Source organism: Tachypleus tridentatus, chromosome 1 (genome assembly GCF_004210375.1).
Source record: "Tachypleus tridentatus isolate NWPU-2018 chromosome 1, ASM421037v1, whole genome shotgun sequence".
NCBI classification, from domain to species: domain Eukaryota; kingdom Metazoa; phylum Arthropoda; class Merostomata; order Xiphosura; family Limulidae; genus Tachypleus; species Tachypleus tridentatus.
This window is the reverse complement of record NC_134825.1, coordinates 8,407,155-8,900,476: the sequence shown is the minus strand read 5'-3', so window position 1 is coordinate 8,900,476 and position 493,322 is coordinate 8,407,155. Positions and strand designations below refer to the sequence as shown.

The following is a 493,322-nucleotide window of genomic DNA, read 5'->3' as shown; positions in this document are numbered from 1 at the left end:
ATCCGAGACCCTAACCCAACTATAGACATTCCCAGCAACCAATTAGCAACCCTCATAGAATTCACCATGATAAAGACAAACTTCATGTTCAACAACCAAAACTATATACAAACAAATGGCCTAAGCATGGGCAACCCAGTATCACCAGTTCTAGTCAATATTTTTATGACACAAGTTGAAACACAAGCAATTAACACAGCATTACATCCACCACTATACTGGTACAGATATGTAGATGACACGGTTGCGGGATTCAGATCTACAGAACACATACTTAATTTTTTCAATCACATTAACTCTATACATCCCAACATTAACTTCACATGTGAACAGGAAGAAAGCAATCAAATATCATTTCTTAACCTCAAAATTACAAGAACCGACACGCAATTTAAAACAGAAATCCACCGAAAAATCACCCATACTGGACTATACATTCCTTGGGACTTAGCACATGAAACAAAACAAAAACTCAACATACTTAGAAACCAAATAAACACAGCCATAAAACTATGCTCACCAGATAAAATTAACGATGAATTGGACAAAATAAAACAATACTTCATCAACATCAATACGTTTCCTCCACAAACCGTAGAAAACATTATACACGCACACCTAGACAGAAAGCAAAATCAACCAACAAAAGTAAATATATCTCACGAATCAAAAAATCACGAAACCATATACTGCTGCATACCATATATTCCTAACATAAGCAGACAAATAACCAACATTTGGCAAAAACTAGTAACAAAATATGACATTCCAGTTAATACCAAATTTATTCAAAAACCAGGCACAAAACTGAGGTCTATACTATGTAAAATCTACACTGACAAACACCACACCAACATTATTTATAAAATACAATGTGATAACTGCCACGACTTCTATATTGGAGAAACAAGTAGAAAAAGGGAAGCCAGATTCACATTGGTTTAATTTTAGTTTTAGTTGCTTCTATGATTTTGCATTTGTTTATATTTGTTTCCCGACTTAATATTTGGGTTTTTCTATGGTTATGTTGTGATTATTTGATTTGCAGTTTTCGAATACGTGTGAAGATGTTTGTTTTTGTTCTTTGAATCTAGTTTCCATTTTTCTGCTTGTTTCTCCAATATATAGAAGTCGTGGTAGTTGTTGCATTGTATTTTATAAATTATGTTGGTGTTGTGTTTTGTATGCAGAAGTAAAAGGTTTTGTAGTTAAGAAAGTCAATGTAGTGTCTGGATACATGAGCTAACTTTGGTAGCTGCATCACGGATAAGAAAGTCAATGTAGTGTCTGGATACATGAGCTAACTTTGGTAGCTGCATCATGGATAAGAAAGTCAATGTAGCGTCTTTATGAAATAAAATATTCACGTTCTTGATAACGAGAAACCCACTTGAAATAAAAATGTATCTCAGAATGGCTGATATGGGTATTAACACTTTTATTGATAAGGAGAGAATACAAGATAAAAAAAACAACTTAACCATACAAAACACCCAGATACTAAGTAGGGAAACAAATATAAAAAACGCAAAATCAAAAAAAGCCCTACACATACAGCAACTAAAACCAAAATTAAACCAATATAAAGGAACATTTTTATACCTGAACTAATTAATAACCTGGCATCCACTTGCAGTGCCCCCTACAATCCGGTACCCATTTATACTCTCGTCTCTAATAAATGTGTCCGGCAACGGTCACTTTCAAACTCTCTCTCTTTTAACCTGAAAATGACCTAAGAAAGTCGAAACGTTGTTCTCTCCTTATCAATAAAAGTGGCCCGGCATGGCCAAGCGTGTTAAGGCGTGCGATTCGCAATCCGAGGGTCGCGGGTTCGCATCCCCGTCGCGCCAAACATGCTCGCCCTTTCAGCCGTGGGGGCGTTATAATGTGACGGTCAATTCCACTGTTCGTTGGTAAAAGAGTAGCCCAAGAGTTGGCGGTGGGTGGTGATGACTAGCTGCCTTCTTTCTAGTCTTACACTGCTAAATTAGGGACGGCTAGCACAGATAGCCCTCGAGTAGCTTTGTGCGAAATTAAAAAAACAAACAAACAAACAAACAATCAATAAAAGTGTTAATGCCAATACCAGCCGTTCTGAGAAACATTTTGTTCTTTTGTTTACAACGTGTCCAGCTTCATTACTTTCATATATAAAAATCGCAGTCGAATTATCTCTCTCAGAATGACCCCCATAAGCTCTTGGGCTAACTCTGCTGTTACTGCGAATTCATTTATCCAATTCCTGTCGAGGAACTGGTTTTATCTACTAATGCCATATAGTCACGTTCTATTGAACAGAAGACAAAGGCTTATTGAGGATTTTTAAACTTCCAAATGCAGTTATCACACTAGGAAAAGAAAAACAGATTTTCGTAGAATTGATATTTACTTTTTATTACTGTGGAATGGATAGATATTAATATACAAGATTGTAATGCATTGTGAAATATAAAGTTGAAATTTGCCTTTCCTCTCAATAACTTCTGATCAAAAGTACGCTAATATACATGGACCAGAATTTTTTAAAGTGAATTATAAAGTCTATTTTACTAAACAGATTGTGGTTTTAAAGATTGTTTGCAGTTAAACACAAAGCTATACAAAGGACTATCTGTGCTCTTCTCACCATGGGTATCGAAATCTGGTGTTTAGAGGAATAAGTCTATGAACATACAATTGTGTCACTGGGGGCTTTTTAAAACAAACTCACCAGAATTACGCAAATTCTTGATCAACTCACATGAAAATTTAAACTACAAGCTTATTTATAAAACGACTTTTACTCTTCAGATAATAATAATAATAACATTGTACCTCGGTCAACGTTTACTCATTGCGGCTTTATCCAGGCTAGTAGTACAAGCCGTTTTTTGTGAAAAGGATGCTATTAACATCATATAGGCCAAATGCAGCCTAATAATTGGCGTCTTTATGACGGCAAAAAATAATACTCTGCATTTTGTGTATATGGACGCGTAATAATAATTGCGGTTAAATACTAAGAGTCGGTTAGAATAACTCAAAAGTTGGCAGTGTATACTGTTGATTAGCCACCTTCTTTTTAGTCTAATAGCCCAAAAATTAAGCATGGATTGTGTAGCTTTGCGCGAATATCCGAATAAGCTAAACCAAACGTATGGACCTGAACTTTCTGTTGTGATCTTCCACACCTCATTGCTTTTCTTTTCTTTTGAGTAGGACCAAGATTAATTGTATGTTCTGTAATTATTTTGTTCTTTGGTAATATGTTTTATCTACAATTTTCACTTACAGCACAAATATACAAACCTAATATATAAAGACTTACTTTAGCTAGTTAGATTTATAAATTTCTGGGTTTTTTTTTTCCTAATCAGTGAAAAAAAAAAAAAGAGAGAGAGATGTGAAAGGGATTATGGGTATGCTTAGGATCTTAAAGACCCACTGGTAAGTGAGTAGAGTGTAATTTAATTTGCTTCTAAAATAAATTATATTATTTTAACCAAACTTGTTCTTAAAAACGAAACAATTGATTTGAGCATGAGAGTAAAAATATCTTATTGAAAATGTTTGATTCATGAAATGCAAATTGTTTTTCATAAACTGAAGACGAAGAACTAACTGCTCGGTGTTTCACATGTTCTTGCTTACCTAAATGCACGTACGTAATCGAGTCTATGAAAAATAAGTTGATTATAGATGGGCGACTTTGGTGTAACAAGATGTAAAAGTCGGTCTAAAATTTAAGTTTTTGACATTTTAATATTCTTAAGTTTAGGTTAAAGATTTTCATATTATGTTAGGCTTAGAATCACGCATTTTCCAACTTAAAACGGCAAGAATCCTAATATGAACGTAATATTGAAGTAAGATACGCATTACACAGTGAAAATTTAGAACTTACGACATTACTTCATTACTGAAATTAATCGCTCCGATCTGTCGTTAAAACAAATATTTGTAAGACTTCAGTTTAACTAAAAATTCCATTACAAGTTATGTATATTTTACTGTTTAAAGCTGTTATCCAAACTTCGATAGGAAGTTCCTCTGAAATAGCCTAACAATAACGGTGTAAAATGTAACAGTAACACGAATAGTTACCCTTTATTATAATTCACACGTTTATTTTAAAATAAAGTAATATTATTACTAATAGTTACGTAGCTCCATTAGGCTGTTACTAATTAACATTAGACTATAATAAAAAATGTAAGCTCTTACCCTACACTTTTCAAAAATTTTAAAACTAACAGCAGCAAAAAACTAAAACTGAATGTATAATATAAACTGTCAGCAAAACACTAAATCACTCATCATTTCTTCAAAAATATTTTTAAATATGATAAAGAATTTGTATTTATTGGTATAATATATTGTTTTAACTTCTAATCATAAGAAACAACTTTTAAATTTTAGTTTACAATTTTAAATGAACAAAAACTGTAATTTCAGTACACGAAACTACTTTTGTTATGGTCTGTTGTTGAAGATTTAGTATTGTTATTGTTCATACAGATAAATAAGGTACAAGCTTATATGGATTAGCATTCCATTTGATAACTGTATTGTATTTATTGTTTCAGCATTTTCTACTTTAAAACTATTAATACCTAGATATCCTTTAAAATGAAAATTCCTCAGTTACAGTGTCATTGTTTTATCTATTCGTTGAGTGACAGATTTAGATGTGTACATGTCCTGTGGTCATAGTAAATGTATAAAAAATTATTGTTCATCAGTTGTTTGTGTAATACATTCTTGTCATGCCAGCAGATTACTGATATAGCTAACATAGCATGTAAACAATGTGAGAGAGTATTTTCTCTCTGTTTTTTACTGTATTAAGATGTCTCATACTGTTTTAAAGTATCTTCACCACTACAGTTACCACATATTTCATAATGAATTCTATTAGATTATATCAGATGTAAGTGAAATTATATATATACATAATTTCCAAGTGCCTTAAGAGAATGGTTGTACATTGTCTTAGTCAACGTAACTTGTAAAATGGTGCATTTTAAGCATTTTGTTAAGCTATGATACAACTATGTCTGAGCCTAACTGTTACACCATTCCTATAAAATACTGTACGTGCCCACTGATATTTAGAAAAAAGAACTTATTTGAACAACAAGATACTATCTAGTCCTTCATGGATATCCCTACATATCTACTATTCAGGAAAGACAGACAATTAATTGCACATTTAGTTTTTCACAAAATTGGCAACTTGTCTTAAACTTCTAAAAGAATTAGCCTCCACTGTTTCCAGTTGCAATGTATTACATAATCCTTAAATGAATCTCAGCTTGCCTTTCCAAAATCTTCTTGTGTTTTCTCATATCCTGTTGTTTTCCCCAGTAGCTCAGTAAGTCTGAAGGGTTATAACACTTAAAAACCAGATTCTGATGTCCATAGTTTATACAAGATAATGTCTTCTTGTGTAGTTTTGTGCTTAAGAACAAAAAAATCCTATTGTTCTAGGAATCCAGAAGAATAAAAGCAGAAGTCTCTATCTATCACTCGTCAGTATAGTCTGTATATTTCAATGAGGTCACCTCTAACCCTTCTTTGCTTGAGATAAGACATGATAATCTATCCTCTTAAAATAACCTTTCCATTTCAAGAATTAACCTTGTAACCTTACTTTTAACCCTTTCTAACATGTCAATGCCCTGTCTTAAATAAAGAGACTAGAACTGTATATAGTGTTCCAAGTAAGTTCTGAGTAGTGACTTGTATAAAAAAGTAATTACCTCTTTTGACTTGCAGTCAATTTGTATATAAATACATGCTAGAATTCTAGTACTTTTGTTACCAGCAATAAAGCACTACGTAGACTGCTTTAGTGATTTACTTGTCGGTTTGGTAAAATCCTTTTCATCAGTTGTGCTATTGAGTGAGCTGCAATCAATATTAAATGTATGATCCAAATTGTGGTAGCCCACTTGCATTCTTTATGTTTTCTAAATACTTGTATATTTTACTAATTAATCCAAGTCACTGTCATACCTTAACATCTTTAGTATAACTATAAATACCCAATAGGTTATTGTACCCAAACTTTCTAATTTACCTTAGGGTGATTACCTACTTACATTGTAAGTAGATATGTAACTCATCAAAGTTCTCTATAAAAATGAAACTAGTTGGTGAAATAGTTTTAAATTTGTCTTGAACAATACTAAGATTATGTAGTTTTAGAAAATAACATATTTAATTTTGATTTTTTACTACTATTTGTAATAAAATATTATTTAATGTAGTTATTTGCATTCAGACTCTGAAAAGATCGCATGCAATGAGATATTCATTTCGAGTATAAAAATACTACTATTTATCTTAGTTTTCACATTTCATTTGGAAAATATCTAGAACATCTCAAATGGATTATCAAATCATTTTTGAAGTAAATTTTACATTTTCATTTTTTTCTGTTATATCGTTAACTCTAGACATTATCATCAGTATACAGTGAAATGAAATGACTATATTTAAGAAATGGAAACACGTACATACCTTTCAAATTTTCAGTCTTGTTTTTCTCATGTGTGTAATTTTTTATCTTTATCTTTTTTATTTTTATTTTATTTTTAATTTTCTTTCACAATTCTTTCTTTTATTCCTGATGCAAGTAGGCCAACCTGATCCTATAGTGTTATATAGTTACTACAGGGCAAAGGTTGTCCACAAAGTGTCACTAACACTCGCTCACAAAAATGATGTCATTTCAATTAGATATTTCCACAAGCCAAACTATATCAAGTTAAATGTATACAATCGAAAAATTTCAAATGTGCATTTATAAACATAAATAATAAATCTATGTATTAAGAGAACAATGGACTAAGCATCTTATCTACTTCATATTACAGATCTGTAAAGGTAAAGGTTTCTTCAGTCTATAATTGAATAGTGTGGAATGTGCTCTTTCTATTGCTTATAAACATGCATTTCAACTTCAGTCTGTCACTTGGCAACACAGCTTTGACTTTGCAAGTGGGCATGGCCTACCTTAAACTTAAAAATATTAAAATTTTGTTTTGTATGGATAGAAATTCTTGGAAGTTTTCCACCTGCTAATGAAAGGCAGCAGGAAATGTACTTTGACCATCTATGCTGACAGTCCATATAAGCTTCTCACTGTTTCTTGCTGAGAACTCTTAAACATGAGAATGTTAACCATGAGTTGATCATGTGACAACAAGATGTGCAGTCTTAATTGTTGTTTTAGATGGTTTTTTTAAATAAATGAATAAAACTTAAGTAATATAAAACTTTAATTTTTAAAGTACTTGTGTCAAAAAAACAAAGGCCCAAGGTTAAAGCACCCCATTCCCATTGGTAAGTTTGAGAGCTTATGTATGAAAATATTAGGGTTCAATACTTGTTGTGAGTACAGTGCAGATAGTCTATCAATTAGCTTTAAACTTAAACATTAACAAATATTCTTTTTGCCCTCTGTTTAGTGAGCAGTAAGTTAACAGAGTTAAAAATTTTAGGTTTGATTCACTACACTGAAAATAACACAAATGCCCAGTTGTGTAGCTTTGAGCTCAAGCTAGTTCAGTTGTACTACATTAATTTTTTCTTCTTCTCCCAACCAACCATCCTATAACTTTAATAGGTTTTTATCAACCCATAATAATGTGATTTTGTTAATTAATCTATTGTCTGATCATCAGGGCTACTTCACTAAAATATTAGATAAAAAGCCTCAGTTTAATTGTTTTAGATGAAACACTAGTACTTTGTCTGTTACATCTATCTTTTAACCACCTGTGAATCAATTAAGATCAATTTCAATATTTCCAATGGAATACTTAGGATCAGAAAACATAATTTTGATTATTTCTTAGTCTTTAATAAGAGCCTTGCTGTTAGTTCAACACTATTAACTAGCTGTTTCATATAAGCCCTAGCTTATGTATGGATGTAAAAAACTATCTCTGTCTGTTATTGGGGAGACAAAAATTGCATACATCTTCTGCACTACACTTGGAGCTGTGTTCCTTCCCTCAGATCAACTCTTGCAACCCCAATCTGTTAATTATGAACATTAAAACTTCTTCCCTGATCATTTGATATAGTAAACTATCTGAAGTCATTATTTACATGACTTCATAAAGTTCCAGTCAGTGTGTTTAAAATCAGTTTCCCAAGTTGTTCCATGAGCATCAGTTCTATCAGTATTAGTGACTGACTTTGTTCTCATTACCATATTTGATCATTGTTATCAACTGTCTGATAAGGTAGCTCATAACTTGCATTTTAATAATTTCAACTAATATCCACTAATTGTAACCTACATGGATTCAACCTCTTTTTAGTAGCTTTTTTTTTTGTCTTAAGTCCTAACAGACTGCAGGGGATCCCTTACATAAAGAACTCCTTCAACCCCCGGCTTTTTAAGTCTGTGAGTATTAGATTGCTTATACGTAGTATTTCAAAATACATTGCATTATGGGAGTGTGAAACTTATATCATTCAATACATTGGACAGCAAAGTTTACCATAATACTTTGCCCAATGGACAATTGTTTTGTTTGAAATCAGTAATTCTGGGGAAGACAAACTGGACAGTTTCTAGGGAGCTGTGCAAGTTATTGAATATTCTTAATTGCAGAGGAATAGCACATGTACACAAGTATTTATAGATTCATTCCTCTAAACCTCAAAATAGAGTTTGACTGCCAGTTGTAGGAAGAATATTCAAAATATAAATGTTAAAAAACATTATACAATAGCTTTCATTGGAAGAGCTACTAAAACTGAACTATACATTAATAATTGTGAGTAATAATGAATAGTCTTAATTATAAGTAACAGACAACAGAAACTTCCACGATCATTTTGCCATAGATAAGGGGGGTATCTTTACAACTGGTGGTATTTTTGGCTTTTAATCAAAGAATACTTGATAAGGTTAGGCCTGTTTAACAGTGTTACGAAGTACCAATAGTAGAATTGTTACATGTTAGTACTTCTTGTACCATGACTATCAGAGTTGGCTTGACTGATATAGTGATCACATTTTTAGAAATTTAATATTATATATTAATCTAATAATCTAAGTAACTAAAATACTGAATTATTTAAGTTTAGTAACATAAATTACAGAATGTGTATAGACCTTCATTTTGTTTAATATATAGCAAGTTTCAGCAGATGTCCACAGAATGCTAGCACAGCCTGTGGCTGTTATTTTATCTGGTATGACCTTACTACAGAAAGTTTGCTCTGTAGACATGTAGGTACGTAAAGTGCTTAGATGTAAAATGTGGTACTTACTACTCCCCCATAAAGTGAAGTGTCAGTGGCATTGCATTGATTGAGTTCACTGTTCAGAAACAAAATCCTAAAAGTTGTGTAGTCTACCAATAAAAATATTGATGTTTTTGATTATTATTATTATTCAAGTTAATATATGTATTTCTGACATTATTTCACTGTCCTGATGAATCATCAGATAATGTTCCTGAACACTTTAAATAACTTCCATTTAAATTTATAACTCTAGATATCACTCCAGCAGTTGATCTCTGCAATCTTTCCAAGAGATAATATCCTTCTGTTATTAAAAACTACATTCATCTCCAATTGGATCTGCACCAGTTTGATGCAAACTCACAAAACTTCCTGTTCTTATCATATTATTCTTGGTGTGAAAATGTTTGCTTGGATCTTGAAGACCTTTTTCTCAGGCTACTAACAAATTTCATCAAAATTGGTTCCTCCCTACAGCTTAAGACAGATGGACAGTTTTGCTTTATATGCACGTATGTTACATGTTAAATTTAAAGCTTTACTGAGAAAGGTTTGAAAGGAGGTAGTGGTTCTGTGTGTTAACAAATGTTCCATTAACCTGTTCAGTGTTGTAGACAAGATAACTCATCCATGCTGATCGATAACACAGTGCCACGCACAAGATAATTCGTTCTCAATAATACCTAACTTCAACGCTAGATGTCAGCACCATACATGCATTTGATCTACTTAAAATTGACTCAGTTTTGCTGAAAAACTGGCAGAGCTGCAGTAGCAGCTGAAATACTTGGCAGTCAACAGGTTAACAGTAGGAAGTCTTCTGAGAAGTAGCAATAAATTTACATGTGCTGTAAGCAGTTACATATATTTGCTAGTTGTGAGAAAATTGTAGGTGTTTAAAAAAAGATGTTTGTAGTAAACAAAGATGATGTTTGGAAAAGAAACCACAGAAGTAAGAATTTTGAGAGTATGTAGTAAAGATATAATGTGTTTGTATAAATGAGCTTCTGGAAAACTTGTAGTGTTTTAAGCTTTCTGTGCCCATCTGCAGTGTCACATCACGACCTTAAATAAATCTTGTAAATAAATATAGATATAGTAGATTAATATAAAATATTTGGTTATTTACACAGTTGAGTCTGATTTCCTGTGTTGTAATGGTGTACATATAATTTGAGGGCCGGGTTTGAATATGGAAACCAGTTTGTACCCTTGTAGTAAGACAGTTCATGACCATTATAAATTTTATGTGTATACTTATGAGTCTAATAACAAACACCTTAGGATTGAATGTGTGACTTAAAGTAATGAAATCAAATATAGCAAACAAACTTGAAGCTACACTTATAGCATTAATAAGCACTTTAAAACAAACATTCATTCATTAGTAAGCCTGATCATGTTTTTTGTTCAACTTGGAGCATGATAGTTATAAAAAAAAATATATGGCTAAGCTAATTAATGAATGGGCAATTTGGTATAAAATTATCAATGTTATAAGTGTAACCTATCTAATGAAATGTTATGATTTTGTCATTTCACAACAATAACCTGCAGCGAGTAAGAAAGTGAAACTAGGTAATAACTAACATTATCTTTAGGATCACAACCCTGCTACTTGCAACAAATCTATACTTTATAGAGCTAACTAGATTCTTTAATATATATGATGGTAGTTTTTGTAATCTGATACAAACATACACATTTCATGTTATGCACTTAAAATTTGTTACTAAGAGATAATGTGTTTGTTTCAGATTCTAGGTGTAGGTGTTACAAAGCAGATCATCGGTCAAATTGAGTGTCATTTTAAACATGAATGAAGAAGAAAGTGGAGACTCAGCAACTAATGTTCAAGTTGTTGGTCCACATCAGATTCAAGGTTAGTGAAATTCCACCACACTTGTGATTGTTTTTTAATGCATTGCACAATTTTGTGTGTATTTTTGGGTAAAATTAAGCTACTCATTGAGTGTGCGTTTCCTTTTTGTCTTTCTTCTGATGCTAAACAAGTTTCAGCCCATAACTTATTTTTGAAAGGGTGAACATTTAATAATTTGCAAATAGAAATAAAAAAAAAGGACAAGTACTGTTCTAAGAGTAGAAACTAGTACAGTAATATACAGTTCTACTTATGCAATTTATTTTTAAATTATTCTATCAATTCAAAACCACCAATTTACAAAACTTGTAGAATCCCAAAAAGGAAGAACGAATTGTGACATAGTAATTTGCATGTCATGTGAATCAATGTCTCAATCAATTAGTGTATAAACATGCTGTATACTTTGGGTGAGCACAGATGTGCTAAAAGAATAATGATCAGATCTCATTTTTCAGTCAGATAAACAGTCCAAGATTTGGCATTGGATGTTGTTAACAGCTATGTGGACATAGTCCTTTTCTAGCTGAGCATAAACATTTGAAATGGAGTAGTAGCAAAGAAGAAAAAAGTAAATGTTTTTTATCTAGCAAAACCAGACATTTAAGAAATGTAGTAGATGTAACACTCAATTTAACACTTTTATATTTGTAAGCCTAAAATTTATTTTATTAGTTCCTTCATGAACCGTAGAGTCTTCTGTGGCACATGATATGAAACACCTGTTCTAAAGAAATAGGAATTTCAGAAGGCATTTTTTTGCTTTGCATAATATAAATAATGTTTTTATTTAAATATTTAATTAGCTATTAACTTTTTGAAACTTGTTTACAGTATTTTTACGCACACTGAGCATTCTGATTTCTTGACTTAGGAAGAACATTGTGTTATTACAGTGCTACTTATTAATTCTAGATTTGGATGGTTGGAAAGATGTGAGCAAGGTCACCGTGTTTGATTTATTACATAAGTAATGTCTCAGAAAATACAATATCTTTTCAATATATTTAATTTGAGTCACGCATTTGTAAATATAAAAAAAAACTATGTACTTGGACATCACAAACATGTAATTTCAATCAGTACTGCATTCATCGTACCACTTGACAGACAAGTATTTATGATTTATTTTTTTAATACTTACTTTTACATTAACTAATTGATTGTACTAAAATTTGAATTATAATCAACAATTTGATTCCAAACTTAATGACATAAATTCATAAAATAGTAGTTCAATAAAACACTAAATGTGAATCAACAAAGGCAGTGTGACATGACCTTTGATCCATGGTCCATAGCAATGTGGTTAATGAAAATATCTATTTCAACAGTGCTTTTTGTAATTGACACTTCCTTAAGAACATGTACTATAACTATCAGTAGATTTTCATACATTTATTGTTATCGTCTTTATGTGTATTCTGTTTTTATATGAGATGTCAGATGCATTTTGACTAACTAAATATAGAAATATTAATTTTATCAGTTCTGGTAAATGTTTGTTGTAGCATTCACCAAGTTTTGATTATTTCAATTTGATGTCTAGGTAGTGTTGAAGGCTGGAATTTGAAGATGACAGAGTCTGGTGAAGTTTATTTCATCACAGAGGAAGGTGAAGCTGGAGAAATTAGAGTGTCACCTAACAGTATACCAGCTGATGGCTCGGTACAGTACCTGGAAGTGAATGATTCTTCAGTTGATTTGAACAGTGCTTCAGGAAATGAAAACATTGTTATTTATTCTTCTACAGTAGATCATTCTGTAGATATGGCTAAAAATGGCATAACTGGTCAAATTGTGCTTAACAAATATCAGGAAACATTCCATAATGAAGATAGCGTGGCTGGCATATCTTCCGTTTTACCTGAAAACACATTAGATGGCGAAGATCAGTTAACCAAAGCAGATGCAACCCAACTTAACAAAAATGCTCAACATATAACTTACTCAAACCCTGAAGAAACACTTTATACTGTTTCTTCTGACAGGTTATCAGAAACCACTACAGTTAAGAGCACTTCTAAATCATGTGCTAGCAAAGATGTTGTACTTCACCCTGATAGCTCATGTGAGGTATCTGAGGATTCTGTACCTACTCAAGTAAACACTCTCCATCTACCAGAAACCATTTTGAAAACAACAGAGAAAGGTGGACAATATTTTGGAACAAAATACCTTGTTTTGCAACAACCAGATGGCTCTCAGCAACAGTTGTTGCTGTTGGAAGAACATGAAGTAGACCAAACATATAACGCTGGCAATGTGAATATACCTGTAAGTGAACATTCAAAAAATGACCTAGATTTCTTAGCTACTGAACACGTGACATCATCCATGGCTCCGGATACAGCTTCATCACCAACTAGAGCTGTTAGCAGTTTTAAAAGTGACAGTAAAACGAACAAATTTCTTAAACTTGACCCATCACAACTTCAGATCAAAAGAAGTGATGTTATTAAAAGTTCTTCACTTAAGAAAGAAGAAATTTTAAAGATGTTTATGGGCAGTAAAACTAATCGGAAGAAAAAGACTGTCAGTTCAAAACTTCCTGCCAAACTTAACGTCACTGAACCTGTTGTTATAAAGGTATGTTATAACATGTTTGTGTTTTATATTTTCTCATTAAAATAATTTAAACAGAACATTTTTAAAAATTTTCATTTATATTATTAAATATACTTTTACTTTATTTTAATATTCATATAAATCAAGACAGTTTTAACAGCTTTTAAAAAAATTGTATTTTTTAGATATTTCAAAAAATCTGCAGTTTGAACCCTAACATCAGCTTTTGTGTATATTGTATCAAACTATTTTTTAATGAAGGTAACAGTTTAACTCCTATTTATGTAAAGTTGTAAATGTTAATATTTACTATAAATCTGAACTTGCAAGTTATTTTTATAAAATTTGGCAAGCTTTTAGTATGCATTACAAATATCTTGTACAAAAAAAAATAGATATTTTAATAAGGTATTTTTTGTAAAATATTTGTCTCATGAATTTATAAAAACTTTACTAAATCAGTGTAACTCGGACTGTTTTAGTTTTTTTTTGTGTAACTTCTAGAACATTTTAAATTAACATTAGATTTTTTTTGGTAAACCTTTATATTTTGTCTTGTATTTTTTTCTGACCTCACACAAACTGTAACAAATTTTTAAAAATATAAAATAAAAAGAATACCTTTTTTTTCTTCACTGAATGATTAATTTTATATGATTTTTGATTTTCATATTTTCACAGTTTTGATTGTTTATATTTTCACATTTTCTTTAACTTAGTTTGTTTTCTATACCTTATTCCACTATCCAAAACTATAAATACGCCAGGTACTCAGTAGTCACGTATTCTAAACACCATGAGGAAATCTTCTGATCTTTTTCTGGTGCAGATCATAACTGTACTAGGCTTCATTTTTTTCATAAAGTTAGTTCATCAAATAATGATCCATGTAACATTAAATATGCATTTCATTAAACAAACTATATGTTTACCAGAATAAAATATTCCAAAACTAGTATAATTTAACAGACTTTTTATCTCGACTATAAACATGTTAAAAAATCTAGCTGTCTGTGTATAGCTCAAGAACAATTATCAAACATAAAAAAATTGAAAGAATTAGTTACAGTGCTCATAAAAAACAATCGTAATAAAAATAAGCAAAAAAACCTCTGTTAGTTATAAATATGTCTTTCAAATAAGGATGATGGTTTTTAATATAATCCTTTAAAGCTAAAATAGATGGGAGGAGATTCACTTCTAGGTTTAACAAACTTATTTACATTTTGGTAGATAAAGAAGACAGGAGTTTTTAATTTAAATTCTGACTTGTAGTTATCTGTAGTTCATGTTAGTTATTAAGCATTCTAAAACCCATGAAAGGTAGAGAAAAAAAATGTTAAATGATAATTCAAAATGTAAATGTGTGTTACATGACAGCAGTAAATATAGAGAAGTGATTTAAATGATTTTTTTCTTGAAATTAAAAATTAAATAATATAAAACCTTCAATAATAAACTATTTTTAATTTCAAGTTACTGGCATACATTGATAGTAAACTTGTTCAATTAAATTTTGAATGTAATTATATAAAAAAGACATGTCCACTTTGACTAAACCAGTAGAATAAAGTTAAATGCTGGAAGCTTCTATAACATTGGAAATCAGTAGGCCTAAAATTTGTGATAAAATTTAAGAAACTACTGTTCCATTGTAATAAACACCTCTATATACAGAAAGCTATCCACCCAGGGTGTTTGCCTTAAATACTTGCATGCCACTAACCTAATGAGTTTTATGACAGTGAGGGAACTTTCTTTTTTTCCTCAAACTGTAAACCTGTCTGCTACTACTTGTGTGAGTGATTAATTTTCTCATGCAGGTTATGACATAATCATGGCTTGTGGAAGCACATTCCTTGACTAAGGCCTGTGTGTTTAGATGTCAGTTACTTCACTTTAGTCCCTTCATAGTCTTTCCTGCAATGGTGAGGTGAATGATTAGGGAGTATTATTTCTTCTCCTGTTTAGGCCCTGAGAACTTTTCTCACTCTAGAATACACATCTTGCATTTTTAGACTTAGTTTATCAGGTATGCTGCATTTTTTGACTTAGTTTATCAGGTATACTACATTTTTTATCATACTCCTATGTTTTGCTCTTCCGTATTCTATCCTTCTCTATTCTAACCCTAAATCATCTTGTGTACCATTCCTAGACCACTTTTCAGGGACATTATGCATATCGTTTCCCATCTCTCCACATCTTCTTTCCTCATGAAATTCTCACATTGGGATTTTACCTTGCAATTTACATGGGGGAAGCAGTATTGTGATTCAAGTTTTGCAGTCTGATATGTAATTCTTTTGTTTTTTCCTGATACATTTTACCAGTCTTGTCCTTTCCTCTTTACACCTCAACTCTGGGGCACTCTACCTTGCCCTAGTGCACTTTGTTGGTGTTTCTCCTTTCCTTCATTTCTCCATTGTGGAAATTTTCCTTCTACATTTCTGTTCCGTACTTTCTTCTTCATGGAATATTTGGGGGGGGGGACTTTCATAGTTTGATACACAGGTTGATATTGCTCATCATCTATCCTTACTTTTGTCAGTAGTTCCACACTGTTCCCAACCCTCCTATCATCTATCCTTTTGTCAGTAGTTCCCAACCCTCCTCCACTGTACTTCTCTCCCATCCTTCTTTACATGTAACTTTTTTCCATCTTCATCTTCTACCTGGCATCATTCCCCTTGAGTTAGGTCCTTTAGATAACCAACTATCTTGATTTGGGTGCCTGTGTTCCTGTTTCATTCCACCTGCAAGATTTCCTCTCGTATTCATTCTGGATATTCATTTTCTTGTTTGGTGACCAGGACTACATGGAGATTACTTCTCCCTTTAGGTCATGCTCATATGCAACTCTTAAACTGCCCTTACATAATCAGAGGGAATTCCTTGACCTCAGTGGTTTTCATGTCCCTTCCTCCATTCTGATTTTTGTTTGGTTAGTTGGAATGTTTCCTTACCTACCATCATTATGCCATTACCTCTACCCAAATATTACCATCACCTCTTCAAATATGTTCTCTCCTCTGGTTGCAGAGCACCTCTGAATATCTATTTTCCATTTGTCACTTGGTCCCAGGATGGGTCCTCTCTCTTCACTGATGCACTTTTTGTTCAATATTGTGCATGATCTTCTTATTACCTCTCCTAGTAGTTCATTTAATTAGGTTCAATTCCAATGACTCCTTGGATTTTCCTCCATCAGTCACCAGTCCAGAAACCCTTGATTTCACATTCTGGTCTTTTCTCTTGGGCTAATTCTCATTGGGTCAGTTTCCTGCCTACCATATACCAGATACTGTGGCAGGCAGATTGTGGACTGCTTCACTTGGCCAAATAGTTTTCTGCTTACACAATATTTTTCTCCCCTAGTTTCCACTGGGAGCACTCCTTTAAGAATCCTACTCATTTTGCAGGTCTACTTTTCACTTGCATGCTTCATCTTTCACTTCTAGCTGTCACTTTTTTTCTGCAGGGTCTGGTCTTTTACTTGTTTATGGCTGATCCATCTGCTCAGCCTTACCCTTGACTAGTGATCCTCTGTGTTGTTTTCTCTTGGTGGTACCATTTAGCTGACTTACCTTTGGTTCTCTCTTCTATATCACCAGACAATTCAACATTCTTCCCTTGCCAATTCTACTTCCTGTTGCTTCACCATTTACTATTTACTTCTGTTATGGATCTTGTCCTTCCATCTTCATATGCTTTTTTGTCTAATCCATCACCCTTGAAGCTGACTTACCAGTCTGGTAAACTTTTCCTTCTGAGTTTCTTTTTATCTGAGTGGAACCTTGGTTTTTAATGTTGGTTGATAAGTCCCAAGTTTCTCTTATTAGTTCTACAGTGAGACATTTCCAATTTCCAGGCTGATTTTTGAGATTCAACTATCTCTTCTTTGCCAGTTGTTGGGTGGCCTTGTCCACCCCTGTTTACAGGCTTGTTACTGGCAAAGTGTTTCTTCCCATCTTCTCTCTCCACCTTGTTTCAGTTCTTCCTTATCAATGGACTCTGTGCTTCTATGTATAACCAGGACCAGGCACCATCTTCCACATGCCTGTTACCATTTGCAACATGAAGTTCTCCTGCCTTCTTTTCTGACATATTCACCTTTTATCTTCCTTCTGCTCACCATTGTTCACATTGTTTTGCTTGTGATTCATCCTGTACCATTTTCGTTTTCTTATTTTTTTTACCAGTCCACTTTATTAGGTTTTTCACCTCTTGTTAAGGTGACCTCTGTCTTTCTTTCCCATCTCATTTTTCTATTACACTCATCTATGCTCATAGAGGTTTAGACCGAACTTTCTGCCCAGTTTGTGCTATTCATTGTGACTTCACTCATACCTCTCACTCTTGGGGTTTCTCTTCCTCCTGGGACACATTATCTTATGCATTTATTGGTTTTGTTTTGTTTGTTTGTTCACTACTGAACAAGATCATTCCAGCTGCCATTATTTTGTATAACTTCGTCATCTACTAATATCTGGCTGTGCAGTCTTCCGGTGTCACTGCCTGCCTCAGTTCACCATTGTATAATCTACTTGCTGTCTTTGAAAGAATGTGTACATTACCCTTTGTTTCTTGTATTGTTTTCAGGATTCTGCCAAGTGGCTAGTGCTGCCTCTCAGATTACACTTATTTCCAAAATTCTGCATCTAGCCAGGATAACAAAAAAGCACTCATCAATCAGCCCTTGCTCTATTTATACACCCACTGTTGAGATGTAATGTTCTGCAAAACCACTTGAAGTGTTCTCGTGGTGTATTCCAATATTTGTCTACTGTCCAATCTAGACTTTACCTCTTCCATGGACTATCATGGAAAAAGCCACCACCAGATGGTGCTCTGCCTGCATCACTGGCTCATGCTTGCTGTCTATTTAGAATAGGTTTATGCAATTACTCATTGCACTGTCTCTAGTAAAAGATCTTCCCAGCATGCAACTAATGGTGTCCAGGCATTTCTCTGGGTCTCCCCACTGTGCTCTTCTTCTCCCCCTTTCTTTGAGTTGAACATGGGTGATCTTTATCACTAACTGCTTCTTAGCTACTATGGTGGTGGACCATGGAGAACCTCACTGATTAGATCAGAATAGCCAGAGGCTGAATAAAATTAATATCAATTCTGTTGGAAATGGAGTGATGGTGATATTGTCTATATAGTGCATGCCACCCCTCATATTCTTGTAACATGCTAGCATCACCATCCCACTGAATGTTGGTTTATGGGTGGTTTGGTGTTGAATTAGTGTACAAAGAGCCAACATATCTCCTCCACCTTAATGTTACCTGGGTTTTAAGTCCAGAGTATTCTGGTATTAGATCAATATAGGACCAGACAGTATGAGTCTCCCATCCTACTATCACCTGGATGTCAGTTCCTGCATGGTTTGGTGTTGGATTAACATACTCAAGACTTCACACATGTGGTTGGTAAGGTTGCTCTTCCTTTTACTGTGACACAGAGGAAAAATTCTTGATGCCTCCTGGTTTTGGATTGGTGTGGACAAATCAACCAAAACCAATAATATCACGTTCAGTGGAGTTGAGGTGTTCACTTACTAACATATCTTAATCTCCTCTTGTAGATATTGACAAAGACACCATAAACTCTATTCAGTACCCTCTTTCTTCATCTGGTGTTGATCCAATAAGTCTGATGGTAGCATTGAGTTGACCAACTGGTATGGTCTGAATGCATCCCAACTACATTAGATATAGGCTCTCTTGTCAGTAGTGTCAGTCTGATTTTTTGTCAGTAGTGTTCTTACTCATCAAACGTAATGATTGTTTGCAGTCTTGGTGAAGAGTGTATCCCTTTGGATCCTCTAGAATTGGTATCACACTCCATGGGTTCCCTTTGGGTGCTTTCTGAAGGGAGCTTAACTAGTCACTCCACCACATCAGTGTGGGATTCTAGTTTCTGTGTAAGAGACATGTTTTGTCTTGGAAGTTAACATTTTCCTTACCTGAACATGTGATAGAAACTCACCTCTTGACATACTTCCATTCTTCCTTTCTACTTCTAGTGCAATGTTGTATTCCTTGTGTTGTTACAGAATGAAGATCATGAGCACAGAAATGTAGATGGAGCTAGTGTGCCAGGAGTCTGTGTTGCTGTCTTATTGGTAGAGGGATCTTGCTGCATAATAATGTCATTATGCAATAGTGCAAATGACAAGGAGTTTTGTAAGTTTAGGTGGAAGTTGCTAAAAGCTAGTGACGTGAATCTCTGAGGCAGAGACGCCAAAGGAAGATAATTTTCTGTGTGAAGAAGTCACTAACTATTTGAAGTACATTTTCACATAAAGAAAATGTTAACTTTTGAAACATTGAGGGGTTTATTCACTTCTTATTGACTTTTTGCAACAGTACCATGTACACTTTTTACAGATGTTTTATTTCAGTTGGCCTCACATTTGTGATAAAACTTGTGTCATCTACCTGTTTTTTTTGTTTTTCTTTAATTATTCTAGATAATTTAATATTGTCTAACATGTTCACAACAGTGTTGGAGCCTCACTTAAACCAAGGGAAATGAATAATGCTAACTTATGAGACAAATGGGTACTTAACCAAAGTAAAAACTAGTAGTTTGGATATTCTTTAAATAGCTTAAAATAAAAAAAAGACCATCAAAATTAGAATAATGTTGATTTATTTTGTGAAATAATTTTGATAATTATAACTTTGTCTTTCTACATCTAAAAACCATTTGGAAATGAATAAGAAAACTAGAAAATATTTTATGGTAAAGCTACCTTCCCTAATTTTAAAGTTCTGATTACTGAGTAGTGGGATTGTCTGTAACATTATGATGTCCTCATGGATAAAAGTGGAACATGTTTGGCAATAGGTTTCAGTTCTGCAGATTCAAAATTGACCACTCTAATGTCCAGGTCAAAACCATATTGTATTCATATAATTTAATTGTATTACATGAATGGTAGCTTGAATTTTCTATACTAGCTGCTATAAAAATGTTTTAATTATTGTTTTGTTGATATATGTGTTAATGTATATCAGTATAACATGTTAACCAAACTTTCAGTATTTCATCCATGAGAAGATCCCTGTATAATAATCTAGTATTTTGGATTACCCTGTCAATTATAAAGTTTGAAGGTAGCTTGAATAAACAGTTTTATAAAGTTAAAATGGTGCTAATATATTTCATAATACAAAAGTTTTTAATTATTATAGCTATACCTTAAAACATTTTGAAATTCAGTTGGAAGTAAGTGATAAGAAAGCTCAGAATCCAATCAAGTGACAGTTTCATTGTGGTGACAACACTAATTAAATTCTCCACTGGGGAGTGGCTTAATGAAAGGCATGAATCATATCTATTGGGTAATTGCCCCAAATTATCAAACTCTTTTGGGTATATGCATCTAGAGGTTTTTTTTTTAAAGAGAATTCTTCTTTGAGCAAAAGAACATTTTTCACACTGCATTATTTAAGAAAAGCAGTTGGTAACTTAAATCAGTGTTGTTTCTGTTTTATTAAAATTACCTTGTTACACAGTGCAGTCTTTTTGTTTTGTAAACGTGACCTATGCAAGAATATATTATTCTTAAGATACGCAGCTCAGAAGCTTTTTAATTTTATTTTTTATAGTGGTGTCAAGCTGTAGAATCGTATATTAAATATAATTGTATTGTTATAGAGAAAGCATTATGTAGGGTTGCAACAAATTATTTAATACAGTACATATAACATAACTGAGAGATATCATTTATTGTATTGACTGCATTGTGTTCAGAACCATTGAGGTCAGTTGTAATAATCTCAGAAATGCTTTTCATATAATCAGAGTGAAGAAAAACTCAGTAAAACAATATCCGGACATGTACAGATATGTTCATTTATGTTTTCTTGATACCAGTTATGTCGAGAAAACCCACTTGTAGAGAAATACATATGCAAAAATGGCTTGTTTCGGTTGAAAAAATATTTTACGTAGAAGAGCGAACAACGTTTCGACCTTCTTCGGTCATCGTCAGGTTCACCCATGACCGAAGAAGGTCGAAATGTTGTTTGCTCTTCTGTGTAAAATATTTTCTCAACCCAAATGAGCCGTTTTTTGCATATATATTTTCTTGATACCGTTATTTGAGTTGATTTGTACAATCCTTGCCCTCAAATTGCTCAGTGGTAAGTTTGAAGGAACCAGGTAACAACCCTGTGGGTTGCATACTGTCCTACTGATTAATCTTTTGTTTTTTGCAGCTACACAATATTTCACACTTTTTCCAGTAGTCTTATTCTATTGAATACTCATAAAGACTTTCCATAGTTTACAGCTTTTGACTTACTAGTGCAGAGTAGGTTAATATTCCACTAACATTAGTGCATGATTTGTTAAAGGGATTCAGTTTTACCTTTGCATGACTTGGTGCATACATCTTGGTAATTATCTTATCATACAGATTTATTATCCTATGCTGTCCATTAGGGGATGAACCACTCTGGATTTTGTGTGTTACCTCTGTGAGACAGTCACAAATAGTTTGTTGGCAACACTGTCTGTCTGTTACTTATTAGTTTTGACAGTCTGGAGAACTTATTTCTGGCTTCCAGCTCCATTCTTGTGCTGCTTGTGGAAATCTTGAATGTGCTATAGCCTTGTGCAGAATATTGTTGCTTTGTGAGTGTGGTAACACTAGCTCCAGTGTAGAACATAAAATTTTGGAAATATAAACTTCTATGTTTGTGAAGTTCCCTATTATCAACCTTTACTATATTAAACAAGTAGTTCACTACTTATTGGTGGAAACGTTTAGCATGACAAACTGATGATTGGAAGTTCTAGCAGCAGTATATTGTTCAGTCTTTTTCAGTATTTCAGTCGTTGAGTTATTTTAACTATCACAAACAATCCTGTTTGATTTAGAGTAGCCATGGAAGTGGCAGGTTTCACTGACTGGTTGCCCTACATCTGGTCAGCTATTTGAAGCTAGAAATACCATACCTCAACATGGTCTCTGACCTGACATTTTAGGCCATTTGTTGTGTAATGTGTACCATTCAGGTTGAAAAAGTAATGATTCCTCAAGACTTATGGTTATTGTAACATCAGTGGTCATAATTATGACACAGCATTTCTTTTTTATTGCTATTTACTTGTTTGTTATTTTTATTAATAATAATATTTTAATCTTTCAAAATGTTTATTCAGTTTTTGAGAGTATGAATGTATAATTTTTGATATTTTTATCTTCAAAGGAGGTGTTGGAAAGGCTGATATCACTGGAGAAAGAAGTTAAACAAATTAATGCCAATTATCAACACATGAACACCCAGTACATTCAGATGAATAAACAACTTCAGAATTTGACAAAATTAATAAAAGAAGAAACAAACAAGCCAAAGGTGACAACTCCTAGCTCTTCGTGCGTAGGTCAGTTTAGTAACAGGTAAGTGCAGTCGCAGTGGTAGCTTTCTAACAACAAGTAGAGTATGTTAATTGATTTAAATGGTTACCAGTTTACAGTATAAAATATAGTCCTCACATTTAGGATGTAGTGTGGTATAATTACTGATGTTTAACACTGATTATCTTATTGTCCAAAACCAGATGAAAGATGATATATTCTTAACACACCATTTATGTAAAGATAAACATAACTGTGATTAAAACATAATGTGTATAATTCATGATCCAGAATTAGCATGTTAAAAGCTTTATGTAAGTCAGTAATGAGCAACAATGGGTAAAGGGGAATACCAATGTCCCTTATCACCACAGTTGAGGATAGTTCTACTTTAAAACTAAATCCCTGCCACTATAAATAAAATAAACAGTAAGAATCAAATATTGAGAAATGTATTCAGGTGTTTATTTCAACCAACTAGGTTTGGATCTTGTACTCCAGTAATTAGAATCACTGTAACTTCAAGAAACAGAAAATATGACATAGGTGTTACTCCCAGCTCAGATTAGATTATGAAGACAGACTTAGGTTTTAATAGTTATGTGTATGTATTATACAATTCACCTTGCTAACATAAACATTTTTCTAAATATTGATTATTCTTCAACTTTCTGAGCTGAGTAAATGTTATCTTCGATATCATTTTTGTTAAAACTTGATCAAGAGAAATTACTTAATGTTTTTACTCTGTGGCTGTTTTAACCTGTAATTACCAGTTTTAAGCAGTATAAATGTTATGTGTTTCTCTTCAAAATGTTACTTTACATTAAAATGTTTTTATAATGTAATCAAAATTACTGTAACTTTGAGAAGTACAGAATACAATGATTTTTTTTATTATGCCCAGTGGGTAGTGGGATATTTTAGAATTTAATCAGTAGTCTCTTTAGAAAAGTGTGAATTTCATTGTGTAGTCTATATACATGAGTTTTGAAACATGGTAAACTTTACAGTTATTTGTGCTGAATCTAATAACTAGTACAGTGGAAAATATTGTATTTTATTTGTCATTTATTTATTAGTAGTTTAATCATGCTTTGTTTCTCAGTTGATTAATGGGTTAATACTCTTCAAATGATATCCAGTTGAAAGTCTACCAAGTATTTTAATATTAATTTTGGTATTGACAGAATAGAAATGCAGGTTACAGGTATGAAAAGCTGTACGAAAATGATCCAGGGTTTAGATGGCTTTGAGCAATTCATGAAGACTTAAAAATAGTATAGAGTATGAGAAAAAATTAGAAGAATGTTTAAGAAACTTAGATAGACCTTGGAAGAACATGATGTAAAAGGTGTTTAAGAAACTTAGATAGACCTTGGAAGAACATGATGTAAAAGGTAAAAATGAAATTAGAAACTTAAAAGGTAAAAGCATCCGTTAATATAATAACTAATTTAGAGAGTTGATTGAATACCTTGAAATAATAAAAGGACATGAATATTAGGGTTTAGAAGAGTATGGCCTGTTCCATGGATTGTAAAATCATTGTCACTCAAGAAAATGTATAGGCTTCTATTGTTGGTACGTCTTTAAGACAGACATTTGCATGATATTTATAGTAGATTTATTTTTCTCTTTTTTTTAATTCACGTTTCTATTTTAAAAAGTAGTGGTAACTAACAATTTAATACGGAGACAAAACTATGGGATAGAATTTTCAACTTTGTATGCTGGTGTTCACTCTTTTTGTAAGTCTATAACATTTACACTTTTACACTGTATGGTAGTTTTAAATAGTTTCAGCAGCTGTTGACTCAGTGGACCAACATATGTGTTCAGACAAAACTGTACCTTGATAAGTGGCCAGAACTGCACAAAGCATTCTAACAAAGATGTTTCCAGAGACTTGTACAATAATGTACATGTGTTTCTTCAACAACTTCAGTGTTTATCACAGAAAATTTTTCAAGAAACATTTGCACAGGTTGGAAATTTTTAACAAACAGTTCTTTCTGGAATCTTTAGCAAGTTTGAGAATATTATTGTTGAAGGAACTCCAAATACCAATAAAAATCCCAAAACAATCTTGAAAAAGACTGATCCAGCTGGCTTCCCCTTATTACAATTCAACTTTCATATTAACCACTGGTATAGAATTCTGCCAAAGCCTTTCTGAAAGTCATGAGAAGTAACATCAACTAAGGTTCTTTTTGTACAGAAAAGCAGTTAGTTCATCCCAAAACTCAATACATATGGGTTGGAAACCATGCTGTATTACATCTTAATGAGTTCATACATATGGGTTGGAAACCATGCTGTATTACATCTTAATGAGTTCATACATATGGGTTGGAAACCATGCTGTATTACATCTTAATGAGTTCACACATATGGATTGGAAACCATGCTGTATTACATCTTAATGAGTTCACACATATGTGTTGGAAACCATGCTGTATTACATCTTAATGAGTTCATACATATGTGTTGGAAACCATGCTGTATTACATCTTAATGAGTTTGTAGACTTAATGAGTTTGTTTTAACTGATACATTATTTTGTAAAATTTGGGTATGCACTTCTTGTCACAGATACAATTATTGTATGCAGTTATTTGAGAAGTGTTAAGTATTTAATATCTTAGAAACTTGTTAAAATTATTCTAGATTATTCATCAAGAAATTCCTTTTTTTTACAATAGTTCTGCAACTTACAGGGCAACTTATTTGCTAAAACAGTATAAAATATTGTCAGATTTTATTTTTATGAGTATCATTTACATACATGTAGATTTACATTTGTTGCTTTCTTGTAACTTAAACTAAAATGTGTCATGAGACTGTGTTCCACAATTTTTTTTTGTTCATTTTAAACAATTTGATATTCTAAGTTACAATATGTTTGTGGGTATACATTCAGTATATGTTATTTACACTTGAATTGAAGATAAATAGATGAATATCCAGAGAAGTATAAGATGTGGTTACAGTTAACATTGTCTGTGAATTTTAGGGTTACTGGTAAACCAACAATTGTGTCTTTAAGACCATCGGCAGACTCTCAGCCACAGTCTTGTTCATCAATGACACCTTGCTCACAAGTTCCTCCGTTTTCATTTGGTAAGTTTACTCTTCCTCTGTGTCAAAGTTCTCATGGACAGTAGTAGTAAAATAACCAAATTCCTCTAACATTTTCAGTTGAATGGTTACAGGCATATGATACTAAAATAAAATGATGTTACCATAATGTACTCTTCAACCTCATCGTACTGGATGCATATTATTAAAGTTGTTAAACATGTGGAGTTATACAATGAAAAGTTGAGACAGTGAAAAGAGTATTTTCTAAACTAATTCTTTGGGATACTTACTTTGGTGTGCATTAGATTTGATTTCACCAGAAACAATAAGCTGCAGTAAGTAACATAAGTAATTAATAACAGAGGAGAAAATTAGAAATGATATATTTAATTAATAGTAACAAAGAAAATGGATATTAAGTAATATAAATGCTTAATAGTATCATCCATGTAAACAAGGAAGCCAACCATTTTAAATGGATAAAATAGTAGCATGTACCTATGTTTCAGGAAGGAGTAATTTTCTGACAAGGTACCTCGTTCACATACATAGCTATTCTTCTGTACTGCTGCCCTCTGTTTGCAAATTGCTTTTTCACATGCCACAAGCTTTTCACTCCTACATACCCCTTAAATCTTATGATTTAACTGTTTCATCCACGTAATTGATCGTGCGACAGATATCCACCAGTAGATGTGTCAACATGCACGTGTCACATGTGACTCTCTATCCTATTCTATCTGTCATTTCTTAATTGGCAGAGTTCATGTTCATATGTTTAGATTATGCTCTGTTTGAGTGTTATATATACCTTCATATCAATTTCTGTCAACAGGTTTAATATTTACTATACAATAGTGATATCTGTAACTTGAATTATATTTCTACCTAGGTACTGATATTAATACTTTTCTTTCTTTCTGCCAACATAATTGTGTTTGCTTATTCATTTTGAATTATGAAATTCCAAATTCAGTATCACTGCTTGAGGTAAAATCTTTTATCAGCACATTCACAAGGGCTTCATGTGATGGTGTTTAATGGGGTATATTGTGGCTCTTCTTCTTTGGTGCATTGGTCTTCCAATGAGCTGACCTTCATTGGGTCTTAACTCAAGTTTGCAGGCCCACATATTTGAAATATGTTCCTCTGACTTTGGAAAGATAAGAAATTCTACTGTTATGGTTTTCAAATAATTTTTGTTAATATATAGTTATTTTGGTTCAGTAACTTAAGTTTAGTCTGAATGGCCAATAGTCATAGTCAAGTTCAGATTAGAAGTTAGAGTTTAGTACTAAACTTTGTCCTATAATGTTAGACTAGGCTTAACACAAGTCTTTGCTAATTTAGGATTGCCTGTAATTCATCTTACTGGTATATTGTAAATTAGGTTAACTACATTGCTTTTCTTCAGGACATCACATCTCATTCATATTTTATTGTTAATAAACTCTTATTTAATTTTACAATATATTTCATTTTTGTCATTATTTATCTTTATACTTTTTTCATATTAACTTTGCTTGTGTGTATCTCTGGAGATGGCATCTGCAGAATTTTCTCCTGATATTGTACTCACTTATTGTTAGGTTAGGAGTTTGTAACTTTGAGCTCAATTGATATACTTTGTCCTTCTCAGTTCAGTTAGGCTTAGCTAATGTTTATTTTCAAGTAACCTGTAGTCTTGCTGCTTTTACTATAACAGCCCATTTCTTTAGCATCACATGGGTATCTGTGATATGTTTTATATTTTGGTTGCTGTTTTGTGCCATTCTCAGCCATAGCTACCTTAATTCATATTCAATGTCTGGCACCTTCCTACCCTTTATATGTCAGACCTGTGGGTTTCACAATTCTTGTATACTTGATGCTGATTGCAGTTTTGGATTAATTAGTCCCATTTCAATCATTTCTTGATTCTTCCCTGTTTTACTGCATTGTTTTTCATCACAGTTAGTCGAGCAGTTTTTGGATGACTGAGTATACCTGTGGTACATATTCATTGGATGACTGTATACCTGTGGTATATCTGTGGTACTTATTCTTATTTACATTCATTAGGTTTTTCATAAAATATTTTGGTGCAATTTTTGTGTCTCACCTTTTGTTTGGTTTTGGCTCTGTATAGGTGGTCTGTGATTTACCTGTCTTGGGGGATCCTACTGACACCACTACTTGGACATATGGTTTCAGTTAGTTCCTGCCAAATGGATAATTATAACATACTCATCTGCTTCTTACCCAAGCATCTTGGAAGTTGTATTTTTCCAGTTGGATAAGTTCTTCCCATCTAGAGTTCCTTTTCATACACCCATCTGCATTGGGACCATCCATTCTCCTCCTTGAATGCATTCAATAAAGTTTTCTATTATCCATACCAATACAGTTAACTCTCTTACTACATGAAGGGTTCCAACACACTGGAGGATGTGGTCTTAATGGAAACACTTTTCCCTTTGGATATGGCACATTTATGATATTATCAAGAGAAGCTCCATGACCCATTGTCTGCTTCTAGGGTTCATTTTAACTTTTCTTCTTTGACTCTGTGAATTGACTACATACTCCAAATCTTTTGGTTTATCACTTCCTTCCTTTTGTTCAGAATTGTTTCTCTTCCCTGAAGCTAATCTCCAAAATTGGGAAGCATGGATTCATCAGCAGGGAGTCTTCAGTACAATGATCAGTGAGTGAAAGTTCCTACCATGTTAATAACATGACATTTCCAGCAGTCCCATGTCATGGATTTGGCTAATCATGGTTCATTGGCTTATTTTGCTCAACAAGGAGTCACTTGTTTTTGTTCATGTTGTTGGAGGCAGTGGATCTTCATTTTTTAACACACACACTTGACATATGTCTCCTGGTTTGTCTTGTTCCATTACTTTAATCATTGTTGCAAGTCACCTTTTCAGTCCCAACACACTTTCTCCTGAAGAGTGGCCTCTTGGTCCTCAAACTTTCAGTGGGGCTCAGACTCCTGTGGGGTACTTCTCCATAGGATGCATTTGATTTTTTTGTTCTCTGATTCATCATCCATCAGTCATCACTCTTGATACATCCAGACAGGATTAGATCCAGTTTATAACTATGGTATTTTGTATGGTATCTTGTTCATCTGTGTTGCTTGGGGTCAAGTCTTTCTTATTGATCCTTCCTAACTGGCATATATCTGGTTTTCTCAGCTGTTTCATCTCATTATGATTTTTTTTGTTCCCATACATGCTTTGGATTCCTTCATTGCACTAATCTTCTGTTTATAATTTTCTCCCCCTTTTTATTGTGTTCAACTTGTGATTCAATTAGCCTTTTATTTATTATCTCCTACCTTTCTTCACTCTGATCAGGCACCTTTCATTTTACCCACATCTCAGCCCCATTGCCTGTTGGAGATACTTTGTCTGTCAATCACTGTTACTGCACCTCATATTTTCATCTGCAGTTTCCTGATTTGGGTAACAGTTTCATCATCATTGGGATATGGTTTTCCACTTGTCACTATCCTTCACTCTTCCATTAGACTGTTAAGTGGGCAAGTTTACTTTCTTTTTTTGTATATATTATTTTTCAGGGGCCTGTCTCATGTTTTGCCCATGATCCTGCTCTGTGGTGAGCGGTACCTGTGCAGATATACTTCCATCACTTAGAATTGTACCAAAGTGTGCACTGTAAGAGTATGTTGACTTCATTTTAGTAATTTCCATGGCCACAACACATTCACTATTCATTACAATCTCATAAACTAGAGACAGAGTGTTCCACAAGTTTGCCTGTATGTTATTCTGTGAGATAAATATGTCCATTCAGGATCATGACTAAAGAATAAAGGAATTTCTGATAATTCCTGCCATTCCTTGGATTGAATAAATTGGGTTTGGCCTGCTTTTGAATATAGGGTTTCATGGTCACCCATTGCACTGTGTCTAATGTGAATGTTCTTCTGGACTCTCCACCATATTTTTCTCTGTTTCTTCCAGTGGAATAAGAAGGTCCTTACTACTTTCCAGTCCATAGACACTGGGGTACTGGACCATGGAGATATCCTCTTGAATGAAAAGTAAACAATAATGCCTCCGTTTAGTTGAGAGTAGGGCAGTGGTGTTCTGCAAGTGTAGAAATGATTGGGATTCCTCAACCTTGCCGTGCATGAAGGTTAGTTCCCAGCAGTTGAGTTTTGGATTTAGAGCTGAACCAATCAACATGATGTACTCACACATGTAGTGTGATGGCATAAATGCATTTCAACCCTTCAGTTTGGATCTTTTATCCTCCCCATGCATGAATATCAGTTCCTAGTGGTTGAATTTTTGATATAGAGCTGAATCAATCAACATAAGTTCTCACACATGTTCTGGATGTTTCTTCTCCCTCACTCAGTTTGTCTCAAGTGCACTTACCTGTGCCATAAAGAGTGCACTTGGTTGTTGCTTCACTTCATTCTCTTATGCTACCCCTCAGTGGCTGAGGATGTTACTGCATTTGGGCTGGTTCTAGTCAGGTTGATAGGGATGTATATGTTATTCACTCTGCTCACATATGCCCTGTTCACAGATTGGTGGTGGGATTTCTTACTCTGTTTGGTTGAACTTGAGGACAAGATATTATGATCCTCTTTCCTACCTCTGCCTGAAGGTAAGTTCTCGGAGGTTGAGTTTTGGATTGTAGTTGACTTACCAAAAGTATGATCTTTGTCCTATTGCTGTGTGTATGTCAGTTCTCAGCAATAGCATTTTTGATGCATTTACCTTGTTGTATACAGTCTTTCCTGCCCTAACAACTCTACACCTTTTTTTTTTTATCCACATTGGGTTGTTTTCCTCAGATTTGTCTGCCCAGATCAGTCTCACATTTTCCACATTTAGGTGAAGAGTACAAATTGTACAGAAGTGTTGCAGCCCTCCACATATCATCCTCTTACTAGAAGGTTCATTCTTGAGTGTCCTTTGGTAGATGCTTCTGTTTTCTCCCTTGCACCAGCCCCTCAACCTATTCATTGTGGGGTTTCAGCTATGTATGTGAGCAGAAGTAAGGTGCCTTGTTGGAAGTTATAGTTTTCCAACACTGTAAAGGTACTTCTTACAGGTTTTCACTTCCACTCACATTTCCTACCCTTCTTCTTCACTGTCCATTGGTGCTTATTTTGCTGCCTAAACTTGAAGTGATAATTAAGTAAATTAGTATGATATAGATGGAGTCACATGTGCATGGGACATGTCTGTTGGTGGAGGTTTTAGCATGAGGATATATGTGCATGAATTGGTTAAACAATGTGAACAAAGAGGGTACATAGGAGTGATAGGCTAGTGTTGTGTGAAATAATTTTTCAGTTGGAAGATAGAACTAAACAAGAATGGCTGTATGTGAGACAGAAGTAAGTAGTTGTTGGGAATGAATTTTCAGTGTAAGAAAATTATAGCTTCTAATTTGTGTTTTTGGTTAAAATGGTAACATACTTGTTTAGTTAGATTTAAAATAAGAAATAAATTGATGAAATCATCTTTGTTCTAGTATCAGGAATAAAGTGTGTGCATATGAAAAAAGTTTTTTTTATTTCTTTTCTTCCCTGACAGATGAGGATTCTCATACCTCAGGTGATTACAGTGAGTCGGAGCTCTGGGAAGGTATTTATAAACTATCTATCTAAAGGTGTCTTTTTATTGTCCAGATTTAACTAAAACTTCTATCTTAAATTGAAAGTACAAAAGTAAATTCTTCACTTGAAAGGAGTTCAAAGTATCTGTTTTTCATCTTCCAAAATTAAAAGATATATGTTTACAATAATGGAAATAAACAGGATATATTGGTGAAAAAAGCAGCAAAACTGTATCACAGAAGAAAGATTATTTTCATAGAATCAGAATAGATCTGTTACATCTATAGATTTGAAATGGTCCAAACCATAATCACAGAATACAACTGTGTAACTGAATACATTAGTATTTCATGTGTAAGCCATTTGTTCTTTTACCTTTTTACCATAATTATAGCACAGAAATGTATGGCCAAATGTGTCAGTATTTCATATGTATGTGCTTTGTTCTCTGTTTTATCAGAGCGAAAACCTTAGTCAAGATGCTATCTTAGTATTTATTGTTCTAAGTGCATAGTATGTTATTTTAAATAACTTTTAGCATTTTCTACAATTCCACTGGTTGACCTTCTCTTTAGCCACTTTGATTGTAATTCCCTCAGATCTCAACACTGGGTCAGGCCAGGTTGGAGTTGTATTTTTCCAGCTGTCTATTTCCTCTTCTGGTAGTGTTTATTATGTTTATCCTTTTCTTAGGGTCAGTATCCTGCTAAAAACCACCTCCTAAAATTATCCAAATGTAAACTAACTTCAAAACATGTCCTGGGGTGATGTTACTGATGAACTAGTGACATCAAATTGTTACATGTCATTTGGATATAGCTGGGGTGATGTTACTGATGAACTAGTGACATCAAATTGTTACATGTCATTTGGATATAGCTGAGGTGATGTTATTGATGAACTAGTGACATCAAATTGTTACATGTCATTTGGATATAGCTGAGGTGATGTTACTGATGAACTAGTGACATTGTTACATTTGTCTGGGGTGATGTTACTGATGAACTAGTGACATCAAATTGTTACAAGTCATTTGGATATAGGTGATGTTACTGATGAACTAGTGACACTATATTTTTGTTGCTGTTTTGATACACATAACTTCAGTTGGAATAACTTTCATTATCCAAACTAGTAGCTGCTACACATTTGAGGTTTTTGCTTTCTGGAGGTCCTGACTTATTTAACAAAAACATAGGAAGTGAAGTGACCAATAAGCTGGTGTGCAACTGTCTGATTGGTTTGCTGGCAACCAATCAAAGTATTAAATCTATGTAGATGGTCTAGTGTATTCTTGGCATCTGTCCTGTCTATAAAGTGGAGAGGCAAGCATGTACATTACATAATTTGTATCAAAATTTGTTAATAATTTCCACTGGTGTACATATGATAGAATGGAAAGCAGAATCCAGTCAACATCATGAAGGAAAGGGGTACATCATGAGTAGATTCCGTGTTATCACTGGAATTTTAACTAAAGGGGTACATCATGGGTAGATTCCGTGTTGTCACTGGAATTTTAACTAAAGGGGTACATCATGAGTAGATTCCGTGTTGTCACTGGACTTTTAACTAAAGGGGTGCATCATGAGTAGATTCAGTGTTGTCACTGGAATTTTAACTGTTTCTGCCAAACTACATAAGAGGAAAAGAAGAAATAATGATTTACAGTTTTGGCTTTACTCTGAGATAGATATGTAGATTTAAAAGATTTTCTGCAGAGTTAGACTGAATAGTTTTAAAATTAGACATTGGTGAAAAGTCAAATATTTAAATTTGTTTTTTATTGGAAAACCTGTATTTAAGCTGTATATACAAAATGCATGTACTCATGACTGTGAATTGAAATTTATAACAAACTTAAACACAATCCAAATAATTTGCTTGTCCAGAATTACACAACAAATAAAGTAAAAGTTTATTTTTAAAACTGTAAATATAACAAAACATTAAAACAAACATGTACAAAAAGCAGTTGTTATACTATTTAGAGACTAGTTATAGTCTTGTGTTTCATTTAATACTTTGCTAAGCTGGGAATAAAATCAGATAACTTTGTCCTTGTTTGTGTATGGGCTTGGTTTACAGTACTACAGTGTATAAACATTGTGCTTTTGTTTTTATGGTCTGGCTTCCAATTCTAGATAGCCTTGTGCTTGTTTACTTAAGGGCTTGGTATACAGAACTATATTACCTTTTGCTTTTCTACTTATTGACATGGCTTACAGTTGTAAATTAATTTGTATTTGTTTATTTATGGAATCATCTTATAGATTGGTTAAATTTGTGTTTGTTTAATTGTTGATTTAGTTGACAATATTAGGTAAGTATATAAGTAATTCTACTTTTATGAAAATAAAGATATTTTCCAAAAAGTACACAAACAGTGTTTGAGAAAGAAATCACAAATAAAATCATTTAAACTTTAAAGTATGTAAATACTAGTGGAGAGCATCATTCAGAAAAATCTTCCTTGTAGTTAAGCCTAAGTTCACAAGAACATGAAGAGAGGAATCATAAACATTGTTTAGGATTTAAAAAAAAAATTCTTTATGTAAATTGTTTCTTTTCTCTTGACTTAGAAGATGAAAATAGGTTAGAGGGTGACAGTGTCCATTCACTTGAAGACAACACAAGAGGTAATGTTGTGAATAATTTTCAGTTTTAGCTGGTTTCTAGTGAATGTGTGATTTTGAACCTGATTATAATAGTGAGATGTATGTATTAAAAAGTATCTACATTGAAATGAGGAACCTGTGCATCTTGAGAAAAGCAATTCTTACCATATGTTTTAATATTAGTGTTTATAGAAGGGCATTTGTTGGCATCATATTAACTTATTTATGATGTGAAAATCTATAGATTTGCTCATATCACTAAAAAAAAAAAAAAAAGTAGGTCCATGGACTATCTGCTTATTGTCACTCCAAGTCTCATCAGACAGTAGTGATAGTGGAATGAAAAACGAATCTTGCAGAATTATGCACATTTAAGAACCTTTAACTAGATTTGTCCTTAATGGCATATGATGACTTTCACTCTCAGGTTTGTGCATATACAAGTTTTGTTGGAATTCTTTTGCATTTCACCTCTATGAATGTTTATTCGTGTGGTTGAAGTTGAACTAAATTAATGTAATAAAATTAAAAACACTTAATTTAAAGTTATGAATTATGCAATATTCTCCCTACAAACAGAATCATATAATTTTTTGACAATGATAATACATTGAAGTCATTGTGAAAACCTTTATAAAATAACATATTTCTGTTCACTAAACTTTACATTGCTGTGTAGAATATTCATCAGGCTTCATAATAACTACATCGGATTTTGTAAGAATTAATTAAAACACACAATAGTCTTAGTTCAATACCAGAGTTTGGTAGCACAGTTATGAGTCTTTGTTCTGTCTTTCTCATCTTTGTGAATTTCCAAGATAGCCAGCACTAGGAGTGTTAGTTTATTAAAGCTTCTAACTTGGTTGTGACAAAACCAGGAAAGTTTTCTTAGTTGTTCAAAATGTACATCTAATACATCACCAGTAAGAAAACATATTTAAATATATTATAATACAGTTCATTTCAGTGTCATTCTTAAAATTATCATTATATAAGAAGTATTTGTTCTTGTAATTTGTTTTGAGAAATAAAGTACAAATACTTGCTTACATTGTGGAAGGAACTTTGAATAATATGCTTTAAAATATTTTTAAAGTCACTATACACAAATTTAAAACTTGCTGTGTTTTGTACTGCTGGTATAACTTACATACAACAACAGTTTTTGTGAAATTACAAAGTTAACTTCAGAGAGCCACTTAATAAAACCTTAACAGCTTTGTATCATATGAGGCTAGTGTATGACAGTAATCACACTTGTAACTACTGTTACTTTACTTTGATGATTTGTTGTGCGTTATTTAGTTTTAAATGTGCTCCTTGTTGGTTCGGCAGTAAATCTGAGGACCTTTAATGCAATAGATCTGATTTTGTGCATGTGGATAGTACATAAGTAGACCATTATGTAGATTTATGCTCAGAAACAGACAAACTTTAATTTTGACTTGTTAACAGAGAAACAAATGTTATAAACATGTTATAATCACTAACATCTTTATTTTAAGAGCATTACTTCTGGATCAGTCTTGTTTTGATAGAAACTAAAATTTTGTTTTCTGGAGAATGACTTGAGACAAAACTTTGTTTTACTTTTTTTACTAGATCAAAGATATTTATAAATAATTATTACTATTGCAGTGTTTGTAAATGCTGTGTATTCAGTAAAATTAGGTACAAACTACAAAGGTCTAAGATTTGAGATTTGCCTTTTTCTCTTAAATTTTGATATGAGAAGGTAATATTAAAACTCATTGAGTCATGTCACCAGTGTCTATTTTCAGTTATATTTAAACTCGATTTAAATATTTCTTGTTAAAAATTAAGTTTTACTATCAGTTGACTTGCTTACTATAGAGAAATATAATTAATATTTGATAATACTTTAACTGATGAAAACTTATAATGAATGTGGAATGTGTAAATGTCCAGGATGTGTTCTGATAGATTTAACTTTTTATACATCACTAAAAATTTCAGACTTATGTGAATAAATATTCTATTAGACAAACTCTGTATTCTTGTTTTAAAAAATAAAAAAAAATATTTGATAATTTGATTCTTTTGTAGAAAAACAAAAATTTTCATTCATTTATCTTTATTTAGGTGGAAGGTTGGTAGCTTGGAGTCCTCAAATGACGAAGTTGCTTTTATCCTTAAGACAAAAACATGATGGTCTTTTTAATGAAGATTTTGTTCAAGGAGAACGTTTAACAAAAAGAAAAGCATGGAATATTATTGCAAAGATTATAACAAAGGTTAGCTCCGTTCATGTAACAGGAGATCAGTGTGAAACAAAGTGGAAAAGAGAAACGAACAAGAAAAAGTGTTTAGTACAGGACGGAAGTAAAAGTGAGCTTCCTAATTTTTTGCTAAAATCAGCAGGAAACAATCATACGAATGTTAACTCTCCTGTAAATGTGATTGGAACAAAATCTGCAAGAAAACAGCTTAACCCTACAAAGTTAAGTGTACCGTTTTCTTCAAAGTCAGCCAGTGGTTGTTCTGTAATGTCAAATGGAAATAGTGAAGCATCTCTTGTAATCAGTGAAGAGTCTACTCAAAGTTCTCTCGACAAAGGAGAAGAAATACAAAAGGAAGAAAGAGATGCCTTGAAAAGCAAAAGCATTGATAAAGTTGAAACACCAGATGAATCTAGCGATAGAAAACGGCCTCGAAAAGAGGAGGACAGTTACATTCAGACTATCAAAAAGATGCACAGTGATCGGATGCAGATTTTAGAAAAGCTAGTTCAAGTGTTTTCTGAAGACACGTAAACACCTGCAAGTTGAACCATAATGTAAAGTCTTGATTTCAAAATATAATATTTAGATCATCCATGCATTTCTCATATTCATTCTCTGAAATATTGTTTAGTTTTTCTTCTAAACATGCATCATTTTGTCATTTTTTGTGTGTAATAAATGCTCTAATCACATAATTATTTTAAGTTGTGTTTTTTTCTGTGTTAAAAAGCACTAGATATTAACTGAATGAAAGATAAATAATAGATAAGTAAGCTAATGTCATGTTAAACTGACCTTTCACAGTGATTTCTCTAAACTTATTTTGAGGATTTTTTTAAATTTCTACCAATAAACAATTTAGATAATTATAGAATATGCTGTTTTGCATATCAATCAATGTTCAGTTAGTTTAAGTACTATTAAAAATTTATAATATTTTTGTTGTGTCTTACATTCTAGAGTTTAAGCACAAACATTTCTTGTTACCAGAATAAGATAATTACACTATACTTATACCCTTTACCTCACTGTGATGTTTCATAAAAATATTAGTAATAATGAAACAACAAATAAAATTAGTAATTTGCCCATTACAGTTGATCCAGATCAAAACAACTCACTGTAACATGCCCATTACTGTTGATACAGGTCAAAACAACTTCTCACTGTAACATGCTCATTACCGTTGATCCAGGTCAAAACAACTTCTCACTATAACATGCCCATTACAGTTGATCCAGGTCAAAACAACTTCTCACTGTAACATGCCCATTACAGTTGATCCAGGTCAAAACAACTGTAACATCACAGTTGATACAGGTAACAATCTCACTGTAACCATTACCGTTGATACAGGTCAAAACAACTTCTCACTGTAACATGCCCATTACAGTTGATCCAGGTCAAAACAACTTCTCACTGTAACATGCCCATTACAGTTGATCCAGGTCAAAACAACTTCTCACTGTAACATGCCCATTTCACAGTTGATACAGGTCAAAACATTACAGTTGATCCAGGTCAAAACTCACTGTAACATGCCCATTACAGTTGATCCAGGTCAAAACAACTTCTCACTGTAACATGCCCATTATGGTTGATACAGGTCAAAACTTCTCACTGTAACATGCCCATTACGGTTGATCCAGGTCAAAACAACTTCTCACTGTAACATGCCCATTACAGTTGATCCAGGTCAAAACAACTTCTCACTGTAACATGCCCATTACAGTTGATCCAGGTCAAAACAACTTCTCACTGTAACATGCCCATTACAGTTGATACAGGTCAAAACTTCTCACTGTAACATGCCCATTACAGTTGATACAGGTCAAAACTTCTCACTGTAACATGCCCATTACAGTTGATACAGGTCAAAACTTCTCACTGTAACATGCCCATTACAGTTGATACAGGTCAAAACTTCTCACTGTAACATGCCCATTACAGTTGATACAGGTCAAAACAACTTCTCACTGTAACATGCCCATTACAGTTGATACAGGTCAAAACAACTTCTCACTGTAACATGCCCATTACAGTTGATACAGGTCAAAACTTCTCACTGTAACATGCCCATTACAGTTGATACAGGTTAAAACAACTTCTCACTGTAACATGCCCATTACAGTTGATACAGGTTAAAACAACTTCTCACTGTAACATGCCCATTACAGTTGATACAGGTCAAAACAACTTCTCACTGTAACATGCCCATTACAGTTGATCCAGGTCAAAACAACTTCTCACTGTAACATGCCCATTACAGTTGATACAGGTCAAAACTTCTCACTGTAACATGCCCATTACGGTTGATACAGGTCAAAACAACTTCTCACTGTAACATGCCCATTACGGTTGATACAGGTCAAAACAACTTCTCACTGTAACATGCCCATTACAGTTGATACAGGTCAAAACAACTTCTCACTGTAACATGCCCATTACAGTTGATCCAGGTCAAAACAACTTCTCACTGTAACATGCCCATTACAGTTGATACAGGTCAAAACAACTTCTCACTGTAACATGCCCATTACGGTTGATACAGGTCAAAACAACTTCTCACTGTAACATGCCCATTACTGTTGATACAGGTTAAAACAACTTCTCACTGTAACATGCCCATTACAGTTGATACAGGTCAAAACTTCCCACTGTAACATGCCCATTAGAGTTGATCCAGGTCAAAACAGCTTCTCACTGTAACATGCCCATTACCGTTGATCCAAATCAAAACAACTTCTCATTGTAACATGCCCATTACAGTTTATACAGGTCAAAACGTCTCACTGTAACATTCCCAATACTGTTGATATAGGTTAAAACAACTTCTCACTGTAACATGCCCATTTCAGTTGATACAGGTCAAAACATCTTCTCACTGTAACATGCCCATTATTGTTGATACAGGTCAAAACAACTTCTCACTGTAACATGCCCATTACAGTTGATCCAGGTCAAAACAACTTCTCACTGTAACATGCCCAATACTATTGATATAGGTTAAAACAACTTCTCACTGTAACATGCCCAATACTGTTGATATAGGTTAAAACAACTTCTCACTGTAACATGCCCATTTCAGTTGATACAGGTCAAAACAACTTCTCACTGTAACATGCCCATTACAGTTGATACAGGTCAAAACAACTTCTCACTGTAACATGCCCATTACAGTTGATACAGGTCAAAACTTCTCACTATAACATGCCCATTACAGTTGATACAGGTCAAAACAACTTCTCACTGTAACATGCCCATTACAGTTGATACAGGTCAAAACTTCTCACTATAACATGCCCATTACAGTTGATCCAGGTCAAAACGTCTCACTGTAACATGCCCAATACTGTTGATATAGGTTAAAACAACTTCTCACTGTAACATGCCCATTTCAGTTGATACAGGTCAAAACAACTTCTCACTGTAACATGCCCATTACAGTTGATACAGGTCAAAACTTCTCACTATAACATGCCTATTACAGTTGATCCAAGTCAAAACAACTTCTCACTGTAACATGTCCATTACAGTTGATTCAGGTCAAAACAACTTCTCACTGTAACATGCCCATTACAGTTGATCCAGGTCAAAACAACTTCTCACTATAACATGCCCATTACAGATGATCCAGGTCAAAACTTCTCACTGTAACATGCCCATTACAGTTGATACAGGTCAAAACGTCTCACTGTAACATGCCCATTACAGTTGATACAGGTTAAAACTTCTCACTGTAACATGCCCATTACAGTTGATACAGGTCAAAACAACTTCTCACTGTAACATTCCCATTACTGTTGATATAGGTTAAAACAACTTCTCACTGTATCATGCCCATTTCAGTTGATACAGGTCAAAAAACTTCTCACTGTAACATGCCCATTACAGTTGATACAGGTCAAAACAACTTCTGAAAACTATTTTATGATAAATTTCTCTTGAAATCATTTTTCTAAACTTGTTTCAGTTTGTTGATCAATATTACTGAAATTCTTTCCGACTGGTCATTAAATTTATTTGAATAACAGAGTTAAGACATCTCAAGTAAAGGTCCCAAAGTTAGAATAAATAAAGTACTGGTTGAAGCTTTGAATATACATGTATATTTTTTATGCGTTTAATGACAAACCTTGGATAAGAACAGAATATGAACTTTTTTGAATAAGGTTCACATAAAACAACAAGTGATTCTTGGTGCAAACTATAAATTACTAAATGCTATAAAAAATTGAATGATATATTTCTAAAAGATGGGTTAGAAGAAGCTGAAAATTATGGATAAGAACTTGCCACATGTGCAATTACCAGGAACTTTTATTTCTCCACAAGTTTTGCATTTAGTGGTTGTAAGTGGTTTATTGTAATTACACATCATTATTGTGTCTTCTCTGGATGCTTTGTCTCTACGTTCAAATAATATCTGAATATTCTTTTCAGTGTTGAAGTTTTTTTTCAAAACATGTTACAAATCCTCAAATGTTTTGGTTTTATATCATCAGTAATTTCACACATATTATTTAAATACTCCAAAGTTTAATTAAAAATGTTGTGTTTTTTCTGTTTCTGTTATTTAATACCAATATAAGATTTGATAGATGATCTGGCAGGGATCTTCATCATGATGTTTCTTGAATGCACAATCAGTTGAAGATGCTGTTGAAAGTTACATTAACTTGATGTCTTTACAATCATTAAAACTCATAACTGGTTTGATTGTTCCAAGTTTTGATTCTTTACATATTGTCCTGATAGAAACGTACATGATACTCAAAGCTGTGATGGACAGACGTTTTGTTTTAAGTGTAGCCTCTGACTGATGAAAGTAAATGTGATTAAAAACCTTTGCAATTACCAGTAATTATAGTTAGAAATTTGTCAGTTGAATAGACAGCTATGATAGGTTGACACAAGTTCATTGTGAGACATGTGACAAACAGTGAACTAAATACATGACTAAATGTATGCAGTCAGAGATATATCTTCACACAGTCAATTAAGCCTAATAAAGGGGCAATAGCAGACCTATTCTTGTGTCATTACCTAACTGTAGTAGTTATGTCAGATGTGGTGGTTGTGTATACTGTATTATTACTTTATTATATGAGAAAATTTGGCTTAACTTAATATCATAACTACAAACAGCAGTAGTATAAGTTACTACAGTAGGGTGCTTGCAACTTCTGTTAATTCACAGGAACTGATAGAAATGAAAAGTTGAACTCTGTGTAGGTTTGATGTTCACTTATTGATTTCTGAGAACATTTGTATTGGCCAAGTATTTCTATAACTGAGCATACTGGTTGTGTATTATGATTATTCTGGAAATTCTGTTGGTTATGCATAGATATGTTATTATACATATATATATATATATATATAATAATTTTGAGGATCTTTTAGTGGAAATAAAAGTTACAAAATCACTTTTCTCTTGGTGGAAGTGGTGAGTGAGATTTGTTGACACAGGGTAGTTGGTGCCTATTTTTAACAGTGAAGTGAGAGCTCTGTACTGGTATTTTATTCTTGACTTGATAAAACAAAGCCACTTCTGGTTATGGAAGACTGAAATGATATATTTGGTAGTGTTTTTTTTTTACTCACCTGCAAGTTGTTAAAACAGTTAAAGTTAAGGTGCATGTAACATTTCAGCTGAAGAAGCCACTTTGTGTCCAGAAACTGGCAGATTAGTTTAAAAACATCATTATGGGACAGAACCATCAGAAGTTATTTTTTATGATAAATAATGCTGCCAAATTGACAGTCCATCTTTGAAATTTTCATTAATGAATATCCAAATGTCCAGCATTATAGTTGTGCAGCTCGTGCAACTAGAAACAGTTGATGCAGAGAATTTGAAAACATTTTCATTATACTTGCAATAGTGTAAACAAAAATGTGGAAAATAAAAACTTTGTGAAACTCATTGAGATTGTTCATTAAAAGTGTTTTCCATGTTGATGCTTTTAATGGAAGGTATTCTGGATGCAAACTTTCAAATTCCTCTTGTAGCCTGTAGCATAATCAGTTGAGAAGACAGAAACAGATTTAGTTACATTGTTTGATACTCAAAGATGATTTTTCTTTAAGAATACATATATATATAAGGAAGTAGAAGAGGCTCATTCGCTAAAGCTTAGTTGTAACTGTAATAACATTCAAAAACAATATTAGCAGGTTGTTACCTCAGTCCCATGTTCAACATATCCTGTCAACTGGTGTTATCAAAGGAAGATTCTTGTTACAAATTTGATTTAACACATGTTCTGAATATGTCCATGCCAAGTTCAGTGAACTGTTTTTACACAGTTTTATTTTTTACAAGTTTATTTGTCTTTTAAACAATGAGTCATGCCATACCTACTGTGGAATCTCAGAACTACTGATATGGACCTAGTAGCTATAAGTGCTTGGTTTTCAATCAGTGGGTCACGAGTTTGAATCCCTGTCACTTAACGTGTTTACTTTTACATTTGCGCAGGAGTTATAATGTGATAGTTAATTCCACTGTTGGATAATAACTTGTATGCTTAGTGAAGCTGAACATTTTAATGATCCATAAATATTAAAACATGAAACTGGTTCACAAGTTGTTTAGTGTTTAATACAACTTTTGGTTGATAAATCCCAGAATAAAGCAAAGATAAGAAGGGGTGAGGGTGTGGAGAATACATGGTCATTCCATGTGAAATCATCCAGGGGGCTGCAGGTGACCCCCACAGAATGCCTTGAAAAAATCCACATGTGCTCATCTACCCATATAATGAAACATTGCCAAAGATTAGATCAATATCTCTAATAGTTTCTGATTTACAGCCCTGCAAAATTTAATTAATACTTTTTATTTTTGGCAAATTCATTTTTGGGCAACTTTGGCTGCTTAAAGCTGCAAGAGTAATGGTGGTAGAAGGCTGAAATTTGCTAAATTGACTGAATTAAACTCACAGAATTCAAAAATGGTCTCAAACCAAGTTTATTTCTCTTAGGATTAGCATAGTGAGGGAGTAGAATCACCTGAAAACCCAAAATCGTAAAAAAAACATTGGTTTATGTTATCAGCCATAGCTCTAAGACCTAATATGATACAAAGCTGAATTTTTTTCTAACTTCCTCTAACATATCAGTTGATAAATCAGCAATTGTTGTAATTAAAAGTCTGTTAGATCTCCTGTAAAACAATTTAGCTGCATGCAACTTTTTATGATTTAGCTAAAAATAGCTCTACTTCAGGCCACAGTTTGACCATGTCACCAGTTATTCAGCCTTTTTAGATTTTTACCATATATTCTTACATATCTGAATATGATCTACAAAAAAAATCAGGATGGTGTTCAACCTACTTTTTGAGTTATAATGTTTTAAAGTTTTCTCTGACCATACGTTGTTTACTTGAAATAAAAAAACTTTAATTCAGGTGTGTTACTGTGTGCAAATATATCCATACAATTTTGAAATAATTTATGAATGCCATTTAAATATTCTAATCAGCCTTTACCATATATTGTTACATCTTTGAACATGATCTTAACAAAAATCAAGGTTGTGAAAAATAATAAATTATCAAATTTTAAGTGTCTCTGATATGTACCTTTGGGCAAAGGACCACATTCAGGGCATTCAGTTCTTTCTTGTCAATCAGGAATCAGTCCTGCAGAATTGTGTAAGGTTTGATCTACTTGAGTGCAACATAAACGAGCCATTTTTACATATATATTTCTCTACAAGTGGGTTTTTTCTTGACATCACTGATTATTAAAACAATGTTTATTTGATGTTGTTAAGGCTAATTTATCACCAAAGCAGTTTTTGAAACATTGCATTGTCACGATTATTTCAGTTTTGTGTGACTATAATCTTTCTCAGTTATCCCCTGTTGTTGCACTGTGCTTTTTGTGTCTGATTTACCTTTCTATTTATTATATTATGAATCTTAAACTCAGCCATATCTGCATACACAATATATTTGCATTGTCATGTGATCTAACTAGTTATGCCAATAAACTTGTTCAGAAATGAATTAAATCTTTCTTGTTTCTTACAACTTCAATATTTAACATTGTGAAAGGCTGGTTAGAATATTTCAGTGGGATTCATAAAATTCTGACAGGAATTTTTCAAAATTGTATGGAAATATTTGCACACAGTAACACACCTGAATTAAAGTTTTTTTATTTCAAGTAAACAACATATGGTCAGAGAAAACTTTAAAACATTATAACTCAAAAAGTAGGTTGAACACCATCCTAATTTTTTTTGTAGATCATATTCAGAGATGTACAAATATATGGTAAACATCTGAAAAGGTTGTGTAACTGGTGACATGGTCAAACTGTGGCCTGAAGTAGAGCTATTTTTAGCTAAATCATAAAAAGTTGCATGCAGCTAAATTGTTTTACAGGAGATCTAACAGACTTTTAATTACAACAGTTGCTGATTTATCAACTGATATGTTAGAGGAAGTTAGAAAAAAATTCAGCTTTGTATCATATTAGGTCTTAGAGCTATGGCTGATAACATAAACCAATGTTTTTTACGATTTTGGGTTTTCAGGTGATTCTACTCCCTCACTATGCTAATCCTAAGAAAAATAAACTTGATTTGAGACCATTTTTGAATTCTGTGAGTTTAATTCAGTCAGTGTAGCAAATTTCAGCCTTCTACCACCATTACTCTTGCAGCTTTAAGCAGCCAAAGTTGTCCAAAAATGAATTTGCCAAAAATAAAAAAATATTAAGTTTTGCAGGGCTGTAAATCAGAAACTATTAGAGATATTGATCTAATCTTTGGCAATGTTTCATTGTATGGGTAGATGAGCACATGTGGATTTTTTCAAGGCATTCAGTGGGAGTCACCTGGAAAATTTTCCAAAATCTGGTTAATTTGACATGGAATTACTCTACAGTGTTAAGGACCGAGACAGTTAGTTAATAATAGAAATTATGAAGAAAAGGCTTGAGGATTCTGTTTAATTGGACTGAGATGCTGTTTTTCAAGATAAATTCTTGACTTGCACCTTTATTAGACAAAAAGTGTTGTAAAATAAAACTGGAGCATTGAGAGATAAGATTTGTAAACAGAGTTTTGCTGTATTTGTTATCATAATAGTCATGATAATTTAGTTAATATTGTCACAGTGATAAACATTGGATCATTATATAATCATGATCCAAATAATTTATATAACCTGTTATCCATAACAAACACTGGAGTATTGTATAATTCAGTTATGATAATTTAGTTAATGTTGTTATAATAAACATTGGAGTATTGTATAAATCTATTGAAAATAACTTTGTTAACAATAAGGTTTTTACTTTTTTGCATTGAATATGTTTAGATTGCTTGTTGGGACATGTGCATTATCCTTTTAGTCAGTGAAATAGATATGAGCAGCTATTTTTCTTCAGTATTTCAAATTCATTGAATCACCTATAACCACAGCTTTTATTTTTGCAGTATCTACTTCACCAATAATTACATGCTTTATGATTTGACAACTGGACTAACTGACATTGCTAGAAAACATGAAAGTGTCTTTTAAAATATGTTACCATACTATTTTCATCAAGCATTTTATCTTCTTTAAATAGTTCCAATGAGTATTGTGGATATAGCCAGTACAAAGATGCAACAGATAACAGAGGATGTTGTCATGCAACATAATTATGTTTTTTAAATTAATCTGTCTACTTCCACTGGGTGAATGTTATAATGTTGTTGAATGCCTTTTTGTTGCAACAAACATACAAATACTTGCATATGCAGGAAGGTGCCCAAAGGTTAAGCCCTCTTGACCTGGCTTCCAGATTCTCTGAAATGTAATTGGATAATGAGAGCAGGGTCAAAACTGCTTTCAGCACTTGAGATAGTTCCTCGTCATGCCATTTGGCCTGTGTAATGATCTGGCCTCTTTCAAGAGACTGATGGAGCTAATGCTTAAGAGGCTGCGATAAATGAGATGATTTGTCTGTATGGATAATGTTCCAGTACTTGACCATTTGTTTGAGACTGCTGCTATGAACCTGTCCATGATCAGTGATGATGAGAAAACCCACTTGTAGAGAAATATATATGTAAAAACAGCTGGTTTTTCAACCCAAACCAGCTATTTTTACATATATATGAACCTATCCATGGTTCTGTAATGGATAAGAATGTCAGGATAAAAACTAAAGCACACAACAGTATAATTTACCAGCAACATAGTAGAAAGAGGCACCATCTTGGCTAACCCTGCAGAGGCTGAATGGGTATGAGACTGGCTGGAACCTATAACGAGATGTTGAAAGTTGCCTTGGGATTGCATCATATTACTGTTATTTCATGAATAACTTTTACAAAATCACTGTTCCTATGTCTACTTTCATTAGAATCAATGTTCATTTTAGGTAGATCAAGAAGTGCAAGCACACGTTCCTGTCATTAAAATGTGCTTTAATTGGTGTGCTATTATCCCTAATCGGGTGGATCAGTAGAACAGGTAATGCACACTGTCAAGCACATGCTTGCAAAATTTTAATTCTGTCCAAACTAGTTTGGGTAAATATCTGTCATGTATAATGGTTGATTGGATGTTTACTAATAAACATGCTATTTTTGTGTGTAAAATTATGCTTCTCATAGATGTTGTATATTTTACCATCTGTTGCAGAAGTGCCACAGTGCCCATAAGTGTATATGGAGTAGATAAAACCTGCAGTGGGTAATGCAAATGAGTGCTGTGAAAAGCAGTCAAGGAATGGATCATTCAGCATGGAGATTGAGTTTGCTGTTAGCACATAACAATGGCATGGAAGCTGCTTGGTTCCATTGGGAAAAGTGTTTACCTAGTATCCTGACAAGTTGGTCCATTGCCACACTATATACAGCATTCAAGAGTTATAATAAAGTGCATACAGCACTTTACTAAATTGAAACATTGTATTTCAGTTGAACCTCTCATGCTCTGGTTTGACCAAGAATTATTAGTTTAGAGCTGATGAGTCAGAGAAAGATGATAATGCTATTTCAGATTCAATGGATGAAGATGAGAATTTTAAGAATACTTATCTGACTTTGTTTGATGAAGTATCTGATTAGGTGCTGGAAGGCTGTTATTATTAGTTGATATGTTAATGTTGATCTCTTGATTATAGCTACAATTAAATAGCTATTGACTGAAAGAATGTGTTGATCCTTGATTTCCAAGCATATCAAGTGATATTCATCATACAATGTGTACACTTAATTATCAGAAGCTAGAAGGGTTATTTGGTGAAGAAACCAAAGACATACAGTGTTGCAACCTTAACTTTATAAACTTTTGAGTGGCAATTTGAAGAAATGTGTGAACTACATTTTGTGATTACTACTCATTATTACACTAGTCAGGACACTTGTTTAGTCTGGAAGGCTATAATTGTTCTGGTGTTTGTGACCCTCACTTTCTGAGCTCTTGGGTGGTTTTTGTCTGACAAGAATGTATGGATATTATTTTATGACAGTTTCTTGATTATCACAAGATATTGGTGTTGAATTTCCATGGTTGAGAAAAATTAGGTTTTGTGTTTGCAGAGTGTTTTATCTATTTGGACACTACTATGGGCTCTAACTCTGTAGTCATATTCTTCCATTTTTTTTCCCACTATGTATGGGCTTTCTTTCATATAACAACCATATGTGGGCAGTTTGGTTGACACAAGCATTCTTGGGTCTTTCCATTGTTGTAGACCATTGCCTTTAGAGACAGGTCAAGTGTGAGACCAGAGAATACTCATGTCAGCCAAGCTGTCCACATGAAGTAGATTTTGTATTCTACATGTAAGATATAGATGTGTATGTGTAAACCAGTAGTCACACAACTTGACTGCCAGTTTAGTTTTTGTTTCATATGCTCCTCCTAAGAGATATTTTACAGCAGAATATGTTTGTAACCAGGTCATTACAGCTTGGACCAAGGAGAATTCTTTGTCCTGGCATTTTGAATCTTGACTTGTATTTAAGAGTAAGTTATTGATCCTTTTGGCTATTTTGTTTATCATTTATCCAAGTGTGAGCAGTATTCTCAATTGAAGTTACAATCTATCAAACACTCAAAATCTGCAAGAAAAGGGAAAGTAACCATAATTTTGGTGAAATATCAAAGTTACTTGTCTTACCAATCTCCAGAAATTAGCCTTATTTCATCACAGTGACATTTGGATATTTTTAGCTGATGCATCATGCATGCAGAGTTTAGTTGAGATCACTGATAAACTATCTATAAAATCTTCAGAATACCAGAAATTATTAGCCACCATCACCATCTATAAGGAAGAGCCAAGGAGTAAGAGTTCTCTCAAACTTTGATGCCCAGTGTGCCAGCCAGGAAGCTTGATCTGATGTCACTGTAGACAAGACTCGAGAGTGAATTCAAAGTAAGTTAAGTGTTTGGCAAGGAAAATTACAAATGTCCCGTTGAGATTGCTTTGTAAAAAAAATTAAAAATCAAGCATCATTCTATGTGTGTGTGTACTTCCAATAGGATCTTTCTGGAACCTTAGTATGCTTAATAATTAACAAAGAAACTGGAGGCTCAACCAACCATCACCACCACCACCACAATTCCAGGAGTAGTGATAATTGTAGCATCCACTACCAGTCTACTGGCTGTGAAATTTACAATGGTAGCAGTAAAACCATCAGCATGAAGGTGTTTATATCAACTAATCCTGTCAAGGCTCCATGACTGTGGGTGGAGAAGAAGTAGCTGCCGATTAGTTTCCTGACCAAGAGTGAACATCACACTGAAGCAGATCATGGTTTTAAAGTGCCACTGTCTAGAGTAGACAGCCAGATGGATGTATGGAAGCCTGACTATTGTATAACCAAGACAAAGACCTCTTGCTAAACAATGAGATTCACCATTGAGAAAGCTAAAATGTAATAACGATTATCTGTTACTGCCTCTGTCTCTAGTTCCACATTCAGATAACAATCACTTGGCATTATTTTGTTTTGAGTCGTTGATGTTATAAATAAAGACTGCTGTATTGTACATTTTTGTGTATCAACTCTTTCTTTTTGACAAACATAGAGTTCAGAGTGAAGCAAATCTATACTCCATAACATAGCATTCATGGAACTTCTGTTTAGATAAATATTCCTTGATTAATGTGTGTGATACTATGTACAAATTAAAATAATAGAGAATATAGGCAACTTTTACAATTATACTGTGGTTAAAGAACAGAATAATCTTGATAAAAAAATGTATGTGTGTGTGTGTGTGTGTGTGTGTGTGTGTGTTTCATATTCATTACCACATTTCTTTGTCAATCAACAACGAACTTGATATAGGGTTACATGAAGGAAGTCAAGGGGGGCTGGACTCTCCATCCACATCTATTTTCATATTGCTTGAATTTTTCAACAATGTTTTTCTCTTCAGTGTTTGTATCTTCATGTATTTTTATTGCACTTTACAATGTTAAGAAACAGACGCACAATTTCTCATATTTGTTTTTATTTTCAGAAAGGACAAAACAAGAAAATTAAGAACATAATTTACATACAAGAAAAAACACAACAGATTTCAATAACACATACAATAAGGAGTGTAAAACATAAGTATCTATGTCAAAAATCTATTAAATACACTAAAATTTAGCATAATATGTACCAAATAAGTTGAACAGAAATGAGATTTTGATTCAACTACTAGTGTGATGTATAAGGTTTTTCGTTTTTTTAATTTAGCATAATAAATACAAAATAAGTTGGACAGAAATGAAATTTTAATTCAACTACATAGTGTGATGTAAAGGTTTTCGTTTTTTAATTTAGCATAATAAGTACAAAATAAGTTGGACAGAAATGAGGTTTTAAATCAACTACATAGTGTGATGTATAAAGTTTTTTTTTAATTTAGCATAATAAGTACAAAATAAGTTGGACAGAAATGAGGTTTTAAATCAACTACATAGTGTGATGTATAAGGTTTTTTTTTAATTTAACATAAGTACAAAATAAGTTGGACAGAAATGAAATTTTAATTCAACTACATAGTGTGATGTATAAGGTGTTTTTTTAATTTTGCATAATAAGTACAAAATAAGTTGAACAGAAATGAAATTTTAATTCAACTACATAGTGTGATGTAAAAGGTTTTCGTTTTTTTTAATTTAGCATAATAAGTACAAAATAAGTTGGACAGAAATGAAATTTTAATTCAACTACATAGTGTGATGTATAAGGTGTTTTTTTAATTTTGCATAATAAGTACAAAATAAGTTGAACAGAAATGAAATTTTAATTCAACTACATAGTGTGATGTAAAAGGTTTTTCGTTTTTTTTTAATTTAGCATAATAAGTACAAAATAAGTTGGACAGAAATGAAATTTTAATTCAACTACATAGTGTGATGTATATGGTGTTTTTTTAATTTTGCATAATAAGTACAAAATAAGTTGAACAGAAATGAAATTTTAATTCAACTACATAGTGTGATGTAAAAGGTTTTTCGTTTTTTTTTAATTTAGCATAATAAGTACAAAATAAGTTGGACAGAAATGAGGTTTTAAATCAACTACATAGTGTGATGTATAAGGTTTTTTTTTTAATTTAGCATAATAAGTACAAAATAAGTTGGACAGAAATGAGGTTTTAAATCAACTACATAGTGTGATGTATAAGGTTTTTTTTAATTTAACATAATAAGTACAAAATAAGTTGGACAGAAATGAAATTTTAATTCAACTACATAGTGTGATGTATAAGGTGTTTTTTTAATTTTGCATAATAAGTACAAAATAAGTTGAACAGAAATGAAATTTTAATTCAACTACATAGTGTGATGTAAAAGGTTTTTCGTTTTTTTTAATTTAGCATAATAAGTACAAAATAAGTTGGACAGAAATGAAATTTTAATTCAACTACATAGTGTGATGTATAAGGTGTTTTTTTAATTTTGCATAATAAGTACAAAATAAGTTGAACAGAAATGAAATTTTAATTCAACTACATAGTGTGATGTAAAAGGTTTTTCGTTTTTTTTAATTTAGCATAATAAGTACAAAATAAGTTGGACAGAAATGAGGTTTTAATTCAACTACATTGTGTGATGTATAAGGTTTTTTTGTTTTTTACATTAGGTCTGTATTACTAATTTGTCGTCCCCCATTGGGACAGCAGTTAGTTTTCGTATGTACCCTGTTAAAATCAGGGTTTCAATTCCCCTTGGTAGACACAGCAGAATGCTCATTATGGCTTTGCTATAAGAAAAACGCCGTAAATACTAATTATTCTGTCTCGGCGTGACCAGGTGGTTGAGGCGTTCGACTCGTAATCCGACGGTCGCGGGTAGGGAAGGCATCTAGTCATCACCACCAACCGCCAACTCTTTTACCAACGAATAGTGGGATTGACCGTCACATTATAATGCCCCCACGGCTGAAAGGGCGAGTATGTTTGGTGCGACGGGGACTCGAACACGCGACCCTCGGATTACGAGTCAAGTGCCTTAATCACCTGGCCATTCTGGGTCCTGATCTTGTTAAACAGAAGAGATAGAGCTAGGGGAAGTACACACTTCATTTAAACAAACTCCACAATAAATGTTGTTATCACAGCATCAAAATTCCTCTTTCCTATCTACGTGTGGCATTTTTAGACGAAACTGATTTCTGGCACAAACTCAGATAGATCTGCTCATAATAGGAGGGCTTACCAGGAGATTTGTGGAGAATTCTGTATTTGAAATGTGATTGAACTTTAATTTGTAATTAAAAACCGACGGAAGAAGTTTGAGAAAAGCAACACAATATTTATTTACATCAAAAAATAAGAAAAATACAGTGCATGTACTTGTGCCGAGAGACTGCAGTTGATAATTTAATAGTTGTTTTTAGTCCTACAGCTTTCACTGTGGCAAAATTGATCTCTGCAGAACTAAAATGCAATGATTTTAAAATAATGTTTTTCTCACATTCTCTAAATACAGTTGAACCAACAAAATATGCTGAAATGGATTGAGAGAAATTTTAATTCTCATTGAGACTATATATATTGTAACATGTTTAGAAGTGATAATTTTAAGCTGGCTACAAGAAAAGATAAACCTGCAATAGCTTCTGCTATAACAAATTCATAGTCATAATGTGCAACACAGATGCCCCTATTAAGGTGCGTGAAAACCAGTCAAAGGGATTCCAACAGTCACTTCCACAGGATTGAAATGTGAAACAATACTGACTTTCAGTGCTTTTGCTGGTCTATGCCGTCCCTCCCAGTGCAATCACATCCAATGGACCCATCTGAACCTTAGTTGAGAGGTGAAAAACAAAGAGTAAATAGAGTACTGCCAGAGAAATTGTACGACTAGGATGGAAGGGTCATTGGTTCCAATCAGCTTATCAGGTATCTTCTAATCTCTAGAATCCTCAATTTGCCAAGCAGCAAAATTGGCAAAGACATTGGCATCATTTTTTCACCTCTGTAGACAAGTGGTGGACACTGTGGTAGGTGTCTCAGAAAACTAGTGAATTTCAAATTTGTCTTGGTCACTTACTTGAGGTTGCACAGAAGTTGACTTTTGCCAAGAAGTCTAATGGTGAACTCGGCTCAGTCAGGGCTGAATGGGGGCTGGTACATTCCTATAAGGCTTTAATGATAAAAACTATATTCATGGTGAACATTACAGAAGTAAGAACCCCATTACACTTTGTGATAATCCAAGCTCATCTAGTGAAACCATAGCTATGGTCATTGAATCCAGATTTCATTCTAGCAAATGCCGATCGAATAGATGTCAGAAAAGGTAATCTCTGGCTTAGTCTAGGAAGTTTTGCCTACAGTACAAAAGTGGTAATTTCTGATCTTTGATCCAGAATAGACATCCTAAGGATGAATGTGTTGCAGTTTTTTAATTGTTTTTTTCTGAGAGAAAGTCGCCCAGTGTTGCCAAGGTCAAACTTAGGAATATGGGACCACACAGGTATATGTAGCAAGGGGGAAAATAGTATCTCATTTATAAACAAGTGTTCTGTGGTCTAATTCAGAAAAGGTTCAGTGCATCAGTAAAGAAGTAATAGATTCCACACACGAGATAAAATGTTTAATCTCCAAAGAAGCACCAAACACTAGCTTGGGCAATGATCCACCCAATAAAAGGTGTTCCAACATTGTTTTGCAATTATGGATGACAGCTTGTCCAGCAGGATACTGGAACATTCATTGGCACAGTGAGTAAAGTGAAAATAATCAATACCAGTGGTGGAACTAGGACCACGTCTGTTTCACTGTGACTGAAAGTAAATACAGGGCTACTGATACAAATGAGGGCAGTGGTTGAAGAGCGTGCTTACACTCTAGACCAAATGCATTGACAGTGGCTCAGTCACTCGTTAGTTGAATATGCTGATGTATTTGTGGGATCAGATGGCTAACTCGATTGAGCAACTGTAATTCAACATCCTACAGCCACATTGGTGTACATCCTATAAAGTAATCACTGCACCAACTTCCATGAAGCACTAGAAAGGTTACAAACACTGAAATACTATGGATGTTAAAAGAACATCATACAGTATTTATAGTGTTTGGTCGTCTAGAGTAGTTACTGTCGAAAATAAAGGAAGTACATTAAGGTTATGTATAGATTTCTCACAGGTAAGTGTGTTACCACAAGTAGACATTGACAGGCTCCTGTGGCTTAGATATTGGCAAATCAAATTGAAATACGAAAGCAGAGCCTAAGCTGTTTTTAGCATGGGTGATATCTTATACTGCATTATGTGATCTGTTTTCCGAACTATCTGCAAACCCTAGAGAGCCTGATGGATCTTACACTCTGGAATGAGGAAGATGCCTATTTCATGTTGATGATGTTTTGGTTTTTGTTCCACTTTATCATTTCTGTACGTTTATCTTTGATATTGATCCCAGTAACAGAGCAGTACTGTTGTAGGTGTAGAATAGAATGGAACATTTATTGATGTATGCACACAGTTCCTGATCCAGGATACCGCGAAAAATATGAAACTATTAACCACAGCTGCAACATGCCACAAAGTAGATACTAAATTACTTGATAGTGTGTGGTGTCAGTATATTGTTAAATATCATAATTTATCTCGGACGACCCTCCAATTTATTCCATTACCTATTACAATTTCAAATAACCTGAAACTGAATTAGATTTTAATTTTGACTTAGAAGATAATTAATTAATTAAATGTAGAGATGTATAAAATTTATGATGTTTATTCACAAGATTGACACACGTAACTTTCTTCCTTTTTACAAATATATTTTAACTTGCAAATAATATTACAATTTAGTTGTTTGGGAATTTCGCACAAAGCTACTCGAGGGCTATCTACGCTAGCCGTCCCTAATTTAGCAGTGTAAGACTAGAGGGAAGGCAGCTAGTCATCACCACCCACCGCCAACTCTTGGGCTACTCTTTTACCAACGAATAGTGGGATTGACCATCACATTATAACGCCCCCACGGCTGGTAGGGCGAGCATGTTTTGGCGCGACTCGGGCGCAAACCCGCGACCCTCAGATTAAGAAGCGCACGCCTTAACGCGCTCGGCCATGCCAGGCCCCTTATACAATTTATAATGCAATGATTAGAAATAGTCATTACAAATAATGATTTACATACTAAGGTTTTACAAACAATAATACAATTCATAATACAGTTATTAGAAATAGTCATTACAAATAATGATTTATATACTAAAGTTTTACAAACAGTAGTACAATTCATAATACAGTTATTAGAAATAGTCATTACAAATAATGATTTATATACTAAAGTTTTACAAACAGTAGTACAATTCATAATACAGTTATTAGAAATAGTCATTACAAATAATGATTTACATACTAAAGTTTTACAAACAATAATACAATTCATAATACAGTTATTAGAAATAGTCATTACAAATAATGATTTATATACTAAAGTTTTACAAACAGTAGTACAATTCATAATACAGTTATTAGAAATAGTCATTACAAATAATGATTTATATACTAAAGTTTTACAAACAGTAGTACAATTCATAATACAGTTATTAGAAATAGTCATTACAAATAATGATTTATATACTAAAGTTTTACAAACAGTAGTACAATTCATAATACAGTTATTAGAAATAGTCATTACAAATAATGATTTATATACTAAAGTTTTACAAACAGTAGTACAATTCATAATACAGTTATTAGAAATAGTCATTACAAATAATGATTTATATACTAAAGTTTTACAAACAGTAGTACAATTCATAATACAGTTATTAGAAATAGTCATTACAAATAATGATTTATATACTAAAGTTTTACAAACAGTAGTACAATTCATAATACAGTTATTAGAAATAGTCATTACAAATAATGATTTATATACTAAAGTTTTACAAACAGTAGTACAATTCATAATACAGTTATTAGAAATAGTCATTACAAATAATGATTTATATACTAAAATTTTACAAACAGTACTCAATCTTCTTTCCGATCCGAGCGAATTAATTCCGAGTACAATTCACTTAACGAAGAGCTAGCTAACTCTTCACACAAAAGTCTTTCACAGCTGAAGTTGTTCAGTGACTTTGTAGAAGTACTATCGTTCGAAGTTAATAAGCTGAAGTTAAACGTTTTGTTGCGTTCAAAATCTATAAACGTTCCTTGTGAAATATCTGTAGTTTCTCGATTAATAAGTGTAAATCGCAGTTACATCTTCTGCGTTTATAGCAAACCAACAATATATACTGTTTCTCCGCGTCTTGCGATGGCTACCTTTTATAATCGTTAAGTAAGATTCTCGAAAATTTCGGTTGGTAGCAATACATTAGTACTTACATAAACACGTAATACATTGGTGATTCTTGCACTCTAGTATATTCTACAACTTTAGTGAATAGTCGGGGATTTCGCAATAGACACTGAACAATATATGTTACACACATTTCGAAATTATGTTTAATTGATACAAACCTCGATAATAAAATGAATATACAATAGCAAATCTAACAATATTTATATAGCAATGATCACATGTTAATAAACACAAGTGTGTAGTAACATCTCCATAAATGTTATTTAAATAAATTAACACGTGAGGCAATCACGTAGAGAGGGAATAGTAATATATAATAATAACGAGAGATGAAGGAAAACAGAGAACTTTTAGACAAAACACTTGATCTTGATATTAAGAAGTGATAAATAAGAGGTTGACTATGACAAAATAACCTGAAGCATGTTATTAAAAAATGATCTATTTGTCATATTCGTTAATGCCGAGAGAATATTTATTGATATGTTCAGTGACATTGTAAATTTTCATCGAAATAATAGTAGAGAGCAAGAACACAGTTTGGCCTCCAGTTCTGATAGTTTTATGTGATGTTTCTCACAAGCATAATCCAAAAATGTTTTATTTCGATTAAGTTGAAACAATCATGAGTTAATTGAATTGTTAAGAGAGCATAAAAATGAATAATGGCTTAAGTATCATAAAAGGTCTATATACATGACACACATAGCTTTTTATTTTATTATAATAGGGTTATCCTCAACGAGGCACGTTGAAATATTTTCATTAAGCAAAATAATTTACTTAATAATTTATTAATGTTGTTCCATTAAATAATACAATTTTGAGAAATGAAAATATTGACTGTAAGTTTTATAAATGGAGTAAAAAGATGTAACTGACATCATAACTGTTAAACAGTTTGTAAGTGGAGGAGAGTCATGAGGAGTACAAAATTTAAAGCAGTGACAAGAGTTAACAGACAGAGATGAGGAACACCTGACCCGAGTCAGCTTTACAGTGCAGACTCCAAAATATCTCGTTCTTATTTCTTTCTACTGAAACTGAATGGTGTTTTTATGACAACCAGATATTAGGGACAACAGGAGGCATCATGGCCATAAAAAGCTGTTCAGATGGAGACTTTGAAGAGTGAGGGGATTGAGAAGTCCTTTAGGTCTTCAGACACAATCCAGATGACTCTCATGTAGTTTTGCACGAAATTCAAGAAAAAACAAACAATCCTCAAACACATATTTTAAGAGTAAGAATGGGTGTGAATATACCCATTGTATTGTAGACATATCATTTCGCCAGTGCCTCGTTTAAGGTTACAAGAAAGAGTTATGACCTCCCCATTAAGCTACAGATGCAACCAAGCCTTTGACCATTTAGACTTTGGTGACCATTTACCTTTGAACTCGGTCTTTTAGATAGTTAATGAAGCTGCTAAGGTCTAACACCAAGGATTGGTCTCACTTACAAAATACCTGAATCCATTGATGAAGATTTGTTGCTTGGCAACATATCCAAATAGCAGTACTTGTTACATCTATGAGTTGGTTGGCCTTGCTATCTTGAGAGTCTGAACAATTGTCTTTGACAATGGGCAGAAAATTATGGCATTCTAATTATGGAGATACAGATGATATGAATGGCAGCCTACAAGTTGCATAGCAGGCTCCATATTCGCCCATCATGACACTGTTGAAGACCGAGATGCAGTCAAATTAATATTGGAGTTTAGTGACACATCTCATTGGAGGGTGTGTCACCACCGCAAAGAGATGTAGACATATGTGCTTGCATCTTCAAAGGAGCAGTACATTCCAAACTAAAATAGACATTTCCAGCACTAGATGCTTTCTAAGGATCGTCTACGCTCTAAGAAGACCATGACAAGTTTAACACCACAAGAAAACATGGTTTTCAGCACAAGCCACTCAACGTGTAAGCTGGCTCTCTCTATCAATAAGGAGTTTTCATATCAACGGACGTGAAAGTAGAAGCTTGGAATAAACTTTTGCTAACATTGTGAACAATAAACCTTTCTGAAATAGATGATCAGGCACTTGCCAGAGGTTCATAAGAATAGAACTCCCAAACAAGCTGCTAAATGTGATTACCAACTGCCTGACAATAAAGCAGATACCTAGCTACAACCATGACTGCAAGAACATTGCTATGTAGAAGAAAGAGGTGCGAACCCTATACAATTAAACAGAGGATCATCTGGGGTGAGACAAACTCATGCAACATGATACATGAAGAAGGTTTGGTTTCTGCAGGACAGACTTTCTAAGACTATGAGAGACCTCAAGAAAACTCCAAAATAACATAAGAGAATTAGAGGCGGCCAACTAAAAGACAACAGAGGATCTGAAGAGTCTACTGATGGAGGAAAGACGAGTGTGAGAAATGTCTCGGATGATTCCTGGGAAGACCCTCGTGAAGCTTGTTTTCTTAATTGTTCTTTTGTAATGTTACCATGATGAAACACTTAACTATTCACACACGTATATACGAATGAGTGGAGATCTAATGTTTTTTCTGATATTTTGTTTTATGCATTCTTTTAAAATTTGATATGTAACCATTCGTTGTGCACATGAGTACATACAAGCTTAGGATGGTCAGTTTCATTTTATTGTTTAGATAAATTGTGGTAATTTCTTCTTCAGTGTGTTGAATTGTTGTTTTGTATACAAGATAAACTATGTCAGAAAATTGTTACAATATGATGATATTAAGAAAATCCTCTTAGTTAATACAAATTCTTCGGTGTTGAAATTCTGAACAGTATCTGTAAGAACACTCTCTCAGCTAACTGTCCCAGTAATTTAATCTATTAATAGAAAAATTCTCACTTCTTGGAGTTCATCTTAAGGTTCTCTTTCCTCATCTGATCCAGAATTTTCTTAAACCAATCATAACCATTCTCGAAGATCTCCCCATGTGTAATTATGTCATCCAAAAAATAAGAGTGGCATTCTGGAGTAGTTTAGAGAGGAAACACTCCATTATTTATGAAAATGTAGCAGATGCATTATATAATCTAACTGTAACACAGCACAGCAAAAAAAAAAAAAAAAAAAATTTTCTATTGCAAAAGTTGTCTTTTCTCTAGTTGTTTCGTCAACTTGTACTTGTCAGTTTCAATATTTTAATCCAGACAGAATAACCAAAGTTGTCAGTAGGCATCCTTTTTTCTAACTTCACTCTCTTTTAAATAGTCCAAGCAAGTCATTGGCATTCCATCCTTCTTCACAAGTGTAATAGGTGATTCCCAAGGACTAATACTTACTTCTATTACTTCTTGTTCCTTCAACTGTCTCATTGGAACCTCTAGCCTATTTTGCAAGTGAGCCTCACCTGGGTAACTGATGTATTTGGGCTGCATCTGCCGTATCAATGAGATATTTGTTTGGTCTAAGTCATAAGCTCCACTGGAGAATGTATTTTAATATTCTGTAAACAAGTAATATAATCTATGGCACTGATAAGCTATAAGACCAACATATCTCTGGTTATGCAGTTTTTGTAAGTGAATTACTAAGCTGTCATTGTTTGACATTATACTTCCCACATCTTCCCTCAAATACGACTACCTTAATGTGGAAGTAAAACTTTAGAGCTTCACTTCTTACAAATTTCCGTCCAGAATTGCCAACTGTTTATAGTTTGCCAAGGTCTTGGTCCTGAGGATGGCATTTTTACTCTTCAGGTCCACAAGAGTTCTTCCATCACTAATATGTCAAACCACACTCGAAAATTTGATTCTACTATACTCCAGTCACTGGATGTAACTGTCTTCCTTGTTGTCACTGGAAGTCCAACCTCAGGTATAGTCATTGTCATGTAATACACAGGGATTCGTTAGTCATAGAATATGAAACTATTTGAATTGAATTTTACGCAAAGCTACACGAGGGCTATCTGCGCTAGCTGTCCCTAATTTAGCAGTGTAAGACTAGAGGCAAGGCAGCTAGTCATCACCACCCACCGCTAACTTTTGGGCTACTCTTTTACCAACGAATAGTGTGATTGACCGTCACATTATAACGCCCTCACGACTGAAATGGCGAGCATGTTTGGTGTGATGAGGATTCGAACCCGCGACCCTCGGATTACGAGTCGAGTACCTTAACCACCTGGCCATGTTAGGCCTACAAAGCTATTTGAAATCAATCTAATCTCACATCCATATCTCTACATTACATCAGTTTCCTGTATGTACTTTTAATCATTATCAATTACATATGCATAACATGTTGTAGAGAAGCTTACCATCGTACGCATAATTTAAAACTTTTTTCTAGCTGGAACTTTATGCCCATTCATTTTTGCATTTGCCAGTTGTTTTTCTCTCTTCGTTTTAAGAGGTAACTTTTCACATTTTATCACCAAATCAGGTCAAAATCTTGTAGCTGTAAAACCAATGTTTACCAACATACTGAAAAACTTCCTATCAATAAATCCGCGGACTGGTTTGTTTAAATTATTAACTTTTATTCCAGTTGAGGCAGTTGGAAGATTTTCAGTTGAATTTTGCTTATACGTATCGCTAATTTCTGTTTTCTAATGGCTGTTTAGCTCTGTGTTGTATGTTACTTCCACACAATCGCAGCTCTAATGACAGTTTCCCTGTATTTATAGTAACTTGATTTTTCTGACATATTTTGGAAAATGTTTCATTTCTCTACAGATTATTATCTGCAAATCCTGTAATATGTCATTTTAAGATACACCAATTGTCTTGTGGTTTATTTATTCTAGTCTGTGTAACTACTTGTATAACTAACCCTTCTAGTTTCTCTTCTAGTATAGTATTATAATGGTAAGATTACGTTTAATACTATTCATTCTGATAGTCAAGTAACATTTAGATGTTACCTTCAGTTGGTTCATCTGCAACTATATTGGACTCAAATTTCAATACCTCTAGAGAGATTCCCTCAAAGACATACATATACTTTATTTCAGCCTGCTCTAACATCCTCATCTGTTGTGGCATCTGTGAATTACTTTCATACATTTGAATCTATCATTTCATACGGAACATCTGTGTAAAAATAATTAGGCAAACCTTTAAACATCTTCTAGAAAGTCCGCCGTTGGTATAGCGATAAGTCTACTGATTTACAACGCTAGAATCAGGGTTTCGATTCCTCTCGGTGGACTCAGCAGACAGCCTGATGTAGCTGTGCTATAAGAAAGTACACACACACACATATCTTCTACAAGTTTGACAAAATTATTTTCTTTCTTCCACACAATATTCCAGGACATAGCTTTAGATACATCCTTCTCGGATCTTTACAAACCTAATGGATAAGGTAGATGCTCGATACTTGCTACAGTTCTCAGCTGGAAGGTTAATTAATGTCATTAAAGCTGGTTCTTTAACCCTTTCAGAAATTCCCGTTAAAATATTAAATATACTTCATCATAAATCTGGTTTCGTGTGCAAAAACTACCAAATATTGTGATTTTCACTTAATATATTAAAATTTAGTAGTATGTAACGAGTACAAATGGTGACGACATTGGTCATATGGACCCAAGCAGTGTTAACAGGGTTAAGCAGCAAGATGAGTAGCTTGTTATTTGTTATTCCACCGATTCACTCTGAATAGTATTTTGAACTGAGTCTGATATGCCTTTCATGGCACCTTTCTGTTATATTTCATAGAGTAATGTTGAAATGTTCCGATAAATTCAAGAAGTTAATTTAATAGTATTATGGCTGATGTGGTCCAGGAATATTCTACAATTACATTAGCGGTATCAGCTGTAGATAAAATAAGTGTCAGGTTGGAATTCCTGGATGGATGTAAAAAACAAACAAAGAACGGTTTGATCTTCCTGTTTACTGCATCATTTTCCAAGTATTATATTCTGTCACCTGTATTCTTGTTTTACCTCGTACACTTGCTCTTATAAAATTTTCATTTGTTCTTCAATTACTTTACCACAACCTTTCTCTACTTCAATGATGTATTTTTGTCTTATATCAGTCTTGTTGTTATAATTTTTCAGTGCATCCTCAGTAGGTTCATCAACCTAGTCTTTCTTTAACTTTTAAAGAAATCTTTAAATATTTTGTCTCCTTGCTGTAATTCCACTCATAAATTTCAATCTTTTAATTTTGACTTCTTGTATTTTTCATAATTCTTCTTTGTACTGTTTATTATTCTGTTACTTTCTCCTGGTTTTTCTGTCCAATGTGCCACAGTCTTTAAAAATTCTTATCTCATTCTGTGTTCGTTTGGCCATCTTGAAGTTCAGTACACTACTGGTTTGTTTTTTTCTCACAAAAATAACTCTACTTCTGATGTCACAGTTGTAACATATCCTAACACCGTGCAGGTCCTTTTAGGTTATGTAGTAAAGATAATACAAAGTACGTCCCTTATAACGATAAAAATCCCGACATGGCCAGGTGGTTAAGGCACTCGACTCGTAATCCGAGGGTCGCGGGTTCGAATGACCATCACACCAAACATGCTCGCCATTTCAGACATAAAAGCTTTATAATGTGACGGTTGATCCAACTATTCGTTGGTGAAAGAGTAGACCAAGAACTGGCGGTAAGTGGTGATCACTAGATGCCTTCTTTCTAGTCTTACACTGCTAAATTAGGGACGGCTAGCGCAGATAGTCCTCGTGTAGCTTTGCGCGAAATTCATACAAAAAAAGCAAACCCCCTGGAGAATATCGTTTAAATTTAAACATTAAAAATACAACAGGCAGCTTGTGTATGAACTTAACATATTTAGTGTGTAGTGTGGCTCTCAACAGGCAGCTTGTGTGTGAACTTAACATATTTAATGTGTAGTGTGGCTCTCAACAGGCAGCTTGTGTGTGAACTTAACATATTTAGTGTGTAGTGTGGCTCTCAACAGGCAGCTTGTGTGTGAACTTAACATATTTAGTGTGTAGTGTGGCTCTCAACAGGCAGCTTGTGTATGAACTTAACATATTTAGTGTGTAGTGTGGCTCTCAACAGGCAGCTTGTGTATGAACTTAACATATTTAGTGTGTAGTGTGTCTCTCAACAGGCAGCTTGTGTATGAACTTAACATATTTAGTGTGTAGTGTGGCTCTCAACAGGCAGCTTGTGTGTGAACTTAACATATTTAGTGTGTAGTGTGGCTCTCAACAGGCAGCTTGTGTGTGAACTTAACATATTTAGTGTGTAGTGTGGCTCTCAACAGGCAGCTTGTGTGTGAACTTAACATATTTAGTGTGTAGTGTGGCTCTCAACAGGCAGCTTGTGTCTGAACTTACCATATTTAATGTGTAGTGTGGCTCTCAACAGGCAGCTTGTGTGTGAACTTAACATATTTAGTGTGTAGTGTGGCTCTCAACAGGCAGCTTGTGTGTGAACTTAACATATTTAGTGTGTAGTGTGGCTCTCAACAGGCAGCTTGTGTATGAACTTAACATATTTAGTGTGTAGTGTGGCTCTCAACAGGCAGCTTGTGTATGAACTTAACATATTTAGTGTGTAGTGTGGCTCTCAACAGGCAGCTTGTGTATGAACTTAACATATTTAGTGTGTAGTGTGGTTCTCAACAGGCAGCTTGTGTATGAACGTAACATATTTAGTGTGTAGTGTGGCTCTCAACAGGCAGCTTGTGTGTGAACTTAACATATTTAGTGTGTAGTGTGGCTCTTAACAGGCAGCTTGTGTGTGAACTTAACATATTTAGTGTGTAGTGTGGCTCTCAACAGGCAGCTTGTGTGTGAACTTAACATATTTAGTGTGTAATGTGGTTCTCAACAGGCAGCTTGTGTGTGAACTTAACATATTTAGTGTGTAGTGTGGCTCTCAACAGGCAGCTTGTGTGTGAACTTAACATATTTAGTGTGCGGTGTGGCTCTCAACAGGCAGCTTGTGTGTGAACTTAACATATTTAGTGTGTAGTGTGGCTCTCAACAGGCAGCTTGTGTGTGAACTTAACATATTTAGTGTGTAGTGTGGCTCTCAACAGGCAGCTTGTGCATGAACTTAACATATTTAGTGTGTAGTGTGGCTCTCAACAGGCAGCTTGTGTGTGAACTTAACATATCTAGTGTGTAGTATGGCTCTCAACAGGCAGCTTGTGTGTGAACTTAACATATTTAGTGTGTAGTGTGGCTCTCAACAGGCAGCTTGTGTATGAACTTAACATATTTAGTGTGTAGTGTGGCTCTCAACAGGCAGCTTGTGTGTGAACTTAACATATTTAGTGTGTGGTGTGGCTCTTAACAGGCAGCTTGTGTGTCAACTTAACATATTTAGTGTGCAGTGTGGCTCTCAACAGGCAGCTTGTGTGTCAACTTAACATATTTAATGTGTAGTGTGGCTCTCAACAGGCAGCTTGTGTGTCAACTTAACATATTTAGTGTGTTAGTGTGGCTCTCAACAGGCAGCTTGTGTATGAACTTAACATATTTAGTGTGTAGTGTGGCTCTCAACAGGCAGCTTGTGTGTCAACTTAACATATTTAGTGTGTTAGTGTGGCTCTCAACAGGCAGCTTGTGTATGAACTTAACATATTTAGTGTGTAGTGTGGCTCTCAACAGGCAGCTTGTGTTTGAACTTAACATATTTAGTGTGTAGTGTGGCTCTCAACAGGCAGCTTGTGTGTGAACGTAACATATTTAGTGTGTAGTGTGGTTCTTAACAGGCAGCTTGTGTGTCAACTTAACATATTTAGTGTGTAGTGTGGCTCTCAACAGGCAGCTTGTGTGTCAACTTAACATATTTAGTGTGTAGTGTGGCTCTCAACAGGCGGCTTGTGTGTCAACATAACATATTTAGTGTGTAGTGTGGCTCTCAACAGGCAGCTTGTGTGTCAACTTAACATATTTAGTGTGTAGTGTGGCTCTCAACAGGCAGCTTGTGTGTCAACTTAACATATTTAGTGTGTAGTGTGGCTCTCAACAGGCAGCTTGTGTGTGAGCTTAACATATTTAGTGTGTAGTGTGGATCTCAACAGGCAGCTTGTGTGTCAACTTAACATATTTAGTGTGTAGTGTGACTCTCAACAGGCAGCTTGTGTGTCAACTTAACGTATTTAGTGTGTACTGTGGCTCTCTTTCCAGAAGATAATGGTTTGAACATAATGTTTCTTTCGTTTCATGTTTCTCTAATGTAATCTAACATACAAGACTACATTAAGAACTTTAATTATTTTTATGTTGGTTGGATTTTGCGCAAAACTATTTGCAGACTAGCTGCGTGAGCAGTCCATAATTTGCAAGTGATAGTGCAGTCAAAGCTTTTCACCCTCAAGTGTTGAACTACTTTAACGAAACAGTGGTATTGACTGTCCCCAATAATGTCCCAAACACTGAAAGAGCAAATGTATGCGGTGACGGAATTCGAACTCGTAACCCAAAGGTTTGGAGTCTAATGCCTTAATGTCACCCGCTAGGACAGAGGTAAGTCTACGGATTTACAGCGCTGAAATAAGGAGTTCGGATCCCCTCAGTAGACACAGAAGGTAGCCAGATGTGGCTTTACTAGAATAAAACATAAACTAATTCTGTAACCATCAAGCCATACTAGGGTTATTTTTATAAATATTTGGATATCACAAATCTATTTAAACATTTTCTGACGAGGTAATTTGCGAAGAAAGTCATTAGAATTTTTAGGTATTTTGGATGTGGGTTATAAAAAAAAATCTGAAATCGACATCTAGCATACGGAGTATACAAGAATTGTGTTGAAATATATCTGTTTATCAAACTATTATTTAAGTGATTGCATTGTGAGAAATAAAACACTTTTAGGATCAAAAATTAACCATTTTTTTCTGTTGTTCAGTATAGTCAGCCAAGCGTATTGCGTTTATTAATATAACATGCATGTATCAAAGGAAATTAACCTACTTTACATTGTCTCACGATTGTTGCTCATAACAGTGAACTTGGTGCCTGTGGTGCCTCGACATAAATTTTTCGTCACAAACTACGGGATATCGGAACAAAAACCTTTAAACAGAACACCTAGCTGGGGAAAAAATTATACATAATATTTTTATTCGACACTCTAGTATAGACGAATGTTTAAAACGCCGCTTGTCGTAAAGTAAGTCAGGGTTCCTGCGACCCCACTACAAAACGCGTGCGCTAATGACCTAGTTTTGACGTACATCAACCAAGCTAGTTACCTTTTGTGTCTCGTCAACCTAACTTCTAGTGACCCAACCTTGCCCTTACTTTTAACAGTTTAGGTTAACAGTTCATTTCCAAATGGTCGGGAGAAATATATTAAACGGAGCAGTAAATACACAGTTATTATTAAAAGCATTTGATGTTTACGGTATTATGGTTCACGTAAAAGACTTTTTTCAATGATTAATTTAACACATGACAAGCGGTGACTCAATAACGTTGCACTACTAGCAAAAAAGAAGTGGTTTCTGCCTTTGCGTGGTGTTTTAATGTGATAACATACATTTAAAATCTCTGAAGTTGTATTCATGTTTACCTTTGAAAAGTAACAGAAGCGCTGTAATTTAAAATTTTCAAACGTTTAAATTCGAACAAAATACGTCGTTTGTTATTTTAATCAGCCTAGCCGTTTCAAACTAGCTTGAAAGGGCAGCCGCATAATCAGAATTTCTAGCGCGTGACGCTTCTCGTTTATGATTCGAGGTTAGAACGTTTGTAGCTCTTCGTTGGAGCGGTGTTGTTTTACTCTTACCCTGTGTACGTGTGTTTATGGCCTACTGAAACATCTTGATGTGTTTTCCGATCTTCGTTGTTTTTATTAAGATTATTCTTTTTTATGATAAATTAAATGAATTAAAACCGTCTTCGTCTTAAAATCTTAAATCCAAAATTAAGTGTAGACAATGTCTGCCGATCGTTCGCTTCCAAGTTCTTCAAGAGCAACAACAAGCAGTGACCGCGGAAACGACACTCAATTAGCTGCCTCAACAGTTCAAGATCGGGAATTTGAACAAAAAGAACAAAAAATAAATCCTAAATTGTCAAAAGCTCTCAGCACTAGTGCTAAAAGGTGAGAATGTGGATACAGTTTTACCGTCAAATAATAATTAAAATTTTAAAATGAGGTTGACTGTTTTGTGCTGGATAATTTACGTGTAAACAACAATGACAAGTATAATTCGGTGCTAGTAATATAAGGCTTTACTAAGTAATCTTTCACAGCCTTTCTCAATGATACGTAATTTAAGAATCTTAGGCCTACTTGTCTAAGGCTTGTAATCTTCTAAGGCTTCTGTTTCTGTATCGTTGTAAAGACGTTAAGTTAGCTCTAATGCACAAGTCACACCCACTGTTTATTTTTACACCTGGCGTGGTTAATAACTCTAATTCTAAAAGGTGGCACTGGATCAGTGGGTGTTATTCTTACTCTACGTTTACTCATAGTGTTGAAAAACCAGACAAGTGTCTGGTTTTAGTGCTTTTCTGATTTTAGTGTTAAGTAGCATGATACCTGGGTGGTAGGAACAATAGGTGGTTTTCAAAACAATTTCAACTTTCCATTTAATAGGTACTGACCGAAAATAAAATGTAGATAATTGAGTATAGTTATTTCCAGTATAAACTTAATAATAATAAAGTACAAGTATTTTATAAACAATATTTTAGTTAAAACAAAATTTTTTATTGTATAAATCAGAATTATTTCAGTAAGAGAATGCAATAATTTATTTATTTTGAAAAGCCACAGAACTTCATTAAGTTTGTATCAACAATCTAGGATCCAGAAAGAACTGGCGGAAATTACACTTGATCCACCACCAAATTGCAGGTAGGATAAACATGTTCATGTTCATACATGTTCTTATGTATTTAAATAAATTGTAGAATAACTAACACTATTCACAGTTTCTAACAGGCATGTACTATTAAATAGTTGGATGTGTAACCCATGTTATAGAAGAGCTAACGGTAGTCACAGTTTGTAACAGGCATGCACTAGTAATGGTTGGATGTATGTATGATCTATGTTGTAGAAGAGCTAATGGTAGTCACAGTTTGTAACATACATGTACTATTAATGGCTCGACATGTAACCCTTGCTGTAGAAAAGTTAACAGTAGTCACAGTTTGTAACAGCTATGTGCTATTAATGGTTGAATGTGTAACATGTTGTAGAAGAGGTAATCTCGTCACAGTTTGTAACAGCAGAGATGCCAGCCATTACGATTTTGGTGTATACATTTCTACTATACGCTCATACAGACAAATATTACGACTTGTTGCAGCTCCCAAATTATGATATATTAGATAGGCCTATACAACAAAGTGATAAATTGTTCCCCCAGGTCTTGAAAGGGGTGAAAAGAAAATTTCTAGTGAGATACAAATACATTTTGATGATAAATAAAAGACATAGTCCAAATGGCTACTTGCGATAGTCATGTTTGTGCTTGAAATAATAAATTATATTTGTATCTCCGACGTCTACCAATAGTTTGAATGCGGTGCTTCTCCATACTGGGTACGTGGGGGAATCCATAGTTACGTCATCAGTGCTTGTCAGCCAATCAGCGCTCGCGTAGATGAGTATTTCACGTTTTCTAAGCGGCATAGAAACACCAATGTGATCGTTCACAAGTTCGAAAAAAAGAGATCTCGTTCACCAGATTGTCTTGTTTCTGGCAAGTCTAAAAGGACTAAAACTGTAAAAGGGCTCTGTCTACAATGATTATGCTCAGTCATTTGAAATAGTTGGCATCTGTGTAACAGACATGTACCATTACTGATTGGATGTGTAACACATGTTGTAGATGAGCTAACGGTAGTCACAGTTTCTAAGAGACATGTATTATTAATGGTTGGATGTGTAAGCCATGTTGTAGAAGAGCTAATGTCGTCACAGTTTATAACAGGCATGTACTCTTTATGGTTGAATGTGTAACCTATGTTGTAGTAGAGCTAACGGTTGTCACAGTTTGTTACAGGCATGTACCATGCGTAAGCAGTTACGTTTTTATTGGAAGTTTTGTATTTTTCATATATTTCAGTTGAATGGTCTTATTTTTACGTTGCTACTAATTGTTGATATTGGACGTTATGGGTGGTAATTGATTAGAGTGTAGTAAATCCTAGGACAATTAGGTTCACCTGTATTTCATACATCGTGTATTAAGAATCAATGACGTACTTAAGCTTTCTGTAGTTTTTAGCTATGACTGTTTTATGTTTTCTTTCATCTTATTTCAGTTTTGTATTAGTATTAATTTTATTGTGTTGCTACATATATATTGCATGTAATATTCCCCCTCACATATGTTAATTGATATGCTACTTTGTATTTGTGGTACTTAAGAAATATGTTGACTTTCTGTTTGTAACAATATGTGTTCCATAAATAACTTGAGGTGCGACAGAAATTGTATTATGGAGTTAAAATGAATTTCTTAGACTCTGATTGACTATACGAGAAGAAAGTGACTGAAGAGAGTTTTACAAAATGTAGAACAAGCTTTATTTACCAGAAACACAATAAAAGCATCGACTGCCCATGTTTTTGTAATAGAGCTCTGTAGTTGTTGGCCACTTCATTAAAAAACATATCGCATATCTTTTCAATAGAAGTTGATGTCAGTGGACCAAGTTGAAGTTGATAACTTGTAGAGATTGTTGATATTAACTGTCTCTGAGATTTATTAGGAAATGATTACACCTGCCATTAAGTGTACCCAACTATATGAATCTCAGTAATATTTCTCACAAGATAGTGTACGTGATGCTTAAGGGCAGTGATCTAGTTCAGCAGGTAGGTAGTGCGTAAATAATTTAGTCACTTAGCCAACGTTTCATTTCTATTGCTACGTACAGAGTTAAATATGTGGAAAAGTTGAAAATTCCTGGTAACACAAAAGATAAGAAACCGCTGATTTGCATATCGACAAGATTATATGGTGAAATTCACTTTTTATACTGTGAAAAGCATCTGAGTTGTTAATATCAAATTCAATGTCTTTAACTTGTATTCTACCTGTTATGCTGTTTATTTCAATGTACAGCCATCTTGTTATATAAAATGGGGACCAAGTGTTCTACACTTAAGTTTAAATTTGTCAGTTCGATTCTCTTAACATAAAAATTATTGAATTATCGATGATTTAGCTGTCACGTGAATGGCATGGGTCTCGGGTTCGAATCCTCGTCACACCAAACATGCCCTTTCAACTGTGGGAACGTTATAATGTGACGGTCAATCCTATGGTGGTGGGTGGTGATGACTAGTTGCCTTCCCTTTAGTCTTACACTGCTAAATTAGGGACGGCTAGCGCAGATAGCCATCGTGTAGCTTTGCGCGAACTTCCAAACAAACTAAAATTTATACTTAATACACAGATATTATAACATGAAAAAAGAGACTAGTGCGAGTCTTAGTGTAAGAACAATTAGATAATAAACTACAAACGTTGTATAATCTTCCATAAATTTTATCTCGTTTCCTGCACCTGTTTCTTAACATTTTAATTGTATTTTAAAGCTTTTTATTTGCAGAAACCTAATATAAAATGAGTTAAAGGTAATTGTATTGAACTATATATATAGTCCTGATTATACTTGTACATTAAATAACATATATTATGTACTGGGTTTTTTTTTTTTTAGTTCTCACCTACGTTGGTAGATGGCTGTGATAAGAAATTCTTTATTGTTGTTGTTGTTTTGAATTAAGCACAAAGCTAAACAATGGACTATCTGTGCTATGCCCACCACGGGTATCGAAACCCGGTTTTTAGCGTTGTAAATCCGCAGACATACCGCTGAGCCACTGGGGGGCGAAATTCTTTATAACAATAATAACCCATAAATTGATTACCACTCTTGTTTTTTGTTTTTCGTTGAACCTTCCTGTCACACCCCTTGTTATTGGCTGGATTTATAGTTTCTTTGTCGGAAATAGGTATATCTTTATGCTGTATATGTTAAAAGACTGAGAAATATGTTTGGAGCAACTACTAAGAAGGATTGGGTGTACCAATGTGGAAACTTTGATATTGAAAATATGAAACACTCGAAAGTAAGAATCACTGTATCTTTCTTTCTTTGCACGACTTGAGTAAAAAATCAAAATTTCTAAACTGGATTTCTACTTTTGGTTAGTTCTAACCTGTTAAAATGTTTCGTGCATTATCTAGCTTACAGTTTCCATAAACCAGGTGTGACTAGTAGTTAACATGCCGGACTGCGGATCCGAAGGTCCGAGATGGGGATATAATATTCAGATTTAGGAACATATATTGTGTAACTTTGTGCGAATATGCGAACAAATTAAACTAAAAACAGTTTCCATAACATATAATAATAATAAACATTTTATTTGATTTATCTCAGTTTAAAAGTTTTCGTAGAGGTCTCTGTAATACAGCTTGGTGAAAGAAACACCTGAATAGATTACATATTCGTTCTTTGTTTCAACAACATCCTTGACTCGTAAGTAAAGAAGGATTTAATATCCAGTGCAAGCACGGAGATAAAAACGTAACCTTATTAATAAAAGCAAGAAGGAAACAGTATTTCATGTGTAACTTTGTGAAGTAGAAACAGTACTGAGAACAAACAAAAAGAGAAGGAATACCAGTTTCTTATTTAGATCTTAACAGTTGAATAGTTACTTGTGCTAACCTTCCGAAATTGTCAGCTGCCCGACCAGAGGGATGACATGTAGTGGTAAGTACCTCACCACCCACTCTTGTCTGGAAGAAAAACGCCCATTTTATTGTGGAAACAGGCTGTGAATCTTAATCAGTGATGACGAGACCAAACGAGCCGTTTTTGCATATAAAAGGCTGTGAATCTTGTAATCTCATATTCATACCCTCGGAACGCTAACCAATAGGTTCTTCCCGACCCACGAGTAAACAGAAACAAATATTAGGATCTAAATCTATGGTGAAACCAGAAATTAAACTTGTGCACAGTGTTAAGGTTGTTTGGCCGTGAAAATAGGGCAAAACACAAAAGTCTCTGAAATAAGCCCTTGAATATGTCCTTCTAATGGATACCCTGTCATTATTTTTTCTACACTCAAATAAACCTTGTATACTAGACAAATGAAACTGAAATAGAACTCGTGTTTCATCCATCAAAGAGCGAGCATGATTGGTGTGACGAAGAATCGAACCCGCGACTCTTGGATTACGAGTCGAGCATCCTAACCACCTGGCCTTGCCGGGTCGGTTAAAGAAGGAAGGATGCGGAAAATCATTGCATCCGGTATTGATTAATTACAAACAAATCAAACCAATCATATTTGTAGGAAATATGTTTTTTTTCCAAATCGTCTCTTAAAACATTACCTTACTCGCTTCACATTCACGCTTTCTGTTCCATTCTAACGTGTCTAAAAACATACCATAGCAACTGTCTTATAGCACGTGTAGTAATCAATGTACTACAGAAAAGGAACCTGAACAAATCACGTGATGGAATAATTTTATAATCAGTTCCTTATAAGACGACAAATTTCCCCAACATCACACGTCTCTAGACCAAGACGTCGATAGTAAGTGTTTCTTTCCGTTGGCACTGTAGACACCAGAGAGAGCAACACGGACATCAGTGTTTTATTACTATAAAGTTTCTAGTTCCTTGTATGGATTACAGATGTATACTTTACTTTAATACATCTAAATTGAATATTAAATTTGTAATAAATTTTGAGCATAAAAATAAACTCAACCAAACTTAGCAACTCTTGCTCAGGGCGAAAAGAAGCGAACATTTCACTTATAACACTTTTATTCATTGTAGACAACTCAACTAGTGCACGCGCGAAATACAAATAAAGCAACGTATATTTGGGTAGATATTCTGTGACTTTTGACTATATAACATGTTACACAGGTTTATGTGATTTCTGTATATACTCACTAAAGAAGCAAAAGTTGTATAAATAACAATGTCATATAATGTCCTTTTTCCTTATTTTGTTATTAAATCCATAGTGACCTCGTTGAATACTAATTTCACGTATTCTGCTTTATGTAAAATTATTTACTAAAGTTGTTGGTTTGTTTGGAATTTCGCGTAATGCTACACGAGAACTATCTGCGCTAGCCGTCCCTAATTTAGCAGTGTAAGATTAGCAGCCAGTCATCATCACCCACCGCCAACTCTTGCGCTACTCTTTTACCAACGAATAGTGGGATTGGTCGTAACATTATAACACCCCCACGGCTGAAAGGGTGAGCATGTTTGGTGTGACAGGTATTCGAACCCGCGAGCCTGAGATTACGAGTCGAGTACCTTAACCACCTGGCCATGTCGGGCCCTTACTTAAGTAATTGATCAAGTAGTTATCATTAAATTCACAGCCACAGGTGGATATAAAAAAGCGGCAATGCGCCCTGTTTAAAGTCCTTTATGACCAGAACAAATCTCATCAGACAGTTTCTAATTACCATACTGTAATGAAGCCAGTCAACTCCTGAGTGATGGATGCTAACACACCTAGACTTACACAAACATAATTGATCATCTTTATATTAAGACTGTAATTAAATGACAACATTGTAGTAGCTGTATGCATATTATACCCATTATTAAGTACACAGAAGTTAGTTAGGCTTACTGTGTAACACGAGAATGAGTGAAAACACTACAACAATACGTGAGAAACGTTCAGCTGCCTCAGTGATCGAGTTCAATATTATGACTACATTTGCGCATGCTCACTCATTGTTTTACTGGCATACGTCTACACACGCCTCCTTTGGAATAGGTCCGCGTCAGATTAGCTTACATTAAGAAAAATGTACTCGTATTTCAAATACGTATTATTCGAGTAAAGCTGAATTATTCGGTTGGAACAACGAGTGTGTTGTGAAAAGGTGTGTACGAAGACAACCTTGGTTAGGTTTGTCACACGATCCTGTGTGGTGCTATATATCAGATCAACATGAACAGAATTCTTGATTCATTTAATGTCTGCCATAAATACCGTGAAAGTAGCATTACACTAGTCAAAGTACGTGTGTTTAGTAGGCTTTTAATAGCAGTATAACGAATAAACTTGAAATAATTTAGCGACGTACTTTACGTTTTATAGTCATTGTAACAGCTGAAAGTAGGTCAGTAAAGCTTTTAAACAGATCGTAAAGGTCAATAGTGCGCACACTCATCTTACGGTGTTCCCCTTTATGAGCATTTGTTTTGTAACATTCCATCTCCCTTATCATATTTATGTGTAAATTGTACATGTTATTTTCTCATATGAAACGTTACGTAATAGTAATAATACTTGAATGAAAAAATGATTTTGATTTTTTGTCTGCACCATATAATAATTTATATACACCTATAATCTTAGTCACGTGTCTTCCTTGGGGAGGGTGGGTCACAGTTTGTGTGTCACAGATATGTATCTGTGTAAATATTATAGTAATGTTTATTGTTTGACCATGTAACATATTCACACAGTATGAATGGTAATTGTTGTTTGCTATTAAGCACAAACTACAAAAAGGGCTATCCGTGCTACGCCCACCACGGATATCGAAACCCGGTTTTTGGTAGTAGAAGTCTACTGGAGGGCAGGGTATGGATGGATCTTTACCAAAAATGGTACGGTGGTTCAATAGATCCATGTAGGAGTACATACACATATCCAGTTTTGGGTTTTGTTGTTTTTGTGAGCGTTTTACGTATGTTTTACCACAACTTCGCCCCTTGTTGATCAATCTTCACCAAATGTGGCATGAATGTTTTGTTGGGTCCAAGCGGAGGTTGTTACAAACTTGCGGTTTCACATTTTGTGTTTTGCAGTTTGTGTGGGCTTTGTTGTTGTTTTTAACAATTACATGTAAGGAAAGCAATTCTTCGTGTCCTAAGTTAACTTTTCGTTAATCATGAATTTACATAACTTCCGTCCAGAAGAGAGGTGCTCTAACTAGTATACATGTGTATGTGTATATATATAAAAGCCAGTGTGTGTTACGTCACGCTTGATACCACGAAATGGGAGGAATCGTAAAAGCCAAAATGCATTTATCTAGATACAATTTCTTGATTGCTCTTCGCCCATTACAGTTTTAGTGAGGAAAGGGGCCGTGAAACGTTGTAAGTATAATGAGTGCTGTTATAATAAGTCTAAAGACGTAGTGTGGAATCACCTTGCCTAGAGCCAAGTGTATTAACATGTATTATGAAACTAAAAATATCGACTCTGTTTTAAACTTAATTAAGCTATTTATTATATCACCAAAATTATGAAATAAAAAGAAACCTCTTTATAATTGTCTTATACATGTGAGATGAAGGTATACCATTCATTAGGTGGGAATGGCAGTTCTTGCCCTGTAATTTTTGACGGACTATATATTAGTTTGTTATAACTTAAAAAAACAAGCCGAAACAAAAACGATGCACTAATTTAAAAGATCCCAGGGTGTAAGCTATAATGTGGGATTATAAAATGTACCCTAGGCTTTGGAGGTGACTGCGTAAGTAGGACCCACATTGCGGTGGGGATACACTGTCTATCAGTCTTAAACTTCATTCTTCAGTGTCACATAAGAAATAGAAGCGTAGCAATAGATGTAGTAATAGAAATTAGGAGAGCGAGATGTGGGTTCTGAAGCCCACAACGTTCCACATCTATATGACCCTTCACTGCCTGCATACAGTTATGGGAAGATGACTGCTTTCCAAAGTATAGAAGAAACATTAATTGAAATGAAAATAATAAAATAATTAATTTTCCTTCTTCTTAAAGTAAGTAATATATTTTTAAATCATGCTTTTTGTGAGTTCAAAATATATTAACGTAATACTAAACCAGAGAGTATTTCCAAAGAATGGAGTTGATCACTCGTGTATCTATACAGCAGTTTGCGGATAAGCACTGTAAGCATTAGTTGCAAGTGTAACGGATGAGCCATTTTCTTTCCAGGTTGTATTTCTAACTTTCGTATCATAACAGGTTAGTAATAGTGTATGGCAGTGTTTCCCAATGCACAAGTACCTATGGTGGCACAGTAGATGGTCTTAGGTGGTACGCGGACACCTTTTTTATTTTAATAATTATGTACCTATTTTCATATGTATTAAACAATGCTGATAAAAATAAATTTTAAAGTGGTCATTACATAATTTGTTGACAATTAAACATTGGCTATTATTCAGAGGGCGTGCGCGTTATTTGGTCGACTCAGTGGCTTGTCGCTATTCACTGGTGTGCGGTATTAATGTCTTCACTGTTCTGAACTTAGATTTTTCTTTTGCGCTACTTAGTTTCTGTAAACTAAAATTCAGGCTTGTCCCACTGCAATTCGGCTACCAGTAACCATTTTCATCGCTGAATTTTATTCGATTATGGCTCAATACTGTCGTGATTTTTATCACACATTCTATACACAGAACCTCTGTCTTTTTCAATTTCAATAACATGTACAACGCCCTCTTTCTTAGTCGTAACGATAACAACAAATATGTGTATGTTTTTGACGTAGTTCATGTTCTCTACTTTAATGCTGCTTTTTACAGTTCGGGTTTGGTGTGGCCTAGCAGTTAGCAATTCCGAACTGTTAATTCTATGATTCTCTGTTCGCAACTTGTCGGCACAAAAAGACACACACACTCACTCTGCACTTTGGGATCGTGGATGCATCATAACATTGACTATCCGATAAGAATTAAACAAGAGTCATTGGTTGGTGCTATTAACTATCTGCCTTCCCTCACGATTATCAGTTCAGAATTAGAGACGGCTATACGCACGTAACCATTGTATAGATGTATGCAAATTTCTGAAACAAATTTTCACTCCTTTAAATAATGTTCTGTTTCTTAATCCGTGATGACGAGAAAACCCACTTGTAGAGAAAATTATATATGTAAAAAACAGCTGGTATGGATAGAGAAAGCACTAATAGAGGAGTGAACAACGTTTCGACCTTCTTCGGTCATCGTCAGGTTCACAAAAAAGAAAGAGGTAACTGACCGATAGCTGACCACATGTTTGAAGGCGGTTGTGTAATTGAGTGTAGGAATGTAGAGGGCATGTTTAGATGCTAGATTATTAATATAGGTCTAAAGGTGTTCCTTTGTAATGGTTTATTTTGGACTTGAGTTGTTGTGTAAGTAAGGCTTTAATTTTGTTTATGTTTGTTTTTATTTAGTATTTGAGTGTTTTCTATGGTTATGTTGTGTTTACTTGACTTGCAGTGTTCGAAAACGTGTGAAGGTGACTTTTTATGTTCTTTGAATCTGGTTTCAATTTTTCTATTTGTTTCTCCAATATAGAAGTCGTGACAGTTATCACATTGTATTTTATAAATAATGTTAGTGTGGTGTTTGTCAGTGTAGTTTTTACATAGTATAGACCTCAGTTTTGTGCCTGGTTTTTGAATAAATTTGGTATTAATTGGAATGTCATATTTTATTACTAGTTTTTGCCAAATGTTGGTTATTTGTTTGCTGATGTCAGGAATATATGGTATGCAGCAGTATATGGTTTCGTGATTTTTTGATTCGTGAGGTATATTTACTTTTGTTGGTTGATTTTTCTTTCTTTCTAGGTGTGTGCGTATAATGTTTTACGATTTGTGGAGGAAACTTATTGATGTTGATGAAGTATTGTTTTATTTTGTCTAATTCATCGTTAATTTTATCTGGTGAGCATAGTTTTATGGCTGTGTTTATTTGGTTTCTTAGTATGTTGAGTTTTTGTTTTGTTTCATGTGCTGAGTCCCAAACGCAAAATTAAAGAAGCCTTACTTATACAGCAACTCAAACCCAAAATAAACCAATACAAAGGAACACCTTTATACCTATATTAACAAATATGATCCAACACATAAGCACGTTCTCTACATTCCTACACTCTATTATACAACTGCCTTAAAACATGTGGTCAGCTACCAGTCAGTTACCTCTTTCTTTCTTTGTGAACCTGACGATAACCGAAGAAGGTCAAAACGTTGTTCGCTCCTCTACATAGAGTTTCTCTATCCATACCAGCCGTTTTTACATGTATAATAATTGTTCTGTTTCCTACTTTTCATTCATTTAAGGTATAGATAATGTGTTGCACTTGCTTACTCTATATTGTGTTTACTGAAGTGATTATTTTATATTATTTGTTCTTATTCAGAAAATGAATCCTCTTTTTCGACCATAATAAAATTTTGGTGAACTTGTTCAATCAGCAGTTTTGGTGATTCCAGTTTCGTAACAATTAAATTGAAGTGATGAATCAACAATTTCCAATGAATCTAGGGTCCATCAAGTTTCTTTCGGATTTTACATATCTTCATCAATATTCACCAGAGTTTCTCTTTTACTCATTCATCACGCTGACTAGGTTCGTGATACTAGAAAGAACTGACTGTCCAGTTTCTTAAGCTTGACTTGTTGGGTCAGCACTGACGAAGTTAACTTAGTTCATCGCCCTGACTATTGGAAATAGTCTCAAGTTCTGCCCAATGTGTTTCGCGCGATATTTCTTATATAGTTATATACTTTTTACTTGTGCTATATTATGAAGATAATAAAACAAGAGGACACAAGTTTAATATTTGGAAAAGACGAACAATAGACAGTTTTATTCCTTGTCCAGGGTAACAGTCTTATGGAATGAACTGCGGCATGTAGTATCAGAAGACAATAGCTTTCAAGACTTATAATTTGAGTCAGTGATTTCCTGAAAAGTAAAGAGTGCATGTGCCAGCTTTAAGAATCAAATGGTTCCTGGTTTTCCATGGTTATGTTATATATTCATTGAACTAGGGTCGTGGAAATTGACGATTTTTGTTGCAGCCCCGTCTTACAGTCCGTTGTAAGATGTCATGTGATAATACAGTTTGGAAAGTGGCATCTGTTGCAGCTAAAGTGGACCATTCTTTAACACTCTAGTCACGTTTTTTATTTGGAACATTCTTCAAGTTTGTTTCTATAACGGTCCGTATTTATGGTCACATTCATGGGGCCCGGTATGGGCAGGTGGTTAAGGCGCTCGAGTCGTAATCCGAGGGTCGTGGGTTCGAATTCTCGTCACACCAAACATGCTCGTCCTTTTAGCCGTGGGGGCAAAATTATTGTTACGGTTAATCCCACTATTCGTTGGTAAAATAGTAGCCAAAGAGGGACGGCTAGCGCAGATAGCCTTCGTGTAGCTTTGCGCGACATTAAAAACAAACAAAACATTTTCATCGCCTTTCTGTGATAGTTTTGTCATGCTTTTTTCAAATAACTTTGGTTATATCTTTATTCATGTTTCGGTTTTAATTTTTTTCATCTTTTGCCACATTATTTTCTGTGTGTTTTGTTTCCACGCTTTTGATAAAAAAACAACTTTAAAATGCTTTTAATTTCACTGCGACTATTAAAACAGGTACGTAGCCAGTTTTCAAATGTCATTCTTACCACTGATACTAAATTATTAGTTGTGAACACTTAACTTAATTCAGTATAGCATGATATATAACTCAGAAGCGCTCTGAAAAACGAGAGGTTAACTGATGAAACACAAATATTCAAATTTAACGACTCGTTTAACGTAGTTTTCTTAATTTAAGAAACAACTTGTCAAATCCCTGGTTCTTCCAGAACATAAACTAAGATTTTATCTTAAAAGTAATAACGAAAGCACCTGAGGAAAGTAAGATGCAGGAACCGAGAGGCTTCCGACATAACTCCTTAATTTAAATCGAAGGTGTTGTGTTTCTGTTAGTGTTGTTAGAAGTATTGTATTATGATTTACATAGCATGTTGATAACTCGTAGAAATCTGTTCCAGTATATTTGATTTTTTAACGTTGTAAGTTGTATACATGTTAGTCTAGTAGTACCGTTACGTGTTATTTTCCAGTTACGTTTGATGTGAAAAAACATGGCGTCTGCCATGGCGTCCACTTCGGGAAAGAATGTTACACACCGTTGAAGATAATCGATTGATAACGCGGTAACAGACTCGCTCACAAACTAATTAAGTTAACTCACTGATATTATATTACAATATTTTCTCATCCACGAATTCGCAAACTGGCTACGTTAAGTCAAGTCTAGACACTCAAAATTTGTAGGTCCCACTCACTCAGAATCACTTAGTCATGCCAAAATTCCTTCTAAACAAGTAATAAACAACTTCTAGGTTCCACGCCAGTGTTCTTCACAAACGTTATATATTAATTCACTGAGGTATTTTCGTGAATTCTTTAGTTTTCATCTTCAGATATAGCCAGTCTTTCTTCTTTATGTAATTGGTTAAAACTTCACATAAAAAAAATAATTTAGTCCTAGCGTTTTTCTTCTTTTAACTCATAGTTTAAACCTGTAACATGTATTTCCAGTAAAAAATACTTATTAATGTGTTTTTAAAATCCGTTTACAAATATAAAATACTGTGCTTCTACAAACAAAATAAAATAACGTTGTTATTATATGTTTCTAAAATATCAAATGTATCAGTAGTTTCTAACATTCCATTATTTCTAAGCCTAATGGTGTCGGTCTAAACAACTGAACAAGTAGAGCTATATTAGAAATACTGCTTTATCGATATCTTTACAGTATTTCTGGAATAATATGTTATTAATATAAATCGATTATTCGATTTAAAAGAGTAACTGTTACTTCTACATTTAGTCTGGAGAGGAAACTGTTGAGGGTAACGGTCAGAATATTTTTGGGTTCCGAAACAGATGACCCCTGGTGCGTCAGCCGTGAGTTTACGGACTTACAACGTTGAACAGGGCTTTTAGCATGACTTAGGATGCTTGACTAGCCATCTGCGGATCGTAGTTTCGAATCCCCATCACTAAATATGCTCACTCTTTCAGCCGTGGGGAATTATGATGTGACGGACAATGCCACTGCTCGTTGGTAAAAGAGTAGCCCAATAGTTTACAGTGGGTGGCGTCATCTAAATCCCCTCCTAGTAGTCTATTACTACTAAATTAGGGACGGCTAGCGCAGATAGCCCTCGAGTAGCTTTGTGCGAAATTCAAAACAAACAAACTACCCTGTCACTTCTTTTGAGTAACGAATTCTCACTTTCCACGTCGAACACGTTTTCAAGAACTACAACAAAAACAAATTAACGTCACACACCCAACGTTAATAATAATCGAGGAAGCAAGAAGAAAGAAGACATTTGTGAGAGATAACACAAGACAACTTTACAACACCTCTAACTGACGAAACTATTGTCCCGTTGCTCCGAGTCAGCAGTGCGTTACGGACTTATAATTATAAAATCCGTGGTTGGATACCCTGCATAACGTAGATTTCCTATTGTATAGTTTGGCGCTAAGAAAACAAAACGAACTGTCTCTAAGAACATACTCTCTAGGTGACTGAGTGGTAGATCTTAGGACTACTAACATTAAAAATTGGAATTTGTTACAAGCTGTGGGCAGATAACAAACGAAAACAAAAATCCAAGAAAATACAAACCATAGTTAATAAATACGATCTGCCTATTAACGTTAAGAACGACCAGATCCAAGTCATTGCAACAAATGTCTTAGAAAAATGTCTTTACAGTCTAAAGGTGTGAGCTCTTGGTTTCTTTAACACCTTACACACCATACCTACCATCATATGTACCTACAGACAAAGACAGAACACCTCGACTTTGTTTTTTACACACACACTATATGAGAGAAGCTCAGTTGTACATGACTTTTAACCAATCACAGAGAAGTTCATGGCTTTTTGACCAATCACAGAGAAGTTCATGGCTTTTTAACCAATCACAGAGAAGTTTATACTGGAACTGTCGAGTAATAAGTTTGGGAGATATTTATCTATAAACACATTGTCAGTCACAGTAAGGTATACACATTGGACAACACCAACCGCAGAGTGGGGGTACAATATAACAAGCACAGACGTTATTAAGGGACAGAACTTGTATTGTTGTGAAATCAGTAGGTAAAGGTAATCCCGCCATTATGTCTGTGAAGGACTATTTAGAAGAGGGACATGATAATTTCAAGACACTAGGTTTAACAAATGCGTGAACAATAATATGATTACCAACACTCATTCGTATCCTCTTAAAAATACCTAATGTTGTTCACAAAAGTAGAAATATTTTAAACGATAGACAGTTAATGCAACTATTAATAAATTTCTATTATGATAACCAGCTCAGAAAATCCTATTTACTCAGTTTGGCAACCCTGGAAAAACCGATAATAAACAATCTATGAAACCCGCACGAAAAGCTTCAGCGAGCATATAAATCAACAGATAAACCCAGGATTTATGTTCTCGCATTAAAGACGCATCGAAGTTTCTATGAAGACACGAATGCAATAAAGTTATTCCAGGTGATAATGATAATGGTTGTAATATCACGTCAGTGCATTAGATCCACGTGTGACGTATTCATGATGTCATATCTGCACCCTGAGAATGGAGGAAAATAAAGTTATCCGTGACGGAAAACGGAGGCAAAACGAGAAACTCGTGACCACCTATTGAAAACTTAATGCACACAGGATAAAATTTTCACGAAGTTAGGGGTTGCACATCGCGTAAAAAAAGTTTTTTTCCGGTATCATATAAGCAAGAGTTTCATTGTAATGAAACACGACAGTATAAATGTGATTACTTGGTAATATGTCCTCTCTTTACGTTTTCCTTTTGGTGCTTTGCAGTTTACAGTTGGACCTTACGACAGTATAAATGTGATTACTTGGTAATATATCATCCCTTTACGTTTTCCTTTTGGTGCTTTGCAGTTTACAGTTGAACCTTACGACAGTATAAATGTGATTACGTGGTAATATATCCTCTCTTTACGTTTTCCTTTTGGTGCTTTGCAGTTTACAGTTGGACCTCACGACAGTATAAATGTGATTACTTAGTAATATATCCTCTCTTTACGTTTTCCTTTTGGTGCTTTGCAGTTTACAGTTGGACCTCACGACAGTATAGATGTAATTACTTAGTAATATATCCTCTCTTTACGTTTTCCTTTTGGTGCTTTGCAGTATACAGTTGGACCTTACGACAGTATAAATGTAGTTATTTGGTAATATATCCTCTCTTTACGTTTTCCTTTCGGTGCTTTGTAGTTTACAGTTGGACCTCACGACAGTATAAATGTGATTACTTGGTAATATATCCTCTCTTTACGTTTTCCTTTCGGTGCTTTGTAGTTTACAGTTGGACCTCACGACAGTATAAATGTGATTACTTGGTAATATATCCTCTCTTTACGTTTTCCTTTTGGTGCTTTGCAGTTTACAGTTGGACCTCACGACAGTATAAATGTGATTACTTGGTAATATATCCTCTCTTTACGTTTTCCTTTTGGTGCTTTGCAGTTTACAGTTGGACCTTACGACAGTATAAATGTGATTACTTGGTAATATATCATCCCTTTACGTTTTCCTTTTGGTGCTTTGCAGTTTACAGTTGAACCTTACGACAGTATAAATGTGATTACGTGGTAATATATCCTCTCTTTACGTTTTCCTTTTGGTGCTTTGCAGTTTACAGTTGGACCTCACGACAGTATAAATGTGATTACTTAGTAATATATCCTCTCTTTACGTTTTCCTTTTGGTGCTTTGCAGTTTACAGTTGGACCTCACGACAGTATAGATGTAATTACTTAGTAATATATCCTCTCTTTACGTTTTCCTTTTGGTGCTTTGCAGTATACAGTTGGACCTTACGACAGTATAAATGTAGTTATTTGGTAATATATCCTCTCTTTACGTTTTCCTTTCGGTGCTTTGTAGTTTACAGTTGGACCTCACGACAGTATAAATGTGATTACTTGGTAATATATCCTCTCTTTACGTTTTCCTTTTGGTGCTTTGTAGTTTACAGTTGGACCTCACGACAGTATAAATGTGATTACTTGGTAATATATCCTCTCTTTACGTTTTCCTTTTGGTGCTTTGCAGTTTACAGTTGAACCTTACGACAGTATAAATGTGATTACGTGGTAATATATCCTCTCTTTACGTTTTCCTTTTGGTGCTTTGCAGTTTACAGTTGGACCTTACGACAGTATAAATGTGATTACTTGGTAATATATCCTCTCTTTACGTTTTCCTTTTGGTGCTTTGCAGTTTACAGTTGGACCTTACGACAGTATAAATGTGATTACTTAGTAATATGTCCTCTCTTTACGTTTTCCTTTTGGTGCTTTGCAGTTTACAGTTGGACCTCACGACAGTATAAATGTGATTATTTGGTAATATATCCTCTCTTTACGTTTTCCTTTTGGTGCTTTGCAGTTTACAGTTGGACCTCACGACAGTATAAATGTGTTTATTTGGTAATATATCCTCTCTTTACGTTTTCCTTTTGGTGCTTTGCAATTTACAGTTGGACCTTACGACAGTATAAATGTGATTACTTAGTAATATATCCTCTCTTTACGTTTTCCTTTTGGTGCTTTGCAGTTTACAGTTGGACCTTACGACAGTATAAATGTGATTACTTTGTAATATGTCCTCTCTTTACGTTTTCCTTTTGGTGCTTTGCAGTTTACAGTTGGACCTTACGACAGTATAAATGTGATTACTTGGTAATATGTCCTCTCTTTACGTTTTCCTTTTGGTGCTTTGCAGTTTACAGTTGGACCTTACGACAGTATAAATGTGGTTATTTGGAAATATATCCTCTCTTTACGTTTTCCTTTTGGTGCTTTGCAGTTTACAGTTGGACCTCACGACAGTATAAATGTGATTATTTGGTAATATATCCTCTCTTTACGTTTTCCTTTTGGTGCTTTGCAGTTTACAGTTGGACTTCACGACAGTATAAATATGGTTATTTGGTAATATAACCTCTCTTTACGTTTTCCTTTTGGTGCTTTGCAGTTTACAGTTGGACCTTACGACAGTTTAAATGTGATTACTTAGTAATATATCCTCTCTTTACGTTTTCTTTTGGTGCTTTGCAGTTTATAGTTGGACCTCACGACAGTATAAATGTGATTACTTGGTAATATATTCTCTCGTTACGTTTTCCTTTTGGTGCTTTGCAGTTTACAGTTGGACCTCACGACAGTATAAATGTGATTACTTGGTAATATATCCTCTCTTTACGTTTTCTTTTGGTGCTTTGCAGTTTACAGTAGGACCTCACGACAGTATAAATGTGATTACTTGGTAATATATCCTGTCGTTACGTTTTCCTTTTGGTGCTTTGCAGTTTACAGTTGGACCTTACGACAGTATAAATGTGATTACTTAGTAATATGTCCTCTCTATGTTTTCCTTTTGGTGCTTTGCAGTTTATAGTTGGACCTTTGCAGTTTACAGACGAAAGTGAATGTAATGCAGTTTACCCCTTCCCTCTTAAAACCGTTTTTGCAGACTTGTTCAGCACTACGAAATAAGTAAAAACAGATAAACGAAACTTTTAAACTACTAATGTCAGCCTTAAAAGTAACGCCCCATTTTCTTTATGGCTTGAAAAGGGAAGAATTATAAACACTGAGTTCAACCACAAATCCTTATTTTCGGAACACAAACAAAACAATTTTGATATCTTTGTATTGATTGATTGTTAATTACATTGCTGTTTCTTCTTTTCTTTGCCAATAGGTCGTGGGTTTGAATCACAATCACACTTAACCTGCTCGCTAATGCAGCCGCTAGGGTGTTATAATATGACAATCATTCCCACAATTCGTTGGTAAATAAAAGAGTAGCTCAGATGTTGGCAGTAGGTGATGATGACTAGCTGTCTTCCCTGTAGCCTTTACACTGCTAAATTAGGGCCGGCTCGCGCAGATAGCTCTCGTGTAGCTTTGCGTAAAATTAAAAAATAAGCAATAACGGATCACGTGACTGATGGTGAAAAGAAAAACTTGCTGTCAGGTTATGTAGACCGGATTCTTTACAGTGACAGCCTGTGTCTTGTTAGCCATAAATTTCAACAGTAACACTGCTCACTTGTATTAAAATCGTATATTAAAACAAGTCAAATATACCAACAAATGTTCATTACACTGTTGGTTATGACAATTTTATCCAGATATTCAAATACTAGTTCCTTCTCCGTCAAAGTGTGCTTCAGTGAGAGCTCGACATGGCAAGGCGGGTAGGGCACTCGACTCGTAATCCGAGGGTCGCGGGTTCGAATCCCTGTCACACCAAACATCCTCGCCCTTTTAACCATGGGGCATTATAATGTTTCAATCAATCCCACTATTCGTTGGTAAAAGAGTAGCCCAAGAGTTGCGGTGGGTGGTGATGACTAGCTGCCTTCCCTCTTGTCTTACACTGATAAATTATGGACGGCCAGCACAGATAGCCCTCGTGTAGCTTTGCGCGAAATTCAAAAACAAACAAGCTTCAGCGAGCCATATAGCTTTTTTTACTGAAACTCTTTGTCATATTGCCACTAAGTTCGTGTTCTTATGAACGCTGAGTGTCTGTTCGCCACCTGATGTGCACACAAATTGAAGAAAGACTGAGTGTTCTAGCTTTAATACATAATAATTATGCTATAAACATTGAAACTGTATGAACGTTATTTATGGTGGAAAAAAAAAAAAACACCCCAGAAGAATGGAGCATGCTATAATGTTATTTCAGTAATGCATTCATGTATGTACGTGATACCTAGTGATTGAAATAGCTAATATAATATTGTTATAAAGCTGTTTAAGTTAGTTATACAATATAATAATTACTAACTGCTCTACATGTAGATAGTACAATACTTTACTAATTTAGGGGTGTAGATTTTTTACAACCAATGGGGGGATGATTTTTGCAACCACTTATGTGGACTGTTCAATTTACAAATTGGTAATCTCTGATTACGTGAACCTGAAAGCTGTAAACATGTAGTCACAGAGTAATCTTGTTGGCACGATACTTGCATGTATACTTAGGCCTACTGACTGATACTTACGAACTATCGCTTAGATCGAAAAGCTTAGAAGCACGCTTATATTAAAGTTGTACATTTCGGCTACTGAAAAAGCCTACATCTAGGCCTAAGTATGTAATTCGATTGGTAAGAACACGGGAATCACAAGAACAAACACAATTTGTAGGCCTGTGATGCAATAAAACAATTCAACAGACCAAACTGTAGGCGGGATGATTGTATGCACCATACCCCCCACCTAAAATGAAGGGGGGATGTATACCCTCCATACCCCCCAGGATCTACGCCACTAATTACTATAATAAAATTACATATTAATGTTAATTTAAATAAAACTCTTCATGCAGTGATATAACATAATAAGTATTTGTGTATCTTTAATTGGATATCAACAACCATGTTTAAGCTACGTTTCATGCACAGTGTCTGATCTCATAACAGCTACAAATTGTCTCTGGAGCATGCTCCCATAGTATTAGCATACTTGTACGTTAAATGTGTTAGTTTTGATCTCATAAATTCGAACTTCCTTTCAAACATACTGCTTACGGACATGATCAATTATATCTTGGATTATAAGTATCCATATTCCTACAATAAAAAAAACATTTATTTTGTTCGTATATAGTTTGTTTTTTTCTCGTACTTTAAAACTAGGATTGGATTGACTAGGTTACTGATTTTTAAAACACTAAAAACAAGGTTGTTTTAAATGGGTGGCTTGTATAACACGTTAGCCTTATGTAGTGCAGGGCCTAAAGGTGACAATCTCTATGAATGGGTATCTACCATCCTTGGGCCTCCAGGATCGGTTTACGAAGGAGGAGTGTTTTTCCTGGACATCCATTTTTCACCAGAGTACCCTTTCAAACCACCAAAGGTATGTGTATTGTTCCGTTAAATATACCAATAGTTTTATAATTAACATAATATATTGGTATGATGTGTCTGTTACATCTGTCTAATTTGAAACTTTATTGAAAGTGGGACTTGAAATCTTTTTAAAATGCCGTTTAGCAACAACAGTAATATAGTATTTATATATAAGCCATTTGTTTGTTGGTAACCTTCTATTCATCTGCGTCACTTATCAAAGTGTGTGTATATGTAGCAATTCAAACGTTCACGGGCTTGTCTTGAATTTCACTTTTTAGTTCGTTCTACGTTGTAGTTTATGCACGTACCTTGACGTAGACATTTAGAAATTATTGACAAATATTAAAAACATCGAAGTTAGAGGTGTTTCTCAATTTTATTGTACTTGTTTTTAAGATTTTTTTTTATTTTCCAAACATATTGTTATTAGTCTTAACTAACGATGATACTTGAAATTAAGGTTTAAACTTTGTCATATCACAAACCTTAGGCCATTTTCAGCGTTTCAGTCGTTGTTTTTAGATTATACGATGTAATTATAAAAATGCGTTATGCATTTTTTTGTTTTTGCTTTATTTAAACAAAAACTTGAACCCGTCATTTTCTGATTGGTCGGACAAGCCTAGTTTGTCTGTCTGTATGAATATGTCTGTTGGTAACGTTCAAATTGAACTGAGTGCTTACAGCGCTAGAACTTTGTATTCAAATACCAATACAGTTGGGATATTTATAATTTTTGGAAGAGGTGATCGTGTTTTGAGCAGATTATTTTAATGTTATGCAAAATCATAAATACTGTGATATTTTAAGTTGATATTTGTTAATATTGGATATTAACGTGGATCAGTGCTTCAAATGCTTGACTGTCATGCAGAATCACATTCTCAAACTCCCTTGAAGTAGGGTTTTGTGTTTTTACTATTTAATAAATGGTCGTATTTGCAGCAAGTTCTTTCAATATATCATTATTCATTAGATTTGGAGATCTAAGATATTAGATGAAGTTCGAATTAAAAGATGGCATGTTTATACCATCAAGCCACCTCTACTCTTCTTTTCGTTTCCACTGAACATTTCCATCACCGTTTATGAAATAGTTCTTGGTTCAGATTGGTAAATATTAATCCGTGATAACGAGAGAACCTACTTGTAGAGAAAATTATATGTGTAAAAATGGCTGGTATGAGTACAGTAAGCACCATGTAGAGGAGCGAACAACGTTTCGACCTTCTTCGGTCATCGTCAGTTTGACAAAGAAAGAAAGAGGTAATTGACCGATAGCTGACCACATGTTGAATGCGGTTGTGTATCGGTCAGTTACCTCTTTCTTTCTTTGTGAACTTGACGATGACCGAAGAAGGTCGAAACGTTGTTCGCTCCTCTACGTAAAAAATTTTCTCAACCCAAACAAGCCGTTTTTACATATATAAAGCTCAGGTATAATTTTTCAAAGCTCAGTTCGGCTATATGCCGGCTGGTCAACTATGCGTATTGTATGTTTCATCAGATTAGAGTAACAGAGACAAGGTGGTCGATAATAGTACATATACCACATGACGACGCGTGTGCGTGTGGCCTTCGCGAGAGTAGTAGCGAACGAGAAACGAAGTCGCTGTTGACATTTGCTTCCGCATGCGTTTTCATATCGTACTGGTGTTAACATCGAACATACATATGAGTAGGCTTAGCTCAAAAAGGACAATAACGAAACAGTTTCTGAAGGGATCAAAACTCATTTTTCATACTGTTTTTCAACTGTTAACATAGATTGGCTGTATATATATATATATGTATCTAAGTTCTCATAAACCTGGAATTTTTCTATATATATTGTACATGTATGTACAAAAGAATGTTCATGTTCCACACAACAACGCAAGTATGTTTATGTAGCAACAAGCCTGGACCAATTAAATTAATTACTCAAAGTTCGTGAGCCTCTACCACTTATCTGACAAAGCCACTATTTGTTTTTGTATTGTAACATGCAAAATAAGAGTGCGGTTAATATTGCAGCTGTTTCCTGCGTAGCAACTGTATTGCTGCGCATGTGCGTAAATAGAAGAAATGTGTGGGCCACAGCGAGTTTTATCCTCCCCCATGTAAATGTTTACAATGTGTAAAAACAGCATGATATACCATCAAAACACCATAAAATCCAAGAAAAAAAATACAAATGTTTTCCGGGGGGTCATTCCTCCAATCAACAAATGTTTTCCGGGGGGTCATTCCTCCAATCAACTCCTTTTTTTTCTACAAAAGCGCCCCTTTATAAATTTCTACCTTTATACGACGTGGACTTCACTTATATAGTGGCAAGGTGTAATATAACCGCTGTCTTAAAATATATTAAACGTTGAAATTTGATGAAGCACTGGAAACCAATGTGCTTAACATTTGTGATAAAATAATTTAACTGCAGTTTGCGCGATTTTATGACAAATGTTAGGCCTATGTATTGGACATTATCAGCAGACGATGAACACTAATTTTCCAAGTTGATATTTTTATAGCTATATAACCGATTTCAAAGCGTGTAACAACATCTCAGTACATGAACATCGTACTTTTCATTTCTTTTATTATTAAAACAAAAGGACCGGTTTATGCTAAATTGCATCTGTACATCACAGAAGTTGGTGTTAAGAAACATGCCATTAGTTACAAACTGCTGCCATTTTGATTTTCCGCCTACAAGTTTAATGTTAAACTGTGTGAGAAATATGGGACAAGGCCAAACACTACATTTCCGTAAAAAGTGCAGATTTTCTGGCAGTGCTAGAAACTACGATTTTTGAATCAAAAATTATTCAGCAATGCAATTATAAATACTAAGCCTTAACTACCAGGTGTTTGTCCGTAAATACGACAGAAGTTAACATCAAACTGCATCACACATACAGCCTCTTCAGCTCTTTTTAAAGTAGTTTCTCTATTCTAAGCTACTCTTAATAATATATTTACTTCTACCTCACAGTGTATTGGAAAGGAATTGATTTTGTATCAACCACTTTAATAACAAGCCAGTCATCATTAGGATATATGAGAGCATTTGTACAGTTTACAAATAATTCGTGTATATAAACTTTTAATTGTCATATTTATCTGTGATCATGCTAATTATTTGTTATGTTCCAGGTAACATTTCGAACAAGGATTTATCACTGTAATATCAACAGTCAAGGAATGATCTGCCTGGACATCCTGAAGGATAACTGGAGCCCTGCTCTCACTGTCTCCAAAGTTCTGCTGTCGATATGTTCTTTACTGACAGATTGTAATCCAGGTTTGTCCACAGTTTCATTTTTAATCACTGAATAAATTAATAAATGTATTTATCATACATAAAGCAATATGTTTTTCATCTAATTTGCAGTGGCATATGTAAGTAGGGGCTGAGCCCAAGGGCTCATGATCTTAATAGGAGGCCCATTGATAATTTTATTCTATGCAAAATTACATGGGATATAGGGTCCACACAATCTTAAATCTGCCACTGCTAACTTGTACACAGAAAATGCACTCTGTAAAGTAAAGTTTTGATTGGAAAGTTTGAAGTACTTACTAGCAAGTTAGATCACAGCAAAAGATGTCTTTATTGTAAGGTGTTTTGTGGTCACTTTGTTACAGTAGCTATGGTGAACACTAAGTTTATGATCTGTTTTGTCTGGTTTAATTTTTCATTTCTTTTGCTGAATTTTTGTTTGCAAAGTTCAGACTTAATGTTTTATCCAGTTGTTATCAATCAAATTTGTTATTGTAAATTTAGAGTCTTGTTATTGGTAAAATCACAAATATGATAATACTATAAAGTGTTACTTGGTTTGTGATATAATATTACTACAGTTATCAATGGGGTTTAACGACACTACATTTTCAAACACATATTCTCCCAAATACTTGTAGATATTTAACTTTTGCAGTAACAGGTCTCACTTAAAAGTATCAGTTTTGTAGTTAATCCATTATCTAATGCTGCCTGCCCCTCATTTGATTGAAAGATATCACATGTTAGTTCTTAGTAATATAACAGACAAAAATATAAATCTACTCAATAGGATGTAACATTGATCTCCACAATAGTGAATCCTTTAGAACCAGAGGGTTCACACACACATGCATAATTGTGAGGATTTATTTAAAAAAAAGTAATGTAATTTAAAGTTTGAAGCTAAAAGTTATTTTAAAATAAAATAAACTGTAATGAATAAAATACAACGAATTCTTCATGAATCTGAACACAGGACAGTAGAACTTTAACTCTTTCAATATAGTTATACTGCAAAACCCTCAATAAATGTTTCTTAAATAATAGGATACCCACTTCTACATAATCAGGGATATCCGAGTTATTAATTAAAGACTAAGTCTAAATAAATTAATTCACATACTAGAAGCTTATTAGGTTTGTTAAAAAGATGCCTAATAACCATTTTTGTAGGCAATATCTTGATGTAACTTGGTGTTTTCATAATGTGATTTAAAAATAATTATACTTAGCAATGGTCTAGAAAGTCACTTGTTTTTCTACTGTTAATCTTTCATTTTTTTATGAAAAAGTTAGGTCAACAACAATTTTATTTCATGTTGAGTTGCATGAGTACAGAGCATTTGTGTTATTTCAGCTGATCCATTAGTTGGAAGTATTGCCACTCAGTACCTTCAGCACCGAGAAGAACACGATCGCATTGCTCGACTCTGGACAAAGCGATATGCTACGTAAAACTTGCTACTGTGCTCATTCTTTTTTAAAACAGTAGCTGTAAATGAGATGTAGTTATTACATTTTGCTTATTGAAAATATATGACGGACTGTTTCACTTCCCAGCCGAGCCCCTGGAGATCTACTCTTGGACAGACTATCCATTACATTTTATTAAGTAGTGAGAAATTGAATCATCTTTATTTCTCAAGGATTGTGTATATAAAGAATTATGGATACATTAGTATTTTGTTAAATTTAAGTATTATGAAAACATAAAAAGGTATTCTAGCATGCTACAACAACAAAACTGTGTTGTATGATTTGACTGAAGTTAGAGCCAGTTTATCTTGAAAAATATGTCAGGTGCTACCATTTATTTACATTATTTTGTAAAACAGTAATTTTTTATTATTTTAGCAATAAAGTTAGACAGGCCTTTTACTGTCTAGATAATAAATAAATAAATTTCAGTGACCATTTTGACATTGTGGCTTCGTTAGGGCTAGAAGTACAAGGACTGTTATTGTATTAATAGTCCCGATGAAGCCACAATGCCAAAACATTTCCTGAAATTAGATTTTTTTGTTATTAGCTGGAAATCAAAGGTAAATGTTTTTCTCATATTACTGCCAAAATATCTAAATCCCCCTAGTGTGCACTAGAAACTATGAAAAACAAAATATTTTTTGTTTTATCGTAGCAGGTTTTCAAACAGCAAAAATCCAGTATTATAGTGTAACTACTGGTAAGAGTAAGCAAACTATTTTAGCTGTCTTGTGAAACTTTTAAGACCCAACTTTATAAGTCATCTATTATTGTACAGTTGATCTCTGAAGTAATGTATACATATTTAAAGTTAGCACATAAACCATGAGGTATCTTGGTTAAAACAAAATAAGGCAGTTAATGAATTTATGTCAGAAACATTTGTTGGTACAACATAAACAATGACTTGTAGAAAAAAAGTTGTGTTCTTTGGATATTACAATGTCATAACTGTAACAATCAAATCATCCATGAATTGTATCAGTTTACATTTTCTCTAGTTCTTAATTAGAGAAATAATAAATAATATAAAACTTAGTCCAATGCCAAATTAAGAAATAAATATCTTCCTTATTCAAATTTATATACTTGTCAGCCTAAACAAAAACTGTGGAAGAAAATATGAAATGATAGTACTGACTACTGTACACATTAAATCTTTTAGCATTAGTTTGTGCAATAGGTTCCTAGATACTTTCAGTTTAATAATTCTATAGATGTGTGTTAAAGTAGCATAATTATGATCAAAATATTATTGTTGGATTCATAGCATAATAATTCTCTTGGTAACTCAAAATTACCAAATTATTAGTTAGAATTTTTTTTAATAAGTAAAGATTGTCTTCACTGTGTTTGTTGAATGTTCTGTACCCGAGTTTGAAATTAGTATGTAGCAACTTATCTTGACAAGTACCTTTCACTTGATAAGTTTAATATCATGTATATATTTTATACAAGTAGAGCTGATAACACACGAAATAGATATGAGAAATTTAAAATTATTCATTGATTTTTGATATGTTTATGGCAAAACTGCTCTCCATAATCTCAAACTACTGACCAGAAGGAAGGCAGTCAGTCAACAACAGTTAACCATTTATTCTGTGTAATTAACTGTCACTCACAGTTTAGAATACTAGGAATGGTTCTGGTAATTCACAGATTTAAACCTAGTCTTTCAGCTCCAGAATCTAGAGCTGTCACAGAGACTAGTTGAATTCTTCTTTGGAACATTACTTAAAGTGGAGTAAATTTCTCAAAAATAGTTGTTTAACCATATTCTTTATCATTATACAAGTATATTGTTTATTGTATCAGTTTTCATAATGTAGAATAACCTTATGCTAAACTTTGAAGACTGGTTCAAACATAACCAGATGTTTTCTGTCTTTTCATATGTTAATTCTAAGACCAGTGTCCAGTAAATAAGGTGACAGAAATTCAGGTGAATATATTTTTAGGTCTAGTGTATGTATGTAGGGAAAATTTGATAGCATGTTATTGAGTTTTGAATAGTACTCAAAAAGTACTAACATGTTTCAGGAACTTTCTTACCTTCAACTAATCAGGAAAGAATGCTAGGTCATGTGACAGAAATATCCTCCTCGCCCCAAACCGGCTGCCACAATTAGTTAGAAATTTTCTAGAAACATTTCTTTATGTGTGTCCTAGAAGGTTTAGTATGCACTGAGCTTTTACATTTTATTTTTATATGGTAACTTACGTACAATTTGAATATCAAGTAGTGTTTCTTGTAGACCACTTGTGAGTTTTGTATTGCTTTGTGTATACGTAATAGTGTATTTACCAAACATTGGCACAATATTCAGAGAAAAGTGCACAAAAACACACAAATATGTACATCACATACTTCATGAAACTGTATATATGACAAATGTACATTTTTGTTGCTTTGAAACAATAAAACATTATTGGTGTTACACTCTTATTGCACCTTTAATACTCTGCCAAGTTTTTATTAAATTTGTGTTATGTTTGTACAATATTAGTAATATAGTACAAGATTGAGAACTTGATGTATAAACATACTTGATACACAAAATATTAAGCAGATATGTTGGTTGTTAATTCACTTTTGTATGCTATTTGTTAGACATGCTTCATCACTTTTCCTTTTGCCAAATTAATCTAAGCTTTCATTTTGTGAAAACCCATAGATAGTTTTGCTAGATATTGAAACACATATCTCTGCTTGTTGTCTTCTCTTTGCTCAAGTTCCTAAAACCAGTGACTATATGTTCACTCAAGACATTAGATAATATTGTTTGTTAGTGAAGATTCCATGCCATGAACCAAGTTCTTTACAGTATTATTTCAATACATATATTCTTTTCAGTCCTTTGTATTGGATGAATTGTAACTTTTGTATACCCATCAGGACCTGGTGTTCTAATATCAATTTGACTGCTACTGAATTTAGTCATATTAAGACTTAACTCCATGATGATGTTAGTATCTATACCTCACCAGTATGTAGTGGTGTTGCACAATTTATAGATAGCAGGTCATTAGATTGTTGTTGAAAGCTACTGTCTTAATATCACATTTTATTCAACTGTTCCCGAATTGGTTCGTGAGGGTTGTGTAACTGATTGTACCTGAGTCTGTACCTCAGCAATGTGTAACACTATTGCATAATAAACTCCTGATACATTAATGCCCAGAAGTGAGATTGCATCTTATAAAATGTTTTTGACATGTTACTCAAAAATGTTAAAATAAACACCCAGCCACAAAATGTTTATTGGATGGTACTGTAGAAATCATTTGCATAAAAAACAAAAAGTTTCTGTGTGTCATTAAATGAGTTAGGAATTCTCTGACTAAGATATTATGTAGGATACTGATAGAGATGATACTGTTCATCATAAGTTTTTGTTTTTTTTAGTTTTGTTTCTAGTAACTTTCTACATTAGTATAACATAAAACTTGTATTTTCTGTAATAATGATGTATAATATAGCTGTATACTTGAGCTTTATATTTGTGAGGCTTAACAACATAATTGGAGTCACTACTATTAACATTAGTAACACGTTTAGTAGAACTGAAGTATGCTTTTGTTGACTCTATTCTTGTTACTACTGCAGTCATAAACTTGTATCTCATGAATAATTAAAATTTTAATTAAAAGCTTATCTGGTTGACATAACTTCACAGGGTAGGTGACACAAAATTCACTATATAATACTTAAACAATCAGAACAAGAAAAGCTTTGAATATTAAGGTATGCAAACTTTTAACACAGTGATCAAAATCAAGTCGTTAAATAAAAATGAAACAACAGATACGTAGTTATTAACACTTGGTTTTGTTTAATCTCCTAATATGTTACACATTTACTTTAACATTTATTCTGTGTTCAATGTACATAAATCACAATCTTTGTTGATAATTGAGACAAATGTACATGTTTATGGCTATTCTCAACTTATCACATATAAAAATATCATTAAATTTCTTTAAACTTACACTAAACAGTGAGAATTTATTTCTCATTGTCTCAAATGGGGTATTTAAACATCCATGTTTTAAAGTAAGTACCAACGAATCTCCAATCCGATATATTGTTGTTAATGTCAGAAAATCACTTCTACTTTTTTTAAGATTACTGTAGGTTACATAAAGAAAAATTTACACTTCACACGAGAATAAACATTAATTTTTTATCAATTCCAAAACCAATTTATGAATAAAACAAAATCAGTTTCTCACTGGCTCTGAGATCTTTTCTTCTGTATGCAAAGGTTTAATCTTTTGCAAAAATATCCTGTGTTGTTCTAAAAGGTCCAACACAGGATCATCATCCTTCTGATGACTCTGGCTGTCATACTCTTGTCCTACTGTCCACAAAGTCTCAATGTCGTAACGGTTTCGGGCTTGAGGTAGAAAAATGTGCAAAACTAAGTTTCCTGTGTATTAGGTAAAAGCAAAACTTGAGATTAACAAAAATGTTGTGGAAAAACATGTATTTAAAATATTAAACATGTGGAAAATGTGAATCTCTTAACATTAACAACTACATGTTACTGAAAAGAAATTCCTATAAGCATGAAATGCCAATGTCTTTACACCCCAAATAACCAATACAGCTGTGACTGGGTCACAAAATAATATTACTGTAGATTCATATTATGTATGATAGAAGTTTAATTATTCCTTAAGATAACAAACTACAACTTATTTTAAATACAAAAGTTACAGTAAACAAGCATAAGGTTCAATCTTAGACAGAAACAATTCACAATTATCAATATTTTATAAAGGTGTGAACAAAACACTAAATGTGTGTTGTAAACAGACATTAGTGTTACTGATAAAAGAAATCTACAAACCCATGTCTACAGCTTTCCAGTCATGAGTCTTCAATCCCTCAATAATTAGGTATGGATCATCTTTGTTTTTCTTTTTCTTGTGCTGAAACACCACAAAATTAACTGTCAAAAGATACACTGTCTGGCAACCATAACAAGTCAATAGAGAATATACTGGTTCATAGATTGACAAAAAACATTTGAACTAACAAGTACAGGAAGTGAAAGAAATACAAATTAAGTTTGACAGTTGGTCAAACAGTTTTAGATTGTTTTTTAAAATGCAAGATCTGGTGAAGCATTAGAAACCAAAAGGCCTAACATTTGTGACAAAAAAAATCACATTAACTGCAAATGTTTTCCCCCCACTTTCTTTTTAACTTATATTCACTGCATCTTTATAATCAGATGTATATAAAATTAGTATCTAAATCTATCTCATGTCTCTCATAATCCACTGCCCAAAAGAGGCCTTCCATTCAAAACCACAACTCAACATCAACTGAACAGTATGATAATATACAAAAGATTATCTGAAATTCTAACACGTACATATAAAATGTGTTGACCAGAACTTTTAGCTCAAAGTGTGTTGAGCAACTCCCATGACTGTAACAATTGAAACTTCAAATTATAAGTCTGTGTTTGTGTCTATTATTATTATAACTTTAAACTTTAGCTGTTCAAAATTATATCAATGTAAGCATAACAATGTGATATCCTACCTTTTCAGAAATATTTCTCCAACAACCCTAACCCCTTCTACTACACGTGTCAGTTGAAAATCAGAACATTTATAAAAAACATTCAGGTTTAACTCAAAGTGGAAATTTATATTCTAAATACAGTAACAATTTGATGTAATGTGTTTCATTTTAGGCTCTTTCCCCATTTTCCTAGAATAGCAAGTTGAAACAAAATGTGCTGGATTCATGACTTTCATAATTTTCAGAATAGTTCAGGTATTTCTGTTCAAGACTATCTAATTTCTCTTTCAAAGAGAAACATAATATGGAAAGATGTAATCCCACACAGTTTCTCATGCAGTGGCCAATTAATAACAGAAACTATGTATTAAAGGTCCAAAGTGATACAAATTTGGTATAATTTTTATCTACATCCATGACTCAGAATTTATTGATGAGTGAAAGGGGATCTTGTTTGGGAAAACATCTTGCATGTAATCATGGTGAAGCTGTAACATGGATGCAAAACAAAAACAGTAGAAAAAATGAAGATGAAAAGATTCAAGTCTGTAACAAACCTCATCTGATGATAAAAAACAGTTGGTATCTTTTCCATGGTTTCATTTTCTTATGCAAACCAAGGGTGATTTAGCTTATACTATGCATGACAAGAATTCAGTTTTGGTATAACATACAACTTCATTATTGAAATCAAAATACCAAATTTGTTCTTCATATACAAATAACTTAGAGTACAATACAACAATTTCTGACAGCCACCCAAAAATGTTTGAAGTATCATATTTTATAAAAATGTGTTTCTTCTTTCTGTCTAGATACCCTCAAACAGATAACTTCATTTTCAACACAATAACTGCTACTTTAAAAACAGGTTACTGTCAATCAACTTTTTCTTTGATATAAAGTATTTAAAAGATTTCTTTATAGAGCAACTGTTGTTAAACCAGTCTCTACAGAATTTCTGCTAAAGGCGGTATGATAATATAGACTTCTGAATTATTTCTTGTCATAACAAAGACTGCTATATGTTCCTGAAACAGTTGGGAATACCTTTTTATTCCAGTTGCCAAGGAAATAACCAAGGCTTACAATAATAAATGTTCTCAAAAAAGTGACATTTGGACATGGAAATATTCAGTTTAAAAAGTGCTCAATATGTAGGATTTTTCATCTAAATTTAAAACATTTTCAGAGACATACTCCAAGGCACTCACAGAAGGGCTTTGCACCTTTGTCACACCTTAAACCTTTTCAAGTGGCTTTTGAACCTCTCAGAAACAAAATTATACAAAAGCAAGAATAATTGTTTAAGAATTCTAAGATAGGAGATATATTTTTGTTGTGTTTTTGTCCAAGTGACTTAGATACTGAGTTAACATGTTGCCAGTTTTCCTGAGTTTGGACCAATGAGGTTTACAATTTTTGCTTCATTTTCAAAGTCAACTAAGTACAGACTGAATCCCTGATATGTTAGATAACTTGGCTATTAGATCCAAATACATGTATGAGAAAGACAACACTGAAATTAGTTGGTTTTAACTTCCTTTGCTTGACACTGATTGAGTGAGTGGGTTTGTGTCATTTTGTTCATTCTAACGATATATATACTTACCAGTTTACGAATGAACTGTGCAACAGCGAGAGAGTGACGTGGGTACTTTGCTGTTGCTATGACCAGATAATCTGCATAGCAGATAGATTTTGGAATTTCTATGACAGCAATATCTTTCATGTTCTCTTCGGTCAGCAGAACCACAAGCTCTTCAGGATCAAATACACCCGTTTCACCTCCTGAAACCAAGAATAATATTTTAAGCACACAAACATTACATTAGACTAAAACATATTAATAACAATATACAAGGCAGATGCACTGCACTTATTATTAACAACAGAGTAGCAAACTAAAAAAGGAAGTCAAAGTACTTTGAAACAACACACCAGTATCATCAACATCTAAAAAAATGTCCATTAAAATATCACTTGTTGAGTGTACTTGAGTACTAGATGAAAACCACATGTAGGCAGGTTGCCTCACAAGAGGTACAAGGGAGTTCCTTTACTGATTACCAGTAAAATATTAAATGTACAAGTATCACTTGTCATTCATGTATGCACTATATACTACAGTTTTCTGTGTGACTCAAGTTTCTACAATTAATTATTACCCTAAAATCAAAGTTTCTTATAATATTATATTTGTGTCTGTAAGATTCATAACTTTTTATATTTGAAAATATCCTACATGTGTTTTCTCTCAATCACTTGAATACAAGGCTGAAAGGAACTGTTAAAAACAAGTACTTTTCTCCCAGGCATTTCAAGTGAAACTCTCCATAAAAGTCAACACCTTGATATCACATATCTTGTATGAATAATGTTCTTTGTTCTGACTTTCAGTGTGTCTTTGATAACTTAAAAAATTGATGACACAAATTTCATCCCTTTGTATGTGGAAGAAGAGTCAAGAACTGAAAGAAAAATGATGAAAGAGAGAAATACACATGGTTGATTGTGAACCCTCAAAAGTCTTTGTTATTAATTATTTATGCTAATGATTTGAATAACTCACTTGTTATTCATTATTAGCTGGACTCCCTGTCCCCTGGACAGAAGTTCTGTAAATTCACAATTAATGAAAAGTTATCTCAGGACATGAAAAGTTCCTTCCCTTATACGTAATTATTAAAAATGCCAAACATGAAATCACGAGTTTGCATTTATTTCCACAAAGACCAAGCAAACTTTTCATATCAACTTTGGTGGAGATGCATCAACAGAGGGCAAAGTAATGATAAAAAATGCAAGAACTCCCATAAGAACCATAACATGCAAAAATGAAAATTTACTTCTACATGGATCTAATAAACCTCAATACTAACTTGAGTTAAGATCCATCCACACTATGTGAATTAGTTACATGGACATAAAACAGACTACTGTTATATTTGTATAGATTTATTAAAATCATTTTGATGGTTTACTTGTTATTCATTATTGATGCTAATAATTTTGATGCCTTATTTGGTAGTAATATTTTTCAATTTGCTAGTGACACTGTTGAGAATACTTCTGTGATCTAAAAAGACCAGTTTTACTTTCAGATTACGGAAGATAAGTTTTCATACTTACAAATGTAAGGTTATGTAATTATGATTAGAAAATTTAGAAAGGAATTTGCTTCTTAGTGAGAGGAGCATAGGTGTGGAGAAAAATATGTTTCAGAGGATCTTCACAAAGTTCTCTTTTTCATTTCCTTATTTGGAAAAGGATACTGGGTTTTGGAAAGAGCTTAGATGAAGGTTAGCAAAATGATTTTGGAAAGGTTATAATAGGTTACTATCTCTTACCTTATTTTCTTTGGGAAAAATAAATGATCTTAATGTAATTTACAAGACTATCTGGTTATATAAATAAATAAAGGTTTTTGATTACCTTGTGATACAATCTGATAATAGAAAAACGTTGAAGATTTAAAACAGAATTATACAGGAACAGGACTGAACTGTGTGTTTTATACTCTTTTAGTTAATAGGTAAATTTTTTCAAAATTTATTATTTTCTTTCAATTTGTCTTGGATGTTGAAAGTTGGTAAATGTTTCTTAAGTATGTTTTTTTCACTACTTTTGTCCGGGACATTTTAATCCAGTTATTGGCAATTAATAGAGTTTCTTGCAGGGAAGACAGCATGTCCAGGAACCAGGAATAGTGCATAGAGTTTCTTGCAGGGAAGACAGCATGTCCAGGAATAGTGCATGCTGTCAGCAAATCATGTTATTGTCTGGGGTTCTGCAGACATTATTATTTGAGAATGAATACACAGAAGTCACATGCGAAATAACATTTCATGCACTAATGTGATTTTGATAAACTTTTAAATACAGACTTGGACAGTAATTTTACTTTGATGTTGATATATAATGATTTGGAAGAAACATACTGAACAGTTATATTTCCAAACAGTTGGTACTAGAAAAAGCTGATTCCACTGCAACTGTTTTATTTAAGAAGGACCTTGAAAATTTTAGTGATTGTATCAAGATATGTAAAATGAGTTTTACTACTGATAAGTGTAAAGTTATGCACTCTGGGTTCTGTAATTTTAGTTTCATTTCATTTCTGGGGGGGGATAACTAACAAGAGCCCCTTTGATTCATCTAGGATATTTCTATAACTGCTTTATGCCATAAAACACCAAGCCAACCCATTTTCTGTTACTAACCTACTACATTATACACACATGAAATTATTTAAGAAAATTACAAATGTAATATTTACAATGGATTACATCAAAAGCAAGAATTTTGGGAACTTTATGCAGCATGTTCAAACTTTAGACAAAATATAATTAAATGAAATTTTACAGAGAAACACAACCACAAGAAAAAACTCTTAAAACTGGGGCACAAATCATATAATGAATCATGGTTTGTTGAAAAGTAAGACCCAAATCACATTGGGGCTACATCATTCATCCAATTTAACCTCAACTTTGGAAGCCTCACATGCTTAGGAGAAGAGAAAAAAGAAGTACACATAGGTTCACAATGTCCCACATCTTTACCACCTTTTGCTGTCTGAAGCCAGATGTGGGAAGATGGTTGCTCACAAAAAAGTAAATAAATAAAATAAAAATAATAATAAGATAGAAATACGTAGAATACAAGACATTAATAGGGGAGACAATAAAATTGTCCTCGAAGTTATCAGTTTACTCCTCAATATGATGTCTGGACATAAATACCAAGATGCTAAGGTACAGCACCCCATCCTTACTGGGTTTCAATTATTCAAGCTGTGTTGCTAATTTATATCTTTATTATAATTTAAAAATAAGTTTATAGAGAATTTTCCAAATACAGAAGTATTTCCTTTAACATATCAATATATTGACAATTTAATTAGTATTAATAATCCAGTAATAAGTAATTATATTAATAGCATTTATAATACAGTTTTACAACTCTCCAAACAATAAAGTACCAATAAATGCCATACACAGTATTATACATTCAGAGATTCTTAGGTACTGTAAAATTTGTAGCAAGGTACAGTTCTTAATATATCAGTACCCTAACTGATTTTTAATGTTTTTTGATGAGTAAACTTCAATTACATATTTTAAATTATTTTGTGATAAATATAAAAATATTTATATAAATTTGAGAACAGTGATTTGAAAAAAATTGTAATATACACAATAAAAATAATTTTTTTTAAATTTATTGTAGGGAAATAATTGGAATAACTTATTTGGACGTTTAATATCTTATATAGGTGGGTTAATGTAGTTGTATCACATTTCATATATAAGACCTGCTACTTTGTGGATCTTTATAGAACCACTGAATACCTAAATAGCAGTATGGAAGGGTAAAGGATGAAAGCTACATTTATAATTTAGGTTAAGCTTAGTATAGTAATACTTTGACATCTCAGTATTTATGTCCAAACATCATACTGAGACTGGAGTGAGATTTTTACAAACAGTTTTGCCATCTTCCATATTGATGTCTTGTATTCTAATTATTTCTTTCTTATTATTGTTTTTATTCAATTTATTTTGTGAGTAACCACTTTTTCACATCTTGCCACAGCCAGCAAAAGGTGGAAAAGACATGGGACATTGTGGTCTAGAGCACCCACATATGTTCCTTTTTCTTCTCAGCAGTGGTGAAGTTATAATGACAAGATGGTGTACCTCCAATGCAAGTTGGATCTTACTTCCACTGGTACCTTAAAAAGAAACAAAAAACCATGGAGCATTACATAGTGGCACCTTAAGATTTGTGCTATAATGCTGGATGCTTGTTTTATGACTGCAGTTTTTCTCAGGTCTCTCCATAAAATTATGTTTAATTACATACACATATAAAAACCTTTTCCTCATATCCAACCTTACTCTCTAAAATACTTATTCAATCTTCTCTAAACCACCTTCAGTATTACAGCTTCACCATTTCTGAAGACTCAGAAGTCTACAAGGTTGTACATACTTAGTAATCTGGGCTCTCGTGTGTTAAAGTAGGTATCAATAAGAAAACATCTGGTTTATGTTCTTGTGTCCAAATATGCATCAGATATGCTTTAGTTCTGTAACAAGAGCACCTACAGATGACCTACCAGTTACCAAACAAAATGACAACTATAATTCCACAGTTTAATCACAATGGCAACCATGGCCTGTCAAAACTAACTGGGATTTTTAACTTTTGTGCATTATTATGCTGATATGTTACTACAGTTTATTATAATATCTGAGCTATCTAAAAACAAATATTCAAGAGAAAACAAAAACAATAAATCATTAGAGTAATTCAATATAATATAGTTCCATAAGTATACTTTAAAATGTTCATATTTTAGTTAAACAAGTAATAAATTCTTGTATCTTTCTCCCACATATTGTTTGGTTGAAACTAAAAATTCCTCTAGTATGTAGGTAAAATACCAATAAATATTCATTGAACTTACTGTTCTTCTACTTCACTGGTTGCTGAACATACACTACATAACAAAACCAAAAAGTAGATATTCATGCACATGCTGTTGCACAATATTAACAATGTTGCACATCTTATGGTTCTCCAAATTATTTTTGAATATTTTCTCAGTTTAGTGTTGTAATTTCACCTGACAGAACACTGTTCAAAGAACTGAATAACTAATGTTTAGTATAAAAATGTTTAAATAATTTTATTCATTTTAGCAAGAGCACAAAAATCAACATAATAATATTAATAAGATATACCACAATACTGTATTTACAGTCTTGAATTCCCTTGAGATAGTAAACTGTCCCTAAAATACTGAGTAATGAAAACATCACTCAAAATATCCCAGACAAATTTGATCATTGTATGAAAAATGGATGACCTAATAAGGTATAAGCTGAAAGCTGTCCCTAATGACAAATACATAGCAATTATGTTTACATTAATTTTACTATATTTTGCCATTTGGATTTACCCTTTGTTTTATTAATGAACTTTGCACAGTAATTGAAGAGGAGCATATGTTAGAAATGCTGTTAACTAGTATTTATATAGTATCCATGTTGTCTATTTTATCAACAGTTTTATGATTTTTATAAATCTGTTAAATTAGCAATAGGTTTATTTAACACTTATCACTCCAACTATATTCATATGACACAAGTACACAGTTCAAAGTCTATCAACAATCACCACTGCCAAGTCAATACATTTAACAAGCCACACTTTATAGATATCCCTTTGCAATACTGAGTTAGACACAAAGGTACAGTTTGTCTACATTATAGTAACAGGAGATGGTGGAAAAATGAAGTTAGACTTTAAACACTTTTCCAGGAACTCCTGATAAAAATCAGTAATTTTCAAGGATTTCCAGTATTAATAAACGTATTTACAAAATTCCATGACTTCACAGGGTTTTCATGGCTTGTGAAAAACCTGTCTGCAGTATATAACTACTTTTATGAAAGGCTGACTGAGTAACTGACCTCTTCCTTGAGTTAATTCAAAAATACTTATCTAGAGCTCAAGGAACTCTTGTCAGCTGCCATTTCCTAAAGAAAACCCCGAGTCATACCTCTCTTAGCTGTTCTTTGCAACCTCTTAACCAAAGCAGGTAAAGAGGTTTCAACCTATCCTCATATGATACCCATCAAATGTGGACTTAACCAAAGCAGGTAGAGGTTTCAACCTATCCTCATATGATACCCTCCAAATGTGGACTTAACCAAAGCAAGTAAAGTGGTTTCAACCTATCCTCATATGATACCCTCCAAATGTGGACTTAACCAAAGCAGGTAAAGTGGTTTCAACCTATCCTCATATGATACCCTCCAAATGTGGATGTTATTCTAGTGACTCTTCTCTGAACCCTTTTCAAAAACTTAATATTTTTTAAACGAGGTGACACAGGATCCTAATGATCCCCCTTGGTTTGTACTCAGTATTTTAATAATATACAACTTAAATTTCTGTTCACCTTATTACTAGCTCAAATATTATCTCAGAGGCTTTTTCTCCACCAACTTTGTCTAGAATTCCCCAATATATATATAAGAAAAATGTTAAATAACCAACCTACACATATAACCTTATTTTTATTAGGATCGCAAGTCATCTGATCAGCTTATCAAGTATTACAAATATCTTTGAAGAATTAGACCATCTTCAGTACAATTAAATATACCTATTGATCTAGAAGCTTCTGAAAACTACACCCACTTACTGGTTATTCAATAATCTATGTCAGGTTTTTCAACATTTTCATCACAAAGCTTGTCCAGAACATTCAACATCTAGACTAAATCGTATAATTCAATGACTATAGATATTGAATATCTTAATTTCATCATAAAAAACACTTTAAGATTTTTTTATTTACCTTTGTTTTTTAATATTTCACATACAATTTTCCCTTTAAGAGTTCTGCTCAGTTTGGGAACCTCTGGTTTGTGCTAATTATGAAACGAGGTAGAGCAAAACAGTAGTCTGGGTTTTTTACTAGTTGGTTGGTTTTGGAGGGTTGAAGGTCGAGCCACAGGAAGGTAAGACTGTTTGGTCTTCTTAAAGATAAAATTCTAATTTTCTTTTTAAATTAGGGTTAAGTGTGTACAACTGATTAGATCCTACAACTCATTAAAAATAATTAAAACATTAATGTTCTCTTTCAGTGTTTGTTCTCTAATATGGGAAAATTTGAACCAGTTAATTAAAAACAATTTTTATAGCATTAATAAATAAAGTATTTTCACATTTTTCTAACAGATGTGAAACATATACACTTACTTTCTAACTTAAGTTCCCTAAATTCCACTTGTTTTTCTTGATAAAGGTATATTTCACTGCATTCAGCGTTAGCATCTGAATCTTGCAATAAATTTTGTTGTTCTTCATCAGAATCCAAGATAATTTCTGCATCTTCATCCTTAAAATATTTGAATTTGTTCTTCACAGAATGAGACAATTCTTTATCAGATGAATACCCAGTGCTGCTATAAAATCGAATTCCAGGGCCACAGTTTATCATCTTATAAAATGAAACACTTTCATGGCTACTTCTGGGTGGTTCTTGTATAACTTTGAGACCATACTTCTTGAATGTGCTTTGTGAACTTGATGATGCACTTTTTTCCCTACTTCTATCAATTTTCAAATCACTTCTTGATTCAGAAGTATTTTCTTCTACAGACTTGTTGGATGGTGTAAGAGATTTTGCTGGTCTTTTTTTTGTAGATAATGGTTGTGAAGGTTCAAAATCATTCATAATGTCATGAAGTATTGAACGCAATTCAGGATCATTTTTCAACAATTTACTTACGTCATTAGCAGAATCTGATGCTTCATCTTGATGATCACCCACAGAAGTGTTTGCATTACTGGTCGTGGTATAACCTTTGTTACATGCAATGCTACTGTTGATGTAACTTATTGAAATAAAATTTTTGCCATTTTGTTTAAAAAGAACGTTTGATTTTACGAAGTTTAAAATTACTGAATGCCAACCCTCGTATTGATTTCCAGAATATATACAGTTACTGCCAAGTCTGCATGGAATAAACATATTGCTCAATACGTTCTTAGTCACATTAAATGATGTACTGTACCCACTAACTGTACTGTGTTTATATTTCGAACACAATTTACAAAACAATTCACTACGTCTACAAATTCTGTTACCAAACCTACAAATTTCAAACGTATGCTTTTGCATTTTGAAGTTACTGAATTAATGACTTGAAGTTATAACCAATATTAGTGTCAATATATACAGTTTTGAAACTATTTTAATACTTCTTCACAGTGCTCTAATTCGCTTAAACATTAATGTTTTAAGTATATTACTCTTAAGTTCAACTATTCATACCAAATTTATTATCCTAGCTTGCACTATTATTGCTAATCTGTAACCTAGGGTATTTGAAATTATTTCGCAAGGAAATATGGTCAACTTCGAAGTCACAAATATCAAACCTAACACAGTAACGTTAACACCAATAAATTAGGATATTTAAAATCCAATGTTTTGCATTCCACTTATATATGCTAAATAAATATTTTGGTTTACGAAACAATTATGAATAAAATATAAAATTTCTAGGCTCTAGTTCCAAGTATATTCCACTATTATTTTTACCAGTGCACCATTTTGATATTTTAAATACCAACGCACCACCTACACACACGTACATATAAAAGACAACCAAATAAGGCTTAAAACAGTTTTGCTTTTTGCGTAAAATTGAGCAATTTAAGTGAATTTATAAATTTTGCAATACAAGTACCAGAATCTTTTCTTTTGAAGAACAGACGATATTGCTTCTCTGTTCAATGTTCTCATTTCACAAAATATTTTCTGATTAGGTAAGCCAAATGTTCTTACTTCTGAGTATGTCAGCGGTAAGGTTACCAGCAAACATGTTAAAATGCTTGGTTCGATTTTCCGCAGTGGATGGAGTGCAGATAACCTGCTGTATAGCTTTGCACTAAGAAAACTTAATTATGAGAATCTCGGTAGGTCGGCAGTAAGTTTACCGACTTACATGTTAAAATCCTCGGTTCGATCTTCACATACTTAGAAAACTGCTATTTTTATACACTGATAATAAAAAGCAAAGAAAATATCAAACACTATTTATTGTGCTTTTTCCTTTAGTCAGTTAAGTTATTATTATATTTGTTTTACTTTTGGAGCCATGCAAAATACAAATCAAAAGACATAATCATACTTTCTTTTTTTGCAAATTGTTTAGTTTAGCCCGACATGGTGGTTAAGGCACTATACTCCTAACCTAAGGTTTGCGGGTTCGAATCCCCGTGGCACCAAGAGCGCTCTTCCTATAAATTATGGGGACGTTATAATGTAACGGTCAATCACACTATTCGTTGGTAAAAAAGTAGCCCAAGAGTTGACGGTGGGTGGTGATGACTAGCTGCCTTCCCTCTAGTCTTACACTGCTAAATTAGGGACGGCTGGCGCAGATAGCCCTCGTGTAGCTTTGCGCGAAATTCAAAACAAACCAGACTGTTTATTTCAATAATCAGTGATGTCGAGAAACCCACTTGTTGAGAAAATTTATATGCAAAAACGGCTCGTTTGGGTTGAGAAAATATTTTACATAGAAGAGCGAACAACGTTTCGACCTTCTTCGGTTCTTCGCTCTTCTATGTAAAATATTTTCTCAACCCAAACGAGCCGTTTTTGCATATAAAAGACTGTTTATTTCTCACTCGGGATATTGTTTATAGTTTTTTGTCACTTTATCTAAAAGGAATAGTGACTTATTGAATAGTGTTCACAGAAGATTTATTTTTGTGATATGCTAGCATGCCATGTGTTCTACCTCTATGTTCCTATAGGAATTCTATTTATTTATCATTTTATTTTATTTTTTGGTTATTAATTTTTGATATAATGGCCTTAACATTAATCAGAAGTTGGTTCGGTATGTCGTTAATTTTACCTTCTTCTGGTTTAGTCATTTATTTGTTCTCTTACTTGGTGATATCTGTTCCTTCTCAAGAATATTACAATATTATTCATAGTTTTTGGGTTAACAGGACTGATATTGCATCATATTTTGCTGTTCGACTGTGACGTTAAATGATTGTTAGAGCCAACTAACGTCATGAGTGAACAGAGGCCACAGTGTAAACGCACTCAAGACGACAAAGAGAGAGTGACTTTACCTCAAGTAAAGTTATCTAGAGCAGAACATTTACCTTATTTTCTGATAACATGCGTTATTTACGGGTTTATCAATCTGATTCTTATCGAAAAACGGATTTTACGTGAAAATACCACAAGTAAATAGGAAGGAGAAATCCTAGTACCATATGTCATTAGGATTTATTTCGAAACCTCTTGTTTTCGACAGCATGATAATTGCTTGACCTTTCGTATTTAATTAAATAGTTTCGATGAATACATCTAACGGAATGAATGGTTTAATCTGAAGGAAGAAGGTCTTAAGATCAAGAAAGAAAGTTCATAAACAAAGAGAGATGGTTATGTTGGAAAACGTATAATCCAGGAGTGCATATAGGACTTTTGCCAACGTTGCAAAGGTCCATTACGTCATTCATCATGCAACTGCTTGCTTAGAGAGAGTTTGTCACATCTAATGCACCCAGACCATCTGAGTAGGTGGTACTACTAAATAACGATACCAACAGAAGAGATATGTAAACGACTGAAGTACACTAGAATGATTTTGATGCCTTACGAGTTCGAAGCCGCATGGCTATACATACTACTGGTGGATGATTGTCATTCAGAGTTATCTCTCTGGAAGTTGTGGTAACAGGCGTCTACAGGTAAAGACTGTGACCCATAGTGAGGTACATATTAGGATGGAGGGGTTCCCTGTTACATCTACCCCAGCTCACGACATCTAGAGTTGTGCAGGGCTGTACAATGAACCACACATTGGGATGTCAGAGTCTATTTGAGTGTCTTCTATCTAGTACCAAGAACAATGATGGCATCTCCCCTTCTATTTATTGAAATTATAAAAGAGATAATTTTGTGCCAGCCTGATACACGTGACCCTGTAAGTAAGGCTAAGTATATCATGCCCCCAATGCACAAGACAACCAAACTTGAGTACCTAGATAAGCTTCAAAATGTTTCATCCACGTTACTGTCTGAAATGTATGAGCTCAGGAGTAAGTCTGAACTTAAATAGTCTGGCTCTCAACATGACTGACTACTTGGTTGAGGAGCAGCAAATCGACTAGAAAGCTGTCATGAACTAGGTTTCTTCACTGAACTGATCCAGTAGAAAATTGAGCTACCTTACACATCGAGCTCAAGGTTCAGAAAAGGATCAACATAATCTGTATCAGTTGCTTGGGAAGTCATACCCAGCAATGGCTTTTGTAGATCAAGAGGTCTTTCTTAGTAATAATGTTATTGTGGGACTATTCAGTAAACTTATGTGACAACACTTTAGAGTCAGAGGTATCGTCATTCTCGCAGAATTTGTACTAATAACAATTCTGTTTCAAGCAGTAATTTTCAACAGGTAACCAGGAAGGAAAGAGTTTGCGGTAACAGTTGTAGTGGGAATTATATTGGTGAATGGTATAACTCAAGTATTTCCAACGTGGTGATCTAACTTAATTCGAAGATTAACAACCACCCACTTTCATACTAATCACCAGTGAGTGGGCAGAGCTATGCGAGTCCACCTATAGGGCACATCCTCCAGCAAGGTCTGTTCACAGGCTGGGTATGTGCCACAGCAAGGCTCATCAAAAGGGTCTATATTATCATCAGGATACATACAACACCAAGGCCTACCTACTAGATGCCTACTATGAACAAAGCTCATGCTTTCACCTAAAAATAATCCAGAATGGGAAAATCAAGTTAAGGTGTATGTTTTGCTTGTAAATTTGGAAAGATGGAAGAGTTATATTTTCTAGCTAAAGTTCAGCAGATGCCTCCCAAATTGCAATGTCAGTGCTTTGCGAAGCATCAAAGTATGCAAGGGTATTTATATTACCTGTTGAATAAGAATGACTGGAATCATTAGCAACAAGTGATAGATATTATGGCAATTTTTTTGGAAAACTGATGGAGCCCTGGTAAGGCTTGGCCAACAACTTGGAAAATCACACTGGACTGCTTGCATCAAAGAGTTTATGGTCATTTCAACTCTATTAGGACTTGCTGAAGCTTGGTATGTATCAACAAGAATACAAAGGCTTAAAGTTGAGTTCCTGATAGATATAGGCAAGAACTCTAGTGAACTTCAGAGTCTTTCAAGCCCTCTAATTGAGGCCACCACTATGGTCAGTGAATGATGACTTTGTTTTGGTGCATGATAATAGCTTAGATGCTAAAGGAGAGATATGCCTCTGGCTTAGTTTACGGTATATTACCCCTAGGGTGAAAGTTGTTGTTTATAATCTCATATCTAGACAAGGAATTCTTGGGATGAATGTACTATGTATTCTATCAGTCAGTTTTGTCTGTATTATGAATGAGCTGATATTCCATACAAAAATCAGCTCGTGTTGCTCAGAAGAAGCTATACGAACATACATAGTGAATGAAATAATAATAATGAAAGTTGCTGTTTACAATCTCAGATCCAGACTAGGAATCTTTGGTATGAGTGTACTACGTATTTTATCAGCTAGTTTTGTCTGCATGATGAATGAGTTGATGTTCCATAGAAAAATCAGCTTGTGCTCCTGAGAAAAAGCTATACAAGCATACATAGTGAATGGAATATTAATAGCTGCAAGTAGAAAAATAGTTTAATTTGTACAAGGTCTAATGCACTGGTGTCGCTTAACATAAGTGTAGTAGCTACGCATAAAGTCAATAGTTTCCTGTCCAAAAGCCAAGCAGCATTAGCTTAGACATTGATCTGTCAAGCTAGGAATGAATTATTTATGTTTCTATGCAATATGAACACCTGATAATCGAAATGAATGATGGAGCAATCTTTGGTTCAGTAAGTGAAGTAAAAGTAACCAGTCACTAGGGTATGTGTCATGGAGCAATCTTTGATTCAGTAAGTGAAGTAAAAGTAACCAGTCACTAGGGTATGTGTCATGGAGCAATCTTTGGTTCAGTAAGTGAAGTAAAAGTAACCAGTCACTAGGGTATGTGTCATGGAGCAATCTTTGGTTCAGTAAGTGAAGTAAAATTAACCAGTCACTAGGGTATGTGTCATATATATCTGTAAAAGTAACCAGTCACTAGGGTATGTGTCATATATATCATACTGTGTCTGAGAACAAATACAACGTTACAGATGTATCTGAAGATATTGTTTTACTTGTTTATTTTCGAATTTCATTTAAAACTACGCGAGAGTTATCTGCAGTCGCTGTCCCTAATTTTCAACTGAGAGAGGGAAGGCAGCTAGTCAACACTACCCACTGCCAACTCTTGGGCTATTATTTACCTATGAATTGTAGTATTGATTAGCACTTTATAACGCCATCATGGTTGAAAGAGCAAGTGTATTTTGGGATGTGAATTAAATCAGGTTGTGAGTTGAGTGCTCTTACCACCAGGCCAAGAGCCCTTACCACCAGGACAAGAGAATTAATTGGTAGTTTGGACCCAATACAGTTAAGGCAGCTCGTTCAGTTATTGGGTGAATATTTTGATGTATTTGTTGGACCAGGAGGCTGACTGGGTGAAGAAACGGTGACCCAGTACCATACAGATACAGAAAACGCATATATGATAGGGCTACATTCTTTCTGACATCCTTGGAACGATAGGGAGGTCATAAGCACTGAAATACAATGGAAGATGCAGGACAGAGTCATACAATAAATATGTTTTGTGCCTCTATTAGTGATTGTCAGGAACAAGAAAAGTGTGTTCAGGCTATGTGTGTGTGGACTTCTATTGAATAGTAATCACGTTGACACTTTCCCTCTACTATCGACAGATAAATGTCTGAATGCGTTAAAAGACTCTTACTGGTTTAAACCCATAAATCTGGCACCAAGATTCTGGCAAGTAAAGATGTACAATGAAAGCATGGATGAGACTACAGACCAGGCTAAAATAGGAATGAGAGATCTGTCTCCACCTGTAATGGAGATAAATTATTGCAGTTTCTCTGTTTTCATACCTTACTATTGATGGTTTGTGACCAGCTTCTCGAAGATAGCAACATCACTGTTGGCTTTCACTAAAGCAGAAGCACATTTTGTGTAGAACATAGAATGTGATAATGCATTCTAATCCCCAAGGTCTGTTTTTGTGAATGCTCCAGTGTTGGCTTATTCATGCAAGAATTGTGAGTTTATATTGGACAATGATGGCAGAGGCAATAGAGTAGCTAATGTTATCATATGCACCAGTTGTATTCTTACATTCAAATGAACAGTCATTGCACTACAAAGAAAGAGCTACTTGCTGTGGTTGTCTTTGTGAAACACTATTGATACTACATTTTATTGTAGAGGGTTCAATGTTCAGGAGGACCATATTTTGCTCAAGAGTTTATCAAACTTTAAGATCAAGAACTGGTGATAAGACAGTTGATAATAATATTGTAAGAATACGACTTGATCATGGTTCATCACTCATTTCCTCAACACATGGCGAGACATAGCCCATTCGTAAACAACGTTCTAATCTTAAACACCATCTAAAAGTTGAAATCATTGTCATTTTAATATAACAAAAGCCAATAATAAAATAGATGACTCATTTGAAGGACGGATGACAAAGCTAAGGTATCATAGGCTCCAAAATGAGTAGCTGAAGGACCCAGCCCTGACATAAGCTCTCCTTGCTGTGAAGTTAGATTAACTCTGGCCAGCACTACTAGGAAAAGAGTAGCATGAACATAAATAACTTGTGGCGTATGTATAGGCAGCTACAAGTACAAGAAAGTGTGATATACTACTGTTACAAACTCACAAGACACGATGCAACAGCTAATGATTCACAGAGCTCTGTAACAAGAAATATTCAGGCACGTGTGTGACACTAAGATAATAAAGACGCTACTACAACCTGGGTTAAAAATAACAAGCAATTTAGTTAACTATAATATAAGCCATGGAACATTCATTAGCTCCTGCTGAAGCCTTATTCATAAATATTTGGAAGGTTGCAGGTGCATTTTAAGATCAAAATTCTCTACTTTATAAATTGAAAAATTTTTGTTATTAATAATGAGATATTTACCAGTTAGTATAATGTACCAATAAGGTTGCTCCTGATAAAGCACTCAAAATAGTACTTTTATGAGGAAATTGACAGCAATCAAATTCTAAGAATTTGTTTGTTGTTTGTTTTGAATTTCGTGCAAAGCTACTTGAGGGCTATTTGCGCTAGCCGTCCCTAATTTAGCAGTGTAAGACTAGAGGAAAGGCAGCTAGTCATCACCACCCACTGCCAACTCTTGGGCTACTCTTTTACCAACGAATAGTGGGATTGACCGTCACATTATAACGCCCCACGGCTGAAAGGGCGAGCATGTTTGGTGGGACGGGGATGCGAACCCGCGACCCTCAGATTACGAGACGCACGCCTTAACACGCTTGGCCATGCCGGGCCTTTTTAGTGAGTTAACCGTCGCTACTAAATCCATATCGCCATGTTTCACTATTTGAGGGACGTCACCTCTAATCTTCTGCACTTAAGTCAGATGACCAAGATTTTGTCATGAAAAACTATCATGTCTTTAATGTGTATGCTTTTCTTCATGATAAACACTGCATGTAAATTCAGGAGAATCTTGAAACAAGTGGTTGTCGGATCAACACAGATCATTGTGTTTCAGATTATAACACTCAACATCTGATACTAAGTTTAACTGCATGGAGTGCCCGTCATGGACAGATGGTTATAATGCTCGACTCACGAGTTTGAATTCCAGTTCCCCCAAACATGTTTACCCCTTCAGCTGTGGGGATGTTATATAGTGACAGTAAATCCCACTATTTGTTGGTAAAACAGGCCCAAGAGTTGATGGTGATGATTAGATGCCTTACCTCTAGTCTTACACTGCTAAATTACTAGCGCAGATAGTCCTTGTGTTGCTTTGCGCGAAATTCAAAACAATCAATTTTTTTTTTCATAATTAAGAAAAATGAAAGTTTTTGTCCAAACAAATAATTTCACACACCTTTTCCACACGATCTTCTGATGAAGACTTGGTTATGGCCTCACATGAAATGTCAAAACTAATAGCCGAGACAGGTTATCCGCATACTATTGGTGAAACGTTAATACTTCCTGCAGTAAAAATAATTACATCTCAAGTTTACAAAAACAATAAAATCAGTATAATTCATTGTCCCTATCTAATAATATAGTAAAGGTAGAATTGTGGATATGGTGAAAAATATTGAAGAAACTCTTATACGTTGAGTTCAGTATAGTCAGTTTTTTAATTACAAGTGGATGAAAGCACAGAGATAGCAGATAATGCCAGTTTAATGTGCTTTGTAAGATATAATTATATGGATACAATTCATGAAGATTTATTGTTTTGTAAACCACTTCCAACAAGAACAACGGCTGACGAAAATATTAATTTAATCAATAATTTTATAATTTAGAATGATAATGGAAGAAAGTGTTAGACTGAGTACCGATGGTGCTTGTTCAATGGCAGGTTCCCATACAGGAGATTTACAGAGGATCCGAGCAGTGGCACCAGGCTGTAAGTGGGTTTATTGTAACATTCACAGAGAGGCATTAGCTGTGAAGAAAATGTCCTTACTTTTGAATTCAACTACGCAAGAATATGTTAATTGCATAAACTATATAAAATCTAATTTGTCCAGAATCATTACTGGTTTGTGTAAAGAACTGGGAAGTGAACACGAGCATCTCCAGTTACACTGTGAAGTTTGGTGGTTATCAAAAGGAAATGTCTTTAAAAGACTCATCAAAATGAAGAATTAAGTTATCTTGTTTGTGGAACAACATCCTCTATCAGCAAAGAATGCAAAGTTTGAATTTAGAGACAAGTTTCATGATTTGCATTAGTTAAATAAGATGGCCTATTTATGTGACATTTTTGGCTTCTTAAATACGTTAAATCTAACTTTACCAGGTGCTAACATAAATATTTTTAAAGCTTATAAAAAGATAGAAGCGGCCTTAAAAATTAACTTGTGGGTACATTGAATTCAGATGAGAAATTATGTCTTTCTCTACCTTAACGTAATTACAAAACCAAGATGAAGAAGGTAATATTTCAGATGAGATTTCCTCATCAATCAAAGAGTATCTTTTGTGGCTAAAATCAGCAGTAAAATATGGATCAGGATCTCTTTTACTGTTAACGTGAAAAATGAGGAAGGATTACAACTCAGTGAATCAGAAATTGATTCTATTATTGAATTGTTCTGTGACACTGCTCTGAAAGTCCGTTTTACTAAAGTCTCGTTAATTAATTTTTGATTCAGTTGTCGTGCTGAATATCCAAATTTATCAGCAAAAGCAGTGAAATTTCTTATGTTCTTTGTAACGACTTATAAATGCGAATCAGGCTTCTCAGCGTTGGTTTTCGTAAAAAACTAGTACAGGAACAGATTAGATGTCGAGCCAGATTTGAGGATCAAACTTCTCTTCCTCCTGATTTGAAGTTGCCATGTGATGACAAGACAACATCATCTTTCTTATTGGGTATGTTAGTTCTTAAAAGAACATTAATAAATATACAGTTAATGTAAAGATTAAATAATAATGAAGTATAATCTATTTTATTTCTTTTTTTCACAGTAGTACAATAAAACACCTGTGTATTTTATAATCAATGATGTATTGATAGAACTATTGCTTCCAGCCTGGTGTTAAGACTTAGCCATGTCTTAGTGAGTTATCTAATTAAATATTTGAGTAGGGTGAGCCTTGCGAAAAATTACAAAAATAAATCAGTTTGCTCTCTCTCTCTCTCTTGTATAGATATTTGGATATAGATGTTTATCTTCCCAAAAGGGTCAGGTTTCGTTGGAACTTCCTTGGAATTTTGGTTTTACAACTGTCAAGTGTATTTATATAGGGTGCACGAGGACCAGAGTAACCCGCACTTACTCAGGCCTCTTTCAGGGCAATGTCAATGCATTATCTACATATACACTTGGTGCAAATAAAACATTTCTCTCATAGTTCAATAAATTATTTGCACTTTTATCAGTTAGGTATTAACTATAAAACGTTTACATAAATAAAACCCTTTCAATGTTTAGTAATTAATCCCCAAACTAATGTAGAGTCTAGTTTATAGGTGGCCTTTTATTTATTCAGAAAATATATATTCACTGGGGAAAGGTGCTTAGGCCTATCCTCATCATGTAAACAGAACCTGTCAAGTCCGCTTACTAGTTCATTTTTTCTTCAATTTTTTGCCTAGCGCGTAAGGCGTGCGACTCGTAATCCGAGGGTCGCGGGTTCGCGCCCGCGTCGCGCCAAACATGCTCGCCCTCCCAGCCGTGGGGGCGTTATAATGTTACGGTCAATCTCACTATCCGTTGGTAAAAGAGTAGCCCAAGAGTTGGCGGTGGGTGGTGATGACTAGCTGCCTTCCCTCTAGTCTTACACTGCTAAATTAGGGACAGATAGCCCTCGAGTAGCTTTGTGCGAAATTCCAAAAAACAAAACAAACAAACAAACTTAAATTTTTGTCAAAATAGTTTATTGTTCCATGTAGAAGTCTATCTGTTATTGTTTTCATGTGTGCGCATTTAAGCATGAATTCAGATTATGTTGTTCTGGGTACTTTACAAGCTGTTGTGAGTAGTGTATTTTGTATTGTTTGTAGTAGTTTTTTTGCTTACGTTTATCCATGCAAGGGCTACATAGCCAATGACCAGTCTTATGTATGTTTTATATATTTTTATGATGTTGCCTGCCGTAGCTCCGATGTTTTTGCCAGTTAGGCTCCTAGCATAGTTTATTCGCCAAATTTTTGTTCTAGTATTATTTATGTAGTTTACCCACACAAGTTTTGAATCAAATGTAAGTCCTAAAATTTTGCAGATGTAGCAGTCTGCAATAGTTCTCCATTCATTTAGATCTCTGGTTGTACTTTTGTATGTTTAGTTGACGATGATTGTTACATCGTCTGCGAACTGTAATGAGCATCCATTATTTGGATCCTTTAGAGGCATATTGTTCACGTACATGATGAATAGGATAGAGCTAACTACCCCTCCCTGAGGGGAACTAGCTTCTGGAGTGAAACTCTCAGAGAAGGTCCCTTCAATATTTACTCTTCATATTCTGTTTTCCAGAAAGTTTGACATTGAATAGTTAGTTCTCTGCGGTAGTCCCATTTCTTGCATTCGGAACCGGAGACCATTATATCATATAGTGTCGAATGCCTTCTCAAGATTGAGAAAGTAAGAGACAGTGCATTCTACTTTATTAAAACTATCAACAATTGCTTCGGCTAGTATAACTAACTAAATGGTCTGTTGTTTGTCTCAATTTTCTGAAACCATTCTGTTCTGGTAGTTTTGATGTTGTCTCCAGGAATGCAGAGAGTCTGTTACTGATTATTCTCTCAAGAATTTTGCCTACACAGCTGGTCAGGCTGATTGGTCGGTAGCTATTTGGGTTATTGACTGGCTTTTCTTCTTTATGGAACATTAATACGTTTGCATGCTTCCAAAATATCGGGATATAACCAGAGTGTATTGGAAAATAAAAAATTGCTGTGAGATGTTCAAATAGAGTGCCTTTTTAAAGGAGGGTGGCTTGTATACCATCTTCTCCAAGTGATTTATTTTTGGTGTTTGTTGTTGCTTCTATGAGTTCTTGTGCTGAAATTGTGTTTGCTTGCTTGTTTTGAAATTCGCGCAAAGCTACTCGAGGACTATCTGCGCTTGCCGTCCCTAATTTTACAGTGTAAGACTAGAGGGAAGGCAGCTAGTCATCACCACCCACGCTTGGACTACTCTTTTACCAACGAATAGTGGGATTGACCGTCACATTATAACGCCCCCATGGTTGAAAGGGCGAGCATATTTGGTGCGATTGGGATTCGAACCCGCTACCCTCAGATTACGAGTCGAACGCCTGAACCCACCTGGCGATGCCGAGCCAAAATTGTGTTTGTGTTGTTGATTTCATAAGTATTTAAGTCTACCAGAAATAATGTTTTGAATAGTCCACTGTTATTCATTATAAAGTTATTTGCTTTGTTATAGAAGTATGTGTTCATGTTTGGGACGTTGTGTGTCTTAAACGTGTTTTGAAGTTGTCGTTTGAATATTTCGGCCTTTTCTTTATTTGTACATGCTGTGGTATTATTATATTATAGTAGCGGGTATTTTATAGCTGTTGTATCTCCATTTCTTAGTCTTTTTAGGTGTGTCCAAAATTGTATCGGATGTTTTTTAATTAAGTTTGGTGCAGAAATCGTTCCATTTTTGTTTTGGTAATTTAACTTCTGCTCTAATTTGTTTTCTTATTTTATTTATTTGTGTTTTTAATTCACCGTCTCTTGTCTCCATATATTATCGTCTGTGCTTGATTAGTGTTAACAGTTGTTGTAGTTTACATGTATTATTTATACAGGGTGTTCGGAAAGTCACTGTGCACTTGTATATTTATTAACAGACATGTTTCAATATAGAATACAGGAGGTAAATATGAATGACAATTATAAACAATATTAAAAGTGACCTCCGTTGGCATCAATCAATACAGACCTGGATCCTTCTTATTTTGTTTCTAAACACCGCCATCAGTTGCTGACTTGAAATTGACTGAATAAAATATGATTACAAAACTGCACAGTGACTTTCCGAACACCCTGTAGTTCTATGTTGTTGTTTTGGTATTCTGATTTGCTGCGGTTTGTTGACATTCCGTGATTATTTGACAGTAAGTATCAATATCTATTTTATTTTTAGCTGTTGTTATAATTTTGTTTGACAGTCGATGGTCTAATTCTTTTTTTTGGTATTCTTGACGTTCGATTATCACTTCCGTAAAGCTATTTTACGCAATTTACTGGAACTGTGTGGTGTGTTATGCTTCAATCCACGCCAGTATACTGTATTGGTGTTTTAGGAAATCATCCTCAATGTATACATATGTTTTAATTTACTATATCGGCTGTAATAAAAGTTATTTAGGTGTGTATGAAATAAGGTAATAATACACCAATAATGGGTATATATAACTCTACCTTTGAACAGAACATTTTTAATATGTACAAGCCTGTTCACAAAAATCATTAGTAGGAAATTATGGTCTCCTTGTTTTCTTTAGAAGTTCAATTTTCTTGTATTCTTTGTTTAATGTTTTATAAAAAAGATACCTACAAGACATAAGCTAAACAATGGTGATAATAAATGTGGAGAGTTTCAGGACAAAAGGGCCCAGTTTAGAAGAAACTTGATCTGAAACCTATGTGGGAGGGTTCGACAAACAAAATCTTGTCAGAGGCCTGAAGACTGATGTGGACTGCACTGAATCTCTGAAACGCTTGTTAAAACGTGTGATTTAACATTGGCCTTTTCATCAAATACATAATGTATCATAATGGAAAATGCGGTTTCAGAGAGTAAACATGGCAACTTGTGTATACAGTATTTTAAAACGTGTGTATGCCTAGGACACCACTGAAAAGGAGCTAGTTTACAGTAACTTCAGCCTTACTAGAATGTGGATCCATTTCCAATGTATTTAGGAAGCCATTAACTTGATGAGAAGTCATTGTTATGTGCTATATAAGTGAGAAGAACACAGCAAAAAACCATTCACATTTGATTCCATCAAACCTTGCAAAAACCACTGGACTTTAAACACTGTAAACCCTACACCAATGTTATTTTTCTCTGATGAGATTTTCATGGTTTCCTGCCTTTAGGTCTTCAAGTTACTGTCGTACTTGATGTTATTTACCATTAGTCACTGGTAAAAACAGGTAATGAAAGTTCTTTGATGGACTGTTCAGGCAAAGTATTCATGATGAAACTTTGTAGAATGAAATGGCAACTGCCATTGTGGAGACACAAATGTAGAGGACAATGTTGCAAAAGTCTTCTGCCTTCTGACCTAGAGACAAAAGGTGGAAGACCTTTGAAACATCGCCCTCTACACTTATGTTCTCACAACAAACAGTTGCCATCCATTCTACAAAGTTTCATGAGGTCATGAAAAGTTCCAATGTCTAATGAATCTTCAACCATTTTTGAAAATCATGCACTTACTAATGAACTGAAGAAACACAAAAGTCATTGACTATCATTTTAGTGCTTCTAATTATTGGTTGGTTTGTTGATTATATTGTTAAGCACAAAATTATAAAACAGGTGATCTGCGCTTTGTCCACAATGAACACCAAAACTCAATTTTAACTTCAAACCTGCAAACTTACTTCAAGTCACTGGAGGAATTTAATTGAAATTACTTCTAGTATTTCTTAAATCAGCTACAGAAGTTTTCAAACTAACTTCATAATTTTACTTCTAGAAAACAGGAATGCAGCTGACTATTGTGTTATTTGCACTAATCCCTTCAGTTTAGACAAAGGTTACAAACCACAATGACCCTTCTATAAAACTTATGATTTCTTGAATCTAGTTCTGCATAATTTTGTCATGGTTTAAACATATACAAGTTAGACCTGTCATAAGACATCAGCATTAAGTCTATTATGTTTTTAACAGAATATGTCCAATGAAAAAAAAATTAGAACAATAAGCACCTTTTGTTGCAAAGTTTACTGTGAACTTAGGTCTTCAACTTGTGTGAATGTAGGGTCAGTAAAAAGTGATTAAAGAAATCAACTCAGTTTTGTTACACGGACTAGACCTTGCACTATTTTCAACAAAAAAATTCAAAAGAACCCACCTGACTGAAAACATTTTACAAAAATGATGTTCCGTCAAGAAGCACAAGACCAAAAATTAAAACAAATTTGGAAGAAACTTGTAGATTGCTTTGTTTCGAATTTTGCACAAAGCTACACTAGGGCCATCTGGCCAAGCCATTCCTAATTTAGCAAAGATAGATCACAGAGAACACACCTAGTCAAAACAACACACTACTCTTACCAATGGACAACAGGACTGACATAATAATATCCTCACAGTTAAAAAGGCTAGCATATTCAAGTGATGGGGATTTGAACCTGCAAGTCACATATCAAGTTCCCCTTATTTCTTGACAATATGAGGGTTTGTTAATATATGATCAAAACAAAACACCAGAATAGACTGATAATACATTCATTAATTCAGTCTTTACTCAATAAGTGATCAACTCCTAACCTACAGAAACTTATTCAGAAACCATGGAAGATTTAGGTATATTATTGTGTTCTTTTTCTATTTGTTTTCACTACATTTTTTGGAAAACATCAACAGGGGTGGGAACCAGTACAAATTTTGGAGAGCTCAGAAATACTTATACTCCTTGGAAAAGATAAAAAAAAGGCCTAGCACAAATGATTCTTTCTCTTTACTAAACATTGAAATTAGTAACAGCAACCCTTAATATCTAAAAACAGGTAAAGTTTAAGTTTTTCTTCCTGTCAAATGAAATATCCAAAATAAACAATAAACCTTGAGGAGGATAAACAAAGACATTTTAGTTTCATTTTAAAAAATTAACAAGGTACTATAAAAATTACAATAGTAAAAAACAGAAAAATATCTCATTTCTCTTAAAAATGTTATGCACTGCCAGTTTGAATCTCACTATCATTAACTAGGCACCACAAATATAAACAATAAATAGTTCTTAAACTCCAGAATAATTAACAAAATATGAAGGACAGCCTACATCTAAAAAGTACCCCTACTGCTAGTGAATAAAACTGTGAACAAAGCATCATACCTGTCTTTCTTTTTATTTTGGATTTATTAATTGGGTTAGTAACCTCAGGCTAAATCAGAACAGAATGATACATAACAAATTAGCATTAAGAAAGCAGCCATTAAAAACAACATTAATTTAAAATGACTGTATAAATCAGCAGCCATTCAAAACAACATTAATTTAAAATGACTGTATAAATCAGCAGTCATTAAAAACAACATTAATTTAAAATGACTGTATAAATCAGCAGCCATTAAAAACAACATTAATTTAAAATGACTATAAATCAGCAGTAAAAAAATTCAAAAAAACTTGTTTCATATGGTATAATGTATACCACAATATAACCCAAACTTGTTCAACACATAGCAGTTCATGATATAACCATGTACATAGATAAAATACAATTTGATATTTTGAAGTGTTATAACAGTTAACAGAAAATATTAGCCTAATGTTAAAAAGTTCATGATTTTTGAAAATATATTAACATGTTTATCAGATAACTGACACCTTTACCCACCTTTTCCTAATAAAAATATATTTCATTGATTAAACTAACCAGGAATTGTACAACATTTCAAATATAATATAAAAAAATTGGAATGAACACAAAAGTACAGAATAATGTCCCGAGCCATTAGTTTCATCAATAAATAGTCATTTTTTATTGAAAAACAAACAAACTCCAAATCAGAGTGATTTCATCTGAGCCATCAGTTCTTCCAGGGACTTATCACTTTCTTGTACACTTTCCCCTTGAGGTTCCTTTGAAATATAAAAACAAAGGTGTCAGTAAAATACCGCTCAAGTCTTAGAATTGTGATTTTTACTTATGACAATTATAGATCACATGATATTACAGAAGTTGAGTATGCTATATAGTAAAACAATTTTGGAGCCTCTTCACATTGTTACATTCTATGCCAACACATCTGGTCATGCTCTATCTGATGACATTTCATCTTGAAAATAGCTCTGCATTGTAGGTGTCTTTGCAAAAGATTACATGATAAAGATATCACATAAAATGCACACCATTCTTTCCCAAGGCTTTTCACAATGAATCTACTTCACAAGTATAACAGTTCGTAACACTTGTTTCAACACTCCAAATGCACAGAAATCTACAGATACTATACCTGGTGAGTGACAGTTGAACAGATATGTACTGGAAGCAGCTTATTTACAAGTCACTTATCTAGATGGATATCCTTTCTCATTGTGTTGCATCCTTTTAGTTGGGAAAGTGAATGAATTTTACCTTTAAATTTCATGTTTAAAACTTCTCACTTGTTACACAACACACTGCACTTTGTTTACTATGGCTGGTGTATGACTTGTTACAGGTTTCTTTATGGGTGTTCCCAGTTCCTCTAGTTGGTTAAAATGGATATCCCAGTCTTGGAAATTATAAATTCCTGATCTGAATACTCCTTTATGACAAGTATGTACATATTCTGCATTAGAAAGACCATTACACATTATTCTTAAAAATGTGACAACTTTTCTGTAGCATCACACTTCCTATTGGAAACTAAATAATGTCAAAATGTTGTTCTTATACATTCCGTTCCACCACAACGTTATACTGAATGTAGCTGTTACATATGCTGATTTGCAATGCAAAATGTTTGAACATAACATACTCAACCTCAGTGTACTAAAATGAAAAATAGAAGATAAAGCATTCCTTTAACAACATATAAATCCAAGTACTCGCTGTATATTTTATTTAACATAGAGTGGATCATTGTTCAACTAACAGTAGCTAAGAACATTGGTCAAAATTAGATAATATTCACAAATAAAATCATTCCACTTTGGAAAAGTAGGGATTTTTATTATTTATCTTTAATTTAAAATATAATCTGACACATACCCATCACTTATGTATTTATTAGTGAAGTACAATAATTAGTATGAACCAATTTCTCATGGAATATATAAATGTTAGTGTTATTAGATTTCCTGCTAATATACTATTGTTAATATCAACTGTTACTATGTGAACACTTTTTACACACTGCTGAAATGATATTATAATTAATTATAAGCCTATTTATATTTTTAAACACGATATTCTTAATCTAATACCCATTAAGGATTTAAATAGAAACGTGATTGATAATAGTATTTTTTTTGCACAACCCTAAAGGACTAGGTAAAGAACATAGTATTTAAAATTATAATAGGCCTAACATAATGTCTTATGTCAAGTATAACTGAGCGTTAATATAGGTCCTACCTGCAAGCTGCCATTTTACTCGTATTTTACATCATTTCTTGATATTTAAAACTATCAGTATTCTATAAGGTATATGGTTATTAATGAGTCACCTCAGTAGAGGCAGGTTTTGTGTAAGCTAGTGTAACACCCTCTACAAGACCAGGTACAGATTCGCCTTCAGACATCCTAAGTTCTTCCTCAGTAGTTTCAGAAACAACAGAAATTCCTGACAAAGAGCAACAATAAATAAGAATTCTTATGCAATAACAAAAACTTGTAAATACAGAAACATTTAGAGTTCCACTTAAGAATGCTGAGGTACAGCTTAATGTCCAGGGAACCACGATTTGTTAAAGTGAATAGTTTTCAGAGCACATTTAAAAGGTATTCAAGTGTATGTTTTAAAACTTAAGAGCTTCAATAAGCAAATAAGGCATTTAACAAGAGCTTTGTAAATAATTAACTTAGTACCCCAGTCATTGTCTTCATGTACTACCTTCTCTTCCTCTTGTGCTTTCAATGTTTCTTTTGGCTTCAAAACTTCTCTTTCCTAAGACAGTAAAGAAAATTCAAGTATTAAATGTTATTATTCAAAATCATTAATCAAGAGCTCAAAAAACAAATATTTCAAAATATAAGCAATTTATTAAAATTTATATAAATAAAATATAACCTATTTAAAGTCTAAAACAGCTAAACGTTTTATATTCATAATGGTCTTACCTAGAACCAAATCATTAACATAAAGTGTTGAATGAAAAAAATAACTGACACTTTAGCTTGAACAACAGAAAATTATCTACTTAATCAGTAAAAACTTCAAATAAATATATCAAGCAATTCAACTTATACTAATTGCGATTTCATCAAAAAGAAACTGCAATCACCTTGAATTCTTTCTGTCGTAACCTGCAGTAGCTGTCATCACAGATAGGGTTGGGCTTCATAGCCATAGTTGGAAAAAAGTCTTGTAGCGCACTGTAACCTAAGTAATAAGTTACTGATCCAAAACCCAGAAGGTACCTGTCATTTAAAATACATTGTTTTGTTTAAGCATTAAGCATATGGTTTACCTTCCTTGTATTTTTTCTCTATTCAAAAGCATTGTTTTCATATGCTAAACATTCTTATTTTTATAATACATATTGTTTTCCTGTAACATATCCATTTTTAATATACATAATATGCAGCAAATTCTTTAAAATAGCCCTGTGAAAATTTATATTTAATTCAAAAACATTATTTATTGTTATAATAAATAAATCAACACAATTTATTTTTTGAATTAAATAGTTTTCATAAAATGATATTGCACAACACTGTTGTATCTTTTATACATACTGTTTGTAGTTAAGTGAAAAGTTAAACAATGGACTATCCATGAATTGCCCACCATTGGTGTCAAAACCCACAATTTAGTGTTATAAGTTTGCAGACACAAGTTTATAAAGATAAATATATTTAGTGGTTTAAAGAGTAAACCATGATAGTTACCATGAGTGGCCTAACAGTAAACAAAATTTTAAATTTTAGCTATAATCAATGAATACACAGATGTTCCAGACTTTAAAAAGTTTCTCAATATTTGTAAGTTAATAACTCCCATACATTTCTTATTTAAAATGTTGAAGTGACAAACTATAAGGAAGGCAGCTACTCAACACTGATCCTTGCAGTCCTCTAAGTAACAGAACTGACCATCACACTATAATAGTCCCACGCTTCAAAGACTGAGAGTTGAGAACCCTTTCTATAAACACTAGGCCATGCCAGGTAAAACATTCTCTGACTAACATAATTTTGAAGTAAAATTTAAGATGCTTCAAGTGATGTAAGATATTTCATAAATAATTCATAAATACAAAATTATAAAATTATTAAATATTTATTGACATACTTAGTTTAATAGAAAAAAAATAAATGTTTCTAATTTTATATTTCTTTTGTTTACACTTAAATTATTTTCCTATTATAGATGTAGTACTACTGTTAATACAATCCCTGTATTCTTGAAATGGTTGGCATGATATTAAAACCATACCAGCCGTCTTAAGATTACATTTTAACTTCAAGATGGTTTCCCATTATCACTCATATTATCCTTGTTTACCAACTTTTAAAATAGTATTTTACTTATTCATTATCAAATTTTTATTATTTGTATGAAAAATAACGTTAAATTTATGTCCTGAGCTTAAACTACCATAAACTAATGTTTGTAACAACTTATAAACTAAAACTATTAAAAACAAAATCTTAATGGTAGCCTTTATCACTCATAGTCATCAAGCTTTCTCCTAAACTTGTTTAAATTTACTATCTCCACAACATCCAAAGGCAACCCATTCTGAAAGCCAACCACCCTGCCAGAAAAATGAAACTCTCTTAGCTGAAGATAACTCCAACTCTGTCAAAATTTGTGTCCCCCCCCTTGTCTTACTGTTCCCACTGTAAATAATGATGCATCAACACTATCAGTTCCCTTCACAATCTCAAGATCTCTATATTATTTTTCCAAGATAATACAATCTGAGATTTCAACGTCTCACATGACAGCTCCTCCATACCAGAACAATCCGAGATTTCAACATCTCGCATGACAACTCCTCCATACCAGAACAATGAGATTTCAACGTCTCACATGACAACTCCTCCATACCAGAACAATCTGAGATTTCAACATCTCACATGACAGCTCCTCCATACCAGAACAATGAGATTTCAACATCTCGCATGACAACTCCTCCATACCAGAACAATGAGATTTCAACGTCTCACATGACAACTCCTCCATACCAGAACAATCTGAGATTTCAACATCTCACATGACAGCTCCTCCATACCAGAACAATCTGAGATTTCAACGTCTCACATGACAGCTCCTCCATACCAGAACAATCTGAGATTTCAACGTCTCACATGACAGCTCCTCCATACCAGAACAATCTGAGATTTCAAGGTCTCACATGACAGCTCCTCCATACCAGAACAATCTGAGATTTCAACGTCTCACATGACAACTCCTCCATACCAGAACAATCTGAGATTTCAACGTCTCACATGACAACTCCTCCATACCAGAACAATCTGAGATTTCAACGTCTCACATGACAACTCCTCCATACCAGAACAATGAGATTTCAACATCTCACATGACAACTCCTCCATACAAGAACAATGAGATTTCAACATCTCACATGACAACTCCTCCATACCAGAACAATCTGAGATTTCAACATCTCACATGACAACTCCTCCATACCAGAACAATCTGAGATTTCAACATCTCACATGACAACTCCTCCATACCAGAACAATGAGATTTCAACATCTCACATGACAACTCCTCCATACCAGAACAATGAGATTCCAACATCTCACATGACAACTCCATACCAGAACAATCTGAGATTTCAACATCTCACATGACAACTCCTCCATACCAGAACAATCTGAGATTTCAACATCTCACATGACAACTCCTCCATACCAGACACCATTTTAGTACCCCTTCTCTGAACTCTTCCCAAATATTCAGTGTCTAAGGTAACTAGCCCACAACTGAACACAATACTCAAAATGTGGCCTAACCACAGACCTGTATAATGAAATAACCTCTTTAGACTTTTCTGTAGGTACAACCTAAATTCCTATTTGCCTTACCACTAGATGCAGCACATTACAATACTCTAAATGTGGCCTAACCACAGACCTATATAATGAAATAACCTCTTTAGACTTTTCTTTAGGTACAACCTAAATTCCTATTTGCCTTACCACTAGATGCAGCATATTACAATACTCAAAATGTGGCCTAACCACAGACCTATATAATGAAATAACCTCTTTAGACTTTTCTGTAGGTACAACCTAAATTCCTATTTGCCTTACCACTAGATGCAGCACATTACTTGGACAGTTTAAAAGGCTGATCAACTATTACATCAAGATTCTTTTCTTTCATGATGCTGTTAGGGTTATTCCCATCCTTATTATACTTATAATTCAAATTATGATAACTCACACACAACATCTTGCATTTATCATAATTAAAACACATCTGCTATTTACTTGCCCAGCTCACTAAATGAAACAATTCCTTTTGTAAATCAGCAGTATCCTCTTCACAATCAGCACCACCTAGTACCTTGATATCACCAGAAAATTTGAGTAATTTATTGACTATTCATTAGTCTGTCATTGACGTAAATCAAACACAGCAATGGTCCTAAAATTGAGTCCTGAGGCACACCACTTGCAACATTAATCCAGTTTGACTGAGCTCCATTTATAACAACCCCACACTTTCTTCCTTCAAACCATTCTTCTACACAAATTAGTTAACTTATCCTCCACACTGAGAGCTAGGTTTCTTTAGAAACCTTTAATGTGGTACTTTGTCAGATGCTTTCTGAAAATCCAGATACACCAAATCTATGCCATGCCCCTCATCTATGTAAGAAGTAACATTTTCAAAACATGTCAAGAGAATTCTAAGGCAAAATTTTCCTTTAGTGAAACCATGCTGACTATCCAATAAAATTCTAAACTTTATTAAATGACTTTGCAAAGTATTTCTATCAGACTTTTCAAAACATTTCCCACAATTGATATAAGAATAATAGGCCTATAATCACTTGGACAACTTCAATTATCTCCATTGAAGACAGGAGTGACATTAGTCAATTTCAAGTCTGTTGGTACTTATCCACTACTTAAGGAATTTCAAAACAATTATGGCATGTAGCTGAAATGCCCAATCCTCGACCTCCTGTAAAACCCTCAGGGAAATATTATCTGGCCCAGAAGCCTTATCATTCTATAAACTTCTCTATTTTATTTTAACAAACTCATAAATTTTGCAGTTGTTTTTTCAACTTTATCTATCAATTGTTTGAGATGAGGAATACTGCTTAAGTCTTCATTAGTAAAAACAGAATTTAATAACCTAGCCATTACATAACCACCAGATACAAGTCTTCCTTTATCATCCCTTTATTATCCACATCCAAAGATTTTATTTACTCTTATTTCACTTTAAAGAAATTCTTATTGTTAGTTTTTAGCCACATTTTTCTCATACATCCTTTTTGATGTCCTAATTTCCTGTTTGGCCAACTAGATCTTCTACAACACCAGTTAAATCTGTGATCTAATAGAACAAAAACTTAACAAATCAAAAGTTGCTTCCAAAGATACTTTATGGGAGTGTATTAGAGATACATGGAGTAAAATCACAAAGAACATTTGATTAAATATATTGCAACAATGCCTGAAATATTGTCTGCATTTATTAAAACAAAAGGGGGCAGAGAAAATATTAACTGTTGAACTTAAATAGTTCCACAGTTTCTGTTGTACTGAATATGAAGATTAATAAAATGTTGATGTTCCATCTGTGATTTAGTTTTCACTGTTCCTTGAAAGTAGCCTGAAATCTAATTTTTGACTTTGTCTTAACACTTTTACACAGTCCTGTACACATGTTGTATTTTAGTTGTCAAAAACAACTTACTTCAGAGTATTTTGAACAAGGAATCCTGCCACAATACCCATTGTTGTGGGGAGGCTTGCTGCACAAACCCCTTCCTTCTTTAGTGTCTTCTCATCAATGTTAGAAGCTACAACTAAAGGTGGGGCACACTAAAATTAAAAATAATTCAGGTGAAACAAAAACATTTTTAAAACTAAATTATTCCGTTTGTAGCCACTTATCATTATTTTCTGTTTGAAAATACTCAGTGTCATATATAGTGGTCAGAAAAAGCAAACAAAAAGTTGAAAAGCACATTGAAAGCCAATATTTTCCACATCTGAAAGTACATTACTGATACATACCTCTCTTCACAAAGTAGTTGTTTCTTGTGTGCTTGCTATTGAAATATCATCCATATCACTGGCCTTAAACCACCTATGTATCTCAGGATGACTGGTATAGGTATTAACCTTTTTTACTAATAAAGCAGATAACAATGTTTTGATGGTCTAATACAAAATAATTAGTGATAACAGAAAACCCACTTGTAGAGAAAATTATATATGTAAAAACGGCTGGTATGGGTAGAGAAAGCTCTATGTAGGGTAGCGAACAATGTTTCGACTTCTTTGATCATCGTCAGGTTCACAAAGAAAGAAAGGGTTATAGACCAATAGCTTTCTCTCTTTGTGAACCTGATGATGACTGAAGAAGGTCGAAACATAATTCACTCCTTTACATGATGCTTTCTCTGTCCATACCAGCTGATTTTGCATGTATAATTTCCTTTACAAGTGGGTTTTCTCGTCATCACGAAATGTTTCAACTTCATTCCTCACTTTCTCTTTGTCAAATTATGTTGGGTTTGTACTATGCCCGAGTCTTCCCTTTTCCTCATGTCTCTTCATGTTCTATACTGTAGTTTTATCTCCCCTCCACCAGACTTAAGTATCTATGATGTGTCATCTCCCCATACTAATGTAGGACTTTTGCAAAATGATAATTAAATCAATTTATCAACACAGTTCATATCAAAACACATGCTTTAGGTGGGAGATAGTTCAAGTCTAGTGGTGTGTGCAAAGTCTCAACAGCAAGCAAGCAACAAATATAGCCACTTCGTGCCTAGAGGTAAGTGGATTATTTTAGAAATTTCAACTGAATTTGTGTGAATTAGTTTAAGAAATCATGAATATGTAAAATAAAGTGGTGAGAACTGTTTATAAAGTCATGGCCACACTAGAAGTGGTGAGAAACCTACTATGTAATAAAATTTCATCTCTCCCATATGTTTTTGTCCCTAATACATTTTAGGTTTGTTTATTTAAAGTTAAGCACAAACCAACACAATGAGCTATCTGTGCTCTGCCCACCATGGGGATAAAAACCTGGTTTTAAGCAGTGTAAGTCTACAGACATGCTGCTGTACCAGTGGGGGAGCCACACTTTGGGTTCAGTCAAACCCAAATGGTACTCATGCAGACAAATACTACAAAAGTTTAAACTTCTACTATACCTTCTCTCTCTCTTTCTCCACTCACACCAACATAAAATACAGTCACTGTCAAAGCTGTATGTACATGTTAACAGTTTTCTTCGTAGATGCAAGGAGCCATTATAAGCGTTACAGGTTAAGCTGAACCAAATGTTTAGACTTTAATAAGTTCCGTCAATAAAAGCAATCAGCATTAAGAACAAATAAACAAATAGTTGATAAAAATATTGGATTCTTTTTGTAAAGGAAGATCTAATATAAAGTGTTGATAATTAGGAGGTACTTTCTTAATTATTCTGAATATTGTTGCTGCATTTGTTTGTTATGAATTTTGCACAAAGTTACACGAGGTCTACCTGCACTAGCAATCCTTAATTTAGCAGTGAAAGACAAGAGGAAAGGCAGCTAATCATCAACACCCACCATCAACCCTTGGACTACTCTTTTACTAATGAATAGTGGAATTGAATGTCACTTTATAACATTCTCCTGACTGAAAGAGCAAACATGTTAGGTAGCACAGGGATTCGAACCTGAGACCACAGATTACCAGTCAAGCATCTTAACCACCTGGTTAAGCCAGGCCTTTGTTGCTGTGAGATGCAGCATCTATTATTGTGAAAATGTAACATGGACTCCTGAAATCTGATTCTGTGTCAAAACAGTCACTCATTAAGTAACTGTATATTTATTGCAAGTGAAAGTTCATGAAACTTCCACTAGAAGTAGTGTCCCAGTGTTATGTTGCAACAAAAACTTCTGGAATGAAGAGAGGTTTTTTTTAATCTGTTTGTAGCAGTCATTTAATAACAAACAAAATTTTCAACTAGCTCATGAATGAGGCTATAAAACAATGAGGAGTGAGCAGGGGAGTTATCAAAATAATAAATATTGAATGATATTTGAGTATCATTTCTACAACTGAATTAACGTTGAGAAAAAGAAAATCTAGAAATGTACGATTTTAAAAAGCTTTGAGTTCTGTCTCTGATAATGATTTTTCTTTCGGGAAACAGGAATGAACTTATGTTTTATATTATTCTTGATGCCCAGATCTTTAAATAAGATATCACACCAACAGAAGGTGTTGTTAACTTATGTTAAATCCAAATTATCTCTTAGATTACAATGTTATTTTAGTGAATATCTTGACTGGTAGGTAAGTAAGGTTCATTGTAGTGGTTTTAAGAGATTAGAGCATTTATTGAGCATAATTTCTTATCTGTAACCTTACACAAAAACAAGGATTTTTCCCCAATACTGTTGTTCCTTAAAACAGAATTTAGTATGAAATAAAGTAAACACAGAAGTAAATAGTAGCAATATAATAAATATTTTGCTGAGTAACAAAAATATTCACTTAATGTTATTTATATATTTTTATAATTTTGATAGTAACCGTTTCTAAAATGAATAGAAAATTAAAAGTTTAGACAACACTTTCTTAAGTTATAAAGAATACATTAAAATTTTACCTACATTCCAAAGCAAGTAATGATTATAATTCCTCAAAAATTTGATAACATTTTTCTAACAGAAAGCAAAAGCAGAGGTTGTTATTTTTTGTTGTTTTTTTTTTTTAAATTTTGTGCAAAGTTACTTGAGAGCTATCTACGCTAGCTGTCCCTAATTTAGTAGTGTAAGACTAGAGGGAAGGCTGCTCATCATCACCACCCACAGCCAACTCTTGGGCAACTCTTTTACCAACAAATAGTGGGATTGACCATCACCTTATAACACCCTATGGCTGAAAGGGCAAGCACATTTGGTGTGATGGGGATTTGAACCCATGACCCTCAGAAATACGAGTCGAATGCCTTAATCCACCTAACAATGCTGGGCCTGGTTTAGTTAAACAAAATTAATTACAGGAGTAATAAATTAAAATTTTTTTTATAAATTAAGAATGAAGTGTAGAGGAGTACTGTAGTTACTTAAAAAGTATTTCTCTAATCTGATATATTCATTACACAGAATGCTCTTTAAGATTTGCTAGAATATATATAAAGTGCATCTGTATTTGTACTCTCATATTTTGCACATGTTCTTACTTTAATAAATAAGAACAAAATATAACAGTACATACAATATGGTAAACAATGAGTAACATCTAAACATTTAAAGGAGAGCAGAATACATCAGTCAATACAACATTACAAATTATTATAAACAGCTAAATATTTAAAGAAGAATAAAACATAACAGTGAATACATTAGAAACTATTACAAAGTATAGAAGTAAATACTACATTAAAAACTATATAAACAACACTTACTGCGAAGCAGGCAGTCTCTCCTGGAATGACCACCTGTATGTGACCTGACACGGCATTTTCACTAACACCCGACTCAATCCACACCTGGTTCAATTCATTACATGCCTTGTTGAAACATAAGACAAAATCCTGATTAGAAGTTTAAAAATATTAATATTACTAGATGTGTCTTCTTATGTTCTGAGTGACTAATACAATGAATTAACTTTGATGACAATTCTCAAACCTCTGCTCATGTAATGTTTATACACAACAGTGTACGTACCACATGTAATGCTTATACACAACAGTGTACGTACCACATGTAATGCTTATACACAACAACAGTGAACGTACCACATGTAATGCTTATACACAACAGTGTACACACTACATGTAATGCTTATACACAACAGTGTACACACTACATGTAATGCTTATACACAACAGTGTACGCACTACATGTAATGTTTATACACAACAGTGTACACGCGTTACTACATGTGATGCTTACGCATACACAACAGTGTGCGCACTACATGTAATGTTTATTTATACACAACAGTGTACGCACTACATGTAATGCTTATATACGCAACAGTGTAATACACACTACATGTAATGTTTATACACAATACCAGTGTATGATGTATTACTACATACCACATGTAATGTTTATACACACAACAGTTGTGCATACCACATGTAATGCTTTATATACAACAACAGTTGTACGCACTACATGTAATGTATTATGCAACAGTGTGTGCGCACTACGTAATGATTTATACACAACAGTGTGTACGCACTACATGTAATGATATATGCCACAACAGTTAATGCGTTGCTACGTGTGATGCTTATACACAACAGTGTGCGTTGCTACGTAATGCTTATACACAACAGTGTACATACTACATGTAATGCTTATACACAACAGTGTACGTACTACATGTAATGCTTATACACAACAGTGTACGTACTACATGTAATGCTTATACACAACAGTGTACGTACTACATGTAATGTTTATACACAACAGTGTACACACTACATGTAATGTTTATACACAACAGTGTACACACTACATGTAATGTTTATACACAACAGTGTACACACTACATGTAATGTTTATACACAACAGTGTACATACTACATGTATTTGTAGATTATTGTGTTTATATTCTTTTTTAATTCCTTACAAGTTATAGACAAACCTAAAAAAATATTAATTTTGCTTTTTTTCTTCTTTTAATTAATAAGTTAATTTAAAATCTTGGAAATAATTTAAATAATGCTTACTAAAGATATTTAGGCTTTCTAAGAAAATTGTTCTGGTTTCTGTTCTACCCTTGTAGTCTTCTTCCATTATTAGTCATGCTAATTTGATGTCTATAATTATGCATTATTGCAATCTCAATACTTCAAATTCCATTTTCACAAGCTTCTATGAAGAAGGCAAAGTTGTTTTTAAACTACATATATTGACCAAATTTCCACAAAACTTCCACTGTATGTAGTAATTGGCTTCCAAGGTCATGTTTCAGCACATCAAAATCACTGAAGTCAACCAGTGTTCAAAACAAATGTCACTGATACACTTTCCTCAGACACCTTTTTCATAAAACAAAAACTAGTTTTTAGATGTGACTGGAAGCATACAAGTCTTCTTGAATTTCAAATCATTGTTTATCATCTTGTTTTGGGTCAGAGGGTTCTCTTTCATAACCTTCACATTGTACACAAGAGGAATGCTCTAAGTTGACTTCACACACAGTTTCTCAGCCTGCGTATATTCTAAATCCTTGATGTGTCAATTTTTCCAATTCCATGGAGAATACTGAAAACTGCCTTTATGAAATATTATATATTTTAGTTCCATACTATTTAATAATCTCACTATGTGATCACCCTTCCTAGAAAGGACTATTTTACATTTACATAACCATAAGTCTACTCTTAGGGTATTGCATTGGCAGAAAGCCAAGAATTTACTTTGAAAGAAACACATGGGTAGTAAATATGATAAACACCTGCAGCACCACTGCAAGCATTTGAAACTTGTTGTTAAACCTCTTTAGAAATAGTTTTAACCTTTTATTGATACACTTTTGAAAATAGTAGCTTAAAGAAATAAGTCTATCTTAAATATGCAGCTTTTAATAGAATTCTGTAAGTGGAAAGAATGTGGTACTACATCACGCAAATAACACGATTCATCACAGACAATGGTTTAAACCAGTACTGAACATACAGGTAGAAATAAAAAACTTTGTCAATTATAACTGTAAATATCATTACAGAGAATTCCACCTGTTAATTTTAAACAAATTAAAAATGCACTTTAAAGTACACTTTTGGTAAAGGGAGTTAAAACTGTAGCTCATTACTTATGGATTTTCATGAAAAAATATATTATACATTCTTAACAATTAAACACATCTTACACATTCAAAACAAGGTTTTTATTTTGAAAAATGATTCAAATTCTTTTCAGTTGGATTTTGACTTTATTATGTTGTGGAATTTTTATATATTTCATATACAAATACCTTTAAATTTCATTGGCTGCATTTTCTAAACTTTCATGTTTCTTTAATCTGCCATACTATTTATTACATAAAAACACAGAAGTGAGTACAGTACATTAGGAAGGAATAATCAAACCTCTTAGCACTATTGTAAACAGAAACGCTTTGGATAACTATTTATGTAAAGCTTAGCATTTGAGATTCTATAGATAACTTACAGTATTTATAGCCATTCTTGCTTCAAAGTTATCCACACAGCTGAGAACAAGATCTACCCGTTTTCCTTTTAAACTTCCATACCTTAAAAATCAAAACTGGTGATGTTAGAAAAACATGCAAGTTCAAGAAGCTATGACAGAACTGAAGTAAATGCCCTATAACCTAAGTTCTTTCAAAAAGTGGATATTTCTTTTTCAGAGATAAACTGGGAGTTTGCCCATGAAAAAGAAAGGTCCACGTTTTAAAAGTGCTCAATTTATAGTTTTTATATCATTTCTATCAAATATAAAATTAGTATATCAGTAGCACTTTATTGTATTTGTCTCTCCGTTCATTAATATATTTTTACAAAAACATTTTTAAGGAACATTTATTAACATTAGTAACAAATACCTTCCCATTTCATTAGAAACTTTGGTCACAATCAAATATTTTAAAATGTTACAAATATCTAAAAGTTGAAATGGATAACAAAATTCTGCTCTTATCAGACTTAACAACAGAACATTACTGTGCTTCGTACACTGCTTTACTAATTCAGCTAACGAGATTGTAAAAACCAACCAGAAAATTCTCCATCAACACACTCACACACCTTTTCTTTCACAACATGGGAATAACTTTCTAGCTTGTTAACAAAAAACTAAAGTAATGTTAAACTGAAAATCAAATAAATCTGTCACCCATAAATGGAAGAAAAAGTTAGATAAATAGTTCACAACATACAACATAACGTAATGATAAAAATTAGCTTCTTTAATAGAAACTATAATTACCCCTAAACTGTAATACATTTGATCAAATAATAAAACGTTGTTTTTCCTTCTGGTTTCCTAAATTTCTGAATAATTTGGATTTTAAATACTTCCAAGAATAAAAAAAAACCAGGCCATGATATAGTATAATAAACAGCAGTTCCATTTAATGAGAGAATTTTAAATTTGTTTTTATTGGCTTTACTTCAGTGCAAATCAAGAATACATCTCAATTAGTCATTTATATATTGCTGTTGCTAAACTTACAATAAAATAATTGTCCAAAACTAACTTTTTTATCCATAAAATTACCAAAATAAACCTTTTGCCCACACTCACTTCACTCTGTCCATAAAATGTTGGAAGTTTTCAACAGTTGTGATATTGTAATTGTATGTTTCAAACTCCACATCAGGATTTATGAAACTGGAAATAAATCAAACAATTGAAGAGTTTTCAACAACAAGTCAGTTTCATATTTTAATTTAAATGTTACTTTGTTCAGTTACTTTGCAGCAGCAATATTCAAACACAATATAGAATAAACTCAAGAAAAGTGAAATATTAAAAGTGGAAGTCCAATATCTAGCCACACTTACCACATTTATCTTTATTAGATGCTTTTATCTCCAGTGCTTGCCATTCTACATTATGTGGTAACCTATTAACATGTGCATTTTCAACAGCCATAAAGTCACACATTCAAAGTGTAATCTTATTACTCTAGTAATACTTGTTGTAAACAACGTAAGAGACAAAAGCTGATAAATACATCATCATGTTCTCATAGCAGTCAAGTTCGCCTATTTCTGTGTGGCCAATTCCTTCTATTTCAGTAAAAGATCACTGTCACTGCTTCACACATCACTACCACTCGTCTAAACACTACTGTCACTGCTTCACACATCACTACCACTTTTCTAAACACTACTGTCACTGCTTCACACATCACTACCACTTTTCTAAACACTACTGTTACTGCTTCACACATCACCACCATTCTTCTACACATTACTGTCACTGCTTCACACATCACTACCACTTTTCTAAATACTCCTGTCACTGCTTCACACATCACTACCACTTTTCTAAACACTACTGTCACTGCTTCACACATCACTACCACTTTTCTAAACACTACTGTCACTGCTTCACACATCACTACCACTTTTCTAAACACTACTGTTACTCCTTCACACATCACCACCACTCTTCTACATCGCATTGTCACTGTTTCCATTACATCACTACCACTTGTCTAAACACTACTGTCACTGTTTCACATCACTACTACTTTTCTAAACACTACTGTCACTGCTTCACACATCACTACCACTTTTCCAAAAACTACTGTTACTGCATCACACATCACCACCACTCTTCTACACATTACTGTCACTGCTCCACACATCACAACAACTCTCCTATACATTACTGTCACTGCTTCACACAAAACTACCACTCTTCTACACATTACTGTCACTGTTTCATACATCATTACCACTTCTATACATTACTGTCACTGTTTCATACATCATTAACACTTCTATACATTACTGTCACTGTTTCATACATCATTAACACTTCTATACATTACTGTCATTGTTTCATACATCATTACCACTTCTATACATTACTGTCACTGTTTCATACATCATTACCACTTCTATACCTTACTGTCACTGTTTCATACATCATTACCACTTCTATACCTTACTGTCACTGTTTCATACATCATTACCACTTCTATACCTTACTGTCAGTTTCATACATCATTACCACTTCTGTACTTTACTGTCACTGTTTCATACATCATTACCACTTCTATACATTATTGCCAGTGTTTCCTATATCATTACCACTCTTCTATACATTACTGTCACTGCTACACACATCATTACCACTTCTATACATTACAGTCACTGTTTCACACATCACAACAACTCTCCTATACATTACTGTTACTGTTTCACACATCACAACAACTCTCCTATACATTACTGTCACTGCTTCACACATCACTACCACTCTTCTATACATTACTGTCACTGTTTCATACATCATTACCACTCTTCTATACATTACTGTCACTGTTTCATACATCATTACCACTCTTCTATACATTACTGTCACTGTTTCATACATCATTACCATTCTTCTATACATTACTGTCACTGTTTTATACATCATTAACACTTCAATACATTACTGTCACTGTTTCATACATCATAACCACTTCTATACCTTACTGTCAGTTTCATACATCATTAACACTTCTATACCTTACTGTCAGTTTCATACATCATTACCAATTCTATACTTTACTGTCACTGTTTCATACATCATTACCACTTCTATACCTTACTGTCAGTTTCATACATCATTACCACTTCTATACTTTACTGTCACTGTTTCATACATCATTACCACTTCTATACCTTACTGTCAGTTTCATACATCATTACCACTTCTATACTTTACTGTCACTGTTTCATACATCATTACCAGTTCTATACCTTACTGTCACTGTTTCATACATCAGTACCACTTCTATACATTATTGTCACTGTTTCCTACATCATTACCACACTTCTATACATTACTATTATTGTTTTATACATCACCACCACTCTTCTACACATTACTGTCACTGCTTCACACATCACTACCACTCTTCTATACATTACTGTCACTGTTTCATACATCATTACCACTCTTCTATACATTACTGTCACTGTTTCATACATCATTACCACTCTTATATACATTACTGTCACTGTTTCATACATCATTACCACTATTCTCTACATAACTGTCACTGTTTCATACATCATAACCACTCTTCTATACATTACTGTCACTGTTTCATACATCATAACCACTCTTCTATACATTACTGTCACTGTTTCATACATCATAACCACTCTTCTAAACATTACTGTCACTGTTTCATACATCATTACTACTTTTACACATTACTGTCACTGTTTCACCCATCATTACTACTTCCATACATTACTGTCACTGTTTCACACATCATTAACACTTCCATACATTACTGTCACTGTTTCACACATCATTAACACTTCCATACATTACTGTCACTGTTTCACACATCATTAACACTTCCATATATTACTGTCACTGTTTCACACATCATTAACACTTCTATACATTACTGTCACTGTTTCATACATCATTACCACTTCCATACATTACTATCAGTTTCATACATCATTACCACTTCTATACATTACTATTACTGCTTCATACATCATTACCACTCTAATTCTTCTATACATTACTATTACTGCTTCATACATCATTACCACTCTTCTATACATTACTATTACTGCTTCATACATCATTACCACTCTTCTATACATTACTATTACTGCTTCATACATTATTGCCACTCTTCTATACATTACTATTACTGCTTCATACATCATTACCACTCTTCTATACATTACTATTACTGCTTCATACATCATTACCACTCTTCTATACATTACTATTACTGCTTCATACATCATTACCACTCTTCTATACATTACTGTCACTGTTTTATACATCATTACCACTCTCCTACACATTACTGTCACTGTTTCATACATTATTACCACTTCTATACATTACTGTCACTGTTTCATACATCATTATCATTCTTCCATACATTACTGTCACTGTTTCATACATCATTACCACTCTTCTATACATTATTGTAACTGTTTCACACATCATTACCACTCTTCTATACATTACTGTCACTGTTTCACACATCACTACCACTTCTATACATAACTATCACTGTTTTATACATCATTACCACTCTCCTATACATAACTATTACTGTTTTATACATCATTACCACTTCTATACATTACTGTCACTGTTTTAAACATCATTAACACTTCTATACATTACTGTCACTGTTTCACACATCATTACCGTTTCTATACATTACTGTCACTGTTTCATACATCATTACTAACTTCTATACAGTACTGTCACTGTTTCATACATCATTAACACTTCTATACATTACTGTCACTGTTTCATATATCATTACCACTCTCCTATACATTACTGTCACTGTTTCATACATGATTACCACTCTCCTATACATAACTCTTACTGTTTTATACACCATTACCACTTCTATACATTACTGTCTCTGTTTCAGACATCATTACCACCTTTATACATTACTGTCACTGTTTCACACATCATTAACACTTCTATACATTACTGTCACTGTTTTATACATCATTACCACTTCTATACATTACTGTCACTGTTTTATACATCATTAACACTTCTATACATTACTGTCACTGTTTCATATATCATTACCACTCTCCTATACATTACTGTCACTGTTTCATACATGATTACCACTCTCCTATACATAACTCTTACTGTTTTATACACCATTACCACTTCTATACATTACTGTCTCTGTTTCAGACATCATTACCACCTTTATACATTACTGTCACTGTTTCACACATCATTAACACTTCTATACATTACTGTCACTGTTTTATACATCATTACCACTTATATACATTACTGTCACTGTTTTATACATCATTACCACTTCTATACATCATGTCAGTGTTTCATACATCACTACCATTTCTATGCATAACTGTCACTGTTTCACACGTCACTACCACTTCTATACATTACTGTCACTGTTTCACACATCATTTACACTTCTATAGATTACTGTCACTGTTTCATACATCATTAACTCTTCTATACATTACTGTCACTGTTTCACACATCACTACCACTTCTATACATTACTGTCACTGTTTCATACATCATTTACACTTCTATAGATTACTGTCACTGTTTCATACATCATTAACTCTTCTATACATTACTGTCACTGTTTCATACATCACTACCACTTCTATACATTACTGTCACTGTTTCATACATCACTACGACTTCTATACATTACTGTCACTGTTTCACACATCATTAACACTTCTATACATTACTGTCACTGTTTCACACATAATTAACACTTCAATACATTAGTATCAATGTTTCATACATCATTAACACTTCTATACATCACTGTCACTGTTTCATACATCATTACCACTTCTATACATTACTGTCACTGTTTCATACATCACTACCACTTCTATACATTACTGTCACTGTTTCATACATCATAACCACTCTTCTACACATTACTGTCACTGTTTCAGACATCATTACCACTTCTGTACATTACAGTCACTGTTTCATACATCATAAGCCTCCTCTTCTATACATTACTGTCACTGTTTCATACATCACAACCACTCTTCTACACGTTACTGTCACTGTTTCAGACATCATTACCACTTCTATACATAACTGTCACTGTTTCACACATCATTAACACTTCTATAGATTACAGTCACTGTTTTATACATCATACATTACTGTCACTGTTTCATACATCATTTACACTTCTATACATTACTGTCACTGTTTCATACATCACTACCACTTCTATACATTACTGTCACTGTTTCACACATCATTACCACTTCTATACATAACTGTCACTGTTTCATACATCACTACCACTTCTATACATAACTGTCACTGTTTTATACATCATTAACACTTCTATACATTACTGTCACTGTTTTATACATCATTAACACTTCTATACATTACTGTCACTGTTTTATACATCATTAACACTTCTATACATTACTATTACTGTTTTATACATCATTACCACTCTTCTATACATTACTATTTCTGTTTTATACATCATTACCACTCTCCTATACATTACTATTACTGTTTTATACATCATTACCACTTCTATACATTACTGTCACGGTTTCATACATCATTACCACTCTCCTATACATAACTATTACTGTTTTATACATCATTACCACTTCAATACATTACTGTCACTGTTTCATACATCATTACTACGTCTATACATTACTGTCACTGTTTCATACATCATAACCACTCTTCTACACATAACTGTCACTATTTCAGACATCATAACCACTCTTCTACACATAACTGTCACTATTTCAGACATCATTACCACTTCTATACATGACTGTCACTGTTTTATACATCATTAACACTTCTATACATTACTGTCACTGTTTCACACATCATTTACACTTCTATACATTACTGTCACTGTTTCACACATCATTTACATTTCTATACATTACTGTCACTGTTTCATACATCACTACCACTTCTATACATTACTGTCACTGTTTCACACATCATTAACACTTCGAGACATTACTGTCAATGTTTCATACATCATTACCACTTCTATACATTACTGTCACTGTTTCACACATAATTAACACTTCAATACATTACTATCAATGTTTCATACATCATTAACACTTATATACATTACTGTCATTGTTTCATACATCATTAACACATCTATAGATTACTATTACTGCTTCATACATCATTACCACTCTTCTATACATTACTATTACTGCTTAATACATCATTACCACTCTTCTATACATTACTGTCACTGTTTCACACATCATTACGACTTCTATACATTACTGACACTGTTTCATACATCATTACCACTTCTATACCTTACTGTCAGTTTCATACATCATTACCACTTCTATACTTTACTGTCATTGTTTCATACATCATTACCAGTTCTATACCTTACTGTCACTGTTTCATACATCATTTCCACTGTTTCCTATATCATTACCACTCTTCTATACATTACTGTCACTGCTACACACATCATTACCACTTTTATACATTACAGTCACTGTTTCATACATCATTACCACTTCTATACATTACTGTCACTGTTTCATACATCATTACCACTCTTCTATACATAACTGTCACTGCAACACACATCATTACCACTTTTATACATTATAGTCACTGTTTTATACATCATTACCACTTTATACATCACTGTCACTGTTTTCATACATCATTACTAATTTTCTATATACATTGTCACTGTTTCTATACATCATTACCACTCTTCTATACATTACTGTCACTGTTTCATACATCATTACCACTCTTCTATACATTACTGTCACTGTTTCACACATCATTACCATTCTTCTATACATTACTGTCACTGTTTCATACATCATTACCATTCTTCCATACATTACTGTCACTGTTTTATACATCATTAACACTTCTATACATTACTGTCACTGTTTCATACATCATAACAACTTCTATACCTTACTGTCAGTTTCATACATCATTACCAGTTCTATACCTTACTGTCACTCTTTGATACATCATTACCAGTTCTATTCCTTACTGTCACTGTTTCATACATCAGTACCAGTTCTATTCCTTACTGTCACTGTTTCATACATCAGTACCACTTCTATACATAACTGTCACTGTTTCACACATCATTAACACTTCTATAGATTACAGTCACTGTTTTATACATCATACATTACTGTCACTGTTTCATACATCATTTACACTTGTATAGATTACAGTCACTGTTTTATACATCATACATTACTGTCACTGTTTCATACATCATTAACTCTTCTATACATTACTGTCACTGTTTCATACATCATTAACTCTTCTATACATTACTGTCACTGTTTCATACATCACTACCACTTCTATACATTACTGTCACTGTTTCACACATCATTACCACTTCTATACATAACTGTCACTGTTTCATACATCACTACCACTTCTATACATTACTGTCACTGTTTTATACATCATTAACACTTCTATACATTACTGTCACTGTTTTATACATCATTAACACTTCTATAGATTACAGTCACTGTTTTATACATCATACATTACTGTCACTGTTTCATACATCATTTACACTTCTATAGATTACTGTCACTATTTCATACATCATTTACACTTCTATAGATTACTGTCACTGTTTCATACATCATTAACTCTTCTATACATTACTGTCACTGTTTCACACATCATTACCACTTCTATACATAACTGTCACTGTTTCATACATCACTACCACTTCTATACATAACTGTCACTTTTTCATACATCACTACCATAACTTCTATACATTACTGTCACTGTTTTATACATCATTAACACGTCTATACATTACTGTCACTGTTTTATACATCATTAACACTTCTATACATTACTATTACTGTTTTATACATCATTACCACTCTCCTATACATTACTATTACTGTTTTATACATCATTACCATTCTTCTATACATTACTGTCACTGTTTCATACATCATTACCATTCTTCTATACATTACTGTCACTGTTTTATAAATCATTAACACTTCTATACATTACTGTCACTGTTTTTATACATCATAACCACTTCTATACCTTACTGTCAGTTTTCATACATCATTACCAGTTCTATACCTTACTGTCACTGTTTCATACATCATTACCAGTTCTATTCCTTACTGTCACTGTTTCATACATCAGTACCACTTCTATACATTATTGTCACTGTTTCAGACATCATTACCACTTCTATACATAACTGTCACTGTTTCATACATCATTACCACTTCTATACATAACTGTCACTGTTTCATACATCATTACCACTTCTATACATAACTGTCACTGTTTCACACATCATTAACACTTTTATAGATTACAGTCACTGTTTTATACATCATACATTACTGTCACTGTTTCATACATCATTTACACTTCTATAGATTACTGTCACTGTTTCATACATCATTACCACTTCTATACATAACTGTCACTGTTTCATACATCATTACCACTTCTATACATAACTGTCACTGTTTCATACAAATCATTAACACTTTATAGATTACAGTCACTGTTTTATACATCATACATTACTGTCACTGTTTCATACATCATTTACACTTCTATAGATTACTGTCACTGTTTCATACATCATTAACTCTTCTATACATTACTGTCACTGTTTCATACATCATTACCTAATTTCTATACATTACTGTCACTGTTTCACACATCATTACCACTTCTATACATAACTGTCACTGTTTCATACATCACTACCACTTCTATACATTACTGTCACTGTTTTATACATCATTAACACTTCTATACATTACTGTCACTGTTTTATACATCATTAACACTTCTATAGATTACAGTCACTGTTTTATACATCATACATTACTGTCACTGTTTCATACATCATTTACACTTCTATAGATTACTGTCACTGTTTCATACATCATTTACACTTCTATAGATTACTGTCACTGTTTCATACATCATTAACTCTTCTATACATTACTGTCACTGTTTCACACATCATTACCACTTCTATACATAACTGTCACTGTTTCATACATCACTACCACTTCTATACATTACTGTCACTGTTTTATACATCATTAACACTTCTATACATTACTATTACTGTTTTATACATCATTAACACTTCTATACATTACTATTACTGTTTTATACATCATTACCACTCTCCTATACATTACTATTACTGTTTTATACATCATTACCATTCTTCTATACATTACTGTCACTGTTTCATACATCATTACCATTCTTCTATACATTACTGTCACTGTTTCATACATCATTACCATTCTTCTATACATTACTGTCACTGTTTTATACATCATTAACACTTCTATACATTACTGTCACTGTTTCATACATCATAACCACTTCTATACTTTACTGTCAGTTTCATACATCATTACCAGTTCTATACCTTACTGTCACTGTTTTATACATCATTACCACTTCTATTCCTTACTGTCACTGTTTCATACATCATTACCACTTCTATACATTACTGTCACTGTTTCATACATCATTACTATCACTTCTATACATAACTGTCACTGTTTCATACATCATTACCACTTCTATACATAACTGTCACTGTTTCACACATCATTAACACTTCTATACATAACTGTCACTGTTTCACACATCATTAACACTTCTATAGATTACAGTCACTGTTTTATACATCATACATTACTGTCACTGTTTCATACATCATTTACACTTCTATAGATTACTGTCACTGTTTCATACATCATTAACTCTTCTATACATTACTGTCACTGTTTCATACATCATTTATACTTCTATAGATTACTGTCACTGTTTCATACATCATTAACACTTCTATACATTACTGTCACTGTTTCATACATCATTACCACTTCTATACATAACTGTCACTGTTTCATACATCACTACCAATTCTATACATTACTGTCACTGTTTTATACATCATTAACACTTCTATACATTACCGTCACTGTTTTATACATCATTAACACTTCTATAGATTACAGTCACTGTTTTATACATCATTAACACTTCTATACATTACTATTACTGTTTTATACATCATTAACACTTCTATACATTAGTATTACTGTTTTATACATCATTACCACTTCTATACATTACTATTACTGTTTTATACATCATTACCATTCTTCTACACATTACTGTCACTGTTTCATACATCATTACCATTCTTCTATACATTACTGTCACTGTTTCATACATCATTACCATTCTTCTATACATTACTGTCACTGTTTTATACATCATTAACACTTCTATACATTACTGTCACTGTTTTCATACATCATAACCACTTCTATACATTACTGTCAGTTTCTATACATCATTACCAGTTCTATTACACCTTACTGTCACTGTTTCATACATCATTACCAGTTCTATTCCTTACTGTCACTGTTTCATACATCAGTAACACTTCTATACATTATTGTCACTGTTTCATACATCATTACCACTTCTATACATAACTGTCACTGTTTCATACATCATTACCACTTCTATACATAACTGTCACTGTTTCACACATCATTAACACTTCTATACATAACTGTCACTGTTTCATACATCATTAACACTTCTATAGATTACAGTCACTGTTTTATACATCATACATTACTGTCACTGTTTCATACATCATTTACACTTCTATAGATTACTGTCACTGTTTCATACATCATTAACTCTTCTATACATTACTGTAACTGTTTCATACATCATTTACACTTCTATAGATTACTGTCACTGTTTCATACATCATTAACTCTTCTATACATTACTGTCACTGTTTCATACATCACTACCATTTCTATACATAACTGTCACTGTTTCATACATCACTACCACTTCTATACATTACTGTCACTGTTTTATACATCATTAACACTTCTATACATTACTGTCACTGTTTTATACATCATTAACACTTCTATACATTACTGTCACTGTTTTATACATCATTAACACTTCTATAGATTACAGTCACTGTTTTATACATCATACATTACTGTCACTGTTTCATACATCATTTACACTTCTATAGATTACTGTCACTGTTTCATACATCACTAACTCTTCTATACATTACTGTCACTGTTTCACACATCATTACCACTTCTATACATAACTGTCACTGTTTCATACATCACTACCACTTCTATACATAACTGTCACTGTTTCATACATCACTACCACTTCTATACATTACTGTCACTGTTTTATACATCATTAACACTTCTATACATTACTGTCACTGTTTTATACATCATAAACACTTCTATACATTACTATTACTGTTTTATACATCATTAACACTTCTATACATTAGTATTACTGTTTTATACATCATTACCACTCTCCTATACATTACTATTACTGTTTTATACATCATTACCACTTCTATACATTACTATTACTGTTTTATACATCATTACGACTTCTATACATTACTGTCACTGTTTCATACATCATTAACACTTCTATACATTACTGTCACTGTTTTATACATCATTAACACTTCTATACATTACTGTCACTGTTTTATACATCATTAACACTTCTATACATTACTGTCACTGTTTCATACATCATAACCACTTCTATACCTTACTGTCAGTTTCATACATCATTACCAGTTCTATACCTTACTGTCACTGTTTCATACATCATTACCACTTCTATACATTACTGTCACTGTTTCATACATCATTACCACTTCTATACATTACTGTCACTGTTTCATACATCATTACCACTTCTATACATAACTGTCACTGTTTCATACATCATTACCACTTCTATACATTACTGTCACTGTTTCATACATCATTAACACTTCTATACATTACTGTCACTGTTTTATACATCATACATTACTGTCACTGTTTCATACATCATTTACACTTCTATAGATTACTGTCACTGTTTCATACATCATTAACTCTTCTATACATTACTGTCACTGTTTCATACATCATTACCACTTCTATACATTACTGTCACTGTTTCACACATCATTACCACTTCTATACATAACTGTCACTGTTTCATACATCACTACCACTTCTATACATTACTGTCACTGTTTCATACATCATTACCACTTCTATACATTACTGTCACTGTTTTATACATCATTAACACTTCTATAGATTACAGTCACTGTTTTATACATCATACATTACTGTCACTGTTTCATACATCATTTACACTTCTATACATTACTGTCACTGTTTCATACATCATTTACACTTCTATAGATTACTGTCACTGTTTCATACATCATTTACACTTCTATAGATTACTGTCACTGTTTCATACATCATTAACTCTTCTATACATTACTGTCACTGTTTCACACATCATTACCACTTCTATACATAACTGTCACTGTTTCATACATCACTACCACTTCTATACATAACTGTCACTGTTTCATACATCACTACCACTTCTATACATTACTGTCACTGTTTTATACATCATTAACCCGTCTATACATCATTAACACTTCTATACATTACTATTACTGTTTCTATACATTCACTGTTTTAACATCATTCTATACATTAGTATTACTGTTTTATACATCATTACCACTCTCCTATACATTACTGTTACTGTTTTATACATCATTACCATTCTTCTATACATTACTGTCACTGTTTCATACATCATTACCATTCTTCTATACATTACTGTCACTGTTTCATACATCATTACCATTCTTCTATACATTACTGTCACTGTTTTATACATCATAACCACTTCTATACCTTACTGTCAGTTTCATACATCATTACCAGTTCTATACCTTACTGTCACTGTTTCATACATCATTACCAGTTCTATTCTTACTGTCACTGTTTCATACATCATTACCACTTCTATACATTATTGTCACTGTTTCATACATCATTACACACTTCTATACATAACTGTCACTGTTTCATACATCATTACCACTTCTATACATAACTGTCACTGTTTCACACATCATTAACACTTCTACAGATTACAGTCACTGTTTTATACATCATACATTACTCTCACTGTTTCATACATCATTTACACTTCTATAGATTACTGTCACTGTTTCATACATCATTAACTCTTCTATACATTACTGTAACTGTTTCATACATCATTTACACTTCTATATATTACTGTCACTGTTTCATACATCATTAATTCTTCTATACATTACTGTCACTGTTTCATACATCACTACCACTTCTATACATTACTGTCACTGTTTTATACATCATTAACACTTCTATACATTACTGTCACTGTTTTATACATCATTAACACTTCTATACATTACTGTCACTGTTTTATACATCATTAACACTTCTATAGATTACAGTCACTGTTTTATACATCATACATTACTGTCACTGTTTCATACATCATTTACACTTCTATAGATTACTGTCACTGTTTCATACATCATTAACTCTTTCTATACATTACTGTCACTGTTTCATACATCATTATCACTTCTATACATAACTGTCACTGTTTCATACATCACTACCACTTCTATACATAACTGTCACTGTTTCATACATCACTACCACTTCTATACATTACTGTCACTGTTTTATACATCATTAACACTTCTATACATTACTGTCACTGTTTTATACATCATTAACACTTCTATACATTACTATCAACTGTTTTATACATCATTAACACTTCTATACATTAGTATTACTGTTTTATACATCATTACCACTCTTCTATACATTACTATTACTGTTTTATACATCATTACCACTTCTATACATTACTGTTACTGTTTCTATACATCATTACCACTTCTATACATTACTGTCACTGTTTCATACATCATTAACACTTCTATACATTACTGTCACTGTTTTATACATCATTAACACTTCTATACATTACTGTCACTGTTTTATACATCATTAACACTTCTATACATTACTGTCACTGTTTCATACATCATAACCACTTCTATACCTTACTGTCAGTTTCATACATCATTACCACTTCTATACTTACTGTCACTGTTTCATACATCATTACCAGTTCTATACATTACTGTCACTGTTTCATACATCATTACCACTTCTATACATTATTGTCACTGTTTCATACATCATTACCACTTCTATACATAACTGTCACTGTTTCTATACATCATTACCACTTCTATACATAACTGTCACTGTTTCATACATCATTAACACTTCTATAGATTACAGTCACTGTTTTTATACATCATACATTACTGTCACTGTTTCATACATCATTTACACTTCTATAGATTACTGTCACTGTTTCATACATCATTAACTCTTCTATACATTACTGTCACTGTTTCATACATCACTACCACTTCTATACATTTCTGTCACTGTTTCATACATCATTACACACTTCTATACATTACTGTCACTGTTTCATACATCATTACCACTTCTATACATTACTGTCACTGTTTTATACATCATTAACACTTCTATACATTACTGTCACTGTTTTATACATCATTAACACTTCTATAGATTACAGTCACTGTTTTATACATCATACATTACTGTCACTGTTTCATACATCATTTACACTTCTATACATAACTGTCACTGTTTCATACATCACTACCACTTCTATACATAACTGTCACTGTTTCATACATCATTACCACTTCTATACATTACTGTCACTGTTTTATACATCATTAACACTGTCTATACATCATTAACACTTCTATACATTACTATTACTGTTTTATACATCATTAACACTTCTATACATTAGTATTACTGTTTTATACATCATTACCACTCTCCTATACATTACTATTACTGTTTTATACATCATTACCATATTTCTATACATTACTGTCACTGTTTCATACATCATTACCATTCTTCTATACATTACTGTCACTGTTTCATACATCATTACCATTCTTCTATACATTACTGTCACTGTTTCATACATCATTACCATTCTTCTATACATTACTGTCACTGTTTTATACATCATTAACACTTCTATACATTACTGTCACTGTTTCATACATCATAACCATTTCTATACCTTACTGTCTAAGTTTCTATACATCATTACCAGTTCTATACCTTACTGTCACTGTTTCATACACATTACCAGTTCTATTCTTACTGTCACTGTTTTCACATCAGTACCACTTCTATACATTATTGTCACTGTTTCAGACATCATTACCACTTCTATACATAACTGTCACTGTTTCATACATCATTACCATTTCTATACATAACTCTCACTGTTTCACACATCATTAACACTTCTATAGATTACAGTCACTGTTTTATACATCATACATAACTGTCACTGTTTCATACATCATTTACACTTCTATAGATTACTGTCACTGTTTCATACATCATTAACTCTTCTATACATTACTGTAACTGTTTCATACATCATTTACACTTCTATAGATTACTGTCACTGTTTCATACATCATTAACTCTTCTATACATTACTGTCACTGTTTCATACATCACTACCATTTCTATACATAGCTGTCACTGTTTCATACATCACTACCACTTCTATACATTACTGTCACTGTTTTATACATCATTAACACTTCTATACATTACTGTCACTGTTTTATACATCATTAACACTTCTATACATTACTGTCACTGTTTTATACATCATTAACACTTCTATAGATTACAGTCACTGTTTTATACATCATACATTACTGTCACTGTTTCATACATCATTTACACTTCTATAGATTACTGTCACTGTTTCATACATCATTAACTCTTCTATACATTACTGTCACTGTTTCACACATCATTACCACTTCTATACATAACTGTCACTGTTTCATACATCACTACCACTTCTATACATAACTGTCACTGTTTCATACATCACTACCACTTCTATACATAACTGTCACTGTTTCATACATCACTACCACTTCTATACATTACTGTCACTGTTTTATACATCATTACCACTTCTATACATTACTGTCACTGTTTTATACATCATTAACACGTCTATACATTACTGTCACTGTTTTATACATCATTAACACTTCTATACATTACTATTACTGTTTTATACATCATTAACACTTCTATACATTAGTATTACTGTTTTATACATCATTACCACTCTCCTATACATTACTATTACTGTTTTATACATCATTACCACTTCTATACATTACTGTCACTGTTTCATACATCAATACCACTTCTATACATAACTGTCACTGTTTCACACATCATTAACACTTCTATAGATTACAGTCACTGTTTTATACATCATACATTACTGTCACTGTTTCATACATCATTTACACTTCTATAGATTACTGTCACTGTTTCATACATCATTAACTCTTCTATACATTACTGTCACTGTTTCATACATCACTACCACTTCTATACATTACTGTCACTGTTTCACACATCATTACCACTTCTATACATAACTGTCACTGTTTCATACATCACTACCACTTCTATACATTACTGTCACTGTTTGATACATCATTAACACTTCTATACATTACTGTCACTGTTTTATACATCATTAACACTTCTATAGATTACTGTCACTGTTTCATACATCATTTACACTTCTATAGATTACTGTCACTGTTTCATACATCATTTACACTTCTATAGATTACTGTCACTGTTTCATACATCATTTACACTTCTATAGATTACTGTCACTGTTTCATACATCATTAACTCTTTCTATACATTACTGTCACTGTTTCACACATCATTACCACTTCTATACATAACTGTCACTGTTTCATACATCACTACCACTTCTATACATAACTGTCACTGTTTCATACATCACTACCACTTCTATACATTACTGTCACTGTTTTATACATCATTAACCCGTCTATACATCATTAACACTTCTATACATTACTATTACTGTTTTATACATCATTAACACTTCTATACATTAGTATTACTGTTTTATACATCATACATTACTGTCACTGTTTCATACATCATTTACACTTCTATAGATTACTGTCACTGTTTCATACATCATTTACACTTCTATAGATTACTGTCACTGTTTCATACATCATTAACTCTTCTATACATTACTGTCACTGTTTCACACATCATTACCACTTCTATACATAACTGTCACTGTTTCATACATCACTACCACTTCTATACATAACTGTCACTGTTTCATACATCACTACCACTTCTATACATTACTGTCACTGTTTTATACATCATTAACCCGTCTATACATCATTAACACTTCTATACATTACTATTACTGTTTTATACATCATTAACACTTCTATACATTAGTATTACTGTTTTATACATCATTACCACTCTCCTATACATTACTATTACTGTTTTATACATCATTACCATTATTCTATACATTACTGTCACTGTTTCATACATCATTACCATTCTTCTATACATTACTGTCACTGTTTCATACATCATTACCATTCTTCTATACATTACTGTCACTGTTTTATACATCATTAACACTTCTATACATTACTGTCACTGTTTCATACATCATAACCACTTCTATACCTTACTGTCAGTTTCATACATCATTACCAGTTCTATACCTTACTGTCACTGTTTCATACATCATTACCAGTTCTATTCCTTACTGTCACTGTTTCATACATCAGTACCACTTCTATACATTATTGTCACTGTTTCATACATCATTACCACTTCTATACATAACTGTCACTGTTTCATACATCATTACCACTTCTATACATAACTGTCACTGTTTCACACATCATTAACACTTCTATAGATTACAGTCACTGTTTTATACATCATACATTACTGTCACTGTTTCATACATCATTTACACTTCTATAGATTACTGTCACTGTTTCATACATCATTAACTCTTCTATACATTACTGTAACTGTTTCATACATCATTTACACTTCTATAGATTACTGTCACTGTTTCATACATCATTAACTCTTCTATACATTACTGTCACTGTTTCATACATCACCACCATTTCTATACATAACTGTCACTGTTTCATACATCACTACCACTTCTATACATTACTGTCACTGTTTTATACATCATTAACACTTCTATACATTACTGTCACTGTTTTATACATCATTAACACTTCTATACATTACTGTCACTGTTTTATACATCATTAACACTTCTATACATTACTGTCACTGTTTTATACATCATTAACACTTCTATAGATTACAGTCACTGTTTTATACATCATACATTACTGTCACTGTTTCATACATCATTTACACTTCTATAGATTACTGTCACTGTTTCATACATCATTAACTCTTCTATACATTACTGTCACTCTTTTCACACATCATTATCACTTCTATACATAACTGTCACTGTTTCATACATCACTACCACTTCTATACATAACTGTCACTGTTTCATACATCACTACCACTTCTATACATTACTGTCACTGTTTTATACATCATTAACACGTCTATACATTACTGTCACTGTTTTATACATCATTAACACTTCTATACATTACTATTACTGTTTTATACATCATTAACACTTCTATACATTAGTATTACTGTTTTATACATCATTACCACTCTCCTATACATTACTATTACTGTTTTATACATCATTACCACTTCTATACATTACTGTCACTGTTTCATACATCAGTACCACTTCTATACATTACTGTCACTGTTTCATACACATCATTAACACTTCTATACATTACTGTCACTGTTTTATACATCATTAACACTTCTATACATTACTGTCACTGTTTTATACATCATTAACACTTCTATACATTACTGTCACTGTTTCATACATCATAACCACTTCTATACCTTACTGTCAGTTTCATATACATCATTACCACAGTTCTATACCTTACTGTCACTGTTTGATACATCATTACCAGTTCTATTCCTTACTGTCACTGTTTCATACATCAGTACCACTTCTATACATTATTGTCACTGTTTCAGACATCATTACCACTTCTATACATAACTCTCACTGTTTCACACACATCATTAACACTTCTATAGATTACAGTCACTGTTTTATACATCATACATTACTGTCACTGTTTCATACATCATTTACACTTCTATAGATTACTGTCACTGTTTCATACATCATTATCTCTTCTATACATTACTGTCACTGTTTCATACATCACTACCACTTCTATACATTACTGTCACTGTTTCACACATCATTACCACTTTTTACATAACTGTCACTGTTTCATACATCACTACCACTTCTATACATTACTGTCACTGTTTTATACATCATTAACACTTCTATACATTACTGTCACTGTTTTATACATCATTAACACTTCTATAGATTACAGTCACTGTTTTATACATCATACATTACTGTCACTGTTTCATACATCATTTACACTTCTATAGATTACTGTCACTGTTTCATACATCATTTACACTTCTATAGATTACTGTCACTGTTTCACACATCATTAACACTTCTATAGATTACAGTCACTGTTTTATACATCATACATTACTGTCACTGTTTCATACATCATTTACACTTCTATAGATTACTGTCACTGTTTCATACATCATTAACTCTTCTATACATTACTGTCACTGTTTCATACATCACTACCACTTCTATACATTACTGTCACTGTTTCACACATCATTACCACTTCTATACATAACTGTCACTGTTTCATACATCACTACCACTTCTATACATTACTGTCACTGTTTGATACATCATTAACACTTCTATACATTACTGTCACTGTTTTATACATCATTAACACTTCTATAGATTACTGTCACTGTTTCATACATCATTTACACTTCTATAGATTACTGTCACTGTTTCATACATCATTTACACTTCTATAGATTACTGTCACTGTTTCATACATCATTTACACTTCTATAGATTACTGTCACTGTTTCATACATCATTACCAATTTCTATACATAACTGTCACTGTTTCATACATCACTACCACTTCTATACATTACTGTCACTGTTTTATACATCATTAACACTTCTATACATTACTGTCACTGTTTTATACATCATTAACACTTCTATAGATTACAGTCACTGTTTTATACATCATACATTACTGTCACTGTTTCATACATCATTTACACTTCTATAGATTACTGTCACTGTTTCATACATCATTTACACTTCTATAGATTACTGTCACTGTTTCATACATCATTAACTCTTCTATACATTACTGTCACTGTTTCACACATCATTACCACTTCTATACATAACTGTCACTGTTTCATACATCACTACCACTTCTATACATAACTGTCACTGTTTCATACATCACTACCACTTCTATACATTACTGTCACTGTTTTATACATCATTAACCCGTCTATACATCATTAACACTTCTATACATTACTATTACTGTTTTATACATCATTAACACTTCTATACATTAGTATTACTGTTTTATACATCATTACCACTTCCTATACATTACTATTACTGTTTTATACATCATTACCATTATTCTATACATTACTGTCACTGTTTCATACATCATTACCATTCTTCTATACATTACTGTCACTGTTTCATACATCATTACCATTCTTCTATACATTACTGTCACTGTTTTATACATCATTAACACTTCTATACATTACTGTCACTGTTTCATACATCATAACCACTTCTATACCTTACTGTCAGTTTCTATACATCATTACTCAGTTCTATACCTTACTGTCACTGTTTCATACATCATTACCAGTTCTATTCCTTACTGTCACTGTTTCATACATCAGTACCACTTCTATACATTATTGTCACTGTTTCAGACATCATTACCACTTCTATACATAACTGTCACTGTTTCATACATCATTACCACTTCTATACATAACTGTCACTGTTTCACACATCATTAACACTTCTATAGATTACAGTCACTGTTTTATACATCATACATTACTGTCACTGTTTCATACATCATTTACACTTCTATAGATTACTGTCACTGTTTCATACATCATTAACTCTTCTATACATTACTGTAACTGTTTCATACATCATTTACACTTCTATAGATTACTGTCACTGTTTCATACATCATTAACTCTTCTATACATTACTGTCACTGTTTCATACATCACCACCATTTCTATACATAACTGTCACTGTTTCATACATCACTACCACTTCTATACATTACTGTCACTGTTTTATACATCATTAACACTTCTATACATTACTGTCACTGTTTTATACATCATTAACACTTCTATACATTACTGTCACTGTTTTATACATCATTAACACTTCTATATATTACTGTCACTGTTTTATACATCATTAACACTTCTATAGATTACAGTCACTGTTTTATACATCATACATTACTGTCACTGTTTCATACATCATTTACACTTCTATAGATTACTGTCACTGTTTCATACATCATTAACTCTTCTATACATTACTGTCACTCTTTCACACATCATTATCACTTCTATACATAACTGTCACTGTTTCATACATCACTACCACTTCTATACATAACTGTCACTGTTTCATACATCACTACCACTTCTATACATTACTGTCACTGTTTTATACATCATTAACACGTCTATACATTACTGTCACTGTTTTATACATCATTAACACTTCTATACATTACTATTACTGTTTTATACATCATTAACACTTCTATACATTAGTATTACTGTTTTATACATCATTACCACTCTCCTATACATTACTATTACTGTTTTATACATCATTACCACTTCTATACATTACTGTCACTGTTTCATACATCAGTACCACTTCTATACATTACTGTCACTGTTTCACACATCATTAACACTTCTATACATTACTGTCACTGTTTTATACATCATTAACACTTCTATACATTACTGTCACTGTTTTATACATCATTAACACTTCTATACATTACTGTCACTGTTTCATACATCATAACCACTTCTATACCTTACTGTCAGTTTCATACATCATTACCAGTTCTATACCTTACTGTCACTGTTTGATACATCATTACCAGTTCTATTCCTTACTGTCACTGTTTCATACATCAGTACCACTTCTATACATTATTGTCACTGTTTCAGACATCATTACCACTTCTATACATAACTGTCACTGTTTCATACATCATTAACACTTCTATAGATTACAGTCACTGTTTTATACATCATACATTACTGTCACTGTTTCATACATCATTTACACTTCTATAGATTACTGTCACTGTTTCATACATCATTATCTCTTCTATACATTACTGTCACTGTTTCATACATCACTACCACTTCTATACATTACTGTCACTGTTTCACACATCATTACCACTTTTTACATAACTGTCACTGTTTCATACATCACTACCACTTCTATACATTACTGTCACTGTTTTATACATCATTAACACTTCTATACATTACTGTCACTGTTTTATACATCATTAACACTTCTATAGATTACAGTCACTGTTTTATACATCATACATTACTGTCACTGTTTCATACATCATTTACACTTCTATAGATTACTGTCACTGTTTCATACATCATTTACACTTCTATAGATTACTGTCACTGTTTCATACATCATTAACTCTTCTATACATTACTGTCACTGTTTCACACATCATTACCACTTCTATACATAACTGTCACTGTTTCATACATCACTACCACTTCTATACATTACTGTCACTGTTTTATACATCATTAACACTTCTATACATTACTGTCACTGTTTTATACATCATTAACACTTCTATAGATTACAGTCACTGTTTTATACATCATACATTACTGTCACTGTTTCATACATCATTTACACTTCTATAGATTACTGTCACTGTTTCATACATCATTTACACTTCTATAGATTACTGTCACTGTTTCATACATCATTAACTCTTTCTATACATTACTGTCACTGTTTCACACATCATTACCACTTCTATACATAACTGTCACTGTTTCATACATCACTACCACTTCTATACATAACTGTCACTGTTTCATACATCACTACCACTTCTATACATTACTGTCACTGTTTTATACATCATTAACACGTCTATACATTACTGTCACTGTTTTATACATCATTAACACTTCTATACATTACTATTACTGTTTTATACATCATTAACACTTCTATACATTAGTATTACTGTTTTATACATCATTACCACTCTCCTATAGATTACTATTACTGTTTTATACATCATTACCATTCTTCTATACATTACTGTCACTGTTTCATACATCATTACCATTCTTCTATACATTACTGTCACTGTTTTATACATCATTAACACTTCTATACATTACTGTCACTGTTTCATACATCATAACCACTTCTATACCTTACTGTCAGTTTCATACATCATTACCAGTTCTATACCTTACTGTCACTGTTTCATACATCATTACCAGTTCTATTCCTTACTGTCACTGTTTCATACATCAGTACCACTTCTATACATTATTGTCACTGTTTCAGACATCATTACCACTTCTATACATAACTGTCACTGTTTCATACATCATTACCACTTCTATACATAACTGTCACTGTTTCACACATCATTAACACTTCTATAGATTACAGTCACTGTTTTATACATCATACATTACTGTCACTGTTTCATACATCATTTACACTTCTATAGATTACTGTCACTGTTTCATACATCATTAACTCTTCTATACATTACTGTAACTGTTTCATACATCATTTACACTTCTATAGATTACTGTCACTGTTTCATACATCATTAACTCTTCTATACATTACTGTCACTGTTTCATACATCACTACCATTTCTATACATAACTGTCACTGTTTCATACATCACTACCACTTCTATACATTACTGTCACTGTTTTATACATCATTAACACTTCTATACATTACTGTCACTGTTTTATACATCATTAACACTTCTATACATTACTGTCACTGTTTTATACATCATTAACACTTCTATACATTACTGTCACTGTTTTATACATCATTAACACTTCTATACATTACTGTCACTGTTTTATACATCATTAACACTTCTATAGATTACAGTCACTGTTTTATACATCATACATTACTGTCACTGTTTCATACATCATTTACACTTCTATAGATTACTGTCACTGTTTCATACATCATTAACTCTTCTATACATTACTGTCACTGTTTCACACATCATTATCACTTCTATACATAACTGTCACTGTTTCATACATCACTACCACTTCTATACATAACTGTCACTGTTTCATACATCACTACCACTTCTATACATTACTGTCACTGTTTTATACATCATTAACACGTCTATACATTACTGTCACTGTTTTATACATCATTAACACTTCTATACATTACTATTACTGTTTTATACATCATTAACACTTCTATACATTAGTATTACTGTTTTATACATCATTACCACTCTCCTATACATTACTATTACTGTTTTATACATCATTACCACTTCTATACATTACTGTCACTGTTTCATACATCAGTACCACTTCTATACATTACTGTCACTGTTTCACACATCATTAACACTTCTATACATTACTGTCACTGTTTTATACATCATTAACACTTCTATACATTACTGTCACTGTTTTATACATCATTAACACTTCTATACATTACTGTCACTGTTTCATACATCATAACCACTTCTATACCTTACTGTCAGTTTCATACATCATTACCAGTTCTATACCTTACTGTCACTGTTTGATACATCATTACCAGTTCTATTCCTTACTGTCACTGTTTCATACATCAGTACCACTTCTATACATTATTGTCACTGTTTCAGACATCATTACCACTTCTATACATAACTGTCACTGTTTCACACATCATTAACACTTCTATAGATTACAGTCACTGTTTTATACATCATACATTACTGTCACTGTTTCATACATCATTTACACTTCTATAGATTACTGTCACTGTTTCATACATCATTATCTCTTCTATACATTACTGTCACTGTTTCATACATCACTACCACTTCTATACATTACTGTCACTGTTTCACACATCATTACCACTTTTTACATAACTGTCACTGTTTCATACATCACTACCACTTCTATACATTACTGTCACTGTTTTATACATCATTAACACTTCTATACATTACTGTCACTGTTTTATACATCATTAACACTTCTATAGATTACAGTCACTGTTTTATACATCATACATTACTGTCACTGTTTCATACATCATTTACACTTCTATAGATTACTGTCACTGTTTCATACATCATTTACACTTCTATAGATTACTGTCACTGTTTGATACATCATTAACTCTTTCTATACATTACTGTCACTGTTTCACACATCATTACCACTTCTATACATAACTGTCACTGTTTCATACATCACTACCACTTCTATACATTACTGTCACTGTTTTATACATCATTAACACTTCTATACATTACTGTCACTGTTTTATACATCATTAACACTTCTATAGATTACAGTCACTGTTTTATACATCATACATTACTGTCACTGTTTCATACATCATTTACACTTCTATAGATTACTGTCACTGTTTCATACATCATTTACACTTCTATAGATTACTGTCACTGTTTCATACATCATTAACTCTTTCTATACATTACTGTCACTGTTTCATACATCATTACCACTTCTATACATAACTGTCACTGTTTCATACATCACTACCACTTCTATACATAACTGTCACTGTTTCATACATCACTACCACTTCTATACATTACTGTCACTGTTTTATACATCATTAACATCATTAACACGTCATTACATTACTGTCACTGTTTTATACATCATTAACACTTCTATACATTACTATTACTGTTTTATACATCATTAACACTTCTATACATTAGTATTACTGTTTTATACATCATTACCACTCTCCTATAGATTACTATTACTGTTTTATACATCATTACCATTCTTCTATACATTACTGTCACTGTTTCATACATCATTACCATTCTTCTATACATTACTGTCACTGTTTTATACATCATTAACACTTCTATACATTACTGTCACTGTTTCATACATCATAACCACTTCTATACCTTACTGTCAGTTTCATACATCATTACCAGTTCTATACCTTACTGTCACTGTTTCATACATCATTACCAGTTCTATTCCTTACTGTCACTGTTTCATACATCAGTACCACTTCTATACATTATTGTCACTGTTTCAGACATCATTACCACTTCTATACATAACTGTCACTGTTTCATACATCATTACCACTTGTACACATAACTGTCACTGTTTCACACATCATTAACACTTCTATAGATTACAGTCACTGTTTTATACATCATACATTACTGTCACTGTTTCATACATCATTTACACTTCTATAGATTACTGTCACTGTTTCATACATCATTAACTCTTGTATACATTACTGTAACTGTTTCATACATCATTTACACTTCTATAGATTACTGTCACTGTTTCATACATCATTAACCCTTCTATACATTACTGTCACTGTTTCATACATCACTACCATTTCTATACATAACTGTCACTGTTTCATACATCACTACCACTTCTATACATTACTGTCACTGTTTTATACATCATTAACACTTCTATACATTACTGTCACTGTTTTATACATCATTAACACTTCTATACATTACTGTCACTGTTTTATACATCATTAACACTTCTATACATTACTGTCACTGTTTTATACATCATTAACACTTCTATAGATTACAGTCACTGTTTTATACATCATACATTACTGTCACTGTTTCATACATCATTTACACTTCTATAGATTACTGTCACTGTTTCATACATCATTAACTCTTCTATACATTACTGTCACTGTTTCATACATCACTACCACTTCTATACATTACTGTCACTGTTTTATACATCATTTACACGTCTATACATTACTCTCACTGTTTTATACATCATTAACACTTCTATACATTACTATTACTGTTTTATACATCATTAACACTTCTATACATTAGTATTACTGTTTTATACATCATTACCACTCTCCTATACATTACTATTACTGTTTTATACATCATTACCACTTCTATACATTACTGTCACTGTTTCATACATCAGTACCACTTCTATACATTACTGTCACTGTTTCACACATCATTACCACTTCTATACATTACTGTCACTGTTTCACACATCATTAACACTTCTATACATTACTGTCACTGTTTTATACATCATTAACACTTCTATACATTACTGTCACTGTTTTATACATCATTAACACTTCTATACATTACTGTCACTGTTTTATACATCATTAACACTTCTATACATTACTGTCACTGTTTTATACATCATTAACACTTCTATACATTACTGTCACTGTTTTATACATCATTAACACTTCTATACATTACTGTCACTGTTTTATACATCATTACCACTTCTATGGATTACTATTACTGTTTTATACATCATTACCACTCTTCTATACATTAATATTACTGTTTTATACATCATTACCACTTCTATACATTACTGTCACTGTTTCATACATCACTACCACTTCTATACATAACTGTCACTGTTTCATACATCACTACCACTTCTATACATTACTGTCACTGTTTTATACATCATTAACACGTCTATACATTACTGTCACTGTTTTATACATCATTAACACTTCTATACATTACTATTACTGTTTTATACATCATTAACACTTCTATACATTAGTATTACTGTTTTATACATCATTACCACTCTCCTATACATTACTATTACTGTTTTATACATCATTACCACTTCTATACATTACTGTCACTGTTTCATACATCAATACCACTTCTATACATAACTGTCACTGTTTCACACATCATTAACACTTCTATAGATTACAGTCACTGTTTTATACATCATACATTACTGTCACTGTTTCATACATCATTTACACTTCTATAGATTACTGTCACTGTTTCATACATCATTAACTCTTCTATACATTACTGTCACTGTTTCATACATCACTACCACTTCTATACATTACTGTCACTGTTTCACACATCATTACCACTTCTATACATAACTGTCACTGTTTCATACATCACTACCACTTCTATACATTACTGTCACTGTTTGATACATCATTAACACTTCTATACATTACTGTCACTGTTTTATACATCATTAACACTTCTATAGATTACTGTCACTGTTTCATACATCATTTACACTTCTATAGATTATTGTCACTGTTTCATACATCATTTACACTTCTATAGATTACTGTCACTGTTTCATACATCATTTACACTTCTATAGATTACTGTCACTGTTTCATACATCATTAACTCTTCTATACATTACTGTCACTGTTTCACACATCATTACCACTTCTATACATAACTGTCACTGTTTCATACATCACTACCACTTCTATACATAACTGTCACTGTTTCATACATCACTACCACTTCTATACATTACTGTCACTGTTTTATACATCATTAACCCGTCTATACATCATTAACACTTCTATACATTACTATTACTGTTTTATACATCATTAACACTTCTATACATTAGTATTACTGTTTTATACATCATACATTACTGTCACTGTTTCATACATCATTTACACTTCTATAGATTACTGTCACTGTTTCATACATCATTTACACTTCTATAGATTACTGTCACTGTTTCATACATCATTTACACTTCTATAGATTACTGTCACTGTTTCATACATCATTAACTCTTCTATACATTACTGTCACTGTTTCACACATCATTACCACTTCTATACATAACTGTCACTGTTTCATACATCACTACCACTTCTATACATAACTGTCACTGTTTCATACATCACTACCACTTCTATACATTACTGTCACTGTTTTATACATCATTAACCCGTCTATACATCATTAACACTTCTATACATTACTATTACTGTTTTATACATCACTAACACTTCTATACATTAGTATTACTGTTTTATACATCATTACCACTCTCCTATACATTACTATTACTGTTTTATACATCATTACCATTCTTCTATACATTACTGTCACTGTTTCATACATCATTACCATTCTTCTATACATTACTGTCACTGTTTCATACATCATTACCATTCTTCTATACATTACTGTCACTGTTTTATACATCATTAACACTTCTATACATTACTGTCACTGTTTCATACATCATAACCACTTCTATACCTTACTGTCAGTTTCATACATCATTACCAGTTCTATACCTTACTGTCACTGTTTCATACATCATTACCAGTTCTATTCCTTACTGTCACTGTTTCATACATCAGTACCACTTCTATACATTATTGTCACTGTTTCAGACATCATTACCACTTCTATACATAACTGTCACTGTTTCATACATCATTACCACTTCTATACATAACTGTCACTGTTTCACACATCATTAACTCTTCTATACATTACTGTCACTGTTTCATACATCACTACCATTTCTATACATAACTGTCACTGTTTCATACATCACTACCACTTCTATACATTACTGTCACTGTTTTATACATCATTAACACTTCTATACATTACTGTCACTGTTTTATACATCATTAACACTTCTATACATTACTGTCACTGTTTTATACATCATTAACACTTCTATAGATTACAGTCACTGTTTTATACATCATACATTACTGTCACTGTTTCATACATCATTTACACTTCTATAGATTACTGTCACTGTTTCATACATCATTAACTCTTCTATACATTACTGTCACTGTTTCACACATCATTATCACTTCTATACATAACTGTCACTGTTTCATACATCACTACCACTTCTATACATAACTGTCACTGTTTCATACATCACTACCACTTCTATACATTACTGTCACTGTTTTATACATCATTAACATCGCCTATACATTACTGTCACTGTTTTATACATCATTAACACTTCTATACATTACTATTACTGTTTTATACATCATTAACACTTCTATACATTAGTATTACTGTTTTATACATCATTACCACTCTCCTATACATTACTATTACTGTTTTATACATCATTACCACTTCTATACATTACTGTCACTGTTTTATACATCAGTACCACTTCTATACATTACTGTCACTGTTTCACACATCATTAACACTTCTATACATTACTGTCACTGTTTTATACATCATTAACACTTCTATACATTACTGTCACTGTTTTATACATCATTAACACTTCTATACATTACTGTCACTGTTTCATACATCATAACCACTTCTATACCTTACTGTCAGTTTCATACATCATTACCAGTTCTATACCTTACTGTCACTGTTTCATACATCATTACCAGTTCTATTCCTTACTGTCACTGTTTCATACATCAGTACCACTTCTATACATTATTGTCACTGTTTCAGACATCATTACCACTTCTATACATAACTGTCACTGTTTCACACATCATTAACACTTCTATAGATTACAGTCACTGTTTTATACATCATACATTACTGTCACTGTTTCATACATCATTTACACTTCTATAGATTACTGTCACTGTTTCATACATCATTATCTCTTCTATACATTACTGTCACTGTTTCATACATCACTACCACTTCTATACATTACTGTCACTGTTTCACACATCATTACCACTTTTTACATAACTGTCACTGTTTCATACATCACTACCACTTCTATACATTACTGTCACTGTTTTATACATCATTAACACTTCTATACATTACTGTCACTGTTTTATACATCATTAACACTTCTATAGATTACAGTCACTGTTTTATACATCATACATTACTGTCACTGTTTCATACATCATTTACACTTCTATAGATTACTGTCACTGTTTCATACATCATTTACACTTCTATAGATTACTGTCACTGTTTCATACATCATTAACTCTTTCTATACATTACTGTCACTGTTTCACACATCATTACCATTTCTATACATAACTGTCACTGTTTCATACATCACTACCACTTCTATACATTACTGTCACTGTTTTATACATCATTAACACTTCTATACATTACTGTCACTGTTTTATACATCATTAACACTTCTATAGATTACAGTCACTGTTTTATACATCATACATTACTGTCACTGTTTCATACATCATTTACACTTCTATAGATTACTGTCACTGTTTCATACATCATTTACACTTCTATAGATTACTGTCACTGTTTCATACATCATTAACTCTTCTATACATTACTGTCACTGTTTCACACATCATTACCACTTCTATACATAACTGTCACTGTTTCATACATCACTACCACTTCTATACATAACTGTCACTGTTTCATACATCACTACCACTTCTATACATTACTGTCACTGTTTTATACATCATTAACACGTCTATACATTACTGTCACTGTTTTATACATCATTAACACTTCTATACATTACTATTACTGTTTTATACATCATTAACACTTCTATACATTAGTATTACTGTTTTATACATCATTACCACTCTCCTATACATTACTATTACTGTTTTATACATCATTACCATTCTTCTATACATTACTGTCACTGTTTCATACATCATTACCATTCTTCTATACATTACTGTCACTGTTTTATACATCATTAACACTTCTATACATTACTGTCACTGTTTCATACATCATAACCACTTCTATACCTTACTGTCAGTTTCATACATCATTACCAGTTCTATACCTTACTGTCACTGTTTCATACATCATTACCAGTTCTATTCCTTACTGTCACTGTTTCATACATCAGTACCACTTCTATACATTATTGTCACTGTTTCAGACATCATTACCACTTCTATACATAACTGTCACTGTTTCATACATCATTACCACTTGTACACATAACTGTCACTGTTTCACACATCATTAACACTTCTATAGATTACCGTCACTGTTTTATACATCATACATTACTGTCACTGTTTCATACATCATTTACACTTCTATAGATTACTGTCACTGTTTCATACATCATTAACTCTTCTATACATTACTGTAACTGTTTCATACATCATTTACACTTCTATAGATTACTGTCACTGTTTCATACATCATTAACTCTTCTATACATTACTGTCACTGTTTCATACATCACTACCATTTCTATACATAACTGTCACTGTTTCATACATCACTACCACTTCTATACATTACTGTCACTGTTTTATACATCATTAACACTTCTATACATTACTGTCACTGTTTTATACATCATTAACACTTCTATACATTACTGTCACTGTTTTATACATCATTAACACTTCTATAGATTACAGTCACTGTTTTATACATCATACATTACTGTCACTGTTTCATACATCATTTACACTTCTATAGATTACTGTCACTGTTTCATACATCATTAACTCTTCTATACATTACTGTCACTGTTTCACACATCATTACCACTTCTTTACATAACTGTCACTGTTTCATACATCACTACCACTTCTATACATAACTGTCACTGTTTCATACATCACTACCACTTCTATACATTACTGTCACTGTTTTATACATCATTTACACGTCTATACATTACTCTCACTGTTTTATACATCATTAACACTTCTATACATTACTATTACTGTTTTATACATCATTAACACTTCTATACATTAGTATTACTGTTTTATACATCATTACCACTCTCCTATACATTACTATTACTGTTTTATACATCATTACCACTTCTATACATTACTGTCACTGTTTCATACATCAGTACCACTTCTATACATTACTGTCACTGTTTCACACATCAGTACCACTTCTATACATTACTGTCACTGTTTCACACATCATTAACACTTCTATACATTACTGTCACTGTTTTATACATCATTAACACTTCTATACATTACTGTCACTGTTTTATACATCATTAACACTTCTATACATTACTGTCACTGTTTTATACATCATTAACACTTCTATACATTACTGTCACTGTTTTATACATCATTACCACTTCTATGCATTACTATTACTGTTTTATACATCATTACCACTCTTCTATACATTAATATTACTGTTTTATACATCATTACCACTTCTATACATTACTGTCACTGTTTCATACATCACTACCACTTCTATACATTACTGTCACTGTTTCATACATCATTACCACTTCTATACATTACTGTCACTGTTTCATGCATCATTACCACTCTCCTATACATAACTATTACTGTTTTATATATCATTACCACTCTCCTATACATTACTCTCACTGTTTTATACATCATTACCACTCTCCTATACATTACTATCACTGTTTTATACATCATTACCACTCTTTTATACATAACTATTACTGTTTTATACATCATTACCACTTCTATACATTACTGTCACTGTTTCATACATCATTACCACTTCTATACATTACTGTCACTGTTTCATACATCATTACCACTTCTATACATTACTGTCACTGTTTCATACATCATTAACACTTCTATACATTACTGTGAGTGTTTCATACATCATTAACACTTCTATACATTACTGTGACTGTTTCATACATCATTAACACTTCTATACATTACTGTGACTGTTTCATACATCATTAACACTTCTATACATTACTGTGACTGTTTCATACATCATTAACACTTCTATACATTACTGTCCCTGTTTCATACATCATTACCACTCTTCTACACATCACCATTACTGTTTCATACATCATTACCACTCTTTTATACATTACTATTACTGTTTTATACATCATTACCACTCTCCTATACATTACTATTACTGTTTCACACATCATTACCACTCTTCTATACATTACTGTCACTGTTTCATAAATAATTAACACTTCTATACATTACTGTCACTGTTTCAGACATCACTACCACTTTTATACCTCACTGTCACTGTTTCATACATCATTACCACTCTTCTATACATTACTGTCACTGTTTCACACATCATTACCACTCTTCTATACATTACTGTCACTGTTTCACACATTACCACTCTTCTATACATTATTGTCACTGTTTCACACATTACCACTCTTCTATACATTACTGTCACTGTTTCATACATAATTAACACTTCTATACATTACTGTCACTGTTTCAGACATCACTACCACTTTTATACTTCACTGTCACTGTTTCATACATCATTACCACTCTTCTATACATTACTGTCACTGTTTCACACATTACCACTCTTCTATACATTATTGTCACTGTTTCACACATTACCACTCTTCTATACATTACTGTCACTGTTTCATACATCATAACCACTCTTCTATACATTACTGTCATTGTTTCACACATCATTAACACTTTATACGTTACAGTCACTGTTTCACACATCATTAACACTTTATATGTTACAGTCACTGTTTCACACATCATTAACACTTCTATACATTACTGTGACTGTTTCATATATCATTAACACTTCTATACATTACTGTGACTGTTTCATACATCATTAACACTTCTATACATTACTGTCCCTGTTTCATACATCATTACCACTCTTCTACACATCACCATTACTGTTTCATACATCATTACCACTCTTTTATACATTACTATTACTGTTTTATACATCATTACCACTCTCCTATACATTACTATTACTGTTTCACACATCATTACCACTCTTCTATACATTACTGTCACTGTTTCATACATAATTAACACTTCTATACATTACTGTCACTGTTTCATACATAATTAACACTTCTATACATTACTGTCACTGTTTCAGACATCACTACCACTTTTATACCTCACTGTCACTGTTTCATACATCATTACCACTCTTCTATACCTCACTGTCACTGTTTCATACATCATTACCACTCTTCTATACATTATTGTCACTGTTTCACACATTACCACTCTTCTATACATTACTGTCACTGTTTCATACATCATAACCACTCTTCTATACATTACTGTCACTGTTTCATACATAATTAACACTTCTATACATTACTGTCACTGTTTCAGACATCACTACCACTTTTATACTTCACTGTCACTGTTTCATACATCATTACCACTCTTCTATACATTACTGTCACTGTTTCACACATTACCACTCTTCTATACATTATTGTCACTGTTTCACACATTACCACTCTTCTATACATTACTGTCACTGTTTCATACATCATAACCACTCTTCTATACATTACTGTCATTGTTTCACACATCATTAACACTTTATACGTTACAGTCACTGTTTCACACATCATTAACACTTTATATGTTACAGTCACTGTTTCACACATCATTAACACTTTATACATTACTGTCACTCTTTGATACATCATTACCACTCTTCTTTACATTACTGTCACTGTTTCATACATCATTACCACTGTCCTATACATAACTATTACTGTTTTATACATCATTACCACTCTCCTATACATTACTATTACTGTTTTATACATCATTAGGACTCTTATATACATTGTCAGTTTTTCACATCATTGTCCTTCTCCTATAAGTTATGTCAAAGTTTTATGCACCACTAATATTTTAGTTCGAACTTACTGCTATTAAATACGCTTGAAATATTCATTATACCTCACTTACATCGGAACTCTGAGAACTGACATATTTCAGTTTAGAGTAACTTATAATGCTGCTCTTGAATGACACTTTCTTCATAACAAAACAGTAAAATTACACTAAAGTTTTGTAGATAAAGGACTAAGTTTTATTTTCTTAGTACATGACTGATTGGTTACTTTACCCGTTAGCACAGTTTAGCTCTGGTCAAAGGTGTAGGTCTAGATGTATGTATAGTAATAAGTGTGGAAGCCTAAAAGTAAGAAACCCAAATAATCTTCAAATAAATATCATGACTTACCAATTCCAAACTTTACTGATGCTAAATAAATAAAATACTTTGTACTATAATACTGATTTTTTAATTCTTATATTATGTATATTTGGTACTTTTTATACGTTATTGTAAAAATATAACTGTAAAAACGTTCAGTTATCAGACTTGCAGTCACAATTATGTGACAAACACAACACGGTGAATTTTATTTTGAGTCTTCAGTTTGTGATTGGAGAATGTTTAAACTTTCTGCTATTATAAGCAAAATGTTAAACAGAATTTCACAACTAATCCCTAGCCTATTTATATGTGAGGCAATGTCTGTAAGAAATCACATTATTCTGATTCCTTTTGAAAATTTAAAGGACTTTTATAAAGTATTTCAATTTTCCAACATAATTAACTGAAAGTCACAATTACAAACAAAAGTAGTTTATAAAGTCACTAACAGATGGTACTGTATATGATCGATGCAGTTTTATGATCCCTCTATTGTGTGATTGTGACACTTCATTTCTTTGTGAAGTTTCCACTATATTTGACCAACAGTTAAATTTCAAAACTCAAAGGCCATAAGTCCATGTTACGATTATTATATTCTTATTAAAATAAGTTAATAAAACTCACTCACTGAGACAAACATTTTAGTTTTATACTTAACACAAGTAGTAAAATGACGGATGGTAAAAACATTCTTACTTCAATGTCTTGGCAGCAGCTTCAACTTTACTCATACCAGCCTGATGTGGTTGAAAAAACAGCCTGTTCATGTTAGCAAGCTCCACTTTGTCATAATCAAACAACAACAGCTGTAAAATAGTATTATCCTTTCACAAATTTTCTTGTAAGACTAAGTCATATACTTACATACTCTCATATCCTTATTACACATCTTAACTATACAATATGTAGTTCTAGGTGAACATAAATATTTATAACATTAGTTGGTGGTTGATTTGGTGTTTTATGGTGCAAAGCAACTAGGATATCTGTGCCAAACATCCAGTAAAAAGTTAAAATTAAAGTAAAATTATTAAAATTCATAAAAGGAAATCAAGGTAAAACAAAACAAAGTTTAGTTTTTGAATTAAAAACATAAATAACATTAAATACAATTTTTACATCTAGTCTACAGCAGCAAGAGAAAAACTACAGTAATACAAGTAGCATTAATTGTAATTATCATAATTTGTCAGGATGACTAACAAGTAAGTTCAAAAACCACCATTAGTCACCTGAAGTTGGCCTTTCCAGTCCTGATTATGAGTTATTTGATGTTACAGTCAAAGTAAGTTCAAAAACCACCATTAGTCACCTGAAGTTGGCCTTTCCAGTCCTGATTACGAGTTATTTGATGTTACAGTCATTTTCTAATTTCAAATCGAACTAGATGGGCTTTGATTCTTAAAAGAGAATTACATTAAAAGGTGTAATGTATAAATTGAAAAACTTATATGGCATTAAAAAGATGAATGACCTTTAAAAAACTAAAAACATTTTTAAGGTGGACAGTGTCACCATCACCAATAACACTGTCTAACGTTACAGATAAACTTTGGGACATAACATGTTTAAAATAGTGCCATCGTTGAGAGTCGTAATGAAGAAAAGACAGTAAAATGTGGTTTATTGTGACCTGAGTGTTACACAGGCAAAACATTGGTGCATCAGTTCCAGATAAAAGAAAATGATGAGTTAAAAAACTGTGACCAATGCATTGTCGAGTTAGAACAACTTCCTCTTTCCTGTCCTTACGGAAGCAAGATGGCCAAAATCAAATAGAGGGCTTTATTTGGAAAAGATTGTTTTCACATTGCTCACTCCAAGTTGACTGCCAACTGGCACAGAGCCAAAGCCTTGAATACAGGACCATAGTCCATGTATGGAACAGGCACAGCAGTGATAGTGCCACAGCACATAGATTTAATTACGGTGTTGGCGAGCTCGTTCCCGCGAATACCAACATGGCCTGGTATCCAGAAAAACTGGATAGAAGTAGAAGTTAAAGAGAAATGGGCCAATTAGTTTAGAATATTGGCAAGAACAGGGTGCAAAGTAACATGAAGTGATTCCAGGGCCAGTAGAGAACTAAGCAAGTCAATATAAATAGTGCAATTTGAGTACTGCTTAGCTTCTATGTGATCTATGGCAAGGAAAATGGTATACAGTTCAGCAGTGAACACAGAAGCTGTAGAGGGGATTCTGCACACAACCACCTAATCATACTACTGATTACACTGATCACATTCACCTGATTTTGAATCATCTGTATAAATAGGAATTAAAGGATGGTTCAAAAGATGTTCAGCAAATAATACAGTATTTTCAATCAGGAGTGTCTGCTTTTCTCAGATGACTTAAAGATTGGTCACATTTGGGGACTGTAATAAGCCATGGTGAGATGGGCTGGCCAGTGAATACAGCAGTGTTATCCAAGGACAGAGCCAATTCATCCAACTGTGCCTGGATACGACAGCTAAAAGGAGCAATGGCAGGTCGTCTGTTCTGAAAAAGTATGGCCCACCAAGGAAAGAAAACACAACCCCAGGTGGGATGCTTTGGTAAGGAATGAAGTTTCAAGGCATATAATAAAGACAGTTGCAAATGGCAAAGATGCAAAAAAGATTCATGAGACTCTATGTATGAGCTCCAAACCAGGTAAATACAGAAAGCCCTGGTGAAGAGCCAAAGTCTCTGATGATGAATGGGGTACAGCATCTTTGAGGCGGAGGTCTGGCAAAGCCATAGACCAGTGATCCATAGTCTAGTTTTAAACAAAGAAGACTATGATATATCTTTGGCACAGAACATCGATCCACTCCTCTAATGGTGGAAGAGAGGACATGGAGGATGTTCAGTGCTCTTGTACATTTGACATGTAGCTGCTTGATATGTGGTATAAAGGTCAGCTTACAGTCAAATATAAGCCACAAGAACTTTGTCTCATCAGGAACCACAGGCAGCACAACTTTACCGATGCAGAGTTCAGGATCAGGGTGAATACCCCGTTGGCAGCAAAGGTGCATGCAAACAGTTTTTGAGAGAGAGAAGTTAAAGCTATTTGCTGTAGTTCCCTTTAGTAAACGATTGAGGACAGTCAGTAGCTGCCACTCAATATACGTCATGTTTGACGACTGACATGGGATGTGAAAGTCGCCGATATAGAGTCTGTTTGCAACAGTAAGAGGGAGTTATTCAGTGATGGTATTAATCTATATGCTGAAAAGTAAATCATAGCTGCGAGGAACTGCAAGTTCCTGTATAAAAGAACAGGAAAGTGTCAAACCCACATGAACTTGGAAATGCCTGTCCATTAAAAAATTAATAAAAATGGGCAAATGGCCACGTAATCCATATATATGAAGGTCTCGCAAAATGCCATACTTCCATATCGTATCATAAGCCTTCTCCATGTCAAAGAATACTGATACAAGATGTTGTCGTTTGAGAAAGGCTTTTCTGATTAACGTTTCAAGTCAAATCAGGTGGTCCATGTTGGAGCATTGTTGTCAGAACCTACATTGGGTGGGTGAAAGGAAGTTGTTTGATTCAAGGAACCAAACAAGATGAGCATTAACCATCTTCTCTAAGGTCTTACAGAAACAGCTTGTGAAAGCAACTGGACAGTAGTTTAAAGGAATCTTGGGATCCTTCCCAGGCTGAGAGAAAGGTAGGATAATAGCCTAGTACCATGCATTAGGAAAAACATTCTCCTACCAGATCTGGTTAAAAACAATCACAAGAATAGCAAGAGAAGCAAAAGATAGATTGTGCAACATTTCATAGTGTATACCATCAGGTCCGACCAATGTACTGCCAGACCAATGAAGGGCCAGTTTGAGTTCCACCAGTGTAAAGATATGATTATTGTCATAGAGACAATCAGCTTGAAAGGAAATAGGTGTTCGTTCTTCCCAAATCTTGATGGCTAAGAAGGTAGAGGAAGAAGCAGAAATGCTAGATACCTGGCAAAAGCTTTCACCTGGAGTATCGGAAATGCTCCAGGTATCAGCTACTTCCTCGCCATCAGAGAGCAAGATTGAGAGGGGGACAGAATTATACTGCCCATTGAGCTTTCAAATCTCATCCCATATGACTTTGGAACTGGTGGTAGAAGATTTGCTGGTTGTGAACTAAATCCAAGAGTCTTTCAGGCTTTGATGTCTTGCCCACTGAGCACATGCACAGGCCTGCTGGAAAGCAATGCAGTGCGAGAGTGTGGGATACCTGTGAAAAGTATCCCAGGCCCATTTTTGAGCCTTCTGTGCCATGTGGCAGGCAGGATTCAACCATGGACAAGGATATAGTGGAAAATGTGTCAAGGTTTTAGCAATACCTGTAGAATACAGTCAGTTACTGCTGCCACACAGTCGTCTGTTGATGGCTTACACGCAATGGCAGGATCATGTTCCACAAGAACAGCAAAATAGGGCCACTTTGTTTGATTCAGATTCCACCAGACCATGACCAGTCTCTCTCAAAATTATAGGAAAATGATGACTGCCTCATGGATTACTGTAAACCCTCCATAAAAAGTGGGATAATAGTAAAGGGGAGCAAATAGAGAGATTAATAGCAGTAAAGGACTGACTAGTTGGTGCATGAAAATAAGTAGAAGAACCAATATTGAAAAGAGAAAGGTTGTGATCAGAGAGCACATGCTCTACAGCAACCCCTCCCATCAATATCAGCACTTTTCCAGAGGGGATGATGTCTGTTGAAGTCTCCCAAGATTAAAATGGGGGATGGCAAATGCTCATTGAGAGCATCAAAGTCTGACTGATCATAGGTCTCTCCAGGCAACAGATAGAGAATACAAACAGTGATGGTACGACCCAAGGAAATACGGATGACTATGGTCTCCAAGGGTGTGTCGAGTGGCAAAGTCGGGATGAGAATATTCTGAGCAACCAGTAGTGCCACCCCTCTATGCCCTCATTCATCACACAACCTGCCATTTCTGTACAAATAAAACTGCCAAAAGGTGATTGTATCAGCAGGTTTCAGAAATGTTTCTTGAAAGGAAAAACATACAGGATGGCAGGAAGCAATCAGTGCTTTGATGTCATCCAGATTAGAACATAAATCTTGACAGTTCCATTGTATCAAGGTGGCCATTTTTATTTGTGTAAACAAATTGGTTGGAGAGCCCTTCTGTTTATAACTATGTCTTTTTTTCTTTATTGTCTTTATTCAAGGGAGGTCTATCAACCTCCATGGATCCTGCCCTGAGTTGATTGGGCAGGTCTTTGCTGTTGGAAGAGGATTACAGCGACCAAGGACGTGAACAAATGATTCTTTTGCATTTTGGGGTGGGAGAGAAGATGTATCCAAGAAAATGCTCATAGCCAAAACCAAAGGAAGTGGATCTTGGGAGTTTGCTGGAACGTATGTTGGGGACAGAAATGGGTGTTGAAGTTGATTCATCAACTTTTTTAACCATAAAGGTCAAAAGACTTTCCATTTGGTTTGAGAACGATTCTTTTGGAATTACAGAGAGATCCATATGCACTCCCACTAGTGGTGGAAAGAAGTGCAGCAGCATATGTCTGAGACGAAGTGGTAGACAGCAACTTTCAAGCCTCAGAGTAAGTAATGTCTTGAATCGTTTTCAAATGCTGCAACTCTTTTTCTTCCAACCATTAAGAGCAAGAATGAAAGTAGGATGGATGAGAACCATTGCAACTGATGCAACGAGGGTCTGTTTCACATTAATAGACATTGCAGTTCTTTCCACTGCAACGAGCACACATCAAGGAACCATGGCACGATGTCTTTGAGTGGCCGAACCACTGACACTGTAAACATCTGAGAAGGTTTGGAATGTATGGCCGTACCTTGCAATTAAGATAACCTGCCTTAAGGGTAGCAGCTGGCCATGGTGATGTAAATGTTGGAATGAGGACATAGGTTGGCATCATAATTCTATTTTTGCGAGTGGAGATATGCCTCACTGCAGAAACTCATTGAGCAGAGAAACCAGCAAGAATCTCGACTCAGGGATATTCTTCAAATTCCTCTCAACAATAACTCCTTATGACGAATTCAAAAGTAGCATGAGGTGCAACCCCAATAGGTATATCCCCAATCACCTTTGAATGCAAGAGTTAACTTTGTTGAGATGTGGATGTTTCCATCAATATGTCACCAGAGTGAAGCTTCTTTACTGACTATGGAGAGCCAGCAAGTCCCTCTAGTCCCTTTTGAACGAAAAAGAGAGACATCTACCCTAAAGGTAGATTCTGGAAAAAAATGAGGTCCACGTGTTACAGATGTTGAAGATTGCTGATCAGAGTCTTCAAGACATGGTTGTTTGCCTATGTACTATTTTTTCACTATTTTATTAGAGTTTTTATCTGGAAAATCCATAATAAAAAAAGGAATATTTCAGTGCCCACTGACCCCACCCACCCTGGAGCTCTATGAGGGGATGCACTACAATAGAAACAAGGACACTGCAGCAACACCAGGGTTTCGTGAGCCCTATACCCAAACACCAGCATCAGGTACAATGTCCACAACACCAGTTGAGAACATCCAACGCTGGTACTTGGTTTACCTTAGCCCAAGTGGATCAGCCAATTGACCCAAGGCTGCCAGTCTACAGGAATTCAAGGCCAAAGTGGTGTGTCAGGGTTGGACCCCTCAACTACTTAGATCCTCTCCTTCCTCTTCATGGGTTGCCATGCACAGCAAACATGTGGGTGGATGTTTACATCCCAGAGGAGGTAAACTGAAAGAACAGATCCTTTCCTGGGAGGTCTCCTCACCACGTACAGGAATCCACACCAAGGGGGTTTATAACATATTTCTTCAGTTCAAAATATTCAACAATTTCTTTGAATAAAGAAGTTTTCCCAAAGTTCATAAAAATTAATATAAAAACTCTGAGATTCAGGTTTCACTAGCGTATGGTGTTATTATTCAGCTCCTATATTTAATAGTCTGCTTTTCTACTTCCTAATGAATAACTCAGAATGATAATGATAATTATAGAATAGAAACAGATACCGTTTAATGAACCATTCATGCTGACAATAGAAACTGTCTTTTTAACCATGTAATATAACAACAGTTGCAGAGCCCCTACAGATATCGTGCAACCATTGGATACAGTTTTGAGTCATCCATGTCTGTGGACCCATCTGTGGCTAAATTGTAAACACTGTTAGTAAGTATGCTTGAAATCATTTTGTCATCTTCACAACCCAACATTTGTACAATGGTTGTAGTTTTGGTTCTAACACAGCCATATTATTTCGCTATATCAGAGTCTGAGAACATTTTTCTGAATAGATGTCCTGCATGATCGGCTACAGCTAGAGGTAAATTATGAGCAATGACGAATAGCGTGAACATCACTTCTGCATTTATGGTTTCATATTCTGAATTATTACTCATAAATGTCCTTATCTGCATCATTTTTGTCTTCACTTCCGCTTTTTTTGGTGAGATGCCGATTTTGTATGCCTGGAATAATCATTTATCTTGCCATGCACCACAGAAAAATCGATGTGACAAACTGTACAAAATGCATGACTGTCACTGACTTTTGATGCAATGACAGGATATTTTGCACTATACCCTTTCCTAAATTTTTGATTCACAGTTTTAGTCCTTTTAGATTTGCCAGAAACAAGACAATCTGGTGAACGAGGCCTCTTTTTTTTCCATCTTGTGAATGATCGCATTGGTGTTTCTATGCAGCTTAGAAAATGAGAAATGCCCATCAACATGAGCTCTGATTGGCTGACAAGCACTGATGACGTAACTATGGATTCCCCCACGTACCCAGTATGGAGAAGCACCGCATTAAAACTATTGGTAGATGTCGGAGATACAAATATAATTTATTATTTCAAGCACAAACATGACTATCGCAAGTAGCCATTTGGACTATGTCTTTTATTTATCATCAAAATGTATTTGTATCTCACTAGAAATTTTCTTTTCACCCCTTTCAAGACCTGGGGGGAACAATTTATCACTTTATTGTATAGGCCTATATAATATATAATAATTTGGGTGTTGCAACAAGTCGTAATATTTGTCTGTATGAGCATATAGTAGTAATGTGTATACCAAAATCGTAATGGTTGGCATCTCTGCAGTTGTGCAGTACACACTAATTTTAGTGAATTTATTATAGCTTTTATAAAAATAAATACTAAAGCTAAATATGCAAACCTTTCCAATCCCACATCTCGTAAGCATTTCAGCTGTCACACTTCCAACACCTCCAATACCCACAACTGCAACAGTAAAATCTCTAATTTTCTAAAAGAAAAGAAAAAGTCAAAAATATTAACAATTGATTAGTGATTAATAAATAACTCAAACTAATTAGTAACTGATGAAACATATAGCATGCAAAATATCAAAATAATATTATATAGCTAATCTTAAATTCTGATCAGAGTAAGCTATCAACTTAAGTGAACCTAAAATCTACCCAGGAAAACAGTATATCCAATTTTACATATTTTGTTACCTTCTTACCTATAAAGAATAGAACGCATTATTTTATTACTCTGGTACCTTGAACATGACATTTTTGGCCATAATCTTAATATTTTGAGAGGCTTGGCCAGCTTCAGAAGCTTACATTGGACCTAAATAACTAGAAATTAAAAGAACTGCAAAACTTGAGTGTGATGTATGGATGGCAATGTAAAATATAGAGAAACAAAATAAAGATAAATATAAAAACCTTAGAAAAAGTCTTACATTAGTAGCAAGTAAGTTCTGATACAGTCTTACAAGCCAATGGTTTTAACTACTGTAAGAACATACAGCACTACACAGCTTAAATGCTTTTTTCAAACATGAATTTGTGCAACATTATAAGAATCCAACATGTAGTTGTAGACAAGTTATTCATGCAAAGAATATGGTTTCATATATTCATTCTCACCTTGTTTCTGTACTATATGATTTATTCCCACCTTGTTTCTGTACTATACGATTTATTCCCATCTTGTTTCTGTACTATACGATTTATTCCCACCTTGTTTCTGTACTACATGATTCATTCCCACCTTGTTTCTGTACTACATGATTTATTCCCACCTTGTTTCTGTACTACATGATTTATTCCCACCTTGTTTCTGTACTACATGATTTATTCCCACCTTGTTTCTGCACTATATTATTTATTCCCACCTTGTTTCTGTACCATATTATTTATTCCCACCTTGTTTCTGTGCTATATGATTTATTCCCACCTTGTTTCTGTGCTATATGATTTATTCCCACCTTGTTTCTGTGCTATATGATTTATTCCCACCTTGTTTCTGTGCTATATGATTTATTCCCACCTTATTTCTGTACTACATGATTTATTCCCACTTGTTTCTGTACTACATGATTTATTCCCACCTTGTTTCTGTACTATATGATTTATTCCCACCTTGTTTCTGTGCTATATGACTTATTCCCACTTGTTTCTGCACTATATGATTTATTCCTGCCTTGTTTCTGTGCTATTCCCACCTTGTTTCTGTACTATATGATTTATTCCCACCTTGTTTCTGTACTATATGATTTATTCCCACCTTGTTTCTGTACTATATGATTTATTCCCGCCTTGTTTCTGTGCTATTCCCACCTTGTTTCTGTACTTTATGATTTATTCCCACCTTGTTTCTGTACTATATGATTTATTCCCACCTTGTTTCTGTACTATATGATTTATTCCCACCTTGTTTCTGTACTGTATGATTTATTCCCACCTTTGTTCTGTGCTATATGACTTATTCCCACCTTGTTTCTGTACTATATGATTTATTCCCACCTTGTTTCTGTACTATATGATTTATTCCCACCTTGTTTCTGTACTATATGATTTATTCCCACCTTGTTTCTGTACTGTATGATTTATTCCCACCTTTGTTCTGTGCTATATGACTTATTCCCACCTTGTTTCTGTACTATATGATTTATTCCCACCTTGTATCTGTACTATATGATTTATTCCCACCTTGTTTCTGTACTATATGATTTATTCCCACCTTGTTTCTGTGCTATATGACTTATTCCCACCTTGTTTCTGTACTATATGATTTATTCCCACCTTGTTTCTGTACTATATGATTTATTCCCACCTTGTTTCTGTGCTATATGACTTATTCCCACCTTGTTTCTGTACTATATGACTTATTCCCACCTTGTTTCTGTGCTATATGATTTATTCCCACCTTGTTTCTGTACTATATGACTTATTCCCACCTTGTTTCTGTACTATATGACTTATTCCCACCTTGTTTCTGTACTATATGACTTATTCCCACCTTGTTTCTGTGCTATATGATTTATTCCCACCTTGTTTCTGTACTGTATGACGTTGTTATCCTTACATAACTTTTTTTTTTCAATTACTTGTTTCCTTTCCTTTTGCCAATTAATTTAAATAAAGAAAGTTTATAAGTGAAGATTTGCTTTATTTATATAATTCAATAGTAATAAACATACTGTTGATATCAGTTTTGTCAGTTTCTCTAATTTTGGGTTGCATTGGGGGCAGAAATTCTGGAATGGTTCCTCCAGGATGTTACAAGTTACCCTCAACACACTGGCCTGATATTAAGATGATAGTTAATGCATGTACATACAACTGACTCCACCATACTTGGTTGATATCAACTAACAGGGAGGACATCACACAGATCCCAGGTCATGAAATATGATACCACAAATACACATAAAGCTATTGGGCTTGGCTCGACTGAAAATTTGAAGTAGATTGCAATAAAATGTATTGTTTTGACAATTAAGAAACTGGTGTTTTCACACTCAGACATCAGTAACATGTACACAGATATGTCAGTTGTATATATGCTTGATATCTTGAGTAATAATTTAGATTATTTTATATAGTTATTTACTTTTACTGAAAATGTTTTGGCAGATAAGTTTGAGAATGAATTGTTTTATCAGAATTTGTGCTGTGATGTAACCACCAAAAATGAAATCAAGGTTATAACTCAGCTTAGCAGTTATTCATAAGTAAGCATCATAGGGAAATAGATTGAATGTAGCAGCCATTTTTTTTTCTCGGCCTATCCCTACACACTAAACACTATCAAGCTTAGTGATCCACTAGATGTACTTCTGCAGGATCCCGAGAAGTCTCCTGTTTTAAGGGTAAATACAATCAAAGTTAAGAGTAACAAATAATTTTATTTCTTGCTTTTGAAGTTCATTTCACATGCATAATTTATCTTTTGATTCATGGTCTGTCCATATTTTACTGATGTCATGACAGTACAAATTAATAAAGTAAGCATTCCTTGAAAATTCTCTAAAATAATTAAGTATTAGAAAGAACTAAATGTTCATGTTAAGAAGACAAACATAGGCTTCCAAACCTCCAACTGGATTTTATGTTCCTTGGAATTCTCTTCATAACCAATGCCAAAAGCTAGGTATACTAAAAGGTGCTGTTTGTACAAATAAAATCACAAGTTCCAACATCAACTGTCCCCCCCCCAAAGGAAACCTTAGATTTCAGTTGTATGCATAAAAGTTAACATTTTTCTAAATTGAAAATGCCCAGTCATACCTATCTCCTCTGACACTTATGGTTGTTGCTTAACTGTTTTTCTAAACTGAAAATGCCCAGTCATACTTATCTCCTCTGACTCTTATAGTTGTTGCTTAACTGCCAGGATTTTGACCTTGCACATCTACACATTGATCTGATTTTTCTCTCACTTGCTCACTCTTTATTATCCCATTTCATTGCTCTTGGTGATATAAATCTCATGATTCTCTCCACCTACATCAATGTGCCTTCTATGAGCACCTCGTTCAGACAACTTTATCACTTCTTCAAAACTGACACCAGTTCTTAGTGGGAAGAAAGAGGTAAGTATTAATGGAATACATTTTCAATTTAGGAAACTTTTAACTTCCAAACCATGCATATATCTGCTGACTCTATAGTTAGAAACCAACAAAGTTAAGACTAACAATTAATACAAGTCTCCAACATAGGTGGTGGAGCTGGCGAGAGAATCATCCATACAGAAAATGTCTGCACAGATAATGGATGGCCAAGATTAGAGTGGTACCTGATAGAGGGAACTACACAACACCTGAAACAGGTGTGCTTTTCACCCTGAACTTAGTTCCGATATCAAGGATGGAATTGTACGTTAGTAGGTCATCACTTTCTGTCAGCCACAATGAGATGGCTGAGATTCCACTGCTTGGAGGTTGATTTAAAGGGTCTTATTCCCTATATCCCATAGAGTGATACATTCCAAACCATTAGCAACAAAATGAGAAAGAAGCCTGACAGGCAATACCACAGGCTCAAAATGACAGGATCATATATATACGTTGTAGTCAACAAAAGGAACAGAACTACTCCAGCCTGGAATTATGAAGTTTCAACAATGTGTTGGATAACACCTAAGTGTCCCTTTCTGTGACTAAGAAGTGACCTTCAAGAATGAATAACAACTCCTTTTCATTTTTCATAGGTCATTTACAGACCATAGTGAATGTCACTGATTGGAAAAGGTAATGTAAGTTGATTTGCAGGTCATCTGCCACATCCACCCGAGGGAATCAAACCCGGGCATTGCGAGTCTTTAAAACTTACCACTGACTCACAGGAGAGCAAGAGATCCAACAGTCAAACAGAAGACATAGGAAGAGGTGAATTTAAAGTCTTACACAGAGGACAGTCACACATTTGAAGATATGTCTCCATCCAACTATGAATAAGATCACTGACAGTTTCAACTGTAATTATCTATTCATATACCTGTGTAATACAAGTCTACCAATTCAGTACTTGCAACACTCGTGCCTGTTTAATACAAGTCTACCAATTCAGTACTTGCTACACTCGTGCCTGTTTAATACAAGTCTACCAATTCAGTACTTGCTACACTCGTGCCTGTTTAATACAAGTCTACCAATTCAGTACTTGCTACACTCGTACCTGTTTAATATAACTCTACCAATTTGATAGGCTATTTTTATAGCTCGTGTTTACCCAAAGATGAGCTTTGAAGTAGAAAAAGGATATTTCATGCAAATGAAAACATGGAAGAATTTCTATATTGGGCAGATTTCCACTAACTAAATTTATTTATAAATATTACATTGTAAATCTTTCCTATAATTTATATTGAAATAACATTATACAACAACAAAGCACTAAAATTTTACACTTTCCAATAAATTTGTACCCAAAATAGAAATTGGTGTTCCCAAAAAAACAGCTCACTAATTCCATGAAGGTTAAATAAATATAATTCCTATAAATTTCTATTGCAAAATACTTTTCAGGAAACCAATTGACAATTAAAGATATCAATGTTTCAGCTGATATTAGAGAAAACAAAACTTATGAAATAAATTCTAAATAACAAAAAACAATAGGTTGTGTAATATCTAAAAACTAATTTCTTGTTTTAAACACACGTACTGTGAAAATGTTTTTTTTACTGTAAATAACTGCCAACTGTTATCAGCATGTGTACATTTAACGAGCCACTGCATAAGTGAACAATTACAATAAAACATTTTCACATTTGCAGTGTTGCCTATTTGTGAATTTACTCAGAATAAACCTAATAATGTGTATCTCAGGACACTTGGTATGGGTATAAACACTTATTAATTGTTGATTTGTGCTACAAGCACAGCAAAACAGATTCCATTCAGGTATTTTTATCCTTATCCAAGTCTCCAACAGTTTTATAATGGATAATTTAAACTATAATAATTTGATCAGTATCTTTATGTAAACATTGAACATGCTTCCTCATAGCTGCTTGTTCATCACCAACTCTTCATGAAACTTATTTCTAAGTTACAATTAAACAAAACACAGAAACAGACCTCATAGTTTTCCACAATTCCCATTCTCTTGAGAGCCATCAAGCGGCTAAAAAAACAAACATAAGGACATAAATATCTATCTATACATAAAAACTCATATGGATAGATAATGGATAGACATTAAGACAAACTAATTAGGTAAAGAGACAAGTAGACAGAGGTATATAAATATTACTCATCTGAATCAGCTTATTTATGAGCTACAACTGTGTTTGACGTGTCAGTCAAGTAATAGTGTTAATGAGCTACAACTGTTTGACGTGTCAGTCAAGTAATAGTGTTAATGAGCTACAACTGTTTGACGTGTCAGTCAAATAATAGTGTTAATTAATGAGCTACAACTGTTTGACATATCAGTCAAGTAATAGTGTTAATGAGCTACAACTGTTTGACGTGTCAGTCAAATAATAGTGTTAATGAGCTACAACTGTTTGACGTATCAGTCAAGTAATAGTGTTAATGAGCTACAACTGTTTGACGTGTCAGTCAAATAATAGTGTTAATGAGCTACAACTGTTTGACATATCAGTCAAGTAATAGTGTTAATGAGCTACAACTGTTTGACGTATCAGTCAAGAAATAGTGTTAATGAGCTACAACTGTTTGACGTATCAGTCAAGTAATAGTGTTAATGAGCTACAACTGTTTGACGTGTCAGTCAAGTAATAGTGTTAATGAGCTACAACTGTTTGACGTGTCAGTCAAGTAATAGTGTTAATGAGCTACAACTGTTTGACGTGTCAGTCAAGTAATAGTGTTAATGAGCTACAACTGTGTTTTTTCAGGTTTGAATACAGTTTGTTGTATCAATCATTTTATTACTCTTCGTGTACTACAACTGCGTTCAGTATATCAGTCATGCTACAGCTGGGTTGAAACTGTGTTTGGTTAATCAGACACTTGGATTCCTATTAAACTGAGGAAACATTAAATAAGTAAATTAATTTTTACAGAATATAGCAAAAAGTGATAATAAATATAAATGCTTTTACTGAGTGATAAATGTTTTTACACTTGTTGGATATCTTGGAAGTTTGCTTTAGGATATTTTTTATTATTTTCATCATTTTAAACAAGTTCTTGAGTTGTAAATTTTAATTGGGGCTACTGTCAGTAAGATTCTTTAAAGAGACTGATGCTGTTGAGTTTCTGGTATCCAGAAGAACTTAAATACTAACAACTGGAACAGACCATGGAATATTATGTTAAACTTGTAGTAACTATTACAGATATAATCAGTGATGTCAAGAAAACCCACTTGTAGAGAAAAATATATATGTAACCCAAAATGAGTTGTTTTTACATGTATATTACAGATATAATTTACTACTGAATGCAATATCTCTAGGAAATAATGCATAACAAATTTCCATATTTGAATTTGTAGTAAATATTAAAACACTTATTATTATACAAACAAAAGATTAATATATGGCTAATAGCATATACCATACTGAAAGAACACTTTTTACTTTTAGCAAGACTACAGTAAATTCCAAGCAATCTGTAACACTATTACGTAAATACTGCACAATCTACTTTCTCAGTTAACTTGTTTCAGCTCTATCTTTAGTATATATCTTAAACAAATTTAAATGTATCACACAACTGTCAGTTAGCCACACATATATAAATATCCAAATGTTTTTGTTCTTAAATTTCAGGTATTGAAAAGCAGAGATAGATTTAAATTATTACTCTGCCTCATATTTACTTTACTGAAGGAGTCACAATAAGCATAAAGATATAGAGACAGAAGTCACAATATACTATGATATATCAATTAGGTCTGTACGGTGTACCTGTATGGATTGGAATCTACAACCTCCGCGCTCATGGCCGTAATTTTGTCCCTAGCGGTAACAAGTTCAACACCTTCATTCTCTTTTCTTTGATGTAATTTATCTTCCAGGATCTTTATTCTGGCTTTTAATTCTTCTACTGAACTCATTATTTAAATTTAATGAACAATAACTACGATAGTTACACCATATGTTATACACCGTTATTATTCCTAGTAAACCTTCGTTAACATTCCACGTACTACCATTCCAGTAATTCAACTACAAATCTAATTTTTTCTCTAACGGACACGTGAAACTACACAGTGGCTCTATCTAGATTCTAGAACAACATTTTAAATATCTCAAGTGATATATTTTTCAGCTCCTTATATAGATATAACTAGTTTGTAATAACACATAACTAAACTATGGTAACAATAAATAATAGTGTATCAGTGCAACTCAAAATCTATTTCTGTTTTGAAAATATAAATTAAAATACATGCAGAACTTCTCTATCGTCAAGTCGCTGCTTGTATACAGATTTTTTATCACTTCTAATGACCACTATTCCCATATTTTTGTTAGATTTAAATGAAACCCGAATGTTTCTCAGTATTACTAATAACACCTCGTTTCTTATCTCACACTTCATTCACAAAATTGCTACAAACACAAACAAGAATTCTCGGATAATATTTCAATGATATTTAGGAAGTTGTTATTTTTCATAAAATGGTGGTCCATGCCTCTAAACATTGGGTGTCTAGGTGGGTTTATTTCTAGTTATGCTTTTTTTTTTAAAAAAATAACATAAAGCTTGTTACACCTTAGACTAAAATAATTTCGTTTGTGAAATTTTATTCCAATTTAAGACCAAAACATTTATTTTCACCTTCGCACTGTACACTAGGCCTAGATCTATACTCTTATTTTAACTTTCACCACTGTGTTCTTCAGCGCTCTTATTGTTAGCATCCTCTAGCCAATCATGAACGCGGATTACGTTGCCATACTGACCTTCTGGATATCTGGATCGGAATTTAGATCCATTTGTGAAGATCTTGGATGGTAATGTAGTATCTATTATCTATTTCTCTCTCGTGTGCAGTCGGTGTAATAATCGTGCAAAATACATTATCGTACCTGCTAAGTTATAAAGGAAGTATATGTCAAGGTTGTGAACCGTTTACAGCAACCCCTTTAAAGGTCATGTCCATTTATATGCTACATGTAGCATTTTGTTTCGGAATATATAAATATATGCACATTTCTTCACTTGGTGTGTATAGTCCTAAATATAACATACCACGACACATTCCTTTAACTAATTTATCACAAGAGTATTAAACATAAATATTCAAATTAATAATTTTATTATAAATTAGTTAAGTGATACTTAAAATGTAACATTAGGTGGTCTGTTGTTGCTTTTTAAGTGTATATTGACTGAGGAAAGGTACTTAGGCATATTTTCATTATATATGATAGAGCGAGACAATGAAGTCAATAACTTTTCTTATTCAGAATTTTGTTAAAATAATTATTTGAGTTATGTAAGAGCTAGTCGTTTATTGTCTACACTAGTATAACAGCCCGTCAAAATTGACAAGAAACCAGAACCTACCAATTTGAATTCTTCAATATGCATTCGCAATTTTATCGCCCGTAGACTGACTTAAGAAAACTACATGTAAGGCGCCTTCTAGCTTCTGAAAACCAAAGCCTATCACGAACAAAATCTCCTTTATCTAAAGAGTGTAAACACACTATATATTGGTGTATTTTGCGTAAAAAAGTTAAAGCATACGATGACCATGGATCACATACACACCTGTTCTTCTTCTGAGGAGAATTCGCCTTTCTCCTTTACAAATAACTAGTATCTTCAGTCTGTTTTAACAAAGGTTTTTTTCGTGATAATTCCCATACTGTTCATATATTTGCACTAATATTTGAATTATTTTCACACGAGCCTTCCTGGCTTTCCTGTTTGGATTCTATCTAGGTTGACGTCATAATGATGTAAATGATGTAGTGTTACATACATAACGTCTTGTCTAATCTGGGTCTAGGAACTCTTTCCTTAACAGACTGTTATCTAGCAGAAAAAGTGTCGAAATTTAGGAGTTATTTACGCCTATGTTAGCGATTAAATACAACTAAAATTGTAAATGGACACTGAAAAGAGGAAGTATTATAGGAGAGAAAGTGAATTTGTACTCGAGTAACTTACGAAATTCGAAGAAACAGAATGTGACCGACCGACACTTTACTTTCATATATATTAATATTTGCGTATTTGTGTCAGACATTTAAACTTGCACTTCCTATTGTTTTATACGCTGCAGTGAGCATCAAGTGTTATATTGGTTGTTATTGTGTTTTCTTTCTTTCTTTTGAATTTTGTGCAAAGCCACACGAGGGCTATCTGCGCTGATTATCTTTTGATTAGAGTTGATGAAATGTTCATTCATGCTGGACGGGCGTGTTTAGTCCTGTGTATTGTTTGTAACTTTTAATGATGTTTCGTGGTAAGTTTGTTTGTTTGTTTGTTTAAAATTAAGCAAAAAGCTACACAATAGGCCATCTGTGCTCTGCCCACCATGGGTGTCGAAACTCGGTTTTTTAGCAGTGTGAGTCCGCAGACATACCGCTGTACCACTAGGAAGCGTTGTGGTAAGTTCCTGAACTATTGCCCGAGAGCTTTTGACATAATTTGTTCATCTCCACATTTTGATTCAAATCTCGTTACTATGGGGTTTTAACTGATTTAGATTCATCTGTGATACCTACAAATTTAATTCACGTGATTGTCTGAAGGAAATATTCATGTGTATATATATTGTTTTTGTTGTTGTTTTTTTGTGGTAGTTTTTAAAGCACTTTTGTTCTTTTCGAAAATAAGACAGTTTGTGTTTAAAAACGTCGATTTTAATTATGTTTTTGGTAATGCTCTTCTATTGGATTTTTACGGGTTGTAGGTTTGTATCTGTTGTGGACTGTGTAGGTTTGTATCTGTTGTAGACTGTGTAGGTTTGTATCTGTTGTAGACTGTGTTGAGAATCTTTTCCAAATTTTCACGTCATCTGCAAAGTACGAAGTGAAGTTTGCGTCTGGCGTTTCGCTCACATATATGATGAATAAAATGGGCCGGGAGATACCTGTCTCTGGAGTAAAGTACTTTGAGTATGATACCTGTCTCTGGAGTAAAGTACTTTGAGTATGATACCTGTCTCTGGAGTAAAGTACTTTGAGTATGATACCTGTCTCTGGAGTAAAGTACTTTGAGTATGATACCTGTCTCTGGAGTAAAGTACTTTGAGAATGTCTCCTCAAATTAATATTACATTTTCTATTGTTCAAATAGTTAGATAGCCAGCGAATAATGCCCCGCGATAAGTCCATTTAATACATTCATAACCTAATACCGATGTTTCACACAGTGTCTAATGCCGTTGTCTTGTCTTTGTTGATGTTTGGTCATTGTACGTGACCTGCAAGAGTCAGGTCTAATTCAGACCTCTTCCCTCCTACTTTACTATTGTTTTAAAACTGTGAAATGCTACAAAGTTTTTCAATAAATCATGACTTGAACATTAATGAAGAACATCGCGTAGGAACATTGATTTTACAATATTCCAATTTATATTGATTTCTTCAGCGACAATCTCATTTCATTATTATAAAAACTATATATATATATTAGTCCTTGGAAATATCTAGAATTAACCCACTTTGTCGAAAAATTGCCCAATCTGGCACCACTAGTCATAATTTTGTTTTAGCAAATAATTGTTGTCTGCTTCATAACAGTTTTAACATTATGGTGCTCATTTTGTTGTTGTCTGCTTCATAACAGTTTTAACATTATGGTGCTCATTTTGTTGTTGTCTGCTTCATAACAGTTTTAACATTATGGTGCTCATTTTGTTGTTGTCTGCTTCATAACAGTTTTAACATTATGGTGCTCATTTTGTTGTTGTCTGCTTCATGACAGTTTTAACATTATGGTGCTCATTTTGTTGTTGTCTGCTTCATAACAGTTTTAACATTATGGTGCTCATTTTGTTGTTGTCTGCTTCATGACAGTTTTAACATTATGGTGCTCATTTTGTTGTTGTCTGCTTCATAACAGTTTTAACATTATGGTGCTCATTTTGTTGTTGTCTGCTTCATGACAGTTTTAACATTATGGTGCTCAGTTTGTTGTTGTCTGCTTCATAACAGTTTTAACATTATGGTGCTCATTTTGTTGTTGTCTGCTTAATAACAGTTTTAACATTATGGTGCTCATTTTGTTGTTGTCTGCTTCATGACAGTTTTAACATTATGGTGCTCATTTTGTTGTTGTCTGCTTCATAACAGTTTTAACATTATGGTGCTCATTTTGCTGCTCGTAATTCATATACCATATTTACACAAGCATACAGGGAGGGGGAAATTCTCCTCCCTCTCCCCATAAACTCCGGGCAGACCAGATCGTCGGGATAAATTATTTCCACAAATTTGAGCAAAATAGGAAAACGGTGATTTCATTTTCAGAGATCATTTACGTTGATTCGAGTTCTGATGAGAACTATGAGACCAATCAAATCTAAGAGCACATAATCCAAAAAGTCAAGAGAGAAATGTTTTAAAGGAACTTCATGTCACAGTGATATAAAACACATCGTGAATTAGTTCTAACGTGAAGAAACGTCATGGGAACAGCCCATTCGCATCAGAAGAAAAAGCATTCTTGAAGCGCTAACCACAAGACGAATATGGCGAAGCTGATCAGTTCGTAGATCAAGGTAAAACGCCAAATTTCTGTGTTGCATCAGTTGTATACAGCTCACAAACGATGGGTCCTCTGCAATCGCGAGTATTTATGTATAATAATTGAGTACACGATCTTTACTGAGCAGCGAAACACTACAGTAAAAGTATATGTGGAGACGGAACAAACTTCGAGGAAATGTCTGATTTGTATTGAGGAATTTTTTTGAAATTATTGTATTTCAGGTGTGAGGATCTCCTGTGGATCAGGAAGAAATTCTAAAATCAGTTTGAGGCACATGCCGAATAGACATCACTGTCCACTCAGAACGAGATACTAGAAATTATATCCAATGAGTGAAAAGTATGGAATAATTATGGATAAAACCTGGGATATCAGTCAAAGAGAACAAGTGACATTCTACCTGAATGCCACTTTGGAGGGTAACACGAAAGAGGCATTCATCAGAATCTTTTCGATAACATTAACTGAAGGTGAAGTGTTACATGAACTCGGAAAATGAATATCAGTGGACTTGGCCTGAAGTTGGAGGACGTTGCCGGCGAGTTTGGTTTAAATATGAGAGGCGACTCGAATGAAAGAGTCCTCACCGTGAGGAATATTTGTGATTATTATTGTCATCTCCTTAATTTTGCGCTACAGGATCCTGTGAGCGAATTTCTTTGTGGCGATCCAAAGCCTTTATAATTTTTGAAACTAGCGCAAAATGCCACGTTGTGCCTAAGAATATTGAGGTAGATGATGGTCACACCGTACTTACACTGAATGTAACGAGATAGTCATGTCAATGAGAGGAAATAAAAGCTATCACTGAGAAGATGTCAAAATTCTCCTCTCCTTTGCGAGTGATAACGCCATCAAGACGTATGCTGGCATCACTACATTTCTGAATGCTATTTGTGACTTGAATTAGTGTTTGAATATCTAAAGGGGATATTGTTAGATACCAGCAGTCTGCAAAGAAAGAACATGGACGTTATCATCACCAGGAGACCTCACCATTAAGACTCGGGACGATGATAACATTAAGCATTTTAAGCATAGGTCTTTGCTGATAACATAAAAGAAGGAATCACACTCAAGAAGGCGGGATCACCCAGAAGTAAACCATACCACAGCCTGCTTATGGTCATCAGGGAATCAACTGAAACTGCAATGTAAAAACCCTGAAAGAACATCACTGTATGAATACATATTTTCGATGACTGCACAAAGTATTCTGTGAAATTAAATCGATGGTAAGGATCAGAACATTTTATGTATCTTGGGGAACATTGTCCTGAAAGACGCCTCTTGGGAAGACAGCTTCGCAGTGGCATCAGGTTTTATATAAGTTGATTAAGGTTTTCAGAACTTGTGAAGAATGGATGTTTGAACAGTCTCTTCCAACAATGGCCTTAAGATACATTTCAACCTGAAAACATAACCGTACAATTAACTGGAAACAAACCAAACTCAGAGGTTTTCGTAATCAAAGAAATATGTTACAGATAGACATTGAATAAAGACAAGAACTAACATAAAATAATACCTCTCACACGGAAGTTTAACGCATTATTTCCAGCAAAACACAAAAACACATTTATATGATAAATGCACACACAAACGAAACACAGAATACACAGAATCTAATATCTAACTAACAAACATGCAACATTTGGAACAAAATCGCATACAGCAGTTAGTACCAAAAATACCATTATTGTCCATATTGTTACGTATTATAATTTACCTCGGACGAGACTGATTTATTATGTTATATGTTACGTATTACCATTTCAAATACCCATAAATTTTAATTTATAAGTTAATTAAATGCCGATATGTGTTAATTTATAACACTTGCCAACAAGATTGATACACACAATTGTCTTTCTAAACACAAATATATTTCAATATACAAAGAAAAATACAATTTATAATAACGGTTATTACAGAATATAGTTTATATACAAAAATGTTTCAAACTCACAAACAATATTCATTCTTTTATTTGGTCTATAACTGAATATTCTATCGACGGTCGAAGTCCAAGAGGCGCAAATTACTTTTAGGTTGATACGCAGATGCACTTCACTTGGCGGGAATGCTAGTTAGCTATATTCTTCACACGTGAAATTATGCCTCGGTTTCATAGAAATACTACTGAATTTTTAGTTGAATGGTTTCATGTTAAAATACTGACGTATGAATTTAGTTTTCTGATTGATAAACGTTTATTAATGTTGGTGTCTATAAACGTTTCTGATCAAATATCTGTAGTTTTCTGATTGATAAACGTTTATTACAGTTGGAGCTTCCGAGGCTTATAGTATATTGACCATAGCCAACCAACAATATTCTATTACTGTCTCTTGAGATCTTGAATATCTAGCTTTTATACTCATTAGGCGAGATTTTCGAATGTTCAACAACATTCGAAGATACGCTAGTATTTTTGTAAGTCATACATTGTTGATTCTTACTCTCGAGAACCTTCTAAAAAGTTACGGCCTCTAGTGGCACAGCGATATGTCTGCGAACACACACTGCTAGAAACCGGGTTTTGATACCCGTGGTGGGCAGAGTACAGATAGTTTAATTCTCTTCAATCAATACAAGTTTAGAGAATAGGCGGGATTTGCTCAATGCACGTCACATGCAACAAACTGAAAAAACTGCAGATATTAAAATAAATGTATAAGAGTAAATCTGTTACAATATCAACAATACGGTCTAAACTCAGCTACACATATGTAGCAGCAGTTTTAAAAGAAACAGCAAAGAAGGAAACAAGCAAACAAACACAACCTCAACAAAAATAAATCACACAAACAAACACAGCCACAGCAAAAATAAATCACACAAACAAACACAACCACAACAAAAATAAATCACACAAACAAACACAACCATAACAAAAATAAACCACACTAACAAACACAGCCACAACAAAAATAAACCACACTAACAAACACAGTCACAACAAAAATAAAGCACAAACGGACACAATAACCGAATAAAAAATATTAAAACGCAAGATGTCACGTACCCACCCACACACACACACATATATATACATTCAAACTTGTTTATAAAATACAAAAACAATCCCATTGTAAAAGCTGCAAAATACACTCTTTTTGAATTTATCAGCGAGTCTCGAAATCCTCAAGATAACATTGATTTACTATTCACCAAAAACATTTCACACCTGTCATCCCATAATAGTACATACAACAATACATTTATTGTAAAGGACAAAACAAAACTATTCAGGATTATCACAACAAACAAACATGCCATCTGTGACGTAATCTTACACATAACCTTTATGATTTTGTCATAAGTGTATTTGTAGGGTATTTATGTGAATCACGATTTTGATATCTTAACCTAATCAAAACCGACGTTTGTCAGTGAACTGTTTGTGTACTATAGCACAAACAATCAAAATTAAATGGTGAATAGTACAAACTGCTATAAGTGTAACATTCATTGACACAGTTCTGAAGTGAGAAGTAAAATTAATGTTCGTTCCCCGTTTTCGTGAATACTCATACAACACTTTCACCAATAGAAAGAGAAAAGTTTAAATAGAAGGTGACCAAACACTGACCGGATTTTATCATAGTACATGAATAATTTGGCAAACAAAAAGCGATATACAATAAACATATCTTATTTTCTAATTGAATATAAAAATTTTAGAAACAAAATGACAAAATAAGGCCTGATATAAATTTTGAAAAATCTTACAATTACTTTTGGAAATTAACACTCCTACGAAAAGTAATAGGCCTAATAGGCCCCAGAGCAACTTGAAAGGTTATTAATATTAGGCTAATAAATTTGTATTTAAATGAAATTGCCATTTCATTTGATTCATTTCATCAACACTTTTCGTAGGAGTGTTAAATTGTAGATTTTATATCAGAGAATAATTGACGAAAGTCACAAAATAAACTTTGTTACCATATACACAAATAAATTATATATATATATATTATTTGTATTCGTCGTAGCTTGCCACTCTCAACAAAAACACAAATTTATATTATTTCAAATAAGTCTGACTGCTGGTTACAAAACATATATTTGAAATGTTGTGTATGTGTTACGACTTTCGATACTTCGATATGAATATCCACATTAAACAGCACGCTTAAAAAATGTTAAACACAAAATAAATTAAACTTGCCAGCAATGAAAAGAGAATCATAAGCGAATACACTAAAACTCAAATATTTTTTCCTTTCAAATAGGCTTAACTGCTGGTGTCTAATGAAACTAAAGTTAGATTTTACAGAGCTCTAATTTTTAATTCGGAATAGATAAAGTGAGGTGAATCTGGAAACATATGTGTAATATAAAATAACCTTTATCGCAAGTCATTGATTTATTCGGCCTTATTTTTCACAGTGCTTCATCAAACTTCAATGAATTGAAGATAATATAAAATTAAGACTTGTTCGGTTGATATTTCTAATCTCTCTTGATGGTCCAGTGACAGTCATTGCCAGAGTTTACCACTAAACTTCAGTTTAATAAGTATAATAATAATTTAATTACCAGTATAGAATCAGAGAATGAAGATAATTTAGATCGATCACACCATACAAATAAAATTTTTCCATTTGATGTAAGCTATAAGGAAGAACTGAAAAGGCTTCAACAACCTTTGTTTTTTAAGTCCCGACCAGTAACACGGAATAATGTGTATAGTTGGTTAGTTCTTGATTTCTTAGATCTGTGATAATAAAGTAACTGGATGGGTGTTGTATTGTATTGAAGTTAGCGCAAAACTACACAATGGGCTATCTGTGCTCTGCCCACCACGAGTATCGAAACCCGGTTTTTAGCGTTGTAAGTCCTCAGACATACCGCTGAGCCACTGGGGACAACTGGATGGGTATTGGTTGAAAGTACGTTGAAAACCTCAACTTTTCAATCCATCGGCTTGACTTCATGGGCTGAGGTGTATTCTAAGGTATCTCAAATTCTGCAGAGCTACGAGAACTTAGTATTGTGTATTATACAATGCTCACTGGAGCTTACATTGACCTTTGTGATAAAAAAACACTGAATCTTATTGAAGAGAGATGTTAGCTCTCTCTAACAACACTGAAACACAGTATTGGCAGTCAACATTTTATTCTTGATGAAAGAACTTTTTGTTCAAATTTTTTTAATTTGTCTGAAGTTTTCCAACAAATGTTTATTTTGTGTAGCCAGAAATAAGTACTGTTGAGATTGATGACTACTAGATAGCACCACCATCGCTACCTGCAGATTATTTTAATGTTACCGAGGTTGGATGCATGCGTTTGGGTTGGTAGAAGAGCGAACAACGGACCTTCTTGTTTGTTTCAACAAATGGGTTTCTCGACATCACTGGTTTGTTTGTTTGTTTTGGAATTTCGCACAAAACTACTCGAGGGCTATCTGTGCTAGCCGACTCTAATTTAGCAGTGTAAGGCTAGAGGGAAGGCAGCTAGTCATCACCACTCACCGCCAACGCTTGGGCTACTTTTTACCAACAAATAGTGGGATTGACTCTCACACTATAATGCCCCCACGCCTGGGAGGTCGAGCATGTTTGGCGCGACTCGGGCGCGAACTCGCGACCCTCAGATTACGAAGCGCACGCCTTAACCGCTAGGCCATTCCAGGCCCTACATGCGGTGGTCGAAGGTAAACTGTAAAAACTATGATATTAAAGTTTGTTTTGAATTTTGCGTAAAGGTACACGAGGACTATCTGCACTAGGCGTCTATAATTTAGCAGTGTAAGACTAGAGGGAAGGCAGCTAGTCATCACCACTCACCGCCAACGCTTGGGCTACTTTTTACCAACAAATAGTGGGATTGACTCTCACACTATAATGTCCTCACGGCTAAAAGGTCGAGCATCTTTGGTGTGACCGGGATTCAAGCCCCCGACCCTCAGATTACAAGTGGAACATTTAACTCACCTGGCGATGCCAGGTAATACTGGAGTATCTCATAGATTATAAACACAACTTGCATGTAAGTCAGTGAATGTATAAACACATACGAGTGTTTGGTGAGGCGTGAGTTTCGGAAGCGTTGCATCCAGTAATTTATAAATGTTTTAAACAAAGTTTAATGAAGTTGAAGTAACCACACACATAGAAAACAGTAATAAAAGATAATATAGAAAGATAAAGAATCTAAGGAAACGAAAGAATTTGAACTTGGTGTTGAAGATTTATGAACGGGAGATTAATTGTGATTGAACGACCTAGTATGAAGGGCATTATTTGAAAATACAATGTACCTGTAATTTTTATTATTGATAGGAGAATGTTCTGTTTTCAACTTTGAACCGTTTCACAGGTTTGTGAATCTTTCATCCAAAAGGACATTGAAAATCATGACTCATGCTATGGTAGGAAAAGAAAACACACTTCGATTGATGTTTTGGGTACGTAGTTGGATCTATGGTTCTAATTTGCTGTTTCAATAGGTATATTCTAAGTTGTGTCAAACTGAAATACCCGTGAGTTGTTTGAAGTGTCTTTATAGCATGAACTTTACAAACAGTGGCTTCAATTTTCTGACAATTACATACACGTGGCAAGTCAAGTGCTTTATTTGGTTTTTATAGAATGTCTTCAATCGGGCAGGTTGAGATATTTTTAATAAACAGGTAGTTCAATATAATAATTTTGTTCCATTACAAAGTACAGTTTTGAGGCATGAAAATGGCTGTAAGTCTAATAAGGAGAGGCAGAAAGATTTGTTAACGGCTGAAGTCTTGAATTTCGTGCCATAACTATTACATAACTTGTATATGGAAGAAAACCTCTGAGGTAAGATAATAGAAATGTTAATTTTCTTGTCCTGTTATTATGCATAAAGCTACACAAGGGACTATCCATGCTCTGTATGAAAACCTGATTTCTAGCACTACAAGTCCACAGACACACCAATGCGCCACCATCATCCAATTCTAATTATCTCGGGTCCGAAAGAACAGTGGATTTAAGTGCGCATTGAAGAAGATGTGATAATTCTCCTCATGTGCTATCAGAATTCTATGTTGCTCCTACAGACACAGTCTTGTGCATTGTTACCATCTGCTGAGGTGGTAGAACAAGTGAATGAAACAAACTGTTTTCTCTCTGTAAAGAAGGCTGTTCTTAGTTAAAATTAATCTGTCAGAGTTTGATTGTTGCACCACAGCCAGTCAGTTGGAATAGCCATCAATATGGTATCAGAGGCAAGAATGGCACAAACTAACTTAGCAGTTTGTGTTATGTACATTGCATCGCATCTAGGAATGAGCGCACAACTTACAGAACATTTATAGTTAATTAAGGACTGTGCACCCCTCACAGAGACGTAAATGCAAGGAATTTGCTAATGTGTTTGTGGGACGTAATGGCTGATTGGTTTGAAAAACAATCAAACGATCCAAACAGACATGGATTACGTACATCTCATAAAATCACCATTACATCGGTTTTCTTTGAACATCGTTGGTATAATAAGTGCTGAAAGATGTTAAAGGATGAACTAATACTACCTATAAGGAATACACGGTTAATTTCACTTTTTTATTGTTATAAAAGAAGGCAGGTAGATTAAGGTTCTGTGTAGACTTCAAACGGATGAATGTTTATCCTGTATGATGCATAGATGAATGTCTGATTGTATTGAAAGGCAAGTTTGTTAAATACACTGGATATGGCTTCTAGGTTTTCGAAAGTTGAAGTGAACAACAAAACTAGGCTTAAGACTACTCAAAGACTGTATTAATATCGCATCATTCCATTTATTCTGTGTGAAGTGCGTGTCATTTTCGAGAAGTAATGGAGCTTACAATCAAAGAACTGCATAGGAAGAGATGCCTCTTCATAAATCTCTTCAGCTACATTTTGCAAACTGTACCTATGAACCTGAGAGTAATATTCTAGTCTATTAAGGACGCGTGCTTGAAATCCAAACCAGGAAAGTGCACATTAAAGTGCAGTTGTTTTTAGTTGGAAGAATTTCCATTCATTCTTCAAAAATCACAGCAGTCAACGCTAGCTCAATGAGTAACATGAAACACCATGACATATGCAACACTGGATTCTGGTATGCAACATTTTAACATTTTTTCTCGATTTATGGGGATAAAAAAGGAATTTCCTTTGTTTTTACTCCATGTGGATGTTCTGGTACACAGCATTGTTCTTATGTCTGTCCTGTACAGTTATCTCAAAGACTTGTTTCAATCTTTGTGGCAAGTCTGGTTGAAAATGATAAGGATAACAAAACTTTAAATAAACGTAACTATAATTTAATCAAAACTAAAACACAAAGAAAGTGAAAGAATAACAAACAAAACCACTGTGCGTATTTAAAAGAAGATTGCATGTTATTCAGTATTGGTGAAAGTTGTTTTATCTGGAGAGTTTCTTTAATTAGTAATTTCAGATCAATGTTGGCCTTGCAAAGGATATTGAAATTTCATAAATTGAGTTTGTGTCCCATTTTCTCACTATGATTCTAATAAAATTAGTTCCCCGACAGAACACAAGTAAGTTTATGAACTTACTACGCTAAAAACCGAGTTTTGATTGCCTGCGGTGAACACAGTCGCTCTTTTAGCTGTGGGAGCGTTATAATGTGACGGTCAACTCCACTACAAGTTGGTAAAAGAGTAGCCCAAGAGTTGGCGGCGGGTGGTGATGACTAGCTGCCTTTCCTCTAGTTTTACACTGCTAAATTAGGGACGGCTAGCGCAGATAGCCTTCGTGTAGCTTTGCGCGAAATTCAAAAACAAACAAACACAGCAGATAGCCCAATGTGGATATACCATATAAAAAACAAACAATATATAATAAAATTGAATTTTTAAACGTTACACTTGAGACGTAAACAACCATTTTATGTTAATAAAAGAAATTTCTTCTTTAGCTAAAGACATAAATAAGAAATGCACAAATATAAAACAATAAATAGATAGAAGTTTAGTTGAGTTCAGGGACAATTGAACAACCCGGTTGCACTTATTTTAAAGCTACTCGAGAGCAGCCGTCCGTAAGTTATCAGTGTAAGACAAGAGGGAAGGCAGCTAGTCATCACCACCCACCACCAACTCGGGATACTCTTTTACCAACGAAAAGTTGAATTGACCGTCACATTTTACCGCCTCCACAGCTGTAAGGTGAGTATTTTGGTGTGATGGGATATCGAACCCGAGACTCTCGAATTACGAGAAACAATATGAAACAATAATAAGAGGTTTGAAGAGAAACAATGTTGTTTGGTAGTTTACAGATTTCATATTACTGCCAGTAAACAGCAAAGTACATTGTCTTATACCTGGAATGATAATACGTTTGCCAATTTGTAAGGAACTAACTGTGTTCGATACAAAATTAGTTCTGTTTATGAGAGGTCAATACCACGCTGAAAAATAATAAGAAAGATTAGACTCGTTCCTTCCGCAGCCTGTACCCTAACGTGGCTCCTTCTTCTAACTTAGTTTTGTTAATTGTTGTTACTACATATACCGTGTTTCTCCGATAATAAGACTTACCCATAAAATAAGACCTAGTGTGATTTTTGGGGATAGTTTTAATATAAGCCCTACCCTTAAAATAAGCCCTAGTTAAGAGTGGCAGGAAGAGGAAAGAAATAAAAAAAAATATTTTATTAATTAGTTTAATAGTTAGTTAATTAGTTTGTTTAAGTATTAATCAGTTAGTTTAATAGTTTAATAATAGTTTATTTTAAATAGTTAGTTTAATAGTTTTACTTTGTAACTTCATTTTTTTTAATATATCAAAATAAGACATCCCCTGAAAATAAGCCCTAGTGTCATATTTTGGAGTGAAAATTAATATAAGCCCTGTCTTATTTTCGGAGAAACACGGTATTACTTGCTGGTGTCAATATTTGTATGGCAGGCGTGGAATACAAATACAGCTGTTCCTGATATTCCTGTATCAAAGATATCAAGGGTGCACTCTTTTTAGTCCAAATGGGTAACGTTTTAATATTAATTAGTAATTTCTTTGCAAAGAAATCAGTATATCTGATTTTCTCAGGAGTTAAAGAAATTTAAATCACTTAACTAAATACATTTGTCAGGGTCGGTTAAAACATGATCAGATAGGTTCTCAGTAAACGTGGTTATGGGGTACTTGTTTTAGTTTGTGCAGATTTTTCAAATTGGTCGAATACCAGTTTTTTTTGTGATGTAAAACTGTAATGTTTATTTAGTGTATTTATTCTTCTTATAAACCATAACATTTTTGTGTCTTGAAATAGTCACATGCCTCTAAGCTTCCGTAACATTAGGGTGCTTTGTTTGTGCTTCGAACAGTATGTGTTTTATCTCAGAAAGTTAGCACCTCCATTTCAAACATAATACGTAAGGATCAGCTGTAGTCTTGGTTACGCAGACTCTAACAACTCTCTGCGGTCAACTCTTGGGCTATTCGTTTACCAACGAAAAGTAGGATCGACAATAACATTATAACGCTCCTACAACTGAAAAAAAAACGAGTTTGATGGAGATTTGAACCCACAACCCTTAGACTATGAGTTAAGCGCCCTATCAACGAGGCCGTGACAAGGTTTATCTTACTGAGAAGTGTTTCATTGTACCTGAATACAAACTCCACATTTTAATAATATCTTTATAGCAGTCGTATTTTTTGTTGCTGTTTAGGCACAGAGCTACACAATAAGCTATCTATGCTCTGCCCACTACGAGTATCGAAACCTGATTTCTAGCGTTGTAAGTACATAGAAATACCGCTGTGCCACTGAGGAGCAGCAATTGTATAATGTGAAGTAGATATATAAATCAAATACTTATAACTATTGTATAATGTGAAGTAGATATATAAATCAAATACTTATAATTATTGTATAATGTGAAGTAGATATATAAATCAAATACTTATAATTATTGTACAATGTGAAGTAGATATATAAATCAAATACTTATAATTATTGTATAATGTGAAGTAGATATATAAAGCAAATACTTATAATTATTGTATAATGTGAAGTAGATATATAAATCAAATACTTATAATTATTGTATAATGTGAAGTAGATATATAAATCAAATACTTATAATTATTGTATAATGTGAAGTAGACATATAAATCAAATACTTATAATTATTGTATAATGTGAAGTAGATATATAAATCAAATACTTATAATTATTGTATAATATGAAGTAGATATATAAATCAAATAATTATAATTATTGTACAATGTGAAGTAGATATATAAAGCAAATACTTATAATTATTGTATAATGTGAAGTAGATATATAAATCAAATACTTATAATTATTGTATAATGTGAAGTAGATATATAAATCAAATACTTATAATTATTGTATAATGTGAAGTAGACATATAAATCAAATACTTATAATTATTGTATAATGTGAAGTAGATATATAAATCAAATACTTATAATTATTGTATAATATGAAGTAGATATATAAATCAAATAATTATAATTATTGTACAATGTGAAGTAGATATATAAATCAAATACTTATAATTATTGTATAATGTGAAGTAGATATATAAAGCAAATACTTATAATTATTGTATAATGTGAAGTAGATATATAAATCAAATACTTATAATTATTGTATAATGTGAAGTAGACATATAAATCAAATACTTATAATTATTGTATGATGTGAAGTAGATATATAAAGCAAATACTTATAATTATTGTATAATGTGAAGTAGATATATAAATCAAATACTTATAATTATTGTATAATGTGAAGTAGATATATAAATCAAATACTTATAATTATTGTATAATGTGAAGTAGATATATAAATCAAATACTTATAATTATTGTATAATGTGAAGTAGATATATAAATCAAATACTTATAATTATTGTATAATTGTTTGAGATCTTTCAGTTAGATTTTTACTTTTTTCTGTCATGTATTCTCACACACTTCGTCCAAGGGCACTTCAGGTAACGGACATTTGGGCCCTGCATAGCCAATGGGTTAAGGCGCCTAATTCGTAATCCGATGGTCGCGGGTTTGAATCCCCGTCGCACAAAACATGCTCACCCTTTCAGTCGTGGAGGGTGTTATAATGTAACGATTACTCCCACTATTCGTTGGTAAAAGAGTAGCCCAAGAGTTGGCGGTGGGTGGGACGGCCAGCGTAGATAGTCCTTGTGTAGCTTTACGCGAAATTCCAAACAAACCAACAACTTTAGTAAATAATTTTACATAAAGCAGAATACGTGAAATTAGTATCCAACGAGGTCACTATGGATTTAATAACAAAATAAGGAAAAGGGACATTATATAACATTGTTATTTATACAACTTTTGCTTCTTCAGAGAGTATATACAGAAATCACATAAACCTGTGTAGCATGTTATATAGTCAAAAGTCACAGAATATCTACCCAAATATACGTTGCTTTATTTGTATTTCGCGCGTGCACTGGTTGAGTTGTTGTCTACAATGAATAAAAGTGTTATAAGTGAAATGTTCGCTTCTTTTCGCCCTGATCAAGATTTGCTAAGTTTGGTTGAGTTTATTTTTATGCTCAAAATTTATTACAAATTTAATATTCAATTTAGATGTATTAACGTAAAGTATACATATGTAATCCATACAAGGAACTAGAAACTTTATAGTAATAAAACACTGATGTCCGTGTTGCTCTCTCTGGTGTCTACAGTGCCAACGGAAAGAAACACTTACTATCGACGTTTTGGTCTAGAGACGTGTGATGTTGGGGAAACTTGTCGTCTTATAAGGAACTGATTATAAAATTATTCCATCACGTGATTTGTTCAGATTCCTTTTCTGTAGTACATTGATTACTACACGTGCTATAAGACAGTTGCTATGGTATGTTTTTAAAGGGAACTTAAAACGTCTTTTTCAAGATGGCGGTCACCTGTGAAATCTTAATAACTATTACGTTTGAAGTCTCTTTAAACGTGCCTTCAATGTATGCGTATGTATCTCAAGACACGAGTATGTGAAATGTTATTGTCAGTTTGGAATCTTTTTGTAGTTCTTGACGTTTCATGTGATGATGTATGATAATTCTGCTCAATACCGGATGCAATGATTTTCCGCATCCTTCCTTCTTAAACCGACCCGGTAAGGCCAGGTGGTTAGGATGCTCGACTCGTAATCCAAGAGTCGCGGGTTCGATTCCTCGTCACAGCAATCGTGCGCACCCTTTAAGACGTGGGGGCGTTATAATGTACGGCAAATCCCACTATTATTTGGTAAAAGAGTAGCCCACACTGTTTTATAATATTGCTCACTCAGATTTGTTTGGCACCTAAACTTTTGTGACTGGGTGTCCGGTAGGTGCTTTGATGGATGAAACACGAGTTCTATTTCAGTTTCATTTGTCTAGTATACAAGGTTTATTTGAGTGTAGAGAAAAATAATGACAGGGTATCCGTTAGAAGGACATATTCAAGGGTTTATTTCAGAGACTTTTGTGTTTTGCCCTACTTTCACGGCCTAACAACCATAACACTGTGCACAAGTTTAATTTCTGGTTTCACCATAGATTTAGATCCTAATATTTGTTTCTGTTTACTCGTGGGTCGGGGCCTGGCATGGCCTAGCGCGTAAGGCGTGCGACTCGTAATCTGAGGGTCGCGGGTTCGCGCCCGCGTCGTGCCAAAACATGCTCGCCCTCCCAGCCGTGGGGGCGTTATAATGTGACGGTCAATCCCACTATTCGTTGGTACAAGAGTAGCCCAAGAGTTGGCGGTGGGTGGTGATGACTAGCTGCCTTCCCTCTAGTCTTACACCGCTAAATTAGGGACGGCTAGCACAGATAGCCCTCGAGTAGCTTTGTGCGAAATTGCAAAAACCAACCTCGTGGGTCGGGCATAACCTATTGGTTAGCGTTCCGAGGGTATGAATAGGAGATTACAAGATTCACAGCCTGTTTCCACAATAAAATGGGCGTTTTTCTTCCAGACAAGAGTGGGTGGTGAGGTACATGTACCACTACATGTCATCCCTCTGATCGGGCAGTTGACAATTTCGGAAGGTTAGCACAAGTAACTATTCAACTGTTAAGATCTAAATAAGAAACTGGTATTCCTTCTCTTTTTGTTTGTTCTTTGTACTGTTTCTACTTCACAAAGTTACACATGAAATACTGTTTCCTTCTTGCTTTTATTAATAAGGTTAAGTTTTTATCTCCCTGCTTGCACTGGATATTAAATTATTCTTTAGTTATTATTTACTTACGAGTCAAGGATGTTGTTGAAACAAAGAACGAATATGTAATCTATTCAGGTGTTTCTTTCACCAAGCTGTATTACAGAGACCTCTACGAAAACTTTTAAACTGAGATAAATCAAATAAAATGTTTATTATTATTATATGTTATGGAAACTGTTTGGTTTAATTTGTTCGCATATTCGCACAAAGTTACACAATATATGTTCCTAAATCTGAATATTATATCCCCATCTCGGACCTTCGGATCCGCAGTCCGGCATGTTAACTACTAGTTACACCTGGTTTATGGAAACTGTAAGCTAGATAATGCGCGAAACATTTTAACAGGTTAGAACTAACCAAAAGTAGAAATCCAGTTTAGAAATTTTAATTTTTTACTCAAGTCGTGCAAAGAAAGAAAGATACAGTGATTCTTACTTTCGAGTGTTTCATGTTTTCAATATCAAAGTTTCCACATTGGTACACCCAACCTTTCTTAGTAGCTGCTCCAAACACATTTCTCAGTATTTTAACATATACAGCATAAAGATATACCTATTTCCGACAAACAAACTATAAATCCAGCCAATAACAAGGGGTGTGACAGGAAGGATCAACGAAAAACAAAAATCAAGAGTGGTAATCAATTTATGGGTTATTATTGTTATAAAAAATTTCGCCCTCCAGTGGCTCAGCGGTATGTCTGCGGACTTACAACTCTAAAAACCGGGTTTCGATACCCGTGGTGGGCAGAGCACAGATAGCCCATTGTGTAGTTTTGTGCTTAATTTAAAACAATAACAACAATAAAGCCATCTCCCAACGTTGGTGAGAACTAAAAAAAAAAACAATTCAGTACATAATATATGTAATTTAATGTACAAGTATTATTGGGATTATATATATATAGTTCAATACAAGTACCTGTGACTCATTTTATTATATGTTTATATAAATAAAAAAGTTTTAAAATACAATTAAAATGTTAAGAAACAGGTGCAGGAAACGAGATAAAATTTATGGAAGATTATACAACGTTTGTAGTTTATTATCTAATTGTTCTTACACTAAGACTCGCACTAGTTTCCTTTCTCTTCACACACATACAAATTGTAATTTTAAATTGTTTATTATGAAGATATAGTGTACATTTAAATGCTTTATATTTTCATGTTATAGTATCTGTGTATTAAGTATAAATTTTGGTTTGTTTGGAAGTTCGCGCAAAGCTACTCGAGGGCTATCTGTGCTAGCCGTCCCTAATTTAGCAGTGTAAGACTACAGGGAAGGCAGCTAGTCATCACCACCCACCGCCAACTCTGAGGCCACTCTTTTACCAACGAATAGTGGGTATGGCCGTCAAATTATAACATCATCAAGGCTGAAAGGGGGGAACATATTTGGTGTGACGGGGATTCGAACCCGGGTGCAAAAGAATCACGCATGTATATAATACCTACATTGAAAAAAATGTTTCAACTGAACAAAACAACAAGTATTGAGAAAATTATGGTTTTGTCGTGAAATGCCCTGGCATGGCCAGGTGGTTAAGGCATTCGACTCGTAATCACAGGGTCGTGGGCTCGAATATCCATCGCACTAAATATGTTGCCCTTTCAGCCGTGGAGGCGTTATAATGTTACGGTCAATTCTTTTATTTGTTGGTAAAAGAGTAGCCCAAGAGTTGGTGGTGGGTGGTGATGAATAACTGCCTTTCCTCTAGTCTTACACTGATAAATTAGGGACTTCTAGTGCAGATAGCTTCGCGCAAAATTCAAAAAACAAACAAACAAATATCTTTTAATGTTTAATAAAACATTTCAACCCCAGATTTACATGAACTAAGAGTTTTTACAGACTGCTACATCTGCAAAATATTTAGGGCTAATATATGATTCCAGACTTACCTGGTTAAAACATGTAAATAGTATAAAAACTAAATTTGGCAAAGAATAAACTATGCTTGGAATCTAACTGGTAAAAATTATGGAACAACACCTAAAAACATCATTAAAATATACAAAACATATATTAGACCAGTAATAGACTATGCAGCTGCTGCATAGGTTAACTTAAGCGAAAAAAAAAATCAAAACAAACTCCAAACATTACAGAATACATTAATTACAACAGCACATAGAGTACCTAAAACCACTTCCTCAAAGTTCATGTACAAATACTGAAATACAGAAATAATACCAGATAGACTTCTACATAGTACAATAAAATATTTCGATAAAAATTGGCGAAAAAATGAGCTGTTATGCGAATCAGACATATTTTGCATATATGATGAAGAGAGACCTAAATACCTCTCCCCGTTAAACTTGTACATTAGTTCTTTAAGCTAAAATCAAGTAAAAAAAATAAATAAATAAAATTAAAAAATATATATATATATAATAATAAAAACAAACTAGTGGTAAAATAAAACAGGCCACCTACGTTCTAGACTTATTAAAAATAAATAATAATAATAAAATAAATTTTAAAAAAGAAAAAATAATATACATGGACATTGCCCTGAAAAAGGGCCTGAGTTAGAGTTATGCTTATCACTTTGGCCCTCTGCATTTGTCCCCTAGTGACTCAGCGGTATGTCTGCGGACTTACAACGCTAAAATCCGAGTTTCGATACCCGTGGTGGGTGGAACACAGATAGCCCATTGTGTAGCTTTGTACTTAATTTAAAAACAACAACAACCCTCTGTATTTACTTTAAATATATCAATAAGTCCACTCAAACAATGTAAAGGAAGAAGGGTATAAATTTATGTACCCAAACATCGAGAAAGAGTTTTTTAATGTTTCATGTTTAGCTTATATAATATTCATTTACATTTTAGATAGTTGTGTGTGAGATGAATGTGCAAAAACAAACAAACAAACTTTTAAGCATATAAATAAGGCAAAATAAATATTTAGAACAAATAGTTTTAATTTAAGTAACTTTTCATGCATTAAAAAGTTTATTTTCAAGTTTTGTTTCGTATATAAACGAATTTCTTTCACTTTCATTTTACTTGGGGAATCCTCATAGTATATTATAACCTACCTAGCCTATTGTATCACTCAAATATATCATCAAATCACGTGATGCAACACTGTAAAAAAACAAAAAATAAACTTATCAGTTTAGGTGCAAATAAATGCGTATTCCTGAATCCTCTAACGCTTTCATTTACAGTTGACATTAAATATTTTCATTTTGGACATTTTATTATTAGAACTTTGTTATTTGATGTTGTTGTTTAAAATTTGACACTGACAAGATATTTTGTTTTTTTAATCTTGTTTTTAGCATAAAGGCGGCGTGAAATGAATACCGGAAAAAGCAAGAAAATGGCCGATTTGGAAGTTGAAGGAATGGATTGTGATGTTGAAATTATTCAAGAAATTTCTTCTAAGGCACAAGACTGTCCGAAAAAGTAAGCTTTATTTTTAAAATAAGTTGCAATAATATTCATCTTTGATAGTTCTTGAAAAAAAAAGTGTTCATACGTTAAAATAAAAGGAAAATAATAAATCTTAAAACTGAAGTTTATTTGTTTATAGTTCGGGTTGTTATTGTGTTGTTACTACTAATATTACTAGTAATGCTATTACTGGTGTTGGCACTTGTAGTAGCGGAGCTTATAAATTGTACTATCGCTGACAGTACTGATAGTTTTACAACTAGTAGTACAACTGTATCACCAACAACTTTGTAATTAAAATTTATAATACTTTCCAAAACTATTATTTGCTGAATTTTTCAGCAAGGAAATCGCAGTTTGAAGGTTTTCACAAGCTCTTCATGTATATGTAAATCAGCTTACACAAAATTTGGAATAAATGTGCCATTTGGCAAGTCCTAGGAATGTATATTTACAGTTGTTTTTGGTTTTCATGAAATTGACCATATTGGGATGGTATGGTAGAGATGTTGCAATTATGCACAAATACTGAATTCTTTAGTTTATTAATATTTATTTCATTGTTTATATTTAGATGGAAATGTTAGATTGGGAAAAATTAAAATATTTTTAGATGAATCTGTGCTATAATGTGACCTCATATGGAGAATTAAATACAAAATTATTTGTAATTTTCTGTTCCGTCAAGTGTATTTGGTGAAAGGTTTTTGTATAATGAAGGAATAGAAATCTAGTGTTCAGAAATTATTGTAACTGGATATGTCTTATTTCTTAAAGGGAAGTAGTATATAATGATATTAATCATGGTGTGTGTATATATATATGCATGATTCAGCGAAACCTGCAGGTTTTGTGAAACAAAAAAAGAAGTAATATATGATTTAATAATATTAAATGCATAATCTTGTACTTTGAGAGAACTTGTCATGTATACTAAGTCAGCAAAGTGTGTTGAAGGGCAATTATCTGGTATTATCATATTGGATAATTAGGGAGGAAAGTGGTTGTTTCAGTCCTACTAAACATCAGAATATTTTGGAAATGGAATTCCCCCAGAGAACATGAGAAAAGGAAAATCAACATATACCATCAAATGGCACAGAAAAAAACAACAACATAAAACTGACCAATGCATCAGATGTGAAAATGATCTGATATGATAGATTTTTCAAACATTTGATGTCCTAAAGTTTTGAGATTTTTGGCTATACATTGCTGATCACATTCATTTGCTCAAGTGGCAAGTAGAGCTGGGAAATGACATGTCTATCACAACATTATCTATGTTGATGGAAATGTGGCTGATGACATGTATTCACTGATGTCTCAGACAGGTACGCACTAGGGCTAATATATCCCCAAAATACTGGTGGTGTAGTGTTTAGATTGGGTATATTTCCAGAAAGCTGATGAATTATTCCAGGGCTTAGTATATTCCAGAAAAATTTGTGAGGTTCTGCTAGAACTGATTGTCACCCATAGAAATACTGGTGTGTTGAACTGGGGCTGAATATATTCCATAAAAATCAGTGGGGTTTTCCATATATTAGTGGAAAAACAAATCTGTAATGCTTGGACATTGTTTATTTTTCTCAAACTGATTCTACGTATTGCATACAGAAAATGACTTCCAACATGATGGTATTATACATCCTCATTTATATTCTGAAATCATGTTGTCAAACTGAGTAATTGATCTTTGCTTTAGAATGTAGGAACTTTGAAAGGATGCATTTCCTGATGACAATACACACAAGAGGACATTGACATTCTATCATGGGAATAGTTTGTGAGATTACAAATAAAGTTTAATAATAACAGTGTGTAACAGTGTATGCTGTATCTCAGTTGATGAACCTTGCTTTAGGCAAAAGGATGTAGCAGATGTAATATGGTTGATGTTTTGTCATAAATTATTTAATTTCAACCATAAGTTCTTAGAATTTCATCATTTTAATTGTTGTTTTTGTTTTAGTCAATTAATTATCAGGTGAGTGGATGTTATTTCCATGCCTACTAATGAAACTTTTTGATAACTTGAATTATTCTATGTAACCTAAACTAATTCAATAATATTTCATATTTTGTAACTCTTTGTCATTTAGCTGTTAGTGAATAGTCTATATCTGTTGCTTTTCCTTTTTGTTACAAGTATATGCAATGTTTTATTACATGTTAATACAATTAAAACATGCATGTAAAATTAACTTGTAGAAGATTAGTATTTGCTAATTGTTTTAGGAAGATATATTATTTTCATATAATTACACTTACTTTGACTAAATTGTTTAGTTTACACTGATTATTATTAAAGTGCTTGATAAAATACTTAATATTGAGTTTGATGGTTAACATTCCCTTGTTATAGTGTAATCATATTTACATTGTCTTTCTGTGATATAAGTGTAGCTTGGATTATTATATTCCAGAAATGGTTGAACATTGCTGGGAGGCTTCCATTGGATTTAAGATTACCAGTATGATTTCAGATGATGGAATAGCTTAAAGAATTAAAAGTCTTTGTGTATTAGTTCAACTTACCATTTTAGTTTAGTTTTGAGACAGATATATTAATGTACCTTTATTTAACAAACAGTAACATGGTTTTAGAAAATACTTCATAAATTTTGTAGGGCTCTGCATTCTTTGAATAACCCTCAACAGTATGCAGTTCTTGTGCATTTCAGGTTTTAGAAAACCTTTGGTAAGCTGTTGCAAAAGTTAATTACCAAGCTAAATTGTTACAGATATAATAAAAACAAGTTAAAAAGTGGCTATGGTGTTAAAGTTGTTAACATTTTATATGTGAATGTAATACATCTCTGCTATGCAGTCACAACATGGCCAATTTTGACACCAGAAAAATTGTAAACTGCTTATATCAATGCTTGGAACCTGAAAGATGGTTATCTCATGTAAGTTAGTTGACATATACATGAATAGTTCATGAAAATCCCAAACCATACATTTCTTGCTGAAAAACTGAGCAAAAGACAAAAATTTAAAAATTGCCTGTATATCTGTTTGGAACCTGCAAAGAGTATATTCATATAAAATTACATGTAAATTGATCAAAACTAGGCTAAATAATTGACCAAAGCTTCTAAAATGACCAAAAATGGGCATATACTATATTTTCATATGCATATGTATGGGACTTGGACAATATTACATAGAATGTGGCTAAGTAATTGTCCATAAAAATTTAAATTATATTTTGTTGTGAGCTTTGGCCCTCTTTGCGTTGGACACATGAAAGTTTATATTTATGCCACTTTTCATCTTGATCACACTAAAAATGACCATACAAGAGCCAGAAATATGCATTTTTAGGTTGTTTGACCTTTGACCCCTAAAATCCTTACACAGACCAAAATAAAAGATACCTGAACATAGAGGATCATGGTCTCACCATACCAAGTTTCAAGTGAATTCACCAAGAAGTGAAAGAATGTTGGCTGATTGAAAAGTGTTTGAAAGAAGAAAGAAAGACGAAACAGTAAAGAAATAGATCTCTCTGTAGAGACATAACTTGGTGCCAGAAAACAGACTGCTGAAACTCATATTAATGAATATTTTTCTTGTTCAAAGAATGTGACATACACTGTGTCTTGCAAGTGTTTGTTTTGAGACCAATGTCGGCCATTATTTAACTTATTGATATGGATAACATTCATATTTAACATTTTCACTGCACATTTAATTTTTAGGTTGGTTCCCAAAAAGTGTCAGTTATAAACCAAAAATTAAAAGAATGAATTTGTCTCTTTGTATTACGTTTTCAATATTGAAAGAATCTGTGTTTTCCATATCTGTCAGTCATATTCCTTGAAAGCCATGATCGACAGTGAAAAATAATGATTGAAACAAAACATTGAGGACGATTAGTAGAAAAGTGTTCTCTGGTAACTTGCATAAATATGGATAAAACTAAGTCATTAAGAGACCAAAATCATTATAAAATTATAAACCAATTATTTAGATAACAATATTCAAGATATAAAGAAGCTTTAAAAAAATTCTGTGTGTTCCTTCAAAGTTTGCAGTTTTGATGAATCATATAAACATCTAGGTTTCATGGTGTAGAACGTAGATGCCAGCTGACACACACAGGCTTAGTGACTGTATTCAGGTACAGGAGGATGTTTCCACTTGTTGCAGTACATGGAAAAGTTATTTTGGTAGCTGTGTAGTAAACCTTATTTCACAGTGAATGGGTATATATATCCATTGAATGGGTTTCTTCATATATATCCTAACCACGCAGCAATAGGGTTAAGTATTAATTTTGAGCAATAAAACACTGGTAATGACTTTAACAAGGGACAGTGTGGTTCCTCAATATTGCCCCTCTTCACTCAACATTGAGAAAAAGTAAGAACTTTAACCATTCTATTTTTTGTTTTTTAAAGAAAACTATTGATTCTCCTTTTATACGTTTTTAAAAAAGTATTCTTTAATACAGACATGTGCAACTCATCCTGTAAGTTTTAGTTTCAAAAGAAGTGGTATCGTCAAATTAAATTAAGTGAATCACCTTGTTAGAGTAACAAAGTTGTCTTTCATTGAAGACTGATGATTCTTTTTCATTAGTTGTACACTTGTGATCTGTTATCATTATCTTTATAATATTACACAAATAATTCAAAACCGTTATCCAATTGATTCTCTTGATAACCTTTTAAAGTGTAATAGGATCACCATTTACTCACTTTCTATCAAGAGAAAATAAGTTTAAAAAATCCTTGTCTATCCCCTTAAGATAACCCTGCCACTCTCAAAATCATTTTATTATTCTTTCTCTGTCTATCCCCTTAAGATAACCCGACCACTCTCAAAATCATTTTATTATTCTTTCTCTGTCTATCCCCTTAAGATAACCCTACCACTCTCAAAATCATTTTATTATTCTTTTTCTCTCTATCCCCTTAAGATAAACTGACCACTCTCAAAATCATTTTATTATTCTTTTTCTGTCTGTCCCCTTAAGATAACCCTACCAGTTTCAAAATCATTTTATTATTCTTTTTCTGGACATATTATTAAATAAGGAAACCAAAACTGTACACAGCATTACAAGTGATTTGTATGGAGTTAATTACCTGATTTGACTCTTAATATAATATGTGATCATCTTCAACCAACAGAGCACTGTTTTCAGGGCTTGAGTGAGTTGTCTGCTACTTTATTAAGGTCATTTTTCTTGATATAGGACATTGAATGAGTTTCCATGTGTGTGGACCATATAATATTATTGTATGAAGGTGTGTGGAAGTAAAGAGGAGAAACAAGATTCATCAGTGACAAATCTCTGAAACGTTCCTCTGCATGTTTGTGGAATAAAGCAAAGTTGATTTGTTGGACATATGTTAAAACTTGAAACATGTATTGAGGGGACAACATTTTGACTGTAAATTGCATGTTTAGTTTTTTGGCTACAGGAAAAATAATGAACATTATAGAAAATGTGTAGAAAGTACCTTGTAAAAACAAAAAAGAAGAAAGACCTGCAACTTGAGTTTATTTTCTCTGGACCAACGAAGATCTATGAATGACTTAACTTGTGTTTGAGATTTTTAGGGGTATTGATAAACTACTTGTAAAGGTTTAAAATAATAAATTTGAAAGTGGACACTTAAATGTAATATATATACACATCCACAGTTTTTTTTAGCATAGTTACAGTTTTGTGTGATTTGTACACTTTTGATTGCTCAGTGTTATGGTGTATGTGTTGTTGTTTTAAATTACTTTTAATTATTTCTAGTTATGAAGGGCTGTGTTTAGTTTGAAATGGTTGCTGGCAGTGTTACTGAGATGTAACATTATTGGATCAAATGGCTTTTTGATGTTTTTACTTTTAATTCTTACACTGTATGGATGTGCATATAGTATTTACAAATTCTGGATCTAAATTACTGTCAGTAATTAGAATTTTTTTCAGTTTCAGTTAATGAAAATAGCCTTATTTGTGTCATAAGTATGTTATTACTAAAAGAAGAATAACATAGTTGCTCTTTCTGCTAACAGAGGGCACTTGACAACACTTAAATAAGCCAAATTCCCACCCTTCTTTAGATTTAAAAATAGCCTAGCTTTAGAAAAGCTGTTTGTTTTTAAGTCATCTGGATAGCCCCTTGTGCTTGTTATAGCAACTGAATTTAAGACCCACTTTTTGAATCCTTTCTTTTTTCCGCCACTGCTGCTTCAGCTTCTTGCTTACGTTACTGCTGTTTAATGAAACTTCCAGCATTCCAAAATGTCTCCCAAGGCAATGTTGGAGAATTTATTCTTTTCAAGTGTTCATCTTACAGTGAAACTCACATTAGTCGGAGATGGTTGTATATACATGAGATTCCAGATAAAAATTATGTAGTCACCCTTGAAGCCCCATTTATGAAAATGAAGGAAATACATTTGGAACCTGAGAAACTTAATTTCTTGGATAACAGGTATGAAACAATCATTATATATGTGCTTAAAAGAAAGATTTGTTTCAGTCAATTTTTATCACCTGAAAATCACTAGTTTAGGACAATTATTTTCTAGTAGGTATGCATTCACTAGGACAATCTGTTAACAGTAGGATGTTTCTTTTGTATGTATTGCAGTATGTATATAATAGTACTGTCTGTTGTATGTCTGTGTAACTATTTTGTAAAGTGTGTATCTCTACCAAAATTGGTATTAAGGTCTATGCAGGGGTATGAACAAGTGTTCAGGTTTTGGGACTTGTATGGGCATTTTTACCATTACTTCACCTCCTGTGGATGGACCTTCACTTAAACATGAAGATGTTAGGTCCATAGGAAGGTACATATGAATTTTCAGGTTTATTTTTATACTTTTTATAGTTATTTTTGCATTTCTTTTTACTACTGCTACATCACCTACTGATTGATGGATCTTCACCAAATTTGGGATGAAAGCTTGTTGGGACTGTGTGGTGATACATGATTTGATACTTTTTCTTTTGCAGTTTAGATGGGCATTTTTGCATATAAGGGAAGCAACTTTTCATATCCTAAAATAACCATTTATTAAACATGAATTTACATAACTTCTGTCTGGGGGCTTGGTACTCCAGATAGTATTTAGTATAATTATTTGTGTAGAAATGTGTTTATGACACTGTTGTGTTTGTGTGTATGTTTATGTACCTGTTGTGAATTCAGCAGCTGAGTTATTTAGAGACACTGAGCAAATGTGGAAAATTTTTAAAGATAACCTTTTTAAATATACAAAACAAGTATATTTCTTATAGAGAGAAAAGGGTAGTTCCAAGTAACAAATTCAGGTTGGCTAACAAAGGTTATAAAAGATAAAATTAAAGTTTCACAAATTTAAGAAATTTTAATTGATTGGTATTATAGAAAATTAAATAAAATCAATAAAGTTGGTCAAACAATCAATTAGGACAAAATTAGGACATCAAAAATGATGTAGGAATAAATCTTGCTGAATATATAAAAATTAACAGTAAGATTTTTAAAGTACATTAGGGGTAAAGATAATATTAGGATGGGGATATGACCCTCAAGGTGTGATAAAGAAAGGCTTGTATTTGATGATTATGAAATGGCTAGGTTATTAAATTCTGCTTTTGTTTCAGCTTTTACAAATGAAGACTTCAGAAACAATCCTCATTTTAAACAACTGATAGATGAAAATAAGTCAAACAATGCATTTGCATAAATTCTGAGGTTGTTAAAATAGACAAGTTTAAAGAATGATAAGTCTCCTGGGCCAGATAATATTTCCCTGAGGGTTTTAAAGGAGGCCAAGGACTGGATATGTGACCCAATTACCATACTTTGTTTTCAAGTCCTTGAATAGTGGACAAATTGAAACTTTGTACTGCATGTGTAGATTTGTTGTGTCTAAATTTTCAGAAAGCATTTGACAAAGTGCAACATAAAGACTTGTAAAACATTATGTCTATAGGTGTGGAGGATATGGTAACAAATTGGATAGAAGAGTGGCTGGATGGAAGAAAGCAAGGAGCTGTTACAGATGGAGTTCAGTCAAACTGGATTAATATCACAAGTGTGGTACCTCAGGGCCCAGTCTTAGAACCATTGCTCTTCTTGATTTGTATTAATAACATAGGTGAAGGAATGGACAATAAATTACTTAAATTTGCTGTTGATATTGAGGTATTTGGTGTTGGTGGCTGGGAAGAGGATGCTGCTGCTTTAGTGAGTTGGGCAAATAAATGTCAGATGTATTTAATTATGAAAACTGTAAGATATTTCATGTGGGTTATCATAATTTGAATTAGAAGTGTAATTTGAATGGAATAACCTCAGCATTGTCATGAAAGAAAAGTATCTTGATGTAATGGTCAAGTCTCTTAAGCCATCCAAGCAATGTTCTGTTGTTAATGGTACAGCAAATAAAATTCTAGATTGTATCTACAGGAATACTGAATACAAGTCTAAAGAGGTTGTAATTTCATTGTATAGGTCTCTGGTTAGGTCATTTGGAGTATTGTATTTAGTCTTGGGCTCCTTACATTAAGAAAGACATTGAATTGAAAACATTCAAAGAAGGGTTACTAAAATGGTATCTGTGATTGAGGGTTTTTCATATAAGAATAGATTAAGATCCTTAAAATTGTCTTTTTTTTGAAAAAATGAAGAGTTAGAAGAGATTCTGACTGAAAGAGTTAGAGGAGATTCTGACTGAAATCTTTAATATTATAAAAGGAATTGACAATATTGATGCATCAATACTTACTTAAGTGAAAATTTTAAAACTAGGAGATAAATATAGATTTAGGCAATTTAAAAGCTGCCTTTATTCAAATAGGGTTGTTAGCCTAAAGAATGGGTTGTCATTAGATGTTGTGGAGGCAGTAAATTTAAATGAGTCTAAAATAAAAGTTTGATAGATATTTGAATGATAATGACTGGCTTTTAATTTTAATTTAATTTTTTAAAAATTTAATAGTTTTATTTTGGCTTAGCTGATGGGACAGCTGAGATGGATCAAGTTTTTTTTAGTTGTTTCTAAATGTTATGTTGTTATGTGCATATATATATATATATATATAATACAAAAAAAAGCCTTACATAAGAATACTGTAAAACAAAAGTTACCAGGGAACAGTCTCTAATATGAGGTATAAGATGTGTCTGGGTTTTTGAAGGTGAATGTGCAAGTGTGAACCAGATGTTGGTACACACTATCTGTTAGTCTTAACCTTTAAATATAAAATACTTAATATTTATAAATTTCTAGTATTGTTCATCATTTTATTGAAAAACGTTTTCCATTGAGAATCTTGAAAGTTACCGTTAGTTAAAAATATATAATCATAAATATTTTTTAACTTTGTTGTTGATTTAATTAATACTTTACTCAATTAATACAAAATATTTATTGATAATTTTCATGAATTTTCATTACTGGTTAGTTAGAAATTGTAAAATATTAAACACTTTGTAAAATTCTCTAAGATCAGGATCTAAATTCAGAATTGCTGCATAATTTATAAACAAGATATTCTAAATTCAGTTGAAAACAGTATTAATGAGTGTGTTTTGAAATTTAATTATATCTTATCCACCTAGATGGTTTTAAGGATGAAATTTTTCTTTGTTTAATAAAGTAAAATCTAAACTTAAGTTAATTTAAAACCTATTCAATAGATATGATTTTTTTCATAATTGACAACTTACTTTCTTTTACAGTTTAGCTATTTTCTTCATGTGTCTAAGAGATTTGTATAATGCTTGTTTCAAGGTAACTCACATCTAATTTCACATGATTGAATGTAGACTCCAGTTTTTCTGGATACCAGGCCATGTTGGTATTCGCGGGAACAAACTTGCAGACACTGCAGCTTAATCTATTTGCTCAGGCACTATCACCACTGTGCCTATTCCGTACATGGACTATGGTCCTGTATTCAAGGCTCAGCTCCGTGCCAGCTGGCAGTCCACTTGGAGTGAGCAACGCGACAACAAGTTTTTTCCAATAAAACCCTATATTGGGCTTTGGCCATCTAGCTTCTATAAGGTTTGGAAGGAGGAAGTTGTTCTAACTAGACTACGCATTGGTCATAGTGTTTTAACTCATCGTTTTCTTTTATCTGAAGCTGATGCACCAGTGTGTAGTCTGTGTATCACTCTGATCTCAATAAGCCACATTTTACTTTCTTGCCATCATTACGATTCTCAACGACGGCACTATTTTAAACATGTTCTGTCCCAGGGTTTGTCTGTAACATTGGACAGTGTTATTGGTGATGGTGACACTGTCCACCTTGATAAAGTTTTTAGTTTTTTAATGGCCATTAATCTTTTTAATGTCATTTAAGTGTTGGATATTTATTCATTACACCTTTTTAATTGTGGTTCCATTTTCAAAGTTTCCATCTCTCTAGTTCAATTTGAAATTGGAAAATGGCCAGAACATTAAATAACTCGACACCAGGACTGGAAAGGCCAACTTCAGGTGACTTACGCTGCTGTTTGAACTACCAGTTTGTCGTCCTGGCGAGTTGTTATTACAATTTTGCTGCATGTCTTTTAACACTTTTATTGCATTATATTCTGGTACTGGCCATAATGACACATAACCTAGAACCAGGACTGGAAAGACCAACTTCAGGTGACTGACGGTGGTTTTGGTACTTACCTGTTAGTCTTCCTGGCTAGTTATGATCATTACCATTCTGCTACAAGAAGTCCTTTACAACTTTATAGACTGGATGTCATCATCGGTTTTATGCAATTTTCTGTTTTTAATTGCTGATTTGTTTTTACCTTAGTTTACGTTTACAAATTTTACTACATTTACTTTACTTTTACCTTTTTACTGGACATTTGGCTACTCATTATTACGATTTTCCTATATGTCTTTTAAAACTTCTATTATTTTACATTTTGATAATGGCTGCTATGACACATAACCCGGAACCAGGACTGGAAAGACCAACTTCAGGTGACTGATGGTGGTTCTTGAACTTACCTGTTAGTCTACCTGGCAGGTTATGATCATTACCACTCTGCTTTCTCTCTTTTTGCTAGAGAAAGTGTTTTAATCAGTGATGACGAAACCCCTTGTTGAGAAATTTTACAACTTCTCTTACTCTGACCTTCTTCGGTCATCGTCAGGTTCTCTGACCGGAAGCTGAACATTGTTGACTAGGTGTCAACATTATTTATATGGTCAGCTTCCGGTCAGTTACCTCTTTCTTTGTGAACCTGACGATGACCGAAGAAGGTCAAACGTTGTTCGCTCTTCTATGTAAAGTGTTTTCTCAGCCCAAACGAGCCGTTTTTGCATATAAATGTTTTGTTTTACCTTCATTTCCTTTTATATATTTTACTACATTTAATTTGTTTTACCTTTTTATCGGACATTTGGTGCAGATAGCTGAGTTGCTTTGTGCCAAAAAACACTAAATCATTCAATCAATTGAATGTAGACAATGGTGGTGTGTGATGACAAAAGCCCTTTACCAGTAAGAGGTCAACATTCATGTATGTGCACTTACACTCTTGGTAATTTCATTCTTTTTATTAGTACTTGAGATCAGTATGTTGAGAGTCACATTGTTTATGAAGTTTTGAGTTGTTACTTTGGCTTTTGTTTCAAAAGCTTTAAATTTTTATTTTGTATTCTCAACTAACAAAGTTTAGTTCTTTGTGGATAACTCTGTTCACACATGGGCCTTATTTCTACTGTGGTTTCTGAAGGCTTATTAACTGTCAGGAATATTTTAACTTGTATTTAACATCTCTTAGGCCAAATATTTTATCTTCAGTTGGAAATGATCTATTGGACTACAGCTTTAACCTGATATGTTTTGAGTTGTACCTTGTCTTTTCAGAAATAACCTTAACATTCCTATTTCTTTTTCTTATTATTTACTTGTGTTCTTTACTTCTTATTAGAATTTCTGTTTTTCTAATAATTCTCCTTGCATTCTAAATCTCATCCACTTCACATTTGTGTCTCCATTTTTCTAACTTGTAGATTTTCTTCTATTCCTTTCTTGGTTCCCTGCCCTTGACATCTATTTGTCAAGATAGGCAGTTGTGTTCCTAACCTTCTGTTTTGTTTTCTGGTTCCCCATTTTTGTCTTTTCATCATTTGCTCTCCACTACCCTGTATTCCAGTCCAATCCATGATAGTAATATAGATTTTAAGATTGTTTAATACTCAAATAAAATCCTGGGCCTGAAAGACAAACCAGGATGATCAATTTTTTTTTTTTCCTTGTGGTGAAAATGTTTAAGCCAGATGGATGTGGAATAAGTCACAGGACTTAGTTTGGTTTAAACATGCTGAGTATTTTGTTGAGAGGCATGGTAAGATCTGAAGCTGCCAAGAAATCCTTGAAGAGATCGTTAACTGGTAGCTGTGGTGTTGGTATCAGTTAACGAGGAGTGGAACAGACTGAGTGAGAGTGATTCTGTGTGAGGAGCAGACTGAGTGAGAGTGATTCTGTGTGAGGAGCAGACTGAGTGAGAGTGATTCTGTGTGAGGAGCAGACTGAGTGAGAGTGATTCTGTGTGAGGAGCAGACTGAGTGAGAGTGATTCTGTGTGAGGAGCAGACTGAGTGAGAGTGATTCTGTGTGACTTGTTTCCAAAAAGAGTGGAACAGAGAGGAACAGACTGAGTGAGAGTGATTCTGTGTGACTTGTTTCCAAAAAGAGTGGAACAGAGAGGAGCAGACTGAGTGAGAGTGATTCTGTGTGACTTGTTTCCAAAAAGAGTGGAACAGAGAGGAGCAGACTGAGTGAGAGTGATTCTGTGTGACTTGTTTCCAAAAAGATTGATTGATTTAAAGTATTGTAAAGCTAAAGTGGCTTATTAGTTGAAATGTGTCTGTTAGAATAACAAACCTTTCCAGGGAGGATAGAACTTTCTATACTCCCTCTTCTAATTCCATCTTATATCTGAGGTGATTCTTCATGCTTCTGATGAGTTTTTGTAAATGTTTTTTCCCTTCTCTTTACTGACTTGGCTTGTTCCATTTCTATTTTTTCCTAATTTTGTTACCCTGCTGTAGGGATGGGTTATGTTTCCCATTACTTCCTTCTACAAGTTATTTTTTGGTTCTCCTTCTGTGCTGGATCTTTTCATTGGTGTTCTTTTATTTATGGTGATCTAGAGTGACATTATAGGCTACTTTGTTCATGTTATCTTCCCACATTTTTTATCCTCTTTCTCAACCTTGCCTTTTACCCCTATTTCCCATTTGGATCAGTTTACTCCAAACCTTTCTTTCCCAAATTCCAGGCCTTCCTCTCTTTCTTGTCTTCCCTCTACCAAAAATCCAGTTCATTGCTCTTCTGGTCAGCAACTTTCAGACACAGAAAATTCTGTGGGTATCCATCTCTTCTTCTATTGTTGGTCTCATTTTCTGCTGACAGTCATTTTTCCCTCCATCTTTGTGCATGGGATTTGCTCTCATTCTCTCTCTCTCCAGTCAGGTCAGATTTTCCTGTTGTGTGGCATTCCTATTGCCCTTTCACTGTCTTTGTCTAGAAATGACTCTGTCAGATCTTTTGTTATTGGTCTTTCTGCCCATTTTTCTTACCTGACCATCATACTTGAACAGCTTTCTGTGTAATTTGATAGCCTCTGCCTATTTGAAGGTCTTATCTGTAGTATTTTGCTTTTCCTGGTACCACAAGATGTCTCCTTCCTTGTCTTTTTTACTTTGTTTTTCTTCTTTGTTCTCCTTTATCCTCAACCAACTTCTGTGTCTGACTGAGACCTTAATGGAATTTTGCATGATCTCATGCTTATCCCATATGACGTGTCAACTTCTTGCTCCTTGTTTCCTCCTTTTTGCTTGCCTGCAATAGCCATACTTTGGATGTTTATGTATACTTCCACTACTCTCTCCCTCTACACTTGTCTACTCTCTTCATACTGATCTTTCCTTCCTAAGAATTCAATCACCTGAGAGGTTAACCATTCTGTTCGCTTATCTCCCTTCCTTCTGTCTCACAATTTTGACTGTTCAAACCCAAATCAGCTCCATTGTCCTGTTTAGGCTGTTTAGTGCACCTTATCAAGGAACTTTCCCTTTTAGAACTACTGCCTTCGTCTGCTCATACCATGGGATCCCTTTTTTTTTTTCTAAGGACCTCTCTTTTTTTTTTTTACTTTTACTGGATTGGACCAATGACTCCTGCAGTTGGTATGTTTGTCTCAGGATGTGGATGCTCATAAACCATCCCATGTCTTTGCATTTGATCTGTTACTTTTTTCATTATCTCGTATATTCTTTGCTAACCCTAGAAAAGACTCTTTAGGCAGATGTGAATGAATGATTCCACACATCTGATTCCTTCTTTATGCCTTTAAGCTGTTCAATTTCTTGATATTTTCTAACTGCCACAAGTCACAATTCTTCAGTAACTCTACCATCTTTGAGATGAATATGTACTATTTCTCTTTATTTTTTTGAGTTTATAGTTTCATACTAGGCAGTTTATATTGTTTTCTATGGCATACTTACCCAAAATCAGCATCAAGCCATGATAACAGGAACATTTCATTCTATCTACCCTGACTACACTAGTGTCTGCTGTAAGATGAGGTGTTCTTCAAGATTACTTGAGGTATGTGTTTTCATCGTGGACATATTTATGTAATTGTCTAATTACATACTTGTTGCATTTTAAAATTAGGGTTTTGTGGCTATTCATTGCACTTTTTCCAGTAAAAGACTTTCCACTTGAAGGTTTATTAGGATTGGGGCACTTCTCAAAGTCCCCCCAATGCAAATTTCCTCCATTTATCAAATGGAATATGAGAGATCCTTGTCACTTAATAGTTCCTAGCCACTGGGATGGTGGACCATGGAAATTTCTTACCAGTTGGGCTCAGCACAACATGGCAAGAAGTTGGAGAGTGGTGACACTGGCAGTATAGTGTGAGTCACCCTTTGAGAACATAACTCACACGACTTGTGCCTTTTTTTTCATACAGCCTGAGTCTGTTCAGTTGAGTATACAATATACAAAACTATAACTAAGGTGCCTCACTTCTTCCAGCTGAAGTCTTTCATGTAAAGACTATTCAGTAGAGGAAAGATGAATCTGGTAGGTCTGGGGATGGTGAAGAGTTGGGCTAGTTCTTTATCATTTTTATTCCTGTTAGTTGTTGGGCTCATTAAGACAGGAGATTGGTGTCCAGTTCTCGATCTTCTTTGTCTATATCATTGTTTAGGTTCTACAAGTTACTCATTCTTCAGTTTGCTTGTCTTTTTACAGAGATTGTAGATGTCCATTTTGTTTGTAGTCAGCTTCTTTCTGCATTTTGCCTTAGCAGTGGAGTTCTACCTCTGTCAGAATTTGTGGTGCATAAGGGTCAGATACTGCAGTTTAATGTTTTTTTTCTTTAGGAGATGCATAGGCTTAACATGGATTGTGCTGTATCATAAAAGTTTTCTTATCTACCTCATTTCATTGTATTATACACATACCTTTCTGCAGATGACTGGTTTTTGCTGGCAACATCTTGTCAGTTGTTAGACCATTAAATCCTGATTCTGCTTTCAGAATCAACTCAGGCATACTTACCTTTCTGTTCTTTCTCCAACTCTATATGGCATCAGTCTGGCAATTTTGCATTTTTCATCTCATATCTTAGTCAGTATCAGTTGTTCTCCCATTTTGCTCAGTGCTTTTGAATATGATGCCATACTCATACTTGCCTTTTCCACTGCATGGATGGTTCTTTTATTTTCTGAGAATCTGAGTACCACTTGAATCCTTCATGCCTTTGGGACAAGAACACAATCATTAATTTTATTGGTCTTTTTGTGACCATTTGTACACATCTATTTCTTGGTTCTCCATTTTCTTTAGTCAGGATCATTCTTTGATCTTGAGGGATTGTTAAGTAGGGACACTACTATGATTTGCCCTCTACTGTTGTGTCACCCAGAGTTTCATTTTCTTCACTAATCCCTGTTTCACTGCTTGGGTATGTATAGCAACAGTCAGGAATTCCAGAGTCTGTGCAAGCAACAACAAAAGGATTCCATACACAATGCTTTTATCATTTTTGCTCTTCAACAGGCAGGCATCATGGCCTGGAATTCTTAATGGGTAAATTGTCAGACACTACTCTGATTCTTACATGGTGGTGTCTTATGTTTTTTATCAAAAAGGTGTGTGGTCTAGGGCTCCTTTTTTAAAATTTTAAACCCCTTTCTCAGGATTAATCACCTTTCTAGATTTCCATGTTGCATAGATGATGCCCATGGTAGCAGGTCCACTGTCTCAATTCAAGCAGATTCTCCTGATAGGTCTTGAATCTCATTTTGCAACTGAAATTGGATCACCCAACTGCTGGCAAGTTGTTCTTCTATACCTTATATTTTGGCCTTGACAATAGATCCTTTCTATCTGGACAGTTGATGTCAAGGGCTTTTCAGTGGGGTATAAAAGACTAATAGTTAGATGGGCAAAGATGAAATCCTGGCAGTTGATTAATAGGTATATTAACAGCAAGGAAATACCTTGCTTTTATGTTATACTTAAGTTGGGTAAACCTCTTGTAAGATTTATTTACAGCTCAGTGAGAACAGTTATTAAGCAACCAACCACTTTGTTAAATGAGTTTCTTATTCTATTTTGAGGAATTAAAAATATTATAAGCAGTAATGATGAACCTGTTATTTAATCAACCTATTTTAAGACACTTAAATAACTGTGGAAAAGTTAACTGTTCAAATATTTGTTTTTACCATTTTATTTACAAAATTTTTTTTGAAAGATTTAATTTTAGTTATGAATACATTAATAGAATATGACTGTAATCCTTGTATATTGCTTTAAGACAAATTTAACCCCTAAAAATAAAGGATATATAAATTTTCTGTAATCATAATAATTACATGTTTTTAATAATCAGGTATTTAAACAAGTAATAATGGGAAGTAACTATTCTACTTGTATAGATAACTTATATTTTGCATGAAAATAAGTTTATTGAAACTATAAATTGTTCAAGGAAGGTATTGTCATAAATATGAACAATATTTGCATTGTTACATTAATTAATTCATCTTTCACTCCTTTAATTTTTATACTGATCAGTTATATAATCTGAAATGCAAATGATAAAAATAAGTGATTGGTCATTAAATGTAAGCTCATGAGTGAATGTGTGGTAGATGTGGTTTTACATTTTTGTGGTTAAATGTGGAGTGTTTATCCAAGAAAAACAGGTAGCCTGTTGACAAGATTTAGAATTATTCTCAATCTGTTCTTCAGAAGCATCTTTAGTGTCTGTATAATTTAATGTAACCCGGCTCTCAAGAGATCCCACCATTTGATGAGATTGAAATTCTTCAAATAGTATTCTAATTTTCTTTTTACTGGGTGGATTACACACTCCACTGAGCACTAATTTTCTGTTTATAAACAGCTTTGATCTCCATAAATTTTAAAAGACGTTCCTTTGGAAGTGATGAACAACACTTTTCTGAATGGTTGTTGATGTACAGTTTTACATCTGTGCAAAGTAATGATGAAGCTGTACATCTGTGTCTTCTACCCAAAACTGTTATTGGCTATTTATAAGTGGTCTGTTGTTTTTATGTGTGATTCCTGACAATTTGCTGTGTGGCCTTGCATGTACACATTTTGGGGTGAGGGAACTGTCAGTAAATATTGTTAAATCAGATGATCATCTTTAATTTTATACTAAATATCAAGATTGTTAGTTCATAATTGAACCATGGTGAAGTGAACATTTCTTAAGCCTTATTTTACTATATCTACTCATTTTGAGGCTGGGTAGAAATTTGTTATATTTTGTATAATTTAGGTTATAAAAAAATTTGATTAATATAACACGTATATAGTGTGACATTTTTATCCTTATTACCGCTTGTCTCTAATGGAGAAAATTTATTTAAACACAACAGACTCAGTTTACAGAGCTTCATTAGCCAAATGTCTTTATCAAAGTCATTGCTTTGTTTATTAATATGAATGTGCCATCTATAATAAATATTTTAAACTTTGTTTAATATGAAGCAATTTTGTTTGTCTCCTATCCCAGAATTCAGGAGCAAGTAAAGTATCTGAAGGTTAAGCATCTTTGCCTTGGATATTTTGGTAACTTTGCAGAGGTATCTGTGTACTGCTAACACTATACAACCATTTCCAACATGTGTCACATCCATATATGAAGATGAAGTTAATCTATATGCAGATTTTTTCTGTGTATAATCCTAGATTGCAGGATGAGACATGAAGATGATCTAGGAATGTTGAAAAGGTTGTTCCCTACTTTATTTTAATGAAAGTTGTAATACCATTACCAGCTATTCTGAGATACATTTTTATTCCATGTGAGTTTCTCGTCATCAAGGATATGATCATTCTTTGAACAGAATGCTACTTTGTTGGATATGCTGACTGTGTTATTGCAGAAAGTTATTGTATACTTTATTCTAAGTGGAATATATTTCATTAGTTACCAGGCATTAAGACCATCCTTATAAAGTGGTTGTCTTTCTCTATTGTGGATCAGTATCTGTCGTTTACAGGTGTGAGAACAATGGCATGTTTGGTTTGGAAACAGTTCCACATTCTGCTAATAATACGTGGATGCTTGAGGCCAGTTTACAACACTACTGTCATTGGCTGGCTTCCATTTGTCCAACGACTCTTCACAATAAGTAAAGCATTCAAATGCCTTCTTTACAGTCTAGCTATGATTCATTAACAATTGGAAGTACTCTAAACGATGTGATTCACTCTGAAGTAATGACTGAGGCAAGACTGTGTGAGAGCATTACATGTGTGTGTGTGTAAATCTAAGTTTGTCTGTTTGCACCTTTCAGCCACTATAATAGCAGGTCAGGATGTGGAATCAGTGTATTAAGGTTTAATTTCTCTAAAAAACTTTGTAGTTTAATTTTTTCCACAGAAGATGGGCCAGATGTTTGGTCGTGATTTAAGGGAAAATGATGTCTGAAAAATGCATGTATACTTTATCGGGAGGTATGGTGCTGTTTTGGTATGAAAATAAAAACCCATCAAATATTGTTGTGTCTACAGATCAACAAAACTAACCTTACTGATACAACAGACAAGTTGAGTTGATGAAATGTTGCAAAAATAGATTGGTTTTCTGTTTATTTTGAGAGGACAGTAAGGTAGGATTAACATTTCTGACAACAATTATGTACTTCAGAGTAAAATATTAAGAAAAAGAAAAACAATTCTGATTGCCAATTTGAAGTGACAAAACATGTGCAAGAAAAGTTACAGTGAGACTCCACAAGAAAGAAGAAACACGTCTTGGCAGCCAACAAAAAAGGCAAACTACTTGTTCAAGACTGAGCAAGAATGGTTAATTTTTGTATTCAGAGGTATTCCAATGGCTATTAAGGGGTGTGTGTGAACTGCACAATAAAGCCATTTATTTGTGCTCACTTGGACAGTCTGTAGTTTTGAATGTTTACTTCCTCAGCCAATAGTATAGTGTGTTAAGATAGTTTGTAGTGTAATGTTCACCAGGGCACTGTTGTTTAGTACACTGTGCTCATTAAGATGGTCTGTGCTGTAGTGTTTACAGAAAGAAAGTCTGTATTATGACAGACTGTGTAAACTAGTATCACATGTTGTTTTCTAACTTAGAACCAGCAGGTATATTTACTATGAGTCACACAAATGTTAAGTGACATGCTAGAAGCTTTCTGGGGTAGAAGTATTTGTGTGTGCGTACCATTTGGGAAAGGAAATGAAAGATTTAAAAATATTTTTGTGAATTTTTAACAAATTAATATGTATTATTTATTAATAAACTTAAATTTTTACTTTATCATTCTACTCAGAGAAATGTGTGGATTTACAAAACTTTCTCAGTACAGAGAACATTTCACACCCTCACTGAGACCACCCTCCACCTAATGAATCTGTGTACTTAACACTTTCTTGAGAACCTTTGGGGAAATGAACGGATAAAACCAAAAATTGTTTTACATGCATGTTTTTGTCAAGATTCTGTTAACTGTGTTCTCTGTGAATAAAACATTGCTGCTCATTACTGTTGAATATTTGTAAAATGGTACACTTAGTGATTTATTGAGAATATGTTTTTGTGACTATGAAGAAATAGTGTGTAATTCTTTGGATAAAACTGATAATTTACTTCTGGCATATTCACATGTAGAAACTTATTATAATCAGACATGTAAACATTTCCAAGTACAAATGTTTTTTCTAGCTTTGTATCACTGTTTTGGCTTTGTGTACATTATTTTCTGCTGGCAAGTTTCAGTTGTTACTGTGGCTCTCTTGAATATACTGGGTTTTATTTAATGTTTCTATACAGTTTGAAGTTTTCTATGACATTTGTCATTGTTTAAAAATGGACACTAACAAGATGTTGAAAATTTTTCTCTAAAATATGAGGGAAATGCTATCATAACTGAAATTTTTCCCTGTTTGGGCAGGTCACATTCAGCAGGTACCAGATCATAAAACTTGTGTTGTGTATTGAAAGTATTTTTGGCCATCAGTGTATTATACAATAAACTGGACTTTGAAAACAAAAAATTACCAGCACTCAGGTGTATATAGTGTACTTCATTTTCTATACTAATTATGTAGCAGTTTTGCTCAGAATAGGTCACAAAGTTTGTGTTTTAACTAAGTTCCAAACAACTTTCAGATATTATGGTATTATTGTTTAGACACAGTTCAGCAATAGAAACTTAAACATGTATTAAATAGAGTAATAGATACATTTGGAAATAAAACTACTTTCCATTTCCATTTTGATCATAGTGAGGCACTTTTTTAAATTCACTTAAGGTTTATAGACACGTACAAACAAGCTATCTAACTAATTTAGAATTATGTATTTTTCAGTATAATTTTTATTATCACAAAGTTAGATTGTTTGTAGCTTTGATGTTTGTGCTGTATTGTTATCAGATTTAATAACAGTTTCAGTGATAACAACAGTGTCTTTCACTAGGTAATTTTTTTTCTATGTACACACACACACATTGTGTATTGTAAATGAATTCTAGAAGGAGGTCTGTTATAGTTGTTCAGTAATGGTATGAAAGTCGGCAAATATGGTGAATAATATTTTGATTAAATATAACAATACTATATATAGTTCAAAGCAGTAGTTTCCATGTGAGGTAATGGTATAGGTGATGCAAACAACTAGTTTAAGTAAAGCACTTTATGAAAAGTTGAATGTAATATTTCACCAGTTGTTTCCATGTAAGGTAATGGTATAGGTGATATAAACAACTAGTATAAGTAAAGCACTTTATGAAAAGTTGAATGTAATATTTCACCAGTTGTTTCCATGTAAGGTAATGGTATAGGTGATATAAACAACTAGTATAAGTAAAGTACTTTATGAAAAGTTGAATGTAATATTTCACCAGTTGTTTCCATGTAAGGTAATGGTATAGGTGATATAAACAACTAGTATAAGTAAAGTACTTTATGAAAAGTTGAATGTAATATTTCACCAGTTGTTCCATGTAAGGTAATGGTATAGGTGATATAAACAACTAGTATAAGTAAAGTACTTTATGAAAAGTTGAATGTAATATTTCACCAGTAGTTTCCATGTAAGGTAATGGTATAGGTGATATAAACAACTAGTATAAGTAAAGTACTTTATGAAAAGTTGAATGTAATATTTCACCAGTTGTTCCATGTAAGGTAATGGTATAGGTGATATAAACAACTAGTATAAGTAAAGCACTTTATGAAAAGTTGAATGTAATATTTCACCAGTTGTTCCATGTAAGGTAATGGTATAGGTGATGTAAACAACTAGTATAAGTAAAGCACTTTATGAAAAGTTGAATGTAATATTTCACCAGTTGTTTCCATGTAAGGTAATGGTATAGGTGATGTAAACAACTAGTATAAGTAAAGTACTTTATGAAAAGTTGAATGTAATATTTCACCAGTTGTTTCCATGTAAGGTAATGGTATAGGTGATATAAACAACTAGTATAAGTAAAGTACTTTATGAAAAGTTGAATGTAATATTTCACCAGTTGTTTCCATGTAAGGTAATGGTATAGGTGATATAAACAACTAGTATAAGTAAAGTACTTTATGAAAAGTTGAATGTAATATTTCACCAGTAGTTTCCATGTAAGGTAATGGTATAGGTGATGTAAACAACTAGTATAAGTAAAGTACTTTATGAAAAGTTGAATGTAATATTTCACCAGTTGTTTCCATGTAAGGTAATGGTATAGGTGATGTAAACAACTAGTATAAGTAAAGCACTTTATGAAAAGTTGAATGTAATATTTCACCAGTAGTTTCCATGTAAGGTAATGGTATAGGTGATGTAAACAACTAGTATAAGTAAAGTACTTTATGAAAAGTTGAATGTAATATTTGAGTTAATGTTAATAATGTTGACAATAATAAAAATGTTTGTTAATTTTTTTAATACATGGCCCTATTAAAAATGACATATTGATTGAAGAGAATACTACCAGTTTACTTTTAGAAAAAGTGTAGTATTTTAAATGTATGTATATAAATTAGCTACATTATTTGACACAGATAGAATACCTTGGAGTGTGGAGAAGGAAAGAACTGATTTGATCTATTGCTGTTATCCAACTTTGTAAAGGAATAGGCTTACCTGTTACGTTAACTAGTGCCTTAAAGATATTGTTATCACTGTTAGCTATTTGATAGTACATGTTTTTTGGAATAAGTCACTTCTCGTGCAGAATACACCATATGCAAAGTGTTCTCCATCTAAGTACAGACCTGTAAACGCAAAGCTAACAACGTATAGAGAATGTGTGCCTGTACACCATGGTATTTTTACTGTTATACACCAAGTCTTGATGTTAAGACATCATGAGAGCTGAAACTTTGCATTCATAATACTGATGAGTTGTTTGTAATATACATGTTTAACTTGGACATGAAATCCATCAACAGAGATATCCTTATCACAGAAGTTCTGCTATCCTGAGTTCCTGAACTGTTAGTTAAAAATGTCTTGGTTGGTGGATTTGAAACCAGATATACAGTTTCAGGTCACAGTTTGTTTAGTTTGATACGGTAATGGCTTGTTCAGAGTTATTTACTGTTTAATTTAGCATGATGTGATCATATGGTAAAAATGGACTGAACATTTCCTTTGGTGTCCTTTAACACCATGTACTGTAAACTAAAACATTTTGAATACACTGTTAATGCAGTATAAAGTAATCATTCCTCCTAAAGTTCTGTTTTTTGCTGATATGCTTCTCTTACCTTAACTCACAATTTTGCACTACTTTGTACCCCCAGAAGAATTTCTGTGTATGCAGATGCATCTAAGCCTGATCTGAAATAAGTTCTTAGAAATGATCTTGTAGTGTTTCAGTAATGCATAATAAGCAGCAGCTGACATTTGTCTTGTGACATTATTTTTGGTTTTAGAAAAACACTTTTAAATCATAAAAACATTCATAGCTGGACAAAGAAATATAAAGTTTTCATATACACGAGCCTTTTGCCGTACTTAAGATTGTTTGATCTTGGAATCATTAAATTTTACAATTATATTGTGTATGTAATACTTCATTATAAGATTGTTAGTACTAATAACTTCTGTAATACTCTCTTTCAGATTAGCTGAAGCCAAAAAGGAAGAAGGTAATGCTTTTACAAGCAAAAGAAGTACAGAGAGGCAATACCTTTCTACAGTGAAGCTATTGGTAGGAGAAATTTTGTATTGTTATAAAGTAAGCTTTTAGTGATGTACAGATGATGTGTGAATGTACTGAAAAAACAACAAAAAACAAAGCAGCAACAATATATTGAGGTTAAATAAACACAGAAAAAATCCTACTTAAACAAAAATGGCATCGTTAAGAGGTTATGCTTAAAATTTCTTCCTTGAAAACTGTTGGCTTAATGTCTTGAAAACTGTGATTTAGGTTCACATAATCCTGAATAGATATAATTTTCAGTTATAGCTCAGGATATGTAAGTAGATATAGCCATATTATAGGTGTTGACCTGAATAATAAGGTTACACTATGAAAGTATTTGAATGCTACATTGTTGTGCTTTCTTTTTATGGCTGAACATTATAATACTACTATCTCGAAACATCTCAGTTAATGTTTACTCTTCTTGTATACATTCACCTAATCAGTGTTTAACATTTAACTCTTTTGCTGTGTAGTTCAGATATATCCAAATAAACATTTATATCCATTGTCTGTGAAATTGGATTTACCCCAGAGCTCTTGAAAAAAGTTTCCTTATACTGCCACATACAGGAATATCCCTCTGTACTAGAAACAGTTGCCAAAATTGTGTGCATGCTGCCATCTGTATTCTATATCATGAAACCTAGACGTTTATGTGCATCAGTACAAAACTACTAACTTTTCAGGAAAACACATAGAATCAATACAAGTAAAGCTTCTTTGTATTTTGGATACTGTTATCTAACTAATCAATTTTTATATTTTATAATGATTTGGCCTTTTAGTGACTTAGTTTTACCAATATTTATGTAATTTACTGAATAACACTTTTCTACTAATTGTCTTCAATTTTTTGTTTGAATCATTATTTTACACTGTCCAGTATGATTTTCAAGGAATATCACTGTTGGATATAGACAATACAGATTCTTTAAATGTTGAAAATATAATACAAAAGGTTAAATTCATAATTTTAATTTTTGGTGGATGACTGACACTTTTTTGGTATCAGCCTGAATATTAGTTGCTCTGTGAAAGGGTTAAATAATACTAACTCATAACACATGATTTTTAAAAAATAGCTGAAAAACATATTTATTAAAATAATGCACATTATTATCTGAAAATACTGTCAGCAAAATGTACCTTAGGTAAATAAAATTACCTGCTATCATGTAACAGTATCATAATAAGTATCATAAACACTTAAATACTGTTTTAAATATGCATATATTTAGCCATTTCTATAGTAAAATATCCCTAACATCTTTTGGCTACACTGTACCAAAAATATAGAGAGAAATATACAACAATATATAGAGAAATAGACATTACCTGGAAAACCGGATGACCTTCATAATGTCACTTAACTCCCTTTATTCACATCAAACACATTGCAGTTTCTGTGATTTGAATTATGAGTTTCTTATTCATTTCTATCAAGACTTCTTGAACCTACATGTTTTTCTAACTATATGAATAATAACTTTGAAATACCAGTATCAGTAAGTGTGCTATCACGTTGCACTATCACAACCATTGAAATAGTGTAGTTGATATGTGTGCAGTTAATGTTTATAATAGGAAGTGACTAGTAAAAACAGCATGGTTACTTTTACAAGATAGCATGTTGTAAATGAATTAGTACTTTAAAGTATCAGGTTTGTAATTTAGTAAAATTTATGCATAACAGTATATATTCTTATGACTATGGTTTCAGCAACTTGGTAGCACAATAATTTGTAAATTGACAAACTTATAAAATGGTTTAATATTTCTGTAAATGAATGGAAGAAGCTGCTTCAATAGTGAGCATGTGAAGTAATCACTGTTATTAATATATTTGAATGTAAAACAGTATATAGGTAATAAAATTTGAAAATATAAACATTTTGCTGACAGAATAATTACATCATTGCCATCTTGTTCATTTCAAGTTTGACCTCACTCTCCAAACTTATTTTGTACTTTTATTATTATTAAAGTTTGTGCATTTCTAATATTATAGATGTATTTGACAGTATTTGAAGATGTGTTAAATATTGTATTTAAGGCTCAGGTAGTTTTGTGAACTGAATGTAAATGAAGCAAGTGTACATTTCTACTTAATATTAAAATTAAGTTTTCTTGAACAATTCTTATAATGCATTGGTAACAAGACTTATTGTGTAAATAGTGGAAGTAACAAAATGTGATATAAAGTAATGCATTGGAAACCAGACTTATTGTGTAAATAGTGGAAGTAACAAAATGTAATATAAAGTAATGCATTGGTAACCAGACTTATTGTGTAAATAGTGGAAGTAACAAAATGTAATATAAAGTAATGCATTGGTAACCAGACTTATTGTGTAAATAGTGGAGGTAACAAAATGTAATATAAAGTAATGCATTGGTAACCAGACTTATTGTGTAAATAATGGAGGTAACAAAATGTAATATAAAGTAATGCATTGGTAACCAGACTTATTGTGTAAATAGTGGAAGTAACAAAATGTAATATAAAGTAATGCATTGGTAACCAGACTTATTGTGTAAATAGTGGAAGTAACAAAATGTAATATAAAGTAATGCATTGGTAACCAGACTTATTGTGTAAATAATGGAGGTAACAAAATGTAATATAAAGTAATGCATTGGTAACAAGACTTATTGTGTAAATAGTGGAAGTAACAAAATGTAATATAAAGTAATGCATTGGTAATCAGACTTATTGTGTAAATAATGGAGGTAACAAAATGTAATATAAAGTAATGCATTGGTAACCAGACTTATTGTGTAAATAGTGGAAGTAACAAAATGTAATATAAAGTAATGCATTGGTAACCAGACTTATTGTGTAAATAGTGGAAGTAACAAAATGTAATATAAAGTAATGCATTGGTAACCAGACTTATTGTGTAAATAATGGAGGTAACAAAATGTAATATAAAGTAATGCATTAGTAACAAGACTTATTGTTAAATAGTGGAGGTAACAAAATGTAATATAAAGAAAATAAATTAGATTTTAGTATATTTGAAACTCTCTTTTTTAAATATATCTAACTTTAAGTCTGTATTTAGTTGTACCAGTTTTTGCAGTGATGGTTTTATGTATATTTTGCTTGTCAGCATGCATTTGGGTCACATGTATGTATTATTCCTTGTAAATAAGTATATCTGACATACTTAAAAGTAAAAGTATTCAGCTTGCTGACTGGTTTATGTACCAGTTACATTTTGAAATAGTCTGTTTTCCTGATATAGAAACCTCAATGCCACTTTCAGTTTGAACTACACCTTATTAAGTATCATTCTTTAAATGAAAGTGTTAAAAAGAACTTCCCACCAGAGCTGTACAAGTTTCATAGTTGATGGAGATAGACAAATGTTTCTTAAACACTTGTGCTTTGAACACCAGCCTGGCTGATTTCCAAGTGTAAAATTCTATAGTGAATCTTTAAATATCAAAAGGTGCTGTATATAGTGACAGGCTGCTTGCCAGTGACTGTTTCACACTGGAGTAATGGTAGAGAGAGATGTGTCTGTCAGTTGTTAATTGAAAACTATTTTTGTAGCTTGTATTCAAGTTTGTGATTATGTTGTAAAATGCCTACAATTCTTCTTTGATTCTATTTAAAGTAGTGAATTTAATTTTTCTGACTATTTCTGTTGCTTATTTGTCTGGCACTAACTCCAAAGTTTTCTTTCAGCAGTTATTTTATGTAGCGTGTTTAAAGTGTTTGTGTGTATGTTATGTAATATGATTAGAGTTTGAAATAGCATTGTTTAAAAACAAGGGGTTGAACATTGAGATATTAACAGCAAATCCAGTTGGATCTGAATGGATAAAATTAACCACATTGATGCTATTTGTGAATTGATTCTTTGAGAGATGAAGACATATATTCAGCCTGGAGGTGTGTCTCCTTGAGGTTCTGAGACTGCTTCACTCAATAATCTTGGATATTCTCAGTAGAATTGGATATGTCCCATCACTGATGCTTCACTTCAGAGATGGGACATATATCAATGTTCAGTAATTGCAAGGTCTACAGATGGATGATGAAATTTCCTTCCACATTAGCTTTCTAGAATCCCTTGCTGTTTAACACATGATAGATGGTTCAGGGTCTGTCTTTCTTTAAGAGGAAAATAGTCATGATTCATTCTGACACTTCAACAGTGGTGGCTTATATTTCCTGTCAGTTGGGCACATGTTCTCAGGATCTTTGTTTTTAGACTTTGGATGTTCTCTACTGGGTTCACTCTCATCTTACCAGCCTTCTAACTTGCCATGTTCTGATGGATTTAAAAGCAGATCACCTGTCTTGGCCCATTCTTGTTCTCCTGATCAAATGGATGCTATGATTGAAACATTCACCATTCATTGGGACTCTCAACTATTAACTTTTTTGATTCCTGTTATCCCATCCTTGGGCTTTGGCAATAGATGCATTCAGTAACGTTTGAACAGGTTTGAACCTATATGCTTTCCTAATGATTGATCTGCTTCCCATAGTTCTGGCTATAGTTCCTTCCACTCTTAGTCAGGTGCTGTTCGGTGCTCCGTATCTTCAAGAAGGCTCACATCTACCTCTTCCTCTTTGGCAGTCTCTGTTGCAGCAATCATGTGCTTTGGTATTATTCAGTCTTTTGCATGACACTGATATTTAACTTCTAAAGTTGCTTTGTATTTAGCACAGTCTCATTGCAGATCCACGATTGCCATTTGTCAATGTAAATGGCAAAATTATTGTCAGTTATGTCTCAACAGAAAGATAAATCCATATCACCCAACTGTTTCCACCATATCAAATTTTTTGACCTGGCTTTTTACAAACAATCTTGCTTCATCTAGTGTTACCTTATATAAGATAGTCTAGTTGACTACATTTAAGTATTTGAAACATAGAAAGGTTTTTGAATTCCCCATTTTATTTGAACTTAAATGTTTTTGCTTTCTTCATTGCAAAAGGCTTTTCTTTATGTATAACTAGAATATTAAGGTGGTATTGCATACTTTGTCTTGTTATTCCTTTAAGTATTTAGCATCATGTTCTATGTATCACATTACTCATAAAGTGTATTTTTTGTTGTTGCTGGTGTGTGGACTTCATAGGTCTGATGTATTTTCACAGCATTTGCACAGGACTCTTTATAATTCTATCTATATCTTGCAAGACCCTTCTTTATTGAGACGTCAAGAAAGGAGATAAATCCTTTTCACCAATTCACTTATGGGCTATTTCTCACCTTTATGAATGTTCAGATCTCAATTGTTTGTTATGCTCAGTCAGAGCCGTCAGGTGTTATGTGGCTTAGACAAGTACCTTTCATGGTGCTAGAAATCAAATTTTATTCATTGAGATCTTTTGGTTTTCTGCAATTTATCTCCATTTACCTTGACACGGTAGCATTGTAAATTGATCCTTATCGCTCATTCTGACATGTATAGGAATGTGCTGCAAATCACGTCTCATAATATTCATATTTGTAGGTTCTTAGCTGCTGGTTTGAATTGCCCACTGGAGGACATTATGTTGGCTGATATGTGGACTTTTCTCAACACATTTCTTTCCTGTTATTTACATGATCTGACAGTTTCTTTTTCTGAAGGATTTTGCCTGCCCCCATAACTGTGTTGACCACATCTGTTAGGAAATAATGTTCATAATTACTTTCCAACATACATTACCCCAAAGACTCTGCTAGTGCAGCTATGGAGTCATTATGACATCATTTTTCAATCACTGGGATGGTAGACAGAGGCTTTCCTCCAGAATATTAGAGTGAATTTCTCTTCTCTTGGAGAAGAGGGCAAAGTTGAGTGCCTCTTACCCCCAGGTCTCTGGAGGTTTTTCCCAGATGTAGCAGTAGCTGTACCAGCCTCAGTGGGAGTCTACTGGTAACACTAGTTCAGATTTGATGTTTCACTGTTTGTTTGAGGCATACCTGTTCTTATTGTTGAGGAATTTATTTTCACTTTATTGTTCATGGACAGAGGTCCATTATTTCCTCATACTTATGAACACAGAGTGGTCTTATCTCAAATCCTTGGTTGAGCACAGTGGTTCCATGTCCTCTTATGAATGAACTGTATAATCCATTCTTTGTAGCTGACTTTTAAAAGTTTATTTGGGAATTTCTTTGCATAAGTTCTGTAGAGGTAGTCATTTCTTTCCTGAATGAGTTAAACATTACAATGATTATTGTCAATCTTTGCTCGTATATCCACTCCATAACTTACTTAGCTGTGTTGACAGCTTTGTTTTTTTCCCTTCACATTTTGCTACTGTTCTTCATTGTGTTTAACTTTATTTCAACTTTTACCTTGTTGTAGTGTTACTTATATGAAGCCAGGAGCATACGGTGTAATTTGGTATTGGTTTGATTACATGGTGGAACCTTTGTTTTGTTGTAATGTTACTCACATAAAGCCCAAAGTGCAATAATGTCACTTGATTATTGAATTAATTACTTCTGTTTTGGAACCTTTGTCTTATTTTAATGTTACTCTCTTAAATCCAGAAGCACAGTGTGTCACTTGATATTGGATTGATTGCTTCTGTGCTGGAACCTTTTCCTTGTTGTAATGTTACTCATAAGAAGTCTGAAGCACAGAACATCACTTGATTATTGGATTACTTTTGTTTTTATCTCATGGTTACATTTTGCTCTCTCTGTAAATCTGTTATTGCTGACTTTACTGCTCATATCATTATTCCTTACTCTGTGTGGATTACAGTTACTTTATTATCAGAATGATGAGGCTGGACTACATTATAGTTTAGAATACTCTTCAGTGTAGATACTTTTCACTGATTTTTGCCACAGATACTCAATATTGCCATTCTGTGGCCTGTCACAACACCAACAACCATGAAATAGTTCTTATTTAGTACTCCTGTTTCAATATACCAGTGTGAAAAGTTGTTGTCTGTGTGACATCTGGTAACCAATATCCAGTAGGTTTTATGAGGTTCGTGGACATTTTGCTATCTATAGTCTCCTGACAGAGGCTTCTTGTGGCTTCTTTTAGACCTTACACCACTTCCATTAGTATATTTGAATTTTTTTCAATTAACCTTTTGTTGCTATAAACCATTATTAAGTTTTTCTTTAATTATACAAGTCAGGTGTGTGCCATTGGTACAAAGGTCTGACCGGGTGTGTTTGACGTAATCACTGGCTTAATGTGTAAAATATAAATTGTTGTATTGTTTATTGTACGTAGTACGTGACCTATTTATGTGAGTATAATTATGCATTGTTATGTTCATGTGAGAACATCTTTATGGTAATGAACTACTGAGCATGCTCATACCCTAGCGAAGCAATGCACATTTTGAAAAGTAATGTACAATATTTTGTTTGGTCTTCTATAGTTAAAATAAAATGTATTTAAAGAATACCTGGAAATAAAATGTTATATATATGTGTGTGTATTACTGAACATGATAAAAGGTTTCTGTGTTGTGAAATCAAGGTACCCTGAACTTTGATAAAATCAAGACTGATTGCATGTTTGTGTCTTGAAGTTTGTCTTTGGAGGAGTTTAGTAATGAAGTCTGGCACTAAGCCCAGTTGAGAGGAATGTATGTTTGTTCTGTTTTAGAACTCCAAACCTTCACATTAGATGCCATTATTTCCATTTCCAGTGTTCATTCAATAGGTGGGTGTGAGTCATGAGGAGTATTTTGGGCCGTGAGTCATTGAACGTGTGATCTCTCTCATTTTTAAGTACTACACTTGAGTGTTTGTGGACAATGCCACATCAGAAACACTGGGTTTTTTTGCAACTCTGTCAGCTGTAAACTTCAAAACATTATATCAGCTTTAAACAATTTCAAACATTTTCACTTGCGTTGGCTTATCTAAGCTTGCATCGTATTGTAGTGCTGGAAGGGCTAAAGATTGTTATCTGATGTACATGTAAGTTAAATACTGCTTTAAATAACCTGGTTGCTGAATTTTGTAGTAAACTCATGGATATGTAATAAGAGTTCAAACATTTGCTAAAGTAACATGAAAATGTATAACATTTACACTTCCATAAATGTATCTGTTGTACACACAAATGTACTTGTATGCTCTGTGATGATGTATCTGACATGCTAGCTGTTACATGTATTAGGAATATTTTGTTAGTTAAAGGTTGTCTCTGTGATGAAGTATTGTGACACATTGACCTGATAGTTACTGTTGTACACACAGATGTACTTGTGATGATGTATCTGACATGCTAGCTGTTACGTGTATTAGGAATATTTTGTTAGTTAAAGGTTGTCTCTGTGATGCAGTATTGTGACACACTGACTTGATAGTTACTGTGTGTTAGAGTTGGTAATAGAGCTGGACAATTGGATTGGTATTATTAATTATCAATAAACATTGATTACATTATTTAATGTTTAGAAACTAATAGATAAGTTGAAATAACAACATTGATTAATATTGTGAAAATAATCAGTTTTTATTATTACCACTATTTTAGATTTTCCACTATCCAATTAATCAAAGTAGTTTGAATCTTGTGTTTCCTTTATTATATTCATTTAACTCAAGGTTATGCATTTTAACCAGCTATTGCTACAACTCATGAAAATAATTAACTAATCAAAATTATAATTCCAAATATTACTGTTTTTTATTATTTTGACTCTTCGAGTCCCGTGAGAATAATCAGTTAATTACCCTGATTACTAATCAACTAGTGAATTTTGTTAACTTCTGAGCTATAATAAGTTATAAACAGTTCACTTTGGTCAGATTGAGAAATGTAAAATGATTTTTAAAGTTTTTCTGTTGACTATAAAACTTAATTCACATGTATAGTATTCATGGTTAATATTGTAACTAGATAACAAACTGTACTTACATATTTTGTATCATTATCAGGTATAGAATACTGTTTAAGTTTCTGGGGAAATCATTAAGTGTTCATAACGTAATTTTTTGAAGCTTTGCATCAAGATGTGAGAATTCTTAACAGTCAGAGTGACATGAAAAACTTAATTTTGTGTGTAGATGTATACAGTTAACAAATTTCTGGTGTACACTTATTTGTTTTCTTCATCTCCTATGGACCTAGTTTATTGTGCATTTGAACTTGAATTTATCATGAAGGTATGTCAGTTTAAAATCTGTGTTTAAAGATATATTCAATTAATGTATTTATTACACTTATTTGATGTGCGATTTGTTGAATATTTTTAAAGATTATAAAGTTTACATGACCATTTTTAGAAATATGAAAATAATGAAGTCACTTCATAAAAATATTGACCACAACAAAATTTTTAAGTCTTCATGTATGGTGAATAGTCGTACTGTCTCAGTTTGTAATGAGATAACTACAAACAACTGACGTTTTTAACACATTAGAGAAAATAGCATGCTGTTGAAAAGTTCTTTTAACAAAAATTGTGACAAGATCATTGTTATTTTATTAAAGGTAGTTCCATTAAAAACAGTATAAATAGATATTCTTTGACAGATTGTTTAGACAGAATATTCATAATGAAACTTTGTAGAATGGATTGCTTTTGAAATGTCGGCCTCTACACTTGTGTCTCCACAACAGGCTGTTGCCGTCCATTCTACAGAGTTTCATCAATATAAAAGTGATTAGCTGATTATCATAAATAGAGAAACAAATGTATATATTAAACTTAACAGACTTCTTGGAATGTCTGTTTTAGACATCAAAATCTAGAAAAGTTGAGTAAAAATACATGAATTGTATAAAAGTAATATTGCTACCAGATTAGTTTGTTACTTAGATACATGAATCATATAAAAGTAATATTGCTACCACATTAGTTTGTTACTTAAATACATGAATCATATAAAAGTAATATTGCTACCAGATTAGTTTGTTACTTAAATACATGAATCATATAAAAGTAATATTGCTACCAGATTAGTTTGTTGCTAAAATACATGAATCATATAAAAGTAATATTGCTACCAGATTAGTTTGTTACTTCACTTTGCCCCACTAAACTTTAATATATCAGGAGTACTAACTCAGGTAAACTGTATTCAGTCAGAGGGTATTTGTGTCTTCTAAAACTTTACAGTATTTCTTATATATTGATCTAAACTGTGAATGTAAACCAACTGCACAGATTAATTATACACAGCAGTAGAATATGGCCTTTGTCCTTTACCTCCACTTCAGTATAATAGTGTAATAATATGACCTTTGGCCTATATCTTCACTTCAGCATAGTAATGCAAGAATATTACCTATGGCCTGTACCTCCTGTTCAGTGTAGTAATATAAGAATATGACCTGTTGACTGTACGTTGACATCAGTATAATAATAATAATGTAAGAATATGTCCTTTGAACTGTACCTCTACTTCATTATAGTAATGGAAGAATATATCCTTTGGGCATTACATTAACTTCAGTATAAAAATGTATAATTTTTGAAGAAACTCATTGCTGTTGGACTAAATTTGCTGTGAGAATTAGAAGCAGTTATTTCAGTAATACTTGAAGTGATTACTTTATATATGAATATCAGCTGTTTAAAATCTCTTCTTACACAGAACTATGTCCAAACTGTGCTGCTTACTATGGAAATAGAGCAGCATGCAAGATGATGGTTGGTCAGTACAGAGCTGCTCTTGAAGATATTCAGTTTGCAACTCAGTTAGACCAGAACTTTGTGAAGGTAGCTATATATACCTTTTTAAGAATATTCATGTTTTGTGTTTAGTTCTTTGACAGAGTTATAAACATGTATGATATTATATATCTTTATGTATAGCAGTTTCAAAACTTGTGATTTTTAAAAAATAACATAATTTGACTTAAATGAAATAAGAAATAGTGTATTTGAAATGTTTTGAGTGTCAGTTTTAAATATTGTTTTATCCATGATTGGGGTTTTTTAATGGATGTTTTATTTTTAACATCAGTTTTTGGTTTGTATTGCTAACTAGTTGATACAGCTTTGGAGTAACTAATGGTTGTAACTTTTTCAAATAAAGTTGTAAGATGTTTTTGTTGTTTTCTCAGCTAGTGTGCAATATACAAAAAGCATTAAGACCTAAATGGTTTCAAGAAATCAGCATTATAACCGTGCTTCAGTAACAAACAGAATACAATGTATTTTAGTCTGGTAGTGATGCTGTGTTTATTTTATTTGTTTTTTTTTAATTCTGTCCAAACAAGTGATAGTTAAAAACTGTTAACCCTGAAATATGTGATCAGTAGCGCATGTCAGTTGCTTTAGGTTATTGAGATAAAATTCTTCAGTACTTACAGAACAAACATTTAAACAATATATGCAAAAATATAAAAATGACATTTTTGAAAATGGATACAACTATAGAAGAAAGTAGCACCAACTTTTCGTTTTATCTGTAAATGAAATTTTAAAACAAATTTTCATGTAATGTAAAAATGTTGTGGCTATCTATCTATCTATCTATGTGATCGAAGTAATAAGTACAATGAAGCCAGCCATCTGTTGTACTGAAATACTACAAGATCTCAATGCCAGAAGTGATGATTGAGCATATGGAATTTCGCACTACCTTTTGAATGACACCACAAACAAGTATGCACAAATATTTATTTCACACTTTGGGTTACTCAAGATTCAGACAGTTAGAAAAATATGTGTGGTATGTGTGCAACAACCTTTTTTTTTTTTTATAAAGAACATAATTTTAAATAAAATCACTCACAAAACGAACACGACTTTCACAAGGACTGCTTGCTAAGGTTTGATTATATATTTATTGATGTAAGGTTTAAATGCAGCCCTGAAAACACTGGAGTTTTTAAAAACTTGTATCAGTAAAGGGTAATACTTTTGATATATAAAAAACTTAAAGTTTATATGTATAATTTAGGAAAAGTTTGAGCTCTGTTTATTAAATCTTTTCGATGCAGTCAGTTCTAACAAAAAAGCAAGATATGAACAGCTTTCTCTTTCAGCACTTAGCAGAAAAAAAAAAATTAGAAAATATTCACTTTTTTTACAATATTGCATATATACATAGTGAAAATAAACACATTTTAATGAAGTTAAATTGTAAAATAAGTAAAATCATAAGGAAGGACTACATTATAAACAGCAAATCCAAACCTAATTATATTAATTTGTTATAACTCAAAAGCAAGCTGAAACAAAAACACTGCATTAACTAAAATATAATCCCACATTGTAGCTTGTACCCTGGGATCTTTTCAGTCAATGCAGTTTTTTTTGTTTTATTTGTTTTTGTTTTGGCTTGTTCTTAAGTTGTGACAAACTAATATATATAAATATATTGTGGTTACCAATATTTTCTGTATGGTTTTGTAGGGATATCTTCGGGAAGCTAAGTGTCACATAGCTCTTGGTGATATAAGTGCTGCAAGTCGGTCATTACTCAGGGTCCAAAATCTCGAACCTCACAATCCTTTCCTTTCTACAGAGGTAACGTCATACATTTTATATTTGTGATGGGTACTAGGTTGTGTACAGTAATTTTATGTTACTTGTTTTAGAACATTACACCATCTCGTATAATGTACACGCAAATTTGTTGAAATTTAATGGTATGATAAGAGTGATACAAGGCTAAATCTTAACGTCATTAACTGATTAATGTTTGCATTCACAGTTCTTGCTTCATTGATTTGCTTTGTCCACTGAATTTTTGATTTCCTGTTAATTTGTTAACATGGATCGTATATATTTGGATCACGCTTATTAACATAAGTGATGTGTATAGGTTAAGTGTTAGAGTACAAATATAGATGTCCTGTTTGTGAACTTTTGCCTTTTACACCAAGTCTTATCATATGCTGTTGTTTAATCTAAATAGATTGTGTATATATGTAAAGAATATTAATAGTGAACAGTCAAGTAAAACAAAGTAAAAAGGAAGAGCTGTGTTAAAAATATCAAATCTAAACCTATGACTAATGATATTTTCTAATAAATAAAAACAAGGCATAATGATTGAAGAATGTAATGGAAAAGAGAGACATTGACAGCAACAAATTACCCACATCTCATTCTCCTAATCTCTTTTTATTATTTTATTACTATTACTTATTTTTATAAATTTCTTCATGTGAGACTGGCAAATGGAACTTCTGTAGACACCTACCGAAACCTAGGGTATATTTAATATCCCATATTATAGCATCTGTGCTGGGGATCCTTTTGATTGGATTTATTTTTGTTTGTATATATTAACTGGTAAGCTACGGTAATTTAATATTTTATTTGCAAATCTGATTTGACACTTTATAGTTTATTTTCACTTTTTATAGAAAAAAAACTTAGAAGTACTTCAACATTTTAGTCAAGAAGGAGACAAAGCTTATGAAAAGAAAGAATATAGACAAGTAAGCATTAAACTATTGTGGGAACCATGTAGCTGATTGTATAATATGTAGAGTATTTATACATGTGAAGAACAAGATCTAACAACAAAATTGTACTATGTTCTATCAAGAAACCATTACATATTTGTATTGTATTATAATTTGGTGTTACTTTCATGAATGATTTATTTAAACTGTATAAAAAAGCTGAATCAGTATTTCATTTCTTTCTGAATAAGTTAAACAAATATAAAAACTGCGGTAATTGCTTCAATAGAGAAAATAAAGAAAAGGTTTTAACATAAGAGTAGATATTAATTAGTAACAGTATATTCAACACTGGTGAAAATGTCATATTACAGGTTGTCTACTGTATGGACAGAGCTCTTCAGCAAGCTACTTCTTCAAATAAACTGAAACTTATTAAAGCAGAGTGTTTAGCTTTTTTAGGAAGATACAAAGAAGCACAAAATATAGCTAAGTAAGTTCTTACACTTTTAACAGAGGAGTAATTTGATGGTGTAAATCTGACATACAATATGTTGTCATAAAACTCACCATGAATGTCGTAGTTCCTAATGATTGCTGTAAGTACGCATTAATGTTTTAAACTGTAGTTTTTTATTGTATTTTGCTGTTAAGAGGGATGAATGGTTAGATCATATATAGACCATGTGATACATGACACTGTAGAATGATGAGATCATATATAGACCATGTGATACGTGACATTGTAGAATAATGAGATCATATATAGACCATGTGATACGAGACACTGTAGAATGATGAGATCATATATAGACCATGTGATACGAGACACTGTAGAATGATGAGATCATATATAGACCATGTGATACAAGACACTGTAGAATGATGAGATCGTATATAAACCATGTGATACGTGACACTGTAGAATGATGAAATCGTATATAGACCATGTGATACGTGACACTAGAATGATGAGATCATATATAGACCATGTGATATGTGACACTAGAATGATGAGATCATATATAGACCATGTGATACGTGACACTAGAATGATGAGATCATATATAGACCATGTGATACGTGACACTACAATGATGAGATCGTATATAGACCATGTGATACCTGACACTGTAGAATGACGAGATCATGTATAGACCATGTGAAACGTGACACTGTAGAATGACGAGATCATGTATAGACCATGTGATACGTGACACTGTAGAATGACGAGATCATGTAGATGTGATGACACTGTAGAATGACAGATCATGTATAGACCATGTGATACGTGACACAGTAGAATGATGACATATATAGACATGTAGACACTGTGACGAGATCATGTATAGACCATGTGATACGTGACACTGTAGAATGACGAGATCATGTATAGACCATGTGATACGAGACACTGTAGAATGACATGATCATATATAGACCATGTGATACATGACACAGTAGAATGATGATCATATATAGACCATGTGATACATGACACTGTAGAATGATGATCATATATAGACCATGTGATACGTGACACTGTAGAATGATGAGATCGTATATAGACCATGTGATACGTGACACTGTAGAATGATGAGATCGTATATAGACCATGTGATACGTGACACTGTAGAATGATGAGATCGTATATAGACCATGTGTTACGTGACACTGTAGAATGATGAGATCATATATAGACCATGTGATGTGTGACACTGTAACTTGTACTGGTTATAAAACATTTATTTGTATGTAGACTATGTGATATAAGACACTCTGACTTGTACTGGCTGAGTCTGGTTATAAAATATTAGTTAATTATTTTGTTTGTTTAACTACTAGGTAGTATTCGGCTGCAAAAATCTCGCAACCGTTATTTGTCTGTTTTAACCACAGTTCCTGTCTTTTAACCTCTAAGGTAGAAGCAGTATCAGTATCTAAATATTAGGGTTGCAGGGCCTGTTTATTGTGTTATTTGTGTCAATTTAAATTACTAGTTCAAAATAAGTTATAATACTGTGAGTAAAATCTCTGTTTGAAAACACTTTATCACCTGAAGATGACCTAACTGTTACCTTTATAACCTCCACACTTGTTGAAGATGACCTAACTGTTACCTTTATAACCTCCACACTTGTTGAAGATGACCTAACTGTCACCTTTATAAAGTCCACACTTGTTGAAGATGACCTAACTGTTACCTTTATAACCTCCACACTTGTTGAAGATGACCTAACTGTCACCTTTATAAAGTCCACACTTGTTGAAGGTGACCTAACTGTTACCTTTATAACCTCCAATGTTGAAGATGACCTAACTGTCACCTTTATAACCTCCACACTTGTTGAAGATGACCTAACTGTTACCTTTATAACCTCCACACTTGTTGAAGATGACCTAACTGTTACCTTTATAACCTTCACACTTGTTAAAGATGACCTAACTGTCACCTTTATAACCTCCACACTTGTTGAAGATGACCTAACTGTTACCTTTATAACCTCCACACTTGTTGAAGATGACCTAACTGTTACCTTTATAACCTCCAATGTTGAAGATGACCTAACTGTCACCTTTATAACCTTCACACTTGTTGAAGATGACCTAACTGTTACCTTTTCTCTAATTTCAGTGATATTCTTCATATAGACTCCATGAACGTAGATGCTCTTTATGTTAGAGGAATGTGTTTATATTATCAAGATTTTATTGAAAAATCATACAGTCATTTGCAACAAGTCCTTAAACTTGCACCAGATTATTCAAAGGCTCTGGAACTTTACAGGGTGAGTTTCATAAAGTTAGTGATAATTACATTTTACTATTATATAAAGGAATGTAGAAAATTTATTTTAATCTATACAAACATGAAAAATAGGCACATAGAATTACGTGATTCATCTTTTGTGAGAATTGACGAGTTGCGTTTAAAACCTGTTATAGGAAATGCTCTATGTATTTATTGATATAGTACAGTGTTAACTATGCCAGATAATAAGTCGTGTATCATAAAGTTGAAAAGGAAGAATATTTTAAGAACAGCCAGTTACATGTGCTATGCAAGCTCTGATTACTGCCCTGGAAATTAATCTATCCACTATTCTGTCACTGCTTGCAAATACTGTTTGTGGAGAAGTCATAGGCTCAAAGCTTTGATTTTGACAAAACACAAAGATATAGTTCTTTTAAAGTTTCATGTTTAACTTGTTATGTTATTAATTTACATTTTAAATAGTTGTATGGTAGATGAGTGTGCATTTACAACATGTGTAATGTTTTATGTTTATTAACATAAACAAGCAGACTGGTAGAAGCTTGTCATTTCTTTTATTTGTCTGATTCTCCAATGTTTTTTTGTCAGAGAGTTAAACTGTTAATGGCAAAAAAAGATGAGGGAAATGAATCCTTTAAGAATGGTCGTTTACAAGAGGCGTACAAGTTGTATTCCTGTGCTCTGGAGATTGACCCATCTAATGTTTACACTAATGCAAAACTGTATTTCAACCGTGCCACAGTTTGTTTTAAGGTGAGGTGTGTCTAGAATATAATATAAAATTATAAGATACAACACTTTTAAGAAGTATATGTTCAGTAAATGTAGATATGAAACTGATGATTTTAAATAGAGAAATTTATTTTATTATTGTAATTTAGGCCATTCAACCATGATACAATTCAAAAGTACAGAACATAATCAAGAAAAACGTGTGCAAGGAATAATAACTTATACAGATTTGTACAGGTTTTAAAAACCTTTAAAATTATATACGTTTAGAAAGGTACCTCAATCTTTTATTCACAGATATTTAATGGTATTTTTTATGACTTATTTTTATGCCTATTTAAAGCATCCTAAAGTTTTACTGGGACATACAACTTAGTGAATTTCTTCTTGAAACTTCATCAGTGAAAACATACACACAACATAGTAATATTGTCTAAGTTCTGTTTATGATGTGGTCTGAAACATCAGGGTTAGGAAGATTGGAATCTTAAGACAAGTAATAGGCATAAATTATCTGGTACTTGTGTGTTTTACTGCACACAGCAATATTATTTCATTATTCAGACAAAGTAGTGCCCATTATCAACTTGCAGGATTAGTAAGAATGGATCTTCATGTTGTTTGTACCTGGCTCAGAGGATCTTCAAGTTGTTGGAGTTGTGTCAGAAGTGGTTATCAAGGAATGAACTGTAATGTTTCAGTCACAGAGTATCAGTTTTGTACTTTACTGTCATCTAGAAACCACTGAAGTAATAGTTAACAATAATAAAAAGAAATAATGAAAAACTAACAATAAGTGAAGTAAGGAAGATAATTACCCAAGTAAGTCAACAAAGGTATAGGTTGATTAACAGAGAATTAACACTGAGAAAAAAATAGTATGCCATAGACTTTTTTCTTACGTTACATGTTGAATAAATTACTAAGTAATCCATGTCAAAGCAATGAATATTAAATGTGTAAACTTATGTACAGGCGACAACAATCATAAACATACGTTATATAGCTTTTAAAGAGTAACAGCTTTTGGAAGTTATGGAAATCAAAACCCTCTTTGGACAAAAAAGTAATTCTTTGAGGAATTTGTAGTCTCTCCAATGCAAAGAAAAATTTGAATGAATATTTGTTCCACATTAGGAATCACATGTAACTAACCAGCTGCTCTCTTTACTGTTTGAGTCATAAGTTACAGGTGATTGTTTGACTTCCTGACCTGAGTGATTGGCCTGTCTGTAATGGTAGATACCATTCAGTTTTAAAATACAAATTGTATTCCAATGAGGTTTCTTGCTGTGGTGCAAAAAATGTAAAAAGTCAAACTGAGTTAATTAAAATTATAACATTACTTCTTCACTACACCTAAACTTATAACGGCTATTTTGCTTCCATTAATAGATTTCGAAGTTAAACAAGGCAGTTGAAGACTGTACAGAAGCCATTAAGTTGGATGAAAATTACATAAAAGCATATTTACGTCGGGCAAAATGGTAAGATAATTTTTAGTATTTTCATATATAGAAATGCTATACTTTTACTTAAATACATATCGGGTTATTTGGAGTCACAAACCTCAGTTTACTTTTGTTTGTTTCCCTGAGTAATAAATAAAGTAAAAGACTGCCATAAGACCTCAAATTAATTTTGTTTCAATTTAAATTATGATTGGTCTTTCCATAAGATTAAACATTAACTTTTTATAAACACTGCTTGGATTGTGTTTTTGTCAGAGTGCATCACTATACCAGAAAATAATACTTGGTTGATAAGAATTATACACACTAAACTAAAATTCTTTAAGCAAGTTTTGAAGAATGACAAAAAATCTGTAGAAACTCAAGTGTTAAGAAACTTGTCAGTGGGGATGTATTACTGTTAAGAAACATGTCAGTGGGGATGTATTACTGTTAAGAAACATACCAGTGGGGATGTATTACTGTTAAGAAACATGTCAGTGGGGATGTATTACTGTTAAGAAACATGTCAGTGGGGATGTATTACTGTTAAGAAACATGTCAGTGGGGATGTATTACTGTTAAGAAACATGTCAGTGGGGATGTATTACTGTTAAGAAACATGTCAGTGGGGATGTATTACTGTTAAGAAACATGTCAGTGGGGATGTATTACTGTCAAGAAACATGTCAGTGGGGATGTATTACTGTCAAGAAACATGTCAGTGGGGATGTATTACTGTCAAGAAACATGTCAGTGGGGATGTATTACTGTCAAGAAACATGCCAGTGGGGATGTATTACTGTCAAGAAACATGCCAGTGGGGATGTATTACTGTCAAGAAACATGCCAGTGGGGATGTATTACTGTTAAGAAACAACCAGTGGGGATGTATTACTGTCAAGAAACATGCCAGTGGGGATGTATTACTGTCAAGAAACATGCCAGTGGGGATGTATTACTGTCAAGAAACATGCCAGTGGGGATGTATTACTGTTAAGAAACATGCCAGTGGGGATGTATTACTGTTAAGAAACATGCCAGTGGGGATGTATTACTGTTAAGAAACATGCCAGTGGGGATGTATTACTGTTAAGAAACATGCCAGTGGGGATGTATTACTGTTAAGAAACATGCCAGTGGGGATGTATTACTGTTAAGAAACATGCCAGTGGGGATGTATTACTGTTAAGAAACATGCCAGTGGGGATGTATTACTGTTAAGAAACATGCCAGTGGGGATGTATTACTGTTAAGAAACATGCCAGTGGGGATGTATTACTGTTAAGAAACATGCCAGTGGGGATGTATTACTGTTAAGAAACATGTCAGTGGGGATGTATTACTGTTAAGAAACATCCCAGTGGGGATGTATTACTGTTAAGAAACATCCCAGTGGGGATGTATTACTGTTAAGAAACATCCCAGTGGGGATGTATTACTGTTAAGAAACATCCCAGTGGGGATGTATTACTGTTAAGAAACATGTCAGTGGGGATGTATTACTGTTAAGAAACATGTCAGTGGGGATGTATTACTGTTAAGAAACATGTCAGTGGGGATGTATTACTGTTAAGAAACATGTCAGTGGGGATGTATTACTGTTAAGAAACATGTCAGTGGGGATGTATTACTGTTAAGAAACATGCCAGTGGGGATGTATTACTGTTAAGAAACATGCCAGTGGGGATGTATTACTGTTAAGAAACATGCCAGTGGGGATGTATTACTGTTAAGAAACATGCCAGTGGGGATGTATTACTGTTAAGAAACATGCCAGTGGGGATGTATTACTGTTAAGAAACATGCCAGTGGGGATGTATTACTGTTAAGAAACATGCCAGTGGGGATGTATTACTGTTAAGAAACACGCCAGTGGGGATGTATTACTGTTAAGAAACATGCCAGTGGGGATGTATTACTGTTAAGAAACATGCCAGTGGGGATGTATTACTGTTAAGAAACATGCCAGTGGGGATGTATTACTGTTAAGAAACATGCCAGTGGGGATGTATTACTGTTAAGAAACATGCCAGTGGGGATGTATTACTGTTAAGAAACATGCCAGTGGGGATGTATTACTGTTAAGAAACATGCCAGTGGGGATGTATTACTGTTAAGAAACATGCCAGTGGGGATGTATTACTGTTAAGAAACATGCCAGTGGGGATGTATTACTGTTAAGAAACATGCCAGTGGGGATGTATTACTGTTAAGAAACATGTCAGTGGGGATGTATTACTGTTAAGAAACATGCCAGTGGGGATGTATTACTGTTAAGAAACATGCCAGTGGGGATGTATTACTGTTAAGAAACATGTCATGTATTTGAATATTGTTTAAAAACATAGATACGAGAGAACTGCTACTCAAATGTAAGTTAAACAAATAAAGTTATATTACACTGTTATAAATTTATATTATACTATTATAAAAATAAAATTATAATATATTTAAAGTTACTGAAATTTATAAAATTTACTGTGTTTGTCTAAGTTTGCTTAAACTACCAGAGATTGTTTGTTTATGATAGTTTGTTTCAGTTACTAGAGATGTTGTTTTTTATATTTTGTTATGTCATGATTACCTGGATTTCATATTTTGTTTAACTGTTACACAGTGTGCATTGTAGTGAAGAGATTCATGAAAGCTTTCTTCTGAAATATGCCAGTGTCAAAATAAAGATTGAAATTACATAGAAATAAAATCATTCATGTCCAATGGGTTGGATTATCTAAATGACATTTTAATTTTTGTTATCAAAAACAGTAAGTAACATGGGACTACCAAAACATTTTGCTTAATATGAGTGTCTGTCTTGAAAGTTTGTATATGAAATATATTGTATATATATATATATTGTATATTTATATATTGTATATAAAATATGAAAATAACTTTGTGATATATCCCAAATGTTTAAACTGTATTTGACAGGTCCTAACAGGAGTTAAAGAACAAACAACCACACACACGCAAAAATAACAATTTTGTTTAAGTTGTTGTATATTGAACAATACCACAAATTGTTTGTTTATTGTAGTTTGTTACAATGACCAAAGATGATGTATTTTTATGTTTTCTTGTGAAATGATTATTTGGTTTTCATGTTTTGTTACAAAAATATTAGTATCTTTAAGTTCATACTTTGTGTTAGATAATAGTGATTGTCTGGTTTTAATGTTTTGTTATAAATAGTAGAGGTTGGTTACTGACGTTTTGTTATAAATACTAGAGGTTGGTTACTGACATTTTGTTATAAATACTTAAGGTTGGTTACTGACGTTTTGTTATAAATACTAGAGGTTGGTTACTAACGTTTTGTTATAAATACTTGAAGTTGGTTACTGACGTTTTGTTATAAATACTAGAGGTTGGTTACTGACGTTTTGTTATAAATACTAGAGGTTGGTTACTGACGTTTTGTTATAAATACTAGAGGTTGGTTACTGACGTTTTGTTATAAATACTAGAGGTTGGTTACTGACGTTTTGTTATAAATACTAGAGGTTGGTTACTGACGTTTTGTTATAAATACTAGAGGTTGGTTACTGACGTTTTGTTATAAATACTAGAGGTTGGTTACTGACGTTCTGTTATAAATACTAGAGGTTGGTTACTGACGTTCTGTTATAAATACTACAGGTTGGTTATTGGCGTTCTGTTATAAAGCTGTCCATCTTGAACTCATGGTGACATCATCAATGTGATCATTACAGTTTCTCTTCACAATAAAGATTCACTAAGTTTAGAGAAACTGATTTGGTCACCTTGTTGGAAACATTCTTGAAAAATCAAGTTTGACATTGAGCTGTATAATCTGTTCTAATAATATGTTTGTATACAATGTTTTTGATATTGAAATGTACAAATATGCTTCAGTTGTTTGTTTTTTTAATTGAATTTTTGAAGACATTTACCACTAATAAATAAACTTTAAGGGAAACTTTGAAATCTTTTTACATAAAAATAACAGGAAAAGTTTGGTAGAAATGTGCTATTTTCTATGAGAATTTACTATCAGAAGAGACTTGTGGACACTGTTTTTGTACATCAGGAACACCTTTTTTCTTTTAAAGTGCTGAGTATTTGATAATTGTATAAATTCATAATGAGACTGTTAAATCATAAAGTTATGATTTTGTAATAAAAGATATAGGTCCTCAGCCCTTCAACTGAACACATGCATTACTTGCAGTACAAATTAGGGTAGTATGCTAAAGTTAAAATAAGAGTAATAATTTTAACACACAATAAATCATTAGTTGTAACATTTTGGTGGAAACCACATAATTATGTGGATTGTTCATAATGTCATTAATGTGTTATTGGTAGAGTATGTGTTTAAACATGCTTATTTTCTTTAAAAGTCTTCACACTTCTTCTTAAAAATGAATTTTAAAGTTGTTATTTAAAATAGCTTTGTTTTATTTATTAGCTATATGAACCTAGAAATGTATGAAGAATGTGTCAGAGATTATGAAACTGTGTACAAGAAGGAACCAACAAGAGGTAAGCAGCTGTTACTTGTACAGGAATAAGTCAACAAGAGGTAAGCAGCTGTTACTTGTACAGGAATAAGTCAACAAGAGGTAAGCAGCTGTTACTTGTACAGGAATAAGTCAACAAGAGGTAAGCAGCTGTTACTTGTACAGGAATAAGTCAACAAGAGGTAAGCAGCTGTTACTTGTACAGGAATAAGTCAACAAGAGGTAAGCAGCTGTTACTAGTACAGGAATAAGTCAACAAGAGGTAAGTAGCAGCAGTCATTAGTGCAGGAATAAGTCAACAAGAGATAAGTGCAGGAATAAGTCAACAAGAGATAAGTGCAGGAATAAGTCAACAAGAGATAAGTGCAGGAATAAGTCAACAAGAGATAAGTGCGGGAATAAGTCAACAAGAGATAAGTAGCTGTCATAAGTGGAGGAATAAATCAACAAGAGATAAGTAGCTGTCATAAGTGCAGGAATAAGTCAACAAGAGATAAGTAGCTGTTATTAGTACAGGTATAAATTACTTATAAATGAAATTATTTTGTGTATGAAATATTAGTGTGTGCATGATTCTTGTAAGATTTAGAATAGAAAGATGTGCTGTGTAACAGTACACTTGTTGTGTTTTCATATTTTATGTGACTAAATGCTTTTCAGTGTTTTGCTCTTAAAAATGTAAATAAAGTAATTGAGGTCATTCTTAGCAAGTTTAATTGTAATTAGCTGAGATGCTGTTTCTATAGCATCAAGGACAGTCAGCATCATTCACATGACTGGAATATTTTCTTTCTGCTTCAGTACACAAACAGTTTTTAGAAGAAGCAAAACTTGAACTGAAGAAGAGCAAGAGAAAAAATTTTTACAAGATACTTGGAGTTGATAAAACTGCTTCAGAAGAAGAAATAAAGAAAGCATATCGTAAACGAGCTCTATTACATCATCCAGGTGAGTTGTCACTGACACTTGTAATAGTGTAAGAAGTACCACTTTTTGTTATTGGGTAATATAATGTTTTGTTGAATGAAAGTGCTAATGTGTATGCCAGAAGATAGCATATGATACTTTAAGTGTACCACATAGCTCAGAAACTGTGCTATGAACTACAAATATTTGTATGTATTTTCTAAAGTGCTTAAGATCTATGTCAAATTGTTACAGTTATGTAGAGGTGTCACTTACTTGACGTGACAAACCCATAATTTTTTGTCACTTGTATGTAGATGTAAATTTGATTAGGGTGGTTTTATTCTTTAACTTGACTTGAAAACTCTCTTCCTGAGTTTATTATGAGTAGAGATGCTAACTATTTCAAATGACTGAGTGTAATGATTGTAGACAGAGCCCTTTCACAGTTTTAGTCCTTTTAGATTTGCCAGAAACAAGACAATCTGGTGAACGAGGCCTCTTTTCTTCCATCTTGTGAATGATTGCATTGGTGTTTCTATGCCGCTTAGAAAACGAGAAATACCCACCTATGCGAGCGCTGATTGGCTGACCAGCACTGATGACGTAACTATAGATTCCCCTACGTACCCAATATGGAGAAGCACCGCATTCAAACTATTAGTAGACATCGGAGATACAAATATAATTTATTATTTCAAGCACAAACATGATTATCGCAAGTAGCCATTTGGACTATGTCTTTTATTTATTATCAAAATTTACTTGTATCTCACTAGAAATTTTCTTTCTACCCTTTTGAAGCCCTGGGGGAACAATTTATCACTTTATTGTATAGACTGATATAATATATAATAATTTGGGAGTTGAAACAAGTCGTAATATTTGTCTGTATGAGCGTATAGTAGAAATGTATACACCAAAATCGTAATGATTACGCTCAAATCATAACTGTTGGCATCTCTGTTATGAGTTTCTTTTTGGAGTTCAAGTTGTTTTTGTTTACTTTGGTGAGTATATTGAATACTAGATCTTAATATCCTTTATTTAGAACTGTTGATAGAATAGAGAATGTCATATCTTCAAAGGTATACTTGTTAACTTTTACTGTTGGACAAAATTTTGGTTGCAGAATTCATATTTCCAAAGGAATTTTGGGAGAAATGTTTTTTGCAGGATTCATATCTCCAAGTGGTTGGTTTCCAATGCTGGTCAAAATTATGGTTGCAGAATTGTTAGGTAATTCTTGTGTTAGAGTGCTAAATATTTCTGTAAGTGTGAGATCAAAGTCCTGGTAGTCTTCTTCAAGGACCATACTTCCAGTAGAGGAGAAAAGCACATTAAGCTTCCACCGAATATCTTCTTAATTGTGTTTTTTTGTTTGTGGATGGCTCTGTTAATTATGATGTTCTTATTGTTGCAGTGGTAAGTGTGCAGGCTTACAACCCTAAAAATGGTCATGATATTCATGATAAACAGAGCATGGATATTTTATGTAGATTTATCCTTAATAGTGACTGATCAACAACCAAAGTTTGTCTTCATGTGGTTACAAATCTTTCTTCTACTTGGTTAGGTTTGAGTCTTTTTGTCTTGATTCTCTGGTAGACTTGTTCTCCAACTGTTGGTTCTTTTCTGACTTCTCTCTGCCATCTTGTTGTTGAATATACATTTTTAACCAGCTAATCAGCACAGATTTATTTATCAAACAGCCAAATTTTAAGACATACTTGTTTCTTACATGATAAATTAGTTTCATTAAGAAGTTAACAATGAGAACAATGACTCTAGGACATTCTTGTATTTGATAAATTAATTTTATAATGAATATCTCAGTCAAATAAAATTTTAATAGGATATTTTTTTTGGTACACATTTAAAAAGACTGTCAATCAATGAGAATAATTTTACTCTATTAATACAAATAGTATGCAATGATATACCCAAACATTTATTTACTGTTCATGACAGTTGTGGATTCAGAACTTGAAGGCAAAAGGCAGAAAACTTTTGAAACGTTGTCCTCTACACTTGTGTCTCCACAACAGGCAGTTGCCGTCCATTCTACAAAGTTTCTTTAAGATTCAGAACATTTATAAGTGGAAATTATCCACACATATCTCTGCAAATGGTTTTAAAATCTATACTAGCAGTACAATTTTAGGACACAACTGTCTAATTTAAATGTTGTTTGTTCTTGCTGTAGTTGAACTTATATTGGTCCTACAGTTTGCTCCTTCGAATAAAGTATTATAGACCATGTACAATCAACAACAAATCACGTACTTACAGACATTTAGACAGTGACTTTCAACACTGGATGAAAACTTCATTGTGTGTCTGATAATCAAGAGGCTATTATTACAAAAGAGATTTTTTGTATTAAGAAAATAAAACCATCATTAAATTTCTCATCAGTTGAAATTTTTCTCTCTCTCTTCTTCTCTCTCTCGTGTTTTTTTTACTTGATAAATAATTGCTAAGGTTGGATTTATTAAATAAGTGTAGAACCCTTAATTAGGAACCATTCCTCTTACAAAATAACAGTAATTTACAGGTCAGTCCCTAATCGTTTGATCTGTGTTTCAAACTAGATCTTGTTTACTGGTTTTGTTTATTAGCATTTATATGATATTAAATAGTTAAATTTTGTATAAAACACTATCCATTATTGATAATGATAAATTATTTTGTTGGGCTATGCCAGTCATGCTAAAGAAAAGTGAATATAATAATTATTTAACTTGACGTAATTTTAAGTTGTTTTTGAAATAACATAAACAATCTTCAAATGTTATTTATATCAATGATATAGATCGTCACACTAATGCATCAGAACAGGAAAGGAAAGAAGAGGAAAAGAAATTTAAAGAAGTTGGAGAAGCTTACAGTGTGTTGTCAGACCCTAAAAAACGTGAACGATATGATAACGGTCAAGACTTGGAAGATATGGATGGTTTTGGAGGTGGTAAGGGAAACTTTAATTTCATTTTTAGTATTTTTTTGTCTATAATTATTTTAATTGTATTATTGTGAACAGTCAAATTAACTCTTTATAAATTAAGCAAACTATTATTTGTTAACCAGAAATGTAAGGTTTCTGTTATTAGAATATTGATAAGTTAGCTTCTGTAGTTTGGGTAGAAATATTGTATTATTGGTGAATAGATGCTGAAAGTGAATCTACATTTGTGTAGCTATATTTGAAACAGTAGTGTTTTTACTTTAATGAAAGAACTATTTGAACGTATTGTGTGAAATCATTTTGAATAAAAACATTTAAGGACTTGGTTAGTAACAAGTTAATAAAATGCATCATAGAGATGTGTGCATAGAACAGATTGTAAAATATTTAGACTATTTTTACAGGTAATACAAAATATATCCAGAGTAAATATGTTTAGGTCGAATAGTTAGTCCAGTTGAACTTTGTCGAGACTGGAATGTCTTTCACCTCTAAAATTTATACCTATACCCAAGAACATGTCCTTCATGTTTGTTGTATGATAGGTTTTGTTAATACCTATACCCAAGAACATGTCCTTCATGTTTGTTGTATGATAGGTTTTGTTAATACCTATACCCAATGTCCTTCATGTTTGTTGTATGATAGGTTTTGTTAATTTTTTTCTTATACAACAGAAAATATTGAAGATATAGATTAGATTTCTGGAAAATCATCGTACACTGATGAAACTTAAGATTTAGGTTAACTTTTATATCTTACTGTAGTATAAGGTTTATGATGATTTTGTTGGAGTATGTGAAGATAATTCTGAAGAGACTAGAAAAAATAATAAAATATTAATCACATTAAAAACAAGAGAAGAAAGTATTAGATTTTAGGAGTAAGAAATCTGGTATATTTTACAGTTGCACTAAGAGAAGGTGCAGCTGTTAGACTTATAGTTAATTTTAACAGCTGGCTCAAACTCTTAGCATTTCATACATTTAACTTACTTTCCTGGTATGATCTACTTGAGATTGGTTGAGTTGAAAGAGTGTAATAACTCGTGCAACTTGTTTGTTGGCTGAGTTTTGTGTTTACTTAACAAACTTAACAGAATGATTATTGAAGTTTTAACACCTGTATAGTAAAAGTATTTATCTTTCTTTCTAACAGGAAACGTAGATCCAAACCACATCTTCCAGTGTTTTTTTGGTGGTCCTGGAGGTGGTTTCAGGCAAAGTGGTTTTAGTGGCGGACATTATAGTCAGTTTCCTGGTGGATTTACTTTTCAATTTAGTTGATTACTATTTACAAATGATTCAGAGAAATCATGGCTGCTCTTGGTTTGCTGGCTCTTGACTCATACAGTATTTCTTAAAGAAGAGTTAATATGCTGCACTAAACACATTTAGGATTATAAGTAAAAAAAAAGCAACATGAAATTTCATGAAAACGTTAAATTTTGTTTTCTATAGAACTTGTTGGAAACATATACGTTTAGCTGAAAACAAATTATGGTGAAATTGTACCTTCCAGTACAATTTATGATAAAATGTAAAAGATAAAACTTAGAACATTACTTTAAATTACTAACAAGTTAATTTTTTGAAAGATAGCTTATAAAAAAATCAAACATGCCTTTAAAGTCATGAATGTTCTTGTGTAATTATTTATATGTGGAATGTAGATAAGAGCATAGTGAAATACATTGTAGAAGGTGTGTGTGTGTAGCAGATTCGATTTTTATTGAGTACAGTGGATGTATTATTGAAACGATAGGTCAAGGAATTTAATTACAGGTTTTGGTTATCTTTTTATAATTCATACAAAATTATTAATTTAACCCAGGTTTTCAACTGTATGAAATATTACCATATATTAGTTTATGTTTTTTGTAGTATACGACCGAGTCAGTTCTTTATTTTACCTGTTCACGAGTTTCCATATTAGAGAACTGTAATCTTAAGTACTGTATATTTTGTTGGATGTTTTACTTAAATTGGATCTGTGTCTTACGCTTATCATCTGTGTATTCTCTGTGAACTCGAACTTACCTCGACTTTTAACTGAACGATCCGAAAAGGGGAGTGCACAGATGGTGAAAGTTTGCATAGGTATGACTGTCTAATTATTGTTATGAAATACTGAAAAAAATTAAATTATTGTTGCATGTAGGTTTTATGTGCTGGACAAAACTTGCATGTTGATAAAACTTTGTAAGAAACTTAAAATAGTTTCATTAGCTAGAATAAGTTTATTTTCTATTAGTATCACAAATGTGTAATATTTGTGTGAAGAATTATATATGAAAATGAAGTTTAAGAAATTAATTTATAATATTTTCAGGTGCACATGAATACATGTTCAGATTTCTATTCATGTGATCTTGAATACAGGTCTAACAAAATAATGTACAAGTATGCTAGTTTAAAAAAAACAACTCAGATGTAATAAAATTATAATTAATATTTTCCACATTCTGTACATGTATAAAATAAAATTTTGGTAATTTGAAATGGTTTCATTGTTGTGTTCTGTGGTGGTGTCATTCTAGGAACTCTAATCAACTAAGGTTTGTACTCTGTGATGGATTTAAACAATATTTACTTTTGATAAGAGTAAATGTTTACCTACAGCAAAACCGAAAATTAACCTGGTATTGAGTATTATTAATTAAAGATATTTTTCTTACATTTATATAAGGATTAGAATGAATTGTTTCATTAGTTGATTACACTTACTGTTATTGATGTTTTTGGCCATAAACCCAATAATATCTCATGAAATTCAGCCAGTTTAGTAGATTTGGATTAGTCCTAACAATGAAAACATTCCTACTAATATTGTTAATGAAAGTAACAGTAGTGGAAAATATCTTAGTTACATATCACACAAATACTAGTTGTTAACTTTAATTACTTTAGTTGTCAGGCAGGTTGAAGGCAACAGTAAGATGTTTCTAATATTGACAGAGTATATGTGATTATTACATTTTCTCAGAAAAGTAGTTTGGGTTTGTCCAACGTATTGATGGTTGCATTTTTACCAACTGTATAAGTTATGTTGTTAGTTTGACAGGTTTTATCATTTTATTGTAACTTGTTTATGTTTTGTTTTTACATATTAAACAGAGAAAATGTTTGCTTTTATAAATTTGCAAAATCATACACGGAACCTTTTTAAATGTTTTAGTAATGGAGATGTTGTGGTCTGTCTGTAAGTTTATTTACGAGTCAGTTTGTAAATACTCATATTATAAGGACAGTGATGTGTAGAAGACGTTTATGGCAAAAAATACTCGTGAATTTTACTTATTGATGGAAAGTTTGAATATGGAAAACAAAAAGTTTAAAGGAATGAGCATTTAAAGAACAAAGGAAAAGAAATAGTGTTATCAATGTATCGTTCTTTGAAATATTTTTTGGTGTAACTGTTATGGAGAATATGTTTTAATTTTACTCCAAGAAACTTGTAAATTTGGGGGTCATTTTAGTTCCCATGACGGAACCATTAATTTAAATATAGTGTTAATTATGGAGTTAAAGGCCCAGCATAGCTAGGTGGTTAGGGAGCTTGACTTGTAATCTGCGGGTCATGGGTTCGAATTCTCATCACACCAAACATGCTTGTCCTTTCAGTCGTTGGGATGTTGTAATCTACAGTTAATCCCACTATTTCTTGGTAAAAGAGTAGCCCAAGTGTTTGTGGTGGGTGGTGATTGCTAGTTGCTTTCCTTCTTGTCTTACATTGCTAAATTAGGGATGGCAAGTGCAGATAGCTCTTGTGTAGTGTCTACAGATTCTCACTGCTAGAAACTGGGTTTTGACACCAGTGGTGGGCAGAGCACAGATAGCCTTTTATGTGGCTTTGTGATTAATTCTAAACAAATGAACAAACCCTTGTGTAGCTTTGAGCAAAATTCAAAACAAACTATTGAATTAAAGTATTTAGGGTTAGAACAGGATTTGCTTAGGCTGGTTTATAAATCAGTGATAATTAATGCAATTTCAAACCACTTTTTAACTTTTGTATTCATTTTATTTTGACTATTAAGGTTTAGTATCTGTTTTGAAGCTATTGATATCTTTATTCTGCTTCTGTGGAAAAGAAACACTCAATTTGTGTTTTTGTAAAAGACAGTTTCATCGTTGAAGTCCAAATCTCCAATTTTTGTTATTTTTGCAGCATTTTAATATCATTTTGGCATTAAAATACATGCTTACTGAGACTTTAAAAATCCTTTTTTCTTGTAAAATAAAATAAGGTACTATGGTACTATAGTACATATCGAACTAGTCTCATAAATTATGTATTTCATCATATCGAATTAGTCTCATAAATTATATATTTTGTCATACAGAACTAGTTTCATAAATTATATAGTTTGTCATACAGAACTAGTTTCATAAATTATATAGTTTGTCATACAGAACTAGTTTCATAAATTATATATTTTGTCATACAGAACTAGTTTCATAAATTATATATTTTGTCATACAGAACTAGTTTCATAAATTATATATTTTGTCATACAGAACTAGTTTCATAAATTATATATTTTGTCATACAGAACTAGTTTCATAAATTATATAGTTTGTCATACAGAACTAGTTTCATAAATTATATAGTTTTTCATATAATTTGTACTTTTGAAACAAATACTTGTTTTATTAATTTTTCATTTTCTTTTACAGAAAACATGCGCTCAATGTGAGCATTTCAAAAACACAACTTTATCTTCAGTAGACTCGAGGATTATTTGGTTGGTTTGCTTAGTTTTGAAGTTAAGCACAAAACTGAACAATGAGGTATATGTGCTCTTCCCTCCACAGGTATCAAAACGCAGTTTCTAGCATTGTAAGTCCACAGTCATACCATTGTGCCACAAGCGGGGCGAGAATTATTTGTTTTATGCATGGAGATGCATTTTAAAATATTTTTTATTTTGTAGAAAATACTAATGATTATAATCTCTCTATTTTTGAGAAAAAGAATCTTCATAATTTTTTAAGTTATTTTATGGAAAACGTATATCCTATTAGGGTTTTTTAAAATAACAGCTTAATCCTTAAATGTCCTAAGGCCTAAGCCTTGATATTTTTATGAATATTTTGTCCATCTTTGTTTTTACTTTATGTTAGGAGAGAAGATAAACACTTTTAGGGATTTTCAATGTTTGTTTTTCCCATTTTTTTTAAATATTATATAGAGTTTATTGTGCTATTTCTCAAACTAGTGTGATCTTTAACATATTTTGTATCTGAAATATTCGACTAGGCTTTTGAAAGAGATTTTAATTATACTCTACGTGTATAATATATATTGTTTTTGATATATTTCTAGACCTTTGCATATTAAATATTGTTGCTGCATTGAAATATAGCTTTTCATCATCATCATTTTTTTTGTAAAATATTCAACTTTAGATCTTTGAAAAATCTTGTGTGTTAGTTGTTCATGTTCTTAAAAAATAGTATATCTTTTCCAAAAGCCTAAATCGAGTGTTTCTCTCCTTTAAAAGTAAAATAAGTAAAAAAATTATAGTAGTTTAAAAATAGCCATTAAACTTTAGTATCTGGGAAAAATCTCTAACTGTTCATTTTATCTTCTGAAATAAAAAAGGCACAATATTTCCTTTGATATGTGGAAGATTAAACCTTTTGACTTTTGATGAAACAATTGTATTTTTGTATAACTCGCTCCAGGTGTGTGTTTCTCGTAAAACACTAAAATTATATTTTCTAGAACCTACAGAGGTTTTAGTCTTGGACATATTCACGAAAAAAAAACACGATTTTTTTAAGGCTTGTGTATGTTAATACAAAATCGATTAATCTTTGTAATTTGGAAGATGAAATTATATTTTTGAGTGTTTTTATTTTCAAGTATTTGTTGTTTGCTTTTGAATTTTGTGCAAAGCTACACGAGGGCTATCTGCACTAGTCATCCCAAATTCAGTAGTGTAAGACTACAGGGAAGGCAGATAGTCCTCACCACCCGCTGCCAACTCTTTTGCTACTGTTTTACCAACAAACAGTGGGATTGACCGTACCATTATAATGCCCCATGGCTGAAAGGGCGAGCATGTTTGGTGCAATGGGGATTTGAACCCATGACCCTCAGATGACCAGTCAAGCTCCTTAACCACCTGACCATATATTTTCAAGTAAATGATCTAGTGCAGAAAACAATGTCCAATCCCTAATAGTTTAAAAATCTATCAGTAACAACAAATATCAGAAATTTGATGTTTAATGAAAACTATGTGTTTACTAAAAGCCTGAAGTCGAGTCCTGTAGGAATAGAATAAGAGAAAGACTACCGTAGTTTGAAAAACACTAAATTCTAATACCTATTTAACTGAAAGAGGGTTTGGTTCTCCTTCTCTTCAGAATATATCAAAGATAAGCAAAATTTTATAAAAACTCGAAGGGTCAGGACTTTTAGGATACAATGTATTTCTGTAAAACATCATTTTAGTAGAACATCAAAAGGAATAGTACATAAGTTGGGTTACTTGAGTTACTTCACGATAAAAAGCAATTTTCAAAAGCCAAAGTGTGTGTTTCATTACAAAAAACATATAACATTTGGAATTTTCAAGGTAAACTAATAGTTTTAAAATGTCCATGTCGAACAATATGTTTCTAGATGAACATGGAAACGTTTTCAGCATTTTACAAAGAAGAACCGATTTTTCATAGAGATCTGGAGCTTAATTAATGTCTTTTTATAAACGTTTAAAACAACTATGTCGTTCATTTAGAAGTGGCCCGGCATGGCCAGGTGGGTTAAGGCGTTCGACTCGTAATATGAGAGTCGCGGGTTCGAATCCCTGTTGCACCAAACATACTCGCCCTTTCAAGCGTGAGGGCATTATAATCTTGGTAAAAGAGTAGCCTAAGAGTTGACGGTGGGTGGTGATGACTAGCTGCCTTCCCTCTAGTCTTACACTACTAAATTAGGAACTGCTAGCGCAGATAGCCCTCGTGTAGCTTTGCGCGTAATTTAAAAAAAAAATCGTTTAGAAGTAGAATTATTGAAAAACCATAAAATTTAGAAAAATAAACAGTAAACACTAATATTTTAGACATTAGTCAAAAAGTAATAGTGTTTGTCTTCTCTGTAGAAGTAACGTGAAATCGAAGATGGACACGGTTTTCATAAACGATCAATGCTTAAAGTGTGGGACTTTTAACGAGAAAATTGTACTTTTGAAGTGCAGGCATAGAATACACGTATTCCATAGAACAACATCACAAACAATGATGCAATGATTTCTTCGAAAGTACAAAGACTACAACTTTAGGTTATTTCATAATAATGAAAGCTTTCTTAAGTGTTTAAGTTAATGCGTATTTAATGCACAAACGATATCCTATCTCCGATAGGCTAAAATTTCGACAAAAACAACAAAGATTAGTGATTTAGAATATAATAAAAACGTATCTTTTTCCAAAAGCCTAAAATAGGTATTTCTTTCCATCAGAAAGAGAAGTGACAGATGACCATAGTTTTGAAAACAAGCACCAAACTGATATATATTTTGTAAGAATGTTTAATAACCCTAACAGAGTTCACCTTTACTTCAGTAGTAAAGTGAAATCGAAAATGAACAAAATTTTCATTAAAAAATCGAGTCTTAACCCTTGAAACTTTTATGATAAGATTATTAAAAACGCATCTGATCATGCTTTTCGTAGTAGAATATTAAAAACTATGATATAAAGATTGTTTTGAAAATACAAAGATAATAGTATTAGGCATTTTTACGAAACAAAAAAACGATGTTTTAAATACGAAGTAAATGTATAAATTAATGCAAAATCAATTAACTTCGGGACATTTGAAGATAAAATTATGTTTTCAGAAAGCCTACATTGTATAAGTTATGACACAAATATTTTTTTTTTTCCAAAGATATAGTTAAGTCTTTGGGTATTTTTAACACTTGCCACATGAGCTAGCCCGACATCTCAACGTGGAGAGGCTTGAGTTGTTTTTATTAGATAAAAAGACGACGTTTGATATTATTTTCGAGGCCTACTAGTTTGCTGGACTTTTGATCTGAGCGTAGACCAAGAGAGCTGACATGTAAAAGTTAATTCATACATAAGTAAAACAATGTAGCAATGAAACATGCTCAAAACGTTCCAGGTGTGTTTGTGAAGTGATGGTTCAAGTGTAGTGATTAAGTTAAATATGGATCCAGGTCGGATGAGGGAAGAACTTATTCGAAGACATCTCAAACGATTTGATATACCAGATGAATCGGATATTCGTCAATTAATTACCGCATTGACCGCGAAGCATAAAACAACTGGCAGAATAGTATTGTTATCTTGAAAACGGGGTATTGGAATCACATATGAGAAATAATTAATTTCAATACTGTGTGGAACTATAGGCACAGTAAATTCCAAAGATGGAGTGTTATAGTTTAGAGCAGATTCATGATGAATTACAAGATTGTTTCTAGTGATTCTCAAATTAAAAATGTATTTTCAGTAATGAAGAGTAAATATAAGTTGATTGTTTTGAATTTCGCACAAAACTACTCGAGGGCTATCTGTGCTAGCCGTCCCTAATTTAGTAGTGTAAGGCTAGAGGGAAGGCAGCTAGTCATCACCACCCACCACAAACTCTTTTACCAAAGAATAGTGGGATTGACTGTCACATTATTACGCCCCAACGGCTGAAAGAGCGAGCATGTTTGGCGCGACGGGGATGCGAACCCGCGACCCTTAGATTACGAGTCGCACGCCTTAACACGCTCGGCCATGCCGAGCCCGTAAATTTAAGAAAGATGGTGTGATACCACTATAGTATAACCCATACAGATCTCAACATGTCATAATTTCACTAAAAATTTATTTTGGAAGTTATACAGGACTTCACTCATCCGAAATTATCAAATAACCACAAAATATTGATTTCCAAAATAAATGGTGGGCTGGTTTGTCAGGAAGATATTAAGGTTTTGGTTCGGTTCGAATTTCGCTCACAGTTATAGATTTGCTGTTTCTATAAAAATGTATACACTTTAGAAGTATTTGTGTTTAATTTTCTTTTTAAATATACACTTTATTGGGTTTTTCCAAAATTCATGAAAATTGCTAAGAATTGAGCACTGCTATTAAAATAAATGTTGATATACCTTTCACATGCTATTATCTTAGAAAGGCCCATTTTGATGTGCGCTATTCCTTGTAAAAACTCACAAGGCTTAACGTGTCTCGAAACTTTTCTTCAACTTTGATTTTACTTTACTTAAGGCACGGCCAGTGGTCGCACCAAACATGTTTGCTCTTTTAGCCGTGAGGGCGTTATAATGCACGATCAACCCCACTATTCGTTGATAAAAAAAAAAGAAGTTTGCCCAAGAATTTGAGGTGGGTGGTGATGTCTAGCTGTCTTCCATGTAGCCTTACACTGCTAAATTAGGGACATTAACTCAGATAGCCCTCATGTAACTTTGCGTGAAATTCAAAAGCAAACAAACAAATACTTGAAAATAAAAACACTCACACATATAATTTTTTGTTTTAAAAAAACTGTTTCATAGATCTATTGAAAATATGTTCGATGCGGTCATTTCAAAAATATGATAATTTAATCTTCCACTGTTAAATTTGTCTTATACTGCGCTCGCCCTCGTGTAGCTTTGCGCGACATTCAAAACAAACTAAACAACTTTAATGAAAATTTAAGCCACAGAAAGGCTTCAAAATATATAATATTCTAACAAAAGTTCGCAATCTAGAAATTCATTACATTTTGCTTCCCTATTTAGTCTAATTTTTAAGTTTATTTTTATACTAAATATGAATTAAGAATTTACAAACCTATATTTTGGGTTTCGATTCCTTGAAGTGGGCATAATCAATAGATTAATGTGACTTTGCTCTAAAATAATCTATCAACTTTATTTTTGAAGAAGAGACACACCACAGAATAACTTTAAAAAGAGGAATTTTCAATCAAAATTCATAAATCTATAAGTTTATTACTAGCTGTTTTCAAATTTAGTTCACCTTGTATTTTATTATTCTGGATACAAATAAATTCTATTACAAAATTTCTAAAAATATAGTAGTTGTTTTTTTTCTGTTAAACTCTTAAAGTTTCCGAATTGTTGTTTATCAATTGTATATAATCTGGAATTTCGCATTTAATTTTCTATTAAAGTAAGCACTTCTCTTCGTGTTTTTTTTAAATATTCATTTCATCGAAATTATCAAGGTATTTTACAAAAATTTGTTTCCAAATTTTTTCATGTTATTTTGCTAGAAAAATTCACATGATGAAAGCCTTTGAAAAAATGTATTTTCGTAAAAACTCGTAAGGTTTCATTTTAATGTTCCTTGGAAATTATGTTTAACTTTGATTTATTTTATTTTTGAAGAAGAGATAAAGAAGGGGAGGACTTGGAAAAAGGAATCTTCAATCAAAATTCATGTCTTCTGTTGGTACAGCGGTAAGTCTACGGATTTACAACGCTAAAATCAAGGGGTTCGATTCTTCTGGGACTCAGCAGATAACCCCATGTGGCTTTGCCGTAAGAAAACACACACGCACATAAATCCAGAAATTCCTTACGGCTTTGATTCAAAATTTATTTCATCATTTTTTTATATTCTGGAAAAGGGTTTGTTTGTTTTTTTGTTAATCTTCAATGGTTCATTCTTACTGTTGACTTAAGAAATATACACAGATGATTCACATCTATACTGAAACGAAACTTTAATCGATAAACACATAACAAAATTTAGTCATTTGTGTTCAAGCATTAGCGTTGTCAACATCTCCTGTATTACATTGGGTAAAAACACGGCAAAGGCTAAAACGTTGACAGAGTTTGAACGTGGCAGAATTGTCGAGCTGCAAAAGCAAGGTCTCTCTCAACGTGCAATCGCTGGTGAGATTGGGCGTTGGAAAACTGCTGTCGCAAATTTCCTAAAAGACCCTGAGGGATACGGAACGAGAATTTCAAGTAGTCGGCCCAATAATATTTTGCCGGCGTTGAGCAGGAGGATTTACGGGTTGTCCGGCAAGACACCAGCCGAACGTCAAACCAGATTAAGGTCCTTACTGACGCAGAATGCAGCTCAAGAACAATAAGATAGCATCTACGAGAGGAAGGTTTTAAAAACCGAAAACGTCTTTGAAAGCCACATCACGAAACAGCTCGGTTAAACTTTGCTGAGAAGCACCAAACATGGGACATAGTAAAGTGGAAATAAGTTTAATCTCTGATGAGAAAAAATTTAACCTAGATGGCTTACAAAGTTACTGACACGATAGGGATATCCCACCGGAGACATTTTCTACACGACAAAGTGGAGGAGGTTCCATCATGATCTGGGGTGGTTTCTCCTTCCATGAAACAATGGAACTTCAGGTTATACAGGGGCGTCAAACAGTAGCTGGCTACATTGGCATGTTTGAGAGATCATCCTTATTGACTGGAGACCCTTGCTTGTGTGGAAATGACTGAATCTTTCAGTAGGACAACGCTGCAATTCACAATTCCCGCAGGACAAAGGACTTTTTCATGGCGAATTACGTGATTCTTTTGGACCATCCAGCGTGTTCGCCCGAACTGAACCCCATTGAAAATGTTTGGGGGTAAATGGCAAGGGAAGTCTATAGAAATGGACGTCAATTCCAAACAGTGCATGATTTTCGTGAAGCCATCTTCATCACTTGGAATAACATTCCAGCCAGTCTTCTGCAAACGCTTATATCGACCATGCCAAAGCGAATGTTTGAAGTTATTCGCAATGACGGCCGTGCAACTCACTACTGAGACCTCTTGTTGGGCATTTCTACCCTGTTTAGGACTTATTTTTGGTATGGTCTTAAACTTTTGACCAGCTAGTATTTAGGCTAATTTCATAGTGTTCACATTTTCCCATTTTAATGCTAAAAAAAGTTTTTCATTTTTATTTTCCCTATTCTTATTTTCATATTTCGAAGCTCTGCATATTTTTCTTTATGTTCATTGGCCTTAAGATTTTGGCCAGTAGTGCGTATTACTAAAGTTATTTTGCAAGAAAGGTGCATTTGATATACGCTTTTGAAAAAAACAACAAAAAAACATTTATCATAAAAACTCTCAAGGCTTTAGCTTTAATGTGTCTTAGAAATTACGTCTAACTTTCGTTTTACTTTACTTTTGAAGGAAACATAAACTATTAAAAGGCTTTGAAAAATTAGAATATTTAATCTAAGTTCCCAAATCGAAGAGCTCATTACGGCTTGTTAACAACTTTAGTCCACATTCTAGCTCATTTTATTTTGTATACAATAAATCTGTAAAACTCGGAGTTGACCCTGTGAAAAATTGTAGCCTGGCAATTTTCTATTCAGTGTCCCTCCTGTAAAATTGACAAGAACTGCTAACTGCAATATCGAGTTTTGGTAACCCTTTGCCCACTTCAAGAGCCGACGCTGTTTAGCTTTTAAAAAAATATATTCTTTTAGTTAAATTTCAAAGGTTTCAGGCTTGCTTTTTTTTCTAAAAAATGTTTTATCGTAAATTTCGCATTTAAATTTGGATTAAAATCAATACTTTCCTTTGCTTTTTTAAAATTTATTTTCCAATGAAATTATCAATTCTCAATCGTTGGAATGTTTGAAAAAAATTATTCAAACTTATTTTTCATGCTATTTATAAAATTTAAATGGTACTGTCGTTTATCTGTCCATGCAGTTACCTTGCATGGTTTGAATGGATCTTCACCAACATTGGTATGGAATTTCATTGTGTCTATTCGGAAGGTATTACAAAGTTTTAGTTTTGCATTTTGCTGTTTTTATGGACATATTTTACCGCTACTTTACCACTTGTTGATGGACATTCTCCAAATTTGGCATAAAGGTTTGTTTAGAAAAATATATATGTAGAAACGGCTGGTTTAAGTTGAGAATTTTTTTTTATGCAGAAAAGCGAACAACATTTCGACATTCTTCGGTCATCGTCATCCAAGAAGATCGAAACGTTGTTCACTCCTCTGCATATAAAATTTTCTCAACCAAAACCAGTCGTTTTCACATATATATTTTTCACTACAAGTGGGTTTTCTCATCACTGAAGGTTTGTTTAATCTATATGGAGATAGTTGCAAACTTGAAGATTCACTTTTTTTTTTTTACAGTTATACATAAGGGAAGTAGCTTTTTATGTCCTGAGATACTCTTTCACTAATCATTGATCTACGGTACTTCCGCCCAAGGGACTAGTACTCTATCTCGGAAATTGTATTTAATATATGTTTTTGAAAAATAACAAACAAACAGCTTTTTCCATAAAAACTGCCCCCGCTAGTATAGTAGTAAGTCTACGGATTTATAACGCTACCATCAGGTGTTCGATTCCTCTTGGTGGGTTCAGTAGATAGCCTGATGTGGCTTTGCTATAAGAAAACACACAAACACCTATATAAACTCTCTTGGCTTTATTTTTAATGTGTTTTGGACGTTCTACCGAATTTACTTTAATTTTGAAAAAAAAAAAAAAACTGTGGAAGGACTCAAAAATATGAATTTTCAGTCAAAATTCTCAAATCGTGAAAGTCCTAACAGCTTGTTGTCAAATTTAGTCCACCTTAAGTACATATTTATTCTGGAGATGAGAAAATTTTATTTAATCATTGCAAACTATTTCACTAACTTCCAAATGTGTCCAGCATATTGTTTTAAAGAAAGAAATACATAATTGTAAATTTCACATTTAATTTTGCATTAGAGTAAATATGTCTTCTTCATTTTCTCATCAACAACGTGTTCATTACTTTTAATAACTTACAGATTTGCGTATTAAAAATAAAAAAATACATATATTTGGCGTCACAGAAACAATAAAAAAAATCAGGTGAAAATAAAGATTTTCAAGATTTAAAAACAAACGTACTTAAACCACAGTGAGTAACGAATTTGTTAACGAGTATATACAAAATGTTACTCACTGTGGTTTAAGTACGTTTGTTTTTAAATCTTGAAAATCTTTATTTTCACCTGATTTTTTTTATTGTTTCTGTGACGCCAAATATATGTATTTTTTTATTTTTAATACGCAAATCTGTAAGTTAGCCACCTGATTAACCATGGAAGTAATAAAGATCAAGTCTGAAACATTTTCCGGTGAGGAGGATGCTTTGTTGGATATGAAATTGGTGAAAAATGAAGAGGAAAGTTCTACGCTATCTAATAGCAATAGTAAGTCTTCATGTTTAGAATTTAAACATCTTAGGTTTATGCCAATATTCATTTCTCTTTAAAAATAGTACTTTTTTAATTTAATTTTTTTTAGGCTTAGAAGTTAAACCTACATGTTAGAATGTACCATTATTTAATACAGATAGATTTTGGGTTTTCTGTCTCGTGGATACGTTAGAGTAAAATATATATCCTTGCTATGTATTTGTTATTACACATTACAGTGATCAGATGAAAACAAAAACTGTTATGCATTTGAACTTTAAAAGTTTTACTTCTGATAAAATAGATGCAGCATGTATTCCTTTAAAGTTCAACTTACAAATTATAACTAATTAATGGATCAAACAAATATTGTTCAATATTGATCAAATCAAGTCCATTTACAGGTTAATAGATCTAAGTTAGAGAAATATAAACTTGAAGAATTTTTCATAATTTATTAATCAGCAAATTTTCTGGCTGATTTTCTTAAGGAAACCTAATTCATTTCTGTAACCAGACCAAAAAACAAAAAAGAAAACAAATGAAAAATGACACAGAGTATGTGTAACACCTTCTTCATTAAGAGATATTGTTGTGAAATAAATGATTTCAGAAGGTGACATCTTTTCATTTGAGCAGGTGATGAGATCGGTGACTTCAGGTCAGAAAGTCAGTAACTTGTAGCAAAAGGTTAATGACCATTAATGAAAGGTCGGAATATAAAATAACTGTTTTTAGTTACTATAGGAACCTACATAATTGAAGATGTATACATTTTGTGGACTAAAGACCATTTCAAGGGGCATCTGTGAAAAGTCAAAGTTAATGACCTCTAGGAAGAAATAAAAATATGAACTAACAAGCTATAAATTATATAAAAAAACTGGATAAGTACTTTTTTTTTATAATCCCACATGATGAGATTATAAGATTTAACGTATCAGAACAGTTCTTACTGCAAAAACAGTAAAATAACATTTTTATATTTATTTATATCTGTATATTCCAGGATGAAAAATCTACATTATGACTAATGCCAGTTATGGACATTTAAATGTTTTCATTATGTCTGATGCCAAGGAGAAATGGAAACAAAATAGTGGAAGTTAGTTGATGAAAATTACATTTAATAAGCCCAGTTGTTTTGTTACAGAATTGTTACATTTTTGTTTACTTTCTTTGTTATGGATGTGAAGTATTGTCAATAGTATTCATTGTAAATGTAAAAAATCAAGTTGATATTAATTGTCCACCTGAACTGATAAACTAACTTTATTAATCATGCTGACAAGTGATGATCTGATTGGGAACAGCAATATGAAGGAAGGTCACATATACATACCAAATATGGGACAACACTAATGTATCCAGACAGACAGTGTGATTAGTATATGCTTCTACCATTTATAGATGGAACATTTTTGAAATAAGATAAATTCTAAGTTTACAACCATTAGGTTAGATATTATCTGAGCTTTCTTAATGTCACAGCCATTACTGTTGTCTTGTTTTTCCTCTTCACTGTGGTAAGCTATTACAAATGTCTAAATATTCCAAGAACAGACAAAACCAGTACTGCATACAAGTTGAAAAATTCTGTGTTAAATTGGCCATAAAAGTGTATGTGATGACTTTCAGTGTATGTATGATTCCTGAACACTAATCTTATCTGATACATTTTATTGTAAATACATGCTGTGAAACAAAAACAAAAATACTTGTTACAGTTAAGAAATATCACTTTTAATAAAGTCATCAACTGTTGTGATGAGGCATCACAGAAGACTGGGGTAACTTTTAAATTCCAAACTTGTACAAACTTCTTGTTATAGAAAAATACTTAAAGGCTTTGTAAAAATTGTCTGTCTGAAAACAGATCAGTGGTAAAAAGCTTCTCATCACAACCTGAAAACAATTACCACAAGTTTGTTGAATTATCTACAAGAAAACAACAACATTGTAAATAAAAATTAGATATAAGAAAGCCATTACACACACACAAACAAACAAACATTACCAGTTTGTAAAGCCTAACTGTATATAGTAGTGAATACAAAGTTTTGATATGTGAAAATATTTGTCCTAATAGTTTCAATTTCTTGTATTTGTTTGAAGATGTGTTGGCCAAGTTATGCAAAAGTGTTGTCTAGTAAAAATTATGTAGTTTGTAATTTTTTAATGTGAAACAGTAGTAATTCTTATGTGAGAAAGGTTTTTGTTAGAAATAGAATTCAACCGCAAATCAATACAAAAATAGCATCATGACAGTAAAATTTAAATACACAATAAAGATTGTATCACAAGTATATTGTATGACCTGACATTAATATATCTTTGTTTATTATATTTAAATATGTGGCATGAATATATAATTTCATATTGTTCATGTGCTATTTCATTATGTAGACATTTACAAGGATAGTGAATGTAAAGTTATATATTTTTATCTACAGGTGAAGTTGTTCCTCTAAAAGAAGGATCTCAGATAATTTGTCAGTTTGGTGTCAATAAGGAAAACTGGGAAGATAATTTTGATAAAGTACCAGTGAAGACTGAGGTAATTTGTAAATTACAAACTTGTACAGGTTTCTTATTAGAGAAAAATGATTAATTAGTTTTAATGATGTGAATATAAGAGTTTGACAGTGTTAATTGTTGTACCTGCACTCACACAGTTGCTCAAAACTTTGCAACCAACTCAAAAAAGGATTAACTTGTTTTATTTATTAGACAAGTACATAGACTGTCTTTTTTGATTTTCCTCAATTATCCTAAACTTAAATTTGATTTAGAAATTAGAATAATGTCAATTTTGGTTTTTGTAAAATAACACTTTTTGTAGTTATAAATTTACCTTGTAAAGTTTGTTAGGGAGTGAATAACAATAAAACTATAAAGTGTATTAAGATGATATTGTGTTATTGTATTAACAATGTTTTAACTTCTCCGTATTAGCTGCAGTAATGTTTTATTGTTACAATGATGGTATTACACCAGTTAACTTTTTAAAAGTTAATTATGTTAACACTATACTCAAATTTTCAGTAATTTTTATGTTAATGAAAGTATTTCAATTATTATAAGATGGAATTTTATGTTAGTCAGTGTTGATTGAGTGGTCATACAGTAACTTAAATAAGTCAAAGTTAAAATAATGTTTATATTCTAGTCATATTCTAGTCTTGTTTGTGGGTTCATTTTAAGTATCTGGTAAAAGTAATTCATGTGTAGGATATTGGTTTGTTTGTATAACATTTAACATTATTATATTTTCATGGATGATTCAACTTTTTTTGTAATTTATCATTTGTTTCCTCCTTAAAAATTAAGTTTTAGTTGTTCGGTATGTAAATTTTGCTACTAATTTGACACAATTTAAATAGTAATGTGCCATTCTAATTTTGTTATGTCATTCTTGTCTAAAGTTACACTGGGATTTTTTACTAGTTAAGAGATGTTTTAGGAAGAATTTGATAAAATCAGGCACGTTGTACTAATTTTTTTGTTTTTAAAACAAAATTAATTGGATAATAATTGTTTGAGCTGAAAGCTAGTGTTTGTGGGTTCTCTACACAAAGTATACTGTATTATTTATTTATTGATACTTTAAATAGTTAAGATGTATAATATGTAGGATTTTATTACTTTTCACTTTTATTTGTTAGTAATATTTTTTTTGCATTGGCAACTTAATATACCTATTTAGGACTAACCTAAATCTTCTAGGCTTGCAGAACCTTTTAAGATATTACAGGGATTATGGCCGAGTATCTTGTTAATGGTGTAGGTACCTAACTGATGAAAGACTGTCTTCTAACCTTTGTAAATAGGAATGTAAGAAAAGTGTATTTGATTAGCTATACTGCTTCTCAGATTTGCTCTGAGCACATAGCCGTTTCTGATTGAAAGTTATGTTAATCACTGCATGTTAAGTTTTCAAATACAGAAGTTTTAATTTTATTAGTGCTTTCTACTCAGATGAATTTTTTTGTGAATGAATTATTCTTTGTGCTACAGACAAATCTGTGATGAGAATCCACACATTTCAAAACAAGTTTTATGTAGTCAAGTTTTATATTTAATGAGCGGTAGAGACCTTATATGCTTATATTGAATTGTTGCTTTTAGTGGTTACTAGTTAGTTTTTATTAATTTTTTGATTTCAGAACACATTGGTCAGGGTACAATCACATGAACCTTGTGATATGCAACAAGATGAGATTATTTCTGAGATGGGTGACAATGATATTGACTCTAAAGATATTTTGAGTAGAAGAAAAGAAAAGGAAACACAAGATGACTGTCAAGAAATTGGCTACGGGTCAGAAAGTTTACCTGGTAAATACAAACGTTTCCAAATTCTTAAACATATTTCTACTGGGTAAAATGAGATAGTTTTTCATTTAGTTAAACATATTACTACTGGGTAAAATGAGATAGTGTTTCATTTAGTTAAACATATTACTACTGGGTAAAATGAGATAGTGTTTCATTTAGTTAAACATATTACTACTGGGTAAAATGAGATAGTGTTTCATTTAGTTAAACATATTACTACTGGGTAAAATGAGATAGTGTTTCATTTAGTTAAACATATTACTACTGGGTAAAATGAGATAGTGTTTCATTTAGTTAAACATATTACTACTGGGTAAAATGAGATAGTGTTTCATTTAGTTAAACATATTACTACTGGGTAAAATGAGATAGTTTTTCATTTAGTTTAAACATATTTCTACTGGGTAAAATGAGATAGTGTTTCATTTAGTTAAACATATTTCTACTGGGTAAAATGAGATAGTTTTTCATTTAGTTTAAACTGTTTTCATTCAATTCAGCTGTATGTGCACAATTTACATTTTATCAGAAATTAAGTAATAATTTGAAGTATTTAAGTAAAGTTAACTGTTTAATATCTATCAGTCCTTGTAATTTTTAGTAGCTTATACAATCTTATGTATAATTATTAACTTTATATTGTTTTTATTACTACAGATATTAATTACTAAGTAGTTACAAAGTGACCTACTTATCTCTCAACACAGTAGTTATTTTTTGTATTTCTGCCAATACGTAGGTTTTGTACATTTCACTAGGCTTGAACTATCTTCAACCTAAATTGTGTGTACATGAACTGCTTTAGTTCTTGAAGTAATCAACATGTAGCAACAGTTAGTCATCAGTAGAAGGGTGACAGTCTATACACAGTAGATCCCCCATAAGAACTTGCATTCAAAATTAACTTCATATGTAAACTTCATGATTGGTTTGATGTTTTCAATATTGTGATTACTCTCTCTTTCTCTGACCATCTCTTCTTTCAGTTCATGCCTATTTTTCATTTTCAACTTTCATGGCATTTATTATTCCATTCCTCACTTTTGTTAGTTTCTGAACAATGGTAAACTACATGCTCTGTCAGGGTTGTTTTTTTTTTCAGATTGTGATACAAACCTGCTGATAAGAATTATTCCATACTGTTGCTTGTACTAGAGTAAGTTTCGGACATTTGCTGGTTGGTTTCTGTACACATATTTTTAGGCCTGTGATCTGTTACTTTGCTGGGCCGTGAATCATTCTTTTCAGGTTCTTATAAATGTAGAAACCTGTATTTAACAGTTGTTGCATCAACGTGTGTGTGTATGCATATGTATATATATACTTAAGGAAATCTGAGAACATTTTTGAGCAGTTTTACACTATGAACTCTCATGTTTCTGTGGCTTTGTTTTTTCAAGGTTTTAACTTTGTTCCCGAGATGTGTTGATGTCCTGTGCTGTGGTTGTTTGCAGAAGTTGAGATACCATATAACTACTGTTTTGAAATTCCTCACAGCTTTTATCATGTTTATGGCTGCTGGATGTTCTTTGTGTGTGGAAAATGTTGCTGCTAATTTTGATCAGTTATTTCTCTCCCTACTAATTTGATTGTTTGCATGATCCCAAAATCAGTGTTTCTATATTATAACTTTATATATCTTTTATGAACATTTTCAAGCTTTCAGTAAGCATTAAGTCTTTTTCTGATATGGTACATTACCTTTTCTTACCTAAATAGCTATTCTCATTCAGTGCTACCCTCTGTATGCAAAACATTTCTTCATGCATGCCACAAACCTTCTTTCTCCCCTCCATTGGAAATGACTCATTCCAGTGTGTGTATTATGCAAATATCATGTGATAACTCTCCACAGATAAGAGTGCCACACACTATTATGCACATAACTCCCTCTGTTAAATTCCATCAGACTACCACTTCTCATTTGCAATGCTCATGTTTAGACAGATAAAATCTTTCTGTAGTGTGTTTCATCTTTATAAATAAGTAATCACACTTCCAAGGTTATTTTCTTTATTAATTATTTTTTATTATGCAGCTGACACCTATATTTTCAATTCACTTTCCAGTCTTTATTATTATTTTCTCTCTCACATTTGCATTCATCTATCAAACAACTTATTTTATTACTCATTATGAATTCCAAGGTTAATGTAACTACTTTGGGAGTCATACCTCCTTCAAGCACATTTTCTCTGTTGGCAAGCAGGGGTGACTCATTGGATTTATCTGCAGTTATTTGGTAAGAGATTTATCCCTTTCCCTGTGTATCTCAGTGTGACTGGTATGGGTGTTAACACTTTTACTAATAAAGCAGAAAACTGATAGTCTAGATTCATGTTTGTTTCTGTAGGTCATTTAGCTCTTTATATTTCGAGCTTAACGTGGGTTTTAGTCATTTTTTTTCTGTAAATTATGGGTAATGTTTGTTCACTGATTTAAAATTCTTGGATAGTTTTATCTTCACAAATTAGGGGTTAGTTTTTCCTTTCTGCACTGTTGTATGAAATGTCATTCCTTCTACCGATGGTTTTTTTTATTTAAGTTTCTCACTTTCGTTAGGATTGAAGAGCATGTACAGTTAACAATGGTGTAACGTAGGTCAAGTTCAGGCATAACAGAGTTCAAACAGATAACACAATACACAAAGAAACACTATAAATTTACATTTCTTATATAATTGCTGTGGTGAAGTAACTCATGATGAGTAGAAACCTACTTGAAGTAAAAACATATTTCAGGATGGCTGGTATGGGTATTAACACTTTTACTAATAAAGCAGAGAACTGTGTTAATACCAGCCATCCTGAGACACATGTTTACTTCAGATTGTCATCACAAGTTGTTGCTGTTCTTGATTTTCTGTGATCTCCATATTTGTTTGTTGCTTGATAGTTCTTTAGTTTTCCCATCTTGCTTCCCAACTGATTGAGGGTGCCAATATGCCTCACCTACTAGTGGCTATGGATCAGTTTACTTTGGCCTACCATCAAGCTGACTTTTCCATTTTTAGGATCTCAGCAGTTGGGATATATTTTACTAGTTAGGGATGGAACTCCATAATTTTCTGGTGCATTCAACCCGTTCCCATTTTCATGCTTTTCTCTTATATTTACTTTGTTTGAATGGTATTTATTTATTATATATCTCCTTTTTGAAGCTATACATCAAAATTCTGAGGGTTTTTTCAAGGGACAACTTCTCCCTTACTACCTCCATCCTTGCATATGTAATCCTTCTGTTGTTGGGATCTTCTGAGTTTGGTCTTATTCCAGGTGTTTTTTTGTTGCTCACTTATCTTGGGGAATTACTTATAGCCCATTTTCTTTTCCTGTATGTATTTGATCATCTTCCTGACACTTTGGTATTGCATGTACAGTGATGTGAAAAAGTTAGGACACCCTATGAAAGTCTGTGTATTTTTGTAACATTTTTGGATATATAGACATTTATTATCAATTTCAATAATACTGAGAGATCATAAGAATACAACTAAACAATTAAAACTGAAGAAAAGGCTTTTCAAGATCTTCTGTAAATGTAATTCTACAAAATTGCATATTCTAACTGAGGAAAAAGTTAGGACACCCTACCCCCTAATAGTTAGTGTTATCCCATTTGGCTCAAATAACTGCAGTGAGACGCTTCTTGTAGCCATCTACCAGTCTCTGACATTGGTCTGAAGAAAGTTTGCCCCACTCCTCAATGCAGAATTCTTTCAGCTGTGAGATTTATGAGGGATTTTTTGCATGTACAGCCCATTTCAAGTCACCCCATCGTATCTCAATGGGATTCAGATTTGGGCTTTGACTTGGCTATTCCAGGGCTCTCCATTACTTAGTTTTTCAGCCAGTCCTTGGTGAATTTACTGGTATGTTTTTGGTTATTGTCATGTTGCAGGGTCCAGTTCTGCTTCAGCTTTAATTTTCTTACAGATGGTCTCACGTGATCCTCAAGTACCCTCTGATACATTGTAGAATTCATGGTGGATTCTATGATTGTAAGCTGTCCAGGTCCTGCTGCAGCAAAGCAGCCCCAAACCATGACACTTCTACCTCCATGCTTCACAGTTGGTATGGGGTTCTTTTCCTGGAATGCTGTATTTGGTTTATGCCAAACATGTCCTCTGTACTGGTGTCCAAATAATTCAGTTTTGGACTAATCTGTCCAAAGAACATTATTCCAGAAGTCCTGGTCTTTGTCTACATTCTCTCTTGCAAACTTCAGTCTGGCCTTGATGTTTCTCTTAGAGAGCGAAGGTTTCCTCCTTGCACACCTCCCATGCAAGTTAAACTTGTGCAGTCTCTTTCTGATTGTAGAGGCATGCACTTTCACATCAGCAGTAGCCAGAGCCTGCTGTAGGTCCCGTGATGACATGTTAGGGCGTTTGAAGACCTCTTTCAGCATCTTGCGGTCTGCTCTCGGGGTGAACTTGCTTGGGTGATCAGACCTGGGCATGTTGGCAGTTGTTTTGAAAGCCCTCCACTTGTTGACTATTTTCCAGACAGTGGAATGATCGATTTCAAAATCTTTTGGCATCTTTTTAAATCCCTCACCAGACTCATAAGCTGCTACAATTTTCTTTCTGAAGGCCTCAGACAGCTCTTTTGTTCTCACCATGGTGCTCACTCTCACTTCAACAGTCAGGAGCACACCAAACTAAATGTCTGAGGTTTAAATAGGGCAAGCCTCATGCAAAATGCTGAGTAACGATCTTCTAATCGTGTGCACCTGGTGTGATACACCTGTGTGTGAGTTGAGCCATTTTAAGTGTAAATAAATATGGAGGGTGTCCTAACTTTTCACATGACCATAGAATTCTTCCATCAACATCCTACTCCTTCTTTGTTAGCAGCTTATTTGTAGCAGTTGGAACCACAGTTAGCTCCTATTCCTGTTTACAATCCTAGTCCTTCTCAGCTCTCACTTGTTCATTCATCCAGGGCTCCTGGTTTTTATTCAGAGCTTTTTGTTGCCCTCAAGACAACCAGAGACTGGTTACTTGTTATAAATTGTCCTGCCTGAATCAATTTCTCAATCTCCCCCATTTTACCTTGAAGTCATTTTTCATCCTCAGGTGGGCTTTTTCTCAAGATTTATGGATGACAAAGGTGGATTTTGAATGCTTATTTATGTATCCTGATAACTCTCGATTGGCTTATGTGGCTTATGTGGGCTGGTTAATCAAATTGGAGAAATCCTTCCTTCAACCTACTCAATATCAGGTCCATTAGAAGTTGATTTTCAAGTCATTCATCTCAGTTTAGTTCACCATGTTCTTAATGTTCCCTATCTTACATCTTGCAGGGTTCTGTCACTTTGGGGGATGTGGCCTTCCTTGGCTACACTTATGCCCTTAGGCCATACTCATGTGCAAGCTCTTCATTGGGCTCTTCATGACCAGTAAAATTTTGTGCAGGACCTTCTGCAGGCTTGTATTACTCTTCTTTATACCATAGTTGATGGTCTATATTGGTGGATGGAGAGGATACACACTTTGAGTGTCCAGCTTCCTCCTCTTCATATGCACTCTTGTCACAAATCATATTTCCATTCCAGACAAAATCTATCCAATGGTGTGGTAACTCGATCCTGTTGGGCTAGGGTTAACCAATTACCAGTGTTGTGCATTCTCATTGGGTGTTGTGGACATTATGTTTGATGCTGGCAATTGGAAAAAGTACTTATGAATCTCTGATGTTGCTGGTGATTGGCATTGTGGTGCATCTCCTCATAGGACTCCATGATGGGTAGGGTTAGTAGGCAGTGAATCTTTTTTATTCTTATTATATATGATCAACATTTACCTGAAAACAAGAAAATAAAAACACAGCTTTTATTGAATGGTCATGCATGGATGGCTCTGTTACACAGTCACTATCACTTTCAGATCTTGTACCTTGACTTTTTGTCCTTTATTCTTTATCTGACAAATCCTTAGGGCAAATGCCTTCCTTTTTTTATTCAGAAGAGATTAGAGGGGCTTTCCAAATTCTGTCAGAAAGCAAAGTTCTGGGGACATCTTGGTGAAAACATCTGCTCCACAACACAGTGAGCTCCTCTTGAATTCAAATGCCATGGGAGATGTACATATTGATTTTACTTCCCATGCTACTTTGAATTCCTCATGAGGAGTTATTGTTGAGAGAGATTTGTCAGAGATCCTTGCTGGAAACTCCATTCAAGGAGTTTCTGCAGTGTGACATATCTCCACTTTTAAAGAAGGACTTATGCTGCCTACCAATGTTTACGTTGCCACGTCTACCTGCCATTGTCAAAACAGGTTATATGAACTGTAAGGTATGGCCATATGTTTCTAACTCTCAGATGTTTCCAATGCCATGGGTTCAGTCATTTGAAGGCATCATGTTGTGGTGGTTTGATGCATGTTTGTTGTAGTGGTAAAGATCACGACACCTAAGACTACAAACTGAAACCTTACTGCACTAACTGTAGTGGTTCCCACCCCTCTTATTTTCATTCTTGCTCTCAATGGGTGGAGGAGAAAGAGGTCCAGAATTTAAAAACTATTAATAACATTTCTCAAAAGTTGTCTCCTACTCCATCTTGGACATATGATGCTGCACTATGTTCCTTTACTACAGTTGGAGTGTGGTCAGATCTTTCCATGCCTCCAACAGCGTCATTCACCAACCATGTGAACAATCATATGCATGATTAGGGGCTTCTTGTGGCTCCAGGCCCTATTTGAGCTCTGCTCACTTCTTTCTGGCATGTACCAGCTTGTCAAAACAGGTTTTAAGGTAACTCATTACACTTTATCCAATGAAAAATTGTTGTGTTGATTAGGTTTGGGTGCCACTCTATTGTTAATCCCTTCATCCTGGTCTTCAAGAGAAGGACAAGAGACCCTTGCCATTTCTGGCTCCAAGCCACAGGGATGATCAATTTTGAGCATTCCTCCTGAGTTGTGAAACCTTTTTGGAAAGGTTCATAGTGAGTAGTAAGGCAGCTCATCCATGATTATGTTGTATGCCAATTTCCCAGCAGTTTTGAACAGTCATTTGGAACAAAATGTTCTTGGGAGGCAAGAAGTCCAATTAGTGCACTAGCTACAATACACCTTATGTCTGTCTGAGTTGTTTGATGCAAACTCCCAGTTGGCCGTGTATATTTCACACCTGTGAAATATTTTTCTCTTCTTCCTTTTATGCTTCCACCCAGTTAAAGATTATATCCTACCTAAGAAGGATGCAGTCCCCAATATGTGTTACACCTGTAGTAGGACCCTTTCATTGGGTGTCATGTTCCATGGATTTTCTGATGGTTTCTCTTTTTACACCAGTACCTCCACCATGTCTTTGTGGTATTCTAGCTACTACATGTAGAGAGGAAAATGGATGTTTCTGGAAGCTTAAATTTTCCCTAACAAAAATTAATTTTCAGCATATACCTCTAAACAACTTCCATCATTCCTCTTGCCTTATTTAAGAATGAGGTTTATTTGAATCTCAGTGTTTATGGGGATCCACTGTACATGGAGTGTATTACTTTTTTTACTGGCAGAAAGCTGTAACTGTGTGATGATTATATTGTGTTCTAGAATAGTTGCCTGCTCATGCAAGAAATAGATAGTGTGTATGGACAAGAATGTATATAATAAAGAACATTTTCAGTTGAGGAAAATGTTTACTTTTAGCTTCTCATTCACTGTATTCCATTAGTTGATCTTGATTCTTCATGTGAGGAATATGGCCTGCCATCTATTAACCTGTGGTTTCCTTTACTGTATTCCAGTAGTTGATCTTTGTTCTTCATGTGAGGAATATGGCATGCCATCTATTAACCTGTGGTTTCCTTTACTGTATTCCAGTAGTTGATCTTGGTTCTTCATGTGAGGAATATGGCATGCCATCTATTAACCTGTGGTTTCCTTCATTAAGATATCAGTGAATGTTATCACAAGGTTATGTGCTAGGGTGACTGTATTATGACATAAATGGTGAAGGATATCTTTTATCTGCACCTTTCCAAAGAAGATGTATCTTTTAACTAAATGAGTCTAAGGCTATTAAAGAATACAAAGCTAGATGTAACCCAAAACAATGTGTACTTAGTTGTTTTAACAGTATTTATTATGGATAACCAACTGGTATAGTAAAACACTGATTTATACAAAACACTGAATGTATACTTAGTTTTTTTCAAATAACTTATGATTCATAACCATCTCGTACCTTTATGACACTGGTTAAACAAAACCATTAATGTATACTTAGTTGCTTTAAAAGAACTTAAGATGGATAACCAACTGGTACATTAGAACACTGATTATATAAAACACTGAATGTATAATTAGTTATTTTTAAAAGTATTTATGATGGATAACCAGTTAGAGAAGATATGTGTAGTATTTATGATGGATAACCAGTTAGAGAAGATATGTGTAGTATTTATGATGGATAACCAGTTAGAGAAGATATGTGTAGTATTTATGATGGATAACCAGTTAGAGAAGATATGTGCAGTACTTATGATGGATAACCAGTTAGAGAAGATATGTGCAGTACTTATGATGGATAACCAGTTAGAGAAGGTATGTGTAGTATTTATGATGGATAACCAGTTAGAGAAGGTATGTGTAGTATTTATGATAGATAACCAGTTAGAGAAGGTATGTGTAGTATTTATGATGGATAACCAATTAGAGAAGGTATGCATAGTATTTATGATGGATAACCAGTTAGAGAAGGTATGTGTAGTATTTATGATGGATAACCAGTTAGAGAAGGTATGTGTAGTATTTATGATTGATAACCAGTTAGAGAAGATATGTGTAGTATTTATGATGGATAACCAGTTAGAGAAGATATGTGTAGTATTTATGATGGATAACCAGTTAGAGAAGATATGTGTAGTATTTATGATGGATAACCAGTTAGAGAAGATATGTGTAGTATTTATGATGGATAACCAGTTAGAGAAGATATGTGTAGTTTTTATGATGGATAACCAGTTAGAGAAGATATGTGTAGTATTTATGATGGATAACCAGTTAGAGAAGATATGTATATTCTGAATTATTATGTGTGATTTAGTATTTCTAGTTTTTACTACTCTTTCATCTATTTAAGTCTCAAAAGAGAATAACTGATTAGTTGAATATAATGAATGTTGTATGTAAAACTACATAATGAATGTTTAGAGAAACATACTTACAAAATGTAGTGTGTTTAGAGAAACCTATGTAATTAATTCAGTTTGTAGGGTAACGTGTATAAGAAATGTAGAAATTATAGTCATGTGCAAAACAAAGATAATTCATGTGTTTACTGGAATCTACTTACTTACTGTAGTATACCTAATATACTATTACAAATATCTTTATATCTTTGCTTCTTTGATTTTCCTTCATCTCGTAGAATTTTTGTTGAGACATACCTACATTCAAAATGTTGGTAAATTTCACAAATGTTTGTACTACAAACAGATTTAAAAGATGTGTTTTGAAGATATAAATATCTGTATGTAGAACAACCAAAGTAAGAAAGGCAAGTCTGGTCTGCTTAGTCTAATTTGTTCTTTCTATTTTTGTGTGTGGATATGATAATATTAAATAAAGATGACTTTATTACATGGAGTCTGTTTTGATTTTAGATGCAAAGATACGTGAAAAAGTCCTTATTGAGCACCACCTGAAAGAACACCAGAGGATATTTACTGGTGAACAAAAACATACTTGTGTAGTATGTGGTAAGAAATTTGTAAGTGGAAGTCTCCTAAGACGTCACCGGAGAATGCATTCTGAGGAGAAGCCAAACATGTGTGTTGTATGTGGCAAAAGGTTTGCGTATAAAAGTAACTTAAAAAGTCATGAGAGGATACACACTGGAGAGAAACCATATGGTTGTGTTGTATGTGGCAAAGGATTTTTAAATTACAGTCGTTTAAAAATGCACAAGAAAATACACACTGAGCAGAAACCATACCATTGTGTGGTATGTGGCAAAGAATTTGTGACTAAAAATTACTTAAAGGTACATGATAAGATACACACTGGGGAGAAACCGTGCATTTGTGCAGTGTGTGGTAAGAAGTTTATAAGTGGAAGTTATCTGAGAAGTCATGAAAAGATACACACTGGAGAGAAACCTTACAGTTGTGCAGTATGTGGAAAAGGATTTGCACATAAAAGTAACTTAAAACACCATAAGCATATACACACTGGAGATAAGCCATACAGTTGTTCGGTATGCGGTAAAGGGTTAAGTAAAAATGGTGTGAAAATTCACGAGAAGACGCACACCGGTGAGAAGCCGTACAGTTGTTTACTGTGTGGTAAACAGTTTGTAAGTAAAAACAACCTCAAGAAACATAACAGGATACATACTGGGGAGAAACCTAACCATTGTGTTGTATGTGGTAAAGAATTTTTAAGCAAAAGTAACTTGAAAATTCATGAGAAAATACATACTGGGGAGAAGCCCTACGTTTGTATTGTATGTGGCAAGGAATTCTCAAGTAGAACTGGTCAAACAATTCATGAAAAGATACATACTGGAGTAAAACCTTACAGTTGTGCAGTATGTGGTAAACAATTTGTATGTACAAGTAAGTTAAAAAGTCATGAGCAGACACATACTGGGGAAAAGCCGTACAGCTGTGTAGTATGTGGTAAACAATTTGTGTGTACAAGTAATTTAAATATTCATGAGAAGATGCACACTGGAGAAAAGCCATTCAGTTGTGTTGTATGTGGTAAACAATTTGTTTGTAATAGTAACTTAAAGACTCATGAGCGGATACACAGTGGTGAGAAGCCATACAGTTGTATAGTATGTGGTAAACAGTTTGTGAGTAAAAGTAACTTGAAGCATCATGAGATTATACATTCTGGGGAAAGGCCGTACAGTTGTGTAGTTTGTGGCAAAGATTTTTCAAGTAAAAGTAGTCAAACAAATCATGAGAAGATACACACTGGAGATAAGCCTTATAGTTGTGTAGTTTGTGGTAAACAATTTGTATGTAAAAGTTATTTGAATGCTCATGAAAAGGTACACACTGGTGAAAAACCATACAGTTGTATTGTATGTGGTAAACAATTTGTAAGTAAAAGTAACCTAAAGAGACACGAGAAGATGCACACAAGGAAATCTTAAAGCAGGGTGATTAAATTAGTTACCTATGAACAGGAATTTACTAATTAATGCCACAAGATAACTGATTACTTGAAATTATGGTTAAATCAATTAATGCCAGGAAAATAATTAACTAACCCAGATTAAAATTCCCAATGATTAGAGTTTTCAATTACTCCAATTAGTATTTTCTTTTGTTACTTCAAGCTTGTAAACTTTTAGTCATCCTTGGTTCTATGGTACCAAGCTTGATTTCCAAGAATAAGTCTTGATCATAAACTGACTGAAGTCGTGCCTTTGTGGCAAGGAGAAAAGGTCTATTTCCAGGAGTAGTCTTCTTTTAGACTCAATATCTCATTCAAATGACTATTTCTCTTTGGAAGCTAACTATCTCTTGAGTATTTTTACATCCAGTATTCTATTCATTAAAATTATTTTTGTAAACTCATTTAATACACTCGGTAAAGCAGTTACTCTGTAATAAATCCTGTTGTTAAGGTAGTAAAATTTCTTCTTCCTATCTACTTATATTCTCTAGAGTACTAATTTCATTGCAACAGTGAAATATGTTTGCTTAAGGACTACAGGACTGAACAGAAAATTTATGGATACCTTTGAAAAATTGAGTTTGAAGTCTGTGCATTAAAATGGTAGCTTCTGTGAAATCATGTTATGGTTGTGTAACTTTTCTGATCTCAGGACTGATTTTTGTGGAACTAAAATGAGGAAAAAACCAGGTGTAAATTACAATGAATAAATACTTCAGTCTGCTTGTAGCCCTTGTTTTGTGTTGGCATTACCATGTGACTGGTCAGTTTTTCCCCAAGATTTATTGGCTGTGACATAAAGATACCATCCACTTTGCCAACAAAGGATATTGCAGTTATTTTGACTCTTTTAATATGGATGTACTATAACATCCTTTTTGGCAAAGTAATTAATATGTGTTATAGAGAACAGAGTCAGCCTAATTAAGTTTCTAAACCAAGTTTATGCCAAAACTGCACAAAACAAAATAAGTGAAACATTAATAAAATTTCTACATTAATAAAATCAGGTAGAAATGGACAGATATATTGTGCATATCACAGTTAGTCCTCAGATGTTGTCTTCCTTTTATCCTGATGTGTTTATTCTCAAAATAATTTAAAAATATGGTTAAATCATTTGAATATGTGTAAGTAGCGTTGAGTAGAATCAAGCAGTTCGTGGACACGTACATCTGAGGTCTTTGTATTTCAGGAAAGCTGGTATGGGTATTAACACTTTTTATTGTCATCATGAATCTGAGTTGGAACTAATGTAACTCCCAGCTGGAGATTATTTCCAGGTAGTCCTGAACTTTAAGAATTGCATACAAACACCATATGCTCATTACAGTTGGCCCACTGTGTTGTAAAGTATTCCATGAGTATGGATCTAGTGGGCCACTGTAATACACAGGTATTATTCAAGCAAAGTATGTTTTTATTAATTTATTATACAATAGTTTAAATATAATTATATTTTAATGGTTAAAAAAAACTAGTTATTTGTATTTGTTCTGTATTCAAGCAAGTATAATTAAAGTTTTAACTTTATTATCATTTTGTGTGGTTAAAGAAACAAACATGTTTCATATTATTCTGTTACTCAAGTAAAATAGAAGAAAGTTTTAGCAAATGATGTTAATGTTGGAAAGAACAGTCATAAACTTAAATAACATTCATGTTTGATTTCTTAGTAAGAATAAATTATATAATTTAATATGATTATCAGGGTTTTTTTTCTCCGAAATACTTAAAGACAATAGTTGCCAAATGTGCATCTTACCATCTGTCCAGTGAATTACCTAAGGCCATCTTGAACAGTATCTCTGATGAAAGCATGTTATAACAATGTTTTCTTTAAATTCTGCTAACAGGTGAGCTTTGAGTTGGCTGTACAGTAAATAAACAGTTTTTACACCATTCCAGTAAAACTAGTTAAAAATGATAAGACTGCTTAACTTTTGCAGACACTGGATTGTGCAATGTATGGTAAAGACGTAAGGTTAGTTCTGAGATTGGTTCTGCACCTTAAAATGCCTCTTTCTGAAAAATTAACTGTTGTGCAGCTATCATACGGAGATTCAAAACACCTTCGTCACATGGAATAGATCTATCGAGCTCAGGTAATTTTGACCTTTCTGTATCGGGACCTGTCTTATTTATTAAGGTTACAGCATCCATCATGACACCTTTTTAAAATACAGTACTGGGTTCATTACACACTATTCAGTTTAATCATCTGTCTGATGCTGCTCTAACACCTGGAAGAAAGAATACCACCTGCTAAAGTAAACATATCACAATGTTGTAAAGTTGTCCTTTCCATGAATTGGTTCTTTAAAATTTTGGCAAAAATAAGGCTGACTCCATTCCATGTAACAATAAGCCAAGTTTCATTCTTGCTTTATCGACAGACTACTCTCACCTGTGCATTTGTATTGTGCATTTAGGCCTCATTTCACATCAAATTCAACAGAAATTATTTACTTAGGGAACTGTGGCCATGTACAATTTCATTACTAATCAATTCAGTTACTTTATGAACATGATAAATAACTTCTGCAAATACTCAGTTGAAATTGAATGACTGAAATTCTACCAACTAAATAATTATTGAGTTTTTAACTGATTTTCATTACATATAAGTACAGTCTTGTTTGCAGACACCTTGTCAAGTCTTTCTCATAAACATTGAAAAATATTCAAGGTATTCTGGATTTACTTGTATAAACTTGATTTTAACATCGTGTGTCTGATATCTAACATCTACATTTAAACACTGGAAACATAGCTTACAAACTGCCCTTTTTGTGGAATATGAAATTCCTTGAAATAATACAAAATAAAACATTTTGCTAAGTCTTGCATTCATTGATTCTTTGGTTTTCTTGTCTGAGGTTTGTAGTATAGAAAGTGGACAGTCTCTTTTTCTCATGTTTCCATTAATTGTACTGTTGATGGGGTTGTTCTCTCTCTGGGTAAGTAAATGAGTGAATCCTCTGGAGGCTCTGTCTAATGGAAGTAGTCTCAACAGGAAACATGTTGATGGGGTTGTTCTTTCTGGGTAAGTTAATGAGTGAATCCTCTGGAGGCTCTGTCTAATGGAAGTAGTCTCAACAGGAAACATGTTAATGTGGTTGTTCTCTCTCTGGGTAAGAACTGGAGTGAATCCTCTGGAGGCTCTGTCTAATGGAAGTAGTTTCAACAGGAAACATGTTAATGTGGTTGTTCTCTCTCTGGGTAAGAACTGGAGTGAATCCTCTGGAGGCTCTGTCTAATGGAAGTAGTTTCAACAGGAAACATGTTCATGGGGTTGTTCTTTCTGGGTAAGTTAATGAGTGAATCCTCTGGAGGCTCTGTCTAATGGAAGTAGTTTCAACAGGAAACATGTTGATGGGGTTGTTCTCTCTCTGGGTAAGTAAATGAGTGAATCCTCTGGAGGCTCTGTCTAATGGAAGTAGTCTCAACAGGAAACATGTTAATGTGGTTGTTCTCTCTCTGGGTAAGAACTGGAGTGAATCCTCTGGAGGCTCTGTCTAATGGAAGTAGTTTCAACAGGAAACATGTTCATGGGGTTATTCTTTCTGGGTAAGTTAATGAGTGAATCCTCTGGAGGCTCTGTCTAATGGAAGTAGTTTCAACAGGAAACATGTTAATGTGGTTGTTCTCTCTCTGGGTAAGAACATGAGTGAATCCTCTGGAGGCTCTGTCTAATGGAAGTAGTTTCAACAGGAAGCATCTTGATGGGGTTGTTCTTTCTGGGTAAGTTAGTGAGTGAATCCTCTGGAGGCTCTGTCTAATGGAAGTAGTTTCAACAGGAAACATGTTGATGGGGTTGTTCTCTCTCTGGGTAAGTAAATGAGTGAATCCTCTATCTAATGTCTCAACAGGAAACATGGGTTCCTTAATAGGTTGGATTTTCACTGATATATTTTTCTGTGGAATGACTCATTTGGTTATTATTTCACCATTTTCACTCCCAGAGATATCGGTGTGGATGGCATGACTGAAATTGCTTATCCTACTGGATTCTATAAATTAAGTCTTTCAATACCTACTTAACTTTTGAGTTTGACCTTTTATGCTTTGGAGATTGACCAATCACACCATATTACCTCAATTAAATCCCGTACTATTAGCATTGACTGAATAGTGACTATGCAATTTTTTCTAACTGGTTTAAGTCTGTTCTGAGTAATTCATCGATGGTGTGCTGTAATTTCTTTATAAATCTGTGGAAACTTACGAGTGACTGCTTTTTATGTGAGGTTACAAAAAGTCCAGTGCCACTTTAATATGGATAGTTTCTGCAACTAATAAAGTAGCAAGCTGGTTAACATTATTAAAACATAGAGTTAAGTGTGCAACTTCTTCCGTTTTCTGTGGTGTATATACTGAACTTAGGAGGCTGTTTAAGAATGTCGAACTCGTGATGGATTATGTGATTAGAAAAGTAGTTTATGTAATTTCTGTTTTTTTTCTTCTATGAATTCTAGTGGGTGAAACCTTTGGAAGTTCATTTGATGTTAAAGCTCAAAAGAATTAACATGTAGTTGTTTTCATTTTCCACTGGTTGGTTTGTACGAAAAATGATAAAGTTTAAATGTCAGTTATTTTTTACAATATTTTATATAGTTTCTTTAATTTTTGTTGCATGTTAAGATCTGTATTTATCTCAGTAAATGTAGATGCATCATACAATGTGTTTACCAATAAATTATCATATTGTTTAGTTGGTAAAATCACAGTCAAGTTCCTTTTATAGGGTCTTTGAAAGTTTTAGTCTTTTCTTTATGCTAATTTCAAATTATGTTTTATAGGCTTTATTTTGTTTAGTATGGTTGAATTTACTCATTAATTTGTTCTTGTCTCTTGAAATGTTGAATATTTCAAATCAATCTTTTCTGTCCTGCGATGAATTAAATAGGTGTTCTTCTTCTGTTTTGGGATTTTATTCTGTTGTTAACGTATAGAAATGACAAGTACTACCACCCACACCCCATAGTATACCCTAACTTCATGTTTACTATTTAACTGAAATAAATAAACATTACGAAATCAAGCGTGACTAACAAAAAGAGGCAAAGTGCAGCTGAAACAGTCAGTTATCGGTAAGTTTCATTTCGAGTCGATCAAAATTAAGTTCATTCGTGAAATGAATTCGTGGCGTATTCAAAGATATTACGGAAGAAAATTAATTAGATTAAGAATATTTAATACATAGAAAAGCCGGTGATTTTGCTAACCCTATGTTCCAAGAATGGTTTCTGTCATGTTGCTTAGCAAAAAAAAGTAATGTTGTTGTTGGTCGTTGTTATTGAAAGTATAATATGAAATGTATAAAGAACAAAACTGGAAAAATATTTCTTAGTTTAGAGCTTCCGTTGATTAAAGTTTTTTAAAAAATTAAAATCTTTTAGTGATATAACAGAAAATACCCCAATTCAGAAACGATTTAAGTGTAAAACTTGATTTTTTTTTCTCTACTTTCATAATAATCCCATTTTAGGCTCACTATCCAGGACTCGTTACACTTACAGGGTTTCACGGCTTCTTCTGCACCCTCTAAATTTTTTTTTTTAGCCATTGTGCAGAATGAATTTATAATATGGAGATATATGCGTTACCTGTTTGTTTTTTTGGCGGGAGGGGATATATTTTTGGAGACCATCAACTTAGTAGAAACTCTGTTACATACCCGCCACTAAAGTATTCTCGAACAGACAGTAATCGAAGTATCCAATCTGAATAAATGCATTTTTACTTTTATGATTCCTATTCTGAGAAATTAAGCGTGAAGAAACACGTGTAGTTCTGCTAGGAAAATGCATTTGAAGTAAAATTTTCAAACGCTAGTCTTTTTCATAACAACTGAAAAAGTTTTAGTTTTGATGTGCCTTGGAATTTTTTTTGTTTAACTTCGATTCTGGTTTATTTTTAAATACAAGGTAAACCATGCAAAGCTTTCAAAAACAGAAATTTCCAAACAAAATTCTCAAATCGAGAAATTTATTAAGGCTTGTTTCCAATTTTAATCTTCCTTTAACTTTGTTTTTATTATTCATAAAGGAAAATTCCCTTTTAATGTTTTAAAAAGATATATTTTTTCATTAAACTTTTAATGTTTCCGAATTGCTGTTATACGAAATACGCACAATCGGGGATTTCTAGCTTAATTTTGCATTATAATAAGCACTTCCTGTATTTCCTCTTAAAAAGTTATTTTTTATTAAAATTATCAAGACTTAACAGTTCGTATTTTATAAAAAATATTTTTTTTCAAAATCTTTTCTTGGACATTTTGCTAGGAAGATGCATTTGTGTTCGTAAAAACTCCCGATGCTTTAACTTTAATTTGTCTGACATGACGTTCAATTTCGATTTTGATTTGCCCTAAAAAAGGGCTTAAAAATGAATTTTCCATCAAAATTCAGAATCAAGTAGTTCATTGCGGCTTGTTTTCAAATGTCGTCCATCTCTATGTTTTGTTTGTTTATTTTTTATTCTGGTTACGAGAGAACTGATTGAGCTTTGCAAAATACATAATTTAAAAAAATAATAAATTAAAAACATGAATTATAGATTAAAATTCCACCTTTAAGTATGTTTTAATTCTGGAAACGAGAAAACACTTAATATTCGCAAAAAATACTCTTTTAAAAAATTAAACACCAAATGTTTCAGACTTTTTCTGAAATACGTACACAATAGAAGGATTCCCATTTAATCTTTTTATTAAAGTACGCAGTGTTTTTGTGTTTTAGAAATTATTTTCACGAAACTAATCCAAGGGTTTAATATTGGTATTTTTCAATAAAATATTGTTAAATTCTTTTTTACCATATTTTCCTAAAAAAAGATACTTTTGGTGAGCGCGTGTAAAATATGTTTTCTTGTAAAACTCGCAACGTCTAGCTTTAACCTGTCTAGGAAATTATGCCCAACTTCGATTGTATTTTATTTTTGAAGGAAAGATAACAGTGGAAAGTCTGTAAAGAATTTAAATTTTTAATCAAATATCACAGATTTTTAGTAGTTCATTACGGCTTGATTACAAATTCAATACATCTCTGCTGTTATTGACTTCATTTTGAATATGAAACCCCAAAATGCTTATCCATTTAAACTCGACGTTTCAAGCTTGCTGTTCAAAGAAATAAAATCAATTCGAGATCTCGCAATTAATTTTAAAAGATGTCATAAAAATAACAAGTCTTCTGAAAATTTCCTGAAGATTCTTTTTCATGTTATTCTGCTACGAATAAGTTTTTTCGTAAAAACTGAGAAGGTTTTAGCTGCGATGTGTTTTATAAATTTTGTTTCGCTTCGATTTTACTTGGCTTTGACGAAAAGATAAACTACGAAGGGCTTCAAAAAATAGGGATTTAAAATCAGAATTCCTAAATCGAGAAATTCATTAAGGTTTGGGCCCGGCATGGCTTAGCGTGTTAAGGCGTTCGACTCGTAATCCGAGGGTCGCGGGTTCGAATCCCGGTCGCACCAAACATGCTCACCCTCACAACCGTGGGGACTAGATGCCTTCCCTCTAGTCTTACACTACTAAATTAGGGACGGCTAGCGCAGATAAGCCCTCGAGTAGCTTTGCGCGAAATTAAAAAAACAACAAAAAACATCATTCAGGTTTTTTGCTAAACTTAGTCCACCTATAAGTTTTTTTATTTCTGATAAGCGAAAACTTCTGTTTAATATTTACAAAATATTTTATTTAACACCTAAGGTCATAGCCTTGCTGTTTTTTATTCTTTAAAGTGATAGATAGAAATTTCTCATTTAAATTTCACTTTAGAATACGCATTTTCTTTTTAAAATACTTTTTTTCTTCATCAAAACTGTTAGTGAATTATCAAAATTTACTTAAATTATTCTTCGGCTAGAAAGATGCAATTGATGCAAGCTTTTTTGCAAACCTCACATTAACCCTAATACGTGTTGGAAATTCTGTTCATTTTGGACTTCTCATTAAAGAAAAGATAAACCATGTAAGAGCTTCGAAAACCAGAAATGTTTAGTTATATATTCACAAATCGAGAAGTCTATAACTGTTTGTTCGAAATATATGTATGTCAACCATTTATTTGTGTGTTAAACAAAAACAGATTCGTTACTTCTACGTTACAACCTGCAACACAGGGACTAAAATAACAAAATATGTCAGAGTATATTTTGGAACGAATAAGGAAACAATTTAGACATCACGTGTTTAGCCGTAGCACTGGTTTCTTGAAATTGCTTTTTAATTACCTTATAGGCTTAGGTAATATGGTGGTAAAGTTGAATTACCACGTTTTAATTAGAATTTTGTTATCATTGTGTTAAATAATAATTACACATACTGTAACTGAAATAAGCATTTTATTTACAAAACTGCCTTTACAAAATACCAGATCTGTTTTCATGTCTGAAGATCTAATTGTTGTTCAATAAACAAACGAAAAACTTAAAATCGAACGGATGAAAAATAAGGTTTGTTTAAAACTTTGGAAGCGGAATATTGTATTTACTGGACAATGTTCTCTTCTGATTAGCATCATAAACACGAGGACGTGAGTAATTCGGTTCAATAAAACTTTACAATTAGGACAGCATAGCTGTTACATTCGATCTCGAAATCGCAACAGATGTGTAACGAATTCCAGACAATTATTTGGTAACCTATTCGACAACGTCCTCCGTGCATTTACACAACGATAACTAAAGTAAGTAGTTTGATTCCTAAATTTGATACCAAGTAATATTGCATAAATTGCAAGGTTAAAGAAAAAGAAACAAAAACGATAATTCACTTTGAGAGAAGCTCCACGGTCGTAATGTACTGTCTAACAATGTTCATGGTTATAACAACAACTATGGTTTTCTGACTATGTTGAGTCCCTGAGGTTTTCAAATGTGCTTTTTAGTTCCTCAGTGGTTTCTATAAACATTTCCAGAAAATCTCCTCCGGTAGAAACTACTGAAACAACATTAAAAAGAATATAAGAAATATTACTTAAATTTAGATGTATTAATACATACTAGAGACTGAAAATAAGAGTGACACACTGCAGTCGTGTGGCCAAAACAACCTGTAGGGGGCACTGTGTGTTATTACCGATAATTCACTTTCTGTAGCTCGGACTGAGGTAATCCAAACTTTCACTGGATGTGTTTTTCTGGGCCCTTACTTTATATGCCAAGTTTCGAGGCAATCCGTTAAGAAATACACGAGATATTTTCAATTTTGATTTTTTTTCTACGCACCAAAAAGTAGGGAAAATTTATTTGATAGAAAAACTTATTTAACTTTTAAACTTTTTTTTTTCAAATTTTGTATACTGATAGATCTTCGCAACCTCCAATTCGATGTCAAATTTGGCCCGAGTACAGGTCACGTGCAAAGTTATTGAACAAAAAAACTTATCAGTTTTTAACAATTTTTGTGCACGCCTACACAAAAAGTCACGTTAGATATCGGTCTAACATGTTTGCTACAGTTAAGAGTAAAGGTGGACAGTTTTTATTTTTTGTTATTGAGATTAAAGACAACAGACATTTTTTGTTCTGTGTTTTTTGCTACTATTATTGCCGTGTAATATTATTACTCTTACAGAAGAGATCTAAACAATATTTTAGAGATTTTTTTTTTCTTTTCTGAATAATAAAGAACGGAAAGTCAGTTCTGTCGTGCAGTCTGGAGAAAAATATCTTACAAGGCCTCTTGTTGTTGGTCTTATTACACGACAAAACTCCATCTACACGAAACCAAGTTGTACAATAAATCTTGGCTGGTCAGGTGTCGTTGTTTCTACTGTACAACCAAAACAGCGTCTGCGAAAAAGTGCCCAATTATCTCGAACAATTTTCTTCTAAGTCTTTGCATTTCTTGAAAAAGAGATTCGATACTGCAGATGAATCACCCACTAAGTTTCTAGTGACACAGCGTTATGTCTGCGGACTTAAAACTAAAATTCGGCTTTCGATACTTCTGATGGGCAGAGCACAGATAGCCTTTTGTGCTTCATAACAAACAACAATCACCCACTAAAGTATTACTACTATTGTGTGTTTACACCTACCTGACACTAATACTTTAATTTTACAAATAAACTAACTCTGAACAATATATAGACGCTGATACTTGTCTCTAAGGCCTGGCATGGCCAGGTGGTTAAGGCGCTCGACTCGTAATCGGATTTCTGTCATATCAAACATGCTCGCCTTTTCAGCTCTAGGGGCGTTATTGTTACGGTCAATCCCACTAGTTGTTGGTAAAAGAATAGCCCAAGAGTTAACGGTGGGTGGTAATGACTAGCTGCCTTCCCTCTAGTCTTACACTGCTAAATTAGGAACGGCTAGCACAGATAGCCCTCGTGTAGCTTTACGCAAAATTCAAAATCGAGACAAACAAACTTGTCTTTAAAAACATTTATTAAACTTACCCATGAATACTTCTACAACATCTTCACCGCTTGTACGTTCGTTGAGTGATGTGAGATGATAAACTATCTACAGATTGGAAAAACAATTTAGTCCTAACAGTGGTTTAAAACATGTGAAAACAACTCCTTATGTAGCCACGCAGAAATATTCTAGAACAAAGGAAAATTCGCACGAAAATATTCATCTACAGAGAGATTATTTAGTTTGTATTTTCACACAATCATCTGGAATTTTATATCTCATGATATTAATGTATCAGGTCATCCCATAAGTAATGTACGAAAATTTATTTCTGTCTTTGTAGAAGGCTTTAATGACTAAAGTAGGTAGTAGGACGTATATCAAAATGTTCAGAGAAATAAAAGAAACTAACCCAACTCCACTTTTTCAGATAAATAATCAAATAAACCCTTATGAAGATGGATGTGACTGAGGAGCACATTAGACATATAATGCTTTATGAGATTAAAAAAGGCAATAGTGCAGTAGAAACAACATGAAACATTCAAGGTGTTTATGATGCAGAGTCTCTCAGTAAAAGATAATGTCAAAGCTGGTATCAGAAGTTCAGATCAGGTGACTACAGCTTAAGTAATGTGGCATGTTTTGGCCATCCTGTTGAGTTTAGTTGACTTGATGCTGGCTGCATTTGATGAACATTGTGTTGTAGCAATTAAAGAACTAGTACAGAAGCTTAATTCAACCCATTCAACAGTTCACTGTAATCTGCAACAGCTTGGAAAGGTGCCAAAACTTAGGAAATGGGTCCTTCGTGGTTTGACAGAAGCCAACCTTAGAGCAAGAGTGGACATTTGCACTTTTCTACACTGTCGTGAACGTCACTAACCTGTCTAAAAAATATTAAGCGCTGCAGACAATGGTTCAGTGCAGGTACAGTCATGTGAAAAAGTTAGGGCACCCTATGAAAGCCTGTGTATTTTTGTAACATTTTTGGATATATAGATATTTAATATCAATTTCAACAATACTGAGAGATTATAGGAATATAACAAAGCAAGTAAAACTGAAGAAAAGACTTTTCAAGATCTTCTGTAAATGTAATTCTACAAAATTGCATATTCTAACTGAGGAAAAAGTTAGGACACCCTACCCCCTAATAGTTAGTGTTATCCCATTTGGCTCAAATAACTGCAGTGAGACGCTTCTTGTAGCCATCTACCAGTCTCTGACATCGGTCTGAAGAAAGTTTGCCCCACCCCTCAATGCAGAATTCTTTCAGCTGTGAGATGTTTGAGGGGTTTCTTGCATGTACAGCCCGTTTCAAGTCACCCCACAGCATCTCAATGGGATTAAGATCTGGGCTTTGACTCGGCCATTCCAGGACTCTCCATTTCTTAGTTTTCAGCCAGTCCTTGGTGGATTTACTGGTATGTTTTTGGTTATTGTCGTGTTGCAGGGTCCAGTTCCGCTTCAGCTTTAATTTTCTTACAGATGGTCTCACATGATCCTCAAGCACCCTCTGATACATGGTAGAATTCATGGTGGATTCCATGATTGTGAACTGTCCAGGTCCTGCTGCAGCAAAGCAGCCCCAAACCATGACACTTCCACCTCCATGCTTCACAGTTGGTATGAGGTTCTTTTTTGCACTTTTGCACTTTTCTACACTGTCGTGAATGTCACTAACCTGTCTAAAAAATATTAAGCGCTGCAGACAATGGTTCAGTGCAGGTACAGTCATGTGAAAAAGTTAGGGCACCCTATGAAAGCCTGTGTATTTTTGTAACATTTTTGGATATATAGATATTTAATATCAATTTCAACAATACTGAGAGATTATAGGAATATAACTAAACAATTAAAACTGAAGAAAAAAATTTTCAAGATCTTCTGTAAATGTAATTCTACAAAAATGCATATTCTAACTGAGGAAAAAGTTAGGACACCCCCACATTTATTTCCACTTAAAATGGCTCAACTCACACAATGGTGTATCACACCAGGTGCACATGATTAGAAGATCGTTACTCAGCATTTTGAATGAGGGTTGTCCTATTTAAACCTCAGACATTTAGTTTGGTGTGCTCCTGACTGTTGAAGTGAGAGTTAGCACCATGGTGAGAGCAAAAGAGCTGTCTGAGGCCTTCAGAAAGAAAATTGTAGCAGCTTATGAGTCTGGTGAGGGATTTAAAAAGATTCCAAAAGATTTTGAAATCGGTCATTCCACTGTCTGGAAAATAGTCAACAAGTGGAGGGCTTTCAAAACAACTGCCAACATGCCCAGGTCTGATCACCCAAGCAAGTTCACCCCGAGAGCAGACCGCAAGATGCTAAAAGAGGTCTCCAAATGCCCTAACATGTCATCACGGGACCTACAGCAGGCTCTGGCTACTGCTGATGTGAAAGTGCATGCCTCTACAATCAGAAAGAGACTGCACAAGTTTAACTTGCATGGGAGGCATGCAAGGAGGAAACCTTCGCTCTCTAAGAGAAACATCAAGGCCAGACTGAAGTTTGCCAGAGAGAATGTATACAAAGACCACGACTTCTGGAATAATGTTCTTTGGACAAATGAGTCCAGATTTAAATTATATGGACACCAGAACAGAGGACATGTTTGGCATAAACCAAATAAGCATTCCAGGAAAAGAACCCCATACCAACTGTGAAGCATGGAGGTAGAAGTGTCATGGTTTGGGGCTGCTTTGCTGCAGCAGGACCTGGACAGCTTACAATCATAGAATCCACCATGAATTCTACAATGTATCAGAGGGTACTTGAGGATCACGTGAGACCATCTGTAAGAAAATTAAAGCTGAAGCGGAACTGGACCCTGCAACACGACAATAACCAAAAACATACCAGTAAATCCACCAAGGGCTGGCTGAAAAACTAAGTAATGGAGAGTCCTGGAATAGCCAAGTCAACGCCCAAATCTAAATCCCATTGAGATAAGGTGGGGTGACTTGAAATGGGCTGTACATGCAAAAAATCCCTCATACATCTCACAGCTGAAAGAATTCTGCATTGAGGAGTGGGGTTAACTTTCTTCAGACCAATGTCAGAGACTGGTAGATGGCTACAAGAAGCGTCTCACTGCAGTTATTTGAGCCAAATGGGATAACACTAACTATTAGGGGGTAGGGTGTCCTAACTTTTTCCTCAGTTAGAATATGCATTTTTGTAGCATGACATTTACAGAAGATCTTGAAAAGTCTTTTCTTCAGTTTTAATTGTTTAGTTATATTCCTATGATCTCTCAGTATTGTTAAAATTGAGATTAAATATCTATATATCCAAAAATGTTACAAAATTACACAGGCTTTCATAGGGTGTCTTAACTTTTCACATGACTGTACATTGGCTAAAGCACAGCCCAAAATGGACCCCCCCTTTAGGAAAGTCTTGTTGAGCGTTTGCTGGGATATTGTTGGTGTGATCTACTTTTAGTTGCTGCCACTCAGTGTAATGATTACATCAGACTTCTTTTTTCAACAGTTAGAGCACTTGAACGATGAACTGAAAGAAAATAGTCCTGCTTTGATCAATTGTAAAGGTGTTGTGTTACACCAGAATAATGCATGGCCCCATACAGCAAGGATGAAATATGCAAATATTGAAGAGCTAGATTGGGAAAAACTTTCACATCTTCCTTAATCTCCAGACCTTGTCCCATATGATTATCATCTATTCAGAAGTTTGTAGAACTATTTTGATGGAAAAGAGCTTGGAACACATGAAGATGTCAACACTACTCTTCCAACATTATTTTCCTTCAAACCACAATAATTTTATACAAGTGACATTCAGAAGCTTGTGAATCGTTGGCAGGAAGTAATTATTAATAATCGAATATACATTATTGATTAAATAACATTAAAAGCCTTTGAAATCCTTTCTCATTTTTTGAACCTCAAATCGGACATTGCTTAAGGGATGACCTAACATTATTTGTTGGTAACATGAGCTAAAACCTTTAGGTGATCAGCTGAAAATAATTATAGAAATCTTATCAGTTTGCTGTGTGTGATTAAAGACGAAATGAGGCATCACATATTACATACACTGAGCAAATATGATGTTAAATATCTCACTCGTTTAACCACTCGTCACCGAATAATACGAGTTTTAGGAATTCTACCCTTTATGAGTAACTATGAGTAAAGGCAAATAGAAAAGGCAGCAACACAAGGGTTCTTGTTGTGGTAGAATGTATAGGTAAATATGGATTCATTGATGTGAGTATAACAACGTAATACATATAGTACATTGAAAAACCTGATGGCTTTACAAACGACCCACGTCCATCGATCTAACTGGTTTTGTACTGCTATTTTCTTTGTACAACAAAGCAGCATTTGTAGACCTAGCTGGTCTACTATTGAAGTTTTTATTTACAACAAAACATCTGTAAACCTAGCTGGTCTACTAATGCAGTTTTTATTTACAACAAAACATCTGTAAACCTAGCTGTTTTACTATTGCAGTTTTTATTTACAATAAAGCAGCATCTGTACACCTAGCTGGTCTACTGTTGCAGATTTTATTTAAAACAAAACATCTGTAGATCTAGCTGGTCTACTATTGCAGTTTTTATTTACAACAACACATCTGTAAACCTAGCTGGTCTACTATTGCTGTTTTTATTGTACAACAAAACAAGATCTGTAGACTTAGCTGGTCTGTTACAGCTGTGCTTATGTAAAACAAATCACCATATCTTGGGCTAGCTCATCTGGTATTGTGCTGTTAGTGTACAAAGAAACTCCGTCAGACTTGTTTGGTGCAATTAACTAATGAAAGGGCCTGGCATGTCCAGGTGGTTAAGGCTATCGTCTCGTAATCAGGGAGTCGCGGGTTCGAATCCCCGTCGCATCAAACATGGTCGCCCTTTCAGCCGTGGGGGTGTTATAATGTAACGGTCAATCCCACTATTCGTTGGTAAAATAGTAGCGCAAGAGTTGGCGGTGGGTGGTGATGGCTAGCTGCCATCCCTCAAGTCTTACACTGCTCAGTTAGGAATGGTTAGCGCAGATAGTCTTCATGTAGCTTTCCGCGGAATTGAAAAACAAACGTACAGTCAGTAATTATGAGGTTCAGTTACACATATTTTAAAGTCATCAACTATGGCAAATTATATTCTATGCAACAGAACGAAAAATATTAAAAAATAATACCCCTTTTCAAAGAAACAAATATTATCTAATCCTCCATATATTACAAATCTTAAAACAGTAATCTACGAAGAAGATTTACCTTCGATATTTTCGCATCTTTTTCCACTATATCCAGGAGGACACGTACACACGGCAGACCGATGGTGGTTTGTTCTGATGCCACAAGTTCCTCCATTCAGACAGTAAAACTGTCGGTACAGCTTCCTACACTGGCGATACTGGCAATAAAGACCTGTATGATAAAGTTATAAACTCTTTGTTAACAGAAAGATGTTATAACTACATTTGAAAATCATACTAAGAAAGGCTAGGAAAGATGACAAATGGCTGAAGTGTATTAAAGTCAAGTTGGTAAAATATAAAATATAAGTTAAAAACAATGTTTGCAATTTGGTTTTTAGCGTTTTAGGCCTTCAGATTCATCTCTGAGCCGATAGGGGCACATGATAAGTTTTGATATCTTAATTAAAATAACTTTAACAAATAACAGATAAAGGGTGGAGATTTCTTTGTTGTTGAGCACAAAGCTAAGCAATAAGCACTTTATGCTATTTTTACAATGGGTACTGAAACCACATTTTTAACATTATAAGTTCTCATAGTTTCCGTTAAGCCACTGATGAAGCAACGAGTGAATATCATAAGAAAACAAAACCATAAGAATGAAAAGACCATTTTTATTGACTGATGTAATGAAGGTTTTTTCAAACTTTTGTTTTTACCAACTAAGTTTCATTGTTGTTGTTTTCTCTGCCTTCTTTCATGTTCAGTTTTTCTTTTAAAAAATATCCCTGTAATCACTGTATAGCTAATGGAAAATTAAAATTTTTCAGTTGAATCACACTTCATTCAAGATAGACTATCCCATCACACCAAATATTACAATTCTTGATATTCTATCCTATAAAACCAAATATTACAATTCTTGATATTCTATCCTATAAAACCAAATATTATAATTGTTGAAATTCTATCCTATAAAACCAAATATAACAATTGTTGAAATTCTATCCTATAAAACCAAATATTACAATTGTTGATATTCTATCCTATAAAACCAAATATTACAATTCTTGATATTCTATCCTATAAAACCAAATATTATAATTGCTGAAATTCTATCCTATAAAACCAAATATAACAATTGTTGAAATTCTATCCTATAAAACCAAATATTACAATTGTTGATATTCTATCCTATAAAACCAAATATTACAATTGTTGATATTCTATTCTATAAAGCCAAATATTACTATTGTTGATATTCTATCCTATAAAACCAAATATTACAATTCTTGATATTCTATCCTATAAAACCAAATATTACAATTCTTGATATTCTATCCTATAAAACCAAATATTATAATTGTTGAAATTCTATCCTATAAAACCAAATATAACAATTGTTGAAATTCTATCCTATAAAACCAAATATTACAATTGTTGATATTCTATCCTATAAAACCAAATATTACAATTGTTTATATTCTATTCTATAAAGCCAAATATTACTATTGTTGATATTCTATTCTATAAAGCCAAATATTACTACTGTTGATATTCTATTCTGTAACACCAAATATTACAATTGTTGATATTCTATTCTACAACACCAAATATTACTATTGTTGATATTCTATCCTATTACACCAAATATTACTATTGTTGATATTCTATTCTATAAAGCCAAATATTACAATTGTTGATATTCTATTCTACAACACCAAATATTACTATTGCTGATAATCTATCCCATCACACCAAATATTACTAATGTTGATATTCTATCCTATAACACAAAATATTACAATTGTTGATATTCTATCCTATCACACCAAATATTATTTTTGTTGATATTGTATCCTATAACACCAAATATTACAATTGTTCATATTCTGTCCTATTACACCAAACATTACAATTGTTGATATTCTGTCCTATTACACCAAACATTACAATTGTTGATATTCTATCCTATCAAACCAAATATTACAATTGTTCATATTCTTTCCTATCACACCAAATATTACTATTGTTGATATTCTATCCTATCACACCAAGTATCACTACTGTTGATATTCTGTTCTACAAGACCAAATATTACTATTGTTGATAATCTATCCCATAAAACCAAATATTACAATTGTTGATATTCTATCATATCAAACCAAATATTACAATTGTTGATATTCTATCATATCAAACCAAATATTACAATTGTTGATATTCTATCCTATAAAGCCAAATATTACAATTGTTGATATTCTATTCTACAACACCAAATATTACTACTGTTGATATTCTTTCCTATCACACCAAATATTACTATTGTTGATATTCTATTATGTAACACCAAATATTACAATTGTTGATATTCTATCCCATAAAACCAAATATTAATATTGTTGATATTCTATCCTATAAAACCAAATATTACAATTGTTGATATTCTGTCCTATAACACCAAACATTACAATTCTTGATATTCTATCCTATCAAACCAAATATTACAATTGTTGATATTCTTTCCTATCACTCCAAATATTACTATTGTTGATATTCTATTCTATAACACCAAATATTACAATTGGTGATATTCTATCCTATAAAACCAAATATTACAATTGTTGATATTCTGTCCTATAACACCAAACATTACAATTCTTGATATTCTATCCTATCAAACCAAATATTACAATTGTTGATATTCTTTCCTATCACTCCAAATATTACTATTGTTGATATTCTATTCTATAACACCAAATATTACAATTGGTGATATTCTATCCTATAAAACCAAATATTACAATTGTTGATATTCTTTCCTATCACTCCAAATATTACTATTGTTGATATTCTATTCTATAACACCAAATATTACAATTGGTGATATTCTATCCTATAAAATCAAATATTACTATTGTTGATATTCTCTCCAAATATTACAATTTTTCTTGAATACTTTATTTTGAGAAGGAGAAACAATGAATGGTAATGAGAAGGTAATTAATTACCTGTATATCGAGAAGAACAAGCACACGTGTAATCCTTCTTAAGAGGGATGCATCTTCCCTTGTTCTGACATTTGTTGTGTAAACATGGATCAATTTCTAAAAAAATAGAAGAATGAAATTAGTATATTTCTTCTCTGATGTTAGAGTTCACATACAGATGAGTCACTGTAAACATTTAAAATTATAGTGTCTCTTAGATGAGATATGTTTAATTGGGCTTTATTTACAAAGAACTGTGTATAAACATTTGGGGAATACTATTGAAATCAACAAAAACAGGCGAATTAACTCAACGCATGTATATTCGAAAAGAGAAATGTTGTCACCTGGCTTTAGTAAAGTAGAAATATCAAACATATTTAGATATATACTGGTCCTCATTCTAAACATTAGTTTGTTAAGATGAATTACATGGATCTTACCTATTCTGTTTTCACAGTGAAATCCAGTAAATTCTGGTGGACACATGCAACCAAGAACACCGGTAAAGTAGAGACTGCAAGAACCTCCATTGTAGCAGAACCTTTCTGGACAATAAGGCACCTGACACTCACGACCTACGTGAGATTATTTTAATACATAATTAAAGATGTACCTCACACACACCATTGACAGTTGAATTTTAAGAAAGAAAATAATTTTGGATTAAAGTTTGCACGATTCTTTGTTCACTGGTATCACAGCGATACAATGTAACATTTTACAAATACAAGAACTTAATCATTATATAGAGGCTGAGTTTGTTATAATAAAATGACTTTGGAACATCACTTAACCATTATATAGAGGCTGAGTTTGTTATAATAAAATGACTTTGGAACATCACTTAATCATTATATAGAGGCTGAGTTTGTTATAATAAAATGACTTTGGAACATCACTTAATCATTATATAGAGGGTGAGTTTGTTATAATAAAATGACTTTGGAACATCACTTAATCATTATATAGAGGCTGAGTTTGTTATAATAAAATGACTTTGGAACATCACTTAATCATTATGTAGAGGCTGAGTTTGTTATAATAAAATGACTTTGCAACATCACTTAATCATTACATGGAGGCTGAGTTTGTTATAATAAAATGACTTTGGAACATCACTTAATCATTATATAGAGGCTGAGTTTGTTATAATAAAATGACTTTGGAATATCACTTAATCATTATATAGAGGCTGAGTTTGTTATAATAAAATGACTTTGGAACATCACTTAATCATTATATAGAGGCTGAGTTTGTTATAATAAAATGACTTTGGAACATCACTTAATCATTATATAGAGACTGAGTTTGTTATGATAAAATGACTTTGAAACATCACTTAATTATTATATAGAGGCTGAGTTTGTTATAATAAAATGACTTTGTAACATCACTTAATCATTATTCAGAGACTGAGTTTGTTATAATAAAATGACTTTGGAACATCACTTAATTATTATATAGAGGCTGAGTTTGTTATGATAAAATGTCTTTGTAACATCACTTAATCATTATTCAGAGGCTGAGTTTGTTATAATAAAATGACTTTGGAACATCACTTAATTATTATATAGAGGCTGAGTTTGTTATAATAAAATGACTTTGGAACATCACTTAATTATTATGTAGAGGCTGAGTTTGTTATAATAAAATGACTTTGGAACATCACTTAATCATTATATAGAGGCTGAGTTTGTTATAATAAAATGACTTTGGAACATCACTTAATTATTATATAGAGGCTGAGTTTGTTATAATAAAATGACTTTGGAACATCACTTAATTATTATGTAGAGGCTGTGTTTGTTATAATAAAATGACTTTGGAACATCACTTAATCATTATATAGAGGCTGAGTTTGTTATAATAAAATGACTTTGCAACATCACTTAATCATTACATAGAGGCTGAGTTTGTTATTATAAAATGACTTTGGAACATCACTTAATTATTATATAGAGGCTGAGTTTGTTATAATAAAATGACTTTGTAACATCACTTAATCATTATTCAGAGACTGAGTTTGTTATAATAAAATGACTTTGGAACATCACTTAATTATTATATAGAGGCTGAGTTTGTTATGATAAAATGTCTTTGTAACATCACTTAATCATTATTCAGAGGCTGAGTTTGTTATAATAAAATGACTTTGGAACATCACTTAATTATTATATAGAGGCTGAGTTTGTTATAATAAAATGACTTTGCAACATCACTTAATTATTATATAGAGGCTGAGTTTGTTATAATAAAATGACTTTGGAACATCATTTAATCATTATATAGAGGCTGAGTTTGTTATAATAAAATGACTTTGGAACATCACTTAATCATTATATAGAGGCTGAGTTTGTTATAATAAAATGACTTTGCAACATCACTTAATTATTATATAGAGGCTGAGTTTGTTATAATAAAATGACTTTGGAACATCATTTAATCATTATATAGAGGCTGAGTTTGTTATAATAAAATGACTTTGGAACATCACTTAATCATTACATGGAGGCTGAGTTTGTTATAATAAAATGACTTTGGAACATCACTTAATTATTATATAGAGGCTGAGTTTGTTATAATAAAATGACTTTGGAACATCACTTAATTATTATGTAGAGGCTGAGTTTGTTATAATAAAATGACTTTGGAACATCACTTAATCATTATGTAGAGGCTGAGTTTGTTATAATAAAATGACTTTGGAACATCACTTAATTATTATATAGAGGCTGAGTTTGTTATAATAAAATGACTTTGGAACATCACTTAATTATTATGTAGAGGCTGAGTTTGTTATAATAAAATGACTTCGGAACATCACTTAATCCTTATATAGAGGCTGAGTTTGTTATAATAAAATGACTTTGGAACATCATTACAATCTTGTAGCTTATATTTTCACGTCCGGTCATGCTTTGTCTGACGACTGTATATATTGGCAATAGTCCTGAAACGTAGCTATTATTTAAATCACGCCACTCCAACCTGCATGGTTTCCATAATTCACCCAGTGTACAAGAACAACAGTTTTCCAGCATTGAATTCAATAGTAACGAAAAATCCAACGCGAGCAACTATTTTATTCTGTCGCTGTTGCAAGTATGAGACGTTTGATTGAAAGCCTTATCTTGGTGAACCTGTATCCTGTTGGTCTCTTAATTGTACAAAACCGATATTTTTGTGAGGTATAAACTTACTTCAAAAGATCATGAACGTTGGTCTAAGATCACTTTGACTTTTTATCCACGTTCGAGACGCAGTATCCAGTGACGATGATAAATCATTGAATAAAACAAGTTGCGTTACACACCGTGTACCACTTTGAAGGTGTTTTCGTCCAGTGGTTACACGAGTCTTGTTATAGTTATGAAGATACACGTACGTTTCGGGGTTTGTCACAATGTGCTGCAACTTATCTCTGATTAAACGTCGTTCATACAATTTCTACAGTTAGGATTTCTTTGTCGTGGCACATGTGAATGGCTTTTACCACTGACCTTTGTATGTTTGTATTCTCACCTGTTACAAGATGCTCTGTTTTGCATACCACAGATGAAGTTCAGTTTACTGCAAATTTCTGAATGGTCAGGGTGTTCCAGGTGGATCCATGATCCTTTGTTTTCGAATGATATTAAGTAACATTGTGAATCTCCAATTAGAGCATTTCTGTATCATCTGAGTGTATCAATATTTTGCTTCAGAGAGGGTTGCTACAAATTGTAGTTCTGATACATCCTGTTCAGCTGCGACTTTACGCAAATAGTGGTTGTCACGTGATTTTCTGATTTGCATATTCAAAGTAGTTTAACATAATATACTCAACCAACGTAAACATGTCTAAGAATCCAGTTTCTTTCATACAGCATACAAGTCTCAGAGAACCATACTGTAACATTACGTATAAAATCGCCAAATATGAGATCAAATATTGATTTCCAGTCATGGTAATTATAAGCAATAAGTTTTAGCTAATAAGAAAGAAAAATAAAATATTTGTAATCAACATTTAATACAACTGACTTCCATAGATTATATAACTTAATCACGTTGTCAGCTGTTACCTTGCTTGAAATAAGAATCCATTATCTATTTAATCAGAAATACCTTCTTCAAAACGTAAGTGTTAAAAAATACATCAAATGTAAGTTATAAAATTAATGGTGGATCTACCTAACTGAAAGTATTTTCAATAATCTCATGTTTATAGTTTTGGACTTGGAATAAACACTGAAAGAACTTGACCTATTGGTAGTGCGTCAGACTGTGGACGTGAGGGGTTGTGGGTTGTGCCTTCTTTCCACTAAGTTACGCTCCGCATTCTGCCGCTAAAATTTAACTTGTTCCAGCCTATTGTTAGCATTTTCCTCAAAGGCATTATTTTTATAAAATGAATTTTGTCCAAAGTTCCATACATGGGTGCTTAAATACCAACTTTGTTTTGTAATTGCTTCTGTACTGACCGTCTTGTTTGTTTTATTTTGCTAACCTATCCATTAATTTGACGTGATGTGAGCCACCGTTATTTGTTCGTTTTATTTTGAAACTGTATGAATTATTTAATAATTTTCATAATTCCAACGCTTTCTCCTCTTTTAGTTGGTAATTATGAAGTGTGGCTTGACACTGGCATTACTTTAGCCTATAGCTTTACAAACATACATATTAACTGCTTGGTTTAACTGTATACACGAATATAGTTTTCATTGTGTTTCTTGTACGTATGTTACACTTTGGCCCTATCTTTACGTGGGTTGTCTCTGACTCTATGTGGCCAGATTTGCCCATGGACCCTTACTGCATGTAGCTGGACTTGTATTCTGATCCTGTTTGCATCTAGATATACTTTTTCTGTTTATAAATAACTGGATTTGAAGAATGACATTGGTTGTACATAACTAGACTCGCAGGTTGGCCTTGGATGTACATGACTGGAAGTATTATCTGGCCATAATTGCGTACAGCTGCCTGTTTTCTAGCCTTATCTATATGAGTTAGGCTATATCTAATCGGTTGTATGTAATTTTATAATTGTGTCTTATGGGTGACACAGCTTTCTGGAGGTAGCTTTACCTTTCCAACCATGTATACATGAATTTACTTACTTCACAATGAGCCCATTCACTGAAAGTCCATAACCAAACACTGTTCTTACCTTTATACTCATATTTTTCATATTGTTCTTACTCATTGACCTTACCTTTGTAGCCGTGTCTACACTGGCACCTATAGCTGTCTCTTCCAACACGAATACAAAAGCCATCATTTTGACAAGGGTTAGGTTTACAGGCATCTCTATAAGCCTGCTCTCTCACAGCTCCTGGTAAAGCTAGTCGAGACTTGACAGAAACAGCTAAAAAATAACAAGGGTCGTTTAGCTAAAACAATTGTATAGTTTAAATCCAGTTTAAAGAACTGGATAGAAAGTGACACCAAGTTTTAACTACATCTGTTAAATAGTTTAACCTGTTCAGTGCCAAAGACGTGATAACTCGTCCAAGCCGATCGGTAACACAGTGCCACGGACGAGTTAATACGTTCTCAATAATACTTAACTTCAACGCTAGATGTCAGCACCATACATACATTTGACCTACTTACATATTGTTTCACTTTTGATCCAAAATGGCGTCACGAAAAAAGTTACAAAATGAAGAAGCATTAGAGTTGTATTGTAGCAGCTGAAATACTTGGCAGTCAACATGTTAATGTACAAACTGTGCAGAAAGAGCTGAAAACAAACACCGTGCTTGAATTACAAACAATTAAGCCTATTAATGTATGGAAGAGTGTAGAACGAGTTAAAAGAACATTGTATTTTAAGAACAATACTCAACTAAGTGGTTTAGTATTCAGTACTAGGTAGAAACATTTAAAATCAGGTACAGTGCTTTATGTACAACAGTCAAACAAGTGGCTTAATATTCAGTACCAGGTAGAAAAATTTAAAACATAGCGCTTTAATTACAAGAATAAAATAAGATAATTAACATACATAAGTAATTTTTTCTTAATATTCAATATACTACACTCCTTTCGCTGAATGTTTTACGAATTTAACTTATTTCCGAAAAATTTAAATAGATTTAATGAACTTAAAGAAATATAGCTTAGTTAAGAAAGGAAAATAGGGTTCTTTTACTTCTTTCTATAACTTATTTATATCATTAATTGAGACTTATGTTGGTCATAGCTTGCTGAATGTTATCGAATTATAAGAGTAAAAATGTTTAGAAACCTTTCTATTTGTTTTTACTGAATAAAGTACTGGTCGATTTTGGATATACAATTCCTATACGAACTTAAAGCATGTGTATCATACAAGGTAACTCTGTTGATAAAAATATCTAATATAGGTTAACTTTAGTGTTGATTTACCCACAGGTGTGGGCAGAATATGCCCCATCTTATAACGAGTTGGTTACACTTTTCAATAATGTAATGATTATCTTATTTAAATAGGAAAATAATGTGCATGTTTGCAAGAAAGCATGATAATAATGTTTGATATTATTAGGATGTGGTACAGTGTTTACCTTTGTACTGTGTTGAAGATCAAGAACCAGTGTTTGATATTATTAGGATATGGTACAGTGTTTACCTTTGTACTGTGTTGAAGATCAAGAACCAGTGTTTGATATTATTAGGATATGGTACAGTGTTTACCTTTGTACTGTGTTGAAGATCAAGAACCAGTGTTTGATATAATAAGGATGTGGTACAGTGTTTACCTTTGTACTGTGTTGAAGATCAAGAACCAGTGTTTGATATTATTAGGATGTGGTACAGTGTTTACCTTTGTACTGTGTTCAAGATCAAGAACCAGTGTTTGATATTATTAGGATGTGGTACAATGTTTACCTTTGTACTGTGTTCAAGATCAAGAACCAGTGTTTGATATTATTAGGATATGGTACAGTGTTTACCTTTGTACTGTGTTCAAGATCAAGAACCAGTGTTTGATATTATTAGGATATGGTACAGTGTTTACCTTTGTACTGTGTTGAAGATCAAGAACCAGTGTTTGATATTATTAGGATATAGTACAATGTTTACCTTTGTACTGTGTTGAAGATCAAGAACCAGTGTTTGATATTATTAGGATGTGGTACAGTGTTTACCTTTGTACTGTGTTGAAGATCAAGAATCAGTGTTTGATATTATTAGGATGTGGTACAGTGTTTACCTTTGTACTGTGTTCAAGATCAAGAACCAGTGTTTGATATTATTAGGATATGGTACAGTGTTTACCTTTGTACTGTGTTGAAGATCAAGAACCAGTGTTTGATATTATTAGGATATGGTACAGTGTTTACCTTTGTACTGTGTTGAAGATCAAGAACCAGTGTTTGATATAATAAGGATGTGGTACAGTGTTTACCTTTGTACTGTGTTGAAGATCAAGAACCAGTGTTTGATATTATTAGGATGTGGTACAGTGTTTACCTTTGTACTGTGTTCAAGATCAAGAACCAGTGTTTGATATTATTAGGATGTGGTACAATGTTTACCTTTGTACTGTGTTCAAGATCAAGAACCAGTGTTTGATATTATTAGGATATGGTACAGTGTTTACCTTTGTACTGTGTTCAAGATCAAGAACCAGTGTTTGATATTATTAGGATATGGTACAGTGTTTACCTTTGTACTGTGTTGAAGATCAAGAACCAGTGTTTGATATTATTAGGATATAGTACAATGTTTACCTTTGTACTGTGTTGAAGATCAAGAACCAGTGTTTGATATTATTAGGATGTGGTACAGTGTTTACCTTTGTACTGTGTTCAAGATCAAGAACCAGTGTTTGATATTATTAGGATATAGTACAATGTTTACCTTGTACTGTGTTGAAGATCAAGAACCAGTGTTTGATATTATTAGGATGTGGTACAGTGTTTACCTTTGTACTGTGTTGAAGATCAAGAACCAGTGTTTGATATTATTAGGATGTGGTACAGTGTTTACCTTTGTACTGTGTTCAAGATCAAGAACCAGTGTTTGATATTATTAGGATATGGTACAGTGTTTACCTTTGTACTGTGTTGAAGATCAAGAACCAGTGTTTGATATTATTAGGATATGGTACAGTGTTTACCTTTGTACTGTGTTGAAGATCAAGAACCAGTGTTTGATATAATAAGGATGTGGTACAGTGTTTACCTTTGTACTGTGTTGAAGATCAAGAACCAGTGTTTGATATTATTAGGATGTGGTACAGTGTTTACCTTTGTACTGTGTTCAAGATCAAGAACCAGTGTTTGATATTATTAGGATGTGGTACAATGTTTACCTTTGTACTGTGTTCAAGATCAAGAACCAGTGTTTGATATTATTAGGATATGGTACAGTGTTTACCTTTGTACTGTGTTGAAGATCAAGAACCAGTGTTTGATATAATAAGGATGTGGTACAGTGTTTACCTTTGTACTGTGTTCAAGATCAAGAACCAGTGTTTGATATTATTAGGATATGGTACAGTGTTTACCTTTGTACTGTGTTGAAGATCAAGAACCAGTGTTTGATATTATTAGGATATAGTACAATGTTTACCTTTGTACTGTGTTGAAGATCAAGAACCAGTGTTTGATATTATTAGGATGTGGTACAGTGTTTACCTTTGTACTGTGTTGAAGATCAAGAACCAGTGTTTGATATTATTAGGATGTGGTACAGTGTTTACCTTTGTACTGTGTTCAAGATCAAGAACCAGTGTTTGATATTATTAGGATGTGGTACAATGTTTACCTTTGTACTGTGTTCAAGATCAAGAACCAGTGTTTGATATTATTAGGATATGGTACAGTGTTTACCTTTGTACTGTGTTGAAGATCAAGAACCAGTGTTTGATATTATTAGGATGTGGTACAGTGTTTACCTTTGTACTGTGTTCAAGATCAAGAACCAGTGTTTGATATTATTAGGATATAGTACAATGTTTACCTTTGTACTGTGTTGAAGATCAAGAACCAGTGTTTGATATTATTAGGATGTGGTACAGTGTTTACCTTTGTACTGTGTTCAAGATCAAGAACCAGTGTTTGATATTATTAGGATATGGTACAGTGTTTACCTTTGTACTGTGTTGAAGATCAAGAACCAGTGTTTGATATTATTAGGATGTGGTACAGTGTTTACCTTTGTACTGTGTTCAAGATCAAGAACCAGTGTTTGATATTATTAGGATGTGGTACAATGTTTACCTTTGTACTGTGTTCAAGATCAAGAACCAGTGTTTGATATTATTAGGATATGGTACAGTGTTTACCTTTGTACTGTGTTGAAGATCAAGAACCAGTGTTTGATATTATTAGGATATAGTACAATGTTTACCTTTGTACTGTGTTGAAGATCAAGAACCAGTGTTTGATATTATTAGGATGTGGTACAGTGTTTACCTTTGTACTGTGTTCAAGATCAAGAACCAGTGTTTGATATTATTAGGATATGGTACAGTGTTTACCTTTGTACTGTGTTGAAGATCAAGAACCAGTGTTTGATATTATTAGATGTGGTACAGTGTTTACCTTTGTACTGTGTTGAAGATCAAGAACCAGTGTTTGATATTATTAGGATGTGGTACAGTATTTACCTTTGTACTGTGTTCAAGATCAAGAACCAGTGTTTGATATTATTAGGATGTGGTACAATGTTTACCTTTGTACTGTGTTCAAGATCAAGAACCAGTGTTTGATATTATTAGGATATGGTACAGTGTTTACCTTTGTACTGTGTTCAAGATCAAGAACCAATGTTTGATATTATTAGGAGGTGGTACAATGTTTACCTTTGCAGTCTGCTCGAGTTCGGGAACCAGCGTGTGATATTGTTCCACGAGGACACGATTCACATTGAATTTGTCCAGTCTGGTCTTGATAGTGGTTTGCTGGACATTGTTTGCATTGTCCATCCTCTTCGTATTTCCCGTCGGCACCCCTGAAAAGTAAATTTCAAAGTTTACTTTGTTTGCTGAATTGTCGAAGTATCCAAAATCTCACAATGATCACCTGCAGTTTGGGTTTCAACTGACAGAAACTGATCTATTTCAGTTAAAACGGAATTTCTGGAACAGTCTTTACTTGATCAAATTTATACAAAGACAACAGAAGATTGAGAGTACACATGAACGTGTTGAAATGTTTACAATATGGTGTACTAAAACTAATTTTAGTCGTGAAAGAAATTTAAAATCGTCTTTGATAGTTAAAAGAAAGATAAAACAAACAGTTATTGATCAAACTGTATATTTTCGAGGTGTCCCGACAACAAACTTGCTCGTCCTTCCACCTGTGGTGGCGTCATATAGTGACGGTCAATCCAGTTATTCGTTATAGTTCAACAGTAGTTAGCAGTGGATGGTGTTAAATAGCTGATTGTCTACCACTTTAAATTAGTGACGGCCTTCGAGTAGGTTTGAGTTTTGTTGTAATGTAACAGATGTGTGGAGTAATCACTTCTAAATTGAGGACCTGAACAAAGTTTTGTTTTTTTGCTAGAAATAAACACAAAGCTACACAATGGGCTATCTGTACTCTACCCACCACGGGTATCGAAACCCGGTTTCTAGCGGCATGAGTCGGCAGACATACCGCTGTGCCACAAAGAGGGCACACAAGGGTATTACACTTTGCCCTTCACCGATGTGTCTTATAATGTGCAGTTTACGGTTCAACATACCAGTACTTTAAAAAATCAAATATGTGAAAACACTTTAGGCAAAACAGCCTTTAGACCAGAAGGGACATGTTAAGGATAGAACAGCAGGAAAAGACTTACGACATATATCTGTGTCGATATCTACAACAAAGCCACGTTCTTGACAGACAAGTGCAAAGTGTGTATCATTAAAGGATTCTACCAATAAGGTAGCTCCAGAATCTTGTAGTTCATGTTTAAACTCTGGGTCCGAGGTTATAATCCGCTGGGTCTCATATTGTATGGTCTCAATTAATGACACGACGTTTTCATGAAGGTCATCTTTATCTGGTTCATATGCCGCCTGGAAATATCAAGCAACAATTAAAAGAATGGACAACAATTCAGTCTGACGAATATAAATAATAATTAAGCTAAATCTGAAACGGTAAGAGAGCAATTTTGTCATAAATATAAAATAAAGAACGTCAGTGGAAACTCAGTATATAGAAATTAAACCTTATATTGAACAATACCACGATAATTACCATAAACACAAGTACATCATTACGTCAAACACAGCTATATCATTACTTTAAACACAAGTACATCATTACGTCAAACACAGCTATATCATTACCTTAACACAAGTACATCATTACGTTAAACACAGCTATATCATTACCTTAAACACAAGTACATCATTACGTCAAACACAGCTATATCATTACCTTAAACACAAGTACATCATTACGTCAAACACAGCTATATCATTACTTTAAACACAAGTACATCATTACGTTAAACACACCTATATCATTACCTTAAACACAAGTACATCATTACGTCAAACACACCTATATCATTACCTTAAACACAAGTACATCATTACGTCAAACACACCTATATCATTACCTTAAACACAAGTACATCATTACGTCAAACACAGCTATATCATTACCTTAACACAAGTACATCATTACGTCAAACACAGCTATATCATTACCTTAACACAAGTACATCATTACGTCAAACACACCTATATCATTACCTTAAACACAAGTACATCATTACGTCAAACACACCTATATCATTACCTTAAACACAAGTACATCATTACGTCAAACACACCTATATCATTACCTTAAATACAAGTACATCATTACGTCAAACACACCTATATCATTACCTTAAACACAAGTACATCATTACGTCAAACACAGCTATATCATTACCTTAACTCACTATATCATTACGTCAAACACAGCTATATCATTACCTTAACACAAGTACATCATTACGTTAAACACAGCTATATCATTACCTTAACACAAGTACATCATTACGTCAAACACAGCTATATCATTACCTTAAACACAAGTACATCATTACGTCAAACACACCTATATCATTACCTTAAATACAAGTACATCATTACGTCAAACACACCTATATCATTACCTTAAACACAAGTACATCATTACGTCAAACACTGCTATATCATTACGTTAAACACAAGTACATCATTACGTCAAACACACCTATATCATTACCTTAAACACAAGTACATCATTACGTCAAACACAGCTATATCATTACTTTAAACACAAGTACATCATTACGTTAAACACAGCTATATCATTACTTTAAACACAAGTATATCATTACGTTAAACACAGCTATATCATTACTTTAAACACAAGTACATCATTACGTCAAACACAGCTATATCATTACCTAACACAAGTACATCATTACGTCAAACACAGCTATATCATTACCTTAAACACAAGTACATCATTACGCCAAACACAGCTATATCATTACTTTAAACACAAGTACATCATTACGTTAAACACAGCTATATCATTACCTTAAACACAAGTACATCATTACGTTAAACACACCTATATCATTACTTTAAACACAAGTATATCATTACGTTAAACACAGCTATATCATTACCTTAAACACAAGTACTTCATTACGTTAATCACAGCTATATCATTACCTTAAACACAAGTATATCATTACGTTAAACACACCTATATCATTACGTTAAACACAGCTATATCATTACGTTAAACACAGCTATATCATTACGTTAAACACAGCTATATCATTACCTTAAACACAAGTACATCATTACGTCAAACACACCTATATCATTACCTTAAACACAAGTACATCATTACGTCAAACACACCTATATCATTACCTTAAATACAAGTACATCATTAGTCAAACACACCTATATCATTACCTTAAACACAAGTACATCATTACGTCAAACACAGCTATATCATTACCTTAACTCAAGTACATCATTACGCCAAACACAGCTATATCATTACCTTAACACAAGTACATCATTACGTTAAACACAGCTATATCATTACCTTAAACACAAGTACATCATTACGTCAAACACAGCTATATCATTACCTTAAACACAAGTACATCATTACGTCAAACACACCTATATCATTACCTTAAACACAAGTACATCATTACGTCAAACACAGCTATATCATTACCTTAAACACAAGTACATCATTACGTTAAACACACCTATATCATTACTTTAAACACAAGTATATCATTACGTTAAACACAGCTATATCATTACCTTAAACACAAGTATATCATTACGTTAAACACAGCTATATCATTACGTTAAACACAAGTACATCATTACGTCAAACACACCTATATCATTACCTTAAACACAAGTACATCATTACGTCAAACACAGCTATATCATTACTTTAAACACAAGTACATCATTACGTCAAACACAGCTATATCATTACCTTAACACAAGTACATCATTACGTCAAACACAGCTATATCATTACCTTAACACAAGTACATCATTACGTTAAACACAGCTATATCATTACCTTAAACACAAGTACATCATTACGTCAAACACACCTATATCATTACCTTAAACACAAGTACATCATTACGTCAAACACAGCTATATCATTACTTTAAACACAAGTACATCATTACGTTAAACACAGCTATATCATTACTTTAAACACAAGTATATCATTACGTTAAACACAGCTATATCATTACTTTAAACACAGCTATATCATTACGTTAAACACAGCTATATCATTACGTTAAACACAGCTATATCATTACCTTAAACACAAGTACATCATTACGTCAAACACACCTATATCATTACCTTAAACACAAGTACATCATTACGTCAAACACACCTATATCATTACCTTAAATACAAGTACATCATTAGTCAAACACACCTATATCATTACCTTAAACACAAGTACATCATTACGTCAAACACAGCTATATCATTACCTTAACTCAAGTACATCATTACGCCAAACACAGCTATATCATTACCTTAACACAAGTACATCATTACGTTAAACACAGCTATATCATTACCTTAAACACAAGTACATCATTACGTCAAACACAGCTATATCATTACCTTAAACACAAGTACATCATTACGTCAAACACACCTATATCATTACCTTAAACACAAGTACATCATTACGTCAAACACAGCTATATCATTACCTTAAACACAAGTACATCATTACGTTAAACACACCTATATCATTACTTTAAACACAAGTATATCATTACGTTAAACACAGCTATATCATTACCTTAAACACAAGTATATCATTACGTTAAACACAGCTATATCATTACGTTAAACACAAGTACATCATTACGTCAAACACACCTATATCATTACCTTAAACACAAGTACATCATTACGTCAAACACAGCTATATCATTACTTTAAACACAAGTACATCATTACGTCAAACACAGCTATATCATTACCTTAACACAAGTACATCATTACGTCAAACACAGCTATATCATTACCTTAACACAAGTACATCATTACGTTAAACACAGCTATATCATTACCTTAAACACAAGTACATCATTACGTCAAACACACCTATATCATTACCTTAAACACAAGTACATCATTACGTCAAACACAGCTATATCATTACTTTAAACACAAGTACATCATTACGTTAAACACAGCTATATCATTACTTTAAACACAAGTATATCATTACGTTAAACACAGCTATATCATTACTTTAAACACAAGTACATCATTACGTCAAACACAGCTATATCATTACCTAACACAAGTACATCATTACGTCAAACACAGCTATATCATTACCTTAACACAAGTACATCATTACGTTAAACACAGCTATATCATTACCTTGAACACAAGTACATCATTACGTCAAACACACCTATATCATTACCTTAAACACAAGTACATCATTACGCCAAACACAGCTATATCATTACCTTAAACACAAGTACATCATTACGTCAAACACACCTATATCATTACCTTAAACACAAGTACATCATTACGCCAAACACAGCTATATCATTACTTTAAACACAAGTACATCATTACGTTAAACACAGCTATATCATTACCTTAAACACAAGTACATCATTACGTTAAACACACCTATATCATTACTTTAAACACAAGTATATCATTACGTTAAACACAGCTATATCATTACCTTAAACACAAGTACTTCATTACGTTAATCACAGCTATATCATTACCTTAAACACAAGTATATCATTACGTTAAACACACCTATATCATTACGTTAAACACAGCTATATCATTACGTTAAACACAGCTATATCATTACCTTAAACACAAGTATATCATTACGTTAAACATAAGTACTTCATTACCTCAAACACAGCCAGATCATTACCGTAAACACAAGTACTTCGTTACCTCAAACATAACGAGATCATTACGTTAAATACAACCATAACATTACTTCAAACACAGCCAGATCATTACGTTAAATACAACCATAACACTACTTCAAACACAGCGAGATCATTACGTTAAATACAACCATAACATTACTTCAAACACAGCCAGATCATTACGTTAAATACAACCATAACACTACTTCAAACACAGCCAGATCATTACGTTAAATACAACCATAACATTACTTTAAACACAGCCAGATCATTACGTTAAATACAACCATACCATTACCTCTTGCACAGTTTAACATAATTGTCATTCGAGCAATATACCAGTGGTCCTTGTACAGAACATATTATACAAAACTATATACGGTTACATTATATTAGAACATGGTTAGTTTATTCAAGTACATATTATTAATATTCATAATAACCTATTCTACACTTATTTTAAGACCGAACTATTACAATGGTTTTATTTCCTGGATATCTCAATCTACATTATTCGTTTTGTAACTCCAGTGAAATCTTACAAATAGCAGATTTAAATTTACACGATACGACACTCAACAACTGTATTTTTCTAAGTGTTTATGTATGCTAGTGTATTTACACAAAGCTACTTGAGGGCTATCTGCATTAGACGTAATTTGCAAATGACAGAGTAGAGGAATGGCAAATTGTCAGTAGCACGCACCGCTAACTCTTCGGTTACTCTTTATAAGTGAATAATAAGGAATGACTTTTGTATTATAACGAACCCACAGTTGAAAGGGCAAGAATGTTATTGTCGAGATTCGAACCCGCGACCCACATATTGCGAGTTGAGTACTTAACCACCAGGCTGTGCCAGGCTCCTACCTAATTATTTGTTATTAATTTAAAAACTGCACAATGAACTGTCTTTGCAATGGCCACCGCGGGTATCGAAACCAGAGTTTAGTATTGAAGCATCCTGGATTATCACTGTGGAATTGCAGATAACACAACTTCCATATTGTCATCTGTTATCCCTGTGTGACAACTGCGTACCCAAAGTTTCGAGAAAGGTTTAAAGCGAGAAAGATAAATGAATAAATGAAAACACACCAACTACCATCATATTGTTCTGAAATAACTGTCTAATCTAAATCTCATTTTCACTGTGACGAAAAATGTAACATTAAACACTGATATTATAATACATTAACGTAATTAGGTTATCATGATTCATTTTAAAGTACTGATGTATTAAGATGCACGTAACATGGACAAGTAAAAATCCATATATTTGTAGGTAACATACGTTTTAGTTACAGTTACGCGAGTGTAAAATTCGAGTTTCCGCGGCGTAGGTAAATTAAGATAAGCATTTAACCTTCGCGCGCCCAACATGGCAAGTGGTTCGAATCCCCGCCATACCAAACATGCTCGCCCTTTCAGCCGTAGGGGTTTTGTAACATTCGTTCAATCCCACTACTCGCTGGCAAAAAAAGTAGCCCAAGAATTGGTAGTGAGTAGTGATGATTAGCTGCCTTCTCTCCAGTTTTTTACTGCTAAATTAAGGAACGTTAGCGCAGGTAGTCCTCGTTTAGCTTTGAGCGAAACTCAAAACAAATAAACAAAATTAACCTTAACGGTCCACGTAGTTTCCAGGGTTTGTTTCTTGCCATCCAGTTCTTCAGAACACACGAACGTGAACGAATCACACTGGATTTGTTTGCAGGTGGCACTGTTCCTCTCCAACAACCCTTGCTTGATAACAGTCATAAGTAGGCCTATTGTCTCGTAATCGGAACAGTCCTGAACAACAGTCGCGAACTTGACTGCCGCTTCTATCATTGTCCTTGATAGCTCAGCTAAATAACACCATTTATGGGTTAGAAGTGACCACATAACAACATGTGTTGTAAATATTTAGCTTTAAGTTCTTACAGCAAGTTGGTGGCAACCGAATTTCAACCACTGTCACTGTTAATAGCACACACTATGACATACGCCTAATCATTAAATAGTTTCTAATTTGCTTTTATTTGTTCTTGATTAATGATTACTAGGTACTTGTTAGTCAAACGTTTAATTAATGACTACTAGATAGATTTAGTCCTACGTTTGATTAATGAATACTAGGTATATGTTAGTCCTGTGATTAATGATCACTAGGTAGTCGTTAGTTCTGTGATTAATGATCACTAGGTAGTCGTTAGTCCGGTAATTAATGATCACAAGGTAGTCATTAGTTCTATGATTAATGATCACAAGGTGTCGTTAGTCCTGTGATTAATGATCACTAATTAGTCGTTAGTCCGGTAATTAATGATCACAAGGTAGTCATTAGTTCTATGATTAATGATCACAAGGTGTCGTTAGTCCTGTGATTAATGATCACTAGGTAGTCGTTAGTCCTGTGATTATGATCACAAGGTGTCGTTAGTCCTGTGATTAATGATCACAAGGTAGTCATTAGTTCTATGATTAATGATCACAAGGTGTCGTTAGTCCTGTGATTAATGATCACTAGGTAGTCGTTAGTCCTGTGATTAATGATCACAAGGTGTCGTTAGTCCTGTGATTAATGATCACTAAGTAGTCGTTAGTCCTGTGATTAATGATCACAAAATGTCGTTAGCCCTGTGATTAATGATCACAAGGTAGACGATAGTCCTGTGATTAATGATCACTAGGTAGTCGTTAGTCCTGTGATTAATGATCACTAGGTATATGTTAGTCCTATGATGAATGATCACAAGGTATATGTTAGTCCTGTGATTAATGATCACTAGGCAGTCGTTAGTCCTGTGATTAATGATTACTAGGTAGTCGTTTGTCCAGTGATTAATGATCACCTGGAAGTTGTTAGTCCTATGATTAATGATCACAAGGTAGTCGTTAGTTTTATGATTAATGATCACAAGGTACTCGTTAGTCCTATGATTAATGATCACAAGGTAGTCGTTAGTCCTATGATTAATGATCACAAGGTAGTCGTTAGTCCTGTGATTAATGATCACAAGATAGTCGTTAGTCCTATGATTAATTATCACAAGGTAGACGTTAGTACTATGATTAATGATCACTAGGTAGACGTTAGTCGTATGATTAATGATCACTATGCAGACGTTAGTCCTGTGATTAATGATCACTAGGTAGTCGTTAGTCCTGTGATTAATGATCACAAGATAGTCGTTAGTCATGTGATTAATTATCACTAGGTAGTCGTTAGTCCTGTGATTAATGATTACTAGGTAGTCGTTAGTCCAGTGATTAATGATCACAAGGTGTCGTTAGTTTTATGATTAATGATCACTAGGTCGTCGTAAGTCGTGTGATTAATGATCACTAGGTAGTCGTTAGTTTTATGATTAATGATCACCTGGAGGTTGTTAGTCCTATGATTAATGATCACAAGGTAGTCGTTAGTTTTATGATTAATGATCACAAGGTAGTCGTTAGTCCTATGATTAATGATCACAAGGTAGTTGTTAGTCCTGTGATTAATGATCACAAGATAGTCGTTAGTCCTGTGATTAATGATCACAAGGTAGACGTTAGTCGTATGATTAATGATCACTATGCAGACGTTAGTCCTGTGATTAATGATCACTAGGTAGACGTTAGTCCTGTGGTTAATGATCACAAGGTGTCGTTAGTCCTGTGATTAATGATCACTAGGTAGTCGTTAGTCCTGTGATTAATGATCACTAGGTAGTCGTTAGTCCTGTGATTAATGATCACAAGGTGTCGTTAGCCCTGTGAATAATGATCACAAGGTAGACGATAGTCCTGTGATTAATGGTCACTAGGTAGTCGTTAGTCCTGTGATAATGATTACAAGGTAGTCGTTAGTTCTATTATTAATGATCACAAGGTAGACGTTAGTCCTGTGATTAATGATTACTAGGTATACGTTAGTCCTGTGATTTATGATCACTAAGTAGTCGTTAGTCCTGTGATTAATTATCACAAGGTAGACGATAGTCCTGTGATTAAGGATCACTAGGTATATGTTAGTCCTATGATGAATGATCACAAGGTAGACGATAGTCCTATGATTAATGGTCACAAGGTATATGTTAGTCCTGTGATTAATGATCACTAGGCAGTCGTTAGTCCTGTGATTAATGATTACTAGGTAGTCGTTTGTCCAGTGATTAATGATCACAAGGTGTCGTTAGTTTTATGATTAATGATCACTAGGTCGTCGTAAGTCGTGTGATTAATGATCACTAGGTAGTCGTTAGTTTTATGATTAATGATCACCTGGAAGTTGTTAGTCCTATGATTAATGATCACAAGGTAGTCGTTAGTTTTATGATTAATGATCACAAGGTAGTCGTTAGTCCTATGATTAATGATCACAAGGTAGTCGTTAGTCCTGTGATTAATGATTACAAGGTGTCGTTAGTTTTATGATTAATGATCACTAGGTCGTCGTAAGTCGTGTGATTAATGATCACTAGGTAGTCGTTAGTTTTATGATTAATGATCACCTGGAGGTTGTTAGTCCTATGATTAATGATCACAAGGTAGTCGTTAGTTGTATGATTAATGATCACAAGGTACTCGTTAGTCCTATGATTAATGATCACAAGGTAGTCGTTAGTCCTGTGATTAATGATCACAAGATAGTCGTTAGTCCTGTGATTAATGATCACAAGGTAGTCGTTAGTCCTATGATTAATTATCACAAGGTAGACGTTAGTACTATGATTAATGATCACTAGGTAGACGTTAGTTCTGTGATTACAAGGTGTCGTTAGTCCTGTGATTAATGATCACAAGATAGTCGTTAGTCCTGTGATTAATTATCACTAGGTAGTCGTTAGTCCTGTGATTAATGATCACCAGGTAGTCGTTAGTCCTGTGATTAATGATTACTAGGTAGTCGTTAGTCCTGTGGTTAATGATCACAAGGTGTCGTTAGTCCTGTTATTAATGATCACTAGGTAGTCGTTAGTCCTGTGGTTAATGATCACAAGGTGTCGTTAGTCCTGTGATTAATGATCACTATGTGTCGTTAGTCCTGTGATTAATGATCACTAGGTAGTCGTTAGTCCTGTGATTAATGATCACAAGGTGTCGTTAGTCCTGTGATTAATGATCACAAGGTAGTCGTTAGTCCTGTAATTAATGATCACAAGGTGTCGTTAGTCCTGTGATTAATGATCACTAGGTAGTCGTTAGTCCTGTGGTTAATGATCACAAGATAGACGTTAGTCCTATAATTAATGATCACTAGGTGGACGTTAGTCCTGTGATTAATGATCACAAGGTAGTTTTTAGTCCTACGTTTGATTCATGATCACTATGTTTTTGTTAGTCATACTTTTGAGTAATGATTACTAGGTAGTTGTTAATTTTACGTTTGTTTAATGATTACTTTATCAACACAGTTTGTTGTCACATGTTATTATTAAAACCACACTTCTTACATGCAAAATAAATATAAACATCGTTACTGTAGCACAGTTCTTACCAAGACAGTCCGGTAAACTTTGGATCTTATGGACTTTCTGGAAATCCCACACGTCTTGAATCAGATCACATTCCACGTAACCACGATGGAGAAGAAACAGATTTGGTGGCATTGAAAACCCACTCTGACATTTCAGTTCACACCTAATCATTGAGCTCTTGGCTCGACACTGGATGTAACCATTGGCTGGTGAGTTCAGAGGATCACATCTTCCTTGTAGAAGAGAACAAATATGTTTTAGTTTCTGTCGTTTAGCACTGATTTAATAATTACAAAACACTTACAGCACGGAACAAAATATACTAAAAACTATTGTACCAATTCTTACCATGTTCCAACTTTATGCTTAAAGCAGTCAAAACTGAGGAAGTAACGGGTTTTTATTTTCAGGTTTTCACAAGATAAAGTGTTGAAAACTATCTTAGTAGGTTTTTCGGACCACTTCTTTCAGTTTATTTTGTAAGATGTTAATTAAGGCTTACTTGAAAGTCGTACTTCATTCTAGACGTTTACAGTGTTGCGAAATAATTCATAAAATAAAGATGTAAACGTTTACATCAGAGTATATATGCTGAGAATTTGACGAAGGATTCCCTTGGCGCATAAGTTCTGGTTACGTGTTTAATAGTGGGAAGTTGTAGTACCTGTAATGAATCGTGTTATACACAAGCTTCAGATAGGTCCACTGGTATCATTCTGGTTACGTGTTTAGTAGTGGGAAGTTGTAGTACCTGTAATGAATCGTGTTATACACAAGCTTCAGACAGGTCCACTGGTATCATTCTGGTTACGTGTTTAGTTGTGGGAAGTTCTAGTACCTGTAGTGAATCGTGTTATACACACAAGCCTTAGACAGGTCCTCTGGTATCATTCTGGTTACGTGTTTAGTAGTGGGAAGTTCTAGTTCCTGTAATGAATCGTGTTATACACACAAGTTTAGACAGATCCACTGGCATCATTCTGGTTACGTGTTTAGTTGTGGGAAGTTCTGGAACCTGTAATGAATCGTGTTATACACACAAGCTTCAGACATGTCCACTGGTATCATTCTGGTTACGTGTTTAGTAGTGAGAAGTTCTAGTACCTGTAATGAATCGTGTTATACACACAAGCTTCAGACAGGTCCACTGGTATCATTCTGGTTACGTGTTTAGTTGTGGGAAGTTCTAGAACCTGTAATGAATCGTGTTATACACACAAGCTTCAGACATGTCCACTGGTATCATTCTGGTTACGTGTTTAGTAGTGGGAAGTTCTAGTACCTGTAATGAATCGTGTTATACACACAAGCTTCAGACAGGTCCACTGGTATCATTCTGGTTACGTGTTTAGTTGTGGGAAGTTCTAGAACCTGTAATGAATCGTGTTATACACAAGCTTCAGACAGGTCCACAGGTATCATTCTGGTTACGTGTTTAGTAGTGGGAAGTTCTAGTACCTGTAATGAATCGTGTTATACACACAAGCTTCAGACATGTCCACTGGTATCATTCTGGTTACGTGTTTAGTAGTGGAAGTTCTAGTTCCTGTAATGAATCGTGTTATACACAAGCTTCAGACAGGTCCACTGGTATCATTCTGGTTACGTGTTTAGTTGTGGAAGTTCTAGAACCTGCAATGAATCGTGTTATACACAAGCTTCAGACAGGTCCACTGGTATCATTCTGGTTACGTGTTTAGTTGTGGGAAGTTCTAGAACCTGTAATGAATGGTGTTATACACAAGCTTCAGACAGGTCCACTGGTATCATTCTGGTTACGTGTTTAGTAGTGGAAGTTCTAAAACCTGTAATGAATCGTGTTATACACAAGCTTCAGACAGGTCCACTGGTATCATTCTGGTTACGTGTTTAGTAGTGGGAAGTTGTAGTACCTGTAATGAATCGTGTTATACACAAGCTTCAGACAGGTCCACTGGTATCATTCTGGTTACGTGTTTAGTTGTGGGAAGTTCTAGTTCCTGTAATGAATCGTGTTATACACAAGCTTCAGACAGGTCCACTGGTATTATTCTGGTTACGTGTTTAGTAGTGGGAAGTTCTAGTACCTGTAATGAATCGTGTTATACACACAAGCTTCAGACATGTCCACTGGTATCATTCTGGTTACGTGTTTAGTAGTGGAAGTTCTAGTTACTGTAATGAATCGTGTTATACACAAGCTTCAGACAGGTCCACTGGTATCATTCTGGTTACGTGTTTAGTTGTGGGAAGTTCTAGAACCTGTAATGAATGGTGTTATACACAAGCTTCAGACAGGTCCACTGGTATCATTCTGGTTACGTGTTTAGTAGTGGAAGTTCTAAAACCTGTAATGAATCGTGTTATACACAAGCTTCAGACAGGTCCACTGGTATCATTTTGGTTACGTGTTTAGTAGTGGAAGTTGTAGTACCTGTAATGAATCGTGTTATACACAAGCTTCAGACAGGTCCACTGGTATCATTCTGGTTACGTGTTTAGTTGTGGGAAGTTCTAGTTCCTGTAATGAATCGTGTTATACACAAGCTTCAGACAGGTCCACTGGTATCATTCTGGTTACGTGTTTAGTAGTGGGAAGTTCTAGTTCCTGTAATGAATCGTGTTATACACAAGCTTCAGACAGGTCCACTGGTATCATTCTGGTTACGTGTTTAGTTGTGGAAGTTCTAGAACCTGTAATGAATCGTGTTATACACAAGCTTCAGACAGGTCCACTGGTATCATTCTGGTTACGTGTTTAGTTGTGGGAAGTTCTAGAACCTGTAATGAATGGTGTTATACACAAGCTTCAGACAGGTCCACTGGTATCATTCTGGTTACGTGTTTAGTAGTGGGAAGTTCTAAAACCTGTAATGAATCGTGTTATACACAAGCTTTAGACAGGTCCACTGGTATCATTCTGGTTACGTGTTTAGTAGTGGGAAGTTGTAGTACCTGTAATGAATCGTGTTATACACAAGCTTCAGACAGGTCCACTGGTATCATTCTGGTTACGTGTTTAGTAGTGGGAAGTTCTAGTACCTGTAATGAATTGTGTTATACACACAAGCTTCAGACAGGTCCACTGGCATCATTCTGGTTACGTGTTTAGTAGTGGCAAGTTCTAGTTCCTGTAATGAATCGTGTTATACACAAGTTTAGACAGGTCCACTGGTATCATTCTGGTTACGTGTTTAGTAGTGGGAAGTTCTAGTACCTGTAGTGAATCGTGTTATACACAAGCTTCAGACAGGTCCACTGGTATCATTCTGGTTACGTGTTTAGTAGTGGGAAGTTGTAGTACCTGTAATGAATCGTGTTATACACAAGCTTCAGACAGGTCCACTGGTATCATTCTGGTTACGTGTTTAGTTGTGGGAAGTTCGAGAACCTGTAATGAATGGTGTTAAAGAAAGGGAGCTTCTGTTAAAAATAATTTACGTTAAATTTTATGTAGGACACAAATAAGCTTATTTCCCTTTTCAGTAGATTTTGGGAATGAGAAAACTTAGGTGAAAGCTAAGTGACCCTGTGTATAATGTTTACAAGAAATAACATGATTCTCGTTTTCCATGTTAGTAACATTTAACTGATATTTTAAAAATAATTTTTATATAATAATCATGCTAACATGGCGTTCCCTTAATGAAAGTGTGTTTTTTTCACCCCAACCAGTACCGTTCTCTAAGATCAAAGGTTTAACACCTACGTGTGCTACTGTCAGTTCTGCCAAGATCTTCGACAACGATGTTGTATCTGCACGAAGTGGACGTTCTTAGCTCTGGGTCGGTAGCATGACAGATATTTTCATGGACGCCATGTTGAGGGATATAAGTCAAGGAGCACTTTACGACAGCAGCATTTCCACGGATTGTTACAAACTGTGGGGGTTTGACCTCTAACGAATCCGGTTTATTAGTTTCGTATCTTTCGTCTTCGCAAGCTCCCTTTCTTGGCTCTGGAACCACTCTCTCTGAAATAATTGAAAATCCTAGGTACAACATCGATACGATTGAATTCTTAAGGGAACACAGATACATGTTACACCTAATCATTCACAAGTACTTAAATAAGGGAACACAGATACATGTTACACATAATCATTCACAGGTACTTAATTAAGGGAACACAAATACACGTTACACCTAATCATTCACAAGTACTTAATTAAGGGAACACAAATACACGTTACACCTAATCATTCACAAGTACTTAAATAAGGGAACACAGATACACGTTACACCTAATCATTTTACAAGTACTTAATTAAGTGAGCACAGATACACGTTACACCTAATCATTCACAAGTACTTAATTAAGGGACCACAAATACACGTTACACCTAATCATTCACAAGTACTTAATTAAGGGACCACAAATACACGTTACACCTAATCATTCACAAGTACTTAATTAAGGGAACACAAATACACGTTACACCTAATCATTCACAAGTACTTAATTAAGGGAACACAGATACACGTTACACCTAATCATTTTACAAGTACTTAATTAAGTGAGCACAGATACACGTTACACCTAATCATTCACAAGTACTTAATTAAGGGACCACAAATACACGTTACACCTAATCATTCACAAGTACTTAATTAAGGGACCACAAATACACGTTACACTTAATCATTCACAAGTACTTAATTAAGGGACCACAAATATACGTTAACCTAATCATTCACAAGTACTTAATTAAGGGAACACAAATACACGTTACACCTAATCATTCACAAGTACTTAAATAAGGGAACACAGATACACGTTACACCTAATCATTTTACAAGTACTTAATTAATGAGCACAGATACACGTTACACCTAATCATTCACAAGTACTTAATTAAGGGACCACAAATACACGTTACACCTAATCATTCACAAGTACTTAATTAAGGGACCACAAATACACGTTACACCTAATCATTCACAAGTACTTAATTAAGGGAACACAGATACACGTTACACCTAATCATTCACAAGTACTTAAATAAGGGAACACAGATACATGTTACACCTAATCATTCACAAGTACTTAATTAAGGGACCACAAATACACGTTACACCTAATCATTCACAAGTACTTAATTAAGGGACCACAAATACACGTTACACCTAATCATTCACAAGTACTTAATTAAGGGAACACAGATACATGTTATACCTAATCATTTACAAGTACTTAACGTTAATTTTATTGTTAATTGTTCATCTAGGGATCTATACGTATAAAACCAGTTTTGAAAAGACAAGAACATGTACCTATTGTATTATTCTTTCAACTTTGAATAATATTATCGTAAAATATCTTCGATTCGTTAAATGTCGAGATTCACAGTCGGATGTTGTATGACATTTTTCGTAATTGTAAGAGGGATAACTTCGTGATTTTTATTTTGTATCTTACATTAATGTCCTAGAAACTTCTGTCATGAAAATGATATGGCTACAGAACCAATCAGATTTAGTCATTACTTCCATCAACCAATCACACTGTAAGAGGTCCAAGTGGGAAGGAAAGAACTTTAAGACAAAACCATAAAATTGAAGATTGGCAGTGAAAAGCTTACTTTTACATTCCACGAATTCCGTTGTATTCCACTGGAATGATTGAAGACACACTCTTGTGGCATGTGTCAACTGGCTTGTTGGTACAACGTATCCTGATAGACAGCTGTAGTAACAGATGGTTGTTACAGGGTACTTTCCGGTTTCGGTTATGTTACACTCCACATAACCATGCGTAGGCGAGGGTGGGGGGTCACAGGTTGCGGCTGAAAGTTTTAAAAACTTGGACTGTTTATACTGTTTACATTTAAAACATTTTACTTAATATTTTAGTAGTCGAGACTTATGCTAAGAAATAGGCACTTTATACGATTTCATGCGAGTCTTATACTAGGATGTATTTAGAACAGTGATTTCAACCTGTGTGCCGCGAGAGATTGGCAGGTGTGCCGCGATGTTTTTAAAACACATTCAACTTTCTTGGGATTTTACAAGCAAGTCGAACACATCAGTTAATAAAAGCTCCTATAGAGACACTCTGAAACCTTCCAAAACATTCGATGGTCTTCATTGAACTCGAGCACTGTGAAGTTCATACTTAAATTTCATTCTCGACTGCAACGGTTCGACTGTTAGTTTAATTGTGGTGCAACAAGCGCTTCGTACGTCATAAATAATGCATCAAACAATCAAACTGCTTTCTGGAACACGTTTTCATTCTGGGGTAAGCTACAGCTACTACGCTGTAGGTAGGAATTTTATATCGACTGCAGAACTTCGTGCTTATCATGTATGAATTAGCTTTATCATTTATCCATGGAAAAATATTTAAGTAAAGGAGAATGTGTTGAATTAAAAGCAAGGAATCAAACGAAAGTACAAAAACGAATACATCGAATACGTTTTTATCGCTTTGGAATCGGAACATTCTCAATTACCATTCTGTCTACTCTGCAATTCAGCTTTATCGAATGAGGCGCTTGTTCCAAGCAAACTAAAGAGGCACTTGGAAACAAAACATTTAGCTGTGAAGGATAAACCAAAAGAATACTTCGAGAATCTCACGGCTCAACAACATGAACAATCAAGGAAGCTTGTGAACTACATGAAGCTGCCCGAAAAAGGATTGATTGTAAGTTATAAGGTTGTTCAATTGTTGGCAAAATGCAAGAAAGAGCATACGGAGGCCGAATCAGTCATTGCACCAGCGAAGCAATCATCATTGAAATTATGCTTGGAACAGATGCTGCCAAAAAGGGTAAGCAAGTTTCACTGTCCAATGACACAATTTCGCGCAGAATTGTAGACTAGTTGTCGGATTTGAAGGATAAGATTGCGAATAATTCGAAGCACCTGAAGATGAATTGTCTCTGCTATGGTCTCTTCAAGTTGATGAATCTGTTCAATTCATAAAAGATGGAAAAATCGTAAACGAATATTTATTTTGCAAAGATTTAAAAGTACAGCGAAAGGCAAAGAAATTTTCGAGTTGGTGAATGAAAACATTTTGCTCTTCAATTGGAATAACTGTGTCAGTGTTTGTACCGATGTTTGTCCTTTAATGTAAGGAATAACTGTGTCAGTGTTTGTACCGATGTTTGTCCTTCAATGTAAGGAATAACTGTGTCAGTGTTTGTACCGATGTTTGTCCTTTAATGTAAAGAATAACTGTGTCAGTGTTTGTACCGATGTTTGTCCTTTAATGTAAGGAATAACTGTATCAGTGTTAGTACAGATGTTTGTCCTTTAATGTAAGAAATAACTGTGTCAGTGTTTGTACCGATGGCTGTTCTTCAATGTAAGGAATAACTGTGTCAGTGTTTGTACTGATGTTTGTCCTTCAATGTAAGGAATAACTGTGTCAGTGTTTGTACCGATGTTTGTCCTTCAATGTAAGGAATAACTGTGTCAGTGTTTGTACCGATGTTTGTCCTTTAATGTAAGGAATAACTGTGTCAGTGTTTGTACCGATGTTTGTCCTTAATGTAAGGAATAACTGTGTCAGTGTTTGTACCGATGTTTGTCCTTCAATGTAAGGAATAACTGTGTCAGTGTTTGTACCGATGTTTGTCCTTCAATGTAAGGAATAACTGTGTCAGTGTTTGTACCGATGTTTGTCCTTTAATGTAAGGAATAACTGTGTCAGTGTTTGTACCGATGTTTGTCCTTCAATGTAACGAATAACTGTGTCAGTGTTTGTACCGATGTTTGTCCTTCAATGTAAGGAATAACTGTGTCAGTGTTTGTACCGATGTTTGTCCTTAATGTAAAGAATAACTGTGTCAGTGTTTGTACCGATGTTTGTCCTTTAATGTAAGGAATAACTGTGTCAGTGTTTGTACCGATGTTTGTCCTTCAATGTAAGGAATAACTGTGTCAGTGTTTGTACCGATGTTTGTCCTTTAATGTAAGGAATAACTGTATCAGTGTTAGTACAGATGTTTGTCCTTTAATGTAAGGAATAACCGTGTCAGTGTTTGTACCGATGTCTGTTCTTTAATGTAAGGAATGACTGTGTCAGTGTTTGTACCGATGGTTGTCCTTCAATGTAAGGAATAACTGTGTCAGTGTTTGTACCGATGTCTGTTCTTTAATGTAAGGAATAACTGTGTCAGTGTTTGTACCGATGTTTGTCCTTAATGTAAGGAATAACTGTGTCAGTGTTTGTACCGATGTTTGTCCTTTAATGTAAAGAATAACTGTGTCAGTGTTTGTACCGATGTTTGTCCTTCAATGTAAGGAATAACTGTGTCAGTGTTTGTACCGATGTTTGTCCTTCAATGTAAGGAATAACTGTGTCAGTGTTTGTAACGATGTTTGTCCTTTAATGTAAGGAATAACTGTGTCAGTGTTTGTACCGATGTTTGTCCTTCAATGTAAGGAATAACTGTGTCAGTGTTTGTACCGATGTTTGTCCTTCAATGTAAGGAATAACTGTATCAGTGTTTGTACCGATGTTTGTCCTTTAATGTAAGGAATAACTGTGTCAGTGTTTGTACCGATGTTTGTCCTTCAATGTAAGGAATAACTGTGTCAGTGTTTGTACCGATGTTTGTCCTTTAATGTAAGGAATAACCGTGTCAGTGTTTGTATCGATGTCTGTTCTTTAATGTAAGAAATAACCGTGTCAGTGTTTGTATCGATGTCTGTTCTTTAATGTAAGAAATAACTGTGTCAGCGTTTGTACCGATGGCTGTTCTTCAATGTAAGGAATAACTGTGTTAGCGTTTGTACCGATGGCTGTTCTTTAATGTAAGGAATAACTGTGTCAGCGTTTGTACCGATGGCTGTTCTTTAATGTAAGGAATAACTGTGTCAGCGTTTGTACCGATGGCTGTTCTTAATGTAAGGAAAAAAAGAAGGGATACGTCACCTGGTGCGCCAACAAAATCCAAACATTAGAATTGTTCACTGCATGATTCACAGAGAGGCGCTCGCCTCCAAATCTTTGCCGAAAAATTTGCAGTCTGTTATGAATCAAGTTATTCAAGTGGTGAATTTCATCAAGTCTCGGCCACTTCAATCTAAACTTTTCTCTCTTCTCTGTGAGGCGATAAATTCAGACTACAAAAAGCTGCTGTATCACACTGAAGTTCGGTGGCTTTCGAAAGGACAGGTGTTAAAGCGTCTTGTCCAACATAAAACTGAAGTAACTTCTTTCTTGGAGATTGAGGAAGCAGGTTTTGAATTTTTCTTTTCATGATGAGATCTGGTGACTGAAGGTTCAATTTCTCTCCGACTTGTTTGACAAAATAGAATTATCTGAAGTTAAGTCTCCAAGGACCATCTGAAAACATTGTTACTGCAACGTCCAAACTGAAGGCCTTCGATGAAAGGAATCCATGCTTGTTTTCCTCCTGTTAGCGAATGTCCGTCAAAGAAGAAAACTGTCCCTCAAATTTTGAACACATTAAGTGACCTACAGTCCGCACTAAAATATTACTTCCCTTGCTGTCGATGAATATAACTGGGTGACCTATCCATTCGGAAACAACGAGACAAGTGAGGAGAAAGAACTACTCATTGATTTAGGAAACGACAAATTTAATCAGTCATTGTTTCCCGAAAAGAGCTTGGATGAGTTTTGTATCTCTATTAAAAATTCAAAGCAAAGCAGTTGAAGTTCTGCTTTCATTTGTATCGTCGTGGTTTGGCGAAATTGGATTTTCAGTATTGACTGAAATTAAAGCCAGAAAGAGAGAGAGGCTTCTTACAGTCGATGATGAAATGCGAACTTGTTTGTCTACGTTAGAGCCTCGCTTCAATTTGATTTGCTCTCGGAAGCAGGCACAAGCGTCACATTGAAAACATATGTAAAATTAAGAAGTTTTGATTTTTCTTCTGTACCACAAAATCGTTAAAAAGCTTTAGAACGACACTCACGACCAAAGCAAGCGATAGTATTGTCAATGTGCAGATGACATTAATATCACTTGCTCTGGCTGTGATTTTCGTTCTAAGGCCTTTAACGCTTGCCGTATAACGTATACCTAAAAAAATCGTTAAGGCTTTCCAGGTGTGCCGTGAAAATTTTCAGATTGTCGTAGTGTGCTGCTAGTCAGAAAAGGTTGAGAACCACTGATTTAGAATATCGTAAAAAACTATACGAAGGCTATCTGCGCTAGCCGTCCCGAATTTAGTAGTGTAAGACTGGAGGGAAGGCAGCTAGTCATCACCACCCACCGCCAGCTCTTTGGCTACTCTTTTACCAAAGAATAGTGGGATCGACCAATCAGTTATAACGCCCCCACGGTAGAATGTTTGGTGCGACCGGGATTCAAACTGAAGGCCTTCGATGAAAGGAATCCATGCTTGTTTTCCTCCTGTTAGCGAATGTCCGCCACCCACCGCCAGCTCTTTGGCTACTCTTTTACCAAAGAATAGTGGGATCGACCAATCAGTTATAACGCCCCCACGGTAGAATGTTTGGTGCGACCGGGATTCAAACTCGCGACCATCGGATTACGAGTTGAAAGCCTTAACACGCTTGGCCATGCCGGGCCGTGACGGGGATTTTATCTTACGACCTTCGGATTGCCAGTCGAGTGCTTTAACCACCTGGCCATGCTGGGCCGCAGCAGTTTAAGACTAGAGGGAAGGCAGCTAGTCATCAACATCCACCGTCAACTGTTTTACCAACGGATAGTAGGATTGTCCGAATATAATAGCATCCTCACGGCTGAAAAAGACAGCATGTTTGGAGTGACGGGGATTCAAACCAACAAACCTCAGATTACGAGTCGATGGCTCCTAACCATCTAGCCATGCCGGGCCTCTTACACTAGAAACCAAACATATAACGTTATTTCGTGTAAATCAGTAGTGCACAAACAGACTTCTCGTAACCGTTGGGGGCCACAAAAAAGTGAAGATTAAAATCGTCCCACAGTTGTTTCACACAAGATGGACATCACATTTAAGAAAACACAAATAACGATTACATCAAAGAGTTTGCACATTATCCTAATAAATGTTATAATACGTCAACTGTCACAAAGTCAGTGCGATGGATGGTGCTGCATGTCATCTACGAGCTTATAAATGTCTGACTTGATATTTGACGTTGAAAGACGCAAGACTGCTTCCATATGATCATCAGTCAGCTGATTGCGAGTTTTGTTTTTGTTCAGTTTCATATGCGAGAAAGCCTGTTCACAGTAGTACGTGCTGCCAAACATGCTGGTGTAGACAAGTGCGTTCTCTTTCAGATTAGCAAATGCATCAGGCAACGTTTTGTAGAAGTCAAGCAAACTGTTTTCTCGGTAAATAGCATGCAGTTCATCAGATGCCTGGAGTTCAGTAAGTTTGAGCTGATATTCTGCTGACAAGTCATCCACTGACACACTGAACGGATCAGCAAATTGTTTCATCAACAATCTGCATTGGTTAAAGTCATGAAACCGTGAGTTAAAGGATTGAATCAAGGTATCTAGCTTCCCAAAATAAACTTATGTGTCAATGTCCTGATTCTTTTGTAGCTGTGACTGTAAAGTGGGGAAGTGCACAAAGTTGCCTGATGCTGCTTGCTGCCGGAACAACTGCAACTTTGTCCTGAAAGCTGAGACGTGATTTGCAAGCTGACAGACAAGCTGATTTTTGCCTTGCAACTACAAATTAAGATCATTCAAGTGTTGTGTCATGTCGACCAGAAAGGTCAAATCAGCTTACCATGCTGGATCAGTCATGGAAATCACTTCTGTGTCTTTGTTCTTGCTTCTGAGGAATTCTATAGCCTCATCAACCAACTCCCAGAATCTTCTGAGCATCTTCCCTCGACTCAGCCAGCGTACTTCACAGTGATACACAAGGTCACCATAGTCTGAATCAATTTCTTCAAGAAGACTTAGAAACTGGCGGTGATTGAGCCCTCGTGATTTGATGAAATTAGTGGTTTCGTCACTAATGCTATCAGTGCCTGAAAACCAAGTTCTTTACTGCACAGGTTCTGTTGATGAATAATACAGTGCAACTTCACCAACTGTCTGTTCTGCTTTAATCGACGCTTCATCAACAGTGCTACCAGCGGGCTACTTTCTCCGGTCATGGCTGGTGCTCCATCAGTTGTCACACTTACCAGTTTCGTGAAATCCAATGAAACACCACTACACAGTCGTACTGTCTCCTCGAATATAGCAGACCTAGTTGTCTGACCCTTCATGGAACCTATGCCGATTAGTTCCTCTGTGATATCAAACGATGACGACACACCACGAACAAAAACTAGTAGCTGTGCTGTTGAGCTGATGTCAGTCGACTCGTCTGCTGCCAAAGAAAAGTAGACAAAGTTGGCTGCTTTATTTGTAAGCTGCCTTGTCACATCTGCTGAGAGGTGTGAAATTTTTCGTTGAACTGTCATACGATTCAAAGCCACCATCTGTAGCTTGCAAACTGCTTCCAGATACAACTTTTCCGATGCAGTAATCATACATTGCTTGACAAAATCACCATCAGTGAACGGTCGGTCAGATTTCGCTATCATCAACAAAATATCTGCTGCACATGCTGCACCTAAATCTGCTGACTGCTTTGAGAAAACGTTCTGCTAGTGATTCAGCGACCGCCGCAGAGATTCAATTCGAGCTGTTCGTTTATCACCGACGACGTTGTGGAAATCTTTATGCTTCGACTCATGTCCAATTTATATTGGATACCTTCTGTTGTTGAACAAAACAGTATTTCGCATTCTAATCATCATGAAACTGCCGGTTTTCGTCGTCACTCTTCTTTTAAAATTAGCTGCCATTTTTGTTAGGAAATAATATCAAAATAAGGCTCGTAAGTAAATCTCAAAGAACAATTGGAACGCGTGAGATTTCGTAATTACGGAAATATTACGTCATTGCGCCAATGATTAAATGCCTTTGCATTAACAAGACTTGCTTATTAAATTTTCTTTATTGCTTGACAAAAATATGGAACCATCCAGTATCTAATCTAAAGTATATTCTTCTATAGCGCTTAATCTTCGCGCAGGCGCAAACTCTCTATGTTTGACTTTCCCGTTGAACATCGCGGGCCGGATATTGTGCACCACTGGTGTAAATATTATGCTAGAAAACAGAGACATAACATAGTTTTGTTTGTTTATACTACGAACTATAAATGTAATTTCGTTTGAGTCATATCTTATAAACCACACACACGCACTGTTACTTCGCATGAGTGTTATATCGTAGGTTCGATGTGTAATGTAATTTCGTGTGTGTTTATACCACATATTAAACATGTCATACATGGTCTTCCAGATTGCATACTACAAACTATATATCTATGTATTAAAATTTTCAATGAAGACATTTGGTACATTTTACACACGCACACACAATAAAGATTTTTTATATTATTATTTTAAACTAAACACAGCTGACCTCTAACGATAACTCTGTAGGAACAAAACCCTACAGTCTGTAACTCCGGATCAGTACTTTCACAGGTGTTGATGTACTCCCCAGGGGCCAGTTCATCCTTCAGGGTACACTCCACATCCAGATCTCCCCCGTCTCCTGCTATAAACCTGGGTTTCTTCATTTGAGCTACTGTACCCACGGCTACTAAAGTTTGATTGGTGCAATCCATTGGTTTAGGAGGATAGGCCTCTAGAGGGATGGACAAATATAATAGTCTTGAAATTTAAAAATAATTTTTTGTTAAATTAATGAAGTTATAAAATATCATCTTTGTTCATTTGTAAGAAATGACTCAGTTAATATTCAGGTATCAGTATAAGTAGTTTAATATTCAGTCATCAGTATAAGTAGTTTAATATTCAGTCATCAGTATAAGTAGTTTAATATTCAGGTATCAGTATAAGTAGTTTAATATTCAGTCATCAGTATAAGTAGTTTAATATTCAGTCATCAGTATAAGTAGTTTAATATTCAGTCATCAGTATATGTCAGCGTATCCCAAGCTTTCTCGGTTCATGGTGCCCTTAGTGTCTCAGCAATTTTCCGCGGTGCCCCTAGGCGAAAAGAAGATCCTAACAGTTTCGTTTATTAAGTATTAAGTTGTTTGAACCTAATTAATAGCCGTTTCAAACAGTAATACACGTAAATTGAAAGCAAATTGAAAGTAAAAACAATATTTTTATTTCATTTTTAAATAATCACAATTACTAATGGGATGTGTGCACCTATTGGGCGATGCATAGCTTCTCAAACCTTGAATTAAACTGACTAATTTCCTGTTTCACATTAAATTTCGCGCGGTTCTTGTTTTTTATAACAGCAACCGCCAAAAACCGAGCTTCGCAGAGATATGACGTTGCAAATGGAATTAGGATTCGCTGAGGTTTAGAACTTGACAGCGATATTCATCTTTTACTGATATCCAAAACTCAGTTCCATGCTGTCAAACTTTCAGATGGAGCCTTAACCTTGAATGGGTCTGGGATCCATGCAAACCTCTCCATATCTTCTGGAAAGTAATTTTCGAACCAGTTACTGAGCTGTGTCAGGTGCTCCTCAGAAACAGATTTTAGTTCATGGGTCAAATCAACTTCATTGGATGTAACAAACTGCTGCAACAGGTGGAAACCGTCTTTACCACCATCTTCATTCATTTTTCTTCTCCATAGTAGTGACTGAACGTGCGTGTTGCTTCCTTGCAGAGAGGGATTCAACGCACTCAGTTTTTCTAAGAGATCGCACAGATATGTTAATTTTAACAAAAAATAAGTATCCAAGAGGTGTTTAGCACATTCGTGTTCTTTTTCTTCGAAATAAGAGTAGTTTCTATCGTAATTCGAACACAAGGGAGAGCCATCGCGAGCTACAGTGGTACAATAAAGATGTGTCCTCAGATCCCGTACAGTAGTACAACAAAGATGTGTTCTCAGATCCCGTATAGTAGTACAATAAAGATGTGTCCTCAGATCCCGTACAGTAGTACAACAAAGATGTGTTCTCAGATCCCGTATAGTAGTACAATAAAGATGTGTCCTCAGATCCCGTACAGTAGTACAACAAAGATGTGTCCTCAGATCCCGAACAGTAGTACAACAAAGATGTGTCCTCAGATCCCGAACAGTAGTACAACAAAGATGTGTCCTCAGATCCCGTACAGTAGTACAACAAAGATGTGTCCTCAGATCCCGTACAGTAGTACAATAAAGATGTGTCCTCAGATCCCGAACAGTAGTACAACAAAGACGTGTCCTCAGATCCCGTACAGCAGTACAATAAAGATGTGTCCTCAGATCCCGTACAGAAGTACAACAAAGATGTGTCCTCAGATCCCGTATCTTCACACAGTTTTTTTTTTTTAATCGTCGCCTTCTGTGGCCGTGTTTTATAAAGTTCATCATTTTCAACACACTTTTCAGGACTAAGTTCAATAGAGGACTCAGGTGCTTTATGTGGATTATGCAGTGTGTTCACAGTGCATCAGGAGCTTTGCTTCCTATGAGTGCCTGCAATCCTCCATAACAGCCGGGCGTAGAGCAAACACCATCGATACAGACGCCAACACACTTGGCCTGGCATGGCCAGGTGGTTAAGGCACTCAACTCGTAATCTAAGGGTCGTGGGTTCTAATCCTTGTCACACCAAACATGCTCGCCTTTTCAGCCGTGGGGGCGTTATAATGTGACGGTCAATCACACTATTCGTTGGTAAAAGAGTAACCCAAGAGTTGGCGATGGATGGTGATGACTAGTTGCCTTCCCTCTAGTCTTACACTGGTAAATTAGGGACGGCTAGCGCAGATAGCCCTCGTGTTACTTTGCGCGAAATTCAGAAACAAACCAAACTTTCTGGTAAAATAATCACGGAATTTACTAGCCGTGTTAGGATGATTGGTCTCTAAGTGGCGTTTTAGTTTACTTGGAAGCATGAACTCTGGAGCCAAATCTTTGACACACTGTGGACACTCTTTATGATTGACATCAACTGAAATAACACCAACATAACTATCATCATGTTTCCAATATTTCCATTTCTTCACAACTTTGCCACTGGTCTGTGGTTCGCCATCTTTTTCTTCACTTCCACTTCAGGGGCATCCAGAAGTAGGTCGGGCCAGGAGGAAACCAATGTCCCTGAGCCCCTTTCTGAAGTCTTCATAAATTCGTGGTACATTCATGGGCGTATACAATTTTTTTCTGGTGGGTGGAAGCCAAATGTGTTGATATTTGCATTTTTTTCCCGCAGTACTAAAACATTTCCTTAAGTATTTTATGAAATTAGAATGCATTATTTTTATCCTATATTTCCCTGGTCTCCCTAATTGAAGCCGGATCCCAGGACTGTAGCCCCCTGTAGCCTGTAGTCAGGCCTGTTTCCACACTTCTTATTAATATTCAAACATCTTTCCATTTTTATGCACATGGAATAAAAGTCAATAAAATAATTCACTGAACTTCACTAGACCTCGAAGACACTTGGTCACAACACCCTTCAGTTATTTCGATTACTGACGGACCCAGAGAGTTGACAGGTATTTATATACAAAATCTAAAGAATGAGAAGGTTCGAGAAATTACTGGCTTAGCCGAAAGTACAAGTAAACAGAAACATGTCTAAAACATTTGTGAACGTCATTGAAAGGAATGCAGCGTGATTTAATGTTAAACTGTGAACAATATCAAACTAATAGTTCGCGCAGTGTCCGACAGACGTCGACATCGCTGTGTTTTTCTCAAAAAATTTAAATATCCGTCAGCGCCCATGTGAGTTCGAAGCGGCGCACAGTTTGGAAACCACTGGTATAACCAGTTTAATATATACAGTTATCAGTATAAATAGCTTAATAATCAGTTATCAGTAGTGATTAGTATAGTCTTCACATTTCAGTAATGAACACTAATGAACAATTTAATATTCAATTACTGACAGTACATGCTAAAGATAAATTCTCACTAGTGACTTGTTTGAAGGTTCATACCATTGTTCCAATAGATGACCAACACCGAACTTTCGACACAGTAATAAGGAACAGAGATAGAATATTCACTAGTTTGTGGTTTATTGTAGTATTTAACTTGTCTTATTTAGATGTAGACTTAAAACGTTCTAAGTCAGAAATATAGAGATATTTCTGTATTTCCAATAAAACCAGTTTTTGTGACTTCGTACTGTATAACGTTATTAAACTTACATTTAATTCGTGGAAACAGTATTTAAATATCTTCCAGTTCAAAACGTGTTTCATATAGCACTTTCTACTTAAAGAATTGTCGTAACGTTTTATTAGAAGACCAACCACTTCAAGTGTCATTGGAAGACGAAACACTTGAAAACGGACTTTAAACTAATGCTAGAATGCCACATAGGTGAACACGTTTAATACACTGCTAATTTTCTAAAGTCTTATTTTAACACAAATTACTCTAACGACTCTATAATGCAACATTTTTCACAACCATAGCTGGTAATGATAACAAATGAACAGTGTTTATATGAACACTTACTTAAACACTTTGGAGTCTGGGTGACATTCCATTGTAAGTCAGGCAGGCATATTCTCGATATTAACTTTGACTGGCTGACCGGTACGACGTATCCACTGTCACAGTGAAGACTACAAACTGACCCGGAGGTCAGGTCACCATAATCTCCGGGAGTACACTGGAAGGATCCATGATTCACTTTCGGTGGGCGGTTACATTGTGGCGCTGAAAAAGAAATACCAGGTATATAAACTCCACCCAGTCTCATGAATCTAACGGACTTGTATCTAATGTATAAATCTGACATATAAATCCCAGGTCCGAGTCCCTTTGATCAGTTTAGTTTTGTGGTGATGATGACACGACTGTATCTGAAAGTAGGATACAATTTAGATAAATATGATTATTAGATGTTTATTTTGTAAGTTATGCACTATTTACTAGTCACGTTACTCACGTGTAATGTATGTGTAAATGTTTAGGGTTAAACCTGTAAAAGGCCCGGCATGGCCAAGCGTGTTAAGGCGTGCGACTCGTAATCTGAGGGTCGCGGGTTCGCATCCCCATCGCGCCAAACATGCTCGCCGTTTTAGCCGTGAGGGCGTTATAATGTGCCATTCAATCCCACTATTCGTTGGTAAAAAGAGTAGCCCAAGAATTGGCGATGGGTGGTGATGACTAGTTGCCTTCCCTCTAGTCTTACACTGCTAAATTAGGGACGGCTAGCACAGATAGCCCTCGAGTAGCTTTGTGCGAAATTCAAAAAACAAAAAACAAACAATAAACCTGTAAAATTAGTTATTCGTGCTGACAACAAACAAATGGCGAGTTAGATATTCAGTATTGTTTTAACCAAATGTCAGACAACGATAGATTTCTAATCCTCCATCTAATAACACATTGGTTTTGATGTACCCTAACATTACGTACATTATTAGAGTTCTAAGATAAAAGTATGACGTCAAGAGTATCCTTGCAACACAGACATTTCTCTCCGAGATTAACACTTGAGAAATAAACCAGCCAGAGTCCAGATGTTAAACGCCTATAGTAACAGTTAAACTATATGTTTTCCTAACACCATCAAAGATATTAATAGTTGGAAATAGATTAAATTTGATCTTCAAATGTTACTTTGCGAAAGACAACAGATTTACCTTCCACTACTATTTTGTAAAAACAAACCCCATTGGTCAAGAGTTCGGGATCAATAGCTTCGCACGTGTTGATGTACTCTCCAGGTTCTAGTTCACCCTCCAGAGTACACTCTACATCCAGATCTCTCCCGTCTTCTGCTATAAACCTGGGTTTCTTTATCCGAGCCACTCTTCCTTCACTCATCAGGGTTTGGTTGGTGCAGTCTACGGGTTTTGGTGGGTAAGCTCCTGGGTCAAACGAAAATAAAATAATATATATATATATATATATATCAGTTCCATGTGTATAAAGTTTTGTTCTTATATATTATTCAGAATACTGTCCACAGTTGTGATGTTCTCATCGAATCACATAAAGCGTAACAAAACGCACTTTATAACGTTAAGAAAAATCATTACCAGACATGTAAAAGAAACTCACTCCAACATTCGGGCACTTTCGTAATATCCCACTTCAAATCTGACAAACAAAACCTTCTTGCGATTTTTGACTGACTTGTTGGAATGACAAAGCCCTCTTCGCAAACGTAGGTACAAACGGTTCCAACTGTTAAATCACCAGATTTTCCAGGTGAACACTTAACGAATCCGTGATCCACTGTCGGCGGTGTATCACACTTCGGTCCTGAAAGTAACAAAACATCACAACATCAGATGGCAGCACTTATCAGAAATATTTAATTATTATTCCTGTATTATTTGAAAGATAAATTTGATAAAACACAGAAAATACTTAATTTCGTTTTAGCTATATTTTATAAACCACACACACGCACTGTTACTTCGCATGAGTGTTATATCGTAGGTTCGATGTGTAATGTAATTTCGTGTGTGTTTATACCACATATTAAACATGTCATACATGGTCTTCCAGATTGCATACTACAAACTATATATCTATGTATTAAAATTTTCAATGAAGACATTTGGTACTTTTTACACACGCACACACAATAAAGATTTTTTATATTATAACTTTAAACTAAACACAGCTGACCTATAACGACAACTCTGTAGGAACAAAACCCCACAGTATGTAACTCCGGATCAGTACTTTCACAGGTGTTGATATACTCCCCAGGGGCCAGTTCATCCCTCAGGGTACACTCCACATCCAGATCTCTCCCGTCTCCTGCTATGAACCTGGGTTTCTTCACTTGAGCTACTGTACCCACGGCTACTAAAGTTTGATTGGTGCAATCCAGTGGTTTAGGAGGATAGGCCTCTAGAGGGATGGACAAATATAATAGTCTTAAAATTTAAAAATAATTTTTTGTTAAATTAATAAAGTTAAAAATATCATCTTTGTTCATTTGTAAGAAATGACTCACTTAATATTCTGTTATGAGGGTTACTATTGTAATATTTAGTTATCGGTAATACTAATTTAATATACAGTTATCAGTACCACTAGTTTAATATTCAGTTGTCGGTACCACTAGTTTAATGTACAGTTATCAGAACCACTAGTTTGATATACACTCATCAGTACCACTAGTTTAATATACAGTTATAAGTACCACTAGTTTAATGTACAGTTATCAGTACCACTAGTTTAATGTACAGTTATCAGTACCACTAGTTTAATGTACAGTTATCAGTACCACTAGTTTAATATACAGTTATCAGTACCACTCATTTGATATACACTCATCAGTACCACTAGTTTAATATACAGTCATCAGTACCACTATTTTAATGTACATTTATCAGTACCACTAGTTTAATATACAGTTATAAGTACCACTAGTTTGATATACACTCATCAGTACCACTAGTTTAATATACAGTCATCAGTACCACTAGTTAAATATACAGTTATCAGTACCACTAGTTTGATATACACTCATCAGTACCACTAGTTTAATGTACAGTTACCAGTACCACCAGTTTAATATTCAGTTATCAGTACCATTAGATTGATATACAGTCATCAGTGCCACAAGTTTAATGTACAGTTATCAGAACCACTAGTTTAATATTCAGTTATCGGTACCAATAGTTTAATATACAGTCATCAGTACCACTAGTTTGATATACACTCATCAGTACCACTAATTTAATATACAGTTATGGTATAACTAGATTAATTTTCATTTATCAGCATAACTCATTTAATATTCAGTTTAATATCTCGTTATCGGTATTACTGGCACTATGTAACACAAATTTTGTTCCTGGATAGTTTGTGTTATTTGTTAACTGCTTATGTTGTAAAAGTACACAAAATGACCATTATTCCCTTCAAACTTTGCTTTTGTAACCTGGATAATGAAATTCAGAAATTGACCTATTTTATATGTAAAAACGAGCAAATTTGCACATTTTCATTCACATAATGTCTTAATATAACGACATATGAATAAAGATTTACATGTATTTATACTGAAGTTATACAAAAATGAACAAAAATCTTTAGAAGTGAGTAGTTTTTCGAAATTTGCGACTGTAATGTATATCACTTTCACGTATCATCTCCCAAATATAGTCTTCCATCATGTTTTCGATATACGCTCCTTGGTAGCGGCGTTGAAAGTCCAGTATATCTTGGCGGAAGTGCTCGCCTTTCTCCTCTGAGAATACTCCCATGTTCTCCTTGAATTTATGAAGATAAGCGTCAAGGATATGGGCTTTCAGGGACATCCTGCAGCTCATTTTGCCGTAGTTCTTCATCAGAGCTTCAAACAGTTCCACATAATATTTGGCCTTGTGATTGCCCAAGGATTCCCAAACCACTGCGACAAAGATGCTCCAAGCGTTTTTCCTTCCTACTAAGTTTCTTGGGAAATTCTGTGCACTCCAGGATCTTGTTTATTTGTGGTCCAACGAAGACACCAGCTTTGATCTTTGCCTCAGATAGCTTAGGGAAGAAGTCTCGAAGGTACTTGAAGTCATCAGACTCCTTATCAAGAGCTGTGACATCTTGTTTCATAAGATCCAATTTTATGTGCAATGGTGGGAACAACACCTTCTGGAGGTCCACTAGTGGCTCACACTTGACATTGTGTCTCCCCACAAAGAACTATGTCCGTTGTGGCCAGTGCTTCCCGTTGTAGTGCGCTGCGATGTCCCTGCTTCCCCAAAGGCAGAGATAACAGGAAAACCTGGTAAAGCCTCCTTGGAGGCCCATTAGGAATTACACCATTTTGAAGTCTTCGATAACCTCCCAGCCATACTCATCATACTTCGAGGCTTCTAGTAAGGTCTTGACGATGTTGTATCCCTCTTTAAACTTATTCCCGTTATGGAGCGGCACAGCTTTGAGGCTTCTGAATGAGCTATCACTGAAAAGGCGCCACTCGTTCGGGTTAGAGGCCATTCCAATTGCCTCGCAAGGACCGGATACATTGTGGCAGAAGCAGAGCCCATCTTGATGTATGAAGAAGCTTGAAAAATGTAGATGACGCTTCCTCTGACTGGCGACGTGCACACTTTATCTAACAATCCCACTCCTTGAGCCTAGAGTAGGAAGCTCGGCATTCGACTTTGTTAGATCAAGATTTCTGATGAAGTCATTGAGGTCTCTTTGGTTGGCGTAGTATGGGTTTCTCTCACCAGCTACACCTCTGATATTGTAATCTGGATCTTCAACGTCTACCTCCTCTTCTGATTTGCTGCTCTCTTCTGCGTCTGAGAATGCTTGCAGCTTCTTGATGCCATCTCTGATAAAATCAGAGAGGTCTATGTGTTTACTTAGGCAGCTAGAATTAAACTGTAGTGGTGAGCCTCTGTATATATTACCTTGGAAAGTTCTAGAAAATTTTAAATAGTTCTTGAAAATTCTTGAAAGTTCTACAACATTCTAGAAAGTTCTTGAAAATTCTTGTAAGTTCGAGAAAATTCTCTATCAATTACGCAGCACTGAATTTTCCTGAAATGTTCTGGAAAATGGGTAAATTTGAAAATTTCATTACCTGGGTCACAAAAGCAAAGTTTGAAGAGAAAATATGTCTTTTACATTTACTTTAGGCATAAGCAATTGGGAAACAAAACTTTCTGTCCAGGAACAAGAAAAAGTAAAAATATTGTTACATGGTGTAGTTTAATATCCAGTTATTAGTATAACTAATTTAATATACAATTATCAGTATAACTAGTTTAATATTCAATTATCGGTACAACTTGTTTAATATTCAGTTATAATTATAACTAGTTTAATATCCAGTTATTAGTATAACTAACTTAATATTCAGTTATCGGTATAACTAGTTTAATATTCAGCTATCAGTATAACTAGTTTAATATTCAGCTATCAGTATAACTAGTTTAATATTCAGTTATCAGTATAACTAGTTTAATATTCAGCTATCAGTATAACTAGTTTAATATTCAGCTATCAGTATAACTAGTTTAATATTCTGTTATCAGTATAACTAGTTTAATATTCAGTTATCAGTATAACTAGTTAATATTCTGTTATCAGTAGTGATTAATATACTCTTCACTTTTCAGTAATGACTCATTTATTGAACACTAATTAACAATTTAATATTCAATTAATGACAATACTTGCTTCAGTCAAGTTCTCACTAATGACTTGATTGAATGTTCACGCCTATGTTGGACATTTACAAGTGAAGGAAACCATGATCTAGAATTATCACAGGAAGGTTTCAATAAACCATTGTTCCAATAGGTGAGCTACACCGAAGATTCGACACAGTAATAAGGAACAGAGATAGAATATTCACTAGTTTGTGGTTTATTGTAGTTTTTAACTTGTCTTATTTAGATGTAGACTTAAAACGTTCCAAATGAGAAATACAGATATTTCTGTATTTCCAATAAAAACAGTTTTTATGACCTCGAACTGTATAACGTTATTAAACTTACATTTAATCCGTCCAAACAGTACGTAAAATATTTTCTCAACCCAAACGAGCGGTTTTTGCATACATATTTCTCTACAAGTGGGTTTTCTCGACATCACTGAGTATTTAAATTTCATTAAGACGTGTTTCATATAACACTTTCTACTTAAAGGATTGTCGTAACGTTTTATTAGAAGACCAACCACTTCAAGTGTCATTGGAAGACGAAACACTTGAAAACGAACTTTAAACTAATGCTAGAATGCCACATAGGTACACACGTTTATTACACTGCTAATTTTCTAAAGTCTTATTTTAACACAAATTACTCTAACGACTTTGTAATGCAACATTTTTCACAACCATAGCTGGTAATGATAAAAAATGAACAGTGTTTATGTGAACACTTACTTAAACACTTTGGAGTCTGGGTGACATTCCATTGTAAGTGAGACAGGCATATTCTCGATATTAACTTTGACTGGCTGACCGGTACGACGTATCCACTGTCACAGTGAAGACTACAAACTGACCCGGAGGTCAGGTCACCATAATCTCCGGGAGTACATTGGAAGGATCCATGATTCACTTTCGGTGGGCGGTTACATTGTGGCGCTGAAAAAGAAATACCAGGTATATAAACTCCACCCAGTCTCATGAATCTAACGGACTTGTATCTAACGTATAAATCTAACATATAAATCCCAGGTCCGAGTCTCTTTGATCAGTTTAGTTTTGTGGTGATGATGACACGACTGTATCTGAAAGTAGGATACAATTTAGATAAATATGATAATTAGATGTTTATTTTATAAGTTACGCACTATTTACTGGTCACGTTACTCAGGGGTAATGTATGTGTAAATGTTTAGGGTTAAACCTGTAAAATTAGTTATTCGTGCTGACAACAAACAAATGGTGAGTTAGATATTCAGTATTGTTTTAACCAAGTGTCAGACAACGATAGATTTCTAAACGTCCATCTAATAACACATTGCTTTTGATGTACCCTAACATTACGTACATTATTAGAGTTTTAACATAAAAGTATGACGTCAAGAGTATCCTAGCAACACAGACATTTCTCTCCGAGATTAACACTTGAGAAATAAACCAGCCAGAGTCCAGATGTTAAATGCTTATAGTAACAGTTAAACTAAATGTTTTCCTAACACTATCAAAGATATTAATAGTTGGAAATAGATCAAATAATTCAATTTGATCTTCAAATGTTACATTGCAAAAGACAACACGATTTACCTTCCACTACTATTTTGTAAAAACAAATCCCATTGGTCAAGAGTTGGGGATCAACAGCTTCGCACGTGTTGATGTACTCTCCAGGTTCTAGTTCACCCTCCAGAGTACACTCTACATCCAGATCTCTCCCGTTTTCTGCTACAAACCTGGGTTTCTTTATCCGAGCCACTCTTCCTTCACTCAACAGGGTTTGGTTGGTGCAGTCTACGGGTTTTGGTGGGTAAGCTCCTGGGTCAAACGAAAATAAAATTATATATATATATATATATCAGTTCCATGTGTATAAAGTTTTGTTCTTATATATTATTCAGAATACTGTTCACAGTTTTGATGTTCTCATCGAATCACATAAAGCGTAACAAAACGCACTTTATAACGTTAAGAAAAATCATTACCAGACATGTAAAAGAAACTCACTCCAACATTCGGGCACTTTCGTAATATCCCACTTCAAATCTGACAAACAAAACCTTCTTGCGATTTTTGACTGACTTGTTGGAATGACAAACCCCTCTTCACAAACGTAGGTACAAACGGTTCCAACTGTTAAATCACCAGATTTTCCAGGTGAACACTGAACGAATCCGTGATCCACTGTCGGCGGTGTATCACACTTCGGCTCTGAAAGTGACAAAACATCACAACACCAGATGGCAGCATTTATCAGAAATATTTAGTTATTATTCCTGTATTATTTGAAAGATAAATTTGATAAAACACAGAAAATACTTAATTTCGTTTCAGCTATATTTTATAAACCACACACACGCACTGTTACTTCGCATGAGTGTTATATCGTAGGTTCGATGTGTAATGTAATTTCGTGTGTGTTTATACCACATATTAAACATGTCATACATGGTCTTCTAGATTGCATACTACAAACTATATATCTATGTATTAAAATTTCATGTGAAGACATTTGGTACATTTTACACACGCACACACAATAAAGATTTTTTATATTATTATTTTAAACTAAACACAGCTGACCTCTAACGATAACTCTGTAGGAACAAAACCCCACAGTATGTAACTCCGGATCAGTACTTTCACAGGTGTTGATATACTCCCCAGGGGCCAGTTCATCCCTCAGGGTACACTCCACATCCAGATCTCTCCCGTCTCCTGCTATAAATCTGGGTTTCTTCACTTGAGCTACCGTACCCACGGCTACTAAAGTTTGATTGGTGCAATCTAGTGGTTTAGGAGGATAGGCCTCTAGAGGGATGGACAAATATAATAGTCTTGAAATTTAAAAATAATTTTTTGTTAAAGTAATGAAGTTAAAAAATATCATCTTTGTTCATTTGTAAGAAATGACTCACTTAATATTCTGTTATGAGGGTCACTATTGTAATATTTAGTTATCGGTATTACTAGTTTAATATACAGTTATCAGTACCACTAGTTTAATGTACAGTTATCAATACCATTAGTTTGATATAGAGTCATCAGTACCACTAGTTTAATGTACAGTTATCAGAACCACTAGTTTAATATTCAGTTATCGGTACCAATAGTTTAATATACAGTCATCAGTACCACTAGTTTAATGTACGGTTATCAGTACCACTAGTTTAATATACAGTTATCAGTACCACTAGTTTAATATTCAGTTATCAGTACCATTAGTTTGATATACAGTCATCAGTACCACTAGTTTAATGTACAGTTATCAGTACCACCAGTTTAATATTCAGTTATCAGTACCATTAGTTTGATATACAGTCATCAGTACCACTAGTTTAATGTACAGTTATCAGTACCACTAGTTTAATGTACAGTTATCACTACCACAAGTTTAATGTACAGTTATCAGAACCACTAGTTTAATATTCAGTTATCGGTACCAACAGTTTAATATACAGTCATCAGTACCACTAGTTTAATGTACGGTTATCAGTACCACCAGTTTAATATTCAGTTATCAGTACCACTAGTTTAATATTCAGTTGTCGGTATTACTAGTTTAATATACAGTTATCAGTACCACTAGTTTAATGTACAGTTATCAGTACCACCAGTTTAATATTCAGTTATCAGTACCATTAGTTTGATATACAGTCATCAGTACCACAAGTTTAATGTACAGTTATCAGAACCACTAGTTTAATATTCAGTTATCGGTACCAATAGTTTAATATACAGTCATTAGTACCACTAGTTTAATGTACGGTTATCAGTACCACTAGTTTGATATACACTTATCAGTACCACTAGTTTAACATACAGTTACGGTATAACTAGATTAATTTTCATTTATCAGTATAACTCATTTAATATTCAGTTTAATATTCCGTTATCGGTATTACTGGCACTATGTAACACAAATTTTGTTCCTGGATAGTTTGTGTTATCTATTAACTGCTTATGTTGTAAAAGTACACAAAATGACCATTATTCCCTTCAAACTTTGCTTTTGTAACCTGGACAATGAAATTCAGAAATTAACCTATTTTGTATTTACAAACGGGCAAATTTGCACATTTACATTCACATAATGTCTTAATATAACGACATATGAATAAAGATTTACATGTATTTATACTGAAGTTATAAAAAAATGAACAAAAATGTTTAGAAGTGAGTAGTTTTTCGAGATTTGTGACTGTAATGTATATCACTTTCAAGTATCATCTCCCAAATATAGTCTTCCATCATGTTTCCGATATACGCTCCTTGGTAGCGGCGTTCAAAGTCCAGTATATCTTAGCGGAAGTGCTCTCCTTGCTCCTCTGAGTATGCTCCCATATTCTCCTTAAATTTATCAAAATAAGCGTCAAGGATATGGACTTTCAGGGACATCTTGCAACCCATTTTGGCGTAGTTCTTCATCAGAGCTTCAACCAGTTCCACATAATATTTGGCCTTGTGATTGCCCAAGGATTCCCGAATCACTGCGACAAAGATGCTCCAAGCGTTTTTTCTTTCCTACTGAGTTTCTTGTGGAATTTTGTGCACTCCAGGATCTTGTTTATTTGTGATCTAACGAAGACACCAGCTTTGACCTTCGCCTCAGATAGCTTAGGGAAGAAGTCTCAAAGGTACTTGAAGTCTGCAGACTCCTTATCAAGAGCTGTGACATCTTGTTTCATAAGACCCAATATTATGTGCAATGATGGGAACAACACTTTCTGAAGGTCCACTAGTGGCTCACACTTGACATTGTGCCTCCCCACAAAGAACTCGGTCCGTTGTGGCCAGTGCTTCCTGTTGTAGTGCACTGCGGTGTCCCTGCTGTCCCAAAGGCAGAGATAACAGGAAAACCTGGTAAAGCCTCCTTGGAGGCCCATTAGGAATTACACCATTTTGAAGTCTTCGATAACCTTCACGCCATACTCATCATACTTCGAGGTTTCTAGCAAGGTCTTGATGATGTTGTATTCCTCTTTAAACTTATTCCCGTTATGGAGCGGCACAGCTTTGAGGCTTCTGAATGAGCTATTACTGAAAAGGCGCCACTCGTTCGGGTTAGAGGCCATTGCAATTGCCTCGCAAAGACCGGATACATTGTGGCAGAAGCAGAGCCCATCTTGATGTATGAAGAAGCTTAAAAATGTCGATGACGCTTCCTCTGACTGGCGACGTGCACACTTTATCTAACAATCCCACTCCTTGAGTCTAGAGTAGGAAGCTCGGCATTCGACTTTGTTAGATCAAGATTTCTGATGAAGTCATTGAGGTCTCTTTGGTTGGCGTAGTATGGGTTTCTCTCACCAGCTACACCTCTGATATTGTAATCTGGATCTTCAACGTCTACCTCCTCTTCTGATTTGCTGCTCTCTTCTGCGTCTGAGAATGCTTGCAGCTTCTTGATGCCATCTCTGATAAAATCAGAGAGGTCTATGTGTTTACTTAGGCAGCTAGAATTAAACTGTAGTGGTGAGCCTCTGTATATATTACCTTGAAAAGTTCTAGAAAATTTTAAATAGTTCTTGAAAATTCTTGAAAGTTCTACAACATTCTAGAAAGTTCTTGAAAATTCTTGTAAGTTCGAGAAAATTCTCTATCAATTACGCAGCACTGAATTTTCCTGAAATGTTCTGGAAAATGGGTAAATTTGAAAATTTCATTACCTGGGTCACAAAAGCAAAGTTTGAAGAGAAAATATGTCTTTTACATTTACTTTAGGCATAAGCAATTGGGAAACAAAACTTTCTGTCCAGGAACAAGAAAAAGTAAAAATATTGTTACATGGTGTAGTTTAATATCCAGTTATTAGTATAACTAATTTAATATACAATTATCAGTATAACTAGTTTAATATTCAATTATCGGTATAACTAGTTTAATATTCAGTTATCAGTATAACTAGTTTAATATTCAATTACAGGTACAAGTAGTTTAATATACAATTATCAGTATAACTAGTTTAATATTCAATTACCGGTACAACGTGTTTAATGTTGAGTTATCAGTATAACTAGTTTAATATTCAGTTATCAGTATAACTAGTTTAATATACAGTCATCAGTATATGTAGTTTAATATTCAGTTATCAGTATAACTTGTTTAATGTTGAGTTATCTGTATTACTCTTCACTTTTCAGTAATGACTCATTTATTGAACACTAATTAACAATTTAATATTCAATTAATGACAATACTTGCTTCAGTCAAGTTCTCACTAATGACTTGATTGAATGTTCACGCCTGTGTTGGAATTTACAAGTGAAGGAAACCATGATCTAGAATTATCACACGAAGGTTTCAATAAACCATTGTTCCAATAGGTGATCTACACCGAAGATTCGACACAGTAATAAGGAACAGAGATAGAATATTCACTAGTTTGTGGTTTATTGCAGTTTTTAACTTGTCTTATTTAGATGTAGACTTAAAACGTTCCAAATGAGATATACAGATATTTCTGTATTTCCAATAAAAACAGTTTTTATGACCTCGTAACGTATAACGTTATTAAACTTACATTTAATCCGTCCAAACAGTACGTAAAATATTTTCTCAACCCAAACGAAAAGTTTTTGCATACATATTTCTCTACAAGTGGGTTTTCTCGACATCACTGAGTTTTTAAATTTCATTAAGACGTGTTTCATATAACACTTTCTACTTAAAGAATTGTCGTAACCTTTTATTAGAAGGCCAACCACTTCAAGTGTCATTGGAACACGAAACACTTGAAAACGAAATTTATATGCAAAAACGGCTCGTTTGGGTTGAGAAAATATTTTACATAGAAAACCCAAACGAGCCGTTTTTGCATATAAATTTCTCAACAAGTGGGTTTCTCGACATCACTTGAAAACGAACTTTAAACTAATGCTAGAAAGCCACATAGGTAAACACGTTTAATACACTGCTAATTTTCTAAAGTATTATTTTAATACAAATTACTCTAACGACTCTATAATGCAACATTTTTCACAACCATAGCTGGTAATGATAAAAAATGAACAGTGTTTATGTGAACACTTACTTAAACACTTTGGAGTCTGGGTGACATTCCATTGTAAGTGAGACAGGCATATTCTCGATATTAACTTTGACTGGCTGACCGGTACGACGTATCCACTGTCACAGTGAAGACTACAAACTGACCCGGAGGTCAGGTCACCATAATCTCCGGGAGTACATTGAAAGGATCCATGATTCACTTTCGGTGGGCGGTTACATTGTGGCGCTGAAAAAGAAATACCAGGTATATAAACTCCACCCAGTCTCATGAATCTAACGGACTTGTATCTAACGTATAAATCTAACATATAAATCCCAGGTCCGAGTCCCTTTGATCAGTTTAGTTTTGTGGTGATGATGACACGACTGTATCTGAAAGTAGGATACAATTTAGATAAATATGATAATTAGATGTTTATTTTATAAGTTACGCACTATTTACTGGTCACGTTACTCAGGGGTAATGTATGTGTAAATGTTTAGGGTAAAATCTGTAAAAGGCCCGGCATGGCCAAGCGTGTTAAGGCGTGCGACTCGTAATCTGAGGGTCGCGGGTTCGCATCCCCATCGCGCCAAACATGCTCGCCCTTTTAGCCGTGAGGGCGTTATAATGTTCCAGTCAATCCCACTATTCGTTGGTAAAAAGAGTAGCCCAAGAGTTGGCGGTGGGTGGTTATGACTAGTTGCCTTCCCTCTAGTCTTACACTGCTAAATTAGGGACGGCTAGCACAGATAGCCCTCGAGTAGCTTTGTGCGAAATTAAAAAACAACAAAAAACAAACAATAAACCTGTAAAAGTAGTTATTCGTGCTGACAACAAACAAATGGTGAGTTACATATTCAGTATTGTTATAACTAAGTGTCAGACAACGATAGATTTCTAAACGTCCATCTCATAACACATTGGCTTTGATGTACCCTAACATTACGTACATTATTAGAGTTTTAAGATAAAAGTATGACGTCAAGAGTATCCTAGCAACATAGACATTTTCTCTCCAAGATTAACACTTGAGAAATAAATCAGTCCAGACGTCTATAAACGCCTATAGTAACAGTTAACCTAAATGTTTTCCTAACACCATCAAAGATATTAATAGTTGGAAATAGATTAAATAATTCAATTTGATCTTCAAATGTTACATTGCAAAAGACAACAGATTTACCTTCCACTACTATTTTGTAAAAACAAACCCCATTGGTCAAGAGTTCGGGATCAACAGCTTCGCACGTGTTGATGTACTCTCCAGGTTCTAGTTCACCCTCCAGAGTACACTCTACATCCAGATCTCTCCCGTCTTCTGCTATAAACCTGGGTTTCTTTATCCGAGCCACTCTTCCTTCACTCAACAGGGTTTGGTTGGTGCAGTCTACGGGTTTTGGGGGGTAAGCTCCTGGGTCAAACGAAATTAAAATATATATCAGTTTCATGTGTATAGAGTTTTGTTCTTATATATTATTCAGAATACTGTCCACAGTTTTGATGTTCTCATCGAATCACATAAAGCGTAACAAAACGCACTTTATAACGTTAAGAAAAATCATTACCAGACATGTAAAAGAAACTCACTCCAACATTCGGGTACTTTCGTAATATCCCACTTCAAATCTGACAAACAAAACCTTCTTGCGATTTTTGACTGACTTGTTGGAATGACAAACCCCTCTTCACAAACGTAGGTACAAACGGTTCCAACTGTTAAATCACTAGACTTTCCGGGTGAACACTGAACGAATCCGTGATCCACTGTCGGCGGAGTATCACACTTCGGCTCTGAAAGTAACAAAACATCACAACTCCAGATGGCAGCATTTATCAGAAATATTTAATTATTATTCCTGTATTATTTGAAAGATAAATTTGATAAAAGACAGAAAGTATTTATCGTATCGCACACAACCATTAGAACTAATAATTTATTAATATGCAGGATTTCAGGAGGTTGAAACATACAAACATTTTTTTAAACTTTGACTTACGTTCTTTGATTATCTAAACCCATAAAAGTATTTTTAATGTTTACATACTGGTGGTATTGGTGTTAGCAAAATTCAGCCAAATGTGTACCAATGGAAGAATTTCGTGCTAAGGAAACAGAAAACAATGCATTGATAAGAATGTGCACTAAAAAAGTAGGTCGATGACAAGTAGATGACTGTACTGAAAGAGTAGTCATATGAAAAGTAAGTAACATAATAGTTACGAAAAGGTGCACCAGAACGTAATACCGTATCATGCGTTTGTTTTATTTGTTTGAATTTTGTGCAAAGCTACACGTGAGCTATCTGCGTTAGCCGTCCCTAACTTAGCAGTTTAATAACAGAGGGAAGGCAGCCAGTCATCACCACTTACCGTCAACTGTTTTACCAAAGAATAATGGGATTGACCGAATATTATAATTTTCACACGGTTGAAAAGGCGAGCATGTTTAGTGTGACGAGGATTCGAACCCGTGACTCTCACCTTAAGAGTCAAGCGTCCTAACCACATGGCCATACCGCACCTTTTTGGTAATTAAGCACAAAGCTACACAATGGGCTATTTGTACTCAGCCCACCACGGGTATTGGAACCATAATTCTAGTAAACGTACCGCTGTGTCACTGGGAGACTGTACTAAATAAACAAGAGACAGAGTAGTCATGATAAAGTAATCTCGTAATAATAAAAGACCCCGGCATGGCCAGGTGGGTTAGGGCACTCGACTTACAGTCTGTGGGTCGCGGGTTCGAATCCCATCGCACCAAACATGCTCGCCCTTTCAGCCGTGGGGGCGTTATAATGTGAAGGTCAATCCCATTATTCGTTGGTAAAAGAGTATCCCAAGAGTTGGCGGTGGGTGGTAATGACTAGCTGCCTTCCCTCTAGTCTTACACTGCTAAATTAGGGACGGTTACCGCAGATAGTCCTTGAGTGGCTTTGCGCAAAATTCAAAAACAAACAAAATAATAAAATAAATATAGTTTTTAAAACGTTTGCCAAATCGCAGTCTCGCAATATATGAAGAAAAATATTATAGTCATAGAAATGTGTTATTAAAGTGTTTCATTAAACTTACCACAATATTAATTGTGAGTTCAGTCTGTGAGAATAGTGTAGGATTATAGTGTAAACTCAGCTTTATCTTAACGAGAGAGTTACGTTTTACGTTTTGAATTTGGCTATCTTAATTAAATAGTATTTGTTTTATATGAAATTGAGTGTGACGTAGTTGAATTGAAAATATCCGTTGAAAACTATATAAACCAGAACTACGAAGTTACAAATTATTGAAGGTAACATTATACAAGCTGGATTGAAGCCCGTAACATTAATAAAAAAGAAAACTGAAACCTATTTCTAATGATGAAGCACGACACCACTTGTTAGATACCCTCGATATAATTAGTCAGAGTACTCGCTAACGACCTACAAGACGCGATCAGCCTAGGAGATTTAGGTTACTAAACTAAACCGTCTTCACCTTTTAATTATGAGTCACCATATAAATAAAAATGTTACATTTTACAATTTCTAAATAATAAAGACATCTGGACGTTGTAGAAATAAAGACTATTTTTGATCCATGAATACCATACTTGGGTTAATCTAAACTTTATGTATTCCGTTGTTTGCTGTTATACACAATATCTCGAAACCTGAATTTCAGGGTTATAAGCCTCCAGACTTATCCGTGAGGGAAACTAAATATTTATTAATCCACTTAACTTAAACAAACAGCTCAATTAAATAATTATGGTAAAATTTAGCTACCTTATAATGCTTGTATAATTGTCAAAATATTCAAACATGTTTGTCAGGACGGCTGATGTAGGTATTAACACTTTTACCAAAACAAAGCAGAGAACAACCTGAAAATGGCCTACAGAGGTCGAAACGTTGTTCTCTGCTTGTCAATAAAAGTGTTAATACCCATACCAGCCGTTCTTAGATACATTTTTATTTCAAGTGGATTTCTCGTTATTAAGAAAATGTTCAACTAATTCCATCAACACTGTATAGACGTTAAACAAATTAATGGTCAACATTTTAAACTGACCTCACCCACACTGTGTATACCTTAAAAAACTGATGGCCAAAAGGTTAGATTAATCTATCGCTTGTTAAGATAAAGAAATAAAGTTATCGTGGTTAAATCTGAGAGTTGTTATGCGCAAAAGATGACGCAACACCGTTCAGATAGTACAAATTATTAGTTCCTTACTAGTGTACCTGTAATACGAAGATTGTAAACACACTCTGCAGTGGTCCGCAGCTCCGGATCTGTGGCTGTACACGTGTTGATGTACTCTCCAGGTTCCAGTTCACCCTCCAGGGTACACTTCACATCCAGATCTCTCTCATCTCCTGCTACAAACCTGGGTTTTGTTACATGTGCTACTCCACCATCAGCCACCAGGGTTTGGTTGGTGCACATGATAGGTTTGGGCTTAATAAGTACTGTTATTGTAAAAAGAAAGAAAAGAAAATAGAGAGGAAAGTAAATACATAATGTAGCTTAAATATATAAACCTGTCAGTATGTTCGTCTAAAAACTGCGAAGGCAAACAAAATAAAATTGAAAATTACACAAGAAATCATTTTCGATTAATGTCTGATAAACCTGAAATCAAAACACTTACATAAACAGTTAGGAACCACACTTATGTTCCACCGTAGGTTGGAAAGACATACTCTACTTTTGAAATCTGATTGGCTGACAGGGATGACGTAACCATCATCACAAAGGTAGTGACAAATTGTTCCAATAGTCAGTTCACCAAGATCTCTAGAGATACATCTCGCCTGCCCGTGGTCTAGTCTCGGTGGATGGCTACACTTCGGATCTAAAGGAGAGAAAATATAACGTTTTATAAAGTTAACTGGCAAGAAATCAAACAAAACATATTCCAGTTTTACCACTTTCAAACATCGTATTGGGGTAGAAATGGATGCAATAAACATAAAATAAAAACACAGTATTAAAATAAAAATAGCTGAAAGAAACATAAACTGAAAACACTGACTGTAGTACAAATGGATGGAGTAAACGTAAAATAAAACACCGTACTGGAGAAGAAATGGATGCAGTAAATATAAACTAAAAACACTGTACTGGTGAAGAAATGGATGCAGTAAATATAAACTACAAACACTGTACTGGTGTAGTAATGGATGCAGTAAATATAAACTACAAACACTGTACTGGTGTAGTAATGGATGCAGTAAATATAAACTACAAACACTGTACTGGTGTAGAAATGGATGCAGTAAATATAAACTAAAAACACTGCACTGGTGTAGAAATGGATGCAGTAAATATAAACTAAAAACACTGCACTGGTGTAGAAATGGATGAAGTAAATATAAACTAAAAACACTGTACTGGTGAAGAAATGGATGCAGTAAATATAAACTAAAAACACTGTACTGGTGTAGAAATGGATGCAGTAAATATAAACTAAAAACACTGTACTTGTGTAGAAATGGATGCAGTAAATATAAACTAAAAACACTGTACTGGTGAAGAAATGGATGCAGTAAATATAAACTAAAAACACTGTACTGGTGAAGAAATGGATGAAGTAAATATAAACTAAAAACACTGTATTGGTGTAGTAATGGATGCAGTAAATATAAACTAAAAACACTGTACTGGTGTAGAAATGGATGCAGTAAATATAAACTAAAAACACTGTACTGGTGAAGAAATGGATGCAGTAAATATAAACTAAAAACACTGTACTGGTGAAGAAATGGATGCAGTAAATATAAACTAAAAACACTGTACTGGTGAAGAAATGGATGCAGTAAATATAAACTAAAAACACTGTACTGGTGTAGAAATGGATGCAGTAAATATAAACTAAGAACACCGTACTGGTGAAGAAATGGATGCAGTAAATATAAACTAAAAACACTGTACTGGTGAAGTAATGGATGCAGTAAATATAAACTAAAAACACTGTACTGGTGAAGAAATGGATGCAGTAAATATAAACTACAAACACTGTACTAGTGTAGTAATGGATGCAGTAAATATAAACTAAAAACACTGTACTGGTGTAGAAATGGATGCAGTAAATATAAACTAAAAACACTGTACTGGTGAAGTAATGGATGCAGTAAATATAAACTAAAAACACTGTACTGGTGAAGAAATGGATGCAGTAAATATAAACTACAAACACTGTACTGGTGTAGTAATGGATGCAGTAAATATAAACTAAAAACACTGTACTGGTGTAGAAATGGATGCAGTAAATATAAACTAAAAACACTGTACTGGTGAAGTAATGGATGCAGTAAATATAAACTAAAAACACTGTACTGGTGAAGAAATGGATGCAGTAAATATAAACTAAAAACACTGTACTGGTGTAGTAATGGATCCAGTAAATATAAACTAAAAACACTGTACTGGTGAAGTAATGGATGCAGTAAATATAAACTAAAAACACTGTACTGGTGAAGAAATGGATGCAGTAAATATAAACTACAAACACTGTACTGGTGTAGTAATGGATGCAGTAAATATAAACTAAAAACACTGTACTGGTGTAGAAATGGATGCAGTAAATATAAACTAAAAACACTGTACTGGTGAAGAAATGGATGCAGTAAATATAAACTAAAACACTGTACTGGTGTAGAAATGGATGAAGTAAATATAAACTAAAAACACTGTACTGGTGTAGAAATGGATGAAGTAAATATAAACTAAAAACACTGTACTGGTGTAGTAATGGATGAAGTAAATATAAACTAAAAACACTGTACTGGTGTAGTAATGGATGCAGTAAATATAAACTGAAAACACTGTACTGGTGAAGAAATGGATGCAGTAAATGTAAACTAACAACACTGTACTGGTGTAGTAATGGATGCAGTAAATATAAACTAAAAACACTGTACTGGTGTAGTAATGGATGCAGTAAATATAAACTAAAAACACTGTACTGGTGAAGAAATGGATGCAGTAAATATAAACTAAAAACACTGTACTGGTGTAGAAATGGATGAAGTAAATATAAACTAAAAACACTGTACTGGTGTAGAAATGGATGAAGTAAATATAAACTAAAAAACACTGTACTGGTGTAGTAATGGATGAAGTAAATATAAACTAAAAACACTGTACTGGTGTAGTAATGGATGCAGTAAATATAAACTGAAAACACTGTACTGGTGAAGAAATGGATGCAGTAAATGTAAACTAACAACACTGTACTGGTGTAGTAATGGATGCAGTAAATATAAACTAAAAACACTGTACTGGTGAAGAAATGGATGCAGTAAATATAAACTAAAAACACTGTACTGGTGAAGTAATGGATGCAGTAAATATAAACTAAAAACACTGTACTGGTGAAGAAATGGATGCAGTAAATATAAACTACAAACACTGTACTGGTGTAGTAATGGATGCAGTAAATATAAACTAAAAACACTGTACTGGTGTAGAAATGGATGCAGTAAATATAAACTAAAAACACTGTACTGGTGAAGAAATGGATGCAGTAAATATAAACTAAAAAACACTGTACTGGTGTAGAAATGGATGAAGTAAATATAAACTAAAAACACTGTACTGGTGTAGAAATGGATGAAGTAAATATAAACTAAAAACACTGTACTGGTGTAGTAATGGATGAAGTAAATATAAACTAAAAACACTGTACTGGTGTAGTAATGGATGCAGTAAATATAAACTGAAAACACTGTACTGGTGAAGAAATGGATGCAGTAAATATAAACTAAAAACACTGTACTGGTGTAGTAATGGATGCAGTAAATATAAACTAAAAACACTGTACTGGTGTAGAAATGGATGCAGTAAATATAAACTAAAAACACTGTACTGGTGTAGAAATGGATGCAGTAAATATAAACTAAAAACACTGTACTGGTGAAGTAATGGATGCAGTAAATATAAACTAACAACACTGTACTGGTGTAGTAATGGATGCAGTAAATATAAACTAAAAACACTGTACTGGTGTAGTAATGGATGCAGTAAATATAAACTAAAAACACTGTACTGGTGAAGAAATGGATGCAGTAAATATAAACTAAAAACACTGTACTGGTGTAGAAATGGATGAAGTAAATATAAACTAAAAACACTGTACTGGTGTAGAAATGGATGAAGTAAATATAAACTAAAAACACTGTACTGGTGTAGTAATGGATGAAGTAAATATAAACTAAAAACACTGTACTGGTGTAGTAATGGATGCAGTAAATATAAACTGAAAACACTGTACTGGTGAAGAAATGGATGCAGTAAATGTAAACTAACAACACTGTACTGGTGTAGTAATGGATGCAGTAAATATAAACTAAAAAACACTGTACTGGTGAAGAAATGGATGCAGTAAATATAAACTAAAAACACTGTACTGGTGAAGTAATGGATGCAGTAAATATGAACTAAAAACACTGTACTGGTGTAGTAATGGATGCAGTAAATATAAACTAAAAACACTGTACTGGTGTAGAAATGGATGCAGTAAATATAAACTAAAAACACTGTACTGGTGAAGAAATGGATGCAGTAAATATAAACTAAAAACACTGTACTGGTGTAGAAATGGATGAAGTAAATATAAACTAAAAACACTGTACTGGTGTAGAAATGGATGAAGTAAATATAAACTAAAAACACTGTACTGGTGTAGTAATGGATGAAGTAAATATAAACTAAAAAACACTGTACTGGTGTAGTAATGGATGCAGTAAATATAAACTGAAAACACTGTACTGGTGAAGAAATGGATGCAGTAAATGTAAACTAACAACACTGTACTGGTGTAGTAATGGATGCAGTAAATATAAACTAACAACACTGTACTGGTGTAGTAATGGATGCAGTAAATATAAACTAAAAACACTGTACTGGTGTAGTAATGGATGCAGTAAATATAAACTAAAAACACTGTACTGGTGAAGAAATGGATGCAGTAAATATAAACTAAAAAACACTGTACTGGTGTAGAAATGGATGAAGTAAATATAAACTAAAAACACTGTACTGGTGTAGAAATGGATGAAGTAAATATAAACTAAAAACACTGTACTGGTGTAGTAATGGATGAAGTAAATATAAACTAAAAACACTGTACTGGTGTAGTAATGGATGCAGTAAATATAAACTGAAAACACTGTACTGGTGAAGAAATGGATGCAGTAAATGTAAACTAACAACACTGTACTGGTGTAGTAATGGATGCAGTAAATATAAACTAAAAACACTGTACTGGTGAAGAAATGGATGCAGTAAATATAAACTAAAAACACTGTACTGGTGAAGTAATGGATGCAGTAAATATGAACTAAAAACACTGTACTGGTGTAGTAATGGATGCAGTAAATATAAACTAAAAACACTGTACTGGTGTAGAAATGGATGCAGTAAATATAAACTAAAAACACTGTACTGGTGAAGAAATGGATGCAGTAAATATAAACTAAAAACACTGTACTGGTGTAGAAATGGATGAAGTAAATATAAACTAAAAACACTGTACTGGTGTAGAAATGGATGAAGTAAATATAAACTAAAAACACTGTACTGGTGTAGTAATGGATGAAGTAAATATAAACTAAAAACACTGTACTGGTGTAGTAATGGATGCAGTAAATATAAACTGAAAACACTGTACTGGTGAAGAAATGGATGCAGTAAATGTAAACTAACAACACTGTACTGGTGTAGTAATGGATGCAGTAAATATAAACTAAAAACACTGTACTGGTGTAGTAATGGATGCAGTAAATATAAACTAAAAACACTGTACTGGTGAAGAAATGGATGCAGTAAATATAAACTAAAAACACTGTACTGGTGTAGAAATGGATGAAGTAAATATAAACTAAAAACACTGTACTGGTGAAGAAATGGATGCAGTAAATATAAACTAAAAACACTGTACTGGTGTAGTAATGGATGAAGTAAATATAAACTAAAAACACTGTACTGGTGTAGTAATGGATGCAGTAAATATAAACTGAAAACACTGTACTGGTGAAGAAATGGATGCAGTAAATGTAAACTAAAAACACTGTACTGGTGTAGAAATGGATGCAGTAAATATAAACTACAAACACTGTACTGGTGTAGTAATGGATGCAGTAAATATAAACTGAAAACACTGTACTGGTGAAGAAATGGATGCAGTAAATGTAAACTAAAAACACTGTACTGGTGTAGAAATGGATGCAGTAAATATAAACTACAAACACTGTACTGGTGTAGAAATGGATGCAGTAAATATAAACTACAAACACTGTACTGGTGTAGTAATGGATGCAGTAAATATAAACTAAAAACACTGTACTGGTGTAGAAATGGTTGCAGTATTGAGTTTTTAAATCCAGCATTTCTTATGTGAAATATTCTAGACATTCGTTAGAGAGCTTTTATTTTAAGTTTAGTGTAGTAAGAAACTGTGTCTTAATATAATATTTACTTATTTAATAATCTATTACAAACTTCCAGTTTTCATACGAAACTGAAATGAATTTTAGTGTGGTTAGTTTCCACCAAGAGAAGAAGAAATTATTTCGACAAGTCTTATATAATATATATTCTTATTCGACAAGTCTTATATAATATATATTCTTATTCGACAACTCTTATATAATATATATTCTTACTTGTTACGTTCACGTGGAAGAGGCAGTGAGTAACAGTTTGAAGTTCGATATCGGTAGATTCACACGTGTTGATGTACTCTCCAGGTTCCAGTTCACCCTCCAGGGTACACTCCACATCCAGATCTCTCCCGTCTCCTGCTACAAACCTGGGTTTCTCTACACGTGCTACTCCATTCTCGGCGATGAGGGTTTGGTTAACACAGTTTAAAGGAGTTGGTGGAATAACTTCTGTTTATGAAAATAAACAAACTTATACACACTTGATTTAAGCACAAAAAGACCAAGTAGGGTTAACAAGGACATTTGTAGTACACAGAAAGGAAGTAGGGTTAACAAGGACATTTGTAGTACACAGAAAAAAAGTAGGGTTAACAAGGACATTTGTAGTACACAGAAAAAAGTAGGGTTCACAAGAATATTTGTAGTACACAGAAAAGAAGTAGGGTTAACAAGGACATTTGTAGTACACAGAAAAGAAGTATGGTTCACCAGAACATTTGTAGTACACAGTAAAGAATTAGAGTTAACAAGAACATTTGTACTACACAGAAAGGAAGTAGGGTTAACAAGGACATTTGTAGTACACAGAAAAAAAGTAGGGTTAACAAGGACATTTGTAGTACACAGAAAAAAAGTAGGGTTAACAAGGACATTTGTAGTACACAGAAAAAAGTAGGGTTCACAAGAATATTTGTAGTACACAGAAAAGAAGTAGGGTTAACAAGGACATTTGTAGTACACAGTAAAGAAGTAGGGTTAGCAAGGACATTTGTAGTACACAGTAAAGAAGTAGGGTTAACAAGGACATTTGTAGTACACAGAAAAGAAGTATGATCCACAAGAACATTTGTAGTACACAGTAAAGAAGTATGGTTCACCAGAACATTTGTAGTACACAGTAAAGAAGTAGAGTTAACAAGAACATTTGTAGTACACAGTAAAGAAGTATGGTTCACAAGAACATTTGTAGTACATAGTAAAGAAGTATGGTTCACAAGAACATTTGTAGTACATAGTAAAGAAGTATGGTTCACCAGAACATTTGTAGTACACAGTAAAGAAGTATGGTTCACCAGAACATTTGTAGTACACAGTAAAGAAGTATGGTTCACCAGAACATTTGTAGTACACAGTAAAGAAGTATGGTTCACAAGAACATTTGTAGTACACAGTAAAGAAGTATGGTTCACAAGAACATTTGTAGTACACAGTAAAGAAGTATGGTTCACAAGAACATTTGTAGTACACAGTAAAGAAGTATGGTTCAGAAGAACATTTGTAGTACACATTAAATAAGTATGGTTCACAAGAATATTTGTAGCACACAGTAAAGAAGTATGGTTCAGAAGAACATTTGTAGTACACAGTAAATAAGTATGGTTCACAAGAACATTTGTAGTACATAGTAAAGAAGTATGGTTCACAAGAACATTTGTAGTACACAGTAAATAAGTATGGTTCACAAGAACATTTGTAGTACATAGTAAAGAAGTATGGTTCACAAGAACATTTGTAGTACATAGTAAAGAAGTATGGTTCACCAGAACATTTGTAGTACACAGAAAAGAAGTAGGGTTCACCAGAACATTTGTAGTACACAATAAAGAAGTATGGTTCACAAGAACATTTGTAGTACACAGTAAAGAAGTAGGGTTCACAAGAACATTTGTAGTACATAGTAAAGAAGTATGGTTCACAAGAACATTTGTAGTACACAGTAAAGACGTATGGTTTGTAAGTTATACTGTGTCTGTAGCAAGCACTGCACAAAACAGGTGAGTTTCTTTTAGTGGGTAAGGTTGCATAACTGTTATAACCTAATCCCAAGAAGTAGTTCCTTTACATTTGAAAGTTAGATAATATCAGAGACTTATTACATGTTTATAAAAACTACTGGCTCGGTAGTGTACTTAAAACTGAAATATTCCGCTCAGCACAAACAACAAATACAAAGTTTGTAATTGTGGGAAAAATCTTCTGGTTACCTCTTTGAGAATTTCTCATCTATAATAAGTTATACCAGTATTATTCTTAGAGCAGGGTGGGATCTTGCAGTTCAATTGAAATCAAAGTATCTATGGTTCGTGTTCCATTTCATTAAAAACTCTCTCTGCACGTTGGGGCTCAGAGTGCGTTATAAGAGTGACGGTAAAACCTCACTTGTCGTTCAGGCAAGAGTATTCTAAGAGTTGGCGGTGAGTACTGTTGATTAGCTGTCTTCTCTATAGTTTATTATTTCAAAATTGGGGACGGCTGGCTCTTGTATTGAGACTGTTGCAAACAGCTAAGCCAAATTTTTCTTCTTAACAAAACCATGAAAGTCAAGACTGAGAAAGCCATGTGTAATCCCATAACTTGTGTCACTAAAGTAACGCCTGGAAGTCAAGAGCATCGGTTTGAGTCCTACTTGGTTTTGGTTTCTATCCGTAAATGCGTTGACTGATCTCGAAAGAGGTTTATCATGTGACGACAGAAAAATAAAGAAAAATGAACTTCGCCGCGCTTATGGATTCCTTAAAATGAATTACTTGTTTGTTGTTAAATGTGGAGCTTTAAAATAGACCATCTGTTTTGTGCGTACCAGAAGTATCAAAAACCAATTTTTAGAGTTATACATCTCCAAGCTTACCACTGAGCCACTGGGAAGGCGCTGCTATAGCTTGTAGGTTCATTTAGATACTAGGGTAGAAAACGTTGATTCGTGTACGCAGCATGATTTTGGTTGTGGGTGTTTGCATTTGAATACACAATATTTATCAAATGTAAAGGTAGTAATGTGTATTTAAAGTAATTAAAACGTTGAAGTGACCTACCTAGGCTGTTTACGTAGTTCTAAATGAATCTGGTGGTCGTGCGGGGCGTTTCAATAACTGTGAGGTTAAATCTAAGTAGATTAAGCCTACTTGATAACATAATATATTCACCAAACAGTTATAGTAGATAAATACTTTGAGCCTAACGGTCTAACACAAAATAATTAGTGATAACGAGAAAACCCACTTGTAGAGAAAATTATATATTTAAAAACGGCTGGTACGGATAGAGAAAGCTCTATGTAGGGGAGCGAACAATGTTTCAATCTTCTTCGGTCATCGTCAAGTTCACAATGAAAGAAAGAGGTAACTGACCAAAAGCTGACGACATTTTTCTAAGGAGTTGTGTAACTGAGTGTAGGAATGTAGAGGGCGTGCTTAGATGTTTGATTATATTTATTAATATAGGTATAAAGATGTTCCTTTGTATTGGTTTATTTTGGACTTGAGTTGTTGTATAAGTAAGGCTTCTTTAATTTTGCGTTTGTTTATGTTTGTTTCTTTATTTAGTATTTGAGTGTTTTTTATGGTTATGTCGTGTTTATCTAAGCACGCCCTCTACATTCCTACACTCAGTTACACACCCCCTTTCAAACATGTGGTCAGCTTGCGGTCAGTTACCTCTTTCTTTGTGAACTTGACGATGACCGAAGAAGGTCGAAACGTTGTTCGCTCCTCTGCATAAAATATTTTCTCAACCCAAACCAGCCGTTGTTACATATATAATAAAAAATGATGAACCAACTGACGTAACTAGTAAGAGACCAAATCTAGCGATCCCTTCCAAACCTGGCTATCGAGTACAAGTATTAAACCTCAACATGGTGACGGTACTCTCAAGTGTTTATAAACAAACGAAGAAACACTTAGACTAAACCGTAACATATAAACATTACTGTCTGAGATGGGGCTCTGAGGGACGTCAGATCCATTCCCCACGTACCTAAACTATCTGCACTCTCACTTCCTTTAGACATAATATGACGTCAAATCTACTTCCATATTCCTAGTGTCCTTTTTACACAGTTTAAAAACCTTCCCGTTTACACAAACACGTACACGTGTTACGTTCAGTTATATATATTCAGTTTCTAACTAATTTTGTATCTCAGAACGGCTGGTATGGGTATTAACACTTTTATTGATAACACTGCACAACAGTTTTTTTGAAAATTTTTGCTTCCTGAAAAGTTTTTGCTGATTGTGACAGATACCTGGTGGGTATGCACAAATATAGTTTTGGTTCATCACATAGGAACTCTGAGAAAAAAACAGTTAACTGTTTATCGGCAATAACGTATTTAATTGTGTTTATGTTTCTAATACACTATTAAGTTCAACATAATTAAAAGTGTTTTGCTCCTGATTTTCGTTTGTATTCAATGTCCGGTGCATCACGTTGCAGAGTCCAACAGTAGTCAGCAAGCATTGACGGATTCTAGTAGCCCTGATATCGTTTTTCCATTGTAGCAATGTCCTGGTAAAACCTTTTACTGTGTTCATCACTGACAGCACCGAGATTTGTGGGGAAGAAGTCCAAGTGTGAGTGGAGTAAGTGAATCTTGAGTGACATGTTGCACTTCGTTGTTTTGTATGCTTTGAGAAGTTTGTCTACCAGCTGAATGTAATGTGGAGCTCTATACTTGCCAAGAAAATTGTCAACAACGTCTTTAAAGACTTTCCAGGTAATGTTTTCCGGCCCAACTAACAGGGTGTTAGATCAAACATGTCTGAGTTGAAGGCCTACAAAAATGCCCTCTTTGATCTTGGTCTCAGTTATTCTTGGGAACAACTGTCTTAAATAACGAAAACCTTCGCCTTCTTTGTTCATTGCTTTCACGAAATTCTTCATAGTCCCAGTTTTATGTGAAGAGGAGGCAAAAAAATCTTTGCCGGGTCGACAAGCGGTTCATACGCCACATTTCTCTGTCCTGAAACTAACTTTTTATGGAGTGGCCAGCTCTGTCTGAAATAATGTGTCTCTTTGGCACGACTGTCCCATTCACAGATGAAACAACAGTACTTTGTACAGTCAAGCTGCAGTCCCAGTAACAGAGCAACGACTTTCAGATCTCCACAGATATTCCAGTTGTACTTGCTGTACTGAATGTGCTTCAGCAACATTTCCATGTTCTCGTAGGTTTCTTTCATGTGTACTGCATAGCCAACAGGTATTGAAGGGTGAACGTTGTCATTGTGTAACAGAACAGCTTTGAGGCTTAACATTGATGAATCAATAAAGAGACGCCATTCTTGCAAGTCATGGTCACAACCCAAAGCAGAGAACAATACTTCGATGTCAACACAGAAACAGAGATTGTCAACTTGTGCAAAGAATTTGGATTATATCATCCTGGCGGCTTCGAAAAACAGAAGTTTTCATACCTGGTGACAGCAAACACCATTCCTGTAGTATCGAACCCAGCAATTCGGCTTTTGCTTTTGAAAGACCCAAATCTCTGACCAGATCGTTTAATTCTGATTGTGTTATGAGATGTGGATCTCCTGAGGAGCACGATTCAAAATCTGGATCAATGTCACTGCCAGTTTCCTGCATTGCAGTTTCTTCATCTGGTTTGTCTAAGGTCCATTCCTCTGGTGGTTTCGAAATTGGAAGACTCGTCATGTGGCACGTGTCTGATTGCTGAAGGCAGATTAGGCTATTCAATTGACTTCTTGTTTTTGGCAAAGAAACCAGACACATTAGTCAAACAGAAGTAACAGTCCGTCACATGGTCTTTCTGTTCTCGCCACATCATCGGGACAGCAAACGGCATTGTCTTTCGAGTGCCTCTGAGCCAAGCTCTCAGCACATGTCACACAACAAATGTGAGGCGCCCATCCCTGGTCTTGATCACCAATTTTACAGCCAAAGTACAGATGATATGTTTTCTCCACAAGAGCAGTCATTGAGCGTCTCTGATGAACACGCGTATACTCGCCACAAATATAGCAGAATGTATCGCGGCTGTTACGACACTGACGAGACATACTGACCGACACCAATCATCCTGTAAAACGTCTATAACATCTAACTTACTTGTTACAGTGCTACTGAGGCAATGCTTTATTCTGAAACAATACGTATACACTATAAAGTCTATATTAATCCAATGAGCAGCATATGTGTATGCAAGCCATTTTTATAGCCTGTTGAGACAGAGTCAAGCTGGCTCTGCCCTGCCCAGGCATGCCCGGGCTGCATACTTCCACAGAACAGCTTCCAACCTGGCCTGATTTCATGTCTGGACATGCCCAGACTGCACAAAAAATAGGTCTCTTACAGAAACAAATATTTTTGGATACAAATATAAGAAAAAAACATGACAAACCTGAAGATTTTGATGAAACGGTACGTGATATGCAAATTTGGATGTAATTTTCGTAATCAGCAGCCAGAAATTTATAAGGAACACCCTAAAGTGTTCAAGAAGCAAAAACTTTGTTGTGCAGTGTAAGCAGAGAACAACGTTTCGACCTTCCTAAGTCATCTTCAGGCTAGGACCTAGGAAGGTCGAAACGTTGTTCTCTGCTTATCAATAAAATTGTTAATACCTATACCAGCCGTTCTGAGATACATTTTTATTTCAAGTAGATTTCTCATCAATAACAACTTACCTTTGCACTTCGGAACGTAAGTTGTATTCCATCTTCTAGTCCACATGCACTCAATTGTCTTAGTTTCTGATTGACTCCTTGGAATAACGTAGCCCTCGTGGCAGTGGTACTCACAAGTAGTTCCAATTGGGTATCGGCCAGATTGGGATGAACATTCTTCAACACCGTGTTCAATGACTGGTGGGGGGTCGCAGCTAGCAGCTAGTGCACGGTTCAAGATAAATATTTATAAACACTCATGTTATTTATTTAAGAAATTAAGTTGTATTTTATTTTGATACTAGTGTTACTGGTGGTAGAAATAGCTTAACGTAGATACGTTTTACTCAGTGTCGTCTAAGCGCATATTTCACATTTCCATCTTCCCACACCAACTACCTTAATATAATAAACAATGTAATAAATAAACAGACTGTTCTCTATGTTTTAAAAAAATCACTTTCTTTTAAATAAAATGTGAGCCTTCAGCCCTCTTAACTGTGCTTTTATTGGAAAATAATACAATAAATAATATAAATTTCTTTATCTGTGAAACGCTTTGGAGGCAGCGGACCTAAGAATATCTGAAAGCTGATATTAAAATTATTAACCATGCAAAAAGTGGTTAAAATGAATTATGGTAGTCACAAAGATTTAAACTTTTACGAAAACTGACCAGTCGAGACCGCGATCTTTTAAGCTGTACAAAAATATGTCTTATATGTGTTGTTGTTGCAAATTTATACGATCAAAGAACTATTTCATTATAATAACCATATGTACCTTATAGAAAAATAAAAGACCCCATTTATTAAAGGCTAAGTTGATAAGGTTTATTTCAATGTCGATAACACTACAGTTGATAAGGTTTAATACAACATCAATAACACTATAGTTGATAAGGTTTAGTACAACATCGATAACACTACAGTTGATAAGGTTTAATACAACATCAATAACACTATAGTTGATAAGGTTTAGTACAACATCGATAACACCACAGTTGATAAGGTTTAGTACAACATCAATAACACTATAGTTGATAAGGGTCAGTACAACATCGATAACACTACAGTTGATAAGGTTTAGTACAAAATCGACAACACTATAGTTGATAAGGTTTAGTACAACATCGATAACGCTATAGTTGATAAGGTTTAGTACAACATCGATAACACTATAGTTGATAAGGTTTAGTACAACATCGATAACACTATAGTTGATAAGGTTTAGTACAACACCGATAACACTACAGTTGATAAGGTTTAGTACAACATCGATAACACCACAGTTGATAAGGTTTAGCACAACATCAATAACATCACAGTTGAGAAGGTTTAGTACAACATCAATAGCATCACAGTTTATAAGGTTTAGCACAACATCGATAACACTACAGTTGATAAGGTTTAATAGAACATCGATAACACTATAGTTGATAAGGTTTAGCACAACATCGATAACACTATAGTTGATAAGGTTTAGCACAACATCGATAACACTATAGTTGATAAGGTTTGTTACAACATCGATAACACTATAGTTGATAAGGTTTAAGACAACATCGATAACACTACAGTTGATAAGGTTTAGCACAACATCGATAACACTACAGTTGATAAGGTTTAGTACAATATCGATAACACTACAGTTGATAAGGTTTAGTACAACATCGATAACACTATAGTTGATAAGGTTTAGCACAACATCGATAACACTATAGTTGATAAGGTTTAGTACAACATCGATAACACTACAGTTGATAAGGTTTAGCACAACATCGATAACACTATAGTTGATAAGGTTTAATAGAACATCGATAACACTATAGTTGATAAGGTTTAGCACAACATCGATAACACTATAGTTGATAAGGTTTAGCACAACATCGATAACACTACAGTTGATAAGGTTTAATACAATATCGATAACACTACAGTTGATGAGGTTTAGTACAACATCGATAACACTATAGTTGATAAGGTTTAGCACAACATCGATAACACTATAGTTGATAAGGTTTAGTACAACATCGATAACACTACAGTTGATAAGGTTTAATACAACATCAATAGCATCACAGTTGATAAGGTTTAGCACAACCTCGATAACACTATAGTTGATAAGGTTTAATAGAACATCGATAACACTATAGTTGATAAGGTTTAGCACAACATCGATAACACTATAGTTGATAAGGTTTGTTACAACATCGATAACACTATAGTTGATAAGGTTTAACACAACATCGATAACACTACAGTTGATAAGGTTTAGCACAACATCGATAACACTACAGTTGATAAGGTTTAGTACAATATCGATAACACTATAGTTGATAAGGTTTAGTACAACATCAATAGCATAACAGTTGATAAGGTTTAATAGAACATCGATAACACTACAGTTAATAAGGTTTAGCACAACATCAATAACATCACAGTTGAGAAGGTTTAGTACAACATCAATAGCATCACAGTTGATAAGGTTTAGTACAACATCGATAACACTACAGTTGATAAGGTTTAGTACAACATCGATAACGCTACAGTTGATAAGGTTTAGCACAACATCGATAACACTACAGTTGATAAGATTTAGTACAACATCGATAACACAACAGCTGATAAGGTTTAGTACAACATTAGTAACTATAGTTTTATCACTGTTGATAAGTGGTGTCCACAGAGTACGGTGTTTGTTGCCTGTTATTTTGGTTACTATTTACCGGTGGTCCAATGTCTTGTGCTTAGATAGCAAACACTTATTTGTACGGCCAGGCATGACCAGGTAAGTGGGGCGCTCGGCTAGTAATCTAAGGGTCAGGAGTTCAAATCTCCGTTAAACCGTACATGCTCGCCCTTTCAGCCGTGGGACGTTATAATGTGACGGTCAATCCCACTATTAGTTGGTAAAAGAGTAGCCCAAGACTTGGCGGTGGGCGGTGATTACTAGCTGCTTTCCCTGTAGTCTCACACTGCTAAATTAGGGACAGCTAGCGCAGATAACCATATGTAACTTTGCTTGAAATTAAAAATAGACAGACTTTGATATTTCTCCGTTTAGTATTTTCTTCTCCGTCTATTATTTGTACTTGTTTTATATTCATTACGTCTTCATTTTTGATTGATTGATTGATTTTTGAATTTCGCGCAAAGTTACACGAGGGCTATCTGTGCTAGCCGTCCCTACTTTAGCAGAGTAAGACTAGTGGGAAGGCAACTAGTCATCACCACCCACCGCCAACTCTTGGTCTACTCTTTTACCAACGAATAGTGGGATTGACCGTCAGATTATAATACCCCACGGCTGAAAGGCCCACATGTTTAGTGTGATAGGGATTCGAAATCGTGATCCTCAGATTACGAGTCAGGTGCCTTAACCATTTGGCCATGCCGGGCCAGAAGTGTTATTGATTTAAAGTCCCATGGAAAATTAGTTCATGTAATTCACTTGGCTGGTCAGATTGGTGTGGAAAGTGTTAGGTTGTTTTCCTGTTTCAATCCATAAAACGATCAACTCGACGTATCTTATATAAAAGGTTGACGATAATACGTTAAGTATTTAAAGTGTTACTACAAGTAACAAGCTTATATGGGTGATAAACCTATCAGCGTATCCTTTAACATTGACCTTTCCATTGGAAGTGACGTGTCGACATTCAACCATTTATGTATTAATTTCTTGTATCTTTAGTAGACATATTGGTAAAAAGTATTGTACAACTGTGGATATTATTATGTGGCCAGTGAATTCTTGTGAGTTTTTAATAAACATTTTCATTTTTCAGTCGCGAAACCTTATTAGAATAAACTACGTGTAAGTTGTTAAGTAGTTTTGATGGTAACATATATTAACACACATTACTGTACTTCATCTATCCTGCTTGTTGGTGATGTTTTGTATAGATATCTTGATCTACTGAGAAACTCCAAGACTCACTATACGACCTAAACGTACATAGATTGTGGTTTAATTTATAAATAGTTTATTAATTTGTTTCAAGGATCTTTACCTATAATGGTGACGTCATATCGACATTCGGTAAAGGTTCTTAACTCCGGATCAGTGCTTCTACACGTGTTGATGTACTCTCCAGGTTCCAGCTCACCCTTCAGGGTACACTCCACATCCAGATCTCTCCCGTCTCCTGCTACAAACCCTGGTGTATTTATCGGAATCGTCCCACTGTCTGCCACCAGGGTTTCGTTTGTGCAGTTTATGGGTTTGGGTAGAGCAGCCTCTGAAAGGACATGATGATTCATGTTCTGAAATGTTTCGCGCTGTTGACATCCATAAATGGCATTCACTTGACTAAATAAATATCGTTCTGAGAGATTCTTACATGTTTTTAACCTCACCTTTACATCTTGGGACTTCAGTTGTATTCCATCGACCATCAGACAAGCACTGGCTGATGGACGTTGGTAACTGGCTTGTTGGGATAACATAACCATCTTGACAACTGTACATGCACATTGTTCCTACAGGATATTTTTTATTACCATAAGAGCACTGAGTATAACCGTGCAGTATGTCTTGGGGAGGAAGACATTCTGTTCCTGAGAAAGCAAAATATAAAAATATTAACAAACAAATTTACATGTCAAAACTGAACTAATTCTTTGGTAATTTAAATATTTATCTTTTGAAGAACTTTAATACATTATTTAATAGATTATTTTAGTTTGGAATAACAGAAAAATAAAGCCTCCAAAACTATCTTAATATTTTATCACTTCTCATATTTTACACCACATTAACCAGTAGGCCTGGCATGGCCTAGCGCGTTAAGGCGTGCGCTTCGTCATCTGAGGGTCTCGGGTTCTCGCCCGAGTCGCGCCAAACATGCTCGCCCTCCCAACCGTGGGGGCTTATAATGTGACGGTCAATCCCATTTTTCGTTGGTAAAAGAGTAGCCCAAAAGTTTGCGGTGGGTGGTGATGACTAGCTGCCTTCCCTCTTCTCTTACGCTGCTAAATTAGGGACGGCTAGCACAGATAGCCCTCGAGTAGCTTTGTGCGAAATTCCAAAACAAACAAACTAACCAGTATCTAAATAACTACAGGAAGTAGCAAGGTAGAGAAATTATAATAGAAAGTAATACTACAATTTTATGGTGAACACAGGAAACTGTTAAATATTAATACTAAAAGGAACAATGTAGAGAAACAACAATAGAAAATAACACTACCATTTTCTGGTGAACACGTTAAACTGTTAATATATTAATACAAGAAGGAACAATGTGGAAAAACAACAATAAAAAGTAATACTACCATTTTCTGGTGAACACAAAAAACTGTTAATATATTAATACAAGAAGGAACAATGTGGAGAAATAACAATAGAAAGTAATACTACAATTTTCTGGTGAACACGTGCAACTGTTAATATATTAATACAAGAAGGAACAATGTGGAGAAATAACAATAGAAAGTAATACTACCATTTTCTGGTGAACACGTGAAACTGTTAATATATTAATACAAGAAGGAACAATGTGGAGAAACAACAATAGAAAGTAATACTACTATTTTCTGGTGAACACGTGAAACTGTTAATATATTAATACAAGAAGGAACAATGTAGAGAAACAACAATAGAAAGTAACATTACCATTTTCTGGTGAACACGTGAAACTGTTAATATATTAATACAAGAAGGAACAATGTAGAGAAACAACAATAGAAAGTAATACTACCATTTTCTGGTGAACACGTGAAACTGTTACAAGAAGGAACAATGTGGAGAAACAACAATAGAAAGTAATACTACTATTTTCTGGTGAACACATGAAACTGTTAATATATTAATACAAGAAGGAACAATGTGGAGAAACAACAATAGAAAGTAACATTACCATTTTCTGGTGAACACAGGAAACTGTTAATATATTAATACAAGAAGGAACAATGTGGAGAAACAACAATAGAAAGTAATACTACCATTTTCTGGTGAACACATGAAACTGTTAATATATTGATACAAGAAGGAACAATGTGGAGAATCTGTTGAAACGAGGAATACTACTTTCTGTAAACTTTGTCGTGTAAGAAGTTTTAAAATACAAGTTTTTATCTAAAACTGATAGCGGCCTAATTAGGGTAGATGACACTTATGGAAGCTTATGTGAATAATGCTTTATGTTCTCAACTATATGAAGATATTAAGAAAGAAAAACACTAAAAATATAAACATTTTCTTATTATGTTTTAAGTTCATAAATATTGAAAATATTGTATAAAGGTTCACGTTTTCCTTCTCTCACATCTGTAAAGTCCTTAAATTCTGGATCTATCCAGTTCTTTGAGTCTTTTACATTCAAGGCTTAGTTAATACAATTCATTCAAGGCTTAGTTAATACAATTCTCTTTGCTTCATCGTTGACCTTAAGTACGCTTTCATCAGACTGAGTTTAGAGAAAATTCTCTCGTTAGAGGATACAAAAACTGGAATGGACTACAACTAATATTCCTCTTGTATCCTTCATTTGGAAAATGTACGGCACATGCGCAGAATAAAATTATCTGTCTAAAAAATCTTTATGATACATTACTTGCATATCTATCAACACAAGCTCATGTCAAGATCCTCAACGAATGTTTTTGGATAAAATTTATAAACATGTTAATTTCCTGCAACTTCTTTCTTAATCTGATCACAACATGAATTGACTACAGACAAGCAGACATTACCTCTGAATTAACCTTTTCCAGTTTCAGCACGTTCGTCACCAGCAAGTTCTCAGAACTTCTCAGCTAATTTTAGTTTCAGGCTTCCACTTTTGTGCCAGTGAATTTACTAAACGCCATTTAACTGTAGCTATCTAAGAACCCACGGAGATCTGTGAACCTGTCACCCTTTAGCCCCTCCCTGCACCTCTTGTCTCCACACACATACAGTCAAACTACTAGACAATAAATACACACGACTGGCTTTACAGATTTAGCTGCAGGTCATAAAGACATTATTCGTTAAAGAATATTTAACTATTAAACAAAATCTCTCTAGCTTGAATGACAATTCAACTTCTCACGACTTATATAAATACTTTTACTAATTCGTTTATTGTGGGCCTATATTAAAGTTCACTCATCGAGTTGTACATTTACCTTAAGTTACAAGATGTTCAGTCTTTTGTTAAACATCGTAGTGTGACATGCTCATTACCTTTTGGTTGACCGTCGTGGTGTAACCACCTCATGACCTTTTTGTTGAGCATCATGGTGAAACCAGCTCGTGATCCTTTTATTAAACATTGTGGTATAACCAACTCATGACCCTTTTGCTGAACATCATAGTGTAACTTACTCCTGGCTCTTTTATTGAACATCGTGGTATAACCAACTCATGACCCTTTTGTTGAACATCATAGTGTAACTTGCTCTTGGACCTTTTATTGAACATTGTGGTGAAACCAGTTCATGACCCTTTTGTTGAACACCATAGTGTAACTTGCTCCTGGCCCGTTTATTGAACATTGTGGTGAAACCAGTTCATGACTCTTTTGTTGATCATCGTAGCAAAACATGTTCATGACCATTGTAACTGTGAGTAAAGGTATCCAGTATCAAATCTCCAGTTCCTTAAGCTCTGTGATCACTTTGGTTATAGTTAGCCATCAATCGAACCAATACTAGGACTTTCCAGATTTAAAAATAAGTTACGTTACGCTTACATTCTCATGTGATAGTTTTGCAAGCTGCTAAAGAGAATATAATTGATCATTATATTAATAAACTTCTACATTAATTTGTCGATTCCAACTCTTATGGCACACCATAGTTTTCTTCCCTAATGTGGTTTATATTGTGATGTGCTAATGACCTTTGATTAACTTTTGTTTTTAATGTGGTGAGCCAAAGATCCTTGGTAATTTCTGATTTTCCTGTGTTAACTGCACCCAATAATGTGTTTCAACAATCCATTCTTTTCTGGAAGTATTCTAGTATCCTGTTCAACAAGGATGACAGTCCGCACGATGAAGAAATTGTAAATAATATGACCAGAGAAGTTCTACTCCAATCTTTTTGTAGAATAATAAACCTCTGAGTATTTACACAGACTGGAAGTGGCAGGATTATGTTGGCTGGATAAAGTCCTCCATCTGATGCAAAAGCGTTTCCAGATTGAAATCTGCATTTTCTCTTTTCAACAACGCCACGATAAACCTCATCGCAACCGTTTTCAAACGTTTTACTATGAGAAACTTTTACTTCAGTAATTTTTCCTGATACAACAAAACATTCACGTCTACGAACGTAAAACAAGTAAAAAGAGCAGACAGGGAAGAAAACACTAAACATAGAAAAATAAAAGAAGTCTGTTTGTTTTTAATTTTGCCCAAAGCTGCACCAGGTCTATCTGTGCTATCCTTCCCTAATTTGGCAATGTAAGACAAGAAGGGAAGCCAACTAGTCACCACCACCCACTGCTAATTCGTAGACTATTATTTTATTAAGTAACAGTGGGAGTGACTGTCATTTACTTACGCCCACACAGCTAAAAGAGCGAGCATACTTGGTAGGGCGGGGATTCTAGTCCTCGAGCTTCCTAACCACCTGGCTATGCCGAGCCTCACTGGAACATAAGAGCTTCATAATTTCACTCAGTGCTTATGTTGAGAAAAGTAAGAAAAATTTTGATTCATAAATATCGCTCTAAGCAAATATTTGTAATAATACGCACACTAATAACCATGTGCACATTTAGCTAACTTCTCAAATTCTTACTTTTCACACTGATTGTGTAGCGACACTTTCCTTTGGTGTGTAGTTCCAAATCAGTAGCTTCACACGTGTTGATGTATTCTCCAGGCTCTAGTTCACCCTCCAGGATACACTCCACATCCAGACCTCTCCCGTCTCCTGCTACAAACCTGGGTTTCTTCACTCGAGCAACTCCTTTTTCAGCCACCAGGGTTCGGTCGACGCAGTCTACGGACTTTGGTTGGACAGTTTCTGTTTGATAACATATCATTATTATTAAAACAACCAACAACGTGTTTAGGAAACTTTTCGTTTTGGTTTGTTTTGAATTTCGCGCAAAGCTACACGAGGGCTATCTGCGCTAGTCGTTCCTATTTTAGCAGTGTAAGACTAGAGAGAAGGCAGCTAGTCATCACAACCCACCGCAAACTCTTGGGTTACTCTTTTACCAACGAATAGCGGAATTGACCGTTGCAGTATAACGCCCCCATGGCTGAAAGGGCGAGCGTGTTTAGTGTGACGGGGATTCGATTCCGCGACTCTCAGATTATAAGTCGAACACCTTAACCACCTGGCCATGCTGGGCCATTGAGAAAACGTATCAATCAAAACACTTAAAATGATTTTCAACATTTCTTAAGAATCGGACAAAAATATATGATGGGCTAACTGTGTTCTGCCTACTGCAGTTGTCCAAACCTGAACAGTCGCATTATAATCCTTCACACTTACCGATGACCACGTGAGGATAATTTTACGTTAAAAATAACAACAAAAAGAATACAGTTTTATAGAACATATATTTTCATAATAATATACCAACGTTTATCTTACATGTAATATAATGATAATAAAATACAACGATTTGAAAATAAATTCAGTTCACAATACCAAAAATTATAAGAAAAAGTTGTATCTTGCCAAATTTTTCATGTGAAGCACTTAAACTTACGTGTATTAATTAATAACTATTTAGATTTGACCTTTGACTCTGAAGTGAAATTAACTTTAACGTATTATAACACATACAGACAGACGTACACAGGGGGAATTATCAAACCTCGTGAATATTGGGTTGGGGTCAAATTATTATAGCATATTGGAAGATATTCTTTGATAAACAGTTACAGTCTGATATTTCGGTTGTGTTTAGTGTGTGTTTTCATATAGCAAAGCCACACCGAGCTAGCTGCTATAAATACCGAGGGGAATCAAACCCCTAATTTTAGCGTTGTAAATCCATATACTCACTGCTGTCCCAAAGGTTGTGTTTAGCTCAAGATTATAAGCACTGTGCCAGTAGCTGTGACATACTTTTATACTGTGCTGTTTTGGTTGTGTTTATTTTTATACTTTGGTATTTTTATTATTGATTCAAACAGTTACTGTCATAACAATAAGTACTTATGAAAAATAGTAAATAAAACAACAACTACAGATAATAATCATGTTAGCCCAAACATAAAATAAGACGAATATACATAATTGGTTATTTTTATTTTAAATAACTATCCACTAGGAGTTAACCAATCATACATTGGAATTTATTTACAATAATTGGAACCAAATAATAAAAATAGTTAGAGGTCAAAACAGAACTACTTGATGGACATGAAGTTGGTTGTTGGTTTTTGCCAGAAAGAACATAAACTTTCTTCAGATAGATCTAACAAGTTCAGATGAAGATTAAATATCATTTGCAATACAAATGAATCGGAAAATACACACTTGATAAATTATTAAAATTCCATTGTCTTTAAATTTGCTGGTCACAGATACTCTATATGCGAGAATAATTATTAGTGTTAGAATTGTCTTGTGTAATAACCAGATTGGTCTGAATATACAGAAAACTGTACTACATACACGTGTATAATAAGTCCTTTGACTATAAAAGAAAGCGTAATGAATTTGATAAAGTGCTCCATGTGGAAACACCTTATCAGTCCATGTCGTAATATATGTTATTCTGACAAGTTGTTTGTGACTTTGAATTAAAAAAAAACACACTTTTTTCTTTTCCAGAGTCACTTTTCGTTGTTTTTAATGATTTCAAGTATCCTATTTTTGTTGTGAATCATTTCCCACACGTTAAACTGTATATTATCAGTAGTTCAGTAAACACCACAGTTTAAAATTATTTTTGTTTATAATGTTAATTATAAAATTTAAAATACTACATTAAGACTTTTGTTACCTGGCTTATTCGTATGTGGAAAGCCTTTATAAATATCTCCAAACACAAATATACTGGACGTAGCTTTATCATACCGAAATCGATATTGGTGAATACTACAATAGAAACAAAACAACGTCACCTTCTTTATTTATTGGAAAACACGCGATAATTCACGGCTGTATTTATGAGATACAAAGTAAGACACTGACAAAGACTGGAAAATACGCAATATGTCACGATTGGATTTATTATATAGGCCCGGCATGGCCACATGGTTAAGGCGCCCGACTCGTCATCTGAGGGCCGCGGGTCCGAACATCCGTCTAACCAAACAGGGTCGCAGTTTTAGCCGTAGAGGCGTTATAATATTAATATAAATCCCACTGTTTGTTGTTAAAAGAGTAGCCCAAAAGTTGGCAGTGGGTAGTGATGACTAGCTGCCTTCTCTCTACTCTTACACTGATAAATTAGGGACGGCTAACGCCGATGGCCCTCGTGTAGCTTTGGGCGAAATTCAAAACAAACAAACAAATTATTCAGTGATGTCGAGAAACCCACTTGTTGAGAAATTTATATGCAAAAACGGCTCGTTTGGGTTGAGAAAATATTTTACACAGAAGAGCGAACAACGTTTCGATCTTCTTCGGTCATCGTCAGGTTCACAAAGAAAGAGGTAACTGACCGGAAGCTGACCACATGTTTGAAAGGGGTTGTGTAACTCTGTGTCGAAATGTAGAGGGCGGTATTAGATGTTTGAATATATAATTTTAACCCCTTTCAAACATGTGGTCAGTTTCCGGTCAGTTACCTCTTTCTTTGTGAACCTGACGATGACCAAAGAAGGTCGAAACGTTGTTCGCTCTTCTATGTAAAATATTTTCTCAACCCAAACGAGCCGTTTTTGCATATAAACAAATTATTCGATTGCAATTAAAACATAGGATAGTTGATATTCTGAATGGACTGACCATGCCATTTTCTTAAGTGTGGATCTTTAATTTGAAAACAAATTAGATTTCAACATAGAGACCAAAATGTTTTTTCTGCATCAGACACAAAACAGAAACATTATATTACAAATTTAAACCAAAGCCAACTAAAATATTAATGGAACAAAAATAAAGTCACATTTATTTCTTGTCTTCATATGTTGGAACATTTTGCCAGTACAAAGATTTAGTCTTTCCAATATTACATAAAGACAACAGTGAACACGGTTCAAACCTTGAAAAGACTTTTTACTTTTCCGTTTTAACAACTGATTTTACTTCTTGGTGTAAGTTCACACTAACTTACAGAGTAGATTAACATGTAAAGTCAACAAAGAAGTTTCTTAACAAAATAAGTAATAAGTGAAATAGATAAAAAAATAACAAAAGGTATTTTTTCCGTTTTAAAGAAATTTTTTATCAGCTTACTCTGACAATTTGGAACTTTCGTCGAGTTCCACTTGAAGTCATGACGACAGTATATGTGGGTGATATTTGATTGGCTGGTTGGAATGACGTAGCCTTCATAGCACAAGTATTTACAAACTGTTTCTTCAGAATAACTTTCTGGTTTTGGCCAACATTCGACAGTTCCATTTGACGGTAAAGAGGGAGGGCTGCATTCTTGGGCTAAAAAAAAGAAAAAACAGAAATTTGTATCAATCACTCACTTGGTAGTGACTAGAGCTGATACTGAATTATTAAAGTTGATATATGTGTGTGTATTATGTACAAATACAATATTTGTATTATAGATATACGTGCTAATACAATATGGCGCCAGTAAAACTGTAACGTTGTTTGTTTGTTATTAAGCACAAAGCTACACAAAGAGCTATCTGTGCTCTACCACCACGAGTATCGAAATCCTGTTTCTAGTGTTATAAGTCCAAAGATATACCATTGTGCCACTAGGCGAGAAAAACTGTAACAAAACAATCTACTATTGTACAATTTATACGCAAGTATAAATGGCATCATTTCAAAGTTAAAATATTTGGGTGCCAGGGTTTTATGTATCTGAGTGGGCTGAAGATTCTTTTACAGTAGGTTATGTTACTTCCTGGCGATAAATTCGAACAATAAATAGACGGAACACAATCCACTCATTTTAAAATAGCATATATTAAAAACCAGTCAAGCGTATGTACACAATTATTTTCACCATAGGAAATAATAGTTGTATCAGAAACTCTAAATAATTGTCTTTTATTATCAACAGTTCAATCAGTTGGCACGATGAATTATTTTTCTCTACTCTCATCACGATAGTATCAGTGAATAATTCATTTAGGTTATCCCAGTTGTATCTTGAATCTTAAATAACTGTCTCATTTTCGTTAGAGTTCACGTAGACGGATCTAATTACTTTAGAACACCTTTAACAAGATAAATTATTTATTTCCGTTAAACTGCGAAACTCACTTTAAAATATATGGCGTGTTATGGCTAATCTTTCACGCGCGTGTAACTTCCCGTTTTCTAACTTTTCTTTCGACTGAAGCTTTACTTTTCCCTCTACTTACTTGGGCTCGCTAGTCACCTGTGTATATATACCTTGTTTACCGAGACTTTCAACTTTATGTAAACGATGCAAGCGACGCTATAATGTAACTATACTCATTAATGAAAAATACTGAAGGTTCAGGTAACTTGGTGTCAACAACAATTTATCCATACTCAAAACGTACCGTTCTTACATCACCAAACTTGCCCTAACTATCACTTTTAAAATAATTGCTTTAACTCTCTTGTTATGAAAAGTAAATTAAAAAATAGCTTTTAAACTAAGAATTTTTGTATGTCCAACACTTGGGCATAACAGCCAAAAACAGAGGAGATATTTCGTCTGTCATACACAATCCAAATAACAAATGTTCGGATTTCTACTTTTATGAGTTCAAGATGACTGCCATGCCCACAACCGTTAGGATATGGGTTCTAGTGACCAGATCTTAACACTTATAAAGTCTGTAGCTTGCATTATAACTTTGCAACTGTTGTGTTACTTATGTCTTAGAGACAGAATATCCAAGTTACTTGCTATTGTTACAGACGTTTTAACTTGTAAATGAAACCAGTAATAATTTTGTATAAAGTATATAAATTTACAAAGTTTTGTCACAGTTTGACTTGCGCGATGATGTATTTGTTGGTGCAAAAAATTTGTTTTTAAATAATTATCTCGTCAGGGCTGTACAGAACTAAGCCTTGATAACTGTGAAACGTAACGTGTGTAATATAAAAACAAACCTGTTTCCGATCATATAAATATCTAAGTCTATGTGCTCTAAACTACACATATTTGAGACTTTAGCCTGTTATGTCTTCAGTCTTATAAATATACATCTGATTTTCATGAAAATGCCATTCTAAGGCGTATCTCTTTATACATTTGCTTTAATACGTAATAAACTACATGTCTTTTATAAAATCAATATAAGTCAAAATCATAACAAAATAATAATAAACAAGGGAAATATTACATTCTATTTTCAGACTGTAAGAACACTTGGAAGTTGTTCGTAACTCCGAATCTACAGCTTCACACGTGTTGATGTACTCTCCAGGTTCCAGTTCACCCTCCAGGGTACACTCCACATCCAGATCTCTCCCGTCTCCTGCTACAAACCTGGGTTTCTTTACACGAGCCACCCCACCTTCTGCCAACAAGGTTTTGTTGGAACAACCCACAGGTTTCGGCACAACCGCCTCTATAAGTAAGTATGTGAAATATAATTGCCGGTTTTACAAACTCTCAATTAATCACGATGCATATGTTTATTTGATCTACTTAGTATTATAGGAATTTAAACTGTTTTCAAATCTACAGTTCAATCTCACGTGGTCAACAAATGCGTATAAAAAATTCAGCCTACATTTCATTATTATTCGAATTTTTAACGAAAAATACTTGGTTGAATAATTTTGAGATACAGGTATAAAATTACTTCAAAATAATGGCTAACGTGTAGATTTTTATAATACAAACTGTACACTAGAGATATTGTATTTAAACTTGTCTGGGACGTATGAAACACGATATTGAGGTCTACACCTACGTATGAAACACGAGATTGAGGTCTACGCCTACGTATGAAAAACGATATTGAGGTCTACGCCTACGTATGTAAAACGATATTGAGGTCTACGCCTACGGTTCAGAATAGTAGACCAGGAAGGGTCAGAGACAACAGTTCACCCCTTCCTCCCTACTTTACGTTTGATTTTTCTACCACTGTTTTTTTTCTTGATAGAAATTCCAATTTTTTTATTAAGACGTGAGAATCAAAGTTGCGTCCAAATGTCCAGGTATGCACTTTGACTTCTCTCAAGGCCAATGTCTATGTACGTAATGACAATAATAATAGCTATGCAACTATTAGTGTCGCTTCATTTCTTTGTCCGAATGTCATGCACACCGTAGACTGTTGAAATGGTGATACTGCAGTATTATGGAAGATGTTAGTAAATCAAAGTAAGGAAGTTACAGTCAGGTAACTGGCCACAATTAACGGAAGGCAAAACTCTCAGCATTTATATTTTAATAGTTGTTAGCAGCAAATAAATTACACGTGACGGTGAGTAGAGCAAGTTAGTAATACGTCACGGTGTAAGGAACAAGTAAGTAACATGTCACGGTGTCAGCAGCAAGTAATATGTGACGGCGTGAGGAGCAGGTAAGTAATACGTCACGGTGTAAGGAGCAAGTAAGTAACATGTCACGGTGTCAGCAGCAAGTAATATGTGACGGCGTGAGGAGCAGGTAAGTAATACGTCACGGTGTAAGTAACAAGTCACGGTGTGAGGAGGTTAGTAACAAGTCACGGTGTGAGGAGTAAGTTAGTAACAAGTCACGGTGTGAGGAGCTGTTAGTAACAAGTCACGGTGTGAGGAGCATCTTAGTAACAAGTCACGGTGTGAGGAGTAAGTTAGTAACAAGTCACGGTGTGAGGAGCAAGTTAGTAACAAGTCACGGTGTGAGGAGCTGTTAGTAACAAGTCACGGTGTGAGGAGCATCTTAGTAACAAGTCACGGTGTGAGGTAAGTTAGTAACAAGTCACGGTGTGAGGAGCTGTTAGTAACAAGTCACGGTGTGAGGAGTAAGTTAGCAACAAGTCACGGTGTGAGGAGTAAGTTAGTAACAAGTCACGGTGTGAGGAGCATGTTAGCAACAAGTCACGGTGTGAGGAGTAAGTTAGCAACAAGTCACGGTGTGAGGAGCAAGTTAGCAACAAGTCACGGTGTGAGGAGCTGTTAGTAACAAGTCACGGTGTGAGGAGCATCTTAGTAACAAGTCACGGTGTGAGGAGTAAGTTAGTAACAAGTCATGGTGTGAGGAGTAAGTTAGTAACAAGTCACGGTGTGAGGAGTAAGTTAGTAACAAGTCATGGTGTGAGGAGCAAGTTAGTAACAAGTCACGGTGTGAGGAGCTGTTAGTAACAAGTCACGGTGTGAGGAGCATCTTAGTAACAAGTCACGGTGTGAGGAGTAAGTTAGTAACAAGTCACGGTGTGAGGAGCTGTTAGTAACAAGTCACGGTGTGAGGAGTAAGTTAGTAACATGTCACGGTGTGAGGAGCTGTTAGTAACAAGTCACGGTGTGAGTAGCATCTTAGTAACAAGTCACGGTGTGAGGAGTAAGTTAGTAACATGTCACGGTATTTCTGAAAATGTTATCAAAGGTTTTGGATATATTTTACAACAGAAGAAGTAACAGCCATAAGAAACATGCATTCCCAAAATAAAATACAATTTCTGATTGACAACTAATCAACTAATTTTTCATTTGTATTCATAACCAAAATACACAATGCACGTGTCACCCCTTGTTTTGTACTGTTTACCAGAGGAAAAACAATCAGTCACCAGAACCATATCTGCGTATAATTCGCACTAAGAGACTAACTGACTGTCACACTTATAATGCACCAACAATTTAAACTGGGATTTGTGTGTGTGTGAGGTATCTCATGGATTTGGACCGTCGTAGTCAGCTCCGAAATTCAGGAGTGTAGCACAGGGCCGGTTTATAAATCAGTGTTCTTAAGATTTAAATTTGGCACGAACTTAACAAAATATGTGGAGCTTGATATGAAATCAAGTTAGTTCTACTAAAGATAGAGCACAACATTTATCACTGTAAATAACATCAAACAAAGAACTTTGCAGTCATCATGGTGCAGACAGTAGTTTAATTATCTCTAACAGAACGAAAACGCTTTGAACATAGAGTAAGTAGCTTACTTCTACAGTTCGGTACTTCTGTTATGTTCCATTTAAAGTCGTGACGACAGTATCTTGAGGTTATAGCTGATTGGCTGGTTGGAATGACGTATGTGTCCCGACAGTGGTACTTGCAGACCGTTCCAGAAGCATAGCTGTCTGGTTGAGGGTGACACTCTGTGTAGCCATTTTGTATATCTGGCGGAGAGCGACACTCTGCGTCTATAAAAACAATTATTTGTTTACATGTGTATTAGGTGCTTCTTTCGAACACTGGGCAATAAAGATAAAAGAGAGAGAAAGATAGATATGATTTATAAAAAAAAAGTTTAGTAAAAAACAAGTAGAATAAGCAACAAAAGACACAAAAAATATAGTAAAGCTAATTAATCACCAATTATTCAGGATGGAAATAATACTTATAATAAATATGTGCAACAGGGTTAGATATAGTTAGTTATCTCTACGTATTTTAGGCACCTGTTAGAATTATTATACAACCATTCCTAAAACACAGAACAAAACCTGAAACAAAACTTTTCTATGAAGAAGCTAGTTTTTGCACGTGGCGCCACCTACTTAAATACCAAGCATTGAATATTTTGTATCTTATTATTTCCCCTTACGTTAAAAAAAAAGAGGTACGTTACAAGAAAGGCAAGAAAATTTTATTTACGTGTTTCAGATGTTAGCAACATTTTTATAAATAAATTTGTTTTAATAACACTTTTCCGTTGAACTAAATAATATCATAAGAGAGTGGAACAGTTACAATGCATGTAGTCAGTACCTTACCCTTTATGGTCACTTTCTGGAAACAACTGGCAGATGTCTGTAAGTCTGGATCCACTGCATAACACATGTTAGTGTACTTCCCTGGTTTCAACGGTTTCTTCAGTGTACACTTTACATCTGCATCCTTTCCGTTTCCTGTTACAAACCTGGGTTTCTTCACTTGAATAGTACCAGTTCTAGCCACCAGGGTTAGATCTGTACAGTCGAGAGGCTTGGGCGGAACGGCTTCTGTCGTGAAACACACACACATACAAATATATAAAAGACGAAATCAAGCAGCGAGGGAGATGTTCGTGTGTTGCTATTATCTACTATCCAGACCACAGTTTTCTTTATGTAATTAACTGCAAAGTTACTCGAGGACTATCTGCACACACATTCCCTCGAGCTACTTATTACAAATAAATATTGGGATTGACCGGCACAGTATAATGTCTTCACGGCATGACAGTTGATGGGATTCGCGATTGGTAGATTATGAGCCAAGCGACCTAGCCACCAGGTGACGCCACGCCATACCTGAATATATACCAAAGATGTCTAAAAACTTGAAATATTATATCTAGCATGCTTGTGCGTTTAATTGATTGGCGTTAGAAATTAATCACAGTTTGTAAAATATATATATATATACACAAAGGGACCTGGAATGTCAGAAGGTGTTGCGTTTTATAGTCTAATGTATTGGATTCTACCGAAATAAAGTTTAATAGCACCAGCTATATTGTCTTTTGCTTTTCATAATGTGTTATTATTATGTTAGGCAGCATGAATGATGGGCTAATGCACATATACGAAATCGTATTTTATTTTTGACTTTGTATGTGATATAACGTAAATAAAATATGCTCAAGACACCAATATTTAGATTTAAACAAAAAAAAAAGAATTTTTTTAAAAGTAGGAAACATAGGAAATATTCCAAAAAGGGAGAATTTAGGAATTATTTATTGAAAGAAGGGGAATTTTAGAAAATGTTTCTTTAACAAGAGGGAATTTTAGAAAATGTTTCTTTAACAAAAGGGAATTTTAGAAAATGTTTTATTCACAAAGAGGAATTTTAGAAAATGTTTCTTTAACAAAAGGGAATTTTAGAAAATGTTTCTTTGACAAAGAGAAATTTTAGAAAATGTTTCTTTAACAAAAGGGAATTTTAGAAAATGTTTCTTTAACAAAAGGTAATTCTAGAAAACATTTATTTAACAAAAGGGAATTTTAGAAAATGTTTCTTTAACAAAAGGTAATTCTAGAAAACATTTCTTTAAGAAAAGGATATTTTAGAAAATGTTTCTTTAACAAAAGGGAATTTTAGAAAATGTTTCTTTAACAAAAGGTAATTCTAGAAAACATTTCATTAACAAAAGGGTATTTCAGAAAATGTTTCTTTAACAAAAGATAATTCTAGAAAACATTTCTTTAACAAAAGGGTATTTCAGAAAATGTTTCTTTAACAAAAGGGAATTTTAGAAAATGTTTCTTTAACAAAAGGTAATTCTAGAAAACATTTCTTTAACATAGGGTATTTCAGAAAATGTTTCTTTAACAAAAGGGAATTTTAGAAAATGTTTCTTTAACAAAAGGGAATTTTAGAAACATTTCTTTAACAAAAGGGTATTTCAGAAAATGTTTTTTTAACAAAAGGGAATTTTAGAAAACATTTCTTTAACAAAAGGGTATTTTAGAAAACATTTCTTTAACAAAAGGGTATTTCAGAAAATGTTTCTTTAACAAAAGGAAATTTTAGAAAACATTTCTTTAACAAAAGGGTATTTTAGAAGACATTTCTTTAACAAAAGGGTATTTCAGAAAATGTTTCATTAACAAAAGGTAATTCTAGAAAACATTTCATTAACAAAAGGGTATTTCAGAAAATGTTTCTTTAACAAAAGGTAATTCTAGAAAACATTTCTTTAACAAAAGGTAATTCTAGAAAACATTTCTTTAACAAAAGGAAATTTTAGAAAATGTTTCTTTAACAAAAGGTAATTCTAGAAAACATTTCTTTAACAAAAGGTAATTTTAGAAAATGTTTCTTTAACAAAAGGGAATTTTAGAAAATGTTTCTTTAACAAAAGGGAATTTTAGAAACATTTCTTTAACAAAAGGGTATTTCAGAAAATGTTTTTTTTAAAAAAAGGGAATTTTAGAAAACATTTCTTTAACAAAATGGTATTTTAGAAAACATTTCTTTAACAAAAGGTATTTTAGAAAACATTTCATTAACAAAAGGGTATTTCAGAAAATGTTTCTTTAACAAAAGGGAATTTTAGAAAACATTTCTTTAACAAAAGGGTATTTTAGAAGACATTTCTTTAACAAAAGGGTATTTCAGAAAATGTTTCTTAAACAAAAGGGAATTTTAGAAAACATTTCTTTAACAAAAGGCTATTTTAGAAGACATTTCTTTAACAAAAGGGTATTTCAGAAAATGTTTCTTTAACAAAAGGGAATTTTAGAAAACATTTCTTTAACAAAAGGGTATTTTAGAAAACATTTCTTTGAGAAAAGGGTATTTTAGAAAACATTTCTTTAACAAAAGGTATTTTAGAGAACATTTCTTTAACAAAAGGTATTTTAGAAAACATTTCATTAACAAGTGGGTATTTTAGAAGACATTTCTTTAACAAAGGGTATTTCAGAAAATGTTTCTTTAACAAAAGGGAACTTTAGAAAACATTTCTTTAACAAAAGGGTATTTTAGAAAACATTTCTTTGAGAAAAGAGTATTTTAGAAAACATTTCTTTTAAAAAGGAACTTTAAGAACCATTTCTTTCAAGAAAGGGAAACATTAAGGAACAATTTATTTAAAGAAATGGAACTTTAGGAACTGTTTTTTTAAATAAGGGGACATTTTGAGAACTATTTATTCAAAAAGAGATTTTTAGGAACCATGCTTATAAAAAGGAAACTTTGATACGAGGGAATTTTAGGAACCAATTCTTTGGATAAAAGAAACTTCTAGGTATCTCTTTCAATTTTAATTAATAACTTTAGGGCTCAGCTATCGAACTATGAAACCTGAAAGAAATGCTCATTAGACCATTTGCTGCAAGCAACAATGTTTCGTAAAATAAACTAATGGTATGAGTAACATTCAACTTACAATAATAAACTACAAGTGATATGGTAAACATCTCATAGTAAAATAAACTAATGGTATGAGTAACATTCAACTTACAATAATAAACTACAAGTGATATGGTAAACATCTCACAGTGACAGATGTGCTTTGATCTGTGTCTGATTTTAATAATTTTATATTTCATTTTCTGTCATTTGATGGAACCAAAGATGTTTATATATAGTTTTGAAGCTTTCATTGAGAAAGTATACGATGTTTCATATACAAGGAACTCAGACTTAGTAACAACATTCTTCATAAAAACCTATAGGTAAAACAGTCTCAAAGTCCAGATAAATACTGATAAATGTTAATTCTGTTACCACTAAAACTTACTAACTGTGTGATAATGTAATTCACTCATATTACGTTTCTCCAGCTTACTTTGACAATCTGGAACTTTAGTTGTGTTCCATGCGGAGTCCTGAAGACATTTTCTCGAGGAGATATCTGATTGGCTGATTGGTATGGCGTAACCATGATGACAATGATATTTACAGACTGTCTCCGGAGGATATCTGTCATGGCGCGGTCGACATTCCAGATAACCCCTTTCTGTTTTAGGCGGAGCGCTACACTCTAAAGCTAAAAAAAAAGGAACATAACTTCTGTGCTTGGAATGTAAAAAACTTGTGAAATGTTTTCGTTATTGTTGTTATTAACTGGCTCTAATCTTTACATGGTTTATTTTTCAACAGGCACCTAGTGTGCACTAAAAAAGTAGACAAGCAGATTATATTTCTCAAGAAACCATATGAAAATAAATATACAAATATTCCTTAGTACAAATTTTTGTTGAGACAAATAGAGATCATGCTAAACTTAGATACACAAACAAAACTGCACGTGCATATGACGTGTTGAATTTTTATTTTTGTTCCCAAATGATTCCTACGTGACTGTATAAATTTGTAAATATATTCAAGAAACGTAAGGACACATTGTTTACACGATATTAAGTTTCTATGAGGGCTGTTCTTGAATAAATTGTTCTTAACGAATGCTCTGATCAATAGATCAATAACCTGTAAGCTACTAGCGACATCGTGTCACGTGTTCTAATATGGCGTGCAATAATATGGACATCGTTTTTGAATATTGAGATGCAACAATACTCTTAACGAAAGATAGACAGTAGTGGTGTTGCACTCACTGACCGTTCATTGTTCGTCCTGACACTAATCTGGAAGGTGTCCTCTTACAAGATGTTACTGACAGGCCTCATAAACTTTGACCCTGAGAAGTCGGAAAGGGCGGGTCCTGTCCCGTTCTCTTTACGATCTATATCTATAATCTTCTAACGTTCTTATTATCTGCTTATTACAGTTACAGACAGCTGATATTTATAAAGCAGTTGTACTCTGTTCAATTCCTAATTAATACAACACCTGTATTTTAACAAACGGATACGACGTTGCTAGCATGTTTTGAAACAGCCTCTAGCTGATTGCCCACTTCTGCAGCATCGCTACTGTGCGTTTGTTAGGTTGTAAGATAATATTTTTGGTGATCAATAGGGTGCTCCAAAGGACGGTTGCCATTGTAAAATTTGGAAAAATTGACATTGTTTCTGTTATTGCTTTGAAAATTTATCAGATAATGACATTAAACATTGAAGATAATATGGAGTCAGTAAGCGTCTTCAGTTCTGTATGGATTTTGAGGGAGGGCATTTTGAGAATATTTTGTGAGTTTGTGTAAACGCTCAACTACGGTAACCGACTTTTGGGTCACCCTATAGAATCAGTAAAAATTAGCTTCTTTATCAATACTCCTCGAAATTTACTTCCTACTAAAATAAGCAGGTGTTTACTAAAATTACTAGAGAAGAAAAATGGTTATTATGGGATTGATATATTTTGTACAGAATTTCGTAAAATGGCAGCTGAACTTATGAGTTCCACATCTTACATTCGTTATCATTTATGAACTGGTAATCCTAACATGCTTAATCGAATGTATATTTATGCATTTGTACGTTTATAAGTAACAACACGTTCATTACCTCACCTTTGACAACAACTTTTTGGAGACATCTGCCAGCTGTCTGTAGTTCCGGATCCATAGCGACACAAATGTTTGTGTACTTCCCTGGTTTCAATAACCTTCCAAGCGAACATTTTGAGACAATCTCTTCCCCTTTGTATGTTATAAATTTGGGTTTCTGCACTCGAACACCATCAGTTCCTGCCACCAGGGTTTGATCTGCACAGTCGAGAGGCTCGGGCGGAACGGCTTCTGTCATGAAAGTAAAGTGTTAGGAAAACCAAATAGTCAAATCTGTGTTAATCTTTAAACAAAATTAATACAGGATAATAAGACACGCTAAACGAAAGGTTTATCTAGGCGGACATGTGCGCTGCATAGAGTATTAATAAGACGACGTTGCACGATTCAGGTAAGAAACCTGGATAAGAAACGAAGAAGAGGCTTTTTAACTGACAATCAGTTTCATGAGAACATTTAGGTTGGATAAGAGAAACATTCCTAAATATGTACAAAGTCGTGAACATTTATCGCTTTTGTGTTATAACGGAATTGTTCCATTATTCAATATCAGACACTATAACTATAAATCATTATGCTTGTTATGTTACCAATTCTGAACGTTAGTGACATTACAACAACAGACATTTAAGCTCCATGTATTACAGATTTTGAAACCTAATGACATTTCAACAACAAACATTTAAGTTCAATGTACTAAAGATTCTCAACATTAATAATATTAGAAGTTAAGCTCCACAAACTGAAGATTCTGAACATTAATGACATTGTAATAACAGATATTCAAGCTTGATATGCTACCATATCTAAACACTAATGCCATTGCAACAATAGTACGTTAAGATCCTTTCGCTATCAGTTTTGAACGTTGATGGCCATGACATCCTATAGCAGTAGCGTAATAAAGTTTTGGAATATGCAAAGGTGCCACTGAAACATATTTTAAACTTCAAAGTTTTTTTAAACATTGAACAGTAGTTACACATATCAACAATTATATCTCTGTATACTGGTCACAGAGTGACCTATTCAACCCATCTAATGAACCAAAACTGACGTGGAATATTTTCCAAAGACCTCAAAGTAAAGAAGGGTATTCTAACAAAAAGGAAGACAAGCTTACACTGTGGAATGTGTACTTTAACTTATTCTTGTATGCACAGTTGTGATGCGTAAAAAGTCATGATGTTTATAACGTTTTTATTAACTATCAAAAATTTGCTCTGGGACTTTCTTTTTGCTGACTAACCGATAGATAAGGTCGATTCATAAACGACAAAAATACGAAGTAGAAGATTAAGTCGCCGTTAGAGTTATAACTATGAATTAGTTAATAAAAACAGTGTGAAGGCTAGAATTCTATATTTAATATTTTATAAGAATGACAACACAAATATCCTGAACATACTTAAACAGTCCGGGAATTTGGTTATATTCCAGCTGGAGTCGTGAAGGCATTGTCTTGAAGTGACATCTGATTGGCTGACTGGAATGACGTAACCATCACGACAACGGTACATGCAAACTGTCCCTGGTGTATAGCTATTGGTTTCAGGTTGGCATTCTGTGTACCCATTTTGTATGTCAGGTGGAGAGAGACACCCTGTAGCAATTAAAATAAATAACTTAAAGTATTATTTTTTTAATTTGTTAATAATAGAATTAGCAAAATTAGGTTGTATATCAAATATTTGAAGAAGATTTTATTTTATTCATCCAACCACATTAATAAAATCTATAAGCAATAATTATATCTTGACCCTAGCCGTCCCTAACTTAGCAGTATAAGACTAGGGGGAAGGCAGCTAGTCGTCACCATCCACCGCCAACACTTGGACTACTCTTTTACCAACGAATAGTGGGATTGACTGTAATATTATAACGTCCCCACGGTTGAAGTGGCGAGCATGTTTGGTGTAACGGGGATTTGAACCAATGGATTACAAGTCGAGTACCTTAAACACCTGGTCATGCCGGGCTATTAACATAGAATACAATTTTTATGTTTAGGATGACAGTAAACACATAAAATGTGTTACATGTTTTAAATCAACACATGGTTAATATTAAAGTTACCAAACGTACCGCTACCTTACCCTTTACAGTCACTTTCTGGAAACAACTGGCAGACGTCTGTAGGTCTGGATCCACTGCATAACACACGTTAATGTACTTCCCTGGTTTTAACGGTTTCTCCAATGTACACTTTACATCTGCATCCTTTCCGTCTCCTGTTACAAACCTGGGTTTCTTCACTTGAATAGTACCAGTTCTAGCCACCAGGGTTTGATCTGTACAGTCGAGAGGCTTGGGTGGAACGGCTTCTGTTAGAAAGAAACAAGATCTTAACAATTAACGATTCCTTATTACTACATATTCCGGTGGCCCAACGATAAGTCTGAGGGCTTATAACACAAAAAATTGGGTTTCGATACCTGTGATTGGAAGAGTACCATTCTATATATATCTTCTTAAGCACAAAACAAATAACCCTTCACGATGCAGGGCTAACAGTTAAAACAAGACGATTATAAAAATTCTTGAACAATAACTAATTTTACGTATTTTATTTTCTAAATTTTCAAATACAAAATTCCTCACAAATTAACTGAAACAGTAAAAAGCTACTTTAGAATTATTGTTCAATTTATTATTGTTTAATAAAAGTAATTATTTTAAAATGGCATTTCAAAAGCATTCTAAGTAAAGTAAATTTTCCAAGTAAGGCTTAAAGACAAATGTTAATGTCTTATTTATTTCTTTAAACCACGGTATAGGGTTACGAGTGTGTGTGTGTGTATTTCAGATTTAATGTTTGTGAATCATACGTCGGATTGCATTGAATACTAGTGCCATCTAGTAACAGCCGAGTAAATAAAATATCTATAATGCTAAATTCGAAACTAAAGACCAACTGGTGACAATGAATGACAATTATTGGAGCGCCCAGGTAACTGCAAACTCCATTAATCGCACTTCCTTTACTGAATTTCCAAATTAACAGAAAAATTTATCTTTGTTCATTAAACAATAGTGTTCTTATCTTAACTTAATTATTAATTCTTAAAAAATGTAACTGATCGCATACAATCTTTTCTTCACTTACTCTTGCAGTCCGGCACTTTGGTTGAATTCCATCTAGAGTTCTGACTACATTGTATCGAAGAAGCATCTCTTTGGCTCACAGGAATGACGTAGCCATCATTACACTTGTAGATGCAGACAGTGCCCTTGAAGTACCTTCCAGTTTTTGACCCACACTGAAGATATCCATTCACTGGTTCAGATAGGGTACTGCAGCCTTTAGCTGAACAATAATAGCAAGGACATAGCATAAGATTGTTCATTTATAAGTAACTAAACCATAGCTATTTTGTATCAACTTACAGAAAATCTTATAAGCGACAAAGTTTTTGTCCCACACAAACACTGAAGAACAAATAAATAAATCAAACCTAATTTAACATGGTACTTGTTGAAGACATCTTTTAAACTTCAATCTTTGTCTAACAAAACATCTTTCCACATATTCCTTTCCTAGATTCATGCTGAAAATTCGTTAGCACTTGTCTAATCTTCGACTTTAAAAACTCATATTTTATAAAACAACGATTATTTGTTACACAATTCTAAAAAGTAAGAAAAAAAGCCAGGAGGAGGAGCTGAGGTGCCTGCGGGACCTGAACATGCCAATATTATGGGGATCAGGGGGTGTGGCCCTATAAAATGTGGCATTTATTGATTTCCAATGGAGTAATTCCCAAAGTATAAATGGATAAATGCGAACGTATAATGCATTAAAACGATTAGCATGCCTTTCTCATTCCTCCAGAAATAGTGGGGGACTTTACCGACTTATTTTAATCTGTGCCCCCATCACCTAGACATAGTCCTGGGAGCTAACACTCTAGTGCCTCACTGATTCTTTAACATGCGTCTTACAATGTACATACAACTCAGACAGAGAGGCGTATTTGGTAGAACTAAGTCTCGGACCACCCATCACCTAGACATAGTCCTGGGAGCTAACACTCTAGTGCCCCACTGATTCTTTAACATGCGTCTTACAATGTACATACAACTCAGACAGAGAGGCGTATTTGGTAGAACTAAGTCTCGGACCACCTATCAATCACCTAGACATAGTCCTGGGAGCCAACACTCTAGTGCCCCACTGATTCTTTAACATGCGTCTTATAATGTACATACAACTCAGACAGAGAGGCGTATTTGGTAGAACTAAGTCTCGGACCACCTATCAATCACCTAGACATAGTCCTGGGAGCCAACACTCTAGTGCCCCACTGATTCTTTAACATGCGTCTTATAATGTACATACAACTCAGACAGAGAGGCGTATTTGGTAGAACTAAGTCTCGGACCAAAGATATTCCTAGTCCGATATGCTAGCCAGAAGGCCATATTCGGACTTGATATTGTAGTTTAATCGATCATAATGATTTGTTGAAATGGAAAAGGTTATGTTATTGTCTTTATGGATAAACATAAGGAATATAACTTGTCATTGAAAGATAATAAATAACAACTTAATGATTAAAATGTGTGAAAACTACATATTACGTCATTTTGTGGGAGGGGACAGAAATGAGGATTAATCGATAATAAGCATTGTCACACATATGTCAAGATATGGAATCGAAACCTCTTAATTATCGCTAACCTTAATTAGAATTTATTGTTAGTATAAAGTCAAACAAACTGAGCCACTTGTCGCAATAAAGTTCTTTCTTAGCTATTCAATCTGCACGTGCAGGAAGCTCGCGAGGCCACTTAGAAATGAACGTCTTCTACGTAAAGCTAATTAATTTTATGAATTTTACCCCTTACATTTTATGTTCAGTTTGTAAACACACTCTGCATTGGTCCGCAGCTCCGGATCTGTGGCTGTACACGTGTTAATGTACTCTCCAGGTTCCAGTTCACCTTCCAGGGTACACTTCACATCCAGATCTCTCCCGTATCCTGCTACAAACTCGGGTTTTACAAGTGCCACTTCTCCATCAGTCACCAGGGTTTGGTCAGTGCAGTCCACGGGTTTTGGTGGGATTGCCTCTATTAGGTTAAAAGAGATCGTATAATTAAAAATAAATTTGAAAGAAGGACAGAGAAGATCTTGTTATTTCTGAAAACAACGACAATGAACAAACAAGAAAGATTTTTGAGGTACAACAACTATTTCTTCCAAACAGATTATTGTACATACTCAACGATCACTGAGAAAGCATCAAAACGGATCATCACGTGCAAGTAACTTATTAATAAGGCTGGAAATATGTAGAATAGTTTTCAATGTAGACGTTATTAAACGTCCGTTCTTCTATTTCTCAGATGGTGATATTTGACATTTAAAGTGATGGTAAAATTCAAGTTAATTGTTCAAATTTGTTTTCCCACATCTACGACAATAACGGTAATATTTTAAAGAAAGAAGAGAAATAGAACAGATTTTATGCCAACACTATACATCTTACTGAAGCATATCATTTGGATCTTTGTATACCTTATGCCAACACTATACATCTTACTTGAAGCGTATCATTTGGATCTTTGTATACCTTATGCCAACACTATACATCTTACTTGAAGCATATCATTTGGATCTTTGGATACCTTATGCCAACACTATACATCTTACTTGAAGCGTATCATTTGGATCTTTGTATACCTTATGCCAACACTATACATCTTACTTGAAGCATATCATTTGGATCTTTGATACCTTATGCCAACACTATACATCTTACTTGAAGCGTATCATTTGGATCTTTGTATACCTTATGCCAACACTATACATCTTACTTGAAGCATATCATTTGGATCTTTGGATACCTTATGCCAACACTATACATCTTACTTGAAGCGTATCATTTGGATCTTTGTATACCTTATGCCAACACTATACATCTTACTTGAAGCATATCATTTGGATCTTTGGATACCTTATGCCAACACTATACATCTTACTTGAAGCGTATCATTTGGATCTTTGTATACCTTATGCCAACACTATACATCTTACTTGAAGCATATCATTTGGATCTTTGTATACCTTATGCCAACACTATACATCTTACTTGAAGCGTATCATTTGGATCTTTGTATACCTTATGCCAACACTATACATCTTACTTGAAGCATATCATTTGGATCTTTGGATACCTTATGCCAACACTATACATCTTACTTGAAGTGTATCATTTGGATCTTTGTATACCTTATGCCAACACTATACATCTTACTTGAAGCATATCATTTGGATCTTTGGATACCTTATGCCAACACTATACATCTTACTTGAAGTGTATCATTTGGATCTTTGTATACCTTATGCCAACACTATACATCTTACTTGAAGCGTATCATTTGGATCTTTGGATATCCTTACAGTTTATAAACTGTAAAAAAAAAGTTCATGTTACGGATAAACTTTAGAGCGTTAGAGTTATGTGTTAAATCATTTGATGGCCCGGCATGACTAGGTGGTTAAGACACTCGACTCGTAATCCGAAGGTCGCGAGTTTGAATCCCTGTCACACCAAACATGCTCGCCCTTTCAGCCGTGTGTGACGGTAAATCCCACTATTCGTTGGTAAAAGAGTAGGCCAAAAGTTGGCCTTACACTGCTAAATTAGGGACGGTTAGCGCAGATGTCCCTCGTGTAGCTTTGCGCGAAATTCAAAACAAACCCCAAACCAACAAAAATCATTTTATTTCAATTGAAATGATATGGTTACATGTTAAATCATGATCTGTAAGTTGATTACGGGACGATATGGTTACATGTTAAATCACGCTTTATGATTTGATCACGTGTCAAAACGAATTCGATAAGATTATTACGGAGGAATACAATTACGTGTTAATTACGTGTAAAAACCCTGCACTACTTGATAAATATTTGTTAACACGTGCAACCTCAAAGTTGGTGCGGCCACCATACCGCCTATTCCTACTTCGTGTACGTTTTGTAACGTGGTAATTGTACAAACCGAATGACAGATGCACATAGCTAAGTTTCTCTATTATAAACTTTATTTCCACAATCAAGCATCATAAGACAGGAAACTCCAATAGTCATCATTATAGCTAACTGACTGGTAAGGAGTGGACCAACAGCGTAGTATCAAGATAGCTGATTTTTGGAATTTTAAAATTTGTTGAATATTTAGAAGTAAGTTTAGCTACTGAAAAAACTCAACTTAAGTTTATAACTGGGTCAAAATTTAGAGTAAAACGCGAAGTACGAATGGACGGAACGATGGTCACACCCACCTCGGATCGCATGTGTCAAAAACCACCCATTCCTGCCTTGTTTCGTCACGTTTTGGTGGTCCCATTCATATCTTCTAATGTTTTAATTTAAAAAAAATTACACTTCTCTCATAGCTTCTCTTGGTGCTAATTACCAAGAGTGATTGAACATAGACTTATCCTTCTCATAGCTTATCTTGGTGCTAATTACCAAGAGTGAATGGACATAGACGTATCCTTCTCATAGCTTATCTTGGTGCTAATTACCAAGAGTGATTGGGCATAGACTTATCCTTCACATAGCTTCTCTTGGTGCAAATTACCAAGAGTGAATGGACATAGACTTATCCTTCACATAGCTTCTCTTGGTGCAAATTACCAAGAGTGAATGGACATAGACTTATCCTTCACATAGCTTCTCTTTGTGCTAATTACCAAGAGTGAATGGACATAGACTTATCCTTCTCATAGCTTATCTTGGTGCAAATTACCAAGAGTGAATGGACATAGACTTATCCTTCTCATAGCTTCTCTTGGTGCTAATTACCAAGAGTGAATGGACATAGATTTATCCTTCACATAGCTATTCTTAGAAACATTTCTAGACATTTTTTGCCTTTTTCTAAAATCTTTGTTATAGTTTTGATCATACTTACAGTCTTTTCTTTAGTTGGATTAATTGTTAAGGCTTGTTTCGCTTATTCAACATTACTTTTATAACTTTACTTCCATTATTGTAGTAATACTGTCTTTGTTGGGACAAAGACTTTTCAAAATTACCTACATGATATTTTCTCCTCTTCTCTCATTTTGTTTCCTTGAAAGGCATATTTAAAAAAACTGTTCTGTTTCATGTACAACATTAGAAATCAATACATCACACTTAGTTTTAAAACAAATTACACAACTTATCGTTCTTGTTTTCAACCAGAGTACTTGAAGAAAACCGTTTTAGATTTCGGCACTGGTACCGTTCCTCTTCACGTGGGAGACTCACGTGTTGGGCACTGACTACTATAACAGAACTGCTTTGTTTAACACAAGATCTTCGCGTCAGATGTGTAGAATTGAAAACTTTGCTATCAAAGGTTAGATCATAGATAAATTCTACATCTAGAAGATCTATGTTATCTACGTGCACCCGCACGTGTTATGAAGGTGGGTTGTTACTTAGCAACTCACAGAACATGCTCATAATGAGAGAATATAGTTACTAGTGTATTTCTCATCATCATGAACAACTAGTGTATTGTTAGCAGTGTTGCAAAATGGTTATTGTTGCTATTTGTTATTTGTTATTGCCAAGGCTATATGTAAAACTAAAAAAAAAAAAAAAACGCTTTTAGCCATGGTTGAGTAACTCAATCGTTTGCATAAGTTGAAGGCAGAATAAAGCTATTCCTGTCCAACAATCTTAATCAGTCAGATAATCAGACTGAGAAATTTGTGGTTTTATGAAATTTATATATTTAATTTACTGACTTTCTCAAGTGTTTGGTGGTTTGTTACTCTGTAGCTCGTTTATTTACTACTCAACAGCGTGTGTAATGTGCTTATAAAGTATTGTTTACATGCTGTTTGTAGGATGTTTTAGATTTTAATTTGTATTGCACATCTGAGCTATTCCTACTATAAGTACTACCATACTTATGATAAAGTGTTAAATACAACGATAAAAACCTACACTTGAAAAGCTTTTGTACATAACTTTCTAATAACATATATATAACATTTTACAAAAACTACTAAGCCTTGAGGTCTTTCAAATCACATCTGTAAGTCGAATACCTTTTTGCAGTATATTCAACATCCTTTCTTGAAATGAATGCAAAAAATTCACGAAATGTTTTTTAGCTTTCTTGGAGCATAGTGACGAAGACAAGTAGACAAATGTTACACTTACCTATACATTCGATGTCCACAGTGCTGTTCCAGTGGGGTCCACGGCACTGGATTACTGAACTGATCAGTTGTGATGCAGGGATTACGTAACCAGGGCCACAAACATAACGGCACGTACTTCCTCTAACATGTTTCGACTCATTCCTGTTGCCAGCAACAGGCCAGAACCTCTGCTCAGGAAGCGAACACTCCAGGCGGCCGTGTCTAGGCGTTGTGGGCTCCGGACAACGAGTTGCTGAGAATCATGTTTTTAGTTTCTTTATATCTGAAGCCACAATGTAACAAAAAGTATTAATTTTACAAAACACACGTTGCACGAATTTGTTGGCGCACCAAGAAAGTTGCACAATTTGTTTGTAGTTATTCACACAGCTACACTACGGGCTATCTGTGCTCTGCCCATTACGGGTATCGAAACCCAGTCTAGCATTGTAATTCCACAGACATACCGTTGTGCCACTGGGAAGCTGAAGAATTTTAAGTTTAAAGGGAATGTGATTAGGCTTAACCCTCAAATTGCAGGCTTTGTTTCACCGTTCGATATTGGTAAGGTGAGGTGAACATATGGAGTATGTTTATAATTTTATCTGAGTATTTAAAATAGATAACAAACCCAAACAGCAACATTAGTAGCATTGATTGTTTTTATATATCAGAAAACTCTAATCAACGAGGGAAAACAGCCAAAGAAACTTGATGCGTAAATAGTTTTTAAAAATGGACTCCAACTCCAATATTGAGGTTCAATGGAAATGTTAGTATGTATTGAATCACGTTAAAATTTATAATAATGTAAATCGCATAATTCTTCAACAGCTGTGGGATTCTTCATTTAAAGTTAATTAGCAGCATAAATGGGCATCGTCCATCCACGTCTTTGGGTAAGAATAATGATTGTTAAAAGTGTGAATGGACGTCGTCCATCAATGTCTTTTGGGACAAGTTCAGCCATCGTTTTGGAAGAAATGCTACTTTCCATATTCACATCTGCTTTGTTATTTAGTAGGTTTAAATTGTGTTACTTTCACTCCACTTTGGGTATCTCTGCATGAAGTTTACGAACCATTTCTTATTGGAATATAATTCTAGTTTTACCTTACTGCAGATGAGATTACAAGGCAACAAGTTCATTGATATGTTGTCCGCATTAGCAGTTTACAGAACAAGGAGTTTTATTCATAAGATATTTTAATTGCAAAACACGTTCGTGAGTAAATTTCACGAATAGGTACTGCTTTCTAACGGATTCTGATTCACCAGATTAGGTGTTTAATCCGTTAAAATAAACACACATACCTTGTAGAAATTTATCGGAAATCGTTGATGAAAAGCAGAAAATTGTAGAACTTTTTTTTGTTCTTGAATAACACTGGATTATCAGTTGGTTGTATGAACAAATACTACTGGATTATCACTGTCTGACTGGGCTTGGTTGTATAAACAAATACTACTGGATTATCACTGTCTGACTGGGCTTGGTTGTATAAACAAATACTACTGGATTATCACTTTCTGACTGGGCTTGGTTGTATAAACAAATACTACTGGATTATCACTGTCTGACTGGGCTTGGTTGTATAAACAAATACTACTGGATTATCACTGTCTGACTGGGCTTGGTTGTATAAACAAATACTACTGGATTATCACTGTCTGACTGGGCTTGGTTGTATAAACAAATACTACTGGATTATCACTGTCTGACTGGGCTTGGTTGTATAAACAAATACTACTGGATTATCACTGTCTGACTGGGCTTGGTTGTATAAACAAATACTACTGGATTATCACTGTCTGACTGGGCTTGGTTGTATAAACAAATACTACTGGATTGTCACTGTCTGACTGGGCTTGGTTGTATAAACAAATACTACTGGATTGTCACTGTCTGACTGGGCTTGGTTGTATAAACAAATACTACTGGCTTATGACTGTCTGACTGGGCTTGGTTGTATAAACAAATACTACTGGATTATCACTGTCTGACTGGGCTTGGTTGTATAAACAAATACTACTGGATTGTCACTGTCTGACTGGGCTTGGTTGTATAAACAAATACTACTGGATTATTACTGTCTGACTGGGCTTGGTTGTATAAACAAATACTACTGGATTATCACTGCACAATAATTTTTTGAAAAGTTTTGCTTTCTGAAAAGCTTTTGCTGATTGTGACAGGTACCTGGTGGGTATGCACAAATATAGTTTTGGTTTTGCTTCTTCACGTAGGAACTCTGAGAAATAGACAGTTAACTGTTTAACGGCAATAACTTATTTAACTGCGTTTGTGTTTCTAATACACTATTAAGTTCAACATAAGTAAAAGTGTTTTGCTCCTGATTTTTGTTTGTATTCAATGTCCGGTGGATCACGTTGCAGAGTCCAACAGTAGTCAGAAAGCATTGACGGATTCCAGTAGCCCTGATATCGTTTTTCCATTGTAACAATATCCTGGTGAAATCTTTCACTGTGTTCATCTCTGACAGCACCGAGATTTGCGGGAAGAAGTCCAAGTGTTAGTGGAGTAAATGAATCTTGAGTGACATGATGCACTTCATTGTTTTGTATGCTTTGAAAAGTTTGTCTACTAACTGAATGTGATGTGGGACTCTATACTTGTCATGAAAATTGTCAACAACGTCTTTAAAGTCTTTCCATGTAATCTTTTCCGGCCCAACTAACAGATCTTCGAACCGCTTGTCACTCATAACATGTCTGATCTGAGGGCCAACAAAAATGCCCTCTTTGATCTTGGTCTCAGTTATTCTTAGGAACATCTGTCTTAAATAACGAAAACCTTCGCCTTCTTTGTTCATTGCTTTCACGAAATTCTTCATAAGTCCCAGTTTTATGTGAAGAGGAGGGAAAAAATCTTTGCCGGGTCGACAAGCGGTTCATACGCCACATTTTTCTGTCCTGAAACTAACTTTTTACGGAGTGGCCAGCTCTGTCTAAAATAATGTGTCTCTTTGGCACGACTGTCCCATTCACAGATGAAACAACAGTACTTTGTATAGCCGAGCTGCAGTCCCAGTAACAGAGCAACGACTTTCAGATCTCCACAGATATTCCAGTTGTACTTGCTGTACTGGATGTGTTTCAGCAACATTTCCATGTTCTCGTAGGTTTCTTTCATGTGTGCTGCATAGCAAACAGGGTGAACGTTGTCATTGTGTAATAGAACAGCTTTCAGTCTTAACATTGATGAATCAATAAAGAGACGCCACTCTTGCGGGTCATGGTCACAACCCAAATCAGAGAATAATACTTCGATGTCAACACAGAAACAGAGATTGTCAACTTGTGCAAAGAATTTGGTTATATCATCTTGGCGGTTTCGAAAAACAGAAGTTTTCATACCTGATGACAGAAAACACCATTCCTGCAGTCTCGAACCCAGTAATTCGGCTTTTGCTTTTGACAGACCCAAATCTCTGACCAGATCGTTTACCATATAGTGCGAAAATTTTAACATAAATATAATATGGTGTACTATTCCATTACGTGTGAAAATTGTAGCATGAATGTACCATGGTGTACTATTTCATTACGTGTGAAAACTGTAACATAAATATTCAACGGTATACTATTCTATTATCTGTGAAAATGTTAACATAAATGTCCTACGGTATACTATTCCGTCATATGTGAAAATTTTAACATAAATGTACCATGGTCTACTATTTCATTATGTGTGAAAACTGTAACACAAATGTCCTGTTGCCACAACTACAACATAACTTATTAACGTGCTCATGATGTTCATTCTTCACTATCTTATTACTGAACAGATTCTCTGCTGTGTTTCTTAAGCTTTGAAACAAATGTGGCTACTTACAAGCACAGGTGACGTTCTCTGACCTTTCCCACTTAGGACCTTGACAAACCATGATGGGCTTCATGGACAAAGGACCTGATACTTCGTATCCTGGGTTACAGAAGTACCAGCAGATAGTTCCCGGAGGGTATTTTCCCGCAGTGCTCCTTGTCCCACAGAAGGTCTGGCCATTTGGTGGGTCACTTGGTGCTGAACACTGTCGGGATTCATCCTCACTTTCTAACAGGTGGTAAAAAAATGTGCTGGGTAACAAGTCACTCAGTTATGTATGTAAATAATAACATGACGGCATCTTAGCCTTCGTCACTACTATAACTAACATTTGTTAAACATTTTTATCAGGTTATCAAAACAGGAGAATGTCCAACAGCCAATAATTGACAAAAAAAAACAACAAATATTTTAACCCTTACTTTTGCAATCCATGATCTTTGTGATGTTCCATCGTGAACGTCTGCATATTATTACAGCGTTTACAGAATCTTCTTTGGACATATGGTATCCAGGACTGCAGGAATATCTGCAGATAGTCCCTGTAGGATACGCGTTGTCTGTTGCTTTTTGGTCACAATGAACCAGACCATGGTTTGGATATTCTGGATACTGACAGTGCGGTTGTATACTTAGAGCTCTTCTTATTGCTAGATAAGGGAAATATAAGACGTTTTGTGACTTGACTTTCAAAACTAATACCCTTAAGTCCTGGTTTAAAAAACCAAAACGAGCATTGTGAGGGACTTAATACTGTTTTCAGTTAAATTAATCATTGAAATAAACTGGTAATTACTACAGAAGAAGATGTTTGGCTGAAAATGAGAAAGACATTTAACTAGGTCTTCTGTTTCTATGATATCCAACATACAATAATCTGCAATATTTTAAATAACGTTTACTATAACCGACTTAGGAATAGGTTTCGCAGTTTGGAGTATTGTAAAACTTATAACCTCCACCAATTCTACAACTAGCTTGTCACCCTCCGTTACTGAAATTTAACGGAGGTTATGTATTTATCCCTGTAAATATTTGTATGTTTCATAGCTGAACGTATTTGGACGGAATTGAGCATATATATGAACTATGACACAACTTGAACTGTCATAATTAAAGGTCAAGGTCACAACAAGGTCACGAAACTCCAGAATGATTTCATTTTGATGAAACTCATGCTCAACGTTGTTCGGCGAAATGTATCCGTATCTGTTGGAAATGACCGATATAGGGACACATTTTGATATTTTTTGAGAGTCTACCGAGTGTCCCTCTAATTTTTCCTGTATCATAGTTGATAACAACACATAACAAGCCCATTTAAATTTAATATTCTTTGATTTATTATATGAATTTAATATAATAGATTCCTGTAAATATTTTACACTCTACCCACGCCCACTAGAATTAACGAAAGGCTGTGATTTATAGGAGACTAAAGACTGGTCTAACATGACATTTTATCAATCAAGTTTATAATATTACTTAGTCTCAGTGTCATGACTAATTTCTAAATTATTACATGTTATTATCTATTAGCCATCTCCTTTGGAACTATGCTGTTAATTTCTTATCAAAACATTTGTTATTGGGTGTCATTTTATATCTCTATTTAACTTCTTGTTACTGGTATTGTCACCATAAAATAGGACCGGCATGGCCAGGTGGTTAGGACGCTCGTCTTACAACTGTAGGTCGTGAGATCCAATCTCCATCACACCAAAACATGTTCACCATATCAGAAGTGGAGGCGTTAAAATGTGACGGTCAATCCTACTATTGGTTGGTAAAAGAGTAGCCCAAGAGTCGGGGATGGGTGGTAATAACTAAGTGCCTTCCCTCTAGTCTTACACTACTAAATCAGGCACGGCTAGCGCAGATAGCCCTAGTGTAGCTTTGCGAGAAAATAAAAAAACAAACAAATAAAACTAACACCACAAGTTAATTAATCACTTAGGCCTGATTCACAATTACAGTAATTTTGTTTTTTAGGTTACTAACTACTATTGACCATTAACAACATCACTAATAAATACAAGGTAATGACAACTATACTTACCAACACAGAGTGGTGGTTCACTCGTCCACCAGGAGGTTTCTTGGTCTTTCGTCTTACACGTAACCGAAGAATTTCCCACCATATGGAAGTTCGGTCTACACATAAACCTACAGACGCTGCCCAAGTTTCTTTCATTGGTGCACGATAGAAACACGTGTTCTGGAACAGTTAGTGAAGGACACTTCTGGGCTGTGAAGAGAAAAAAAAAGTTTAACTGTCCAAACATATTTTTTAAAATAAAAGCAGCTGCTTTTTATTGGTCAAGTTTAGAAAAAGGACACTTTAAGGTCAAAATAAGTTTAACTTGTTAGAATTCCAAACTCATAATTACACAAAAGTTAATTTTATTTTTCTCGTAAGATATGAGATAATGTTATAGAATATTTTCCTGTTTATGTAGGTTTCTCTTCACCACTATTTTCAATATTTTTATATCCTCACTTACCTCTACAAACTGGTGACTGACCAGTCCAATCGATATTGTTGTGGTCATCTCGACACGTGACTGAAACACTTCCAACAAGTAAGTAGTGCCTTCTACATGAAAACTTACAGGTACTTCCTAACACTGATCCATTAGAACACAGAACGAATCCTTGATCCGGAGGATGTAATGGCGGACATTGCTTGACTAAAAAGAATCAGTTATATGGAATGAGAGTCGTGTTCTACCAGTGATTAGGAGAAACGACAAGGAGATTTAAAAATCTCTAATTAGATTCAAACTTACTTCCAACAAATTAGCTAGGAAAGTACTATTTTTTATGTCTTATTTTACTTATTTAGTAACTCATTTATAACGCTGCAATGAACGTTAAATGTTTCCAACTGTATGCAAAATAACATCTTAACAAGAGCTTTGGTTGTCACAGACAAGTCTAGCCACGAACTATGGTGTTTTACGATAGGCCTCCTGGGCAGCAACTCCTTAATGGGAAACGTTAGATCCAAAATGTTACTTTTACACTCCATTGATTCGAAATCCATAGCTAAGTACAAATAATTCTAAATAAAAAACAAACTTCAACATTAGTGTGACTTTTTTATTAAAAATATTAATCCCTCGTTCATCATTAGTGGTTCGTCACTTTCGGCACACAACATTGTAACAAAAACGTTTAGAGATATCTCACTTTAACACTTAGACTAACATAGATTTATACACAAAACGTGTTGAGCATGTCAGATGACGCAAAAGAAAAACACCCTACGCCACGCCGTCTCCTATGTATATAATTATTAAAGGTTCATAACATCATCGACTTATCTGTACTGATGTAGCACAGATAAAAGTGTACAATTCTTGGTTGGTTACTGTACAGCAATTGTTTTTCCAGTAATAACGAACATCCTTCATATTACAATCTTCCCGCAAGGTAAAGTCAATATAAAACACTATTTCTCTGCGAAAGACTACAGAGATGTCTCTATGAAGGAGAAAACGACGCCTATAAACAGTAAAATAGTAGCTTCCAAAGTACAATACTAGTTAACAAGTGGAACCAATTGTCTATCAAAGAGCACACAATGTGAAAAAGGAGAAAAAAATGACTGTGATGGAATAAAAACTTTCGATACGAAAGAGATTAAAGTGTTTATAAAGGAGTAAAAAAGGTGTTTTCGTCAATGAGACTGAAGTGTTCATAAAGGAGTAAAAAAGGTGTATTCGTCAATGAGACTGAAGTGTTTATAAAGGACTAAAAAAGGTGTATTCGTCAATGAGACTGAAGTGTTTATATAGGACTAAAAAGGTGTTTTCGTCAATGAGACTGAAGTGTTTATAAAGGACTAAAAAAGGTGTATTCTTCAATGAGACTAAAATGTTTATAAAGGACTAAAAAAGGTGTTTTCGTCAATGAGACTGAAGTGTTTATAAAGGACTAAAAAAGGTGTATTCGTCAATGAGACTGAAGTGTTTATAAAGGACTAAAAAAGGTGTATTCGTCAATGAGACTGAAGTGTTTATATAGGACTAAAAAGGTGTTTTCGTCAATGAGACTGAAGTGTTTATAAAAGACTAAAAAAGGTGTATTCGTCAATGAGACTAAAATGTTTATAAAGGAGTAAAAAAGGTGTTTTCGTGAAAGAGACTGAAGTGTTTATATAGGACTAAAAAAGGTGTTTTCGTCAATGAGACTGAATTGTTTATAAAGGACTAAAAAAGGTGTATTCGTCAATGAGACTGAAATGTTTATAAAGGAGTAAAAAAGGTGTTTTCGTCAATGAGACTGAAGTGTTTATAAAGGACTAAAAAAGGTGTTTTCGTCAATGAGACTGAAGTGTTTATAAAGGACTAAAAAAGGTGTATTCTTCAATGAGACTAAAATGTTTATAAAGGACTAAAAAAGGTGTTTTCGTCAATGAGACTGAAGTGTTTATAAAGGACTAAAAAAGGTGTATTCGTCAATGAGACTGAATTGTTTATAAAGGACTAAAAAAGGTGTATTCGTCAATGAGACTGAAATGTTTATAAAGGAGTAAAAAAGGTGTATTCGTCAATGAGACTGAAGTGTTTATAAAGGACTAAAAAAGGTGTATTCATCAATGAGACTGAAGTGTTTATAAAGGAGTAAAAAAGGTGTTTTCGCCAAAGAGACTAAAGTGTTTATAAAGGAGTAAAAAAGGTGTTTACGTCAAAGTGACTAAAGTGTTTATAAAGAACTAAAAAAAGTGTTTCCGTGAAAGAGACTGAGGTGTTTATAAAGGAGTAAAGAAGGTGTTTTCGTGAAGGAGTAAAATGTCTACAAGGAAGTACAGTGCAGCAGTGAAGAAGTACAAAGATTAACACATAGATCTTATATCATGTTTAAAGCTGTATAAAATACAACTAGATAACAATGTTTTACAAGACTTAGTTGTGCTCATTAGAGAACAAACGAATAAAGGTATTTCTCATATCAAATTACGTTTACCATCTATTAGGCCTAGCATGGCCAGGTGGTTAAGTCACTCGACTCGTAATCTGAGGGTCGTGGGTTCGAATCCCCTTCACACTAAACATGCTCGTCCTTTCAGCCGTGAGGACGTTATTAAGTGACGATCAATCCCACTATTCGTTAGTAACTGAGTAGCCCAAGAACTGGCGGTGGGTGATGGTGAATAACTGTCTTTCCTCTTGTCTTTCACTGCTAAATTAGTGAGGCGAAGCGCAGATAGCCCTCCTGTAGCTTTGCGCGAAATTCAAACCAAACCAAACTATCCATCTATTTGCTAAAAGACAGTGTATTGTACTAGATAGTATTACCCAGGTTTTTACAGCTTAGTCCTGTTATATATGGATCATAACTATTTGTTTTATACAGGCTAGTTCTGCCATTTCTGGATCATGACTATTAGTTTTGTACAGCTTATGTCCTGTTATTTATTGACCATAATTAGATTTGTAAGTCATGTTCTGTCATTTAGTGACCATAAATAGATTTGTTTTGTCTTGTCTTTCAACTTTCTGATTGCAACTGGATTTGAACAGTTTAGTTCTTTTATAGACCATAATTACAGGTTTCGTACAGTCTAGTCCTATCATTTACTGACCATAACTACAGGTTTCGTACAGCTCAGTCCTACCATTTACTGATCATAACTACATGTTTTATTCAGTTTACTCCTATCAGTTATTGACCATAACTACGGGTTTTGTACAGCGTAGTCCTACCGTTTAGTTTCGTACAGTCTCGTCCTATCCTTTAGTTTTGTGCAGCCTAGTCCTACCATTTATTGACCATAACTACAGGTTTTCTACAATCTAGTCCTATCGTTTTGGATCGTAGGTTTTGTACAGCCTAGTCCTACCATTTATTGACCATAACTATAGGCTTTATACCGTCTAGTCCTACTTCTTACTGCTCAACCTACTACAGGTTTTATACAGCCCAGTCGTACCATTTATTGACTATAAGTACAGGTTTTGTACAGCGTAGTCCTTCAATTTAGTTTTGTACAGTCTAGTTCTATTATTTATTACCATAACTACATGTTTTGTGTAAGTCTGATACTGATATTTTTACACTAAAATTATAGATTTTGCCAATTAATATAAAATATCCCGTTTTTATATAAGATTAGGTTCTTTTTCAATTCTTTACAACTATACTTACCAACACAGAGTGGTGGTTCACTCGTCCACCAGGAGGTTTCTTGGTCTTTCGTCTTACACGTAACCGAAGAATTTCCCACCATATGGAAGTTCGGTCTACACATAAACCTACAGACGCTGCCCAAGTTTCTTTCATTGGTGCACGATAGAAACCCGTGTTCTGGGACAGTTAGTGAAGGACACTTCTGGGCTGTGAAGAGAAAAAAAAAAGTTTAACTGTCCAAACATATTTTTTAAAATAAAAGCAGCTGCATTTTTATTGGTCAAGTTTAGAAAGAGGACACTTTAAGGTCAACTTAAGTTTAACTTGTTACAATTCCAAACTCATAATTACACAAAAGTTAATTTTATTTTTCTCGTAAGATATGAGATAATGTTATAGAATATTTTCCTGTTTATGTAGGTTACTCTTCACCACTATTTTCAATATTTTTATATCCTCACTCACCTCTACAAACTGGTGACTGACCAGTCCAATCGATATTGTTGTGGTAATCTCGACACGTGACTGAAACACTTCCAACAAGTAAGTAATGCCTTCTACATGAAAACTTACAGGTACTTCCTAACACTGATCCATCAGAACACAGAACGAATCCTTGATCCGGAGGATGTAATGGCGGACATTGCTTGACTGAAAAGAATCAGTTATATGGAATGAGAGTCGTGTTCTACCAGTGATTAGGAGAAATGACAAGGGGATTTAAAAATCTCAATTAGATTCAAACTTACTTCCAACAAATTAACTAGGGAAGTACTATTTTTATGTCTTATTTTACTTATTTAGTAACTGATTTATAACGCTGCAATGAACGTTAAATGTTTCCAACTGTATGCAAAATAACATCTTAACAAGAGCTTTGGTTGTCACAGACAAGTCTAGCCACGAACTATGGTGTTTTACGATAGGCCTCCTGGGCAGCAACTCCTTAATGGGAAACGTTAGATCCAAAATGTTACTTTTACACTCCATTGATTCGAAATCCATAGCTAAGTACAAATAATTCTAAATAAAAAACAAACTTCAGCATTAGTGTGACTTTTTTATTAAAAATATTAATCCCTCGTTCATCATTAGTGGTTCGTCACTTTCGGCACACAACACTGTAACAAAAACGTTTAGAGATATCTCACTTTAACACTTAGACTAACATAGATTTATACACGAAACGTGTTGAGCATGTCAGATGACGCAAAAGAAAAACACCCTACGCCACGCCGTCTCCTATGTATATAATTATTAAAGGTTCATAACATCATCGACTTATCTGTACTGATGTAGCACAGATAAAAGTGTACAATTCTTGGTTGGTTACTGTACAGCAATTGTTTTTCCAGTAATAACGAACATCCTTCATATTACAATCTTCCCGCAAGGTAAAGTCAATATAAAACACTATTTCTCTGCAAAAGACTACAGAAATGTCTCTATGAAGGAGAAAACGTCGCCTATGAACAGTAAAATAGTAGCTTCCAAGGTACAATAGTAGTTAACAAGTGGAACCAATTGTCTATCAAAGAGCACACAATGTGAAAAAGGAGAAAAAATGACTGTGATGGAATAAAAACTTTCGATACGAAAGAGATTAAAGTGTTTATAAAGGAGTAAAAAAAAAAGGTGTTTTCGTCAATGACACTGAAGTCTTTATATAGAATCACAAAAGGTATTTTCGTGAAAGAGACTGAAGTGCTTATAAAGGAGTAAAAAAGGTGTTTTCGTGAAAGAGACTGAAGTGTTTATAAAGGAGTAAAAAAGGTGTTTTCGTGAAAGAGACTGAAGTGTTTATAAAGGAGTAAAAAATGTTTTCGTCAATGGGACTGAAGTGTTTATAAAGGACTAAAAAAGGTGTTTTCGTCAATGAGACTGAAGTGTTTATAAAGGAGTAAAAAAGGTGTTTTCGTGAAAAAGACTGAAGTGCTTATAAAGGAGTAAAAAATGTTTTCGTCAATGGGACTGAAGTGTTTATAAAGGACTAAAAAAGGTGTTTTCGTCAATGAGACTGAAGTGTTTATAAAGGAGTAAAAAAGGTGTTTTCGTGAAAAAGACTGAAGTGCTTATAAAGGAGTAAAAAGGTGTTTTCGTGAAAGAGACTGAAGTGTTTATAAAGGAGTAAAAAAGGTGTATTCGTCAATGAGACTGAAGTCTTTATAAAGGACTAAAAAGGTGTTTTCGTGAATGAGACTGAAGTGTTTATAAAGGACTATAAAAGGTGTTTTCGTGAAAGAGACTGAACTGTTTATAAAGGAGTAAAAAATGTTTTCGTCAATGGGATTGAAGTGTTTATAAAGAAGTAAAATGGTGTATTCGTCAATGAGACTGAAGTGTTTATAAAGGACTAAAAAAGGTGTATTCGTCAATGAGACTGAAGTGTTTATAAAGGAGTAAAAAAGGTGTTTTCGTGAAAGAGACTGAAGTGCTTATAAAGGAGTAAAAAGGTGTTTTCGTGAAAGAGACTGAAGTGTTTATAAAGGAATAGAAAAGGTGTTTTCGTGAAAGAGACTGAAGTGTTTATAAAGGACTAAAAACGGTGTTTTCGTGAAAGAAACTGAAGTGTTTATAAAGGAGTAAAGAAGGTGTTTTCGTGAAGGAGTAAAATGTCTACAAGGAAGTACAGTGCAGCAGTGAAGAAGTACAAAGGTTAACACATAGATCTTACATCATGTTTAAAGCTGTATAAAATACAACTAGATAACAATGTTTAACAAGATTTAGTTGTGCTCATGAGAAAACAAACAAATAAATGTATTTCCTATATCAAATTCCGTTTTCTATCTACTAGGCCTAGCATGGCCAGGTGGTTAAGACACTCGACTCGTGATCTGAGGGTCACGGCTTCGAATCCCCGTCACACCACTAATGCTTGTGCTTTCAGCCGTGGGGGCGTTATTATGTGACGATCAATCCCACTATTCGTTAGTAAATGAGTAGCCCAAGAACTGGCGGTGGGTGGTGGTGAATAACTGTCTTCCCTCTTGTCTTTCACTGCTAAATTAGTGAGGCGAAGCGCAGATAGCCCTCGTGTAGCTTTGCGCGAAATTCAAAACAAACCAAACTATCCATCTATTTGCTAAAAGACAGTGTATTGTACTAGATAGTATTATCCACGTTTTTACAGCTTAGTCCTGTTATATATGGATCATAACTATTTGTTTTATACAGGCTAGTTCTGCCATTTCTGGATCATGACTATTAGTTTTGTACAGCTTATGTCCTGTTATTTATTGACCATAATTAGATTTGTAAGTCATGTTCTGTCATTTAGTGACCATAAATAGATTTGTTTTGTCTTGTCTTTCAACTTTCTGATTGCAACTGGATTTGAACAGTTTAGTTCTTTTATAAACCATAATTACAGGTTTCGTACAGTCTAGTCCTATCATTTACTGATCATAACTACATGTTTTATTCAATTTACTCCTATCAGTTATTGACCATAACTACGGGTTTTGTACAGCGTAGTCCTACCGTTTAGTTTTGTACAGTCTCGTCCTATCCTTTAGTTTTGTGCAGCCTAGTCCTACCATTTATTGACCATAACTACAGGTTTTCTGCAATCTAGTCCTATCGTTTTTGATCGTAGGTTTGGTACAGCCTAGTCCTAGCATTTATTGCCCTAACTATAGGCTTTATACCGTCTAGTCCTACTACTTACTGCTCAACCTACTACAGGTTTTATACAGCCCACTCGTACCATTTATTGACTATAAGTACAGGTTTTGTACAGCGTAGTCCTTCAATTTAGTTTTGTACAGTCTAGTTCTATTATTTATTACCATAACTACAGGTTTTGTTTAGTCTGATACTGATATTTTTACACTAAAATTATAGATTTTGCCTATTAATATAAAATATCCCGTTTTTATATAAGATTAGGTTCTTTGTCAATCCTTTACAACTATACTTACCAACACAGAGAGGTGGTTCACTCGTCCACCAGGAGGTTTCTTGGTCTTTCGTCTTACACGTAACCGAAGAATTTCCCACCATATGGAAGTTCGGTCTACACATAAACCTACAGACGCTGCCCAAGTTTCTTTCATTAGTGCACGATAGAAACCCGTGTTCTGGGACAGTTAGTGAAGGACACTTCTGGGCTGTGAAGAGAAAAAAAAAGTTTAACTGTCCAAACATATTTTTTAAAATAAAAGCAGCTGCTTTTTATTGGTCAAGTTTAGAAAGAGGACACTTTAAGGTCAACATAAGTTTAACTTGTTAGAATTCTAAACTCATAATTACACAAGTTAATTTTATTTTTCTCATAAGATATGAGATAATGTTATAGAATATTTTCCTGTTTATGTAGGTTACTCTTCACCACTATTTTCAATATTTTTATATCCTCACTCACCTCTACAAACTGGTGACTGACCAGTCCAATCGATATTGTTGTGGTAATCTCGACACGTGACTGAAACACTTCCAACAAGTGAGTAGTGCCTTCTACATGAAAACTTACAGGTACTTCCTAACACTGATCCATTAGAACACAGAACGAATCCTTGATCCGGAGGATGTAATGGCGGACATGCTGCAACTGTTATTCACATTAATTAATTTCATTTTATTCCTGTCAATTTTAGGTGCAAGTTTATACATAAAATAATAATTTGTAAAAGTAATTTGTTTAATTTTCGTGTCTTTCTTCTTATTTTGTACAACATTCATTACTAACTTATAAAACTTCTTGTCTTTACGAAGCAAGAACTAAATTAAACATTAGTGTTAATATATACAAAGTTAATATCTTTTTTCTCTCTCTACTGTTGTTTCTATTTGACCATTTTTATTCAAACCTTTTGGGTTATAAGATAAAACTGAAACAGAATCACAAAACGTCTTATCCAAATATACCGAATGTCATTTCCTCGGCTCGATGTTGTGTTCAAGGAAAAACGATTGAATAATAAATTTGTTTTGATTTTATGTGTCACTCTAATTAAAATAACATCTTGTAATAGGTTAGGGAACAATTTAACATTCGTTTTTAAGCTCTCATTGTTTGTTTCTTTACATTTGCCAGAGTTGTTAAGAAGACGATAAGAAAGGTACCTTCTACATTATACCAGGTAACCAGAAGTGGTAGGAACTTTACTTAACGAGATCACTTGGTCTTACACTCAGGAAATAAATTGGTTCTTAACAAGATCACTTGGTCTTACACTCAGAAAATAAATTGGTTCTTAACAAGATCACTTGGTCTTACACTCAGAAAATAAATTGGGTTTTCTTTTACTATTTTTTTAGTTGTATTGTAGTATCACCCTAGTTTGTTTGATTTTAAGTGGAAAATCACATAATGGGCTATTTGTCTGTAACCAAGCCAGAGAAGGAACCCTTATTTTTACCACTCATGCACCCTCACGCTGAAAGAAATAAAAATATTTATGTTAATTCAGAACTTATCCATTTTATCTCAGGTTTTAACATTTCTCGTTGAATAATTTGTTTGAAAATCCACAGACGAAAGTATTGGTTAATGTATCAAACTATGGACCCGAAGTTCCATGATTCTGGTGTTGATAGCGCAAAAATTAAAAAGATAAATGCACGTTATAAAGCAGTGGGTGTTTATAAATGTGTCGTTCAAGTTCCACTATTCAGTCTGCCAAGGTTATCACAAGAGCTAGCGGTCAGTGGAGCTGACTAAAAATGAAAGAAAAATATCTTCTTACTAACTCATTAAATACAAGCCTAATTTTGAGGTTCCTTTTATACTTCAATCATAATTCTGAAAGAACATGATAACGTATCAGATACATGACTCATCTTGGGCCTTTCGTGGTTAAACAAAACTGTAACATACCATAAAATGTTTCTAAATGATAACGATATAAACAAAAGCAAAACCTCAGTCTCACTTGTCTGCTCCAATAAACCAATTAATTTCCTATGCATAAAAAACAACAACAAAAAAAGGTTAAAACATAGGAGCCCTTTGTCGTCATAAACCTAGTTAGTGTAATATATATATATATATATAAAGATTTGAGATTAAATCGTCTTATAAACTTGAACTGTATTTGTTACTTCCTTGATGTTTTGAGAAAACTCTCCTGTTATGATTTAAAAACAAAATACTCCGTTAAAAGTCTAAAGAGACTTAGCTTTAGACTAGATCCGACAAAATATCGTGCTTAAAAAGTGATTTCGTTTTTTACATCACAGAGCAGAAACCGACTGGTCAAAATCCTTTGAATGATGCAATGATTCATATTAAATGATAATAATAAATAATATAGAAGTTATCTAGGGACAATATAATACATAATATAGAAGTTATCTAGGGACAATATAATAAATAATACAGAAGTTATCTAGGGACAATATAATAAATAATACAGAAGTTATCTAGGGACAATATAATAAATGATATAGAAGTTATCTAGGGACAATATAATAAATAATATAGAAGTTACCTAGGGACAATATGACCAGATTTTAGAATTCACAAACTTTTCTCTTTTTTTTATATCACAACACTTGAGATACACATATAATGAACTTCGTTTCTCAAGGCGTCACTTACAAGTTACTTTACATGCATAGCGTGTGCTTTGCCAGAATCACTGTTCCGAAATCAATTTTTAAAACAGTTTCCGAAAACAGTACGTCACAATTTCTGATAATGAATGTTATTATTTCTGTTCATTCAGATACGAAATGGGTTATCGGCGTTCAGTCCACTGCGAGGAACCGAAACTCAAATTTTAGTGTTTTAATTCCGCAAACATACCCTTTACCTGCCAGAAGACATTAAGCTTGACAGATGTAAGAACTACATATTTAAGACGGACATGGCACAGCCTGGTGGTTAGGGCGTTCGACTCGCAAAATGCAGTGGAATCAAAGTCGCCAAACATGTCAGCTGAGGGATCTTTTTCTAATGTTAATGCCAATTCTGCTGGTCATTAGTAAAAGAGTTTATCACTGCTAATTTAGGGACGGTTGTAACAGATAGCCCTCACAAATTCAAAACAAATGAAAGAAGTATTTGTAACCTACCCCTACAGAGCGGTAATATATCACTCCAGTGAATAGCACCGTCTTCGTTCCTACACTGAAGACTAGCGCTTCCAAGTAACTGGTAGTTTTTTCTACATGCGAACCTGCAGATGCTCCCGGGTATCAAGGGTCCACGGGTGCACATCATAAATCCATGATCTGGGACCGTCAGATTAGGACATTCCTGGACTAAGAGATAATATTAGTTATTCCGGTTTGTTTCTAACAAGTAAGAATCATCTTATATACTACTAAAAAATATGCAAAGAAATTCTTATGAAATTTCAAACTTCAATAGATTTTAAACTCACGGGCACCTGTCCACTAGGAAAGATACATTTGTTACATGATTGATGTCTTACAGTATTCGTTGATCAAATACAGAATGATTTGGCTGTTAATTTACTGTTTTTTGTATCATAATAAAGAAAGCCAAGTGTCGGTTGGCCACGCTCTATTTCTACGAACGTCATGTGTTACAGGTGTCCAGTTTCACTTTTCCTCCTATCATACTTCCTGTTTTTCATTGCCAGTTCCCATTATAGTTTCGGCACTTTTTGCTATATAAAAGCCTGTCACAAAGGGAGTTTTTACGCCAATGATTTACTTAATAGTGGGTGAAATTAATTTATTGTTTGTTATGAAGGGAAGTTTTTGATGATCGAGTATTTACAAGAAATGTGGTTTTAACAGAACTATTGGAATAATGTAATGGCCGTGGTTACAAAATAACTGTAAACAGTGGTTACTGGAAGAGGGATCGAAGTTAGGACACACACACTTCAGAAAAGGAAATAATACTCGTGATAGGCTTTGGATTTCCTGAGCTTGAAGGGTTTGCGTTCTTCCTATCATAGTTACAAAGTTACAAACGCATATTGAAGGGCTTTGCTAAGCTTTGGTTTCCCATCACTTTTGACAGGATTTTATACCAGTGAAGCAGCAAAATATGGAGTGATTTAGTTTTTATGCCACACTCTTCGGTATTTAGTACTTGAAGTATCGCATCGTGAAGTTGTGATAAGATTATAACGACATGATTCCTGTATCTTCAGAAACTTTGGCTTTCAGTAAACATTAGCCTTTTTTTACAGAAAAATTAGAATTTCCAATAAAGTATTTTTGCGAAAAATTAATTTTTAATGTATGCAATCAAGAAAGTTACTGCTTCGAGATTTTCATGTTAAGTTTCAAAATACTTTTCTCCTTCTAAAAACATCCCCCTAGTGGCTCAGCGATATGTCTGCGGACTTACAACGCTAAAAAATGGGGTTTCAATAACCGTGGTGGGCAGAGCACAGATAGCCCATTGTGTAACTTTGTGCTTAATTCAAGACAACAACAACCTTCTAAAAATTAGAAAAATTCTTTTGTGTAATTTCTAAAATCGCCGAAAGAAATTCCCAACTTTTTCTTATATAAATATTTGTATTTTATCTTCGTATTTTATCTGGTATATTTCAGTAAACATTATTAGCCTTCATATTTTATCTGGTATATTTCAGTAAACATTATTAGACTTCGTATTTTATCTGGTATATTTCAGTAAACAGTATTAGCCTTCGTCTTTTATCTGGTATACTTCAGTAAACATTATTAGCCTTCGTATTTTATCTGGTATATTTCAGTAAACATTATTAGCCTTCGTATTTTATCTGGTATATTTCAGTAAACATTATTAGCCTTCGTATTTTATCTGGTATATTTCAGTAAACATTATTAGCCTTCGTATTTTATCTGGTATATTTCAGTAAACATTATTAGCCTTCGTATTTTATCTGGTATATTTCAGTAAACATTATTAGCCTTCGTATTTTATCTGGTATATTCAATACCCCAATTTCACGAGATGTCAGTCAGTTTGACTAGCCTCGTTACCCCCATACAAAATAAATTAAAACTTTTTTCTGTCAAGAATTACTTCAAATTTTAGTAGTAAATTACATGTGTTTACATGTTAACAACTTAGGAGTTGTTTACATTATACACCTGTTTCTAATTAAGTTTTATTGTCATGACTGTCGAACTGTGTAAAAAATTGTTGGTCAACTTCTGTTGCATATAGAATGTCGGATTTTCATGTGCAAATTTTTAGTGGCTGAAAGAGAAACATTATTGTTAATTTGTCAGAATAATATAATATATTGTTTGGTTCATTTCAAGCTCACTTTACTTTTCTTATTTCATAAACTAAATCATACTTATATTTATTTTTATCACCATGGATAAAATTAGTATTAGTGTAATTTTCTTGTACGAGTTCAGGCTTGGTCACAATGCAACGACAGTAGCTCGTAAAAAAAACATGCATTTGGTGAAGGCACAGCTAATGGGCACATAGCACAGCGTTGGTTTATGATATTTCGCTCTGGCGACACAAGTCTTGAAAATAATCCATTTACTGACTTCAAACAGCCATCAATAAGGAAGAATTGAAGGTCTTAGTTGAATCAGATACCTGCCAAACCGTGAGAGAACTTGCTCACAAATGTAAGGTGTATTATTCAACAGTTTCCCAACATCTTGAAGAAGTTGGTAAGATGAAACACACTCAATAAATGGGTACTTCATGAACTGACTGAAAACCATTAAATAAGACGAGTTGAGATTTGCTCTTCACTTCTTACTCGCAACAAAAACGATCCGTTTCTCCACAGAATTGTCACCTGTGATGAAAAATTGATTTTTACGACAATCGACGACGATCCAGACAGTGACTTGACTATGAAGGAGTATCAGAACCAGTTCTTTACCATGAGAAGTTTATGTTCAGTGTTTGGTAGTCATTAGCAGGTGCGATCTATTATTCATTCTTAAACCCAGGAGAAAGAATCATAGCAGGAAAATATTGTTGTGAACTTCAAATTATGCATCAAAAGTTGTCACGAAAACATCCAGCAATAGTCAGTTGTAGTGGATCCATACTGCTTCATGACAATGTTTGACCTCATGTCTCACATGCTGTTGTCCAAAAATGAAGTGAACTACTGTATGACACTTCACCTGATCTACCATATTAACCAGATCTTTTCCCTACGGATTATTACTTTTTTAAAGATTTGAACATGTTTTTTTAAATGAACAGCATTTGCAGTCAATTGAAAGTGCCTTCGAAGAGCTTATTGCATCAAAAGATGTCCAGATATTTAAATATGACATTTATAAACTTACAACTCGTTGGGAGAAACGTATTAAACCTGAAGCTTATTTTGGTTAAATAAATGAAACAATAAAAAGATATAAATGTATTAAACCTGAAGCTTATTTTGGTTAAATAAATGAAACAATAAAAAGATATAAATGTATTAAACCTGAAGCTTATTTTGGTTAAATAAATGAAACAATAAAAAGATATAAATGTATTAAACCTGAAGCTTATTTTGGTTAAATAAATGAAACAATAAAAAGATGTTTCACACTTCTCTTTAAAAATCCAACATTTCATATACAACAGATACGTCTCATACCAGTCGTAATAAAACAGAGAAATGATTTAGCCATTACGCTCTTATATATAGTTCTATCATTAAATAATTATATTTAGTATTTAGTAATAGAATACAGGAATGATTTAGCTATTACATTATTATATTTAGTAATAGAATACAGGAATGGCCATTACATTACTATACTTAGTAGTGAAATACAGGAATGATTTAGCCATTACATTATTATATTTAGTAATAAAATACAGGAATGATTTAGCCATTACATTATTATATTTAGTAATAGAATACAGGAATGATTAAGCCATTACATTACTATACTTAGTAGTGAAATACAGGAATGATTTAGCCATTACATTATTATATTTAGTAATAAAATACAGGAATGATTTAGCCATTACATTATTATATTTAGTAATAGAATACAGGAATGATTAAGCCATTACATTACTATACTTAGTAGTGAAATACAGGAATGATTTAGCCATTACATTATTATATTTAGTAATAAAATACAGGAATGATTTAGCCATTACATTACTATACTTATTAGTGAAATACAGGAATGTTGAAGCCATTAGGGTATTACATTTATGATTATGTTACAGGTTTACACGAAAGCAATTAACAAGGAGAAATTTCTTAATTAATTACCTTGACACGTTGGTGACTGATCAGTCCATTGAACACTGCTTTGGTCACCTTCACATGTGATGACTTCTTTTCCTACAAGCTTGTGGTCACTCGCACAAGTGAACCTACAGATGCTTCCCCATGTTGTGCCATTAGAACAACTTACATATCCATGGTCCGGAGCCTTCAGAAGCGGACATTTTAGAACTATATACCATAAGATAATCAATATTATAAACATATTGCATAAAATTGTACAATTAAAGATATTTATGTTATTATAATATGATGTTGCATTATATTTAAAAAGATATTAATTAATTAATCAGTTTCTTTTTAAACCATTAATAAAATTACATACGACAATAATAAATATAATTCAACAGTTCACTATTATTTTCGTTCAATAAACTAAGAAGTAAAATTATTCATGTATAGAAACAGCAACAACAACCACTAAGTTGTGAGTGTTTCGAATACCACAACATTTTAGCATTTTCAGTTAACTGTCACGTTATTTACTATATTTTATTCGTCATGAATTGAAATAGAAAATGGATTGGAAGTTATAATAATGACGCTTAAGAGTTCGTCTCAGCCAGTCACAATTTGTAAGAGAGGACAGATTATATTAACGTAATAATAATGTCTGGAATTGTCGTCCCAACCATGATTTGGGAGAGTAAATGGAATGGTATGTGTAATAATGACACCTAGAGTTTGTCTCCGCCAATCATAGTTTGTAAGAGATTTGGTTTGGTTTGAATTTCGCACAAAGCTATACGAGGACTGTCTGCGCTAGCCGTCTCCAATTTAGCAGTGTAAGGCTAGAAGTAAGGCAGCTAGTTGTCACCACCCACTGCCAACTTTTGAGCTACTCCTTTACCAACGAATAGTGGGATTGACCGTAACATTATAATGCCCCCACGGCTGTTCGGTTCATAAATCGCAATTCGACTTGTTGAAAACACTACAAAGAAAATCAAGTGAAACAACTGGTTAGGTTAAGGATTAAATGAACTTGAGGTCGGGACTGCCAGTAAGAATAATCTAAGGTTCAGCTTACATTTGAAACTGGAACTGATAGGTTTGTGTATAAGCTAAGGTTCAGCTTACTTTTGAAACTGGAACTGATAGGTTTGTTTATAAGCTAAGGTTCAGCTTACATTTGAAACTGGAACTGATAGGTTTGTGTATAAGCTAAGGTTCAGCTTACATTTGAAACTGGAACTGATAGGTTTGTGTATAAGCTAAGGTTCAGCTTACTTTTGAAACTGGAACTGATAGGTTTGTTTATAAGCTAAGGTTCAGCTTACATTTGAAACTGGAACTGATAGGTTTGTGTATAAGCTAAGGTTAAAATTACATTTGAAGTTGGAACTGGTAGGTTTGTGTATAAGCTAAGGTTCAGCTTACATTTGAAACTGGAACTGATAGGTTTGTGTATAAGCTAAGGTTCAGCTTACTTTTGAAACTGGAACTGATAGGTTTGTGTATAAGCTAAGGTTCAGCTTACTTTTGAAACTGGAACTGATAGGTTTGTTTATAAGCTAAGGTTCAGCTTACATTTGAAACTGGAACTGATAGGTTTGTGTATAAGCTAAGGTTCAGCTTACATTTGAAACTAGAACTGATAGGTTTGTGTATAAGCTAAGGTTAAAATTACATTTGAAGTTGGAACTGGTAGGTTTGTGTATAAGCTAAGGTTCAGCTTACATTTGAAACTGGAACTGATAGGTTTGTGTATAAGCTAAGGTTCAGCTTACTTTTGAAACTGGAACTGATAGGTTTGTTTATAAGCTAAGGTTCAGCTTACATTTGAAACTGGAACTGATAGGTTTGTGTATAAGCTAAGGTTCAGCTTACATTTGAAACTGGAACTGATAGGTTTGTGTATAAGCTAAGGTTCAGCTTACTTTTGAAACTGGAACTGATAGGTTTGTTTATAAGCTAAGGTTCAGCTTACATTTGAAACTGGAACTGATAGGTTTGTGTATAAGCTAAGGTTCAGCTTACATTTGAAACTGGAACTGATAGGTTTGTGTATAAGCTAAGGTTCAGCTTATATGTGAAGTTGGAACTGGTAGGTTTGTGTGTAAGCTAAGGTTCAGCTTACATTTGAAACTGGAACTGATAGGTTTGTTTATAAGCTAAGGTTCAACTTACATTTGAAACGAGAACTTATAAATATCATTATAAGCTAAGGCTGATTTTTTTTACTTGAATTAGGTTCAGACAAGTTTGAAGTATAAGCTAAGACTTATCTTTAATTCGAACTCAGAATTGGACTGTTTAAAGTAGAAGCTAAAACTCGGTTTTTAATTTAATCCGAATCTATGGGGTTGGAATTATAAGTTAAATCTCACCTTTTACATGAAGCCGGAACTGGCAGGTTTGGAGTTTGATTCCAGCTTTTTTAATGTGGAGTTGTATGAAATATTCACCTTCGGAGACCTTAGTGCCAGGCCTTGGACCTAGAGTTACGGCAATCTCTACTGAACCCGGAGGCCTTAACAGTCTGCAAGAGCAAGAAACATGAAAACCAATCAAAATGCACATGTGTAATATGAGAACTGCAGAGCTTTCATTTACCGTACAAAACCTAAAACAAAAAATGACTGACCACAGTTACAAAATGGTTACCTTCACTCACCAACAGCGTATAAATTTATGTTTCCACATAACAAGAGTGAAGAGTCAAAACTGAAGACCCTGTAAATATCCTGACCTTTTGTAAATTATCCCTCACTACCCTTACAGAAAGTAAATTTTTAATTTCTCCTTGCCAGCCACGCGTATTTCCGACAGAGACAAAGACAACACGAATTTTACGTTGCTATAGTACAGTTAGACTTTGTGTTTCTCTTGATAAAGTTAGACTTTATATTTCTCCTGACAGGTTACAGGTTACTCTACAAACTGGTAGAGTACAGTTACACTTTGTGTTTCTTCCGATAGAGTACTGTTAGACTTTACATTTCTTCCGATAGAGTACTGTTAGACTTTACATTTCTCCTGACAGAGTACTGTTAGACTTTGTATTTCTCCTGACAGAGTACTGTTAAACTTTGTATTTCTCCTGACAGAGTACTGTTAGACTTTACATTTCTTCTGACAGAGCACTGTTAGACTTTGTATTTCTCCTGACAGAGTACTGTTAGACTTTGTATTTCTCCTGACAGAGTACTGTTAGACTTTACATTTCTTCTGACAGAGCACTGTTAGACTTTGTATTTCTCCTGACAGAGTACTGTTAGACTTTGTATTTCTCCTGACAGAGTACTGTTAGACTTTGTATTTCTCCTGACAGAGTACTGTTAGACTTTACATTTCTCCTGACAGAATACTGTTAGACTTTGTATTTCTCCTGACAGAGTACTGTTACACTTTGTATTTCTCCTGACAGAGTACTGTTAGACTTTACATTTCTCCTGGAAGAGTACTGTTAGACTTTACATTTCTCCTGACAGAGCACTGTTAGACTTTACATTTCTACTGGCAGAGTACTGTTAGACTTTACATTTCTCCTGACGGAGCACTGTTAGACTTTACATTTCTCCTGACAGAGTACTGTTAGACTTTGTATTTCTCTTGACAGAGTATTGTAATAACTGTGTAATTTGAGAACACAGTACAGAAGCCAAAAATAAAGGACGGGTGAAAATTACCAAAAGCATCAACGCATTTATGTTAATATTATTAATAGAGTTAATGAACCAATATTCAATTCTGTTTCAAATAAAACGTGGAACAAATCACCCACTGTTTCAGGTTCATATTGTTCTTCCATTGAAAGTTATTTTAAGCCACATTCGTCGTGAGTTTATCTTTACTAAAACAGAATCTCTTCTAAGGATATGCATTTAAATCAATACTAGTTAATAAAGATAAAGTTGATATAGCATCACGTTTCGCCAGTGTTAGCCTAGCATCATCAAGCAATCGATGTACAAAAATGTTAAAGAAAGGACACTGGAAGTGGAAGTAGAGAAAATAAATATGACAGATAAATTATCCAAACAGGTTTAAGTGTCGGGTGAACAGCGTCATACTTGACGTTATACGCTGTAACACTAACAGTCGAATAGGTCTGTTAACTTCTGAATAGAAGTTAAAGGTAAAGACATGAACTCCTTTCTCTTTAGGCCCGGCACAGCCAGATGGTTAAGACACTCGACTCATAATCTGAGGGTAGCGGGTTCGAATCCCCGTCACACCAAACATTCTTGCTCTTTCACCCGTGGGGGCGTTATAATGTTACGGTTAATCCAACTATTCGTTGGTTAAAAGAGCACCCCAAGAAATTCAAAACAGACAAATCTTTATCTTCAAATTAAACGAATTTCATTAGTAGGCAGGCCCGGCATGGCCTAGCGCGTAAGGCGTGCGACTCGTAATCCGAGGGTCGCGGGTTCGCGCCTGCGTCGCGTAAAACCTGTAAAAGGCCCGGCATGGCCAAGCGTGTTAAGACATGCTCGCCCTCCCAGTCGTGGGGGTGTATAATGTGACGGTCAATCCCACTATTCGTTGGTAAAAGAGTAGCCCAAGAGTTGGCGGTGGGTGGTGATGACTAGCTGCCTTCCCTCTAGTCTTACATTGCTAAATTAGGGACGGCTAGCACAGATAGCCCTCGAGTAGCTTTGTGCGAAATTCCCAAACAAACAAAATCATTAGTAGGAAATTGGTTAAAACGGGAGGGGGGGGGGTTGCGTTTTCAGGGATAGTTCAATCCTTTAGTGACCTATCTAGTCTAAAACAGGACAACAAATGGACTTATGTGTCTTCTAGTTGAGGGCGATTCAACAGTGACTCATCTGATGAACAGTTATTTAAAGTAGAGTCCACTTTATCTTGGTATAATCGAATTTCTTTCTTGACTAGTTTGGTGGGATAGTGGCCAAGCCATAATTTGTAAATCGCGGGTTCGAATCTGTCACCGGACATGCTCACCCGTTCAGCTGTGGATGGGGTTATAACGTTACGGCCAATCCCACTGTTTGGTAATAAAAAGTAGTCCAGTTGTTGGTCGTGGGTGGTGTTGACTAGATGCCTTTCTATTATTTAAAAATTAAGGACAACTAGCGCACATAGCCCTCGAGTAGTTTTGCGCGAAATTAAAAAAGCAAACAAATAGAAGATGCTTCTTTAAGCTAAACATAATCCTTATCTGATCAATCTGGTGGAAAGACATTTGAGAATGGACCCACAATTTTTGGATTTAGTAAAACTGTTAACAGACTGATCGTAAGGAGACAATTAAGAAACAAATATCTGTTTTGAGATTGAACAAAGTACTTTACTGCTCAGGCTTTTGCGGAAGCGGTTAAAAGGTTGGTTTCACCCTTTCTATCGCTTTGTTATCATGTGAAATAACTATAAAACTATTTAACTATACCAATAAAACTAACGAGTTTTAATAGGGGATGCAGAACGTAAATGTTGGGAAATAATTAGTGGTTCGATTGTCATCATAGTAGTGAGAGGAGACGTATCTAGATACAAATGTTGATAGTCTTTTTTGTTTAGAATTACTCACAAAGATAAACAATGGCCTACATGTGCTTTGCACACCACGGGTATCGAAACCCTGTCTTTAGCAGTGTGATTCTGCAGACATACTGCTGTGCTATTGAGGACAGTTTGGTCTTTAGTTTATTATATACATTGCTAACATTGTCTTATATAAAACTTCAAACTTTAGAGTGTTATTTTCAAATTCTCGTGTTTGGTCAACTAAATGGCAAGAGAGGTAAAATAAAAGAGTTAATATTTATGTTGTTATTATTTTACATGTAACGTTACTGATAAAAGAAATTAAGACAACATGCAGTATTCAATAGTAATCTTTCTTTATTTAATACGTAGCAAAAGAGTTTATTAGAAAACTTGATTTTTTTTATACAAACACATGGAACGTTTACTGAAAGTTTGCCAAGTTACGCAAAGATCCATGAATCGTTTCGGACGCTGTATCGATACATCGTATCACGGCTTCACTCGTATATTATCGCCACACCTTTAGAATTAATAGTTTTATTTAATTGCTTGTCCAAAATTCACAATTACCTTCTGTGAATACATTTACAATTTGTGACATAAATTATAAAAACATACGTATATATCTTTGTAAAATCGCGGTCACCTCAGAAGTCTTACCTACTGTGGACAGAGCACAGTTAATCAGTTGTGGAACTTAACAAGAACCAAACCATAGCACCCCTCTAAGTTAAATGTAAACCATCCCCTTCAGGTTTTGTCATCCTGACACTAAACTATAACTTTTTTTTTTACTAGTTGGTTGTATTTGATTGGGATTTATACCATAACAGAAGTGGATAACTTATCCTAAGTTTCACCCGTAGGTAGCGCTTTCAGAAGTTACAGAAAAAACTAAACTCTTTTTAATGACAAGAAATATTTTGCGGGGGAAAGTTCTGCTTGGTTTAAATACTGTTGGGACGACAGCATGGGAGGAAAAAGTTTGAAATTTTTAGTGTGATTAAATAATACATCAAAAATAAGTTGAATGTATGAGAGCTTGTGTTTAGTACATAATTAAACATAATAAGTTGAACATGTAATATTAAGCTCGTGTTCAACATCATATGAACTTAACAGTTAAACACAACGTTAAACTGATTTCCAGATAATATGAAAGCATAGTGTAGACGTTTTTTTCTAGAATATATATACAACACGTTTCAGGATGTAAGCAATACGTTAAGTTGTGTTTTGTGAAGCAATATGTAGCATGTTTCGTGTAAATGTTAAGTTTCATCAAGTTGTTAATACTACATTTCATCAAGTTGTTAATACTACATTACATCAAGTTGTTAATACTACATTTCATCAAGTTGTTAATACTACATTACATCAAGTTGTTAATACTACATTTCATCAAGTTGTTAATACTACATTACATCAAGTTGTTAATACTACATTACATCAAGTTGTTAATACTACATTTCATCAAGTTGTTAATACTACATTACATCAAGTTGTTTATACTACATTACATCAAGTTGTTAATACTACATTACATCAAGTTGTTAATACTACATTTCACCAAGTTTTTAATACTACATTACATCAAGTTGTTAATTCTACATTACATCAAGTTGTTAATACATTTCATCAAGTTGTTAATACTACATTACATCAAGTTGTTAATACTACATTACATCAAGTTGTTAATACTACATTACATCAAGTTGTTAATACTACATTTCATCAAGTTGTTAATACTACATTACATCAAGTTGTTAATACTACATTTCATCAAGTTGTTAATACTACATTACATCAAGTTGTTAATACTACATTTCATCAAGTTGTTAATACTACATTACATCAAGTTGTTAATACTACATTTCATCAAGTTGTTAATACTACATTACATCAAGTTGTTAATACTACATTTCATCAAGTTGTTAATACTACATTTCATCAAGTTGTTAATACTACATTTCATCAAGTTGTTAATACTACATTACATCAAGTTGTTAATTACTACAGTTTACATCAATTTCATCAAGTTGTTAATACTACATTTCATCAAGTTGTTAATACTACATTTCATCAAGTTGTTAATACTACATTTCATCAAGTTGTTAATACTACATTTCATCAAGTTGTTGATACTACATTTCATCAAGTTGTTGATACTACATTTCATCAAGTTGTTAATACTACATTACATCAAGTTGTTAATACTACATTTCATCAAGTTGTTAATACTACATTTCATCAAGTTGTTAATACTACATTACATCAAGTTGTTAATACTACATTTCATCAAGTTGTTAATACTACATTACATCAAGTTGTTAATACTACATTTCATCAAGTTGTTAATACTACATTACATCAAGTTGTTAATACTACATTTCATCAAGTTGTTTATACTACATTACATCAAGTTGTTAATACTACATTACATCAAGTTGTTAATACTACATTTCATCAAGTTGTTAATACTACATTTCATCAAGTTGTTAATACTACATTTCATCAAGTTGTTATACTACATTTACATTACATCAAGTTGTTAATACTACATTACATCAAGTTGTTAATACTACATTACATCAAGTTGTTAATACTACATTACAACAAGTTGTTAATACTACATTTCATCAAGTTGTTAATACTACATTACATCAAGTTGTTTATACTACATTACATCAAGTTGTTAATACTACATTTCATCAAGTTATTGTTACTACATTTCAACTAGTTGTTAATACAACATTTCATCAAGTTCTAGATACTACATTTTGTCAAGATCTAGACAGTACTTTTCATCAAGTTGTTGATATTACGTTTCATCAAATTTTTCTGAACCTTACCGAGAACATGTCCTGACAGGAGGCAAATAGGTGACAGCACAGGTCTGACCACGATCCACAATTATTTTTTGATCACGTGGACACCTGATGCACGTCCTTGAGACAGGATTGTTAGTTGTGCCGATTCTCATAGATCCTCTAATTGGTAGCTGAGTATCTGCTATAATAAATTAATTAGAAAAGGGAATCTTTAGTATAACTTACATTAAAACAAAACACTTCTAACTTAACACATGCTAAGGTAGAACATTTATAACTTAATCTGTATGAGAGAAAACATCTTTTGTCTAATTCGTGTCGAAGCAAAACACCTCTAACTTAACACATGCTAAAGTAGAAGATCTATAACTTAACATCAACTTAAGGGAAAACATCTTTAGTCTAATTCGTGTCGAAGCAAAACACTTCTAACTTAACACATGCTAAGGTAGAACATCTATAACTTAACCTGTATGAGGTAGGACATCTTTAGCCTAATTCGTGTCGAAACAAGATATCTCTAGCTTAACCTGATTTGGAACAGTAATTTTTATCTGATTTGGAATAATAATTTTTATCTTAAACTATTTGTAACAGAACATTTTTAGATTAACCTATACGTGGCAGGACATTTCTAGTGAAACTTATATAGAAGCAAGACTGTATCAAGAGAGTATATCTCTAACGTAACCTTGTGGTTACGCAACATTTCTAGCCTAACTTGTGTCGAAACATCTACAGTTTAACCTGTATCAAGACAGAGCATCTTTAGCCTAATCTTAATGGAAACAAGACATCTCTTGTTCAACTTGAGTCGACACAAGACATCTCCAGTTTAACTTTCGTTGAGGTAGAATATCCCTATAGAAGCAGGACATCCCCTGCTTAACAAGTGTTGAGACAGGAGATATTTAACTTGTGTTGGGACAATGAAATATAGTTAAATTTAAATGTTAGTATTTCAAAATTGATTCTAACACAATTTATTTTGAACTAATAGATTAAAATACAAGTTCACTAACTTTCGAAACTAATCACAAGTTTAAGAAAAGAGGAAGAAATATTCATAGCGACAGCAAAAAACTGTCAGGTTTTAAAATTTTATTGTATTCATACAAGAAGCGTAATGACACAAATGGTGAGAAAAGCTGTATATAGAGACGAACAAACAAAGATGTATTGTTTTCAACACGATATTTACAAAAGTTTACAAAACTTGTTTTGTTTGTTCAAAACAAACAAATAGGTGGTGATGAGATCTTAATAATATCACCCCCTCAAAAACAAAACAATAATAACACAATAACAAAGAACTGAGACATCAAAATCATCATGAAATTTGAAAGAACTCTTTATTATTAACAAATAAAATATTTACAACTGGTACTACACATTGAGCCAGAGCTAAGCGCCTCACACTGAATGTAGAACAAAACTCTTTAGAGACTACTTTATCACATCGTTTAAGTACAATGATGTCCAATGTATAATCCAGAAACTACATGTACCTCTCTCAGCTAGAATAAATAAATCATTTTACAAAAGTCTCTTTTGATTCTGAATTATTATTTGCCACTCTTGACTAAAGTAAAAACAATAACCCATTATTTTTCTTAGAAACTATCTATCAAAGCCTAATAGTCCTAAACGTAAATTTTGATGCATTAATAAGTTGGTAAACGATATTTAGAAAATTAGCGTGGAGGGCACATAAAGATTAAAATGTGGATATCAGCCACTGATCTCACACCACGTGCGGAAGTTAATTCATTAATACAGAATACCCGCATCTGGAGAACATATACATAATAAATTACACAATTTAGATTTCGAACCTTTCGAATTACGATTGTAGGTGTTAATATAGCGGAACTTGTCACAAAAAAAAATCCCTTTTAACGTGAAAGGAGTACAGGATAAATAAAAGTCTTTTTAATTATAGCTTCAACATAATTAATTAATTTCCTGAGGATACGTTGAAGTTATTTTTTTTTATAACGCTCTATAAAATGACCAACAAATGAACAAGAAATGATTCAACTCACTAGTAAGAGAGTGGGTAATTATAACCCAAAGTTTGTATAGTAAAGTTTCAGTTTTTCTTTCTCCATAAGAATTAAGTGACGTCATCCTTAAGTAACCTATTAATAAATAATGATAATGTTGTAAAGCTAGAAAACGTTTCAAATAGGACAACCCAAAGTGACGTTCAGTTCCAATCAAAATCAGGTGAGAAGACAACAAACTTCCAACACCCAAATAATATCTCAGTCAAGGAGAGAAGTCAAAATTCTCTCCAACTCTCAAATAAGGATTTAGTCAATCTAAAAGGTGAGGGAGCAACATGCTCCCCAGCTCTCATATAGAATCTATAAAATGAGTAGTTAACGTGCTCCCCAGCTTTAAAATGAGGTCTCAATCAATCTTCAAGTTTGAAAAGTTAACATACTCTATAAACGTGCATCGTAAACAGTTCATAATGAAAGGCTAAAGTTGGAATTCCTTCTTTCAGTAGCCAAGAAGAGGTTCCATTCAGTTAATACACACACACAATCACAATTTATCTTCAACAAATTAATACAGTTCCGAACATAGATAAAAGATACTTCCCCTAAATGGATATAGTTACAAGCAAACAAAAGACAACAACACAAAACACTGCTTCTCTAATTAATTACCACTTAAAGCAAAATAATTTAAAGAAACCATAAAGCAACTGTTAACGATAATCATGGTCCAGAAGGAATATAGGGTTGACCACACTTCATGAGAAGAATGAACGAAATTAAATACTTTTCACAGACAGCGAAATTTCCATGGAAATATGCTCTTACGCAGAATCAAGGTTAATTAAAACCTCATATTCTGAAAAGCTTTTCACAGACTATCCATTAAATACTGGATCAAATCAATGTTTAAGGATGTTTGTTTGTTTTTGAATTTCGCGCGGAGCTATACGAGGGCTATCTGCGCTATACATGTTTGCCATTTTAGCGATTGGGGCGTTGTAATGTAACGGTAAATCCTACTATTCGTTGGTAAAAGCGTAGCCCAAGAATTGGCGGTGGGTGGTGATGACTAGCTGTCTTCCCTCAAGTATGTTTAGTTGAACGGGGTTTCGAACTCGCGACCCTCAGATTACGAGTTGAGTGCTTTAACCACGTGACCACGTTTAAGGAGATTGAAGGCGAAAAATAAATTTAAAATGTATCGAGTAATTTAATATGTGATCAAGACTCTCCTGTGATTTTTTCCTTCTTCAACCATCTTTCTTATAAAGTTAGCTGTTGATTTAAAGTCGAGACTCTGATCTCCTGAGTTTTATGTTTCTCAGATCATGTTCAGATCATTGCACTGGTGTTTCCAAGATTTTTCGTAACCATAATTTTCATTTTACAAATATTAACCTTGTTTCATGCTAACGTGGAATGTACTTCCAGAGGACATTCCTATTTCGAACGCTAAACCAACAAAGAACAACAAATGCTTTATATTTTCAAATGTAATGTCCTTTGGATGCACATCTGGATATAGAAATCCTTATCTGAAAATAATTGTAAAACATTTCTTTAGCTGTAAATATATTCGAAGAAGCAGAATTAAACTGCAATTGGTCGAGAATTCGCTGTAAACCAGACGTATAATTCCCTGGTATTTGGCCTGTACCAAATATGAAGAAAGAGTTTATACAAGAGCTAAATGAATATACAGAAACTAATAACTCCGAAACTAAACATCCTAGCTCCATTCTGAATCTGAGAGTACTACATAAAAATCTTCATCTTTATTCCGAATGTAAGGATACTTTCATCATTCTGAATATAAGAATAATGCGGTCACTCTAAATCTAAGGTTACTAACATCGTTCTAAATCTAAGGCTGTTGACATCGTTCTAAGCCTAAGGTTACTGACGTCATTCTAAATCTAAGGTTAGTGACAATCTCAGGCTATTGACATCGTTCTTCTAAGGTTACTGACGTCATTCTCTAAGGTTAGTGAAATCGTTCTAAATCTAAGGTTAGTGACATCGTTCTAAGCCTAAGGTTACTGACGTCATTCTAAATCTAAGGTTAGTGACATCGTTCTAAATCTAAGGCTATTGACATCGTTCTAAGCCTAAGGTTACTGACGTCATTCTAAATCTAAGGTTACTGAAATCGTTCTAAATCTAAGGTTAGTGACATCGTTCTAAATCTAAGGTTACTACAACACTCTCAACCTAAAAATGCTATAGTCTATTGTGAAGATAATATAATAACTATACCATCTTCAGTGTGAATCTAGATGTACTGTCATCAAAGTGAATATAATTATTCTATTTTTGGTGTGAACCTGACGTTTGTCCAAGAACTATTCAGAGACTACGGAATTCTTCGATACTTAAGATTACTTTAAGTATAACTTACAATGTAGTCACCCGGTTGCTCAGTGGCAAATATGTGAACTTACAACGCTAAAATCCAGGATTTAATACCTCGCGGCGTACGGATCGCAGATTGACCATCGTTTAGACTTGTGCTAATAAAACAACTTACATTTTTATATGCAAAAACGGCTCGTTTGGGTTAAGAAAATATTTTACATAGAAGAGCGAACAACGTTTCGACCTTCTTCGGTCATCGTCAGGTTCACAAAGAAAGAGGTAACAAAGAGCTTACATTTTAATAATGAATTTAAGATCTCTCAATATGGTCAGTTTCAAATTCTAGGAAAGAGGGGTTTCAGAGGCTTATAGAAATGGAAACTTCAGCCTTACCTGCTTTAATTTATAAGAAACAGGTTTCTCGGATTTATAATAATAGAAACATTTAGGCTTGACAGTTTTAAAATATACTAAACAGGTTCATTAGTCTTGTAATAAGGAAAACATCCAAACTGACAGTTTCGACTTATAGGAATGAGGTTTCTCAGGTTTACAAGCAAGAAAAACTTCAGAAGTTACAGTTTTGACTTATAGGAGCCAAGTTTCTCAGGTTTGTAAGAATGCGAAACTTCAGAAGAGACAACTTTAAATAATTAAAAACAGGTTTTTCAGGCTTTATAAATGAGAAGACTTACCAAAAAGTTTTGATTTCTAAAAAGCATTTAAGCCTTAGAAGGATGGGAAACCGTAGGCTTTACTACAGTGTTAAATAGTCTGAAATACCATACCAGAATAGTGCACGTGGATTGTATAACCACACCAGAATGGTGCACATGGACTGTATAAGGATGGGAAACCGTAGGCTTTACTACAGTGTTAAATAGTTTGAAATACCACACCAGAATGGTGCACATGGACTGTATAAGGATGGGAAACCATAGGCTTTACTACAGTGTTAAATAGTCTGAAATACCATACCAGAATGGTGCACGTGGATTGTATAACCACACCAGAATGATGCACATGGACTGTATAAGGATGGGAAACCATAGGCTTTACTAAAGTGTTAAATAGTCTGAAATACCATACCAGAATGAAGCACGTGGATTGTATAACCTTACCATAATGGTGCACATGGACTGTATAAGCATACCAGAATGGTGCACGTGGATTGTATAACCACACCAGAATGGTGCACATGGACTGTATAAGCATACCATAATGATTTACGTAGATGGTATAATCATAAGAAATAGTGCACAAGAAATAATTTGACTTCAAAGATACCACTAACACAAATTCCATTTAATTTATTAAATAAAGCAATGTTTAATCGATTAGGTTTCCAAGTAAGTCGATCTACTTTAGTTTTTAGGTGTACAAGTCCTTCATAAAGAAATGTAAAGCTAAACCTCGTAAACTAATAGTCCGCATTTTCCAGATGAATTAATTATCTGCTTTTTAGATGGATAGATTTACACTAACATCTCTGATATGTTTCCAAGCTTTCTTGAAGTAACCCAAGAAAACTGGCATTGATGAAGAAAGATAAGAACAGATAGATTAGATATTTAATGTTGGAAGAAACATATAGCTTCACATAAATTATTGTTTGAACAAAACAAAGTTTAACCTACTAAGAATCTTGGGGCGTATTCAATTCTCAAATTATGTAATTCGTTTATAAACATCGGTGTCCTTTACGTTATAAAGAGTTCTGCTCTTCATGCATAACTTTGTTTTTTTCTGTAGATAATGTCAGAGTTCCTAATGATTTATTTAAAATGTGTGATGTTAGGTTTCTCGCAACGCTACGAAGATGAATATACAGCTAACAGATGGCCCAGCAGATCAAGCGAGATTGAAACGAAACCGAACAGAGAGACGCATGAATAAAAAGACGAATCTATATACAGAATAACATACAGATAATCAGATAAAGATAATCATAAGTATGTTAAGCAGATTCACAGATAGCAGCTATTTTGATAGATAAACAAGTAAATATAAATAAAAGCTGTAGACAGATGTAAAAAATATAGAGATATACAGAAAGATAGATAAAATATTGATGAAAATAAGTTTGTTTCCAGAGCAAAGCCACACGGTACTATCTATCGTATCCATTACAAAAATAGAACCCAGGATTTTACCTCTCTTGTCAGACTACAAAGAAATTAAGGATATGCATGACAAGTTAAGCAGTTCAAACAGAGATAGATATAGGAGTAAGGAGGCGCGCAGGAGGACAGATAAATAAAATACAGATAGATATAGGAGTAAGGAGACGTATAGGAGGATAGATAAATAAATTACAGATAGATATAGGAGTAAGGAGACGTACAGGAGAACAGATAAATAAAATACAGATAGATATAGGAGTAAGGAGACGTATAGGAGGATAGATAAATAAATTACAGATAGATATAGGAGTAAGGAGACGTACAGGAGGACAGATAAATAAAATACAGATAGATATGAGAATAAGCAGAATTGTTGGAAGTTAACTAAATAAAACAGAATAAGTAGATATATTGGAATGTAAATAATATCCAAATAACTACAGTAGTCTGATATGGAAATACAATATTGTACTGTGTAACACAAGAGCAAAGATACTGATAAGAAAACTCAGAGATAACCCGATAATTTAACCTGCTCCGTTTAGAGTAAAGAAACAGTTGGTAAATAAGACGATCAAGGCTGCCACGCACAAACTGATAGATGGATAGCGGGTTCATGTGAGTTAAAAGGTGATCTTGTTTCATTCATGCCTGTTTTAGTGTTAACAGATGTCCCTTCATACAAAGTCTGCGTTCATTTTCAAACCTTAGCAATCATTTCAAATTACTTTATGATATTGAAAAGCTAATGATAAGTGTGGTATATACAGACTGACTGTTGAGTTAAACCAGATCGGGCGACCATCGCTTTGCTGCTGATATTCAGTTCTTACTTCTGTAGTAGAAACTCTGTGGGTTGACGTTCCTGGCTTCCTTTATCTGCACTTGTAACAAATTCTGTGGACGAGATTGAATGGTGTATCGGTTCCGATAAGTCCTTGGTAGAGTTGAAATATTTACCACACTGCCTCTACGGTGTTTTCCTCTGGTGTGTGACTGATAAGACGATGGACTTGTTAGAGGAAGTCTGATGGTATATCTTTCTGACGTACGTTCTCTATAAGGGAAAACGTGAGGTACAGAGGTTGAAGTTCTGCTCGGCCTATCGTAGGCTGGTTGGTCATTTTGAACTTCTAATCGTGAGTTGTTGCTACCGAAATGATCCCGTGCACGAGCAAAGAAACTGGCAGTTCCTTTTCCTCTACGTCGGCTTGGAATCCTGCTGCGGGTGTGACCTTTCCTCGCAGTTGAAATCGTAATACGTCCTCGAGCGCCTTGCCGGCGAAACGTCAAACGATTTAGTCGGTTCCCTAGGATAAGAATACAAACACTTAGAACAAAATAAACGGAACAAAGATTTTTAAATACTGAAAGAAAATGTAATGTTTTTTAACTTGTAAATGTTATCATTGCATAAGTTGTATATAACTGCTTATAATTGGCCACAATAAATAAAAATATTTTTAACGAGGAGAAACATTTGATGACGCTGGACTTAAGAGTGTCAGTTTGATAACATAACGTTTAGGGACAACAAGGGTCAATCCTGTCCTATAAGTCAAACTAAAGTGATTAAATAATAAAAAGCCAGTTCTTATCATTCACATATCTATCAATCTTCTAATAACACTCAGACTCAGCAATTCACAACAGATAATTCTTGTTGCATCCTTTCAGAATTTGCTTTTCCAAAATTTTAAACAAAATTCCTAATTTCCACATGCAGCAAAACATCAACCTTAACATATCAATAATCACTTGAACCTAGGTGTTCTCCAATTTCCACCATTTCAACCTGCTCTCCAATGGCATACAACGCTAGAAACTGGGTTTCGATACCGTGGTGGACAGAGCACAGCTGACCCATTGTGTAGCTTTGTACTTAGCTAAAAAAAAAACGAACCCTTTCAACCATTCCTATATTTGAAGTTAACAATAAATCTAAAATTGAGTTATTTCTAGTAGGTTCCTTGACCAATTGGTGAAAAAATCCATCTTGAACAGTTTACAAATACCTTTCTCCCTCATAGTTTAACTCTATTTCCCAATCAATGTCTGAAATTAAAATCATTCATAATTATGATTTCATTAACAACTGAAATCTTAATACCATTGTAAAGTTTCTCATTAATTTCATAAGTTATCTGGTGGTTCATCTGCTGGTCTGTAACAAATTCCTATTGAGAGTTTTTTCCCTTGATGTACACTAACAGAAACCCAAATGAATTCAGTCTTCTTGCTATTACCCTTAATATCCTCAACTTTAGCAGGATGTAACTCACACTTTACATATACAGCCTATCTTTCCATTCTGTTCCAATTAAACAACCTATAACTGTGTATCTCAAAGAAATTTCTGTCATCAAAATCACCTACACTTAACCACGTTTCAGTTACTCCAAATATATATAAAACATTTCTATTCCAAAGTCATCTATTTATTTCTTATACTTCTAACTTCACAACAGTAACATTAAGCATATTCTTATAACTACTTTTACACTGATTCTCCAAACGTTCCTCTGAATCTTAGCTTTGTTTCATTTAGTTTATTTTGTTCCCACCACTATATAGTCCTAGTTTAAAACTTTCCTTAGAGATGAGTTAAAAACCTTTTAAAACATGTCAAACCCTATTCCACATATATGTAAACCATCCATTCCAAAAGGTTCCACCTTTAAACTAGTATTTAGCCCTAGTCATCTACTCGTCACATATTAATTTTAACCTGGTATTTAGCCCTAGTATTTTCTACTAGTCACATATTAATTTTAAACTAGTATTTATCCATAGTGATATACTCGTCACATATTAATTTTAACCTAGTATTTAGCCCTAGTGATCTACTCGTCACATATTAATTTTAACCTAGTATTTAGTCCTTGTGATCTACTCGTCACATATTAATTTTAACCTGGTATTTAGCCCTAGTATTTTCTACTAGTCACATATTAATTTTAAACTAGTATTTAGCCATAGTGATCTACTCGTCACATATTAATTTTAACCTAGTATTTAGCCCTAGTGATCTACTCGTCACATATTAATTTTAACCTAGTATTTAGTCCTAGTGATCTACTCGTCACATTAATTTTAACCTGGTATTTAGCCCTAGTATTTTCTACTAGTCACATATTAATTTTAAACTAGTATTTAGCCATAGTGATCTACTCGTCACATATTAATTTTAACCTAGTATTTAGCCCTAGTGATCTACTCGTCATATATTAATTTTAACCTAGTATTTAGCCCTAGTGATCTACTCGTCACATATTAATTTTAACCTGGTATTTAGCCCTAGTATTTTCTACTAGTCACATATTAATTTTAAACTAGTATTTAGCCATAGTGATCTACTCGTCACATATTAATTTTAACCTAGTATTTAGCCCTAGTGATCTACTCGTCACATATTCATTTTAACCTAGTATTTAGTAGCCCTAGTGATCTACTCGTCACATTAATTTTAACCTGGTATTTAGCCCTAGTATTTTCTACTAGTCACATATTAATTTTAAACTAGTATTTAGCCATAGTGATCTACTCGTCACATATTAATTTTAACCTAGTATTTAGCCCTAGTGATCTACTCGTCACATATTAATTTTAACCTAGTATTTAGCCCTAGTGATCTACTCGTCACATATTAATTTTAACCTGGTATTTAGCCCTAGTATTTTCTACTAGTCACATATTAATTTTAAACTAGTATTTAGCCATAGTGATCTACTCGTCACATATTAATTTTAACCTAGTATTTAGCCCTAGTGATCTACTCGTCACATATTAATTTTAACCTAGTATTTAGTCCTAGTGATCTACTCGTCACATATTAATTTTAACCTGGTATTTAGCCCTAGTGATCTACTCGTCACATATTAATTTTAACCTGGTATTTAGCCCTAGTATTTTCTACTAGTCACATATTAATTTTAAACTAGTATTTAGCCCTAGTGATCTACTCGTCACATATTAATTTTAACCTAGTATTTAGCCCAAGTGATCTACTCGTCACATATTAATTTTAACCTAGTATTTAGCCCTAGTGATCTACTCGTCACATATTAATTTTAACCTAGTATTTAGCCCTAGTGATCTACTCGTCACATATTAATTTTAACCTAGTATTTAGCCCTAGTGATCTACTCGTCACATATTAATTTTAATCTAGTATTTAGCCCTAGTGACCTACTCGTCACATATTAATTTTAACCTAGTATTTAGCCCTAGTGATCTACTCGTCACATATTAATTTTAACCTAGTATTTAGCTCTAGTGATCTACTCGTCACATATTAATTTTAACCTAGTATTCAGCCCTAGTGATTTACTCGTCACATATTAATTTTAACCTAGTATTTAGCCCTAGTGATCTACTCGTCACATATTAATTTTAACCTAGTATTTAGTCCTAGTGATCTACTCGTCACATATTAATTTTAACCTGGTATTTAGCCCTAGTATTTTCTACTAGTCACATATTAATTTTAAACTAGTATTTAGCCATAGTGATCTACTCGTCACATATTAATTTTAACCTAGTATTTAGTCCTAGTGATCTATTCGTCACATATTAATTTTAACCTGGTATTTAGCCCTAGTATTTTCTACTAGTCACATATTAATTTTAAACTAGTATTTAGCCATAGTGATCTACTCGTCACATATTACTTTTAACCTAGTATTTAGCCCTAGTGATCTACTCGTCACATATTAATTTTAACCTAGTATTTAGCCCTAGTGATCTACTCGTCACATATTAATTTTAACCTAGTATTTAGTCCTAGTGATCTACTCGTCACATATTAATTTTAACCTAGTATTTAGCCCTAGTGATCTACTCGTCACATATTAATTTTAACCTGGTATTTAGCCCTAGTATTTTCTACTAGTCACATATTAATTTTAAACTAGTATTTAGCCATAGTGATCTACTCGTCACATATTAATTTTAACCTAGTATTTACCCTAGTGATCTACTCGTCACATATTAATTTTAACCTAGTATTTAGCCCTAGTGATCTACTCGTCACATATTAATTTTAACCTGGTATTTAGCCCTAGTATTTTCTACTAGTCACATATTAATTTTAAACTAGTATTTAGCCATAGTGATCTACTCGTCACATATTAATTTTAACCTAGTATTTAGCCCTAGTGATCTACTCGTCACATATTAATTTTAACCTAGTATTTAGTCCTAGTGATCTACTCGTCACATATTAATTTTAACCTGGTATTTAGCCCTAGTGATCTACTCGTCACATATTAATTTTAACCTGGTATTTAGCCCTAGTATTTTCTACTAGTCACATATTAATTTTAACCTAGTATTTAGCCCTAGTGATCTACTCGTCACATATTAATTTTAACCTAGTATTTAGCCCAAGTGATCTACTCGTCACATATTAATTTTAACCTAGTATTTAGCCCTAGTGATCTACTCGTCACATATTAATTTTAACCTAGTATTTAGCCCTAGTGATCTACTCGTCACATATTAATTTTAACCTAGTATTTAGCCCTAGTGATCTACTCGTCACATATTAATTTTAACCTAGTATTTAGCCCTAGTGACCTACTCGACACATATTAATTTTAACCTAGTATTTAGCCCTAGTGACCTACTCGTCACATATTAATTTTAACCTAGTATTTAGCTCTAGTGACCTACTCGTCACATATTAATTTTAACCTAGTATTCAGCCCTAGTGATTTACTCGTCACATATTAATTTTAACCTAGTATTTAGCCCTAGTGATCTACTCGTCACATATTAATTTTAACCTAGTATTTAGTCCTAGTGATCTACTCGTCACATATTAATTTTAACCTGGTATTTAGCCCTAGTTTTCTACTAGTCACATATTAATTTTAAACTAGTATTTAGCCATAGTGATCTACTCGTCACATATTAATTTTAACCTAGTATTTAGTCCTAGTGATCTACTCGTCACATATTAATTTTAACCTGGTATTTAGCCCTAGTATTTTCTACTAGTCACATATTAATTTTAAACTAGTATTTAGCCATAGTGATCTACTCGTCACATATTAATTTTAACCTAGTATTTAGCCCTAGTGATCTACTCGTCACATATTAATTTTAACCTAGTATTTAGCCCTAGTGATCTACTCGTCACATATTAATTTTAACCTAGTATTTAGTCCTAGTGATCTACTCGTCACATATTAATTTTAACCTGGTATTTAGCCCTAGTATTTTCTACTAGTCACATATTAATTTTAAACTAGTATTTAGCCATAGTGATCTACTCGTCACATATTAATTTTAACCTAGTATTTAGTCCTAGTGATCTACTCGTCACATATTAATTTTAACCTGGTATTTAGCCCTAGTATTTTCTACTAGTCACATATTAATTTTAAACTAGTATTTAGCCATAGTGATCTACTCGTCACATATTAATTTTAACCTAGTATTTAGCCCTAGTGATCTACTCGTCACATATTAATTTTAACCTGGTATTTAGCCCTAGTATTTTCTACTAGTCACATATTAATTTTAAACTAGTATTTAGCCATAGTGATCTACTCGTCACATATTAATTTTAACCTAGTATTTAGTCCTAGTGATCTACTCGTCACATATTAATTTTAACCTGGTATTTAGCCCTAGTATTTTCTACTAGTCACATATTAATTTTAAACTAGTATTTAGCCCTAGTGATCTACTCGTCACATTTTAATTTTAACCTAGTATTTAGCCCTAGTGATCTACTCGTCACATATTAATTTTAACCTAGTATTTAGCCCTAGTGATCTACTCGTCACATATTAATTTTAACCTAGTATTTAGCTCTAGTGATCTACTCGTCACATATTAATTTTAACCTAGTATTTAGCCGTAGTGATCTTCTCGTCACATATTAATTTTAACCTAGTATTTAGCCCTAGTGATCTACTCGTCACATATTAATTTTAACCTAGTATTTAGCCCTTGTGATCTACTCGTCACATATTAATTTTAACCTAGTATTTAGCCCTAGTGATCTACTCGTCACATATTAATTTTAACCTAGTATTTAGCTCTAGTGATCTACTCGTCACATATTAATTTTAACCTAGTATTTAGCCCTAGTGATCTACTCGTCACATATTAATTTTAACCTAGTATTTAGCCCTAGTGATCTACTCGTCACATATTAATTTTAACCTAGTATTTAGCCCTAGTGACCTACTCGTCACATATTAATTTTAACCTAGTATTTAGCCCTAGTGATCTACTCGTCACATATTAATTTTAACCTAGTATTTAGCTCTAGTGATCTACTCGTCACATATTAATTTTAACCTAGTATTTAGCCCCAGTGATTTACTCGTCACATATTAATTTTAACCTAGTATTTAGCCCTAGTGATCTACTCGTCACATTTTAATTTTAACCTAGTATTTAGCCCTAGTGATCTACTCGTCACATATTAATTTTAACCTGGTATTTAGCCCTAGTGATCTACTAGTCACATATTAATTTTAAACCTAGTATTTAGCCATAGTGATCTACTCGTCACATATTAATTTTAACCTAGTATTTAGCCCTAGTGATCTACTCGTCACATATTAATTTTAACCTAGTATTTAGCCCTAGTGATCTACTCGTCACATATTAATTTTAACCTAGTATTTAGTCCTAGTGATCTACTCGTCACATATTAATTTTAACCTGGTATTTAGCCCTAGTATTTTCTACTAGTCACATATTAATTTTAAACTAGTATTTAGCCATAGTGATCTACTCGTCACATATTAATTTTAACCTAGTATTTAGCCCTAGTGATCTACTCGTCACATATTAATTTTAACCTAGTATTTAGCCCTAGTGATCTACTCGTCACATATTAATTTTAACCTAGTATTTAGTCCTAGTGATCTACTCGTCACATATTAATTTTAACCTGGTATTTAGCCCTAGTATTTTCTACTAGTCACATATTAATTTTAACCTAGTATTTAGCCCTAGTGATCTACTCGTCACATATTAATTTTAACCTAGTATTTAGTCCTAGTGATCTACTCGTCACATATTAATTTTAACCTGGTATTTAGCCCTAGTATTTTCTACTAGTCACATATTAATTTTAAACTAGTATTTAGCCATAGTGATCTACTCGTCACATATTACTTTTAACCTAGTATTTAGCCCTAGTGATCTACTCGTCACATATTAATTTTAACCTGGTATTTAGCCCTAGTATTTTCTACTAGTCACATATTAATTTTAAACTAGTATTTAGCCATAGTGATCTACTCGTCACATATTAATTTTAACCTAGTATTTAGTCCCTAGTGATCTACTCGTCACATATTAATTTTAACCTGGTATTTAGCCCTAGTATTTTCTACTAGTCACATATTAATTTTAAACTAGTATTTAGCCCTAGTGATCTACTCGTCACATTTTAATTTTAACCTAGTATTTAGCCCTAGTGATCTACTCGTCACATATTAATTTTAACCTAGTATTTAGCTCTAGTGATCTACTCGTCACATATTAATTTTAACCTAGTATTTAGCTCTAGTGATCTACTCGTCACATATTAATTTTAACCTAGTATTTAGCCCTAGTGATCTTCTCGTCACATATTAATTTTAACCTAGTATTTAGCCCTAGTGATCTACTCGTCACATATTAATTTTAACCTAGTATTTAGCCCTAGTGATCTACTCGTCACATATTAATTTTAACCTAGTATTTAGCCCTAGTGATCTACTCGTCACATATTAATTTTAACCTAGTATTTAGCTCTAGTGATCTACTCGTCACATATTAATTTTAACCTAGTATTTAGCCCTAGTGATCTACTCGTCACATATTAATTTTAACCTAGTATTTAGCCCTAGTGATCTACTCGTCATATATTAATTTTAATCTAGTATTTAGCCCTAGTGACCTACTCGACACATATTAATTTTAACCTAGTATTTAGCCCTAGTGACCTACTCGTCACATATTAATTTTAACCTAGTATTTAGCTCTAGTGACCTACTCGTCACATATTAATTTTAACCTAGTATTTAGTCCCTTGTGATCTACTCGTCACATATTAATTTTAACCTGGTATTTAGCCCTAGTATTTTCTACTAGTCACATATTAATTTTAAACTAGTATTTAGCCATAGTGATCTACTCGTCACATATTAATTTTAACCTAGTATTTAGCCCTAGTGATCTACTCGTCACATATTAATTTTAACCTAGTATTTAGTCCTAGTGATCTACTCGTCACATTAATTTTAACCTGGTATTTAGCCCTAGTATTTTCTACTAGTCACATATTAATTTTAAACTAGTATTTAGCCATAGTGATCTACTCGTCACATATTAATTTTAACCTAGTATTTAGTCCTAGTGATCTACTCGTCACATATTAATTTTAACCTGGTATTTAGCCCTAGTATTTTCTACTAGTCACATATTAATTTTAAACTAGTATTTAGCCATAGTGATCTACTCGTCACATATTACTTTTAACCTAGTATTTAGTCCTAGTGATCTACTCGTCACATATTAATTTTAACCTGGTATTTAGCCCTAGTATTTTCTACTAGTCACATATTAATTTTAAACTAGTATTTAGCCATAGTGATCTACTCGTCACATATTACTTTTAACCTAGTATTTAGCCCTAGTGATCTACTCGTCACATATTAATTTTAACCTGGTATTTAGCCCTAGTATTTTCTACTAGTCACATATTAATTTTAAACTAGTATTTAGCCATAGTGATCTACTCGTCACATATTAATTTTAACCTAGTATTTAGTCCTAGTGATCTACTCGTCACATATTAATTTTAACCTGGTATTTAGCCCTAGTATTTTCTACTAGTCACATATTAATTTTAAACTAGTATTTAGCCCTAGTGATCTACTCGTCACATTTTAATTTTTAACCTAGTATTTAGCCCTAGTGATCTACTCGTCACATATTAATTTTAACCTAGTATTTAGCTCTAGTGATCTACTCGTCACATATTAATTTTAACCTAGTATTTAGCTCTAGTGATCTACTCGTCACATATTAATTTTAACCTAGTATTTAGCCGTAGTGATCTTCTCGTCACATATTAATTTTAACCTAGTATTTAGCCCTAGTGATCTACTCGTCACATATTAATTTTAACCTAGTATTTAGCCCTTGTGATCTACTCGTCACATATTAATTTTAACCTAGTATTTAGTCCTAGTGATCTACTCGTCACATATTAATTTTAACCTAGTATTTAGCTCTAGTGATCTACTCGTCACATATTAATTTTAACCTAGTATTTAGCCCTAGTGATCTACTCGTCACATATTAATTTTAACCTAGTATTTAGCCCTAGTGATCTACTCGTCATATATTAATTTTAACCTAGTATTTAGCCCTAGTGACCTACTCGTCACATATTAATTTTAACCTAGTATTTAGCCCTAGTGACCTACTCTGTCACATATTAATTTTAACCTAGTATTTAGCTCTAGTGATCTACTCGTCACATATTAATTTTAACCTAGTATTTAGTCCTCCGGTGATCTACTCGTCACATATTAATTTTAACCTGGTATTTAGCCCTAGTATTTTCTACTAGTCACATATTAATTTTAAACTAGTATTTAGCCATAGTGATCTACTCGTCACATATTAATTTTAACCTAGTATTTAGCCCTAGTGATCTACTCGTCACATATTAATTTTAACCTAGTATTTAGTCCTAGTGATCTACTCGTCACATTAATTTTAACCTGGTATTTAGCCCTAGTATTTTCTACTAGTCACATATTAATTTTAAACTAGTATTTAGCCATAGTGATCTACTCGTCACATATTAATTTTAACCTAGTATTTAGCCCTAGTGATCTACTCGTCACATATTAATTTTAACCTAGTATTTAGCCCCTAGTGATCTACTCGTCACATATTAATTTTAACCTGGTATTTAGCCCTAGTATTTTCTATTAGTCACATATTAATTTTAAACTAGTATTTAGCCATAGTGATCTACTCGTCACATATTAATTTTTAACCTAGTATTTTAGCCCTAGTGATCTACTCGTCACATATTAATTTTAACCTAGTATTTAGTCCTAGTGATCTACTCGTCACATATTAATTTTAACCTGGTATTTAGCCCTAGTGATCTACCTGTCACATATTAATTTTAACCTGGTATTTAGCCCTAGTATTTTCTACTAGTCACATATTAATTTTAAACTAGTATTTAGCCCTAGTGATCTACTCGTCACATATTAATTTTAACCTAGTATTTAGCCCTAGTGATCTACTCGTCACATATTAATTTTAACCTAGTATTTAGCCCTAGTGATCTACTCGTCACATATTAATTTTAACCTGGTATTTAGCCCTAGTGATCTACTCGTCACATATTAATTTTAACCTAGTATTTAGCCCTAGTGATCTACTCGTCACATATTAATTTTAACCTAGTATTTAGCCCTAGTGATCTACTCGACACATATTAATTTTAACCTAGTATTTAGCCCTAGTGACCTACTACTCGTCAACATATCAATTTTAACCTAGTATTTATTTAGGCTCTAGTGACCTACTCGTCACATATTAATTTTAACCTAGTATTTAGCCCTAGTGATTTACCTGTCACATATTACTTTTAACCTAGTATTTAGCCCTAGTGATCTACTCGTCACATATTAATTTTAACCTAGTATTTAGTCCTAGTGATCTACTCGTCACATATTAATTTTAACCTGGTATTTAGCCCTAGTATTTTTTTACTAGTCACATATTAATTTTAAACTAGTATTTAGCCATAGTGATCTACTCGTCACATATTAATTTTATTCATGTATTCAATTTCTAGGGAAGTGGTGAATGTTAACAATCAGAGTGAGTTAGTTTAACAAAATAACTCTACACATAACCTAAACATGCCCTACAAGTTTGGTAAGTACACCACACATTATTACCGATGTCAAAAACGCACCACCGATTTATATACATTTTCCTGTCTGAATTAACTATTCTGCAAGGTAGGATCTTATGTTAATTTTGACAATCACACCAAATTATGTTACCTAAGTTAAAATTGGTTCACCAGTTTATGGTGTCCGTATCTAAGAATTAAGAATGGGCCAGCTGTCATCCCATTTCGAATTTGGTTAGTATACTGAAAGTAAAATATTGTTGCTAATTGTAAAGTAAGCATAGTGAAAGTTAAATATTGTTGCTAATTGTAAAGTAAGCATAGTGAAAGTTAAATATTGTTGCTAATTGTAAAGTAAGCATACTGAAAGTTAAATATTGTTGCTAATTGTAAAGTAAGCATACTGAAAGTTAAATATTGTTGCTAATTGTAAAGTAAGCATACTGAAAGTTAAATATTGTTGCTAATCGTAAAGTAAGCATACTGAAAGTAAAATATTGTTGTTAATTGTAAAGTAAGCATACTGAAAGTAAAATATTGTTGCTAATTGTAAAGTAAGCATACTGAAAGTTAAATATTGTTGCTAATTGTAAAGTAAGCATACTGAAAGTTAAATATTGTTGCTAATTGAAAGTAAGCATACTGAAAGTTAAATATTGTTGCTAATTGTAAAGTAAGCATACTGAAAGTTAAATATTGTTGCTAATTGTAAAAACAATAAACCGGTGTATTTGTTATTCTGTGTGTACTAACTATGCCACAAGTTATCAACCTATTTCTGTGTGAATAATTATGTTACAAGTTATTATTCTATTTCACACATGACGTATTATTTTGAATGTTCTAATAAGTCAAAATTTATGTGACTATTACAAGTGTTTTTAAAAAGTGTTTCTTAACCTACGTAATAACAAACTAAACCTGTCGTAAAGCAACGAATCTGGATGAAAATTAACATAAACATATCAGTATTATTATGAAATAAATAGTGTAAAAACTAATTTATTGATACGTTTTACTAAATAAATTCGATTCACTCTTGTTGAAATGTTTTTGTGGCTTTTCAAAATTACACGGATTAACAAGTGTATCCTACAGCGCTTAGAATATTAGGTTGACCTGGGCCGTATAAAAATAGAACAAAACCAAGTCAAGTCTCGGTAACACCATACCAGTTTGAGTAAAAGCAGGAAAGCTTAGTTCATTGAAATTGTACACATTTTATTTACTTATTGTTCGCTTTGTTTCGAGTCAAAAGTTTATTTGTTTGAGAACAAAGTCACACCAGCTATCTGCTGTACCCTTCTTAGAGAATCACACACCCGAATGCGAGACTTGTAAGTCCGCAAACTCTCCGCTGTTCCACCGGTGTGTGAAAGAAAAAACGACATAGTTCATTGATGTAATACAGCTAGTCGTATGATAACATACATAAAAGTGATAAATGCCACAGATATTTTGATAAATATGTGATAGTTGTCAGTGGATTATAAAACCTAGTTTAACTTTCACTGGTCCTCGTATTTAAGTGATAGTTTTAAACTACACTGATATAGTATTTTGTGTATATTTCTTCAGTTATTTGGAAGAAGAAGACGTAACAATATACAAAAGTAAGATGTTTAATAATTTGGTTAAGAAAGTGAGAAAAAACAAAGTTAGTGTTTTGGGTAGGACTTAAGACTGCTAGGTCTTAAAGTTCTCGCTTGACTTTTTGTATCAACTATTATCCAGTAGTTGAACTGTTTACTAAACAATTTACAGATTTTAACATTGTTTCGTGTATTGGCCAGCAAACATTTGTGCTACATAGATCGATCGTGAAAGCTGTCAACTGACCAGGACTGTCCTTACTGCATGAAGTTTTTTGAATTCATCAGAATCTATCTTTACTCTTGCTTCAATGTATATCTTCAGCTATTTTCGTGTTAAAAGCATGTTTCTAAACTCCAAATAATCACTCTGTAATAGCGAAAGCACCAGCTGACACGCCTCTTGTGTACAAGGTCTTGTTGGTGTGGCGAGAAAGATAAAGGTCAGAAGTAACTTGATGACCTTGAAAATGCTGTTCTTATGGTTACCTCTAAGTGGAAAGAGAGTTCAAACTTTCCCAGTTTTTTGGAACATATGAGATACACATCAGCTTTTTTGTGCTTTTTTTGTAAGTGATTAACCAAGTTAAAACTACATTGGACTTAATAATGTCTTGACCAGAAATGAACTATTCACGAATACTTTGGATCAGTTTCTATAGATGTCCTTCTTTCTATAGATGTCCTTGGTTATGTTTTTCTAAAATTGAATTGGAGGAAAAGTTCGGTCCTGCCGAATGCTTTGACAGCAGGTATTGAGAAGGACGCAGGTAGTTTCAGGGCCGGTTCTGACTGGATCATCCCGTGCGTTGGGTGATCAGTGAACTTTGACTCGTTGTTTGATTTTATCTGAAACCACTGGAAGATAAATCGCCCTGTTTTCCCTTTCTTCTTCTCGTGTACTTAACACTACAAGCAGAATGAACCATATTTTGGCAGTGAAAACAGTTAAAGGTAAAAATAAAACACTATTTTCATTGAGTTTCATGTCTTCAGTTGTTTAATCTCACCAAGTACAAACAGTTGGAGAATTCTGGGTACTTACGAAACGTTTGCAACCAGAAAACGTGTCTGAAAAGATTTTGTCTTTATCTTTAGTCGGATTTAGTGAACTTTACCTAAGGACTTAAATGTTGCTACAGGTTTGGAGCATAAACCAAATTTAGGGGGATTTCAATGCAGGTTTTAAAGAATGGGTAAATGAATTATCCGATACAGCACTGCCTCTTGTTTTGTTGTAAATCCAAAGTTCTTTAAATAATACTTCACCAGCAGATTCGATCAAATTAATTGTTTTAACTCTAACTTTTTTTTTTTTTATTCAACAAGTTTTATTTAACACAACTACGTAACTTCCAGGTGCTCTGTAATAACTATCACATCTTCCAGTTGGTCAGCTCTAAGTCTTTGGGCTATACTCTAGGGTACGATTCCCCGTGACGAAGAGGGCAGATAGTTCACAGTGTAGTTTTCAATAAAACAAACAATAATTGACACTAATCATTATTAACACTCAAAACAGAAAACGTTAGTTGTTTCACTCAAATAATGTGTAATAGGTAACACTACTTGTTACATCCAAGTGAGTTGTAACAGTTAACAATACCTATTATTTCATAATGAGTCGTAACAACAAACAATATTTGTTACTTCTAAATATTCTGTAATAGCTAATAATATTTATTATATTGAAATGAGTTGTAACATCCAAGAATACTTAACACGTCGAAATGAGTTCTAACGGCTAACACTACTTGTTACATCTAATTGAGCTATAACAGGTAACACATTACATCTAAATGAGTTGTAACAAATAACAATATTTATTAGATCCAAATGAGTTGTAACAGCTAACAGTATTTGTTACATCTAATTGAGTTACAACAGCTAACACATTACATCTGATTGGGTTGTAACAACTAACAATATTTATTAGATCCAAATGAATTGTAACAGCTAACAGTACTTGTTACATCTGATTGAGTTACAACAGCTAACACATTACATCTGATTGAGTTGTAACAACTAACAATATTTATTAGATCCAAATGAGTTGTAACAGCTAACAGTATTTGTTACATCTGATTGAGTTACAACAGCTAACACATTACATCTGATTGAGTTGTAACAACTAACAATATTTATTAGATCCAAATGAATTGTAAGAGCTAACAGTACTTGTTACATCTGATTGAGTTACAACAGCTAACACATTACATCTGATTGAGTTGTAACAACTAACAATATTTATTAGATCCAAATGAGTTGTAACAGCTAACAGTATTTGTTACATCTGATTGAGTTACAACAGCTAACGCATTACATCTGATTGAGTTACAACAGCTAACGCATTACATCTGATTGAGTTGTAACAACTAACACTATTTATTAGATCCAAATGAATTGTAAGAGCTAACACTATTTGTTACATCTGATTGAGTTACACATCCTGTGTTCTTTACCTGCACGTGTATATTGAAACATTTCATGATATTCGCCTTCCTTTGGCAAGTTTCTCTACTATTTTAACTTGAGCTCGCGACTACTAGAAGTTACGCGCCATTACTAATGACCTTACAACCTTTCTATTAAAAATATTGAACATTAGACAGCACATTTTCATATTGGTAAGTTTAATGTTTTTTGCAACTTGTCTCGTATAAAAATTAGTATACAGGTATGAATGAAAAGTATAGATGTGTGAAAGAAAACTAGAGGTATGAATGAAAGTATACATGTATGAATGAAAGAACAGAGATGTTTATAAAAAGTATAGATGTATGAATGAAAGTATACATGTATGAATGAAAGAACAGAGATGTTTATAAAAAGTATAGATGTATGAATGAAAGAACAGAGATGTTTATAAAAAGTATAGATGTATGAATGAAAGAACAGAGATGTTTATAAAAAGTATAGATGTATGAATGAAAGTACAGAGGTGGTAATGAAAGTATAGTGGTGTTAATAAATGTATAGATGTATGAATGAAAGTATAGTGGTGTTAATGAAAGTACAGAGGTGGTAATACAACGTATAAATGTATGAATAAAAGTACACAGGTGGTAATACAACATATAAATGTATGAATAAAAGTACACAGGTGGTAATACAACGTATAAATGTATGAATAAAAGACTTTACTCCATACATAGTGAAATAGAAACTTTGCTCTGAAAGTGTAAAGCTGTGTCTTGTGTACCAAATGTTATTTAGGCCGTGAAGAACCAGATGACTGGTCGTGTTCGTTATTGTTTACTGTTGGCACACGTTTAAGTATTTCTTTAAAACCGACTAATACGTCGCATTTCTTCTCGAAAAAGAAGAAAAGCCTAAAGCTAATTTCCTGAGAAAATGCAATTTTCTAGAATTCATTAAACCGGTTTTGTAATATAAAAAAGATCAAGGTATTGATGTACGTTCGCAATAAACCCTCATACAGCTGGTGAGGCCTAACTGTGTATGTTTCATGATCTTATCCCACTGCTGCAGAAAACTTGATTTTCTTATTTTTCAATTGCGTAAGTTTTGTAAGTGTTCCATTGAGTTAAATTACCGACGGTATGGAAGACACCGTCTTCGCTTCGTACACGTGCTTGTAATAGAAATCTATTAGCAGCTGAGTGTACTAAACAAATTAAGCCATGAGTTCCGATTTCAAACACAACCATTCATTTAGTCCATCGCCCTCTGAGTAAAAAATATCAATAAACACTTGCTTTATGAAGAATAAAAAGTATTTGTTAAACATTTATTGAAATAAGAAAAAAGATGTTTTCACAGATGCATCTTACATAGTCGTGCCCGTAAGAAGCCAATAAGCACGTGGACCGGAGATATGACGTCATAAACGAGGCTTCTGTAGTTATAACAGTATGCAGACACAAGACATCTACCTGTAGCTGAAATATAGCTCACTTTCTTCAGAGAAAATACTTCGTGTTTTCTTATTTGTATGAGAGTTACTGACGCTACTGTTGGATCTTTTAATTCTAGTTTCAAAGCAAGATTTCTAAATAACTTGTAACAAAAAATTCAAATTCCATGTAATTAATGAGAATCAACTTGTTTCAGACGTCAATTATGGCCATCATAAATATAGCTAAATCATCTTAATTGGTTTAATTTTCAAAAAGAAGTCTGTCTTTATGTTACAGAAGTGGTCCAGGGCTCGCGGTATGCAGCAGTACAAACCCTAGTGAGTGCCATAGATCTCGTGTTCATTAGGAACCGAAACGGATTTTAAGTGTTTTGTTTCTCTTCTGTATTAACATCAACATTCTGGTGTTTTATATTATATGTATAGCGTGATACACCATATACACATGTGTATAGCGTGATACGATGTACCATACTAAATCTTTTCACACTATTTAATACTTTTAAAACAGACGATGGCCTTCAAAAAGAAAAGAAGCAACAGTTCTCACAAATAATAGTATCAATCGAAGTAAAAGGTTCATGAAGAAGCGATGTTTCTTAGAACAAGGAATAGTTTTGAGTCACACGAAGTAATCGATAGTGCTCTCTCACAAATCAAGAATAAACGGTCATCCAACAAGAAGAAAAAATACCACAGTGTTTATTAAGAGTTCTAGGTCGAAAGCAGATGTTATTTGCTTTCCTTAGGACGAAACATGTGTTAGATATCTCTAAACAAATTTCTATTTTTAAGAACACAGTGTAACTTTAACAACCAATCAGAACGTTGTGTTCTGACATATCTCCGTTACTATGGTGTTCTGGATCTTGTAGCTAAGTTACGTGACCCATTACTGTCTAGTTCTAATCGGATTTTGTGTCACATCCGACAGTATTACGTTAACATTAAGACACGTGCTGTTTCCTCTTCAAAGCTCTTCTCACATGACGCTACTTTCCAACTCATCACCATATTCACAACACAGAACGTGAAACAACAGCTGCTAGTGTCATGTTCATGTTCAAAAGAAATGAATGAAACACTACAGGTACAGTTCGTCTTTAATCATTGTAGAAAGAAGTGCGACATAAACGTAGGAGGGTAATAATAAATGAAACCTCTAGGAAGTAATCTTTACTTCGTTATCTATACAAAACGAAGGAAAATCTCACCCATCTCTTCTGAGACTTCAATCTGACTTTTAAGACCTAGCATACAAGACAAATAAGTCTAATCGAGTTTGAAACGCTTGATAAGATAAAGCATGGGCAATTTTGATATTATTTTGGCTCTTTGTTGAGTTTCCATACAATTAATAAAATTTGGACAAGGGTATTTAGCCTGTAGGTATTTTGTATGTGCTCTTGTGTTATTAAATGTCTTGGTGTTTAGAGTTAACACCAAGATTCAGTAAAGTGTTGTGATGAAAGAGTATCATGTATGGAACGTCTGGTTTCGGTATACTGTTGTCACCTGTTGTACTCTATAACAGTATGTGGTTATATGTTCTACATTCTGAGAGTGTATGTGAAAAATTCTCATGGTATCTGTCCCGAAATTTCGTAGTATATATTACAAATTCTGATAGTTATATATACTTTAGATCCTGACAACTTCTGATGATATATTGTTCTGGATTCTGAAAGTATACATTATAGATTCTGAGGGTTATATATACTTGATTCTGGCGGTATATATATTACACATTCTTTTGATATATGTCCTGGAATCTGACAGTATATATTACACATTTTGATATGTCCTGGACTCTGGGGATATATATTATACATTTTGATGATATATGTCTTGGATTCTGGCGGTATATAATATACATTTTGATTATATATGTCTTGGATTATGGCGGTATATATTATACATTTTGATGATATATGTCTTGGATTATGGTGGTATATATTATACATTTTGTTGATATATGTCTTGGATTCTGGCGGTATATATTATACATTTTGATTATACATGTCCTGGATTCTGGCAGTATATATATTATACACTTTAATGATATATGTCCTGGATTCTGGCGGTATATATTATACATTTTGATTATATATGTCTTGGATTATGGCGGTATATATTATACATTTTGATGATATATGTCTTGGATTATGGTGGTATATACTATACAATATGTTGATATATGTCTTGGATTCTGGCGGTATATATTATACATTTTGATTATACATGTCCTGGATTCTGGCAGTATATATATTATACACTTTAATGATATATGTCCTGGATTCTGGCGGTATATATTATACATTTTGATGATATATGTCTTGGATTATGGCGGTATATATTATACATTTTGATGATATATGTCTTGGATTAAGGCGATATATATTATACATTTTGATGATATATAACCTGGATTCTGGCAATATATATTACACATTTTGATGATATATGTCTTGGATTCTGGCGGTATATATTATACATTTTGATGATATATGTCTTGGATTTTGGCGGTATATATTATACATTTTGATGATATATATCTTGAATTCTGACGGTATATATTTTACATTTTGATGATACATGTCCTGGATTCTGGCGCTATATATTATACATTTTGATGATATATGTCCTGTATTCTGGCAGTATATATTATACATTTTGATGATATATGCCCTGGATTCTGGCAGTATATATTATACATTTTGATAATATATGTCCTGGATTCTGGCAATATGTATTACACATTTTGATGATATATGTCCTGGATTTTGGCGGTATGTATTACACATTTTGATGATATATGTCCTGGATTCTGGCGGTATATATTATACATTTTGATGATATGTGTCTTGGAATCTGGTGGTATATATTATACATTTTGATTATATATGTCCTGAATTCTGGCGGTATATATTATACATTTTGATTATATATGTCTTGGATTATGGCGGTATATATTATACATTTTGATGATATATGTCTTGGATTATGGTGGTATATATTATACAATTTGTTGATATATGTCTTGGATTCTGGCGGTATATATTATACATTTTGATTATACATGTCCTGGATTCTGGCAGTATATATATTATACACTTTAATAATATATGTCCTGGATTCTGGCGGTATATATTATACATTTTGATGATATATGTCTTGGATTATGGCGGTATATATTATACATTTTGATGATATATGTCTTGGATTCTGGCGATATATATTATACATTTTGATGATATATAACCTGGATTCTGGCAATATATATTACACATTTTGATGATATATGTCTTGGATTCTGGCGGTATATATTATACATTTTGATGATATATATCTTGAATTCTGACGGTATATATTTTACATTTTGATGATACATGTCCTGGATTCTGGCGCTATATATTATACATTTTGATGATATATGTCCTGGATTCTGGCGGTATATATTATACATTTTGATTATATATGTCTTGGATTATGGCGGTATATATTATACATTTTGATGATATATGTCTTGGATTATGGTGGTATATATTATACAATTTGTTGATATATGTCTTGGATTCTGGCGGTATATATTATACATTTTGATTATACATGTCCTGGATTCTGGCAGTATATATATTATACACTTTAATGATATATGTCCTGGATTCTGGCGGTATATATTATACATTTTGATGATATATGTCTTGGATACATTTTGATTATGGCGGTATATATTATACATTTTGATGATATATGTCTTGGATTCTGGCGATATATATTATACATTTTGATGATATATAACCTGGATTCTGGCAATATATATTACACATTTTGATGATATATGTCTTGGATTCTGGCGGTATATATTATACATTTTGATGATATATATCTTGAATTCTGACGGTATATATTTTACATTTTGATGATACATGTCCTGGATTCTGGCGCTATATATTATACATTTTGATGATATATGTCCTGTATTCTGGCAGTATATATTATACATTTTGATGATATATGCCCTGGATTCTGGCAGTATATATTATACATTTTGATAATATATGTCCTGGATTCTGGCAATATGTATTACACATTTTGATGATATATGTCCTGGATTTTGGCGGTATGTATTACACATTTTGATGATATATGTCCTGGATTCTGGCGGTATATATTATACATTTTGATGATATGTGTCTTGGAATCTGGCGGAATATATTATACATTTTGATGATATATGTCCTGGATTCTGGCAATATGTATTACACATTTTGATGATATATGTCGTGGATTCTGGTGGTATATATTATACATTTTGATTATATATGTCCTGAATTCTGGCGGTATATATTATACATTTTGATTATATATGTCCTGGATTCTGTCAGTATATGTCACAGATTCTGATGGTATGTGTCGCAAATTCTAATTATACATGTCATATATACTAATAGTATGTACATCTCAGATTGGATGATATCTTGACAAGGAGATCCCGTAAAAGTTTATAGCATCACTCTTCATTTACTTCGTGTATTCTGATGAAAGTGGAACAAAAACAGCGAGCTAAGTTTTTTCCTGTGATTATCACATTTCAGATTTTAAAAATGTATGTAATTTTTATCTCTGAACATTTCACTAAGATAATATCCGATTATTATAACCTGTACAACGTTTCTTTAGGACAAGTTAGACATCATAGGGTACAGAATTTCAAATATCAGACGCTTATTGGTCACGACGATCGATGGCGTTTTTGCGTTTGCCTAACAGCGTTTAAATAAACTGTGACTCAACAGACCACGCTGATGCATGTGACCTATAAAAATAGGTGAAACTAAAAAAACACTTCTAACCTTTTCGCGGTCAACGAACCAACTCTGGTTGCTGATGTAGGGAAGGTGTTGAAGTGACTTTCAACCATTAATACCAGTACTTGTGTACCACAAATATCTCTTCACTTAACACAGTCCAACGCACACACACTTGACAACCGATTTAAATTACTTTTTTTTTATAAGTTTCTTTCTTTGTTGTTAAACACATAGCTACACAATAAGCTGTTTTCTACTGATTGCGGGTATCGAAACCTTATCTTAAGCGTTATAAATCGTTAGGCCTACTGCTAAACCACCAAGTGTCTTAATCCTGGAATAAAAAACAAGTTTCCTGGACTTTATTACATAATAAGAGGAACAACTACTCTTTGTTGTTGTTGGGTACTTTGAATCAATGTATTGTATAACGAAAAAGTTATCTACATCATACGTATGTGTGAAAAATTTAGGACGGATTGTAAAGTCTCATGAATCCAGAGAAGTATCAAAGCTTTGTGAGTCCTATAAAGTGTTGGATCATGAGAATATTTGTAACCCAGTGAATCTTTAGAAGTATTGTAGCCCCGTGGATCGTGAGAATTTTTGTAACCCAGTGAATCTTTAGAAGTATTGTAGCTCCATGGATCATGAGAGGCTTTGTAAATCAGTGAATCTTTAGAAGTATTATAGCCCTGTGGATTATGAGAAATATAATATAATATAACATGATTCATTACAACATATCTACGTCTTCTGCGTTGTAAAGAAAAGATTCAAGCCTTACGTTTTTTTATTCAGTCATACGTCAATTATTGAAACGATTCAGCATTTGCAAAATTAATCTAAACTGCAAAGATACAATATTATCGTTTGTAGAAAAAGCTTTATGGAACTTCTGATAAGTATAGCAGATGCCAAAACGAGAAACACCTTCACACAACTAACAGGAAACCAATAACAAAAACATTATGTTTTTATAATCTGAATCATGAATATATTATTAGATGTAACCTTAAATAAAATGCAACCTTCTTCCTTGTATCCCTTGAAGTCAGTTTTTGGACATGTCAAGGTTCTTTTGACAACATTTATTTTAAAACTTTTTTTGCCCCTTGAACTGGGTTGTAAATTATAAATTCAGTGAATTAAACATTAAGATAATGAAAGAAAACTGCTCTAGCGTGGTGGAATGGCTGGATAGAAATCTGTATATCACAACCACAGGAACTTTATGCAGAAGAATAAATACGTGGAAAGCACGTCATACTAAAACTTGACATATGTCCTTCACAAGTTCTTACTACTCAATCCGTCTGCTCTTCGTTGACTTCCGCCAAGTTCCAAGCTTCTTCAGACCACACAATGAGATTGTAAAACGAGTGACGAGGCGATGTTTGCATTAGAGAGAAGTTGCCATTTGCATGTTCATAATTTTCATAGATTCTTTCAACATACGTTGTAGCTCAGCACTTGTGTTTTTGTATTCAAAACTTTAAGAGCCGGTTATTTGAAAATTCCCTCTAAGCCTACATGAGAGTCTGACCCCACTTGACACGGCCATAATCCAGTTTAAAGTCAGAGTGAACTGCCGTTTGGTTGACTCAATACTTGCAGTTCAAGCTGATATAATCGTTTAACGTTGGAGGCATTTTTTTTTTAAACATAAAGAGCAGCTATGCTCTCTAGTTTGGTGAATATCAAAATGAGATCAGCCGAAACCTAAACCTAATTTATGTTCATTTCTCATACACCTAACTAAATTGCTTTTAGTGACAGAAGAAGTGTAACCTACCAGTGTAAAGGATTTCTGAGTTCGTGCATAAGTTTTGAAATTTCCTGAATTTTATTGGACAAAGATTTCACGTGAACTGGAAAATTTCAACAAAATCATAAATGACATCACAACCACTTGTCCCAGACAAAAATAAATAAAAGTTCGTGACAAAGCAGATCAGTTATACTGTGTCTGAAATTCAATGTTACAAGGTGCTTCAGAAAACGTTAACACTTCTGAAAATGTTTTATTTCCCTTGCATTTGACTGAAATGGCAACAAGGTTGACTTTGGAGAAAAGTTGGATGGTGTTTCGCCCCACTATGCTCCGAATGTTCGCGCTCATCTTAACAGAAAGTTTGAGCGGATATGGACTGGCAAAGGAGGGCTTGTGAAATGGCCAGAACGTTTCCAAGATATCATGTCTTGTGATTTAGGACTGTGGGGCATAGCAAAGGAACGTGTTTATGCTACCGAGCCACGTGATATGCAAGACCTCCCACAAAAATTGAAAATGTGACTGCAACAAAACCATAAGAAATGTGCTTCCGGGCTCTGAAGACCACCTGGCCATGCCGGGCCGTAATGTAAAAAGAACGGATGATACACTCTAACGAGATAACGAATGTGTGTTAATAGCTTCAAAAAGTCAAAGAGTTTCCACTTGTTTGACATCATTGTCAACACATGCCTGGAATATTTTCCAGGTGGTCACATTATAACGCCCTCACGGTTGAAAGGGGGAACACGTTTGGTGTGACGGGGAATCCCAATATTAGTTTGTAAAAGAGTAGCCCAAGAGTTGCGATGGGTGGTGATGACTAGCTGCCTTCCTTCTAGTTGTATACTGATAAATTAGGAACGGCTAGCGCAGACAGCCCTTGTGTAGCTTTGCGCGAAATTAAAAAATAAAGTTTCTGAGTCGATGAGATCGAATTTGGGGGGTTCGGCGGACTTCAAAGGGATGTCACAGTTTCCGCTATTGAAATTAGAACAACAACAATATCTCTTGATCGGTAATCTAAAAAGAAAAACACTTTATTGCTATAACCTTCTCCGATAAAAACTGTTGGGCAAAGAAGTTGCTGAATTTCGTGGTTCGACAAGACTGTGTTCTTCTTTCACAAAATAGTACAAGTGTTCTTATTGGTGTACTGTGATCAACAAAAATTATAACTGTAACTACTCCCTCTAGCTTTACAAAAGAAAATTAATTGCATTTCAACTTAGTAAGTGCGTAATTAGAACTAAGACTATTTGATAAAGCTACAGGTTTATGGACTTACAACGCTGAAATCCGGGATTCGATTAACAGAGCGCAAAATACCCATTGTGTAGCCTTGTTCTAAGAAATAAACAATTCGTCATTCTTGGAGTCAGTATAAAATTTATATTCAGTTAAAGTGATAAAGTTAAAATTATGTCATTCTTAGTGAAAACTCGGAAGACATCTCTTTTAACGACGTTCAGTGACGTGGAAAGGGATTAAAACTAGTTAATGAAAGTTATATTGCTATTTTGGTGTGTTTCTGTTAACACCAACGTGGTGTATTTATAAATTCATAAACATTTGCGTAAGTAAATATTTGCTATTGGTCTTTAGTTAAAGTCCTTCGAACGTTTTTGTGATAGAATTTTTAATCTTGAAAAAACATTTGAAGTAGTGATGTAGAATGTGTTTACAGAGGATATTGGAAAATTTAACGATTACAAATAACTAGCGTAGACTGTAAGATTATCTTAAATAGTATTCTATCTGGGTGATATTAATCTTTCCATACCGCAGCTCCACCTAGATCGGTTTCCAACACAACCTAACACAAACAGTTTGTAAAGGCATTAGTACAAAACAAAGAACATTAGTTAACGCGGACACTTTGTGAGGACGTTAATATAAAACAAAGAACATTAGTTAACGCGGACACTTTGTAAGGACGTTAATACAAAACAAAGAAGAGTAGTTAACGCGGACACTTTGTAATGACGTTAATACAAAACAAAGAACATTAGTAAACGCGGACACTTTGTAAGGACGTTAATACAAAACAAAGAACATTAGTAAACGCGGACACTTTGTAAGGACGTTAATACAAAACAAAGAACATTAGTTAACGCGGGCACTTTGTAAGGACGTTAATACAAAACAAAGAACATTAGTTAACGCGAACACTTTGTAAGGACGTTAATACAAAACAAAGAACATTAGTTAACGCGGGCACTTTGTAAGGACGTTAATACAAAACAAAGAACATTAGTTAACGCGGGCACTTTGTAAGGACGTTAATACAAAACAAAGAACATTAGTTAACGCGGGCACTTTGTAAGAACGTTAATACAGAACAAAGAACATTAGTTAACGCGAACACTTTGTAAGGACGTTAATACAAAACAAAGAACATTAGTTAACGCGGGCACTTTGTAAGGACGTTAATACAAAACACAGAACATTAGTTAACGCGGGCACTTTGTAAGGACGTTAATACAAAACAAAGAACATTAGTTAACGCGGGCACTTTGTAAGAACGTTAATACAGAACAAAGAACATTAGTTAACGCGAACACTTTGTAAGGACGTTAATACAAAACAAAGAACATTAGTTAACGCGGGCACTTTGTAAGGACGTTAATACAAAAAAAAGAACATTAGTTAACGCGGACACTTTGTAAGGACGTTAATGTGTGTGTTTTCTTATAGGAAAGGCACATCGGGCTATCTACTAAGTCCACCGAGGGGAAACGAACGCGTGACTTTAGGTTTATGAATCCGTAGACTCACTGCTGTACCAGCGGGGAACTCGACAGTTTGTAAGTGTATTAACACAACACTGGAGCTTGAATTAAAATAGTTCACATGTTAATGGCTGAAAACAGAAAAAAAATTTTTTTTTTTTTTTTACGGTAAATATTTTCTGAAGTTTATATTGACGGAACAACGAACCCGATACATTTTGTTTAGTTGTATCTTAAATTCTACATTATACAAGATATCCGCTTACATCTCACAACTAGCTTCTAACTATGTACTAATGTACAAATACTACATTAGATAAGTGCTTTTACCACCAGTCGTAAGTTCATTGACATTGGCTTCCAGTGGGTTGAGAAAAGCCATCATACTTTAAATACAGAGGTTCTTTGAGATTCTACTCAGATCTGGTTGAAATGTTAGACGCAAAGGATGGCGGCCCGGTATGTCCAGGTGGTTAGGGCACTCGATTCGTGATCTGAGGGTCGCGGGTTCGAATCCTGTCACACCAAACATGCTCGCCCTTTCAGCCATGGGGGTGTTATAACGTAAAGATCAATTTCACTATTCGTCGGTAAAAGAGTAACCGAAGCGTTGGCGGTGGGTGGTGATGACTAGCTGCCTTCCCTGTAGTCTTACACTATTAAATTAGGGACGGGCAGCGCAGATAGCCCTCGTGTAGCTTAGCACGAAATTCAAAAGCAAACAAACACAAAGGATGGTAAGTGAGATAAACCTAAAAGAATTATAGCTACTGTGTATTACGCCCCCTATCTTAAATGATATTACGCTCACATTAATAATAAAATACTGTCCTCATATTATCGCACAAATTAGTTGATTTCAATTTTAAGGCGACTGCCATACTAGCTTTCACAATATTACCAGCAGTTGTTGTTTTGAATTAAGCACAAAGCTACACAATGGGCTATCTGTGCTCTGCCCACCATGGGTATAAAAACCTGGATTTTAGCGTTGTAAGTCCGCAGACATACCGCTGAGCCACTGGGGAAGCCATTACCGGCAGACACGAACAACAACGTATTTAATTAATGGATTTCTAGGCGAGATTTTGTTCATTCTCTCAATATCGTAATCTGCATATAATCTTTTCCCCCACACAAAAACCTGTATCATCTAAAAATAGAGTTCGGAGCTTGGAGAAAGCTTTTGAAGTTAATAAATGATTATCGCATTAATTATCAGAAATAGGAACACTTGATTATGGACTAATAAAAGACTGTAGCACTCTTAGTGCACGTTTGCATGAAAGGGTTAATTATACTGCCACAAACTAAGTTACATGGGGATTCCTCAAACACGTTTTATACTTTGTTTAATTTATATCTTTTATTTTGTTTACATTATTGCCGTATGTGTTGTTTGTTTTAATACTTACACTGCCAGAAACTAATCCATGATTTATCATGTTCACGTAACAAGTTCCATATAAACTTATATGTTGTTTGTTTAAATACTTATACTGTTCAGAAACTAATCCATGATTTATCATGTTCACGTAACAAGTTCCATATAAACTTTTTGAAGTACAGATAGATATATCTATATATTTGTTACTGTTATATTATACAGAATATTTGAATGTGCAAAGAAACAAGTAAACTAGGAAAAGTTATAATAGTGTTTGTTAATCTTTGTTAACCTGAAGATGGCCTAGGAAGGTGAAAATGTTGTTCTCTGCTCTATTAGTAAAATTGTTAATACCCATACCAGCCATTCTGAGATACATGCTGGTTAATCTATTGTGAAGCTATATATCTCGAATATTATGTAGTTTATTCAATCACGGTGAAGTAACCTGGATACTGATCGGTTCAAGTTGAGGTTCAACTTAGGGCCCGGCATGGCCAGGTGGGTTAAGACTTCCAGCATGGCCAGGTGGGTTAAGGCGTTCGACTCGTAATCTGAAGGTCGCGAGTTCGAATCCCCATCGCACCAAACATGCTCGCCCTTTCAGTCGTGGGGGCGTTATAATGTGACAGTTAATCCCTCTATTCGTTGGTAAAAGAGTAGCCCAAGAGATGGCGGTGGGTGGTGATGACTAGCTGCCTTCCCTCTAGTCTTACACTGCTAACTTAGGGACGGCTAGCACAGGTAGCCCTCGTGTAGCTTTGCGCGAAATTCTGAAAACAAAAAAACACTTTGGGATAATATTTAAATTTGTGCTGAGCCACACAGAGTGGTGAAGTCACAGTAAAAAGAGGTTTGTTTCAAAATACCTTTCACTGCTTTGTGTCTGTTGATGCTCTGCATTATTGGACATAGATGGCTGTTACTTACCTCTGACTTTCTGTACGACTCCTTGATAATCTGAAATTCCTGGACCCGCTGACAAGTAGGACAGCAGTGATCACTAGGAAAAACAAACACAAAAAACAATAGAAATTTAATAATATTTAAAACGTTTTGATTCCTATTGTAAACAATGAATCAAAAACCTACTCTGTAAAATGATAAACAAAACATAAAAGGACTTTACTTTTCAGCAACTACAGTTTTACCGCTATCATATTAAATCACTATTTTTTGAAAATTAATATAATTATTGTCACGATATGACAAAATAATGTTCCTATTGTCAGTGCATCAGAAAATTTTATCATTCCTGTCCTAATTCACAATTCATATGCTAAACTTAACCACTTGAAGGCACACACATATCCCGAATAGTTTCGTTTTGTTGTCGAGAGAAGGTAACTGCAAAAAAAAGCTTTTTCTTGAACAAAACATTTCCTGAGTAATGAAATCAGCTCTGAACGAATTTTCAGATCCATTTATCACACCTAATTCGACAGTTTTACAAGGCTCGAGTGTGGCCTCGTGGCTGAAGTATCAAACTGAGGCTCCGGTGTTCTCGGGTTCGAGACCTGTTGCTTTTAACTACGCTTCAATTAGGAGTATCAGTGTACGCTATCAAATGACTGGTTTAGCTACACATAAACCTCTGACCTGGTTGCTAAGCCTAAAACGCTCTTGAGGAGTAAAAAATACTAAAGTATTTCATCAGTATTTATCCGTTAAAAGCAAACATGTTTGTCCATTAAAAAAATCACAGACACTTCAAACGTGATTTGTTTCGTACAATATTTTCTAGGTATATGATATTTTATTTGTTACGTATAATGAGGCAAACTATGTTAAATAACGCAATAAAGCACTTCTTTTGTTCACAGATGGGATTAAGGAATAATGTAACACCCACCCACTTGGTGTTCTGTCATGAATAATGTAACACCCACTTGGTGTTCTGTCATTTCGACTTCCTGACACTAATAGCCTGCACTAGAAAGCATTAATTTAAAGCTTTATATAAATCTTAAACGTACTAGGAGACTGCTTCTTGGAATATGGGACGTTAGACTAATATCAGATCTAACACAAAACTAAAACTTCGAACGCTGATTTGTCGAAGACCTTGTTCATTTTCAGCACCAGGAGAATAATTTATCACTAATTAAACATGTTTAGGCGAACTGAATGTATCAGGTTACTAAACGTTTGTTCTCTGCTGTTTTCGCTCCCGTTACGATGACACACTTGAAATAAACCATATTCTAATATTTACGTCATCACTGCTCCAAAAAACAGAGGGTCTGGGAAGGATTTCTTTAAACTGGAAGTATGACCTTTTAAAGTTTTTAAACTGGAAGTATGACCTTTGATCCCATATTGCAGATATTTTCTGTCCAAATTGTGACTACCACTCACTTTTTTGGCATTTTGTTAGGGTTAAGTGGTTCTTCTGATGTTATCAGCAAATTCATAAAATAATAGTTGCCATTTTCAATTCTAAAACCTGCCATGGGTGTTGTTTCTAAAAATAGCATCACTTCTGTCAGTGCTACAATACTGACAACTTTAAAATGTTAATTTTTATGTGAATATTGCTAACTACATTCTACGAATCCAGGCATGTTTTAATATATTCTGTACGTAAAAGAAAAAAAAACACATTTTATATCAGCTATAGAAATGGAATTTTCAACGTGAATAACATCTTATGTGCGCGTGGGCTAAATGGCTACTTTAAAGACTCCAGGGGTGCGGTTATAGTCGTCCCTAATTCTGAAGAGGAGAGAACAGCTAATAAACAACAAGCAGCATCCTACACAACAATACAGTCTTGCCAGTCTTTCATTTAGCTGAATAACAAGACTAACTGTCACTTTTATAGTGCACTCACAGTTACAAATGCAAAGAATATTGCGATTCGAACCACAGACCATTCGATCCACAGTACAATACGCTAGTCATTAGGCCACGCACAGTCATATGAATTATGATTGTCTATTCATCGCGTGCGCCTGGCATGGTTAGGTGGTTAAGGCGCTCGGCTTGTAAACTGAAATTCGCAGGTTCTAATCCCTGTTACACCAAACATGCTCTCCCTTTCAGCCGTGAGGGCGTTATTATGTGACAGTCAATCTCATTATTTATTGGTAAAAGAGTAGTCTAAGAGTTGGCGGTGGGTGGTGATGACTAACTACCTTCCCTCCAGTCTTACGCTGCTGAACTAGGGACAGCTAGCGCAGATAGCCCTCGTGTAGCTTTGCGCGAAAATTCTAAACAAAAAATAATTAAACGCATACTGAAGATATGAAAATGCAGAAAGAGAAACTTTCCCTTTTAACTGGATATATCAGCACCAGTGCCTAAGGTCACTGTACAATAAGGAGGTGAGGGAGTGGTTACGTTGTCTCATAACTTTCTCCAAACGTTAAGTTACGAATAAATAAAACTTATGAATGCTCGTTAAACGTTGTGTAAAACGACCATAGTCAACATTAATATTATTGAAGTGGTTACTTTCAGCTGTGATATACCGTGACGATGCTTATCACGTCAGCTTTGGCGGAGTACCAGAATAGTTTGTAGATAATTACACTGCTACTTCTAGAAAAGCCCCCCACCAGAGGATCAGTGGTATGTCTGCGGACTTATAAAGATAAAATCCGGGTTTCGATACCCGTGGTGGGCATAGCACAGATAGCCCATTGTGTAACTTTGTGCTTAATTCAAAACAACAACTTCCAGAAAACACAACAACCCTGCCTGAATTTGACGCTCTCTGCACTGAGTTTTCTGTTGTTGTTTTTGTTCTGTTTTTACAATAAGACTGCTGTGATATTTAAATGTGATACAAAAGGAGAAAATTGTCATGCTTATAGAAAGGATAAAACGTAGCGTTATTTGTTTGTTTGATAGATTTCGCGCAAATATGCTAGAGGGTTACGTCGTCCCTAGTTTTGAAGTGACAGTTAAGGAAGACATGACAGTTAAGGAGAAAAGCAGCTCGTCATCACCACTTTGTCTGTTTTACCAACAAATAACGAAACTGACTGTCACTTTAAAACACCTACAAAGCTGAAAAGACGAGCATGTTCCCCGACGAAATTTGAACTCAGAACACACATATTGCGCATTGTGTGGTCAAGCCACCAGACTATGCCAAGCCGACATAGCAAGACTAAACTAGCCACCAGACTATGCCAACCCGACATAGCACGACTAAACTAGCCACCAGACTATGCCAACCCGACACAGCACGACTAAACTAGCCACCAGACTATGCCAAGCCGACATAGCACGACTAAACTAGCCACCAGACTATACCAAGCCGACATAGCACGACTAAACTAGCCACCAGACTATGCCAAGCCGACATAGCACGACTAAACTAGCCACCAGTCTATGCCTAGACGACATAGCACGACTAAACTAGCCACCAGTCTATGCCAACCCGACATAGCACGACTAAACTAGCCACCAGTCTATGCCAACCCGACATAGCACGACTAAACTAGCCACCAGTCTATGCCAACCCGACATAGCACGACTAAACTAGCCACCAGACTATGCCAAGCCGACATAACACTACTAAACTAGCCACCAGACTATGCCTAGCCGACATAGCACGACTAAACTAGCCACCAGACTATGCCAAGCCGACATAGCACGACTAAACTAGCCACCAGACTATGCCTAGACGACATAGCACGACTAAACTAGCCACCAGACTATGCCTAGACGACATAGCACGACTAAACTAGCCACCAGTCTATGCCAACCCGACATAGCACGATTAAACTAGCCACCAGTCTATGCCAAGCCGACATAGCACGACTAAACTAGCCACTAGACTATGCCAAGCGACATAGCAAGACTAAACTAGCCACCACACTATGCCCTAACGACATAGCACGACCAAACTGGCCACCAGACTATGCCTAGACGACATAGCACGACTAAACTAGCCACCAGTCTATGTCAACCCGACATAGCACGACTAAACTAGCCACCAGTCTATGCCAAGCCGACATAGCACGACTAAACTAGCCACCAGACTATGCCAAGCCGACATAGCACGACTAAACTAGCCACCAGACTATGCCAAGCCGACATAGCACGACTAAACTAGCCACCAGACTATGCCTAGCCGACATAGCACGACTAAACTAGCCACCAGACTATGCCAAGCCGACATAGCACGACTAAACTAGCCACCAGACTATGTCAAGCCGACATAGCACGACCAAACTAGCCACCAGACTATCCCAAGCCGACATAGCACGACTAAACTAGCCACCAGAGGCTATGCCAAGCCGACATAGCACGACTAAACTAGCCACCAGACTATGCCTACAGCCGACATAGCACGACTAAACTAGCCACCAGACTATGCCAAGCCGACATAGCACGACTAAACTAGCCACCAGACTATGGCAAGCCGACATAGCACGACTAAACTAGCCACCAGACTATGCCTAGCCGACATAGCACGACTAAACTAGCCACCAGACTATGCCTAGCCGACATAGCACGACTAAACTAGCCACCAGACTATGGCAAGCCGACATAGCACGACTAAACTAGCCACCAGACTATGGCAAGCCGACATAGCACGATTAAACTAGCCACCAGACTATGCCTAGCCGACATATCACGACTAAACTAGCCACCAGACTATGCCAACCCGACATAGCACGACTAAACTAGCCACCAGACTATGCCTAGCCGACATATCACGACTGAACTAGCCACCAGACTATGCCAACCCGACATAGCACGACTAAACTAGCCACCAGACTATGCCAAGCCGACATAGCACGACTAAACTAGCCACCAGACTATGCCAAGCCGACATAGCACGACTAAACTAGCCACCAGACTATACCAACCCGACATAGCACGACTAAACTAGCCACCAGTCTATGCCAAGCCGACATAGCACGACTAAACTAGCCACCAGACTATGCCAAGCCGACATAGCACGACTAAACTAGCCACCAGACTATGTCTAGCCGACATAGCACAACTAAACTAGCCACCAGACTATGCCAAGCCAACATAGCACGACTAAACTAGCCACCAGACTATGGCAAGCCGACATAGCACGACTAAACTAGCCACCAGACTATGGCAAGCCGACATAGCACGATTAAACTAGCCACCAGACTATGCCTAGCCGACATATCACGACTAAACTAGCCACCAGACTATGGCAAGCCGACATAGCACGACTAAACTAGCCACCAAACTATGCCAAGCCGACATAGCACGACTAAACTAGCCACCAGACTATGCCTAGCCGACATATCACGATTAAACTAGCCACCAGACTATGCCTAGCCGACATATCACGACTAAACTAGCCACCAGACTATGGCAAGCCGACATAGCACGACTAAACTAGCCACCAGACTATGCCTAGCCAACATAGCACGACTAAACTAGCCACCAAACTATGCCAAGCCGACATAGCACGACTAAACTAGCCACCAGACTATGCCAAGCCGACATAGCACGACTAAACTAGCCACCAGACTATGCCAAGCCGACATAGCACGACTAAACTAGCCAATAGGCTATGCCAAGCCGACATAGCACGACTAAACTAGCCAATAGGCTATGCCAAGCCGACATAGCACGACTAACCTATCTGTGTTTGACATTAAGAAAAACAATTTGTAAAATTAAAATCCTTCAATACAATAAACGTGTTAGATACAAGTCTTAACAACCTAAAATATAATTCCAATGTAGCTTATGTGTATTTTATACATACCGTGAAATAACACACACACATATTTAAAAACGACAGTAATAACTTAGCTTTCTGTCATATCTTTAATTTTATATCTTTATGAACAGGGTGTTCTTCATGATCCTGATATTACAGATCTATATCTATATTAATCATTTGTGAACAATTCAGTAATTTACCCACGAAATATTTAAAATTATAATAAGTGGGCTAACATTTGTTGTTACTTTCCATACAATGTTTGTCTTCAGACACTTTTCTTCTGGTCATCTACTAACGTGATCTGTTGTTTCGTTTGTTGATCCCTAGTCACTTCTCCCTTTTAGTTTCGTAAATCCATTATCGTTTTTCAGAGTATCTTCTCCAATCTTTATACCGTCATTAATACTTATACTACGTTCTCTGGTATTCATTTTGTGATGTAGTACCTTCTCCAATACTATATAATTTGTACTCCTATATCCACTCCACACATTAACTATCTAATGTGTACTCCTATATCCACTCCACACAGTAATTATCTGTGTACTCCTATATCCACTCCGCACAGTAACTATCTGTGTACTCCTATATCCACTCCACACAGTAACTATCTAATGTGTACTCCTATATCCACTCCACACAGTAACTATCTGTGTACTCCTATATCCACTCCGCACAGTAACTATCTGTGTACTCCTATATCCACTCCACACAGTAACTATCTAATGTGTACTCCTATATCCACTCCACACAGTAACTATCTGTGTACTCCTATATCCACTCCACACAGTAACTATCTAATGTGTACTCTATATCCACTCCACACAGTAACTATCTAATGTGTACTCCTATATCCACTCCACACAGTAACTATCTAATGTGTACTCCTATATCCACTCCACACAGTAACTATCTAATGTGTACTCCTATATCCACTCCACACAGTAACTATCTGTGTACTCCTATATCCACTCCACACAGTAACTATCTAATGTGTACTCCTATATCCACTCCACACAGTAACTATCTAATGTGTACTCCTATATCCACTCACACACGGTAACTATCTGTGTATCTCCTATATCCACTCCACACAGTAACTATCTGTGTCCTCCTATATCCACTCCACACAGTAACTATCTGTGTCCTCCTATATCCACTCCACACAGTAACTATCTAATGTGTACTCCTATCTCCACTCCACACAGTAACTATCTAATGTGTACTCCTATATCCACTCCACACAGTAACTATCTGTGTGTACTCCTATATCCACTCACACAGTAAATATCTAATGTGTACTCCTATATCCACTCCACACAGTAACTATCTGTGTACTCCTATATCCACTCCACACAGTAACTATCTAATGTGTACTCCTATATCCACTCCACACAGTAACTATCTAATGTGTACTCCTATATCCACTCCACACAGTAACTATCTAATGTGTACTCCTATATCCACTCCACACAGTAACTATCTGTGTACTCCTATATCCACTCCACACAGTAACTATCTGTGTACTCCTATATCCACTCCACACAGTAACTATCTAATGTGTACTCCTATATCCTCTCCACACAGTAACTATCTGTGTACTCCTGTATTAACTCCACACAGTAACTATCTAATGTGTACTCCTATATCCACTCCACACAGTAACTATCTGTGTACTCCTATATCCACTCCGCACAGTAACTATCTGTGTACTCCTATATCCACTCCACACAGTAACTATCTAATGTGTACTCTATATCCACTCCACACAGTAACTATCTGTGTACTCCTATATTAACTCCACACAGTAACTATCTAATGTGTACTCCTATATCCACTCCACACAGTAACTATCTGTGTACTCCTATATCCACTCCACACAGTAACTATCTGCGTATATCTACTCCGCACAGTAACTATCTAATGTGTACTCCTATATCCACTCCACACAGTAACTATCTGTGTACTCCTATATCCACTCCGCACAGTAACTATCTGTGTACTCCTATATCCATTCCACACAGTAACTATCTGTGTACTCCTATATCCACTCCACACAGTAACTATCTAATGTGTACTCCTATATCTACTCCGCACAGTAACTATCTAATGTGCACTCCTATATCCACTCCACACAGTAACTATCTGTGTACTCCTATATCCACTCCGCACAGTAACTGTCTAATGTGTACTCCTATATCCACTCCACACAGTAACTATCTAATGTGTACTCCTATATCCACTCCGCACAGTAACTGTCTAATGTGTACTCCTATATCCACTTCACACAGTAACTATCTAATTTGTAAATAGCTCGATTTACAGTAACGACAGTGTGTCAGGAAATAATGCTTTATAAAAACATTTTGTGTCCTAAGTTTAGCTATTTTTTCCAGAAAAAAACTATCCTTGTCACCGTGGTGTCTTGACATCTTACAGTTGAACATTTAGCTTCTGTCATGAGGTGACACCTTGCTCTTTCAGGGTCCTCTGAATCATGGTTACTTCATATGTGTATAACTTCGCACCTTTCTCAGACATTTCAAGTCACTATTATTCTAAAAGTAGTGCTCACATACACAGTTTCCTTCTCTTTAATATTTCGTATTCATTAGTTTACCTTCATGAAAAACGTCTGTCTGAGAATTACATGACGTAGACGAAAATAATAATAAATAGTTTTTAAAATACTTACGGCAAAGTTGCTGATAATCACGCTTAATTGTGGCATTAACGTCTGTAGCTTTTATTTTTGATAAAATTACGGATTAGTGAGACGTATAAAAGAGAGAGAGGTGACAATGAAAATTGTTATAATAAATAGTTTCGTATTAAGTAGACATTGGTTAACACTTCAGTCAGGAATTTATATATGAAAATTCAGAACCACGATATTCACGTGGCTCTGGCCTGTGTGATGAGTCATTCTCAAATAATGCTCTAAGTGGTTAGTACATTGTTGGTGATCTGTTTCAAGAAGGCTCTGACGTAGGAAAGGATTACAGGAATCTTGGTGCCTCTCACGAAGCAGAATATGTCAAAGTCGTTAATTATCAACAGATTTCTACTTTTAAACGTGAGGGTGTATTTGTGTACGGAGAGAGACGAAGAGGAGGTTGCTGTAACAAAGATTACAGTGTTTACAGATCTGGAACCGGAGTAAGTACAGCACCAAATGTAGAACGATTAAAGAGTTTACAACCTGAAATATGTTCCTGGAATTTTCGACAAGGATTTTGAATACTCCTGCACTTTGCTCTAGTAGTTTGTTTCCGATAAAAGTCCTATCTTGGTGACTGAATTCTTTATCACAGGTTCAAGTTCGATTCACTGTACAGGTCAATCTTTATTCTCTAACGTACAAAGAAGTCACTGAGAGATGTCATACAATATGTTGGTTTCAAGCATGTCGTACAGCATATGGATTTACTAACTATGTCATACAGTATGTTAGTTTTAATTATATCATACAGTACACAGGTTTATTAACTATGTCATACAGTATGTTAGTTTTAATTATATCATACAGTACATATGTTTATTAATTATGTCATACAGTATGTTAGTTTTAATTATATCATACAGTACACAGATTTATTAATTATGTCATACAGTATGCTAGTTTTAATTATATCATACAGTACACATGTTTATTAACTATGTCATACAGTATGTTAGTTTTAATTATATCATACAGTACACATGTTTATTAATTATGTCATACAGTATGTTAGTTTTAATTATATCATACAGTACACATGTTTATTAACTATGTCATACAGTGTGTTAGTTTTAATTATATCATACAGTACACAGGTTTATTAATTATGTCATACAGTATGTTAGTTTTAATTATATCATACAGTATGTTAGTTTTAATTATATCATACAGTACACAGGTTTATTAACTATGTCATACAGTGTGTTAGTTTTAATTATATCATACAGTACACAGGTTTATTAATTATATCATACAGTACACAGGTTTATTAATTATGTCATACAGTGTGTTAGTTTTAATTATGTCATACAGTACACATGTTTATTAATTATGTCATACAGTATGTTAGTTTTAATTATATCATACAGTACACATGTTTATTAATTATGTCATACAATATGTTAGTTTTAATTATATCATACAATACACAGGTTTATTAACTATGTCATACAGTATGCTAGTTTTAATTATATCATACAGTACACAGGTTTATTAATCATGTCATACAGTGTGTTAGTTTTAATTATGTCATACAGTACACATGTTTATTAACTGTGTCATACAGTATGTTAGTTTTAATTATATCATACAGTACACAGGTTTATTAATTATGTCATACAGTGTGTTAGTTTTAATTATGTCATACAGTACACATGTTTATTAACTGTGTCATACAGTATGTTAGTTTTAATTATATCATACAGTACACATGTTTATTAATTATGTCATACAGTATGTTAGTTTTAATTATGTCATACAGTACACAGGTTTATTAACTATGTCATACAGTGTGTTAGTTTTAATTATGTCATACAGTACACATGTTTATTAATTATGCCATACAGTGTGTTAGTTTTAATTATGTCATACAGTACACATGTTTATTAACTGTGTCATACAGTGTGTTAGTTTTAATTATGTCATACAGTACACATGTTTATTAATTATGTCATACAGTGTGTTAGTTTTAATTATGTCATACAGTACACATGTTTATTAACTGTGTCATACAGTATGTTAGTTTTAATTATATCATACAGTACACATGTTTATTAATTATGTCATACAGTATGTTAGTTTTAATTATGTCATACAGTACACAGGTTTATTAACTATGTCATACAGTGTGTTAGTTTTAATTATGTCATACATAACACATGTTTATTAACTATGTCATACAGTGTGTTAGTTTTAATTATGTCATACAGTACACAGGTTTATTATGTATGTGATACAGTATGTTAGTTTTTATTATGCCATATAGTATTCGGGTTTTGATTATGTTATAAAGTAGATGGGTTTATTAATTATGTCATACATTATACAGGTTTTAATTATGTTATAAAGTAGATGGGTTTATTAATTATGTCATACAGTATACGGGTTTTAATTATGTTATAAAGTAGATGGGTTTATTAATTATCTCATACAGTATATAACTTTGTTAATTAATATCATATAGTATGTGGGTTTATTAATTATGTCATACAGTATATAACTTTGTTAATAATATCATATAATATGTGGGTTTATTAATTATGTCATACAGTATATAACTTTGTTAATTAATATCATATAGTATGTGGGTTTATTAATTATGTCATACAGTATATAGCTTTGTTAATTAATATCATATAGTATGTGGTTAATTAATTAGTTACTTCTTTTGGGTTAAGAGTTGCCGTTTATGCGGCAAGAACGTCCAACTGATTGAATTTTTCGGTATCTCTAACACTGAGATGTCCATGTCTGAACCATAAAGCTGTCTGACTGAATCGCTAACCCATTGGATTTAGGTTGTCTAATGACACTGTCTTTAGAATGTTTATCGTTAGAATAAGAAGTTTATTTAACGTTGAACTGTGAGAAGATACGGCATAATTTTTCACCAGCAGTAGACATGTGCGTCTCTGTTAATTTTTGTTTGTTCGTTTTGAATTTGGCGCAAAGCTACACGAGAGCTATCTGCGCTAGCTGTTCCTAATTTAGCAGTGTAAGGCTAGAGGGAAGGCAGGTAGTCATCACCACCCACCGCCAACTCTTGGGCTACTATTTTGCCAACGAATAGTGGAACTGACCGTCACGTTATAACGCCTCCACGAGCATGTTGGGTGTGACGGGGATTCGAACCCGCGACCCTCGGATTACGAGTCGAGTAACTTAACCACCTAGCCATTCCGGGCATTCTGTTAATTTGATAGAACAACTATAATGCGAGCATGGTATCTCAAACCATACTATTATTAACCCGTATTCAAAAGCATGTTCGTGTTAATTTGATTTCTATCCGTTTATTTTTAGAAGAATTAAACAAGTACAATGTTTACCTCACGAGCCATCAAGAAAGGATCGGTTTACAGTAATCCTGTTAATCTGAACACTATCAAGTCATTACTTAGACAGTGACAGAAACTATTTAGAGAACCATCATAAGGACATTTTCAACCTGGTTACTTTTATTCACTGGGAAACATTGAAAAATACTTGGTTACGTGTGAGGGAAGTGTGGGAATATTGACACTGTCACTGAGTGTGAGGGAAGTGTGTGAATATTAAAACTGTTGTCAACTGCAAGGAATGTGTGTGAATATTAACACTGTCACCGAATGTGAGGAATGTGTGTGAATATTAACACTGTCACCGAATGTGAGAAATGTGTGTGAATATTAACACTGTCACCGAATGTGATGTGTGAGGAATGTGTGTGTGTGAATATTAACACTGTTACCGAATGTCACCGATGTGAAATGTGTGTGAATATTAACACTGTCACCGAATGTGAGGAATGTGTGTGAATATTAACACTGTCACCGAATGTGAGAAATGTGTGTGAATATTAACACTGTCACCGAATGTGAGAAATGTGTGTGAATATTAACACTGTCACCGAATGTGAGAAATGTGTGTGAATATTAACACTGTCACCGAATGTGAGGAATGTGTGTGAATATTAACACTGTCACCGAATGTGAGGAATGTGTGTGAATATTAACACTGTCACCGAATGTGAGAATGTGTGTGAATATTAACACTGTCACCGAATGTGAGAAATGTGTGTGAATATTAACACTGTCACCGAATGTGAGGAATGTGTGTGAATATTAACACTGTCACCGCATTTAAACTTGTATGCTTTTGTTTCTATTTAGCCAATTCAATAAAGACATGATTTGATTGATTGCTCTTCTCATAATTACTTATTGTTATTTTTGCTTCAGTCTGCTACCGTGGAATATCTTCATGTCCCAAAGTAACGTTTATTAACAGCATACATATTTTAACACAGTGGTTTTACGAGGTTGAATAATAACACGATTACATGAATATTTTGATCAACAGCTTCTTTGTCGGCTTATAAAACATGCTTTAAGTTCACGTATTGCTCTTTAGTAATTCACTCTATGTTTAAAGCAAGTGGCCAATCACAATCTAGATTACACACGATAACGTTCTTATCACATGAAAGCGGAAACAAAACACACCAGCCTGAACTACAGACCACAAGGTGTCGCTGTGACTTTTCTACATTGCAAACAATCGTCTTTTTAGTTTGGGATTAACCATCACGTGCTCTTCATATGCACCATCGACACCGTTTCTATCCAGGACAATACCACAATTCATCGAGAAGACAGATTTCGAAGAATTTCTAGTAGATGTAAGGAGATATGTCTCCAGGTTCCATACTGGGAGGTCTTCCTTCCACGATCTGACTGAGAAGGAATTGTGCTTTTGATGCTACAAGTCTACTATAAGATTAGAAACAATTACGTTTCACAACTAATCTAATACATGATACTGTGACTCGCATGAAAGACCTTAAGTTCGTACCACACGTGACACTCCTATAAACCCGAGATCGATTTCAACTTTAATCACACAGAGATAGATGATACGAGAGATAGTTGATATGCATATCATTGAGTTGTAAATAGCCAATCAATAATATTTACATACAAACTCCGCATTCAAACTTCGTGGAATTTGTATATAAACTAAAAGTAGGCCTGTCTTATCTTGTTTCTCCTCGACCACTCCGATAAGTGTTTTTTGTGTTTTTTTTTAAATCTTACAAACAAAATTTGTTTTTATAAAAAATTGGTTTATGTAGCGTTGAGGATTTGTGGAAGCTAGAAATAAACTTGCTTGTTTGTTAAAAAAGTTGGGCTATCTTTGCTATGCATTTTTAGCGTTACAACTCCTCAGACTTGCCACTGAAGTGGGGGCGCTCTGGAAATAAAATCGTCTGCTTGAGTTCAGCACAAACTTAGTTCAAGTATTGCGCAGTTTTCCCGCCAATTTGCTGAGCTTTTGTTTGTTTGGTTTAGGATTTCACGTGACGCTACCGAATGGTAATCTGTACTTAGCCACCCCAAGTTTGATTTGATACACTAGTTGACAGTATACACTGTCAAATCCTGGGTTAATCTTTTGTGATCGATCAGAACAATGTAACTCTTGCTACCATGGCCACATAGTGTAGATAGCGATTTTATGGTAACAGATAGCTAGCTATAATTTATCAAATTCACAGGCTGCACATAGCTAGCTAGGCCATACATAATCCCAGGCCAGATGGCTAAGTTTTTTTTTTAATTTTTGAAGTCACAAAGCGCGTATGTATCATGTATGTACCATAAGTTTAGAGGTGACAGCGTGCAACGTGTATGCAACAGGTTAATTCTAGATTAAATTACGTCAATTGAAATCAATAGGATGATAATTCCTGATCAGATTACATTAGCTGTTTAGTTAGTTTACAATAGTTGATTGCTAGTTTAAAATAGCTGTTTGGTTAAGTTACAATAGTTGTTTGGTTAGATTACATTAACTGTTTGATGATCTAACCTTAACTGTTGGTTAGTTTACAACAGTTGTTTGGTAAGGCTACAATATCTTGATTTTATTAGGATAAAATAGGAGTTTTATTAATTTAGAAGAGTTGGTTGTTAGTTTACAACAACTGTTTTGCTAGATAAAATAACAATTTGGTTAGACTACATTAACTATTTGGTTAGGTTACAAAAGGTGTTTTTTATTGTATTCAGTGTTTGGTTAATCTACAATAGCTGCTTGGTTTGTTTACCATAGCTAATTATTTAGATTACAATAGCTCTTACTTTAGTGCACTATAGATATTTGTTTTTTGTTACATTTCGTGTTTAATTAGTTTACAATAGCTGTTTGGTTAGTTTACAATAATTATTTGATTTGGTCACATAGCTGTTAGTTTAGGTCACAGCATTTGTTTGCTTAGTCTACAATAGTTATTTGGTGAGTTTACAATAGTTCTTTGATTAGGCTACAATAGCTGTTTGGTTAGTTTGCAATAGCTAATAAAACTACTAATTTAAAATGGTTATTTGTCAGTTTCCAATAGCTGTTTACTTAAGATAAAATAGCAGTTTGGTTATATTACATTCGATGCTTGGTTAGTTTACAGTAATTGTTTGATTGGTATAAAGAGTTATTTAGTTAGGTTAGTATATTACTTGGTTAGTTTACAATACATTTTTGTTTGGTTACAATAAATGTTTTAAAGATTACATCTCCTCGAGGTAAAGTGTGTGTTTGTTTCATACAGTTAAAGTTTAGTGCAAAAATGAACCGTGCCAAATAAATGTTATGTTTATAACATTACAATAAAAAACTAAACTTTAATATCAAAAGTATTTGAAATAGATCACTTTTATCTGATACATTTAATATATTTTGTATACGTCAAGACTGACTCTCGGACAGATCAAGAGACAAATATAACTATAAAAAATACACAAACTATTGCCATTAAAACTGTTGATAGATGTTATCTGATATTTTCGAAAATTATATAAAATATGTTTGTTAAAGACCAGTTGCTAAAACTATAAATATAAAAATCATGCCATTCCAAAGAGTGCTATCATTTCGATCAGAGATATGCATATATTGATGGTAATACTTGGCATTAGACCTCTAACACCACATGTTTGTACAGACACGCATGTTCAATTTAACAACGTGCAAAACCAAAACAAACTTTCGGCATCCAGAATTATCAATAGTATGACGTCATAACAGTAACGGGATACGCTCAACGTAACTGAGATTTCTACAACGAAAACTGGAATCGATCAAACCAACTTCCAAATTTAGTATCAAAATTAAACCTAACACCAATAACTTGTCTGATAAGATCGCTGTATCAATATCAAACGATGAAATAATAAACAATTTGCCATTTAAATTTCTCAGTAAAAATATGACTACGAACTGTAACTAATCAACTGTTAATAAATAATTCAATAATCCATTGATAAACAACGTTTTACATTTTCTGTGAAGTAGTTTTTAGATACCATATTTGTCGTCAATGAGCATGCGCAGTTAATTTTATTAACTGATTATTTTGTTTTCAGAAACACGGTATTATTCCAGAGATATCCTTACACGAAAAGATATAAAAACTTTGCTTCTATGTTTATGTGCGTGTTTTTAATTTTTAACAGTTATTATGCTGAAATCAGTATTTGCCTCGTTAGGTTTGCTTGTTGTTTAGTGCAAAGATACACGATGGGCTGTCAGTGCTGTGCCCACAAAAAAGTATCAGCACGAGGTTTTTAGTTGTAAGACTTCAGATTTACTGATGAGCCACTGAGGGGTAAATGGACTCACAAGTTTTACATCGAAAATATAAAGACTTGCTGGTAACACCAACGTATAAACGTAAGATGGGCCAGCAGAAAAACAACAACACGTAATTCGACAATTTCAAACATTTCACAAATATCGCCTGTGAAATATTTTTAAGATGAGAAGTATATCACGTTAATTAATTTACTACGCTACCTCATTCCATTACTAACACACATGGTTGTCTGAATTGTGTGTGAAACAAGAAAATACGCCATTCATAACTAAAACCAAAACCTTTTTTAACACGTGGTTTTCTGGCTTGTATATCAAATACGCTATTCGTAACTTGAAAACGAATAGTTTTAAACATATGATCGTTAGACTTGGAAGGAAACCTAAAAATCATGTTATTATTTATAATTTTAAATGTTTCTCTCATCTTAATTTAGAACATTAAAATTATACTTATTTACTACGCATCACGATAATATAATGCCGCAGATACACCGGGCGGCACTCGA

General features: G+C 33.9%; 9 protein-coding genes across 24 annotated transcripts; 4 read left to right on the top strand and 5 right to left on the bottom strand.

The window, feature by feature from the left end:
- Positions 1 to 3,340: 3,340 nt before the first annotated feature.
- On the top strand, positions 3,341 to 37,566 carry LOC143239538 (uncharacterized). Of its 7 annotated transcripts, none has more exons than XM_076480824.1 (8): positions 3,341 to 3,429; positions 11,013 to 11,137; positions 12,687 to 13,726; positions 22,939 to 23,129; positions 26,104 to 26,210; positions 31,742 to 31,792; positions 34,347 to 34,403; positions 36,489 to 37,566. In XM_076480824.1, the coding sequence occupies exons 2-8, from the start codon at positions 11,071 to 11,073 to the stop codon at positions 37,157 to 37,159; spliced, it is 2,184 nt and encodes a 727-aa protein (XP_076336939.1). In that variant the 5' UTR covers positions 3,341 to 3,429; positions 11,013 to 11,070; the 3' UTR covers positions 37,160 to 37,566. The 7 variants fall into 7 exon arrangements, with proteins under 7 accessions (XP_076336939.1, XP_076337184.1, XP_076337032.1 ...); XM_076481069.1 differs by lacking the exon at positions 3,341 to 3,429 and adding an exon at positions 3,514 to 3,643; XM_076480917.1 differs by lacking the exon at positions 3,341 to 3,429 and adding an exon at positions 3,646 to 3,712.
- A 29,011-nt stretch (positions 37,567 to 66,577) lies between these two features.
- LOC143239444 (ubiquitin-conjugating enzyme E2-24 kDa-like) lies at positions 66,578 to 96,045 on the top strand. Of its 2 annotated transcripts, none has more exons than XM_076480620.1 (5): positions 66,578 to 67,440; positions 68,149 to 68,199; positions 87,980 to 88,112; positions 91,247 to 91,394; positions 92,734 to 96,045. In XM_076480620.1, exons 1-5 carry the CDS (start codon positions 67,274 to 67,276, stop codon positions 92,829 to 92,831), a joined length of 597 nt encoding a protein of 198 aa, XP_076336735.1. In that variant the 5' UTR covers positions 66,578 to 67,273; the 3' UTR covers positions 92,832 to 96,045. The 2 variants fall into 2 exon arrangements, with proteins under 2 accessions (XP_076336735.1, XP_076336659.1); XM_076480544.1 differs by having other exon boundaries at positions 67,113 to 67,440; positions 68,113 to 68,199; positions 92,734 to 95,342.
- Positions 96,046 to 96,673: 628 nt separating this feature from the next.
- Positions 96,674 to 108,582, bottom strand: RsfS312 (ribosomal silencing factor RsfS-like protein, 312). 2 transcript variants are annotated; one of them, XM_076480426.1, is made up of 4 exons: positions 107,182 to 108,582; positions 100,013 to 100,191; positions 97,715 to 97,796; positions 96,674 to 97,258 (listed from the first exon to the last, which is right to left on the bottom strand). In XM_076480426.1, exons 1-4 carry the CDS (start codon positions 108,104 to 108,106, stop codon positions 97,083 to 97,085), a joined length of 1,362 nt encoding a protein of 453 aa, XP_076336541.1. In that variant the 5' UTR covers positions 108,107 to 108,582; the 3' UTR covers positions 96,674 to 97,082. The 2 variants fall into 2 exon arrangements, with proteins under 2 accessions (XP_076336541.1, XP_076336463.1); XM_076480348.1 differs by having other exon boundaries at positions 96,674 to 97,291; positions 107,182 to 108,571.
- A 15,114-nt stretch (positions 108,583 to 123,696) lies between these two features.
- Uba5 (Ubiquitin-like activating enzyme 5) lies at positions 123,697 to 190,993 on the bottom strand. 4 transcript variants are annotated; one of them, XR_013021060.1, is made up of 12 exons: positions 190,718 to 190,993; positions 188,916 to 188,961; positions 183,246 to 183,335; positions 175,758 to 175,867; positions 138,974 to 139,060; positions 137,879 to 137,960; positions 135,151 to 135,279; positions 131,419 to 131,546; positions 126,791 to 126,926; positions 126,375 to 126,453; positions 125,922 to 126,129; positions 123,697 to 124,441 (listed from the first exon to the last, which is right to left on the bottom strand). XR_013021060.1 is itself a non-coding variant. In XM_076479947.1 (12 exons), the coding sequence occupies exons 1-12, from the start codon at positions 190,864 to 190,866 to the stop codon at positions 124,367 to 124,369; spliced, it is 1,227 nt and encodes a 408-aa protein (XP_076336062.1). In that variant the 5' UTR covers positions 190,867 to 190,993; the 3' UTR covers positions 123,697 to 124,366. The 4 variants fall into 4 exon arrangements, 3 of the variants coding, with proteins under 3 accessions (XP_076336062.1, XP_076336247.1, XP_076336137.1); XM_076479947.1 differs by having other exon boundaries at positions 126,014 to 126,129; XM_076480132.1 differs by having other exon boundaries at positions 126,014 to 126,129; positions 126,400 to 126,453.
- LOC143239280 (uncharacterized) lies at positions 175,874 to 183,239 on the bottom strand. The gene is made up of 2 exons (XM_076480232.1): positions 176,374 to 183,239; positions 175,874 to 176,293 (listed from the first exon to the last, which is right to left on the bottom strand). The coding sequence occupies exon 1, from the start codon at positions 178,181 to 178,183 to the stop codon at positions 177,695 to 177,697; it is 489 nt and encodes a 162-aa protein (XP_076336347.1). The 5' UTR covers positions 178,184 to 183,239; the 3' UTR covers positions 175,874 to 176,293; positions 176,374 to 177,694.
- Positions 190,994 to 205,341: 14,348 nt separating the features above from the next.
- Positions 205,342 to 265,960, top strand: LOC143238932 (dnaJ homolog subfamily C member 7-like). Of its 4 annotated transcripts, none has more exons than XM_076479692.1 (14): positions 205,342 to 205,464; positions 213,000 to 213,126; positions 236,738 to 236,825; positions 247,370 to 247,494; positions 249,139 to 249,252; positions 250,098 to 250,172; positions 250,514 to 250,632; positions 252,775 to 252,928; positions 253,504 to 253,668; positions 255,043 to 255,134; positions 259,537 to 259,610; positions 260,390 to 260,536; positions 263,310 to 263,462; positions 264,618 to 265,960. In XM_076479692.1, exons 4-14 carry the CDS (start codon positions 247,420 to 247,422, stop codon positions 264,743 to 264,745), a joined length of 1,296 nt encoding a protein of 431 aa, XP_076335807.1. In that variant the 5' UTR covers positions 205,342 to 205,464; positions 213,000 to 213,126; positions 236,738 to 236,825; positions 247,370 to 247,419; the 3' UTR covers positions 264,746 to 265,960. The 4 variants fall into 4 exon arrangements, with proteins under 4 accessions (XP_076335807.1, XP_076335885.1, XP_076335739.1 ...); XM_076479770.1 differs by lacking the exon at positions 205,342 to 205,464 and adding an exon at positions 212,822 to 212,837; XM_076479624.1 differs by lacking the exons at positions 205,342 to 205,464; positions 213,000 to 213,126 and adding an exon at positions 219,190 to 219,566.
- Positions 265,961 to 277,405: 11,445 nt separating this feature from the next.
- LOC143238827 (uncharacterized) lies at positions 277,406 to 294,673 on the top strand. 2 transcript variants are annotated; one of them, XM_076479513.1, is made up of 5 exons: positions 277,529 to 277,664; positions 278,659 to 278,754; positions 280,103 to 280,206; positions 281,816 to 281,987; positions 291,606 to 294,673. In XM_076479513.1, exons 2-5 carry the CDS (start codon positions 278,676 to 278,678, stop codon positions 293,105 to 293,107), a joined length of 1,857 nt encoding a protein of 618 aa, XP_076335628.1. In that variant the 5' UTR covers positions 277,529 to 277,664; positions 278,659 to 278,675; the 3' UTR covers positions 293,108 to 294,673. The 2 variants fall into 2 exon arrangements, with proteins under 2 accessions (XP_076335543.1, XP_076335628.1); XM_076479428.1 differs by lacking the exon at positions 278,659 to 278,754 and having other exon boundaries at positions 277,406 to 277,664.
- A 6,800-nt stretch (positions 294,674 to 301,473) lies between these two features.
- On the bottom strand, positions 301,474 to 321,985 carry LOC143223743 (protein lin-12-like). The gene is made up of 8 exons (XM_076452162.1): positions 321,924 to 321,985; positions 321,471 to 321,619; positions 316,887 to 317,039; positions 312,127 to 312,261; positions 311,705 to 311,800; positions 308,770 to 308,922; positions 303,552 to 303,618; positions 301,474 to 302,086 (listed from the first exon to the last, which is right to left on the bottom strand). The coding sequence occupies exons 1-7, from the start codon at positions 321,983 to 321,985 to the stop codon at positions 303,575 to 303,577; spliced, it is 792 nt and encodes a 263-aa protein (XP_076308277.1). The 3' UTR covers positions 301,474 to 302,086; positions 303,552 to 303,574.
- Positions 321,986 to 322,379: 394 nt separating this feature from the next.
- Positions 322,380 to 449,733, bottom strand: LOC143223690 (sushi, von Willebrand factor type A, EGF and pentraxin domain-containing protein 1-like). The gene is made up of 49 exons (XM_076452029.1): positions 449,721 to 449,733; positions 448,539 to 449,015; positions 441,240 to 441,399; positions 435,258 to 435,409; positions 432,913 to 433,098; positions 428,813 to 429,001; positions 426,159 to 426,344; positions 425,716 to 425,904; positions 422,258 to 422,443; positions 421,811 to 421,999; positions 418,162 to 418,347; positions 417,717 to 417,905; positions 416,080 to 416,307; positions 415,667 to 415,885; positions 411,830 to 412,063; positions 407,503 to 407,727; positions 405,761 to 405,961; positions 404,751 to 404,978; positions 404,063 to 404,257; positions 402,658 to 402,885; positions 401,032 to 401,232; positions 397,526 to 397,753; positions 396,752 to 396,952; positions 393,992 to 394,219; positions 391,935 to 392,135; positions 388,362 to 388,589; positions 383,988 to 384,188; positions 383,642 to 383,869; positions 379,648 to 379,848; positions 373,217 to 373,444; positions 367,201 to 367,404; positions 366,791 to 367,018; positions 364,149 to 364,352; positions 363,745 to 363,972; positions 362,601 to 362,804; positions 358,151 to 358,378; positions 357,575 to 357,778; positions 357,158 to 357,385; positions 356,309 to 356,512; positions 352,084 to 352,311; positions 351,508 to 351,711; positions 351,087 to 351,314; positions 349,951 to 350,154; positions 345,911 to 346,138; positions 338,105 to 338,308; positions 336,233 to 336,496; positions 332,565 to 332,777; positions 328,721 to 328,947; positions 322,380 to 322,682 (listed from the first exon to the last, which is right to left on the bottom strand). The coding sequence occupies exons 1-49, from the start codon at positions 449,731 to 449,733 to the stop codon at positions 322,395 to 322,397; spliced, it is 10,425 nt and encodes a 3,474-aa protein (XP_076308144.1). The 3' UTR covers positions 322,380 to 322,394.
- Positions 449,734 to 493,322: the final 43,589 nt, after the last annotated feature.

What these genes read in the sequence shown, in the direction of transcription:
- LOC143239538 (XM_076480824.1), top strand. Translation starts at nt 11,071, where the DNA reads ATGAATGAAGAAGAAAGTGGAGACTCAGCAACTAATGTTCAAGTTGTT. An exon ending in CTGAACCTGTTGTTATAAAG is followed by an intron (nt 13,727 to 22,938) that starts GTATGTTATAAC and finishes TTATCTTCAAAG; the next exon opens with GAGGTGTTGGAAAGGCTGAT. An exon ending in ACTTGAAGACAACACAAGAG is followed by an intron (nt 34,404 to 36,488) that starts GTAATGTTGTGA and finishes ATCTTTATTTAG; the next exon opens with GTGGAAGGTTGGTAGCTTGG.
- LOC143239444 (XM_076480544.1), top strand. Translation starts at nt 67,274, where the DNA reads ATGTCTGCCGATCGTTCGCTTCCAAGTTCTTCAAGAGCAACAACAAGC. An exon ending in ACCCTTTCAAACCACCAAAG is followed by an intron (nt 88,113 to 91,246) that starts GTATGTGTATTG and finishes GTTATGTTCCAG; the next exon opens with GTAACATTTCGAACAAGGAT. An exon ending in ACTGACAGATTGTAATCCAG is followed by an intron (nt 91,395 to 92,733) that starts GTTTGTCCACAG and finishes GTGTTATTTCAG; the next exon opens with CTGATCCATTAGTTGGAAGT.
- RsfS312 (XM_076480348.1), bottom strand. Translation starts at nt 108,106, where the DNA reads ATGCAAAAGCATACGTTTGAAATTTGTAGGTTTGGTAACAGAATTTGT. An exon ending in TAGGGAACTTAAGTTAGAAA is followed by an intron (nt 100,192 to 107,181) that starts GTAAGTGTATAT and finishes TCTTGGTTTCAG; the next exon opens with GAGGTGAAACGGGTGTATTT. An exon ending in CTGGAAAGCTGTAGACATGG is followed by an intron (nt 97,292 to 97,714) that starts GTTTGTAGATTT and finishes CCTAATACACAG; the next exon opens with GAAACTTAGTTTTGCACATT.
- LOC143239280 (XM_076480232.1), bottom strand. Translation starts at nt 178,183, where the DNA reads ATGACGTATATTGAGTGGCAGCTACTGACTGTCCTCAATCGTTTACTA.
- Uba5 (XM_076479947.1), bottom strand. Translation starts at nt 190,866, where the DNA reads ATGAGTTCAGTAGAAGAATTAAAAGCCAGAATAAAGATCCTGGAAGAT. An exon ending in CGAGATGTGGGATTGGAAAG is followed by an intron (nt 175,868 to 183,245) that starts GTTTGCATATTT and finishes ACTATTTTACAG; the next exon opens with CTGTTGTTGTTTGATTATGA. An exon ending in CAAGAATGGCTATAAATACT is followed by an intron (nt 135,280 to 137,878) that starts GTAAGTTATCTA and finishes ACTTCTAATCAG; the next exon opens with GATTTTGTCTTATGTTTCAA.
- LOC143238932 (XM_076479692.1), top strand. Translation starts at nt 247,420, where the DNA reads ATGATGGTTGGTCAGTACAGAGCTGCTCTTGAAGATATTCAGTTTGCA. An exon ending in ATCCTTTCCTTTCTACAGAG is followed by an intron (nt 249,253 to 250,097) that starts GTAACGTCATAC and finishes CACTTTTTATAG; the next exon opens with AAAAAAAACTTAGAAGTACT. An exon ending in GAAGCACAAAATATAGCTAA is followed by an intron (nt 250,633 to 252,774) that starts GTAAGTTCTTAC and finishes CTCTAATTTCAG; the next exon opens with TGATATTCTTCATATAGACT.
- LOC143238827 (XM_076479428.1), top strand. Translation starts at nt 277,553, where the DNA reads ATGGAAGTAATAAAGATCAAGTCTGAAACATTTTCCGGTGAGGAGGAT. An exon ending in AAGTACCAGTGAAGACTGAG is followed by an intron (nt 280,207 to 281,815) that starts GTAATTTGTAAA and finishes TTTTGATTTCAG; the next exon opens with AACACATTGGTCAGGGTACA. An exon ending in CGGGTCAGAAAGTTTACCTG is followed by an intron (nt 281,988 to 291,605) that starts GTAAATACAAAC and finishes TTTTGATTTTAG; the next exon opens with ATGCAAAGATACGTGAAAAA.
- LOC143223743 (XM_076452162.1), bottom strand. Translation starts at nt 321,985, where the DNA reads ATGACGCCACCACAGGTGGAAGGACGAGCAAGTTTGTTGTCGGGACAC. An exon ending in GGACACCTCGAAAATATACA is followed by an intron (nt 321,620 to 321,923) that starts GTTTGATCAATA and finishes TTTACTTTTCAG; the next exon opens with GGGTGCCGACGGGAAATACG. An exon ending in AACTCGAGCAGACTGCAAAG is followed by an intron (nt 317,040 to 321,470) that starts GTAAACATTGTA and finishes GTTATTTTTTAG; the next exon opens with CTGTTTCTGTCAAGTCTCGA.
- LOC143223690 (XM_076452029.1), bottom strand. An exon ending in CAAATTCCCGGACTGTTTAA is followed by an intron (nt 402,886 to 404,062) that starts GTATGTTCAGGA and finishes CTTTCATGACAG; the next exon opens with AAGCCGTTCCGCCCGAGCCT. An exon ending in GAAAGTGCCCGAATGTTGGA is followed by an intron (nt 357,386 to 357,574) that starts GTGAGTTTCTTT and finishes CGTTTGACCCAG; the next exon opens with GAGCTTACCCACCAAAACCC.